This window comes from Armigeres subalbatus, chromosome 1, assembly GCF_024139115.2.
Source record: "Armigeres subalbatus isolate Guangzhou_Male chromosome 1, GZ_Asu_2, whole genome shotgun sequence".
Classification (NCBI taxonomy): Eukaryota; Metazoa; Arthropoda; class Insecta; order Diptera; family Culicidae; genus Armigeres; species Armigeres subalbatus.
The window spans coordinates 75,770,625-76,201,928 of record NC_085139.1 but is presented as its reverse complement, the minus strand read 5'-3'; the positions used below and the strand labels follow the sequence as shown (position 1 = coordinate 76,201,928).

The following is a 431,304-nucleotide window of genomic DNA, read 5'->3' as shown; positions in this document are numbered from 1 at the left end:
AAATATGTGAATGTGTGCAAATGATGTGTTTAAGTTGTCAAGCTTTTTTGCGAAACATGTGGAATAGATTCCGTATTTAGACCACTTGTATTTATACGCAGCATCGTTTAATACCCTGGAATCGATGCAGAAGACCCCGATTTATCCGCACAAGACACAAACTATCATCATATCAAACGTTTTGTTTTGCCCTGAACGTTTTACAAGACATGCTCGGTATATCAAACAAAATAGAAATTCCTACAATTTTGAAAGAAATACTGGCTGCGCATTTTGGTTTGTTTAGTGTTTAACACGATTATAATTCATTGCAATTGTGCGAAATTTTGCTAAGTTATCAATTGAAAGAATCACCTGGATTTGATACCATTTGATCGAATGTCGTGTAGACTAACGAGTCGTTTTGCTGAATATTTAGTTGAATTGACTTTCTTCAGACTGCCTGTAGTGAAAATGAAGTGACGAATAAAGATTAAGACATTTCTCACTTCACATAAGAAATAAGTCTGTCTCCTTTATACGAACAGGGGCGGGCGATCTGCAAGGACCATTGCAAGATGCTTTAGATAATTTGTCTACTTGGGCTATTCGGGTAGGTATCGATTTTCTGTCAGGAGAAAAATGAGCCGATTGTCTTTTTTGGAAGCATCAGCCAGCAGAATTAAAGCTACAGTGACCTGCATAATGAAAAGCCCACTTGCCGTTTTTCATACAAAATGGTCAATTTTGGAGATCTAAGATCTAGATCTCGATTGCGTGTGATATCTCAAAAATAAATTTTTGCCAAAAAAATCAATTTGGTATTATCGCAATATTTTTTTACCCTATGAATCAATATGGTCGAAACTCAGGTGTGGTAAAATTCAAGTTATATCTGAGCTCTGGTCAAATTTTCAGAAAAATTTGTATGAAAAACAGCGAGTGGGTTTTTTATTATGACGGTCACTGTACATATTGGGGGTATCGCTCAAAGCTTATCTAATAAATAGTTAGGTGTCTGGTTCGGGGAATGTAATCCTTGAAAAAGATCCAATAAGGATCGAAACGTTGGAGAAAGAAAACATATACCGTCGTCGAGGGTGACAATGGGTCAAATGGGGGTGAGAATGGGTCACTGTTTCAATTATTTAGAATGCTTGTAGTATGGATTGGATGTATCTGAGGGCAAAAAGACTGTTTACGTTTTTATCTTTTCTCTATACTGCCGCTAACCGCAAGTCGAGCACATATGTATATGGACGCCATATACAGATGTGCTCGACTTGCGGTTAGCGGCAGTATACTCCTCGTATATTTATTGGTTCAACTGTCTTGATGCTACCAAATTGCTCGAACTCATAACGAGATCGTGAGGATATGCAGAATCCAAATAGAAATACTCTCGAATCGATGAGATAGATGGTAGCATATAGGTTTTGTCACGCGTGGAGTCACTAAGCGCTAGAGCTAGTGACTTTTATGATCTAAATTAAGTATCATTCCGTGTCCAGCCACCGGCCAGTAAGGTTCGTTATATAACCGCTCAAAACTCCAATTTTATTCTGTAGTGTATAAGTGAATAAATGTATAGTCTGTAGTTCAAATAAATGTTTTGTGTAGAGTGTAATAAATGTAGTGCAGTATCAGTGTAATAAAGTGTTTTAAAACTACGATACGGTGAATTACTTACCTGGAACCTGGAAATACCTACTTGCATACGGGAATCCTACATACTTACCTGGGGAGCTACAGACTGCCGGAAATAACTAGACGATCACAGGAACAACGGTGGAACACTTGGTAAAGGCCACAACATTGGTGCCGTGACCAGGATCAGTGTTCCAAGGATTCGGGCGGCGTCGGTAAGGCTAACGGACAAAGGACCATTACACTATCTTTGCAACTTGGTGCATTGATTGGGGGACAAAGGATTTATGCCATTACGTCATCATTGCAATTTGGTGCATTGATCGGAGTAGAAAGGACTTTCGCAATTACACTACTAGCTATTTTCGCGCCAACTTGGTGGCGCAATTGGGAGTCATTGGAGTAACCAGTAGATTATCAGCGTACAAGGCCTGTTAGACAGGCTCACAAGGTGAGTACCTGTCCAACAACTCCTAATACGGTTTCAAATCTACCTGGCTCTTTTTTCTGTATTCGGTATTTTTTTGTGGCGAGGACTTGACGGTTGAGTGCGGTTGGACGGAAAATCTTTATTCTGGATCGGAAACTACCATCGACGGCTCGACGGTGGTCTTGGGCAAGGAGCTTGGCCACTCTTGTGGTACTAGGAGGACTTATTCGGACAAGGTCAATTGTTTGCGGAAGTTGCTGTTGAATATAAAATACAAGGCCTATATAGACAGGCTCACAAGGTGAGTGGCTGTCCAACTTCCTTTTGGTGTATCGTGAGGTGCTTCGCTTGTGATATATTCACAGTAATTGCCCTGGAAGGAGTGGTGCTTGGCTTCGAGGTATTGGATTCGATTCATTACATTGAATCGCCATTTTGGTTTGGTCATCGAGTTGATGAATGCAAGTTCCAGAGAGATATTAAATACAAGGCCTTGTTGACAGACTCACCAGGTGAGAACCTGTCCAAACTCAATACTCTCTTTTGGAAAGGTTACCCGCTTTGCCATATATTCACAGGACCCTCCTGGCCGATATTATCATCATCTCGACGCAGCATGGGTGGAAAGAAGCTGAAGGCCATGATTCACGTTAGGGACAGCGTCGTGGATTTCCTAACCCGAGCAGAAAAGTTCCTGAAAGCCACGCAGGCAGTGGATGAGAACCAAATACGGTTTCGGCTAGAGAAATTGGAGGCCAAATGGGAGGAATGTGAGGGAATTCAAGCAGACATCGAATCAGCGGAGGACTATGAGGACAACCTCGAGGTGCATCATCAAGTTAGAGCGAATTTCGAGCAAAAATATTTCGAGGTAAGGGCAGGGTTGGTTGGCAAGTTACCGCAACAGGCGCAAACTCAATCGTCACAAGGGTCTTCTTTCGTTCCTCATTTGCAATTGACTAACGTAAATGCTTACGTACGACTTCCTCAAATAAACCTTCCTGAATTTGATGGAAGTTTTGAAAAATGGCTACCTTTCCCCGACACATTCAAGGCCCTGATTGATTCCGCCCCGGAGTTGAGTGGTATCCAAAAATTCCACTACTTGAGTGCTTCTCTGAGGAGTGAAGCGTTGAAGTTGATCGATTCTTATCCGATGAGCGAGGCAAATTACGTGGTTGCATGGAATGGTTTGGTTGCACGGTTCTTCAATGAGTACTTGCTGAAAAAAACGGCATTTGAATGCGATGTTTGAGTTCCCGAAAATTCGGAAAGAGTCTGCTACATGTATCCACGATGTCATCGACTGCTTCGAACGAAACACCAAAATCTTGGACCAGTTAGGAGAGCAAACCACCGGCTGGGGTGCGATGCTAACGCATCTGATGGTATCGAAGTTGAATGAGTCTACACAGAAGCGCTGGGAAGAACATGTGTCAGACGAAATCGAGCCATCTTCCGTCGTCCTGGTGGAGTTTCTAAAAAGACAAACAAGGGTTCTTGACGCTGTGCTAGTCGACCAAAAGGTACCTCTTACTCAAGCTCAATATCCCTCAATCGGACTGAAGTCACGTCCTTTGAAGATCTCGGTCAACTCGGCGACCGAGCGGAAACCTTCAAACTGCGTTTCATGCGGAGAGCAGCATTTGATCTCGCAATGTTCCTCCTTCATTCAACTTCCGGTCGACCAACGACTGCATCTGACCAATTCTAAAAGATTGTGCAGCAACTGCTTGGGTCGAAATCATCTATCGCGTGATTGTCCCTCCAAATATAGGTGCAGAACTTGCTCCAAGAAGCATCATACCTCTCTACATCCGGGGTTCCCTGGTTCAGGTTATACTTCCAGTCCTGTTTCGGAAGCTTCAAGGATTCAGGGACAGACTTCAACTGCTTCGGAAGGTACGAGCTCCGGAGGGTCGATTACTAGTTCTGTGGCATCCGTTTCAACAAACGCAGCAGTTGGGCATCCGGGAAACCACGTCTTTTTACTGACGGTGTTGCTCAAGATCAAGGATAACTGGGATAGGACTCATCGTGCGCGTGGCTTGCTGGATTCTTGACCACAAGCAAACTTGATGTCGGAAAGATTCTGTCAGCTACTAAAGCTTCCACGGCACGCTAAACGGGTGGAAATTCATGGTATTGGTCAAGCGCGAAGGACAACGACACACGAGGTATCATCTTTCATTTCGTCACGTATTCGGAACTTTTCAACGTCAATGGACTTTCTGGTACTGGGCCAGGTCACAGCTGATCAGCCATCCTCTTCTCTTCCATTGACAAATTGGGCACCGCCATCCGGCATGCAATTGGCAGATCCCGAGTTCAACGTGTCAGGACCGATAGATCTGGTACTTGGGTCGCAATATTTCCATATACTCGATGGTGGCCGGATTCAAATTCGCAAGCTCGACAGTGCTCTTCCAGCTTTCGTCAATACCGTGTTCGGTTGGGTAGCTACTGGAGAATCCGAATGGCCTAAAAACAAAACGGTGGTTAATTGTCATCTAGCAACTACAGGAACTCTCGACACGACAATGCAGAAATTTTGGGCGATCGAAGAAATGATAGAAAAACCAATACGATCCCAAGAGGAAGAAGACTGCGAGCAACACTTCCAAGCAACAAAAGATCGTGACTCTACCGGTCGATACATAGCACAGTATCCGAAGAAGATTGGTTTCCACGAGAAGATCTGCGATTCTAGGAACACGGCTTTGCGACGATTCGATCAACTGGATAGGAGGTTAGGAAAGGATCCAAATTTGCATCGACAGTATAGCGATTTTCTTCAAGAGTACCTCGATATGGGCCACATGAAACTTATCGGGACATTGCAAGATATAAAGGATGAAGGACGAACCGTTTGTTACCTCCCCCATCATCCCGCCTTTAAAAAGACTAGTTCAACAACAAAGGTCAGGGTGGTATTCGATGGTTCCGCAAAGACAAGTACTGGTTCATCGCTCAATGGTTCGCTCCTCACATGTCCGGTCATCCAAGACGATTTGTTGGACTAAATAAATGGATGTGGCTAAAATGTATCGCCAAATGCGTATTCATCCGGACGATACACCCCTCCAACGTATTTTGTGGCGGTCTGCGCCACCAGTCCAATTCAAATTCTCGAGCTGCAAACCGTTACGTACGGCTTATCTCCGTCGTCGTTTATTGCCATGCGTGTACTAAAACAGCTCGCATCTGATGTTGGAAGCAAATATGATCACGCTGGCACAGTGGTGTCGAATGGATGTATGTAATTGTATGTAATTGTAATGGATGATTTTCTCTCAGGAGCAGATACGGTAGAACAGGCAAAAAGGTTAAGAAATGATGTACAGTCTCTCATGGCAGAGGGAGGGTTTGAACTACGGAAATGGAGCTCAAATTCATCAGATGTGTTGAGTGGCTTGCCTCCTGATGCACTTGAGGATCAATCGACGCTATATCTTGATGCAGAGCAGAAGGTGAAGACGCTGGGAGTGGCATGGGAGATGGGAACGGACTGTTTACGCGTCGACATACCTACACTAAGGGAGGAAGAGCACTGGACGAAGAGACTAATCTTTTCAACGATCGCTCAACTGCACGACCCTCTCGGATTAGTTTATCCGGTTGTGGCATGGGCGAAAATACAGATGCAACATCTTTGGTTGGTGTCTGTTGACTGGGACGACAAGATCCCATACGAGATTTGTGGGAACTGGAAGGATTTCTATGAGCAGCTTCCACTGCTGCAATGCTTCAAGGTCCCACGTTGCGCTTTCGTCCCACAATCAACAAATTCCTACTTCCATGTATTCTGCGATGCATCGGAAGCCGGATACGGGGCGTGCATCTACGCGCGATCTACCAATGGGGAAGGTGAACATATATTGCAGCTAATCGCTTCCAAATCACGGGTAGCACAAATCAAACGGCTCAGTTTGCCACGTCTCGAGCTGTGTGCAGCATTATAGGGGCAAAGAAGTTCCCACTCAAAAATGGTCACCCTATCATCGATGAGAAAGGCATCCTCCATCTTGGTGGCCGGCTTCACCATTCCAACGAAAGTTACTAGACCAAACACCCAATAGTTCTCCCGAACAAGCACCCGTTCACTCGCCTCGTTGCCGCTCATTTTCACTCCCTCTGTTTTCATGCTGGTCCTCCCATGACTCTGGCGACTATCCGTCGTGAATTCTGGCCAATTAGCGGTAAAACTCTTGCCAACCATGTGTGTCGAAAATGCGTTAAATGTTTTCGACAAAACCCTGTCTCTGTAGCCCAACCTCTTGGCCAACTCCCACAAGCACGAACCGTTTCTAGTCGCCCATTCTCTACAACTGTTGGAGATTTTTGCGGGCCTGTATACCTGAAATCAGTAAAGCCGTAAAGCAGCCCCACAGAAAGTATTCATCGCGGTCTACATCTGTTTTGCCACCAAGGCAGTTCACCTAGAACTGGTGTTCGATCTATCGACCGATGCCTTCATCGCCTCCCTTCGACGATTCATCGCTCGACGTGGAATTCCGGAAGAGTTCGACGTTTCATCGCTCGACGTGGAATTCCGGAAGAGATCCAGTCCGATAACGGCACAAACTTCCAAGGCGCGAAGACCAAGCTCAACGAAATGTACCGCATCTTCAACAGCAAGCACGACCAGCAAGCAATCTTCAACGAATGCAGCAGCAAAGGTTTCACTTGGCGATTCATTCACCCACGAGCGCCAAACTGCGGCAGGTTATGGGAAGCGGCGGTGAAAACTGCGAAAACCTCCCTATCGAAGACAATTGGAGGACACAAGCTATCATACGAAGACACGGTCACCGTACTGTACCAAATCGAGGCAAATATGAACAGTCGACCATTGACACCGCTATCCGAAGAACCAGCAGAACTTGATGTCCTTACACCTGGACACTTCCTCGTTGGTGCCCGCAACAAGTCATCCGAAACCACTGGAAGCGATGGAGAAAGGAATACCTCACCGAGCTCAATCAACAGTGGCAAGCATCTCGATCACCAGCGGACATTCACGTTGGCCAGATGGTACTTCTTAAGGAGGATGGGAAATCATCCATCACTTGGCCACTCGCACGATAGCAGTTCAACCCGGCAGCGACGGTGTCGCTCGTGTGGCAATAATCAGGACCAAATCTGGCACATACACGCGAGCCATCAACAAACTATTTCCACTGCCTTTTGACGAGGACATCACACATCAGAACAACCAATCAGCAATAGCTAAAAATAGAGAGAGAGAGAGTTAGAAGTATTACAAATACCATTATTGTGCAAGCATAGAATAGCAAAATTAGCTGTAAATTAACTATCGTAAATTGTAGGTGGCCGGCAATGTTTACGTTTTTATCTTTTCTCTATACTTCTCGTATATTTATCAGTTCAACTGTCTTGTTGCTACCAAACTGCTCGAACTCATAACGAGATCGTGAGGATATGCAAAACCCAAATAGAAATACTCTCGAATCGATGAGATAGATGATAGCCTATAGGTTTTGTCACGCGTGGAGTCACTAAGCGCTAGAGCTAGTGACTTTTATGATCTAAATTAAGTATCATTCCGTGTCCGGGCACCGGCCAGTAAGGTTCGTTATATAACCGCTCAAAACTCCAATTTTATTCTGCAGTGTAGAAGTGAATAAATGTATAGTCTGTAGTTCAAATAAATATTTGATGTAGAGTGTAATAAATGTAGCGTAGTATTAGTGTAATAAAGTGTTTTAAACCCACAATATAGACTGAAACGCCAAATAACCACCGAAAAGTACATTGCTAACAGTCGACATAATTCAAACGATGTAATTGTAGAAAACAGCCATGGATCATTAATTTACGGCTACGAAGTCTCATATGATTAAAACGAGTTTTTATTCGTCCGACGTTTCGACACGGGATTAGTGTCTTCTTCAGAGGAAGGATGAAGACTGAATAAGACACTAATCCCGTGTTGAAACGTCGGATGAATAAAAACTCGTTTTAATCATATGAGACTGCGTAGCCGTTAATTGATGATCTATGATTAAACCCCAAAGTCCTGGTGTTCGGTCCTCCGACGAGACAGGAGGATTGCGCAGGCCCAATAAGCCGCCTTTAAAAACAACCATTACGAACGATATAGGAGATAATACGACTCGATACAATCGGCATCGACCTAGGCGACGAATAAAGGATCACGATTGGAAGCTTGGAACATGGAACTGCAAGTCGCTAGGCTTCGCAGGATGCGCCAGGATAATCTACGATGAACTACATCCCCGCAACTTCGATGTCGTAGCGCTGCAGGAAATCTGCTGGACAGGACAGAAAGTGTGGAAAAGCGGGCATCGAGCGGCTACCTTCTACTAAAGCTGTGGCACCACCAACGAGCTGGGAACCGGCTTCATAGTGCTGGGAAAGATGCGCAAACACGTGATTGGGTGGCAGCCAATCAACGCAAGTATGTGCAAGCTAAGGATACAAGGCCGTTTCTTCAACTATAGTATCATCAACGTGCACTGCCCACACGAAGGGAGATCCGACGACGAGAAAGAAGCGTTCTATGCACAGCTGGAGCAGACATACGATGGATGCCCACTGTGGGACGTCAAAATCGTCATCGGTGACATGAACACCCAGGTAGGAAGGGAGGAAATGTATCGGACCGGATAGTCTGCATACCGTATCGAACGACAACGGCCAACGATGCATAAACTTCGCAGCCTCCCGCGGAGTGGAAGTCCGAAGCACCTTCTTCCCCCGCAAGAATATCCACAAGGCCACATGAAAGTCACCTAATCAAGTAACGGAAAACCAAATCGACCACGTTCTAATCGACGACAAATTCTTCTCCGACATCACGAACCTACGCACTTACCGCAGTGCGAATATAGAATCCGACCACTACCTCGTTGCAGTATGTCTGCGCTCAAAACTCTCGACGGTGTATAACACGCGTCAGAGTCGTCCGCCGCGGCTAAACATTGGGCGACTACAAGACGGTAGACTAGCCCAAGACTACGCGCAGCAACTGGAAGTGGCACTCTCAACGGAAAAGCAGCTAGGCGCAGCATCTCTTGAAGATGGCTGGAGAGATATTCGATCCGCCATTGGAAGCACCGCAACCGCTGCACTAGGCACGGTGGTTCCGGATCAGAGAAACGACTGGTATGACGGCGAATATGAGCAGTTAGTTGAGGAGAAGAATGCAGCATAGGCGAGATTGCTGCAACACCGCACGAGGGCGAACGAGGCTCGATAAAAACGCGGAACGCGCGGAACGGACAAAACTCGATTTTCCGGAGGAAAAAACGCCAGCAAGAAGATCGAGACCGTAAAAAGACGAAGGAACTGTACCGCGCTAATAACGCACGAAAGTTCTATGAGAAGTTGAACCGTTCACGTAAGGGCCACGTGCCACAGCCCGATATGTGTAAGGACATAAACGAGAACCTTCTTACAAACGAGCGTGAGGTGATCCAAAGGTGGCGGCAGCACTACGAAGAGCACCTGAATGGCGATATGGCAGACAACGGTGGCGGTATGGTAATGAACCTAGGAGCACGCGCGCAGGACATGCGACTTCCGGCTCCGAATCTCCAGGAAATCCAGGAGGAGATCGGCCGGCTGAAAAACAACAAAGCCCCTGGAGTTGACCAACTACCAGGAGAGCTGTTTAAACACGGTGGTGAAGCACTGGCTAGAGCGCTGCACTGGTTGATTACCAAGGTTTGGGAGGATGAGGTTCTGCCGCAGGAGTGGATGGAAGGTGTCGTGTGTCCCATCTACAAAAAGGGCGATAAGCTGGATTGTAGCAACTACCGCGCAATCACATTGCTGAACGCCGCCTACAAGGTACTCTCCCAAATTTTATGCCGCCGACTAATACCAATTGCAAGAGACTTCGTGGGTCAGTACTAGGGTGGTCGGTATTGGCCATTTTTGTCAAATACCGGTTTTCGGTATTTGATGGAGTCAAAACCGGTAATACCGGTAGAATACCGGTTTTTGTGAAAATTACAGGTAGTAAAAGAAAAAATTTTGATTTGAACTTCTGGATGAAACACAATATTTGTTGACAAATTTTAAATGGTAAAATCATTGCTTGTTGAGCTGGGCAAAGCGAAACTTAAGTAGACATTACATACTGAGCGACTCATCTCCCAATCCGCATTGGATTTTGTTAGCAGCCAACTACTGAGAATGCCCTCTCTGGTTCAACCTAAGTAGGACGAATACTGCCAAGACCGTCGAAAATCAGTGTCAAATACTTGCCCTTAATCCCTTCCGATTCATGTAGGAGAATTCCTTACGGATTGAATGCAAGGATCCTGGAGTCAACGTATTTGCCACCAGCAACGCAAGTGTTTTGCTTTGCTACAGTCTCTTCACAAGTTGTTCTTCAACCGATAAACCAGAAAAATATTCAAAGAGGCATCTTCTTCGTACCGATCGTCAGATATGGTCATTGTCTCAGTTTTAACGATCGCATCAGGAATGATTAGACGCTTCAAGATCCCATACGTTTGCCTTATCAAAGTAGCTCTGGATGCCTTGAAGAAAATAGCAAAATCGTTTCTTATCAATTGCTTCACGGCAGAATTATTCAAAAAAGCAAAAAGATCGGCGTATTTGGATCGTCTCTCTTGGATTCATTCCTTAAAAGCATCGAAATAGTGGCGGAAATTTATGTGGCTTGATTTGATAATAGTTCCAACGTAAATTGGAACGGCACGTCGACTTCATATAGAGAGCAGAACTCACAGAGCAGTAGTTCCACAACAGCTTGAACAGGTTCGAGATCTTGAATTATTTCAGCGTGCCTTGGCATCACCCACTAATTCAAATTCTTTTCCGAATTCAGAACGGACATATTTTTACAGAAAATCGTTTTTCACAGGTGATCTACGGAAAAGAGCTACTACGGCTCGTACAGTTTTTTATAATTTCTTACATTGCGGAAAAATTCTGGACGATATCAATAATGTTCATTGAAAAAAAAGTCAGATTTTAAATGCGGATATTTTAAATACCGAAAATACCGGTATTTTCCGTCTCTAATACCGGTATTTTCGGTACCAAAAATTGGCCGGTAATACCGGTATTACCGGTTTCGGTACTACCGGTTAGACCACCCTAGTCAGTACCAGGTGGGATTTATGGTTGAACGCTTTACCACAGACCAGGTGATCGCCATTCGTCAGGTATTGCAGAAATGCCGCGAATACAACGTGCGCACACATCATCTATTTATCGACTTTGAAGCCGCATGTGATACAATCGATCAGGACCAGCTATGGCAGCTAATGCACGAAAACGGATTTCCGGATAAACTGATACGGTTGATCAAGGCGACGATGGATCGGGTGATGTGCGTAGTTCTAGTTTGAGGGGCATTCTCGTGTCCCTTCGAAACGCGTAGAGGGTTACGGCAAGGTGATGGTATTTTGTGTCTGCTATTCAACATCGCTTTGGAGGCAGAAATACGAAGGGCAGGAATTGAGACGAGGGGTACGATTTTAACGGAGTCCGTCCAGTTATTTGGTTTTGCCGACGACATTGATATCATGGCACGTAACTTTGAGAGGATGGAGGAAGCCTACATCAGACTGAAAAGCGGAGCTTAACGGATTGGACTAGTCATCAACACGACGAAGACGAAGTACATGATAGGAAGAGGCTCTAGAGAGGTCAATGTAAGTCACCCACCACGAGTTTGTATCGGTGGTGATGAAATCGAGGTGGTTGAAGACTTTGTGTACTTGGGTTCACTGGTGACCGCCGATAACGATACCAGCAGAGAAATTTGGAGGCGCATAGTGGCTGGTAATCGTACGTACTTTGGACTACCAAACTGACAATCTACAAAACGCTTATAAGACCGGTAGTCCTCTACGGACACGAGACCTGTATGATGCTCGTGGAGGACCAGTGTTGCGTACCATCTATGGTGGAGTGTAGATGGCGGACGGTACGTGGAGGAGGCACGAGTTGCATCAGCTGTTGGGAGAACCATCCATCGTTCACACCGCGAAAATCGGAAGACTGCGGTGGACCGGGACCGTAGCCAGAATATCGGACACTAATCCGGTGAAAATGGTTGTCGACAACGACAACGACGGGCACACAAAGACGAGGTGCACAGCGGGCAAGGTGGATCGATCTGGTGGAGGACGATTTGCGGACCCTCCGCAGACTGCGTGGTTGGCGAAATGCAGCCATGGACCGAGCTGAATGGAGAAGACTTTTATGTGCAGCACAGGCCACTCCGGCCTTAGTCTGGTAATAAAAATGATTAAACCCCACAGTCGTTTTCCAAAAAAATGGTAGAAATCAACCGTATGTTACAACAAGCGAAATAAAATCAAGAAGGCCACCCACTAAAGAAGGACATGAACGCTGAGGACATGCTTCTATTACGCCACGTAAATGGGAACGAAGGTAAAATTTTTCTTCTACAAATTCTTCCCTAAAAACTAATAATCTCTTCAATTAACTTCGTCCGTTTACCATGCGTAGCTCAGGTTTTGGACAATGCACTAGGAAGGGGATCTCCACTTCGATCCGGATCAAACAGAGAGGAAGGTAGTCAACGCCCAAGCGAAAGGCTTGCCTCGGTCCTGTCTAATAGTTCCCGCAGCTCTTGAGAAAGTGGAAGCAGTAGCCCTGATGGTATGGCGGTCGAATGCGGGGACAGAATCTGGACTTACTTACTTACTTATGGATCCTGTACACCTCCAGTGGTGCAAAGGGCCGACTTGAAAGATCTCCATCCTGAGCGTTGCCCGGCTATCGCCTTAACCTGTTGCCAGGTTAGATTTCGGTCGACTTCTTTTATTTCTTTATTGAGGCTTCGCCGCCATGAGCCTCTGGGTCTGCCTCTGCTGCGATGTCCCGCTGGGTTCCAGCCTAATGCTTGTTTACAGATTTCGTTTCCGCCCCTACGTAGAGTGTGGCCGACCCAGCCCCACTTCCGATCCCGAATTTCTATTGCTATCGGCCTCTGGTGACAACGACGATGGAGCTCGTTGTTTGAGATCCAGTTGTGAGGCCACCAGGCCCGAATTATATACCGCAGGCATCTGTTAATGAACACCTGCAATCGCATCTACCAGAATCTCGTCGATTACGATGAGGAACAGTGACGGTGATAGAATACATCTTTGCCTCACACCAGCTACGACCCGGATAGGGTCGGACAAGACCCCATTGTGCAGCACTCTACACGAGAAGACCTCGTACTTTGCCTCTATGAGGCCGATGATTTTCTCAGGAACTCCCTTGCGTCTCAGGGCGCCCCACATATTCTCGTGATTGAGACGGTCGAAAGCTTTTTCGTAGTCAATGAATACCAAGTAAAGGGACTCTTGGAATTCGTTGACCTGCTCCAGAATGATGCGGAGCGTGACAATATGGTCCACACAGGATCTTCCGGCACGGAATCCGGCTTGCTGCCACCGGAGAGTCGCATCAATCTTCTCCTGAATTCGGGCTAGGATAATTTTGCACAGAACTTTGAGAACGGTACACAGCAACATAATGCCTCGCCAGTTATCGCATACAGTCAGGTCACCCTTTTTGGGCACCTTCACTAAGATACCTTGTATCCAGCCGACCGGGAAAGTCGCGGTGTCCCAGATATTACGAAATAAACGATGCAGTAGTTGAGCAGATGTCATGGGGTCAGCTTTGAGCATCTCGGCTGATATGCAATCGACCCCTGGGGCTTTATTCGATTTCATGCTTTTGATGGCTGTTTGAATCTCTAGCAGTGATGGAGCTTCGGTATTGACGCGTGTTATACATCGGATCCTAGGCAGATCATGCCGAGGCACAGTGATTCCACTCCATACAAAAGTTGGCAAAAACCTCTAACAGGTTCCTAAATGGTCTTTTTTTGATTTATTTACACAGCTTTGGGTCTTATAAACATTAGTGGATCATTTGGTAGGTCCTGGCATGTTTTTAGGAGTGGAGAAAAAGAGAGGAGGGTATGTACACCTGTGTTTCGAATAATAGCAACGGAGGGCGATTTTCATACAAAATGGCCAACTTTGACAAGCTGTAACTTTGTTCCCCGATGACCGATTTAGCTGAAATTTTGACAGTGAACTACAAATGTGTTGAAATTGTTATATACTATGTTTGAATAGCTTCGAGCCACTACTCAAAAAATTACACTCTAGTTTAAATTGTTCAAATTAACAGCAGTTTCCATAAAAAAAATATTAAATGCTTTTTAGTGGAATATCTGCACTTTTCAGGAGACGAGCTACTACTATCCCATTTAATTCCACCACTTGTGTGTAACTTTGCAGATACGTATTTTGACCTGGACAGCAAGGCCGTTTTCAGTGTCTCGTAATAACTCGTCTTATGGCAGTTAGAAGATTTTTTTTATTTTTGATATGCTGACCAATTCAAATGACTCATTTCACAATTATTATTTGCACTTAGTGTCTCCACATGCAAGTATGTGGAAAACATTTTAATCAATTATTTTGAACAATTTAACCTAGTTTGAAATTTTTAATTAGTGGTTCGAAATATTTGATGTTCAGTTTAGTTTAGCTATTAGGTATACTGCCGTTATACGCGTAACTGTCCCATGTATATAGGGTATCCCAGCAAACATGGGACAAATATGCGTATGACGGCAGTATATGTATAAAGCATACGATAAAGATTTTTAGAATGAGATAACTTATGGATGTTTATTATGTATTGATAATAAATATATATGTTTGACTATATTTTAGACGTTCTCATATCAATCAAATGTGATTTTTTCACATGATCACCAAGAATTAAAAAAAATGAACAGATTAAAAGTGTTTATTTATTTATTCCTCGATTTGCCTCAAGGCGGGATTAGCCCATTAGGCAAACAAGAAGCCATGATTTGTACGCTCATGTTGGATGCTTGATTGTCTTCAAGTTAAAAGTAGGTATATAAAATAAAAGCATTATTTTATATATTAAATATCATATGGTTTAAAAACACTTTAATATCTTCTCTACCAAAACAATCTTCAATTTTTTATAAATAATATATACAAAATGAAAGTGATTGGAAATATTTAAATTTGAAATTTGTTTGACATTTTTACTAAACAGACAATATTCACACAAGCATTCTCCAGTATTACTTAAACTCTTAGAATTCGCTTTCAAGCTGGGATCAGTTAATTTGCCATAAAGGCTGTTTGACATCACGTTCATTTGGCATTTCGTGTAATTTTGGTGTACTCAGCTCCATGAGTCGATATTGAAGAGACCATCGACTCATGGAAATATAGAGATGAGGAATAGAAAATCTTTGTAAAGATTTTTGAAGAGGCCATCACAGTAAGGGAACTTTACCAATTTTGGCCATGTTCTTTATTTGGCCAAATTAAGTTTTAATCATTGAGACTATTTTTGTATCTGCATTTTCAGGCTTGGCCAAATTAAACACTAAGGTGACCAAACCCGGTACACTTCCCCTAACCCAGAAAATGTGTTTTAATGTGGTATAATTGGCTTCCATGAGTCGATATAGAGTCATAGAACATCGACTCTTGAAGGTTTGACTGAGTTTGACCTAAAGTGAAGCCGAAATTGAAACAGAATGGTGGATATAAGAACAGCCACAATTCCGAATCAAGAAGACGATAAGCAAAGATAATTGTTAGCCCTTTGTTAGGGCCTTATTTTATGCAGGAAAAAGAGAATGATTAATGTGTTTTCTTGACAAAAAAAAAAATGAATGCGTATGTCCGGAATATCCGCCATGCTGGATGTTATTCCTGTTTCAGAAGTAGACGTATGCCCGGGATAAAGCAATGAAGGATATGATTCATCCTCCGTCTTATTTACCTCATTTCTTAATACTTCTTGTTACTTTTTTTCTCATTTATACAAGTTATCACTTTTCTTCACTTCTCACTTTCCTTCTTTTCATGATCGCAAATCACTAACTCCTATTGTTTAGAAGTAATCTGATTACTATTATTTGTTTAAATTTTCTCAGTATTTGGGAAATTATTCTTTAAATTTGAAATACTTAGAATATCATCAAATGAAATTAGTTCAAAGAAATTACTTCAAGAAATTACTTCAAAGATATATCAATAAATTCTTTAGGATATTCCTCTAGATATTCCTTTGAAAATTCAAAGACGGAATTATAAGGAATTCACAAATTCTTTTAGGAATTTCTTCAGAAATACTTTTAGAAAATCCTTGGGAAATTAAATAAAATACTTTCGGGTTTTTTTAGAAGAAATCCTACCGAAATTTCTTTGTGAATACTGCTGGAATTGATCTAGGAATTTCTTCGGAAACTGATTTTGGAATTGCTTCGGAATATATTCTAGGAATTCTCTTAGCAATTATTTCAGAAATTTGTAATTCCCGGAGTAATTCCTGCAGATATTTCGGAAGGAATTAACATAAGCCAAAAAAAATTCTTAAATATCAGGATTGCAGTCAAATTTTATTTAGAGTTTTGATCCAGGTGATATTTCATAAATTGATCCAAAAGTTCGTTCGTTAAATCCTCCAGATATTATTTCGTAAAAAATACCTAGGAATTGATTCAATTAGTCATCCAGCATACCTTCAAAAATTCCTTCAGAAATTCCATCATATTTATAAAATTCCTCAAAGAATTTCTTCGAAGATCCTTCGCAAGAAACTGTAGGAATACCTTCAGAAATTCCTTATGAAATTCATTTGAAAATACATTTAATAAATCTCCGAAGATTTTTTTTTTTGAAACTCCTCCGGTTTTTTTAGAAGGTCTTTTAGCAATCCTTTAAGAAATTCCTCCAGATCTTCTTCCTAAATTGGCATTACATCTCTCACTGAAACATTGTCGCCTCGCAGCTTAATGTTCATTGAGTACTTCCACAGTTATTAGGTTTGTAAGCCAAATAAGTTAGCAGTTATGTATTTGACCGGGAATTGAATCCAGTTATGGGGTTGAAGGTTTATTTTCCAATACTCCATGTATTCATCTAAAACAGAAGTGATATCTTAATTTGTGCCACGTATATTCATTGTTTTTTTATGAATTGAAAGTTAATATTAACTAGTTCACTCGGTATCGATACTGACTTACTCATAATAAACCCCAAACTTGATAGAGGCATACACCACACACGCACACACAGACACAAATCATCTGAAGCAAAAAAACATTTTTCAGATTTTTAGTCATGAAAGACATTCTTTATTATTTATATAATTACATGAAAATGGTGTTATTACTAACTATTACATTTCTAAACTATTTTTTTAAATCTAAAGCATTATTCACACTCAATAGAATGCTTTCCTCCTATTCACTTAAGTTTGAATCTTCTGCTTCTTCAGGTTCAATATCGTCTTCTGTTAACAACTCCAGAACATCATCTGGTAAATCACTGTGTATCTTTTTACTCTCTTTTCCTCTGAGCGATGTTATGAAAGGATCGGAAGCAATCAACAATCCATGTAATATGTCTTGGTTTGTAGCAAGACGCGAAGTTTTCCTAGCATGCTCCTTTCTGATCCGCCGAATTTCTTTGTTGGAAGCTTCTTGTGCTTCCTCGCACATTCTTCCGATCGGAAACACGGAATGTTCAATTATGCGATAGCCATGGATAAGTATTTTATGCATCGTAGTTGGCATGTTGTACCATCCATATAACTTTACAAATAGACTTGCCGTATCGTGAGAAAATCTTTTAAATTTTTCGACGTTAAGTTTTTCTCCACATGAAATTGCAATCAAAATATAGTGCAATCTTTCAATTAAATTAACATCAATTCCTGTAATGTCTGCGGATACTGATGCATTTTGAAAGAATCGGCGAGCCGTATTTCCATCATTGGAATTGCCGAAGTTTGAACGTGGTTTATCGACATGTAGTCCAAGCCTTTCAAAAACTGTTTCTGTATCCTCCTTTTTGCATTATCGAATTCTTCTTTATGCTCAGTTTTATACCATTTCTTAAAAGATAGCCTATATGCCACATGTAGAATGCACTCAAAAAAGCGTATCCATGCGTGCAGTGAGCTTATTCCGAATTTTAGAAAATTTTCATTAATCGGAAGTTTTTCCATCTTTTCGATATTGTTAAATGCAGAAGATGTTGCTCCACACAGGTAGCATCTCATAGCCGATGTCGTATTTGTTAGAGTATTAATAACTTTAACATCCGCCATGGTCATAAACAGTTCATATTTTACAACAACAACCAATTCGTCAAACTCTAGTTTAAGTGGTTCTAAGCTTTCTATTTCAGCTGCAACTCTATCATATTCACTCTGGATTACTTCCGCAGTTTCTTTGACGATTTGCAACCTTATTGGACGACAGTACCTGGTCGAAGAAGGTGTTGGATTATCCCAGATAATTTTTTTGTCGTTACGAATACTCAGAGGTGCAATTGTCGTTAGGAAAATGTGGGCATCAGAATCGTTTAAATTCGAAAATCTCTGCTTGTACTCGCTAAACCCAGAAGAACCATCACAACCCCATTTAAAAATGAGGCGGACTTCGTGTTGTTGAGCAGCTGTCATATTTTCTCTGCAACAAATCATCAATCTTCTCGCAGTATGGTCGAGCATCGATTGAAGTGGAATTCTACAATCTGTTTCCGTAACCATCTCTATTACCGGGTAGCACTTCTGTTTAGCCAACAATATATTTTTGTAAGGAGGGTATGAACCTTGGGCATATTTTCTTATCACTTGGTACTTTCGTTGAGTTAATTTGGCGTCGATGAAAGTGGCCAATGCAACATCATCTGACATTTTAACCTGAATAAGCGGTATAAAACATATTAGAATGGTTTGAAACCTGATATACATTGTCGAAGTTTCATAACATTGATTCCTATTGTCATTTTTCTTCAAAAATGTCAATAAACGAACTTGAAACATATAATAAAGTTTACATAAAATTATCTGTTAATAGTAAAAAAAAGGTTTTTGCGAAATATACGGAGAAAATTATCCATTTAGTGATGATGATGTTTTACTTGTACGTTAAGAAAGCTATTTAACCCTCTAATGCCCAAGACGCCCTTAAACGGGGTATTTTGATATTTTTTTTTGTAATTTTCAATTGGTCAGATATCGAAAAGTTTTTGTCGATAAATAATATAAATTTCGATGCATTCATTTGTTCGATTTTTTTTTGCCGAACAAGTCATTTGGTCAAATGTAGTTTGGTCGAAATATTGAAAAACATATATAAGATTGTGAGTAAAGAAATGTGAGTAATGGGAAGTATGTAGTGAGAGTTACATAAAGTGTAAAGCGAGAATGAAGAATGAGACATTTTCACATCTCATAAGGAATTGAAAGTGATAAGTGAGAAGTGAAAAATGAAAAGTGAAGAGTGAGAAGGGCGAAGTGAGGAGTGAAAACGAAGAATTAAACATTGTTATATTGTTCCTTATCATCTCCTTCTTCCCTTCTTCCATCATCATTCTTCTTTCTTCTTGCTTCTTTCTTCTTTCTTTTTTCTTCTATCTTATTTCTTCTACCTCTTTCTCTATTTCTTATTAATTCTTCTTTCCTTCTTTTCCCTTTTCCTTCTTTCTGTTTTCTTTCTCTATTATTCTATACCTATTTCCAACATCATTTTTTCCCTTCTTCCTTTTTTCATCTTCCATCTTCCTTTATCCTTCTTATTTATACTTTCTCCCTTCTTTCTTTTCCCTACTTCTTTTTTCCTTCCTTCTTCTTTCATTTCCCTATCGCTTTCTTCTTCTCTTCTTCCATCACATACTTCCTTCATCCTTCTTTCATCTTTCTTCCTCTAACCTTCTTTACTTTTCCTTCCTCCACCTTTCTTTTCCTTCTTTCATCTTCTTTCTTATTTGTTTCCTTCTTTTTTATTATTTTTGCTTCTTTCTTATTATTTTTTCTTCTTTCTTCCGTCATTCTCTTACTTCCTTCTTCCTCTTTCTTCTATCTTCTTCCTTCTTCATTCTCCCTTCTTTCTTCTTTCTTCTTCTATCCTTCTTCTTCCTTCAGACATTTCGCTACTCACTTCCCAATTATCATCTCACTTCTTACCACTTCTGCTGTTTTCCTCACTACACTCTCTTATTTCTCACTTCTAAAATATCTCAACTCACGTCTCGCCACTTGCGTCTCACTTTCCATATCTCTTTCTTCACTACTTACTTCAAACAACTCATTTCTCACTGCTCATCACTCATTTTATTAACTCTGTACCTGATGTGTCCCATTCATGACTTCTAAGTTCTCATGTTTACTATTCACTTCTCACTTCACTTAATAAAGAAACTAATTTCAACTATTCGGTCAAACGGTATTCGCTTAAAATGACCTTTTGGGCATTCCTTGGATAGCCATCCCGTTAATTTAATAGAATGTTTAATTTTCTCAGAGAAACAGTTCTGAATTAAATTATTTATCATATAAAAATCAAATAAAAATAGAAGATATAAACAGATATTCGTAATTTCAATTTAACATGTTTCACAACTTTTCAGTGCATTACATTGATATTAATGTGGACCATTTGCATTTAACCCTTAAGGGCGCAAAGCGATTTTTTAGAAATTGTCGAAAATATTTTAACTCAAATAACCATTCACATTGAACGTGTTTCCGGTGTGTTGTTTTAAAACGACATCGCGCATTTAAGGGTTAAGCTGAAAAATGTATTAAAAAATTGCGCAATAATAACATCACTTTGCAAAAAATATACAATATAATAATTTTGTACGATATTTCGAATTTGAGTCAGTTGGTAATAATTAACACGGACTAACTTTCCAGCTTGATATTGCAACGACTCACAACTCTAAGTTGACTTGTTTTAGGTTTTTAGAGAAAAATCTAGAGAGTTTTGAGAGATTCGCCTGTTCTCCGGGCCCTTATTCCTTAGAAAACCTTTGGTTTATACTTGCTCGTTGGTTGTATAAAATGGTAAACGATTTGACAACATAAATATGATAAAATTTCTTTTTCGTGAATGCTAGAAGTATTTCGAGCCGAACACTCTTAAAAAAATATTTTATCGAAACAACAATTTTTTGAAGTAATTCTAGAGAATGACCCATACTGTCACCACATAATACTTTATCATGTATTTTAAGATGTTTTTGGGGGCCGAAAATCTCGTAAATAAAGATAATTCAATTAATTCAAGATTTTTATGCTAAAATATTACCAAATATTGATGGAATACTAAAGTGGAATAATTTTTATTTCGCACCTTTTTTCATGATTTTTTTAGCGTTATTGTAAATGGTCAACATTAATATCAACGTAATGCAATGGAAAGTTGTGAAATAGTTGTGCTTACACTCTGAACTGAAATAACCGTCATCTGTTCATAATAACAAAAAATATAAGCTAAAAACTTGCTGGTGTTTTTTTATTTCAATTGGTGTACTCATCACAATTGAAGGTCAAGGTAATATGGGTTTTCAACTTACCCCATTCCACCAGGGTAAGTGGAAAAACTACTCCTTAAAAGTCAAAACCACTTTTAAAAATTTCAAGGAATTGGAATTGATTGAAATAATGCACATTAGGGTGGTTCAAAAATTCGATTTTGCTCCACAACACTCATTCGATTGTGTTTCTGGATGTGCTCCGAAAATTTTGGCTGATTTGGATAAAAACCGACTTACCCCCTAAAACCGATAAAAACCGACTTACCCCGAAAAACCACCCTAATGCCTGTTTTTGATAGCCCACAATAATTGGTTTCGTTTAGATTGGTCTTACACTCATTTAAACATGAACTATTTATTATTCCCTTTCACCTTTCCCCACTGTACCTTACACAATGTAAATTCGATAGACCAATCTCATTATTACAGTTTATTCAGTACGAGAAAGTTCAGTACGAAACCTCTACTAAGTTTTTTATATTATTTTAAGTTAAGTTAAGTTTTATTAGCATGAATCATTCAAATACATCATCGAAAAACATGTTCAATTATGTTTTATATAAACCATTAATAATTATATTTTATTATATTGATTCAATATTAGGCGGGTAGTAATAGAATTAGGTGCAATTAATGACTTATATGCACGGTACTAAAAATGTTCTTCTTAGTAATTTTATTTCATTTCACTTACCTTAATACATTCCGTCAAAGCATGGGCTTCAAAATTACGTCCTTCTTTTCTGAAATTCATTAGAGCTGCATATAGTAGTTCATCGGCAGTGTACTCCTCTCTTATTTGCTGAGTTCTGTTTCTTTTAGCTCTCTCGGATAGCTCCTGAAATGCTTTCGAAGGTCTCCCACCTTTTTTTGGCATACGCTTCGGTTGATTTTTTTTACCTACAACTACTCCTTCCTCTAGCCATTCGGCGTTTTGAGTTAAGAATCGTTCCTTTTTTCTATTAGATTTTCGCCATCGTCTACAATACTCTTTGAAAAATTCGTTCACTTGAGTTTTAATTTCTTCTGCATTCGAATCAGAACAGCTCAGAAATAACTCTTCTATTCTTTTTCGTTTGAGCATTGAATCTGTAGCTTCATCCATTGCATCCAATATTTGTTTTCTTTTTAAAACAATTTCTACCAAAAATATTATTTGAAGAGAGGAAGAATCATAAAATAAGATTCACTAACCTTTGCTTGAAGCAGCCATGATTACTCAGCAATCGATATACATAGAAATTTGTCCAAATAATTTAAAATGCACAAGAGAAAGGCAGGGCTTGCAACACGGAGAAATTGAATAGAAAAATCGACTGATATAACTAGCAGTATTGTCTAATGACATCATCAAGTTCGGTAGTTTGACGTCACAAATGAATTGTGAGTTCATCGAATGGAGTAACTGATGATCAGCAGTAGTACTTATTCAATGTTTATATGCTCAGAAATACTCACACATTTTTCCAATTGATCTCAATCAATGTACGAACTGTGTTCACAAAAGAACATGGTAAAAGGGATCTTAAATTAAGTATACGTTTTCATTTGGATCCGTCTATTTTCAGATTTTCGCTCTTCACGAGTACATGAATATATAATATTGCTTGTTTTAATTACAGCCAATTTCCAGACTGGTTGTAAGCTTGAGTTTCATACAGACAAGTGTTTTGCTTTTGTTCGTGCAAATCTTAAAAAGATCTCACTTATTAAAATACATATTAGTCTCGATTAATCAGGAATTCGAGAAATAAATTTTATTTATTCATCTATATTTGCTATCAGCTCAAGAACAATGTAAAAGGTAAAGATTTTTTAAGAACATTTTGAAAAAGAATGCTTAATTGTTTTTGAGCTGATATCTAGGATATCAGACCTTATTTTATCATCATGAAAATTTTTATTGTATCTTTCAAATGATGTCTTTTTTATTAGGGAGTTAAAGAAAATATTGATTTATGGTTCAGGCAGTTATATTCGAGGTTTGCGCGGATAGTATCCACATACATACAAAATTGCCATATCATGAGAAAATCAATAAAAATTTTCAACATCAAATTGCTTTCCACACGAATCACAGATCAATTATATTCGAGAGCGACCTAAAATATAGTTTTTGCAAATCCTGATCGTAATACCTGGTTTACAGTTCGTCTTTGAGTGATAAAACGGCCTACTTTTCCATACCAACGACATAGTTTCATGAACATAACATCAGATTTTTTAAATGGCAAGATCATCTATCGCTTCAAGGCTTGTCGAGCTATGCAATGTGGCACGATCACATAGAATCCGATTGTAATCTGCAGCACCATTATTTATTGGCAAGAATGATCTTTTAAAGTAAATTAGACTGTATAAATTTGGAACATATTTATCATATTAAAACCCAATTTTCGTTATTGAAAAAAATTGCATATGCAACCCGTTACAAAACTCGACTTTTTCAGCACTCGTAGTATTTATCCAACTCGGCAAGCCTAGTTGGATAAACGAACAACTCGTGCTGAAAAAATCAACTTGTTGCAACTAGTTGCACAAACTACTATTTTAACACGCTATATAGAATAAATGCGTATTTGTATATTCCTATGAAAAACTTGTTCAGGCTAATACACATCACGTATAACCTGTTTACATTCACCTTATTGAAGTATTGGTGGCCGAGCCTTACTTGTTATTCACATTCTAATAAAAGTTATTGAATCGAGATCGGTTTAACATTAACTGCTCGAAAACAGCATATTTTCACTACATACCTTTAAGTGCACCCATACATACACAAATATACATTTACAAACACGGGTATGTACCAAAAACACACGATCAGACCAATTCAACTACTCGAGCTGAGTCGAATTGTATTTAAGTTTGTATAACACAACACTTCTATCGGAAAATGGGTTCTGGTGTAAAATGAGGATCTTTCAGTAAAACTTAGTTATAGAAGAGAAACGGCTAAACATCAAAATGACCTGGCGCAGATTTGCGCAAGTCGTCATTATGATATCCTAAAACTAGGCAAAAAATGCTACAAAATGATATAGAGAACGATCATTTTAGCCCTTTCCTTCCTAGTTAAAAGTCAAATTGAATTTTATTATTAATTACCATACATTTTCTATGGGACAAGAAAAAACACATCAAAACAGCTCAACTTAGAAAAATCCTGGTAATCTCATTTTTCATCCAATATTTTTGAAATTTTTTCTGGTGATTCTCGAAGTATTATAGAAGTTGGGAAATATGAAATAATAGTGATATCAGAAAAAAAATTTTTTTGGGTTTCTGCCATCGCGAAATCACTGTGCGAGGTGGTGATAGCCTGGCTGGGACTTGAAAAAGTTGTTCGAAGCGTTACAGCTGGTCAGTTGGGTCGGTCTATAACTGATCATTCACGTCTTTCACAGACATCGTTGCATTCATCTTCGCTCCGCTTAAGCGTCGTGAGATATCGTAGAGGAGGCGAATGTCCCCGGTTGCAGCGGCTCTCTCGCCTTCGTCGGCCAGAGAGTCTGCCCCCGCTCGCTTGTCCCGTTGACATGAGCGCTTTACTTCCTTCTCAAGAGCCGCGTATCGTTGACGGGCTAAGACTTTGGTCCTCTGGTTTTCGATCGCTCTATCGCGGCTTTGGCTTCTCTTCGCTCCTCTATCTTCCTCCAGGTCTCATCGGTGATCCATTGTTTCTTCTGGGTACGTAGTTCGCCCAGATTGTTCTCGCTGGTGGCGATGAAGGCATTCTTGATGGCGGTCCATTGGTCTTCCACGCTGCCACCTTCCGGAATATCTGCAGCACGCGTCTCCAGTTCTTCAACGAAGAACCGTTTCACCGTGGCATCTTCCAGTCGGCGTGTGTTGAATCATCGTCCAACTCTTTCCTCCTGCCGATGAATCCGCGCAATGCGCAGGCGTATTTCGCCGATGAGGAGGTGATGGATGATCAGACGCGATATCGGCACTACGTTTATTCCGTACATCAGGAAGGCTCCGTTTCCATTTTCGGCTGATGCAGATGTGGTCGATTTGATTTTCTGTAAAGCCACTGGAGACCCACGTGACCTTGTGAACCGGTCGATGAGGGAAGAAGGATCCCCCGATCACCATGTCGTTATTACCACAAAATTCTGCGAACAGCTCTTCGTTTTCGCTCATTTCTCCGAGTCCATGGCATCCCATAATGCGCTCATGGTTCGAGTTGTCGGATCCGATCTTCGCATTGAAGTCGCCCAAACAGATCTTGATATCACCCTTCGGAATTCTATCTACGACGGCATTGAGTTGACTGTAGAAGTTTTCTTTGTCTCTTTGTTCTCTTGTTTTGTTGAAAATCGCAGCATCGGTTAGCGCATAACATAGGATTATAGTAAGGTTTCGGACCCGTGTTCTAAATCTGGCAACGATTATCCTTTCACTTATAGGTTCCCACTTCAAAAGCACCGAGAGTGCCTGAGCGCTTAGTAGGAGCCAACTCCGCGATGCCGGGGAGCGTGTTCACCTCGTAAACCAGAGTATAGCAGAACTTGTCCCGACGGCGTTCTGTGTTCTCCAAAGTTTGGCCAACGTACTTCACTCAGTCCCAGGATCTAAAGCTTCATGCGGCGTGCCTCATTGGCAAGTTGTGCCAATTTACCCTTCTGGGCTAGGGCTAAAACGTTCCATGTTCCTATTCGTGTCCGTTGTTTCGCTCTAAGAGTCGTCGCCGTTAATTCAGTCCGTATTCTTTCATTGTCGGATTCTCGAACAAATTGATGTTTCGGGAACAGTAGGTTGTTGGCCCAAGGTTCCCTATCCACCGGGATGGGGCTGCCATCTTAGGTATAGCTTCCGGGGAAAAGCATTTCATCTTCAGCCGCTGGATGCCAGAACAGACGCTGTTGGAGCCGCACCTCTTTGGTGGACAGACGCTCGATCAGTCGGGTCAAATTTGCTTAAAGTCACACCCAACACCAGGACTAGGCTAGTGCGCTTTGAGCAGCACACGGTCGCTTTGATAGAGCCTGCTTGGGGACACATGCAGCTTTTTATAGAAGTTCAACAGAGCCCACTGTCGAACTCCACCACATCCTAGGCAGACCACACAGGACGCACCCTCTCACTCTAGCTGATGCCAGAAGGACAACAGTGCCCAGGCTGCACTACCAGCTAAGTACGCAACCCTTAGCTGGGGGTCAATTGTCATCGGAATGCCATGGAAGCGTGAGTATAGGAACTTGTGAGGACCAGAGCTATGTTAAACGCCCCTTCCCGGTTGTCAACTCACCATTTCGCAGCCCATCTTTAAAGCCGCCTACAAAGTGATATCCCACATCATCTTCCGACGTCTGTCACCATTAGTGAATGAGTACGTGGGAAGTTATCAAGCCGCTCGACAACGGACCAGATCTTTACTGTATGGCAAATCCTTCAAAAATGCCATGAATACCTGGTCCCAACACACCATCTGTTCGTTGATTAAAAAGCGGCATACGACAGTATAGACCGCGTAGAGCTATGGAAAATTATGGACGAGAACAGCTTCCCTGGGAAGCTTACCAGCACATAACATAAGTGGATCTTCGAACAAAATCCAATCCAAAAGTTGACCCCCTTTTGATGAGCCAAAACTGTTATAATTGGGAACGGGAACATCGTTCTGTCATTTTCAAGTGTAAACAAATACCATATGATCAGAAAATTATAACACTTTTTTCCAAGACTACAAAGAGCAAGATCTGTAGCCGAAGTATAATGATATTTATTTTTCTATCATCAATTTTTTACATTGTTTTTTTAAAAAGACGGATTGCATCCAAAAGAAGGTCTCTCCTATGCTGTTACTAACCAATTTATATTTGATGAAATCTAATTTGATTTATTTGTAGAGTAAACTTCTATTTGCAGGCGATTTCTGATGAAATGTTCGTCTTTTATCCATTTTAACTTATTTATCATACGAAAATAAAATTCCACTAAAATTGACATAATATTTTTGAATCAGCATGGTAAAAATGTTGATTTTATTCAACATGTGTAAAATAGTATATTCCTTAGAACTGTTCTACATTGGGAACGAATCTTTATATACGCAGTCTTCGATTTTTTCGAAAGGATGACGAGGGATACACCAATGTTTGTCTACGATGCGCAACAATCACAAAATAGATAGATTAGAAGCAACATTATAAATTATGAATCGTACGAAAGCAAGCTCGCTTATCATAATGCAGGAGAGCATCGTAACTGTGAGTTGTTTTCAATTTGGATATCATATAAAATGAAAATGTGATGGTTCAACATTGAAATCAAGATAATCTTTATCATGCCATGAAGCACGTAATCTGAATAAGGTCTTACGATGTACGATATTAATGTTATCTCTTTTTATGGCATTCTTTTCATTAGGGGAACTGTACCGGTTTTGGCCATGTTCCTAATTTGGCCAATTTAGCAAATAGCTCCAAAAATAAAGCAATTCAGGAGGGTTTTTAGTTCCAACAAGAGATATATCCCTCACGATTCAACGCTGCTTTTAATCGATCGATTATTTTGGAAAAATATGTATTTTTCAAGGTTGGCCAAATTAGGCACTAAGTTGGCCAAAACAGGTGCACTTCCTATTAGAATATTGGGTTGATAGTATTCCGAATACTCTTTACCAAAAATAGAGCAACTTCAACGACATGTTACAAGGAAAGAGAAAACACCAAAACTGTGCATTGAACATTTAACGTGATTTAACTGAGGTGAGACAGCACCTTTTAAAAATCGATATTTCTTCAAAATAATCCGATAAATGAAACTCTACTACTAGTTTAAGGAAACATAGTGTAGAAGACTTTTGAAAGACAAAAAGTCGGTTACATACATGTTAGAAAAAAATCAAATTCGGGTGCGATGCCACACCACTGGAAGAGATGCCACACATGGGAAATGCGGTTAATAAATATGCTCATGACAATGAATGAGCATTTGATATGCTTTTCGAATAAAAACATAATGTTTCAACCAAACACCAAACAAATTCATCGTTCACTGGTTAACAGCCCGAGAAGAATGGATTTTGTTCGAGTTGGTCGAATCAATATCAATACAATATTAAATCAGTTACATACCTTCAACTCCTTTCTTTTCTACTCTAATATTGTTTACCCCAATCTCCAATTAGTTATAAAAAACAATTTCAGCTCCTAAACACCCAACGCCACTAGGGAAAATCTTTTGTATAATTCCAACGCGAATCGTATTCAGATATACAATATAAGTCGCGTGACCCCTTGTTACATCAAATACTGTTATACTATCTTCTGACGTTTCGATGTTCCGTATAACAAATAAAAAGTGTTATAAGGGTACAACTTTTGCTACCCGAGTTACACATATGTTATGTGTTACCAGACTGATCAAAGCAACGGTGGGTGGTGTGCAAAACTGTGTGAAGATTTCGGGCGAACACTCCAGTTCGTTCGAATCGCGCCGGGGACTAAGACAAGGTGATGGACTTTCGTGCCTGTTGTTCAACATTGCGCTAGAAGGTGTCATGCGGAGAGCCGGGTGTAACAGCTGGGGTACGATTTTCAACAGATCCAGTCAATTTATTGGCTTCGCGGATGACATGGACATTGTCGGCCGAACATTTGCAAAGGTGGCAGAACTGTACACCTGCCTGAAACGTGAAGCAACAAAAGTTGGACTGGTGGTGAATGCGTCAAAGACAAAGTACATGCTTGTGGGCGGAACCAAGCGCGACAAGGCCCGCCTGGGAAGCAGTGTTACGATAGACGGGGATACCTTCGAGGTGGTCGAGGAATTCGTCTACATTGGATCCTTGCTAACGGCTGATAACAATGTTAGTCGTGAAATTCGAAGACGCATCATCTGTGGAAGTCGGGCCTACTACGGACTTCAGAAGAAACTGCGGCCAAAAAAGATTCGCCACCGCACCAAATGTGGCATGTACAAGACGCTAATAATAAAACATCGTCCCTGACGCCAAATGCCCGGATGAGAAGCTGAAATTTCCTGATCCCAAATCCTAAGCCCCGTCCATCCTTGAACATTGTAAACTAACCTCGAGTCACCACGAGTATGCTGGCTTCTACCCCCCTCTTACTAACCGTATAATAAAATGACATTGATTGTATATATCACAAATAACAATGGCTCCGCAAAGTGTTATACACGCCTGAGCCTACCAAATAAACGAACTTGAAAAAAAAGGCGCTGATAAGACCGGTAGTCCTCTACGGACATGAAACATGGACAATGCTCGAGGAGAACTTACACGCACTCGGAGTATTCGAGAGACGGGTGCTTAGGACCATCTTTGGCGGTGTGCAAGAAGACGGTGTGTGGCTGTGAAGAATGAATCACGAGCTCGTCCAGCTCTACGGCGAACGCAGTATTCATAAGGTAGCTAAAGTCAGAAAGGTTCGATGAGCAGGACATGTTGCGAGAATGCCGGACAGCAATCCTGCAAAGATGGTGTTCGCTTCCGATCCGGCAGGTACGAGACGGCGTGGAGCGCAGCGAGCGAGGGGGGCAGACCAGGTGCAAAACGACTTGGCGAGCGTGGGTCGCATTTGAGGATGGAGAGATGCGGCCACAACCCGTTTATTGTGGCGTCAAATTGTTGATTCAGTGTTATCTGTTTAGATGTAAACTAAATAAATGAAAAATGAAGTGTTTTCGAAGGGGATTGGCGATGCAATTGTCGTATTTTTGTGACAGCTTTTGAAAGAATTCTATTTAAAAGTATTTGTTGTGTTCGCTCAATAACATTACCACAAGATTGATTTTTAGTGCTATCAATTGCAGAATAAGACACAGCTGTCGTGAAACGGAAAACCGATGATTATTTTTCCGAATATCACCATCAAGAAAGCAAGTAAGTCTGCGCTTATTGATATGCCAATCATAGTCGCACACTAAGTTACAAGTTCGAACGCATCAGGGCGGGCACTCATGATAAATTCAAACGGTTTGTCTCAACTCTCATTTTCACTTTTATTTAGGGTAAAATGATCAGTAGTTGTTCAGCGACTAAGGGTTGAATTTTCCCCCAGAGGTTTATTGCCTTACATGTTTCGTGTGTGTATATTATTTTTTCTCGATTAGCAGACCTTATACGATGTCCCCTTTTGTAGACCCCTTAAGTTATGGCATTTATAATGAATTGAAGCTCAGCAATGGAACGTAAATCAACTTCTCCTGCTGTAATTTCAGATAGGAAATTGCTTTACTCGGATTATGTTATTACGTCAAACTGATCCATCTATGGTAAGTGCTGGGATCATAGACCAACTTACCCTATAATGGCTCATGATTCACACGTCGGTCGCTCCAATAAAGCAACTGAATAAATATGTTTTCGATCTCCCGCCGGTCTATCGCATTGACTGGATCGAATGGATCACTTCCTGCGGATTTTCCACCCTGACGTTCTATCATTACCAGATACGACGAAGAAAACGTGATGGATTATGGCGGCCGGCGTTGAAATATAATGAAAGTCTTATCATACTGGAGGCATCTTCGGGAACTCGCTTGAACTTTCGTTGATTTGGGGATAATAAATTACTGACGGTCGATGCATGACGGTCGCCTCGCTATACTTGGAGGTATGCTGTAGGTAGCTCTGTTGACAGCCTTGGGGCCATAAAAAATGGAAAATTGATACAAATGGATATGGTTCGGCCTTGCTGTGCTGGTAGGGTAGATAATCTCTTGTGAACCGCTAGGTGGTGGTGACGAGCGTAAAACGGAACTAACACTTTTTTATGGTCATGAAAATACATGTCACTGTGCAAACAAATATGAATAGCAGTGAGGTCATGACTTCACATATTTACTTTCATTTCAACCTTTTCATGAGAATATTGAATACTCGTACAGCGAGATATATGAATTTCCATGTCGGAATTTCTTGAATCCGTGATGCTTCCGTAAGCGCATCCATTTATTCCTTTCTGCAACGTTCATCACTTCTACTCTGCCTTCGAGAAATTCATATCATGTGTACTCTGGCCTTTAGTCCTCCAACTCTGGAGAAAGAGAATAACAGAGCAATGTTTAATTGACTGAAAACCTATCGAAAACTGGAAATAAAAATTCAATTTTCATTTCTGTGGCAATAAAAGCGAAACAGAAATAGCATAACACGAAAGTATCATTTTTCCTACATTTCTAATGAACTGCAAAACATTTCGATTTCTCAATTTCTTTTCTACTCCATTGAGAATGTATCGATCCCATCCTTATGCATGGGCTCTACGTTTTTTGATTCAATCGATTCGACTTCTCATTCCATCGTTCTCTCTTGCTGGTAGTATCAAATACTATTGGTCGAATTATCCCAATGAACCGAAAGAATTACTTTGGAAATCTACTTTCGTATCTACTGGGGCATCAATCTTATCCAGCTTTCGGTCATTTTATAACTCAACCCATTCCAATGGATGGGGGATGGTAGCTAGTGAACTTGTAGAGCATGAGAGGCATTTTGATTAATCTTCTACAGCTGAACTCAATTTCTGCCTGGGCTATACTTCTTTCACATTTTCTTTCATTTTAAATTGGTCTAATTTATCGCATTTACATATGATTGGCGATGCTTAAACCCACTGAATGGTTCCCAGATGTAAGTTTTAATAAACCAAGGAGTAGCGCTGAGTTTCAATATAACGCTGGAGGCAATGCAATGCTTGGAAGTAAGCAGGTAAGATAATTAATTTATGTTCGTGAAATTGTAAACTTCCAAATGTTATTCAAGGATGCAAATATGGGTTAAACTCACGCGAGAGTAACTCAAAACAGAAGGCTCAGTATATTGTGCTTTCTAAGAATAGGCATATTTATTCTATAACATATTCAAGCTTGTCTAAGGGATTAACTTTTCAGAAGCACTCCCAAAAACCCCACAATAAATTTCCCATCCTATGAACACAAGCGTCATGATCACAATGGTAGGAAAATTTACGCATCTTGGAACAAGATTCAAAGACGATACAAACGGCGATCTATACACGGCTGTAGAATATTGACAATACACAATAAGTTAATGAAATTGATCTATTTATATTGACGCCCACTAATTCAAGTAATTATCAATTTCAATGCCCAGTCATTTTCATGGAAAGCGGTAATTTTTCAGGTCCACATTTCTTAGCTGCCATTTTTATCGTAATGAAAAACATAGGAATGAAAGGTTAACGAAGTTTGTACATTATTCTGTTAATTGACAATATGATGGAATTTGTTACAATCGATGGAGAATGAAAACGTTTCCCTATATCGTGAAAGCATCTTATTTTACATCGACAACAAACGAATCCATCAGTATGGATACATATTGCAGAAATATTCCACGAAAGGCTTGATGATAGAACTATTGTAGATATTTCGGTCGCCCAAAGGCCGGTTACGTCTAGACGGCTATCTATCCATCACGAGCCAAATTCTGATAAATTGAAAGCTATTCATCACGAACCGGTACGGACGGAAGGGTGGTGGTATATGGCGTCGGATCAATGGCAATGCCTACCACACCGAGCCACAGGGACGCGTGACCAGTGGGGTTCTCCTCGCTTCCAGGTCCTATCGTGCTGCCCGAGGGGATTCAACAATATTGTCTTTAATTGGAGACTTCATTAATGTCAAATTAAATAGCCCAATTCCGACATCATCGGAGATGATGCCTATTCAGCACAAAGACACATTTCGACATTATCGCAATTGGGCGGAAATTTTCCTCGTCATCGTCGTCTTCATTGGAGCAATCAGCCAACGGTATAGCGCCACATGGCATCTTTTCGAAGACCTTGATTCAAATAGCAAATGGAAGGAAATGTTGTAAGATTTTCTTTTGTGGCTTTTATTTAAGATGCAACGTTTATATTACTTTTGATATTCGGCATTGTAAACCAGGTAAATCAGACACAAACAAATGCTACGAAAAGTATTCGAAAATGACTTATGAGTGACCGGAAACAAGTGAAAAGAAGTGATCCATAGTAGAAACGATATAAGGGAACTGTTCCGTTTTCCATCTCACTGAACATATATTCATCTCAACACAAAACAAAGAAATACAGCACCAATCTCGTCGCTTCTTTTTGCTAACACGCGTGCTCACTGGTGGAAAAAATCCCAAAAATTAGAAACAAACCAAATTCCTTTTCATTGCTTTGTTTTTGATGGGATAGAAATAGGAGCTATGGGATGAAGTGCCGAACCGTTCCCCTACGACTAATAAATAACCAGAAATAATTCTAAATTTGTTCGAAAGAAAGTCGAAGTACAATAGAAAACCAAATTTAATGCGTGTTCAATCATTTATTTTATTAGAACAATATTTCGTTCGAATAATGAGTTCGGTCAGTTACACGCTCTTCACTGTTAAAGTTTTTTTTTGTTTTCGGTAATTTGACTACGAGACCTCTCGGCTGTGACGCAAAGTTCACAGACGAGAGGTCTGAGAGAAGGTCAACAATTTGTTCACTTGTTTCAAAAAACAAATCCAAGCTGCTGAAGCTGGTAGCGAGCTTCCCGTGAGTTACTTCCGCTGCAAAGTGGCGCGAAGACATCATTCTATCGATTTTTATTTGGCAACGCCAAAAATCGATTAGTGTGATGAAATAGTTAATGCTTGCGATCCGAATGTCAGGATTGTGACGTGCAATTTTCTTTGCAGTATCAGCTGACCAACATAGTCTCAATGTATAGCACTTAAAACTAATTAAACACGAATAACAATTCGAAATAAGTCTAATAGTCGTTATCGATCAATGGAAATCAAGCACATGATAATTCTCTTTGAGGCGTCGCACAGTGGTTCGCTCCAGAACAAAGGTTGGCCAAAACCTCAAAATGTTCCTAAAAATATCCCTTATGTTTGTATTATGGTATTTTGATGGTTTTTGTCACATACAGACTTGAACGTGGGTGTAGGAAGCACTACTTTGGCAATATACAGCCGTTTTAGGCATCTCTGTGAATAGTAAATACTTTCATTTTACTGCCAAATTAGGATTTTGAAATCAGATTGTTTCGCAACAAAGATGATCTCACTTGCCATAAAACTAGTTAATTCTATTCCATTTAATTCCATTACTTGATTGTTACTTCATAGTTACGTATTTCGACTTCAACAGTAAGGCCGTTATTGGGTTTCTTACTTGACTCAAGTGGTGGAATTAAATGGGGTAGCAAAAACTCGTCTTTTGAAAGTGAAAAAAAGCTATTAATAATGTTCGTATCAAAAGACTTGCTAAATACTGGCTATTCATGTGCTAAAACAAATAATTTTATTTGGAACATCCACAACTATGGAATATTTATTAAAAAAGTTATATTTGAAAAGAATCAATTAATTTGAATGACAAACGAACTATTTTTATTACAACTGTGTACTTACATTTGTATTCTTCATAATCTTGACTCGAAACAGGCTTTTCCTTTTCCTTCCTTGGAGAAAGTTTTGAAAATAAGAAACCTTGTGTGTGCTTTCTTCTAGTCGTTTGGGAAGAAAACTATCCAATTATTTCACTTAAAACAGCAATAAAAATATTCAAATAGAAGTATATAAATAATTTCATCATTGAATAATTATGCTACGAGATCATTTCATTTTTCAGCTTTCATTTAATGCTTTCATTACATGTTTTAAATATTAAATAATTATATCGAACGTTTCAGCTTCAATCTAATAATTTAAAAAAGGGCATTTTTAAGGTTCTTGTGAACAAAAAATACGCATTTGTAAGGTTTTAGTTAGAAACAGACCAAAAAATACTATGCACATTTCAAACTGAAACGTTAAAAAACAGCTTATCGCAACTTTTCGCAAAACAAAATAATGATGAATAGAAAGCTATTGCTTTAAGCTTTGTAATGAGCATAGAATTATTACGGGCACTTAACGGCGCCTATACTTTTGGAGCAGTTCAATCTAAAAATTGTGAGTATTTAAACTAATTTTGTATTCAAAGCTAACTAAAATTGAGTTTTGTCACCAATATTTGACATAGACATATTATTTAAGATCCCAACAATGCAGTCTTGAAATAATATTGGGGTTTGCGATGTAATTGAAGCCGTACGATGCTGATCTAAACGCCTTGTCAAACAGCGTTTTTATTCGAAAATCTACATTTATGTTCAATTCAAAATGATGTAACAAAGTCAAAACTCAACAGAACTACTTCAAATTTTGAATTTGAATCACGTAAGTATTCTATAAAATGAGAAAAATATAATTCTGACGGAAACACGAATTTCGATTTTTGAGGTTTTGGCTGCTCTCGAACCATTGCACAGTGTGCAAATTCGAGCCAAAAAACTGACGCAATTCAACCACGGTATGTACATATCTGGAGATTACCTTAAAAAAATCACAAAAATCCAAAGAATCTGATGGTGCCGACCCCTTTGCCGTTAGAATACTGGAGTGTCCTATTTTGTCCAATTTCCCCTACAATTAGACGTTTTTGCTAATGCATATGTTCATATCAATCGAAAAGACAGGGAAAACCTTGACTTGTGTTATGGAAATATCATAATAGGCCTCCCATATATTTTTGAACACGGATAAGTGTCTCATTTTGTCTAATACCCCCTATAAAATGCTTCAGATGATACACATTTAAGATTCGAGGAGATCATCAAATGAGTTACTGTAAGTTATGGAATTCAGGACGATGAAATAGTGTTATCCTCGGACAATTCACTGGGAATCTGTTTAGTGTCGGTTTTTGTCTGATGCCCCCTATAATTTAAAAATATTTTCAAAAGTATAACATCAAATCAATTTTCATTTTAGGAAAATGTACTAAGATCCTTGAAGACTATTGTAGGCATATCTAAAGGCTATTCCTTTTTTGCAGGGTCCCTTCAGTGTCTCATTTTGTCCAATATCCCTTATACGTTGAACCTTTTTTTTTTTTTCAATTTTTCAAAACACACAAATTAAAAGCTCGGAAAAATTTTGTGAAAATCGGCGAATTATCTGGACAAAGAAATGTGACTTTTCCTAGGGGGTTGAATAGTGTCTGCTTTTGTCAAATATCCCCTATAGTTAAATGAAATTTTAAAATCAGATAGAGCAAATCAATTAATAACTATGAAAATTATATTAGCATCCTTGCTTACTTAGTGGACATATTAAAGAGAGGTTTTTTTTTCTTTTTTAGAGTGCATCGTCCAGTGTCTCATTCTGTCTAATACCCCCTATACATTGAAATTCTTTTAATGCACAAAAACATCAATTAAAGTTCGAAAGAATTCTGTGCATTGTGCTAATTTTAGAAAATCACTTGAATAATAAAATAACGGGGAGCTGGGTAATGTCTGATTTTGATCAATGTAGGGGATATTTAAATGAAGTTAAAATATATAGTAGAGCAAATCAATAAATAACTTAGAAAACTATATCAAGACCCTTGCGTATTATACGAACACAGAAATCAAAATAACTAAAGAATTTTGTGAAAATCAGCGAATCATCTGGACAATAAAATATTCTACAATAAGCAAGTGGAAATAACTCAAATGCATAGTGATCTGATATGTTCATTTTATTACATTAAAATATAAAAAAAAGTATTTGACAAAGCCAGATACAAAACTGCTAAACAAATTAATGAGAAGAACCACAACCGTATGCATTAAAGTATTTCCTAGAAGGATATTTATCGGAATGGGACACTGGACGTTGCACTTAAGAAAAACAACCTTTCTTTAATATGTCAACTATAATACGCAAGGGTCTTGATATAGTTTTCTAAGTTATTTATTGATTTGCTCTACTATATATTTTAACTTAACTTAAATATCCCCTATATTGATCAAAATCAGACATTACCCAGCTCCCCGTTAATTAGCTAAAGCTAAGGCTAAGGCCTTATTTTATTATTCAAGTGATTTGCTAAAATTAGCACAATGCACAAAATTCTTTCGAACTTTAATTGACTTTTTGTGCATTAAAAGAATTTCAATGTATAGGGGGTATTAGACAGAATGAGACACTGGACGATGCACTCTAAAAAAGAAAAAAAACTTCTCTTTTAATATGTCCACTAAGTAAGCAAGGATGCTAATATAATTTTCATAGTTATTAATTGATTTGCTGATCTGATTTTAAAATTTCATTTAACTATAGGGGATATTTGACAAAAGCAGACACTATTCAACCCCCTAGGAAAAGTCACATTTCTTTGTCCAGATAATTCGCCGATTTTCACAAAATTTTCTCGAGCTCTCAATTTGTGTGTTCTGAAAAATTGAAAAAAAAGGTTCAACGTATAAGGGATATTGGACAAAATGAGACACTGAAGGGACCCTGCGAAAAAGGAATAGCCTTTAGATATGCCTACAATAGTCTTCAAGGATCTTAGTACATTTTCCTAAAATGAAAATTGATTTGATGTTATACTTTTGAAAATATTTTTAAATTATAGGGGGCATCAGACAAAAACCGACACTAAACAGATTCCCAGTGAATTGTCCGAGGATAACACTATTTCATCGTCCTGAATTCCATAACTTACAGTAACTCATTTGATGATCTCCTCGAATCTTAAATGTGTATCATCTGAAGCATTTTATAGGGGGTATTAGACAAAATGAGACACTTATCCGTGTACAAAAATATATGGGAGGCCTATTATGATATTTCCATAACACAAGTCAAGGTTTTCCCTGTCTTTTCGATTGATGTGAACATATGCATTAGCAAAAACGTCTATTTGTAGGGGAAATTGGTCAAAATAGGACACTTCCAGTATTCTAACGGCAAAGGGGTCGGCACCATCAGATTCTTTGGGTTTTTGTGATTTTTTTAAGGTAATCTCCAGATATGTACATACCATGGTTGAATTGCGTCCGTTTTTTGGCTCGAATTTGCACACTGTGCATTGTGCGTCGGCAGATAAATCGGATTAAGTTATGTAGGACATAGTTTCTGTGCCGTTGTTCCAAGAACAGGATGTCGCGTTGGCGAAGCAGTCTCTCAGGTGCATACATGCTCAACTGTGCCAACAATGCAGGACAGTCGATGCAATCCGTAAGCAGCTTTCCGGCGAATACAACTTTTCGTTTCTCTTCCAGCGGTTCGATGTTCAAGGGACGAAAATGGTGTGGATATTGCGGCAAGTTATCTAACGAACTTCCTTTGGAAAGGCGAAAGGGCAACATATGATCACGTCCGATTCCAGTATAGAATGCACATGGGAGCAGTAAACAGATTTGAGATATAATGGTTTTCGGAAATTCAGAAGATAAAGCATAGTTGTAGATTAGCTCTGGCAATCATTTCATTGTAGTGGATCCTAAATGTGAGACCGCCATCCAAAAGCACACCAATATTCTTGATGTGCTGAACACGAGCAAGGCTATGATGCGAGAAAACATAGTCGAACAGGATTAGTTGAAGCTTACGGTGATACGAATATTGCATTTTTTCTATGCTTAGACTCATCAAGCTCTTAGTGCACAGGCAGACAAAAATGTTCAGTAAAATCCGCCAATCCCAACAGTCCGACAAAGTTTTCACTATTTTGAAGATTTAGATATCGTCGGCGTAGAAGAGACGGTAACCCTAAGAAATTATTCATTTATTCAGACTAAGGCCGGAGTGGTCTGTGCGGTATATAAGAGTCTTCTTCATTCGGCTCGGTCCATGGCTACACGTCGCCAACCACGCAGTCTACGGAGGGTCCGCAAGTCATATTCCACCTGATCGATCCACCTTGCCCGCTGCGCACCTCGCCTTCTTGTTCCCGTCGGATCATTGTCGAGAATCATTTTCACCGGATTACTGTCCGACATTCTGGCTACGTGCCCGGCCCACCGCAGTCGTCCGATTTTCGCGGTGTGAACGATGGATGGTTCTCCCAACAGCTGATGCAACTCGTGGTTCATTCGCCTCCTCCACGTACCGTCCGTCATCTGCACCCCACCATAGATGGTACGCAACACTTTCCTTTCGAAAACTCCCAGTGCGCGTTGGTCCTCCACGAGCATCGTCCAGGTCTCGTGTCCGTAGAGAACTACCGGTCTTATCAGCATTTTGTAGATAGTCAGTTTGGTACGGCGGCGAACTCTAGCATCCTACGGAGTCCAAAGTACGTACGATTTCCAGCCACTATGCGCCTCCGAATTTCTCTGCTAGTATCGTTATCGGCGGTCACCAGTGAGTCCAAGTACACGAATTCTTCAACCACCTCGATTTCGCCACCACCGATAGAAACTCGTGGTGGGTGGCTTACATTGACCTCTCTTGAGCATCTTCCTATCATGTACTTCGTCTTCGACGTGTTGATGACTGCTTTGAAACCAATATAATATATGACTGCAAACTAGGAACATCATATCAAATTCAATCGGTACCTTCATAACGTCAACAAAATGATTTCGTCTATTCCTCCTTGAGCATGTTTACGAAATCGATCAATAAGAATTGGTACGCGTATTGGCGAACTGGTTTGTATGTGTCTTTCGCAACTTCCGGTGTTTCACAACGAGTTTGTTTGTAGAAGGATCTTTAGAAGTGCGCAGTGGAGTATAATTTGATTATTTTTCTTTATCCGGTCGGTGTACTGGTAGGTTTTATATAATAATAATTATCAGCAGTATATATTTATTACTAAAATTATGAAGATTCTGATAGCTTGAGATGAAATTCAAAACATTTAAAACTGCCATGGATCATATCACCGTTGAAAAGGTTTAACGGGAGATAGTTGCTTTGCCACTAGCACCAGAACAATCCAGCGACGAAAGTTCCGCCGACGAGGAACTAGTATTGGATGGAGATATACGTGCTCCTGGTCCAGTTGAAATTTACTCATCGTGTGGAGACCTAAGTGGAGTATTATCGGATATTGATGCGAGCATAGTAGAAGGATGCAACGTTGTTTTCATATAGCTAACTAGTCAGGGTCTTGAGATACAGATTGATGTTTCATGCAGAAGAAGTTTGGATGCTCACTAGCGCCACCTAATGCAAACATTCAGAATAATTTCGATCATTTCTTGAACCCGTAGATGCTCTAAGCAACTTTGCTGAAGATTCCATATAGCTCATTTATCAGGTTTTTGAGATACAAATTGATGTTTTATGCAGAAGAAGTTTGGATGCTCACTAGCGCCACCTCATGCAAAAATTTAGAATTATTTGGATCAGTTCTTGACCCGCCAAGGTACAACTTTGCTGAAGACTTCATGTAGCAAACTAGTCAGGTTTTTGAGGTATAGAGTGATGCTGTTTGGACGATCACTACTCATTGATTTCATACTTGATTCATACTTGATTTTTGTATGAAAAAGTTCAGTTTTCTATGGACGCCTACGCCACCTAGTGAGTCAGTTCCGATTTAAATTGTTCACCATATGAAAGATATTAGTTCATAGAACAATATTGACGTAGACATGTATAGCTTTTGAGCTAAAACTTGCCAACAGATATAAAAAATGTAACTGATCTATAAATAGATCACTGGGCGTTAAGCGCCTCTGATCTATAAATAGATCACTGGGCGTTAACGGGTTAAGACATTTAATTCCGCCGTAGCTGACTAGAGGTCAATACTACTGTTTATGCTCTTTCAGATATTTCTTTTGTATCACTATCTGTTCGGATCAGTTGGCAACAGATCGTAGTAGCCAAGGCTTAAGTGCGGAAGTGTTTCTTTTTGACAGCATTTTTTTCCGCCGCTAGTAAAATGTTGTTCGAATTGTTTTATGATGCTAATTCAAGTCGGTGAACCTTCCATCAAGACCAGTGTATGATGGAAACGGCAGCAATAGAGGACGACCGATAAATATGGCGCCAGATTTGGATTCTACTGGACAGTACGGTAGATGATGTTGGCGAGTATGATTCGATCGGCGGAGTACGGCACGTGGAATGGACGAGCCATGATCCGATAAGCGAGGTACCGGAATAGACGACCAATGGACGTGGTGAATTCGTTCAGCGAAGTGCCGGACTTAACGGCCCAAAAAGTTGGTCATGGTTTCAGAGGTCGTAGATGTAGGTAAGTGAACAATTAGTTCAGACGAGGAGACGAGAGTGCGCACCGGTTCAACGGAGACTCAGATAAAAATACTATTTATATCCAAGCCCTTTTTATATAAAAAAGTTATACAGTGAACCATGCAGTGGACCCTGATGTAAATTATCTTGATGTGATATGTCTTCTTCTTCTTATTATTGGCATTACATCCCCACACTGGGACAGAGCCGCCTCGCAGCTTAGTGTTCATTAAGCACTTCCACAGTTATTAACTGCGAGGTTTCTAAGCCAAGTTACCATTTTTGCATTCGTATATCATGAGGCTAACACGATGATACTTTTATGCACAGGGAAGTCGAGACAATTTCCAATCCGAAAATTGCCTAGTCCGGCACCGGGAATCGAACCCAGCCACCCTCAGCATGGTCTTGCTTATAGCCGCGCGTTTTACCGTACGGCTAAGGAGGGCCCCCGTTATAATGTTAGTTATTGAAAATATAATATTATTTTAAATAACCCCTGTATCCTGAGTTGTATGCCTTCGATCGTGTTGGAAAAAATCACGATGGCCGCAGGTTTCTATACCGATACTTTTCACACATTTTTGACGATTGTGACATGATTTCAAATGTCTCGATAATATGTTCGGTGTTTTGATGGCTGTTGATTTCAAGATGGACCATACCGAATGATAAATTCAATCCAAATCGGGTGAGCAGGAAGGCAATTCCTTTTTGTTCGGAAACCGGAAAAAAAGCATTCACAAAACCTTTTTTTTATACATGAAATAACGCTCAGTGTTCTCAGAATATACATCTGTTACAGCCTGCTGAGTTGTTATGCCCATATAGCTACCGATTCAGTCCATTATTGTCTGTTTTTGATTTGTAGAAGCAAACTATCAAAATCTGTACGGATAATTTGCAGACACCCTGTATAACTTTTATCTCCAACCAGTTGACGCGCCCTTCTTCAAACAAACCATCCCGTGGAAAGCGTGACAAGTATTGCGAATTTCATTATTCTTTTTGTTGCATCATTCTGCTGGAAGGAGATTCTCATTTTCCCGTGGGTTTCGTGTAAGTGTCTCTGCTTACAGATCCACCACACCCATTTTTGGCCCTTCATACAGCAAAATGTTGAATTCAAAATTATGTTGAAATTTGGCCTTACTGTCAAGTGAACCCGCATGCAGAGCATGGTGGCTAACTACATACATACATACATACTATCTTTTCGGATCAGTTGGCAGAAAGTATTCTCAGCTACTTTTCAAAATTTGAAATTTAATGGTGATATAGACGGGGTTCTGCCAATCCGCACCAAGTGCCAATCACCTAATTCTGCGCACAAAACAACGATGTAATTGTTTACAAAACGCATTGAACTATACCCGTATTAGTAATCGAAGATATTTTTTTTTTATCAAATAAGCACAAACATAGATACGAATATTTTTTTGTGTTGTTTTTTTCTAGCAAAGTATCACAAGACAGTCTAAATACCGCTTGGTGCGGTTTGGCAGAACTCAGCCAATATGACCTTATGTATTTATTTTTAAGGATTGTTTTCCACTATAAGTTGTTGCGAAAATAACGACAGCATGTTTCAAAATTGTTTTTTAAGCCATGTGAACATGTCAGCATGTTGCATAGAACTTGAGTAAATCTGAATTCCGAATATCAATTGAATTTTCTGAACCCATCTCCTCATCAATATCGGAGCATGGACAAAATGTTGATTTCGTTCAATATTTTCCGTAGTTTAAAGTACGTTGACATGATAATTGACAACGTGCTTCCTGTAGTTAATTGACCTCAAAACTTTTATTCGCTCAATTGATTCTTTGGCTTATTCAAAAACAACTTCTCCAAATAACCCATATTTTTTTACGCCTCTAAGTATTTTTGATCATGAGCAAGAGCATGATTGACAACCCACGGTTTCTCCTCCGTTGTTGCCAGGTCAGCTGTAATTACACAGAGAACCAATTGATGATGTTTGGGACTAACATCATTTTCAATGTGTAAGAACTGGTGACCAGAAATTAAGCAATACCATCGCCGGCCGTGTCCGAATGCAGGTCAATTGAGGAATAGGTAGGAAATTGTTGACGTGATACTCGCTTTGATGGAAGCCGACGAGCCATCTGCACTTCCAAGAGAAATCACAAGGATGTTGGATATATGGGGTAGGTAGTGTGGCAGGGTTCGTTTTGGTAAACGGAATGCGGGGTGTAGCGTGTAGTTTTATCAACGTTAAACAAAAATTCAATCGAACGCGCACTAATTAATTGACCTACCGACCGCATAAAACAGAACCAAATATTTCGATGATCCCGCGATCGTTCTGTGTGGTCAACCAAACAAGTTTACGAGACGAGCCAGCCGTGGGCTGAAAGTCGCGCTAATAAAAATATTAAAAAAGAAAACAAAACACGATAGGACGCGCAATCACTTTAATCAGTTTTCCGATTGTCTCCTAGAAAAAAAAAGCAATAATTTTATTCATTCACCTTGATTTATTTAAATATTATAATTCAAAAAGTATCCCTCAGGAACTGGCGTTTCATTCTGTTCCAGAGAGTGCTGACTGCTTTGAGAACTTGTGTGACTTTTCTTTATAGAAATCTACGTACATATCCTTTCTCTTAGCCTTTCTTTATACATCCAGAGAAGGAGAGTTATTATTCCAGAGAAAAATGTATCGTATCTGTTGATTCTTGTGAGGCGGGGTTTCAAATTGTGCCGCTACAAAACTCAGAAGTACAAACAAAGCTAAATTTTTAACGCGATTCTTTCTGGACGATGGAATGAACTACATTCAAACGTATCACTTTCAACAATCGAGTAATAATGCGGTACCGTAGTCCCCTATCCAGTCTATCAGTCAGGTTGAACGAGATATCACCCGATTTCCACTAACGATGTTTCATAGAAAATCCAGCATAAAGCGAACTCACCAGTATATTCTCCTATCCCGATCCAACAGGGAGGTCTTTTCATATCCATTTCACCAGTTCTTGGTGAACATTAGAAACACGGCAGTTATTTTATTCTTATTATTCTACTTCACAGAAACAACAGAAAATTTATGACAGCAAAATAATGTTGCAGCCATTCACGCACATGGTCTACTTTTATCTCTCTTTGGCGCCTCTAAGGCTGTGAACCATTCCACCGATTCGTTTAACTTTTAGTTAAAATTTGACAGTTCGATGGTTATTCCGCCGTGGTTAAAAATAACCCTGCTCCGGAGCATGGTTAGATTTGAAAGTTCGATAGTTAAACTTTGTTCGCGAGAAAATTGGCGCCAAATCCATTTCGTTCCGAATAACTATCAATCTGTCAAAACTTAAATGGGTCGGCTTCGGAGTAAAATTTTAACCACGATGGGAAAATAACCATCGAAGTGTCAAATTTTAACTAAAAGTTAAACGAATCGGTGGAATGGTTCACAGCCTAAGTATTTTTAAAATTTAAAACAAAATTCGAAAAAGTGCTGCACGTGTGAACCGGCCTGAAAATTCACCCGATGTTCGGCTTCAAAAATATGGGTTCTTTAGATGGATATAATGGATACCCTCTATTAATGATTAAATAGGAAAAATGTATAGAAAAAATCCTTATTCCAGGGCATTTAAAACATCAGTAAAAAAATCCAAAGGGTTGTGTACAAGACACGACCGCCCGACTTTAACCACGAAAAACCTTTTGGTTCAATGAATAATTGTAGCGTCATGTAAATATTAGGTTGTTAAACGCTACATCCATACGAATACATTTATTGCAGCGTCCAACGCACTCTTGTAATTCCGGAACTGACGCCTAGACGGCAAGTTTGAGATAGCCAATTTTAAAACAACGGAAAAATGCTCGGTGACTTTAAGGATTTTTTTTGGATTTCTTCAGAAAATTCATTCTATTTTCGAGAACTTCTTGGAAAATTCCATTGACCAAAAGCAACAGGCAGCCGAACTGGTAATTTGGCCGAAAAAGCCGTTTGCCCTAACAGGTCGTCTGTCTGAAACGATCGTTGGCCGAAAATGCTGTTTTGTCGAAATGGATTTTTGACAGAATGGGCCATTTAGCCAAATGTCAATGACTGAACGTGTAATATGAAAAAAAAAATGGCCACTCGTTTGGCTAAATGGCCTTTTCGTCGATTTACCATTGAACAAAATTTCGTAGCGCTTCTCTACTTTTAATTTAAGTCGATACTGGCTTTCAGACCAAAAGACATCTAACCAAGTACCGCTTAGCAAAACTAAACGTTTAACGGAAACTGTTATCAGGTCAAAACTGATTTGACCGAAAATGTAGTTTGGAACATTTGGCCGGACTTGTTAAAAGGTGTTTGCCCTAACAGGTAATTTGTCTGAAAATGCCGTTCGGCCGAAAAAGTCGTTTGACCGAATAGATCATTTGACCAAAAATGTCTTTCGGTAATAATTGTCATTTGGCAGAAAGAGCCATTTAGCCCAAAAATGTCCTTTCTGCAACCTTTTTTTGAAAAGTGTCGTTTGGCTGAATTGATCATTTTGCCAAAATGACGTTTAGCCGAATAGGTCATTTGGCAGAAAATGCCGTTTGGCCGAAGGGGTTGTTTTGCAGAAAGAATATTTGTGGGTCAAATGACCATTCATTCCAAAGGGCATTTACGGTCAAATGATTTTTTTCGGCCAAATTACCAGTTCGACTGAATGTCCATATTATCTGTATGTCGCTTTCGGTCAAACTACATTCTTGGTCAAACCATTTTCGACATGACAACAGTTTTGTTCAGTTCGGCTTAATGGAATTTGGTTAGATGACTTTTGGCTTAAAATACAGTATCGACATAAACAGTGGAGAGGTTACGAAATTTCGTTCAACAGTCGTTTGCCAAAAAGGCCCTTTTGCCGTAAATGTCATTAGGCCAAACGGATGAATATTTTTGACTAAATTACCCGTTCAGTTATTGACATTTGGCCGTATGACATGTTGGCCCAAATGATATTTTCGGCCAAATGGCCCATTCTGTTAAACGACTATTTCGACTAAACGGCATTTTAGGGCTGATGACTTATTCGGTCAAACGTCAGGGCGTTAGGGCAATACACTAGTCATTCGACAACTGCAACATGTTTTCGTTTCACTTACCGAGTGCCATTCGATAACTGCGGCACATTCTAGACGTCAAATGACTGCCAGACGACGTCAAATGAAATGCAGCGGATTGTGCAACGCAATGCAGCTATCATTGACCTTTAAATCGTTTTGAAGTTCAGCTGTCCGAATACTGCAAAACTGATGTAACTATCGAATTGCAGTTAGAAGCATTACAGCTAAAAGCATTCCATTTAAATGACTTTCAGTTATAGAGTAGACGTTTGTACTGTACAAATAATTTCCCGTAGAAATCCAATAATTCCAAACAATTTTCCATTGAAATCCAAAGATTTGTTTTTATTGAAATCTACATTTTGAACAATCCTTCGCACAAGATTCTAAAGAAATTTCCGTTCAAATTCCGTGAATATTCCAGAGAATTTTCCTTGAAAACTGCTTGGAGTGTCCCGTGGAACCAAATTAGCCGTCTTAATTATTCTAGACTGAGAAAGCAAACGTTAAAACACCCATTCTACCAGCCGCACTCTCCTACAAATATGAAGAATTGTCTGAGTGAATTTCGAAGAATACTAAACAGGATTTTTCCGTGAATTTCCGAAGATTTTCCTGTAGAAGTTGAGAGCAATTTCTCGTGGAAACTCTGAAGTTTCTCATGTAAATTGCTACGAATTTGATGCTGAAATTCAAAACAATTTCTTCTCTTAATAATTCCGAAGATTTCTCGAAACTCCAAAGTAGTTCCCGTGGAACATCTTAAAAAAATTTCCAATTTTTGGAAAAGCTTATAGAATTTTAAGAAGAAGTTCATTTGATTTTTCCTTTGTAAATGAAAGTATATCCCGAAAAAATGCCTTTTTTCAGAAGCGTAATTAACAAATCGCCACGCCGATTCACGCCGCCGCCGCCGGCTAAAATGGCTTTCGGCGTGACGCCAAAAACGCCGCCGCCGACGAATATCGGACCGGAGCACACCTCTATAACTAAGTCGTTCCAAAAGGTCGCTTATGAAAATTATTTAGCTCTTTTAGTGGAATGTCTTTACCTATCATAAGACGATTTTAGTACTATTCCATTTTATTCCACCTCGTTGTAAAGATTACAATGTGGTGGAGTTAAATGGAATAGTAATAAACTCGTCTCACGACAGGTCTATTATATTTTAGTTTTCTTGTTCTTACATACATCATTTGACATTCTGGAGGAATGCTCACAAATTTCGTAACGTAGCAATTGACTTTTTAGACTCTTTCAACTTGTTCCCCCTGTAAGAAGCGGGCTTGGTAGTCATATGGCTACTGCTTCTGCCTCATACGCAGGAGGTCGTGGGTTCAATCCCAGGTCCGTTCCATTCTCCTACTTTGTATCTTTCTCTTTATTTCTCATTTCTCATCTCATCGCTAGAACTGGAAATGGACTTCTATACCGTTTCCATTACTATTCCTATACCTTCAACTTGAGTATTCTAACAGTAATATGCTAGAATTGGAAATGAACTAGTAGAGCTCGTTTCCTACATCCAATTAGAAATTCCATCAGTTACCTTCTCCTATCTATCACATTGGCAGCTCGTTAACCAAGACGGACCTCTGCCTCTCCAACCTAACCTAGAAATTCCAACAAATTCCGCATGAACTCGTGGCAAGTGCAGAGGTATATTCGGCTTGCATTCCCCCTTCCCTACATTGACTTGCATTCTGACGTGGCAGGCGCCAGTATGACCTAACAAAAAAAAAAATGAGATCACCAGTACTTGTACATTGAAGATGTGTGCTAGTCCCAAGCAAATATCTGTTGGTTCCCTGTGCAAGAACAGCTGATCTGGTCATAATGGAGTAGCAACTACGAGCAGTCAATCAAGCTCAAGCTCAAGCTCTTTCAACTTGTTCCCCCTGTAACACTTTTTGTATGAAGGATTTAAATTTTTCTAACGAACTGTAATACTTAAACGAACCTCCTCCCTAAGTTGTCCGAACAGTGGCTCATTTTCATTCCCATTTGGCTTATTGTCATCCCCGATGACAATAACTGTTCGTGAAAAGAACACATAAGTGTGTTAATATTCATTACGTTTTGTGGTTGATTGTAACTGGTAAATGTTGATGCATGTTAATTTTAGTTTTATTGACGCTAACTCTTGAATGCGCAATGTTATTTTAAAACAACAAACTGAAAATACGTTTAATGTTATTGAATGTAAGGGTTTAAACGTTAAAAATATTTTCGACGATTTCTATAAAAACGCCTTGCGGTTTTCCCATACCACGATCAAATGTCATGTCATAAACAAAGTTAATAAATCTGTATTGATTCGATTTCGACACATAAAAACATCTAAACCGTTCAAAGAGCAGTTTTCAGACAGATGATGATTTATTGTTAGCCCCTGTTGGTTTCCTCTCGCCTCCCGTCGTTGCCGCCATCACTCCCTCCCCCTCACATATTTCGCTTGCACCAAAACGTAGCATGTTGTTAACCTTCGGTCACAATCTCCAATCGATCGGGCACGTATTCCAACTAACCGCACCTGCCGTTTCGATATCCTTGGCTTCGGTTCGATGCGGCTCGCTACATCATGATTGAGCCGTTCATCGTTATCATGCCCTTCATACGAAGCTCGTTTTGCACGGATCGTGGTCTAATACCGTTCACAGTCGATTGCACTCATCATCCGAAAGGCTCAAATTCTAATTTCCCTAATCGGGCCGCTTTTGTTCCAATCTAGAATGGTCGCTGCTGGATGTGTCTCGCAAAGATGGGGCCACAAATTGGCAGCCTTCTTTTAAGTTTCAAAGCCAAAAAATGTCTTGTCATCTCGTTTTTATCAACTTTGCTGATTGTAATCACGTCTTCGCCGCATATTTTTGATCTGATTAGGCAGGTTCTTGTTCGCTTCTTCCAACTTTGTAGGTAAACATGGTATAAAATGCATCAAGGCTCTGAATATGAGCACGAGCAGCTACACGTCCATGGTCTTATTATTTTTGTGGCAAAAGCTCGAAAAGTATACAGAAAAGAATGCTTTCGGATATTTACTCAATTTATAATCCTCATCTATTTTTAGTAATTTATAAAAACATCTATGCATTAACTTTATTTCCATATTTATTTTTTTTCATTAACATATTTTGCTGAACAGCTACTGTACACTCGACATCAAACAAATCAACTACTTTCTATTTAATTATTTTTCGCTTTTGTTTATGCTTACCGTCTAATGGAATTAACGCTTTTGCATTGAAACTCGTATTTATTCATTTTCATGCTAGGTACTTGACGTACTTCTTAGTCAGATAGCTAATAGGTTCACAGGAAGTTTCCGAGGTTTCAAGGGTTTCTGTTCGATCAGTTCAAAAGCAAACGCTGTGGTAAAGTGCAAAATGGGATTTTTCAACGTTATGCTGTGGAACATGTTTGGTAGTAATTTTGTAGATTTTTTCGGACATTTTCGCAAATATACTGACTTAGGTTAGTAGGTATGAAAACAAAAACTCACTTTTTATTCATTTTTATTTAAGAAAAATGGTTTTTCTGAACTGCTCTTATACAGATATTCACTATTTTCTCATTTTTAAAACAAGTTCAATGATGCATTGCAATAACCAATTCAATAGTATCCTAAAAGTTCATATAAAAATGACTATTTCTTTTATTGAAAATGTGATTAGTTTGATAATGCCCAAAGATTTAGCAAAAGCCCTTTTGTCTTTAGTGCTATCAACTAAGTTATCTGATACACGCCTAATGTTTTTTTTGCAATTTTTGAGAATGTTTCGTCCAAGATTTGGGTGTATGTTGTGATTCTGCAGTACGAATAAAATTACAATATGAAGATCAATTAAAATTTAACAAATTTATAAGTTGCACTCCAAAAACAAATTCAGAGCATTGCTCAATTCCTAAATAAAGTCTGAAGAGTTTGACGTATAGAATAAATGGTTTCTTGCGTTGTTTAATTTTGGCTCTTTCTATCGATTCTTGAGATTCTTGAGATGTCGCACTCGTTCAATCCCCTTTAATACGAAACTATGAAAATTACTCCATTATTTACTAATGAAATATTGGAGGAGTTTTAGGTGCATCTACAATATTGAGTGTAGCGTTTTCAACTGTTGATCAGTTTCATTCCAACGTATTAATGGCTATTTGGATTTTTATGTGCAAAAATGAATTGTTTCCCAAAATGCTCAATTTTGGTTACTCATACTGGAATTAGATGAACTCTAGTTCCAAAGGTATGAAATTCAAAGAGTTTCAGGTGTCAGACAAATGTTTTTTTTTTGCGCTATTTACTGATGCAATTGGTAGTTCAGCAAAGAAACAACAAGGTACCAAGCGCCTCCACTTCTGAGTGTAAAAACTAAAAAGTGAGACAAAATGTTCTTTCTACTTGAATGAATTACTTAGGGACTCCACACACGCTACGACGTGTTGTACAACTTTGACTCCGCTCCCAGGAAATTTGGTTCGGTCGGAGCCAAGTCGGACCGTCTGTGGGAAAGTTGTACGACTGTCGGACGGACGGTTTCAAAGTTGCTAAGTTGGTCGGATGAAATCAAAACAGTTTGATTTTGCTCAGACTTGTGGTGGGCGGAGTCGCATGTTGTACAACCAAGTTGTATTGTGTATGGTGTTGTTGTACAACACTGTTGCTTTCAATTCCTCTGGTGGAATATCCAGGAGCAGAAAGTGTTTTTTTCTATAATTCAGATAATAAGATAATATGCGATAATAATAATAACAGAATAATGATAAGATAATATTAGACCTGTGCGCCGCTGCCATGTGAAAATTGACCATGCCGCTTGGTCAGAGTCAGAGATTTTATGAAAAATTCCATTTGAACTTCCTTGAAATTATTATTAGATTTCACTTGAAATTTGGAAACTTTTTTAGAAATTCCTTTGAGAATGCCAACATCGGGAAATCCTCTTAACTTATCTGAAAGTTTTTTCAGGAACTCATGCAAGGAATTTTTTCGTGAATCTTCAAAAAATTCTCCATGAATTGTACCAGGAAATTTTTTAGCATTCCTTCAGATATTCCACAAAAATTTAGAAATTTCGATAAAAACTTCTATAGAAAAAAAAATGTAATTTCTGAAAGTATTTATCGGATAAAGCCTGAAGAATTTTTCTAGTGAACTCTTGCAGAAATTTTGGAGGAACTACCTGGAGATTTTTTTTTAATTGTCGGCGGTAAATTGTGGAATTGAGTTTGAGTAAAGTTTGTTGAGTTGGAGAAGTAATTTTAAAAGAGTTTTAGAGGATTTTCTGGATGAACTCCAGAGAGAACTTTTATAGAACTTCTCAGAGGAATTGATTGCGGAATTACTGATAGAATTCCCGAGAAAGCTTATCTAAAAAATAAATCCGGGGAAGTTTTCGGAGGAATTCACGCTTGAACTTTTGAAGCAAATTAGCGGAAATCATTGACAGATTCCCAGAAAATTTCTTTGGAATATCCACAGATTGAAAGTGAATAACCTTTCGAAGGAATTTCTGGAGGAATACAATGAAGATTTTCAAAACGAACTCTAGGAGTACCTACCGGAAGAAATCCAAAAGGAATACATGGAGGAACTCTTAGATGAACTTCCGGAGGAATCCCTTGAGGAACTTCCGGAGGAATTCCTGTAGGAATTTTTTTGTGGAATTCCTGGAGGTACTTCCGGAGGAACTTCCAGAGAAATTCTTTTAGGAACTTCCGGAGAAAATTCTTGGATAACTTCCGGAGGAATTCCTGGAGGAACTTTCTGTGATTTTTTTGGAGGAATTTCCGTGGGAATTGTGGGAGGAACTTCCGTGGGAATTGTGGGAGGAACTTCTGCAGGAATTCCGGGCGGAATTTCCGTAGTTACACCGGAAGGAATATCCAAAGGAACTCTGGGAGGAATATCCGGAGCAATTCCTGGAGGAAATTACGGAGCAATTCATGGAGGAACTTCCGGAGCAATTCCTGGAGGAACTTCCGGAGGAATTCCTGGAGGAACTTCCGGAGGAATTCCTGGAGGAACTTCCGGAGGAATATTTGGAGGAACTTCCGGAGGAATTCCTGGAGGAACTTCTGGAGGAATTCCGGGAGGAACTTCTGGAGGAATTCCGGGTGGAACTGCTGGAGCAATTCTTGGAGTAACATCCGGTGGAGTTTCGGAAAGAACTCCGGAGGAGTTCTGGCAAGAACTTTCGGAAAAAATCCGGGAGGAACTTCCGGAGGAATTTCCAGAGGGGTCCCGGGAGGAACTTCCGGAGAAATTCTGGGAAGAATTTCCGGGGGGAATTTCCGATTGAATTCCTGGCGGAACTTCCGGAACAATTCTTGGAGGAACATCCGGTGGAATTTTGGGAAGAACTCCTGAGGAGTTCCGCCAAGAGCTGCCGGAAAAATTCCGGCAAGAACTTCCGAAAAAGTTCCGAGAGGAACTTCCGGAGGAATCTTGTGAGAAACTTGCGGAGGATTTGCTGAAGGAGGTTACTGGAGGAACTTCCGGAGGAATTCCTGGAGGAACTTCTGGAGGAATTCCGGATGGAACTTCTGGAGGAATTCCGGGTGGAACTTCCGGTTGAATTCCGGGTGGAACTTCCGGAGCAATTCTTGGAGGAACATCCGGTGGAGTTCCGGCAAGAACTTCCGGAAAAAATCCGGGAGGAACTTCCGGAGGAATTTCCAGAGGAATCCCGGGAGGAACTTCCGGAGAAATTCTGGGAAGAATTTCCGAAGGAATTCCGGGGGGAACTTCCGATTGAATTCCTGGTGGAACTTCCGGAACAATTCTTGGAGGAACATCCGGTGGAATTTTGGGAAGAACTCCTGAGGAGTTCCGCCAAGAGCTGTCGGGAAAATTCCGGCATGAGCTTCCAAAAAAGTTCCGAGAGGAACTTCCCGCGGAATTCGTGAAGGAAATTCCGGAAAAATTCGGATGAATTTCTAGAGGAATCCCGGGAGGAACTTCCCGAGGAATTCGGGGAAGAACTTATGGAGGAACTCTGGGAGCACCTTGAACTAGGAACTTTGGGGAATTTCGGGAGGAACTTTCCGAGTAATTCGTGGAGGATTTTCCGGAGAAATTTTGGGAGGAACTTCCGCGGAATTCTGGCTAGAAGTTCTGAAAAAAATTCCGGGAGGAACTTCCGGAGGAATTTCTAGAGGAATCCCGGGAGGAACTTCCCGAGGACTTCCGGGAAGAGCTTTTGGAGGAATTCTGGGAGGACTTTGAACAAGGAACTATGGAGGAATTTCGGGAGGAACTTCCCGAGGAATTCGAGAAGGATTTTCCGGAGAAAATCCCGGAAGGAACTTCTGCAGGAATTCCAGGATGAACTTCAGGTTGAATTCGGGTGGAGCTTCCGGAGCAATTCTTGAAGGAACTTCCGGTGGAATTCCGGGAAGAACTTCCTGAGGAATTCTGGCAAGAAGTTCCGGAAAAAATCCGGGAGGAACTGCGGGAGGAATTTTTAGAGGAATCCCGGGAGGAACTTCGCGAGAAATTCCGGGAAGAACTTTTGGAGGAATTCTGGGAGGACCTTGAACTTGGAACTTAGGAGGAATTCCGTGAGGAACTACCCGAGGAATTCTGGGAGGAACTTCCCGAGGAATTCGTGGAAGAACTTCCGGAGAAATTCCGGGAGGAACTTCAGCAGGAATTCCAGGAGGAACTTCCGGTTGAATTCGGGTGGAGCTTCCGCAGCAATTCTTGGAGGAACTTTTGGGAAGAACTTCCTGAATAATTCTGGCTAGAATTTCTGGAGTAATTCCGGTAGGAATTACGGGAAGAACTCATGGAGGAATTCCGAATGGAACTTCTGAAGGAATTCCAGAAGGAACTTCCAGAGGAATTCCGGGAAAAACTACTGGTGGAGTCCCAAAGGATGAAGGTATACCTGGAAGAACTTCCGGAGGAATTGCTAGAGGAACTTCCGGAGGAACTTGAACTTGGAACAATCCAATTCTATTTTTCGGAGGAACTTCCGAAGGAATTTCGGGATGAGCTTCCGGAGGATTCAGGAAGGAACTTATGGAAGATTTCAGGGAGGAGCTTCTATAGGAATTCCGGGAAGAACTTTCGGTTTCGAGCTTCCGGTCAAATCTCGGGAGGAACTTCTGAACGAAATCCAGAATGAACTTCCGGAGGAATTGCGGGAGAAACTTCCCGAGGAATTTCGATTGGAACTGCGGGAGAAACTTCCCGTGGAGTTTCGGGAGGAACTGCGGGAAAAATTCCCGAGGAGTTTCGGGAGCAATTCTGAGAGAAACTTCTGGAAGAACTCCCGGATGAATTTCAGGAGCAACTTCCGGATAAATTCCGGGTGGAGCATCTGCAAGAATTCCTATATGGACTGTGAAAATCTTATTCCAGTACAATTCAAATCAACTTCCAATCCGTTCACAATCAAATTCAATTCCAACTCTAAATAAATTTCAATCGCATTCCAATCCATCATCACTAAAATTCCAATAATACGCCATTCTCGTTCCAACAAAATTTAATTCAATCCACAAACAATCTTTCAATCAATTCAAATCCAATCTAATTGCACTCCAATTCAATTCATCCATTTCAGTATTCGTGAAAAAGCACCACACATCAGCATATACACAAAGAAAATTACGAAGTATTACGTTTGTTGGAGTTTTGGTTGTAACTGCTCGTCAGACGGTTGTACAAACTGAATTGGTCGCACACACTTGGGGCGAAGCCCCCTAAGGGGCCCCACACACGCTCCGACATGTTGTACAACTTTGACTCCGCCCCCAAGTTAGTCCGACTAATTCAGTCTCTACAACCGTCTGACGAACAGTTGCTCCAACCAAAACAACAACGAACAATAATATCAGCAAATGTCATTTCCCTAGTAACTTTGTGCTTGCGCTGATGGATTTGTTGCTTCCCAACGGAATTTTCGACCATCAACTACATCGACGGATAGACCATTGTGGCCACCGGGAGGTCCCCTGAAAGATCCGGATCATCCGTAAACATGGTCAATTCGTAATTTTACCGTAAAGCGCCGGATTTTTTTTCATAAAACTTATTGTTATTGATCCCTGTGTATGGAATTGATGCTTTGACCATTGTGGACAGGTGGTTTCGTGGAAGATCCGGAACATCTGTAAACATGGTAAATTCGTAAATTTCATCGCAGAGTGCAGGATTTTTTTTGAAAACCTATTCTTGTCGAACCCTGCGGGTTGAATTGCTTCTGCAGAAGCTTCTGGAGGAATTCCTGGAGGAACTTCCCGAGGAATTCCTGGAGAAAATTTCTGAGGAATTCCTGGAGGAATTTCTTGAGAAACTTTTGGAGGAAATCCTGGTTTTTTTTACTTTTTTTCCATGATTTTTTGTTTGTTTTTGTGAGTATAAGTTCATCACGTAAAAAGGGAACTTTCGGAGGAAATTCCGGTGGAATTCCTGGAGGAACATCCGAAAAAAATCTTGGAGGCGCTTATGAAAGAATTTCAGGAGGAACTTCCGGAGGAATCTAGGAGGAAGTTCTGCAGAAATTCCTGGAGAAACCTGCGGAGGATTGCTAAAAAGAACTTCTGGAGGAATTTTTAGAGCAACTTCCGGAGGAACTTCCAACGAAATGTGGTGAAACTTTCGGAGGACTCTTATTCGTATTTTTATCGGAATTAAGTACGACATAACGGATAACTTCCGGAGGAATTTCTGGAGGATTTTCCGGATGAATATCTGGACGAACTTCCAGAGGAATTTCTGGAGAAACTAAGGAAAGAAATGCTGGAGGACCTTCTGGAGGAATTCCTGGGAGGAGGTTTCGGATCTGTTTCTTCTTTATTTAATTAAGTGTTTTTTAATAGAAATTATGTACAACACCACTGAACTTCTGGAGGAATCTCTGGAAGATTCATGACATCAACTAACCCTACGCCCAACCAGCGATTGTTAGATTTTCTAACAATTCTGTATAAGAATCTACCAAAACATGTATAAGAACTGGGCATATGCGAAATTGTTAGATTCTTATACAAAAAATGTAAGAAAAGCTTACAACGTTGTTAGATTCTTATACAATATTTGTATAAGAATCTAGCAATTTCGCATATGCCCAATTCTTATACAAGTTTTGGTAGATTCTTATACAGAATTGTTGGAAAATCTAACAACCACCGGTTGGGTGTTCTTCTTCTTCTTCTTATTGGCATTACATCCCCACACTGGGACAGAGCCGCCTCGCAGCTTAGTGTTCATTAAGCACTTTCACAGTTATTAACTGCGAGGTTTCTAAGCCAGGTTACCATTTTTGCATTCGTATATCATGAGGCTAACACGATGATACATTTATGCCCAGGGAAGTCGAGACAATTTCCAATCCGAAAATTGCCTAGACCTGCACCGGGAATCGAACCCAGACACCCTCAGCATGGTCTTGCTTTGTAGCCGCGCTTCTTACCGCACGGCTAAGGAGGCCCCCTACACCGGTTGGGTGTACTGTTCTGATATATTTAAAGCAGTAAATCCGTCAACTAGTATTTAATAAAAAGTTTATTTAAATTTTATTGAAATTAAATTAAATCGTCTCTAGAAAGAATTAAAATCTGCTTTCAAACTTCCAACGTCAAATGATACATGACCGGCAAATCCGCATGCATTGCGTTTAGCGGCATTCAAGAGGCCCGGAAGCCTCCTTTCAAGAGGCCCGGAAGCCTCCTTTCAAGAGGCCCGGAAGCCTCCTTTCAAGAGGCCCGGAAGCCTCCTTTCAAGAGGCCCGGAAGCCTCCTTTCAAGATGCCCGGAAGCCTCCTTTCAAGAGGCCCGGAAGCCTCCTTTCAAGGGGCCCGGAAGCCTCCTTTCAAGAGGCCCGGAAGCCTCCTTTCAAGAGGCCCGGAAGCCTCCTTTCAAGAGGCCCGGAAGCCTCCTTTCAAGAGGCCCGGAAGCCTCCTTTCAAGAGGCCCGGAAGCCTCCTTTCAAGAGGCCCGGAAGCCTCCTTTCAAGAGGCCCGGAAGCCTCCTTTCAAAGGGCCCGAAGCCTCCTTTCAAGAGGCCAGAAGCCTCCTTTCAAGAGGCCCAGAGCCTCCTTTCAAGAGGCCCGGAAGCCTCCTTTCAAGAGGCCAGAAGCCTCCTTTCAAGAGGCCCGGAAGCCTCCTTTCAAGAGGCCCGGAAGCCTCCTTTCAAGAGGCCCGGAAGCCTCCTTTCAAGAGGCCCGGAAGCCTCCTTTCAAGAGGCCCGGAAGCCTCCTTTCAAGAGGCCCGGAAGCCTCCTTTCAAGAGGCCCGAAGCCTCCTTTCAAGAGGCCCGGAAGCCTCCTTTCAAGAGGCCCGGAAGCCTCCTTTCAAGAGGCCCGGAAGCCTCCTTTCAAGAGGCCCGGAAGCCTCCTTTCAAGAGGCCCGGAAGCCTCCTTTCAAGGGGCCCGGAAGCCTCCTTTCAAGAGGCCCGGAAGCCTCCTTTCAAGAGGCCCAGAAGCCTCCTTTCAAGAGGCCCGGAAGCCTCCTTTCAAGAGGCCCGGAAGCCTCCTTTCAAGAGGCCCGGAAGCCTCCTTTCAAGAGGCCCGGAAGCCTCCTTTCAAGAGGCCCGGAAGCCTCCTTTCAAGAGGCCCGGAAGCCTCCTTTCAAGAGCCCCGGAAGCCTCCTTTCAAGAGGCCCGGAAGCCTCCTTTCAAGAGGCCCGGAAGCCTCCTTTCAAGAGGCCCGGAAGCCTCCTTTCAAGAGGCCCGGAAGCCTCCTTTCAAGAGGCCCGGAAGCCTCCTTTCAAGAGGCCCGAAAGCCTCCTTTCAAGAGGCCGAGAAGCCTCCTTTCAAGAGGCCCGGAAGCCTCCTTTCAAGAGGCCCGGAAACCCCCTTTCAAGAGGCCCGGAACCCCCCTTTCAAGAGGCCCACAAGCCTCCTTTCAAGAGGCCCGGAAGCCTCCTTTCAAGAGGCCCGGAAGCCTCCTTTCAAGAGGCCCGGAAGCCTCCTTTCAAGAGGCCCGGAAGCCTCCTTTCAAGAGGCCCGGAAGCCTCCTTTCAAGAGGCCCGGAAGCCTCCTTTCAAGAGGCCGCGAAGCCCGCGTTCTACAGGCCCGCAAGCCTCCTTTCAAAAGGCCCGGAAGCCTCCTTTCAAGAGGCCCGGAAGCCTCCTTTCAAGAGGCCCGGAAGCCTCCTTTCAAGAGGCCCTTAAGCCTCCTTTCAAGAGGCCCGGAAGCCTCCTTTCAAGAGGCCCGGAAGCCTCCTTTCAATAGGCCCGCAAGCCCCCCTCCAAGAGCCCCCGAAGCCTCCTTTCAAGAGGCCCGGAAGCCTCCTTTCAAGAGGCCCGGAAGCCTCCTTTCAAGAGGCCAGAGCCTCCTTTCAAGAGGCCCAAGCCCCCTTTCCAGGGGCCCGGAAGCCTCTCTTAAGAGGCCTGGAAGCGTCCTTTCATGAGGCCCAGAAGCCTCCTTTCAAGAGGCCAGAAGCCTCCTTTCAAGAGGCCCAAGCCTCCTTTCAAGAGGCCCGGAAGCCTCCTTTCAAGAGGCCAGAAGCCTTCTTTCAAGAGGCCCGGAAGCCTCCTTTCAAGAGGCCCGGAAGCCTCCTTTCAAGAGGCCAGACAGCCTCCTTTCAAGAGCCCCGTCACCCCCCGTTCACGAGGCCCTGCAGCCTCCTTTCAAGAGGCCCGGCAGCCTCCTTTCAAGAGGCCCAGGCCTCCTTTCAAGAGGCCAGGAAGCCTCCTTTCAAGAGGCCCGAGCCTCCTTTCAAGAGGCCCGGAAGCCTCCTTTCAAGAGGCCCGGAAGCCTCCTTTCAAGAGGCCCGGAAGCCTCCTTTCAAGAGGCCCAGGCCTCCTTTCAAGAGGCCCGGAAGCCTCCTTTCAAGAGGCCCGGAAGCCTCCTTTCAAGAGGCCCGGAAGCCTCCTTTCAAGAGGCCCGGAAGCCTCCTTTCAAGAGGGCCGGCAGCCGCCTCTCAAGAGGCCCGGAAGCCTCCTTTCAAGAGGCCCGGAAGCCTCCTTTAAAGAGGAGCCTCCTTTCAAGAGGCCCGGAAGCCTCCTTTCAAGAGGCCCGGAAGCCTCCTTTCAAGAGGCCCGGAAGCCTCCTTTCAAGAGGCCCGGAAGCCTCCTTTCAAGAGGCCCGGAAGCCTCCTTTCAAGAGGCCCGGAAGCCTCCTTTCAAGAGGCCCGGAAGTTTCTTTTCAAGAGGCCTGGAAGCCTCCTTTCAAGAGGCCCAGAAGCCTCCCTGCAAGAGGCCCGAAAGCCTCCCTGCAAGAGGCCCGAAAGCCTCCTTTCAAGAGGCCCGGAAGCCTCCTTTCAAGAGGCCCGGAAGCCTCCTTTCAAGAGGCCCGGAAGCCTCCTTTCAAGAGGCCCGGAAGACTCCTATTAAGAGACTTGGCAGACTCCTTTCAAGAGGCCTGTAAGACTCCTTCCAAGAGCTCTAGAAGGCTTCTTTCAAAAGGCCCATCTTCTTCTTCTTATTGGCATTACATCCCCACACTGGGACAGAGAAGCATCGCAGCTTAGTGTTCATTAGGCACTTCCACAGTTATTAACTGTGAGGTTTCTAAGCCAAGTTACCATTTTTGCATTCGTATATCATGAGGCTAACACGATGATACTTTTATGCCCAGGGAAGTCGAAACAATTTCCAATCCGAAAATCGTCTAGACCGGCACCGGGAATTGAACCCAGCCACCCTCAGCATGGTCTTACTTTGTAGCCGCGCGTCTTACCGCACGGCTAAGGAAGGCCCTTAAGCCTCCTTTCAAAAGACCCGAAAGCTTCCTTTCAAGAGGCCTGAAAGCCTCCTTTCAAGATGCCCGGAAGCCTTCTTTCAAGCGGCCTAGAAGCCTCCTTTCAAGAGGCCCAGAAGCTTCCATTTGATATGCTCGGAAGTCTCTCTTCAAGGGGCTTGGAATTTATCTTTCTAGGGGCTTGGAAGCTTACGTTCAAGAAGCTTAGAGGCGTCATTTCAAGATGCTTAGGTTTCGGTCCGATTCGCGAATTAAAATCAAATTAAACTTAAAAGTGACAGTTCGGTAATTATGAAATCAAGAACCCAGCTGATAAGAATGGCTGGTGCTACCCAGCAAGACCAACAGAACATCTATCAAAAACGATTCAACGTCTGTCAAAAGTAATCTTGCTCTGCGAGCAGGGTTATTTGAAAATTATTGAACTGTCATTTTTAAGTTTAATTTGATTTTAATTCGCAAATCGGACCAAAGCCTCAGAAGCCTTCTTTTAAGTGGCTCGAAAGTCGTCTTAAGAGGCTCGGAAACCTCTCTTCAAGAACTCGGAGTAATGAAAATTTCAGCCAACTTTATGGAGAGTCCTATATTCCGTTTATTTTCAGTTCCATTTTTCTTATATCTTATGAGTTACACTTATTTTCATTTACAGCAAAAAATAGGGGGTACCTCAATTAATTCAAAAGTGCGAAGGGGTACTTCTCAAGAAAAAGGTTGAGAACCGCTGCCGTACTCCATTACGTTTTCACCTTAACTTCTCTTGGGGGGCCAATAAAATTACATTTACGAATCGACTATATTTTGCGAATGTTCCGGATCTTCCATGAGTCCACTCGGTAGCTACAATGGTTCTTATGTGGTCCTATTCCGAAATCAGGGTTCGACAACAAATTGTTCCTAAAAATCTGGGCGCTTTACGGTGGAGAATAAAGAATTGATAATTTTTATGTATGTTCCGGATCTTCCTGCAGCCCACTTGGTGATCACAATGGCACATGTGTGGTCACATCATTAAGGTTCGACAATGAATAATTCTAAAAAAATCCCGACGCCCAACGGTTAGGTTGACCAGATCATTTCGGTGAAAAAACGGGACAAACGTGCTTGCAAAACGGGAAATGTCAAAAAACCTTGTGATAAAATTCAAGAGCTGTGAACTTTGAAACCGTCTGTCCACCAGTCGTACAACTTGCCCACAAACGTTCCGACTTTAATCCGACCGAAAAAAATTTAAAAGTCAAAGTTCGCGGCGTGTATATGGGAGACCTTTATGACAAAAAAATGAGCATCGCTAAAACTTTCACTGCGTGACTTTCATTTCTTGACTATTTGAAAAAAAAAATACCGAGGGGTCCTGTACAACTTTTTTTCTCCCTGAAACGGAACTTTTTAGTTGGAAAACCATCGATTAGGAAAAGGAAACGAATATAAGGGCCGATGTCCACGTAGCGGGTTTTTACGTGAACGCGGCGTGCACGCAACTTGAAAAAACGCTACATGGGCATCGGCCCTAAATTAGCAAAAGCTCTTTATTCTTAAATGATACGCGGTCGTATAAATGCCAACTTTGTATTATATATTTAGAAGATATTAACACGCCAGTTTTCTAAGGGTATGCGATAACACATTTTTTCCTAACGAAACGAAACGAAACGAAAAATAAAATGCTTATGTTGATTCGAAACGGAACGAAACGAAATATTGATTTATTTTCGAGACTTCGAAACGATACTAAATCAAGGCCCATTTAATTCGAAATTTTACGGAACGAAACGAAATTTAATTTTTTTCCGTGGATTTTTTAGTGAATTGGTTTTATTATATGATTTCATTTTTCCGAAGTTAAACAACGGTTTTGTGACGAATAGTAGTTATTTATTTCGATTTTAAGGACGGCTACGCAGTGTTGAATTATTGAAACAAGATGTATATTTATCCGACGTTTCGACACGGGGATGGTGTCTTGATCAGGGGAACCATCCCCGTGGCGAAACGTCGGATGAATTAACATCTTGTTTCAATAATTCAAGACTGCGTGGCCGTCCTTAAAATCGCAATAAAAATATACAGTCGATTTCTCAATAGTAGTTATTTATTTTTGTGAGTTATAGTAGCAGATGAAGCAGGCTGTTATAAATATCAGCGTTTCAGTTTATATACTGTCTATGCGAGTCATCGCTGAAACGTCGCTGGACCGTCGCGTCGCGTCACTCAACCATCGAGCGCTTTTTAGTTTGGTGCTGCAGCGATGCATTGAATTTGCCTGCGTCGTTGGAGCACTTACTGGAAACGGGACCAGCGACCTTCCAGTCGAGCGACGTAGTTGAGACATGTTCATACATGTTCCTGATTTTTTGCTGCATCGACAATATCACTAGCAGACCCGTCGAACTTCGTCTCGCCCTAAATAAATTAGTTAGCACAAACATTTATTTTGTATTCGCAATATAAGATTGAATGGTCGCTCTACGATTAGAAAGACAGAGCAAACGTCAAAATTTCTAGAGCGGAGAGGGGTCTAAACATTTCTTGTCTTTAAAAAGCTCCACATGCCGAATTTGGTTCCATTTGCTTGATTCGTTCTCGAGTTATGCAGAAATTGTTGCTTCATTTGCATGGGAGCTCCCCCCTTCTAGACCGGGGAGGCGTCTCAACCCGTCATAGAAACATTTTTTGTCATCAAAAACACCCACATGCCACATTTGGTTCCATTTGATTAGTTCCTGACTTATGTAAATATTTGTGTTTCATTTGCATGGGAACTCCTTTTTCCAAAGAGGGGAGGGGGTCTTGAACCATCTTAAGAACCTTTGCCGGCCCGAAAACCTCCTGTATACAAAATTTCACGCCGATCGATGCAGTAGTTTCCGAGTCTATAAGGGTCAGACAGACAGAAATTGATTTATATGTACTTCAGTATTTGTATCGCTTTCAAAGAAATTCAACGTGGAGCATGTGCTCCCGAATCTGATCTGATTTCATATTAGTTTAGTTTTATATCAGTAAGTCCAGTCTGCATATACACAGCCATCACTTGGAAGAATCGACTATTTTTATTATTTCTTTTGCCAATACTTGTGTTCGAAGCACATCCTGAATGTTAAGAAAATTATTTTGAGCTTTTTAGTGGAATGTCTTCACTTGTCATAAGACATCCGGAATGTTGTTCAAGGATTAAAGCTGCCAGGCCTACTATTCAGCGTTGTCGGATAAGTTCTGTGGAAATCAATTCATAGTTTGATTCCACATTCAAGCCATAGAATGGGGACATACCAACCGTTGCGTTTACAATATTAAGTAATGACTAAAAAATCGTATCCAGCAGAAAAAGTTCCGAACTGTATGATAGATAAATTTTTGGAAAATATACAAAAAAAAATGAGATAAGCTTTCGAACAAGTACTTCAGAACTTTTTCCGTATCGTACATCAATCAGATTTCAATTACAATTTGTCTAGAATTTATTATAAGCATTTTAAAATGATCTTCCTATGCTGCGCTGTAGGATCTGTCAAAGTTAACACCGTCGTGTGTCTTCTTCTTATTTTTACTTGGATTCGTCTATAGCCTTTTGATACATACTTCTCAAAATTATTTCTCCATACCTGGCAAACTGCTGATGTTGATGATTTTACTTGGATTCGTCTATCATTTCACTCCAAATTCAATTTTTTTATAGGAGGCTCGGAAACCCATAGTCTTATATGCAATCAGTTCGACGAACTGTTTGAGTTTCTGCTTATGAGACATGAAAAAATTGTTGCAAAATTTTCATCAACCGATTTTCTGGCAATTAATTGCATTCGATAGGGCCAAAGAATTTGGATACGATCGGTCATCGCGTTAAAAAAATATAAAGAAAATGGTGATTCGAATTGAAAAGGTTGGTATTATAGGTAATTATTGATAAATACCCAGGTAAACAATAAGCATTAAAGTCAGCACTATAGTAGCATTATACTGGCATTACATATGCTCCATGCTGTAAATAAGCATTTCGAAAACCTGGCTGTTCTAAATAAGCATTCCTAAAGCAATCATGAGAGGCATAGTCGTATAATAGCATTTTGAATGCACAATGTTGTTTTTCGTTAAGTGCAATGGGACACCTACATTAGTGCCACTTTAAGGCCTGTAGTGTTCATACGTCAAACGTTTTCCAATATGGAAATCGGTACGCGCAGAATGTTTTTTCCATTCCGACCATTGACAGGAGTACTTGTCGTTAACCTAACCCTATCACTAATTACATAGTTTAGCTATATTTTATTATTCCATTGCACTATTTTCGATAGATGCATTAAAGCAGCACTACTGTAGCTGTTTCATTGCAACTGGGTATGACGTTCGTGACGGTTGCATTCTGAGATGAGTTAGATTAAGATTCAATGTTCCTGATGGGGCGTAATATTTATGTTGAGCAAAATTATTCCCACTACCATCTCTCTCTTATGGATCAACTGGTAAGGGCGATGACAACTACAGCGTCGGGTGGCAAGAGCGCGAGTTCGAATCCCGCTTGAAGAAAGTAAAAAATTAAGTTCCATTTCAAATATGAAAATATAATAACGATATAAGGGAAGATCCATTAATCACGTAACGCAAAAATTGGGCATTTTCAACCCCCCCTCCCCCCTATGTCACACTTTTTGTATGAAACGTCTGAAAATTTTGTACGGATCGTCACACTTTGGTCCACCCCCCTCCCCCCTCAAAGCGTTACGTAATTTGTGGATGCTCCCTAATATGAAAAAAAACTATGTAAAAAAAGAAATAGATAAAAAATGCTTGTTTTTAAAATAAAGCATTTATTCAGAAATTCGGATGCTGAATAAATGCTAATCAGTAAAATTTCTACTTTATCGATAAAGTAGGATTGAGCACTTAAGCAGCCATATATTGGGCCAAAACCTGCATTAAAATAGCATTAAAGGCGACTATAGGGCTTATTGGCATTTGCAGTAAAGGCGCATATAATGTCACTTAAATGCTATAATGCTTACTGGTTACCTGGATAAGGAAAAATTGACCTTTTATAGAGGAGTTGAACAACATATCGCACTAATCCGATTTTTTCCAAACAACAATACTCAATCCACCATCATAAATTGTACGGCGCGTATAAAAAAATCTCTTCTTGCGCTTATTTTCAGTCGCAACCAAAAATAAGCGCCAGTTAGTCGCCTAAGAAAAACATACTATCAGAAAAAAACTACTTTGATATTTTTGAAAATTATAATTTGGCACGCACCTAGTGGGTTGTGGCAGTGAATGCTTTGATAGCACGTGCGATTTGTACTGCGGATAAATTTTGCACATCTATGAGACCTTTGGAAGATGATAACGATAGTTATAATTTTGTTGGCATAATACAGTTCTTTATGGCATTTTTTCTATAACTTACTAGTTGACCCAGCAGGTATTACCCTGTATAGTAAGCGAAAATGTGCGTTGGTAACTGCCCATGTAAAAATTCCATACGAATCTTAAGTTTAGTTGTTCACGATATGTTCAACCTTAATCTTGATTTTCGTATGAAGAAATATCATATAATTTGATATTTGATATTGCAATGCCTCCTTAAGGAGGAAATGTGATATAAGAAAATTAATAAAATTGTTATTATGTAAATAAATGACCAACAAATCTTAATGCATTCTACAACATGGAAAATTGTCTGTGTTTCAAGCATCATGTATTTTGATATGTGTGCCCCCGAAAGCGTGGGGTAGATTTGAAGTTGGATTCTAACGGGTTTCACCTCAAAGTACGTAAGCTTTCAATTGCTGCTATGCATAGTCTGAGCTGAAAGAAATCATGAGAAGTAAAGAACTTTCGGAAATTTTAAGGATCTTTCACACCGTTCTGGATTTTTTTTTTGCAAATTCCATGCGAATATCTAGAAATGCCCATGGCTCTGAAACAGTGTTGTAAAATGTCATTTGCATTCGTTTGTATAATTTTCCCTGAACTTTTTCCAGAAGGTAGCTATCAATTCATGATGTATGACGAGCTTATAGCGCTTAAATGTGCCTACAACTTTATCTAACAAGACAATGCTGTGAATATGTAATCCGGGGCGTGGGAGGCAAAATGTCATTCAAATGACATTATGTCAAATGACACGTGACATTTTGGAGAGTTTTCACTCTCCAGCCTCAGATGTTATATTTAGAGCAATGTACCCTTGGACAAAAATATAGCCCTACTCAAGCGTTATGAGTACATCTAATATTATGAAATATTGGCTTCTAAAGAAAGTTATGAATAAATTAGTCAAATGACATGCAGATGACATTTTACAAGCCTGCTCTGAAATGTTCCTTACATATTGTGCAAAACGTCAATGAATATCATGAAATTTAAATCCTGTATATTTCGATGATTAGCCGAATATTGATTGTTGTGTGTAATAGCTTAAATCCTCTGAACTTTTAGTTCTTACTTCTAGGTGAGATTTAAATTGTTGTTTGAAAGTGAAATATTACATTTTGCTTTCGTTACAGCCTTCTTAACTCTTAAGCGGTGCTTACTCATGCATTTGAACCTGGGGTGGCATTGTGCATCTCGATTCGAACGTAATTCTATCGAGTCGAACATGTTTGGCATTACGGGTTTCGATTCGATCTCGAAAACGACTCATCGTTCGAGTATGCTCGAGGAGGTACAAGAATAACGAGATGTTTTGGCATTATGGATGCTCGATAGCACACTGAAAAACGACTCAAGTCGAATGAAAAACACTCGTCACCTTTTTAGCTTTCGAATGTTGTTCGAGAGTCATTTCTTGCTGAAAGTTTTTAATTATAATTTGTTATTATTTCTCTACGAGAAGAGAATAAATGTTTTATTATTGTTTCTTGTGGAAAACAATGTCATAAGTATACCTACTTTTACAGTTCCCTGACAATATGCAATTTCCAATTATCCCGAAATCCGCGTAAAAACAACTTCAACTAAAATCGGTTTTTCGAAGTTTTCACGTTTTCGATAAACCGCGTGAAAAATCCATGAGAAAAATCTGCGTAAAAACGTATTTATTCCACAATCTACGTAAAAATAAATGAGTTAAATAAAAAAAACGCGCATCAGATTCAACTAAAACACATAGAAACATCAAAGTAATTTATTATCGAATCCTTCTTTAGCTTTAAATTATTTAGCTCAAAATTGGATCTATGGCATAAATTCGAAAAAACATAAAACTTATAATTTGTGTCGTAACAATATCTCAATTTACAAAACTTGTCGTATCGGCATAATGTTTTAATCGGTTGCAACTGCTCAATAAATAATATTGCTTTTTAAAGTCATCGAGCACAATTTGCTTGTTTATAAATTAACTGTCAATTCATGCCATGAAGGATGCCTATCCAACAGGCAACATACTACACGCAGATGAAATTACTCTTATTCTCTCTGTTTACTCACATTCGCCATGCGCTGAAGGTTGTCTCTCCTGCAGGCGGCATACTAAACACGGAGACAGCTATCTCTTATTCTCTCTGTTTACATTCCGTTTGACAGAACATACTCGATTGAACTAGTACAACACCATTCGAAATCTTGTACTGCGACTGAATGAAGTCGAACGAAATACATAATGCCGCAATTTTTTCGAAACGAATCGAAAAACTTACGAATCGAGTGATTCGATTCGAGATGCGCAATGTCACCCCTGGTTTGGAGCCTAAGCGGAGCCTTTCCCATCATGGCTCCTGTGGACTCTCCAGCTACATCTGTAGTCGCTCGGTCAGCAAGAAACGCCAGTTTCCCTCCCAGGTAAAAGAAATTGGTATACGTCTGGCCGAAGCCAAAGATACTGCTCCCGTTTTCAAAATATTGAATGGTTCCAGCACAATACGCCTTTGGCAGCCTATCCCATCATGGCTCCTGTGGACTCTCCAGCTACATCTGTAGTCGCCCGGTCAGCAAGAAACGCCAGTTTCCCTCCCAGGTAAAAGAAATTGGTATAAGTCTGGCCGAAGCCAGAGATACTGCTCCCGTTTTCAAAATAATGAATGGTTCCAGCACAACACGTTTTGACAGCCTATCCTATCATGGCTCCTGTGGTCTCTCCAGCTACATCTGTAGTCGCTCGGTCAGCAATAAACGGTAGTTTCCCTCCCAGCACAACATGGTTTTAGCAGCCTCTCCCGTCATGGTTCATGTGATCTATTCAGCTCCATCTGTGATAGCTCAGTTTCACTAGTCTATTTGCCTATTGCCAAAATATCGCCATCTCATCATCAGTTGTTAATGTTAATGTTTCATTGATTATGTTTATATGTATAGTGAACAATTCTGATTTTCTAAATTTGTTAGTAGTATAGTTTATATGTTCTTAGTAATTATTATATGAATTGTAAATGAACTATTGTACTTCCTTAAAAGAGAATATTTCTCACTGGAAGTGCACCAAAATTGTACAAAAAAACGAAAAGAAGAGGAGGTTTTATGCCTTTGGGAGAAGTGCTTCAGTATGCATTCCACTCCCAGGGGCTTTTCCCTGCTCCAAAATAAAAGTAAATAAATAAAAATAAATATAGATAACTGTGAAAAAAAAAAAACGGAGAGGAAAAATCGGCCTTTAAAAGGAAAGAGGCGCTCAAAAAAGACTCTGATTACATTTCCACTCTAAGCCTGACGTCTCAAATATTAAGTCTGATCTTTTTTGTTGCAAATGGGATATCCCAAATATTGACGAAAATTTTGATAATATAAAGTATGGTATTAGTTTAAATTTGCTTCGGAATTCCGCGAAATTCCGTTAAATTTCGTTAGAAGCTAGTTTTTTCTTGCGAAATTTTTGGAATTTATTGAATCGAAACGAAATTAAAAAATCAGATTTCGCCATGCTTAAATTCCGCGAAATTCCGCTTAATTTCGTTTCGAACCACCTGAAACGAAATTTTTCGAAATACCGCATATGCTTACAGTTTTCTATGATATTGCAATGCGTAAGTTTTGAGAAATACTCTTTAGAAACGATTATTTTCACCAGAAATTCATTAACATTTTAAATTTAGTTCATTTTTCATTTTATAGTCGCATTATTGCTATTAGTAATCACTTTCAATAACGTCTAATTATTTGGTAAAATCCGAGGGCAAGCCAAATATCACCAACAAAAAACGAAATCAAAATTCTGGACGATCAGAACCAGGATAGTTTTATGAAGGATTTTCAAAGGCTTGCATTTTTAGTCAGAATAATCGTGCAAAAAGGATGAATCTCATGTAAACAAAATTGTCCCACAGTTCAGAAGAGTTAACCAATAAACGACAATCATACTTCAAATGCATTTTCTTTTAAACGATACTTATTTTCATGATTCTTGGAACAACCAGCAGACATTGAAGTACTCATTAATCTATCTAAAGGAAAGAATCTAGATGAACAATGATCAGAACCGTAATTTCAAAAAGCTTTACCAATGATTGAGCGCCGCTAATATTTGTCAAAACTCAATAAAACAAATGTTTTCCTTACTTTCAAAACCAAAAAAAAATATCCCACATAGAAATGACGAGAAAAGTTGTAACCTAAACATTTCCTAGACCGAACCGGGGTGATAACTCAGCCACTTCCAGCATGGTATTGGTATGCTGATCTCGTCGGTATCTGATCAGCGTCGTTACACCACAAAATCGTCGATCGTGGGCGATGTTCCTCCAGTTTCTCCAAACGCTTAGGGTCCTCAGGTTCGATTCCACCGCGTGCAGCCAGCGTGTTCGTGGGTTTCCACGAAGTCACCGGCCCCTATCTGGCTCTCTGTTGAATATTGTTTTCGATATTCTTTCTTCCGACATTTGCACTAAGTGACCAGCCCACTGAAGTCTGCCGTATTTTATATGATTCACAATATTTTCTTCTGTGTATACTTGATACAGCTCATGATTCATGTGTCTGCGCCAAACACCCTTTTCTAGTTTCCCTCCGAGTATTGTACGCAGCACTTTCCGCTCGAAAACCACGAAAGCTCTCCGGTCGGCCTCTTTTAATGTCCATGCTTCACGTCCATGAAAGGCCACTGGTAGAATCAGAGTTTTGAATAGAGCGAATTTCGTTTCCGTTCCAAACAAAACCCCATCAAGCACTACCTCAGCACCAACACCATTAGGTCTTGCTCTATCTCTACCTGCCACCATGTACTTTGCCTTGGTAGAGTTAATGGTTAAGCCTATCCTCGCCATCTCTCTCTTCAGTAGGACAAAAGCCTCCACTGCTGATCTGCGATCGATTCCAAAGAGGTCGACGTCGTCCGCAAAGCCCAGACGCATATGTGACCGCGTGATGATAGTGCCATTCCTCTGCGCGCCAGATCTCCTTATAGAGCCCTCGAGTGCAATGTTTAACAATAAATTTGAAATGCTGATCTCACAGATAGGTAAAAATGGTTTGATGGTATCACCCCTGGAAATGTGATAGAAAATCGTCAGGTTTTCAAAAATCCTTATGTCTTGAATGCCAAATTTTATCGTTTTTCAAGCTCAAAAACCCAGATTAATCCACCTAGCGTTGGTGGTGCCTTTCTCGCATTTAGTTAAGACACCAACCTTATATGGGGTTTATATGGTCCAATGTACCATTTTCTTCATAACTTTAAACGCAATGACCGATCGTTATAAAATTCAATAGTGATCAACAAGGCTTTGTCCCCTGTCGAATGAAACTTGTTGCGAGAAAATCGGTTAAGGATTACTATACGAAAATTTGTCTAATGTTTTTTATAGCTTTTGTGCACACACATACACACACATACACACATACATACACACGGACAGACAGACATGTGCTCAGCTCGTCGAGCTGAGTCGATTGGTATATAATACTATGGGTCTCAAAGGCTTCTATAAAAAGTTGGTTTCCGGAGTGAAATGATAGCCTTTCGGTACAACTTAGTTGTACGAGAAAGGCAACAATCAATTTGAGTTCAATCAAAGTTAATTGCCTATTTCCGGGGATTAAACCACCCGACTTGGACGTTAATTTACAATGTTATGAAAACTCATATGTGAATATGTACGTTATGTGGAAGATATTGATTTGGAAAATGTATTGGAGGTAACCACTTTCCCTTCGATGGGACTCGAACCCATGACCCTACAGTACGCTAGACTGGTGCTTTAACCAACTAAGCTACGAAGGACCTCCGTCGGCCTTCGCATCTTAGCGGCTACTGAACGAGCTCGAGATTCCCAAATTGGACGCATAGTCAAATCAGTCGCAATCCATTTCTCAATCCAATACTTCCACATGTGTATAATACACGTCCACATTAGAGGAGCGTGAGTATTTAGAATGTCTGGCGGCTGTACACATTCTTCATCAGCAACTGTACTGATCAATCAATTTGTGAATTCTCTTAGATCTGGATAAATCTCTACGAGTTTTGCTTATGTACATTTGATTCCAAAAAATGTAATAAAATAAATGTTAATTTATCAGACTGCTGTTAAATCATACCAGGGTTTACCCATTACGAAGCGGTAATGTTGGCTACCCAAGAGTTGAATTTGATAATTTCGGCTCCGATATGCTTCTCCACATCTGAGTTCTTAAAATAAAGTTTAAAATAAAAGAATAAGAAGATTGTTTATTTATTGCTTTTAATTCATGATGAATGGTTAAAAATTAATGAAAGATTTAACTTGGGAGTTACTCGTGTCTGGCGGCTGGTATTAGATTAGAATGCCGTGAAGTTGTAGAACATGTCGGAGCGTGTGTGGGGCCCCTTATATACACTGATTTTTTTTTCCGAAAACATTCCACTTTGAACCGTTTACCCGCTCTACCGCACGTAACAATTTGTTACATATCTGTCAAGTTCCAATTTCGAAGGACGACCGGACGGTATTTGTGACGCGAGCACGGAATGCCGGGTCGGTTATTGTTCCATAAATTTTTGCATTCCGTCTGATTGTCCTCAAATCCCAGAATCAGTGTTGTGTGATAAACACTTCGATGGACAGGCACATCATACCTATATTCGATTGGACATATTGCGAGCCATACGATTAGTGAAAACGGGGCCACTCAAAGCCAATAATAATCAGTCAAACGCAATGAAGCCTGCAATCGACTGGCACCGGGCAGCCGTGAAATTGTCCCTTTCGAATCTAAAATAGAAGGTAGATCAACGGTAATTTAACCAATGGGGGTCCTTTTTTGTAGGTGAGTTTTATCTGAGAACCTGCCAGTTGCGGACTTAGTTCAAACATAGAGCAAACAGTGTTTGAATTATTGACTCAGGTACGAAATTGAATGCCACAAGAGTTAAGAACGTCAGATAAAAAGTAATTCAATCTCAAAATGAAAGTATCAGCACATTGGGGGAAGCATTCTGGTTTTGTCGATAGGCTTAATAGTTCTTCTGTAATGGCCCTAATTGCCATTTGCGGTTTTCCATTGCCTGACTGTTAAAGAGAATATAACTAAAAATTCTTACGAATACCCCAGGGAAAGCATAAACTGTTATCCGAAGGTTATTTCATTTTCTATTTTCTGCTATACTAATGAATGAAATACAAATTCAAATAGTGTTACGTCCCCGATTCTTTATTTCATAGCTCCCATAACTTCAGAAATTAAACGCCGGCAGGCGTGTTCCTTATTTTTTGATCTTTGCAGCAGAAAGCCCAATCCCCAACCAATAGAACCGAACCAATTGATAGGTACCTACTTTTTCCTTTTCTTTCGGGATGAGATAGATGTATGAAAGTGGGATGGAGAATAGAACACATAATATACATATGCACATTACGTTATATTTTTTGTCTGAAGACTAAAACAAGAGAATTATATAAAACAAATAATTCTCTTTTCAGGTTCCACAATCAATTCATTGCTTTATTATGGATCCAATATTGGCCAGTTTTCCCTGGAATACTCAGTTTCAATTTAAATGTATTATCATTATCCGGCGAATAGAGTCGTAGCAAGCATTTGTGCGTGAACGGTCACAGTTTGTTTCTGCTGTCATATTTTTTTAAAGTTTTTCGGCCGATTATCAACCATTCAGCAAACCGCACAAGCCGAATTGATGGACACGTGACAAGGAAGGATTAGAAGCTAGAAATTCAACGTGCTATCTGGACGCAAATCCAGACGCCGTTCCAAGTCCCCTGGAGGAAGCAGTGCCCATGAAGATGATCTGCGAGCTGACGGCCATCGTTTTGTATCGAGACTTCCTTATCGTGTTCGAAGACGTATTCGGATTTGCGCGTGGTATCGAAGACGGGATGTCGGTTCAGAGGATGTTTCTCGATTCAAATGGCTGAGTGACACCATTTTGTAGTTACTCCGAAGCTGTTAATAAGGAAAGGACAAATTACATTGGTGAGCCAGTTCCAGTTATTCTATTTTAGGGTAATGAGGTATAATAGAGCACCCCCCCTCCCCTAATCACCAGCGTAAAACACACCTCTAATGTGGAAGAATTATGTATTACATAATGGAAATAAACAATGATTACATGTAAAGTTTAACGTTCGATTGCGCAGCGTTTCGGAGCGACGCATTATTATTTGCAAAACTTGCAATGAAACACTTAGTTAGGCAATAAATAAGATTTCATCAACCACTTCCTTCTTCAAGAATGTTCCGTTCCCAAAAATACATTTAACTGGTCATATTGCCTCAATGTAGGAAGAAAGGCATATCCTTCAACTAGAATTATATGCTTCATATCCAGTAGCAGATGTCACTTCTGGAGCATATAATCTGTGATATAATCCCTTTGTTATTTGGGACATAATCCGCTAGAGATAATTGAAACCAAATTATTCATGACTTCTTAAATGCTTCTTAAACTCACAATGCATGTTCGACTATCAAATAACACATCTATTGCGTAAATTACATTGAAAAGTTATATGGCATTAAGATATTGCCATAAGAGGGGGGCGGCGAATTACACCATCTTACTCTACTATGTTTATTATGCTTCATAACTTATATCATTGACTACTAAATACGCACAGGGCATCGTCTGCTACTATTGCCGCGGATATTGTGGGAGTCCCAGATATCCGGTTCACGCTTTAGTTAGCAACGGTGGCTCTTCTCGACCTTCTATTCCCTGAGTAGTTAGTGCGAATAAGGGCGTCCTTGTGATGTTTTGCTGTACCTGTTATGAACAACTAGTACATCCCATTCCCTACACTTCCTGAGGTTCCTTACTTCATAAAAGTGATTCCTTTTTATAGTACTAGTCTTCATAACAAAAAGGGCACCATTACGGAACATGCGATATGATCAAATTATTCGTAGTACTACTTGACCAACACCCCCAGCTGGGTGAGGGATAGAGGATGACTCACACACACACACATTATCATTATCCGGCGAATATTTATCATTGAAAGGTTGGCATCAAACATTTGTTCGTTGTATATCGAAAGAATGGAGCGATCGGGGTGGTGGCACCATGGATAAGGCTCATAATAAATTCATAAACTCAATAATTAAGGTTCCTCCCTCACACAGAGCCGGCGAAAGTATTTCGGCTTTCCGTTCAATTCAGATATTCATGAATAGCCAGTTGGTCATTAAGCGGCGGAAAAGTACAAAAACCGCTGGTATCCCATGGATCACTCTTTAATGGCGTTGAATTTAATCGACTGCAGAGTGCCGTACTGGGTGGAGAATGACGACGGCTCGATTGTGGATGATAAAATCTACTGGGGATTTTTCCTTGATGGTTTGTGGATTACTGGTGAATTTAATGTGGATATCGACAGCCGGTATCTTGGCCAGAAAATAGATTTAGGTTCGGTAGATCACAGATATCGATACTAATATTTTTGTGACGATTTATTTGAACAACCAACTTCTTTAGGCTTTACCGCTATAACACAGCCACATTAAACTGAAACTGGAGATCGGCCTGAAAAATAGGGTAATAGATTGTCTGCATCTCACAATAATTAATAATCACCAGTAAATAACATAGAACGAAAAAATGAGCAGTTCAAATGAAATTAGAAACTTTTCGAAGTTTAAATTTCATAATGGCTTGGAGTGACTGAAAATAATGAATTCTTTTCCAACTAAATTCATCCAAAGTTGTATTCCTCGCAGTTGAATTGTACAGGAAATGGCACCAGAAGTCTCGACGTCTTCAATTATTTTGGCATTTCTGCTCGCGAAACAAAAAAGCTCCTTTTCATGGCGCTAATAAATCGGTCTTCATCTAATAGCAAGTCCCCAGAAGAGAAAAAAAAGAAAGTTTTCGAGGAACATAACAAGCGTGCTAATGATGGAATAATGATTGATGGTGTCGGTTGTTGGAAACAGGATAACGTTGTTCGATACGGTTTGCTTAATTTAATAAGAACATGAACATAGGTGGATGCTGATTCATTTTTGATCGAAATTTCACGGCAACGGAGAAAGATTGAACGTGATTGACAGAAATCACGCAATCAAATTTCAATTCACCCGACTGGAATTTTTTTATTATACTTTGTGAATGTGTTCTTTTCTTACATGATCCGAAAGATCCGCTCGACTTAACTGAGATACCGTGCCTGAATTTGAACTGATTCGCATACTTGCCGTAAGAGACACCATATGGTGTCTCTTAGGTGAATTGTCGCGAAACGATAACTTCAATAATCACCAGGATTCCTATTTTTTGTTCTAATGAGACCAAAATGAGCGCTTTTTGGGTCCATGGAGGATTGATTTTCCCATTTCGTGTGTAAGGAACAAAAATTTATTTGCAACAATTTAATTTAAAAATAGTGCTGTCCTAATAAATACAAAAAATATAACTTGTTAAAATTGTTTAATTTGATCTGCTGGATTGACTTTCCGGTTCAGTTCAACATACACACACACTCGATGTTGTCTTTAAAATTTCGTACTTGAGTCAACTTCTAGATTTCCTTTTTTATTACATTTAAAGGCAATTTGAACGCATTCTGTCCTGGTGGCTAACCGCTACGTTCATCAGTCAGTGTCCTCCTTTTAAATGGGGGATTTTGTTTACCGTTCCGGATGGTTGTCACGCCAGAAAGTTACGAAAAACAACGCCAACGGTAAATCAAACAGTCACAGAGAATAGACATCCAATCTAGAATAAGGCTTCGTTGAAACGCTTTGATTAATGGCAACTTTAAAATTAAATCTTCACTTGGTCGTCTGTTCACTGTGAAATAAGCACAACAGCAGATTTCGTCGTTCCCAGAGTGGATTGTTTTTGTTTTTTTTTTCGTCCTGAAAAGCTCCAGCAAACGATGCTGTGGCCAATACGGTAAACATCTACCTGCATCATAAATAAAACTGGGCATTAGGTCGTACGGGTTTGTAATGCAAACAAAAGTCCACAATGCAGACTTCGGTTTAATTAAAATGAAGGATGTACCTACCGGTTCGGGTTGAAGTTAATTTATAATGATTATACCCGTACTGAACTGCATTAGCTTGTGAGGAAAAACAAGTGGTTCCATGAAGTTAAATCATGCCATATATGTTGTGTTTATTAGAAGCCCTTGCACTGATAACAGCAAGGATTCTAATTCCCATCAAAGAAGATACGGAAGTAGGGTTACGGTTGATATTCCCGGAAGAGTCTCGGCACTGGCTCAAAAACCAAAGATAGGAACACTATTTTTACAAAACTCCTCCGAAATCGGGTTTGTGCTTGGTAATGATACAACAACTAATCTAGCAACCCTGTCACACTCGTGTGTGGACTTATGTCCGACCGACAAACTCGTCGTTGTCTGTCAGGAATATCAAAATTCTTTCCATGTAAACAAACCGAACTGAATACATGTGCTTTATCTTTTATTCCGTATTTTCTCCGGTTTAATCGTTCTTTCCCATCCGAAACCTCTTTAGGTTGTGGGCCCGGGACGTTTCTTTGGTTCGTTTCGCGGAAATAAGTGTAAAGTGTGTGAGGATGGCGGAAGAAGCACGGAATGAACGCTACCATGTTCCGTTGTTCGATGGCACCAATTTCAGTACATGGCGATTCCGTATGCGGGTGCTCTTGGAGGAGCACGAACTGCTGGAGTGCGTCGAAAAGAAGCTCAATGGCCTACACGTGGCAGCAGATGATTACAATGCGGTAAAAACTTCGAGAGCAGCGGAAGAAGAAGGTTTGGGATGCACTTGAACGTGTTTTCGAGAGACACAGTATTGCAAGCCGGATGCATCTTAAGCGCAAAATGCTTAGCTTGCGATTTGAAAGTGGTTCGCTTCAGGATCACTTCCTGCAGTTCGAAAGAATCGTTCTGGAGTAACGCGGCACGGGAGCTGAAATGGAAGAGTTAGACGTTATTTGTCACCTTTTTGACATTGGGGCCGAGGTAGTCTACAGTAGCTGCTGCGTTGGAAACTATGTCCGAAAATAACCTCAACATGGAGTTCGTGAAGTGCCGCCTCTTGGATGAGGAAATCAAACAAAAAGGATTAGGTGTTGAACTAGTTACACCGAAAAGTGAAGCAGCATTCTACGGATCCAAACAGCAACAGAAGAAGATTTTCAAATGCTTTGGCTGTAAGCAGAACGGGCACAAATTGGCAGACTGTCCCTCGAAGAAGAAGGAAAAGAAGATGAAGGCGTTATCTGCTGAATTGAAAGGAGTATGCTTCGTTGGTGTAAGTGATGGAAAGGATTCCGGGTGCTCCGACCACCTCGTCAACGACAAGTCGTTGTTCGAGGACTTGAAGCCACTGAAGCGTCCAGTGGAAATCGCGATTGCTAAAGACGGTGAGTCGATTGTAGCTAGACATTCGGGTTCGATAAAAGTGAGTACATTGAGTGCACCGTGCGTGACGTGTTGTATGTTCCCGAATTACGATGCAACTTGTTTTCGGTCATGCGCGTTGACGAAGCTGGAATGGCAGTAACGTACGAGAGTGGGAGAGTATTAATCCACCAAGGACCGAGAATCGTCGCGAGTGGCAAACTTTATCGTCTCGATTTGTTTGCGTATAAGTCAACTGAATCTACCGTGTGTGGGACCCGAGGTCGAGCCGAATTGCTCACATACGTGACGTCGACTCCGTAGAACAAAAGTTATCCGATATGAGCCAAACATCACAGAAAACCATGGGTTCGTCAAGCAGAGTAATCGAGATCGCTAAAGATGACGCTGAGGAAGAGACTTATTCAGAGGAAGATGCAATCGACGGTGACCGGCAAGGCGATGTTTTAGAGAGGATGCAGACGAAACCGATACACCGGATGAACCGGAAGCTGTTCCCGATGGAGGATTTCGAGGTGAGGAAACGAGACCGAAGCGTGCACGTAATGTCCCTACGTGGCACAACGATTACGACGTCGATTATGCCGCTTACGCTCTGAACGCGATGACTTTTGTCGAAGATCTGCCGACATTTTTGGAGGATGCTCGCAAGCGAAGTGACTGGAGCAAATGGGAAGCGGCTGTTAATGAAGAAATGGATTCGTTAATGAAAAATGAGACTTGGTCGTTGGTCGAACTTCCCCCGAACCGTTCGCCGATCTCTAGCAAAGCTGATCGCTATAAGGCCCGACTAGTAGCAAGAGGGTTCAGTCAGAAATACGGTTTCGATTACAGCGAGACCTATTCGCCGGTAGCGAAACTGGATACGCTACGGACGGGTCCGCGACGTTAGGCATAAGTACGTTAGGCATAAGCACGTTAGGCATAAGTACATTAGGCATAATTGACGTTAAGCATAACGGACGTTAGGCATTATGTATGGTTGGCATAATAGACGTTTGGCATAATTATGCCTTCTTTATGTCACGGGCTATTCTTTGGGTCATTTTATGCCTAACGTCAATTATGCCTAACGTACATTATGCCTAACGTCAGTTATGCCTAACGTCCATTATGCCTAACGTACTTATGCATAACGGGGTATTCCCGCTACGGACAGTGCTGGCCTTGGCAAACAGTGAGGGGATGGCGGGCCACCAAATGGACGTCAGGACGGCTTTCCCCGGGAAAGTTTCCCGAACGGAACTTTAAAAGCAGGAGGGGAACCGCGTCTGTCGTCTAAAGAAATCAATCTACGGATTGAAGCAGGCCTCGCGGGCATGGAACGAGCGTTTCGACACGTTTGTGCAGGATCGGTCAAAGCGATCAATGTTTGTAAACACGCGGACTAGAAAGTACAAAGTGATTCTCGTGCTGTATGTCGATGACATTCTGATTGTCAGTTCTTCGTTGCGAGCGTTGGAAAGCGTTAAGGCCTGTCGGTCCAGATAGTTTATGTTACCAACCCTGTCAGCAGTACAGTACAGTACAGTTGGTCCTTCGAAAGCGAACTGCCAGTTTATATGGAACCACAGTTGCGCCGCTCTATACGAGAAAATAGAGGCATACCACCGAAGCGATTGGTTAATTTTCTCATAGGACTTCCAAGTCAATCTACAATGTTTCGTACACCGGTTAATCAGCAAGGTGAGTCAAATCAGCGAATTGAATTGTCAGTGCCTGCCCCTTTCAAAAATGTTACGGTGAACAATCCTGTTACTGGTTCCCGTGCATCGCTTGGTGCTGATCTTTCTGTTCGACGTTCGAATGCAAGCCGATCTTCACGATCCAGCAGAGCCGATAGCCAACTGAAGGCACAGTTGTTGGAAGAGCAGATCGAAGAGGAGGAACTGAAGGCTTCAATAGAACGAAACACTATCCTGGGTGCTCAACAACTAGCTGCGGTTCGAATTCAACAAGATTTGACGTTAAAAACGGAGCAGAGAAAAGCAGAGTTCCTAAAACGAAAACGTGAGCATGAGATGAAAAAGGAGGAAATAAGAAGTGGTTCAAATTACGATTCGAGTATTAGCAGCAGGTCAAGTGCGTACACCAGTGCTTCCAGCCGCGTTGCTGAATGGATTGCTGAAACCGAAAATGTCAACGTGAGCAGCACGAACATTGAACCCCAATTAGGTGCACAGCGAAATAAAATACTGAACCCTCTAGCTAGGCCATTGTTCGGTGAACCTGCTGCGAATGGAGTTCCTGCAGTCGAACCTGGTACGAATAGGATACTGTGTGAAGCATTCAAGGCGTTGCAAGGCCGAAACGTGAAACGTGAAACCTCAGAAGGCTGAACAAAGCACTGCATGGAAAAGCACGCACGACCGTGGAGCCATTGCTGTCGTCCCCGGATAATGTCGATCAAGTTATAAGGATGCTGAAATCGAACTTCGGGCGCACAGAAAGGGTTGTAGCCAACCGGTTGGAAGCTCTTAGAAATTTGGATGCCATCAAAGAAGGAAGTATCGTAAAATTATCTATTTTCAGCAAGCAGATGTGGAATCGACACAAGGCAGCGTAAATAGAAGAAGACGCAGTGGTGGATTTCAACACTTTCGTCCGTGATGGACAATCAACTAGCCAGCATCAACCCCGTGGTTAGAGCCAAGAAGCCGAATAACCAGGTGAAGCCGAGACAGGTCGTCTTCAACGTCAGCAGTCGCGAAGAAGTAGCAGAAAAGAAGTGTCCCCTGTGCTCGGTAAGTTCGCATTCTAGTCTAGAAAAATGTCATTGAAAACAGTTCAATATTCACTGGATGGACTGCAGTTGACACGTTGTCACTTGGGCTGGACTATACATGGCGTAATCGAACCCACCGGAGCTGGAAATTCTGACAATCATGCGTTTCTTTGCTCTGAGGACGATGACATCGAGCTAATGGAGTTAATCCAGCAGATGTACAAGGTGGAAAACTTCGGAATCATAGAGCAACTGCTGAAGATATCAGACGAGAATCAACGCGCCATCGATATCATGAACCGTACAATTATGTGCCGCGAAGAGCGCTTCGAAGTGGGACAATACTATAAATATAACAACTTTACGTTCCCGGACAGCAAACCGCAAGCCCTGAGGCGCTTCAAGTTATGGAAAAGAAAATGGACTCAAATCCTGATTCCGCTGCAAAGTAATGTAGCAAAATAGAAGACTGCATCGAAAAAGGATACGCTCGGAAGCTGGAGCCCGATGAGCTTCATGAAACTTCAAAACAAACCTGGTACCTGCCACACTTCAGCGTGGAAACCGCCGGGAAACTTCGACTGGTTATGGATACCAAAGCAAAATCCCACGGCTTCTCTCTCAATGATCTGTTGCTGAAGGGCCCCTACTTCGTTCCTCCGTTGATTGCGGTTCTGATGCGTGCACGAAGGAAGAAGTTCGCCTTTATAGCAGACATAAAGGAAATGTCCCACCAGATCCTTATTTGTTGAGTTGAGTTCAGGACTCCAAGCGTTTCTTTTTCCGAGGCATGGATCGTTCCATGCCACCCGACGTGTATGTAATGATGGTGATGATTTTCGGAGCTGTGTCCTCTGCTTCCATGGCGCAATTCATCAAAAATTTTAACGCCAAAGAGTTGGAAGAAGCGTGGAACGAGCCGTTTTGAAGCAACACTATGTGGATGACTTTTTTGATTGCGCGGACACCAAGGAGGCCGCCGTTGAACTTGTTCAGCGTGTCATCGGGGTACATAAGCACGGTGGATTTAAGCTAGCCAAATTATTGTCAAACTCTGAAGTGATCCTGAATTCACTGGATAGAGAATCGATCGCTGAGAATGATATAGGTACCACTAGTGTGCTTGGCATAGTTTGGGACCTTCGTTCTGACGAGTTCGTGTTTTCGTTGGAATTCCCAAACCTAATTGAAAGTTTCCGAACCAGCGAGAGTATTCCTACAAAACGACAGTTATTAAAGTTCATGATGGGCATCTTCGATCCGTTGTGTCTGCTTAGCCCAATCACAATACAGTTGAAGATAATTTTCCAGGAGCTATGGCGTCTGCAGAAAGGCTAGGACGATGAGATTCCGGATGGTTTGGGTTCGAGGTGGAATGAGTGGTTGCGTGAAACTGTGAAGCTGAAAGAAGTTCGTGTCTCAAGGAACTATTTCCCTGAGCTACCATCGTTTTCCAATGCCGAATTGCATGCCTTCTCTGACGCGAGTGACAAGGCCTTCGCTTGTGCGATTTACATTGTTCATCGTCGGGAAGGTAATTCGCATGTGGCCTTGGTCTATGCAAAGTCGAGAGTTGCTCTCCTGAAGTCGTCAACTGTACCACGCTTGGAGCTTCAAGGCTGTCTTCTTGCAAGCCAGATGATGAAAGTACTTCAAGAAGAACTTGATATAGAAGTGACGAAGACATTTTTCTGGACGGATTCCAAAATTTGCTTAAGTTGTATGAATACTGGTCAAAAGCTGAAGCCATATATTGGCTCGCGCGTAATGAAGATCAAGGAAAATGGTCATGGTGTCGATTTATGGCATTGGATACTATCGCAGTTGAATGTCGCCGACTTAGCAACAAAGTCTTGTAAGTTTGAAAGTGTGAAGGAATGGCTAAAGGGTCCGGATTTTCTGCTCAGAGGCAGCGGTGAATGGCCAACTGATGCACCGGAGGAATTGTCACCCACTGAAATGGTGAGTTGCCATTCTGAGGTAATTCTCGATTTGCCGGCGGGTTCATTGTGCTGTGCCTTGCACGAAGGAAACTTGGTCGATCTGCCTGACAATAAACGTTTCTCATATTTCAATCGATTTATAAGGTCAACCAACAGCATACTACAGCATACTATCTGAAAATGAGAAAAATATTGAGATTACCCAAGAACGAGAAGCTTAAACGTTTAACAATTACTGTACATGATATGTCCGAGGCGAGAAATGCGTGGTACAGGAAGGTGCAATCGGAGGTCTTCAAAGAAGAGCTTCGCAGGATAAATAATTCAGGATTTGTGAACAGCAGCAGTCGTTTAAGAACCTACTCGCCGTTCCTACAAAATGGGTTGATCCGCATGCGAGGCCGCGTGCATGATGACAGCAAGCCGTTCGAAGTTGAAAACCCCGTAATTCTGCCGGACAATCATCCTTTTTCAACATTACTGATTCGCATGTACCATATCGCTAATGCACATCAAGGCTTAGGAACAGAAACATCAAGGAACGCCATCGTATTCTCCGGATTCGCTCGCAGGTGAAAACAACATTATGTGAGGTGATGAATACTGTCAACAATAGGCAGCTTACACATGTCCCGGAGCACCCCCAAGATGTTGAACCCCTGACGCCGAACATTGCTGTTAGGCCGAAACAATTCGATACAGTTCGATCACGACTTCAACGAACGAGACTTGGACTGTCGTGCCGATTACAAGCAATCCCAGGTTTACGCCGATCGTTTCTGGCCCAAGTGGTTAGCATGTTATCGTCCTGAACTGATTAGGAGTCGGAAATGGCCGGACAACAGGAACTATCACGAATATCATATCGGTGATGTAGTAATGATAGTTGATGAAGCCTTGCATCGAGGAAGTTGGATAAAAGGCATAGTCGAAGCAGTGTACAAGGGTCCAGATGAAAAAGTCAGAACAGTATCGGTTAGAACATCAAAATCATTGTTCAAAAGGCCAGTGACCAAGATTGTGCTACTTCAGTCCATCAGCTCGTTTTCGGGCCCGGAGAATGTTACCAACCCTGTCAGCAGTACAACCACTTTTGCTCGGGTACGGTGAATGTCACGATGCGACCGTTGTTACCATGGCGCACATCGAAGTAAGCGAGTATGGTAGGTACATCGCGGTAGGCAAACGTGGTGCATCGAAGTAGGCGTTTTTTCAATTTGAATTTTTCCTTCACTCCACATCTTTCTGCTGTGCAAGACGCACGTGTTAAAAACATTTTTCTATCAAATTGTTCAATAAAATTGAAATCTGCTAAAATAAAATAAATGATTAGTAAGTTTAAAACTAGTACTTAATAATTAAAAATAAAAGGTAAAAGTGATTAGCCCAACTTGGTACCCTGTGGTGTACCACAGCCACAGTCATCAGCGGAATAGGCTTAATGGAACGTACACACGGTCAAGCAGTTTGACCAACATTGACTCCACCTCTCGTTTATTCAAACATCCATCAAGTTTTACCAACATCGACACAAACAATCAATTTATTCGACCAACAATATCACACGCACGAACGACCGGCGCGCCAACTAGAGCACCAACCGTCAAAAAATATATGGGGGTTTGTGCAACTTCACTACAAATGCTCAAACATGTTCGGCAAACCTTGACTCCACCCCGACAACTCAAATCAAAATCAAACCGTTTTAATTTTTTCCAACCGAGCCGCCAACTGTCAAATGGTTGTTCGAACAACTTCACACACGTTCAAACAAAGCAGCAACCGATGCGTTTTCTTAGGAGCGGAGTCAATGTTCTTCAAACTGCTTGACTGGTGTGTACGTTGCATAATGCAGCAGGTGAGCACTGTCCCCGCGTTTCGCTACCAGGAAGTAGCTTACAGTTTGAGATGACGAATATGGCCGAAGTCAAGTGTTTCTTGGGAATGCAAATTGACCGTGACATGAAGAATGGTGTTCTGAGTATCAATCAAATCTCGACTGTAACCCGGTCACAACTCCTATGGAGACTCGATTGAAGCTGATGAAGGGTCAGGACGGAGAAGCCCCACTGATTGGCTGTATGACATACGTTTCGAGACCGGATTTGACTGTGGCTGTTAATTTCTACAGCCAGTTACAAAGCTGTCCGACCGATACACACTGTTTTGAAATTTTGAATATATCTCTGTCGATAATAATCTTGCACAAAACTGGAAAATAAATCTATTAATTCGCAATTTAACGTGTCTCGCATCTGGCGCGTATGAAGAGCGGTTAGATGGAAAATCAAATAGTTTGAGATTGAACATGTATCTGACGCGGATCCAGGTGTTTAGTTCTGTTTTGTGCGGTCGTTACGTAAAAAGTGCGCGTTTGCTCATGTTTTCTATTAGACGCAGAACGATCGCGCGTTCATAGAAATGCTTGGTTCTGCTTTGTGCGTGTGAATTTTTTAATTTGACAAAGCTTCGCACAAAATAATAATTAAATCGTTTATCAAGGCGACTTCCTATAAATTACCTTTCCCGTGGGTAGCACGGAGATGTAGATGATTTTCCACTCTCTTGTAGTAATAAGTGTCCACCTGTCAAAATAATGTTCTTAGTTTCCCTCTCCTAATGCTATAAATTGACTGTGAGGACGTGGCCGACATCGTTATTGGTCTTAAATTCATGAAACTTTAAAACATGTACAGTGAGAATAGTTTTCTAATCCCAAGACGGGTATGCAATTGGTTTGCTGTGCATCGGATAAACGACTTTTTTGACCGGGTAAGGGTCGAAGGCCATTTGGCCGAATGCCACTAGGCCGAACAAACGATTAGGCTGAAACCGATCGGGCCGAAAGGGTCATTTGGCCGAAAGGGTCGATTGGCCGAAAGGGTCATTTGGCCGAAAGGGTCATTCGGCAGAAAGGATCATAAGGACGAAAGGGTCATTAGGCCGAAAGGGTCATTTGGCCGAATAGGTCATTTGAAAAGTTCTAAATTAGGAATGAGAAGAGAGACGTCTCACAACCAACTTCGCACTACTCACTTTTCACAGTGAGAAGTGAGAAATGAGGAGTGATAAGTCAGACCGCATCGTGCTTTCGTGCTGTGCGGTTCTTTCTCTCTTTGCGGAAGGAAGTTTTTAATACTACCCGAAGCTATTTTAATTTCAACGGTGCTTCTTAGCGCTATTTGTACCCACTGATCCCGTTACGATCTTTGCAAGGACCCGTGCCTTCGTTTTACGTTGGACCCGTTTGCGGAAGTACAATTCCGACAAGCGGTGGTAATCCTGCAGGGACACCGTTCTGGGAAAAAACCTCTTAGAAGGTCACGTCTCCACGCTCAGCCATGAGCATTAATAAAAACAAGAGGAAGGGTTAGTCTCTTAATTCTCCACTTCCTTCAAAGAAACAAGGTTTCAAGACCGTCCTGCCAAAGCGCGGAAAAATAGAAGGAAGCTGGAGAATTCAGATATTCCTTCTAACTCTAATATCGAAAATAATTCTTCTCCAATCGAACTGAGCAATCAGTTCGATTTGATTAATGATGAAATTGAGCAAATCGAATATACCTCTAGCCCAGGTGATTCGATTCATGCGAAAAAGCAAAGGATTCCGCCAATTGTGGTATCTGTTGCCGAGTTTACTGGCTTCCGGAATTAGATTTTGAGTAACCTTCAGGGGATCAAGGTTTCATTTCAGATTGCTAGGAAGGGTGACTGCCGCGTTTTGCCGGGATCTTTTGACGATCGCAAACGTCTTCTTCAGTATTTAACTGAGAAGCGCCATAAATTCTTCACATACGACGATAAATCTGTTCAAAGTCATATTAAAAGGTCTCTCCAGTAATGATAAATTACTGGATGAGAAATTAAATTTCTCATTTACTTGGATTTGCACCAGTTCAATTAATTAGGATGCAAAATAAAGTTCGCTCTGGTTCTTCCCAGAGAATCATTTCTCAAGAATTTCATTTAGTTCAGCTCAACAAAAGTGAGCTAAACAATATGAAAAGTTTGGAAACGGCCTGCATTATGTCTCATGCCCGAGTTACATGGAAAGATTTCCGCAGGCCTGGAGGAATTTACCCCACTCAGTGCTGTAAGTACCAAAAATGGGGTCAAGGAACCAAAGATTGTCACATGGATGCTAAATGCATGATTTGTGGTGGAACCTCTCACGCCAAGGACGCATGTCCTGTGAGAGAAGATTCCAATAAATTTAAATGTGCAAATTGTGGGGGCAATCATAAATCCAATCTCTGGGAATGCCCTTCACGCAAAAAAGTTTTGAATTCCCGTGCAAAATTGATTACGGGAAATTCCAATGGGATCCCAGATTCGACGGGTAGAAATTTTTCAAACGCTCAAATTTCGAAACCGGTTACCGGTCGAGCAATTCATACCCACCACAATTCACAAACAAATTTTGACGCTCGTCAACGGGTAGCAAGCACTTCAGTAAATTCCAATTTTTCCAATGTACCTACGTATGCAAACATCGCTGCTGGTAGACAAAATTTCTCTTCTCAAAATGAGGTTTATACCCATGTCCCAACGGAAAATAACGGTCATGTTGCCGATTCAGGTAGCATAACTGCTTCCGATTTTGATTTTTTAACTGAACAATTGCATCACATGATTGATGCAATGTTCAAAGCAAATACCATACCAGAAGCTGTTCAGGTTGGTATAAAGTACACACAAAAAATTGTTATCGGACTCCGTTTTAATGGATCTAAATAATTGTGTGAAAGTTCTAAATTGGAATGCCCGCTCTCTAAAGGGTAAGGAAGATGAATTATTCAACTTCCTTTCAGTATTTAAAACCAGGACTCTCCATTAAAAGAGATCCAAATTATTTTATCTACAGAAATGATCGTCTTGACAGCGCCTGTGGTGGGGTCGCCATTGTCATTAATAGACGTATCAAACATAAATTATTTTCTTCGTTTGAAACCAAAGTTTTTGAAACCTTGGGAGTTTCTGTTGAAACAAATTTTGGTCAATTTTCCTTCATTGCAGCCTATTTGCCTTTTCAATGCAATGGGCAGCAAAAGAATTGGTTGAAAGCTGATCTTCAAATTCTGACTCGCAACAAATCAAAATTCTTCGTAATTGGTGACTTCAATGCCAAACACCGTTCATGGAATAATGCTCAAAGCAATTCCAACGGCAAAATTTTATTTGAAGATTGTTCTGCGGGATATTATACTATTCAATATCCCAATGGCCCTACTTGTTTTTCTTCCAGTCGAAATCCTTCTACAATTGATTTAGTTTTAACGGATTCAAGTCAGCGGTGTGGCTAATTGGTAACTCATGCTGACTTTGACTCTGATCACCTTCCTGTGACATTTGAAATCTCACAAGAAACTATTTACAATCCAATCAGCTCTACTTTTAATTATCATAGAGCTGATTGGGATTTTTATAAAACATATATCGATAGGAATTTTGATGTTAATATTCCTTTGGATACCAAAAGTGATATTGACAATGCGCTCGTATCTTTGTCAAATTTAATTGTCGAAGCCAGAGGCATTGCAATTCATAAATGTGAAATTAAATTCAACTCCATTATTATTGACGACGATCTTCAGCTACTGATCCGTCTTAAAAATGTGAGGCGAAGGCAATACCAAAGAACTCGCGATCCCGCGTTGAAAGTTATTTGGCGAGATTTGCAAAATGAAATTAAAAAACGTTTCGCTATTCTGAGAAATACCAACTTTGAGAATAATGTCTCGAAGTTGGATCCCAGTTCGAAACCCTTTTGGAAATTAACGAAAATTCTTAAAAACCTCAAAAGCCAATTCCAGCGCTTAAAGAGGGAAATAAAATTTTATTAACAAATGGCGAAAAGGCTCAAAAACTTGCTCAGCAGTTCGAGAGTGCCCATAATTTTAGTCTAGGTCTCACTAGTCCAATTGAGGATCAGGTTACACGAAGCTTCGAAGACATTCGCGATCAAGATAATGTTTTGACCCTGCGTGGGGAACTGATTTGGATGAAGTGAGATCTATTACTAGAAAATTAAAAAATATGAGAGCCCCGGGTGATGATGGTATTTTCTACATACTTAGCAAAAAGCTGCCTGAGAGCTCTTGAGCCTTTTTGGTTAATTTATTTAACAAATGTTTTCAATTGGCATACTTCCCAGATAAATGGAAAAACGCCAAAGTTGTTCCAATTTTGAAGCCGGACAAAAATCCAGCTGAGGCTTCTAGTTATCCTTAATCAGTTTGCTTTCTTCAATAAGCAAACTGTTTGAAAAGATTATTTTAAATAGAATGATGGTTCATATTAATGACAATTCTATTTTTGCTGATGAGCAATTTGGTTTTCGCCATGGGCATTCAACCACTCATCAGTTATTAAGAGTTACGAACTTAATTCGGCTCAACAAATCTGAAGGATATTCGACTGGAGTTGCTCTTCTTGATATAGAGCATTTGCCAGTGTTTGGCATGAAGGTTTGATTGTAAAATTGATGAATTTTAATTTTCCTCTGTACATTATTAAACTGATCCAAAATTATTTATCAGATCGCTCACTGCAGGTAAACTATCAGAATTCTAAATCTGATAGATTACCTGTAAGGGCTGGTGTCCCCCAAGGCAGCATACTGGGGCCCATTTTGTATAACATTTTTACTTCTGACTTACCTGATTTACCACCAGGGTGTCAAAAATTTTTGTTTGCAGATGACACGGGCCTTTCAGCCAAAGGGCGAAGCCTTCGTGTCATTTGTAGTAGATTGCAAAAAGTTTGGATATTTTCTCCACTTACTTGCAAAATGGAAAATTTCCCGAATGCTTCCAAAACTCAGCTTATAATTTTCCCACATAAGCCGAGAGCTTCTTATCTGAAACCTTCTGTTGACATATTGTCACTTTGAATGGGTTTCCAATTAATTGGTCTAGCGAAGCTAAATAGCTAGGACTTCTGGTAGATCAAAAATTAACTTTTAAAAATCACATTGAAGGCATTCAAGCCAAATGTAACAAATATATTGAGTGTTTATATTCACTTATACACAGAAAACCAAAACTTTGTCTTAAGAACAAATTTTTGATTTACAATTAGTATGTTGTATGATCCAATATGGACTAGTTGTTGCATTACCAGAAAGAATGCGCTTCAGAGGATACAAAATAAATGTTTGAATATGATTCTAAAGTTGCCTCCGTGATATAGTACCAATGAACTTAATAGAATTTCTAATATTGAGACATTGCAACAAATGTCCAACAAAATAATTTCCAATTTTAGACAAAAATCGTTGCAATCTTCTATTGCAACGATTAGCTCCTTGTACCCTTAGTATAAATTAGGTTAAGTTTAGTTTAAGTAGAAAACATTGTAATTCCTACATGGTTCAATTCAACCAGAGGAAATATTCTAACCGCCAGAGGCAATTGAAATGTATTAATAATAGCTAAAAATGTAACATAGCAAATAAGGATGATAGTGTTAAGAAAACACGGAACACCTAGTCTAAGAGATGAATGCATGTATTAGATAATTAGCAAATAAAATTAGTTAAAAAAAAAAAAAGGAGTGATAAGTCTCACTACTCCCTTCGTGCTTCTCAGTTTTTACAGTGATAAGAGAAAAATGAAGAGTGAAAAGTTAGATGTCTCACTTCTCACTCCTCATTTATCACTTCTTGCTGTAAAAAGTGAGAAGCGCGAAGTGAGTAGTGAGACGTCTCACTACACACTTTGCGTTTTTTACAGTGAGAAGTGAAAAATGAGGAATGAGTATTGAGACGTCTCTTTTCTTACTACTAATTTCTCACTATTCAAATGACCTATTCGGCCAAATGACCCTTTCGGCCAAATGACCATATCGGTCAAACGACCCTTTCGGTCAAATGACCCTTTCGGCCAAATGACTTTTTCGGTCAAACGACCCTTTCGGCCAAATGACGCTTTAGGTCAAATTACCCTTTAGGTCGAATGACCCTTTCGGCTAAATTACCCTTTCGGCCAAATGACCCTTTCGGCCAAATGGCTTTCAGCCTAATAGTCTGTTCGGTCAAATGGTATATTCGGCCAAACAACTTTCGGCCTAGTGTCTTCCGGCCCAATGGGTTTCGGCCAAACGATCCTTCCCCTTTTTGACCAATTCACCGTTTCAGCCGAATGACATTTTCCGCCGAATATCTATTTCGGCCAAAGTCAATTGAGCTTTTCAGTCAAACGAACTGTTTGACCAAATGGCTGGATGGGCTTTGGCCAAATGGTTTGTTAGCTTAAACGACATATTCGGCAAAACTACTTTCGGCCTTGTGGCCGTCAGCAAAATAGTTTTCTGCTAAATGACTTTTTGTTGCCCTTTTACGTTCAAAAATTCAATTTCAATGAGAAATTCCGAAATTCTTCACAATTTGCACTCAAAGTTTTTCTTAGTTTTTACAAAGTCCTGTTCAAAAAGTAGATAACAAAACACTGAAGAAGTTTTCAAGTCGAAAACAAAATACGTATCTGATAGATACATGAAAAATTAGTGGAAGTAAATGGAAGAATAATAGTCTTTTAAACGTATAACATTTCCCCTAAGACGCTCGCAAATAATTAATCACGCTAAATTTGATTATTTTGGACCCCATCTCCATCTCGTAACACTTTTTGTAAAGGAATGATTTCTTGATTTGATGTTTTTCAATATGGGACAAATATGCGGTACCAGGCAGTATAGATTGCTAAAAGTTCATAAGGATTATCGGAATATATTAAGGATTCCTTCAATTCTAGATGCACTTTCAAGATGCTTGTTTTATTTTTTCAGTTTGCTGACCAGATAAAACCTACGATTATTGTTACTTTTTGACAAAGCGCTTAGTATTGTGCGATAAAAGATGTACGTTGGAAAGTGCTTCATTTCATTATTACACAATATACATGTACTGATAAACACTTTCCAAACTTAATCAAATATCGGTCTTGCATGGTAGAACTTCAAAAACAAAACAAAAATGTCAATTAGGTTTGCATTTCAAATATAACACTTATATTTCAAGCAATGTTTCAATGCTGCATATTTGTTATTGGAGTGCGTTTAAAGGTGAAAGAAAGCGTTCAACGCCAAAAATATAATTACTCAAAAGAGGAGCACAATGCGGCAAAAGCTACTACATCCTTGTGTAAATGCCAAATTTCGTGTCAAAACTGTGACACCATGACTATGGGACCTACCATTTCAATAGCAGAAGGATAAAATCAAAAAGTCTTTCTCTGAACTGAACTTCGCACCCACTTACGAAACATAATAACAGCAGTATGTCATCCGATGAAGCGTTGACAAAGGGTCAACCCCCCAAACGGTGGTGCGGCATCATCCGTGTGAAACCACACCCCGTAACCACACGTACACCCACACAACAGAAATTGCAAGTTTTTCACTCCCACTCCACTAGGTACTGACTGGTCTGGTTCCACTAATATGACGTACTCGGTGCTATCCTCACATCCTAGCAACAGGTATAGGAAATAGGATGCGGTCGGAGCTTATCTCCGCATTGACATGTTGTGAATGTTGGCAAATGGTGCTTTCTCGCTGTTGCGAAAAAACCGGCGCAAGGTCAAGCGCCAGAAAGCCGCTCGGAAGTCCACGCTGTAGAACGCATAGATGAACGGATTGATGGCACTGTTGATCCAGCCGAGCCAGGTGAAAAACTCCCCCAGTTTGGGGGCCGCCAGCTCATTAGGCAGGAACGGCGTTATGATATAATGGATGAAGAACGGCAGCCAGCACGCGATGAAGCCACCGACCACGATGCTGAGCGTTTGGGTTGTTTTGTTCTCGCGCTTCATCGAGAGGATTCGTGACGAAAGTGACTTCTGATGGATCCGTATGTTGCGTCCGGCCACTACTGCCGACGCTGAGCCCGTCGCGGTCGATGCCGTAATTGAGTTACTAATGGTATTGGTACGCCGGAGGCCGCCCGATTGATTTGCCATTTGCGGTTTCTGCTGTTGATTGAAAACGTTGTTGCTCGATGACCAGAGCTCCGTCGAGGAGGCCAGTTTGTAGTGGATGGTGGAGTTGCGCTTCATGCCCCCGGTGGCCCCCGGTGACTGTTGATGGCAGCCCGGGGGCATATTGTCATCATCGACGTCGACGCTGCCTCCTCCGTTGCCGACGAACGAAGTTGTGGGTTTGGACATTGAATTAATGTCGACAAGCTCATAATGGCCATTCTTGTGATTCTTTCTGGTGCCGCCCCCGAGCTTAGGACAATCCCCTCCGGTGCAGTCCCCACTCAGGGCGGTAAAGCTAGACGACCCTACGCCTCCTCCGGTTAGTTGTGTTACGTAAGTTGTGGTTCCGGTTGACAGCTGTGACGAGGACCGTTTTCGTTTGGGACTCAACTGGGCCGGATCCATCTCCGAAGCGTAATGGTAGCATGCTTCGTCAACATCACGCGCTCGGTGGCTTTTCTGTGGGGGGAAGCAAAAAGAGGCAAGAAAAATTCGCATTAAACCATTGGCTTATAAAGACTTTGTTCGGTTGGAGCAATTTGGTGTGGAAATTGGAAATGCTTTCTCGCATGATAAGATGTGGAAAACAGACGCTCATGTGGCTTCGGCGAACTCGTGGACATTGATCTCATGTGATGGTGTTTTTCATGTTGAAAGAGAAATATGATCGAAAGGATGTACTGGGGTGAAATTGATTTATTATGATGTTGAATTCTTAGATTTTCGCATACCTATTCGTAACGTTGCATATGATATTGGTTATTATAACAACTTACATGTACACAATCAGTATTGCTCATACAAAGCGAAATACTTGGAAGGCACATGTCAGATAATATCTTTTTGGAATTCATGGTCAGTAGTGTTCTACCACTGCTACGTTTCCTTACTAGATCTGCGATTTTTTGCCACATGATTAGAACAGTGTTTTAAAAGTTTATTTATGCAGTAAATTAGCTAATATACCGGCAACATTACTACAAGTGATATTTAAATTCATGTAAAGCTTTTACATTTCGATTCTAGACTTAGAGTTTCAGAACATGGAAAAATCTGAAGGGGAGATCAGAGTAGGTCGCAATTGAAAACGGACGGGAAAATTTTATTTTCGTGTCGGGTGTCATAGTTTTCAATTTTCCAGATTTATTTGAAAGTTACTAAGAAAATAAATAATGCAACATAATGAACAAAAAAAAGTTCCGAAACGAAAAACTACGGGACGTGTTTAAAGAAGAAGATGCTCCTACTGCGGTGTATTTCAAGGGGAATCAAAGGCACTACTAGACTGGCCAAGCTTAGTATGAGGAGAAAAAAATGTTGTCGAATTCCACGGGGCACCCCCAGGATTGTGTCTCTTGGAGAAAAAAATCAATCTCTCAAAATCTCAACTCAATCGCTTATTGCATAAGCTGGCGCATTTGATTTGTAGTTTGATTGAAGTCCCGTGGAATTCGATAAATTTTTGTTTCCGGGGCCAGTTCAATGCCTGAGATAGCCACTAAGTAATGCTTCGGAGTAGAACTAAATAGCAGTGGTGGAAATACTCGCTGCACGAGTAAGAAAAGAGTGTGATTTTGCCTACTAAATACTGCATACGAGCGAACCTTTTCTGGTGCTTGCTTTGTTCGCGAGTATGAACAGAGCAAAGACAGAAGTATGACAGTAGAAGTTCCTCCGAAAGTTCCTCCGGAAATTCCTCCCGGAAGTTCCTCCGGAAATTCCTCCCGGAAGTTCCTCCGGAAATTCCTCCCGGAAGTTCCTCCGGAAATTCCTCCCGGAAGTTCCTCTAGGAATTCCTCCGGAAGTTCCTCCAGGAATTCCTCCGGAAGTTCCTCCAGGCATTCCTCCGGAAGTTCCTCCAGGAATTCCTCCGGAAGTTCCTCCAGGAATTCCTCCGGAAGTTCCTCCAGGCATTCCTCCGGAAGTTCCTCCAGGAATTTTTCCGGAAGTTCCTCCAGGAATTCCTCCGGAAGTTCCTCCAGGAATTCCTCCGGAAGTTCCTCCAGAAATTCCTCCGGAAGTTCCTCCAGGAATTCCTCCGGAAGTTCCTCCGGGAATTCCTCCCGGAAGTTCCTCCGGAAATTCCTCCCGGAAGTTCCTCCGGAAATTCCTCCCGGAAGTTCCTCCGGAAATTCCTCCCGGAAGTTCCTCCGGAAATTCCTCCCGGAAATTCCTCCCGGAAGTTAATCCGGAAATTCCTCCCGGAAGTTCCTCCGGAAATTCCTCCCGGAAGTTCCTCCGGAAATTCCTCCCGGAAGTTCCTCCGGAAATTCCTCCCGGAAGTTCCTCCGGAAATTCCTCCCGGAAGTTCCTCCGGAAATTCCTCCGGAAGTTCCTCCAGAAATTCCTCCGGAAGTTCCTCCAGGAATTCCTCCGGAAGTTCCTCCAGGAATTCCTCCGGAAGTTCCTCCAGGCATTCCTCCGGAAGTTCCTCCAGGAATTTTTCCGGAAGTTCCTCCAGGAATTCCTCCGGAAGTTCCTCCAGGAATTCCTCCGGAAGTTCCTCCAGGAATTCCTCCGGAAGTTCCTCCAGGAATTCCTCCGGAAGTTCCTCCAGGAATTCCTCCGGAAGTTCCTCCAGGAATTCCTCCGGAAGTTCCTCCGGGAATTCCTCCGGAAGTTCCTCCAGGAATTCCTCCGGAAGTTCCTCCAGGAATTCCTCCGGAAGTTCCTCCAGGAATTCCTCCGGAAGTTCCTCCAGGAATTCCTCCGGAAGTTCCTCCAGGAATTCCTCCGGAAGTTCCTCCAGGAATTCCTCCGGAAGTTCCTCCAGGAATTCCTCCGGAAGTTCCTCCAGGAATTCCTCCGGAAGTTCCTCCAGGCATTCCTCCGGAAGTTCCTCCAGGAATTCCTCCGGAAGTTCCTCCAGGAATTCCTCCGGAAGTTCCTCCAGGAATTCCTCCGGAAGTTCCTCCAGGAATTCCTCCGGAAGTTCCTCCAGGAATTCCTCCGGAAGTTCCTCCAGGCATTCCTCCGGAAGTTCCTCCAGGAATTCCTCCGGAAGTTCCTCCAGGAATTCCTCCGGAAGTTCCTCCAGGAATTCCTCCGGAAGTTCCTCCAGAAATTCCTCCGGAAGTTCCTCCAGGAATTCCTCCGGAAGTTCCTCCAGGAATTCCTCCGGAAGTTCCTCCAGGAATTCCTCCGGAAGTTCCTCCAGGAATTCCTCCGGAAGTTCCTCCAGGCATTCCTCCGGAAGTTCCTCCAGGCATTCCTCCGGAAGTTCCTCCAGGAATTTTTCCGGAAGTTCCTCCAGGAATTCCTCCGGAAGTTCCTCCAGGAATTCCTCCGGAAGTTCCTCCAGGAATTCCTCCGGAAGTTCCTCCAGAAATTCCTCCGGAAGTTCCTCCAGGAATTCCTCCGGAAGTTCCTCCAGGAATTCCTCCGGAAGTTCCTCCAGGAATTCCTCCGGAAGTTCCTCCAGGAATTCCTCCGGAAGTTCCTCCAGGAATTCCTCCGGAAGTTCCTCCGGCAATTCCTCCGGAAGTTCCTCCAGGAATTCCTCCGGAAGTTCCTCCAGGAATTCCTCCGGAAGTTCCTCCAGGAATTCCTCCGGAAGTTCCTCCAGGAATTCCTCCGGAAGTTCCTCCAGGAATTCCTCCGGAAGTTCCTCCAGGAATTCCTCTGGAAGTTCCTCCAGGAATTCCTCCGGAAGTTCCTCCAGGAATTCCTCCGGAAGTTCCTCCAGGAATTCCTCCGGAAGTTCCTCCAGGAATTCCTCCGGAAGTTCCTCCAGGAATTCCTCCGGAAGTTCCTCCAGGAATTCCTCCGGAAGTTCCTCCAGGAATTCCTCCGGAAGTTCCTCCAGGAATTCCTCCGGAAGTTCCTCCAGGAATTCCTCCGGAAGTTCCTCCAGGAATTCCTCCGGAAGTTCCTCCAGGAATTCCTCCGGAAGTTCCTCCAGGAATTCCTCCGGAAGTTCCTCCAGGAATTCCTCCGGAAGTTCCTCCAGGAATTCCTCCGGAAGTTCCTCCAGGAATTCCTCCGGAAGTTCCTCCAGGAATTCCTCCGGATGTTCCTCCAGGGATTCCTCCGGAAGTTCCTCCAGGAATTCCTCCGGAAGTTCCTCCAGTAATTCCTCCGGAAGTTCCTCCAGGAATTCCTCCGGAAGTTCCTCCAGGAATTCCTCCGGAAGTTCCTCCAGGAATTCCTCCGGAAGTTCCTCCAGGAATTCCTCCGGAAGTTCCTCCAGGAATTCCTCCGGAAGTTCCTCCAGGAATTCCTCCGGAAGTTCCTCCAGGAATTCCTCCGGAAGTTCCTCCAGGAATTCCTCCGAAGTTCCTCCAGGAATTCCTCCGGAAGTTCCTCCAGGAATTCCTCCGGAAGTTCCTCCAGGAATTCCTCCGGAAGTTCCTCCAGGAATTCCTCCGGAAGTTCCTCCAGGAATTCCTCCGGAAGTTCCTCCGGAAGTTCCTCCAGGAATTCCTCCGGAAGTTCCTCCAGGAATTCCTCCGGAAGTTCCTCCAGGAATTCCTCCGGAAGTTCCTCCAGGAATTCCTCCGGAAGTTCCTCCAGGAATTCCTCCGGAAGTTCCTCCAGGAATTCCTCCGGAAGTTCCTCCAGGAATTCCTCCGGAAGTTCCTCCAGGAATTCCTCCGGAAGTTCCTCCAGGAATTCCTCCGGAAGTTCCTCCAGGAATTCCTCCGGAAGTTCCTCCAGGAATTCCTCCGGAAGTTCCTCCAGGAATTCCTCCGGAAGTTCCTCCAGGAATTCCTCCGGAAATTCCTCCAGGAATTCCTCCGGAAGTTCCTCCAGGAATTCCTCCGGAAGTTCCTCCAGGAATTCCTCCGGAAGTTCCTCCAGGAATTCCTCCGGAAGTTCCTCCAGGAATTCCTCCGGAAGTTCCTCCAGGAATTCCTCCGGAAGTTCCTCCAGGAATTCCTCCGGAAGTTCCTCCAGGAATTCCTCCGGAAGTTCCTCCAGGAATTCCTCCGGAAGTTCCTCCAGGAATTCCTCCGGAAGTTCCTCCAGGAATTCCTCCGGAAGTTCCTCCAGGAATTCCTCCGGAAGTTCCTCCAGGAATTCCTCCGGAAGTTCCTCCAGGAATTCCTCCGGAAGTTCCTCCAGGAATTCCTCCGGAAGTTCCTCCAGGAATTCCTCCGGAAGTTCCTCCAGGAATTCCTCCAAAGTTCCTCCAGGAATTCCTCCGGAAGTTCCTTCAGGAATTCCTCCGGAAGTTCCTTCAGGAGTTCTTCCGGAAATTCCTCCAGGAATTCCGCCGGAAGTTCCTCCAGGAATTCCGCCGGAAGTTCCTTCAGGAATTCCGCCGGAAGTTCCTCCAGGAATTCCGCCGGAAGTTCCTCCAGGAATTCCGCCGGAAGTTCCTCCAGGAATTCCGCCGGAAGTTCCTCCAGGAATTCCGCCGGAAGTTCCTCCAGGAATTCCGCCGGAAGGTCCTCCAGGAATTCCTCCGGAAGTTCCTCCAGGAATTCCTCCGGAAGTTCCTCCAGGAATTCCTCCGGAAGTTCCTCCAGGAATTCCTCCGGAAGTTCCTCCAGGAATTCCTCCGGAAGTTCCTCCAGGAATTCCTCCGGAAGTTCCTCCAGGAATTCCTCCGGAAGTTCCTCCAGGAATTCCTCCGGAAGTTCCTCCAGGAATTCCTCCGGAAGTTCCTCCAGGAATTCCTCCGGAAGTTCCTCCAGGAATTCCTCCGGAAGTTCCTCCAGGAAACCCTCCGGAAGTTTCTCCAGGCATTCCTCCGGAAGTTCCTCCAGGAATTCCTCCGGAAGTTCCTCCAGGAATTCCTCCGGAAGTTCCTCCAGGAATTCCTCCGGAAGTTCCTCCAGGAATTCCTCCGGAAGTTCCTCCAGGAATTCCTCCGGAAGTTCCTCCAGGAATTCCTACGAAAGTTCCTCCAGGAATTCCTCCGGAAGTTCCTCCAGGAATTCCTCCGGAAGTTCTTCCAGGAATTCCTCCGGAAGTTCCTCCAGGAATTCCTCCGGAAGTTCCTCCAGGAATTCCTCCGGAAGTTCCTCCAGGAATTCCTCCGGAAGTTCCTCCAGGAATTCCTCCGGAAGTTCCTCCAGGAATTCCTCCGGAAGTTCCTCCAGGAATTCCTCCGGAAGTTCCTCCAGGAATTCCTCCGGAAGTTCCTCCAGGAATTCCTCCAGAAGTTCCTCCAGGAATTCCTCCGGAAGTTCCTCCAGGAATTCCTCCGGAAGTTCCTCCAGGAATTCCTCCGGAAGTTCCTCCAGGAATTCCTCCGGAAGTTCCTCCAGGAATTCCTCCGGAAGTTCCTTCAGGAATTCCGCCGGAAGTTCCTCCAGGAATTCCGCCGGAAGTTCCTCCAGGAATTCCGCCGGAAGTTCCTCCAGGAATTCCGCCGGAAGTTCCTCCAGGAATTCCGCCGGAAGTTCCTCCAGGAATTCCGCCGGAAGTTCCTCCAGGAATTCCGCCGGAAGTTCCTCCAGGAATTCCGCCGGAAGTTCCTCCAGGAATTCCGCCGGAAGTTCCTCCAGGAATTCCGCCGGAAGTTCCTCCAGGAATTCCGCCGGAAGTTCCTCCAGGAATTCCGCCGGAAGTTCCTCCAGGAATTCCGCCGGAAGTTCCTCCAGGAATTTCTCCGGAAGTTCCTCCAGGAATTCCTCCGGAAGTTCCTCCAGGAATTCCTCCGGAAGTTCCTCCAGGAATTCCTCCGGAAGTTCCTCCAGGAATTCCTCCGGAAGTTCCTCCAGGAATTCCTCCGGAAGTTCCTCCAGGAATTCCTCCGGAAGTTCCTCCAGGAATTCCTCCGGAAGTTCCTCCAGGAATTCCTCCGGAAGTTCCTCCAGGAATTCCGCCGGAAGTTCCTCCAGGAATTCCGCCGGAAGTTCCTCAAGGAATTCCGCCGGAAGTTCCTCCAGGAATTCCGCCGGAAGTTCCTCCAGGAATTCCTCCGGAAGTTCCTCCAGGAATTCCTCCGGAAGTTCCTCCAGGAATTCCTCCGGAAGTTCCTCCAGGAATTCCTCCGGAAGTTCCTCCAGGAATTCCTCCGGAAATTCCTCCAGGAATTCCTCCGGAAGTTCCTCCAGGAATTCCGCCGGAAGTTCCTCCAGGCATTCCTCCGGAAATTCCTCCTCTCACTCTGTGGAGAAACTTGTTTGTGTAATTAGTTTCTTCGTTTTTATTTCAATATTTTAATTATAAATTGGAAGGGTGTTTTTCGACTGGAGGGGATGTACTGTTCGGAGGATGTCTTTCTCAGTCTGAAGTATGAAAACGATGGTTAAGTTATTTGCCCGACGTTTCGGCCGATGGGTTACGGCTTTTTTCAAGGGTCGTATAGTCTATCGTCTATCGTAAATTATTGTTAACCACGTTAGATCAGTTGTAGATAGGGTGCTTTTCATGCTTGCTTTTTGTAACTTTTTGAAAAAATGGTTTAAAAACTGGGTTAGGGACAAAAAGTCGAAAGACAAAAGGTCGAAAGGACAAAAGGTCGAAAGACAAAACGTCGAAAGACAAAAGGTCGAAGGGACAAATAGTCGAAAAGGACAAAAGGTCGAAAGGGACAAAAGGTCGAAAGGACAAAACGTCGAATGGACCAAAAGGTCGAAAGGGACAAAACGTCAAATGGGACAAAAGGCCGAAAGAAATGAAAGATCAATAAGATCAAAAGATCAAAAGGCACAAACGGTCAAAACAGACAAGAAACTGAAATAGGGAGAATCAATCCCGCACTAGAGTTGCCTTACACAATTGGCACAACTCTGCTTTTTTATTTTTTACAATTTTTAACAATTAAATAAAACTCATTCAATGAGTACAGATGGATGTTTGAGTTTTCAAAATGTCACTTCGTTCTCTCACAATAGCGCACGTCGCACATTAAATACACTGCCGTGTATTAGGGTTCCCCAAAACACACGCGAGGAGACAATCTTGACGCGATTCTATTGCCTGGCAACTGCGATTCTGTCGCCGTTGGTATGGAAGCGTAAATGGAGCATTGCCAGCATCCACCGAACGATAGAATCGTGGCAACAAGCTGTCGCCGTTGCGGCGATGAAATCGCTTAGGCCTGGGGAAGCCTTTATACACCGGTGTATTTTTAATGCGCGCACTTGCGTGGCTGCGGCGTGCACTATTTAGACAGATTGAAGTGACATTTAGAAAATCTAGATCTCCATCTATTATTTGCACTCATTCAATGATTTTTTTTTTCAATTGTTAAAAATAGTGGAAAATAAAAGAGCAATTTTTTAGGACAATTCTGTCTCACGTAATAAAAGTTTTATTCATTTCTTAAATTAGCAATCTTTTTTATCTCTAACAGAACTATCTAGATATTCATAATATTAGTTTATAGTAATTACTCCTTCTTTGAAAATTGCTCATTCTTCAACTTTGATTGATGAGATGAGTGTGTTATTTCTGCTTGAAAATAAATGCATTTAACAAATTCATTTAGAATACACCCAACTTGTTCTTTATCGATGTTTTGTCCCTTTAGACATTTTGTTATTGTCGACCTTTTGTCCCTTTCGACCTTTTGCCCTTTCGACCTTCTGTCCCTTTCGACGTTTTGTCTTTTCGACCTTTTGTCCTTTCGACCTTTTGTCTTTCGACCTTTTGTCCTTTCGATCTTTTGTCTTTCGACCTTTTGTCATAGATTCTTAAAAACTGGGTTTGTTTGTTAACATACAACAACTGTCATTGCCAGTGACCCCAGCTTATGCCCAGCTCATATAGTGGGTGAACCAAAACTTATGGCCGATGCAAACCGTGCATTTGAGTAAACATATTGTTTTTTTTAAATATAACAAAATTTTCCGCCGAAATTTCATCAATGACTCTCAAAGATGATTAAAATTAGGTTCAATTTCACATTTTATTTTAAAGTTTTGTGGGATCAATTTTGAGAAAAAAACAATTTATTTTACTACATAAATTTATGAAAAATGGGTATCTTAAGGTGATATTTTAGTTGATAAAACGAACAGTGAGTAATGTCTTTGACATAATCGCGAAGTGGACGTAGGACTTGACTTGACCATGTCTTCAAAGATACCTAATATGTATGTCCTAATCTCTCACATCAACTAATTTGAAGAAAATATCGACGATAACAGCCCAAACATTATTATAACAATTTTCGTGAGCCATTCTGAAAAAAATATCTCAAAAACAAAAGCTATCATTCGATTTTCAGGCTCCGTATTTTCGGTATATGTCAGCGTTGTATTCCCTTCTTTGGCAAGGTCCAGTTGGAATGTAGAGCCATAGAAGATTGATTATATCTGATTATATCTCACCTGACCCACTGAAACAAAAACCCTGTACGCTAACCTACATCTCCCTCAGTCTCACCATCAATGAGGCAATACTTCATGTGCTATTTAATATTTGGATTGATTGGAACAGTGCAAACTCATCCTGTTGATGTTGAAAGTGTTTTCCAATCCATTTTAAACTAATTGCTTTTCATCTCGTTTATTGCATTATACACGTCATTGTGCACGTTTAATGAAACTGCTAATGTGATGTGATGTGATTTGTCATACTTAAGGCCATCGCTAATCGCTGTTGCGTCACCTACCTTGTGCACTTCGATTTCGGTCATTTTGTCGTGGCGCGACGCCACCACGCAGGATATCCGCACGTACACGTAGATCATGACGGCCATCGGAATGAAGAAGGATCCCATCGCCGAAAAGACGACGTAGCCCTCGTTCTGGTTGTACCGACACTGGGTCAGCTCCCGGCGGCCCGGTTCGTACCTTTTCGTGGAAGAACAGACGGCGCAAATTATTATTAATGCGATGATTGATCGATTCGGGCAACTTACCAGCCGAGGATGGGTGGACATGTTATGGCCAGCGCAAGCACCCAGACAACCAGTATCATCAGAAGGGCCAGCCGTTTCGAGCGTCGTCGACGGGAGTAATTAAGCGGTTGCGTTACCGCTAGATATCTGTAAGGTAAGCGAAATGGTAATTAGGTTTAACCGAGCAGAATAGAAGTTTCGAATAGAAAACCAATTTCGGGAATAATAACCAGATACCAAAAACCAATTCCGAACGAGAAGCAAACATTGTTATGCAAACGACAACGACCAAACGAAATAAATTTGTTGTGGTTTTCTTTGAGTTCTGCGGTTTACAGCTGCTCTTAGATACGGAATGAAGATAAAAAGGACCTTCGTTCTACATGCAGTGTAATTACTTCGATCGAGCTATTTTCCCACAATTGGTTTTGTCAAATCCATGCTAAAAAAGGCAACAATCTTTGTTCAGCATTCAGAAGTTAACGAACTTCTTGTCGTAACCAAAAACCGCAAAAAGTTAAACACGCAAAAGAAAAATAAATTTGAAGTATGTAGCAATCGATAAAGATTATCATGAAGTAATTGTTTAATTCCCATACATTCAATTGATGACATTGGCATGAATTTCCACCTTCTGGGAAATATTTTGTAGGAACATAAACAAAAGCATAAAATAAAATAACACCCCTAGAATTCAGTTATAAAAAAAATGGAAAGTGTACTAATCCTATCTTAGCATTTGGAAGCCCGATGTTTCTTTTCCGCCGATGTAACTGCGTTATAAGAAAAAGCAATCAAAAGTTGGAATATGGTGGCTTCATTTCGTGGAGCCGCCGTTGTTCCTGCATACTTATTTATGTGAAAACTTTCCGCACGAGCAGGATCTTTTGCTAGTAAAGTGAGGGGAACGTATTTCCAAATGTACAATAAAACTGGGACCATGCTTGCTCGGCTATGGTCTGTTCAGCATGTGTGTACAAATGATTTCACTATTAAACGTTATAGGAACTCCCAATTTTTCGCGATTTTAACGACCCATGAAACCATGAACGGTGCGTTATGTCCCTCGCTCTTCTGCAACAACTAAGAAGTGCTACAGCAAACGACGGCACATTCATTGCACTTGTCTACGTCTTAGCAAACGACAGCACAATGCAAAACAGTCTGGTTTTATATTTACAGTTTTCTCGATGCCACTTATTAAGATCGGGATTTTACAGTGCAAACAGAATTTGTGCATAAGCTTTGCGTTATGTGCTGCGGAAGATGGAAAATGCATGCTCACGTGCAGACACAGCAAGTTTCATTCATGATTGGGTGCAGAGAAATTTGTAGCCACATAAGAAAATGCATGTTATTCAATAGTTGACAAAACGGAACAATTTGTTTTGAATAAAGTTCCTCTATTGGAATTTTAAGTGTTGAAGCATTGCGGGCGTTCACTACGATTGCCGACAGCAATTCATCCGCACCAAGAACCAGCGATGCCAGATTGCTTCAACAATAATTCCGTAGATTCACTCAAAAAATTTGGCTGGTTCTATTTCGGCACTCATCTACATTCCTAGTATACAGGATATTATACGACAGATCTCTAACTTTTCTCAATGCATGGAAATTAGATAAAAACAAGACCGTCAAAATTTATAGTAACTGGTCTTGACATTTCCTTTCATGAAAATCCAAAAAGAATGAGTTTCATAAGCACAGTGCCCTATAAAGTTATCTACACTCGTCATAATGGCAGTTGCTATACATATTTTTGACAGTAACTGTTTCCAATGTTGAGACTACCGTTTTTGCATTTTATTTATTGAACTTTAATTGATTCAACATAGAATCAGTTTAGTATTATGGACTTCTTATTTTTCAGAACATTTCAAATTATTAAGCTGATTGCTTGGCTGTTTAGTGCTAATAGGTTCGAACATTCTTGAATAATGACCTTACATGGGAACAATCCCGAGAAAAGTTTTCCTGTTTTAAAGACGGAAATGTTCCGATGACAATCAGTCACTACGAAATGAGCCTTAAAGGAGGTATAAGAGTGAGACTGTACAGAAAAAAAAAATCTGGATCTACTGATTGCACCTATTGGAGATAACCCAGTTGGGCTATGTCACTGGCAGTTTAGTTTGCTCAAATTCATGCGAATATCTCTTAAGTTTAGGCATATGATTAAGTTTTTATCATTTCCGAAATTATCTTTACTCTTGTTAATTAGCACTGACGGTGCCAGAGTTGTGTTAATGTTATTTCACCAGTTTCTATCGAATTTCACTAACTTTCGACAAATTCTTTCGGAAATTTCTTTAGGAAAAGCTTAGTAAGGAATTCTTCCGGAAATTCGTTCAGAAATTCTTCTAAGGATTCTTAAAAGAAATCTTCCAAAAAATCCTTTAGTAATATTTTCAGAAACTCTTACAGTAATTCATTCAGAAATAGTTTAATAAATTCCCAGAGAAATCGTTACAATAAAAACTCAATTTCTTCGTACTTGACTTGGAACTTCCTCCAGAAATGCTAGGACGAAACTCTACACGCAAGGAATTTGACTCCTTAAATGTATGTGTGTTTTCTCATACTTTGCTGAAATACGCTTTCTCATTAAGTTAATATGATTCCAATGATCATAAATGCGTCACATACTTTGTACTGACAGAAGCTTGAATTCAATGAATTTTTGAACGTCCTCCAATCATTCACCGACCAACTTGACGACTAGCAAATATGCTCATCAAGTTGATAATAGGTACTGGGAAAAATGGCGTTTCGTAAAAATATTATTTTCTGAGGCTGATCCAAATAATTCACGTGTCGTTTGCATTCCTTTTCTGCTAGAATTGGTATAGCATGATTGGTAAGTATTTAGAACGTAAAACCATAAAAAATACAGTCAGAATGGAAAATTTGATTTGCAGGTGCAGAAAGCTCATCAGATTCATCAGCTGAACTTCCTGCTTCAGCTAACAAAAGAGGGCAAAGCATTCGGAGACCCACATTTTGAATTTTCAGTGTTCTGCTTTTTCATTCGGACTAGAGGACCAATGCAATGTTTATACATCCAACCGATCTTCCCGCATCGTCAAGATTCGGCAGAAGAAACCTAGTCCTAAAACAAAACAGCCGGAGCATCGCAGATAGCTGGAAAAAAGGGAACAAATCCCATGAACGCCTACCAGGTGGACTCTCTATTTCACGGAGGCAACATCGGCTCGGCATTCATTGTACATCGCAAAACTACCTGTTACTTCAGCCGTCGAATGGCACGCCGCTGCTTTTCCAGCAAGAAATTACAGTCGCGGAGGGTACTTGAAAACCGCACTGGCGAATAAGCTTTTCAAAACAAATATATTAACAATAACATTTTCATTGCCTATCATATTAAATGTGAAAGAAATTGTGGTTTTATTCAAAAGAATATATTTTCAATCAAGACCAACAAGAATAAACACGAAAATCCAGCGATTAGAATTATTTTCCTTACGCATATACTCCATGAACTGACCTTTTCAAAAGTATGTGTCGACTTTATAGATTTCATTTCGATAAACCATGTATTTGATAGAAACACATATTGGCGATAATTTATTTAAGAAAATTATTTTGAGCTTTTTAGCGGAATGTCTTCACTTGTCATAAGACGAGTTTGTACAATCCCATTGAAATTCCACCGCTTAATTGTATCTTGACAGATACGTATTTCGACCTCAACAGTAAGGCCGTATTCAGTGTCTCGTACTCAGCTGTTTCTTTGGAAAATCCTCTGGAAATTACTTCAAAAATAAATTCGGAAAATTCTTAGGAATGTCCTCCATATATTCCTTTGAAAGTCCAAAGAAGGACTTCTAATAATTGTAGCGGGCTTGGTAGTCATATGGCTGCTGCTTCTGCCTCATACGCAGGAGGTCGTGTGTTCAATCCCAGGTCTGTTCCATTCTCCTACTTTGTATCTTTCTCTATATTTCTCATGTTATAGCAATCGCTAGAACTGGAAAATGGACTTCCATACCGTTTCCATCTCAATTCCTATACTTTCAACTTGAATATTCTAACAGTAATCTGCTACAATTGGAAATGAACTATAAAACGCGTTTCCAAAGATCCAATTAGAAATTCCATCAGTTGCTTTCTCCTATCTATCACATTGGCAGCTCGTTAACCAAGACGGACCTCTGCCTCTCGAACCTAACCCAAAAATTCCAACAAATTCCGCATAAACTCGTGGTCAGTGCAGTAGTATATTCGGCTTGCAGTGGGCGAGTGATATTGCATCATCATTTCCTCCCCCTTCCCTACATTGACTTGCATTCTGACGTGGCAGGCGCCAGTATGACCTAACAAATGAGATCACCAGTACTTGTACATTGAAGATGTGAGCTTAGTCCCAGGCAAACATCTGTTGGTTCCCTGTGCAAGAACAGCTGATCTGGTCATAATGGAGTAGCAACTACGAGCAGTCAACCAAGCTCAAGCTCAAGAAGGACTTCTTATAATTCCTTCGGATTTTCCCTTAGAACTTTCAGGAAAATTTGATATGGATTTCATAGAATTTTCAGAGGACCTCTCCGAGGACCTCCTGTAGGAACCGCCGAAGAAACTTCTGAAGAAATTTACAAAGGCTTTGCTTAATTGTCAATGGAACTACTGGCGGATTTTTAAATATTATTTGCCACTCCAGGAGAAGCTCCCGAAAATATTTCTGGAGGAATTAAGAAATGGTTTTTGGAAGAATTTCCGAAGAAGAAGAATTTCCGAGGAAGAATTTCCGAAGTAAATTGAGGGGGCAACAATAAAATTTCCAGAAAGTTTTGAGGGTTTTCAAAATTTTCTCTTACAAATCCAAGGAGTTTAAGATTTTTTTTTTATTTTAAAATTAATTTTTATTATTCCTTCTTGACCTTTCGGAGACCAGTAGGACATGACTTTTAATGAATATTTGTAACGGCCTTTCCTTCCCAATAGACCATATACCAAGAACTTACGTATTGCTTGCTCAACTTGAACTTAATTTGAAATGAAGTGAGAATATTTGAAAATTCTAAATTATTTGGTTTACTAAGAAAAAATCATCTCACATCGTTAAAGATCGGGCATACAGCTTTTGAATTTCAACTGTTATAGAGACGCAGATGGGCAAATGCTTGTTTCAGATTCGAATTCAATACAGTGTCCCAGTACAATGTTAATCATGGTGTCACAGATATTTCATTTGAAAATAAAAATGCGCTTTAAAAAAATCCGTAGATTTCCGCATAAAATTTCAAATTTCCGTAGTTTTCATCTACGGATCCGTAGATCCGTAGAAAGCATTCAATTCCGTAAATCTACGGAAATTTCCGTAGATCTGGCATCGCTGCCAAGAACCCAGTATCAGCAAGGAAAAGAACGGCCGCAACGAAACACCCAGCAAAGGTACCTATGGTCCAATGCACCGAATGAACACAATGACGTTTGAGACGGGCGCTGTTTACTAAAAATGAGCACTTGTGTTCATTTTTAGTAAACAGCGCCCGTCTCAAACGTCATTGTGTTCATTCGGTGCATTGGACCATAGGTTAAGCCACACACACACACATACACCAAGGCAGGTTAAGTTTAGGGCTCATCCGTAGACCACGTAGCATTAAGCCAGAGAGAGAACCTACAATACATTGTTAACTTAAAAACCTAGTGTTTGTATTACTTCAACAATTACTGTCTCGAAAGAATTGGGTTATTGGGGGACTCGTGTTGATTTAGATTCAAAGTGATTTGATTTCAGATACAGCATACAGATACGTACCCGTGTACAACTGGATCGGGTTAGATTCGTTGGCGTTAGAGAGAGAAGAAGGTAGTGTTAGTGTTGAGAGTATTCGATCGGACATTCGAGTGATCCACATAACCTGCTCTGATCTTCATTCTCGGTAGTTAGTCGGGCGCAAAACACCAAGCTGGCAATCTGGAAGTCTATCCAGATTGGCGCGTAAGCCGGTTTCGGTATAGGAAGCTGGATTTGTTCTAAAACGCACCTTTTACAGCTTGCTTCTCAATATATTTGATTTCCTCAGTCAGTAGTTGACAGTAGTTGTTCCTCGGATAAAGCGATACCGATATTGAAATTGGCCTACAATAGCGAGGCGAATAAGGAATAGGGTTTTACCTAATAACTTTTCCGTGGTTGTCATCTATGTCAAAATGAATTTTGAAAAATATTAACATCGCTGTTCCCTTCTTCTTCGAACTTTTGTTTGTACTGAGACTGCTGAGAACCATAATAGCCGTATCTTTTGGACCACACTGTATCTCGTTTGTGTCTGTGTTTGGATGAAGTTCTCCAATCATTATCGGTAGTTGATAGAGAGAATCTTGTATTGGTGTCCACTTTGACACCAATTCAAGATTCTCTCTATCCACAGCTGATAATGATTGGAGAACTTCATCCAAATACAGACACAAACGATGTACAATGTGATCCAAAAGATCCTTCGATCGAATTTCTGCACTAGTGTCAGTGATGATGATAGCGTCTTCATTGGGATAACACAATTCTCCTTCTGTATAACATAATATGAGGGATATCTATCTTTGCTAAAACCTTGTATCACTTCATATTGTGTCCATGATAAATTTGCTTCAACGAGCATCCCAAGAGCTTCTGTTGAAGTTATTTTCTGAGCTTGCTTTGTATTAGAACTTTTGGTTTTCTTGTTGATTTATTTTGCTTCTGTAGGGCTTATGGTAACTATCTTTACTACCCCTATTCGCATAAGTGTCCCATGTCAGTTTTCTTCAACTTGAGTAATATGCCGTTGAATTTTTCAAACTTGGTTTACATGGAGAAATACAAAAAAATCCAATAAATCGATAAAACCTGCAATGTTTCTGAAAAATTGGCATAATATTTTTGATCTGTATACATCGCTATGGAACTATTGAATGGACCATAATTATATTTATTTTTTGTTCAAAAGTGTATCAAAATCAGAAATGTGACTGTTGTGCGAATTAATAACAAGATGGGACAACACAAGTGGTTTATGATTTTCATATTTCTAGAACAAATGCAATTATTTTAGTAGTTTTTCTTAAATATGAGGGCATTTTAAGCTTTTTTCTGGAACAAAATCAAAATCGTCAAAAATAGACATGGAACTCTTATGCGAATCGCGGCAGTTTATTACGTTTGTCGCAACAAGTTTCCCAGCTTCTCTTCTAATCATCGTATTAGCATCAAAATATAAAATGTTCACCTTCACGAAACAGCTTCGGTCCGAATTTTGACAAACGTCACATGACTATTCAAAACATAGAATGGCTTATTCAGTTTTCTTCTTCACATATTCATTATCAAATTTACTGTGAATGGTAACTTCGTTCCAAGAAAACATTATTGGCCATGATTATATTTACTTTTGGTAGTAAAAATGTTCCTCAGTTGAACGTCGGGGTAAGATCTATGTGGGCAACTGTTTAAATCAACTAATGAGTGCTCAGTTTTGGCACGGCAAATGCTAGGTAAAGCGTACCATTGATACTTCGCGTACCTGGCGGAATAAAATAGACCTTATCTCGCGGTCCTTAGCCTCTTACCCAGCCACTACTATCCCTACCTCCTCGTGGCGCAACCTTAGGAAAGATCGGGTAACCAACCCCGGTGGGAACTACGGTCGTATGCTGACAGGGAAGGGGGGATTTGCTTCTTTGCGGAGGTTTTAAGGGCGCGCTGCGCCCCATGTTAGGGGCGGCTGATCATCGCCCGAGTGCCATCGAGGGACTCTAAGTGAAACTGTGCACCATGGTCCACTGGGAATAAGAAAGAATGGTCCTCCGGAAATTTAGGGGGTTTGGTGTCAGCCTCTGCAAGCCAGCATACAAAAGCTCACGAAACGAACAATAAACTAGAGAGTACATACGGACCGGAACCATCGGTGAACACCATTGCGACGAAAAGGGACTAGCTATTGGAAACTCGGTTCGTGGAACTGAAAATCTCTCAACTTCATCGGGTGCACACGCATACTCGCCGATGTGCTCAAGGACCGTGGATTCGGCATCGTAGCCCTTCAGGAGATTTGTTGGAAGGGATCAATGGTGCGAACGTTTAGAGGCAATTATAAAATGTGCCAGAGCTGCGGCAACACACACAAGTTAGGAACAGCTTTCATAGTGATGTGCCATATGCAAAGGCGCGTGATCGAGTGGTGTCCGATCAATGAAATAATGTGCAGGTTGAGGATCAAAGGCCGGTCCTTCAAACTTCAGCATAATCAACGTCCATGGCCCACACTCCGGAAGCACTGATGATGATAAGGAAGCATTCTACACGCAGCTGGAACGTGAGTACAACAGCTGCCTAAGCCACGACGTCAAAATCATCATAGGAGATTTGAACTCTCAGGTTCACCAATAGCAGGATTTTAGACCAACATTGGGAAGTTCAGCGCTAACCGGCTGACCAACAAAAACGGCCTACGACTAATTGATTTCACTACCTCCAAGAATATTGCCATTCGCAGCACCTACTCCCAACACAGCGACCTAGAACGACTAAAGCATACTGCATACGCGCAGCATCTCGAGGCAGCGTTGCCGGAAGAGGGTGAGCTCGATGGGGCCCCTCTGGTTCGACGAAGAGTGCAGACAGATTCTAGAGGAGAAGGATGCAGCGTGGGCGGTCACGCTGCAGCAAGGTACCCGACAGAACGAGGATCGTCATAGACGGAAGCGGAGACAGCGGACCCGCCTTTTTCAGGAGAGAAACGCCGCCTGGAAGAAGCGGAGTGCGAGGAGATGGAACAGCTGTGCCGTTCTCAAGAAACACACAAGTTCTATCAGAAGCTCAACGTAGAAACACGCAAGTTCTATCAGTTCAGTGGACGATGAAAGCCAACCAGCCCCAACCTTGAGGGAAGTAAAGGATGCCATCCAACAGCTAAAGACCAATAAAGCAGCTGGTAAGGAGCTGAGCTCATCAAGATGGGCCTGGAAAAGTTCTGGACTTGTCTGGTCACTCTCCCACCACAGATATACGTTTCCTGATCCACCTATACCTGCTAACTGCTAACTAGTCGATGTGATTGCTATCCTTGGACTCAGCCAAATCAATCAGATTTCCAACTTTCAATCAAACATGCTCGACTTGGGGTTTATCAATGATTCTTCACTGCATGAATGCACTGTCGCGTCGTTGAGGCTTCGGACGCCGTTGTGTCGGTTGACAACTATCATCCTGCGTTGGATATATCAATTGACAACGGATTTAATCTACGTTTCGATGGACCTATGAGTGACGATCGGTTCAATTTTCGCAAAACCGACTTTCAACAGCTCCGTCAATGTGTGTTCCGTATTTACTGGAATGTTTTAGACCGCCTGGACATCGAATCAGCTGTAAACCACTGTCTGCTGCGTGACTGCGTTTCAGTCGTTGTACCGAAGCGAAAGCTTCCGAGGAAACCATCGTGGACTAATGCTCTTTTACGGAAGATGAAAAGAGTGCGCGCTAGAGCTCTATGCGCTTATACCTTTTTTTATCTCGCACAACAAAATCTCCGACGACAACCCAAGAAGTTTTAGTCTTTCGTGAATTCTAAAAGGAAGGAATCAGAACTGCCATCAAGTGTTTTTCTCTATAACGACATTGCGCTGAATACTGAGGAAAAATTCAGGCTTTTCGCTAAACACTTCTCAAGTGTATTCTCGGGCCTTTCACCTTCTCAGGTTGACATTGATAGAGCTGTAAACAGATTAACTAGCAATGTAGTGGATTTGGATGTCTTTCATATAGACGTTCAAATGGTACTGTCAGCGATACGTCAGATCATTTTTTCCTGAACATAGCGTTCTTCCATTGGCCATGCCGAAAAAATGCTCCGATATTTGAGCTGTTCCACTTTGTCTACTGTTCAACCTATCACTCCTGCTGAGGAAATTTCCTGTGCAAAGGAAATGCTCTACTATGTTCCCAGTTTTCAAGAAAGACGACAAACGAGATGTGAGAAACTACCGTGACATTACATCACTCGGAGTGGAGTCGAAAATGTTCGAGTCATTGGTGAACGATAGAATGTTTGCTTCCTGCAAAAATTACATCAGCCCGTGGCAGCATGGTTTCATTTCCGGTCGCTCTGCAAAAACGAATATGGTCAGTTTATCTTCGTTTTGTATGGAAAACATGATCTGCTGCTTGCAAAACTAGAAAAAAATGGGCTGTTCTTTTGCTTTATGCCTCTGACTCCGATTTTATCTGGTTGGACGCCAAATGTCGGTCAATATTGGAAATAATTCATCCGACTATTTCTCGAACCTTTCTGGAGTTCCACAAGGTAGCACCCTTGGATAGGGATGAATCGATACTAGTAAATACGAGTACCCGATTTAAAATCTATTAAATCCACCTACCTGGATACCAGCGTCGATACACCTATGCCTGGCGTATTGCAGAGCTCCATAATATCCGGTCCTGGGCGATGTTCCTCCAGTTTCCCCGAACGTTCAGGGTCCCCATGATCGATTCCACCGCGTGTATTCAGCGTGTTCGTAGCCTTCCACGAAGTCGCCGGCCCCTTTCTGGTTCTCCGTTGAATTTTGTTTTCGTTATTCTTTCTTTTGACATTCGCACTAAGTGACCAGCCCACTGAAGTCTGTCGTATTTTATTCGATTCACAATATTTTCTTCTTTGTATACTTGATACAGCTCATGATTCATGCGTCTGCCCCACACACCATTTTCTAGTTTCGCTCCGAGTATTGTACACAGCATTTTTCGCTCGAAAACCCTGAAAGCTCTCCGATCCGCCTCTTTTAATGTTCATGCTTAATGTCCATAAAGGGCCACTGGTAGAATCAGAGTTTTGTATAGAGAAAATTTCGCTTCCGTCTGCATGTTGCGGGACCTAAGCCGATTACGTAATCCGTAAAAGGCCCTATTCGCAAGAGCTATACGTCTTTTCACTTCACGGGAAACGTCATTGTCACATGTCACAAGCGTTCCAAGGTAAACAAATTCTTCAACAACTTCAAACACATCCCCATCAAGTACTACCTCAGCACCAACACCATTGGGTCTTCCTCTATCTCTACCTGCCACCATGTACTTTGTCTTGGTAGAGTTAATGGTTTAGCCTATCCTCGCCGTCTCTCTCTTCAGTGGGACAAAAGCCTCCACTACTGGTTTGCGATCGATACCAATAAGTTCGATGTCGTCCGCAAAGTCCAGGAGCATATGTGACGTGTGATGATAGTGCCATTCCTCTGCACGTCAGATCTCCTAATAGCAACTTCGAGTGCAATGTTGAACAATAAATTCGAAAGTGTATCACCCTGCTTCAAACCGTCCAAGGTCACAAACGAGGTTGACACTTCGTCTGCAATCCGAATACTTGATTTCAAGCCATCCAGCGTGGCACGTATCAGTCTAATCAGTTTCGCTGGAAAACCATGCTCGGACATAATCTGCCACAGCTCATTTCTCTTCACTGAATAGTACGCTGCTTTGAAATCAATGAACAGATGGTGAGTCGGCAAGTTGTACTCCCGGAATTTATCAAGGATCATTCGCAGGCTAAACATCTGATCCGTCGGTGATCGGTCCTCACGATAACCTGCCTGGTATTCACCGACGAAGGACTCCTCAAGCGGCCTCAGCCTGTTAAACAGGATTTTGTACGCCGAGTTCAGAAGGATAATTCCTCTGTAATTGGCACACTCTAGTCTGTGCCCTTTCTTATAGATTGGGCATATGAGGCCATCCAACCAGCTGGCAGGCAGTTCTCCTTCCTCCCATATTTTCTGGATAATGTGGTGGATTGATTGATGCAGCTGCTCACTTTCGTGTTTGAACGCGCAAATGCGATCGCTTATCGGCTTCCACCGGATAACACGCTTCATATGCTTCCCGATCACCATGAAGCCAACTCCTCGTTCTGCTCTGTCAACGCTGCTGTAGTAGATGTGGTACTTGAATGAAATGTTCGCTATGGGCAGGGTTGGTCATTTCTCACACTTCGTTTTGAAATGTGTAGAGATTTTACAAATAAAGAGAAGTGTATTGATTCACACTCGAGAGCGTTCACACGTAAGTGTGATTGAAGCCAAGAGAAACATGATCGATAAAGAGTGAGAATATTTTCGGTCGCGTGTGTTTTGATATTGTGTACAAAATGGTCTATGTTTAGGCGCTCACAACAACGTATTTACATGGAAGATTTAGAATATAGCCTAAATGTATGCATTTTGGTAAACAGCAAATTACCATTTTCCTGTACTCTTTACACTTGTGGACTTGTGCGACGAAGAGTGGATACTACGCACGCTCCTTCATACAAAGATAAAGTGTATTTCTGCACAATACACTCGGATAACAGATCGAGAAAAGATAAGTTTTTACACCTGCTCTTAAATACTCCTCAGAGCGAACCAACCCTGGCTATGGGATCCACCGCCCGGAATTCACGTTCTCAAGTTCTAGGCCACTGTATTTCCTAGATTGCTGCCAAACTCACGCCGCCCTTCTGCAGCTCACGAGCCAGGAACACATGCGGGTTCATTCAAAGTTCTCATGTTCCAAGATCCGACTTTCCAAACGTTGTCCTTTATTCGTTGCCGGGTATGTTGCCGTTGAATTAATCCGTTTGTTCTACTTTTGTCTTTCTTGGTAACTGTAGAATCTTCGGTAGGCTACCTTACCAGAGTTGCGCTACCTATATCACGTTGAAGGAGCTGCCTTCTTGATGCTGACACGATGTAACATGGCGTGCACAGTTTAGTTTAGAGTCCCTCGCTGGCACTCGGACGATGATCAGCCGCCCCTAACATGGAAAACAGACGCTGTTGTGAGCCGCTCCTAACATGGAGAACAGACGCTCGATCATATTTGCTCCTCCGGAGATGAGCAAATTCCCCGCAAATACCAAGTATTTATTTTCTGCCGCTCAACACTTATTTGTACTAGTTGCGGTATATTATTAGTAAAATTCACAAAAGTGAACTAAGTTTTATTCTATAAAATTGAGGATCATAAATGTGGCCTATTCTCAATCCTAAAGTGACCGTCTCGCATTATGCGGGATAGGGGTTTGGAGGGGTCTGGAGAATGTGGGAATATTGAAAATTGGTTTAATGTACGGAATTAAAAATATGTCAAAATATTCTGAAAAGTTTAGGTCATGACTAATCTAGGAACTAAAATCAAGGTATCAGAAAATGTGTAAAATCTGAAGCATCCATAGATCTGTAGAGATCTACAAATCTTTAAAATCAGGAAAACGCCTGAAACACTTGAGGATTGAAAAAAAAAACAACTTCACTGTCTTCATCTAATGGTTTTCCAGATTGAACACTTTCATAAGATAAAGGAAAACGGAAAACACCTAACAGACCAGTGAAAAATGATTTGCCCCTCGAAAAATTTCCACTTGAGCGGGAATCGAACCCTCTACTATACCATACGCTCAGGCTACCGATACCGCAAACCGCACGACCACGAGTTCAAGATTGTAAAACATTCCTTTCAAAAATATTAAGGAGCTCCAAAATAATTGTTTCTAAGAAACCGAGTAGTTGGCATCACACTAGGTGACGAAGGTTGATAGTACACAACATTATTTTGAAACGATTTGATTAAAATTATAACAACATATTATTGATATTAAAATAATTTTTCTCTAGTAGCACAATTCCGATCAATTTTGTTGCAGCAACTTCAATGTAACTGGATTTCGTTGCATATGAGTGACATTGACTGGCAAGTGTACTCGGGTTGCAGCTGTGTTGCAAAAGTCCCATCCCATTGAAAGAGGATTAAAGAGAGTCGCATTTTAAGGAACATGAATTTAAAAAATATATATTTATTGATCAAAAGATCCAATTGGTTTACATATTAAATGTTTCACGCCAAATAAAGTTTAACAGCACTCTCGGAATAAGTGAATTAAAGTATCGCAGAGCAAATGGTAATGAAATGTGATTAATTCTTTAGTGTTCTATTCAACATAAATAACCAATAACTACTTGACAGTGACAAAACAATCGTTTTTAAATTTCACTTCAAATATATGAGTACTTATACAATAATCTACTCGTACTCGTATACTTTTATTTCGATATTTAGTGGTATCGATACTTTTATACGATACTACTAGTAAAAGTATCGATACCTCAGTGGTATCGTTTCATCCCTACCCTTGGACCATTGCTATTCCCGCTTTTCATGCTGCTGTTGTTTGACCTTATAATGTATGTAGTTGTTTGAGGCCTTACTGACTGCTATAAACTACAGAACTTTCTTAAAATCTTGTACTCGGTGTACTCGGAATATGATGGATATGGGCATTCCTAAGTGCTGTGTCACAAGTTTCTGACGAATGACTAATTTCATCCAGGTTTACTACAGTTTTGTCGGTTCTCCACTTCAACGGGTTGATCATGTTAAAGACCTAGGAGTTGTTTTGTATGAAAAGCTTACCTACACTAGCCACTTCTCAAATACCATCGACAGAGCTAATCGCCTGCTTGGTTTCATGTTCAAAATCTCCAATGACTCTCATGTATCAATTTTTTGAAAAAAATAGGTCGATTATAATGCCTCTGTCCGAAGGCTTTCCTGAAGACTTGAATCGGTTTTCACGTATTTCTCGACCTTAAAAAATCGTGCACAACATTTTGAAAAAAAAAATCGCCTGAAAAAAAAATAGCAAAAATCTCTAAATTCGCGTAAACTTCTTCTTCTTATTATTGGCATTACATCCCCACACTGGGACAGAGCCGCCTCGCAGCTTAGTGTTCATTAAGCACTTCCACAGTTATTACCTGCGAGGTTTCTAAGCCAAGTTACCATTTTTGCATACGTATATCAAGAGGCTAACACGATGATACTTTTATGCCCAGGGAAGTCGAGACAATTTCCAATCCGAAAATTGCCTAGACCGGCACCGGGAATCGAACCCAGCCACCCTCAACATGGTAGCTTTGTAGCCGCGCGTCTTACCGCACGGCTAAGGAGGGCCCCAAAATCCGCGTAAACACCATATACAAATCTACTGGAATGGTAAAAACAGAAACGAAAAAAAGTTGGCACTTTGTTGGCCAAATATCGCCATAAAAGGAAGTTCTGCCATCCGTATTCATTTGAACATTTGAGAAAATCAAAACCAACGCTCACAGCTGCTGACGCCGCATTGTGAGCGTAAACTAAAGGCTTCCCCAAACCTAAGCAATTTCATCGCCGCGGCTCTATCGCTGGGTCGCTGTTTCCATAGCGTCGTTGGTGATAGGGATTCTTCATGAATTAATGCATTTTTGCTTCACCCTTGGTGGCATTTTGTACCAGGCCCAGACTAGGCTGCAATTTTAATCACCAAGGCACTTTAATATTCGACTTTATCAAACCATAGGAATTATTCACCAGTATGCTTGTATGCTTATTCGTTGTTTGTTAGCAGCTGTAAATTTTCGCTATGTATTTAGGTATTCATATGTAAGCCCTTCGAAAACATTTTAGGCAGCGATTAAATCGGTACTTTTGCTACCATGCGTGTTCGCCATTGGAGAAAAATCACAAAAATACGAAATAAGCCTTTCTGCTAATAATAACCCTTCTGCTTTTGATTTTTTTTGTTATTGACATATTTTCATCACAGCAGAATCTGTTAAACAGAAAACCAATACAAAGTGAATTTGTTATTACCGTTATTACTTTTTAATCGCATAATCGATAATTTGTGAATCTAATAAAATATAAGTACAAATCATGACAGAATAGCAGATGAAGACAGTCTCTAATAATCGCTGCTTAGCGGGCCCGATGTTTTTTTTTTGACATGGCACCAGTTGGTTTCGGCTGCTATCTGCACCAGATGGTGTCAGTTTACCAACAGCCCCACAGCCACTACAATTCGATATAGAACAAATTACCGAGCAGAATTTCAGCAATCATAACAGCTTTGGTTGAAATTAATTTTGAGAACTCAACAGAGTTATGAGAAACTAACAATGAGTGCGGTCGTAGGGAATTGGGCAAAGCTTTCATCTATAGGACGGGTGGTGTGAGATTATTCCCTCAAGATTTCATGATACACGATGCTGAAACTTTCCGGCTGGTGGCACAAGTTGAACTTCCCTTTGCGCCAATACCGAAAACAGAAATCATCGACTTTGTCAAGCTCCGGCACATGTGACTCTGTTAATTAACAGTATGTTGGCAAATACCCCTAAGACTGGGGAATGTTTGCCCAGATGTGTGGGATCCTATCGTCAACAACAAACAACGGTAGTTTAGTGCTGCTTATCATCCTTGGATGCTCCGAGCAATTAGCAATTGGAGCACAAGAATGGATCGTTTAGACGATTATCATGACATGTGGATAATTGGCCCAGTCAGTGTCTAGAAAAACGAGCATAACGTGAAAGTATTGGCAGTTCTACAGGATAGGAATTTTCTCCTTGAACCCTTGAGTAAAAAGTGTTTATTTCCGAATATTTTTACAAATTCTTCCAAATCAACGATGCAAGAGGAGCTTGATTCTCTCACAGACGATGGTAGTCAAACCAAAAAACGAGTGTATCGCAACATCATACAAGTGGGATTGAAACATAATTTGAGAAGCAGCCCCCACTGACAAGTTCTGATAAACCTCCTCGGTGTTATTTATTTATTGACTTAAGAAAGGGCTTCTGATAAATCCTGTTCGTTTGCTGTTGAAAACAAAGCATTGTAAAGCAAGCAATATTAAAATTTTGCTCACTTCAAAGACCTTGAACGTAACACTGCTCTACATCATATTTCTTATGATTATTAATTTCCTCGCTCCTATGTTTGGATTTTTTAAAGCTTAAACAACAGCATCAAGGATGTTTTCCATCAAGTTTATATTTCATCCACAAGGCGGATGCGAGTTGTACACAAGAAACCACAATCAAACAGGGGTATGCAGCAATTGCAGCATCCAGCAATCTGTATACAGCATCACGTACGCGCTGCTGGAAGTTTGAACGAATCTGCGAAGCATACCGAGTGAAAAAAGATATCTTGGCTTCCTCTTCGATACACAAAAAGAAAACAAACGAAGCTCGTTAAGCAAGTTGCCGTCAGGAAAATGAAAACTTTCTCACCCAACCTGATGCGCTTCCGTTGCGCCTATCTAAGTGCTGAGACCAAAGTCCAAAAAAAAAAATAGTTGTGGCTTATCGCCTAACATATTTTTACTTAATTCACTTTGGAGAACATTTTTTTACGCAATTTTTACGTTTGAGATTTGAGACAATATGAAAATTTGATACTTACAATTAAAGTTTTTCTCTAAAAGATTCTCTAAAAGTTAATAATGTGTTGAATACTACACAAAGTTATGAATGCGTGAATTCATTTATTAAAATGATATCTTTGGCCTGTTTTTCTCTGTTATTGTCAGAGTGTTTTTCAATAATGATTAAATAAAAAAAATGGTGGCCGGATTTCAGAATGTTTACTCTCAACGCATCCCTTAGCCCCTGGCTAGAATATGACAAATCCTCCAAAAGCCGTTATCTCCCCTATTATGGCAATACACTGAAGTTTTTTTTACGCGGTTTTTTTTTGCGCGGTTTTTTTTTTACGCGGATATTTTTACGCGGTACCGACGTAAAAAAAAACCGCGTTATTTCAAAAAACGACGTAAAAAAAACCGCGCTATTTTAAAAAAACGACGTAAAAAAAAACCTATTGGGGGACTTAGAAAATTTTATATGTTGGTGCCTACTGGGGACTTAGAAGATTTTTTTATGCCGGTGCCTACTGGGGACTTAGAAAATTTTAAATTGGGACTTATAATGGATAAAGGGCTTCTTCCTATTTGTTTGCTAGGTGTTGTTTGTAGGTCATAGTACGCTAGTATGGATCGTGATATGGTACATGGTTTTTGTGATATGAAACCAGGAATGTCTTCCGATCTATGCTCAAACTCTTCCAAGAATCTCCTGAAATAAGGCCTTGAGATCTATGAAATAAGGCCTTGAGATCTATAAAGATCTGTCCTCTTGTTTCAAATTTGGTGCATGTTCTGTGTGGTTCATAGAATAGATTGTGTTCAAAGCCTAAGTTATTGATCATCCAAAAAAATCCCGAAGCAAGGCCTTTAGATCTACACGCGTAACCAAAGATCTATCCGCCTGCTTCAAATATGGTGCATGCTCTGTGTGACTCATAGAATAGATTGTGTTCAAAGCATAAGTTATTGATCATCCAAAAAAATCCCGAAGCAAGGCCTTTAGATCTACACGCGTAACCAAAGATCTGTCCGCATGTTTTAAATATGGTACATGCTCTGCGTGACTCATAGAATAGATTGTGTTCAAAGCATAAGTTCTTGGTCATCCAAAAAAATTCCGAAGTAAGGCCTTTAGATCTATACGCGTAACCAAAGATCTATCCGCCTGTTTCAAATATGGTGCATGCTCTATGTGGTTCATATAATAGATTGTGTTCAAAGCCTAAGTTATTGGTCATCCAAAAAAATCCCGAAGCAAGGCCTTTAGATCTACACGCGTAATCAAAGATCTGTCCGCCCGTTTCAAATATGGTACATGCTCTGCGTGACTCATAGAATAGATTGTGTTCAAAGCATAAGTTATTGATCATCAAAAAAATCCCGAAGCAAGGCCTTTAGATCTACACGCGTAACCAAAGATCCGTCCGCCTGTTTCAAATATGGTACATGCTGTGTGTAACTCATAGAATAAATTGTGTTCAAAGCCTAAGTTATTGGTCATCCTAAAAAAAATCCCGAAGCAAGGCCTTTAGATCTACACGCGTAACCAAAGATCTGTCCGCATGTTTCAAATATGGTACATGCTCTGCATGACTCATAGGATAGATTGTGTTCAAAGCATAAGTTATTGGTCATCCAAAACGATTCCGAAGTAAGGCCTTTAGATCTATACGCGTAACCAAAGATCTATCAGCCTGTTTCAAATATGGTATATGCTCTGTGTGACTCCTAGAATAGATTGTGTTCAAAGCCTAAGTTATTGGTCATCCAAAAAAAATCGCGAAGCAAGGCCTTTAGATCTACACGCGTAACCAAAGATCTGTCCGCCTGTTTCAAATACGGTACATGCTCTGTGTGACTCATAGAAAAGATTGTATTCAAAGCATAAGTTCTTGGTCATCCAAAAAACTTCCGAAGTAAGGCCTTCAGATCTACACGTGTAACCAAAGATTTAACCACCTGTTTCAAATATGCTACATGCTATATGTGACTCATAGGATAGATTGTAATCAAAGCATAAGTTCTTGGTCATTCAAGAGATCCTTGAAGTAAGGCCTTTAGATCTACACGCGTAACAAAAAATCTATCAGCCTGTTAAAAATATGGTACATGCTCTTCGTGGTTCATAGAATAGACTGTGTTCAAAGCATAAGTTCTTCTTCTTCTTCTTATTTTTGGCATTACATCCCCACACTGGGACAGAGCCGCCTCGCAGCTTAGTGTTCATTAAGCACTTCCACAGTTATCAACTGCGAGGTTTCTAAGCCAAGATACCATTTTTGCATTCGTATATCATGAGGCTAACACGATGATACTTTTATGCCCAGGGAAGTCGAGACAATTTCCAATCCGAAAATTGTCTAGACCGGCACTATGAATCGAACCCAGCCACCCTCAGCATGGTCTTGCTTTGTAGCCGCGCGTCTTACCGCACGGCTAAGGAGGGCATAAGTTCTTGGTCATCCAAAAAAGTTCCAAAGTAAGCCCTTTACATCTACACGCTTTTTTCAAATATGGTACATGCTCTGTGTGGTTCATATAATAGACTGTGTACCTCGCCTTCTTGTCCCCATAGTGATGGGCGATATTCAAAGGCGCGATCTGGTGGTGACCGATTCATGAGAGAATGTGCAGGTTGAGGATCAAAGACCGGTTCTTCAGCTTAAGCATACCCGACCAGTAGATAGTAACAGATTTATATCAGACCTTGTTATTCTGTTACAGCAGTTTTTTATAACAGTGGTTGTTATAAAACATGTACCATTAGTAGTTAAAATAACAAAAATTGTAACAAAATCTCTTCTAGTTTTAACAAAATTATTACTAAATATGTTATTTATTAAACAAAAATGTAACTCGTTGTGTTACATAAAAAGTGGTGAAAATAGCTTGTACAATAGCAAATTATGTTCCTGAAAAGATTATGATTATCCATAATGTAGGCAATTAAGTTTGTCCAGCTGGTTCAACTTTGGATGTAGATTCAAGTTATACTGCAGGTGGTGGTGGTACCTCACTTTTTTTTCCAATTCCTATCTACCAAAAAGGTAGGCAATTTTTTTCGGTAGAATTAAACATAACACATTATGTTATAATCATGTTATGACGATCATGAAATTTTTTTCCTCCATCTTTGGCAGAGAATTTATAACAAAATTATTGCAGGTTTTGTTATTTGTAACACATATTGATATAATTGTGATAAAATTTTGTTATGACTAACTAGTCGGGTAATCACCGTTTAGCCTACACAACGGAATTCTGCCCATACCCTGAGGGAAGTTAAGGATGCCATCAGACAGCTAGAGACCAATAAAGCAGCTGGTAAGTATGGTGTCGCAGCTGAGCTCATCAAAATGGGTTCCAGAATCCAGAGATCCAAAGGTCTTACTTCGGAATTTTTTTGGATGACCCAGAACTTATGCTCAGAACACAATCTATTCTATGAGTCACACAGAGCATGTGCCATATTTGAAACAGGCGGACAGATCTTTGGTTACGCGTGTAGATCTAAAGGCCTTGCTTCGGGATTTATTTGGATGACCAATAACTTAGGCTTTGAACACAATCTTTTCTATGAGTCACTCAGAGCATGTACCATATTTGAAACAGGCTGATAGATCTTTGGTTACGCGTATAGATCCAAAGGCCTAACTTCGGATTTTTTTGGATGACCCAGAACTTATGCTCTGAACACAATCTATTCTATGAGTCACACAGAGCATGTACCATATTTGAAACAGGCGGACAAATCTTTGGTTACGCGTGTAGATCTAAAGGCCTTGCTTCGGGATTTATTTGGATGACCAATAACTTAGGCTTTGAACACAATCTTTTCTATGAGTCACTCAGAGCATGTACCACATTTGAAACAGGCGGACAGATCTTTGGTTACGCGTGTAGATCTAAAGGCCTTGTTTCGGAATTTTTTTGGATGACCAAGAACTTAGGCTTTGAACACAATCTTTTTTATAAGTCACTCAGAGCATGTACCATATTTGAAACAGGCTGATAGATCTTTGGTTACGCGTATAGATCCAAAGGCCTAACTTTGGATTTTTTTTGGATGACCCAGAACTTATGCTTTGAACACAATCTATTCTATGAGTCACACAGAGCATGTACCATATTTGAAACAGGCGGACAAATCTTTGGTTACGCGTGTAGATCTAAAGGCCTTGCTTCGGGATTTATTTGGATGACCAATAACTTAGGCTTTGAACACAATCTTTTCTATGAGTCACTCAGAGCATGTACCACATTTGAAACAGGCGGACAGATCTTTGGTTACGCGTGTAGATCTAAAGGCCTTGTTTCGGAATTTTTTTGGATGACCAAGAACTTAGGCTTTGAACACAATCTTTTCTATGAGTCACTCAGAGCATGTACCATATTTGAAACAGGCTGATAGATCTTTGGTTACGCGTATAGATCCAAAGGCCTAACTTTGGATTTTTTTTGGATGACCCAGAACTTATGCTTTGAACACAATCTATTCTATGAGTCACACAGAGCATGTACCATATTTGCAACCGGCGGACGGATCTTTGGTTACGCGTATAGATCCAAAGGCCTTACTTCGGAATTTTTTTGGATGACCATGAACTTATGCTTTGAACACAATCTATGCTATGAGTCACGTAGAGCATGTACCATATTTGAAACAGGCGGACAGATCTTTGGTTACGCGTGTAGATCTAAAGGCCTTGTTTCGGAATTTTTTTGGATGGCCAAGAACTTAGGCTTTGAACACAATCTTTTCTATGAGTCACTCAGCGCATGTACCATATTTGAAAAAGGCTGATAGATCTTTGGTTACGCGTATAGATCTAAAGGCCTTACTTCGGAATTTTTTTGGATGACCCAGAACTTATGCTCTGAACACAATCTATTCTATGAGTCACACAGAGCATGTACCATATTTGAAACAGGCGGACAGATCTTTGGTTACGCGTGTAGATCTAAAGGCCTTTCTTCGGGATTTTTTTGGATGACCAATAACTTAGGCTTTGAACACAATCTGTTCTATGAGTCACACAGAGCATGTACCATATTTGAAACAGGCGGACAGATCTTTGGTTACGCGTGTAGATCTAAAGGCCTTTCTTCGGGATTTTTTTGGATGATCAATAACTTAGGCTTTGAACACAATCTATTCTATGAACCACACAGAGCATGCACCAAATTTGAAACAAGAGGACAGATCTTTATAGATCTCAAGGCCTTATTTCATAGATCTCAAGGCCTTATTTCAGGAGATTCTTGGAAGAGTTTGAGCATAGATCGGAAGACATTCCTGGATTCATATCACAAAAACCATGTACCATATCACGATCCATACTAGCGTACTATGACCTACAAACAACACCTAGCAAACAAATAGGAAGAAGCCCCGTCCATTATAAGTCCCAATTTAAAATTTTCTAAGTCCCCAGTAGGCACCGGCATAAAAAAATCTTCTAAGTCCCCAGTAGGCACCAACATATAAAATTTTCTAAGTCCCCCAATAGGTTTTTTTTTACGTCGTTTTTTTAAAATAGCGCGGTTTTTTTTACGTCGTTTTTTTGAAATAACGCGGTTTTTTTTACGCGGTTTTTTTTTACGCGGTACATGGAGCGACGTAAAAAAAAACCTTAGTGTATTGCTATTGCGGTCTCATGGCGGTCTTGAATAACTCTTCTGGAGCAAACTATGGTTTTTAAATCTTTCACAAAAAAGCGATTTTTATGCCTTTCTCGTGTTTGCTTTTCATTCGACTTTTGCAGTTCGCTTTCAAAGATGAACTGAACTTTTAAACCATTCCAGCCAGCATTCCAAGAGCAGTAAGAATAATTTTAGTATTGCGCTATCAAAACTTCAGCATCATTGAGAATTCAAGGAAAGTGCAGAAGAAAATGGAACTTTTTCCATTGAAATCCTATACAGCTTCAGACCTGCAGATTATTCCAGGTCTCCTTTATGGATCATGCAGCGCGATGAGTTCGCCCCAGGCACGCACTAGAAACCGTTTACCGCAGTAATTGCAACTGCTGCATCAGCAGCTAAATGGAACCATTTCATCGCATCGGAAAATTTATATTCCACCCTCAAACGTAACACAATTTCCTCGCCATAACATAATATTTATCAATTCCCTCCGGTCCGGTAACTATCCACCATCCAGCCAGCCAGCCAGTGAGCATAGTTGGTACATAATAGTTCATCTTCTTCATCTTCCAGCGTGCAGCGAGGAGAGCTTCCGCTCGTTTCCGGGCGAAGGGATCCGCCGAGCTGGGGTGGGCCGCCGTGCAGTGGAGGATGGAGTAATGTTGTGTGGTGAAGCTTGTAATTCAACGTCGCCATCGGGTGGCTTGAAGTCGTTTCCGGAAATCACAATTGTACCACCTCGGCGAAGTAATGCCATAATGACGGCGCCTTGGAGATAGATTGCTCGGAATATTGAATTACTGGACGCGGTGGCGGCGGAATGCACGCATTCGGAGCAGCGAACCGCAGGATTAAGACGGAATTTAATAAGCCCCACGATGAGGATTGGAGCTAGCCGCTGGAGTATTCCCAAGCACTAATCGAAAAGCAATTTATCGGAGCTACGGTAATTTTATGATGGAGTTATGATAGAAAATGGTATGCATAGTAAAACGGATAATCCACGTGAGAAGAAAAGTTTCTCTTACAAGCATATCATGTGCTTGAATCTGGCGTCCATCGATGCTCTGTTGACAAAGGTATTACAGAGTGCACAACTATGCGATTACCGTACGAACTTTTCCATCTAATCCGCTTAGCCAAACAATTATGCATGATGGAACGTACCGAAGTAGCATTGTTCATCCATTGACCCATTCAAATTGAGCAGTTGATCCAAACCGGTCAACACTCGAACAAGCGCAGCGTGCAAGGCAAATTTCTCACAGCATATCACTGGTCTGGAGGAATGGAAGATGTTTTGTTTTTCAAAGCTGCATAGCTCTTGGCACTGAATGATTGAATATTTCCCAAACGTGGAATGATTGTTTGATCAGCGCTAACAACTGGAGTTATCTTTTCTCTGAAAGAGGATTTCGACTTTATTGTCATATGTTTTGCACGTAGCTTCCAGAGAGTCAACATAAAATAAATCTAATGGAAATTAAAGATTGCCTAATACTGCTAATTTTATAATACCGCATACCGGAGCGAAGCTTCAGAATCATGAATTCAGGGATAGTGAGTATGACTCTATGTAAGTCCAATGATCTGTTTATTTGGGAAAACTAACCGCGTCCGGGAACTTTGGCAAAATTCAGAGATAAGATCTGCAACTTGAAGTCATAGAATTGCAGCCCATCGGAGTGCCTCTCACACAAAAAATAACCATGCAAAGACAAATGAATCGTTTGTTTGAGAAACTGCATATATCTTTTTTACACAATTCCGAGACACAATTCCAACAAAAAAAAAATGTTTTTGAACGAATTGGCACCGAGTCTTTTGATTTCCTCGAAACAGATCAATATTTTCTGGCAACACTCAACACCATGAGGCACTTCTCATTCGCAAACTGCAAGCAGTACTCCATAATTGTTCATCAAAGTGCGTGTAGTTTTCATCAAAGCGTAATTTCTCAATTAAACAAAAAAAAAAATTCAACCGTCTAAGACGGTCGTTTTTTCCAAAATACGTTTTTTGGACAAGGATTCAGAAGATATAAAAATCCCATTTTGTCCAAAAATGTCATATGCGCAGTTTCTCAATTCACATTTTGAAGATAGCAGTATAGCAGTATGTTCCAGCATCAGCGAAAACGGAAGCCCTATTTGCGATTTACACCAACCGGGGTACACCTGCGATAGCCGTAAGGAAGTCCCCAACCCTCCCGAAACAGTCGCGCCATCCAACATCAGCAGCCTTTTTCATGACGCCACCGATTCATGTCATCAGAGTCACCCCGGCCCTGTTCTCGTGGATAGGGAAGGGGTCTTCCGAAATCTCCTCGCAGGCAAGTACCCAAGCTGTCCTTCATTCTCTCTGCCTGATGCACCCTTACATTGTAGCAGTACAACATCCAACGCCGTCAAGTTTGATGTCCACCGGTTTCCTGTCAGTAATAGTACGGATTCAGTCGAAGGCCAACTTAAAATATACTATCAGAACGTTAGAGGCTTACGCACTAAGATTGATGACTTCTTCTTAACTGCTTCGGATGCATTCTACGTTGTCATAGTCCTTACAGAGACATGGCTTGATGACCGCATTTTGTCTACGCAACTGTTTGATACCTCGTATACAGTTTTTCGAAATGATCGCAACCAACGAAACAGCACTAAATCAAGAGGCGGCGGCGCACAGTGCTGTGCCCCTTGGACAAAAATGGAAAAATCGACTTTCGTATTTATTCGAATCAAGTAAACCATGATATCAACATATGTTTCAATTATGCTGTATACGCTCGTGTTTGTAAACATTTCTATCGCTGAAAGTGGATGATTTATCACCTGTTAGTGAAAAGCATCTTTTTCATTGCCTAAATTTTCGAACGTGAAAGGTACCACGATGAAAATCGATATGGAAAGCGTAAAATCAAGTAAGTAAGATCCAATTAAATGTGTTTCAGTGGGACATATTTCGATCATTGTGAAAAGTGAAGCTTCCAAGTCTTGGGCATGACGTTATATAGGAAGAAATAATCTACAACTTAAAACAGCTTTTTAAAAAAAGTACATCAAAACACATTTCTGAAAATCGCACCAGATCTCACTTATAGTATTCTTAAGAGAATGGAAGTGATTCCAGCTGCTCTTATTTGCTCTATTAATAGCTGTTAACGATTTTCTAGATGATACTCTTGCGCTCAATAACATGGATATAGACAAACAATAGCTTTCCGTTGATCCGTCCTAACGAAAAGCTCGTGTGTTGAAGTTTCTGTCTGATTTATATAATCCAGAAGATTTCTCCGAGGAACTTGAGAAAGAACTAAAGCAGTTTTGCAAAATCTTTTGTTTGAGAATTGATCAAAAATGGTTAAAGAGCTTTCGATCATCCGAGAAATTCGAGAAGCAAAACTCTCTGATTGTCTTCGTTGGTAAATCTTCCTCGCAATCCGAAAATAAATATTGAAGGAATTGCCGAGTCTTCATTCAACATCGCGAAGGGTAGACCTCAAAAACCGTTTCAGGAATGTTCGAATAAAACCAAGAAACTACGTGTTGAAGACCTTATCAATAAAAATAAACCTGAGGAGCTGCATTTGCGGCCAATATATCAAGTATCTCAAGCGCAAATCATGAAAAGGTAATGACAGCGACACTGGCGTTGTACATTGACTTGAGTTTATCCGACAGAAAGTACAATCTGCTGCAAAGTACTTTAAACGAGGTGCATGCAAATCTGCTTCCGAGCCTTTACGCGTTGAAATGGGGAAAGGAAAAAAAACATTCCTGCACAGGTTTCCGCGTCCGCGTTTCTCGCTAAGCATTTTGCAGAAATTTTCGGTAGAGAGCTCAAGTACGGTGAAACTTTTATGGAAATAGGGTTTTAATGGACGCATAGGACATAGCAACTATGAACGAAAAGGAGGATGAGAGCTCAGATGAGAGTCTGCTTGTTGCTCTACTGCCCGTGATTTCATAGCTGACGTATCAACCATTCGAAATATCAGCAAATTTCCTTCATTCTGATGATGATCCCAGTCACCACGAGTACGCTGGCTTCTACCCCTCTGTTACTAACTTCATAATAAGATGATATGATTGTACATATCACCAAGAGCCACGACTCCGTAAAGAGTAATACACGCCTGAGCCTACCAAATAACAAACAAACGAAAAATCTGGCGTTTACGGCATTTATGCAATTATCTGTTCAACGTAGGTCAATTACGCAAATAGTAGTTTTTATCATAAGTGACAATTTTCCCAAAATGATCTCGATTATACGAAGCGTATTATAATGCACTAATGCCACTAATGCAATTATCAATTTAACATAGGTCAATAATGCAAATAGTAGAAAAACTAGTTTACAATCATTTTCCCAAAGACACCATTGAGGTAAAACGTGTAGAATGTAAGTTATGATTTTTGTCCCGTAGTTCCATAGGATCGAAGCACTGTGCGGCGTCCTAATTGCCGTATCGACGCGTTTAAGTTGTTGCATAGATCCTACACCGGTCTGTGACTCCCTCGAACAACTATGGATCAGGATTAAAATGCCCACTGGTACTGCTAGCATCGGAGTTCTTTACCTACCGCCAGACCGGCGATCCAATGTCACTGATATTAACAATCATGTCGAATCTATCTGGCAATTCATTCAGATTTGGATGAATTGGACGTCGCAATTCAGCTTGGAGATTGCAATCAATCCAATCTGGTTTGGTCTACTGCGCAGAATACGTTCCCGGTCTTGGATGTGCAGCAATCGTACTTCCCGCCCTCTACCTCAATTTTGTTAGACGGATTCAGTTTAAACGGCCTTACGCAAATCAACCCGATTGCCAATCACAATTCTCGTATACTTGACTTGGTTCTAGTCAATGACAACATCAAAAGTGAATCTTCTGTTTTAATGCTACGGAGCCTTTGATCGACCTCGATCTGAACCATCCGGCCCTTGAGATCACCATTCAACTGAAACTTCCAACGGTATACGAAGATGTCGCGGATGTACATAGCTTGGATTTTCATCGCGCCGATTACACTACTTTGTGTGAGACAATCTCTGCCATTGACTGGCGAGCTCTTGGTACGGCAACTTGCGTTGATGACGCAGTGGATTACTTCAACGAGCAGGTGAATCAAGCCATCTTTGACTGCGTTCCTCTCCGTCGACCTGTCCCTAAACCACCATGGTCGAATTCCCGATTGTGTCAGTTGAAACGAGCGAGGTCAAAAGCTTTACGTAGTTACTGTCGATCTCGTTGTCCATTCTTGAAGCGGGTTTTCACTCAGGCGAGTAACAGTTATCGTCTGTACAACCGTTTTCTCTACACGCGATACGTGATCCGTACACAGTCCAACCTCCGTAGGAACCCGAAGCAGTTTTGGTCTTTCGTTAATTCCAAAAGGAAAGGAAATGGATTGCCGGTGGAAATGCACCTTAAGGACAAGTCCGCCAGTACGCTGCAAGGTAAATGCAACCTGTTCGTGGAACATTTCAAGACTGCATTCAACGGTTCTGTAGCATCGCAATCGCAAATAATCGCAGCACTTCATGACACTCCTAGGAATACGGTTGAGTTAAGTTGCTTCGAAATCTCTACGCATCTTGTTAAAGCAGCAATCGATAAATTGAAACAGTCCAGCTCTATTGGTCCTGACGGAATTCCTGCCTGTGTATTAAAAAAATGCGCTGATGCTTTTGTATATCCACTCACTGTTATATTCAATAATTCCTTGGCGCAACGTAAATTCCCTACTTGTTGGAAATCATCGGTTATGTTCCCTGTCCATAAGAACGGTGACAAGGCAGACATTCAAAACTATCGTGGCATTACTTCGCTGTGTGCTAGCTCGAAGGTGTTCGAGATTATTGTAAATGATGCTCTGTTTGCTAGTTGCCGGCGTTACATTTCCTCTGATCAACACGGATTCTTTAGAAGAGATCTGTTTCAACGAACTTAGTTCAATTCCTTTCCACGTGCCTACGTAGCATGGATTCTGGTGCTCAGGATGATGCTGTCTATACGGACCTCAAAGCAGCCTTTGATCGTGTTGACCATGGAATATTACTAGCTAGATTGGATAAAATTGGCGTTTCCCCCGCATTTGTCTCATGATTAAGATCGTACCTGTCTATTCGCACACTGTGTGTCAAAATAGGAACTGAACAGTCTGAAACGTTTTGTAACATTTCCGGAGTTCCTCAAGGAAGCAATCTGGGCCCATTGCTTTTTGTGCTATTCATAAATGAAATCGATATATTGTTGCCACCCGGATGCCGATCGTTTTTCGCAGACGATGTCAAGATCTACATGATAATTAAGAGTCTACAAGATTGCATGGAGCTTCAGAAGATGGTAGATTGTTTTATAATGTGGTGTTCCAGAAACTTCATGACAGTTAGCATTGCTAAATGCAGTATCATCTCGTTTCATCGAAAGATCAAACCATTTGTCTTTGACTATACCATCGCAGACCAGCCGTTGCAAAGAGTAACGCAAGTACGAGATTTGGGCGTTATGCTGGATAGTGGCCTCACATTTCGAGTCCACTACTCTGATGTAATTTCTAAAGCAAATAGACAGCTTGGATTTATATTCAAAATTTCTTCAGAATTCCATGATCCATTCTGCCTGCGATCACTGTATTGCTCGCTGGTACGATCCATTTTGGAGTCAAGTGTGGTTTCCTGGTGTCCTTCAACTGGATTGCTAGGATCGAATCAGTTCAGAAAAAATTCTTACGATATGCTCTGCGCTTCCTCCCGTGGAATGATGCCACAAACCTGCCTCCATATGAAGAACGTTGCCAACTTCTTGGACTACAAACATTAGAACGACGACGATCCATCGCTCAAGCTGTATTTGCGGCAAAAATTTTAAAAGGAGAAATTGACGCCCCATCTGTTCTAACTGAGATCAATATTTACGCTCCTACAAGAATTCTACGCCAGCGGAATTTCCTCCACCTTGAAACGCGAAACGTTGAGTATGGTCAGCATGATCCTATTAGATTTATGTGTAGTATTTTCAATGACGTTTTTGAACTATTTGATTTCAACTTAACTACGCGGACCTTTCAAGAACGACTCTGATTAAGATGATAACTATTTTCTAAGCATAATTTTCATTTCTTAAGGCGTTTTTATATGTTGTATGTTTTAGTTAGTTAGTATATTAAGCCAATTGTTCATTAAGACCACCAAAGTGTCAGATAAATGTATACAAATAAACAAAGAAATAACAAAGAAATATAGAAAGGATTTTATGAATAACTACGCAAATATTTCAACTAAATAGTTGAGAGTTAAGCAGAAAATAGAACCTTGAATGCAGATAAAAAGAAGGCAAAGACGAAGAATCAAGCAAAGAAGCAGTAAATCATTAAGAACATCACTTGTCATAAGACGAGTTTGTACAATCTCATTTAATTCTACCACTTAATTGTACCTTGACAGATACGTATTTCGACCTCAACAGTAAGATCGTCTTCAGTGTCTCAGTGTCTTCAGTGTGTCTCACTGTTGAGGTCGTAATATGTATCCGTCAAGGTACAATTAAGTGGTGGAATTAAATGGGATTGTACAAACTCGTCTAATGATAAGTGAAGACATTCCACTAAAAAGCTCAAAATAATTTTCTTAACATTAAGAACATTCTGCTGTCATATGCATGCTTGTTCCATGTTTGCTGGGATTTCCTGTGTACATGGGACAATTATGGGTATAACGGCAGTACACCCGATTCTGTTTTTACACGGATTTTTTTTTACACGGCCGTGTAAAAAAAATCCCATACAATTTTTTTGCAAAGTTGTTCCATTTTGCATGATTCGTCGAGAAATCATAAAACTTTTTTTACACGGATTTTCAAATTTTGAACTAAAAACTTTTTTTACACGGAACGCATCCCCCGTGTAAAAAAAGAATCGGGTGTATTGTAATTAAAAATACAGCAGACGTTCAATAACTGCAAGAGATTTTACTGCAATGCGTTTTACATTTGAAGCAATATCAAAGGCAATGACAGCCACGTTGCCCAATTGTATGTGCCTTCCTTTAGAAATACGAGCGCTTTTTCTTTGGGGATTCGAAAGAACTATCTTTGGGAATTTGAACAATTTACCTGTGGGAATTCCGACGAATTTCTTTTGGATATTCCTTGGAATATCAAACAAATTATCATCAGCAATTTGAACCAGTTTACTTTGGTAATTTGAACGAATATCCTTTGGGAATTCGAACGTATTTCTTCCGTTTTGCATTCTTCAACGAATTCGAAAGATTTTCGGTTGGGAATTCAAACGAAACTCCTCAGGGAATGCTAATGATTTTTTTGGGAATTCGAAAGAATTTCCTTTGCAAATTCTGACGATTTTCTTTTGGAAATTCAAACAACTTTCCTTTGAAAATATGAATGAATTTTCTTCGGCATCTCGATCAAATTTTGTTTTGGAAATCGAATTGACCTTTCCCGTCAAAAATTGTATCTTGTTTTATTGTCTCAGTCGATTCTTTGACTTATTTAAGATCAACTTTCCCGAAGAACTCATTTTTTTTAAGCCTCTAACTATTTTTAAAACCGAAAACAAAAACCGAATAAGTGCTGCACGTGTGAACCGGCCTGGCCAATCTTAAAAAAAACAACAATTTTTCGATTTTTGTTTTAAATTTTAAAAATACTTACAGGCGTAAAAAAATATGGTTTCTTTGGGAAAGTTGACCTCAAATAAGCCAAAGAATCGATTGAGCGAATAAAAATGTTTGACGGGAAAGGTGAATTGATTTTTTTTCAGGAATATGAATAAATTTACCTTTGGGTATTCGAACGACTATTACTTGAAATTTCGAGCAAAATTACTTCAGAAAACAAATAAAACTATCGTACCCAGTTTGGCATAAAGTCGCTTGACATAATCGTTATTCGAAATAATATCATTAGAGCAGTGTAATTGATGATTGAGATTAAGTCTTTCAGCTTCGTTGTTTCTATACCATGAGAGTAATGCATGGTAATTGGACGCATGATTGTATGAGGCAGCAAATGAAGAATAAAGAAGGTTCCTGTAAAATGAGAAACACTTCAAATGTTGAAGCAATAGCAATTAATGAGCTTTGAATTAATTTGACATTAATGGCTATTTTTATTTTCCATGTAAGGGTATCCAGGAAAACCTGTCCATTGTGCTTTTTTCCTTCTGTTAGTAACAAAAAACAAGTAAAAAAACAGGATTACCGTCTTCGACCAGACGTCGCAAAGACTGAATATTTAACACCTAGCATTAGACAAGGGACAGGACATTTATACAACACCCAGTGGACCAGTTGAGAATTTTTTGCTTTACGAAAAGTATACTCCTTGCTAGGGCGGGAATCGAATTTACACTCCACGGAACGCAAATACGCTTAGACGACTGACGTTTGGCTAGGATTCTTATTAGTTCGTGAGTTATGAAAAGTATTGTTTTCAAGGGAATCTCATACGCTCATACATAAAGACATAACTACTATTTCTCGAGTTGAATCTTTTGGTATATACTGGAGCTTTGAGCTTTCTTCCGTGCCATATGATCTCTTCTCAGACACGGCTAATGGATACTTTAACTTGTACCTCACCAGCACACAAATATGCATCGCGGCGGAACCCTTGGTTGGACCGTAAAGGAAGCTCTTCAAGCTCCTTTCCATATCGGTGTTGAACTTAAATTAAAATAAAAAAAAAACCCATTAAAAATAAAAAAAAAGAGTACAACATTCGAAAAAAGCACACTTGTCGTTCACAATAGCGTCGGAGGAACTGCGTGAGTGATTCTGGACCATGCGGGTCCGGAATGTTTAAAATAAAGAATGGGAGAAATTGGATAAAGAAGGGAGGAAAGAATCATGCTTCATATCCTACTTTACCATCAGCAGGGCAAATGCATTCTTCGAAAGAAAGGGATTACATCTTCCCTATCTTTAATCCGAGCAAAAGGAACAGAGCAAATGCCCGAATTGAATGAAGGAACCTCTTCGTCTTTTGCTTTCGACACTTGAAAAAAGGAATCATATCCTTCCTTGCCTTGAAGTGAGCAAATGCCCGAATTGAAAGAAGGAATAATATTCTCTCCTGTCTTCTGCCGAGCAAAATATATGATAAGTGGAAAAGGCAGATATAAAAAACAACAACTCTTTCATGATGTAAAAGCGACAACAAATAAAAGTAATTGAACATATTTTGCATTAGTTCCGAAACGATTTTCCTCTGGGATGCCGAACAATTTTATTCCAGCAATTCAAAGGAATTTTTTTTTTTTGAAATTCGAACGAATTCCTCTTGGAATTCTAACAAATCTCCCTGTGGAACTCAATACATGTTTCTTTTGAGAATTCGATCGAATTTCCATAATCGACTCAAAAGAGTTTCCTCTGGCAATAAAACTAATTTATTTTGGGAATTTTAAATTTTCGTTGGGCGCTGACGTTATCGATAATTTGGTGTCAGGTCAGGAGCCGTTTGACCAAATAGTAAAAAATTCTACCTTAGATTATAAGTAGTGAAGAGTGAGAAGTGAGTAGTGAGAAGTGTGAAATGGGAAGTATGAAGTGAGAAGTGAGCAGTGACCTGTGATGATCGCGAAGTTTGAAGCAAAAAGTGAAAAGTATGCAGTGAGAAGGAATAAGTGAAAAGTAAGTAGTGAAAAGTGATAAGGGAAAAGTGAGAAATGGGAAGTGAGAAGCAAATAAAGAGAAGTGAGAAGTGAAAAGTGGGAATTGAGAAATGAGACGTGAGAATTAAGTAATATGAAGTGAGAAGTAAGAAGTGTTAAGTAAAAAAGTGAAAAGGGAATAGGGAAATGTGAAAAGTGAACTGAGAACTGAGAAATGTGAAGTGACCAGTACTGGAATAAGTCGTGATCGTCATAAAGCAGAGAGCAAAGCGCATTTTTCTATTTCAGGCGACCAAATGAAAGAATCGTGGGTTCTTTGATCAATTTCGCATGAAAGGCAGTCATGAAAGGATGTTGGGCTTTATTTAAAAAAATAAATTTCTAAGTTATTTTAATAGATATATGCAAAGAATAGCGACTAGTCGATAAATTAATCATATTCCTTCAATTCACCGGGTTGAAAGTGGTACTAAACACAAAAATAAAGCAGATATTGCACACTTTCATGCCCTGTCAGGGGACAAATATTTTTTAAGATTTTTGTAGCATGCCATTCATCCTTCGCGTTTCTATAGATATTGAAAGGGGCAGATATGTAAACATCGCGTGACATCTCTTATTGAAAATGAGAAATTCCAGTACTGGAAGTGACATGTGAAATAGGAGAATTAGGTGGATTGAAAGGTGAGAAAATAATCCTTATTCTTTCTTTCTTCATTTTCGTTCTTCATTCTTTTGCTCTTCCTCCTTCTGTCTCCTTCTTTCATCTTCGTTTTTCATTCTTCCCTTTTCTTCTTTCCTTCTTCCTTTTTCCTTCTTTCTTCTTCTTTATTCCTTTTTCCTTCTTCTTTCTTTCGTCTTCCTTCTTCTTTCTTCCGTCTTTCTTCTTCTTTTGTCCTTGTTCCTTTTTTTACTTCTCACTATCCTCTACTTTTTTTGACGTAGGACTTACGTCTCTCTTTACTATACCGGGTGTCATTTCAAAATATTCAAATCGACCGCGTTACGCTGTGTTGAAAGATTTTAAACGTTAATAGCGTTCGTCTCCGTGGACGAATTTCTGCGGTAAGCCCCTCAATCGACAGATTTCAAGTGTGCCTTCCATGTCCATGCTTGATAAGACCCGAAAACTTGTTTCAATAGGCATGAAACTGTTTTCAATGAAAAACATTGAGCTCAAGGGAACCTATAAATATGGGTACCACATAATTCTTGCATCATTCCATTACCACGTTTTGATTGGTGCAGACACCAGCGAATGAGCAGCTGCTGGGTCTGCCGAGAAGCCATAAAATAGCGCAACGCGATTTTTTCCTTTCATTCTGACCGGGACAAGCGAAGCAACTGCATCATTGATGGAACAGCACTTTTAGTAGGGAATGAAGTCTGCACCGACCGCTTTTTCGGCTCGTCACCATCGAAGCGACCATCATCATCCGAAACCTAGCCAGCACATCAGCAGTCCACCCTACAGACCCGACAAAGCAGCAATGCTGAGCAGATACCGGCAGCAGCAGCAGAGTCGAGCCGAGACCGGCCGGCATCGGTGCTGAGCCGAGACAGGATGAAGACAAGCCACATGATGCAGCATGTATGTCCAAAAAACAAACGGTTCTTCAGAGAGCCAATAATAGAGATCAATATCAATGCTTTCAATATCCTTCGGGATAGAAATTGTACTTGGGTGCCAAATCCAATATTCTAGAGATAAAATTTTATGCGTGATTTTCATAAATAGCTTCAAAACTAACAGTAGATAATTTTTCTGATTTAACCGCGAAGTGGACGAAGGACTTCGCTTGAACATGCCATTAAACATTCATAAGATGTCCAAATCTCTCACATAATCTTATTTGGATAAAGAAAACACCGATTACAGCTAAAACATTAATAAACTATCAATCGATTTTTCATCAAATGTTGGATTTTTTGGCATTGATCAAGAAATATCTAGATAATCATTGTTTGCTACTGACCGCACACAAAGCGAACGTGACTGAATGATCGTCCCATGTTACCAATTCTAAATCTTATCACCCGAAATCCCATGTCCGGGTGTTTCCTTCCTTCTACTACTAACAATGTTATCTCAGAAAAGAACATGTACTTCCCACCTGAACTGTAATTCTAAGCTCGGTTGCCCGGCTTTTTGGCTTGTATCTAGCGACAAGTCCCGTTAGGAAATAGACGTCAGCAGCGAGCAACAAGCGTAAAAAGAAGAAGCCCTTCTCGAACGCGTTGATTATGATGACGTTTTGGCTGACAAAGAAGCGGGATACAAGACACTAGCTGATTGGCCCACCAATTAGGAAGCAGAGAAGATTCAAAATAAGGTATAAAACAAAGAGCATTCGCTCGCAGAGCACTCAGTCTTTTTATACCATCACTAGAAATTCGCGGTTATTTGAAAAGATCGTTTTCTTACTTTTTGCACTTAGCCGAAGCAAACAGCCTTTTTCAAGGATCTAAGAGTTAAAAATAATGTTCTCCTTCAGTCGCTATCGCACGGATTAGAAGGCCTTTCAGTGGAAGGGCTGAGATACAGTCTACATCCCCTGCTGAGCCAACTTGTGGTTTATTTCAGGCAGTCCTTCAGTGGGAAGGTTGCCACTGTCGAGGCTAATATTTCGTGACCGGACAGATACTTCCTGAATTTTTTTTGATGATTCTTGTTCGAGGTAGATTTGATTTCTGTGTCGGTTTGATGAGAAGATTTTGGCAAGGAATGGTATGCAACGCCGATTATTTATCCAAAATAGTTGATGTGAGAAAATTGGACATATTATGTATCTTAAAGGCATGGTCAAGTCAAGTCCTACGTCCACTTAGCGGTTATGTCATAGACATTACCCACTGTTCGTTTTTTGAATATCTTGTTTCTCACTTCTAACTACTCACTTCTCACTTCCACTTTTCGCTTCTTACCGTTCACTTCGAACATCTCAGTTCGCTAACTTAATCAGGAAACATATTTTAACAAATCGGACAAACAGCATTCGACTTAATGGCTCTAGACCAATATTTGTTTCACGTTTGATGCAATTGTAATATTCATTGGTAAAAACGTGAGGAGATAAACAATCAACATGTAAGAAAATAACAAATTAAAATAATGCACGTTCTCAATAACCCGTTCTCGACAACGCTCCGACAGGCACAATAAGACGAGGTGTTCAGCTAGTAAGGTGGATCGATCAGGTGGAAGACGGTTTGCGGACCCTCCGCAGACTACGTGGTCATAGACCGAGTTGAATGGAGGAGACTTTTATTTACTGCACAGGCCACTCCGACTTAGTCTGAGAAATGAGTAATAATAACGTTGTCTCTTGGTGTCCTGAGAGAGACAGCTAGGTCGGGCCCACTCCAAGTTAGGACGAGGTTCCATATATGATACTTTGGTACATTAGTCAAATCCCGCAAATGTATTTTTATTACGCATTGCGCATTTTGTCTACAGTAATTAAGTTGTTATATTCAAATTCTACCTTTTGTCTAGGATTCCTATCCTATTTCGGCACACCGAGTCAAATAATGCCATTTAGCATCAACGATTCTATGTCTGTCTCTGGCCTTCAAAACTATTCTACTAGATTTCAGACACAGAGCATTCATAAATCGAGTCACATATACAATATATATATTCATAACTGTGCGGAAAAGAAACTATGCAGTAGCAGGGTATTTAAAAGAAATATCGTTGGGAATTCTAACGATTTTCCTGTAGAAATGCTTTAGAATGCTTTTTCAGAAGTTCAAAAGATGCTCGTTTGGGAATTTTAAATACTTTTTTTGGAAATTAGACTGATTATTTTTAAAGTTTCTTTTGGAAACTGGAACGAATATTCCTTGAATTTTCTAACAAAAACAAATTTCCAACAAAAAAAAAACCCTGATTGATCCACCTAGCGGTGTTTGTGCCTTTCTTGTACATTACATACATTAAAAAAAATGAGTTAGGATTTCTAATCGTGTTTTATTGTATAAATCCGATCTGGCCAATTTTCAGTAGGAAACAATGGGACAGGATTCCCCGTCGAATGCAACTAATCGCAAGCAAATCCTAAAAGATCAGTGAGTTTTATTTTGCGCACATACATACACACACATACACACCGACAGACATCATCTCAATTCGTCGAGCTGAGTCGATTGGTATATAACACTATGGGTCTCCGTACCTTTTATCATAAAATCGGTTTTGGAAGTGAATTTGTAGCCTTTTTCGTTACACCTTCGTGTACGAGAAAAGCAAAAATTTGGTTCTTTAAACGACTTTTTATAATTCAATTTGAACTTGACGATTGGAATGAATTTTCTTTTGCGATTAAAACGAACTAGTTTTGGCAATTAGAACAAATTTCTTCTGGGAATTCAAACTATTTTCTTTTAGGAGATCAAAATTTTGGAATTCAAACGAATTTCTTTTGAAAATTCAAAGATACTTTCCTGGTTGATTCAAATGAATTTCCTTTTGGGTATTCAAACTGTTTTTGCGAATTCGAACGAATTTGCCTCGAAAAAGCAAACGAATTTGTTTAAACGGCTCGAACGAATTTCCTTTGGAAAACTTTGGGAACTCGGACGATTTTCTTTTGGGAGTTTGAACAAATTTTCAAACTTGAAATACCTACTTTTGGGAATACAAACGATTTAGCTTTGAAAATTTGAACAATATTCTTTTGGAAATTTTAACGAATTCCTCTTGGAATTCACAACAAATCTTTATTGGCAATTTGAACGAGCTTTCGTTAGCAATTCGAAATTCCTTTGTTGTTTCGAATGAACTTCCTTTAGAAATTTAAATGATTATCCTTATGGAGTTCAAACGAAATCCCTCTGGAAAACCAAACATTTTTTCTGGCAATTTGAATGAATTTTCTTTGGGAATATGAATCGTTTTCTTTGAACAATTCGAAAACAAAATGTTTTGCTGTTCAAACGAGTTTTTCTTTGGCATTTCAATCGAATTCCTTTTGGCGATTCACACGAATTTGTTTAGGCAATTCGAACGAATTTTTCTTGGGAATTCAAACGGTTTCCTTTTAGGAGCTCGAAAAAAATTCCTTTTGGGAATTCAAACGGATTTTCTTAGGATATTCGAAGGAATTTTCTACGGCAATTCGAACTAATTTCTTTTGAGAAACCAAACGACTTTCCTTTCAGAAGATTTTCTTCTTTCAATTCGAAAGATTTTCTTTTTGTTATTCGAAAGAATTGTCTATGAAAGTTCAAACGAATTCAAACGGATTTATTTTAGCAATTCGAACGATTTTTCTCAGGGACAGGGTTTGCAGAAATCGCTCTCAATAGATAACGAACAACGATGCTTACAAGCATGATTAGGTGGAAATATACCGATGCGAATATATGCATTTCTTAAGCTAAATGGGTTTTTACCCAGACATGCTCAAATTCTTTGCATTTATTTGTTGTGATGATTCCTGAATTAAAGTTTGCTGAAATAGCTATCAGAACACCGCCACCGGTGAGACGTGAGAAAACTCTTGTCATCTCTGAATACATTAAAGTTACTTCCAAACATTTCTCCACTCCTAAAAAAAACATTGTGATTTTGAAAATACCGAAAAAACTACGGAGGTAAAAATATATCTTCATCGTAAACAAAGGAATTTTCCTTGAAGAAAGTCCTCTAATTACGTAACGCAAAATTTAACCATTTCATCACCCCTCCCCCTATCTTACAATTTCTGTATGAATCCTCTAAAAATTGCATGGATCGTCATACATCTCGCAAACACCTCCCAGCTATGCGTTGCGTAATTTATGTATATTGCTTTTGATGAAATGAAAAAATCGTTTAGATGAAATTGTGTTTTCCGACTATGTTTAGATGTAAAACAATAAGTACCTAATACAATTTCATTATTTCGATTCAGCGCTTTGTTCGCTAAGTCGCTTCTAACACCAAATGACTTCAGCTTATCCTTAGAAGGAGAACTTAATTGATAATTTTCTATTTATATCCCTTTTTCATTGTTGTGGATCTTTACGCTTCGGAAGTAGTCTTTTTTCGGCCGGAGATACGGGTTCGACATTAGAGCTTGAAGATTCTTATGCGTACTCTTGCGCCTCACGTTCCTGCAAACTTTTACCCCACAGCCCCAAAATTTATACATTTAATGGTTTTGGCCTCTTGGAAAACCAACCCAATTGATGTTCTGCACTATAAAGTACTCTATACAATAAGTTATCGAAATGGTATAACCTGATTGAACGTATATGGTAATGGAATACTAGTTGCGGAAGCACAATTATTTTTAGCAAAATGGCCAAAAAATTATTTTACTTCATATCTCCCTTGTTGTTTCTTCAAATCGTTTACAATTACACATGACAATAGTTGGTCAGATTACCTGTCAAACTGATACAGTGCTGCTAGTTTATCTTTTTTTATAACTTCAAAAAATCGAAAATGTACTCTCAACCCACGCGCACTCTTGCCCCACTCTACTCTAATGGGATGCTTATGCGCAATAATTTCATCGCATACCAGTCACGAAAACACTTTTTACGTACGAAAGTGGAAGCGATATAATATATATTATTATAATATAATATAATATATATATTATTATGTGTATTTCTTATCCGAAGTTGCACGGTAGTGTATGCGATGTGTACGATTTTTAGCGAGTTTGTTCGTTGCAATGTAGTTTGTGATATTCAGTTTGATCAGATTACATTTGAGTTTGTTTGCAGAAATATGCGATGTCAACAAATGAAACTAAAAAACAAATGAAAACGATGTCAACAAATGAAAAAAAAAAAGAATATTTATAAATAAACTGATGAGCTTCGCAGCACAATGCGATTTTGATGAAACGGCAAACGATGTTTATCGTGTTTTCTTATACGATGTGTGAATGTCTGGGGATTTTCATTTGGTAATTAGAACGAATTTCGTCTAGGAAATCAATCCGATTTATTTTAGCAATTGGAATGAATTCTCTTTGGGAGTTCGAACGATTTTGTTTTAGAATTTCGAACATATTTCCCTTTGAAACTCGAAATATTTTTCAATAGTAATTCAAAAGAGTTACTAGTTCCGGAGAGGGGCCCTCCTTAGTCGTGCGGTAAGGCGCGCGGCTACAAAGCAAGACCGTGCTGAGGGTGGCTGGGTTCGATTCCCGGTGCCGGTCTAGGCAATTTTCGGATTGGAAATTGTCTCGACTTCCCTGGGCATAAAAGTATCATCGTGCTAGCCTCATGATATATGAATGCAAAAATGGTAACCTGGCTTAGAAACCTCGCAGTTAATTACTGTGGAAGTGCTTAATGAACACTAAGCTGCGAGGCGGCTCTGTCCCAGTGTGGGGATGTAATGCCAAGAAGAAGAAGAAGAGAAGAAGTTCAAAGGAGTTTATTTTGGAAATGTGTCCGATTTTCTCTTGGAATTTTCCACGAATTTACTTTGGAAATTTCGTTGGTGACTAACGAGTTTTATTTAGGAATTTAGGAATTCAGAAGATTTTTGTTCAGGAATTCGAAAGATTTTCATTTGGGAGTTCAAACGAATTTCTTTTGGGAATTGCAACGAATTTGTTTTTGTCAATTCAAACATATTAATTTTGGAAATTCAAACGAATTTTCTCGAATCTCAAAATATTTTTCATAAGGAATGCAAAGGATTTCCAGTGGGAATTCAAACGAATTTGTTTTAGTTAGGGTATCTGTTCCTATATCAATAACAATAAGCCAATGCGCATATGAAATGCATTTATTTCTCACCCAATAATCAAGAAACATGAGAATAATTATGCTCGGCTCACGTCATTTTTAATTGAAAACAATTTGGTAACTTCAAAAATGAAATTATTATCACATTATAGAAGTATTTAGCTAAAAACATCATCACTGCCATGCACCTATTTCAATAACATTCAAAAACAGTTAATCCTATGCATGTACCTATATCAATAATACTGTTTCCAACATAAAATACGCACACTATCATTCGTGTGTATACGTAACGATATGATTGCAGTGATGCCGAATTGTTCAATGTTTTGTATTTGAGTTGAAATATAATTACAAAATTCCAGTTTTTGTTGTAGTTTTCCAACTTATCAGTTTTATTTTATGTTTGTCATAGCTTATCTCTTCGATATACCTTGTTTTACAAACATAAGAGTTGAATTTCACAACGAAAGTTCATTCAAGCATTTTTGGAATGAAAATCTAGGTCGGCAACCCTTGCAGATGCTGCAAGCCATGTAAATAGTTTGGAATACGCACAAGAATAATTTAGACGTTGTTCGAAATAAACCTATATCAAACTATAGGAAATCGGAATGGTTTTTCAAATATGATTATATTTATAGTGAAAATGTGATGTGCTCTATGTGTTGTGAAGTGAATTTTGAAAGGATACATTTGTTTTAGCTTGAAATTGAGTGGAAAAGAACGGCGTGAAAACAGATGAATCTGCTAGTAGCGATCGAGCAGTGCATCAAATCAACAGTTCAAAGGTAGGAAAATGAAAATAAATGTGTTTTATAATTTTGTTTTTAATAATTTGAGTCTTGTGAACTAAAGCATTACTCAAACGAAATTTTAAATAATATTCCAAACATTGGAGAAGGTGGTCTATTCATTATTGTGTACATACGTTGTGAGAAATTGTAATCAAATTGATTTTTTATTTGGTTTATTGACGGTTGGGATTAATATACGGGCTGTTATTAATATGGGAACAGATACCCTATTTGTAGGGATGAGGTAAATCAAACTTTCAAATAATCGAGGATGAGCAACACTCTCATGCGATTACATATCCGAATTATTATTTGATAAAAACTCGATAGCGAGCGAGAATCGTTCGATAATTGTATCTTGATTTTAATATTTACCGTTAATTTTTGAACTTATTTCTCTATATAACACTAAAATACAATGACAAACATCAGATTAAACTTCATTGTTGACATTAAATTTGTATTGGTAAGGTTTACATTTAATTGATAATACATAATTATGTTTATTATCAATAAGGTACTAGTCAAAACGATTAATGCAAGGGATGGCGTTTTTTCAGTGGTAGTAAAATCGAAATTTCATCACTATAAAACTGCTAATCAGTGTAAACTAAGTGCATGAGATAATCTTTTCACCTCATACTTCATTCCTTATCAGTACTTTCTTCTAAAACACTTCCATTTTCAAAAAAATTGCGAAGTTATCAAATGATAATTTCAATTATTATCGTATGAGAATGATTCAGCACAACCCTGGTGCATATGCATATTGCAAACTGGTGGTAGGAGCACAGACAAACAGACGTAACAGCTTGAACAATTTACTAAACATCCATCACTCCTCTACCACCATCTTGCGAGCATGTTACACGAAGCAATGTTTCGTATGACATTGTCACCAGAAGGCGCTAGAGTGAAATGTCAAAGTCGAAGGATTACGACGCTAGCGCCTCTAGTTGTGAAACGCGCAATCATTCATTCATTTATTTAGTTAACATCTAAACAGATAACACTGAATCAACAATTTGACGCCACAATGCACGGTTCGAGGCCGCATCTCTCCATCCTCGGATACGCCCCACGCTCGCCAAGTCGTTCTGCACCTGGTCTGCCCATCTCGCTCGCTGCGCTCCACGCCGTCTCGTAGCTGCTGGATCGGAAGCGAACACCATCTTTGCAGGGTTGCTGTCCGACATTCTTGCAACATGTCCTGCCCATCGTACCCTTCCGGCTTTAGCTACCTTCTGGATACTGGGTTCGCCCTAGAGTTGGGCGAGCTCATGGTTCATTCTTTGCCGCCACACACCGTCTTCTTGCACACCGCCAAAGATGGTCCTAAGCACCCGTCTCTCGAATACTCCGAGTGCTTGCAAGTCCTCCTCGAGCATTGTCCATGTTTCATGTCCGTAGAGGACTATCGGTCTTATTAACGTCTTGTACATGACACATTTGGTGCGGTGGCGAATCTTTTTTGACCGCAGTTTCTTCTGGAGCCCGTAGTAGGCCCGACTTCCACAGATGATGCGCCTTCGTATTTCACGACTAACGTTGTTGTCAGCCGTTAGCAAGGATCCGAGGTAGACGAATTCCTCGACCACCTCGAAGGTATCCCCGTCTATCGTAACACTGCTTCCCAGGCGGGCCTTGTCGCGCTCGGATCCGCCCACAAGCATGTACTTTGTCTTTGACGCATTCACCACCAGTCCAACTTTTGTTGCTTCACGTTTCAGGCGGGTGTACAGTTCTGCCACCTTTGCAAATGTTCGGCCGACAATGTCCATGTCATCCGCGAAGCAAATAAATTGACTGGATCTGTTGAAAATCGTACCCCGACTGTTACACCCGGATCTCCGCATGACACCTTCTAGCGCAATGTTGAACAACAGGCACGAAAGTCCATCACCTTGTCTTAGTCCCCGGCGCGATTCGAACGAACTGGAGTGTTCGCCCGAAATCTTCACACAGTTTTGCACACCATCCACCGTTGCTTTGATCAGTCTGGTAAGCTTCCCAGGGAAGCTGTTCTCGTCCATAATTCTCCATAGCTCTACGCGGTGTATACTGTCGTATGCCGCCTTGAAATCAACGAACAGATGGTGCGTTGGGACCTGGTATTCACGGCATTTTTGAAGGATTTGCCGTACAGTAAAGATCTGGTCCGTTGTCGAGCGGCCGTCAACGAAGCCGGCTTGATAACTTCCCACGAACTCGTTCCCTAATGGTGACAGACGACGGAAGATGATCTGGGATATCACTTTGTAGGCGGCATTAAGGATGGTGATCGCTCGAAAGTTCTCACACTCCAGTTTGTCGCCTTTCTTGTAGATGGGGCATATAACCCCTTCCTTCCACTCCTCCGGTAGCTGTTCGGTTTCCCAGATTTTGACTATCAGTTTGTGCAGGCAAGTGGCCAGCTTTTCCGGGCCCATATTGATGAGCTCAGCTCCGATACCATCCTTACCAGCTGCTTTATTGGTCTTTAGCTGTTGAATGGCATCCTTAACTTCCCTCAAGGTGGGGGCTGGTTGCCTTCCATCGTCCGCTGAACTGACGTAGTCGCGCAATCAATCAAATTCAAATTGGTCGATAAAGTCATGTACGATGATATTTTCTCTAGTATTACGTCTGTTTGTCTGTGGTAGGAGTTTGTGTAGAAATCAATACGAAATTTTCAAAAACACTAATCTGCTTTTGTAAACAAACATTCAAACCATTTTACGAATCTGATAGCACGCCCACGCAAACCAACACCATCAACACGTAGGTGGAGGCTTCTGTTACCTGTTGATGGTGTTCATTTGCGTGGGTGTGCTCTCAGATTCGTCAAATCGACGTTTGAATCTTTGTCTACAAAAGCAGATTAGTCGTTTTGAAATTTTGTTATTGAAATATGAGATTGTGGGTTCAAGTCAAGATTGGGGCATCGTACTCACGAACAGTCTGTAGGTCGGATAACTTAATCGTTCGAAAGGGTCTCTTATGTTACAATTTTTTTGTCGTTAGATACAATAATTCCATTATGACGACATTCTAAGTTGATGACTATTTGGACCATTGTCATCCCCGATGACGCTAAATTACAGTTTTGCTTTGTATTGTTCTCAAGACTATGGATTTTCAATTTTAACCATATGTAATTTCGACATTTTGTCATAGATTCCGGATAGATAGGAAGCTAACATCATCGCCATTAAGCCTATCGAAGCGCACAACCACAGTGCCCTTCTGCTGAGCTTCAAGCTTCAACAAAACTGAGGTGTAACAGACGGTCGGTAATTACGGCATCAGTAATCGCTGGGTGCTTCCAACTTCAGTACTTCTACGCCAGGTGAAGTATAGGCTTCTTTTCCACTGATAAACTACCATTCCGCATGCATGACTTCTGGGATCGATTCTATACAATCTGTGAATATGATGAACGATTGCAATCCAACGGCATACCGAATCGGTATTACCGATGCAAGCTGCAAAATGCCTTCAAAGATTGCGTTATTATTTCTGATATACCATTTCAGCTTTCTTTGCCTTTTTGATTTTGGCTTAGTGAAACAAAACGAAATTTAATTTACCGTTATAAGAAACATGTGTCAACTGATCCATAAAAGCAACGAAATTAAGTTAATGGGAATAACCAACTATGTTCGACACTTATGTTTGCGATAAATGGAATAGGATCCGTTTTCTTTGATCAGCTATGTACATAAGAGATTTATGAGTAAGCTGAATTGGTTATTGTTTAACTATCATCAGAAATCAGTTGATGTTGATATACACATTAAGAAAATCCTGAAATAAATTCATCATATTTCTAATAACTTTACTACACATTCCAAGACCTCTCAAGATATGTGCAAATACAGTCACTTCGCACGAACCGGATATGCTGTATGAACCGGCAATCTGTGATGATGAATTTCGTATACAAACATCATCTCGCCTATCAATTAATGAAAATTTATTAGATCCGGAATTCTGACTTACTGTTGGCATAACCACGAGTTTCCTGCGAAATTCGAACCCCAAAAACAAACAACGCCGCCCCGACGCTCAACCTAATATGCAGGTTTGACAACGTGGCGTACCACTACGCTACTGGCTGCCATGGGTTGTGGTTGTTTATCGGAATGAAAATAGCGAAGGTTTCCCCTTCTCTTCGGATCGTCTCACGACTAATGTGACTGTTCAGACTATTAAACTGAGCGCAACCATGTGGATGATTACGCATCCTTTTTCTTCAATAGCGTTCGCTTGGTGGCGTATGAGTAGATTTCAATCGCGTCATGGTTGAACAACCGAACTGTTGATGCCATGCGAAACTAACTGATGGAAAACGTTTTTAGCCCACAGCTAATTTCAAGTAATTAGTAATAATCCTTTTTAATAAGTCATCGTCTTACTAAGTTTATCCTTCATTAATCCAACTTATGATAACGTGCATTTCGATGTCTGCCGTTAAGGATGAATAACTGTAAAGTTAAATCCTTTAAATACAATAAAAAAAAAAGATGTCTGCCGTATTGGAACTAATTTGTATCATTGAATCACTGAATATTATTGCAGATGACGACAGGTCAAGGAAAATAAAAAGATATCCTCTGATTTGCCTAATTATATACAGATAAGTGTTTACATATCGTCGTTGGATTCAAATTAGACCTCAGACTAGTATTCATTAAATCATCATTTCGCAATGGATCCCTAAACTTGGATATCCCATCATCCATAATTCCAAGGTCAACACCATTTAAACTCGGCTATTATAGTTGAGACGCGAAAGTTCGAGCAAATAAAAAAACGATTAGCCATTTACATTTTCTCAGCACCGTGGGATAATCGATTAAAGAACTTCTCCTCACAGGGGACCTAAAAGGGAAGTTAGGATTTTCCACCCAAGGCAAACAAAGTTTCATTCGAGGAAATTGTATTGACTTTACTGAATTGCGGTGCCGGAAACTTGACGGGACACGTCCGCTTGACATGGGTACCACCACCCCCTCCAATTTCAACTGACATGGAAAGGTATTGACATCTTTGCCGTGTTTGATATTCGAAATTGAAATATTGTGCCCTCGTTAAAGGATGAAGAAGGAACCAAGCCGCTAGCGTCCAGATAAAGGATATGCTCAACTGACCAGGGAACAAATCATGTTACAATCCGAATCGCCGGAGGCTTTTCCAAACCGAAATGGAAGGACAAGTTGGTACTAAACAAATTGTCCGATGTGTTATCGAGCATGTCATGCATATTTCATATGATCCGTTTCTTCCAGGAAGGAACAGAAAAATAGATATTTGCCAAGTAACGGACACGTCTTTCCTAAAATAAGAACAAAGCGCAGAGGAATGACAGTGACAGTAAGTGGATGGCCTCCAAAAAATGTTTTATTTTTCCAGTCTGATAAGCACAATGCGGGGAAAAGTTCCCGTCACAATCGGATATATGTGATTTCTTCTCGATGAGATGGAGGTACCGTCAAATGGGGTAACTTGCAACACTTTGACTTAATCTCATTCAGATGCATTTTTCAAGGTTGTACGTAATTTGGTCAGTTTTCAAATGACGTTTAGAATGAAATATGCCAAATCGTTTTCAAGCTATTTGCTTAAAAAGTTCATAGTTTATTTCTAAGCTTAGCTTAGCCTTAACTAACTACACATATCTAGGGTTGCTACTCCGTGATTGCACAAAGAATCAACTGAACGATTGACTAGGATGTTCAAGCATTCTCAGTGTGCAAGTTTCAGTGACTCAAATGTTCAAATGATCAACAATGGTACCGGCCACGGCCTTGTAGCCAGGAAGAGGGAAGAAACATCAGTAGGTGAGTATGTACATTATGTGGAAGATATTGATTTGAAAATGTATTGGAGGTAACCACTTCCCTTCTATGGGACTCGAACCCACAACCCTACAGTACGCTAGACTGGTGCTAATCAACTAAGCTACAAAGGACCTCCGTCGACCTACGCAACCTCCTTTCAAGAGGCTCGGATACCTCCTGACAAGAGGCTCGGAAGCCTCCTGACAAGAGGCTCGGAAGCCTCCTGACAAGAGGCTCGGAAGCCTCCTTTCAAGATGCTCAGAAGCCTCCTTTCAAGATGCTCGGAAGCCTCCTTTCAAGATGCTCGGAAGCCTCCTTTCAAGAGGCTAGGAAGCCTCTTTTCAAGAGGCTAGGAAGCCTCTTTTCAAGAGGCTAGGAAGCCTCCTTTCAAGAGGCTCGGAAGCCTCCTTTCAAGAGGCTCGGAAGCCTCCTGTCAAGAGGCTCGGAAGCCTCCTGTCAAGAGGCTCGGAAGCCTCCTGTCAAGAGGCTCAGGAGCCTCCTGTCAAGAGGCTCAGGAGCCTCCTGTCAAGAGGCTCAGAAGCCTCCTGTCAAGAGGCTCAGAAGCCTCCTGTCAAGAGGCTCAGGAAGCCTCCTGTCAAGAGGCTCAGAAGCCTCCTGTCAAGAGGCCTCAGAAGCCTCCTGTCAAGAGGCTCAGAAGCCTCCTGTCAAGAGGCCTCAGAAGCCTCCTGTCAAGAGGCTCAGCCTCCTGTCAAGAGGCTCAGAGGCCTGGAAGCCTCCTGTCAAGAGGCCTCAGCCTCCTGTCAAGAGGGCTCGGAAGCCTCCTGTCAAGAGGCCTGGAAGCCTCCTGTCAAGAGGCTCAGAAGCCTCCTGTCAAGAGGCCTGGAAGCCTCCTGTCAAGAGGCTCAAGCCTCCTTTCAAGAGGCCTCAGAAGACTCCTTTCAAGAGGCTGGGAAGCCTCATTTCAAGAGGCTCGGCCGCCTCCTTTCAAGAGGCTCTGAAGCCTCCTTTCAAGAGGCTCGGAAGCCTCCTTTCAAGAGGCTCGGAAGCCTCCTTTCAAGAGGCTCGGAAGCCTCCTTTCAAGAGCCTCTGAAGCCTCCTTTCAAGAGCCTCTGAAGCCTCCTTTCAAGAGGCTCGGAAGCCTCCTTTCAAGAGGCTCGGAAGCCTCCTTTCAAGAGGCTCGGAAGCCTCCTTTCAAGAGGCTCGGAAGCCTCCTTTCAAGAGGCTCGGAAGCCTCCTTTCAAGAGGCTCGGAAGCCTCCTTTCAAGAGGCTCGGAAGCCTCCTTTCAAGAGGCTCGGAAGCCTCCTTTCAAGCGGCTCGGAAGCCTCCTTTCAAGCGGCTCGGAAGCCTCCTTTCAAGAGGCTCGGAAAGAGCCCGAGATTTCAGAAATGGATTGTGAATGCTTCGACTGTGAGTCCGATTTATGAATAATAATTCAAACGAGTTTTTCATGGAAATTCAAATCAGTTGAACTTAAAACAAATCAAAATGAATTTAAATTTCAATTATTAATTGATTTAATCAATTTCAAGAATTAAATTTCAAGCTATTTACTGGAAAAACTCAAATGTATTCGTAGATGTATTCCGTAAAAATTTTGAAAAACTTAATGATATGAGAAGGATCCATACCGTTGCCAATTGAATTAGCTTCCGGTTTGATGTCGAAAGCGCCGGTGTTCCCGAGATAAAGTATGACAAATTCCGATGCTTTTCGGACCGGCTAACGCCTCTATACCTAATAACAATATTTTTTTAATGTCCAGATTTTTTGCGTTTGATTGAATGATGTGCCTTTTTTTACACATCCTCTAAATATTATTTGTCGTGAACTTCTTGTGATATCAAAGCCTCGCTTCGGCAAACCTCGTTGGATAAACGTACAACTCGTGCCAATAAAATCACCTTTTTGCAACTAGTTGCACACACTGCTATTTTGCAGTTATGTTAAATAAGTATGCTTGAAGACGAGCTCGGTGGTCTACCGGCTACCGCTTCTGCTTGATAAGCAGGAGATTGTGAATTCAATTCCAGACTCTTCTCTTTCCTACTTGTATTTCTATCCAAGATCTTTTTGTGTTTCACGTTCTACCAAAACAATTCCGACTATTATAACCTTCCACATTAACAATACCAAAAACCTTCCGTGGCATCTATGAGAGGTCATAGAGCTCTCTACATCTTTCAGGTATACAACTCACCATCCTTCCTCTTCCTCAGCTTTTGCAAGGATGTGGCCAGGGCAGATCTCGACTATTGAAGAGTGCACCATCTAAGTGATAGTGATTAGTCCCAAATCAATATTTAAGGTAGTGGATGAAAGTTATGCTACTCTCATACAATAGTCCAGACATGTACCACGAATTTGTACGAATTGCTTATGTTAAATAAGTTTGCTTCGAGACTACAAAAATGTCACCGACAACAGTTTCTACGAAAATTTATCTTCTGAGAGTATTAAAATAGCCCATTCATATACTATAAGAAAAAAATATTCAAAAAACGGTGCAACACTTGAAAGACATATAATTTTTCAAACGTTCGCAACCAACATATGCACATATTTTTACTGATAGACAAAATTTCACTTCCCACTTATTTACCGTATTTGAGATAACCGTAGCAAAGCTAAACTTGAAATTATGTAGGTTGGGCGAAAAAATGCCAAAATAATATTAATAATTAAAACAAATCAGTTGGAAGGTAGGAAAAACCGAAATTGTTAAAAACTCTTTTGTGAAACATTTTACATTTTGGCGAGACAAAACGCCCTAGACAGAGCACCTGTATTTCTTTTCTAGATGCATCAAATTCTTTCAATGAAATTAAAACATTTTTAAGTAGAACAAAGATTGACGAGAACCCATATCAAGTCGTTTGCTGAGCCGCAGAATTGTAATCGTTCAGTTTAGAGTATTTTTAATTCATCGGGAAAATTGTCACAGAATTTTAATCTCCAAGCATTTCAAATGAAGAAGGATTTTCCGCGCCCAAACCCTGTTAATTCCTTCATCTGAAAAATAAATGGAAATGGGAATGTCTACCGTGCGGGACCGAAATCCGTCCACCTCAATTTCATATAATTTATCTTATCCTGTTCAGATACTTGGCAGTAAGCTTTTAGGACATAGAAGTGGAAAGAAGGCTTTGAAATTAAAACAACAAAAATCAAAAACAAATCGCCACCCACCAAACGCGGAGTTTTTGCCGCCATTTTGTTTTCGGTTAGGGCATAATTGCACCAAAAGTAACTGTGTTTTAATTGCTAATTGCGAGTCATTACATAAGATAAGCGGAATACAAAACGAAGGGATCGCTTCTCAAGGTCCGTATCGAACTATTTACAGTGGTAGTTTAGTCAATCAGATTGCTTCAATTTAAATATTTAGTTAAAAAAATAGTTGTACGGATTTTGATCCTTTGATTTGAAATCCGTCCACGGTGGACGGATTTCAAGTTAGCAGTAGAGATTTTATTCATTATTTTATCATGTTTTTTGTAGTTTTTAATGAGTAAATGTGAAACACTTCAAAAGTAGAAGCCTTCATGCTCCTGTGTCAATGGAAAACGTTTCATTTACATTCGATTCCTATTTTCTAATGATTTTTTCATATACTAAGGTTTTCAAGTGCACGGATTTCAATGCCCCACGGTAATTGTGAGGTTAATTTCATCGCGGTCTTGTAACCATTCATTCCCGGACCGTGCCAGTGTTTTGAAGCTCCATACGAGGGATTGTTTCCCAATTAACTGTATTCAAATGGTATCAATACATAAATGCAAATACAAATTATCCTCAATTAAGTTGTCGACGATTCCTGCTTTCATTCAAGCACCGTAAAGTCGAATTGTTTCCAATTAATGCCCGGCTCGATAGTTCCACTGCAAATTTACGACACCACCCAGCATTCATCGTCGTCGTCGCGAAATGAAAAACCCATTTCTGCATCATCGGTTTCTCTGTGTAGGCAATGGAAGCGTAGCGTAAAAACAGGCGGATGTACGGAAAATAATAGCATCGTCCGTGTGTTTCCACGTGATTAAATGTGTGTTTTTTTTCCAGTGCTATAAAAAGCAAAATACTTAAACAAACAAACATACAATCTTGCAGAACGGTTGTGGGTCCTGCTCGTTGCTTGAGGACTACGAGCTGACACCGACGACATACACGTGCTATAATTGAACTCATTGGCGTAACTAGAGATAGGATGAGCCCCAAAATCGCGAAAAAAAAATACTCACAAACAACAGAAAAATGGTAAAGTAAGTGTATTTGTTGTGCCGAAGTTGAATCGTAGCTAACAATAGACACAGTTTGGTGCTAATAATATTGTAGAAATCAAATATCAAATTCGAACCGTTTTTTGGTATTTTTCCTTTTATTTGACAAATGCAAATATGTTTTAAAAAAAATATTGGTACTAAGATGTGGCTTCCATAATTCTTGATTTTTTTTAGTAATGAAGAAAGGTGTTCATGTCTTTGAATGATTGACATGAAAAGTATACTTCAAATTGTAATAGCTTTGCGTACACCCAACCAGCATCTGTTCGATTTTCTAACAATTCTGTATAGGAACCTTTCAAAGCCCGTATAAGAACTGGGCATATGCGAAATTGTTAGATTCTTCCCCTTTGAGTTTTAACGCAGAGGCTGCGCCACTGACCACTCGTAGACGTGACTTACCTATCTATACTAATTGCACATAAGCTAAGGATTGACGCCGTACACAGTAGAACATCTAATGAGATCCATATATCACACAGTATCCATCCGAGCGGCCACGATCCTGTTTGGAAGAGAATAAAAAAGTTTCAATAAACAGTGCTCCGATAACGACAAACAAATAGGGATTGGTGCGATATAAAAAAAAAGCAGCAGAATGAAAGTGCTCTCAGTCGGGGTACCGGGTCCGCCAAACGACCAAACCAGTTCGAACCAACTGTGCATGGAGTTTATGGCGCACTTGACGTTCACTATTTTATGGCCAATTTAAAAGGTTCACGCTGCTTCTGGCCCCATTGGGGACGGCAAAATCAGTCAGTTGATTCCGATGGGTAATTCGAGGCAAAATAGGATCAGATCTGGACTAGTGATAACTATTCCATCAGAGCGTTGGAATGTCCGAAAGGACGAAGGAACGTTTTGCTGATTTATGGTCAGCTATTAGGTATTTCTTTATTGCAGCAGTCCGCTTCGCATGTTTTTACAAATTTAGAATTGTGCTTTCTTAGACCTGCAGCATAAGAAATCATTTATTCGTAACGATTTGCAACAAAACCTCAAAATTCTTCAGTCAAATCAGAACATAAAATTGGGGACCGTCTCGAAAACATGTAAGATTTTAAACTTTAAGGCCCGATGTCCACGTAGCGTCTTTTCAACGCTGCGTGCACACGGCGTTAAAAGGACGCAGATGTGCATCGGGAAAAAGCGGTAACGCAGCGTCACCGCACCGATGCACACCTGCGTTTTTTCAACGCCACGTGCACGCAGCGTTGAAAAAACGCTACGTGGGCATCGGCCCTAATAGCACACTCATCTTTCAATGGATTTTGTAGATTACTGTTGAGGTCGAAATACGTATCTGTAAAGTTAAGTGGTGGAATTGAATGGGATAGTACTAACTCGACTTATGATACGTGAAAGCACTCCCCTAAAAAGCTCAAAATAATTTTCTATATTGAAAAATCTTTTGAATTAAACAAACACCAGCAATAAAAAGCAATAAAAGTATCCCAAATCCTGCCATTTCCAGGCACTCGCTCACATTGATTTCCTGGCTTATGGTCCCGGTCGTAGTATATCTAAATATCGCTCCTTGACTAACAAATGAGACTGCCTCCCACATCAAATATTTCTTTGCGGTCTTCGACAGTTCAGTGCTCTGTGAAAGTATTGAAAATGAGCCTATTGGTCAATACAATCCAAACCGAAACACAAATTTCAAAATTAACTTTTTATCTTGCTAAACATAAATGAAAATGGAGTGTTTCGGCTTCAATATCACATCGGATTATTTGTGCTATGTTGGTCAGTATGCACAGAGCCTGGGTGGACATTTCATAAGTCTGGTGTTGAATCATTGAGTATGTGTTGATGTATTTTTGAGAATATCTGCCATTTGGTCGACAGCCATTTAATCGATTGACACTCTTTTAATAGCACTTTCAGTCGAAGACAAATTTGGTCGAAACTTAATTTTCTGTTATCATGGATCCTGAAACATTTGATTGGAAGTGAATTTTAAACGAATCTTAACGAATTTTATTTTAGTGAACATTTGCTGATTTATCATTTCACTTTGTTATAAGTCTGGAAGTGTAATTGCTTGTATCAACGTCACAGTAGTCATGATACAAATATATCACAGACAAATATACATAACTCTGAATATTACACGCAAAAAAATTGAGGTTACTCCGAAAATTACTAATGCCATCTGTTATTTACACTGTATTATATAACGTCAAATAAAAATCGACACACACATTTCGTGAATATAAGGCGAAGGAAAGATTTTTTCACGACAAGAATAAGAATTATTATTCTTTATTCAGACTAAAGCCAGACTGGTCTCTGCAGTACATAAAAAGTCGATTCCATTCGGCACGGCTGCTCTTCGCCAACTACGCAGTCTACGAGGAGTCCGCAAATGGTTTTCCACTCGATCGACCCCCCTCGCTCGCTGCGCACCTCGCCTTCTTGTGCCCGTCGGATCGCTGCCGAGAACCATTTTTATCAGATTACTGTCCGACATTCTGGATACGTGCCCGGCCCACCGAAATCGTTCGATTTTCGCTGTATGAACGATGCTATGGTTCTCCCAACAACTTGTGGTTCATTCGCCACTTCCAAGTACCGTCCGCAATCTGCACCCCATCATACATGGTACGCAGAAATTTCCTTTTGAAAACTGTGTGTTGGTGCTCGATGAGCATCGTCCAGGTCTCGTGTCCGTAGAGGAGAACCGATCTGTAGATACAAACAACGAACTTTTTAGAACGTCACTTCGTTATGCGTCCCTCTGCGGCACGAGACTTAAAAATAATTTTAAGCCTTATTGTCATCCAAAAGTAAATCTATAACTAGGCACTCTTAGAAACCCAGAGAACTAAGTACTGTTTTGCATATTCAACTAGTGTTCCATTGCAGGTTGTCCTAGAATTCCATGGAGTCTATACGCGTAACCAAGACCGTAAGATCTACATACATAACCAAAGGGCTGATATCTCTTCTAAAAACTGATTCATGTCCTACTCGATCCATTGAAACAAATTTGATATGCCTTCAATAACTGTTCAGTTTCAGGTCATTCAAGAATTCCCTGGAATGTAGGTGTTACGACAGTAACACAAGGCGATACACTGGCTGTGCAGTCAAATGTGTATTTGCTCCAAACTACAAGGTATTAATTATTTTCGTCAGGTTTCACATAGGTATTTTAGGGTAACTACTTACAATTCAGTGTCCTTTTAATTGCTTGCCTTTGTTTACTGTCAGCCTTCCTAGGTTATAATTAGTTTCTAAGAAGTTGTAGGTACAATTATAAATTAGAATTTAGTTTTAAATTTAATTCAATCATATTACCTGCTCTAGTTTGTAATTAGGCTAAGCCACTAGATTATTATTAATAAGAAAAATTCACGCTTTATTATAGACAATTTAAGGAATAACACTTCGCATAAATTTTTCTCATTAGTTCGTCAGGAAATCTTGAACAGCTGGCAACAGAAATGGACAAATGGGGAGTTGGGTAGATGGCTGTATTCAATTCGCCCGCAGGTGTCGAAGCGTCCATCGTTCAAAAAATTGAATATGGGACGAGACTTCATTCGAACCATGTGTCGTCTAATGTCCAATCACTACACTCTAAATGCACATCTTTTCAGAGTGGGGCTCTCGGAAGGAAATCTCTGTATTTGCGGCGAGGATTATCAGGACATCGATCATGCGTGTGGGCGTGCGAGGAGCATCGTGGCCCCAGATCTGCGGTAACTGAACATCTCCGGGTCCGAGGAAAACAACCAAAGCCTATTAGGGAAGTGTTGTCGGGCCTTGATCTTGAGTACATGTCCCTGGTCCACCAGTTTTAGAAAGTTGCTAATGTAAAACTGTAATCATTGTCTGCCCATTCCCTTGTCTGTCGTACCCCATATCGAAAGTCTTCCTCTTGTTGTACATTTCCATGTCTGTCGTTAATCCCTTCCGTATATCTTCCTCTCGTCGTTGTCTCCAAAAAAAGTTTGTTCGTCCCGTTACAGATGTAAAAATGCGAGGAATGTCAACTTTGTGAACATCAGCATCGTAATTACTTAAGCACCCTAAAATCCTTCCCTTACTCGCGGTTTAGTCGAGGTTAGGGAATACAATAATACAGTAGATTATTGTATTCCCTAACCTCGACTAAACCGCGAGTCTTTCGGTTCCCCAAACTAACACTATGTATAAGAATCAAGAAATGTATTGTTAAACTTGATTTCGGCTCCGTAACGCTTCACGGCAAATGAGCCTTCCAAATAAACGAAAGATTAAAAAAAACTTCGCATAAGAAATCCACGTTGGAGACTATGATCTTCTTTTGATGTGTTTTTGCCCTGATGACAGCTTATTAACGTTGACGTCGATCTGCGATCTCGAATATAGTCAACCAAGCGGTACAACCGGTTGCGATAGGGCGACCGGCTCGACGGTACCCGTGTTAACAATCTCCCCCCGGTGCTTCCTTCCATTCATTGTGGAACAGCACCTTGAACATCTACGTCGAGCACGGCTAGTCTTGTCGTTGGACGCTTGAAGATCCCTTGTTTAGTCTGCACACTTACTTGGCGGACACGCCCGTCGGCTCCTTCTAAGACTTGGACCACCTTACCTCGTACCCATTCACTACGCTTGCACCCCCAAGCACCCCCCCATATGTGGAGCTCCAGGAGGAATGAAGCTCCACTTCGTCGTCGCATTGGTGAACGTTCGCGACAGATCCTTATCGATTTGTTCCCGTAGAATACGTTCCGCTCCCTGGAAGTTCGTTCCATTGTCGCTGAAGATTTCAATTGGTGATCCTCGGCGTCCAATGAATCGTCGTACACAGGAGATGCACGACGCCGTAGACAAGCTGTACGCAATTTCTAGGTGAACAGCTCGTACCGTGAGACACGTAAAAAGTGCGATCCACCGCTTCACGTTTGAACGCCCCACTTTTGTCAGTAATTGTCCAAAATATTCCAGACCAACGTAGCTAAACGGGTGAACATTCGTTGCCAGACGAACTGGAGGTAGTGTAGCCATCGCTGGGTTACTTGGACGAGCTTTGCGGACCTTGCACAGTTGGTACCGAAATGCTATTTTTTTCACAACCTGGCGTAGATTCGCAATGTTGTAGCGTTGACGAAGCTCATTGACGACGGTTTCATTATTTGCGTGAAGGTAACGGCGATGGCAGGCAATCCTCAACCAGCAGGTTCAGTGCTCGGTGCTTTGACGGTAAGATAATTGGGTAGCGGGAATCGTAGCTCGCATCCTTTGCCGTTAATATACGGCTTCTCTGCCTCATTAAACCGATGTCATCAAGTGTAGGCATTAGCGGAAACAAGGCACTTTTCTGATACAAAAGCACCTGCTGTTCGTTTGGGAGATTTTTATTACGTTCAAAGGTGGCTATTTCATTCGGGTAACTCTCGCGCTGTACGAGCTTCAAAATTCTGCACTCTGCATCCATTAGCTCGTCATGGGTAAGGAGTCCCTGTCGCATCTGTTTTGGTCTAGAGATGTTGAATAGAAAACGGAGAACATATCCCGTAGTGCGCAGCATTCTCTTCCAATTCGAGAATCGTTCAAAGTTCAATACTGGTTCCACTACGAAGTGCAGCAACACCGAGACTCTGGCCTCCTCAGGCGGGGATTCTGGTGCAGCTTCTTCTGAAAGTTGCAGAAATTCTGGCCCGTTGAATCACCGACTATCGTTGGTAAAGTAAGGACCACGACCCCACTTGGTAGCCTCATCAGCAGGGTTTAGTTTTGTCGGCACCCACCGCCATTCGTTGACACTCGTGTATTCTAAAATCTCTCCTACTCGATGAGCTACGAAAGGCTTGTAGCGTCGTGGGTCTGACCTGATCCACGATCTTGCTGTTGTAGAATCCGTCCACAGAAATCTTAAAAAAAAAACACAATAGGATGGTTCTCTTGAACGAACTTCAGTAGTCGCGCTCCCAGAACGCAGCCTTGCAGTTCCAACCTAGGGATTTACATTGGCTTGAGCGGAGCTACCTTAGATTTTCCAGAAATTAAAGCGCACTTAAAGGTTCCATCTCCCACAGTTGATCGAATGTACGATACACACGAGTAAGCGATCTCACTTGCGTCGACGAACACGTGAAGTTGTGCATTCTTTTACGTTTCTTCGGTTGCTTGTGGGAAATAACACATCGGTATCTTCACGTTTGATATAAACTCTATCATTTTGGTCCAACGATTCCAACGTTCAAATACTTCATTGTCAACCGCTTCATCCCAGTCCGTACCCGCTCGCCACAAATCCTAAATCAACACCTTCCCATGAACTATGAACAACGCGAGTAGGCCGAGAGGGTCAAACAGTGAAATGACGCATCTTGTCGTTTCGTGGGTCTCGTTTTGTTGTCGAGGAGAATCCTGACTTCTTCGCTAAGGCGAGTGGAAAAGCCCAATTCGTCCGAACTTGAAGACCACAATATTCCGAGTACTCGATCCATTGGCTAACCATCTTCAGCATACAGGTTTTTGGTGTCAACTGCGGTTGGTTTCCCGAGTTCCTTCATAACCTTCCTGTTGTTTGACCTCCAGTTCCGTAGATGAAATCCACCGTTGTGCTGGGCTAAACGAACTTCTTCCGAAATCTTCGATGCTTCACTTTCGCTACCAAAGCTGTCGAGGTATAGTCATCGACGTAGTGACTCTTTAGTATCCCTTCAACGGTCCTTGGATATTGTTGGATGTGTTCCTGTGCGTTCAAATTTTTGACGTATTGCGCCGATGCAGGCGAGCATGTGGCGCCGAACGTAGCAACGTCCATTAGATAGATTTCCATCGGCTCATCAGGTTTTTCACTCCACAGAAACCGTAGTGAGTTTCTATCGGCTGGACGAATGCTTAACTGATGGAACATTTGCTCTATGTCAGCACTGACGGCCACGGAGTATAGGCGGAAACGTTACATCACGGCAGTCAAGAGTGTTAACAAGTCTGGCCCTTTTAATAATGCACTATACAGAGACACACCAGATACTTTTGCGGCCGCGTCCCGTACAAGGCGGACCTCTCCTGATTTGTTTGGGTTTGTAACTGCGCATAACGGAAGGAACTAAACTTTTCTGGGATTCGCCGTCTCCAATTCGTCAGAAGTGGCCCGATGTGCATAACCCTTTTCGATGTATTCTTGAATTTGATGGCTGATGTTCTTGCGAAGACTGGGATTATGATCCATCTTTCGTAGGAGACACTGGTGTCTTCGTAGCGCCATAGCATAGCTGTCAGGAAACTCGACTTCCTCCTCCTTCAACAAAAGACCAGTTTCTTAACGTCTACCGACCCGCTTTGTGGTTTTCTCCAGCAAATCTTGGGCTCGTTTTCCTTCTGCGCCAAGCGTGCTTCCAAGTGGGCTCACTCCGTGGTCTTCCACCGCGAAGAACTTTTTAACAGTCTCGTGCAATTCAGCGTCGTTTGTACAACCGCAAATGTGAAAGCTGTATGCTTCATCCACCCGTGAATGTTGACGCCCGTAGACACACCACCCTAGCCGTGTTTTGACGGTGATTGGGCCAGATCCATCTCCTTCCTTCACCTTCAAGGGAACAGCAAGTTTAAGGTTGTCTACACCGATTAGAATCTCCGGTCTAACGTTGTAGTAGTTTTGAATTGGCAACTGTTTCAAATGAGCAAGTCTTTTTCTTGCCTCCTCTAACGCGAAAGATTGTGAAGGTAAATTCAAGTTTTGCACCGTGTGGGCGTCTATCAGCTTGTACCATCTGTTCTGTTCTTGCCCCGAGATGGTAATTGTCACGATCTTGGAATCCCTTTCTACCCGCGACGTGTTTCCGGTCCACCTCAGACAGATTGGATGTGAGTCTCCTACCAGACCAAGCTGTGATACCAAGTCGCTATTGATTAAAGTTGACGACGAGCCCTCGTCTAGAAACGCAAAGGTGTTCACTTTTGTAGACTTACCATACAACGTCACAGGGATCATTCGGAACAATATACCGGAATCCAGAAGGCGATGAGTATGGCTATTTACGACTTGAGTGGTTGGAGTTGTTGATTTGCCGTGCAGCAGGGGATGATGTTTGAACTGACATCCGCCAACATTACATCGAGTGTTACTACGGCAGGCTCTACGTCCATGATTGAACAGGCAGATTTGACACAAGCTCAGCGCCCGTATTCGCCGCCAGCGGTCGTCGATTGAGAGCACTCTGAATACTTTTAATGGCTGTTCGGCCACATTGAGAGTTGAAGTAAAGTCAATGTCAACTTCTCTCCCCGAACAGCCAAGATAGCTGTGTGGTGTCGGCAGCCAGTTATCTGGCTAAGAATAACGCTACGGATTGCCTGTTCCGGTGGTATAAGTCCACCATACAGGTGACCCCAAATTCTTGGTGTGATGCGGCTTTATGCTTACCGTGCCTACGAATGAATGGTTAGGGGGGTCTAAAAAGAACCTAACCGCAAACGGAGCCTGTGAAGCACCAGGGCACCCTTCACAGTATCTAGCCCTTACTGCGCTAACCGGAGCTATGGAGTAGTTGAATCGGCTACTCTTATTCAATCTCAACTTGAGGTTAAATAAGGGTGGGATTATGAGCATGTTTTTATTTAGTTTTTCAACAAATTGTCACCTATATGGATTCGCTTTATGCGTTATACACATTGTACTCTGTGTTTCGTCTTTGACTTTCTTGATAAGATACCAATTTGGTTTCATCGTTGCTGTTCATATTAATGCTGAAGTTGTGGAGTGCATTATCTTAATTTGCAATGGCTTCAGTTAAGATAGCTCAAATCAATCTTCAGCATAAAAGAACAGCAACGATCAATCTTTGTAGACTTATGCAAAATGGCAAATCCCAAGTGGCTTTGGTGCAGGAACCCTATTTTCGCAAGGGTAGCTTCTACCTAGGTAACCTAGTGAACCCGGTTTTTGCTGCTTTCAGTAAAGAAATGGCAAACTCTCGATCAATGCCGCGTGCATGTGTGCTTGTTGACAATGCTATTGTTGCTACACTTATCTCTGAACTAACAACCAGAGATGTATGTGCTGTCACAATTGATGCAACTGGCGGAACCCCCGTCAGGAAATACGTCTATTGTTCGGTTTATTTACCACATGATGAACCATCCCCTACGGATGCTTTCAAACGAGTTGTCATATATTGCACTTCAAAAGGCCTTCCGCTAATTGTCGGCAGTGATGCTAATGCTTATCACATCATCTGGGGTAGCTCAGATATCAATCTGAGAGGCTCCAGCTTGATGGAATACTTAAGTAGTACCGAACTTAGTTTACTTAACATAGGCAATCGCCCAACCTTTATGGTATCTAATAGAGCAGAAGTGTTAGACATAACCCTTTGCTCCAATAGAATCAGTCACGAATTGACTAATTGGCATGTGTCAGATGAGGAATCGATATCTGACCATCGCTACATCTACTTTCATCATTTGAATGTTACTTCGCAGACTTTGCGTTTTAGAAATCCCCGTTCAACAAACTGGGATCTTTACACAGAGTTGCTCTCTACCAAATTTCATGGATATCTACCTTCTATAGAAACTCCTACCGACTTGGATGATGCAGTTGATACTACAACGTTGCACATCATGGAAGCTTTCGAAGAAGCTTGCCCTTTACGTTCTGTAAACACCTCAAGAGGAACCCCTTGGTGGAATTCCGATTTGGCTAAGCTAAGGAAGCAGTGCAGAAGGAGTTGGAACAGACGCCATTCAGCAGGGACGGATTCTTTCAAGTTGGCTCGCAAAGCTTACAAGAAGGCTCTACGATCTGCTGAACGATCCGGCTGGAAAAACCTTTGTGCAAATGTTTCCAATTTGAGTGAAGCCAGTCGATTGAATAAAATTCTTGCGAGATCCAAGGATTTCCAAGTTGGCGAAATTCGCAAGCCAAATGGCGACTACACTTCTTCTGATGAAGAATCGTTAGAGCACTTATTATGATCCTGATGTCTTTTCATGTAGCTATGGGTCTTGGGCTCAAGCACGTAGAATCATAACTACTGAATCGATTCAATGGGCACTTGGCAGTTTTGCTCCCTACAAATCTTTAGCGGACGATGGGATTTATCCCGTTTTACTTCAGAGAGGTTTTGAGCATATCAAACATGTTTTGAAAAAGCTTTTAGTATGCAGTTTTGCTACTGGGTATATTCCCATATCCTGGCGGGATGTCACTGTAAAGTTTATCCCAAAAGGAGGACGTGCTTCGTATGAAGAAGCAAAGAGTTTTAGACCCATCAGTCTGACCTCATTTATTCTGAAATGCTTAGAACGTATTATCGATCATCACATTCGTGATGACTGTTTGGCAAACATGCCTCTTCATGTTAATCAACATGCTTACCAATCTGGAAAGTCCACCGTGACTCTTCTACACAAGGTTGTGTACGATATCGAGAAAGCATTCGCTCAAAAGCAATCGTGCTTGGGTGCTTTCTTAGATATTGAAGGTGCTTTCGACAACGTGTCTTTCGATGCAATATTGGAAGCCGCACGTTGTCATGGGCTACCTAATATTATTACCAAATGGATTCACCAGATGCTTAAAACCGACATCTCTACTCGACATTACGTCAAGCAGCGATTAGGAAATTAAGTGTCTGCGGATGCCCTCAAGGGGAGTATTATCTCCACTTTTGTGGAATCTCGTTGCAGATACGCTATTGAGGTTACTCAATAATGGCGGTTTTCCTACCTATGGATTTGCCGACGACTATCTTACATTGATAGTGGGTTTGTGCATTACTACCTTATTCGACCTGATGCAAAATGCTCTTCAGGTAGTTGAAAGTTGGTGTCGCCAATATGGCCTTTCGGTCAATCCGAATAAAACATCTATTGTTCTTTTCACGGAAAAACGTAACCGTAATGGTATTCGTCCATTACATCTTTTTGGTTCTGAAATCAATGTAACTGATCAAGTAAAGTACGTGGGTCTAATTTTGGATTCAAAGCTTTCCTGGACTCCCAACATTGAGTTCAGAATCAAAAAGGCGTGTATGGCTTTCGGCCAATGCCGACGAACCTTTGGTAAAACTTGGGGTCTTAAACCCAAATATATCAAATGGATTTACAAAACAGTTGTACGACCAATTTTGGCTTATGGATGTCTTGTGTGGTGGCAAAAGGGGGAAGTGAGGACAATTCAGTCTAAATTAGGCCATCTTCAAAGGATGTGCCTAATGGCAATGACTGGTGCGTTCTCTTCAACTCCCACGGCTGCTCTCGAAGTTCTCTTCGACGTGGCCCCACTACACATACATCTCAAACAAGAAGCATTTTCTTGTACTTACCGACTATGGGTACTCGGTTTTATGGAAGAGAATCCTGTAAACCGCAGTTCTACACACACTTCGTTGTTACCGCTTATGGTTAATTGGGACAAAATTTTCCTTGCTCCAAGTGATCTCACACACGTTAGTAGTTTCCCTTATAGGACATTTTCAACACAATTCCCCTCGCGGGATGAGTGGACATCTGGCTATTTGGAGAGAAGTATGTCGGACAGCATTGTTTGTTACACTGACGGCTCCCTCCTCGAAGGTAGAGCAGGTGCAGGCGTCTATTCGCGTGAGCTGAGATTGGAACAGTCACACTCACTGGGTACACACTGCACTGTCTTTCAAGCGGAAATATTTGCCATCATGTGTGGAGTGCAATCTGCACTGCAGCAACGCATTATGGCCAACTCAAGGTCGAAGTTAGTAATCGCATGTCGAACTCAAATTGAGGAACTGAATTCAGTTAATACTTTACACCTTATATGGGTACCTGGCCATTCTTCCATAGCTGGAAACGAATTGGCTGATGAGTTAGCTCGTAATGGAGCATCGCATGACTTTATTGGTCCTGAGCCAGCTATTCCAATATCCAAGTGTTGGGTGAAGCTTTTGATCAACTCTTGGGCTGTCACTCAGCACAAATGGCATTGGAGTAGTCTGGATTCATGTCATCAAACAAAATTGTACATCCGGGAGCCATCTCTGGTAGTGGCAAGCTATTTAGCTAATCTGTCTAAACAGAATTGCAGTGTCTTAGTCAAGGCCTTGACAGGTCACTGCCGACTGAACTATCACATGGCAAATATTCAACGCGTTGAATCATCTGTTTGTGATAGTTGTGAATCCGATTATGGAACTTCTTATCATCTAATATGTAACTGCCCAGTCTATGCACAATTGCGCTTCCAAATATTTGGTAAACACTTACTTAGTGAAATTGACTTCAGAAACCTGAATCTTCAGAGTATTTTGTTGTTCATAACCCGTTGTAGTAAGGAGTTATAAGCTCTTGTACGCTTATGCGTTGTATGCCCTCTTCAAGGGCCCTTTTCCAAACATTCCCTTTGTTCTCCCATCCACATTCCTTTCCTTTTTGTTCACTTCCTTTTCCGTCAGGTGTGTGATGAAAAAGGCTGTGAAGGCGATGGCACAAATCTCCCAAATTGAGGTGAACGTGCCCCTGGAGCCGATGTTCTGATACCTGATACCCACCAGACCAAGCTGTGATACCAAGTCGCTATTGATTAAAGTTGACGACGAGCTCTCGTCTAGAAACGCAAAGGTGTTCACTTTTGTAGACTTACCATACAACGTCACAGGGATCATTCGGAACAATATACCGGAATCCAGAAGGCGATGAGTATGGCTATTTACGACTTGAGTGGTTGGAGTTGTTGATTTGCCGTGCAGCAGGGGATGATGTTTGAACTGACATCCGCCAACATTACATCGAGTGTTACTACGGCAGGCTCTACGTCCATGATTGAACAGGCAGATTTGACACAAGCTCAGCGCCCGTATTCGCCGCCAGCGGTCGTCGATTGAGAGCACTCTGAATACTTGACATTCCCGGAGTTTGTGTTCTCCTTCTCGCAATGTAGACAACTGTTCGGTTTATGCTGCGTTGTCGCTTGAATAAACGTCTCCTTGGCGTTGCTCGTATGGGAGTTTACGTAAGCTCTCGTCTTCTCTCGTCTACTGTTCCTTCCCAGGTCCGATTCATACTGAACCACACTTGAAGCGTTGCATCACACTGGTCATGTATTCGCTGAATGTTTTTGAATCCACCACCGAACGTCCTTGCTTGTATCCTGTCCACATTAGCTTCTGCTCAGCGGGTAATTTTCCGATTAGCTCTTGCAGGAGGGTGGGGTTCGATAAATGAGCACTCTCATTTGCAGCTTCAATGTGGTCGCACAACTGTTGAATGACCATTCCAAACTCAATCACCCCTTCCAACTTGTCTCCTCGAAGATTGGGCATCGCTCTAACCTTTTGCAAAAACGGCCGTATCTCATGCGCAATGTCTCTATTACTTGCGGCACTACCGCTGGAATTACCAGCCGACTTCGAACGCTATCTAGAGCACGCCCTCGAAGGCACTTCTGAAGACGAACCATGTTCTCTCCGTGAGTGTAGCCACATGTTCTCGTTGTGTATTCAAAATTGGAGATAAATATCGGCCATTCTGCTGGGTCTCCAGAGAACATGGGAAGATCTCGAGCTAAAGATTGACGTGAGGCTAGCTGTTGTTGCATTTGAGGCTGCTGCACCGATGACTGCTGCATTTGAGGCTGCTGCACTGGAAACTGCTGTACTGAAAGCTGCCACATTTGAGGCTGCTGCACCGAAGACTGCTGTGTTTGAGGCTGCTGCACTGGAAACTGCTGTACCGAAAGCGGCCGCACCGGAGACTGCTCCACTTGAGGCTGCCGTACCGAAGGCTACTGCGCTGGAAGCTGCTGTACTGGAATCTGTAGCGAAACTATAGGCTGTTGAACTTGAAGCTGCCGTACCGAAGACTGCTGCATCACAGATTTCTGTACCGAATACTGCTTCACTGAGGGCTGCAGTATTGGATGCTGTGGTCGTATGTATGCCTTCGATATCTCCTCTGTATATCTCCAATTGTTGTTGTAAATCAGCTAAGTGAGGGGATGTTGGCTCTGATTGCTGCAGACAACGTTCTAGTCGCACCCGCAACTCATGGATCAGGCCCATAGCCATCTGATGATCAGCGTCTGTTCGGGGAACATCTACGACGGGGGGCCACAGGGAGTCATCTGTATTTGAGGCTGCTGCACTGGACGGTAAAGCCTACCATTGGTACTTCGCGTATCTGAAGGAATAAAATAGACCCCATTTTGCGATCCTTAGCATCTTATCCAGCAACTCTTATCTCTACCGCCTCGTGGCGCTGGCCGGGATATGAGCAACCTTAGGGAAGATCGGGTATCCAGGGTCGTATGGGAACTATGGTCTTATGCTGACAGGGAAGGGGGGATTTGCTCATCTCCTGAGGTGCAAATCTGATTGAGCGTCTGTTCTTCATGTTAAGGCTGATCATCGTCCGAGTGCCAGCGAGGGACTCTAAACTTAACTGCGCACATCATGCTGCATCGTGTCAGCATCGAGAAGGCAGCCCCTTCAACGCGATGTAGGTAGCGCAACCCTGGTAAGGTAGCCTACCGAAAATTCTGCAGCTACCAAGATAGGCAAAAGTAGAGCAAACGGATTGATTCAACGGCAACAGACCCGGCATCGAATAAAGGACAACGATTGGAAAGTCGAAACTTGGAACGTGAGAACTTTGAATGAACCCGCACGTGTTGGGCTCCTGGCTCGTGAACTGCAGAAGTGAGTGTGGCAGCCATCCAGGAAATACGGTGGCCCAGAACTGGAGAACGTGAATTCCGGGCGGTGGATCCCATAGCGAACATTTCATTCAAGTACCACAACTACTATATCGGCGGTACCAGAGCAGAACGAGGCACAGTGGTGGAAAGCCGGACAAAACCTCAAATTTCAAATTTCGTGATTTTCGTGAAGCCCATATTTTTATAATTTAACATATATATTGAATGAGCTAGTTCCAAAATGTTTTGATTGTAGCTTGTGAATTTAATTTTTGGTGTCTTGTTGAAGTTCATTCCGTAAAGTGTCTCCCGAACAAATATGTATGGGAAAATGAAATTTGGCTAAACTTTTTTGGGAAAGATTCGAAAAGATCTGGTATATTATGTATTAAAATCTATTTTTTTGTCTACTTTCCGGTGGTTAATGTGGTGAATTGCGCATAGCTGGGCCAAAGCGGGAAATTGACTGGTATACAATGTTAGAATGAGCACGCTGTTTTTGTTCTAGATCCTAGAGCTTGGGCTTGCGGAAGCCCTTGGATAAGATAAAGTATGTCGGATAACTATTTTAACATCAAAATGAATTCAACGTTCCAAAATTACTCTGTGGTAAAGTTTTGAACGCAATATCAGGTTTTGTCCGGGATTTGTTTGAGGGCCCGCCACTGTGCGAGGAGTTGGCTGATCGGGAAGCAGATGAAGCGTGTTATCCGGTGGAAGCCGATAAGCGACCGCATTTGCGCGTTGAGAATGAAGGGCAAACTCTTCAACTATAGCCTGATCAGCATCTATGCCCCAACGAACGATAAGCCTGATGACGTGAAGGATGTGTTCTATGATAGCCTTGATAAGGCCTACCGAGAGTGCACAACACACGATGTAAAGATTGTCATCGGGGATGCAAATGCGCAGATCGGAAGAGAAAGTTTCTTTCGCCCTGTCATTGGTACGGAAAGCCTTCATTCCGCTACCAACGAAAATGGTTTGCGACTTGTAACCTTTGCTGCTGCTAAAGGGATGGCAATAAGCAGTACCTACCTCGCACGTAAGAATATCCGCAAACATACCTGGCAACGTCCGAGTGGAGACACTTGCTCGCAGATAGACCACGGGCTGGGGGACCCAATAAAAATGAAACTTGTAAATAATACCAAAACATTGAGCGAAGCAGGAGTAGCGACTGGCGGCAAGAAGAATCCTTTCGCCAGACGCATTGGCCTTGAGAGGTCTTCCCAAAGATCGCCGGGGGAAGGCGATGGAGAAAACCGTGGAGGGCTGAATCGAAGATTCGCCTCCTGGCTGAAGGGAAACGATTGGCGGAGGGCCAGACCGAAGAACTCTACAGAAGATGGCCGTGACAGGGGCAACTCCGAAGCTGGGTAAGGTTACGCAGGAGGCGAACCTGAAAACAGCTACCGAGAAGTCTGCAGCTCCTAAGCGGGGGAGAAGGGAGAAGGTCGAGCGGAAGGCCGGCCCTCCCAAGCCGGAGAAACCAGTGTTTCTACCATCGAGGACCACTGAAGCTTGCCGGGAGGAAGATCTACCCTGGAGGGTGGTCGTGAACCCCAAGAAGGCGAAGAGGCAACGGCAGCAGGCCGCAAAGAGTGCGGCAGGTGGAGCGATGCGCACCACTGCTAAGAAGGATAGAGCCCAGGAGAGGACGAGTGCGCCTTCCAATGCCAGTGGTAAGCATAAAGACAGAGGCGAGGCGATTATCGTCAGTGAGATGATTCTCGTCTTGAAGCGGGATGCTGCCGGAGGAGGTCCTGGGTGATGGGGTTCAAGATAGAGTCTTATGCGCAGTCTCGAACATCCAGTGCAAGGGCCTGTATGAAGTAACCGAGGCCAGAGACCTGGTCGACGCACTGAGAGATCAGTGCAATGTCGAGATCTAGGAGTCTGCGGTTCGGTTACGAAAAAGCTACACGGGAATGCAGGTTGCCTTATTCTAAGCACCTCAGGCTGAGGCCAAAAAGGTAATGGATAGTGCTAAACTGAAAGTGGGTTGGTCGGTATGTTCGCTAAGTATAGGCCAAACGCTTCAGACCTGCGTCAGGTGTCTTGGTAACGGCCATAAGTCATATGACTGAAAAGAACCTGATCGCAGTAATCTATGCTGATAACAAACACCAAACTGATAACAAACACCTTACCGGTGTCCAGGCCTGTCCGGCCTCTAGAAGGATCCATACGTGTAGGTAACACAACTAAACCTGAACCACTGCGAGGCGGCTCAACTGCTGCTACAACAGTCGGTTCCCTACTGTAAAGGTGATGTAGCCTTGCTGTCCGATCCATGCCGCATCCCTGCTGTAAACGGCAGTTGGATTGCGGATAAGTCTCAGATGGTGGCCATCTGGACTTGCGGGCGATACCCCATCCAGGAGATATTATCATCACCTGATGATGAAGGTTTCGTCATAGCAAAGGTAAACGGGGTTTACTTTTGTAGCTGCTACTGTCCTCCCAGCTGGAGTATAGTGCAGTTCACATTACATTCTACATTCTTGCAGCGAAACTAACATGCTTAAAACCATACGTTGTAGCAGGCGACTTCAATGCGTGGCCAGTGGACTGGGGATCCCGGTACACAAACACTAGAGGTCATACCCTGCTAGAGTCGCTGGCGGTATTGAACGAAGGCCAAGTGCCAACGTTCAGGGTACCGAGCGGTAATTCGTGCATCGATGTAACCTTCTGCAGCGCGGGATGGACAGCGGAGCCAGAATGGAAGGTTCATGAGGGGCATACCTCCAGCGATCATCATGATGTAAGAAATGCGATTAACAATCGATGCATCGATTGAGAGTTCCGGATTACCTGTACAGGATACTGAAAAGTTATTTTCAGAATAGGGTGCTGATATACGACACGGATGCTGGTCAAAAGTCGATCGGTGTTCCACAGGGATCGATCCTCGGACCGGTTCTGTTGAATATTATGTACGACGGAGTATTACGCTTAAGTCTCCCGGACGGTGTGCAAATAGAAGGCTTCGCGGATGACGTAATGCTATGTAGGAGACACTCTCGCCGAAGTCAAACTGAAAGCTTCATACGCGATTGGCAAAGTGGAGGAATTGCTCAACTCGAGGCGGTCGGCCGAACATTTGCAAAGGTGGCAGGACTGTACACCCGCCTGAAACGTGAAGCAACAAAAGTTGGACTGGTGGTGAATGCCTCAAAGACAAAGTACATGCTTGGGGGCAGAACAGAGCGCAACAGGGCTCGCCTGGGAAGCAGTGTTATGATAGACGGGGATACCTTCGAGGTGGTCGAGGAATTCGTCTACCTCGTATCCTTGCTAAAGGCTGATAACAATGTCAGTCGTGAAATACGAAGGCGCATCATCTGTGGAAGTCGGACCTACTACGGGCTCCAGAAGAAACTGCGGTCAAAAAAGATTCGCCACCGCACCAAATGTGTCATGTACAAGACGCTTATAAGACCGGTTGTCCTCTACGTACATGAAACATGGACAATGCTCGAGGAGGACTTGCAAGCACTCGGAGTATTCGAGAGACGGGTGCTTAGGACCATCTTTGGTGGTGTGCAAGAAGACGTGGCGGCGAAGAACCAGCTCGGCCGGCTCGCCCAGCTCTACGGCGAACCCAGTATCCAGAAGGTAGCTAAAGCCGGAAGGGTACGATGGACAGGGCATGTTGCAAGAATGCCGGACAGCATCCCTGCAAAGATGGTGTTCGCTTCCGATCAGGCTGGTACGAGACGACGTGGAGCGCAGCGAGCGAGATGGGCAGACCAGGTGCAGAACGACTTGGCGAGCGTGGGGCGTATTCGAGGATGGAGAGATGCGACCTCGAACCGTGTATTGTGGCGTCAAATTGCTGATTCAGTGTTATCTGTTTAGATGTAGACTAAATAAATGAAATGAATGCGGTTCATGCGCGGTGGTTGTTGTCTGAGTGCTCGTCTCCTTTACTAAAAAAAAGGCAACACGAAGAGAGTGTGATAGCTGAAGCGCAGGAGAACATGGAGAGAAACGATATGCGGAGATTTTACGCAACTGTCAAGACTGCGCCAGTGCCCGCCATGTGCAATGACCGAGAGGGGAATTTGCTGACAGACAAGATTATGGTGGCAGCCAGGTGGAAGAAGCACTTAGAAGACTTGATGAACGGTGAAAATGAAGGTGTATTAAGGAGCACCATGGACATAGTCGGCGACGGTCAAGCTGTGGAACCACCAACGCTGGACGAGGTTAAGAAGGTTCGAAACGAGCTGAAAAACAGTAAAGCTGCTGGGAAGGACGAGATCTCGGTCGAGCTTCACAAACACGGAAGGGAGCAGCTGCATCAATCAATCCACCACATTATCCAGAAAATATGGGAGGATGTGGAACTACCTATCGGATGGTTGGATGGCCTCATATGCCCAATCTATAAGAAAGGGCACAGACTAGAGTGCGGCGAATACAGAGGGATCACCCTTCTGAACTCGGCGTACAAAATCCTGTCACGTATCCTGTTTAACAGACTGAGACCGCTTGAGGAGTCCTTCGTCGGCGAATACCCGGCAGGTTTTCATGAGGGCCGATCAACGACGGATCAGATGTTTAGCCTGCGAATGATCGTTGATAAATTCCGGGAGTACAACTTGCAGACTCACCATCTGTTCATTGATTTAAAAGCAGCGTACGATTCAGTGAAGAGAAATAAACTGTGGCAGATAATGTCCGAACATGGTTTTCCGGCGAAACTGATTAGACTGATACGTGCAACGCTGGATGGCTCGAAATCAAGTATTCGCGCTAGTAAATTCGCGAAATTCAAGTAAGGCGCTATTAGGAGATCTGGCGTGCAGAGGAACGGCACTATCATCACACGATCGCATATGCTCCTGGGCTTTGCGGACGACATCGTCTTTTTGGAATCGATCGCAGAGCAGTAGTGGAGGCTTTCGTCCCACTGAAGGGGGAGACGGCGAGGATAGGCTTAACAATTAACTCTACCAAGACATAGTACATGGTGGCAGGTAGGATAGAGAAAGACCTAGTGGTGTTGGTGCAGAAGTAGTGTTTGATGGCGATGTGTTTGAAGTTGTTGAAGAATTTGTTTACCTTGGAACGCTTGTGACATGTGACAATGACGTTTTCCCCTGAAGTGAAATGACGTATTGCTGCTGCGAATAGGGCCTTTTACGGATTACGTAACCAGCTTAGGTGCCGCAACATGCAGAGGAAAACGAAATTTGCTCTATACAAAACTATGATTCTACCAGTGGCCTTTTATGGACATGAAGCATGGACGTTAAAAGAGGCGGACCGGAGAGCTTTCGGGGTTTTCGAACGAAAAGTGCTCCGTACAATACTCGGATGGAAACTAGAAAACGGTGTGTGGCGCAAACGCATGAATCTTGAGCTGTATCAAGTATACAAAGAAGAAAATATTGCAAATCACATAAAATACGGCAGACTTCTGTGGGCTGGTCACTTAGTGTGAATGTAGGAAGAAAGAATAGCGAAAACAATATTCAACAGAGAAGGCCACGAACACGCTGGATGCACGCTGTGGAATCGGACCTGGTGACCCTAAACGTTCGGGGAAAATGAAGGAACATCGCCCAAGACCGACGATTATGGAGCTCTACAATACGCCATGTATAGGTGTATCAACGCTGGCCAGGTATCCAGGTAGGTAGACATCGTAGTTCAGTGGCATGGGGCGGACTTTGCGGAAAAAGGTTGGTAAAATCTTCACTCTGATTCTATCCACACAAAACGTAATTGGGCCTATTTTACATAATAATATTGCTGTTTTTCTCTTTTTATCGTAAAGTATCAATCTAGGATGGTTTTGATTGGAACCATCTTATTAGCAACTAAATTACTATGAGCAGTTGCTGAAATGCAATTAGAAAACATTTAGAGATCAAAAACATGATTGATTGATTATTATCTTTATTAAAGAGACTTGCAGTCCTAGATCAACTCATCTCTGCAATCGAGAAGTTATTTTTTTTAGCAAATATAATAATATGTATAAGACTGCATTTCTACGTAGGATATTTCCGTCCAGTAGTGTCATAAATCGGGGCTGAAATCCTCTTAAAACTTTTTTTTGCTTCGACTTGAATTCGAAGTAATCGATGCTCGTTTATAGAGCCAGCCCAAACGCGTCATACCTTATCAACTACCCTTAAATATAACATGAAAGCTATCGCATTTATTTCCGCCAAATTATGACTCAAAGGATTAAGAAGTTATTTACAGTCCAAGCAACTATTTCGATTCTAAAACTTTGGCCAAGAGGTAAGTTCCGTTGAATACCGTTTTGCTTCATCCAAGGGATTACCCGGGTAAAGTCATTTATTATTAAAGGAAAACGGTGTGGCGGTACCCACTTTGTGTTTATCGCTAAACTTTTCTTCAAATTGATTCTCTGGAAGAATTTAAGGCACGAAGAAAAACATTTCAAACTCTTGGCACTTATCATCTATAGGAAATGAGCTAATTTTGTTTTTCTGTCACATCTTCATTCCATCGACCACTTTCAATGGCATGAGAAAAATAACAGCAGATTCCGCTTCCGTAATGGATATTTTCGCAGTAGTAATTATAGTGCGATAGTATCAGTGCATTTCGGTGTCCCAAGCAAACAGAAACCGATAGCACGGACCACGGGTTTCGTATCAAATTTATCGCCCCAAAAGCGCCTCATCTAAAGGCAAATTTATCACCCCGTCTTGGAAGGAAACGGATGAAAAATCTTCCACAGCGCGCACGTGGTTCCGGCGGCGCAGTTTCACTTTGCAAGAGCCCAGTTATCGGGGCATTGCTCGACGTGGAATCCATCGCATCGTTTCCATCATCTTCGTCAGCTGGGCCATAATCGGATCGTATAATATTTTTGCGCCGGCTATTTTTACCTACGTAGCATCAGAACAGCCGGCGCGGCGCGGTGCGCTGTGCTGGTGTGACGCGATGGAAGCAATTTTCCTAAAAGCGTTCGATATAAGTTTTTCCCGATCGTCGCGTCGTCGGGAGCGGCGGTGTTTGATAGTTTTCCAATTTTTACAGCTGCACTTCGCGGATGAAATTATGTATGAAAAAATGCTAGAGAAAATTATGCTTTAGCGTAGAAGAAAACTCATAAAAATAGTCGCGAATCATCGATAGCTTCAAATTGAGTATCCAACATTCCGATTGATGGTGTTTTATCACAATCACTCCAACGAATCACACGATCCAATGTCCTGTTCGACGAACAGAAATGACGCCAAGGAACGTGATATTCTTCCACGCTTCAACACCTGCTTTACCATCTTATCTTGGTTGGTTGGAGAGGTAATAGGTTATCTATCCGTCGTCGTTGCTGTTCTTGATGATGTCGTTCGTTGGAATTTTGAATTAAATAACAGGTGTTCCTGGGTCAAGTGGTGAAACAGTTCTATCAAGTGGGGTAGATTTTCTATCTAAGCATCTTCTGAGAAATTCCATCACCGCATGTTAGAACGTTCAAGACAGAAAAGGTAGAACGCCATGTGATGGTAACGGGAAAAGTTGAATGAATTGTTGGGATTTAGAGAGTGATGGAAGCAAATGAACCAGATAATTAAAATGCTTAAAGCCATCGTAAGAGAAGACTTAGCAATGATTCAAAATATATGGAGAACCACGGGAAGATCGCATTGTATAAAACTTTTGTTGTTACTTCATCCGGTTTTCATCAATCTTTCGGCAGCCTTTGTGCAAAAAGAAAATTAATTGGACATTCCATTGAAAAATAATCTTGTTTGTTCATTAATTTGTCGCTCGGCTTCAATTTTTGATTCCGGTACGCATTATTGCGACTAACAGCCATAGCGCTTTTCTCCGGAAGCGTATTTATTCCGCCGTGGAAATATAATTTCGTTTGTTGAAATTGAACTGGCGTTTGCCGTTGAATTTCGTTCACCGCAGAATCTGCTTGGGTCAGATGGATCAATTCAACGAGGGATTTTTCCCCGGAAATAATCAGTCGTTATTATAGTAACCGGAAAATTGAACTAGACAAGGGGGTTAATAATGTTGGAGAGGTGATATTTAAATTCACATTAAAATAGGAATAAATATCGAATTGATATCAAATTGTATACCAAACCAAGCCACAGAAACTTGAGAAGATGTTCCTGAGAAGATATTCCTACACCCAATCAGTGACTGTTAGATTTTCTAACAATAATATATGAGGATCTACCAAAATCTGTATAGGAATTGGACATATGCGAAAATGTTAAATTCTTATAAAAAAATTAAAGCTCACAAACAAATATTGTAAGGTCTCATTCAACATTGGTACAATAATCTAGCATGTTTGCTCAAGGCTAGTTTTTATACAGGTTTTGGTAGGTTCTTATACAGAACTGATAGAAAATCTAACAATCACCGGTTGAGTGTAAATGATTTCCGCAAGAATTTTTCAGAAAAAAAACTGTTTTGAACCTGTTCTCCAATCCAACCCGAATCCAATCCAAATCCAATCTGAATCCAATCCAAATCCAATCCAAATCCAATCCAAATCCAATCCAAATCCAATCCAAATCCAATCCAAATCCAAATCCAATCCGAATCCAATCCAAATCCAATCCAAATCCTATCCAATCCGAATCCGATCCAAATCCAATCCAAATCCAAATCCAATTCAAATCCAATCCAAATCCAATCCAAATCCAATCCAAATCCAATCCAAATCCAATCCAAATCCAATCCAATCCAAATCCAATCCAAATCCAATCCAATCCAAATCCAATCCAAATCCAATCAAAATCCAATCCAAATCAAATCCAAATCCAATCCAATCCAATCCAAATCCAAATCCAATCCAAATCCAATCCAAATCCAATCCAAATCCAATCCAAATCCAATCCAAATCCAATCCAAATCCTTGGGTCAGATGGATCAATTCAACGAGGGATTTTTCCCCGGAAATAATCAGTCGTTATTATGATAGTAACCGGAATATTGAACTAGGCAAGGGGGTTAATAATGTTGGAGAGGTGATATTTAAATTCACATTAAAATAGGAATAAATATCGAATTGATATCAAATTGTATACCAAACCAAGCCACAGAAACTTGAGAAGATGTTCCTGAGAAGATATTCCAACACCCAATCAGTGACTGTTAGATTTTCTAACAATAATCAGTGACTGTTAGATTTTCTAACAATAATATATGAGGATCTACCAAAATCTGTATAGGAATTGGACATATGCGAAAATGTTAAATTCTTATAAAAAAATTAAAGCTCACAAACAAATATTGTAAGGTCTCATTCAACATTGGTACAATAATCTATCATGTTTGCTCAAGGCTAGTTTTTATACAGGTTTTGGTAGGTTCTTATACAGAACTGATAGAAAATCTAACAATCACCGGTTAAGTATAAATGATTTCCGCAAGAATTTTTCAGAAAAAAACTGTTTTGAACCTGTTCTCCAATCCAACCCGAATCCAATCCAAATCCAATCTGAATCCAATCCAAATCCAATCCAAATCCAATCCAAATCCAATCCAATCCAATCCAAATCCAATCCAAATCCAAATCCAATCCGAACCAATCCAAACCAATCCAAATCCCATCCAATCCGAATCCGATCCAAATCCAATCCAAACCAATCCAAACCAATTCAAACCAATCCAAACCAATCCAAACCAATCCAAACCAATCCAAGTCCAATCCAATCCAAACCAATCCAATCCAAACCAATCCAAACCAATCCAAACCAATCCAAACCAATCCAAACCAATCCAAACCAATCCAAACCAATCCAAACCAACACAAACCAATCCAAACCAATCCAAACCAATCCAAACCAATCCAAACCAATCCAAACCAATCCAAACCAATCCAAACCAATCCAAACCAATCCAAACCAATCCAAACCAATCCAAACCAATCCAAACCAATCCAAACCAATCCAAACCAATCCAAACCAATCCAAACCAATCCAAACCAATCCAAACCAATCCAAACCAACACAACCAATCCAAACCAATCCAAACCAATCCAAACCAATCCAAAACCAATCCAAACCAATCCAAAACCAATCCAAACCAATCCAAACCAATCCAAACCAATCCAAACCAATACAAACCAACACAAACCAATCCAAACCAATGCAACCAACCCAAACCCAAATCCAATCCAAATCCAATCCAAATCCAATCCAAATCCAATCCAAATCCAGTCCAAATCCAGTCCAAATTCAATTTAAATCCAACCTAATCCAAATCCAGTCCAAATTTAATACAAATCCAAATCCAATCCAAAACCAATCCAAATCCAATCCAAAACCAATCCAAATCCAATCCAAATCTAATCGAAATCCAATCGAAATCCAATCGAAATCCAATCGAAATCCAATCGAAATCCAATTCAAATCCAATCCAAATCCAATACAAATCCAATCCAAATTCAATCCAAACCAACACAAACCAATCCAAACCAACACAACCAATCCAAACCAATCCAAACCAATCCAAACCAATCCAAACCAATCCAAACCAATCCAAACCAATCCAAACCAATCCAAACCAATCCAAACCAATCCAAACCAATCCAAACCAATCCAAACCAATCCAAACCAATCCAAACCAATCCAACCAATCCAAACCAACCAAACCAATCCAAACCAATCCAAACCAACCAAACCAATCCAAACCAATCCAAACCAATCCAAACCAATCCAAACCAACCAAACCAATCCAAACCAATCCAACCAATCCAAACCAATCCAAACCAATCCAAACCAATCCAAACCAATCCAAACCAATCCAAACCAATCCAAACCAATCCAAACCAATCCAAACCAATCCAAACCAATCCAAACCAATCCAAACCAATCCAAACCAATCCAAATCCAATCCAAACCAATCCAACCAATCCAAACCAATCCAAACCAATCCAAACCAATCCAAACCAATCCAAACCAATCCAAACCAATCCAAACCAATCCAAACCAATCCAAACCAACCAAACCAATCCAAATCCAATCCAAACCAATCCAATCCAAATCCAAACCAAATCCAACCAAACCAATCAACCAAACCAATCCAAACCAACCAAACCAATCCAAACCAATCCAAACCAACCAAACCAATCCAAACCAACCAAACCAATCCAAACCAATCCAAACCAATCCAAACCAACCAAACCAATCCAAACCAATCCAAACCAATCCAAACCAATCCAAACCAATCCAAACCAATCCAAACCAATCCAAACCAATCCAAACCAATCCAAACCAATCCAAACCAATCCAAACCAATCCAAACCAATCCAAACCAATCCAAACCAATCCAAACCAATCCAAACCAATCCAAACCAATCCAAACCAATCCAAACCAATCCAAACCAATCCAAACCAATCCAAACCAATCCAAACCAATCCAAACCAATCCAAACCAATCCAAACCAATCCAAACCAACCAAACCAATCCAAACCAATCCCAAACCAATCCAAACCAACCAAACCAATCCAAACCAATCCAAACCAATCCAAACCAATCCAAACCAATCCAAACCAATCCAAACCAACCAAACCAATCCAAACCAATCCAAACCAATCCAAACCAATCCAAACCAATCCAAACCAACCAAACCAATCCAAACCAATCCAAACCAATCCAAACCAATCCAAACCAATCCAAACCAATCCAACCAATCCAACCAATCCAAACCAATCCAAACCAACCAAACCAATCCAAACCAATCCAAACCAATCCAAACCAACCAAACCAATCCAAACCAATCCAAACCAATCCAAACCAATCCAAACCAATCCAAACCAATCCCAAACCAATCCCAAACCAATCCAAACCAACCAAACCAACCAAACCAATCCAAACCAACCAAACCAATCCAAACCAATCCAAACCAATCCAAACCAATCCCAAACCAATCCAAACCAATCCAAACCAATCCAAACCAATCCAAACCAATCCAAACCAATCCAAACCAATCCAACCAATCCAAACCAATCCAAACCAATCCAAACCAATCCAAACCAATCCAAACCAATCCAAACCAATCCAAACCAATCCAAACCAATCCAAACCAATCCAAACCAATCCAAACCAATCCAAACCAATCCAAACCAATCCAACCAATCCAACCAATCCAAACCAATCCAAACCAATCCAAACCAAACCAAACCAACCAAACCAATCCAAACCAATCCAAACCAATCCAAACCAATCCAACCAATCCAAACCAATCCAAACCAACCAAACCAATCCAAACCAATCCAAACCAATCCAAACCAACCAAACCAACCAAACCAACCAAACCAATCCAAACCAATCCCAAACCAATCCAAACCAACCAAACCAATCCAAACCAATCCAAACCAATCCAAACCAATCCAAACCAACCAAACCAATCCAAACCAATCCAAACCAATCCAAACCAACCAAACCAATCCAAACCAATCCAAATCCAATCCAAACCAACCAAACCAATCCAAACCAATCCAAACCAATCCAAACCAATCCAAACCAACCAAACCAACCAAACCAATCCAAACCAATCCAAACCAATCCAACCAAACCAATCCAAACCAATCCAAACCAATCCAAACCAATCCAAACCAATCCAAACCAACCCAACCAATCCAACCAATCCAACCAATCCAAACCAATCCAAACCAATCCAAACCAATCCAAACCAATCCAAACCAATCCAAATCCAATCCAAACCAATCCAAACCAATTAAAAACCAATTAACCAATCCAAACCAATTCAAACCAAACCAATCCAAATCTAATCCAAACCAATCAAACCAATCCAAGTCCAATCCAAATCTAATCCAACCAAATCGATTCCAATCCAAATCCAATCCAAATCCAATCCAGATCCAATCCAAATCCAATCCAACTTCCAATCCAAATCCAATCCAAATCCAACTCCAATCCAACTCCAATCCAACTCCAATTCAACTCCAATTCAAATCCAATCCAAATCTAATCCAAATCCAATCCAAATCCAATCCAAATCCAATCCAAATCCAATCCAAATCCAATCCAAATCCGAACCTGTGTCAAAAGGTCGAAGATCAAAAGGTCGAAGGGTCAATAGGTCGAAGGGTTTAAAGGTCGAATGGACAAAAGGTCGATGGGTCAAAAGGATAAAAAGGATAAAAAGACAAGGAATGAGTAGTGAAAAGTGAGACGTAGGAAGGGAGTAGTGAGCAAAGTGAGAATTGATGAGTAAGAAATGAGAATTGAGAAGAAGGGAAAAAACTATGCATGAATGAAGAAGGGAAAAAGAAGTAAGAAATAAAAAATCAGAGAGAAAGGAAACAAGAAGAAAGGAAGAAAGAAGAGAGAAGGAATGAAGAAAGAAAGAAGCAAGAAAGATAAAGAAGGAAGAGAAGAGCAAACAATAAGGAAAAAAAAGGAAGGAGGAAAAACGGAGGAAGAAAGAATGAAGAAAGACGGAAGAAATAAATAAGGAACAAAGAAGCTAGAAAGAAAAAAGAAAAAATAAGAAAAGAGACGGAAGAAAGGAAGAAAAAAAGAAGGAAGAAAGAAGTTAGAATGAAGAAAGAACTTCTTACTTCTTTCTTCAAAGAAGACAAAAGGAAACAAAAAAAAAGGAAGACAGAAGAAGCAAGTAACAGGGAAGGAAGAAAGAAAGATGGAGGAAATAATAAACAAAGAAGGGAGAAATATGGAAGTAAAAAGGAAGAAAGAAAGAAGAAAGAAAGAAGAAAGAAGGAAGAAAAAAGGATGAAAGAAGAAAATAAAGAAGGAAAAAAGAAAAAAGAAAGAAGGAAGAAAAAAGGAAGACAGAAGGAAAATAGAAGGAAGGAAGAAGAAAGAACGAAATCAGGAATAAAAAAGAAGAAAGCAAGAAGCGAGAAAGACGGTAGAAAGAAAGAAAGAAAAAAGAAGGAAGAAAAATTGTTTCCAGAAAAACTGAAAAAAGTAAGAAAGAAAAGAGGAAGAAGGAGGGAAAAGAGAAGAGAGAAGATAGAAAGGAGGAAATAAAAAGAAAAGAAAGAGAGAAAAAAAGGAGAAAGAATGAAAAAAGACAGAAAAAGAAGAAAGAAATAAGAAAGGGAGAAGATGAAACAAGCAAGAAGAAAAAAAGGAAGAAAAAATGAAAAAAAGAAGAAAGAAGCTAGAAATAAGGAAGATAAAATGTGGAAAGAAGAAGGAAGAAAGAAGTAAGAAAGAAGAAAGAAGGAAGAATAATGGAAGGAAAGAAACATATGAAGTAAGAAGGATGAAGGAAGAAGGAAAAAGAAAGGAAAAGAAAATAGAGGGTAAAATTGAGACAAAATAATAAAGAAGGAAGAAAAAAGAAGGGTCTTTCTTCATTTCAACCTTTTGACGCAGTTTTTTGTTTCGACTTTTTGACCCTTCGACCTTTTGTCCTTTCGACCTTTTGACCTTCGACCTTTTGACCTTCGACCTTTTGTCCTACAACCCAATTAAAATCCAATCCAAATCCAATTAAAATCCAATCCAAATCCAGTCCAAATCCAATCCAAATCCATCCTTATTGTTATCTAATTAGTATCAAAATCCAATCTAAAACCAATTCAAATAGAATAAGAAAATGCCATTATTTTGGCAAATACAAAGAAGGAACAAACAACCATTTATTATGATTTGTTCAATCTAACGCGAACTGAATTTTACCCAATTTCTAAACATCAATGCATTTTGTTCCTGATGGGTCACTATTGGAACCGTTACCCTATTTATTTCTTTTGTGTGAGAAACTTCATGTGAACACGCATTTTGAAAATCAATTACGGAGCACTGCCTGCAGTTTTCTAGCTGGAAGTGCCCCAGGGCGTTGAGTATTGCCTAAGACCACTGATCTGTACCCAGGAAATTAAGAGTATCGGTGCCAAATTGTTCAAAAACAATATTTTGTTGCTTGCTTGGTTATATTCAGTTTCTTATGGTTAAAATGGTTATTAGGGCAGCTCATATTTCAAAAATGTTCGAAAATTCCAACTCCCATATGTCTATTTGCATCATTTTGGTAATTTAGGAGTCCCGGCAAAATTTCAGGCAATTCGGTGGCCATTTAGGGCAATTTATGTTTATATGGAAATTTGTATGGAAAAAACTTAAAATTTATTCAAATCCCCCTACAACTCTTAAATCGTGATGAATTCAAATAAACATCCCCAACCTCCATTTTTGGAGTCTATTTGAGCTCAACCAGTGGATAACTCATTAATTTTGATTTATATTTCCACTGCTACGTTGAGGCTAGTTACACCATTTTAGCCATTTATCTCATATTCACACTGTCAATAGAACCGTTCAATCCACTCATAACTAATGTGTTATCCGGAGGTCTCTTTTAAAAAGGTTCCAAAAAGGGAGGTTGGGGATGTTGATTTGAATTCATCCCAATTTGACAATTGTAGGGAGACTTGAATAAATTTTAAGTTTTTCCCATACAAATTTCCATATAAACATTAATTGACTTCGCGCCACCCCTAAATGGCCACCGAATTGCCTGAAATTTTGCCAGGACTCCTATATTATCAAAATGATGCTAATAGACATATGGGAGTTGGAATTTTCGAACATTTTTGAAATTTGAACTGCCCTAATGGTTATATGCAGTTTTTTTTTAATTATTCTTGTGAGTTAAAAACTGTTGATTCCTGTTTTTGTCACTTAATATAATTTGCGCAACTCGAGAACATACTCAGCAATAAGTATTAGAAATTCAAGCAACTGGGAAGACAAATGAACAAAAAAACATTCGATAGTGTTAATCGATTAAGATTGAGTATCACAAGCTAGCGCAGATTGAGCTCATAACAGGAAGTTCAATTGTAAGTTTTGTTTATCTGCATGTTTCAAATATATGCATGGCAGTATATTTAATAAATCTAAGACAAAAATAAATAATAATATAGCCCCAGGTTTGCATTTTAGACCCTTCTCCTACCGGCCATCTGAGATAACGAACATATGTTTATTTGTGGACACGGGAATCAACTTTACTTACCTAACAAATGAACCGCGACTGCCGGGGGCATCACGAAGATCCCGACCAACCAATCGGCCACGGCCAGGCTCATGACGAAGCAGTTGGTCACGGTCCGCAACCGCCGAGTGGTAATTACCGATAAGATCACTAGCGTATTGCCGATCACAGTCACTACGATCAGTAAGCAAAATAATATCACAATGACGCAGTCCTGCCAGTTGTCAATCAACAACTGCGTTGCCGCACCGTCCCCGATTTCGATCCCAACCGTATGGCCGGCGCCACCTCCACCACCGCCCCTTTCCCCAACACCGTCGAACGCTTTCGAAACTTCCAGTTGCGCGCCGAATCCATCACCACTTGCACCGTTACCGGTCGCACTTCCGATTGCACTCGTTGCAAGTTCCGCCAGGTTCCGACCGTCGCAGTTAAACCTTCCATCGGAGGAAGTGTTTTGCAGTGGCTCCAACGCCACCGCTATGGAGTTTGATATTGCACTATCCCCACCACTACCAATAGAGAGATTGCCGCCGCTGTTGTTGTAGCCACCGCCGCTGTAGTTGAACGATAACAATGCACTGAAATTGACGAAACTGGTCGGTCCCGCTGATCCACCCGAACTGACGAGATCTGACAAAAATTTCGACAGCTTCGTTGTGATGGTGGGCAGCAGAAGCAATGGTTGAAAGGTTGCCGCACTGGAGTTCACGCCGAGCTCGGGAAGCTGTGTCTGCTGCTGCTGCTGCTGAGAGTAATCTCCGTCGTCGGCACTGAGTTGAAGCAATAGGGCGGCGCATCGATCGTCGACGCGGTTTTCCATCTTAGCGGTAACTCAGTGGCATGGCTTTGTTGGCGCTAGCGGGCGGATAATGCACCATCGTATGTGTGGCCGATTCAAGTACTGCAGTTGCTCTGTAAATGGATGGAGAGATAAATTGGGCAGCATGAATCATTGTGGAATTGTTATCGAGTCGGGGAATTGAAGCAAAGGTTTGCGATAGCTGATTGACTGGAGGAGTATTGTCTGCGCTGTTTGAGGTAGTTAGCCGATAAGCTATCATCAATAATGTTTTGATTAGCGGTGGCACATTAGAAATCAATAAGAAGCATACGGTGCGTAGACAGTTAAATATGTGTAATACGTAGGCTGAATCGATATTATTAGTTATCAGTAGAATTTCGCAGATGTCTTTATTTGCTCGTGAGCTGTCGATTATACAAATGATAGGGTGTGGTAAAATCTGGCAATCATGCGATTCACCATTATCAAATTATGTTTGCGTTTCTCGTATAATAAAGATGTAGAGCCAAAATACCTGGCAAACATTTTTATTAGAAACAGCCATTGCGCTTCAAATGAATATGTTGTTCGATGTAACTTATCGAATAAAGATCACTGAGTTCTCCTTAAAATGTCGCTACGTCATAAACTTTTTTACGTGTGTAAGCCATCTAGTGCCAGAGAAAAGGGAGGAAAAAATTGCAAATATAATAGAAGTCAATTATATTTTATTTAGTTAAAATAGTGTTTGAAACCTATATTGTTTACATTAAAATTACCTTTTTCGATACATACTCTATTCATCTATAAAGTGAAGGCTCATTTAGTAGGCTAGCGGACATTATTTTGTTTTAAATGAAAATTATGAAAACTTTTCAACTTTAACACCTGAACCTCACTCTCTTCTCATAGTGAGAAGTGAGAAATGAGACGTCGCACTTCTCACTCCTCATTTCTCACTTCTCGCTGTAAAAAGTGAGAAGCGCGAGGTGAGTAATTAGATGTCTCACTACTCACTTCGCACTTCTCATTTTTTACAGTAAGAAGTGAGAAATGAGGAGTGAGAAGTAAGGCGTCTCACTACTCAATTCTCATTTCTCACTTTTCAAATTACATGTTCGGTCAAATGTCCTTTTCCGTCAAATGTTCTATTCTGCCAAATGTGTTATTCGGGCAAAGACATTCGGCCAAAACACCTATTCGACCAAATGTCATATTCGGCCAAATGTCTTATTCGGCACAAGGTCCTATTCGGCCAAATGTCCTATTCGAACAAATGTCCTATTCGGCTGAAGGCTCTATTCGACCAATTGTCCTATTCGGAAAAATGTCCTATTCGTTGGGCATATTATAAGTGAAAAGTGAAACAAAAAGATTCGATTTCTTCGTCTACTGAAGCATTTAAAAAATCTTATGGAAATCAGCACTGGGTGTTTATTTTCATGTAGATGCTCGGAAATCCAATATGTAGCTTTTGCTTGCTTGCTTTTGAATACATGGTAGCTAGAGGCGGTATAAATTTGGCATTTAATTCTAATCAACGACGTTAGATTTAGTTGAATAAGTGAAATTGTTTTTTGGATCTTCATTATTTTTTGATTCCCGGAGTATTATTTTCTTCTTCTTCTTCTTCGTTGGCATTACATCCCCCACTGGGACATTGCCGCCTCGCAGCTTAGTGTTCATTAAGCACTTCCACAGTTATTAACTGCGAGGTTTCTAAGCCAAGTTACCATTTCTGCATTCGTATATCATGAGGCTAACACGATGATACTTTATGCCCAGGGAAGTCGAGACAATCTCCAATCCGAAAATTGTCTAGATCGGCACCGGGAATCGAACCCAGCCACTCTCAGCATGGTCTTGCTTTGTAGCCGCGCATCTTACCGCACGGCTAAGGAGGGCCCCTAGGAGTATTATTTTGATATTCTGAAAATCTGAAAAAACTCGGGAAAAAATCCTTTTGCACTTCAGGCTTATTAACAGTGTAATGTTACTGCTCATACATTTTATTGTTTATCTCGCATCAGTCATGAAAATATTCCAGATGAGGGGACCTCCTCACATATAGAACACAATACTAGAGTTCCTTTTGCGCCATGGCGGGCTACTAACTGATACTTTTTCTAGCAGATGCAACTGTCGTTTATTTACTCATCAAGTATCTGCAATACATTGTTAACAACAATCCTAAATATGCAAATAAACAGCTACATAGCATTAGCACCCATTAGCTACCCATCTCCCATCTACAGCGAGGTGTCACATACTATGGTAATTCGCCCAATTGTTGAACGGCTAATTTTTTCGTCTATTTTTGTATTTCTTATGGGCGTTAGGTTAGAATTTTAGCCGTTCAACATTCGGCGATTTCCTCTACTTGATATTCCAACACTCCTTCTTAGTACGTACGCTATGCCAAGCTTCTCGCTCCTTCTAACACTGAGTCAGTCGTCCTGAGTTCCTCGTCTCCGAAGATATTCCTGAACGTAAACATGGGACGTTCGTACAGCAACCTCTCCAGCTCGACTCCGATGCTTGCACAGTGCCTATCGATGCTCTACGGCTCTGAATGTTCCCCTCCAGAGTTCTGCTGATCAGCCAGCAATCTACCGGAAGCTTCAAGCTCCAAATAAATTCCGTACGACACTACACACGACCTACCCAAGCAATCCACTATCCCACGACACCACGCGACTCATGCGGCCGATCCATGGATCCGTACTGCGATTACTGCTTTGCGGCTAATTCATCCACACAAAGTGATAGATTCGGAGCCGTTTGTGGATTAAAAACCTTCTTGGAGATAAGAGGGAGGTTCAGCTTCTAGCAGAAGTGTGCGACCCTAAAGGGCCGGAGCGAAATGCACACGCTAATCACATGCTAACAATTTACATTCCTCTTCTTCTCTCATAAAAAAGGGAAAAAATCCTCTAGCATAAGGTGCAATGATTTTTTTGACGTTGAGCAACGTATTACTCGAAGGTACCGGAACAAGATTATTTACGATGAACTATTAAAAATTTAAATTCTTGTCAAACCCAGTGAGCATTTCAGAACCAACCAAACCCGTTCATGCATTTCGAACACGGACATCAGATTGATGTGAGCTACGGGCTTTTTGGTCCATCGCAATTTTTTGCTTGTCTATAAAAGAAGCAGTGACTGCCAAGCGCGAGTCATTCACAACACGTGCGTCGAAACGAACGGACCGCATCGGACCAGACCAAAACGAAACGAAGGGAGCCAAACCGAAGGCATGGCATCAAAGCTTGCGGCGACAAGGCAGCGAACAGAAGATGATGATGGCTTCGAGCGCACCGCAACCGAAGCCACCCGTTTGACGCACTAAAACACAAGCTCAATAATCGCCAGCCGCAAGATTCGGACCGGCATTCGCCTCCTGTTACCGAACAAGCTGGTCAAGCACGCCATCTGAGGGAATTTGAACTGTTACCAAGTACACTTCAAGTTACTTCTAATTAGTGAAATGAGACAGACCATAAAACAGCCCTTTTCAGGGCCACGCCACACACGCAGTAGAACGCATCACAAACCAGAGATGATATGCGGGGGGTGGTTCAAGTGGTGTGTCGTTCAAATGAAATTCCTATTCTTGCGTGCGGTAGGCAGATATCACTCTGAGACACGTCAATCGGTACGTGCTCTCTAGCTTCCGCAGGTAACTGGTTACCTAAGAATAGATACGGCAACGCCTGCCAGTAGGTAGCCTACGTCTACTGGCGCACATCTTGGAACTTTTGGACATCATCCTCGATAATGCAGCAACAGCAGTGGAAACCCTCTTGCACGCATTGATTGACACGATGATTGCACCGATTGACACGTTGGGGCTTATTCAAACACCACAAGAAGTATCAGTCAGTAGCCATGAAGTAAAGAGATCATTAGTATTGTGGTTTCTATGTGAGGGGATTTCCTTATCTATAAGGTCTGGAGCCAGTACGCCAGCCGCTGCGCATCCTCCATCTTCAATGAGTACACCGAACGCTTCGTTTCGGACTCTATGAACTCTGTCCTGAAAAGCGCAAACTATTTTCCAATAAAAATGTGGATATTATTTGATTCTTGTAGATATAAAAAAATTTTTATCCCGAATCTCGGGACAGCAAAAATGTCCGGGAAATGGAAACTCTAGATGAGGATATCGCAGCTTCTAAACCGATTGTCAAGACAGATTTTGTTTGCTGGGGAGGTCAATTGCTATTGATCCTAGCGCCAATTTATTCAATTTCTTAACTCTCAATTGGTGGCTACCCATACGCCCATACGGCCTAAGTTGAGGTGAAGATATCGCCCCATAGAAGCGGCTTTGTCAGATAAGATGGATGCAATCGGAAAGGATTATTTTTGTGAATTTTGATATAGAGATCAGTTCTTTACTTGTCTAGTGAAACCAAGGCCAGATGGGCGGTTGAAGAAAAAGGGGGCTTGAAGCAGCACCACTCTTAGGCCCAACCTAATGCAAGGTTTATTGCAATATGATAACGGATTAAAAATAAATAGGACAAAATTCTTAAAACTAGCACGTTAATATCAAATATAATATTGTTCAGTGATAAAATAGCTGGAGTAAAACACTAGTAACTGGGCCAACTGACGGGGTTATCCTCTATGCGTTAAACCAGTCCTCTTCCGAATGGGGGTTTGACCACAGGATAGCTAGCTAAGTCGTGTTTGGTTATGTTCTATGGCTGGAACGTAGACTGAAGCTTATGACAGATTTTGCGCTAAACTCCGGAAGTAAAGAAACATCAATATAAATGAGACCTATACTTCAACTATTTTGCTCAGATCCCTGTGTTTGGTTGACCATAATTAGAAAAATGTAGAACATCCTTGACTACAGTCCGGACAATATTTGATCGCCTCCTAAAGTTTGAGAGCATTTTCAAAGCTCCGGAAAAAAAAGTTCGGTGGCATATTTTGCAGTGGCATCAGAAGATATATTTTTCGGAAAAGCAATCCGGAGTATTTTTTATTTTTTTTTTATTTTGTGGTTAACTTCTAATTATATTTTACAAATTTTTACTATAACTAGTCCTATCCACCTACATATTTTAGCATACATTTAACATTTTTCCAAATTGATATTCGAACATTTTTCTGTTATTCCATCGAATTTCCCTAATTGACTTTTTGAAACAATACAATTTTTTTGATGTCGTGTTATTTAAACAATATGCAATTGTATGACATGCAATCCACAAAGCAGCACACTGCTGTTGATTTGAAACTTCAATGTCCAATTGGAGTATGTCTTCCAAATTACTGCACAATACTTTTAATCGATCCCTCATTATGTTTTTCGACCAGTTCATTATATCGGTTGTTTTGTTACAACTGCGTAGCCTATGTTCGTTATTATCAGTAACTCCACACTCGTCACATTCATCGTTGTTCAAATTACCGATTCGATTTGCTATTAACTTCTCCTTGTTTGGTATTGTATCATTCACTAAGCGGTAGATCAAATCTTTATCATAGGAAGCTAGAAAATTGTAACTCAAGTTTCTCCAAATAATCGTCCAATCGATTTGAGGGTAACGTTCAGTAACCCCAACTAAAATGTTCTTACTGGTTAAAAAGTGAGAATATAGTAATCGTGTTGTACATAAATTAAAATTTCGCTGTAGTAATTTTGCTTCTTGAAGCCATTCGCTTCCGTTTCTTGTAAGTAAACTGGATTTAGCGTAATCAAGCAAATATTTTTCACATTCGTTTTCTGCTCCATTTCTGTCATATAGCACATTCCGAATAAATAAAGCTTTGCATTTAGATTCCGGGTCAACAAGTTTTAAACCTCCCTTATCATTGTCAAGATACATTTGCTCTCTTGCTACTCTGAAGATATCACCATTCCATATAAAAACCTCCCAACCATACTTTTTATTTGTGCTAAATGCTTATTTCGTGGTGGAATGATTTGTGCAATATAGTACATTTTGGACAACACAAACATATTTAACAGCCATGTTTTTTCCAGTAAGTTGAGGTTTCTGGTTTGATTAATTTTCAAACTATACTTCATGTCATTAATCAATTTTTCATAATTATCATCGATCATTTTCGCCCACGTGTTGTGAATTGTTAATCCTAGAATTTTCACTTTGTTAAACTCACTAACCAATTGTGGCCCGCCCGGCACGTTATTCAGCCTAACAAAACATGATTTTCTTAAGTTGATCCGTATGTTTGCATACAACGAGTACTAGAATATGATTTTCATTATCAAATCAAACTCCTGTTGATTTTTGATGAATATGGTTACATCATCTGCAGACGCTATCACCTTCAGAAATTTACCATAAACAAGGACACCTGAGCTACTCGTATGTATGGCCCTGATTAGCGGTTCGATATAAAGCGTAAACAGGATCATGCTTAGTGGGCACCCTTGTCTTACCGATGACTTAATTTCAATATCCGATGTAAAAAAGCCTTTATATTGAACTTGCGATGAAGCTATGGAATAAATATTTTTTAAACAATTTATCATTTGTTCAGGAAAACCGAATTCTTCCAAAATTTTCCACAAGTAGGCATGATTGACATTATCAAACGCCTTTTCCAGATCAATGCTGAGCAGAAACCTTTTGAAACTTTTACGTTCCATTGATCTTGTTATGATTCGACGGATATCCTTGAGATTATCAGTACAACTAAGATTACTTAAACCAGCTGTTTGCCCAGGACCCAACAAATTACTTAGAATAGTAGACATCCTGTTCGCTATCAATTTAGTAAAAAGCTTGTAATCTGTATTAAGGAGACTAATTGGCCTGTGATTTTCTAGTAAAGTTTGATCACCTGATTTCGGAATCAGTGTTATGATACCCTCGCAAAATTCTTTTGGGGGATGAATTCTCCCATTTAGATACTTATTGAATAAAATTACTAAATCATCTTTCAAAGTCTCGTAATGTTCCAAGTAAAACTCGTACGTTATGCCATCCGGGCCGGGAGACTTTTTTTTCGTACACGATTTTAAAGTAGTCAATATTTCATCCTCAGTGATTGGTAGAACTAGCATCCTCCCTTCTTCCTCTGTTAACGAACTTGTCAATGAGTTAATCGGATCCTCTGCTTCCAATGATTCCGAGTTATTCTCGCAAAAATCAAATTGTTTTTTAAAATAATCATTAGGGTGACTCAAAAAACACTTTTTCAAATTTTTTGATGGGCCGCCCTCTTATTCGGTTCTATTTGATGCCCTGATGCTCTGGACAAAATTTCAGCCAAATCGGTCAACGTTTGGGCAGTGCTAAACTCGTTGGAAGTTTATATGAAAAAATGTATGCAGAAACATCCAAAAACAGTGATTTGCAGTTGGACGGCACAATTTACGATCAAGAACCATGATACTCATTCAGTTCTTGTAAAATAAAATACAGAATGTTATGCTGAAAACCGCGAGAAGATTAGAGTTTATTACGCAAAGATATTAGCATTTTACTGGAGTTTTGTAGGTGAATTTATTTCTTTTCAAAGGAAAAGAAACGAAATTTGCTCAAACCCCACTGCAGAGAAATGCTAATATCTTAGCCGGCCAAACTCGAATCTTCTCGCGGTTTTCTGCATAACATTCTGTATTAAATTCTCCAAGATCTGAATGAGTATCATAGTTCTTCATCGTAAGTTCTGTAGTCCAGCTGCAATTTACTGTTTTTGGATGTTTCTGCATACATTTTTCCATATAAACTTCCAACAAGTTTAGCACTGGCCAAACGTTGACCGATTTGGCTGAAATTTTGTCCAGAAACAAAAATTGAAGAAAGTTTTTCCCATACTAATTTGAGCCACCCTAATAATCATGTATATGCTTAAGATTACTAGATACATCTGCTAATACTGTATCACCTGAACGTAATCGAAATCCTGAGACTTGCGGTTTTTTCAACTGTTTAGCTACCTGAAACACACTTAGCTTTTCCCCTTCAATTAAAGACTGATCCTTTACTTTTGCCTCCAAATTTTTAACCCTTTTCATTTCTATTTCCATAAGCTTGGATTTCACTATTGCAATTTCTTCCAAAACATTCTCCCCGCCACACTGCCTGTCAACTAGTAAGTTTAACTGAGCATACAGTACACTTTTCTCCCCCGCGATTAATTGATTCATTCTCCAACTTTGACCCTTATAGAAGCTTCGAATTTTCCTTTTGACAGCGAAATTCCACCATGAATTGTGGTCTGATGTGTAAAGCTGCCGCAATTTCAATCTTTCATATTCGCGACGAAAACTTTCAGAAATCTCTTCATTTTGAATCAGTCCTGGATTAATCTTCCAGTAGCCCCTTCCAATAAAATTCATTTCATTTTTATTCATTGAAACTTTCAAAATCACAGCTCTGTGATCTGAAAATGGAACCGCAATTGTTTGTGAGCTGATAACGCGATCAATGAAATGTCTTGGTCCGTAGAATCTGTCTAATCGAGATGTTACATCTCCGCGATAAAACGTTGCCTCAGGGATACCCTTTTCTGATATGACGTCCTTTAAATTTAGCTGTTGCACAATCTCCCTCAAACCGCATGACATGTTTTTCACTACTCCGTTCGAGTCCGATCTATTTAATACACAATTAAAATCTCCTCCAACAACCGAATACATGCAATCAGATTTTGATAGATGTACAGGAAGTAGATTCAAAAACAAATCTTCTCGTTGTCTCTTTCTGTTAGTTCCCGAGTACGCGTAGATGTTTATCAAGTTCATATCATTAATAATGACCGACACAATTCTAGACGAAGGATCAAAGGTAGGGTTCTTGAATTCAATATTTCTACGTAACAAAATAGCAGTTCCCATCCTCTCCGCATTAATGTTAACAAGTGCTGTATAGTTAGATATAAACGAAAAATTCTCATATGTTACCTCCTGTATAAAGGCAACATCGACGTCATAATTGAACAGAAAATCCCTTAACAAAGACTTATGCAATGGGGTGTTTGTGCTATTTATATTAATTGTAGCTATGTTTAATGTACAGTTCATTCTATGGTTCAATGTTTCTTAACCTGTTTGGAACGGGATCTCCTACCTTGCATGCTGATTAGGTCTTTTGCCGCCGGAATGACGATCTTTCCTACCTGCCCAGCCTCCGATTCAGATGTGGAGGAACCCCCCTCATCTCGAGAATGTGATCGTTTTGTAACCTTTGAGTCCTTCCCTTTTGCCCCAATCACCGTCCAATCATTATTTACAACCGACTTCTGTGCATCTGATTGATCTGCAACTTCAGGTTCGGCCGCTGGTTTGGCCAGCGAACGATTATCATTTGTTGTAAAATATCGAACAGTTTAGTTATTCCTTTTTTACATTTTGGCCCACTCTGCTACGCGCATCAGCATAACTGATGATCGCGAGATGGTAACTCACTCTCTATCCAAGTACAGCATCATATGCAAGGCCAATGTAGATACATCCGCTCAACCTATCTCTGCGATCACTCGAAGATAGGAGAAAGATGATAGCAACCAAATAGAGCTAGGTAGATACAATCAGTTACATCTCAGTGCGCGCAAATACAAGTCGCAATATACGGTCGTCATTATAATAAACGTGTGTCTTCATTCCCAGTAAACCGATAATTATTTGTAGTGCGGTGGAAGAAATAATCCTACGGGGTGCAATAGTGCAATTATCGATGCAATCTGGATTGTGTTTCGGGATTAGAACCAGTTGAGAAACCAAGTGTATCGATCGCTGGAACCAGTGCATATAGGTCGAAGACGGAACATTATTGTTGGTCCTTCGAACCGGATTCGATCGAAGAGACAAAGTGCAGTGAACAGTGGATACATTGCTTGATGCAGCGTGGTTCTGCCATTTGCACGATCGTCGTTGAAAGGCGGTTATTGTTCCCGTTGTTGGTGCCTGAACGTATTGTGGCGGCGCATTAGGCTGTTTCAGGAAGGATTAGTGGACGAACGGTTTTGATGGCTGTTTCAATTCATCGGCAGTAACGATTCGACTCCATTCCCATACCGGCGAGCATCGAGAGAAACAGCAGGATTTGAGCTAAGTACATAGTCATAAGGAGGTAGTCGAAGGGTGGCGATAAGAACGCATGATCTTTCGCCCACACTGACCGTTTGCATGCGGTGGAAACGACCGTCAATAAAGCATAAATTATTGAATGATTGCATTTATTTGGTTTGGGGGTTGAATTGGTTCGCTGAGTTGAGTCCACCTTGCGTTCATTGGTTCATTATATTGTTCCGATTAGCTACTCTGTCATTCTGTGGGTTCTGTCAAGCGCTAAGTCGTTCGGTATCGCGGTTCGGTTGCAACTTTTGTGAAGTGCTAGCAGTGAAATAGTGAGCAAAATGGTGAAACCCGATTTGAGAAAGCTAACGAAGAAGGAAAGGCAGTTGCGAGACATGGTGGAGTCCATTGGAGAGTTTGTACAAGGGTACAGTGAAGCTCGCGATAAAGGTTCCGTACCCGCAAGGCTTAGTAAGTTGGATGAAGTGTATGACTCTTTTTGTGATGTTCGGGCTGAAATTGAAATAAATCTCGAGCAATACGATGAACAAGAAGAGGATTCGAAGGAGCTTTCCGAAGAAGCCCGCAAGCAGAAAGCGGCCAAAGAGAAGGAGCAAGGTGAACAAAACTCCAAAGTTCTGAAGGCATTCATCAACCAGTACTTCAGCTTGAAACAGTCTTTAGAAGCATTCATGCAAGGTCCTGGTTCAAGTATTCAGCAGTTTCCTGTACAGCACGCCAACGGCCAGACTCCAATGCCAGCCATGCGTGTCAAGCTACCTGAGTTGAAGTTGCCGACGTTTCGAGGATCACTGATGGATTGGGTCACATTCAGGGACACTTTCAAAAACCTGATTGTTGACAATCCACACTTGAACGATATTGATCGGTTCACCTACCTTCGCACGTCGTTGGCCGGAGAAGCGCTACAGCAAATCGCTTCGATTGACATCACTGCGGCCAACTACTCCGTAGCGTGGAGATCACTTGAGTCGCGTTACGAAAACAAAAAGTTGCTGGTCAAATCCCACCTCGACGCTTTGTTCGCGATCAATCCAATGAAGAAGGAGTCGTTCGAAGCGCTAAACCATGTTATCGGCGAATTTGAAAAACATCTTCAGATGCTGGAGAAACTCGGGGAGCCCACCAAAGACTGGAGCACACTTTTGGCTCATATGCTCGCAGGCAAATTAGATTCCATAACGTTGCGCTTGTGGGAAACGGAACATCGTTCTACGGATGTTCCCAAGTTCGAAGACATGATGAAGTTTCTGTCAAGTCATTGCACAGTTTTGCGATCGATTACGGGTGAAACTCACGTACCAATGGAGGTGAAGAAACATCTGAAGGTGAGCAGCAGTTACCCGGTTCAGCAGCAGTCGTGTTTTATTTGCAACGACGGACAACATTGGCCCTATCAATGCAAGATGTTCAAAGGAATGCGAGTCGACGAACGAAGAAACGTTGTGAAGAATAGTGATTTGTGCTTCAATTGTCTTTCTCGTGGTCATGCTGCCAAGTTTTGCTCGCGAGGTACGTGTCGTGTTTGTGGACAGCGACATCATTCATTGTTGCACCTGAACACCAGTGAACAGCAAACTCCGCAACCGAATAAGCGCTTGCAACAAATTTCGCACAACCCACAGTCAAATCAGATGACTTAAACCTCACAGCAGAGAAAGCCAACACAATCTAATCCTCAGCATTTCACCAACCAATCTTCTTAATCCCCCATTCTTATTGCCAATCCAAGCATGCTATGTCAATCGTCACCCACACCAGACACTCCCAATATTGTGCTAGCTGTTCAAGAAACCAAGGTGTCACGATCAGTTCTTCTCGCAACTAGGATCATGATCTTTGAGGATCAGTTTGGAAACACCATGCAAGCTAGAGCACTACTTGACAGTGGCTCTTAGCTCTGCTTCATATCAGAACGAGCGTCGCAGTGCCTGAAGTTCGATCTCGCGAGGCACTTTCTGTTAGTGGTATCGGCCAAGCCGCTAAGAAGTGTATGCAGTCAATCTTTGCTCGGGTTCGTTCACGTCTTTCGTCGTTCACTGAGGAGGAGAATTTCTACGTTCTACCTCAAGTTACACTGAATCTTCCCATCCGGAGGATTGATTCCACCAAATTACAGCTTCCGGTAGACATCGCCCTCGCAGATCCGATGTTTACGGAGCCTGGTTGCGTGGATGTGATTATCGGAGCAAGTCTGTTCTTCGACCTGCTTCACAAGGAGAAAATCAAATTAGGAGATGACGGGCCTATCGTACAAAATACATCACTCGGCTGGATTGTATGCGGAAACCTTCTTGCCGAGATCACACATTGTCAACACGTGTACGGAGAAGCTCGACGATCTACTTACACGATTCTGGGAGCTGTAGTCGTGTAAAACGAATAGTGTACTATCGTTAGAGGAATACGCCTGTGAGAAGCTGTTCGATCACACAACAGTGCGTGACGCAAGTGGCCGTTTCATTGTCACGCTTCCAGAGAACGAGTACCTAATCCGTCAGCTCGGAGATTCACGATCTACGCTGATGCGACGCTTCCTCTCCAATGCTCCAGTGGTTTGAATACAAACCCGCAGCTGAAGCTGCAATACAGTGAATTTATTCACGAATATCTCTGCATGGGTCACATGGAGGAGGTAATTGATGATGAAAAAGATGCTGCTTTACCACAGTACTTTATCCCACATCATTGCGTCATCAAACCCGATAGTACGACTACGAAACTTAGGGTGGTGTTTGACGCATCGTGCGCTACGTCGACTGGAGTCTCCCTCAACAACGCCTTGATGGTGGGACCGACGGTTCAGGACGACATCATTTCAATCGTCCTTCGCTTCCGATTCCATCGGATTGCCATCGTAGCGGATGCCGAAAAAATGTACCGCATGGTACTGCAGCAGTGGGCGGACCGAAAGTTGCACAAAATACTTTGGCGCGACGATCGGAATGAAAGTGTACGGATCTTCCAGTTGAATACCGTTACATACGGCACAGCTTCAGCGCCATATTTGGCGACGAAATGCCTCAAGCGGCTCGCAGAACTGGATGGACAAAAGTATCCCGAGGCAGCAAAAATTCTGAGCATGGATTTCTATGTGGACGATATGATGACAGGCGTAGACATCGAAGAAGAAGGCGTCCAACTGTGCAACGATATGCAGCAATTGCTAAAAGGTGAAGGATTCAACTTGCGAAAGTGGAGCAGCAACTGTCCAGCCGTTCTGGAGAAAATACCAGCAGAATTTCAAGATGTTCGTACGTCATTCGAGCTTGACGACTCAAGTGCTACCATCAAAACTATTGGGCTGATTTGGGAGCCTAGGATCGAGGTTTTCGCTTCAAGGTGCCGGAGTGGAACTCATCGGTCATCTGCAAGCGATCAGTTATCTCCGATTTGGCTCGAATTTTTGATCCTCTCGGGCTAATTGGAACTGTAACCGTTTCAGCCAAAATATTCGTCCAAAGTCTCTGGAAACTGAAAGTGTCTTGGGACGAACCTCTGCAAAACGAACTTCGGGAGCAATGGACCGAGTTTCGAATAAGTCTGTCCAGGATTGAATTCCTGGAAATCCCAAGGTGGATCGCATATCGGAAAAACTGTCGTTCTGTGGAGCTTCATGGTTTTTGCGATGCTTCGACGAAGGCCTACGGGGCGTGCATATATGTTCGGTGTACGCATTCGGATAGGACAATCACCACTAATCTGCTGGTAGCAAAGTCACGAGTCTCCCCGCTAGCAGAGCTGGGAAAGAAAAGGAAGCAGCTCACAATTCCTCGGCTAGAGTTGTCCTCCGCTGTACTGTTAGCTCATCTCTACGAGAAAACAGTTGCAAGCATTCCGGTTTCCTCCCAGTCATATTTCCACACCGACTCCATGATTGTGCGTTACTGGATCTCATCAAATCCGTCGCGGTACCAAATGTTCGTGGCGAACAGGATCTCGGAAGTGCAACAACTTACGAAAAATGGTACATTGGAACATGTTGCAGGAACAGAGAATCCCGCGGATGCACTTTCGCGTGGTATTACACCTGCAGATCTATTAAACAATTCGCTTTGGTGGGAGGGTCCACCCTGGCTGAAACAAGGAAAGGAATACTGGCCAGAAACCCAAGAAGTCGTATTGGAAGAACTGGATCGATCGCACCTCGAGGAAAGTTCTGCTGTAGTATCCGTAGCTACAATCTCACCACCAAGTGACATCTTCAGCCTACGTTCCACATTGTACCGGCTGGAAAAACTTGTTGCACTACTGCTGCGTTTTAAATACAACACTCTCCATGCACGAGGGTCAATCTCCAAAAGGCTCGGTGCGGTGACACTCTCAGAGCGAGAGGACGCGCTACAGAAACTAGTGAAATTGTCACAGCATGAATGTTTCTCCCAAGAAATCGTCGACCTTGAAAGAAAGGGGGAAGTTCGCCCAACGTCTCGAATCAAGACATTACACCCACGTTTGATTGAAGGCGTACTCCGAGTCGGCGGCCGGCTGGAAAATGCCCCAATCTCCATGAATCGGAAGCATCCCATACTATTGGACAAAAATCATCCTCTGACATTCATGATCATGCGTCGTTTCCACTTTGAACATCTTCACGCTGGACCTCAACTGTTGGTAGCCAGTGTACGCGAACAATATTGGCCTCTCAGCGCTCGAAGTCTTGCTCGTACGATTGTGCACAGATGTCTCACCTGTTTCCGTAATAAGCCAGTCGTGCAGGATCAATTGATGGCCAATCTCCCAGTGGAAAGAGTCACTCCAGCTCCACCTTTTCTCCGGGTTGGCGTTGATTATTGCGGTCCTTTCCTGATCTGCTACCCCAACAGAAGGCGAACTACAGTGAAGCATTACGCTGCAATTTTTGTATGCCTGGTCACCAAAGCGGTTCACATTGAGATGGTTGCAGATTTAACGACTTCAGGATTCCTGGCCGCTCTGAAGAGGTTCGTGGCCAGGAGGGGGAAACCGGTCCTAATAATGTGCGACAACGGGTCCAACTTTGTTGGAGCAAGGCGGCAGCTAGACGAATTAGCTGCACTTTTCAAGGATCAGCAGTCCCAGTGTTCAATCGCAGCTGGCGCTGCGGACATAGGGATTGAATTTAAATTCATTCCAGCCAAATCCCCAAACTTCGGCGGTTTGTGGGAGGCGGCAGTCAAGTCAATGAAGCAGCATTTGAAGAAGACGATTGGCCTAAGAACGGTTACTCCCGATGAGCTCAACACGGTTTTGACACAAATCGAAGCGTGTTTGAACTCCAGGCCGCTCACGCAAATCAGTAACGATCCTAGCGACTTGAGCGTACTGACACCCGGCCATTTTCTTGTGCAGCGACCGCTGACTGCGGTGGCAGGGCCGTGGCTGAAGGATATTCCAGAAGGTCGACTCTCCAGGTGGCAGCAGGCGGAAAACTTTGTCCAGCGAGTGTGGTCCAGATGGTCCACGCAATACTTGTCCGACCTGCATAACAGGACCAAGTGGTCCCGGCAGAAGAACAATTTATTTGTGGGCACTATGGTGCTGATCAAGGAAGACAACCTCCCTCCTCTTAAATGGCTCCTAGGCAGAGTGACTCAGGTTCATCCCGGAGCCGATGGAAATATCAGGGTCGTCACCGTGCGGACCAGGGATGGGAACATCATTCGTGCTATCTCAAAGATATGCATCTTACCCATTTCCGACAACGACCAACCACCAGCGACTGGGGAGAACTAGGCCTCCCCCAACGAAGGCGCAAGGGCGCCTGCGGGAGCCACCCGGCTCCCGCATACCAGTTAAGTCTTTGTGTATTATTGAATTTCAAAAAGCTTAAGGAATGTTTTGTTTGCATAGCCACCACGTTACCGCGGCCGGCGGCCGCTCAGAGATGCCATCCACGAGAGACAACTTCTACGAATACCCATCGTCATTCCGTCAACGCCTGTGATTGCCGAGATGATCGGATTGCCAGTGTAGTCTAGCTGCTCCTCTTCCCGGGTGATACCCGGACCGATTTCGCGATGAATACACCCCAAGTCACGGAATCAGACACGCCCCCGTGTCTATGTTCGCTCGTCAAGCTTCTACCTGTGCCTCCATCAGTTTGCGGTCAATCTGGGAAATCCGTCGTACGATTTGCTCATCGTGGTCAACTCGAGATCGTCGTTTGGCAGCCGCAAGTATCATCCCATCATCTACCACACCAGAACTCTCTGGTTGGATTAAATCTGTTCAATCTGGCGAACCCAACATCATCGGCGCAGGAGCGTCCGCGGAGGCGCGCAAGCCTCCGCAACAGGGAAGTCGTTTTTAGATTGTTTTTGACCTTTAAAAAATCGCCTCTCATCTGTTTCAGTCGATCAACTCGCAGACGGCACTGTGCTGGAGCGCACAGCCATTGTGAACATCTATAACACCGACATCGGAGGGAATTCTGCGGGATCGATTCAAACGGAGGACGAGGATTCGTATTCGACGAATATCAGGAACAAGGATAAGGAAGAATTACTCCCACGCCGGTGGTGCGACACCATCGATACTCCAGAATTGCAAGTGAAAACTAAATATTGTAAAATAGTTCTATTTGATAGTAGTGAAATGAGAGTTGATTTTGAATTCAAAGATGTTCTACTCTAGCATAGGGCCTATACTTCCTTTTGAAATACCGCGTATTCCAAGGCGGCCGGTATGTAAAATATCGAACAGTTTAGTTATTCCTTTTTTACATTTTGGCCCACTCTGCTACGCGCATCAGCATAACTGATGATCGCGAGATGGTAACTCACTCTCTATCCAAGTACAGCATCATATGCAAGGCCAATGTAGATACATCCGCTCAACCTATCTCTGCGATCACTCGAAGATAGGAGAAAGATGATAGCAACCAAATAGAGCTAGGTAGATACAATCAGTTACATCTCAGTGCGCGCAAATACAAGTCGCAATATACGGTCGTCATTATAATAAACGTGTGTCTTCATTCCCAGTAAACCGATAATTATTTGTAGTGCGGTGGAAGAAATAATCCTACGGGGTGCAATAGTGCAATTATCGATGCAATCTGGATTGTGTTTCGGGATTAGAACCAGTTGAGAAACCAAGTGTATCGATCGCTGGAACCAGTGCATATAGGTCGAAGACGGAACATTTGTACTTGTCTTACTCAGCTCATTTGTTTCTGCCACATCGGCCACCGTAACCATCTCTACCACACCACCTAGAGCCCCACTTTCTTCTGCTGAATTCGAAACGTTATCCCTTCCCGCTACTGATTCTTCCACTCTTTCAGAACCGGATTCACTCAATTGAGGACCTAAGATAACACTGCTAGCATATGACAACTTTCCATTGATCTGTTTCAAACGGTCGTTAACCGATGCACGTTTTGGACAGTTTGCCTTCACATGATCGCTTCCCCCACAAACGAAGCACTTGTTGGACATGCCTTCGTAAAAGACCCTGGCTTGGAAGTGCTGTACGTAGATCTGACTCGGAATCTCCGACGCCACCTCGATGTGAACTCCTCGAACTCCATTGAGAATCGGAAAGCCCGTATCTGCACCATATCTTTCTCTCACCATATGCTGAATTTTGCCATACTTCGCCATTGTTGCTGCCACGTGCTTGTCGTCGATCTCGATAGGTAGACCAAATATGCGAACATACTTGAAATCACCTCGCGCTGCTGCAAATGACACCGTTGCAGACTGCCCGTTGTCGTACTGAAACTGATCGGATGCAGGGCACTTCATCAGCTCAGCCATCATGATGTCTTCTGTCCGGAACATAACATACACAGATGCTTCCTTAGGCTCACGAAACATGGCGTTCAGTATTTCACACGACCAATTTCGCTTCCGGAAGAAAGCGAAAATTTCATTATCTGATGGCATTTTTGTTTTAGCCCCGAAGACAACCTTCAGGCAGCTGGCATGAACTTTGCGATTCTCCATGATAACCAACACTGTTACGGGTCCTGTATTCTCTTGCCGGACAATGGTCAGACAACAAAGAGAACAAATTGTTTCAAATTCTATCTCACTTCGAAAATCACTCGCAGTGCTTTGAATACGTCCGACACTATCAGAAGCTGAACACGAACTGAGTTCGTATTTGCGAAAGTGTGAATTAATCCAAACAATGTAGGGGAACTAGGTTTAAAATGCGCCAGTCAGCTAATACGAGCCATTGCATTTTCTGGGTTATTAGGCTAAATTAAGTTACAAAACCGATGGCAGCTGGCGCCTAAACATGTTTTTAGATCAACAAATTAAAATTAATAGTCAAGACATTTATAATAAAATTTTTAAAAATGAATTTGTTTTTTTCCGCTTTTTGATAAAATTTAAGCTTCCGTTCCCTTAAGGATTTTCCAGTAGATAAAAACATTTTTTCAATAATCTTTGCACATGTCTGGAAAAACAAATTAATAAAGATTGTGCCAAGTTACTAAAAAGTTAACTTTACTACATTTTTCATAGAAAAACATACATTTTATTAAAACTTCTGCATGCAGGATAAAACGCGCCCATCTAATGTGCTTGACTATGGATGTCATAGTTTGAGAAGGGCGTGTGCCGATAAAAATTTATTTTTAAAATATTATCAATTAAAAAGTAAAAAAGTAAAAATTGAAAAGTGATAAAATAAAAGTGAAAAGTGGTGAGTGAGAAGTTATGAGTGATGAGAAGTGAGAAACAACAAGTGAGAAGTAGGAATTCAGAATTCGACTAAAAAGCCCTAAATAGTTTTATAATCAATCGTGAATTGTAAGCTGGATTTGAGATATGAGAACTGAGGAGTGAGGTGGGAGAAGCAAGAAAAAAGAATGAGAATTGAGAAGTGAGAAGCGAAAGGCAAGCAGTAAAAAGTGCGAAATAAGATGTGATCAGTGAAAAGCGAGAAGCAAGTAGTAGAAGGGGAGAAGTAGTAAGCGAGATACTTTGTGAGAAATGAGTAAAAAAGCATGAAGAGAAATATGACAATTGATAAATGGGATGTCAGAAGTGAGAAACGAGACGTGAGAGGTGTAAGGTACAAGGAGTGAAATTGAAGAATAGAAAAAAAAGCAAGAATAGATGCGAGTTTTTTTCAGCATAGATTTTTGGGCATCCAATAAATCCTTTTGGATGTGTAGATGTAGAATATTATAAGTCAACGGCAGAGGTTTTCGGTCATCCAAGAAATCCATGGAGTTTCGTCCTCAGATCTACAAGCGTAACTAAAGATCAAACGGACTGTTTTAAATGTGGTACATGCCCTTTTGGATGTGAAGAATAGAATAAGTCAACGGCAGAGGTTTTCGGTCACCCAAGAAATCCCTGAAGTTAGGTCCTCTGATCTACACGCGTAACACCATCCTTTTGGATGGTTAGCATAGAATGAGTCATCGTAAGAGATTCTGGGTCATTCAAGAAACCCCTGGAGTTAGGCCTTAAGATCTACACCTGTCACTTTAAGATTTATCGGATTATTTTAAATCTAGTACTGCAAAACCTCTTTTTGCGCCCAAAACGGGGGAGCGTAAATTGAATCAGAGCGTAAAAAGAGGGAGCGTTATTTCGAATTTAGGGCGTAAAAAGAGGGAGCGTTATTTGTGATTTTGAGCGTAAAAGGAGGGAGCGCTATTTGGAATTTGGAGCGTAAAAAAAGTTTGCAATCTTTAAGGTAAGCAAAGTTTGATATTTAACACACTTTTAGTCTTAAGATGTGTCTTTTACCTATTTCGGTATTAGGGTCGTCCAAATTGTTTTCGTTATCATGGTCGTCCCATTGTTTGAAGGCTGAGGCCTCAAGATGTTCTTGGTACGCCAAGAAATCAAGAAGTCATAAGTGGTAAAGATCCTTGATGACGCACAGTAAGACGTTCATTATCATTTTCAAGGCTTTAAAGTTTTTCGAGAACCTCCTGGAGCTTGGACCTTTGTTTTGTGATACATTGGATAAAATGCAACCATTGCATATGTTCATGGTCATCCAAGAAAACTCTGGAAAAGGCCTTAAAATATACACGCGTAACCAGAGCTCTTTCGGCTTGTTTCAAAAGTGGTACAACCCCTTTGTGGTACATAGAATAGAATGCGTCCATTGCATAGGTTCACGGTGATCCAAGAAAACTCTGAAAAAGGCCTTAAGACTACACGCGTAACCAGATCTCTTTCGGCTTGTTTCAAAAGTGGTACAACTCCTTTGAGGTACATAGAATAGAATGCGTCCGTTGCATAGGTTCACGGTGATCCAAGAAAATCCTGGAATAGGCCTTAAGATCTACACGCGTAACCAGAGTTCTTTCGGCTTGTTTCTAAAGTCGTACAACTCCTTTGTGGTACATAGAATGAATGCGTCCATTGCATAGGTTCACGGTGATCCAAGAAAACTCTGGAATAGACCTTTAGATCTACAAGCGTAACCAGAGCTCTTTCGGCTTGTTTCAAAATTGGTACAACCCCTTTGTGGCACATAGAATAGAATGCGTCCATTGCATAGGTTCATGGTCATCCAAGAAAACCCTGGAATAGGCCTTAAGATCTTCACGCGTAACCAGAGTTCTTTCGGCTTGTTTCTAAAGTGGTACAACTCCTTTGTGGTACATAGAATGAATGCGTCCATTGCATAGGTTCACGGTGATCCAAGAAAACTCTGGAATATGCCTTAAGATCTACACGCGTAGCCAGAGATCTTTCGACTTGTTTCAACAGTGGTACAACCCCTTTGTGGCACATAGAATAGAATGGGTCCATTGCATAGGTTCATGGTCACCCAAGAAAACCCTGGAATAGGCCTTAAGATGTACACGCGTAGCCAGAGTTCTTTCGGTTTGTTTCTAAAGTGGTACAACTCCTTTGTGGTACATAGAATGAATGCGTCCATTGCATAAGTTCACGGTGATCTAAGAAAACTCTGGAATAGGCCTTAAGATCTACACGCGTAACCAGAGCTCTTTCAGCTTGTTCTAAAAGTGGTACAACTCCTTTGTGGTGCATAGGATAGAATGCGTCCATCGCATAGGTTCACGGTGATCCGAAAAAACTTTGGAATACGCCTTAAGATCTACACGCGTAACCAGAGACCTTTCGACTTGTTTCAAAAGTGGTACAACCCCTTTGTGGTACAAATAATAGAATGTGTCCATTGCATAGTTTCAGGGTGATCCAGGAAAATTCTGGAATAGACCCTGAGATCTACACGCGTAACCAGAGCTCTTTCGAATTGTTTCAAAATTGGTACAACCCCTTTGTGGCACATAGAATAGAATGCGTCCATAGGTTCATAGTCATCCAAGAAAACTTTGGAATGCGCCTTAAGATCTACACGCGTAACCAGAGACCTTTCGACTTGTTTCAAAAGTGGTACAACCCCTTTGTGGTACAAATAATAGAATGCGTCCATTGCATAGGTTCATGGTCATCCGAGAAAACCCTGGAATAGACCTTAAGATCTACACGCGTAACCAGAGCACTTTCGGATTGTTTCAAAAGTGGTACAACTCCTTTGTGGTACATAGAATGAATGCGTCCATTTGATAGGTTCACGGTGATCCAAGAAAACTCGGGAATAGACCTTTAGATCTACACGCGTAACCAGAGCTCTTTCGGCTTGTTTCAAAATTGGTGCAACCCCTTTGTGGCACATGGAATAGAATGCGTCCATTGCATAGGTTCATAGTCATCCAAGAAAACTTTGGAATACGCCTTAAGATCTACACGCGTAACCAGAGATCTTTCGACTTGTTTCAAAAGTGGTACAACCCCTTTGTGGTACAAATAATAGAATGCGTCCATCCAAGGTCATCCAAAAAAACCCTGGAAAAGGTCTGCACGCTTAACTAGAGATCGTTTGGCCTGTTTGAAAAGTTGAACATGCCCTTTATGGTACGTAGAATAGAATGCGTTATTTCAAATTTTCATGGTCATCCAGGAAAACCCGAAAGTAAGACGTTTGGATCTACATGCTTAACCAGAGATATATCAATCTGTTTTAAATGTGGTACTTTTCCTTTGTGGTCCATAGAATAAAATGCGTTCATGGCATATGCTAATGGTTATCCTAGAAATTTATGGAGTAAGGCTTCTTGGCTTACACACGGTAACATGGTAAGGTAAGGTAAGGCGGTAACACGGTACATGATCTAATATAGCGCCGTTTTTTCCTTACGTTTTTATCGTGAAATTATCTCGTTCCAATTTATACACATTTTGCATTTCCAAGGAGTAAACTGCCTAAGTCAATAACTGCCTAGAGCTAATGACACAAATTTGAACTATTTGGAATGCAAACGAATACCAACAGCCTCCCGTTCGGGGTTAATCTGCAAATCATAACTGTATCGAGTTCATACATAGTTCCTACTACCATGGAAACAACTAAAGCTACTTGAAATGCATACATTCACTCAGATGAGGTTGCACAGCTTGTTATTTTTTCGATAAATGGCTTCAACACGGAGGTTAATCAGCAGGCCCTAACTCTACGAATTTCGTAGATTACTTCGAACCCATGCCAATAACATGCACCACATGGAATGCGAACATATACAGTATTTACCCGATTTTGTCGAGCCCGATTTTACCACGTTTTCGACCCGATTTTATCACCACAAAAGTTGTGGTTCATTATGGATCATTACAGAGAATCTGTCAATAATTTTGTAAGCCTGTTCAACAAGAAATTACAGGTTCCTTTAACGTATTTTGCCTTTTTCTATTTCATCCCCCCAAAATTTACTAGAATTGAAAAAATCGGGATATTACTGTACCAAAAAGGGGTCACAAAAAGTGTTTAATGCTCAATAACTACGTCCATTACGGAGCCCACGACAACAAAAAGAACTACTTTAAAGACAAACATATACCAAGAAAGGGCCACACAACTTATTTGTTTTCAAATAACTGCCTCCATTGAAGAGGTTGATACACAAACCTTAATTCTATGGAGTAGACTACCTGGAATTCACGACTACAACAAGAACTACTCGAAATACAAACATATATCAGGAAGAAGTCACACAATTTGTTTATTCTTCAATAACTGCCTCCGTTTCGGAAGGTGATCCACAGACATTGACTCTATGGAGTTTGAAGATTACCTGGAGCCCACGACAACAACAAGAACTACTTGGAATACTAACATTTACCAAGAAGGGGTTACACAATTTGTTTATTTTTCAATAAATAACAATAAATAACTGCCTCCGTTACGGAGGTTGATCCACACGCCTTGACTCAATGAAGTTCGTAGACTACCTGGCACCAATGACAAAAACAAAAACTACTTGAAGTACAAACATTTACCAAAAAGGGGTTACACAACTTGTTTATTCTTCAATAGCTGCCTCCATTACGGAGGTTGACCCATGGACCTTGATTCTATGGAGTTCGTAGACTACCTGAAGCCCACGACAACATCAAGAACTACTTGGAATACAAACATATACCAATAAGGGGTCACACAACTTGTTTATTTTTCAATTACTGCCTCCATTACGGAGGTTGATCCACAGGCCTTGGCTCTATGGAGTTCGTAGACTACCTGGCACCAACGACAACAAGAAAAACTAATTGGAGTACAAACATATACCAAAAAGGGGTCACACAACTTGTTTATTTTCCAATAGCTGCCTCCATTACGGAGGTTGATCTACAGACCTTGACTCTATGGAGTTCGTAGACTACCTGGAGCCCACGACAACTACAAAAACTACTTGGAATACAGTTATACACAGGATTTTGTTTTTACACGATTTTTTTTCGCTCGTATTTTTGATCGTGTGACTTCAATTAGCCACCAAACTCTTCTCAAAATGTTTCAAAAAATCCAGAATAAATCAAAGAAAAATCACATGATAATTAATATACGTTAAACATTTAGGATGAGTGGAAAATTGAGAAAATGTAAATCGCGTAAAAACAAAATCCAGTGTATACCAAGAAGGGGTCACACAACTTGTTTATTCTCCAAAAGCTGCCTCCATTTCGGAGGTTGATCTACAAACCTTGACTCTATGGAGTTCGTACACTACCTGGATCCCACGACAACAACTCGGAATACAAACATATACTAACTAGGAGTCACACAACTTGTTTATTTTTCAATAGCTGCCTCCATAACGGAGGTTGATCCACGGATCTTGAAACTATGGAGTTCGTAGACTACCTGGAGCCCACGACAACAACAAGAACTACTTGGAATACAAACATATACCAAAAAGAGGTCACACAACTTGTTTATTCTCCGATAATTGGCTACATTACGTAGGTTGACCCATAGACCTTTACTTTCTGGAGTTCGTAGACTACCTGGCACCAATGACAAAAGCAAAAACTTACTTAGAATACAAACATATACCAAGAAGGGGTCACACAACTTGTTTATTCTCCAATAGCTGCCTCCATTACGGAGGTTGATCTATAGACCTTGACTCTATGGAGTTCGTAGACTACCTGAAGCCCACGACAACAACAAGAACTACTTGCAATACAAACATATACCAAGAAGGGATCACACAACTTGTTTATTTTTCAATAACTGCCTCCATTATGTAGGTTGATCCCCAGGCCTTGAATCTATGGATTTCGTAGACTACCTGGCATTAGTGACAACATCAAGAACTACTCGAAATACAAACATATACCTAGAAGGGGTCACACAACTTATTTATTCTCCAATAGCTGCCTCCATTACGGAGGTTGATCTACATACCTTGACTCTATGGAGTTCGAAGACTTTCTGGAGCCAACGACAACAAAAAAAAACTACTTGGAATACAAACATAGTTCAAGAAGGGTCACACAACTTGTTTATTCTCCAATAACTGCCTCCATTGCGGAGGTTGACCCATGGACCTTGACTCCATGGAGTTCATAGACTATCTGGAGCCCACGACAACAACAAGAACTACTTGAAATACAAACATATACTAACTAGGGGTCATACAACTTGTTTATTTTTCAATAACTGCCTCCATTACGGAGATTGATCCACTGGCCTTGACTCTATGGAGGTCGTCGACTACCTGGCACTAATGACAACAACAAGAACTACTTGGAATACAAACATATATCTAGAAGGGGTCACACAACTTGTTTATTCTCCAATAGCTGCCTCCATTACGGAGGTTGATCAACATACCTTGACTCTATGGAGCTCGTAGACTACCTGGAGCCCACGACAACAACAAGAGCTACTTGGAATACTAACATATACCATGGAGGTGTCACACAACTTGTTTATTTTTCAATAACTGCCTCCATTATGTAGGTTGATCCCCAGGCCTTGAATCTATGGTGTTCGTAGACTACATGGCTTCAGTGACAACATCAAGAACTACTTGGCATCCAAACATATACCAAGTAGGGTTCACACAACTTGTATATTCTTCAATATCTGCCTCCAATACGAAGGTTAATCAACAGACGTTGAATGTATAGATTTCGTAGACTGCCTACAACCCATGTCAATAGGTAATACCACTTCGCATCGTAATCTTTGGATCTGCATGTGACCTAAAGGCCTATTCCAGGGATTTCTTGGATGACCAAGAACTCATACTTTGATCACATTATATTCTGTGCATCACAAAGGGCAAGTCCCATATTTGAAACAATCTAAGAAATCTTTGGTTTCGCGTGTAGACCGAAAGGCCTATTCCAGGGATTTCTTGGATGACCAAGAACCTATGCTGGGTACGCATTCTATTCTATGTGTCATAAAGGGCATGTACCATGTTTAAAACCGTCCGATCGATTTTTTGTTGCTTCTATAGACTTTATAGCCTTAATCCAGAGATTTCTTGGACTATCAAGAACCTATGATGTAAACACGTTCTATTCTACGCATCACAAAGGGCATATATCACATTCGAAACAGTCCGATAGATCGTTGGTTACTCATGTAGACCGTAAGATCTCACTTCTTGGAAGTGTGATACATGTACCATCCACAGAAAATCGTGATTTGGCTCCGTAATGCACAAGGTCACATGCGCCCACCAAATAAATTAAAGAATAAACATATCTTGTTTGCACACATCAACTAGTTACACGAAAATTTTGCAAAAAAAATTAATTTACATTTCATTGCAGTGGAAACGAGAATAGGACTTTTCATAAATTGATACTTGATTCTTCTGTCAGTTCACTGCTGTTTGTTTACATTTTTAGGCTGGCGCGTTTTAGCCTCGGGGTGGCGCGTTTCAACCCGCATGGTTTGAAATTGCACGAAAATGCAGCGCTTCAAAATAAAATCGTTTTCTCGGAATAAAATTGGTTTTTCGTCCAAATTTTTATTCCGTATCATAGATGGTAAGTTAAATTAGTGGTTAACACATTGGAAGTACATAATTTCGACCATTATCATCGTTAAATTCGAAGATTTGCTTAGGGGGCGCATATTGAACGTCTCTCCCCTAGATGGGAGAGAAAGAGCAAATTGAAGGAAGTTGAAGCCCCCCTAAGTTGACCATAGAGCTGCAGTTAAATTCTATTCGATCACTGAGAGGGGTGGGTCTTAAAACCCATGGAAAATACCAGGGGAAGCCCGTTCGCCTCCGGTAGTGAGACTTACACTCGGGTTGGGGTGCACGGGAGGCCAAAGGTGGCGACTAAATTTGCTGATATAGCCCTACGTCTTTGAGGAAGCAAACAAGGGCTGCAAGAATGGCGATATCATCAGCCATAGCGTCTCGGATACGTCTCGGGATTCCGTAGCTGGAACGGGGAGCATCGAGCTTCGGACACCGGCGAATCACATGTTCGACGGATTTCATCACCCCACATATTTCGCAAACAGTCCGGAAAGGACTACCACCGAAGTTATGCGAAAAGGGGTCGTTCAAAAAAGACGTCCACAGTTTGAGGGGGGAGGAGAGTCAAGATTTTGTGACAGTGCATACACTCGGTATACAAAAAAAGCGCGACAGAAGGGTGGTGTAATGGCAGCGATCACTGGCGGAGACAGAGGTGGGGCACCACACGATCCCACCATTGTTCTCAACGGCAATTATTCTTGCACCAAGCGGTGCCCCACCAATTAACAATAGCTGGCTCCGCCAGTGGCAGCGATAAGCAGGGCCGCGGTTTCGGCCGAGAAAATGCTACATGCTTGGGAAGAATTTTTGTCACTGTTAGGTTACTACCTGTGACTACTAAGCCGATCCCTTGTCTTGAATCGGAACCATCGGTGTAGCGATGTTCGTGGTTCCTGTACTCCGTGTTCAGCAACTCGGCAACCAATCTGCGAAGAGCCTCCGTGTTGTCTCCTCTCTTAAAGCGTCTCGCGATGGAATTATTTATGTTAGCTTTGGAGGAGCTCCTTGCTCCATGCCAGTGAATCCTGGCGCCGGCCACCGCGCGCAAGATCCGGTCCCCTTCAACAAGGAGAGGGATCCTGTAATTCCCGGTAGTAGAAGCGGCGAAGGAAGCAGCCTTAAGGCATATAGCAGCCTGAACGCGGTGGCGAAGTGACAAGATGCCTGCCTCGGCGCATGCAGACTCGAAAGGTGTGGAGGGTAGGAGACCAGAAGCCATCCGAACATAGCTATTGAAGGTCGCGGACAACACGTTGAGTAGGTTCCGGTATGCAATGAGTTTGAGATTTTACAGAAGACGGCTGTCTATAATGACTTCCCCAATGCGGAGGCGAGTACTCCTGTTGCTGGTCTTGTGGGGTTTTGAAAGCGTTTTGACTAAGGTACGGCATTTGACTTTAACGGAGCGAAAATGAGGCTGAAATGTGAGGTCACGGTCGATGGAGACGCCGAGTACTTTAACAATTTTACGGTTGGGGATGGAGTGTTCCCCCAACTTGATGCACGGTCCTGACAGTTGATGCCTCCATCGACATACGTGACCGCGTACGCATTTGCTGGCGGTCATGCTAAATCCTATCGAGGTGGTCCAGGTGAGTCCCCTACGACGACCAATAGGATGTCGTCGGCGTAGATAAAGACGTAAACGTTGGGTGGTAGGAAGCGAAAGATCCCGTTCATGGCGACCAAAAATAGGGTGACCGAAAGATCCGGACCTGTTTCCTCCTGGTAGATTCTGGAATACTGATTTCCGATAATGACTTGGAATGATCGCCTTTTGAGGAAATTCCGAGTGAATGCTAGTATGTTGCCCGAGAAACCCCATTCGCTGAGTTGCTGCAAAACTAATGGTGTCCAGGTCCGATTGAACGCCTTCGAGATGTCAAGGGATACCAAATCAGCGTGTTTACCCTCCTCGAAGGCATTCTGAAGGACATCTCCTAGGCCGGCGAAGTAGGTCCCGGTTCCGTATCCTGGACGGAAAGCATGCTGTTGGAAGCCGAATCTCCCGTCGGCTTCGAGTTTGTCGCGTAGACGACGGTTTACTAGCCACTCGACAACCTTAGAGACGCAGGAGATTAGTGAAATAGGGCGGTATTTTGAGGCACCCCGAGAGGAGATGCTATCCTTCGGTATTGGGATGACGTGGCTGAGCCGCCATTCTTCTGGAAAAATTTCCGTATTCCATCTGGACCAGACGACTTCCCATTACTCCTGGCGAGGGCGAATGGCAGCTCGGCGGGAGAAAAAGGCTGTTTGAATGATGAATTCGACAAGTCCGGTGGGACTAGGAAGTTCTCGATGGAACAGGATCTGGTGGTGATGAACCTCTGGAATTCGGCTGGGTAGCCACTTACCGTGACAAGCGAGGCAAAATACTCCTATATCGCTTCACTAGGGTAATGTTTGGTGTCAATTGTGCGGTTCAGAATTCAACGGGAAAAGTTGAAAATAAAATCATCCACATCAACGATGTTATTCTTTTCCCTGAAACTCGTTTGACCATGGTACAAGTCATAGATGTTTTCCGTATTTACTGACTTTCGTTGTACAATTTCTCGGCCACACGGGCTAGATCCCGATGGTTTCCGAAGGTGGAAGATCTTCGGAAGATTAGGCAACAACTACATACTCCATCGGAACTTCGGAGTATTGTAGGACTCGGATTTGTTAAAATGTTTGCTGATATGTCTGTTCCATTGTGGACTGTGATAGCCACAAAAACGTGGACTTGTGGCCCAGATCCGATGATTGCATTTGAGAGAATGAAGGTTCACATTTCGTATTGCACTACAACACATGGTTATTTGTCCGAGAATGACAATACAAACATCTTTTATACGGACGCTTCTCCGTACGCTTCGGGTGGGTTTTTTTCCAAGAGGATGGAAACCAAGATTCTAAGACAATGAGTTTTGCATCTAAGGCAACGATACCCACACTGCCGTAATCTGACAAAGTGACGTATACGCCATTTTCCAAAAATGGTGTTAACGAGTAGTACTCATCGTACTCTTTAACAGAAAAATGGAAAACATGTATGTTGTAGAATGGCGCATACGTCACTTTTTCAGATTACGGCAGCACAGAACTAACTGCCTGGCAGTTGGACATTTTCGGTATCCCTACCTCAGAAGGCATTTACGCTGTAAACAGTCGCGAGAAGTGTCGTTTCCGTTTGAAACAAGTTACGCCGGAGCTCAAAAATTGCGTTTAACAGGGCCAACATATGTACTAGTCTTCCAGAGTTAGGTGGATCAAATATTTTGAAGGTAACCAACCAACTGCATATGACATGGAAACATCAATCGATTACAGTCATGGATTTTGTTGTGCTTTTATGCATTCGTTTAGAAGGCTCAGTAGTGTAGGTTTCACTTAACGGAGCCGCAGTTCAATACGAAATTTACAATCCTTATCATTTTGATTTCTGCGGTTAGTAAAAATATGATTTGGAACAACGTATTCGTAGTTACAATGGCCATTATATCAAATCATAATAATAAACAAAACAATAAGTGCGTTAATCCTCTGTAAGATAAAAATGTAATGACGAGCCTCAAGCGCTATCTATTTTTTTTGACATAATGACAAATGATATTCAAATCAGTTTGATATTCATATTTATGTCTTATCAGACTGCCAAATGTCTGGATGAAATTGGTAAATATTTGACTATCACGCAAAGAATGTACTATGGCTTTTAAGAAAATGAACGTCACCCTATATCTTGACAGGGGATTCATACTATCAATTCGCACTGTCTGCTATCTAAGTAAATAAAATGACGTACTAATTGGCGTCGGTGAAGTATTAGTAAACAACAATAATGAGACAGATGGCACTAAAACAAACTAATGACTACCGCTTCCAGACAATTTTGCTTTTAAGTAGTAACTGATATCGATTTCCCCCAAATCGTACCCCACATTTGAAAATGTTGTAGAGCAAATCGTTTTCAGCATGGAATATTGATGCTATCAAAGTTGTCAAAAAAGTGAGTTTCCCGCTTAGTTATCAGGCAACAAGAAAGCTTCTTCTTCTTCTTCTTCTTCTTCTTCTTATTGGCATTATATCCCCACACTGGGACAGAGCCGCCTCGCAGCTTAGTGTTCATTAAGCACTTCCACAGTTATTAACTGCGAGGTTTCTAAGCCAAGTTACCATTTTTGCATTCGTATATCATGAGGCTAGCATGATGATACTTTTATGCCCAGGGAATCGAGACAATTTCCAATCCGAAAATTGCCTAGACCGGCACCGGGAATCGAACCCAGCCACCCTCAGCATGGTCTTGCTTTGTAGCCGCGCGTCTTACCGCACGGCTAAGGAGGGCCCCACAACAAGAAAGCATGATCTTCATTTTCCTAATATTAATCTCTTATCTATTTTATATTATTAGTAGCGATTTTAATTACAATTCCCTAATCGATTCGAGGATCATATCTATCTGCCAAGCTAAAAAAGGGCACTGAATGAATAAGTACTTTTTGGTTTAATATTTTCCTTATATAAACTGGTGGATATAAGCAGAATAAAATCCTGCTTTCAAGTTAATCAATTCCTTTTATGCATATAATCAATGTACGAAGATCAACGTAATAAAAATAAATTCAGTTGTGCTCCACACCTTGGTATCGGATTACACGTCCTATTGTTGAGAAATGGATGCATGGGAAAAGGGGGCGAACTCTTCATCTCTTTGTGAAAACTGAATTGAAATATATGTTTCTTGCTGCAAAAAGGGATTTTCTCCTGAACAATTGGCGTAAGCGTTTCTGCGCTGGAAAATTGAAAAGAATTCCACTTGCATGATATTTTTCTTTAAATTGTTTGCTGGTTGAAGTTGAGCTATCGTTACCTGATGCATGTGAAGCTTGTCTAACCCATTCATGGTGTGTACTTCTACATCTTTCCGAGAAAAAGAGGTTCATCGATGGAAAAATAAATTGTAGTATGGTTAGCTGTTTTTGTTTTCAAGATAAGCTATTGAAACACTGAAGAATGAAGTTGAAATTATTTCAACTCACGCAGCCAACTATCTCTTATAAGGAGTTACTTATGCTACGTGGTCTAGCAGTTATTATTGACGCTTTCTTGTAGCATCAATTTGAAAAACAATTCATTGATGAAATAGCAGAAGGCCAAATATGTAGGTTATAAAGCGATTAATTTCTGATAAGGCATGAGGAGAGGAAAAGATATTTAGTATGATGCAATAAGGAAAAATGTCATGTCGCCAAACACATTCTTTTACTGGATTAAGAAACAATCTTTAGCAAGAATTCAAACGCTCTTGCTCCAATACATCTTGTTATTATATTAGAATGTAATTCAAATTATACGAACATTTGAAAATAAACATATTTCGGAGTAACATCCGATCTGCCTATGTAAACAATTCAACGTTCATTTTATTCGCAAGATCCTAGACATTTTTAATAATTCTTCCAATATTTGTTTAGGTCTGTTGGCATGCCAGTGATTGTCTGAGGCATAATCTCCCTGAGGCTAATCGATAAACTTCAATATGATGGAAGCTGCCTGCCTTCTCGCCTGTTATAACCGATTACATTGCGATGAATAACCAATATGAATCGCTTGAAAATCGTGAACCTTGCAGTCTGCAAAATATTTTGGCACGTGGACGTCCATATGCCTCAACTTTTGTGCGAAAATGGTCTTTCCGCGACTACAGTCATATATTAATCTCATTAGCATGTACATTGTGTAAAGGGAGAGCCACTATGTTATGCATTAATTCTGATGATTAGCCAAGCTATTAGAATTGTAAATGAACGGCGATGTTTTTTTTTGGTTTTCGAAAAATCTATCTAATTAGTATCCAAATAGTTCTCTTACTGCGTTCACTATCTGTTTTCTATGCAACATACATCACTATCCAAGGTTAAACCAGTTCATTGCTCTATGTTCTAACAGAAAAAAGACAAACTTCTTTCCACGGTTATTTGGGATATACAGTTTTTCCCAGTGTCCATTGGTATATTTATTCAGGGGGGCTATTTTTATATACGGACTACCGAGACATTGGAACGAATCGGATTTGTTCTCAAATCGCTTTCCCATTTTATTCTGCTTGCGTTAACGAGAATATCTGACATCTCTCCTTCGCAAATGCGTTCAAAATTCTTCAAACGTTATCAAGAACACCTTTCTTGGAAATCAACCAACATAATGGATCAAGCATTTATTACACTAGCCGCTAGAAGATAAATCATTGTCCAGTCTAGACAGAGGTGGAATCTTTTGCGCTGCTGGTGATATGATTAATATGCATTTAATTTTAATGTGCCCATTGCTTTGCAGCTTCTATCTGGTATGTGTCCATCTCGAGCTGATAAACAATTTTATTTCAGGTTGAAGTTGTTCTTTTGGTGGCGTTATGAAAAATTGTCTACGTCAATTATGCTTATATTTTCGGTAATTTCTTGCAAAGCATGTAGATAAGGCTTGAACCCTGTGCATAGAGAGATGTTCTTTTTCGAATTCAAACTGCTTCAAATTCCAACTTGAACTTGGCCTGCTTTAAATTTAGTATTTCCACATATAAATTAAAATCTTTTCTATGCGTTCTGTACGCACCATAACTTACTTACTTGCTTACTTAAGGGTCCTGTGCACCCTGAGTGGGTCGACTTGAAAGATCTGCATCCCGGGCGCTGTTGCCGAGTTAGATTTCGGTTGACATATTTGATTTCTCTATAGAGGCTATATCATGGAGCCTCAAGGTCTGCGCTGTCACTTCTGTTCCCGAATTTGAGTTGCTGGCCTCTGGTGTCAACGTGATGGAGCTCGTTGTTTTAGATCCAATTGTAAGAACACCAGGCACAAACTACACTATCCAACAAAATTGAACTTTTTTTCGCTCCCTTCAACAATTTTTAATGTACTCAATAGATTTTTTTACGCTGAATTCAGGTACGTATTCAGATTTTCTGTAACACGTCCAGTTTTTGAGAAAAACGCATTTTAATTCACGAAAGTACGTATTTTCATAGAAATTTGGTTTCTTTCCCCCGCAAAACTGAATTTTGGCTCCTCACTTTTAGAATGAAGTTTGAATTTTGTAGAATGGGCTTTGTAGAATGCATGTGGGTTGTTGGATTTCATTTGGTACGTACATTTGTTGTGAATAACGGAATTTCATTCACAAAAGTACGTCTTTTCATAGAAATTTGGTTTCTCTCTTCTGCAAAGCTGAATTTCGGCTCCTCACTTTGGGAATAAAGTTTGAATTTTGTAGAATGGGCTTTGTAGAATGCATGTGGGTTGTTGGATTTCATTTGGCACGTACATTTGTTTTGAAAAACGGAATTTCATTCACAAAAGTACGTCTTTTCATAGAAATTTGGTTTTTCTCCTCTGCAAAGCTGAATTTCGGCTCCCCACTTTTAGCATAAAGTTTGAATTTTGTAGAATGGGCCTTGTAGAATGCATGTGGGTTGTTGGATTTTATTTGGCACGTACATTTGTTGTGAAAAACGGAATTTAATTAACAAAAGTACGTATTTTCACAGCTTACACAACCTCACTTGATCAGTGCCGTTGCTGATGAAGAATGTGTATAGCCGCCAGACATTCTAAATACTCACGCTCCTCTAATGTGGACGTGTACAATACACATGTGGAAGTATTGGCTTGATAAATGGATTGCGAGTGATTTGACTATGCGTCCAATTTGGGAATCTCGAGCTCGTTCAGTAGCCGCTAGGTTGCGAAGGCCGACGGAGGTCCTTCGTAGCTTAGTTGGTTAAAGCACCAGTCTAGCGTACTGTAGGGTCATGGGTTCGAGTCCCATCGAAGGGAAAGTGGTTACCTCCAATACATTTTTCAAATCAATATCTTCCACATAACGTACATATTCACATATGAGTTTTCATAACATTGTAAATCAAATTTCTATGAAAAGACGTACTTTTGTGAATGAAATTCCGTTTTTCACAACAAATGTACATGCCAAATAAAATCCAACAACCCACATGCTTTCAACAAGGATAATTCAACAAAGTTCAAACTTTATTCTAAAAGTGAGGAATCGAAATTCAGCTTTGCAGAGGAGAGAAACCAAATTTCTATGAAAAGACGTACTTTTGTGAATAAAATTCCGTTTTTCACAACAAATGTACGTGCCAAATAAAATCCAACAACCCACATGCATTCTACAAAGCCCATTCTACAAAATTCAAACTTTATTCTAAAAGTGAGGAGTCGAAATTCAGCTTTGGAGAAGAGAGAAACCAAATTTCTATGAAAAGACGTACTTTTGTGAATGAAATTCCGTTTTTCACAACAATTGAACGTGCCAAATGAAATCCAACAACCCACATGCATTCTACAAGACCCATTTCACCAAATTCAAACTTTATTCTAAAAGTGAGGAGCCGAAATTCAGCTTTGCAGAGGAGAGAAACCAAATTTCTATGAAAAGACGTACTTTTGTGAATGAAATTCCGTTTTTCACAACAAATGTACGTGCCAAATAAAATCCAACAACCCACATGCATTCTACAAAGCCCATTCTACAAAATTCAAACTTTATTCCCAAAGAGAGGAGCCAAAATTCAGCTTTGCAGAGGAGAGGAACCAAATTTCTGTGAAAAGACGTACTTTTGTTAATTAAATTCCGTTTTTCACAACAAATGTAAGTGCCAAATGAAATTCAGCAACCAACATGCATTCTGCAAGGCCCATTCTACAAAATTCAAACTTTATTCTAAAAGTGAGGAGCCGAAATTCAGCTTTGCAGAGGAGAGAAACCAAATTTCTATGAAAAGACGTACTTTTGTGAATAAAATTCCGTTTTTCACAACAAATGTACGTGCCAAATAAAATCCAACAACCCACATGCATTCTACAAAGCCCATTCTACAAAATTCAAACTTTATTCTAAAAGTGAGGAGTCGAAATTCAGCTTTGGAGAAGAGAGAAACCAAATTTCTATGAAAAGACGTACTTTTGTGAATGAAATTCCGTTTTTCACAACAAATGTACATGCCAAATAAAATCCAACAACCCACATGCTTTCAACAAGGATAATTCAACAAAGTTCAAACTTTATTCTAAAAGTGAGGAATCGAAATTCAGCTTTGCAGAGGAGAGAAACCAAATTTCTATGAAAAGACGTACTTTTGTGAATGAAATTCCGTTTTTCACAACAATTGTACGTGCCAAATAAAATCCAACAACCCACATGCATTCTACAAAGCCCATTCTACAAAATTCAAACTTTATTCTAAAAGTGAGGAGTCGAAATTCAGCTTTGGAGAAGAGAGAAACCAAATTTCTATGAAAAGACGTACTTTTGTGAATGAAATTCCGTTTTTCACAACAATTGAACGTGCCAAATAAAATCCAACAACCCACATGCATTCTACAAGACCCATTTCACCAAATTCAAACTTTATTCTAAAAATGAGGAGCCGAAATTCAGCTTTGCAGAGGAGAGAAACCAAATTTCTATGAGAAGACGTACTTTTGTGAATGAAATTACGTTTTTCACAACAAATGTACGTGCCAAATGAAATACAACAACCCACATGCATTCTTAAAGGCCTATTCTACAAAATTCAAACTTTATTCTGAAATTGAGGAGCCGAAATTCAGCTTTGCAGAAGAGAGAAGCCAAATTTCTATGAAAGGACGTACTTTTGTGAATGAAATTCCGTTTTTCACAACAAATGTACGTGCCAAATAAAATCCAACAACCCACATGCATTCTACAAAGCCCATTCTACAAAATTCAAACTTTATTCTAAAAGTGAGGAGTCGAAATTCAGCTTTGGAGAAGAGAGAAACCAAATTTCTATGAAAAGACGTACTTTTGTGAATGAAATTCCGTTTTTCAAAACAATTGAACGTGCCAAATGAAATCCAACAACCCACATGCATTCTACAAGACCCATTTCACCAAATTCAAACTTTATTCTAAAAATGAGGAGCCGAAATTCAGCTTTGCAGAGGAGAGAAACCAAATTTCTATGAAAAGACGTACTTTTGTGAATGAAATTCCGTTTTTCACAACAAATGTACGTGCCAAATGAAATACAACAACCCACATGCATTCTTAAAGGCCTATTCTACAAAATTCAAACTTTATTCTGAAATTGAGGAGCCGAAATTCAGCTTTGCAGAAGAGAGAAGCCAAATTTCTATGAAAAGACGTACTTTTGTGAATGAAATTCCGTTTTTCACAACAATTGAACGTGCCAAATGAAATCCAACAACCCTCATGCGTTCTACAAGACCCATTTCACCAAATTCAAACTTTATTCTAAAAGTGAGGAGCCGAAATTCAGCTTTGGAGAAGAGAGAAACCAAATTTCTATGAAAAGACGTACTTTTGTGAATGAAATTCCGTTTTTCACAACAATTGAACGTGCCAAATGAAATCCAACAACCCACATGCATTCTACAAGACCCATTTCACCAAATTCAAACTTTATTCTAAAAATGAGGAGCCGAAATTCAGCTTTGCAGAGGAGAGAAACCAAATTTCTATGAAAAGACGTACTTTTGTGAATGAAATTCCGTTTTTCACAACAATTGAACGTATTGAATGAAATCCAACAACCCACATGCATTCTACAAGGCCCATTCTACAAAATTCAAACTTTATTTTAAAAGTGAGGAGTCAAAATTCAGCTTTGCAGAAAAGAGAAACCAAATTTCTATGAAAGGGCGTACTTTTGTGAATGAAATTCCGTTTTTCACAACAAATGTACGTGCCAAATAAAATCCAACAACCCACATGCATTCTACAAAGCCCATTCTACAAAATTCAAACTTTATTCTAAAAGTGAGGAGTCGAAATTCAGCTTTGCAGAGGAGAGAAACCAAATTTCTATGAAAAGACGTACTTTTGTGAATGAAATTACGTTTTTCACAACAAATGTACGTGCCAAATGAAATACAACAACCCACATGCATTCTTAAAGGCCTATTCTACAAAATTCAAACTTTATTCTAAAAATGAGGAGCCGAAATTCAGCTTTGCAGAGGAGAGAAACCAAATTTCTATGAAAAGATGTAATTTTGTGAATGAAATTCCGTTTTTCACAACATTTCAACGTGCCAAATGAAATCCAACAACCCTCATGCGTTCTACAAGACCCATTTCACCAAATTCAAACTTTATTCTAAAAGTGAGGAGCCGAAATTCAGCTTTGGAGAAGAGAGAAACCAAATTTCTATGAAAAGACGTGCTTTTGTGAATGAAATTCCGTTTTTCACAACAAATGTAAGTGCCAATTCAGCAACCAACATGCATTCTGCAAGGCCCATTCTACAAAATTCAAACTTTATTCTAAAAGTGAGGAGCCGAAATTCAGCTTTGCAGAGGAGAGAAACCAAATTTCTATGAAAAGACGTACTTTTGTGAATAAAATTCCGTTTTTCACAACAAATGTACGTGCCAAATAAAATCCAACAACCCACATGCATTCTACAAAGCCCATTCTACAAAATTCAAACTTTATTCTAAAAGTGAGGAGCCGAAATTCAGCTTTGCAGAGGAGAGAAACCAAATTTCTATGAAAAGACGTACTTTTGTGAATGAAATTCCGTTTTTCACAACAAATGTACATGCCAAATAAAATCCAACAACCCACATGCATTCAACAAGGATAATTCAACAAAGTTCAAACTTTATTCTAAAAGTGAGGAATCGAAATTCAGCTTTGCAGAGGAGAGAAACCAAATTTCTATGAAAAGACGTACTTTTGTGAATGAAATTCCGTTTTTCACAACAATTGTACGTGCCAAATAAAATCCAACAACCCACATGCATTCTACAAAGCCCATTCTACAGAATTCAAACTTTATTCTTAAAGTAAGGAGCCAAAATTCAGCTTTGCAGAGGAGAGAAACCAAATTTCTATGAAAAGACGTACTTTTGTGAATGAAATTCCGTTTTTTCAAAACAATTGAACGTGCCAAATGAAATCCAACAACCCACATGCATTCTACAAGACCCATTTAACCAAATTCAAACTTTATTCTAAAAATGAGAAGCCGAAATTCAGCTTTGCAGAGGAGAGAAACCAAATTTCTATGAAAAGACGTACTTTTGTGAATGAAATTACGTTTTTCACAACAAATGAACGTATTGAATGAAATCCAACAACCCACATGCATTCTACAAGGCCCATTCTACAAAATTCAAACTTTATTTTAAAAATGAGGAGCCGAAATTCAGCTTTGCAGAAGAGAGAAGCCAAATTTCTATGAAAAGACGTACTTTTGTGAATGAAATTCCGTTTTTCACAACAATGGAACGTGCCAAATGAAATCCAACAACCCACATGTGTTCTACAAGACCCATTTCACCAAATTCAAACTTTATTCTAAAAGTGAGGAGCCGAAATTCAGCTTTGCAGAGGAGAGAAACCAAATTTCTATGAAAAGACGTACTTTTGTGAATTAAATTCCGTTTTTCACAACAAATGTACGTGCCAAATAAAATCCAACAACTCACATGCATTCTACAAGGCCCATTCTACAAAATTCAAACTTTATTCTAAAAGTGGGGAGCCGAAATTCAGCTTTGCAGAGGAGAAAAACCAAATTTCTATGAAAAGACGTACTTTTGTGAATGAAATTCCGTTTTTCACAACAATTGAACGTGTCGAATGAAATCCAACAACCCACATGCATTCTACAAGACCCATTTCACCAAATTCAAACTTTATTCTAAAAGTGAGGAGCCGAAATTCAGCTTTGCAGAGGAGAGAAACCAAATTTCTATGAAAAGACGTACTTTTGTGAATTAAATTCCGTTTTTCACAACAAATGTACGCGCCAAATGAAATTCAACAACCCACATGCATTCTACAAGGCCCATTCTACAAAATTCAAACTTTATTCTAAAAGTGGGGAGCCGAAATTCAGCTTTGCAGAGGAGAAAAACCAAATTTCTATGAAAAGACGTACTTTTGTGAATGAAATTCCGTTTTTCACAACAATTGAACGTGTCGAATGAAATCCAACAACCCACATGCATTCTACAAGACCCATTTCACCAAATTCAAACTTTATTCTAAAAGTGAGGAGCCGAAATTCAGCTTTGCAGAGGAGAGAAACCAAATTTCTATGAAAAGACGTACTTTTGTGAATTAAATTCCGTTTTTCACAACAAATGTACGTGCCAAATGAAATTCAACAACCCACATGCATTCTACAAGGCCCATTCTACAAAATTCAAACTTTATTCTAAAAGTGGGGAGCCGAAATTCAGCTTTGCAGAGGAGAGAAACCAAATTTCTATGAAAAGACGTACTTTTGTGAATGAAATTCCGTTTTTCACAACAATTGAACGTGTCGAATGAAATCCAACAACCCACATGCATTCTACAAGACCCATTTAACCAAATTCAAACTTTATTCTAAAAGTGAGGAGCCGAAATTCAGCTTTGCAGAGGAGAGAATCCAAATTTCTATGAAAATACGTACTTTTGTGAAATAAATTCCGTTTTTCACAACAAATGAACGTGTCAAATAAGATTCAACAACTGACTTAGATCTTGCACGATTCCTTCTATATAATTCAAACCTCTTTTTCAAACTTATAAACTGAAAACCAGCTTTACAGAACAGAGAAAACAAATTCGCATAAGACTACGTAGTTTTGTGAATTTAAACCCGTTTTTCTCAAAAATTGGACGTGTTACAAAAAATCTGAATACATGACTGAATTCAGCGAAGAAAAATCTTTCAAGTACACTGAGAATGGTTGAAGGGAGTAAAACACTGTTGACTAGTGCTATGTATCGCAGAAATTTAGTTTTATTTTTCAATTAACACCTGAAGCCTCTGAGTGATATGTACTACTACTACTACTTCTACTCTCGGCTACTGTAAATCTGGGATGAGTTATCGTGTTCACATCCAACGATTTGGTTTCGTTGACGATGATGACTAGAACCGACGATGGGGAGAGTTCGCAGAAAACCTAACCTCTCCAGATCCCCCGGTATTCGAAGCTTTCCTAGCTCTGACGTCTACACAGTAACTGGGGAATGCCTCTCAGCGCCTGATCCTCAGATCTTTCTAGAATGGCAGGGAGCGATTCAAGCTATCAAGCTTCTTCTGGCACCCTGAACTTTTTTTTCCGGGAGGTAAGTCCCACCCTTTCAGGCAACTTCTCGAGCACTTACGCACTCTATCTCTGGGGCCAAATAATAAACTAAGCCTGACCTCTCAAGTAGCTCTTGTCGAGAACAGCATCCTTCTGGGAAACCCAATTCCAATGTTCAACCTGGTGTTTTTTTTTTTCCTATGACCAGCACAACTTGATTGGTACATCATCTACATCACCCCTACCTTCCATTGTATTGGACCTAGGCAGTCTTCCAGCTTCCTTCCTGCCCCTTCACATGCTTCCACTGGTGGTTAAAATCTGCCTCCAGTGGAACAATAACAGTTTTTGGAATACCCTACCCAATCTGGGTTTGTTAACACACAACAGTTCTCCGTGGATCATTGGCTCTCCGAAGGTCAATCGGATCTCTGTTGACCCCTTAGAGGAAAGTACAAATGGATCTTAAAGGTAGGTTCGAATATCTGGCACACCGTGGCTTACGGCATCCAGGAAACCCTGTATGGCGTACTACAGTTTAACGAAGATCTTACAGTGGTTGGAGTACGTCTCCATAGTAGCTTTCAAGACAGTAAGGCAAACATTTGTTTGTATATGAAGCCGCTGACTTAGAGTCACCATCACATCCGACGTGCTTTATAGCGAAACACACCGTCAACACTAGAATTCACCCAGACTGTCTTGAAGGGTATCCCAAATTGCAGAATGAAAAAAAAACGCTGTAGCTTAGAATGTATTGATTAAACTGTATTTTTATCGCTGTCAGTTTGTCGAAAAGTGGAATCGCATTAAAAGCAACGTCACGAGCCTTAGCCTTGACCTTGATCACAAGCGTGTCGTGGAAGCGTTTAAGCGGAATCCCAATGCTTCGGTCAGGGATGTGGCCGAAAAAATGGTCAGGGATGTGGCGATAATCTGTTGACGCTCGTTTTCGTCATCAATCCATTCATAAGTTGGAACTCTAAATCTTCACTTCTCCGTACGCGAGTCTGCTGGCGATGTTAAGACGATACCGTCCGTATTGTTTGTCAAAGACTTGGCTGCATTATTTTCTAGATTGAAATACAGTAGGGGAAAGTGGGGAGACTTGATCACCCTCTGTTTTATCGAAAACTAAAGTAGCTTTGTTCTAGCGTATTTTTTATATCCTCTAGACAAATGACCTTTGGTGAGTTATTTTTGAATTGACAACCTTATTTATTCTGCAGGGCGGTTTGTATGTTTTGATCTTCCTAAATATTTTTTTATTGGCCACGCAAAATTTGAACAACTTTTTATAACAATGACAAAATGCTTTCGTTTTTTCAAATATGGTTAATGATCTGTACTAATAAAAATGTCAATATTTCATCAAAGTTTTAGAATATTTGAATTTGAAGTTATTGCCTCAATATGGGGACACTAGGGGCAGTAGGGACTATGTCCAAGGGCTTGACGATCCCTAGGGAGAGATCGAGGAATGAAAAGAAAAATTAAAATGGGTACTAGATCCAAAAAAGTTCGTTGCTATGAAAAACGACAACAAAACAAATGTCGTTTCCTGTTGTTGATGTGTTTGTTATTGTACAAAGATGGTCTAGTAGCCTAAAAATCTGACCATAACGACATAAGGAGAATGAATCCTGAACGAAATATGATCAGAACCCATAGAGATAGAGAGATATCGAGACAGGGAGGTTATCGAGATGTAGAAAGCCCAAATGTATGTAGATTGAAGGGACTGAGGAAACCATCGACATAGAGAGAGATATCGAGATATAGAACATCGAGATGTGGAGAGTCGACTGTAGATTGCTAATGTCGTTCCTGTTCGCATGACTAACATCTAGGTCACTTTGATCTGGCAGCCAAAGTACCGGTACTACCTACAAGTGTCAAGCAAATGTTGATGATGAAACAAAACATGCACTACATCATGATGCATATTAAACGGCCAAGTTAGGCTTGTGAAAGCATATTTTGGCAAAATGCTTTTAATGACTACAGCGCCACTAGCGTTCTGGTACTTATGCTTCTACTATAAAAGCTGCAAGTATCCACAAGTAGGCTCCGCCAAAGCGACCGTGTGCCGCTCAAAGCGCACAAGCCCAAGTACTGGTGTTAGGTGGGATTTAAGGTCACTCCTGACGGAATCCAAGATTAAAAGTGCTCGCGTTTTCGGGGCACACCACTCGATTCGGAGGCGGCGCACAACTGTCATTTTTGTTAATTTAGCTTTGCTGCGTCGCAGCATGCGTGAAATAATAAAAATGACAGTTGTGTGTTGCCTCCGTATCGAGTGGTGTGCCCCCGAAAACGCGAGCACTTTTAATCTTGGATTCCGTCAGGAGTGACCTTAAACAGACCTGACAAGACGGCCGGCAGGACAGGAGGTTTGCGCAGGCCCAATAAGCGGCCTTTATAAACAACCATTACAAACGAATAGTGATGAACTTTGGTTAAACTTAAAAATCACTTTAACCCTTTTATTACCTTCAAAAAAAAAAAACACCCTTACGTTACCGCAGGGTACCCGGGTACCCACGGACTTAAAATGGTCATAACATTGTCAGTTTTCCACCGATTTTGACGATTTTGATTGCTGATGCAGGAACTTACACGCTATTCGATACATGTTACATAGAACCGATTCGGATTAACTAGTTACCGGAATTCCGGATTAACTGGGCCAAGTCCCAAAGTATGTATAAATTGAAGACCAAATGAAGATTTCTTCGTCATGACTAATAGACTTCGTTGGAAATTTAAACAATATTATTTAACTACGATACAGGACCATCTTATGATTAAATCCCGGAACGGTTATTCCGGAAACAGGTTCCCGTAGAGCTTGAAGCAGCCACAAACTCATTTTGAAGAAACCCTGGCAATATGGGTATCAAAATTCATTAAATTGTTTCGGAAGCATGATCTGATACGTATTTGGGCCATAGAATGGTTTGACAACGAACCGGTCATCCTGGAGCAGGTTCCCGTGGGGCCTAAAGTGGCCACAAACTCATTCTGAAGAAACCCTGGCAATATAGGTATCAAAGTTCATGAAACTGTTTCGGAAGCATGATCTGATAAGTAATTGGACCATAGGGTGGTTTGACAATGGATGTGTATCAAAATTCATGAAATTGTCTCGGAAGCATGATCTTTTGGGTTATGAGGCCATAAGATGGTTTGACAACGGACCGTTCATTCTCAAACAGGTTTCCGTGGGCCCCTCATTTAGAAGAAACTCAGGCTTCTTTTTCCGTTATCTTCTTTTTCCGTTATCTTCTTTTTCCGTTATTTCTTGTCAAAAAGGCTTAGAAAATTCTTGACAGGTACTCAGAAATTATTTATAATAAACCACAGGCGCTGTAAGTTATTTCATGAAGATCATTGTTGTTTGCTGAATAATTAACAAAAATAAAAAGAACGACTAATTTTTTTGTGGTGACAAAATGGGTCAAAAACGTGACAAAAGCGGGACGTGATAAAATCGGGTCGAAAATGTGATAAAGTCGGAGGAAGATAAAATCGAAGAGTGACAAAATCGGGTCAGCACTGTGTCACTTTTCACTTCCCTCTTATCTCTTCTCATTTCTTTCATTTCACTTTTCACTTTTCTCTTTCCACTTTTTACTTTCAACTTCTCACTGCTCACTTCTCACTTATTATTCGACATAATAACCATTCGGCCTACTGTCCGTTCGGCCTAATGACCCAGCATCAGTCCCATCTTCTTGGAAAAATATGTTTCCGAAAATATTCCGAGAATTTTTATGCAAGGCTGTCTTTTGAATGAGTTTCTGGCAACTAAAGGTCTTTCTAGAACTTGTTCCAGGAAGACTGTTCCGGTTGATATCCATCCTATGATTTTTCAATGAAACCGGTAACTCAGGATACAAGAAATCATCATTTGGATTCTATAAGATCTACTTCTCCATTTTTGAGACATGGTCTAGACAAATGGAATTTCTGAATCCATAGCAAATGGAGTCGTCCAAATCGGTTGAAAACTGACGAAGTTATTATTTATTTATTTATTCAGACTAAGGCCGAAGTGGCCTGTGCAATATAAAAGAGTCTTCTCGGTATATATTCGACTCGGTCCATGGCTACACGTCGCCAACCACGCAGTCTACGGAGGGTCCGCAAGTCATCTTCCAACTGATCGATCCACCTTGCTCTAAAGACTTCAAGAATATCCATTGTTTGAAAGCACTGTATTGTTCCTTGGTAAGATATATTCTAGAATTCTCTTCTGTTGTTTGGCACACCGTTTTACCAAAACAGTATATTGCGTATCGAGGCAATCCAACGCAAATTTGTTCGTTTCGCGTTACGGCATCTCCACTGGCATGATCCAAACAACCTACCAAGTTACCATGACCGCTGCAAGCTCATTGGACTAGAGTTGTTGAGCGAGCGCCGGGATATATCCAGGGCTTTATTTATTTCCGACCTTCTTCAATCAAGAATTGATTCCTCCTATTTGCTCTCTCATTTGAACCTAAATGCGCCCCGTCGTCAGCTTTGTTTCAGTTCTTTTTGTTCCTCCAGGGTTCTCGTACAAATTATGGACATAACGAGCCATTCACTAGTATGAGCCGTATCTTCAATCGATGTGCTACTGAATTTGACTTTCACCTCTCTCGTCCCAATCTTCGGAAAAAGTTTTGCCGAATACTTGCCGCTTCTAACACAAACACCCTTTGATAGATAGTTAGTCAGGATAGACATTAAGTATTATTTAATTGTAAAATTGTAATAGTCTTAAGAAATATTGTATCTGTTGGAAATTGTAATTTCTGTTGATATAAAAGAAGAGAAGGTTTTGCGCCCGCTTGAGGAAGGGACTTTGCTCTACTCAAGCGGGCTTTTCCCTGCTCCAAATAAAGAATAAAGAATAAAGAATGCTGCATTCTTCTCCTCAACTAACTGCTCACATTCGCCGTCATACCAGTCGTTTTTCTGATCCGAGGGCACCGTGCCTAGTGCAGCGGTTGCGGTGCTTCCAATGGCGGATCGAATATCTCTCCAGCCATCTTCAAGAGACGCTGCGCCTAGCCACTTTTCCGTTGGGAGTGCCACTTCCAGTTGCTGCGCGTAGTCTTGGGCTAGTCTAACGTCTTGTAGCCACCCAATGTTTATTCGCGGTGGACGACTCCAACGCGTGTTGTACACCGTCGAGAGTTTTGAGCGCAGACATACTGCAATGAGGTAGTGGTCGGATTCAATATTCGTACTGCGGTAAGTGCGTACGTTCGTGATGTTGGAGAAGAATTTACCGTCGATTAGAACGTGGTCGGTTTTCTTGATTAGGTGATTTCCATTTGGCCTTGTGGATATTCTTACGGGGAAAGAAAGTACTTTGAATTACCATTCCGGGAGGCTGCAAAGTTTGAGCATCGTTGGCCGTTGTCGTTCGATGCGGTATGCATTTCCTCCTTTCCTACCTGAGCGTTCATGTCGTTGATGACGATTTTGACGTCCCGCAGTGGGCATCCATCTATTTGCATCATGGCATTATTTTTACGTATTCTTCTTTGTTTCATGCATTATTGGATTAACTTTTGATGTAGTATTACGTTATTCGGAAGGATAGGGGGCATTCTGAAAATTAAAAAAAGAATAGTAAAAATCAGTAAACCAGCCAAGCAAGCACAGGCATCAAAATCGTGCAACTTTCGAACTGGGCTCTAATCCTCAGTTCAATTAACATTTCTCGTAGAACGAACTCGAAGGCCGCATAGTACTGTCGCAACAATGACGCCGGTAGTAGCAGTTCCAGCAGAAATCAAATCACCGTTGCCGACAGCAGCATCACTCAAGAGAAATTTCCACGCAATGTTCGGACCATCGTTTGGTTGATGTTAGTATAAAAAAGACAGAATTACCATCTTCGACCAGAGGTCGCACAGACTGAACACATAATATCTAGCATAATACAACGGACAGGACCAATGGACCAATGGAGAATTTTCCGCTTTGCGAAAAAGATCCTGAAAAGGGCCGTTTTGAGTGGATCTACGTCCTCGTTTTCGTTCACTTGGAGCTGTGGTGTATTTGGTGACGACTTTGGTTCTCTTCTCTCGGCAGGACGGTGGCCTGAATCTCGCGGCTGGTGATCGTTAATCGTTTGTTGTAGTGCGCCAGGCGGCATCAGCCGCGATACACTCGTCATGTCACTCGGATGTCATTTATGAAGCTGTTTACGATGTGTATCACCTTCGACGAGACGCCAGTTACGTCACCTGCTTCAAGACCTTGTAAATGCAGATGGCATTGCTATTATTCCTCCGTGGCTTCCGCTTTGGTTGCTCGTCGCCCTCCACGATGTTTTTCTGAGCCTTGCTGTCGCTGCCCGTTACAGCCGCCGTAGCTGCCAACGACACTGCCGACTTTTTCGCTGCCTTTCCGTTGCCGGCTTTTGGTGCCATGATGTTTGGTTGTTCGGTGCTTTGTTCCGGTCTTTCTGTCGATTGGTCGTAAAAAATGGACCTTGGCTTTCCGGTACCATTGACGTTCGCTGGCTACGTCTTTCGTTCGTTCGATGACAGTGCTCTCGAACGAAACCAGGGCAATTGCATTTTCTTTAAAGTTCAAATCACAAGTGCTCGTGCTATTTGCATGGATGATGTCTATCTTGTTTTAGCAGCAAATCATCGATTGGCATCAGAGACAGTAAAGTATACCATTCTTTCGAGATTCTGATTTCGATTTGTTTCTGTTCCTTATTGGAACGGCGTACCATTAAAATTAAAGCGGTTCTTTTCAAAATCATCATTTTTCGAGAGAAGATTTTGCTCAAACGAATTTGTCAAAATGACAAAATGCGCCCCCTTAGCAAAACTCTTATTTTAACGGTGATTTCACCCTAAAACATGTATTTTCGAAGAGTTTATCAATAATCTAACATATCAGTCTTCATATGGTCCAAAAAAATTCATGCAAAAGCAACAATATTACAACAAAACGATAATATTCCAAAATTGAGAATTTTCATCAAACATTTCCAACTATTTTGCAATAGATTAGTGTCAACCATAACCTTTAAGGTGACTACCTTATGCCTCAAACTGATGGTAATAAGAAAACGCCAAAAATTGCTTCGGAAAGAGCCGCCATTTTTTTTTTTGTTACATTTAAAACAGAGTTTATGATTTAGTTTCATTATTTGACCGATTCAGTCGCTCACGATTTTGAGACAAAATTTGGGTTATAAAACCAAGAAAAGTTGGTGGCACAATCCATAGCGGCTAATTATAGCAACCATGAATTCGATAGCGATCAAAACTAAGAAGAATACACTACTAGGTGTTCCAATCTGTCAAATTCACAATTCGGCCGTCTTGGATTTTAGTATGGGGAAAGCCAGCGAGTTTGTTGACGTTTGCACTGAACTTGAATTTTTTCATCCACGCCTTTTTCTCTCCCATGGATTTGGCGAATTGGGACACCTAGTAGGGTATTCATCCAGGCCCAATGGCCTATTCAGATTACGCAATTTATTATAAAACCCAGATTTATCCACCTAGCGGTGATGATGCCTTTCTCGTGCATCATAAAATGTATTGAAAAAATCTCCTTATAACGGTCAAAAAACCACTTTATGGGTCTAGATCGCATTTTTTAGTCATTGTACATGTTTTTGCATTAATTAATATGCATTGCCACTACTTTTGGATTTTTTTTTCGACTTTGATTTTTTTTGTTAAGTATGAGAAAGAAAGATCAGCTTCAGAAAATATATTCAGAATTTCAAAATTTAATATCCTACGCTTTACGTAATCCTACGTCCAATTGGCGGTTGTGTCTCGGATACAACCTCCTTTTTTTGTAATGCGCGAGGAAGGTATCACCAACGCAACTTTAGGTGGAATATTCTAGTTTTTTAAAGTGATTTTACAGCCAGTTAGGTATATATGTATTGTATGTTTTAATTTGTGGAAGACAGGGAACAGTGGAAAGAAAAAAACGAGTTTATCATGGATTAAAGACAAAATTGACAATTGAGTAACCTTTATTCTTCATACAGTTAAAGCCCATTATTGGAACGGAGGAACTTCTTCGATATAATGTTGCTATCATTCGCGGTTCAGTTGTTTCGGCAAAAGAAAGCCTAAGGCAGTTTCCTTAAAATAAACCATTAGCATTTTAGTCTTCTCACAAACCAATTTATTTTTTACCTATTTCTTGATGCCAGCATTCCCACCACCCATAGCAACTTAACTCAACTTACATTTATTGGTATTTACGAGAAACGAAACGCCCAGGATCTGCCGGAAAAGTTGTATCATGATGGTTGATTGAACGCAGCATCGCGGTTTCATGGTTTGTTCTCGTTTGCTGCATTGTAGGCTTCAAGTTCGAAGAAATATCGCTATTATTAATCTTTCGCGACTTCGTCCCATAAATTTCGTGGGCACATTTGCGTTCCTAAAAATGAACTCGCGAGCTGCTTGCTATTCGCGGCCTGCGGATTCACTTTCGAGAATCTTAAATGTGCTCCCGATTGATGTTTCAAAATAGGGTAAAACTCTCGGGTAAATTCTCGTCGAAGTTGATGATCCTTTTTTAAATACGACCATTAGCTCCTTATTTGAACCAATTTGCCGTTTAGACATATTTTTTTAAAGTATTTATGTCAGCCTAATCGTGGTTTAAAACAAACCTCTCTGTTTTCATATCAAAGATAAGTCTTAACAACATGATTTTAACAAGAGGTTTCTAATATCTTCTTCTTCTATCTATCTTCTATCTATCTATCTATATATATAAAAACCAATCTATGTATGTATGTTCGCTAACTACTTCTGAACCACTTGGCCGATTTCAACCAAATTTGGTACAGACATTCTCTATCCTCAGAGGAAGTTAACAAAGGGGTGGGATGGTCATGTAGAAAAGGGAGAGGGGTGGTGGGAGGGGTTTTGTTCAGAAAACGAACAATTCTGTGTAACTTTCAACTCCCAGGACCGATTTCAACCAAATTTTGTACACATATTCACTACGAGGAGGTAATCATATGGGAGGGATTTGGGAAAGGGGAGGGTCTGGAGGAGGGGTTTGTTTAGAAAACGGGCAATTCAAAGTAAATCATGAACCCCTGTACCGATTTCAACCAAATTTGGTACACACATTCTACATCATAAGGAAAAGATAACAAAGGGGATGGGATGGTCATTGGAAAAAAGGGGAGGGTATAGGGGAGGTGTTGTCTTTGGAAAACGAGCAACTCAGTGTAACTCCCAACCCCAGGACCGATTTCAATCAAATTTTGTACACATATTCACTATGAGGAGCCGATCGTACGGGAGGGAAATTTGGATAAGGGGGTAGGGGTCTGAAGGAGGGGTATTGTTCAGAAAACGGGCAATTTAGTGTAACTTCTGAACCCCTGCACCGATTTCAACCAAATTTGATACACACATTTTCTATCCCTAGGAGAAGATAACAAAGGGGTGAAATGGCCGTTGAGAAAAGAGGAAGGGTAAAGGGAAAGCGGTTGTCTTTAGAAAACGGGCAATTCAGTGTAACTCCTGACCCCCAGGACCAATTCTAAGCAGATTAAATGATTAAATCATTCAACTCTATGATTAAAGATTATGATTAATGAATTATAATTTTTGAAAATGATGACTGATAATGATTAATGATTAAATTCATTTTGACAATAATTAACGATTATGAATAATGAAAAACCGTTGGATTATGATTAACGATTACCGATCGTGATTAAATGTTGACACACTATGTGTATGGTTAATGATTAACGATCGATATGATTAATGATTGATGATTATGAATGATCAAATTGCATAGTGATCCATAATCGAGTAACCTTTATTCCAAATTTTAAAAGGTATGATAATTATATGATAATGATTCAAGATTAATAAATAAAAGCAAGGTATGCAATGATCCAATGTTCCAGCATAACTTCTGTACCCCTTGCCCGATTTCAACCAAATTTGGAACAAACATTCTTTTTCTTAAGAAGGCGAAGATGACAGGGATCGATCAACTCAACACTTCATCGAAATCATGGTTTGCCCAGAGAAAAGCAATGATTAAAGTGTTTCCTTCTGGACGGTAAATGTGATCATTTCTTTAAAAATAGACGTTTTTCCGGAATAAGGCATCGGTGTATGTTTTTCCTTCTTTAGAAATAGACGTTTGCCCGGAATAAAGCGATTTTGGGTTTGATCCCATTTTCAAAATCAGTCAATGTTTTCAAATGTAATCTACCTTCTTTTAATCAAATGATGAAATATCAATAAGAAAACACAATTATCCTTTTGACCTATTCCAATTCCGATGGTGAAAAAAACTGCGAATTAAACTGGCAACTCCGAGCAAGGCCGGGTACATACAGCTAGTTTAAAATAAAATATAGTGTTAAAATCTATAAAAAAACACAAACCAAACAATACTAGACGCTAGACAACTCTCGATGTATTTATTCTCATCATTAAATTCCGTGATACAAACCACTTTGTTTTTCTCATCCAGTTCCGCCCAATAAACAAAATATCTTCGCAGTGTCACACTAATGTGCAGTGGTAATGACCAGCAACAAAATGTCAAGTGCCAATTACGTTCTATCGTCCATCCTTTATGGCGGTATTTGGTGTAAGTGCTGGTTACCCACCGTGAATTAAGCACAATTCGAGCACCAAGAATTGTTCTAATCGACCCGTCGCCTGACAGAATCCGATAAATTCATCAATGAAGTACCCTTCGAATCCATTATACAGCATTATCCGCTCTGTAATGCGATTTTTAATGCTCGTAACAAAGTCAATAACACACATTGTTAACGAGTTTGAGCTGCATTAGTTTGGAATTTACTTCAACAATATGGTTACGTGTCCTTTGTTCATGTGACGTTGAAACAAACACATCAAGGTAGACAAAAGGACGAATTATGTGTCACGAGTAGGTGGAGTGCGTCATCGAGATTGTGATCTGCCGGCAATGATGATTAACCACGTTCCGACAGCCGGAAGCATTCGGAAAATACCGAGATGATTATGAGCATTATGTAGGTATAATCTATGTGACAATTCATACTCGACCGCTGGGAATGGCCATTAATGTGGCGCTATTCAACAACGTTGCTTTAGCCAGAAGATGGCATGTGATGAGCCGGGTTCAACAGCTCCCAGCACATGGGTTACACACGATTTAGTCATTAAGTTTGTTTTCGGAGTGATATGGAAATTTCGGGTGATCATTCGGGACGATAGCAGAACATAAGTTTCTATGTTAGACAATTACGATTCTTTACGTCATGGAAAGGTGAAACGTGGTGTACATCACGTTAATGTGTTTCTGATCTAAAATCAATATAGGAAGCAGTCTGAAGTATTTTTGTTATTATCGCGATGCTCCCCGACAAAAAATTGAAATAATTGCTACTAAAAGGTAGGGCGAATATATTTAGCACCTTCGTCTGTGTTTGCAGCCAATTCCTCACTGGTATATTGCCGCAGCCTCGCAGCGGTCATCAAGCACTTCCACAGTTATCAACTGCGAGACTTTCAAGCCAAGATGGCAGTTTTTAATGTTTAGGGAAGTCGAGAGTGTATACAACTCGAACATTTTCTCAACCTCCGGAACGATCCTATCCACCTTCAACATGGTTCTGCTTTGTAGCCTCACATCTCACGGCTAGGCAAAAGAAGGTTTATATTCAGAGGAGAGAGATTTTAGGACATCCCTAACCTACATAGCATGGGGAAAGCAATTTCGCATAGCAAATTAATGGGCTGTTCAATGCACCGGTACCTAAACCCCGATAGTGGCCATTAGCATCTTGTTCAGTAACTCCCATTTATAACTCCATGTGGTGCAGGCATGATACAAAGAACACTTGCGATTGTATCCGAAACGGGAGCGAGCATCGCAAGAATAGGTTATTTTTTAATTTTATTTATTTAGAATGTCATTCAAAATTGTTCAATCAATTCGGAATGGTCAGTCCTTATCATCGTTGTGGTATCAATTGAGCTATGCTATGAGCTATTTTTGAATTGATATTTGAAGAAATTGCTGGAGCAAAAACCAAATGATTTCCAGAGAAATTTCTTCAGGGATATCCAAGGGAATTCTTGAAAGAATGTCCAAAGTATTTCTAAACAATTCTTTGAAGAATACGTGTAAGATTTTCTGGAGGAATCCGCAATAGAATTTCCATAAGATTTTTTGAATGAATTTTTGAAGTTTAAACGAAATTTCTGAACAGCGCTCGAGAAAATTCTGTATAGTTTTCAAAGTAATTTGTGGAGAGTTTTTGCGGGAATTTCTGTCAAAGCTCCAGCTTCTCCTTCCGGAGAAATTCCTGGACGAACTTCCGAAGAAATTCCTGGACGAATTCCGGAGGAATTCCTAACGTTTCCTTGACGTTTCGGTCACATTTATTGTGTTTATTCTATGCTTTGTTTATTTTCTGTTTATTTGTTTATTTTCTGTTTATGTTTTCATTCTATGTTTATTCTGCTTTGAAAAAGGCACAATAAATGTGACCGAAACGTCAGGTTTAGAACGGATATCCGTTTATGATCCCATTAAGACTGAAAGCCGAGAACTGTCTACATAACCTCAATGACAATCGACTCCTTACTTCCGGAGGAATTCCTGGAGAGAATTCCTGAGGAAGTCCTAGAGGAACTACCTGAGGAAGTCCTGGAGGAATTTCCGGAGGAATTCCTGGAGGAATTTCCGGACGAATTCCTGGAGGAATTTCCGGACGAATTCCTGGAGGAATTTCCGGACGAATTCCTGGAGGAACTTTCGGAGGAAGTCCTTTAGGAATTACCTGAGAAAGTCCTGGAGGAACTTCCTGAGGAGGAATTTCTGGAGGAACTTCCGTAGGTATTCCTGGAGGAACTTCCGTAGGAATTTCCGGATGAATTCCATGAGGAACTTCCGGAGGAATTCCCGGAGGAACTTCCGGAGGAATTCCTGTAGGAACTTCCGGAGGAATTCCTGTAGGAACTTCCGGGGGAATTCCCGGAGAAACTTCCGGAGGAACTCCTGTAGGAACTTCCGGAGGAAGTCCTGTAAAAACTTCCGGAGGAATTCCTGGAGGAACTTCCGGAGGAACTTCCGGAGGAATTCCTGGAGGAACTTAAGAAGGAATTCTCGTAGGAACTTCCGGAGGAATTCCCGGCGGAACTTCCGGAGGAATTCCTGGAGGAACTACGGAGGAATTCCCGGAGGAACTTCCGGAGGAATTCCCGGAGGAACTTCCGGAGGAATTCCCGGAGGAACTTCCGGAGGAATTCCCGGAGGAACTTCCGGAGGAATTCCCGGAGGAACTTCCGGAGGAATTCCCGGAGGAACTTCCGGAGGAATTCCTGAGGAACTTCCGGAGGAATTCCGGAGGAACTTCCGGAGGAATTCCCGGAGGAACTTCCGGAGGAATTCTGGAGGAACTTCCGGAGGAATTCCCGAGGAACTTCCGGAGGAATTCCGGAGGAACTTCGGAGGAATTCCCGGAGGAACTTCCGGAGGAATTCCTGGAGGAACTTCCGGAGGAATTCCCGGAGGAACTTCCGGAGGAATTCCGGAGGAACTTCCGGAGGAATTCCGGAGGAACTTCCGGAGGAATTCCGGAGGAACTTCGGAGGAATTCCGGAGGAACTTCCGGAGGAATTCCCGGAGGAACTTCCGGAGGAATTCAGGAGGAACTTCCGGAGGAATTCCTGAGGAACTTCCGGAGGAATTCCAGGAGGAACTTCGGAGGAATTCCCGGAGGAACTTCCGGAAGAATTCTCGGAGGAACTTGCAGTGAAATTCCCGGAGGAACTTCCGGAGAAATTCCCGGAGGAACTTCTGGAGAAATTCCCGGAGGAACTTGCTGAGGAATTCCCGGAGGAACTTCCGGAGGAATTCCCGGAGGAACTTCCGGAGGAATTCAGGGGGGACTTCCGGATGAATTCCCGGAGGAACTTCCGGAGGAATTCCCGGAGGAACTTCCGGAGGAATTCCCGGAGGCACTTCCGGAGGAATTCCCGGAGGAACTTCCGGAGGAATTCCCGGAGGAACTTCCGGAGGAATTCCGAGGAACTTCCGGAGGAATTCGGAGGAACTTCCGGAGGAATTCCAGAGGAACTTCGGAGGAATTCCGGAGGAACTTCCGGAGGAATTCCCGGAGGAATTTTCGGAGGAATTCCCGGAAGAGCTTTAGGAGGAATTCCCGGAAGAGCTTTCGGAGGAATTCCTGAGGAACTTCCGGAGGAATTCGGAGGAACTTCCGGAGGAATTCCCGGAGGAACTTCCGGAGGAATTCGGAGGAACTTCCGGAGGAATTCCCGGAGGAACTTCCGGAGGAATTCGGAGGAACTTCCGGAGGAATTCGGAGGAACTTCGGAGGAATTCCCGGAGGAACTTCCGGAGGAATTCCGGAGGAACTTCCGGAGGAATTCCGGAGGAACTTCCGGAGGAATTCGGAGGAACTTCCGGAGGAATTCCCGGAGGAACTTCCGGAGGAATTCGGAGGAACTTCCGGAGGAATTCCGGAGGAACTTCCGGAGGAATTCGGAGGAACTTCGGAGGAATTCCGGAGGAACTTCGGAGGAACTTCGGAGGAATTCCCGGAGGAACTTCCGGAGGAATTCCCGGAGGAACTTCCGGAGGAATTCCGGAGGAACTTCCGGAGGAATTCCGGAGGAACTTCCGGAGGAATTCCGGAGGAACTTCCGGAGGAATTCCTGAGGAACTTCCGGAGGAATTCCGGAGGAACTTCCGGAGGAATTCCGGAGGAACTTCCGGAGGAATTCGGAGGAACTTCCGGAGGAATTCCCGGAGGAACTTCCGGAGGAATTCGGAGGAACTTCCGGAGGAATTCCCGGAGGAACTTCGGAGGAATTGGAGGAACTTCCGGAGGAATTCCGGAGGAACTTCCGGAGGAATTCGGAGGAACTTCGGAGGAATTCCCGGAGGAACTTCCGGAGGAATTCCCGGAGGAACTTCCGGAGGAATTCCCGGAGGAACTTCCGGAGGAATTCGGAGGAACTTCCGGAGGAATTCCGGAGGAACTTCCGGAGGAACTTCCGGAGGAATTCCGGAGGAACTTCCGGAGGAATTCCGGAGGAACTTCCGGAGGAATTCCGGAGGAACTTCCGGAGGAATTCCTGGAGGAACTTCCGGAGGAATTCCTGGAGGAACTTCGGAGGAACTTCCGGAGGAATTCCCGGAGGAACTTCCGGAGGAATTCCGGAGGAACTTCCGGAGGAATTCCCGGAGGAACTTCCGGAGGAATTCGGAGGAACTTCCGGAGGAATTCCGGAGGAACTTCCGGAGGAATTCCCGGAGGAACTTCCGGAGGAATTCCCGGAGGAACTTCCGGAGGAATTCCCGGAGGAACTTCCGGAGGAATTCCCGGAGGAACTTCCGGAGGAATTCCTGAGGAACTTCCGGAGGAATTCCGGAGGAACTTCCGGAGGAATTCCCGGAGGAACTTCCGGAGGAATTCCGGAGGAACTTCCGGAGGAATTCGGAGGAACTTCCGGAGGAATTCCCGGAGGAACTTCGGAGGAATTCCGGAGGAACTTCCGGAGGAATTCCCGGAGGAACTTCGGAGGAATTCCCGGAGGAACTTCCGGAGGAATTCCGGAGGAACTTCCGGAGGAATTCCCGGAGGAACTTCCGGAGGAATTCCCGGAGGAACTTCCGGAGGAATTCCCGGAGGAACTTCCGGAGGAATTCGGAGGAACTTCCGGAGGAATTCCGGAGGAACTTCCGAGGAATTCCGGAGGAACTTCCGGAGGAATTCCCGGAGGAACTTCCGGAGGAATTCCCGGAGGAACTTAAGGAGGAATTTCCGGAGGAACTTCCGGAGGAATTCCCGGAGGAACTTCCGGAGCAATTCCCGGAGGAACTTCCGGAGGAATTCCCGGAGGAACTTCCGGAGGAATTCCCGGAGGAACTTCCGGAGGAATTCCCGGAGGAACTTCCGGAGGAATTCCGGAGGAACTTCCGGAGGAATTCGGAGGAACTTCCGAGGAATTCCAGAGGAACTTCCGGAGGAATTCCCGAGGAACTTCCGGAGGAATTCCCGGAGGAACTTCCGGAGGAATTCCTGGAGGAACTTCGGAGGAATTCCCGGAGGAACTTCCGGAGAATTCCGGAGGAACTTCCGGAGGAATTCCCGGAGGAACTTCCGGAGGAATTCCGGAGGAACTTCCGGAGGAATTCCCGGAGGAACTTCCGAGGAATTCGGAGGAACTTCGGAGGAATTCCCGGAGGAACTTCCGAGGAATTCCGGAGGAACTTCCGGAGGAATTCCCGGAGGAACTTCCGGAGGAATTCCGGAGGAACTTCCGGAGGAATTCCGGAGGAACTTCCGGAGGAATTCCGGAGGAACTTCCGGAGGAATTCCCGGAGGAACTTCGGAGGAATTCCCGGAGGAACTCGGAGGAATTCGGAGGAACTTCCGGAGGAATTCCCGGAGGAACTTCGGAGGAATTCCGGAGGAACTTCGGAGGAATTCGGAGGAACTTCCGGAGGAATTCCCGGAGGAACTTCCGGAGGAATTCGGAGGAACTTCCGGAGGAATTCCGGAGGAACTTCCGGAGGAATTCCCGGAGGAACTTCGGAGGAATTCCTGGAGGAACTTCGGAGGAATTCCCGGAGGAACTTCGGAGGAATTCCGGAGGAACTTCCGGAGGAATTCCGGAGGAACTTCCGGAGGAATTCGGAGGAACTTCCGGAGGAATTCCCGGAGGAACTTCCGGAGGAATTCGGAGGAACTTCCGGAGGAATTCCCGGAGGAACTCTTGGAGGAATGATCGGAGGAACTTCCAGAGGAATTCCCGAAGGGACTTCGGAGGAATTCCCGGAGGAACTTCCGGAGGAATTCCCGGAGGAACTTCCGGAGGAATTCCGGAGGAACTTCCGGAGGAATTCCGGAGGAACTTCGGAGGAATTCCCGGAGGAACTTCGGAGGAATTCCGGAGGAACTTCCGGAGGAATTCCTGAGGAACTTCCGGAGGAATTCCCGGAGGAACTTCCGGAGGAATTCCCGGAGGAACTTCGGAGGAATTCCAGAGGAACTTCCGGAGGAATTCCCGGAGGAACTTCCGAGGAATTCGGAGGAACTTCCGGAGGAATTCTGGAGGAACTTCCGGAGGAATTCCCGGAGGAACTTCGGAGGAATTCCTGGAGGAACTTCCGGAGGAATTCGGAGGAACTTCGGAGGAATTCGGAGGAACTTCCGAGGAATTCCCGGAGGAACTTCGGAGGAATTCCTGGAGGAACTTCGGAGGAATTCCCGGAGGAACTTCCGGAGGAATTCGGAGGAACTTCCGGAGGAATTCGGAGGAACTTCCGGAGGAATTCCGGAGGAACTTCCGGAGGAATTCCCGGAGGAACTTCCGGAGGAACTTCCGGAGGAATTCCGGAGGAACTTCGGAGGAATTCTGGAGGAACTTCCGGAGGAATTCCCGGAGGAACTTCCGGAGGAATTCCGGAGGAACTTCCGGAGGAATTCCTGGAGGAACTTCCGGAGGAATTCCGGAGGAACTCCGGAGGAACTCCGGAGGAACTCCCGGAGGAATTCCCGGAGGAACTTCCGGAGGAATTCCCGGAGGAACTTCCGGAGGAATTCCCGGAGGAACTTCCGGAGGAATTCCCGGAGGAACTTCCGGAGGAATTCCCGGAGGAACTTCCGGAGGAATTCCCGGAGGAACTTCCGGAGGAACTCCCGGAGGAATTCCCGGAGGAACTTCCGGAGGAATTCCCGGAGGAACTTCCGGAGGAATTCCCGGAGGGACTTGCTGGAAATTATCTATCATAAAATTTTAATCGGCGGGTATATCCGTTTTCTATATTGTGCTGAAAATGATGATACCATGATAGCCATTATCACTATTGGCCAAATCACTTCTCCTTTCCCACTTCCCACTTTTTCATTTCCTATTTCTCATGACTCAATTATCCCTTTACACTTCTAATTTCTCATTTCTCACAAATCGCTTCTCACAGAGAGAAGTGATAATGAAAATTCGGGTCAAGTACCAGACACTGAGGACGAACTTACAGTCATGGTCAAAATAAATATCAGTAAGATTACAACGTGGTGGAATTAAATAGAATAGTACTAAACAAAACTTATGACAGTTTCTTACTTCTCACTTTTCACAGAGAGAAGTGAGATATAAAAATAAATCACTATAAAAACTGTGAAGAAGAATGAGCACAGAGCCGTCTCACATCCCCTATCACACTTCTCATGAAAAGGGAAGTGTCTCACTTTTCGTTCCTAATTTTTCACTTCTTATTATTTACTTGAGAAGTGAGAATGAGTCTCACTATCCATTCTACCATTTCACTTTGAAAGTGAAAAATGAGGAGCAATAAGTTTGACGTCTCACTATCAGCTTTTCATTTCCCTCTTCTCACTGTGAGAAGTAAGAAATGATTTTTTTTTAAATACTAGCAGACCCGACGAACTTCGTTTCGCCTAAAATTGATTTATTTTCAAATTAGTTCTCGAGTTATGCTGAAATTGTTGTTTCATTTGTATGGGAGCTCCCCTTCGCAAAGCAGGGAGGGGTCTCGAACCATCTTAGGAACCTTCCTCGGCTCGAAAAAATTCTGCATACAAAGTTTCACGTCCATCGGTTCAGTAGTTTCCGAGTCTATAAGGTTCAGACAGACAGAAATTCATTTTTATGTATATAGATTTCTCACTTTTTATTTATCGTTCTTACTTCTCATTGTAAGAAGATGGAAACCAGAAAGTTAGAAATGAGTAGTGTGAGGTGCGAAGTGAGAAGTAAGAAGTGAAAAAAAAGAGGATTGATAAGTGAGAAAAAAAAAGTAAAAAATAATGTTTGCTGAACAATTGTTAAAAATGACACGAATTTTCTGGCAAGAATTCACAAAAAAACTTAGTTTGGTTTGGTTTTGCTTCCGCGTGTGTAAAGAAAATAGCCTAAGATGATTCTTCTTCTTCTTCTTATTGGCATTACATACCCACACTGGGACAGAGACACCTCGCAGCTTAGTGTTCATAAGCACTTCCACAGTTATTAACTGCGAGGTTTCTAAGCCAAGTTGCGTCTTACCGCACAGCTAAGGAGGGCCTCAAGATGATTATTACCAACCTCCTATATTGTTTTCTAACATTCCTAGGAAAACAGATGCAATTAAATAGTTCTCTGTTCGGATTGATGTAACTTTTAGAAAGTTCAATAATTTACTTCAACGGATTGAAAAAAAAACTCTTATAAAGAATTCCCCGTGTTAGTGAATTTCACACATCAAACGAATCTATCTCAAATCAATCACCAAGCGACGTTCACAAGTTGATTTTGATGGGATTTTATTTACATTACCATCTTATGAGCATCTCACCATTCAACTCCATCGGGTAGTCCTTGTAATCAATTACAGAATGCTAAGCTACACTACGTTATTTATCAATTCAGTTCCACAGCTACAAAAACAAGCAACAGCCTGGGACTTCTAGGAAGGTGGACATTAGACATTCGCTTTGTTGTGCAGATACGCAGCAGACGGGAAAAACAAACTGTAAGAATGGGCCACATTATGGCGAGCTTAGAGCGCAATAAATGAGAGAATCTAATTTTACTGTTCTGCTGCAAATACGGCATAATTCCGAAGAACCAGTGGTATTCGATCAATTCGGCTCATTAAGGATTAATACGAGTGGAATATATTAGATCTGTTCACCGAAAATTATTGCACATATGATTATTCAGCTAGTTCGTGTTCCGAGTTCACAAAATAAACACCATCCAGCTGCTGCCATCATACACATTTTAGTTAGCTGCACTTCAGAATTTATCATTCTTCACAAGGAGAAGGATATCCGTTTTATCATCCCGGGCTGCGCTGCCAGTAATTAATTCAACCCAGTAAAGTATGCAATCCTCCTTGAAAGAGCGCTTGATGAGTGGAGCCCGAGAGCCGTTTACTTACGGTGATGCCTGTGTGTAAAATATGTATGCTCCATAATAAGATTTGATATTGTCCGTAAGTTGTGGATCACGAAAATTTGTGCGAAAATATAGGTGTTTTAGGCTTAAATTTTTACCATATTAAGAGCGGATGCAAGTACTGAGGATAGCACAGGTATTCTAGTCAGAGATCCCATTCCGTTTCTACATCGATTTTCAACTTCCGCTCATTGAACTCGTTTCAGCAATATGCACCGTCGGATTCGTTCTGAATTGTAATACCCATATTGTTGAAGTTTCGAAATCTTCAAAATCAAATGTTATTCCCTTCCTAAGAAATGATTTAATTGGATTGGAAGAATTTTTTTTATGCTTCCTAATTTTTTAAAGCTATTTCTTCAGTTTGAAGATCGATTTCTTCTTGAATATTTTGAAAGTTGTCAGAAAGAAGGATTTCTCTGTTTTTGAAGGTACATTCACTTCCCACCGCATAGTAATTTTCCTCGTGTCGCCATTGTCATAATCCTGCCGGAAGCTCTTCCACGGGTACCCAACGCTCAATGGAGCTAATTTATGGCATACGTAGATTACAAGCCGCAGGGAATGCGCTTTCATTACCTACATCGTATTATACACACGACGGGGCTATGAAGACTTATACATGCCCATATGTTTGGTTGCAAAACCGTTTGAATGAATAATGTGCAAGTAATGTAGCACGGTAGATCTGACCGGTTTTTAGCGCGAAAACGCACAGATGGTAACTCGTTTTCTTGGAAAGCTCATGCGTTTATTTGTCGTAATTCTGTCGCCCATGGGGGTTTTATGAAGAGAAATAACTGGAAAAATTTACTGAATTTTTAGAAATAAGCCAGATTAACCGTTTTGGAAAATTTTGTTACCGGAATATCTATTGGCATTTTTACATTTGTAAAAATATATGGATTGAACATTTATCCTTTCCTTTTTAGAATTATGTTGGTGTTTTGAAGTACAACATTGTTTGCCCACAAACACTGAAGAATATTAATTAATAGCTATAAGCAGAAGGCAATCTTTTTTGTCTACAAATTGATTTTTTTAAAGCAAAATTTCGTCAATTTCGATACTGATTGAGGGTGAAGTTTCATGAAATAATGACATATCGACCCCTCTTGTACTTGCATTTTACATAGCGATAGAAAGATTTTTTGAGACAGCATAATTATTCCGGTTCTCAATAATTCGCATCAGGTCACATTACAACCAATTTACTTTACATGGATTGAAATGAGTCAAAAGCAGAGGGGTGTAAGTGACAATCTGTCCAAATTTGAATTGAGTTAAAATGCTAAAAGTCACAAACATAATATTTCTTGAGCTTTCATATGGTTTTTAGTTTCGTGTATCAGATTTTTCTAAAAGTTGGCTTCAGTTGCGCAACTCTTAAAATTAACTCTCTCCAAGTCAGATTCACGTGTAGCATAACATTGTTGACTTTTGATTGAATCGCTGCTGATAATGCCGTGCCCAGGACACAAATGTGCGGTGGGCTGTGTTCATTACTGCGGTGGTTAGACAGCCTCATTTGCATTCCGGGAGTACAACTGGGAGACACATGATCTGTTTATAGATGTCAAAGCAGCGTACGATTCAGTGAAACGATATGAATTATGGCAAATTATTCTAGAGCATAGTTTTCCGGCGAAACTGGATTATGAGAATTGTTTGGGTACCCACCCGATCAACGAGGAACGGAAGTGTGACCTTCCTAAATTCTGCGGTAGACGCAATAGTTATCGAGTCGTTCATGGCCTAGCTACAAAGCTGTAAACGATGTTTAGAGGATCAATGTCGACTACGGTTGCACTTACGCGTAGACCAGAAGGATCCTCCAATAGGAGAAGAAGAACCAAATTTCTTCCCGAGTACCACACATGTTATAGATCAGTATCTGTTACTCATACACGACCAAATTAGGTCACATATGAGTTGCCGCAACCAAATCAACTTGAATTGTGCTCCTAGGGTTGGCCGCCCAAAGAATTCTCATCCCCTCATCCAATCCTTCTTTAGCTTTGAATTATTTAGCCTAAAATTGGATCTGTGGCATAAACTCGAATAAACATAAAACTTATAATTTGTGTCGTAACAATATCTCAATTTACAAAACATATCGTATCGGCATAATGTTTAAATCAATTTCAACTGCTCGTATTAAGGTGATTATAGAATGAAGCCAGAAATCGGCCATTTTGTAAACCACGTGCTTTTCCAATATTTTTTTCAACAGCACGAGATGAAAGAACCATAACGCGTATGGGGCTGAAATAATGGTAGATCGTTTGCTTAGTTATGCTGAACAATCATAATTTGAGTTTCGGCACTGTACGAAAACTATTACGCCAGATTTGGGGTTTTGGAAATGTATGTAGATAAACATGTGGTGAATTTGAAATTCACCACGGGCTTCATTCTATAATCACCTTAATATTGCTTTTTATACTCATTGAGCACAATTTGCTTGTTTATAAATTAACTGCCATTTCATGCCCTAAATGATGCATTTGCAAGACGCAACATGCTACACGCAGATGATATTATCTTTTATTCTCTCTGTTTACTCACATTTGCCACACGCTTAAAATCAATAACACAGAGATGTGTTTGCATCACACAAAACGGACCTAATGTGGAACATCCCCTAGATGAGCGACAGTTACACAGGCACAAAAATGCCTCGTACGGTCGTGATAACGGTCCTTTTCAACATGTAAACGTTTGTACAGATTCCTTGTTTCATGAGGAACCAAATACTGTTGAAAATATTGAAATCCAAGCTTCAATAAAACCACACGAGCTATTTTTTTGGCTGTGTAACTATCGCTCATCTAGGGGATGTTCCGCATTAGGTCCGTTTTGTGTGATGCAAACACATCTCTGTGTTATTGATTTTAAGCGTGCATGCGCTGAAGGTTGTCTTTCCAGCAGACAGCATTTTAAAACGGAGACAGCTATCTTTAATTCTCTCTGTATACATTTCGTTTGACAGAACATACTCGATTGAGCTAGTACAGCACCATTCGAAATCTTGTACTGCGACTGAATGAAGTCGAATGTAATACATATTGCTGGATTTTTTTCGAAACGAAGGCAAAAACGTACGAATTGAGTGATTCGATTCGAGATGCGCGATGCCACCCCAGCTTTCCTTCATCTGATGCGGTTTACAACAGCGATTCTCCAACCATCCTCCCCGCTCACCAGAATTCGCAAAACGACAACGCTAATACGTCCAAAATCTCTCCAAGTCAGGACGTTTTTTATTCGCCACAACCAAAAACTTCGAATAAAGCCCTAGTAACTGCCCTGCGTAGCACACATATCAGACAGTGATCACAGTAACTTATACATGACCAGATTCAGCCACAAGTCAATTGCTGCATCCAGATTCTTTTAATTTGTGCGGCTTCTGTACGGCTAAAACCACTCCCTCCAACGACGGAGTTGGTTTCAGGGTTTCCAATACCCCTAAATGAAACCTTACAAACACATCCCCTGATTCCAAAGGCCCCAGAAAGACCCCAAAAACCTAGCATGTAACCAACAGAAAAAAGTGGCGAACCTCTCACCAGGATCTAGTTACTTACTTCTTCAACAAGCACCCGAACACCTCACACGCTACAGCCTCCAACGTGCTGAAATCAACCCACTCTACTACAATATTTAAGCCGCTGCATGATCCGGACAGTTATGGCGCCTTAGGACCGGAAGCTATACCCCACTCGGAACCTTTGGATCGACCATGGCGTCTAAGGATGATATCGGGTGAAGAAAACAACTACGGTGCTCTAGGTAGTAAGGGCGTCGGTAGTCCGAACGTTATGACCCCAAAGGAACGACCAAACACCGAACAAAAAGAGCATAGCCAGATCCCTCGGAAGCCGCCCCTCCAGTAAGGACGACTTTCCCACACCGGAACTGGGAAACAACCCCCGGCGCCCGGGTATCGACGGAAGAGGCATTCCCCTAGAGGTGTGCGCCGCCGCCGTTGTTTTTTGGTACGCCGCCGCCGCCGCCGTTCAAATTTTGTCACGCCGCTAATCTATAATTTTCCACGCTGATCTATAATTTTCAAATTTGGAAAAGTCCGTGGAAATTAAAAGAATTATTATAATACAAATTTTGAACGTAGAAGGCCTGTTTCACCCATCTTGCCTGAATCGTTTTGGCTGAAAATGTCGTTCAGCCCAACCCTATGCTAGCTTAATTTAGCTTTAGCTTTGACTGACTACACATATCTAGAACCAGAATCAGTTAAATTGCACAAAGAACCAACTGAATGATTGACTGGGATTGTTCAAGTATTCTCAGTGTGCGAGTTTCAGTTATTCTTATTTCAAATGATCAATAATGGCGCCGGCCTCGTCCTTGTAGTAGTATTAGTGGGTGGTTTTTTGATATTTGAAGATCGTGTTTACCTCTAAGTCTCCACAAGAATCACAGGAAGGATTATCGCTTAGTAAGAAGGCATCGTTGAATCTGAATTCACTCTGATAAGTGATGCGGCAGTGCCAGTTTTATTACACAATTAGTTGAAAAACTATTATCTGTCCGCCCAAAGCACAAAACGAACTAACTCCCTCCAAACCGTGCAGGAACACGACCACGCGCACCAATTGATTTACTTTTTGACCGCACAAAGCACAGTCATACCGGATCGAAACGAGAATGAACACGATCAAATGCGTACTCCACACTATGCATGCCCAGTGGCATATGTAAAATGTGAAGGATCGTGTTTTGTAAGACCGAAACGACGCGATACACTAACGCACGATCCTCCAAACACAAATCAATTAAACTTCACTGTCCCTCGACGAGAAAAAATATCACACCATGCACGCCGGGTGGCAATTTGACCGAAACGACGCGCTACACTAACACACGATCTTCCAAATACTAATCAATAACGATCGCTGCCCTCGACGATAAAAAGTTACGCTATGGCTATGGTTACGCCTGGTGGCATATGCAAACTGTTGACGAATGCGTCCAATCTTACACTAATTTATTTACTCTCCGACCGCACAATACGCATATCCAGATCTCAAAACTATTTTGGATCTTAATACGACCGCGTCTAATCTTGCACTTCTGTCGTTTGACCGAAGGCTAAAATATCGTTCGGTCGAACTGGTCGTTTGAATAATAGATTCGTTTGGCCAAATAGGTTATTTAACCAAAAAGCCGACCATTCCATCTGAACGGCATTTTCGACCAGATTAATTATTCGGTCAAACGATCATTTCGACCAAATGACCAGTTGAGCAAACGCTTGGACCAAAAGAAATTTTTGGCCAAACTGTTTTTGATCTAATAACCGTTACGCCCAACCGTTCATTTTGGCTAAACGTGGTATCTGGAAATGGCTTCTCGCCGAATGATTTTCGGCCTGACGCCCCTTCTCCCTTTTAATAATTTCCAGTGGAATTGCCGAAGAACTTATTATGGACAATACACAAACATTCCTTTAAATTTTTTCGTTTAAACACCGAAAGAAAAAAATCGTGATAATAAGAAAAATACGTAGACATTTTGAAGTATTTTAGAAGAAATTTCAGAAGCTTGCGTTGAAACTCCGAAGAGTTTTACATAAAAATTTGAATAAAATCTGTGGAAATCCGAACCATTTCTCGTTAAAATCCAAAGATTTGTTTTGTTGAAATGTAGATTTGTAGATTTTAGGCAATCTCCTGCGGAACCTCTGAAGAATTTTCCGTGGAAAAACTTCTCTTGAAAATTTCAAAGTAGTTCCCGTCGAAAATCCGAAAATGATTTCCAAATTTATCTTTTTGAAAAACCTAAAGATTTTTTTAGGGAAATTCATCAGATTTTTCCAATGGTATTCAGAAATTTTGAATGTTCTCTCCTTAATGTCTTGAATATGTCGCGAAAAATATTTTTAAGAAATGAACGCGAAAAACTGCCAGGCCGATTCGCGCCGCCGCCGGCTGAAACAGCTTTCGCCGCCGCCGCAGCCGACCAAGATTTTGACAAACGCCGCCGACAATTTTCGGACCAGCGCACACCTCTAGGCTGCAAGCAAATTATCAAGCTCAAGGTATCAAGCCGTTGCTACTCCGGAGGACTCCGAGCAACGTCTCAACCATACAGTTCAACTGTTGGTCCGTTAGAATATCCTACGCTGTGAGTACTGATAGTCTTCCGGGGCACACCGAAAGCTTTTCCCGGAAGGTAAGTCCCAACCCTTCAGGCTGCTTTCCGCGCACCATGGGGACACCCACCCGGGCAACAAGTCTCAACAGACACAGTGTCCTAGGCCTCCCAGGCACTCCAAACTGGGTATAAAGTCCTACACCTTACAACCCAGGTTGTACATTGCCCCACCATCTCGTTCCACCGAATCGGATCAAGGCTCCCGACCCCCTCACTTCCATTGGAGGTAATTTTCCGTCTCCGGTGGAACATTAATGACTTCTGGAATAATATCCCCAAGCTGAAGCTATTGACACACTCGAATCCATGGATCACTTTCTCATAAGAAGTACAAGTGGACCATTACGGTAGGTTCTAATATCCGGCCTTCCATGGCGATTGGGGTCTTCCGGGATGTCATTTCAATGTACTCCAGTTCAACAAAGACCTCCCAGTTGTCGGAGTCCGTCTCCGAGGTAGTTTCCCAGTTAGTGTGGTAAACGTCTACTCACCCTGTGGTATCTGATCGGGCATCATAAGTGGTGTTACCTCTCAACAACGGTTCGCACACCTTCATTAATAGACGTGACTGCCACCAGTCGGTCTCTTCTTTGCGCTCTCAAGGAGCCCCATATACAGATGTGCTCGACTTGCGGTTAGCGGCAGTTTAGTGGCAAGCACAGTTCTTCTCCCTTCACCTTGACACATCTGGTAGTACCACTACCGATCCCACCGAGATAGCTAACACGCTTGGGTAGTATTAGACTAGACTAGCATCGGTGAACGGCTACTCTACGGAGTTTCAGCGGACAATCACTGGTAGCATTTCGTCCCCAACAGCCTTTCAGGTTCCCCCAGATTCAAAAAAAATCTGTCGTTCACCCTCTCCAATAGCAATGGGATGTCTTCCGGGCCGAAAACCTACCTCCTTCCACCAAGATCCGGTTCCTAGAGATGGTCAACCAAATGTGGGCTGCCTAAACCTTCCCGGAAGAGATGCACCAGATGTCCGGACCAAGTGTCAAGTTGGGAGAGCATCCCATCCCCAACAAAAAAATGTAAAAGTTCTTGGGAATCTTGCCATTTCGCCATCGTGTGTGAGCGGCCATCTGCCGCACGGCGTAGTTTCTGGAGAATACAGGATCCCTCTCCGTATCGAAGGAGGCCGAATACTGCAGGGGATGGCCAGGGAGTCTCCTGGCATGGAGCGAAGAGCAGGCACTCTTCAAAAGCCAACATTAACAGCAAAAAATTTCACAAACTCCTTGGCTCTCAGAAGGTCAGTGGCTATTAAACGGAGAATTCAACAATTACGAACACGGGTATACGAATGAGTCCGTCTCAAACTGTGGAGTAGGTATCGGGGTTACCGGTACCAACATGACTATCTAGGATAGTTTCCCGAGCATCTATACCATTTTCTCGGCCGAAGCAGCTGCAGCTCTCATCGCCGCCACCTACCCGTCCACGATGCCCATCCTCATCCTATCGGAATCCGTTAATGATATCTCCGCACTTCAGAGCGAAGCGCCTGAACACCCTCAGCAAACATGCTCCCGAATACGACCTTTGCCTGGATCCCTGGGCACTGTGGAGTGCTTGGCATCATCCCGGTCGATTACCTGGCTGTTGTCGTCGATAATTGATTTCATTTGCCCCAACCGTGGCAAACGATACCTGTACCAATACCTGGATTAGAAAAACAGTGCAAGACAACTGAGAAAAGTTATGGAGAGCGGACCTGGATGGACCAGGGCAACCTATGGACCAGCAAATCGTCTCTCGGATTCGAACCAGACACATGCGTCTGTCTCATGGGGAGCTCTTCGGGACTATTTGCGATATTTGCGGAGTTCACTACACCGTGGAACATTATATATGCCGATTTCCCAAATTTCAGGTTCCTGGGGATTTTTCCTTGTTGGGTATTTTAATCACTGCGACCATTTTTAAGATCTCCCAATTGATATAGCTTTGTCAAGTTGACGCATTATTGTTATGTAGAGCAACCGCATCGCCTTGACTTACAGCGTTGTCCCAATTCGGTATTATGGTTCTGATGAACTTTACTACCGTATTGGAATTTGTTATCCAAACAGCCCCCTGTTGAAGAACTGTAATCTCTTTTTAAACATCTGCTGGACAATGGCATAAAAAGTGTTCCGAGTCTTCAACATGTATGCCACAGAACGACATACATCATCTTGAAGTTTTCCTAACAGCTTCAAGTGATATCGACTCGCACAACCCAAGTAACATTTGAAGTTATATAACGCTCTTGAAGACCATAATTTACTCTACAATAGTGTGATAAAACCAGCATAAAACCAACATGTTACTTGGGAATGGTCTGTTGTAAGACCTGCGTAAGTACTTAGATCTTTTATTGGAAGATCTACAATTTGGCGAGTTCTCAATACGTTGGGCTTAATAAAATGCCTTGCCTGCCTCGCAATTAAGGTGTTTTTTCCAAATGTCCTCTATTTTTGAATGTTCCCAGGATTTGAGTTCCATTCTAAGAGCACACGCAGATACACCACAAAATGGTTCCGGACCTATAAATTGTCGAGATGATCCAAGTCTTGCCAGCATATCAGCTTGTTCGTTCCTGGGAATACTTATGGGATACCTGCCATCAGCAACGCGCTTTCGAATGATACAGGCGGCATCTCTGCACTCATCTGTTTCTTGAAGATGGTGGCTTATACAGGAACATCCAATCCAAACAGTTTTACGGGCAGTCCAAGGATTAGCTCGGTATAAGACCCTTAACTCGATACAATAGATCTAATAATTGGTCGCAGTGGCACACCCAAACAGGAAAAAAAGACCCTTAACTCGAGACGCGCGGGGTTTCCTTGGATTCTCCCAAGCTTATAAGTCCCCACCTCTCCGTTACCGGGCAAGGCCGGATACTAAGACCCCTTCTTCAACCTATTTATTTTTCATTTTTTCACACATTTTTTTACAATTTTCTCACACGGCGTATTTCTCTCAAATTTTATTCCAAAGATTAGGAATAATTTGATTTCTTCTTTTATCATTACTAGATTGCAATACAGATTACTATAATACACTTTACAATTTCAGCGTTATTATGAACAGCAACTTTCTAACCAAATCGGTATCGTATGAAGAACGTCAAAGACGAAACACAGAGTGCACTGCGAAAAACGCCTAATGCGATATAACATAGGATACAATTTGTTAAGAACCTAAATGAAAACATACTAATGATCCCACCCTTTTTAACATCATCTAGGGATTGAATAAGGGTAGCTGATTTTCTCGGAGAACCAGAAAGTCCACTACGCCATAGCTCCATAGGCAGTCAAAGACTAGTACTTCTGTTGTCTCATTTCGAACTTTCGAAACACCGTATTATATGTCGTTTTTACCAGTACTTTATGTAGATGGATGTATTTTTTAAATTTATTTCGAACGAATACTTGAGTCAAATAAACGTTTTATGAATTGAAATTATTTATTAGCTTATTAAGCGTAATGTCTACACTTGCTATCACGGACGGAGTTAAATTGAGGCACGTGGGCCAGCGGGTATGGAACTTAATCTGTAGATTAAAAAAAAACTAAAATAAAGTTTTAAAAAAAGCGTGGGCCATCGAATTACATATATTTCTAAACATGGATTGTTCGCCAATTTTGAACAGTCATGGAGAAACCATCAACGGAATTCTTAAGAAAATCCATTTTTATGGAAATTCCTTTAGGAATTACTTCTCCAATTTCTTCAGTAATTTCTTAAGAAAATCAGGAATTCTTCTAGAAATTCTTTCAGAACTTCTCCAGAAATTCCTAAAGGAACTGTCAAAAAAAAAATCTTGATGTAAGAAGGAGTTCCAGAAGCATTTTCCAAAGGAATTCCTGAAAGAGTTCTAAAAAAAAGTCCTAAGGGATAATAAGCAAATTATCAAAAATTGATAAAATAAAAATCCCATGGAAGTTCCATAACATAATACTAACAAAATATACAAAGGAATACATTCAGGAATTTCTGGGAAACTGATAAATGAGGAATTTCGCAGAAATTTCGGAAGAATGTTTCAAAGGAGTTCTAGAGGAAGATCTGAAAGAATTCATTAGGAAAGTTTCGATAGAATTCAAATGACTTCTTTCCAGAGTTTCCGAAGAAATTTTAAAGGATTACCTAGAGGTTTTTTTTAATGATCTACTAAAATAATTTTCGAACGTCGTTCTTTTGACATGCGGGGCGGGCTACTTTGTACACTTGAGTTTTTCAATATTTTTATACATAAATTCTGATTATAAACATATCGTGACTTCAGTTCCACGCGGTTTCCGGATCAGATTTGAATGAACATATCGGAAAAGTGAAATCCAGGTTTATGTCTCAGCAGAAGCCGCGAGAAAACTTACAATTCAGTTCGACAGTCGACAGACAATCTATAACAAGCTCCGCGAATCGCACCCGAGGATTCCTGGTCATCAAAAGGTTTTTTTTCAGAAGCGGAAGAGTATCTTTTTCAGATCATCTCTCTACTTTATCCAAGTGGGGCTTTCCCGTTGGAATGGATGATCTTTGGGAAATAGTTCGGATCTATTTAAAGAAGTAGGGTCGAAAAGTCCCAGTTTTCGCAAACAACAAACCGTCTCGAGACTGGGTGGTTCGATTCCTTCGTAAAAATCTGGAGCTAAGCAAACGGTTTACGCAAAACTTCAAGTTGAGTCAAGCACACGAAACAATCAAGGAATATATGGAAAACTTGAAGGTTTCGCTCGACGGAGTGCCTTCTTCCAACATATTTAACAGTGCGAACGGAGAGCTATTGCCAGCATACGTGGTGTTTGAGGCAGAGCATCTGTGGGACTCTTGGACGCTTAATGTTTCTGACTGGTTCGACGAGGAGAATGGCAATGGCCCCGATACAAGACGCATTATGATGTCAGGCTTCAGGAAGTGTGGAATCGTACCATGGAACCCTCTTGAACTTACAAGTCAGCTGTCTACAAAGATTGCTATTATCGATTTGGTTGGGTATTCATTCAAGGAATTCTTGAAACAGCACCGCAATGATCGGATCTCCAGCTGGGTCTCAACCGAAAAGGAAGCTGAAGTATCTCCTGGAAAAAGTAATTTACTCGACGACATTCCTCAAAAAACATCAACGGAATTCTTAAGAAAATCCATTTTTATGGAAATTCCTTTAGGAATTACTTCTCCAATTTCTTCAGTAATTTCTTAAGAAAATCAGGAATTCTTCTAGAAATTCTTTCAGAACTCCTCCAGAAATTCCTAAAGGAATTGTCAAACCTCGAAAGCGGAATAAAATCCCGTGAAACGGGGATGGAAGCCCAAAAATGTGTCAACCAATGATACACCTCAACAAGAAGGGGTCTCCAGTAGCCTTGCGAGCAAAGACGTAGGATTGCCAATCCGGAGATGGCAAGTTCAATTATCTGTCTGGTCTAGGATGTTTTCTGGTTGGAAACTTTCTCGACACCCTGGGCATAGTGTATCCATTGTACTTGCCACACAAGATACATACTCATGCAATGGCGGGCATAGAAAGCTTCCAATTAATGACTGAGGAAATGTTAATAGAATACCAAGTTAAAAAGCAGGCCAAGCTCCAGTTGGAATGTAGAGCCATTTAAGAAGAAGAAGAAGACCTCAACAAGAACCGGGATCCACCCTAAAAACGCCTGGTAAACGAGACAAAAAGTCGAAAATAATCAAGTTGTGAAGAACAATTGTTTGAAGTTTCTCAAAGTGAAATAATGTTTTGTTTTTGTTTTGAACCTCTATTTCCTTTACTATATCATTTGTAGAAGCGCCCAGAATTGTGAATTACCGCCATAGGGGGTGAGAATGGGTCATCGCTCTCACCGGCAGCCTGGAGGCCGTAGAGCCAAATCGTTCAAAAAGGTCTCTTATATTGTAGTCTTATTGCCCTCAGATACATTCTATCCATACTATAAGCATTCTAAGTAGTTGAAACAGTGAGCCATTCTCACCCCCATTTGTCACCCCCGACAACGGTACGTGAAGAAAATGCAAACTTTACAAAAGCAATTCGTTGAATGTCTAAATCAAAATATAAATGTAGCCAAAAAGTCGTTGGACTTGGAGAAGGGTCATTTGGCCCAAACCCATTCGGCCGAAAGCCATTTGGCCGAATGCCACTACCACTCAAATGAACTATTCAGCTAAATGTCCTATTCGGCCAAATGACCCTATCGGCCAAACGACCCTTTCGACCAAATTACCCTTTCGGCCAAATGACCCTTTCGGTCAAATGATCCTTTCGGCCAAACGATCCTTTCGGCAAAACGACCCTTTCGGCCAAACGACCCTTTCGGCCAAATGACCCTTTCGGTCAAATGACCCTATCGACCAAACGACCCTTTCGACCAAATTACCCTTTCGGCCAAACGACCCTTTCGGCCAAATGACCCTTTCGGCCAAATGACCCTTTCGGGCTAATGACCCTTTCGGCCGAATGACCCATTCGGCCAAACGACCCTTTCGGCCAAACGACAACTTCGGCCAAATGACCCATTCGGCCAAACGACACTTTCGGCCAAACGAACATTTCGGCCAAACGACCTTTTCGGCTAAACGACCCTTTCGGCCAAATGACCCTTTCGGCCAAATGACTTTCTGCCAGATGGGTTTCGGCCTAGTGGCATTCGACCAAATGGCTTTCGGCCTAATGGGTTTCGGCCATTCGGCCAAATGACCCATTCGGCCAAACGACCCTTTCGGCCAAACGACAACTTCGGCCAAATGACCCATTCGGCCAAACGACACTTTCGGCCAAACGAACATTTCGGCCAAACGACCTTTTCGGCTAAACGACCCTTTCGGCCAAATGATTTTCGGCCAAACAACCCTTTCGGCCAAATGACTTTCTGCCAGATGGGTTTCGGCCTAGTGGCATTCGACCAAATGGCTTTCGGCCTAATGGGTTTCGGCCAAATGACCCTTCCTCCGAAAAAAAGTGAATGAAGCCCCGCACGACGGTATGAAATATCTTCAAAAAATCCAAATGAATTCCCATTGGAATCTTGAATCTTGAATGCAAATATTGGTTCCTTGACTTGATTGAAATTTTTTTTTTGCAATTAAACGTCGGCGTGATGAAATTCGACCCAAAATCATCGGCGGCGGTGGCGGCGCACAGCACTACATCAAACTAGCTGATACTGATAGTGGCATTGCATTGATGTGGGTGCCTGATCATAGCGGCATTCGTGGTAATGAGGATACAGACGAACTCGTGAACGCTGTACGTAGCAGCATTTACATCTGCAGTAGAGATGGTCGGATTTCACATTTTGCAAACCCGAACCCGACCCGAACCCGATTCCTAAATTCATTTCAAACCCGGACCGGACCCGAACCCGAAATAAAAAATCTTATCAAACCCGTACCCGACCCGAACCCGAATTATTCAACTATTTAAACCCGAGCTGGGCCCGAACTATTTATTGCCGGAAAACTCAAACTAGATATTTTATATTCCTCTTTACATCAAAAAGGATGTAGGCCCAAATAACGAAAAATCCTCAAATTTACCATGAACGAATAAAAAAATATTCGATAATAGAATTCTCAAACCCGTACCCGACCCGAACCCGTCGTTTTACTAATTTCCCAAACCCAAACCCGTCGGGTTCGGGTTCGGGTCGGGTTTCGGGCTTGAAAACCCGAGACCCGACCATCTCTAATCTGCAGGGAGAGGTACCGGCCCAGATGCGTAGATCTGGATCAAAGACCAGATAGCTGATGAGTGGGCCACGGAGTGGTCCTCTTCAGGGTCAGAACGGGAATACAAACTTCTCCCACCAACTTGGACGTGGGAGCTATCACCAATTATGCCAGACCTGTAATTGTCTCCTCTCGGTGAACCATGTCTTTAATATTCGTCCTGTTTTCAAGGATTTACGTGAAAACCACGACATCGATAATACCGCGATGGCACTTTCTATGTTTCATGGACAATCCCACTGAATTGCTCCTGCTTTGATAAACCCTGGCGAAAGTCTTAATTGACATTCTTTGGTAAATGCCCCCTATTCGGCAATTATTGAAACAAAATCAGTGAAAATTATTTTGTTAATGTCTCCGCTTGCCTCCACACTAATTGATGTATGTAATTAAATGTATTTTTTCCTTTATCGGAATCAGACGAGTTAGCCTCAGGCTGAAACTCCCATAATTAAAGAATAAAAAGAACCAAACATTACACAAACTTAAACATAGTGAATGAGGTATGCAGTTTCTGATTTGTAAAATTTGTCCTACAAAAGTTTAAATCGCGTCGATCTGATGACCAGATATTTTCGTTTCAACTTCTCACACAAACACACCAACGTTCTCAAGTAATCTATTGTGCTCCAAGCATAATGCAGTCCTCCTTTATCTTGGTTGTTCTCAACCCAACAACAGTACGCAATCTGCTCTCATGTTCGTGGCCAAGCAAAGCAGAAATTTCATCAAGTTACTTCATCGGAAGCAATTAATCACCTTTACTGCCTGCAGCGTGTAATTGTTTTCCTAGCTTCGTCACCGTTGTCGTCCTCATACCCAACTCGCCACGGAGACTCCTTGGCGGAATTGGCGATTTACCGTCTAGTGCCAGCTCTCCAGGACTATATAGCGTTTTATTCGTGCAACATGGCAAACCGTACCGATCCGAGCTCAAACAACTATAAACTTCCAAAATGGGCGTTGACTGCGTTATCTGGATTCATCCACTTCGGCAACGCGAGGAAAGGTTGATTATCCGAATAAGGGATTCCAGTGAATGGTAAGACTGGTCAAGAGTAAAGTTTTGCATGACAGTGGAAGTAAACAGCAATAGTAAATAGTTGATGTCGACATCAAACTGAATCCTTACTTTATTATTGCTATAAAAAAGTAAGAGTGAATTTCCAAATTGCTCTAACAACTGAAATGGATCCCGAATCGTTTTCAATGGTATTCTGGCCATCGTCTACTAACAGTTCGTTTAAAGCCACACATTTCACATTTTTGGAAAGATATCAAAAATTGAACTTTTTTAATAATCCCCTTCTCAGAACATTCGTGTGCTTGTTTTATAGAGTAGAAGTATTGTAGGGCAAATAATGGTTTTCAATAATATTACAAAACCAAAATGTTTCTTGCACTTTGATATGCTCCAATGAGAGTTCAATGACCTCCAATATCTGCTGACTTATTGTTAACTGCTATCCCCTGAACCAAACGAGGAAAGGTCACAACCTGCGTTTGTCAGTCAGTAGTGATGACGTGGCTCTACCCGTTTCCAACCCAACCCCGGAAGGTGGAGACTTGGATTCGTGCAGGCAAAATTTATTTTAATCCAATAAAATGACCGGGCAGATTTTAAAACGGATCCGCTGCACGGACAAACCCTCATCGGCCATCATACGCTTGCACACTATCGTTTGTTAGTAAGCGATGGTTAACCGACTGACTAGCGAAAGAACGGGTGGGATTTATTTTCGTGCTAATATTAGGGGAAACTGGGGTAATATGCACCCCCGGGGCAAAACGACCCTTTTGCATTTTTGAGTACATTTTCGGCAGTTTTTAAATAATACTTACTACAGAGCATGTAGTTCGAATCTCGAACTACCAACTCAGTAGTAAACATTCTTGAAAATATTCCTGGAACACCGCTAAAAAAGTCAAAAGGTCGTTTTGCCCCGGGGGTGCATATTACCCCAGTTTACCCTAATTGTCTGTAATCGTCACACTAACTAAATTATGTCGGAGGATGATTTTACACGGCTTTTATTTGGGATATAAATTGAGCCGAAAGGCTGAAGTTTCAATTATAACGAACCACTTTAGTGACAAATTTGCCATTATATGATAGAATTACGCGTAATTGTGAATTGAATGAGAAAAGCCAATTGAATTTTGCATAATGCTTTCGAAGCAAGTTGAATATGGAGACGCATGGTGCGTCAACCGCACAAGAAACTTGAAAGTTGAAATCCATTAACATTTTTTATAATTTGTCGAACCACATCGAATACTTTATGAACCAAGACCGTTACATATAACATAAACATAATAGGCTTACCCTCAACTTTATTTCAGCAGACCCATTCGATTGAAAAATTGTTTGTTCGTAAAATGTAGATTACAATAAATACATATAAGATGAAATTTAAACTTTAAGCTCGTAATCGTATTGCGAAAATGGTTGCTGTAAGGCCAAAATGAATCTCAGTCGTTAAGAGCATTAAGCTTTCAATCACTCTTTTATTCGCTATCGGAGAACTACGGCTGCAGGAAGTCAGTCCTGCCCGTACATCTCTGGATGGATTATTCCGGCGATGTTATTTCAGCTCTGATATCGTGCCGTAGCAATACGCAATAAAACATAAATTATGCGTGCTGGCTGGGTTGCAAATGGAACAAAAACACCCACACCACACGTTTTCGGTTTGAACCGAAGCACCGGAACACTTTAATGGCTGGGAGTGTATTTATGGCCACGTTTTCACCGAAGTGCGGTTATTTTTTCCTTGATGAAAGTATTTGTATCCACGATAATCACGTAAAACCACACTGACCATATGTGTACCATCAAATGCATAGGGCGGAGCTGAGCTTAACCAACATTTCTGGTGCTGCTATTCCACAAACAAACCATTAGTCATTAGTAGTAGCTGATTAAATTTGTCCGATACTACGACTTGCGGCCAGTTAATTGTGGAAGCGAATCAATGTACATTGAAGAAATGTGATTAATTGCATCGAAATAAGAGGCATCGAACATGTGATCCGCTATATTCCGATTTCAGATGAAGTCAGCGATTTACAAAGTCAAAAAGAATTTACTATTTGGGAACGCTACCCAAGCGGCTCTGTAGAAGACGTCCATCCACTTATCGTATTTGAGCCTTATCCACACGGCCTTGAAGAGTCTCATTCACACGCTCCAGCCGAATCACAAGAACATTCATCGGATTGTCTGGCCGGTTGACTATAAAAACGTGCGTGGGCTGAGAAATAAAATCGACACGTTCTTTCTGTCTGTTTCGAAGGTATATGATTTAAGAGTCTTGACTGGAACATGACCGAATGTACTTTCACACGTTTGTGGGGTGGCAGAATTTTGATTGATGTTTCCAATTGATTTTGGTTAAATGTTAAATATCACACTGAGTTTCTAACTATTTTACTAGCCCTGATCGAGAATAAAAAGGATTGTGAGCTTGTCGAATTACAATACTCGATACCAACATTGACGAATTTTCAGTCTTCCAAATACAGTACAGTACAGTACAAATCTCTGGTCAAAAGAAGAACTTCTTGGCGAACTTAGACATCTTCTTTGTCCGGAGGTTCTCAGCAACATCACACATATCCTTGGCAGTCATCCATTACGTAGCAGTGTGGTTTCATTAGGTTCTGGTCGTACAAGTCCCGGGCACGGCTTTTCGTGACCGTATACTATTTCTCGTCCTAGGTTGTGGCGTTTCTGAACCGCTAACGTACGTAGTTCAACTTAAGTTTTTCTATTCCGCACGAAAGTTTTTTTTAAACTAATCTCATTTGCTAATTATCTAATACCTGCATTCATCTCTTAGACTAGGTGTTTCGTGTTTTCTTAGCACAATCATCCTTATTTGCCATGTTACATTTTTAGTTTTTATTAATACATTTCAATTGCCTCTGGCAGTTAGAATTTTTCTTCTGGTTAAATTAAACCATGTATGAATTACAAGGAGCTAATCGTTGCGATAGAAGATTGCAACAATTTTTATCTAAAATTGAAAATTATTTTATTGGACCTTTGTTGCAATATCTCAATATTAGAAATTCTATAAAGTTCATTGGAGGCAACTTCAGAATCATTTCCAAAGTTTTATTTTGAATCCCCTGAAATGCCTTCTTTGTGTTATTGCAGCAACTAGTTCATATTGGCACAGCATACAATATGGCTGGTTTAAAAATTTGTCTGTGAAATATTTTTTTTTTCTTAAGACAATTTTTTAGCTTAGCTTTAGCTTAGCTGTAGCTTAGCTGTAGCTTAGCTTTAGCTTAGCTTTAGCTTAGCTTTAGCTTAGCTTTAGCTTAGCTTTAGCTTAGCTTTAGCTTAGCTTTAGCTTAGCTTTAGCTTAGCTTTAGCTTAGCTTTAGCTTAGCTTTAGCTTAGCTTTAGCTTAGCTTTAGCTTAGCTTTAGCTTAGCTTTAGCTTAGCTTAGCTTAGCTTTTAGCTTAGCTTTAGTTTAGCTTTGAAGCTAGCTTTAGCTTAGCTTTAGTTAGCTTAGCTTTTAGCTTAGCTGTTCCACCCAGCCCCTGTTAGCTTAGCTTCCACCCCTGTTAGCTGTTCCCTGTTCCAGCTGTTCCAGCCCCACCCTGTTCCCAGCCCCCACCCACCTGTTCTGTTCCTGTTCCCACCCCAGCCCCACCTGTTCACTGTTCCCACCCCACCCTGTTCCACCCTGTCTGTTCCACCTGTTCCACCCTGTTCCTGTTCCCACCCACCTGTTCCAGCTCCAGCCCTGTTCCTGTCTGTTCCCACCCCACCCCTGTTCCCACCCCAGTTCCCACCCCACTGTTCTCCTGTTCCACCACCTGTCCCCACCAGCCCTGTTCCCAGCCCCCTGTTCCCACCCCACCCCTGTTCCCACCCTGTTCCTGTTCCACCTGTTCCCAGCCCCACTCCACCTGTTCCACCTGTTCCACCCCACCTGTTCCCACTCCAGCCCCCTGTTCCTGTCCTGTTCCACCCCAGCTCCCCACTCAGCCCAGCCCACCCACCCCCCCAGCCCCACTGTTCCACCCCAGCCCAGCTCCCCAGCCCTGTCTGTTCCTGTTCCACCACCCTGTTCCTGTTCCAGCCTGTCTGTTCCCACCCCTGTTCCCCACCTGTTCACCCCTGTTCACCCCTGTCTGTTCCACCTGTTCTGTTCCTGTTCCCACCTGTCTCACCCCACCACCCTGTTCTCCCTGTTCCACCCCTGTTCCCACCTGTTCCTGTTCCCAGCTCCCACCACCTGTTCCACCTGTTCCAGTTCCACCCCAGCCCCTGTTCCCACCCTGTTCCAGCCCTGTTCACCCTGTACTCCCAGCCACCTCACTCCCAGCCTCCACTCCAGCCTCAGCCCCTGTTCCCACCCCCTGTTCACCCACCTCACCCCAGCCTCAGCCCAGCCTCACCTGTTCCCAGCCCTGTTCCAGCTCCCTGCCCAGCCCCACCCAGCCCCAGCCCTGTTCCCCACCAGCCCCCTGTTCCCCACTCCACCCACCAGCCCTGTTCCCCAGCCCCCACCCCAGCTCCCAGCCCCAGCCCACCCTGTTCCCTGTTCCCACCCACTCCCTGTTCCAGCCCCACCCCACCAGCTCCCACCACTCCACCCCACTCAGCTCCCAGCCCACTCCCCAGCCTCACCCCACCACCCCAGCTCCCACCCCTGTTCCTGTTGTTCCCAGCCCACTCCCACTCCCACCCATGTTACTCCACTCCCACCTTTTCCAGCCTCAGCTTCCCACCCCAGCTCTCACTCCCAGCTTCCAGCCTCAGCTGTTCTCCAGCCCCACACTAGCTCACTAGCCTTAGCCAGCTTTAGCTCACTTTTACCAGCTAGCTTTTAGCCCACCAGCCTCTCAGCTCACCCCACCAGCTTTTAGCTTAGCTTTAGCTTAGCTTTAGCTTAGCTTTAGCTTAGCTTTAGCTTAGCTTTAGCTTAGCTTTAGCTTAGCTTTAGCTTAGCTTTAGCTTAGCTTTAGCTTTAGCTCTCTAACAAAAATTTCTATCTTTAGAAATTAAAATTCTCGTTTTCTTCTTCATCTATCAAAAAGTTTCTTCCACACTTGCGTCGGAATTCCAAAAAAAAAGAGAACCTTGAAAATCTTTCTGAATTCTTTTTCAAGGAGATTTTTACATGTAATCGGCTGCAGATCTCGACGGTTCATGCATTTCTAAGACATTTGGAATCAAAGAAAAAATCGATTTCGAATTTTTCCCGGTTAGGGACAAAAGGTCGGAAGGACAAAAGGTCGAAAGACAAAACGTCGAAAGACAAAAGGTCGAAGTGACAAATGGTCGAAAAGGACAAAACGGTCGAAAGAAACTAAAAACCAATAAGATCAAAAGGTCGAAAGGACATTCAGAAAACCTAGATTTTCATCTATTGCAATACAAGTTTTATTCATTTCCTAAATCAACAATCTTTTTATCTCTAACAGAACTATCTAGATATTCAGCTATTCCACGGGAAAAGAATAGAGTTGAAAAAAAAAGTTGTCCAATTTTGCTCAAAATCGCTTGGTATGTTCTTCATCAAAAATAATTAGACCCGTATTTTTTTATTTTTTTATTAGGGTGACCATGTTCGATATAGGGTTACCAGAAAAATCGCTATTTTTCGATTTTTTTATTTTTAAAAAATCATAACTTTTGAACCACTGGATCGATTTGCAATATTTTTTTATGGATAGAAAGCTTATTACTTCTAGTTCTTACTAAAATTTTTGGTTTGGTGTATTGGTGTACTCAAATTTGCTAAAATGGTCAAAATATTCGTTTTTTAAGATTTTTTAATGTTGGACCACAACGACTATATATTTTTATATTTTTTTATGAAAATTCAAATATTTTTACATAACATATCGAAAAATTAGAAATGTTCATCGAGCCGTTTTTGAGTTACATTTTTTTGAAAATTTCAAGTTTTCTGCCCATACACACATGGAATGGTTCAGTGATTCCACGGAAAAAGAATAGAGTTGAATAAAAAAGTTGTCCAATTTTGCACAAAATCGCTTGGTATGTTCTTCATCGAAAATAATTAGACCCGTATTTTTTTTTATTAGGGTTACCATGTTCGATATAGGGTTACCAGAAAAATCGCTATTTTTCGAATTTTTTTATTTTAAAAACTTTTGAACCACTGTATCGATTTGCAATGTTTTTTTTATGGATAGAAAACTTATTACTTCTAGTTTTTACTGAGTCTGAGTGTCTGAGAGAATCTTAGCTCTGCTATATTGAGGAATGGTAGCTCAAATCTCAAAGCTTTGGACTACAAGCAATGGTTTTCTCTAATTACCTTCAATTAAAACTCAGCATTTAATTTGATTATTTTTATTTTTCATAATTCATCAAAAAAATATTACATAGCAAAATTCTTACAATTTAACACACTTTTCTTCATCTGAAAACGAAAACCGTTTCACGATAATGTAATTTTCATTTTGTGGCTTAAAGTAATGAAACGATTGTGTCCCAGAGATTTGTTTTACACGAGTATAACGGTTCTTTATTTTCTTTTCCATTGCATTGTAATCTTTTTCCGAGAAAAACTCGTAATATATTTTGGAATCTACTTTAGAAACAGCCCAAGAGTAAAGTTCGTATGCAGTTGTAATATGATGGCCTTGTAAACTTGCTTTTGAAGCGTTTCGCTTTAGAACACCTCCTAAAGCGTCACAAGGCCCTTTTCCATGGCAAGTGGCAAAAAAGTTCCACTCTGCTTTAAGACCGAAGTCTTTTTACATGTGGCACAAATTGAAAGCAGTCATCTTATTTTTGTATTGACTGCCTGATCCATAAAAAAAAATGGATATTTTTCAGGTAAGGTAGCTTTTTTTTTAATGAAATTCACACAATTTGTTATAAACAGCCGAACGGCAACATGGTTATGTTTAGTAAATTCTGCGATTGCTATGAAGCTTGTAAACTTTAAATTTCGTGCTTCATACTTATAGGGTAATTCGCCAAATGTTGAACGGCTAATTTCTTCGCCTATTGTTGAACGCACGTGCATTTCTTATGGAAGTTCAACAATTGGCGACCAAATTAGCCGTTCAACATTTGGCGGTTTCCCCTAATATATGGCAAAAGGATGGATTGTGCATTGAGCGTTTGCCCAATGAAAACCTTGTATAGCGTCCTGAATAACAAAAGAGTAATTTTCAGAGAAGTCAGCAATTATAATGCAATCAGTTGCTTCCAAATTAATTTTAAGTTGTTTTAAGTAGTTTCCTTGTTGCTCTGCAATAAAATTATGCGGAGATAATTCGCTTAATTTTTCTAAAAATGTTTCCACATACTCTTCTGCATCCATTCGCATTGAATTTAAATGACAACGATCTGTTTGCTTCCATTGTTTAAATTCTAAGGAATCGACATTTTCAAGAAAATTCATCAGGTCATTTTCCAGTGTCTGCGTACCCGGGCAATGATCACAGGTTTTCAACCAACATTTCTCTGTAGGATTTTCACAAAGTATTTTAAAAAACAATTCATGATACGTTTTTAAATGGTTATGAATAAGTTTCTTGTCCTTAAGGGCTTTAAACATTAATTCAACATTCTGATGATAAATACATACGCAGACAGTATGCGTTCCACTTGAACCAGCTAGAATACAATTTTTGGGCAGCTGCTGGAAAACATTGAAAATCCAATTTTAAAAGTAAAATATTGCTCTTTGAAAATTGAATAAATTTCACGAAGGTTACATAAAAGTAACCTGCGCTGTACATGCACTTTTTCTCCTGCCATATTTTCAATAACGAAATCCCTTTTCCCAGGACATGCTCTGCTTACCTCGTCACTATTATAAAAGTCCCTAACTACAGTTAGAGTATCATCGCTCAAAGACAACATATTTACTCTGGTCTCCGGTGTGCTCATAAAACCTTTTTCAATCTGTAATTTCTTTGCACGTTGAGCAGTTCGTTGCGAAACACCGAATTCTTGCATCATTTTGTATGCAGTCCAGGATTTGGGAAGGGAAAGAATCTTATATCGATCGTTTCTGTCAGATATTTCATCAAATTTTGCCTTCATTTGTTGAAGAATTTCCTGACCGTCTCCGGGTTTCTGGGCACCAGCGCTACCAATTGATTCAGCACTCGTTGATTCCAAAGAAAACAAAGATTCTGAAAACAAGATGGAAAAATAACTATTAGTTAGGAGCATGTTTCTTCATATAATGTAATACATATTGTATTCGATAATTCTATTTTGTTGCATGATAGGCAACTGCTCTACAAATTGAGCTACTAGGTCGGATTAGGTAAGATTATACGGAACTGATGTTTTTTCAACTTTCTGAATAATCGAGTACAACTAGTATGACGTAGCAAATCATGATGTCTGAATGAACAAAAAGAAGAGATTATTCTACTTACCAACACTAGGAACAGCGTCAATTTCCGATGATCCAGCGGCATTGGGATCGATTATTTCGAAACCACCATTATTGATGTTTGCTGGTGCGGCGAAATTGTTCACTCTAGGCACTCTGGTCCCGCCACGGCGAAATTATTGGTGCCTGATGGTCCAGCAACGGCGAGATCATCAAGTTTCGATGGTTCAGAAACGGTGAGTTCTTGATTTTCACATTCTATATTAACTGCACTTGGAGCTGCTGGCTCGTTTCCTTTCTTGATAATGTGATAAAGTCGGCAATAGCAGGTATTACAAATGTAGGAACAGCTTTTATCCAATTTTATTCTCCTTTCCGCTGCATAATCATACAGTTTAGGAGTAAGTTTCCTGTAACAATTACTCCAAACATGGCAATTTGAGCATTCGTGCTTCACTGTATTAAGCGTTTCTTCAGTAAGGCAACTGGACAATTTCACTGATTTTCTTGACTGACATATACTTTATCTTATAGACCACTTTAAATAGTCCCTTTGGGTATCATTTAGGTAGAGTGAACAAGGAAAAGGAGACAGATGAATCATAATCAAAAAAGAAAATACAATGAATTACCTGCATCAAAAATATTGAAAAAATATAAACAAAGCAGGTAACCTATTGTATGGATTGCTGAAAACCAACCTTTTTGAAAAACGACATATTGCTTTGCCGATTTTGGAGAATGAAGTCATCAATAACAACACCAGACTATTCCGATTGAATTATTTTCAACTATTGCGATTCGTAAATTCTTCTAATAAACGAGACCAAACAAACACTCTTGAATAACATTTTCATACTTTTGATTTAATTTGAGCTATTTGAAATAGTGGAGAATAACGTTCATTCCATGTGTGTATGGGCAGAAAACATGAAATTTTCAAAAAAATGTAACTTAAAAACGGCTCGATGAACATTTCTAATTTTATGATATGTTATGTAAAAATATTTAAATTTTCATAAAAAAATATAAAAATATATAGTCGTTGCGGTCCAACATTTAAAAAATCTTAAAAAACGAATATTTTGACCATTTTAGCAAATTTGAGTACACCAATACACCATTCCAAAAATTTTAGTAAGAACTAGAAGTAATAAGCTTTCTATCCATAAAAAAATATTGCAAATCGATCCAGTGGTTCAAAAGTTATGATTTCTTAAAAATAAAAAAAAATCGAAAAATAGCGATTTTTCTGGTAACCCTATATCGAACATGGTCACCCTAATAAAAAAATAAAACAATACGGGTCTAATTATTTTTGATGAAGAACATACCAAGCGATTTTGAGCAAAATTGGACAACTTTTTTTTTCAACTCTATTCTTTTCCCGTGGAATCGCTGTATTCATATACCCGTAACGCTGGGTAGACACCTTTACGTGGTGTGTTACGGGGTAAGATCTACCACGGCCACATTGCCAGCTACAGGCAAATCCTGACCCAACGAATACCTTCCCATTATCCAACTCCGTGGTACTTATGAGGGTGTCGCTGAGGGAAGAGCCTCTCTTTCAGTATCACATCAACATTTCCTTTCCCTCCCCTAGTTGCGATACAGATGGGCGTAGTACGGAGTAGTAATCCTCACGCTTTTGTAATTTCTGTCTTAGATTGAAATCAAGGACTATACCTACCTTGATTTCTGATAGCAATCTGGACAGTAATTTTAAAAGAAACATGAGTTTTACTCCACTTTCATTTTTCATTAATTTGGAATTTGAATAATTTCTTATTTTCGTATATTTATTTCCTCACTTTTCCATATTTATATGTTCTATATTTAATTAATTTCATAATGTCATATTTTTATACTCCCATATTTTCAAATTTTGCTATTTTTTTATCTCCATATATTTTTTAATTTTTTTATATTAATTTATTGTACATGGTCTTCAACTTATAAATTGCACAGACTGATTGTTTGACTTAATCCTATTTTTAAAAACTAATTTGGTAACAATAAAGTCGAAAAAACAACACACTTCGTTGAATAGTCTGCAGCATAAAGTCCAATGAATTATTTTGACCGTAGTGTGTGCAGTGGCCACGGATCCATAACAGTTGACGATTCCTGAGTTGACGAGACGGTGCATGAAATCGAACATTCTCCAGGTTGTAACGGCAGTCGATGTTGCACGTTATGACGTCGAAAATAAACATCCTCTGAAGCATCACTCGTCTGCCATTGGTTGTTAGTCAATCAAAGCACAACGATTTCGGTATGGAGGCAGGTTTGATGGATCGTTCCATGGTAAGCGGCGCAAGGCGTAGTTGATAAAGCGTTTTTAAAATTCTCTCGATGTGTTCAATGTGAACGGAATGATACGGAGCCCAGATTTGCACTCCATATTCTAGTATGCTCCGAATTAATGCACAATATAATGATTTGAGAGCATAGCATTGGCCTTAGCAATGGTAACTGATAAATGTTCCGTAATTTTTATGCTTTCATAATTTCATTATGTTGTATTTTTATGCTGCCATACACGGCTGATAAGGAACTATATTTTTGACTTATCTATTTTCATATTTGTATTTATATATTTTACAAATATGTATTCATACTATCACGTTCTCATTTTATCATTTATTCATATCTTCCTATGTTCAAATTTTTATATTTCCATTTTATCTTGTTTTCATATTTTCGTTTCTTCGTGCGTTCATATTTTTATACGTTTATGTTTTCATTTATTTATATTTTCATATATATTTATTTTCATATATTTTTATTTTCATATATTATTTTTTCATATACATTTATATTTTCATACTTTCGTTTTCTCATATTTTAATTTTTATAGCATGTGAATATAATAGTGTGGAAGTGTGAAGTTATTTCCATATTTCACACTTTCTTATTCTTATGCTTTCATGTGTTATATTCTCATAATTTTGCTTGTTTCAATGTTTACTTCTTATATTTCATATTTCAGTTATATAACATATTTCCATATATTCATGATTTATATTTTCATATATCCATATTATCATATTTTGATATTTTTATTTACAAAATCAATGGAATTGTTTTGCCAAAATCTATTCATTCATATTACATTCAAGAACAAAATATCACCTTTTACAATATCAATACCAATAAAAATATAATATATACGCTTTTTCGCCAAGAAAAGCACCCCTTAATAACCCATCCAAATTCCAACTCCAGATACATATGAAGGTCGCGCGAGTTCTCCGCATCTTCTTAAGTAGGTATCTAATCAACACTTTCCACCCAACTCCCCACTGATCGTAAGGACCTGGCCAGGTGTTGAACAAAGGGATCGTTGAATGAAAAACATGCCAAGCCCCAGGCTGTTTTTCTGGCGCATCTAACGTCCCTATCGACAGCCAACCCAGGATAGTGTGCGGTCAGATATGCTATGCTATGCTATGCTAACAGAACTATCTAGATATTCATAATATTGTTTCATAGTAATTACTCCTTCTTTGAAAATTGCTCATTCTTCAACTTTGATTGATGTGATGAGTGTGTTATTTCTACTTGAAGTTAAATGCATTTCATAAATTCTTTCGGAATACACCCAACTTGTTCTTGATCGACCTTTTGTCCCTTTCGTCCTTTTGTCCTTTTCGACCTTTTGTCCTTTTCGACATTTTGTACTTTTCGACCTTTTGTCCTTTAGACCTTTTGTCCCTTTCGACGTTTTGTCTTTTCGACCTTTTTTCCTTTCGACATTTTGTCATAGATTCAATTTTCCATGTACTGTGTTTCAAAAACGTCAAACTTTGCCCGCTTTGGTCAAACCCTTAATGAAGGTAATGATTGAGCTAAAATTTTACATGGTGACTTTTTTTGAAGAGAAAAAACTTTTGAGGACTACCCGTTGTTGAAATTCCCTAAAGTACAATGAGAATAGCTTTCTAATCCCAAGAAGACTATTTAATTAGTGAGTTTTGCATATTTGTTGTTTCTCTGCCAATTACTTGAAATCTGGATATTCTTCAGGACAAATTTAAATTATTCAATGACAATATTTTAGAAGAAAAGTGCTTTCACTCTCTTTATCATCAGTTATAAATAGTTTAACAAAACAACGCATTTAGTGCATTTCGAACTCGCACTCGTTCGAAAAACACCGAATTACGTAAGATACATTTTTAAGAACGTGGTTGTTATATTCGGGCATTATTGAATCAAAATAAATTTACGTCATAAATTTTACGTAATGGAGCGTAAATCATAATATGTGTTGCAAGGAAGAAAAGTGATTGCTATTTTCTAGGTGACCAATAACAAGCTCTAATTCCGATTGAGCGCCTTTGACTTTGAGCATATCAATGTGCAGCAGCTGGCATAATTCGATAGGTTCATGGGACCACTCCAAGGAGGGCATATCTGATGAAATGCGTTCAGCCATGTCATTGACATGATGTCAACCCCTGTGAACTACGTTACATGATGTAAGGGCCACACACATACGGCGTTCCACAATACATTAGGCTTAGGCGGCTCTTTGAGTGCAGGAATGTCGATGGAGTCGTTTTTGATTGGCGACAGAAATCTAACGCAGCATATGCTTTAGTGTTTGTTAATCTAAAAAGATCATCAAATCGTTAAAACTAGTTGGGTGTATCCTATCGTATGTTCGATATAAGAATAAGCAAGGGAACGTGGTTTTTAAAGTTTATTTACTCATTTACAGCTGAGTCAGAACGTTGTGAAGTCAATATATTTACAGTTTGTTAGACATCAGTCAGATGTAAACTTTGATTCGGTTCATACTTGCTACCAATTTTTGCAATCAGTGTGATGATGGCAACTTTTCATTTATCTATCAGAAAAATATTTTCAAGCTGTTTCATTTAACATTATTATCAACGGTGTTTTTAACCTTCTGTCTGTGTTCAAAAAAACTTACGTTGTCTGTGCTCTGGGGTCAAATTGACCCCAAATTAAAATAGCTATAACTTTTACAATGTTTGGCCAATTTTGGATTTTTGGGGCTGTTTCGAAAGATAATTTAATCATCTTTCAGGTCGTTACCAAAGATTGACTATAGGTGGGCGGGTACATCGCGGGGAGGGGTTTTAGTGAAGAAGGGTACAAAAACAGTGATTTTTCATGATTATTTTACTTATATCCGAAAATCCTACCCATTTTGAACTGCACCTTTTTTAAAAAAAGTTATGCAGGAAGGCATGTGCTTTGACATGAGGCGTTGATAAGTTTAGAACTCGGCCGCCAGGGTGTGGTATATTTGAATTCATTATTTTAGACTACTCAAGATATTTCGATATATAGAGTTCTCCTCAGTGCAAATATTCTTATCGCACACATTTAAAAATTGGAAGAAGTGCTCATTATATTGAGCACCGCTTTGTAGTGCTAGACATCTTGAACAGTGTTGGCGAATACAACTTGGGTGTAAGTATGAGGGATCACAAGCCAAAGCAATATTTCATATATGCAAGAATATTGCAAATACACTAGCGCCGCCTATTTGTAAATTTCCTAAATATTTATTCCATCACATGACAGCCCATTCCCACCAGACGAACTTTGTTAAAGACGTTATCTTTACAAATTTCAAATTTGTGCGATAAGAATATTTACAATGAGGAAAATTCCATATATCGGAATTACTTGAGTAGTATAAAATAATGAATTCAAATATACCGCCACCTAGCGACCAAGCTCTAAACTAGTCAATGCCTCATGTCAAAGTACAGGCCTTCCTGCATAACATTTTTGAAAGGATACAGTTCAAAATGGGTAGTATTTTCAGATATAAGTAAAATAAGCATGAAAAATCACTGTTTTTTACCCTTTTTTACGAAAACCCTTCCCCGCGATGTACCCGCCCACCTATAGTCAATCTTTGGTAACGACCTGAAAGATGATTAAATTATCTTTCGAAACAGCCCCAAAAATCCAAAATTGGCCAAACATTAAAAAAGTTATAGCTATTTCAATTTGGGGTCAATTTGACCCCAGAGCACAGACAACGTAAGTTTTTTGAAAAAAGTACGCTGTAGCGCATATTTTCAAGATTTTTCAAGCGAATTTGCACCTAGGAGACAGATCTCGGCGAGTTCTACCAAACTACCAAAAATTAGGAGAATCGGTTGAAAACTGAAAAAATGGCAGCCACTCAAATTGGCCTGGGGTCATATTGACCCCAGAGCACAGACAAAAGGTTAATAATGACAGAGCATATTCCTTCACAAACAAAATGTAGTTAGGTAAGGCTTAGCTTAGCTTGATTGACTATACCCATCGTAGTTGCTAGTCGTGATTGGTCGAGAAACAACAAATAATGCACAGCTCACCAATTGAATAGTTTCTCGGGGCTAGAAAGCTATACTCACTGTACATGCTTCGGAGTTTCTTTCATTCAAGACCAATAACGATGCAGGCCACGCCCTCACAGTCAATTAGTATAAGGGGAGGAAAATTAGTTTGACACTCATTGCTACAAGAGACCGAGGAATCCTCTGCATCTCCATGAGCGTACTGGAAAGGAATAGTATGTTAGTTGGGAAGGAAATATATTGGAAATCGCCTTGGTAAGCGACTAATTATTTCATTTGAACGACGATGATACAAAAACGTAAAAGCAACACGTGTCTTACGTATTTTACCGAAGACTGATTCGATATCTTTATTACTTCGCGACGACTTAAACACGCACTGCTCAACGCTTGCTTGATAGCTACTCCGAAAAAAAAAACACGCACTGAACTGATTAACTTTCTTACCGGTCGCACAATGCAGAACACAATATTTCGGCAGATCGCACGATCGTTCCGCTATCCGAAACAAGATAAAACATGCACTAACAAAATGCAGTTAGGTTAGGGGAAACAAATAGCGTTAAAAGGAACAAATAGTTCTTAACGGGCAGAGTTGTTGGATGTCACCACATAGAATATACCGTGCTGCGCTGTTTTCGGTCTCCACGGTTGGAGAGTATTGAACTTGATACAGGATTTGAAGGTCTCGAGTTAGCCTTGTGAGAAAAGGTGTGAATAGCCAATCCGGAGACGAGACGAGACGGCGTGGAGCGCAGCGAGCGAGATGGGCAGACCAGGTGCAAAACGACTTGGCGAGCGTGGGGCGTATCCGAGGATGGAGAGATGCGGCCTCGAACCGTGTAGTATGGCGTCAAATTGTTGATTCAGTGTTATCTGTTTAGATGTAAACTAAATAAATGAAATGAAATGAATGAATAGCCAATCCGGAGGAGATAGCGATTTCGATTCTTGGTCCGGTTTGGAGGTTTCGTGTGGGAATCATGTTCGACTCCCTGAGCCTAGTGTATTCGTTGTACCACAGAAGATACATATTCTAGAACTGTTCACCATTTTCAAAAGTATTCCAGATTCAAAGTGCCACCCCTCTATTTCAATGAGTATCTCAAATGGAGTCTCCTTGCCCATTTTCAGCCTAATCCATGGAGATTTAGAGATGCATCAAACGAGATTTGTGATTTTGTGATTTTTCAGACCTTTTCATAGGAATGTCGCCTGAATGGATCAATTTTACTCCACGTATTAGGAGCATTTGGTCGTTAATAGCTTCTTTAGACTATTATCTACCACTTTGTCGTTGATACTAGGATCTTTAGAGAGCTTTTGACTTTTTAGTAGATTTAGCTGAAAAAAATGCATAAAAACCATAAAAATTATTTTAGGCGCTTCTGGTTGTAGTATAAGTTTTCAATAAGTGCCCAATTCAATTTTTCCGTTCATTTCCATCCATCTATCATGTTGCGGAAGTTCCGTTCATACATCACTTTATTCAGTTATTATGAAATACTCAACATTTGAATAGGGTAGTCAGGCAAGACCATTCTCTCCATTCTAAATCAAAGTTGCCTATGATTTATGAGCAATGTCATCAAGTATGCTCAACTCGCTGGTATGGATCTAGAGTGGGCTATGTGGTAGTGCCAGGGCCTGCAGAGCAAGAGGTCTACGGTTCGAGGCGCCTAGCAGATTTTTTTTTTATCGAGCCAGGTGGCTAATTCCATGATGTCGATGAATCTGTCGCGGTCGGAGGCTTATTTTGAAAAGAGCGTGATAAAAAATGTAAATAAAAAAAAATCGATTGATTTGTTACTTTTTCCTTTGATATTGTACCACACTCATGTCATAATTAAAACCGGATCGATCCCTCCATTTTTCTCGATAATGGTTGGAAAAATGAGAGATCGTTTTTTGTTTAAAGCGTTTTATTTGATTTTGAAAATAAAAATATTTTTCATCGAAAAACTTGATAAATAAACAAGATAGGTCCATGGGTCTTCAGCAAAAAGATACAAAGTATCTATCTATCTATCAAAAATCAAAGAAAACCGATTTCCGTAAGGAAAGAAACGTTAGGTTGATCAAAGTAGGCTGGTTGACAGAGCGTATGTTTTTTTACGTAGCATAGTTTATTTTCAAATTTTATAACTCCAAAAAAGACAATTTTCAACCCCCACCCACACCTTTTTTACAACTCTGATCTCGTGCATGAAGTTTTCCGTTTTGAAATTTATTCTAATGTTTAAAACCTATTCAGCCAAATTTGCTGCGTTCCAGAAATGCTCTTTTTCCTATCACTTGCCTTCCATAACATTTAGAATTTTAATGCAAACCACTGAGATTTTCACACCTGATGGAGCTCCTTTTAACGGGATATAGTAATAAAACATTTCAGTAACTTACCACCGGTCATCTAAGCTTTCTCCTGGCGATACCGGAAAAAATGTAATCAAAACAAGGTAGGCTTGTAACAAAGACTATACTTCAAAAGTAACGCACTTTTAACGCTACATATAAAACAGAAAACCAGGCTACTAAGAACAATATTCATAGTAGCCTGATTTTCTGTTTGATGTTTAGCATGGCACACAAAAGACATGGCAGTCACAATGTACGTATGTAAACATTTAGTATTAAATTAAACATATTGCGTCAATACTATCCTCACATGAGGTGAACCAAGAAAATGATCTACGATTCATTTTACACGTAGTATTGGCTAATACGTCACTCATAATTGTCAAAGAAATGGAAATGGTAAGTAGCTTAATTTTTATTACTTTACTTACTTATAAATCCTGTACACCTCCGGTAGTGCAAAGGGCCGACTTGAAAGATCTCCATCCTGAGCCTTGCCCAGCTATCGCTTTAACCTGTTGCCAGGTTAGGTTTCGGTCGACTTCTTTCATTTCTTTACTGAGGCTTCCCCACTTGCGATCCTGAATTTCTGTTGCTATCGGCCTCTGGTGATAACGACGATGAAGCTCGTTGTTTGAGATCCAGTTGTGAGGCCACCAGGCCCGAATTATATACCGCAGGCATCTGTTGATGAACACCTGCAGCCGTTGAGTGTTCTCCACTGATACACACCTTGTTTCGCTAGCCTATGACAGCACAGATTTCACGTTAGAGTTGAAAATTCGTATTTTGGTGCGTTCACTTATCTGCCTGTTTTTCCAGATATTTCTTAAACTCGCAAAGGCAGCCCTTGCTTTCTTGATCCGTGCGCCTATGTCGATCTTGGTACCGCCGTCTGACGCCATTTGGCTACCAAGATATTGGAAGCTTTCAACATTCTCCACTGGTTGCCCGGCTACTGTGAAACTGGAAGGAGTCACCGTGTTTACATCCAACGATTTGGTTTTGTTGACGTTGATGACTAAACCTGCCGAGGAGGAGCGATCGGCAAGGTCGTTGAGCTTACTCTGCATATCAGAGCGCCGTTGCGCGAGTAGTGCAACGTCATCCGCCAATTTGAAGTCGTTTAGGTGCTCCATGGTTATAGGCTGCCATAACAGCCCGCGGTTTGGTTCACGGTCAATCGCATCTACCAGAATCTCATCGATTACGATGAGGAACAGTAACGGTGATAGAATACATCCTTGCCTCACACCAGCTACGACCCGGATAGGGTCGGACAGGACCCCATTGTGCAGCACTCTACACGAAAAGGCCTCGTACTGTGCTTCGATGAGGCCGACGATTTTCTCAGGAACCCCCTTGCGTCTCAGGGCGCCTCACATATTCTCGTGATTGAGACGGTCGAAAGCTTTTTCGTAGTCAATGAATACCAAGTAAAGGGACTCTTGGAATTCGTTGACCTGCTCCAAAATGATGCGGAGCGTGACAATATGGTCCACACAGGATCTTCCGGCACGGAATCCGGCTTGCTGCCGCCGGAGAGTCGCATCGATCTTCTCCTGTATCCGGGCTAGATTAATTTTGCACAGAACTTTGAGAACGGTACACAGCAACATAATGCCTCGCCAGTTATCGCATACAGTCAGGTCACCCTTTTTGGGCACTTTCACTAAGATACCTTGCATCCCAGTCGACCGGGAAAGTTGCGGTGTCCCAGATATTACGAAATAAACGATGCAGTAGTTGAGCGGATGGCATGGGGTCAGCTTTGAGCATCTCGGCTGATATGCGGTCGACCCCTGGGGCTTTATTCGATTTCATGCTTTGGATGGCTGTTTGAATCTCTAGCAGTGATGGAGCTTCGGTATTGACGCGTGTTATACGTCGGATCCTAGGCAGATCATGCCGAGGTGGTGATGGCCTGGTTGGCACTTGAAAAAGTTGTTCGAAGTGCTCGAACCAGCGTTTCAGCTGGTCAGTTGGGTCGGTCAATAACTGATCATTCGCGTCTTTCACAGGCATCGTTGCATTCATCTTCGCCCCGCTTAAGCGTCGTGAGATATCGTAGAGGAGGCGAATGTCCCCGGTTGCGGCGTCTCTCTCCTTCGTCGGCCAGAGAGTCTGCCCACGCTCGCTTGTCCCGTCGACATGAGCGTTTTACTTCCTTCTCAAGAGCCGTGTATCGTTGACGGGCTAAGACTTTGGCTCCTCTGGTTTTCGATCGCTCTATCGCGGCTTTGGCTTCTCTTCGCTCCTCTATCTTCCTCCAGGTCTCATCGGTGATCCATTGTTTTCTCTGGGTGCGTAGTTCACCCAGATTGTTCTCGCTGGTGGCGATGAAGGCATTCTTGATGGCGGTCCATTGGTCTTCCACGCTGCCACCTTCCGGAATATCTGCAGCACGCGTCTCCAGTTCTTCAACGAAGGACCGTTTCACCGTGGCATCTTCCAGTCAGCGTGTGTTGAATCGTCGTCCAACTCTTTCCTCCTGCCGACGAATCCGCGCAATGCGCAGGCGTATTTCGCCGATGAGGAGGTGATGATCAGACGCGATATCGGCACTACGTTTATTCCGTACATCAAGAAGGCTCCGTTTCCATTTTCGGCTGATGCAGATGTGGTCGATTTGATTTTCTGTAAAGCCGTCACGGGAGACCCACGTGACCTTGTGAACCGGTCGATGAGGGAAGAGCGATCCCCCGATCACCATGTCTTTATTACCACAAAATTCTGCGAACAGCTCTCCGTTTTCGCTCATTTCTCCGAGACCATGGCGTCCCATAATGCGCTCATGGTTCGAGTTGTCGGTTCCGATCTTCGCATTGAAGTCGCCCAAACAGATCTTGATGTCACCCTTCGGAATTCTATCTACGACGGCATTGAGTTGACTGTAGAAGTTCTCTTTGTCTTGCAGATCGGCAGCATCGGTTGGCGCATAACATTGGATTATAGTAAGGTTTCGGACCCGTGTTCTAAATCTGGCAACGATTATCCTTTCACTTATAGGTTCCCACTTCATAAGCGCAGAGTGTGCCTGAGCGCTTAGTAGGAAGCCAACTCCGCGATCCCGGGGAGCGTGTTCACCTCGTAAACCAGAGTATAGCAGAACTTGTCCCGACGGCGTTCTGTGTTCTCCAAAGTTTGGCCAACGGACTTCACTCAGTCCCAGGATCTCAAGCTTCATGCGGCGTGCCTCATTGGCAAGTTGTGCCAATTTACCCTGCTGGGCTAGGGTTAAAACGTTCCATGTTCCTATTCGTGTCCGTTGTTTCGCGCTAAGAGTCGTCGCCGTAAAATCAGTCCGTATTCTTTCATTATCGGATTCTCGAACAAATTGATGTTTCGGGAACAGTAGGTTGTTGGCCCAAGGTTCCCTATCCACCGGGATGGGGCTGCCATCTTAGGTATAGCTTCCGGGGAATAGCATTTCATACTCAGCCGCTGGATGCCAGAACAGACGCTGTTGGAGCCGCACCTCCTTGGTGGACAGACGCTCGATCAGTCGGGTCAAATTTGTTTAAAGTCCCACCCAACACCAGGACTAGGCTAGTGTGCTTTGAGCGGCACACGGTCGCTTTGATAGGGCCTGCTTGGGGACACATGCAGCTTTTTATAGAAGTTCAACAGAGCCCACTGTCGAACCCCACCACATCCTAGGCAGACCCCATAGTACGCACCCTCTCACTCTAGCTGATGTCAGAAGGACAACAGTGCCCAGGCCCTGCACGCAACCCTTAGCTGGCGGTCAATTGTCATCGGAAGACCCGTGGAAGCGTGAGTATTGGAACTTGTGAGGACCAGAGCTATGTTAGGCGCCCCTTCCCGGATGTCAACTCACCATTTCGCAGCCCCAACGGATAGAATGCCAGGAGCAATTGTCGAAGGAATTCCTGGAGAAAGCTTGCATATTGATTTTTCTGCCTATTTTATAATAAATATTATTTCAAAGAGGATTTGTTTAGAAATTCAGATGTACGGTTCTAGTTTTCTTAAACTTATGGAAGAATGCAGGATTCTTATAATAATTGCTATATAATATTCTTTCTGAATATTCTTTTAATATTCTTTCTGAATACTAAGTTCGTTAATATTTTTCTCACTTTATTTAAAAATATCTGATGAGCAATAAATCACGCATTTTTAAATCCATTATGTTTTAATCATTATTGTTTCGATTTGGTTTGGATTTGGTTTCATATGTTAATATTCATGTGTTTTTATAAAACTACATACTATAAAACTACGATTTGGAAGACCAAAAAAGTTGCCCCCCCCCCCTTCTCGAAATCCTGGCTACGCCCATGACAACCTACATTGTTTATATTGCTCTGTCTCCTAATTTTATTTACAAATTCTTGTTCCCAAACCAACATCGTCGAGCTCCACCAAATGTGTTCATCAGAAGGTACATGCAAACGTCTTCAATCACCGTTGGAGACCAGGTGGTGTGAGAGAGTAGCTTCCATGATTCACCTCACCCCTACATAAAAAAGGATTGCAGATCTTTCGGTTGCGTGACTAGCCTACATACGAACAAGGTGATTTACGAAACCGACGGCAGCATTCGATAACTCTGAATCCTAAAAATGCAGATGTTGTACCGAATGGATGCCTGCCTTCAGAATGACAAATCTATTAAATGAGAACATGAACCGGATCCATTTCAAATTTGCAAAAAAAAAGTAATATCCCAGCTTGGACAGTCTTTGTTTTATTCAAAGGACATAGCACATTGGTTGATTATTCATTCACCAAACAAACCATCCAACCAAATCACATGTTACGACCTAACCGACATTGAAATTGTATAAGCTTTGAGATCCTTTGTTGTTTGTGCTTATGATGAAGAATCATTTTCAGTGAATTGGCAAAAGTGCTTCTATAGGACATTTTGTAATCGACACTGAGCATTTGCTTTTTGAAGGACATTGAACAACATACTCTCATACAGAAATTCACACTGCAATTTTTTCGCGGCTTGGGTGGGGCAGATCTGCTGCATCGAATTCTAGCGATTAAAAATCTTTTGCTTCGAATATTGAACATTCTGGAATGATATCAAATTAGATTAAAAAAAATGGCAAACGAAGTCAGTTCGATTGTTCGATAATGTTTCTTTTTCATCTTGGCCTGGATCCAGTCGTAACTTTATATATCAGATAATCTAACTATCTATTAGTAACATAATCCTATGATTTTTTTTTCGGTGAAGCCCATTCCAGCGAACACTAGGGCCACACGTGTCAGTCTGACTTTCTTCTGCTTCCTGGTTTGGCATCGAGCCACATCACACAAATGTCACGATGAGCAAAGTTAAATACGGTGTGCATCATCTATGCTCAACGAGGCACCAACCGCCGCCGGCAGCGAATGCGTTCGGGCATCATGTCGCATACTGGAGCAGAACACGTATTCCGTTGAACGTAACCTTTATCACGTACTGGAGGGTAAGCACGATGGTTAGCTCTTGTTTTTTTAGTGAAGAAGTAAGCCTTATTTTGAATGTTTTATGAGCTTTATTTTGGTTGAAATCAATTCAATCTTTTGAGAACGATATAAGGTATGAAAGATTTTTATTTCATCCGAATGTGCCCAGATGAAGGATCCCAAAGACGACATCTCAGTGATAAGAACGTTTTCCATTTATTCCATTATGCTGTCATTATCAGGCATCACAATTTCAGCTCAGAAGTCACGTTTCTCCAGATTTGTGCTGTCACCTTCACTTGTTTTTGTCGATTATAAGAAAGGAAATGGATGAATAAAAAGAAAAGTCGTAAAATAAGGATTATATGCTTGGAGATAAGAGCCCTTGCACAAAAATGGGTTTACCGATGATAGTGCTGTAGAAACTTGATTATCAATAATTTAAAAAAATGCAATGCGTCGATCCAAGAATCCAAGTTAGAGATCAGACTGGGTACAACGTGATAAGGGGAGTGTGGAGGGTCACCGATGATGTAGTGAAACAGCCACCAACCCAATTTATTGTAAACGTGTTCAAGTAATACCAATTAAATGAATCGAATTATCCGGTATGCCTCAAGCGGCTCAAGCTCGATTCGTTTTGAATTCTGTTGAACGTCTGTTTATTAGAGCACTGATGGTTGAAGAATTTTCAACCCGGAGGACTTGGAGGAATTCTTTCTTCCTAGGTACCAAGCCAGCGTAAAAGATCTTCATCCTGACTGCTCGATTTAGCCTTGACCATGGACTTTCTTTATTTATTAATTGAGGCTTTGTCCTGCGGGATGCCAGTCCAGTTCTTTCTAGCAATTTTCGTTTCCGCTTCTTTCGTAATGTGTGGTCCCTTGCCCCTCTCGATTTTTTGTTGATACCGCATATTACTCGAGTAGAATATTCGGAATTTGTTGCATATAATAATCTTATTGAATTTCCATATGTTGGAAGTTTGGGACATTCATTTGGATTAAGTGTATGTTTGTTTTCTGACTATAAGTATCAAAAAAGAGCCTCAATTTTCCAAATATAGGCCTATATAGAAACAATAAATTTGTTAAAAGTTTTGTCAAATAGAATCGAGGTCCTGCCTCCAGTGTGCGCATCGCTAACTATGGCCCGACCTTGGATTACCCACAACGTCACAAGCCGAGCCGAACCGAGCTGGAGGATATGGCTCTTTTGCGGTACTTCCGCATCCATGTCTGAAACAAGTGTTCGATGCAGAATGGCGGCAATTGGATTTTATTCTGCCGTACAGCGCGCGCTGGAGGAAAGCGAGACGGCGTCATTCCGGAAGACATAAAGAGAATCGAATGTTGAGAAATAATGGCACTCAATAGGGTAATAATGTGGCTCAACGGTTCGGAAGTATCAAACGGTGGTGTTAATGGTTTTGTGCCGATATGCTTTTTTACACCAGGGATTTGTCGGCAGGAAATATTCGAGTGAATTTTATTATTTCAATGTTGGGTAAAGTGTGCATCATTTGTCAATTGGCTACTTGTGGCTTTAACTGTGGAAGGCCAAAGGTGTGGGTATTTGATTTCAAATTACCTACAATACAACGTCAGTTATTTGCAAAATAAATTTGTGAAATAATTCAATTGTGGAAAAACGATTCTGTAGAAATCCTCGACAGGATTCTGTCGGAACCCTTGTTGTATTCCTAGAAAGGATTCTGTTAGATTCTTTGACAGGATTATTTTGAATCCTTGGCAATATTCTGTTGAAATAGTTGGAGTCTTTGACAAAATTCTGTTGGAATTTTTGACAACATTCTGATGGACAGGATTCTGTCGGAAACCTTGACAGGATTCTGTCGGAATCCTTGACGGGATTCTGTCGGAATCCTTGACGGGATTCTGTCGGAATCCTTGACGGGATTCTGTCGGAATCCTTGACGGGATTCTGTCGGAATCCTTGACGGGATTCTGTCGGAATCCTTGACAGGATTCTGTCGGAATCCTTGACAGGATTCTGTAGGAATCCTTGTCAGGATTCTGTCGGAATCCTTGACAGGATTCTGTCGGAATCCTTGACAGGATTCTGTCGGAATCCTTGACAGGATTCTGTCGGAATCCTTGACAGGATTCTGTCGGAATCCTTGACAGGATTCTGTCGGAATCCTTGACAGGATTCTGTCGGAATCCTTGACAGGATTCTGTCGGAATCCTTGACAGGATTCTGTCGGAATCCTTGACAGGATTCTGTCGGAATCCTTGACAGGATTCTGTCGGAATCCTTGACAGGATTCTGTCGGAATCCTTGACAGGATTCTGTCGGAATCCTTGACAGGATTCTGTCGGAATCCTTGACAGGATTCTGTCGGAATCCTTGACAGGATTCTGTCGGAATCCTTGACAGGATTCTGTCGGAATCCTTGACAGGATTCTGTCGGAATCCTTGACAGGATTCTGTCGGAATCCTTGACAGGATTCTGTCGGAATCCTTGACAGGATTCTGTCGGAATCCTTGACAGGATTCTGTCGGAATCCTTGACAGGATTCTGTCGGAATCCTTGACAGGATTCTGTCGGAATCCTTGACAGGATTCTGTCGGAATCCTTGACAGGATTCTGTCGGAATCCTTGACAGGATTCTGTCGGAATCCTTGACAGGATTCTGTCGGAATCCTTGACAGGATTCTGTCGGAATCCTTGACAGGATTCTGTCGGAATCCTTGACAGGATTCTGTCGGAATCCTTGACAGGATTCTGTCGGAATCCTTGACAGGATTCTGTCGGAATCCTTGACAGGATTCTGTCGGAATCCTTGACAGGATTCTGTCGGAATCCTTGACAGGATTCTGTCGGAATCCTTGACAGGATTCTGTCGGAATCCTTGACAGGATTCTGTCGGAATCCTTGACAGGATTCTGTCGGAATCCTTGACAGGATTCTGTCGGAATCCTTGACAGGATTCTGTCGGAATCCTTGACAGGATCCTGTTGGAATCCTTGACAGGATCCTGTTGGAATCCTTGACAGGATCCTGTTGGAATCCTTGACAGGATCCTGTTGGAATCCTTGACAGGATCCTGTTGGAATCCTTGACAGGATCCTGTTGGAATCCTTGACAGGATTCTGTCGGAATCCTTGACAGTATTCTGTCGGAATCCTTGACAGGATTCTGTCGGAATCCTTGACAGGATTCTGACGGAATCCTTGACAGGATTTTGTCGGAATCCTTGACAGGATTCTGTCGGAATCCTTGACAGGATTCTGTCGGAATCCTTGACAGGATTCTGTCGGAATCCTTGACAGGATTCTGTCGGAATCCTTGACAGGATTCTGTCGGAATCCTTGACAGGATTCTGTCGGAATCCTTGACAGGATTCTGTCGGAATCCTTGACAGGATTCTGTCGGAATCCTTGACAGGATTCTGTCGGAATTCTTGACAGGATTCTGTCGGAATCCTTGACAGGATTCTGTCGGAATCCTTGACAGGATTCTGTCGGAATCATTGACAGGATTCTGTCGGAATCCTTGACAGGATTCTGTCGGAATCCTTGACAGGATTCTGTCGGAATCCTTGACAGGATTCTGTCGGAATCCTTGACAGGATTCTGTCGGAATCCTTGACAGGATTCTGTCGGAATCCTTGACAGGATTCTGTCGGAATCCTTGACAGGATTCTGTCGGAATCCTTGACAGGATTCTGTCGGAATCCTTGACAGGATTCTGTCGGAATCCTTGACAGGATTCTGTCGGAATCCTTGACAGGATTCTGTCGGAATCCTTGACAGGATTCTGTCGGAATCCTTGACAGGATTCTGTCGGAATCCTTGACAGGATTCTGTCGGAATCCTTGACAGGATTCTGTCGGAATCCTTGACAGGATTCTGTCGGAATCCTTGACAGGATTCTGTCGGAATCCTTGACAGGATTCTGTCGGAATCCTTGACAGGATTCTGTCGGAATCCTTGACAGGATTCTGTCGGAATCCTTGACAGGATTCTGTCGGAATCCTTGACAGGATTCTGTCGGAATCCTTGACAGGATTCTGTCGGAATCCTTGACAGGATTCTGTCGGAATCCTTGACAGGATTCTGTCGGAATCCTTGACAGGATTCTGTCGGAATCCTTGACAGGATTCTGTCGGAATCCTTGACAGGATTCTGTCGGAATCCTTGACAGGATTCTGTCGGAATCCTTGACAGGATTCTGTCGGAATCCTTGACAGGATTCTGTCGGAATCCTTGACAGGATTCTGTCGGAATCCTTGACAGGATTCTGTCGGAATCCTTGACAGGATTCTGTCGGAATCCTTGACAGGATTCTGTCGGAATCCTTGACAGGATTCTGTCGGAATCCTTGACAGGATTCTGTCGGAATCCTTGACAGGATTCTGTCGGAATCCTTGACAGGATCCTGTTGGAATCCTTGACAGGATCCTGTTGGAATCCTTGACAGGATCCTGTTGGAATCCTTGACAGGATCCTGTTGGAATCCTTGACAGGATTCTGTCGGAATCCTTGACAGGATTCTGTCGGAATCCTTGACAGGATTCTGTCGGAATCCTTGACAGGATTCTGTCGGAATCCTTGACAGGATTCTGTCGGAATCCTTGACTGGATTTTGTCGGAATCCTTGACAGGATTCTGTCGGAATCCTTGACAGGATTCTGTCGGAATCCTTGACAGGATTCTGTCGGAATCCTTGACAGGATTCTGTCGGAATCCTTGACAGGATTCTGTCGGAATCCTTGACAGGATTCTGTCGGAATCCTTGACAGGATTCTGTCGGAATCCTTGACAGGATTCTGTCGGAATCCTTGACAGGATTCTGTCGGAATCCTTGACAGGATTCTGTCGGAATCCTTGACAGGATTCTGTCGGAATCCTTGACAGGATTCTGTCGGAATCCTTGACAGGATTCTGTCGGAATCCTTGACAGGATTCTGTCGGAATCCTTGACAGGATTCTGTCGGAATCCTTGACAGGATTCTGTCGGAATCCTTGACAGGATTCTGTCGGAATCCTTGACAGGATTCTGTCGGAATCCTTGACAGGATTCTGTCGGAATCCTTGACAGGATTCTGTCGGAATCCTTGACAGGATTCTGTCGGAATCCTTGACAGGATTCTGTCGGAATCCTTGACAGGATTCTGTCGGAATCCTTGACAGGATTCTGTCGGAATCCTTGACAGGATTCTGTCGGAATCCTTGACAGGATTCTGTCGGAATCCTTGACAGGATTCTGTCGGAATCCTTGACAGGATTCTGTCGGAATCCTTGACAGGATTCTGTCGGAATCCTTGACAGGATTCTGTCGGAATCCTTGACAGGATTCTGTCGGAATCCTTGACAGGATTCTGTCGGAATCCATGACAGGATTCTGTCGGAATCCTTGACAGGATTCTGTCGGAATCCTTGACAGGATTCTGTCGGAATCCTTGACAGGATTCTGTCGGAATCCTTGACAGGATTCTGTCGGAATCCTTGACAGGATTCTGTCGGAATCCTTGACAGGATTCTGTCGGAATCCTTGACAGGATTCTGTCGGAATCCTTGACAGGATTCTGTCGGAATCCTTGACAGGATTCTGTCGGAATCCTTGACAGGATTCTGTCGGAATCCTTGACAGGATTCTGTCGGAATCCTTGACAGGATTCTGTCGGAATCCTTGACAGGATTCTGTTGGAATCCTTGACAGGATTCTGTTGGAATCCTTGACAGGATTCTGTCGGAATCCTTGACAGGATTCTGTCGGAATCCTTGACAGGATCCTGTTGGAATCCTTGACAGGATCCTGTTGGAATCCTTGACAGGATCCTGTTGGAATCCTTGACAGGATCCTGTTGGAATCCTTGACAGGATCCTGTTGGAATCCTTGACAGGATCCTGTTGGAATCCTTGACAGGATTCTGTCGGAATCCTTGACAGGATTCTGTCGGAATCCTTGACAGGATTCTGTAGGAATCCTTGACAGGATTCTGTCGGAATCCTTGACAGGATTCTGTCGGAATCCTTGACAGGATTCTGTCGGAATCCTTGACAGGATTCTGTCGGAATCCTTGACAGGATTCTGTCGGAATCCTTGACAGGATTCTGTCGGAATCCTTGACAGGATTCTGTCGGAATCCTTGAGAGGATTCTGTCAGAGTTCAAGTCGGAATTATGCCGAAGTTTTTGACAGGGTTCTGTCGGAATCATTGACAGGATTCTGTCGGAATCCTTGACAGGATTCTGACGGAATCCTTGACAGGATTCTGACGGAATCCTTGACAGGATTCTGACGGAATCCTTTACAGGATTCTATCGGAATTCTGGACAGTATTCTGTCAGGATTCTGTCGGAATCCTTGACAGGATTCTGTCGGAATCCTTGACAGGATTCTGTCGGAATCCTTGACAGGATTCTGTCGGAATCCTTGACAGGATTCTGTCGGAATCCTTGACAGGATTCTGTCGGAATCCTTGACAGGATTCTGTCGGAATCCTTGACAGGATTCTGTCGGAATCCTTGACAGGATTCTGTCGGAATCCTTGACAGGATTCTGTCGGAATCCTTGACAGGATTCTGTCGGAATCCTTGACAGGATTCTGTCGGAATCCTTGACAGGATTCTGTCGGAATCCTTGACAGGATTCTGTCGGAATCCTTGACAGGATTCTGTCGGAATCCTTGACAGGATTCTGTCGGAATCCTTGACAGGATTCTGTCGGAATCCTTGACAGGATTCTGTCGGAATCCTTGACAGGATTCTGTCGGAATCCTTGACAGGATTCTGTCGGAATCCTTGACAGGATTCTGTCGGAATCCTTGACAGGATTCTGTCGGAATCCTTGACAGGATTCTGTCGGAATCCTTGACAGGATTCTGTCGGAATCCTTGACAGGATTCTGTCGGAATCCTTGACAGGATTCTGTCGGAATCCATGACAGGATTCTGTCGGAATCCTTGACAGGATTCTGTCGGAATCCTTGACAGGATTCTGTCGGAATCCTTGACAGGATTCTGTCGGAATCCTTGACAGGATTCTGTCGGAATCCTTGACAGGATTCTGTCGGAATCCTTGACAGGATTCTGTCGGAATCCTTGACAGGATTCTGTCGGAATCCTTGACAGGATTCTGTCGGAATCCTTGACAGGATTCTGTCGGAATCCTTGACAGGATTCTGTCGGAATCCTTGACAGGATTCTGTCGGAATCCTTGACAGGATTCTGTCGGAATCCTTGACAGGATTCTGTCGGAATCCTTGACAGGATTCTGTCGGAATCCTTGACAGGATTCTGTCGGAATCCTTGACAGGATTCTGTCGGAATCCTTGACAGGATTCTGTCGGAATCCTTGACAGGATTCTGTCGGAATCCTTGACAGGATTCTGTTGGAATCCTTGACAGGATTCTGTCGGAATCCTTGACAGGATTCTGTCGGAATCCTTGACAGGATTCTGTCGGAATCCTTGACAGGATTCTGTCGGAATCCTTGACAGGATTCTGTCGGAATCCTTGACAGGATTCTGTCGGAATCCTTGACAGGATTCTGTCGGAGTTCATGTCGGAATTATGTCGAAGTTTTTGACAGGGTTCTGTCGGAATCCTTGACAGGATTCTGTCGGAATCCTTGACAGGATTCTGTCAGAATCCTTGTTAGGATTCTGTCGGAGTTCATGTCAGGATTCTGTCGGAATACTTGTCAGGATTCTTTCGGAGTTCATGTCAGGATTCTGTCGGAATCCTTGTCAGTATTCTGTCGGAATCCTTGTCAGTATTCTGTCGGAATCCTTGTCAGGATTCTGTCGGAATCCTTGTCAGGATTCTGTCCGAATCCTTGTCAGGATTCTGTCGGAATCTTTGTCAGGATTCTGTCGGAATCCTTGTCAAGATTCTGTCGGAATCCATGACAGGATTCTGTCGGAATCCTTGTCAGGATTCTGTCGGAATTCTTGACAGGATTCTGTCGGAATCTTTGACAGGATTCTGGCGGAATCCTTGACAGGATTCTGTCGGAATCCTTGACAGGATTCTGTCGGTATCCTTGACAGGATTCTGTCGGTATCCTTGACAGGATTCTGTCGGTATCCTTGACAGGATTCTGTCGGTATCCTTGACAGGATTCTGTCGGTATCCTTGACAGGATTCTGTTGGTATCCTTGACAGGATTCTGTCGGAATGCTTGACAGGATTCTGTCGGAATCCTTGACAGGATTCTGTCGGAATCCTTGACAAGATAATGTCGGAATCCTTGACGGGGTTTTGTCGGAATCCTTGACAGGATTCTGTCGGAATCCTTGACGGGATTCTGTCGGAATCCTTGACGGGATTCTGTCGGAATCCTTGACGGGATTCTGTCGGAATCCTTGACGGGATTCTGTCGGAATCCTTGAGGGGATTCTGTCGGAATCCTTGACAGGATTCTGTCGGAATCCTTGACAGGATTCTGTCGGAATCCTTGACAGGATTCTGTCGGAATCCTTGACAGGATTCTGTCGGAATCCTTGACAGGATTCTGTCGGAATCCTGGACAGGATTCTGTCGGAATCCTGGACAGGATTCTGTCGGAATCCTGGACAGGATTCTGTCGGAATCCTGGACAGGATTCTGTCGGAATCCTGGACAGGATTCTGTCGGAATCCTGGACAGGATTCTGTCGGTATCCTTGTCAGGATTCTGTCGGAATCCCTGACAGGATTCTGTCGGAATCCATGACAGGATTCTGTCGGAATCCTTGACAGGATTCTGTCGGAATCCTTGACAGGATTCTGTCGGAATCCTTGACAGGATTCTGTCGGAATCCTTGACAGGATTCTGTCGGAATCCTTGACAGGATTCTGTCGGAATCCTTGACAGGATTCTGTCGGAATCCTTGACAGGATTCTGTCGGAATCCTTGACAGGATTCTGTCGGAATCCTTGACAGGATTCTGTCGGAATCCTTGACAGGATTCTGTCGGAATCCTTGACAGGATTCTGTCGGAATCCTTGACAGGATTCTGTCGGAATCCTTGACAGGATTCTGTCGGAATCCTTGACAGGATTCTGTCGGAATCCTTGACAGGATTCTGTCGGAATCCTTGACAGGATTCTGTCGGAATCCTTGACAGGATTCTGTCGGAATCCTTGACAGGATTCTGTCGGAATCCTTGACAGGATTCTGTCGGAATCCTTGACAGGATTCTGTCGGAATCCTTGACAGGATTCTGTCGGAATCCTTGACAGGATTCTGTCGGAATCCTTGACAGGATTCTGTCGGAATCCTTGTCAGGATTTTGTCGGATTCCTTGTCAGGATTCTGTCAGAATCCTTGTCAGGATTCTGTCGGAATCCTTGTCAGGATTCTGTCGGAATCCTTGTAAGGATTCTGTCGGAATCATTGACAGGATTCTGTCGAAATCATTGACAGGATTCTGTCGGAATCCTTGACAGGATTCTGTCGGAATCTTTGTCAGGATTCTGTCGGAATCCTTGTCAGGATTCTGTCGGAATCCTTGTCAGGATTCTGTCGAAGTTCATGTCAGGATTCTGTCGGAATTTTTGTCAGGATTCTTTCGGAGTTCATGTCAGGATTCTGTCGAAATACTTGTCAGGATTCTGTCGGAATCCTTGTCAGGATTCTGTCGAAGTCCTTGTCACGATTCTGTCGGAATCCTTGTCAGGATTGTGTCGGAATCCTTGACAGGATTCTGTCGGAATCTTTGTCAGGATTCTGTCGGAATCCTTCTAAGGATTCTATCGGAATCCTTCTCAGGATTCCGTCGGAATCCTTGACAGGATTCTGTCGGAATCCTTGACAGGATTCTGTCGGAATCCTTGTCAGGATTCTGCCGGAATCCTTGTCAGGATTCTGTCAGAATCCTTGTCAGGATTCTGTTGGAGTTCATGTCACGATTCTGTCGGAATCCTTGTCAGGATTCTGTTGGAATCCTTGTCAGGATTCTGTCGGAATCCTTGCCAGGATTCTGTCGAAATCCTTGTAAGGATTCTGTCGGAATCCTTGTCAGGATTCTGTCGAAAACCTTGTCAGGATTCTGTCGGAATCATTGACAGGATTCTGTCGGAATCCTTGACAGGATTCTGTCGGAATCCTTGACAGGATTCTGTCGGAATCCTTGACAGGATTCTGTCGGAGTTCATGTCAAGATTCTGTCGGAATCCTTGTCAAGATTCTGTCGGAGTTCATGTCAGGATTCTGTCGGAATTTTTGTCAGGATTCTTTCGGAGTTCATGTCAGGATTCTGTCGAAATACTTGTCAGGATTCTGTCGGAATCTTTGTCAGGATTCTGTCGCAATCCTTCTAAGGATTCTATCGGAATCCTTCTCAGGATTCCGTCGGAATCCTTGACAGGATTCTGTCGGAATCCTTGTCAGGATTCTGTCGGAATCCTTGTCAGGATTCTGTCGGAATCCTTGTTAGGATTCTGTCAGAATCCTTGTCAGGATTCTGTCAGAATCCTTGTCAGGATTCTGTTGGAGTTCATGTCACGATTCTGTCGGAATCCTTGTCAGGATTCTGTCGGAATCTTTGTCAGGATTCTGTCGCAATCCTTCTAAGGATTCTATCGGAATCCTTCTCAGGATTCCGTCGGAATCCTTGACAGGATTCTGTCGGAATCCTTGTCAGGATTCTGTCGGAATCCTTGTTAGGATTCTGTCAGAATCCTTGTCAGGATTCTGTCAGAATCCTTGTCAGGATTCTGTCAAAGCTCATGTCAGGATTCTGTCGGAATCCTTGTCAAGATTCTTTCGGAGTTCATATCAGGATTCTGTCGGAATCCTTGCCAGGATTCTGTCAGAATCCTTGTCAGGATTCAGGATTCTGTCGGAATCCTTGTAAGGATTCTGTCGGAATCCTTGTCAGGATTCTGTCGGAATCCTTGTCAGGATTCTGTCGGAAACCTTGTAAGGATTCTGTCGGAATCCTTGTCAGGATTCTGTCGGAAACCTTGTCAGGATTCTGTCGGAATCATTGACAGGATTCTGTCGGAATCCTTGACAGGATTCTGTCGGAATCCTTGACAGGATTCTGTCGGAATCCTTGACAGGATTCTGTCGGAGTTCATGTCAAGATTCTGTCGGAATCCTTGTCAAGATTCTGTCGGAGTTCATGTCAGGATTCTGTCGGAATTTTTGTCAGGATTCTTTCGGAGTTCATGTCAGGATTCTGTCGAAATACTTGTCAGGATTCTGTCGGAATCTTTGTCAGGATTCTGTTGCAATCCTTCTAAGGATTCTATCGGAATCCTTCTCAGGATTCCGTCGGAATCCTTGACAGGATTCTGTCGGAATCCTTGACAGGATTCTGTCGGAATCCTTGTCAGGATTCTGTCGGAATCCTTGTCAGGATTCTGTCGGAATCCTTGTTAGGATTCTGTCAGAATCCTTGTCAGGATTCTGTCAGAATCCTTGTCAGGATTCTGTTGGAGTTCATGTCACGATTCTGTCGGAATCCTTGTCAGGATTCTGTCGGAATCTTTGTCAGGATTCTGTCGCAATCCTTCTAAGGATTCTATCGGAATCCTTCTCAGGATTCCGTCGGAATCCTTGACAGGATTCTGTCGGAATCCTTGTCAGGATTCTGTCGGAATCCTTGTTAGGATTCTGTCAGAATCCTTGTCAGGATTCTGTCAGAATCCTTGTCAGGATTCTGTCAAAGCTCATGTCAGGATTCTGTCGGAATCCTTGTCAAGATTCTTTCGGAGTTCATATCAGGATTCTGTCGGAATCCTTGCCAGGATTCTGTCAGAATCCTTGTCAGGATTCTGTCAGAATCCTTGTCAGGATTCTGTCAGAATCCTTGTCAGGATTCAGGATTCTGTCGGAATCCTTGTAAGGATTCTGTCGGAATCCTTGTCAGGATTCTGTCGGAATCCTTGTCAGGATTCTGTCGGAATCCTTGTCAGGATTCTGTCGGAATCATTGACAGGATTCTGTCGGAATCATTGACAGGATTCTGTCGGAATCCTTGACAGGATTCTGTCGGAATCCTTGTCAGGATTCTGTCGGAATCCTTGTCAGGATTCTGTCGGAATCCTTGTTAGGATTCTGTCAGAATCCTTGTCAGGATTCTGTCAGAATCCTTGTCAGGATTCTGTTTGAGTTCATGTCACGATTCTGTCGGAATCCTTGACAGGATTCTGTCGGAATCTTTGTCAGGATTCTGTCGCAATCCTTCTAAGGATTCCATCGGAATCCTTCTCAGGATTCCGTCGGAATCCTTGACAGGATTCTGTCGGAATCCTTGACAGGATTCTGTCGGAATCATTGTCAGGATTCTGTCGGAATCCTTGTTAGGATTCTGTCAGAATCCTTGTCAGGATTCTGTCAGAATCCTTGTCAGGATTCTGTCAAAGCTCATGTCAGGATTCTGTCGGAATCCTTGTCAAGATTCTTTCGGAGTTCATATCAGGATTCTGTCGGAATCCTTGCCAGGATTCTGTCAGAATCCTTGTCAGGATTCAGGATTCTGTCGGAATCCTTGTAAGGATTCTGTCGGAATCCTTGTCAGGATTCTGTCGGAATCCTTGTCAGGATTCTGTTGGAATCATTGACAGGATTCTGTCGGAATCACTGACAGGATTCTGTCGGAATCCTTGACAGGATTCTGTCGGAATCCTTTTCAGGATTCTGTCGGAATCCTTGTCAGGATTCTGTCGGAGTTCATGTCAGAATTCTGTCGGAATTTTTGTCAGGATTCTTTCGGAGTTCATGTCAGGATTCTGTCGAAATTCTTGTCAGGATTCTGTCGGAATCCTTGTCAAGATTCTGTCGGAGTCTTTGTCAGGATTTTGTCGGATTCCTTGTCAGGATTCAGTCGGAATTTTTGACATGATTTTGTCGGAATCTTTGTCAGGATTTTGTCGGAATCCTTCTAAGGATTCTATCGGAATCCTTCTAAGGATTCTATCGGAATCCTTGACAGGATTCTGTCGGAATCCTTGACAGGATTCTGTCGGAATCCTTGTCAGGATTCTGTCGGAATCCTTGTCAGGATTCTGTCAGAATCCTTGTCAGGATTTCAAGGAGGAGTTTTTTTGAGTTTTTTGGAGTTCATGTCACGATTCTGTCGGAATCCTTGTCAGGATTCTGTTGGAATCCTTGGCAGGATTCTGTCGGAATCCTTGTCAGGATTCTGTCGAAATCCTTGATAGGATTCTGTCGGAATCATTGTCAGGATTCTGTCAAAGTTCATGTCAGGATTCTGTCGGAATCCTTGTCAGGATTCTTTCGGAGTTCATATCAGGATTCTGTCGGAATCCTTGCCAGGATTCTGTCAGAATCCTTGTCAGGATTCTGTCGGAATCCTTGTCAGGATTCTGTCGGAATCCTTGTCAGGATTTTGTCGGAATCCTTGTCAGGACTTTGTAGGAATCCTTGTCAGGATTCTGTCGGAACCCTTGTCAGGATTCTGTCGGAATCCTTGACAGGATTCTGTCGGATTCCTTGACAGGATTCTGTCGGAATCCTTGACAGGATTCTGTCGGAATCCTTGACAGGATTCTGTCGGAATCCTTGACAGGATTCTGTCGGAATCCTTGACAGGATTCTGTCGGAATGCTTGACAGGATTCTGTCGGAATGCTTGACAGGATTGTATCGATCGTGTTGCTGCTGGTCCCAACAGCAGTAGCATTGAGTGTCGAACTAATTTCCCTCTTCTAGTGCTTAATTGACTGTGGTCTTGAATTGGTTTTGAATTAATGAAACTCTGAATCATGTGTAGTGAGAACAGCTTCCTTATCCCAAGAAGACTAGTCAATTGGTAAGCTGTGCATTAGAGTGATTCAAATTTTGACTTTTTTGCCCCCCGATGCTTAAACGATTGCATTTGGCATTTTCATAATCCTCCTAAATGTTTAGCAATTTTGGATGTAATTTGACTGTGCACACGTCATTTGAAGTTTGTATGGAAATTACTGTGAAAACTGACCCTTATGTGGAAGACCGTTCCGTGAGGTGGCCCATGAACTATTAAAATATAATCAACACATTGCCTACACAGAATACTTCTCAAGCTGAAAGGCAGTTGTTGTTGCGAAGCGATTTCTCGTTTGGAAGCAAAGTTACGAAGAAAACAAAAATGCTCATTATTGATATTGATGTTATTCTTTTACGTGTTAAATTGAATTTCCCACGATTCAGTATTTCCCTAATAACTTTTCTTGTGATCATCAAATCGTTTCGCAACAAAGACGGCATGTTTCCTTGTAAAATTTCTTATTTAGCCGATGTACTCATATGTTTTTAGAGCCTAAAGGGAAGCGTTGGGGAACGGTTTTCCATGAAAGTTACTGTTTTCATAGCAATTTTCATACAAACTTCAAACCGCGCGTGCTCACTCAATTTACTTCCAAATAGGCTAAAAATTTAGGTGGGTTAATAAAAAGACAAATGCAATCGTTTAAGCATGGGGGAGCGAAAAAGTCAAAATTTGAATCACTCTACTGTGCATATTTATTGTTTCACGGCCAATCACGGCTAGCAATCACGATGTGTGCAGCCAATCAAGCTTAGCCTAGCTTGATTTTTGTTATGATTGTTTTGAAAATTTGTTAAACGCAGTGGTTCGAATCCACTTAAATCAGTTGCAAAGAAACGTCACAGCTCATGAATCAATTTCTTATATTAATCAACGACGCGATAGCACGTCATTCAAATAGAAACACATGGATAACATGTTATCATTAAATGTTTTACCGAATATAAACGCTGTGAAACTGCTCACTAGGATAGCTTTCTCTGGAAAAATATATAATCGATTACACAAGCAACACAATTTTGTTGCTCTTTGTTCTAATGGAAGAATGTTTCCGCTTGATGATGACCTTTTCTACTAGACCGGAAAGTGAAAAAAGTTTTCATTTTTTCCTTGTGAAGTTGAGCAGCAGAGTGCTGTGGAGATTCTGTTACTTATGCTATAAATGTAGCACTTGAAAAGTCTTTCAAGATGGATAGCTGGAGCCACAAAACTATAGGATTCTATTTTGCGCACAAGCTCGTTACTGGAATAACTGTAATCGTAAAATCTATAATAAAATATTTTAATAGCCAGTGTGATTTGTGCTCGTAAAAAGCCTTCACGGTTAGCGCTCGGTTCTGGTGTGCCTATTATAAATATAATTCCAGGCCCGGGTCGTTTGCTATGAGAACATCGACTTACATATTATCAGGAGTATGATGAATCGAGCAACATTTCACTTGGAGGAATATTTCCGTTGATTTTATTTTAACAATTATGCTTCCAATAATGCGTGATTTGTCAATGCAGAACTCATATCAACTACATCAAAGCAAGTGCAACAAGATGAATTCCGTGCCGGAAGGCTATACTGCCGCTAGCCGCAAGTCGAGCACATCTGTATATGGAGCCCCATATACAGATGTGCTCGACTTGCGGTTAGCGGCAGTATAGACCATATTATCAAGCTCCACACCAATCAATGAAATCGAAGCACAGCTTGAGGCCTTTTCGAGCAAATTGTCGCAAAACGCTGTTTCGCGGAGTGCACAGTATCTATAAGATGTCCCGGAGTCAAAAATATTCAAGCTTATCTAAGTATCATAATCAAACCTAATAAGTTCTTTTAATTTTCTTCAAATTCAAATGCAATTTCCTATCCCAACAATTCAAACGCTTCTCTATTACTCAGTATTTTCTTAAGCTCAATTCGGATTAAATTAGCTCAATTGAACATGACTGTTTGACCTTGAACCTGACGACGAAAATAACGCAGCGTTTCAAGCGAAAACAATTGAATAGCAGAAATTAAAAGCGACCCAACCTAATTCGAACTAGACTGGAGTAACTTTTGAAATCAGAAGGTGCTGATCTGCCGTAAACTGGAAAAGTGACGTAACAGCCATTTTACAACATGCCTGTTTTCCATTTTTCTGTTAAAGAGCTCGATGAGTAGTACTCGTTAACACAATTTTTGGAAAATGGCGTATACGTCACTTTTTCAGATTACGGCAGTGATGTAATCGAATAGTAATATCTCGGCGTTACTTTCGCTACTTGATGGTTCCCTACACTCAAAATAATTGTCACATCGGTATTTCAGGTAAATCTATAGAAAACAATTGTTGGAAAAAGTATCGCTTCACATTGAATACAGCTTCTAATACAAATAACCGGTGATTTGCATATGGAAAAAACGTAAAGTATGACCATTCAAATATCAACCTATTTTAAATGTTTTTTTTTTACTGTTTACCACTCAAAACTATTTTGAGTGCACATTCATCGAAGCAGAAAGCACATGTCGACCCCCATTTTAACACACGGCACCACATGCGAAAGTTTCGGCTGTGGGCAGGGTTGCTCTGCACTTTCTGTTCTGAGCTGAAAGTTTTCCAAACAACGCTTCTCATCAATTATGCACACTTTCTAATCCGACTCAGTAGTACCTTGTGGTGCTTGATCCTGCCAGATATGTGAATTGGTAAAAATCTACTGAATATTTATACCAGCGGCTGCCGGAACCCTACATATGACAGGAAGATTTATTTGCATCCCATCTTGATGCATTTTTTGGAGCTGGGAACTATTGTTCCCTGTCTGCTTCCGGCGGCGTGAGAGCGCTGAACAGCCATGAACTGCTGACTGTGCGGCACACGACGAATGTGCTCTGCATTTAGGGCACCACCGAACCGAACTGAATCTAATTTACAATTCACTCGGTTGTTTGGGGAGTTTTCCGGTTGACTTTTTTTTTTCTTGAACTGTCGTTCGTGCAATTCAGCCCGATTGGTTGAATAGGAATAAAATGCGAAAGCTTGTTGCACTATTCTGCTTGACTTTAACATTACTTCCATTTGATTTTGATTCGTAAAAAGAGTTGAATGTGTTTGCGTATTTTTGTGTTACGAAGGTGAGGAAATTTCCAACCCAGAAGAATACTGGGTCAAAAAGCTCCCTGGCAGTGGCATATTTAGTCACAAACATAAGTTTATTGATCCATCAAGGCTCAACATTAATCATTATTTATAATTTCGAGCACGAGTCCGGTTCATACAAACTACAGCACACTCAAAATTATTAGTTCTTCGGGAAAATTGACCTTGAAAAATTGAGGAAATCGATGCTTTTTGAGGGGAAAGATTATTCACAGCTAGGTTGCGCGGATTAAAGTCCTTAATTTCCTGGTAAGCCTTAACTTACACAACTTTATAATTCATCTCGGCTGTCTTGTTTTTTCCAGCTGATGGTGATAATTGACCAAAATCAAACCGCGTAAAATAAACCTGTGGTGTATTGTAAGTACTTAAAGTTGTATTTTGCAATAAGGGAGACAACATTACTCATTTGATATTCAGTGATATTTGTGTCTTGTTTGTAAAGCTTTATTATATTAGAAATGAACTCTGATGTACTTACGGTTGTTCGATGCGGATATGGGCAAACAAAACACTTGTGTCCATTCAAAAAATGTATCTGAAACAAAAAGAAATGGCGACATTTTTTAATTTGTTTGAAATGTACAGCAAAGCGATGGATTTCATGGCTGCAGAAAATTGAATCGTAAAGGTGAAGATTCTAACGAAAATTCATCAGCATTAGTTAAAGTCCGTAGTGCTACCGACTTGTGATCCCACTGATCGTTCTGTTGTCCGTTTCGGGAATGCACGAACGGGATTGGTTCCATCTGACATTTTTACTGGGTTTGACAAGAATTGAAATTTTCAATAGTTTATGGATAATATTCTTGAGTATCAATTAAATTGACAAATTGCAGGAGAGTTTCGTAGTTGATAATAAATATATAAATCTTCAAAATCCATCCAAAGATATAGGCGCTATTAACGTTCAAAATCTTAAATGATTTCGTGACTGTCACTAATTTTAGATTCTTGACACCCAGTACATTTGGGTAAGACGTTGTCCAACGTCAAAAAACTTTGTTCTACAAAATTGTTTCTGATGGTAAAACCCTTTTTGGGGGTATTGATAAAAATTAGGGTGGGCCACATTAAAAAAAATATGTTTTATCTATTTGCATTTTTACATTCATTGTTTTGCAATGTTGTTGCTCAGCTAGTTTCTAAACATTTTGCAAAAAAAAAGTTTCTCTAGCTCTTAAAATGACTGATTCGGAGCAGTTATCCCACTCCAAGTTTACAAAAGGGGTACCATTTAAAAAAAATCTGTTTTTATACTCTAACTTTTTTGTTTCAAATTTATCAGCAATGTGATCAGACCACTTTTGGAGCTTTCTAAGGCTCAGCTTTTTACACACTGAGCTAGGTATTTGATATCTCATGCGGTCCAAAAGTTATTTTGGGTTTTCTTTGAATAAAAAGTTTTTTTTTTCAAATGGCTCTTACTATGATTACGCTCAAAATATTTCTCCTTCTTTATCTACATGGCTCTACATTCTAACTTGAATTTGGCCTGCTTTTCAACTTAGTATTCTTTTTTAGCATTTTCTCAGTTATGATTTGAAGGTTTTACTATGGCTGCCATTGTATGAGTAAACATATCTTGTGTGGCAAATACAATGGATACACCATGCCCAGGGAGTCGAGAATGTTTCCCACTCGAGAACATCCTAGACCTGATCTAAAATCGAACACGCCATATCCGGATTGGGAATCCTACTCCATTACTCGCAAGGCTAACTGGAAACCCTCAACATTAATTTCATTTATTTAGTTAACATCTAAACAGATAACACTGAATCAACAATTTGACGCCACATACACGGTTCGAGGCCGCATCTCTCCATCCTCGAATACGCCCCTCGCTTGCCAAGTCATTTTGCACCTGGTCTGCCCATCTTGCTCGCTGCGCTCCACGCCGTCTCATACCTGCCGGATCGGAAGCGAACACCATCTTTGCAGGGTTGCTGTCCGGCATTCTTGCAACATGTCCTGCCCATCGTACCCTTCCGGCTTTAGCTACCTTCTGGATACTGGGTTCGCCGTAGAGTTGGGCGAGCTCGTGGTTCATTCTTCGCCGCCACACACCGTCTTCTTGCACACCGCCAAAGATGGTCCTAAGCACCCGTCTCTCGAATACTCCGAGTGCTTGCAAGTCCTCCTCGAGCATTGTCCATGTTTCATGTCCGTAGAGGACAACCGGTCTTATTAATGTCTTGTACATGACACATTTGGCGAATCTTTCTTGACCGCAGTTTCCTCTGGGGCCCGTAGTAGGCCCGACTTCCACAGATGATGCGCCTTCGTATTTCACGACTAACGTTGTTGTCAGCCGTTAGCAAAGATCCGAGGTAGACGAATTCCTCGACCACCTCGAAGGTATCCCCGTCTATCATAACACTGCTTCCCACGCGGGCCCTGTCGCGCTCGGTTCCGTCCACAAGCGTGTACTTTGTCTTTGACGCATTCACCACCAGTCCAACTTTTGTTGCTTCATGTTTCAGGCGGGTGTACAGTTCTGCCACCTTTGCAAATGTTCGGCCGACAATGTCTATGTCATCCGCGAAGCTAATAAATTGACTGGATCTGTTGAAAATCGTACCCCGGCTGTTATACCCGGCTCTTCGCATGACACCTTCTAGCGCAATGTTGAACAATAGGCCAGAAAGTCCATCACCTTGTCCCCGGTGCGATTCGAACGAACTGGAGTGTTCGCCCGAAATCTTCACACAGTTTTGCACACCATCCACCGTTGTTTTGATCAGTCTGGTAAGCTTCCCAGGGAAGCTGTTCTCGTCCATAATGTTTCATAGCTCTACGCGGTCTATACTGTTGTATGCCGCCTTGAAATAAACGAACAGATGGTGCGTTAGGACCTGGTATTCACGGCATTTTTGAAGGATTTGCCGTACAGTAAAGATCTGGTCCGTTGTCGAGCGGCCGTAAACGAAGCCGGCTTGATAACTTCCCACAAACTCATTCACTAATGGTGATAGACGACAGAAGATGATCTGGAATATCACTTTGTAGGCGGCATGCGTTGAGCTTCTGATAGAACTTGCGTGTTTCTTGAGAACGGCACAGCTGTTCTATCTCCTCGCACTCCGCTTCTTCCAGGCGGCGTTTCTTCTCCTGAAAAGGCGGGTCTGCTGTTTCCGCTTACGTCTATAACGTTCCACGTTCTGCCGGGTACCTTGCTGCAGCGCGACCGCCCGCACTGCGTCCTTCTCCTCCAGAATCTGTCTGCTCTCTTCGTCGAACCAATCGTTCCGTTGACTTCGACCCATATACCCGACGTTGTTCTCCGCTGCATCGTTAATGGCTGCTTTGACTGTATTCCAGCAGTCCTCAAGAGGGGCCCCATCGAGCTCACCCTCTTCCGACAACGCTGCCTCGAGATGCTGCGCGTATGCAGTGGCGACATCAGGTTGCTTCAGTCGCTCTAGGTCGTACCGCGGCGGTCGTCGGTGCCGAACATTGTTGATGACGGATAGTTTTGGGCGCAGTTTAACCATCACCAGATAGTGGTCAGAGTCGATGTTAGCGCCACGATATGTCCTGACGTTGATAATGTCGGAGAAGTGCCGTCCATCAATCAGAACATGGTCGATTTGTGATTCTGTCTGCAGTGGTGATCTCCAGGTGTACCGATACGGAAGGCTGTGTTGAGAAGTAGGTGCTGCGAATAGCCATATTCTTGGCAGGCAGCGAAATCAATTAGTCGTATGCCGTTTTCGTACGTCAGCCGGTGTGCGCTGAACTTCCCAATAATCGGTCTAAACTCCTCCTCTTGGCCAACCTGAGCGTTCAAATCTCCTATGATGATTTTGACGTCGTGGCTTGGGCAGCTGTCGTACTCACGTTCCAGTTGCGCGTAGAATGCGTCCTTATCATCATCAGTGCTTCCAGAGTGTGGGACAAGGACGTTGATTATGCTGAAGTTGAAGAACCGGCCTTTGATCCTCAACCTGCACATTCTTTCATTGATCGGCCACCACCCGATCACGCGCCTTTGCATATCGCCCATCACTATGAAAGCTGTTCCCAGCTCGTGTGTGTTGCCGCAGCTCTGGTAGATGGTATGATTACCTCTAAACGTTCGCACCATTGATCCCTTCCAACAAACCTCCTGCAGCGCTACGATGCCGAATCCGCGGTCCTTGAGCACATCGGCGAGTATGCGTGTGCTCCCGATGAAGTTGAGAGATTTGCAGTTCAACGAACCGAGTTTCCAATCGCTAGTCCCTTTTCGTCGCGGTGGTCGTCGCCGATAGTTCCGGTCCGTACTCTCTTGGTGATTGTTCGTTGCTTATGTTTTTTTAAAGGCTGACTTGCAGGGCCTGACACCAAACCCCCTAAATTTCCGAGGACCATGGTGCACTGTTTCACTTAGAGTCCCTCGCTGGCACTCGGACGATGATCAGCCGCCCCTAACATGGAGAACAGACGCTGTTGTGAGCCGATCCTGACATGGAGAATAGACGCTCAGTAAGATTTGCACCTCCGCAGAGGAGCAACCCCCCCCCCCCTTCCCTGTCATCATACGACCATAGTTCCCACAGGGGTTGGTTACCCGATCTTCCCTAAGGTTGCTCGTATCCCGGCCAGCACCACGGGGAGGTAGGGATAGGAGTAGCTGGGTAAGAGGGTAAGAGGCTAAGGACCGCTAGATGGGGTGTATTTTATTCCTTCAGGTACGCGTAGTACCAATAGTACGCTTTACCCAGCATTTAACGGAGACCCTCAACATATTAAAAATATTAAAAATATTGTATTTTTTGGAAAATTTCACTATTAAGTTTGATTACACTCATCTATTACGATCAAAAGTTATGAAGCAATTTCTGTATCGATCCGAAAAGGTTGATGTCTGGTTTTAATGAATCGCCCACTTCGAGCGTGCTTACAGCGCCACACTAGGAGTTAACTTTCTGAAATCAGTATGGCGAAAGGCATCTAAGGTTAGATTTTTCAAAATAAAGCACCTTCATCGAAAAAATTACATATTTTTTCATGAAAATGTCCTAATTTTGAGAAAACCCGCATTCAAATTTCTGTCGGTTATGTCATGCTGGCTATTTCACGCATATACTATAGCGCCTGGATGTGGCAGCGGCGGGTAGAAAATCAGCCACTGCCAATAATTCATTCTAGAAAAGCAGTATCACTGCTAGAAGAATTTATGAAATATTATTTTATTTTTATTTTCATATTTTTTTAATTTTTATTTCCGCATAGCACAGTGCTATGATATGATATTTTTATAGATATGTAAAGAGTCGACTGTGATTGAGGTTATGTAGATAGTTCTCGGTTGTCAGTCTTAATAAATAAACGTATATTTATGCGTTTTAAGCCTGACGTTTCGGTCACATTTATTGTTCCTTTTTCAAAGGATAAAAATCACTCAAACCTACATAACTCAAAGGAATACTCAAGAGCTTTCATTCAACGAAAACCGTACCTTAATTATTCGTTCCAATAATTAGTAATCAAATTTAATCTATGCCGTAGTTTTCTGGAGCTAATTGCGTAAATTCTAAACAGGCAACATTGGTGCTCGTGGTTCTAAAGATAGCACACACAAATTCAGGCTACTCGGTTGCTCTGCACTGCAATAAAATTAAATCCGGATATGAACATTAGCATTATTACGGTGTAATTCGTAGATTGGGCATTCAGTGACATTCATGTTTTACTTCTGAGATCCTCATCTTAAATGCTATCAGAAATCAAGAAGGGGAGTTGTCCTCGATTCCAGTATTAAACAAAAATAACAAAAGCATGAGGATTACTACTACTGGCCACGCCCATCTTCACCGTAGCTAGGAAGAGGAAGGAAGTGCTGGTGTGGTACTTAATTAACGAGAGGCCACCGACTTAGCGACACTCTCATAAGTACCACAGAGTTGGATAATAAGGAAGGTATTCGTTGGGTCAGGATTTGCCTGTAGCTGGCAATGTAACCGTGGTAGATCTTACCCCAAATGAGCTCCAATTTTCGGAGGACAGTCAGAACATGATGCAGAATTAAATGAGCGTTGTGAAGAAAAATAGATTTTTTTGAACCACCCTAATATAGTAGTGGTTTGGGTGGAGAATGGTTATGAGTGCGCTTATATACATCATAACTTAAATCAATGATTTTTTGCTAATATAAATGTGTGTTTTTTGCTAGTGGCACACTTCTTCTGCAACGTCACTTGCGCACCACATACTTTCCCGAAAATTGTCTATATACCGTGGGGCATCGAAATCCGTACACTTAAGCACCTTAGTATATGAAAAAGTCATTAGAAAATTGGAATCGAGTGTAAATAAAACGTTTGTCATTGACACAGGAGCATGAAGGCTTCTACTTTTGAAGTGTTTCACATTTACTCATTAAAAACTATGAAAAACTTGATAAAATAATGAATAAAATCAACTACTCATGACTCGAAATCCGTCCACCATGGACGGATTTAGAATTAAAGAATCAAAATCCGTACAGCTATTGTTTAACTAAATATTTAAATTGAAGCAGTCTTATTGACTTAACTACCACTGTAAATAGTTCGATACGCACCTTGAGGAGCGATCCCTTCGATTTGTATTCCACTTATCTTATGTAATGATTCGCAATTAGCAATTAAAACACAGTTACTTTTTGTGCAATTACCTGAAAACAATATGACGGCAAAAACTACGCGTTTGGTGGGTGGAGGTTTGTTTTTGATTTTTGTTGTTTTAATTTCAACGCCCCCTTTCCATTTCAATTCCTTAAAAGCTTATTGCCAAGTATCTGAACAGGATAAGATAAATTATTTCTACATTAATTATCTTTAACCTCCTTTATTTATTGATATCTCATGAGGTGGACGGATTTCGGTGCTGTACGAATTTCGGTCCCGCACGGTACTTATTTTTATAGATTCAGTTGACTTTGTTTCGAAATCCAAGTAAGCCATGCTAAATATGCTCATGTAAATATATCGGAAAAATATTCATATATTATCAAATGATTTAAGTGGTTCGAAATTATTCGGAGCTAGCTCTGGAGCAGTCGGTTTGGAACGTTTTTAGAATACGAAAAACGATTCATATTGTGGCATTCGCATTTTCGTACCTTCAGTTGTAAAAATTGGTCAAATATTGAGCCATTGAATAATTCTACTCATTATAAGTTCAAAAGCGCAATTTACTTTTGTGGAGCTTGTGTAGATTCTGATGCGGGGTGATACAAAAATAATATGTTTTGGAATATGTTTTGAAAAAAAGGCGTAACTTAACGACGAGCTCGGTGGTCTAATGACTACCGTTTCTGCCTTATAAGCAGGAGGTCGTGGATTCAGTTCCAGGCTCGTCCCTTTCCTACTTTGTATTTCTATCTTAGTTCGTTCACGTTATACCAAAACGAATCCTACTGTTATAACCTTCCAACTCAATCCCAGGTCGTAGAGTTCTCTGCATGTAGGTGTCCAACAAACCATCCTTCCCCTTCCTCAGCATTCACAAGGACGCGGCCAGGACAGATCTCGACTATTGGAGAGTGCATTGCTTACATCTAAGAGTTAGTGATTAGCCCCAAATCATTATCTGTGGTAACGGATGAAAGTGATGCTACTCTCATATAATAGTCTTGGCTTGTACCACCTACGAATTTGTGCGAAATGCTAAATGCTAATGCTAATGCTAAAAAAATCGTAACATGAAAGTGGACACGAGAGAAATAAGCGGAAACTACAAAGATTTGTTTCAAAGTACAGTCTGCTGTGAAAGAAATGTCTTGATCTCGATTTGAAGTCATGAATGCTAATTGGGTGAAGGGAAAGGTGAAATCCAGCTGAAAGACGAAGCAGAACAGATTACGCGAGATTTTACTCATCTCGCAAGAAGAATTGTTATTTGCCGCTGCATCTAGTGCGAATACAGCAGGTTTGATGTTGGATCAAGCTGTGGGCACCATCGGCAAAATAAGATGAAAGATTACATGATCGGCATTGATATTTCCAGGCAAGCCTCAAAACCGACAGAAAATTGAGCGTAAATTAGAAGCGAAGATGAAACTTGCTATACAAGGTATCTCTGGTATTGCCAAAAACCGAACGAGAATCATTCAAATTGTGGATGATTTTCGTTAAGGGGCGATCTGCAGTCGCTATCAGGATGAAGTTTTGGTTCAGTGTACGCTTCTGGCTTTGCCAGAAACCTACCTACGTGATCCCTACGTGAACCCTACCGTCCCAGCGAGGGACAGACTGCGTCTTGAGTTCTAATACGACTACGAACCGGGTGTTAATAAAAACAGATAGATAGATGGCGAAAACTCCTTGCATCACGACCTTGAAAGACCATTCCGTAAGGTAGTTCCCAATATAGGCAAAGACGTTCCCGAAGAATCACTTTAATGAGTTCCCCGCTCAATGAGTTTTCTGAGCATCCTGGGGGACATCCCCTAGACCAATGAAATAAGTGCTCGTCCTCATATCCTGCCCGAAACATAGACGGTGGTCAACCAACTTTGCATGACCTTATAAATACAGAAGGTTAGGGAGAATGGACGGAATTTGGGTACACCCGGACGAGAACATTGAATTGACGTCTTGGGTATTAGAACCGCGACAGTTTTGGCGAGTTTGGCGATGAATGTTCAGAATTTGGCAAAGTATCCATTTGCCGAATGGAAGGTTGCAAAGTTATCCTTTAGTGCATCAGCAACTTCGAGAGGGTTCGAGATTGTGCGGATTTGCTGGTCGAGATGAACGTTGACTCTTCTTCGCAGTTCGGCAGCGGATTGGGATGGGTTCACCGCGAAAATTTCCCACTGTCTTTTCTTTGCGTCTTTGATGGAGAGTATGAACCAACAATACTCTTCCTGATCTCTTATCTTAAGGGAGTGCCTCGAAGTGAGCCTTCTGAGGGCTCACCGCTTCTTAAATTTCCATCGGAGAGCTCGACGCCCCGGACAGGAACTTGTTTACGGACGACTGAGCGTCTTTGAATGTCCGGGTGAACTCGAGGAATGAAATTTGGGCTTGGGTTTCCAGCGAGTTTCGCAGGAGATGTTCGAACGCCTCCCAGCCGGCGTCGTAGTAACGCCATCAAGTTCGTTTGGTTATAGTGGTAGAAGAGACCCATTCACCTGAATGGGAGAGTGGCTGAAGGCAGCCTTCCATCTGAAAAATGGACATTAGACCTCTTCATGTTTTCAAAAAGTATCAAAAATTCAACCGGTCAGCCCAGAATCACAATTCTTATGCTAAAATAAGTCTCCTGTCAAATTTTCAGCTAATTCGGATAAAATTTCGAGGTGGCTCAAGTCGATTTAGTGTTTTTGGGCTATTTTCAATTTTGGAAAAAATCTAACAAGAGATATAAACGTCGAAAACTTTCGCAACAACCTTCATACGGAAGCTTTGGGTGTGCTCTACAAGTCTTGTGAACATTGCGATTCGTTCCGTTCACGTTTTATCTATGTTAAAGTGATTTTCAAGCTTTTAAGTGCATAAGAATAATGTTTCCCCCAAAAGTCGTTATTCTACAAAATTCTTGAATTTACGACAAGTGATTGCTTATTTATTATATTATTGTTCCTGTTTTTTCCCTGAAAATTTGAGTAATAAAATTGTCACTGTGCGATTTATCGTTAAATTCTTAAAAATCAGAAGCTGAACATTTGTCATAAATTTGCACGTTAGGATTTCTTCAAACAAGTTGTTCGAACAAAACATAAACCAAATCATATGATATTTGATGCTTACAACAAACGACTTCCAAATTTTGTTAATTTCACCATATGTCTGCATGCTTTTAACATTGAGTGCATCGTAGTAACAAGTGAAATCGAAGCTTCTTTGTTTAAACAACTTGTTTAAAGAAATCTCAGCGTGCAAATTTATGACAAATGTTTAGCTTTCGATTTTTAAGAATTTAACGATAAATTGCACATTGACAATTATATTACTCAAATTTCCAGGGAAAAAAGAGGAATATTAATATAATAAATAGCAATCATTTGTCATAAATTCAAGAATTTTGTAGAATAACGACTTTTGGGGGAAACATTATTTTTATGCACTTAAAAGCTTGATAATCACTTTAACATGGACAAAACGTGAACGGAACGAATCGCAATGTTCACAAGACTTGTAGAGCACACCCAAAGCTTCCGTATGAAGGTTGTTGCGATAGTTTTCGACGTTTATATCTCTTGTTAGATTTTTTCCAAAATTGAAAATAGCCCAAAAACACTAAATCGACTTGAGCCACCTCGAAATTTTATCCGAATTAGCTGAAAATTTGACAGGAGACTTATTTTAGCATAAGAATTGTGTTTCTGGGCTGACCGGTTGAATTTTTGATACTTTTTGAAAACATGAAGAGGTCTAATGGACATCCTCAACGCGATGACATCGATAAAAATGGCGGAGTGTTCGTTAAAGAAGGTGGGCGATCCGTCGCTGAGCGTTATATAACGTATGCTGCCTCGAATTCCGCTAACAGTGCAACGCCACGGGAGTACGATCTTGATCTGCCCCAGGAAGGGTAGTACGCGTTCATATCTCCCAGAAATAGAAGGGGAAATACGGATCAAATGACTTACATTATTTTTAAATCCCGGGATGGCTCCAAGGGAGGTAGACGTTCACCGCGAGTGCAGAAACCTCAAATGGCTCACATTTTCCAAAATCTGTTTAATTTTCGCAAAATTGTGCTAATTTGCAATTGTACAAAAATTTGCCAATCTCAACCTGTTTTCAAACCCCTCCGAGTAAAACACATGTTTTATATTAGTTTCTGATACTTATATATAATCGAATTTGGTCAAATCAACGTGAATTGTGCAAAGCTTGTACCGAGTCGACACTATGATTGAAGCGTGAAAACAAAAATAACTGCGAATGTAATCCACTGCGTAATACACTGCTTCAGAAAGGAGCTTTCCCCCGGGACGTGTTGACTGCCTTCGCATACAAGTCTTCATTGGGATGACAAACTCGAAAATGAAATTCCTTTGTTTTGAGTCCCAAAGAGCAACAAATCGTGGTGTCCACTTTTTTTTCACTTTTTCCAACACATTTAACATTGAGGGAGTGGGTGATCTGAATTGGAACACTTTGAGTAAATTGAAAGCGAAATCTCATCGGTGGCCATCGTTTGGACAGTTGGACTACTTCGCGATGATTCTCACACAAAACTAAGATTACTAATGTAGACTGTTGAACAAAAACAAAAGACATTTTCCAACGATATTATTACACATTTGGAAAGCTTTCGAACACGCTGAAAACTTATAACTAGAGGAAAACCACGTTGTGTTTTCATATGTTTCTCGTTGATTTCAAGCTAAATTTAGCCCAATTACAATCAACCTCAACATTTGAAACCTTTTTTTCTCGCTGGACCACCACCGTACCCCGACAATGCGCCACGGTGCGTTGGGACCGGACCATTTTACTAATACAGTAGCTTGGAGCGCCGAGATCCACGAACCCGGACAATATGATTTTTCTCCGATCGAAAACTTGCTTTGTCGAGCGAAGCAACAATGGCAGTGGACCGCCAAGCCAATGACTGCCGTTCCGTTTCCGTTGCCACGAGCAGAAAGTTTCCCGCTGGGGAATTTGTCTTGGATTGTGGAGCAAATTGCCCCTCCAGTGTGGAAATGGATTGTGTTTTCAATTCTGCAGATTGAGTTCGAGGATGAGATTAGCTTTTTACATTTGGTGAAAATGGCTACTCGTGTTTTTGATTTTAGTGGCCATCTAGTTAGCAATCGCACTATGTCTGGCTAGAATTCATTATAATTTTAGGGATTCGACCCAAATGACCTTATGGTTTTGTATTTCCTTTTCATGGCGTGTGATTTTTCGGGAGGGTTGGAATCGGTGTATAGTCAAGGTTGATGATAGTTTCAACAACCAGATGGTTTGTCCTTTTTTTTTTGCTTTTTTGCAGTCATGCAAAACTCTCGACATCTCTAACCCATGCGTGCCACCTAACCCACCTTCCTTTCTTCCTGCTCCTAGCAAGGGTTGAAACGTGGTTAGGTCCTTGCTTTTCATAAGTATTCTTTTGCTTTCATTTGGATTACATTAGGCTATTCGTTAATGATATTCAAATCAACATCCGTTCTATATTTTACTGAATAACAGCAAGATCGGCGTAACCAAAACCCGATAGCGACAGAAATCCAGGAACAAAAACGGAGACCACATAAATTCGGCAAACAAATACTAGATCGGCTTATCGCAGCAAAGGGAGATCCAGAGATACGTTCTGTTGTATAAAGCAAGTTTAGTTTAATGTTCGAATTATTATAATTATTATTATTTTGAAGCTGAGCACAACTGCAACCAAATATTTTCATCAAATTATCGTCGTTTTTCATATGCAACTGACACAGGAACAAACACCAATGCGTAAATTTGCATTTAAATTCATTTATTATGTCTGTGGAAAGAACTACATTTATCGACAAAATACATTTTCGAACAAAATTTGATTACGCTTGAAATTGCCACAACCACCTATCTCCTTCCGTTGATACACGTCGGACTGCACCTCACACAATTAAGATCCCCGTGGGTTGGCGCTGGCTGGCCGGCTGGTTGGTTTGCTTATCGTCATTGTCCAGTTAATTAGATGAGTGCGCGAGGGCAGCCGGAAAGAATAAATTAATTACTGTCACCACTTCGCCAGAGCGGAGTTCGCCGTTGCGTTGCCGTCACCATGTGGTGGCTTATGTTGGCGAGGATCGCTTTAATTTAAGTCGCGCCGGATGGTGGCAGCTACGACCGGAGCGAACATTAGCGCTGTGACGTGCGAGAAAACTAGGTGATGGGTTTATCAGAGAATCGCGTTGTCATAATTGGAGTCAATGGGTTCCGACGGAACCATTTTTGTTAATAAAATAATAATCCATAATCACCACTGTAATCGAATTTAGTGGCATGGACTCAATCCACTTATTGTTGTAAACTATTTTCGGTGAGTTATTTTTATTAGCGATGAACCCCCTCAAAATTACATTTACCTAAGGTTGTTCTTGTGCTCGTCACTTACGGACAAATTGTGATTGTTACGTCAGAACCGTTTTTTATTCAATATAGGCTCTAGCGAAACCTTCATTCTTTCTACAATCAAACATATATCGTTATATATAAAAATCACAATAATAAAGTAATCAACACAATCATTCATTTATTTAGTTTACATCTAAACAGATAACACTGAATCAACAATTTGACGCCACAATACACGGTTTGAGGCCGCATCTCTCCATCCTCGAATGCGCCCCATGCTCGCCAAGTCGTTTTGCACCTGGTCTGCCCACCTCGTTCGATACGCTCCATGCCGTCTCGTACCTGCCGGATCGGAAGCAAACACCATCTTTGCAGGGTTGCTGTCCGGCATTTTTGCAACATGCCCTGCCCATCGTACCCTTCTGACTTTAGTTACCTTCTGGATACTGGGTACGCCGTAGTGCTGGGCAAGCTCGTGGTTCATTCTTCGCCGCCACACACCGTCTTCTTGCACATCGCCAAAGATGGTCCTAAGCACCCGTCTCTCGAATACTCCGAGTGCTTGTAAGTCCTCCTCGAGCATTGTCCATGTTTCATGTCCGTAGAGGACAACCGGTCTTATAAGCGTCTTGTACATGACACATTAGATGCGGTGGCGAATCTTTTTTGATCGCAGTTTCTTCTGGAGTCCGTAGTAGGCCCGACTCTCACCGCTGTTATAAGAATGTGCTGTAACAGAATAACAAGTTGTGATATAAATCTGTTACTATCCACTGGTCGGATACGCAACTCTAATATCACATTTCAAAGTCATATAACTGTTTTGGGACCAATAGAGTTTTAGTAAAAGAAAAGTAGGGTGTGATAAATCGCCTCGTTTCCATTTATATGCTATTGGCGATAAGGCAATACACCAGCATTTGTAGCGCTTTCAAAGAAATTCATCGTGGAACGATGCCCGATTTCTCAAATTTTGAGTCGGATCGCTTTTGTTAAAAATAGGATATCCCAAACATTGAGTTAAAGATACTTTTCGTTTTCTGTTAAACATTTCTAACAAAATGTCTTCTATAAAACGTCTTTAGTCTTTTTATAGAAGAAAACTTAATACGTATTTGTCGACTCAGAATGGGGTTAATAGGTTATGTAGTAGGCGTTAATAGACAAAGTTTAATAATATAAAATTTTAGAAACAGCTTTATGTTATTGATCAGCGGTTTAGATTTGCTTCAAAGTTCCGCGGAATTCCGTTAGATTTCGTTAAAAGCTAGTTTTCCCTAGCGAAACGAAATCAAGAAATCAGACTTCGCCATGTTCAAATTCCGTGAAATTCCGCGGAATTTCGTTTCGAACCACCTAAAACGAAATTTTTCGAAATACCGCATATGCTTACAAAAATGATACTAACATTTCATCACTTAATAGAAACGCCCTTTCCTAGTGTCGTTGTATCAAGAAATACCGTAGGCATTCATCAAACTCAAGAAAATATTTTCAACCGCTCTCGAAGGTTCTTGAAAAAAATGTTGGAGAAAAGTATTTAAATAGTCGCAGAACCGTGAATAAAAAAAATCACTATTGCCACCCGAATTATGTCCAACATCAATAACAACATATCGGGAACATCAAATAATATTGAAGGTTGGCACAACAAATGTATTTTTTTTCCAACGTATGCAAATCCACCCTTTAACCGTGTTATGAAGCACTTTCAGCTGGAAGGAAACTCCAGTTCCGAAGTTCTATGTGGGCTGCAAGAATCAAATCTAGAACGATCACAGATATAAATAGTTAGCTGGAAAAGCTAAAAAAGTAATATAATTCATCAGGAGACTTGTTGAAGACTTGGACATTATTCAATTACTTTTAAATAATCAGTTTTTGTGTAGTACATACTAGCATAAAACATTTCTTGTCTTCAACAATCTGCGTATGCTAAATTTGGTTACTTTGGATGCTAAATTTGAGTTCTCGAGTTATGTAGCAACTTATGTTTTATTTGTAGGGGGGAGCGTTCACAAACCATCTAAAGAACATCTTTTCCGGCCCCAAAAATCCATGCATGCAAATTCTCACGCCAATCGATTCATTAGTATCCGAGTCTATAAGGGTCAGACAGACAGAAATTACATAAAGAAATTTACATGATTACTTTCGGTTGACATGGCTTGGTAGTCATATGGCTTTTGCTTCTGCCTCATACGCAGGAGGTCGTGGGTTCACTCCCAGGTCCGTTCCATTCTCCTACTTTGAATATTTCTCTATAGCTCTCATGTTTTAGCAAACGCTAGAACTCGAAATGGACTTCCATACCGTTTCCATGTCTTTACTATACCTTCAACTTGACTATTCTAGTAGAAACTGCTATAATTGGAAATTAATGTAATATGAATAAGAATATATTAAGAAATTCTATCAGTGGCTTTCTCCTATCTGTCACATTAGCAGCTCGTTAACCAAGACAAACTTCTGCCCCTCGAACCTAACCCACAAATTCCGCATGAACTCGTGGCAACTGCAGAGGTACATTCGGCTTGCAGTCATGGATCGAACTGAATGGAGACGACTTTTCTGTACAATACTGCAAAGGTTGCTCCGACCTTAGTCTGAGTCAATAAATAAATAACAATGAATGCGGAACAGAATGTTTCAAAGATTATTTTATTTGAATGTTTTACATCATACGTTATGTTATAATGCTATTAAAATGCAATAATGGTAGGGTAGTTTGTTGGAATAGAGCTCTGCCTGTCAAGCGATAAGCAATTTTTCACGATAAAAACTATCAAAGTAGGCACCACCTGAAATGATGAAAACAAATAGGGTAAGTCTACCGGTTTGGCCACCTTAGTGCCTAATTTAGCCAACCCTGAAAAATGAATATTTTCCAAAAACTATCAATCAGTTTCAAAAGCGAAGAAGCATAAGGGATATATCTCCTGTTGGAGCTAATAAAACCTCCGAAAATTGCTTTATTTTCGGAGATACACAGCAAATAGTTTTAAATATTCAAAGACGTGTAAAATTGCAGCTAAACTCATCAAACGAATTAAATTTGACTGAAACAAGCAAGTACCGTTTAAATTTATTTTGATTGAACAGAACAGTTAGATCAATTGAATATTGCGTTGATTTGCATGCTCCAAATACCTATGTTAAAATCACAAAATAGTTTTATCTGTGTACATATGCGAGAAACTGGCCAAATTAGAAACATGACCAAATTTGATGTAGTTACTCCACCTGCATGATAAACGGTCAAGTGAAGTTCAATCAAAGGTAATTGCCTATTTCCGGGGATTAAACCACCCGACTTGGACGTTAATTTACAATGTTATGAAAACTCATATGTGAATATGTACGTTATGTGGAAGATATTGATTTGAAAAATGTATTGGAGGTAACCACTTTCCCTTCGATGGGACTCGAACCCATGACCCTACAGTACGCTAGACTGGTGCTTTAACAAATTCAAATCAATATCTTCCACATAACGTACATATTCACATATGAGTTTTCATAACATTGTAAATTAACGTCCAAGTCGGGTGGTTTAATCCCCGGAAATAGGCAATTACCTTTGATTGAACTGAACTTGAGTTGCGTGCTCTTGCCTACGCAATGCGGTCGGGTCTGAGCTTGACGACCGACTGGCAAATAGCTTACACAACCTCACTTGATCAGTACCGTTGCTGATGAAGAATGTGTATAGCCGCCAGACATTCTAAATACTCACGCTCCTCTAATGTGGACATGTACAATACACATGTGGAAGTATTGGCTTGATAAATGGATTGCGAATGATTTGACTATGCGTCCAATTTGGGAATCTCGAGCTCGTTCAGTAGCCGCTAGGTTGCGAAGGCCGACGGAGGTCCTTCGTAGCTTAGTTGGTTAAAGCACCAGTCTAGCGTACTGTAGGGTCATGGGTTCGAGTCCCATCGAAGGGAAAGTGGTTACCTCCAATACATTTTTCAAATCAATATCTTCCACATAACGTACATATTCACATATGAGTTTTCATAACACGGTCAAGTGAAGCTTTTTTATCCATATTTTGGAAAAATACTTTTAATGACTTCAGTCCCACTAGTGCCCTTGTTCTTATGCTTTTACTGTGTTAATATTAACGTCAACGGTAAATAGCTGGTCCGTGACTCTACGCTTGGTGTTTGATCAGGAGTCATTTCCGATGCATTGAAGAGTGAATAATATTCTGTCGTTAAATATGGCAATCATAACATTATAAACTTTTCGGATTATTCTGCTTCTCGAGTAAAATCTATTTAATGATAGGTTCATCTTTCTCTCTCTTGTCAAGAGGTTACGGTATCGATTTCATAAACGGCACAAGGAAGAGTATGAGTTGATAATTTGACGCGACTGAGTCTTTCCGAGGTAATGATTGTAGAGAAGATAGGTATTCTGTGGTTCCTAAAGCATTTAAGCAAATTTTTACTGTTCATGGTTCAATCGGTCGAGGAATGATATGGAAATGCTAATATCATCTTCCAAACTTAGACGTACATGTTCATGATAGAATTAGAGGCGAAAGTATAGAATTGATAGTTCCGTTAGGATACGGCAGGCATGAAGAATGTTTTTATAGAAGTCGATTGGAGAGTGGAGATATATCAGCTTCCACACTGATATTCTTCCCTCCCCCTTCATACGGGAGCTTGGCAGAAGGAAGGTCGTGTGGTATGTGCCATCAGAAATATTGCCCTCCGCTCGCCTTCAAATCGACTTCTAAAAAAACATTCTTCATGCCTGCCGTATCCTAACGGAACTATCAATTCTATACTTTCGCCTCTAATTCTATCATGAACATGTACGTCTAAGTTTGGAAGATGATATTAGCATTTCCATATCATTGTAAATCGTTTAACTTCACGGAGAAGTAACACACACAAAATCATTAATTTAGATAACTCGTTGTGTTGCATAAATAGAGGTGAAAATCGCTATAACAATTTATGTTCTTGAAAAGATTATGATTATCCATAATGTAGGCAATTAACTTTAAGAGCAACTGTTCGGCCCATTCCTCGACCGATTGAACCATGAACAGTAAAAGTTTGCTTAAATGCTTTAGGAACCACAATACGTATCTTCTCTACAATCATTACCTCGGAAAGACTCAGTCGCGTCAAATTATGGAAGATGATATTAGCATTTCCATATCACAACGAGTTATATTTTCGTTCAATAAATAACACATTTAGTAATATTTTTGTTAAAACTAGAAGAGATTTTGTTACAATTTTTGTTATTTTATCTACAAATGGTACACATTTTATAACAACCGCTGTTATAAAAAACTGCTGTAACAGAATAACAAGGTCTGATAAAAATCTGTTACTATCTACTGGTCGGGAAGCTTCTTCAACCCACCACCAGGAGCCGCAGGAGCGAGTTGGGAGCGGCCATGATGGGTTGCACAATTGGGTGCCACGAAAAAAGGATGGAGACTGTGAAAAGTCGATGACCGGAGATGGGGTCATGAACCTTGGGGCTGATTGGTCTGGGACAAGTCGTTCACTTACCCGGCAGTTGTGAACAAGACTAGATGTGCGAAGCGCTAATTAGAAGTCTAAATACAAGCAGTTTTAAGTTACCAGATTGTGAGCAGAAGGAGGAAAATCTGGTAACAGCCCAACCCCATCTCCAGGCAACTTGCGGAATGCCTGTATTGTGATCGTTTTTGTGATACGTGATTTCCGTTTCAATCAAATTAGGACCCCGTTGTTCTACCGTGGTGTCTCTATTTCGACCGTTGTATCTGCGATACGGCCCCAGTTTCCGGGGAGTCCTTGTGCCGTCCTAGAACCCCTTCGCCTGGCACCGTTATTCGCCGAAGACCGATCCGTCAACATATCGTTAGTCTAGGGCGCGCAGCTGGATCGTCAACTATCCGCCAACGAACCCTTGGTGCCACCCACGACACGGAACGTGACCAGACGTGGTTGAAGCCATCCGTAGAAGACAGAGAGAGAGCAGAGACGCGGAGAAGGAGAGGAAGTGGTTGTGGAGTGAAGAAAGGGGCCCCACATTGTAAGGTTAGCTAGTGGATAAAAAAGTGGGAGGAAAGTTAGAAGGAGTGTAGCCAATAAAATCGTGAAAATAGTTGAAAAGTGCTGGTAGGTTTTCATTTATTCAAGTGCGAAGATTCCCTGTCCCGCGGTAAACTTACGAGAGTGAGCCGACCCTGAGGCAGTTGATTCGGGGAGTCTCGGAAGTGCTCCCGGTTGGCTAGACCGGCAATTACAGTGTGAAGCGACGATGTTTTCGGGACTATGTTCGTTCTTGGAGTGTAATGATTGATGAACGAGAAAGGAGAAAAAATAACAAATGCTAAAGCGCCTTGACGGTAAGAAGTAATCGGAAGGTTGAATAAGTGAACTGAAGTTTGATAGAAAACCAATAATCTGCTTTCCATTTAGTCGAAAATTGTTTTGATTCCTTCAATTTGAAGTTCACTAGCGGTATCATTCGATATATTCTTGGGTTTATCCTTTCCTTCCCATGGTAGCCAGTGGCGCCAGGAGTGGGTGTGACAAGTAGAACATGTCGCACGCATGAATTTGCCTGGGTGGGACAGTCAAAACATTGTCCTACCCATGATTATTGTAGGAACATATGAATTCATTGACTGGCAAGAATCTGTGCGTTATCAAAAGATGATTTCAAAGTTAATCGGAGTGTTTAGAATAATCATATACGTTTCTGGGATTCTAGAGGAATAGAGCTCTGATTGTTCTTTAGGACTTTAGACACTTTATAATCCCGATAGCGCTCAGGATGTTGAAAGCAAGGATGTTCTCGATCATTGAGCAATCCGGGCTCGATCATTTACTAGTTTGTAAATAACTCATAGGGTAAATGATGTATTCGTTTATAACATCCAAAACAGTCACCAGACTGAAAGTGAATTGGACAAATGAATATATTTCCAAAAATTACAAGTATTAAATTACCTGGTAAAATATTTCGGCATGTTGAATATTGGTACCTGCATATATGCATTTCTGAATTACGGCATTTACCTCCTTATGAATCAAAATTGCCAAGCCCCTTCTTCTATTAGCAGAGCGTCCACTCATGTGCCACTGTAAATGAGTCATCGAAGCATATGCGCACTCCAAATTCACCTCTTGTAGTGCGGCTATCTGCACTCGTTGGGCCATTAACAAGGCATCTCGTTTGTCCGAGGAACGACAACTGTTTACATTTAGTGAGGCGAAACGCAATCCTTTTTTTGAGTCAACCGAAACGGGGAAATTGTCAGTTAGTTGGGAATCTGTCAGTTCTCTCCTAGCCACCTTCTGAGCGACTAACATTGGATCGGGTAAATCACGACGTGTCGTGGACAAGTGACGGTGAACATGCTCTGTAAACAGAACACTGCCATACATAGTTCCGGAGCTCGTTGTGTATTCCAGTATGTGAATTGAAGTATTTGATGTACGCTCAGATGGGTCATATCGTAGAACACCTTGAAGCCCACCAAGGGTAAGTATCGTCATGTTTAGCAGAGCAGATAGCACCAAGATAGATGCAAGTCCACCATTATGACGTCCAGCCCGTAGACGGAGCGCAAAACTTGACAAATCATTTGTGTCATCACAAACAAAACCGCAAGCAGCGAGAAACGCTCTAGGCATACTGTCGATTTCATCTGCAGCTAGACACCGAAGCAGTCCAATGGTTTCATCGGAAGCGACCGTACACGTCAATTGATGGAGAATTGAAAGAAAAAACGCGTCGCTCACGTAGCCGAATACTTTCACCTGCATATTAGATGGAGATCCAGGGAGATGAAACACTTGAGAATCCGGACACTCTAATGTTGCTCAAAACATCCGAATACATAAAACACTATAATAATGAATTTTCGCATTCCACGTCGAGCATCCGTGCGAGACGGTTGTAAGTCCGCGTACGGTCTGCTTCTCATTCGGTTTTTTTTCCTGAAGTACAGGTAGTGGTTTTTTTCCGAAAGTGTTTTGAAGCATAGTGCTTGAGTGGAAGTGGTGCTTAGCTGTAGCAGTTAAGTAGCCATTTCGTTGGTTTTGCAACTACGCAAAACTTTGCAGTTTATTCGGCGTCCATCGCAGGCGCAGGCATCATCGTCCCACGCCGACAGTCATCATCCATCGTGCGTCTCCACCAACACAGACGCCGCCGTCCTGCCACCATCCATCCACCCAGTTGCAGTGTTGGGTGCGGCGAGAACACCAACAATAGCGTGGTTCGCTTCGACCGCACCACCGGCGAGTGTCCATCGAGCTAGTGTGTGCTGCCAGAACTGTTAGCCGGCAACACAGCAGTGTGAACGCAAGTATTTAATTGAGCTCCCTCTCATTGTTCCCCTCTCTTCTCCATCTTATTGGAATAGTTTTTTCTTTCTTTTTTACTCGTCTTCCCCTCTGTCCCAAATCATTATTTTGTTTGTGTGTGTGTGTTTTTTTCTGCCCTTGTGATAATTGTTTAGTTTTAAAAGAGATTGTGCCTCGCTGCAGCGGCGCATTTCGTGTCCGCAATGCGCGAAGGCGAAGTTGGCGGGGGTACTTCGTATTCCATGTCAGATGTTTCGTTGCATTCGGGTGTTCCAAACCAAAACGAAATGGACACCAGCAACGCTAAAATTTCCTCTACGAGCCCCCGTCCCAAGGTCTACCCTCACGACTCTAGTGGGCCGTATGTTGTTTTCTTTCGACCCAAAGGCAAACGTTTGAATATCAGCCAGATTAGCAAAGATCTGGAAAAGCGATTTTCGTCTGTCACGACCATTGACATGGTTGGGTCCAGTAAACTCCGTGTCACGGTCAGTGATCGCAAACAGGCCAACGAGATTGTCACCTGTGAGCTTTTCACTCTCGAATATAGGGTGTATTTACCGTCAGCAGTGTGAGATCGCGGGGTGGTGACGGAGGGAAGTATGACATGCGACGATTTGAAACAAGGTTTCGGTCGTTTCAAGAACGTTTCTTTGCCTCCTGTTGCGATACTGGATTGCAAACAAATGTATTCGGTGTCGCAGGAGGGAGAGAAGCGGAGTTATTCCCCGTCTGACTCTTTCTGCGTCACTTTTTCCGGGAATTGTGTTAATTGCAAGCAGCTGGGCCACACCGCTCAGTACTGTTGCAATAAACCTCGCTGTGCATGCTTTTGCTTTATGTGAAACATGGCTAACACCAGATGTGAACCTTCATTTTCCTGATTTCAACATAATCCGCCGCGATCGGGCAAATCGATATGGAGGGGTGCTTTTAGGTATCAAGAAACAGCACTCCTTCTATAGAGTCGATCTTGCGCCGATGTCTGGCGCCGAAGCTGTTGCATGTCAGGTGACTATTCGAGGAAAGACCTCAGTATCGCCTCGATATATCTTCCTCCAAACACCGCGATATCTCGCAGAGATCTCTCACACATCTGGTCGGTTATGCCCGAGCCACGGTTGCTCCTGGAAGATTTTAACTCCCACGAAACAGGCTGGGAGGAACTGTACGACGACAACCGTTCATCAATGATATACGACCTCTGCGACGACTTCAATATGTCAATTTTGAATACAGGAGAAGTTACACGAGTCGCTCCTCCAGCAAGAGATAGCCGTCTAGATCTTTCCATTTGTTCGAGCTCATTATCGTTGGACTGTACTTGGAAGGTGGTCCAAGATCCCCATGGTAGTGACCATTTGCCGATCGAGGTTTCGATTTCCAATGGACATAAGCAATCTGCTTTTATCGATCTTTCATATGACCTCACGAAGCACATCGATTGGGGCAAATATGCAGACGCCATCAGCGATGGCATACAGTCGATGAAAGCACTTCCCCCGCGGGAAGAGTACAAGTTTCTATCGCAGTTGATTCTTGAAAGCGCTCTTCAGGCACAACGTCGGCCGGTGCCAGGAGCTTCGGTTCGTAGGAAACCCTACAGTCCGTGGTGGGACATCGAGTGTACGCAACTTTATCGCGAGAAATCCGCCGCGTTCAAAGAATTTCGGAAACACGGGGCGATCGTTCTTCACAAACGATACACCGCGCTCGAAATCCAGTTCAAGAAACTGGTCAAAGTGAAGAAGCGCGGATATTGGCGCACTTTTGTTGAAGGTTTATCGCGCGAGACTTCAATGAAAACTCTGTGGACCGTCGGGAGAAGAATGCGCAACGCGTCGTCCGTAAACGAAGATCGTGAAAGCTCGTCGTGGTGGATACTTGACTTCGCAAAGAAAGTTTGTCCGGATTCGGTACCGGTGAGGCAAGAGCTACGTGATGCTTTTGCAGACAGGGATGATATGGATCGTCCCTTTTCGATGATTGAAATCTCACTTGCTCTCCTTTCATGTAACAATTCCGCTCCAGGGATGGATAGAATCAGGTTCAATTTGCTCAAAAACCTCCCAGACGTCGCGAAGAGGCGCTTATTGAACTTGTTCAATCAGTTACTGGAGTGCAACATTGTTCCGGATGATTGGAGGGAAGTGAGGGTGATAGCCATCCAGAAGCTCGGAAAACCCGCGTCGGATTCGTATCGCCCCATCGTGATGCTGTCCTGTCTTCGGAAGCTGTTGGAGAGGATGATTCTCTTCCAGCTAGACAAATGGGCTGTATCGAATAGTTTTTGTCAGATACACAATTTGGTTTCCGCAGGGGCAAGGGAACGAACGACTGTCTTGCGTTGCTTTCTTCAGAAATTCAGCTTACTTTCGCTAAAAAAGAGCAAATGGGCTCAGTGTTTTGGACATTAAGGGGGCTTTTGATTCAGTTTGCGTCGATGTCTTATCTGACAAACTCCACGAGTGTGGACTTTCACCAATTTTGAACAACTATTTGTACAATTTGTTGTCAGAGAAGCGTATGAGTTTTTCTCATGGCGACTTGGCAACTTCACGAATTAGCTACATGGGTCTCCCCCAGGGCTCATGTTTGAGCCTCCTTCTTTACAATTTTTACGTCAGAGACATTGATGAATGTCTCATGCCAAATTGCTCGTTGAGACAGCTTGCAGATGATTGTGTTGTATCCGTTTCGGGGCCAACATCGGTTGATCTGCAAGGACCATTGCAAGATACTTTGGACAATTTGTCTACTTGGGCTACGAAGCTGGGTATCGAATTCTCTCCGGAGAAAACTGAGATGGTTGTCTTTTCAAAAAAACATAAGTCGGCAAAGTTCCCGCTCCAACTGATGGGTAAGACAATCACTCATAGCATATCTTCTAAATACCTCGGGGTCGTGTTTGACTCTAAATGTACCTTCAGGAAGCACATTGTGTATCTGACACAAAAATGCCAGAAACGGATCAACTTCATGCGATCAATAACCGGAACATGGTGGGGAGCGCATCCCGAAGATCTTATGACGTTGTATAGAACAACCATTTTGTCGGTCCTCGAATACGGTAGTTTCTGCTTCCAGTCCGCGGCTAAAACACACATGCTGAAGCTTCAAAGGATTCAGTACCGCTGTCTCCGTATCGCGTTAGGATGTATGAATTCGACACATACAATGAGCTTGGAAGTACTTGCGGGAGTACTGCCACTAACAGATCGTTTCGCGGAGTTATCGCTCCGGTTCCTCATCCGCTGTGAGGTTCTCAATCCATTGGTCATTGATAACTTCGAGAAGCTGCTCGAACAAAACCCTCAATCTCGATTCATGAGTATTTACCACTGGTACATAACGCTGGAGGTAAGCCCTTCTTCGGTAGATACCAATCGTGCTAACTTCTTAGACTCTTACAGTTCCTCTGTTACTTTTGATCTGTCCATGAAGCAGGAGGTTCATGGAATACCAGACCTTCTGTGTGCGGAGGTCATACCTCCATTATTTGCAAGCAAATACGGGCACGCCAGTGAGGAGAGAAGCTTTTTTACAGACGGGTCAAAAATTGATGACTCCACTGGTCTCGGTGTTTTCAACGTTTTTCATAGCGCCTACTTTAAGCTCAAAGAGCCTTGTTCCGTGTATACTGCTGAGCTACCAGCTATACACTATTCACTCGAGCAAATCGCATCCCTACCTCCTGACCACTTTTTCATCTTCACCCACCGACAGTCTAAGTTCCTTGGAGGCTGTTCGGTCAATGAAACCGGTTAAGCACTCAGCGTATCTTCTAAATGGGATACGGAAAGCCTTGAGTGCCTTATCACAACGGTCTTACACAATCACCATGGCTTGGGTCCCTTCTCATTGCTCGATCTCGGGAAATGAGAAAGCGGACTCTTTGGCTAAGGTGGGCGCTATGGAAGGTGATATTTACGATCGGAAAATCACCTTCGATGAATTTTTCACATTAGTTCGTCAGGAAACCTTGAACAGCTGGCAACAGAAATGGACAAATGGGGAGTTGGGTAGATGGCTGTATTCAATTCGCCCGCAGGTGTCGAAGCGTCCATGGTTCAAAAAATTGAATATGGGACGAGACTTCATTCGAACCATGTGTCGTCTAATGTCCAATCACTACACTCTAAATGCACATCTTTTCAGAGTGGGGCTCTCGGAAGGAAATCTCTGTGTTTGCGGCGAGGATTATCAGGACATCGATCATGTCGTGTGGGCGTGCGAGGAGCATCGTGGCCCCAGATCTGCGCTAACTGAACATCTCCGGGTCCGAGGAAAACAACCAAAGCCTATTAGGGAAGTGTTGTCGGGCCTTGATCTCGAGTACATGTCCCTGGTCCACCAATTTTTGAAAGTTGCTGATGTAAAACTGTAATCATTGTCTGCCCATTCCCTTGTCTGTCGTACCCCATATCGAATGTCTTCCTCTTGTTGAACATTTTTATGTCTGTCGTTAATCCCTTCCGTATGTCTTCCTCTCGTCGTTGTCTCCCAAAAAAAGTTTGTTTGTCCCGTTACAGATGTAAAAATGCGAGGAATGTCAACTTTGTGAACATCAGCATAGTAATTACTTAAGCACCCTAAAATCCTTTCCTTTCCTACTGTATTATTGTATTCCCTAACCTCGACTAAACCGCGAGTCTTTCGGTTCCCCAAAACTAACACTATGTATAAGAATCAAGAAATGTATTGTTAAACTTGATTTCGGCTCCGTAACGCTTCACGGCAAATGAGCCTTCCAAATAAACGAAAGATAAAAAAAAATGAATTTTCGCAGCCCCCGCTTCGGAATGTTTATCTCTGGCTTGCATGTTATGATAGAATAGGTTATGTTGGGATAGAATACCATGCTCGTTTACGGAATTTGTCGGAAGAAATTCGATTCTGCAACTGGTTTGGTGCACAACAAAGGACACGTTGTAGTGATTCGACAGGGCAGCAATAGCATCCGCCCCTCCCCAATAGCCAGATGTTGATAATCTACCCAGATATATATCTACCTTTTTCGCAACTGAGCAATTTGAGGAAATCAACTCACAGGCATAAGCTTCTACAGTCGCCATATACAAATGTAAGTTCTGGCGGATTTCGGCCACTGCAACCTCCCTGATATGCTGGTCGTAGGTCTTGAACGAAGGATGTTTAGGAGTCATTCCAAAAATCTGATGAACAATTGATCCGAATAGGCAATCACCATCGCCAGGAATATTTAAAAGCCAAAAAATATTTCCACTTTCATCTAGAACTTGTTCCATTTTACGCGTAAACTTCAACTAACTTGCACTTCGCACCAAGCCACAAATTCGAAAAGTTTTAAAATTAGAAAATGGCGTTGCAGAAACGAACGCGTCCAATGATATTTGTATGAGTAAGCATTTGCACTTGTCAGTATAAACCGCCTAAATACAGATGTGAGCGTATGCTGTGTGAATTAGTATATACGGTATATACGGAAAAGGGTTGTACCGAATACACTTTACATCGAAACCGAAGTTAAGGCTATGTTGCCTGTAATAATGTGGATGGTGAGGTGAGAGACGACAGGAAGGTTAACTGTGTAGATAATATAATGAAGAATTTTAATTACAGCGTACGTATATGTACACACTTAACCAGCATTTCGATTTTCGGTATTTTGTTTACAGAGTTTCAACTGCAAAATTTATTTTTTAACGAAATACTGTTTTTTTATTGGCATCCAAAGATTGTCAGTAATAAATTCCCGAGTTTCGGTAAAAAAATATGTTTATTGATCTGACGTTTACTTATTTTTACTGAAAAAATCATTAAATCTGTAAATTGCTGAACTGCTAAAAAAGTCGGTACAAATCGAAACAGCACCACCGGTGAAAAATGAAAATTCACCGACTAGTTATTAGAAAAATACTGAACGCTATTGTAGAGCCCTTTGCTGTTGTTTACTTGGTTATTTACCTTTTTGTAAAATATTTCGTCAGACAAGTCGGAATTTCGAAAGTGCAAAATAATCGTTATCAAATAAAAACAGAAACTAATTTCATCAATCATTCAACAACAATATTTAGCTTCGATTCTAGTTTTCGAGAGCTGTGGTAGACATCATCCGAAGGACATACATCATTAACCGTTACCAGTATCTGCGTTTCAATGTTTGTCTCGGTGTTTTCGTGCGCTTCCCACTCTGCTTTGGAGGCGCCTTGGGGAACCTGCGGCATGGCTACCGCTGCTCCAGATATCTGGTCTGCGTTTGATTAGCGGCATTGTTTTTTTCAGAACCAGTGTGTAGATGCAGATGATACTCAGGCCACGCCTAGCAAGGCCAATTCGAAAACCCGCTGCAGCATCGGGATGAAGCGCAGCGTAACCGTGAATAAAAATTTCGTCGACACGAACCCGGAGAACATCCAATTGCTCCAGCCACCGTAGAACATTGATGAAGTTAGCCTTGACCATATCGAAACATCGCGGTACAATTGGGACTGCGCGGAGCCCATTTTTTTGTCTTGAAATAACCCGTTTCCCCATTGTTGAACTAATGCCGTCTCATAGAGAACGACTATGGGGTTCTCAAAAAGAAGTCGTGCAATCGACAGAAACACCTTACTTTGCAATGTCTGAAAAAACTTGCAGAATTTATCACACAACCCCTGAAATTCCTCCATAGTACTTATATTTCATCCGAAGAAGCATTAATTTGATATTCTGTTCAATCAGTAAAATATTTTCCAAAAAATAAATCCTCATTTACTGACTAACTCAGTTATGTACACATAAACAAACTACATTAATTACCGATTTTAATGTTTATTTGACATTTCTCGCTTATGCTGACAACTCGGTAATGTAAAATATTGCTGTTGAAATTACTGGGCGATCCGTAGTCCAAAAACTCAGTAAAATTTTACTGACTCCGGTAAAATAAAGTAGCTGTGTATATAATATGGTGCTTGATCCAAATATGTGGGCTTCGTGGCCGTGCGGTTAGCGACGTCAATCGTCTAAACGCATGTGCTATGGAGTGCGGGTTCGATTCCCAGTAAGGAGAACACTTTTCGTGATCAAAAATTCTCCACTGGTCCCCTGGGTGTTATGTGTTCTGTCCGTTGTCTCATGTAAGGTGTTAAGCAGGGATTGAATCCTAAAGAGAAAGAACAAGTCTCTCACTTATCGTCTCTGTATACATATACGATATGTAGCATACCGCGAGAGACTTTTTTCGCAAGCTGTCATGATAGAGAACTGATTCGGGTTGCTATACCCCACGATAAATTTCTTTTAGAAAGCTCCAAATGTGGGAAGCACTGGCTCTGATGATACATTTTAATTTGTTCAACACAGCTGTGCAGTAACTAACACGAAAGGAGCGAAAACAAAGCGAGAATCAGCATTTTTCTGTGGGGGCTGCCTATCCGATTCTGTTTTTTCGCACTTGTATACAAGTTTGATAAATTTGTTATCATGGTTTGTTATGATTCGGAACAGTTTTTGCCTCTCCTTTATCGTTGTTCGTTATCTATTGAGAGTGATTTCTGCAAACCCTGGTGTTAAGTGTTCAGTCTGTACGACCTCTGGTCGAAGATGGTGTTCCTGTTTTTTATATGTCTATGTGATCTGAGATGCGACATGCAAGGGCAAAAATCAATGTAACATGCAGCCAGCCACCAGTATTTAACGATGAAAGCTTTTCTATCAAGATGTCAAGATCGGTCATAAAAATACCTTATATCATTCAGGTCGCTGATACTTAAATCATCATATCAAGTGCAGTTAAAAATTCTGAAATTTTAATATAATGTAATATTGAATATATGATCCGTAGTATATATAACCGGTAATTTGAAAAGCCATGCAACTATTTAGTACTGTTATTAATTCTAGACCTTAAAGTTCCTCAAGTCAATCCAAATTGAAGTAAAACAATAAAACAATAATGCGCATGCTCATTCATGTGGATTACCTGCAGCATATCAGTGTACAGGAATTCTTGTGATAAAAAGTCGACGTTCAACTTTAGTAACTAAATGCAAAGATCCTAGCAAGTCGTGTCTCAAAATACAAAGGTCGATTGACAGTTTATGATGGTATCCAGGTGGAAACGAAAAATGTGTGCAATACATGTCTGATAGTATAATAGTGTGAATTGGAATGTGTGTCCACATGAATGATGAGGGTTGCATAAGTCGAACCACTTACCAAGGTGTATCCTGATTTATGTTACCATTAACCTCTCCCAAATAACAAAAATCCTTCCTGTGACAACTGTGGAGATGTAGAGGTGTTCTCGGTCTCTAGTAGCAACGGATGTCACACTAATATTCCCTCCCTTCCTCGATGACCGTAAGGACGTGGCCAGCGCTTTTATTGACTCTTAAAGCTGTGAGGAACCGAAACGTGCACATTGAGGATGGTAAGCTATACCCAGGCGCCATCCAATTGGTTCTCTGTGCAATTTCGCTTGTTCTGGTCAATCACGGAGTAGCAACTACGAATTGTACGGTCATCATGTTCATGCTCATGCTCAACTCATAGGGTAAATGATGTATTTTGGACATCTGAATATATTTTGGACTTTTGGTTATATTTTGCGTGTTTTTCAACTTAGCTTTCTTTAAATAAGTAGGAATCATGTGTCTCTTTGGCCTCTTCCATAATCACATTTATAACCACATTTATGTAACAAAATAAACAAAATATAGCCAAAAGTCCAAAATATATTCAGATATCCAAAATACCATCGTTACCCTACCACAGGCTAAATTCCAAAATGTGCTGTACGCTGGACTTTTAGCGTGGAGGTTTTTCTACAACTCTGCCTAGCAAGTCATTCTTTGAATTCAACTAAAACCGAAGTTAAAATGCTAGTTGTAGTAACTTACAATAGATGATAACAAAATATCAATCATTTGGTTTTATTTGCTGCAATTAGTGCAAACAACGAACTACTAGGCAAAGTTGTAGAAAACCTTCGCACTAGAATTTCACCATACTACACATTTTGGAATTCAGCCTCTGGAATGAGTAATAGACACACTTCTAAATTATCGAGCCCAGATTACTAAATGATCGAAAACATCTTTGGTCTAAAAGTTTTCCAGAGGTGAAGGAATAGTTGCTGAAATCAACAATCAATAATAGTTAAATAAAGTTCGTTTTAATGGATTGTAAGAAGCCCACAGAAAAATGTTTTCTACAAACTTCAAAAGATTCATTGAAAACTGAGAAACCACAAACAGATCTGCTCCGTCATAAATTCTGAGCTCCCATAAAGATTTCCAGACAATCATACCATTTCTTGGATGTTTGCTTTGAATCGGTAGATCCATATCCATTTCTGAATGTTAATAATAAAATCAAATGAGGGGGTTAGAAGCAGAGGGGTGAAAGTGACATTTTGGTCAAAATGAAGTTGACTACAGCAAAAAATACTTTGGTTCTAGAGCTTTGCGGCAATATGCTGATATAGTTCGTACGATGTTTATAATAAATGTGAAAGATCACAGAAAATTAGTATTTTTTTGAACTTTCATACAATTAGTATGAAACGAAAGACCCCCTCAAATAAATTGATTGAACCCATTGAATATTTATACAAATTTCTCTGATCCATGACCTCTACTGGAAGCTTTGAAAAATGTTTGATAATCGTAGGAAAGATGTATGTCAAAGATGTATGGCATTCTTCTGAGCAATCCTTACACAATCTTGGAAAAACGATGTCTGTCCTGAATAGTAAATTTTTCAAATTATGTACCGTATTCTGTCCGAAAAGATCCTTTCAAGTCCTGCCGCGAGGATATCTGTCTCATATTGAAATGGATGGACTGGACATGGGACAGTAACTGTTATGCTTTTAGCGGTAATATTGGTAAAATGTGCATCGATTCCGGACACAAACTCAGTGATCTTGTGGCAACCGCTACTGCCTTTAAGCAGGAGTTTGTGGGCTCGATCGCATGCTCGTACCTTTATTAATCTGTTTGTCTTAGTTCTTTCTGTGTTTCACGTTATACTGAAACGAATCCTACTGTTATACCTTCCACCTTAACAGCTCCAAAACCTCCCGTCAACTATGAGAGGTCGTAGATTGGTAGAGTTCTCTGTGGAAACGGATGTAAGTGATGCTAATAAAATAATTATAAAATTTATGATTGTAACACCCACGAATTTGTGCGAATCGATTTAATCTAAAGCTAATCCCAAAAATCGACCCATATCGACATTTCCAGTTTGTTCTACTCACTACTCGGAACGTTGATGCGCCTCTGATGGTAGCCATTACGTTTTGCACCTTCCAACTTTCATTAAATTGTTTCAATAACAGAAAGCAATGTTTGGCACATATTCATGGTATTATTGGACTGATTATATTAACAATTTTGTGCAAAAAGCGAAACTATTGAAAGAATCAAGTAACCAGTAGCCCTCCTATTGATCTTTGATAAAAGCCTTGGGAAGGAAAAAGTCAATTCAAAGTCAATTTGAGCACAACATGTGACAGATTTAGTTTGAAAAATGAAAATTTTTAAATTTAGTACGATCGATAGGTGCTTTCCCTACCTTCCTATGAGTCATCCTCCGCAGCTTAGCGGATACTGATGAAACCAAATTCCTAGTCCCAGGCACATAGCCGAACTCTCGCCATCTATTTTACAGATTTTTTTTACCGAGATCTTAAGCGAAAAATATGTTCATGCGGATTGTCACTTTAGAGTTGAAATGTTCAAAAGTACACAGAAGGCAAGACTCACTCAAAAGCATTCAACAATAATATGAAATACGTAACCCTGCCACCAATCACCACAATTAATTATGGATGAATCAATACAACTTCCCTGGCAACGCATCACGTGCGTCCCATTCCGAACGCCTCGACAATGAGTATTATTCACGATCCATTAATTATGCACCAAAGTCACTTTGCTTTCCGGTTGGCTAACGACGACCGTTACACGATGCTGTACAAACATAATCGCTAATTACGGCAAAGATGCCTTTCGTCGTACTGTAAATAAACACTGACTCTCTCGTCCAGTCAGCAGTCAGCTAACCGCACTTTTTGTTCATTCCGCCCACGACCGCCGCCGACCGACCGGGGAAGGGGGATCTGTTTGTAGGTTGTACTAAAATTCTTCCGAGAATAAAGATGTCGTGACCGGACCGGGAGGCACCGTATTTCTGTGGAATTAATTCCCAATTGAATCAACAGACCCAGTGTCACTAATCCAAATGACATTAGACCGGACGCCTGTGCTCCGATTAGATTGGATTATCCAAGTAAATAGAAGTGGAGTTGTTAGTACGTACTTGCCAAATTATACTTGCATAATTGGAAACTTTTTGGGAAGTGCGAAAGCAGGGCAGCTCGAATGTAAGCAAAGTAATTTTTACTTCTATTAGTGTTATTGGAAGGGTAATTTACCTGCATCATTCAAGATATGATGTGTTTAAGACATACCCAAGCTTCTAATAAAGAAACATCTTGCTTATTGCCTGATCAGAGCTAGGATGTCAGAGACACATTTTTTAGCAGTGTTGCAATAGTGACAGCGGGCGCAGTCCACTGTTGTAGGTGACACTGTCCGTGACACGGGTTAGGCCAGATAAAGAGATATTTCGGGCTACAGTCAAACCTGCATCAGTTGGTATTGATGGAAAATATGATGTAGGAAAAAAAATCTTGGGACCAGCACAGTAAGCCAGAAAATGTTTCTTAGTATGGTGTAATCGTGTTAACACTAGGACTCATTCGTTTAGAAAATCGTTGTAACTAAATTTTCAAATGGCTATAACTCAGTGGTTTTTCAACCGATTTTCTCAGTTTTTTCCCCAACCTATTAGCCATCTCTAGTTTCTGGGCGTTACAAAACATTGTATTTAGGGGTGCGATTTTGGAGATATACTCATATTTCATTACCGAAAATGACATCTATTCATATAGTGATGACGGAAATATATACTACAGAATGTATACATTGAGTTACATTGAGTCACGACTAACTTTTCAAAAGTGTGTATGTGAAAATGGTTCAAAAATAGCTGCACAGCAAAAACGGAAGTTAGACAATTAAATGGTGATACTTAAGAAAATGTACACAGTAAAAAACAGTTTTTTTAGTTAAAATTTCATTTTGGTCACAAAAACTCAAACATCTCGTAACGAATTTTTTTTGGAGAAAACGGTCCATTATCCAGTATTTTGCGCTCGATAATGGCGGCCGAGTGAGTGCCTTTTTGACATTCAAGAGGTAGAAAATATTTACATTTTTCAATCAATGTAGGCCATGATTCGATGAAAAAACATTGGCACTCATCTGGTTTCTACTTACAAACAAACAAATGTCATAAATTTTCTCTTTCAAGCCTTTGTTGATGTTCTCAAGATTTTTAGTATTTTTTTTCATTTTATTTCCTACACTCAAATTAATCGAATGATAAAATTTAAGTGCTAAACTCGCATAGAACCCATCAAGAGGGCAGAAATCTTTTTTCAAATGCGTTAAATGCAAAATATATGCGGCACTTTTTATAAACATGAAATTTAGTAATAAATTTTATGTGCAATGATTTTGGCACTAGATCTATAAATCATTGCACATAAAATGTAATAACAAGAGGCTTATAGCACAGAATGGAGAGAAACACAATATACGATTAGAGGTGCATGGAAGATCATGTCGAAGCCGAAATTTAGTTTGGACTTTTGGAGACCCAGATTCAAAGCGAGATTCGAAGGCTCGTTCGAAGGTAAATTCAATTAACTTCTATTCTAACTTCTATAGACGAATCCAAGTAAAAATAAGAAGAAGACACACGACGGTGTTAACTTTGACAGATCCTACAGCACAGCATAGGAAGATCATTTTAAAATGCTTATAATAAATTCTAGACAAATTGTAATTAAAATCTGATTGATGTATGATACGGAAAAAGTTCCGAAGTTTATGATAGATACATTTTTGGAAAATATACAAAAAAATGAGATAAGCTTCCAAATAAGTAATTCAGAACTTTTTCCGTATCGTACATCAATCAGATTTTAATTACAATTTGTCTAGAATTTATTATAAGCATTTTAAAATAATCTTCCTATGCTGCGCTGTAGGATCTGTCAAAGTTAACACCGTCGTGTGTCTTCTTCTTATTTTTACTTGGATTCGTCTATATCAACATGTGTTGATTTTGTTTTCGCAGAATATGTGGAAAATTTTCGCAGGCTGAACAATACGGCACTTCAAAAGCATGGAGACGAAGTATTTCCGCTAAAGATTCGCCTTCATTTTAAAAACCTGTATGAGCTTTGTAAAATATGTTATTAGCCTCTCTTACGGTATCGCAGCATCCTTCTGTTCTTTGCGCTCGAATCGACGAAGACGGATCTGATGGAACCGACCAAAAGTGAGTGGAAGTTAGCTACAATCCGGCAAATCATACACAATTTCCTTGGGAGCATGGTGACGTTTGATTTTAATCGTGCATATGAATAAGTATATGAATAATTAGGTTGAATAAAATGACTTCAGAACAATAAAAATCAAAAACAACTTTATCATTTCAGTTTGTTTAGCCTTTATCAACGCGATGAAAAAACATTAGCAAAACTAATAAAATTGCATAGATTCGGTCTCATGAATTTATATGTGCACTCTTTATAGCAGGTATTATGTTTGCACATAAAAATCATGATGAGTGGACCGACAAGATTTTAAAAGCACTGCACATATTTTGTGAATGCAAAACCAACTGATCACAAATTAAGTGCAAGACACATATAAGTAATATGCAGATTTTTCTGAGTGTAGGAATGTGAAAGCCATAAGAAACCATAGATTATAAGATGATATGAGCAATGATTTTTAAAGAACGGAAATCATTATGAGGCGATATCCTAATAGTATGTCTCACTAAAATCCTGTAAAACCAACTAGCCAGTTCCATTCGGCAATACTTCAAGGAGTAGCATTTGTTGCATTGCTATCATTGTTTTGCGTGCCCAACGTGTAAATCGACGCCTTTTGAATTCCCCATGCACCACAAATGCACAAAAATATTTCGTCACCACCTGTAGGGGAACTGTGGGTAGGACGCCCACGTTAATGAAAATGCCATTTTTATCAATGAAAACCACCATTTCAGCCAGTTTTCATCAGCGCATACTAAAGAACAGCATATCTGCGACTGACTACCGATGACAGATATCTTATTGTACATTTTATTGCACAGAAATTTGATTTTTAAAAAGCACCCGGAAAATATTGATTTTGAAACCATGCGGGGTGAGATGCGCCAGTGGATGGGTTAAAACGCGCATGTGTTTATCGTACTGATTTTCATTTTAATTGCCTACATTAAGGCAATTAACCGAATGTTTCAGCTGTTTCGGTCATACGAAATGAGCATGGGCGTACTGCCCCACACCGACCTCAGAAGTTTGAAGGCCCATCAAATCGTTTTAAGACCAATTTTGACGACGATTTCGTGTGGAACATAAAGCACACGAGTAAGCAGCATAGCTCATGGCTCAATTTTCAATTTACCAATGAATAACAGCGATAGAAAGACTAAATTTCACCGAGCTAGAATTGCATCAAAACACGCAAAAATCATTTTTTCGAGTTTTTCATGTGTAACTAGAGAAAAATCATGAAATATATGTATCCAATGGCAATATTTTTCATTGATTCATCGTATAGACTATTTAAAATAATCACAATGGGGATATTTAACCTTATTCAGGGGTGGCGCGTTTTAACCCCTATGGGCGTGTTACCCCCACTTCCCCTACCGCCAAACTTGCTGTCCAGGGCGGCAGCGGATGGACAAGTAACGGTTGCTGGCTGACTGAAGGCACTTCACTACCAACATGCCGCCACATCTATAGGTACTGAATAACTGACTCTTAACGGATTTTTCGGATTATTACTTTCATTTGAAATCGCTACGAATTCATGTCTAAAATCCGCGTTTAGTATCCTGAAATAAAACATGCATGCCGCTAATGTTGTAATAATACATATTGTGAAATACATATATTCTAGGAAATTGAACATAATTGGAATTTGATTTTGAATTGTAAACTCACGGCAGGAGTGGTATGTATCACGTTCAAGCCTCAAAGCAAATGGTATGATAATTATTCATAGAACATAGGTAGGTGAAAAAACGTATCGTTTGCAAATGTCCATCCTGAATATCTTGACCAAGTTGTAATCACTAAGCAGAAGAATTTTCATAAATTTTCGGTTGACTTATTATAATCCGTGGCATATTCATTGGCATTGTCACATTGCCTAAATGAATTTTTCGTCCAAAACATACTGCTGGGAATTGTGATGCACAGGCTCCAAGAACATCTCGCCGGTCTCATTGTGTAAAGTTAGGTCAGCCTGGTTGATAAACTGTTCAATATTTGCTGCTGGGGATTGAACACCTGGGCTGATTGAATCGTTTGGATTTGTGAGGAGCAGTGTGAGAAGTTGGACCGGCCCTTCATCATTGATCGGCTGCTTCGAGGGCTGACGACTGGCATTTGTGCTTCTTGGGCCGAACTAGGCCCCCGGTGAAGCCACTGTTTTCGGTACAGCCTTGACATTGCAAACTTCAGGATCCTCTGGAGGACTCCTTGCCTGACTTCCACTGAAGATGGTTCTAAGCACTGATTGCGATAGAGTTACGGAAGCTTAATAAAAAAATTGCCTCTTAGTTTCAATAATTTTGGATGTCACATGCAAGGGAACGTCCATTAATTACGTCACGCTAGGAATTGACATTTTGATCCCACGTTTTTTGTATAGACCTCGAGAAATTTTTGTATGATTCGTCACGTTTTCCAAACCCCCTCTCCCACCTCAATGCGTGACGTAATTTATAATCCCCAATGAACGATACAAAAACGTACCTTGGTTTACCATATGGTTGAAATCATACCCCTTTGTTGGTGGTGTGAGGAAGAGTTTTTCTTGGTTTTCCTCCGCGGTGCGTAGTCCGACGCTTCTGTTGACATTCCAGAGAGACCCTTCTTCCTCTGCGGCTCGGTACGTCGGAATGTATCTTTGTTTGACGGCACAGGGTATTTTTGTCCACGATGCCGCCGGTTTCGATGCCGCATCTCTGAACAGCTGGTGGGCATTCTTATTCGGCCATCTCAAAAATTGCCTTGCACCCACTAATGCGGGACGACTGTCAGCAACCGGCCGGTCTCCTTCGAACGTCTGAACGACGATGAAAAACTGAGCTAAAACGAGAGTTTAATCAGTTTGATTCACAATATTACTATAAATTTCACAAACCTTTGCTCATTGATTCATCCTCAATCAGGATGCAAAACACAAAAATAACACATCGCACATACGAATGTTTATGGATCGGCTGCTTTTATTTTCTCTTTTCGGCAATGACTGAATGGCAAGCGAGCAGTGATAGCTGAAACCCGCTCGGAAATTTGTTCTAGACATCTCCGCGATATCTCTGAGACAAAATGTTGAGTCTCCTAGATATTTTTCTTCGATGTCTAGAACCTGTCACACCTCAAATCCGCCTCAAATGCAACAACCGTTTAAACCGGTGTCTACTTCAAATTTTAGACGAGTAAACCGTTTGAACCGAAAGGGATTTGACATATCAGTTCTCTTAGATAACGCAGAGAAATCTAAAAGACATGGGTACCACAGTTCTCTTAGATTTTTACTAGACATTATGGAGATACGGATCCCTCGATTCTTCTTTTTATTTTTTTATAAATGTTTATATTACATTTCGAATTTGTAAAAAAAAACATATTTAAAATACATACATACAAAAAATATAATTGAAAAATTTCATTTTTTCTCTTTACATTTATTTTAGAAATAATAATATACATATATATCGAGAATTGTGAGCGCTCGCATCTGGGAATCGCTGCATCATGTCCAATCAAATCGGTTATCCAGTTGCGGTACTCCGGTTCCATGGAAGGTGGACTGATTGTCTGGATCAACGTAACCAGAAAGTGGTACCGAGTTTGACCTTGCTTGATCGGTGGGTCCAACGAAATGACAAAGAACATCTGTCGATTATCCTTGTGCGGAAGCAGGAACAACCGCAACACCGGTGACGTGGGAATTTTGAAATCGTGTGTTTTACCGTGCAGCTGGAAGAAACTGGAACACCATAATGTCGTAGCGACCACCCGGCGTAAGACAATGAATCTCCCGGAAGATAGCAATGGCATCGCAAGTGGCGGAAATGACCGAAGCTTGCTTCATGACCTGGTCCGGGGATACCTCGACCGGATCCGTTTCAGCCGACTCCGTCATAGGAATGTGGAAGCGCATCTCCATTAGGCTGACCGGTGCATCATCGTTCCGATAGAACTCCACGGTCACTTCGTTCTTGCCATTGTTGCACTTGGAAACGTGGCTCAGCGGAATCTCAATGTTGGTTCTGGTTCCACATCGAATGACAGCACACTGCCCTTGAAGTTAATCGTTCCCCAATTCCAGCCTCGCGTTGGCAGTTCCTTCTCCAGCATGTTAAATCGGAAATTCTGACATTCTTAACAATGTCCGCAATTATCTGTTCGTCTCCCGTGAACCCAATAAACCTGTGCAGCAACTCATTCTTCATAAACACTCTCAATCCGTAGCTTCCCACAAATTTCAGTAGTTCAGGTCGATATCCAATGCGTTGATGTGCTCCACCTTTCCGGGTTTCTCGTTCTTGAATACGATGGCCGTGTCGGTCATCTTCTGCTTGCCGGAACACTGCAAAAATGAAAATCATGGGCATTGAATAAATTACAACTGGCATAAATTATAACTGGCACAAAACATTTTTTAGGTAATTTCATTCTGTTTCAAGTGTACTTTACATAATAAAAATGGTTAGAATCTTACCTGTATTGGACCTAAGAGATCGACGAAGAGGATGATCTTAAACGTTGTGGTCGCCTTAGCTAAAGACGAGCTTAGCTCATCGAGGGAAATGGCTCTTTTCTTGTTAATACCCGGTTTCGCAAGATCGTCGGATTGGACAGACACACGGCAATCGTTAATTAAACTGGGATTAAAGGATTAAACTAAGATTTTTCTCTTTTACTTCCTTTCCGATCCGAAACACGCAAGTGAAAGGAAAAAAGATGGCGACAATCGAAGCGCGAAAAAACTGGACTAAACCGATTCAACTGCAGTTTCGACGACGTTTCGACGAGTGCACCGGTAGATACACACACAATTGTAAATAGCCGAAAGTACTATTATACGGGCCCAAGAATAAATGAATCTTGACTAAGACGGTTTGCGTCTTTTCGAGGTAGATTCCTGTTCGCTTTTAGACATCCTTCCATGCGGGAAACGTCGCAACTTTGTTTCAGCATTTGTTCATTCGTAGTACAGTTACTGAACAGAATGTACACCAGTGATGCTCAAGTCAAACGAATTCGAGCCGTACAAACATTTTTTAAACAAATCCAAGTGCTATTGTACAACATAGTCGATAGTAAAACAAAACCTCGTCATTTGAACTCAACTATGGTCCAATTAGGTTCTGCAGCGTCTGTATCTAACCTCAAACTGATGACAGATTAGTAGTACTTCGCGTTGGACTCGGGGGCAGCCAACCAATCACGAACTCGAACCTTGTCGGAGTCCTCGTCGGAGTCAGTGGAAAGTACTACTGAACTGTCAAAAAAGTTCATTTGACGAGGACCGAATTCATTCGTGACGTCATGCTGCAGAACCTAATGCACCGAGTTCATCATTGACGTTTGAGCGGTGCACTATTTACTAAGAATGAATACTTTTTCATTCATCGAGTTCATGCAAGTGTTCATTTTTAGTAAACAGCGCCCGTCTCAAACGTCATTGTGTTCATTCGGTGCATTGGACCATATGACTGCTGAATTGGTACAGATGGAGAGGCGAGCACTAGGATGAACAGTAGACTGGCCCAGGAAACAAAAAGTTGTCTAATTCCACGGGGATTGTGTCTTTGGGTGAGAAAATCAATCTCTGAAAATTTCAGCTCAATCGCTTGTTGCATAAGCTGGCGCATTTGATTTGAAGTTTGTATGGGGATTTCAGCCAAAATGTATCGGAAAATACACCTCCGTCACTCATTCGATCTAAAAATTGGTTCTCATTGCTCGATTGACCTCAGAATTGCAAAAACGACAGTTGGTATGCTACAGAAAAATTTCACAGAACATTGTATGATGATTAAATGAACTTTTATATAGGTTTCGGCTTATGCGATACGATCAAAAAACCAGAAAATACACAAATCAGCTCCTAATGAATCAGCCGAAAATTATATAAAAGTTCATTTAATCATCATACAATGTTCTGTGAAATTGTTCTATAGCATACCAACTGCCGTTTTTGCAATTCTGAGGTCAATCGAGCAATCAGAACCAATTTCCAGATCGAATGAGTGACGGAGGTGTATTTTCCGATACATTTTGGCTGAAATCCCCATACAAACTTCAAATCAAATGCGCCAGCTTATGCAACAAGCGATTGAGCTGAAATTTTCAGAGATTGATTTTCTCACCCAAAGACACAATTCTGGGGGTGCCTCGTGGAATTCGACAACATTTTTTTCTCCCCATACTAAGCTGGGCCAGTCTAATGAACAGGCAACGCTGCGGACGCGCGTTCAAAACTCGGCAACAACAAGTAGTAAATATAAAAATGCAAATGATGATAACGTAGTTTGAATATGACTCATGATTTAAATAGAAGAGGAAAATTGAAACCAATACCAATTTTTAAAGAAAATTTATCCAGTATTTTGCGCTAAATAATGGCGGCCGAGTGAGTGCCTTTTTGACAATCAAGAGGTAGAAAATATTTACGTATTTCAATCACAGTAGGCATTGATTCATTGAAAAACATTGGCACTCATCAGGTATCAACAAACAAACAAATGTCAAATATTTCTCTACTTTATTCAAGGATTTGGTACTTTTCTGGTGGTTTTTTTTTGTAATAATATAATCTTATTTTCCAGGAATGAAGCCACAAAAAATTAACAAATCAATGGTGATTAATCAGTATTTTTCTAATGGAAAGGAAATTTGCAACCGAGCTCCTGTGCGAGACGATAGCCAAGTAGTGTTAGGAGGCTGGGTTCACTACGCTGGATGCATTAAAATAAACTTCGTTTGCCCTATCCAGCTGCCTCCGGTCCCCACATCACTACGAATATTCTTAAATCTCTAGCAGGTAACTAAATATGCCATTTACTGAATCTTAGACCTGTTACAATTGACCTGCCACGCACCATTATAAACTGTATAAAGTCATTGTGCTGATATTTGTTAAGGGACCCATGAAATGTTTTTTTTTCACAAATTACATAAGGCCTAAATTGGCCATTCTCAACCTTAAGGTGAGGTGCCTCAAGTCCGCCGCTGCAAGGATACTTCCGTCGCTTCACTAGAGGAGTATTGTGGCACAGATGCCCCCGGAACGTTATTGTGCAGTCAGTGGGAAAAGAGGGAGTACAATATGTGTCGATGTGCACGTAGAGCATTGAGCGCAATGCTTAACAGTCCCCTTAGAGCACCTCCACGTGAGGCCTCATCGCTATTCTTATAATAGCGCTCCTTCCCGAGTGCTATTTTAGGATAGCGCCCCATCTTCCCACCGGTGGTTTCTGTTTTAGGTATAGCGACTTCGTAAACATATCAAGTTCTCACCGGGCGTTGCTAAAAGTAAAGTCATCATCTTCTTCAATGGCTCTAAATTCCTACTGGAACTTGGCTAGCTGCTGAACTTAGTATTATATTAGCATTTCCTCAGTTATTAATTGAAAGCTTTCCTGTGCCCGCCATTACTTGAGTATGTATTTAGTGTAACAACTATGCCCAAGGAGCCCACTCGAAAACATCCTTGGCCAAATCGAGAATAGAGCTCGCCATCTCCGGAGGGCAATTCTACGCTTTTGCTCGCAAGGCTAACTGGAGACCCGTAATCGTAAATTTTTTCACCATTATTCCTTCTGGATTTCCTTCATCCTGAAAAATTCCTTCGGGAATTTATACTTCCAGTCGAAGAAAGTCCTTCTGAAATTTCCACCAGTTTTCCTACAGGAATCTCTTGACAAAATCCTGCAGGAATTCATCCAGAGTTTTTGAAGGAAAACATTTGTAACAGCATCCGGAAGAATCCGGAGATTTTTCTTGAAAAAAAAACTATATTTTCAAACGAACCACAAAAAAAATATAGGGCTATTCCAATACCAAAAAAACCGAAAGAATCTGGAAGAAAGCCTAAAACTATTCTGGGAGAACTGCTAAAGATTCTTGAAAGAGCACAAAGATTGCTGGGGAATTCCCGGAAAAATCTTCTAGGGATCATAGATGAATTTCCAATACAATAATTTTTAAACGAACCACAGCAAAAAAAAATTTCTAGGGATTTCTGGAGGAGCTACTTCTACTTGAAGGACATACAGAACAATTACCAAAGAAATTTTCTGAGGGAATCCTGGAAGACCTCCTTGAATGGATCAATCAATAAGCAGAAACTGCCGCTATGAAACGAACAGATCGAGCCACCGTAGACATGTTCTGTCAAAACAACACGAATAGAAATTTGCGTATACAGTGTCGCCGTTGTTTTGATGCGGTGAGTGCAAAATGAGTTACCTTGATTGATCCATTAACTTGCAAAATAAAAACAGTAGAATTTTCATTCGCGAAAAATCTATGAATATTTCGGGCTCTAGCGGGCGCTAAACGCTTCTCATTATAGTTGATTAATTACTGTAATTACGTCACTAAGTTCCAGCACAATACGCCTTTGGCAGCCTATCCCATCATGGCTCCTGTGGACTCTCCAGCTACATCTGTAGTCGCTCGGTCAGCAAGAAATGCCAGTTTCCCTCCCAGCACAATACGCCTTTGGCAGCCTATTTCATCATGGCTCCTGTGGACTCTCCAGCTACATCTGCAGTCGCCCGGTCAGCAAGAAACGCCAGTTTCCCTCCCAGCACAACACGTTTTGACAGCCTATCCTATCATGGCTCCTGTGGTCTCTCCAGCTACATCTGTAGTCGCTCGGTCAGCAATAAACGGTAGTTTCCCTCCCAGCACAACATGGTTTTAGCAGCCTCTCCCGTCATGGCTCATGTGATCTATTCAGCTCCATCTGTAATAGCTCAGTTTCACTAGTCTATTTGCCTATTGCCAAAATATCGCCATCTCATCATCAGTTGTTAATGTTAATGTTTCATTGATTATGTTTATATGTATAGTTAACAATTCTGATTCTCTAAATTTGTTAGTAGTATAGTTTATATATTCTTAGTAATTATTATGTGAATTGTAAATGAACTATTGTACTTCCTTAAAAGAGAATATTTCTCACTGGAAGTGCACCAAAATTGTACAAAAAAACGAAAAGAAGAGGAGGTTTTATGCCTTTGGGAGAAGAGCTTCAGTATGAATTCCACTCCCAGGGGCTTTTCCCTGCTCCAAAATAAAAATAAATAAATAAAAAAAAAAAAAAAAAAAGTTGAACTGGGGCACTAGATCCAAAAAAAAAATTTCCCTTGCTATTTACGTCGAAATTGTTCTGAAAAAGAAAAACAAATTATATGCAATTTTTATCAATACCAAAGTGACGTTTCACAAAATAGCAACCCTGTATCCAGCTTTTTACGCTAGCTATAAATTAACAAGGGGTGAATCGAATTTGACATCTGCTGTGAACTCGATTTTATAATAATATCTTGGTAGCCATGAAAAAGAGATTTAATCTACCTCGTTACCATCGAGATTTATTGAGTTGTTTATTTTTATTCAACAATACAAAATTCAATTCAAGTCAAAGGAAAACTCATGTGTTATCATTTTTTTTTAAACTGCTAACCATTCTTCTATTTTAGGTTGTCCATTTGCTGAAGATAGAAATACGATTAAGATACTTTCAATACATTCCAAAAACAAAATTTACGCTTGCGGATTGTAGCAGTAAACGACTGTGAGATGGTGTCCTTTTCCTATTGGAATCTGAGACTCCCGTGTTATGCCTCTACGGGGAAATCCTCCACAGCTATGTTCCATATGTTTATTTCTAGCCGTTGCACAGTGTTTTATTTCGTCATTTTCACGATCGAAATTCAAAAACTCGAAAAGTGTTTATTTTGGAAATAGGGTTTCTTCACAGAAGTTTCAAGATATTTAGGAGCGCATCTTTTGATAAAAACAGTTTGATGATTAATCCCCCTAAAAGTGAGTTGGGAAAGTTATTTTTCCACCAGAATGAGATAGACACGTAGTGTCTTCCGAAAAGTTGTAGCAAATGTTAATACGAGCAACTTTGCTGAACATCCCAAGTTTCTATCTCTTATATATAACAAACTTAAGTCGTTTTATGTTAAAACCCCAATAAAATCTTATTTTTCATTCTAGCTCTTTCCAATGATTTTTTCCATTTTCCGTCTCTTCTACAAAGTTGTTAAACAAGCAAAATTACATGTTTTTGCTGAACATTGTTACATTCCATCTCACATACAACAGAAGTTATCTTTAAATTATACATATTTTAGAGGTTTCTCCACTTGTGATTTCTTTCTTAATTGCAAAAGTCATAAATTTCTTCACGATATGCTGAAAATCGCTTATTTCATTTTATACTGACACTGAAAACTTTTGTCGACAAGAGTCTTCTCGAATGCTGTGTTAAAAACATGTAAACCTATGAACAATCATAATATTTGAATAACTTTTGTTTTTAAGAGATAGAAAGTTACAATGTTCAGCAAAACATGTAATTTTACTGGTTTGACAACTTTGTAGAAGAAACGGAAAATGTGAAAATCATTAGAGTTAGTTTAATTTAAGAGAATGATTTTAAGGGATTTCCACATAAAATCATTCTTTTAACTTAAACTAACTCTAATGATTTTCACATTTTCCGTCTCTTCTACAAAGTTGTCACACCCTTAAACTTACATGTTTTTGCTGAACAATGTAACTTTCTATCTCTTAGAAAACAAAAGTTATGCAAAGATTATGATTTTTTTTAGGTTTATAAGTTTTTAACACACCATTCGAGAAGACTCGTGTCGACAAAAGGTTTCAATGTCAGTATAAAAATGAAATAAGCGATTTTCTGCATATCGTGAAGAAATTTGCGACTTTTGCAATTAAGGGAGTAATCACAAGTGGAGAAACATCTAAAAATATGTATAATTTAACGATAACTTTTGTTGTATTGAGATGGAATGTTACAATGTTCAGCAAAACATGTAATTTTGCTTGTTTAACAACTTTGTAGAAGAGACGGAAAATGGGAAAAATCATTGGAAAGAGTTAGAATGAAAATAAGATTTTAATGGGGTTTTTACTTAAAACGACTTAAGTTTGTTATATATAAGATATAGAAACTCGGGATGTTCAGCAAAGTTGCTCGTATTAACATTTGCTACAACTTTGCGGAAGACACTACGTGTCTATCTCATTCTGGTGGAAAATAATTTTCTCAACTCACTTTTAGGGGGATTAATCATCAAACTGTTTTTATCGGAAGATGCGCTCCTAAATATCTTGAAACTTCTGTGAACAAACCCTATATCCAAAATCAACACTTTTCGAGTTTTTGAATTTCGATCGTGAAAATGACGAAATAAAACACTGTGCGTTGGTGCTGAAGTTTGCGGATATGGGAAAAGGTTTATTTAATTCCGTAATTAATGCATATCGTTGTTATTCCTAAATTAAATGAGGGATCATTTGGCTTCAAGACGATCTTTCAGAAGGCTATAATGTATTCTGCATCATGTTTTAGATGCACAATGATTAAATCCACATTTTTACGAGATTCGTGGTTCAGGTCTTTCAGAGTATCACATAATGGCCAACCGAAACTAATAACTATGTGCAAATGATTTAGCAACATATTAAAATGCGTACCTCAGACACTGCTAAACTTATATTTGCATGGTGCAATATGAAACATTGAGCTAATATGTAAAGGCACGCTCGAATTCCAAGTCAAGTTATGACGGTTCAATATTTTCAACAAAATTTCAGCGAATCACAGATTGCTTAGATCCATCTATAAAAATTATAGTGGACACAGCATATGTCAAAAGGGGTGATTCAAAGCATTATAGCATCGACTCGTAAAAAGCTGGATAGAAATTTAGCAACCCAGTATGGAGCGCTAAATTTGGAAACTCACGGCTAATTTTGAGTTGCGTTCTTATTTTACATTTCCGTTTAGATACCTCCGGTGTACAATTGAGTCCCTATGAAGGGCCTGGAAATAGCGATAGGGACCCAGATGGGGACTCCCGTGGAGGTGCTCTTAGAGCATCCCTAGACTGGAGGGGGAGGGGAAGGCATCTGGATAGGGTAAACGAAGTTTATTTTTGCGTCCAGCGTAGTGAACCCAGCCTGACACAACCTGGCTAACGCCTCACCCAAGTACTCGGTTGTAAATTCCATTTCCCTTAGAAAAATACTGATTACAATCATTATTGTTTTGTTGACTTTTTCCTTCATCACTAGAAAATAAAATTATATTATTACAAAAAAAAATCCACCAGAAAAGTACCAAATCCTTGAATAACGTAGATAAATATATGACATTTGTTTGTTTGTTGATACCGGATGAGTGCCAATGTTTTTCAATGAACCAAGGCCTACTGTGATTGAAATACGTAAATATTTTCTACCTCTTGAATGTCAAAAAGGCACTCACTTGCCCGCCATTATCGAGCTCAAAATACTGGATAAACTATGCATTAGCTGTTTCAACAAATACAATTCAGTTGATTCTATTTTTAGATCTTTGTTTTCATTTATGAACCAGTGCTGCTAATCAGTTTATTACCAGCCTTGTTAAAAATTTAAATTTGTCTAGAATAAGTGGCTTAACTTACTGTATTAGTTGGACTGTCGGGATCAAAATTTGAATCTATATAGATTTTATTTTGTTATTGTTTGCATTAACTCATATACTCGGTTATATCTGGACAGGAACTGGAGACTAAAATGCAATCATCTGTAGAGGAGTTGAATCAAAATCAATTATCCGTTTCAGATAACAATGGAGCGAAGAGAAGAAATTTAGCATCCAGATGGGGAATCACGATATCCTCAGCAAGCTTGCACATTTTCTAGTATTACTCTATATACCATGATTATTATATCATATTTATTGCATGATATTCTACTGTATTATATTATATCATATTATATTTTATTTTATTTTATTATGTTAGGCCGTTACAAATATTTAATTAAAATTATGTCCTACTGGTCTCCGAAAGAGGGAAGATAAAAAATAAAAGCAAAAAAAATATGTATTAAAATAAAAAAAAAAACTCAAAAAACTACTCGGATTTGCAAAGAATGTTTTGAAAATTCTCAAAGTTATCCGAATTTTATTTTGTTGCCCCCTCAAAATATTATTTTTTGGCAAAAAATCCGAAGGAGGGGACAAAATTGTTTTGAAATATTTGTATCGGCCTTATATTATATTGTTTTATATTATATTATATTAATTGTGTATGCGTAATATCCACATAATTTATTTAAATTTTTATTTCTTATTTCATTTTATTTTTATATTATATATTTTATTTTATTTATAATATTTTTTTTCAGTGGATTAAAATCTGTCTATGCCGTCAGGGATATTTTTATTTATTATTTTTTGTTGAAGACCCGAGGTCACAGGATAGCAGAGCGATTCCAAGCAACAGCATCAAAATTTAAGAAAATTTTTAATTCATGATTTTCTATTGTGTTGAAACTTTGCACAGTTTTTCAATTTCATCTAAATCGTCATTTTTCGATATCAAATCTTCATATTGAGTCACGACTAACTTTTCAAAAGGGTGTATGTGAAAATGGTTCAAAAATATTTAAAAAGCTGCACAGCAAAAACGGAATGTTCGATTGTTATGATTTTTTCAGCAAAGTTAGACAACTAAATGGTGATTCTTAAGAAAATGTGCACAGTAAAAAAACAATTTTTTTGCCTTCAAAAATATCATTTTTGTCACAAAAACTCAAATATCTCAAAACCCTATCTTTTTTCGAACGTAATTTTTTTAGGGAAAACGGTCCATTATATTAGCTATCTACCATAAAAATTTGGTGATGGTAAACTAATAAACAAAAAAGTTATGACATTTCAAACATTTCACAATTTTCACATATAGTAATCGTGAGGGATTAAACTTTCTAATTTCAAGCAAAAATATGACATAAACTCATCTACAGGTTTTACAATAGTTTCTATGTCACACCTATCCGTGGTCACCCATTGCTCAAATGATAACTGATCAATATATTTTTCTTCAAACTCAGCGAATAAAGTATTTTCCAATGATGAAGAATCTGGACAATCCGAACAAGATCGTAGATAGCAATTTGATGTTGTATTTTCACACAAAAGACTACCAGTTAACATTTTAATATCCTTTGTTAAATTGATTCTTTTCAAACTATGTAAAATAAGATTAATATTCTCATGGGTTGTGCACACACACATTATGTGTTCCTGAATTGGAAAGAAGCTTACATTGCCTTGGCCGAAGGCTTGCAAATGAGGAAAACCTATTTTAATATTATCGTGAATTTCCTTGAAGCGTGTGTACGCTTCTTTCAAAGTCGTCATCATTAATCGTTTTTGGATTGCTTGACGCTTTCCATCTTTTTACTGATACATAATCTTTTGACCAGGCATAGCTCGACTTACTTCATCATCTTCAAAATATTGAACTACTATTTCTTTTGTCTCATCTGTTAATGCAGTACTAGACCTAGTATTTTTGGTTGAAAGACAGTTATTCTTCAATTGTTTTGCCTCTTTTACTGTATTTCTATTGGTTTTGAACTCATCAATGGCATCCTGAATAGACCACGAACTTGGCAGCATCGACAAAATCAATAATTTTTCTTTCCTTGTCGTGGCTGCATTCGAGAACCTTTCCTTCATATTTATAATTACCTCATCGTAGTCTGTATTTTCCACATCATCAGGTCCTAATTTGAAGAGGTTTCTTCGTACAGCTTCGTTTATTTCACGGTATTTTTTCTCCGGGTAATAAACGTAGTCCATCTTACTCCATTTAATCGGAGTCACTTTTATCCCAGCTATGCCCTCGTTAAAGCGTTCGATGTTGACCTTTTGGATACACTCATCTTCCGATTGATTTGTTGAAACAGATTTCGCTGATGGTACGGTGGCAAGGCTCTCAGCACTTAATACTTCTGGTAATTCCTCAGTTGTTGTCGATACATCTGGCAATTCCTCAGTTGCTGTCGTTTTCGAACTTCCTGCGCTCTGCTCAACCGATGATATACAGATTGCTCTTTTGTCAACGTTTAGACGGCAGGACGTGCAAATGCGTAAATTTGTATTCAATGAGGACATTGGAGCATAACCAGTCGCTTTCAGTTTATCTATGGTGCTTTCGGTGAGATGTCGTAACTCTTTTGAACACTTTTTTCCATCAAACGGCCTACAACAGTTGAGAAAGCGGCTACTCATGTTGTTCGTAATATTTCAATAAACAAAATCACTTTTAAGTTTTTACTGACTAGTTTGGTGTCATTTGCTTGACTGAAGAAAAAATTACTATAAGATCTTTAACAACCTTAGTAGTAGTATTTTTTGCTTTTCGTAAGCATTGTCATGGTATGTACCTATCATGCATTTGTTGTTGTTGAAGATACCCGTTTCCTCCCGATCATAAAGTCTATTCTCTAAGAGGTATATTTTTTGCAGGTAAACTATAGACGTACACGTGTATATAAATCTTTGATTTTGCAGCTTTTGTCTTAAAAATAACATTTCTGATATGTTTCTATCAACGTTATTATCAACAGGTTTCAACACTATTAAAAGAATTTTTTTGATCACAACACTGGATCGTGTCTAAGTTTCTTATAGATGCTATGAATAATTAAATCAAAATATCATGAAAACAACTGGTTTAAATCACGTCCCTTAACAATAAAATCTTCATCAAACTGCAATCCTCGAAATAACTTACACAGAAAAAATTTTTTTTGTACTAAATGTGAAAAGGGTGAAATGTTTGAAATGTCATAACTTTTTTGTTTCTTAGTTTAACATCACCAGATTTTTATGGTAGATAGCTAATATAATGGACCGTTTTCCATACCACAGATACGTTCGTAAAAAGATCGGGTTTTGAGATATTTGAGTTTTTGTGACAAAAATGATATTTTTAAAGGCAAAAATTTTTTTTTACTGTGCACATTTTCTTAAGAATCACCATTTAGTTGTCTAACTTTGCTGAAAAAATCATAACAATCGAACATTCCGTTTTTGCTGTGCAGCTTTTTAAATATTTTTGAACCATTTTCACATGCACCCTTTTGAAAAGTTAGTCGTGACTCAATATGAAGATTTGATATCGAAAAATGACGATTTAGATGAAATTGAAAAACTGTGCAGAGTTTCAAATATTTTCGAAATGGTCGCTCAGGATCGACTGACATGCCCCCGTGGAATGCCTCAGCAGTAATTTTTAACCGAAACACCAACGTATTAAGTTATGCTTACAGGTAGTAGTTAATTATAGCCCAAATTAATGATGAAATTAATGTTTCAGAGCGATGAAATGATGATGAAATTAATGTTTGGAGCACAGTACAGTAGATACAGGATTATCCACCAGATCACTATTCATATATTCTCTACATATGCCTATATTTTCCTTACAATTTTACTGATTTGAATGTAAATATACAGGGGTTGGGAGGGTGCATCAGGGCATCAATGAAGTTACAACTGGACAATGAAGTGGAAGCCAATCGGAGTCAAGGAAAGAAAGTATTAGTCGCTCGCGTCTATTACTTTTTTCTCCAACAGTTGTTAACTAGTTGACGCGCCCTTCTTCAAGCAAATCATCCCGTGGAAAACTTGACAAGTATTGCAAATTTCATTATTCTTTTTTTGGATCATTTTTTTGGAAGGAGATTCTCATTTTCCCGTGGGTTTCGTGTAAGTGTCTCCGCTTACAGATCCACCACCCCTATTTTTGGCCCTTAATACAGAAATCTGTTGAATTCAAAATCATATTGAAATTTAACCTTACTGTCAAGCGGAACCGCATGCAGAGCAAGACTCTAGCCAGGATGATGGCTTACTACATACATACATACATACAATAAGTGGCTTAACTGACTGTACATATATTCTGAAGGGTTAAAGTTGAACAAGGGATGATTACAAGCTTAATGAGCACATTATTCAAAACATATAGCAAGATACCCGGCAGAACGTAGAACGCTATAGACGGAAGGGGAGACAGCAGACCCGCCTTTTTCAGGAGAAGAAACGCTGCCTGGAAGGAGTGCGAGGAGATGGAACAGCTGTGCCGTTCTCAAGAAACACGCAAGTTCTACCAGAAGCTCAACGCATCCCGCAAAGGCTTCGTGCCGCGAGCCGAAATGTGCCGGGATAAGGATGGGAGCATCTTGACGGACGAACGTGGTGATCGAAAAGTGGAAGCAGCACTACGAGGGACATTTGAAAACGCGAGCACTTTAAAACTTGGATTCCGTAAGGAATCACCTTAAAGCTAGTCCAAATAGGCGGTGGACATTCTGATGAAGTTCTTGTACAATTAAGGGTGATTGCTGCATAGCTCTTGCGACAATTTGGCGTAGCACCCATCTGTTTCTAATTTCTCGAGCCAGTCATGAACCCAAACTCTACTGTGTGGTTCGAATTCGTCATCATTCTCCAATAGGAAATAGCGACAGGCAAAAATGACCGCAACTGAAGATGCCATTAATTCCATTTCAAATTGTTTAGAATTAATTTGAAAATTTATCACTTTATTACATACCCAAGCAACAAAAAATTAACATTTTACTTAAATTTGTTCCTAAGCGAACCAATAAGTTCACTTTTGGTTCACATCGAGTTCCTAACACCTTAACAGAACTTTAAAGTTCTTTTTTGCGCTCCAGCCATACAAAAAATTACTTAAAATGCAAGCTGATTAAGCGAAAATATCCCATCTTATCCGTACTTTTGGTTGCTTGGGTATATTATATAATATTGCGAAACAGCAATGTCTAATGTGAGTTTGACGACAAACAATGTACTGTCTTTTGAGCAACATTTGACAAATAATGAAACAAATTTTTTAAACTAATATTTAACAAAAAGGGTAATTTTCAAATATTTGCCCATCGTGTACTGGCACATGTCAAATAATCAGCAAACGTCAAATTTTGTTGAAACAGGCTATGACAAATATTTGTCGATTAGACAAACAGTTTACTGAATGCATTAGTTATTGTGCATCTGGTAGATACCTTGATCTTAACTCAAGATCATATTGGAAGGCCTTAAAAATATCATGCGCAAAGAAAATCATATGCTCATTGAACCGGATTTGGTACATTCTGAATATGAGGATATTGCCAAAGACTCGGTTAATCTCGTAGATACCGACCGGGGCTAAACTCGAGAATGTTTTGGAGTACTTTGAAGAACATCTCGTGTACAATTAAATTGAGTTTACATAGAGCGCATATGCTTTTTAAACCGGATTGGGTATTAGCCGATTGACCGAAATTCATTCGGCTGAATCTAGAGTTTCCATTTCCCGGCCATTTTCGTTGTCCCGGGATTCGGGATGAACTTGTTCGTATATCCCGGGAAATCCCGGGATCCCGGGATTTTTCAATGTTTCCTTAGGAAACATATTTTTTTATTTAAAAACGATTGTATTCAATGTTCAGGGGTAAAGTTCATATTTTGGAAAGGCCAGATAATACAGATTTCAAATTGGAACTCAATTTTATTCTAATTCGAATCGATTCTTTCGAAAAAAAAAACGAATTCAAGAAGCAAATAATATTCACGTTTTTCTCGGAGTCTCGCCGCGTCCGAGAAGAAGAGTTCGCTGGCGGTTGAACTCGGCTTGACTGTTTGCATTGTTTTGAATATGCATTGGGTTTAGACAGTTGCTGGGATTGCATTTAATACCCTAGTGACGAAATATGGAAGATTCGCAGTAGCATCGTACTGCAGCTATTCCTAATCTTGAATAGCTCGCTTCCTAATCTTGATGTTAATCGTTAATGTATCGTTATCGCCGAAAAAGTTAATTGTGTTCAACGTAATCGCTTGCTGCGATAAAGATCAATCAACTCAATTATTATCGGAGTTAGATAATTTAACGTATAAGTTAACTCGATAATTAAACGATAATGGGGTTAATAGATTACGCGATTAAAGTTGGTATATAATTTTGACAGAAGCCGAGAATTTGTTGAGTTGATTTTGATCGAAGCGATACACCAAAAAAATAGGCAGATCATCGGGGTCGGACCACTTGTACTTGCGTTTGTTGTACGAACGTCGATTGGAAGGACATGAATTGGATCAAGAATTGTTTTGGAGGCAAGAAGTTCAGGAAGACTGACTCAATGTTAGACGGCGCGAGGAGATTAGCTAGGCGAATATCAGCTAGTGTACACAACCTCGCTGTAGACGGGATATGGGGAGGAAGCAGGCGCCAAATAGATGTAGCTGATCTTGTACTGTAGATACTTGTCGTTTAATTAATAGAGAGCTGTAGCTGCTGGAAAAAGTATCAGTCAGTAGCCTTCCATTGAGTGGTATAGGAGAATCTAATATTTTTTGTGAAGGTATTCTATTAACTATCTCCGATATTTTCATGCCTGTTCCTCTCTTACTAATTTAATAATAAGATGATATCGATTGTGCATCACTAAGAACCTTGGCTCTGTATACTTGCCTGAGCCTACCAAATAAACGAACTTGTCATCATCAAATCATGTCTGATGGGAGGTATAAAAATATGATATAAGTTTATAACCTAAGTTGGGTTTCGCGTTCTAAACAAATAACTTTTGTAAGAAGAAAAATTGAACTGTTTGCGAACCGGAAAGGAAACTGTATTTTTTGTCCCGGGTATCCCGGGATTTTCGGGATTTCAAAAATAATATCCCGGGAATCGAGAAATCCCGAATTTTCCTAAATCCCGGGATTTTTTGTCCCGGGATGTCCCGGGATGGAAACTCTAGCTGAACCCCACTTGGTCGAATAACACGTTAGGCCAAAAGTCATTTAACTATGTTCCGTTTTTTTTCGGACTTTCATACTTAGCCAAAATAATCATTAGGTCGAAAATAGTTTTGTCAAAAGCGGAATGCGGCCGATAGGGACATATGGCAGAAAATGCCATTCGGTTGAATGTGTCAAATGGCCAAAATTGTCGTTTGGTCGAAAATGTTGTCTAATCGAACAGATAATTTGTCGAAAAAGTAATTTGATCGAAAATGCCAAAATGGTCGTAAGACCGTAAGGGTCATTTTGGCAAGCGGGTCGTACGCAGGGATCGGATTTCTCACTCACTCGCGCAACAACAGCAATCTCCACCATCCATTTTATCCGTCTATTGTTAAATCCGAGAAAAATATTGTTTGGAAATGCTCCCTTGAAGGAGAGTATGAAAAACCGCACCCCCCCCCCCTTTAGATCAATCCTGGGTTTTCATTCATATAAGAGAGATTTCCGAAGCACGGTCATTCGGCCGAGCATGTCGTTAGCTGAATGTGAAAATTAGGAAGTGATTTGTGATAATTGAGAAGTAAAAATCATCTCATCTTATCTTTAGCTTAGCTTAGCTTGACTGCCTACACTACTCCGTGATTGACCAGAATCAGTGAAATTGCACAAGAAATCAACTGAATGATTGACTGGGATTGTTCAAGCATTCTCAGTGTACAAGTTTCAGTGACTCAAATGTCAATAACGGTGCCGACCACGTCCTTGTGGTCAGTTAGTAAGAGGGAAGGAATATTAGTAGGTGGTTTTTGCTATTTGAAGACCGTGTTTACCTCTGTGTCTCCACAAAACCCACAGGAAAGATTATCAGTTAGTCAGTAGGTATCTTCTGTTGTTCAGCCAAACAACATGACCTGGCTGAAAATGTCTTTTGGCCTAAAAAATCATTGCCTAAAATAGCATTTGACCGAAAAGGTCACTTGGTCTAGAATGCCCTTTGACCGAACGGATCATACTGCTAAACATGTCGCTCAGTCAGAATGGTCGTTTAGCCGTATTGACCATACAACCGTTTATTTCGTTTGCTTAACGGTTCAGTGGGAGAAAGGAATGAGAAGTAAAAAATGTGGACTAAAAAGTGAGACGCCTTACTTTGCGCTTCGAACACCTCATTTATAACATCTCATTTCACATGTCGCATTTCTAAATTCATACTCCTCACTTTTCACAGTGTGTAAAAATTGATAAATGAGCAGTGGGAACAGAGAAGTGAGGTATTTATCACTTCTCATTTTTCATTCACCATTTCTCAAATCTCTCTTTCACTGTGAAAAGTGAGGCGAAATGTGAAAGGAGAAGTAATAAATTAGGAGTGTGGGCGTCTCACTTCTCACTCCACATTTCACATTTCTCATTTCTTGCTCCCACTTTTAAATCATCATCAATCACTCAGAACTTTCAATATTCACTATCAGGGATGCTAAGAAATCGCTTCTAGCGACAAAGAACAAGAGAGCAACACTCTACCAGAGTAACTTGTGTTCGTTCTGATATGCGACCACCCGTTACTCGCTAAGCGTCAGAGAGAGAACAAAACGTACGAGAGCAACGTTAATCATGCCATGCGAACGACTCTCCTACCTCCTAGAGTCGTTTAGTCATTAGTTGTTACAGACAAGATTAATCCTTTGTCGTGGTCTCCAGCGACTCAGCCTTGTTCGCTTAGTTTTATACTTAGGGAGTAAACGTTTGTCGGAGAATGTTACAGTTAGCGAATAAAGGCAATCTCGTCTTGTTCATTTTACGAACAAGTGCGGTTTTGGATGATTAATACATTTGGGAAATCATATAGAATCAACTGTATCTTCTAAATGCAAGGTTCGATTTTAACCAAATTTGGAATACACATTCAACTATTATTTGGGACAGATTATGAATAGGATTTATGGGTCATTCGGTAAAGAGGGAGGGACTGTTTTTAGAATTCAATGTAAATTCTGAACACAGGACGATTTCGAACAAATTTGGAAAATATACCTATTCATTGTTTTCTTCTATACGCATGGCTCTATTCTAACCAAATTGGGTATACATATTCTTTATTTCATTGAGATGATTATGGGTGATGGGTTGTTTTGAAATAAAAAGGGCTAGAATTCAGTATGATTTTTGAACGTATTTCAACCAAATTTAAATCTCGTATTTTTTAATCTTTGCAGACGATTATAAAGAGGACGTGTGAGTTGTTGTTGTTCAGTTGAGAAAACAAATAAGTGGATTATAGATACTTGTAACATCCTTCGATATTTATTCCGCGCACCTTCTTTCCAATAGTTTGTATTATTCTTCTTCCACGCAAGATACATATTCATACAATGGCGAACAAAGAAAATCTTTCAATTAATAACTAAAAAGCTAATAACGGGTGGTTACTAAATAGCGAGAATGGAAAGAATGGCTCGGAAGAAACCTACCAAGAAGCACAGTCGAATCTGATATACGTTATATAACGAGTTGGCCTTAGTCTTGAAACTCAGATTAATGAATAATAGCATATGGCCCGTAGTCCGCCGTGCGGCGTACTTCAATCTTACAGGCATCACATGACCGCTGGACGGCTGCCATTTCCGGATGATGCTTGTGATCCATATCATTGATGTGTTGCTTTTTCTATGGCTTTCTAATTACTTTGTATATAATGGAGCTCAGTAGACCAAAAATCATGTAACAGTTTTCGAAACATTTTCAGGTTTGAAATTGTCCACCGTGAACTTTTCCCACGATCTATGTTTGCTTGAAATAATTGTACAATGCGCGCCACAGTATTTCCAGTTTTGACGGCATGTTGTAAATAACTGAACATTTTTAAATAAAAGTGTGTGCGTCAATTTCTGAATATTCTACGGATTCATTCACATATAAAAATATTTCTTTGAAATCATTAATATTCTCATTGAAAGGTAAAAATAAAATCGGGATATTACTGTAGATCTATTGTTCCCATCGGGTAACAAATAAAAGAACTTTCTTCGTAGACGAGCCAGCTTAGGACTGAAAGTCTCCTTAATAAGGACAATAAAAAAAGAACTTTTGTATAAATGCTTCATAATCATGTTTTATTGATTGTAACTATCATTACTTGATGATTTTATTCTGATAAATTTTGTCTCAAATTCCGAACACTTTGATTCAAACTCCGAATAGCACATAAAATGCACTAAAATGCTAAATTTCAACGTTATCTCATTGTTGGACAATTATTATGTCATTGATTTGTGAACCTTCTGATAAAATTTGTTTTTTATGCAATTATAACAAAATGTTTCAGATAAATCTCCATGTAACGAGTGTTCGGAATATGAATCTGTTCGGGACTTGAATCAAAACGGTATCAGACAGCAAGTTACGACATACAGAATAGAATATACCGAAAGCTACCTGCTTCTACTTCCTGTTCGGACGTGCTTAAAAAACATAGGGGAAATGACGGCTTTGGCAGGTTTTGTTCTATTATTGGCAGGGGTTTTCTATATTATAGGTTAATTGGTTAAACCAATTATGCTCAAATTTGGTCTAAACATTCTTTGCATATCAAAGAATATTGTGGCCAAATTTCATAAAATTTAGTCGACAAAACCCACCCCCCTGCCAATAATAGAACAAAACCTGCCAAAGCCGTCTGTTCCCCTAGTTAATTTATGCATAAAAATTAAAGCAGAAAATCGTGTTACCATTCAGACGGGTAGTACTCAAAGTTCAAGACTCCCACATTTCGGAAGAATAAGTGTTAATAAAAAAAACTGTGTATAAAAAGTTGTATGAATAATAAACTTTCCTAACCCCGTATGGGTTAACTTGTAACAGTGAAGATGGTTACTTCAACATAGGAAATTGCCTTTCCGGCGATTGTTCAAGCCGAGTGTTAATTAATTGCAATGCTTGAAAACTCGTTTTGATCATATTTTTATCATATTAGGCAATAAAGCCGCAAAACTGGTACATTTGCCCCATGCGTGCCAAATATAGTGATACCGAATTACAAATTCGTTTCGAATGAAAACCCCTCCCACTCTACTAAATGAACCCCTCATTCATGCCCTCTTACTCTACTACTTTCCTTACTCAACTCTTGAATAATCGACCTCTTGATATTAATATTGATTAGCTTCATGGTATAGATAGTATGTAGTTTAAATTTGGTTCAAATTGACCCATGCGCTTTTGAGTTGCACTAAATTATTAAAGTTTGAAATAAAACCCACTCATACCGTACACTCTATATTGCCAGTTCATCATCTTTGTCCCTCTCTCATTTAAACAGCGAACACGCTTACTCCTCTCTTGTTACAACTTACGATTCAAGTTAATCGCTGAGCGTTACACTCTCCCACAAACCTTAGTCGCTAGCGCATGGAGAGCAAGTTTATTCGTCTTTGTTTTGAATCACGAACAACTTTGTCGGATGAGGCACCTTACTCTCCGGGGGCTACGAACAACCGCTTGCTCCGATTCGTCTTGTTCTATAACAAAGCAGTAAAGCGAACAATCGTGAATCGACTCATGTTCGCCAGCAGTGCATCCCTGTTCACTATCGTTCGGCCAAACGAAATATTTAGCCATGTGAACCGTTCAGCAAGCAATAAAAACGGTCGTATAACACGGCTGTTCTGTGGACAGCGAGGGAATTTCCAAATCTCTATAGTATTTCGTTAAGCTAAAATATAAGTTTAATTAGCAATTCTCGTCGACAGTTTTCTTAAGAATACCTATTTTAAGAATACCTATCCTTACGCTGATCGGTCACAGTTGATTTGCAACAGGGGTTTTCGTCGTGACAACGGCAAAACGACATTTTCAGCCGTATTCACCCGTTCAGTCAAATGGCATTTTCGGCCAAATCTCCCTCTCGACCCAAACGATTCACTCGGCCAAACGGAATTTTCGACCAAGTAACCTATTCGGCCAAACATTTTTTTAGGCAATGGCTTTTTCGGCAAAACGACATTTTTGGCAGTTTATGCCAAATAGCCATTTAAGCCGAACGGCTTTTTCGACAAATTGACGTATTTAGAAAACGATTTTTCGGTTAAATGGCCCTTTCTATCCAACGACCATTTCAGCCATACGACATTTTCGACCAAATGAGATATTCGTCAACTTTCGGTCAACCAAACAACTTTCGGCGTAGTGACCTTTGACTCTTTCCTCTCATCCGTTACCACACATATGGATTTGGGACTAATCACTATCTCTTACATTAATGTGACCAGACGTCTGCATTTTTCAACTTTTTTTTTACAACTTTATTACAATTCATACAGCCTTACGAATATTTTTTTAATTTTTTAAGCCATAATCTATGCGAAATGCACTTTTGGAGGATTTATTTTAGAGCCAGTGAGGGAATCCAGATAGGCGTCCCGCGTTTCGCAGGACGCTCGCTGGTCACATTATCTTAAATGGAAGCAAGGCATTATCGAACAGTCTCAGATCTATCTTGACCACATCCTTACAAATACCGAGAAATGAGAATGGTAATTAGATGGGCCCCTGCATAAGAAAGATGCGGAGAACTATATGACCTCTCAGAGGTGCCACGGAAGGTTTAGGAATTATTACTTTGAAAGGTATAACAATAGAAATTGCTTTCGGCCCAAGCGGTAGTCGCTAGGCCACCGAGTGCTCGTCTCTAAAATTTAGATTTGCACTTAGGTTAAAATGAAAAGGTAATATCATCCCTAAGTGTTTCAACCCGTTTTCTTATTTTGTTGAATTAAACGTTTTCCATGTCTTCCAAATCAGCTTCAGGAATTTGACAATCGATACTCATAACTTCGTGATTGCCTGTCGAAAATAAAAGAGTTCAATCGTAAAGTCTCGTTCCACTGGAATGCGATTGAAAAAGTTCGTGAAGGTCTCGCTCCCCTTCAAAGTAATTGTTGACGTTTTTATCGATTCCATTCTTAGGAAAAGATGCCTTTCTTTCTAATAATAAGGCTTGTTAAAAGGGGTGAAATAAAATCGAAAGTATTGCAGCATTTACGACCTGAGGTGACATCCTGCTGCTGAACAGACATTTGGTTCGGCTTCTGATTTATATTGTTTATAATCTGTCTATCATTTTATGCTCACTGTGTACGTGTTTAAATCAATCGGAACATCTACCGAAATATTTGATGACCGCTGCAAGATTCGGTGATGGCTTTTCCGGATGAAGGCGCCGGATTGAAATAATGAACAGATGCGAACGAGTCACGGTTGATGGCAAATTCTGTTAGCTTTATGCTTTCCTACATCATGCGCCCGCACAGAACTGCCACTGTGCAACAATCAGACATTTCTTCCCTGGTTTTCAGTTCCTTTCCATTGCTGTTCTCTAATTGAGGAAGCAATTTCCGTTCCAGAACACCGACCGACACCCCCTACCCCCCGCCGGAAGAATTATTCATCTCATTTGGGGCGACCACCTGCTGTCACAAAATGTGCACAATCTATTGATTTATCACGTCCTGTGTCCTGTTTATGTGTACATAGACAAATAGATCCCACGTTGATTGTTTATCATGGGCTTCATGGCATTGCAGGCAAAATATACACCGAGAGCGTCAGCATTTCCAACTGAGATTAAATTATTCTCACTCCCCTTTGGTGCACTATTTGAAATCTATCTCGTATAGTACAATAGCCATAAGTTCTAGACGTGTAACATTGGAAATCGGTTCAATCAAAGTGAATTGTCATGTTCCAGATATTGACCACCCGATATATAGAACATAAATTAATGTTTGAAAACTCGATGTGCAGTGCACATGCGTTACCTCTAATACGTTTTTCGGATTAAATCTTTCACATGCTGTGCATATGCAAGTCGAGTTCTTCTGTCATAAGACGACTTTAGCAATATTTCATTTCATTCCACCACGTTGTAATCTTTACAGACACATATTTCAACCTCAACTGTGAGGCCGTCTTCAGTGTCTCGTAATTGACTTGACAACTTACGACAGTCTTATGACAGGTGAAAACATTCCACTAAAGGAGCCTAATAATTTTCTAACATCGAGTTTTCAAACTTTGTTATTGGAAGTCAACCCGATCAAAAATAGTACTCAAAACGTAAGTTTGATCCATAAGAATTTCGAAGTAAAAAATGTTTTAAATGGTTGTAAGTGAACGGCAGTGAAACATGGTAGCTGGAGGTCCTAACTGCATAAAATCCGCAGAAATTTTCGAAAGTGCATCTGAGCTTTGACCATCTTCCCCTATACCAACTCAATTTCGTCACCATTTCATTGGTAAAAACTCGTGATGGGTGGCTTACATTATTCTTTTATGTGCCACTTCACATTATAGACGCTTTGATGATCTCTTCGCTTGGATTCTCTATCGAAACTTATTTTTGCTCCCTTAATCACCTCAAAGTTATTTGCCGTCGGCAGTTGAAACATCTAATACTCTTTTCGCGGAAAAACGGCACCAAATACCCAAACCAGAGTTTTGCTCATGGAAGTGGAAACTGGTGAAAAAGTGAGGTCAATTTAGTCGAAATTTGGCAATCTACAAAGGAAGCACTTCCATTACGATATCACAAAGTTTGATCCTACATCTTGTACCTACCTACTATTGATTGTCGGTTAAACGGAATAAATTCCCGCAAACCGCAGTATCGCAAAACTTTTGTTGTTACCACTGACGGATAATTGTCTATCATAATTTGAAGCAAATGTATTGGAAGGTTATGCATTGTCACTCCAAAGAAGGATAAATTTAGATCGTTTCACATCCCTTCGGTGAAGCAGTTTGTTGCTGAACACGTGGTCTGCAGAGGCAAGCCGTTTCGGTTTTAGTCCACGGCTATAATTTACCTATCGCAGTTGTTGTTGCCTGATTATACGATCCGCTTCTCTGACATAATAAACGGCCTGCAATGCAAAAGTAAATGTACATTGATAATTTCAAAAATGCTTTGAGAAAAGTTACTGACGATTAAAATGCGTATAAACACAGTAAAATGTCAGAAGGTGTTCGATGTATTTATTGAAATTCTCTTCAAATGATTTCAAATCAATCAAACGAAATGAATAGTAATGCATTCCATGGCATAAATTCACATGCCTAATATGCAAATATGCAAATCAATTGAAATATTTGGAGCTTTATTCCGTTGCGCACCTCGCCTTCTTGCGCCCGTCGGATCGCTATCGAGAACCATTTTCATCGGGTATTGTTCTTTGTTTCCGAGTTACAGGACAAGGAGAATTTGTAAAATGAACTGAATGCCGTCGTGGATAAAGTTTCGAAATGTGACAGACATCAAGATCTACAAGTGCAACAGCTAGCAGGAATCCGCCCAGGAAGATCATGTGTGGACCATATTGTCACGCTCCGAATCATTCTGGAGCAAGTCAACGAATTCCAAGAGTCCTTCTACTTTCATTGACAAAGAAAAAGTATTTGATCGTCTGCACCACGAATATCTGTGGGGCCCTCTTAGACACAAGGGAGTTCCGGATAATATCGTCGGCCTCATCGAAGCGCAGTACGAAGCTTTGATGTGCAGAGTCCTGCATAACGGAGCTTTGTCTGATCCCATCCTGATAGTCGCTGGAGTGAGACAAGGATGTATTCTATCTCCGCTATTGTTCCTCACCGTAATCGACGAAATCATGGGGGGTGCGATTTACCGTGTACCAAGTCATGGGATGTTCTGGCAGCCTATTATTATGGAGCATCTAAACAACTTCGATTTGGCTGATAATATTGCTCTACTAGCACAACGGCGCTCTGTTATGCAGAGTAGCTGAACAACCAGAAACGCTACTCAACGGTCTCATCATCAACGTCAACAAGACCAAATCGCCCTATCAACTTTACGGTAGCCGGGCAAGCAGTTGAGAAGATCGAAACCTTGCAATATCTTGGCAGCCGGTTAGCGTCGGACGGTGGAACCAAGATCGACATGGGATCACGAAATGTATGGAGATCCAATCAGATTAGTCAACGCACCAAATTTCGAATATTCAACTCAAACGTAACATCTGTGTTGTTATACGCCAGTGAGACTTGGTGTGTATCAGCAGATATTATGCAGAAATTGCAAGTATTTATCAACCGATGACTACGTTTTATAATTTGGGCATGGTGACCTCACAATTGGATCTCGAATGCTGAGCTCCATCGACGATGCCATCAAAAACCGATATCGATGACGGGAGGCTGGTCGGCCACACATTATGAAAGAGCGCAAACGAAATCTGCAAGCGAGCTCTGGACTGGAGTCCAGCAAGACAATGCAGCAGAAGCAGACCCAAGGGCTCGTGGCGGTGTAGCCTCAACAAAGAAATAAAAGAAGTCGACATGAGTCGACATGAGTCGACAGGAGTTTGACCTGGACCCAGGTCAAGGCTAAAGCGAGCAGCCGCCCAGGATGGAGATCTTTTACGTTGGCCCTATGTAACCCTAGAGGTGCTCAGAATACATGAGTGAGTGAGGGAGCAATTATAGCTGCCGTAGGTGCAATAAGAGCGGAAGACAAAGCGCCCGCCGGTATTTGTGAAGGGCAATCCGCTGGATTTGCGTCCGAAAATACGCCAACTGATCGCGAAGGGGCTGAAATATACTTTTCGGTTCTGCAGCGAGGGCGTGAAAGCTATCCCGGCAAACAAGGACCATCATCAATCCATCGTGGAGTTCCTCGAGGTCCACAAGTATGAGTAGGGGAAGGTGGTCGGTTGCCGGCACTGGTCGGGTGTCGGCACTGCCGGTACACCAACATAAATTTTGACAGATAACAGATATGGACATGCTGACATATGTCATACATGCGCTATATAAGCACGATCTTTTTGTGCCGACTACCGATCCAAACAGTAGAAGCATAAGTACTAGAATACTAGTGGCGCTGTAGTCATTTAAATTATTTTGCCAAATTGTGCTTCAACATGCTTCAATTGGCCATAATTTATGCAACATGTTGTAGTGCATGTTTAGTTTCATCACCAACATCGGATTGGCATTTGTAGTACCGGTACTTTGGCTGCCAGGTCGTAGTAACCTGGATGTTAGTCACGAGAACAGGGACGACATTAGCAATCTTACACTTTTGAATCAACTTTCCAAACAGTAGAAGTATTAGATTGCTAATGTCGTTCCTGTTCGCATGACTAACATCTAGGTCACTTTGATCTGGCAGCCAAAGTACCGGTACTACAAGTGTCAAACCAATGTTGATGATGAAACAAAATATGTTCTATAGCATGATGCATAATAAACGGCCAAGTTATGCTTGTGGAAGCATATTTTGGCAAAAGGCTTTTAATGACTACAGCGCCACAAGCGTTCTAGTACTTATGCTTCTACTATCCAAGCAGATGCCTATGTTCCGTTTAACAAAGAAAACATTTTTTATCAAGTGAAAACCTAACCAGAAGTTTTTTCGGTTATTTGCTTAGTTTTTCAAAACTAAGTAAAATTAATGATACCGTAGCATTAGCAATTAATCTTTTGTTTTCACTTTTTAAAATAATTGCTAATTTCGTTTGTCGACACCCAAACATGGTCGGTTTTCGGCACCCCTTTTTCCAAGGGAATAACAAGCCAAATCAAAGTTAATTGCCTAATTTCTTAGCTTATTCCTATAGGCTTCCATTAGTATCCAAATATCACAACTTTGTTCAATTAAGCGAAAGTTATGAATCAAGAAGAAAAGGGTGCCGACAACCGACCACCTTCGCCTACTACAATCGTGACCGCTCAAGGCTTTGCTTCGAGGTGTCCACGACATGAAAAAAAAGAGGAACACCAAGCAGAACTCGAAAGTTGCGGCCTGATGCCAGGCCAATATGTACAGCTTTACCTGATCCATCTGGAGCACGACTCCAACACCTGGAAGGAACGGAATCTGGTCGACGTTATAAATTACACCGTCGTTGACTGGGAGCGATATCAACCAGTGCACCGCGACGTCACGCAGTGTACCAACACGCAAAGAAATAGACGTGGCGTTCATCTCCGAAACGCACCGAAAACCGGTAGTGAACGTCAACATCCCGCACTTTTGCATGACTCGACTGGCCGTCCAGGGGAGGTGGTGTGGCCATCGCACTGTTGCCAAGCAGCCAGCTGAGTGCCATCGAAGCCATCATCGGTGTCGAAGTTGCTACTTCTCGGCGTACTGCGCCCAACTCAAGCCAAAGCTGGCGATGGTTCATCGGCTACTATAATTGCTCCAACACATAAGGGGTCGTTCAAAAATGATGTCACAGGTTTTAGGGGGAGGAGTCTAAGATTTTGTGACAGTTTATGTTCAAGGTATACAAAAAAGCATGGCAGAGGGGGGAAAGGGGTTTTAGAAATCCCAAAAAGTAGTGGACGCCATATTTGAATCACCCCTAAAGATGATCTGCCAAAAGGCCAAACACTTGTCCTGTTATAATATTGTAATGTACAAAAACAGAAAATACACATAAATTTAAAGTTAATCAAAAGGGCGGAGCTAGTGGGCTTACTTTATAGACTACAAGAAACCTGGTTTCCAACGGGCGCGAGCCATTTTGATCGGGACTCCGCAGAGAGCAGTCCGAGTGTCGGCCTCGGTGGTGGTCTTCATTTTTTCGAACAAATTAATCATTATCTCCCTTCGACACGAGCTGCTACCGAACAAACTTATTGCATCATTTACGTCCATCGCGCGCTTGTACTCTACTACAATAGAAAGTTTCTGTCGTCGCCAAACGATTAAGTTTTGGACTTTGGAAAAAAAAATCATCTCGAATCAACCTCTTTTGCATAAAATGATGACCTGGAAAAAATCGATTCAACCTTAAATCTCTAACAGAAAAGAGTCCCAAAGAATCTTGCCAGAAAAGTTCAATTTTCGCCGGCAACATCCAAATCGATGAAGACGCCACCTTAGTGGAAAATTTCGTTTAACTGCTGTTAGTGTTTGAAAAGGCGCATTATTGAAAACAAGGAATCGTCATTGTTGTTTAAACGTGTTACCGTTCCTTTGACCCATGAAAGGTCCGGTACCATATTGGCTGCCATCGTGATACTTTTCCAACTATGTCCTTAACGATGGCGACGACAGAAGAATCGTCTAGCTGCAGTATGGCGTGCAAATATGGCCGAACTAAAGTTGCGAAGTAGGTTGCGGCTGGACGGAAGGTTTCCGATTTCCTCAAGAATGCTGCGGCGACGGATGTCGTGCTTCTCGGGTCCACTCCAAATAAGGGCAGTCGCCTTCGGTTCCAATACGGCACTGTGGTACGCAATCGACGACGTACTTTACGCACCGGGCTCTCTTTTAACGATTCGTAGGGTTTTGTGCGAAGGAGGACCACCATCAACTTATGGGCGACCGACGGTTCACATTTCGCTTCCTCTTTCAACGAAATTTCTCCACACTAAGTTTTGCTACCCCGAAGGGTGGGCCATGATGAGCCACAAAAAACTCGTTCAAACTTTACGCGACCGAAATGCTACAAAACCCCCTTTCGTCGACTTCGAAAATTCCAGCCCGTACCAAAAAAGCGTCACGCGCTGGAAGACCAAAGCGAAACATAAATTAACATTTAAACAGAAAACGAGTAGCTCAGTACAAAATTACCTTTCTTGGTTCAATACACTTTAAAGTTAGAATTTTGCGAGTGTCGGCTACACCGACAGCAGAAAAAGTCCAAAGACAAACGAAAAAACTAATAACAATCAGGTACAAAATCACTCCAGTCACTTTAGTTACCTCGACAAACTTAATTTTGCTTGAAAAGTAAAAACGTCTGAACCTACGAATATTAAGGTAATTTTTAACGATAAAAACCGAAAAACGTTACAAACGAGAAAAAAAATCAAAACTCAAGACAAATAGTCTGTTTGTCTGCGCGAAGATTTTTCCAACGGTCATTCTTGAACTTCCTCTAACTTTTCCACTGGCGCCATAGAAAACGTTTCGCGCCGCTTTCGATTCGGCTTGTATTGCCTTTTTTGACATTTTTGAGAATGGTGTCCTCTGGGATTCCAATGTCCTCTACAGGAACCAGACGAGTGGCTTCAGCCGCAATGCGGCCGATCAGTCATGTTAATCCCTTTTCCACGATTGGAGAATCCAAGTCCATCTAACTGGGAGCTGATATTCGGTTTCTTTATTCGGTTGACCTCCGAGCAGTTTGCTCAATGTTGATGAAGAGATACAAACTATGATGACAAATAACATCCATTTCGGATTACTACGTAGTCCTACGTCACCTTTGTGTGCAACCTGATCGTGCTGCACCATTGAGTTTCTAAATCACTAACAACACATAGCCAAACTCAGAATTTTGCTATAAAATTCCAATATAATAATGGTACTCAAAAACTGACATAATTTCAATTTCCTATTGGACCGCAACCCAACGACAATTTCAATCGAATGATACTGCCGTCCCGACCGTCGCTCCACCGCGTTATCGCTGCCATCAATGATGGCTCACGGCTACCGATGGAGCGTGACCGCTCTTCGGGAATGCTCGGACGAAAATGACGGACGCGCCCGAAACACGAGTGTTTTTACGCATATAAAAACGGAGCGATGAGCTAAACGGACCGTGATGTCCGTGGTGGGGATGCATGAACGGGATTGATTGGTTCTCATTTTTTACTGGGTTTAGAAAGAATTGAAATTTTCAATAGTTTAACGTTGACAATCCAAAGTTTCAATAAAATTTGCAAATTGGTGGAGAGTTTCCGAATCATTTGATATATCATTCTCGAATATCCATCAAAAAACGTTATTAACGTTCAAAATCTTATATGATTTAATGACTATCCCTAATTTTGAAATTTTAATTTTACAGTCTGCATCAGAGACGTAGACGTACTTTTCGTCAAAAATCTGTAGCAACCACCTACAGACAATCATAATAAGAATAAACTTATTGCATCGTCTCCTTTAGACTCGTGCTTGGGATACTGCCGACGGCAACTTTGTGCCGTTGCCAAGCGATTATGTTTTACACTGCTGACGACATCCAAATCGTTGCACACGCCACATTAGTGGAAGAAAAACTCTAGCAATCACCCGATGCTCGGATCGGCACTGACAGTATAATTCCGCTACTGACGCCAAATAATTATGCTTTGTTATGTGAAGAAAGCTCGTCCAGAATCAACTCACTCAATCACTAAGATCAAATAATCAAACTCAGAATCACGGTAAAAATGTTCACTGAAGAATTTTCCAGTCCCTAGCGGTAGCACTTTGGGAAAAAAAATTGTCCAAATATAATGGTGGTCCTGAAAAGAACCGATTTATTTCTAGTTAAATACCTCACCAACAGCAATCACTGAACCGCGTGGACGCCGTCGATTGCCAGATCCGCCGACGATTTCTACTGGTAGAGGTGTGCGCCGGTAGGCTTTACTATCTTGCTTATCTGTTGTAAGCTGGAAATGGTTGAGTTTGTGGGGAGGATTGACAAACGATTTACAAAAACAACCAAAATGCAAATGTTACAAATATGCGATAATGGGCAGTACATGAGAAATTCTTTAGAATTTTCACGAGAAAACCAAACGATTCATCTACTGCTAAAAAACTAGTTTATTCAGCATAAATCGTTTGTTGGACATTCGGTCAAAAAACTTTTTCGACCGAGCGGCATTTTCAACCAAATGACCTGTTAGCGCAAACAATATTCTCTACCGAATTACCAGTTCGGCCAAATGTTCCTCTCGGCTGTATGTCGCTTTCGGCCAAACTACATTTTCGATCAAACCATTTTTGATCTCATAACAGTTTCAGTTAAACGTTTAGTTCAGCTGAATGGTATTTGGCTAGATGACTTTTAGCTTGAAGGCCAGTATCGACTTGAAAAACTAATTTTTCGATTTGAAAAACGACATTTATGGCCAAATGGCCCATTTTGTCAAACAACCATTTCGGCCAAACGATCGTTTCGGCCAGACGACCTGTTAGGGCAATCGGATTTTTCACCCAAATTACCAGTTGGGCCGTATGTCGCTTTCGGGCAATGGATTTTTCCAAGAATTCCTTATCGACACTAAAAAGAATTTTCTGAAAAAATCCAAAAAAAACCAAGTTTTTTTTGTATATTTTGAATATTTCAATTGATGAAACATATCACATAAAATATCTACCAACGTTTAAAAAGACATCCTTTGCAAACACCTTAGACGTAGAACTACATTCATGGTTTTTCTCCTGATGAAGGCAACAAAAACTTGCCGAAATGTTGGGACTGATCTTAAACGGTTTTTCTAAAAATATCCAGACTGAAAAGCCGAAACCTCGCAATAATTTAGCATTTAAGCAGTCGAACTATCAATCTACTAAATTCTGAACATTTTGCTGTAGAAATTCGGCACAATTTCACGTGAAAATTCTTAAGAGATTCTCATGAACAATCCACTGAAAGTCCAAACAATTTTCCTTGGGAAATCCAAAGAACTCCTCTTCGTATTTCCAAAGAGTTCTCAAAATTTCAAAGTACTTCCCGTGGAAAATCTGAGAATAATTTTCTAAATCATATTCTAGAAAAACTTGAAGAATTTCTTGGGAAGCTTATCAATTTTTTTCTGGCGAAATTCAAAAGAATCTCCCGTTAATGTCTTGAAAACGTCCAAAATGACCAATTCTGCCGAATGAAACTTCCAACCATTTCGGCCAAACGACTATTTTTCATTCAAAAATTGAATTTCCTCAAGTGATGAACTCGAACATCTGTTGAAAAATCACATTAATGAAGTATTTATTTTTTTGGGAAACGACTGTGGGGTTTAATCATAGATCATCCATTAACGGCTACGCAGTCTCATATGATTAAAACGAGTTTTTATTCGTATGACGTTTCGACACGGGATTAGTGTCTTCTTCAGGGAAGAATGATTTGTTCGCTTTTTGTCTTATGTTTTGTCTAACTTTAACTGGCTGGTTATTATGGCGTCGGTACATAGTCTCGGAATCACTTTCCATTTCACTAATTAATTAGTTATTAGTGAAATGGATAGTGATTCCGAGACTATGTACCGACACCATAAAAACCAGACGGTTAAAGTTAGACAAAACATAAGACAAAAAGCGAACAAATCGTTCTTCCCCTGAAGAAGACACTAATCCCGTGTAGAAACGTCGGAAGATTAAAAACTCGTTTTTTGCTCGGTTTATGTTGCTGAGCTGGCAGCAATTAACTTCGCTTTGGGGATAATTTCCAATCAGCCCGTAGACCATTATTTCATCTTCTCGGATAGTCTTAGTTCTATCGAGGCACTCCGGTCGATGAAACCTGTTAAGCACGCATATTACTTTCTTGCAAACATAAGAGAGCAGATGCGTGTTTTGGTCGAAAGATCATTCAAGATTACCTTTGTTTGGGTCCCATCTCACTGCTCAATCTACGGCAATGAGAAGGCAGACTCGCTGGCAAAGGTGGGCGCACAGGAAGGTGAAGTTTATGATAGACAATACTCGAGCAACGAGTTTTTCCCATTAGTCCGTCAGAGTACTCTTCAAAGTTGGCAAAGAAATTGGACACACAACGAACTTGGACGGTGGCTATTTTCCATAGTTCCAAAAGTTTCTGGGCGAGCGTGGTCCAGAGGTGAGGACTTAAGTCGAGGCTTCATTCGCGTGATGTCGAGACTTATGTCTAATCACTATTCACTAAACGCACATCTGTACAGAATAAACCTTGTCGATAGCAACTTATGTAGGTGCGGAGCCGGTTATGATGACATCGATCATGTAGTTTGGTCCTGCTCGGAAAATGACGCCTCCAGAGAGCAATTATTGGATACCCTTGTGGCCCGAGGTAAACAACCCTTCAGGGAAGTTCGCGGTGTTTTGGGAGATCGTGATGTTGTCTATATGCAGGCCATTTATAGTTTTCTTTGTGCTTCTGACATCAAAATCTAACATTTTGTTTTTTTTCTTTCTTTAAAGTTTTTTTTTGTTCTGTCTCTGCCTTTTTGTTCCGTAGAGCTCCATAGCTCTTGCCATCCGGAAGATGCTCCCAGTCGAACCATTCCTCGAGCACGACGACACGCCACATCGTCACTGACGCCAAATGCCAGGATGAGAAACTGAAATTTCCTGATCCCAAATCCTAAGCCCCGTCCATCCTTAAACATTGTAAACTAACCTCGAGTCACCACGAGTACGCTGGCTTCTACCCCCCTCTTACTAACCGTATAATAAAATGATATTGATTGTATATATCACAAAGAACAATGGCTCCGTAAAGTGTTATACACGCCTGAGCCTACCAAATAAACGAAATTGGAAAAAAAAACTCGTTTTAATCAGAGAGACTGCGTAGCCGTTAATTAATGATCTATGAAGTATTTAATTAAATTCAGTTTTGCAATTTCCACAAGAAGTTTTGCTTAGTTTTTCGAAATTTCAATAAGAAATCGTGAGGAATTTTCAAGAAAGTAATTGGTATCTTCACTGAAAATTCTCATGAGTTTCAACGTGATGTTGTAAGGATCAATCAGGATATGTCCTACGGAAATTCCACTGAATCTTCGGAATTTCCATTGAAAATTTTGCGGACTTCTTCAAATTTGAATCGGCGTGGAAAATAATAGATCAGAATATAATAGAATTTCAAACGGCGACGCACCAATGCAAAAATGTCAACGGTGGCGGCGTGCCAAAAACTGTCGGCGGCGGCGGCCCTGAGGCAAACACCTCTACCTTCTGGTACACGGACGTAAATGCCACCTCCACCGTAGCGAAAAAACTGCTGCTGCACCACCACCGCTGCGATATCTCTGGGATCGCTTCTGGACGCCCTGATCCGCTCTTCGTGAAATCCAGAATGAAACACGGGTCTTCTGTTACACAGGGAAAACAAAGTAGTGGACCAAAAAGCCCGTACCGTACCTCATATCAATCTGATGTTCGTGTTGGGGATGCATGAACGGGATTGATTATTTCTGAATTTTTTACCGGGTTTGGAAAGAAATAACATTTTCAATAGTTTAAGGTTGATATAATCAATAGTATCGATGGATTTGGAAAATTGCTGGAGAGTTTCCGAATGGATGGATAAGGAAAACTCGAAAATCCATTGAAAGATAAAGACGCTTTTCGCCTTCGATCAGGGAATCAATATTCGAGCAACGCCTAACAATATACCCTTTGTCGTCAACAGAGTTTGTTACTGACAAACGCACCTAGCGACAAACCTTTATCAGAACCCGAACATAATATGACAAGAATCATTTGCCTTGCATGCTCTGATATTTCCGAGAATACGATGTTAATATTGCAATCATATGTTCGATTCTCAAATATTTCCATAAAAGCAGAAACTATGATAGCATAAAACCGAAATTCGCACTAGAAATATTGCACAATAACGGGATGAAAAGCTAGCAACAAGATTGTCGTCTTTTTTGTTGCTGACAAAAAATTTCGGATCTTTGTCATTATTATCTCCGACAAAAACAAAGCTTTGTCTTTAGTTCTCTTTTGTCGCTTGTTTCGCAAGCGCATTTCAGAAAAATTGATTCCCTGCCTTCGATATCTTTCCTGATGGTCTCGAATTTGAAAATATCCGTTTAACACACTATATCCGAGCCTTCCCCTTAGACGTAATTTCGTTAAAAATCTTGTTTAAGAAACTAACAGAAGCAACATCCTTTGAAGCAATTTACTGGTCCTGGTAAAAATTCAGTATTTTTTTTTTCTCTAGTTTATGGGCCTTATATATTTTAGCAATAAACCAGAGCAGCGTCAAATGGCCCAGACGAATGACATGCAAAGCATTTGGTAGGTGATATGCATTGTAGGTGAATGTGCGTGTGGCGTTCGCTCGTTCCGGTTGGCGGGCCAGGACAAGTATGCGAAGGTAAAGAGATGTTGTAACAATAGAAACAACCTTTGTTGTGGTGCTTGGCTGTGGATCCAAATTTGCATTACAAGCTACACTATATAGATAGGTGTGTTTTGTAAGCGGACTTGTTTTACTTGGTGCTGGTTAGAAGGGAATTGATGTGGACAATCAATATATTTTAGGAAGCCCGACCCGACCTCGCTATTCGATCTTTAAGTTGATTTATTCAATCGTGTTAAAGCAAGTACGGGACTGTATAAGTTATGCATACTTCAATCCTCATTTTTCATTAATTCTGTTGAGAACGGAAACATTTTGATTTTTTTTAACTATAATTTAAACAAATGATCTCGTTTTAATTGAAGATTTCAGTCTCAGTGTGAAAACATTTTCAACATCCGAATCACCCTAATCAACACGATCCTATTAAATTGATACAATTTTTCCAGGAATTACAAAGATAATTCCATCAATCATCGCCAACGGGCAACCAATTGACGAGATGGGCACAGTGAACCAGCCGGTGTGTACGTCGTCGTCATCGTCGCCATCATCATCGTAGTAATTCCCATATGCATAGTAGGGAAGCGGCACTCGCTCGCCGGAACTAAAGTGAAAGAGTTCATGCCGGACAGGTAATAATTGCGCACGTCGTCGCTTATTAGAACACGCTCCATTTATCGCACAGCCCGCGGCGGTAATAAAGGGAACTGACCGCCGATCCTATGTCCGTCCGAGCGATGACGACGACGACGATGATGATGTTGATGACGATAATACGATGGCCTATAGTCGTCCGCTAGGTATCACAGCTAAACCAAATAAAGCCCGACACTTTTGGCGTCGTCGTTCGCTTCGTCAGGATTAGATAAAGCTCGAGGCTATCCCATTGATGTTCCAAACTCTTGTTAATTAAGAGGGGTTTAAGTGGGTGATTCGGAAAACGAGCGTAATTTTCGCTACGGAGTGAGGGAATTCGTTTAATTTGTTTCATAAAGATGAGTTATATTGGACTGTGCTCAAGGTGTGAGCTTGTAACATGTTAATCGGTTATCTTGATGACATTTCTCGATAAGGTGAATGACATGCTTTTGCCTTCCTCGTACACTAATTGTACATAAAGGCTGTATCCTATAGTATCATTCCGTGACTCGTGAAACTATGACTCAAAACACACCGTAAACTAGTTAGTTCACGAATTTGTGAACGCTTTTTTGTGTTCGGGAGAATTTCTTATGTAATTTCAGAAAGAAATCAAATGGAATTTCGGAATGATTTTCCATCATTTATAATTTTGCTAATTTTGATATTTATTAAGATAATGATTTCTTTCTGTCTAGATGGTCATATATTTACTTACTTCTCGCTTTAAAAACTAATGACAAATAAATTATAAATTTTTGTATGAGCTAATACATGTGGATCTTCTTATTTCTTTTGCATCACATCATGACTGCTTAGTGCTTGAACATGGATGCAGGAAAACATTTTCTCCCTCGATTAGAATGAAAGATATTATCTGCTCCAGTCCAGGAGGCTAATTTTTTATGGACATTTATCTCCCATTCATAGAAAGATGGATGGAGAGAAGTTCAGTAGCCTGAAGATATGTTTCGAGGCGAGTGTCATTTATGAGCTGATGTCATTTACAGTGTCATCTACATTACTTATAGCACGAATCTGTTGGCCAATATGTAATAGAATCAATCTTCGGATGATTTGGTTCACATAATTCAAGCTGTAATGGAATGGAAATCAGCTCTTAGGAAACATAAAAGCTAATTAGGGTTACTGATCCTGGACTTCATCTCATAGCTCCGATATTCATCCTACGAAAAACAAAGCATTGGAAAGGAATTTTTTTTATTGTGATTTTTTTAGCAGTAAGCATACGCATGTTAGCAAAAAGAAGCAACGAAATTGGTGCTGTATTTCTTTGTTTTGCGATAATATGAATATATGTTCAGTGAGATGAAAAACGGAACAGTTCCCCTAGTTGATCATTAATTGGAATTGATTTTTGTCACTATAAAATAATGCAGAAGTTGGCACCGGTTTGGTATTAAACTTCCCGTTTGATCATACTAAATTGGAGTTTGGTAGCATGTAATGTACCGGCAAGGCAGTGAAAGGCTGCACAAATGTGTCTTGCTGAAACTTTTTCCTAGTGTAGAAAATACCACGGAAAATACCTGGACTAATGCCGAACTGCCGTATACAAACAAAAGAGTCTGTCTGATCTAATTTTAATTTGTATAGTCGGCTCTGCTATCCATGAGTGGCTTCGGGAATGTTAGATGTGATTTAGGGAGAAATAAAATGCTGATGGATGTTTTCCCTTTACTATTCAGAAAGTTCTACGAAATTCAAATCATATTCTGTCAGTTCATGAAGTGAAAGTGGGATGTAGCCGTGCAGTACATATAATGGCAGAGTGACAAGCACACTCCTCCTTAATGGCAGTTTCATTGTTCGTTTCAGTTAAAACCAGCTGCATCGTAAATTCTCGAGCAAACTCAAAGGATTACGGTTTTATCATTGTTCCTCTGTAAACCGTGTTGAGAATGGGAGTCCAGTCAGAAACCTACTTCTGTACCAACTACAAACATTTTAGAAGTTTAAATTGTTATCAAGTTTTCAACCTTAATGGGCATAGAAGTATTCTTGCTAACCATGTAATGTAAAAACACATTAATATTATAAACCTCAGAAAAATTATTTAGGCTCTTCTAGTGGAATGTATGAAAAAACCTTCAATTTTATAAATGGTCGGGGTTCAGCCAAAACGCACCAAGCGGCTTTTTGACTGACTTGTGATATTTTGTTCGTACAAGGACAACGGAAAACGCTTCATATCAATTCAACAGTTGCAATAGGATATTCTCATTTATTGGATTTAGGGATATCCGATACGATTTGCGATCAATTAAATCTGATAAACGAAAGTTTAAGCAGAAAAATGGGTAATTTTTCGTTGGCGCTTGGTGCGTTTTTGGCTGAGCCCCGACCAAATGTGAAAGTGCATTGTCATTGTCAAAGTAAGGGTATGCGAAAACACACTTTTTCCTAACGAAACGAAACGAAATTAAAAATGTCTATTCGATTCAAAACGAAAGGAAACGGAATATAAATTTACTTTCGAGTCTTCGAAGCGATACGAAATCAAGGTGCATTTAATTGGAAATTTTACGAAACGAAACGAAATTAAGTTTTTTTCCGCGGAATTTTTATTGAATTTGTTGAACGCAATTCTATACGCAATTCTGATTTCATATTTTCAAAGTCAAATAACTGTATTGCGACCAATAGAGTTAGAGTAACAAAAGAAGCAGTCTGTGATAAATAGCCGCAGTATTGGCGGTAATACCCCAGTATGTGTATCGCTTTTAAAGGAATTCATCGGGGAGTGTATGCTCTCGAATCTGATAATTTTATTCAGTTCAGTTTTAAATCAGTCAGTACATAAAAATATAGGAATTGTGGGACTTTTTTCGTATTCGGATTCAAATTCTGTTGAAAATATTATTTCATTAAAGAATTATTTGATTATGCTGAAGCATACTTCATATGTATACAACATTCAGTTCATTCAGCTTTATCATTTTGTTTAGCGGCGCAGCCAAAATTTTTGATAATACACGATCGTACGAGACAGTATGGTTTTAGATTGAATTTGTTTTGAAATTCCGTGGAATTCCGTTAAATTTCGTTAAAAGCTGTTTTTTTTTTCTAGCGAATTTTTTTGCAATTTTACGAAACGAAACGAAATCAAGAAATCAGATTTCGCCGTGCTCATATTCCGCGAAATTTCGTTTCGATACACCTAAAACGAAATTTTTCGAAGTACCGCATACACACTTAATATTTTTTACCGAGATCTCAGCAAAATGGTCAACTTTTACCGAGATTCGCACAGCCGTGCCCCAGCAAACATGTTTTTTGCCGAGATGTCGGCCAAAATTGCTGAAAATTAGCAAATAATTTGCTGAAAATCAGCTAACAAACAACATTTTTGCCGGAATATCAGTGTTTTATTTTACTGGCGCACGGCTGTGCGGATTTTTGCCGAGCGGCAGAAATAAAAACTAAGTGTGTGCTTAATACAAAGTCATAAGAAAATGGAGAATAAGACAAAGCAAAGACTGTTTAAAATGTCTTAGTTATAACGATTTTCATGGAAATTTTTGACTCATGTAACAGTTTAAGAACTTAGTTGGCTGATGCCATCTTATAATTGCTGATAATTTAATTTAAATCATATTGCATTTCTAAAGCGCTTATATTCTGTTGTCGGAAAACTGAGACAAAACGCTTTTTAGCTCTTAGGTAACAGGTTAGGTTCTGGTATGGATAGTGCGAGGAGGCGCATAGTACATTGTAGTTTGATTCCCCTAGCGCGTTTTACCTAGCCTAAATATGAAAATATGGAAGATTTCAGTTTTTTTTACGTCCGTTTCAATCACGTCAAAAATAAGGGAATATCCCAAAGACGCTTTATCTCGGATGACGTTCAACCATATCAAACGCATTCAAACTTTACAACCTGCTTTTGTTGGATTTTTTACAATTCTGTACAAGAGCTAGGTAGAAGCTCCGAAGCTGATGTAGAGCCGCTATCAGGTCCATATATAAATCGTTCATATATAAATCGTCTTCAGCAGTGAGTCTGATTTCGCCGCCTTCAAGAATTTGGCCATTCACAGCACCCACTTCCGCATTGGTAAACCTGAAGATCGTTACACCTATGCCTGGCGTATTGTAGAGCTCCATAATCGTCGGTCTTCAGGGCCTCCAGGTCCGATTCCACTGCGTGCAGCCAGCGTGTTCGTGAGATGCCACGAATTCACCGGCCCCTATATGGTTCTCTGTTGAATATTGTTTTCGCTATTCTTTCTTCCGACATTCGCACTAAGTGACCAGCCCACTCAAATCTGCCGTATTTTATACGATTCACAATATTTTCTTCTTTGTATAATTGATACAGCTCATGATTCATGCGTCTGCTCCACACACCATTTTCTAGTTTCCCTCCGAGTATTGTACGCAGCACTTTTCGCTCGAAAACCCCGAAAGCTCTCTGGTCCGCCTCTTTTAACGTCCATGCTTAATGTCCATAAAGGGCCACTGGTAGAATGAGGGTTTTGTATAGAGCAAATTTCGTTTCCGTCTGCATGCTGCGGGACCTATTATCAGCAGCAATACGTCTTTTCACTTCACGGGAAGCGTCATTGTCACATGTCACAAGTGTTCCAAGGTAAACAAATTCTTCAACAACTTCAAACGCACTACCTCAGCACCAACACCACTAGGTCTTCTTCTATTTGGTTAAGCCTATCCTCGCCGTCTCCCTCTTCAGTGGGACAAAAGCTCTGCTCTGCGATCGATTCCAATGAAGTCGATGTCGTCCGCAAAGCCTAGGAGCATATGCGACCGTGTGATGATGGTGCCATTCCTCTGTACGCCAGATCGCCTAATAGCGCCCTTGAGTGCAATTTTGAACAATAAATTCGAAAGTGCATCACCCTGCGTCAATCCGTCTAAGGTGGAATCAATGAACAGAAGGTGAGTCTGCAGGTTTTACTCCCAGAATTGATCAAGCATCATCCGCAGGCTAAACATCTGATCCGTAGTTGATCGGCCCTCACGAAAACCTGCCTGGTATTTGCCGACGAAGGGCTCCTGAAGTGGTCTCAGTCTGTTAAACAGAATACGCGACAGGATTTTGTACGCCGAGTTCAGAAGGGTGATCCCTCTGTAATTAGCACACTCTAGTCTGTGCTCTTTCTTAGAGATTGGGCATATGAGGCCATCCCACCACCTTAGCAACCCACATGTTCCACAAAGATTTCAGCTACTTATAGGGGAAATGTTCCGATCTCCATCTCACTGTACATATATCCATCTCATCGTTAAACAAAAAAAAACGGCACCAAATTTGTCGCTTCTTTTTGTCAACATGCGTGCTCACTGCTGAAAAAATCACAAAAATAATAAACAAACCAAATTCCTTATTATTGCTTTGTTTTTGATGGGATGGAAATAGGAGCTATGAGATGAAGTGGCGAACCGTTCCCCTATGTGACCATATTCAGTCACATTGAAGTTACTGTAACCATGTTCGGTTGATTTGTGCTCCTTGGGCAGCCGGCAGGCAATTCTTCATCCTCCCATATTTTCTGGATAATGTGGTGGATTGATTGTGCAGCTGCTAACTCCCGTGTTTGAGAAGCTCGACCGGGATCTCGTCCTTCCCAGCAGACTTACTGTTTTCCAGCTCGTTTAGAGTTGTTTTTACCTCGTCCAACGTTGGTGGTTCCACAGCTTGACAGTTGCCGACTATGTATATCCTGCTCCTTAATACACCTTCATTTTCACCGTTCATCAAATCTTCGAAGTGCTCCTTCCACCTGCCTACCACCATAGTCTTATATGTCAGCAAATTCCCCTCTCGGTCATTGCACATCGCGGGTACTGGCGCAGTTTAATGCCGCGCATCATTGACAGTAACGTAAAACCTCCGCATATCGTTTCTATCCATGTTCTCCTGCGCTTCAGCTATCACACTCTCTTCGTGTTGCCTTTTTTATGCGGTGGATTTGTTTCTCTTCTGCCTTTGCTACACTGTACCGCTCGCTGTTGGAATGGGTACGAGCCACTAGGATTCGACTGTTGTAGTCACAGTTTCGTGGATATTTTCCCACAATCTGTTGACGTCGCCAGATCCAGTGGCATCTCCTATCCGCTCGTCCAGCTTCTGGCGGCACTGTTCAGCAACTCCATCAACTGACAAGCGTTGGATACGCATCGTTATGTTGTTTCGTGCATTCGTGACGCTGGAAGTCGCACCAGAATGTTTGCAACTACAAGATAGTGATCCGAGTCGATGTTCGGACCTCTGTAAGACCTTTCATCTATAAAATCCAAGAACTGCGTCCGTCGGTCATCACGTGGTCTATCTGTGAGCAAGTGTCTCCACTCGGATGTTGCCAGGTGTGTTTGCGGATATTCTTACGTGTGAAGTAGGTACTGCTTATTGCCATCCCTCTAGTAGCAGCAAAGGTTACAAGTCTCAGACCATTATCGTTGGTAGCGGAATGAAGAATTTCCGTACCAATAATGACAGGGCGCAATAAACTTTTTCTTCCGATCTGCGCATTTGTATACCCGATGACAATCTTTACATCGTGTGTTGGGCACTCTCCGTAGGCCTTATCAAGGCTCTCATAGAACTCATCCTTCACGTCATCAGGTTTATCGCTCGTTGGGGCATAGATGCTGATCAGGCTATAGTTTAAGAATTAGCCCTTCATTCTCAACACGCAAATGCGGTCGCTTATCGGCTTCCACCTGAAGATCATCACTGCAAAAATAATTTAAAAAAAACGGTGGTAATCCTACAAGGACACCGTTATGGAAAAACCGATTAGATGGTCACGTCTCCACGCTCAGAAATATGCATTAATAGAAACAATAGGAAGGCGGGGTCAACGAATTCTTCCTTCTAAGAAACAAATTTTCAATACCGTCCTGCCAAAGCGCGGAAAAAAAGAAGGAAGCTGAAGACATCAGACACTGCTTCTCTACTCTAATTCTAACATTGGAAATAATTCTTCTCATATCGAACTGAGCAATCAGTTCGATTTGATTCATGGCGAAATTGAGCAAATCGAATCTACCTTTCGCCCAGGTTATTCCATCCATGCGAAAAAGCAAATAGGATTCCGCCAATTGTGGTATCTGTTGCCGAGTTTTCTGGCTTTAGAAATGAGTTTTTAGTAACCTTCAGTTGATTTATTTTTTATTTATTACCATACTAAGGCTGGAGTGGCCTGTGCTGCACATAAAAGTCTTCTCCATTCAGCTCGGTCCATGGCTGCACTTCGCCAACCACGCAGTCTGCGGAGGGTCCGCAAATCGTCCTCCACCTGATCGATCCACCTTGCCCGCTGTGCACCTCCCCTTCTTGTGTCTGATCGTTGTCGAGAACCATTTTCACCGGATTACTGTCCGACATTCTGGCTACGTGCCCGGCCCACCGTAGTCTTCCGATTTTTGCGGTGTGAACGATGGATGGTTCTCCCAGCAGCTCATGCAACTCGTGGTTCATTCGCCTCCTCCACGTGCCGTCCGCCATCTGCACCCCACCATAGATAGTACGCAACACTTTCCTTTCGAAAACTCCCAGTGCCCGTTGGTCCTCCACGAGCATCGTCCAGGGGTGACATTGCGCATCTCGAATCGAATCACTCGATTCGTAAGTTTTTGGATTCGTTTCGAAAAAATTGCGGCATTATGTATTTCGTTTGACTTCATTCAGTCGCAGTACAAGATTTCGAATGGTGCTATACTAGTTCAATCGAGTATGTTCTGTCAAACGAAATGTAAACAGAGAGAATAAGAGATAGCTGAGAGACAACCTTCAGCGCATGGCGAATGTGAGTAAACAAAGAGAAAAAGAGTAATTTCATCTGCGTGTAGCATGTTGCCTGTTGGTAAGGCATCCTTCAGGGCATGAATTGGCAGTTCATTTATAAACAAGCAAATTGTGCTCAATGACTTTAAAAAGCAATATTATTTATTGAGCAGTTGCAACCGATTAAAACATTATGCCGATACGACATGTTTTGAAAATTGAGATACTGTTATGACACAAATCATAAGTTTTATGTTTATTCGACTGTATGCCACATATCCACTTTTGAGCAAAATAATTTAAAGCTGAAGAAGGATTCGATAATAAATTACTTTGATGTTTCCATGTATTTTAGTTAAATGCACTTGAGTTATCTCATGCGCGTTTTTTTATTTAACTCATCTATTTTTACGTAGATTTTGGAATATACACGTTTTTACGCAGATTTTCTTCATAGATTTTTCACGCAATTTATCAAAATCGTCAAAAAATACGTGAAAATTAAAAAAAAAACGATTTTAAATGAAGTCGTTTTTACGCAAATTCCGGGATAATTAGAGATTGCATATTGTCTGGAAACTATAAAAGTAGGTATTATAAAACAATTATAAAACATTTATTCTCTTCCCGTAGAGAAATAATAACAAATAAAATTAAAAACTTTCAGCAAGAAATAACTCTCGAACAACATTCGAAAGCTATAAAGGTGACGAGTGTTTTTCATTCGACTTAAGTCGTTTTTCAGCGTGCTATCGAGTTTCCATAATGCCAAAACATCTCGTTATTCTTGTACCTCCTCGAGCATACTCGAACGATGAGTCGTTTTCGAGATCGAATCGAACCCCGTAATGCCAAACATGTTCGACTCGATAGAATTACGTTCGAATCGAGATGCACAATGCCACCCCAGGTCTCGTGTCCGTAGAGAACTACCGGTCTTATAAGCGTTTTGTAGATACAGTGAACTCTCCCTTACTCGATATTGAAGGGACCATCGAGTTAGAGAGGTATCGAGATACGGAATATTTTATATTTGGCCAAATGCCATTTAGCCGAATAGTTTAAATTTGTTTCCTTATAAAGTGAATTGAGAAGTGAGATGTTCAGAGTGAATAGTGAACAGTGAGAACTGGGAAGTGAGAAATGAGATGTTCGAAATGAGTACAGAGTAGTGAGAAGTGAGTACTGAGAAACGGAAGTGAGTATTGAGTAGTGCGATCTGTGCAGTAACATGTGAGTAGTGGGAAGTGAGACATGAGAAGTGAGGAGTGAGAAGTGAGATGTGATAGTTGCAAAGTGAGGATAGTGTGATATGAGTACAGTAAAACCTCCTTGAGTCGATATTGAAGGGACCATCGACTCAAGGAAATATCGAGATGTGGAATACACAAACCTTGTGATGCTGTTTGAAGGGACCATCGTAGTAACCCAGAAAATATTTTTTAATATGGAATATTTTGCTTCTATGAGTCGATATCGAGTCATAGAACATCGACTCATGGAGGTTTAACTGTAGTTAGATAAACAGAAGCAAGGGGTGAACAATGAGAGATGATAATTAGGTAGTAAGAAGTGAGATGTTGAGTAGTGAGAAGTGAATGGAGGGACATAAGACATAAAGAAGGAAGACACAAGAAGGAAGATGATAAAAAAGAAGAAAACAGAAAAAAATCGTTTCTCACGTTTCTCACTGCTCCCTTCTCCCTATAAACTTTTCACTTCTCACTATTCATTTCTCACTTCTCACTTCACACATCTCACTTCTCGCTTCGTAATTCTCATTATTCCCTTTTCACTTCACTTATCTCGAATTTCTTACTGTTCACTTTTAACTTCTCACTTCTCACTTCACACATCTCACTTCTCACTCCATACTTCTCATTTTTCACTTTTCACTTCTCACTTATACCTTCTTATATCTCACTTCTGACTTACCATTTCTCACTTATTACTCTTACTTCTACCATAAAACTTTCCCTTCTTCTTTTCACTTCTCATTCCTCATTTCTCACTTCTCACGTCTCGCTTCTCATTTTTCACTTCTTCTAATTTCTTCAAATTTCTTCAAATATCTCACTGCTCACTATAAACTTTTCACTTCTCACTATTCATTTCTCACTTCTCACTTCACACATCTCATATATCTCACTTCTGACTTCTCATTTCTCACTTACCACTTTTCACTTCTAACTTCTAACTTTTTCCTTTTTCATTTCTCACTTTTCTCTCCTCACTTCGAGTTTCTCACTTCTAACTTCTCTTTTTTCATTTTTCTATCGCCACTAATCACTTCTTATTTCGCACTTCTCACTCCTCATTTCTCACTTTTCACATCTCACTTCTCATTTCTCACTTCTAACTTGTTATTTCTCACTTCCCTCTTCTCATTCTCATTTCTTCGCTTATCACTTTTCACTTCTAACTTCTTATTATATCGTGCATGTAACTGTTTCAGACAACATCGAGTTAGCGAGGAAAAAATACATTGGAAAATTACTTCGACTTAGAGAATATCGAGTAAGGGAGATATCGACTTACGGAGGGAACGCAGTATGCAAGATTCAAGGGACTTTGAATTTCATCGAGTAAGGGAAAATATCGAGTTACAGAACATCGAGTTAGGGAGAGTTCACTGTAGTCAGTTTGATACGGCGGAGAACTCTATTTGATCGAAGCGATTTGCGGAGTCCAAAGTACGTACGATTTCCTGCCATGATGCGTCTTCGAATTTCTCTGCTGGTATCGTTATCGGCGGTCACCAGTGAGCCCAAGTACACGAATTCTTCAACCACCTCGATTTCGTCACCACCGATAGAAACTCGTGGTGAGTGGCTTACATTGACTCTCTTGAGCCTCTTCCTATCATGTACTTCGTCTTCGACGTGTTGATGACTAGTCCAATCCGTTTAGCTTCGCTTTTCAGTCTGATGTAGGCTTCCTCCATCCTCTCAAAGTTACGTGCCATGATATCAATGTCGTCGGCGAAACCAAATAACAGGACGGACTTCGTGAAAATCGTACCGCTCGTGTCAATCCCTGCCCTTCGTATTACTCCCTCCAAAGCGATGTTGAATAGCAGACACGAAAGAGCATCACCTTGCCGTAATCCGTTGCCACCTTCTGTGGATCAGGGTTTCTTTTCAGATTGCCAGGAAGGGTGACTGCCGCGTTTTGTCGGGATCCTTTGACGATCGCAAACGTCTTATTCAGTGAGAAGCAGCATAACATTTCATTGCCTGTCCATGTTAAATTACGGACACTGAGACAATGTCCAATTGATTTTTGGCCATTTTACCTCTTTCTACAAGAATGAAAACCCGCTGAAAGAATAACATAAAGCGGAGAGATTCAACTGTCATGTAAATTGATCTCCTCAGTGGTTTGTAAAAATTTTAAAAATTCGCAGTGGATGATGGGTGTCCGAAATTTAACGTGGACAGGCTTTACGACGACAAAATTGAACGATTGTTCAAAGTCGTCTTTAAAGGTCTCCCCAGTGATGATCAAACTGGAAGAGATTAAAATTGAAATTTCTCAATAAGTTGGATTTTCACCGGTCCAAGTGATTAAAATGAAAAAGAAATCTCGCACTGGTACTTCCCAGAGGGATATTTCTTAAGAATTTTATTTAAATAATATAAAATTTTTGGAAACAACTGCATTATGTCCCATGTCCGTGTATCATGGGAACGGAACGGAAATATTTGTCGCCTCGAAATACTTTCCGGGAGATGCTGATGATCTGCCTCCACCAGAAGTCAACGCTTTTATTTCTTATCGCAGAAAGCAAAATAAAGCTTCCATTATGAGCACCTGTTGGACTACATCGCAAAAAAGGAAGTAGATATATGTAACAGGAGAAATAAACCAACCTTTTCAAATGCCATCAGGCAAGAAGTTCTTGATTTAACCTTCTGCAGTCATACTCTTTCGGAAAAATCAAAAATTGGCATGCATCAGATGTAACATCTCTATCGGATCACATGCACTTATTATTCGAATATATAGAATAGGCTGGAAATCAACTCATAGAAACCAAAAGAGATCCCAGGAAAACTAACTGGGAATTGTGTAACTCAAATTTAATAAAAGAGGCGGAAAACGTGAGCACCTCTTTAAACTCTTGTCATGGACTTGAAGAAAGTTCGAAGCAACTTTCCTGCTTGATACTGCAATTTTTTCAAATCATCTGCACTGCTAAGGAACTTTCTTGAAATAGAGACGTTCCTTGGTGGAATACCAATTGCCAAAAGATGCGAAAGCAAACCCGGAAACTCCTTAACAGGGCTAAACGTACAGAACAGTGGGATCAATATAGAGGATCCCTCACTACTTACAATAGAGAAATTCGTAGATCTAAAATGATAAACTGGAGGCACACTTGTAAGAACTTCGAAAGTACTCCAGTGGCTGCCAGGCTGCAGAAAGTCCTTGGTCTTGGGACTATTAAAAAAGATGATGGTTCAATATTCAGCAAACGAATAAGGTCACTGGGATGAATTGCACTAGGAGTGATGCTAGTACTCTGGCCAGTGAAATATTTACTGAACAGTAAGTAGAATGGGCAATTGATTCTTTTGCACCCTTCAAGGCACCAGGTAGGGACGTAATTTTTCCCGTACTACTACAGAAGGTAAAATAAATCTTAGCACCCATTCTGACTAAGATGTTCCAATTGAGCCCAATATTAGGCTATATTGCGACTGCATGGAGGGGAGTACGTGTCACATTTATCCCAAAAGCTAATAAGAAGAATAAATCATCTCCCAAAATTCTTCAGACCAATTAGCTTATCGTCCATCATATTAAAAATAATGGAAAAACTAATAGATGAGCATATAAAAGCATCCTACTTAACGAGAATTCCTCTAAGCAGAAATCAGTTCGCGTATCAGGAGGGAAACCTTCAGTAACAGCGCTTCACAAGCTAGTTACAAAGTTGAAAAGATCTTTTGAAGCAATTGATAACACATTCGAAAGCATTCGATAACACATCTCACAGTTCAATGAAAAATGCTATGTTGAAACGAGGTTTCGATGTATGCATTGTTGATTGGATTGGCGAGATGTTATCAAAAAGAGAAATATCAGCCAACCTTGGAAGCTCATCAATTAGTGTAACAGCAGTAAAAGGGTGCCTTCAAGGGTGTACTATCACCTCCATTGTGGTCTTTAATCGTTGATGATCTTCTCAACCAACTGGAGGCTCGAGGCTTCGAAATAGTTGGCTTTGCTGATGATATAGTTATATTGGTGAGAGGAAAATATGACTGTGGGATTTCTAACCGAATGCAAATTGCCCTAAATTTCATCAAACAATGGTATGAAAAGAAGGATTAAACATAAATCCTTCGAAGGCCACATTGGTGGCGTTTTCAAGGAGAAGAAATTATTCTTTTCCTACTTTTAAATTGAAAGGAGCTGATTTTAAACTTTCAAATTCAGTCAAGCATCTTAGAGTTAGACTTGACAGTAAGCTGAATTGGAACTTACATCTTGAGGAAGCATTGAGTAAGACTACAAATGCTTTATGGATAAGTAAGGCGACATTCGGTAGAAAGTGGGGACTAAAGCCAAAAATGAATAAATGGATTTATACAGCGATTGTGAAACCCAGAATTTCATATGCCGCATTAATATGGAGGCCAAAAACAAAAGAAAGGGTGGTTCAGAAAAAGTTGGAAAACTTCAAAGATTGGCTACTCTTTCAATAACTGGTGCAATGAGAAGCACGCCGAATGAAGCGCTAGACGCTTTGCTCCCCGTGCTACCATTGGATCAATTTATTCAGTTAGAAGCAGAGAAGAGTGCTTTGCAGATCAAAAGAGATTCAAAGCTCTTCGAAGGTGACCTAAAAGGACATCTTAGTATTCTAAACAAAATAAATATCAACTCACTTATCACAGACAATGATGACTGGATGAGGAGAAGATACAATCTTTATCGTTGTTTTGATGTAATTAATCTTGAGCGAAATACATGGTCAAACGGTGGACCAAATCTTCACTTAGGATCAATTGTATTTTACTCCGATGGTTGAAACCTGAACAATTAAGTTGGAGCAGGCGTGGCCCAGGGATAAATATTTCGATTCCCATGGGCAAATGGTCAACTGTTTTCAACTGAAGTTCAGGCTATTCTTGAATGCTCTAAATTATGCTTAGACAGAAATAATGGGCATTCGAATATTTTCTTAATGTCTGACAGTCAAGCAGCATTGAATGCTTTGAAATCAGCAACGTGCAGATCTAAACTCGTTTGAGAATGTGTTCAGTCACCTTGAATAGTCGTAACAAAGTGAACCTGTATTGGGTTCCTGGTGATTATGGCATTGAAGGCAATGAACAAGTTGATATGCTGGCCAGATTTGGTTCATCTCGACAATTCATAGGCCCCGAACCATTCTGTGGTGTATCTGCGTGTTATCTTCGAATAGAACTCAAATCTTGGGAACATTCTAAAATAGAGGACATCTGGAAAACACCTTGATTGCGAGGCAGTCTAAACGTTTCATCGCATCAAACGTATTTATCACTCGCAAAATTTTAGATCTTTAAAAATAAATTTTAACACATACACAGGCCATTGCCCGAGCCGATATTACTTGAAGCTGTTAGAAAAACTTCAAGATGATGTATGTCGTTTCAGCGGCATACATGTAGAAGACTCGGAACATCTGTTATGCCATTATTGTCCGGCAATTTTTAGAAAGAGATTACAGTTCTTCAACAAGGGGCTGATAGAAGCCTCAGAAGTTTAAGAAACAAGTCCCAATATGGTAGTACGATTCATCAGAACCACAATACCGCAGTGGGATAACGCTGGTGGACAAGGTAGTGCAATTGCTCTAAATAGTAATGATGCGTCAATTGACAAAGCTAGATCAAATGGGGCATACATCACAATAGATCTAATAAATGGATTATCTAATAAATCGCAGTGATTAAAATACCCAATATGGGAAAAAAATCATGGAAACATTTCAGCAATTTTCCAAAATCCCACTCAGTGTCGTAAGTGCCAAAAGTGGGGTCACGGAACTAAACATTGCCACATGGATGCTAAATGCATGATTTGTGATTCCAATAAATTTAAATGTGCCAATTGTGGGGGCAATCATAAATCCCATTTCTGGGAATGCCCTTCACGCAAAAAAGTTTTGACTTCCCATGCAAAATTGATGACAATAGGATCCCAGATTCGCCGGATAAACGTATTTCAAACGCTCAAAATCCGCAATCATTTGTCGGTCGAGCACCCACCACAATCCACGAACAAACTTTGCTCCTATCTCTCACCGAGTAACGAGCAGTTCGTCGGTTCAAATTTTTCAAACACGCCCACCTATGCAAGCATCCCTGCAGGCAGGCAAAATTTCATTTCTGAAAATTTACCGACGATGAATGATATTCATACCCATTCTTCAACGGGAAATAAGGTTCGTTCTCGCGACTCAGGTAGCATGTCTGCTTCCGACTTTGATTTTCTAAATGAACAATTGCATCACATGATTGATGCAATGTTCAAAGCAAATACCAAAACTGAAGCTGTTCAGGTTGGTATCAAATTTACTCAAAAAATTGTTATTGGACTTCGTTTTAAAGGATCCAAATTATTCTTTGAAAATTTTAAATTGGAATGTCCGCTCTTTAAACGGTAAGGAAGATGAATTATTCAACTTCCTATCAGTTCATAATCCAAATTATTTTATTCACCGAAATCTTCTTGACAGCGCCTGTCGTGGGGTCGCAATTGTCATTAATAGACGTATAAAACATAAATTATATTCTTCATTTGAAATCAAAGTTTTCGAAACCTTGGCAGTTTCTGTTGAAACAAATTTTGGACAATTCTCTTATATTGCTGCCTACTTGCCTTTCCAGTGCAATGGGTATCCGAGGGAATTTGTTGAGAGCTGATCTTCAAATTCTAACTCGCAACAAATCCAAATTTTTCATAATTGGTGACTTCAATGCCAAACACCGTTCATGGAATAATGCTCAAAGCAACTCCAATGGTAAAACTTTATTCGAAGATTGTTCTGCGGGATATTGTACTATTCAATATCTCAATAATGGGCCAACTTGTTTTTCATCCACTCGAAATCCTTCGACAATTGATTTAGTTTTAACGGATTCAAGTCAGCTGTGTGGCCAATTGGTAACTCATGCTGACTTTGACTCTGATCACCTTCCTGTGACGTTTGAAATCTCACAAGAAGCCATTTATAATCCAATCAGCTCTACTTTTAATTATCATAGGGCTGATTGGGATTTATATAAAACGTATATCGATAGGAATTTTGATATTGATATACCAAAATACCAAAAGTGATATTGATAATGCGCTCGTATATTTGACAAATTTAATTGTCGAAGCCAGAGGCATTGCAATTCCTAAATGTGAAATTAAATTCAACTCCATTATTATTGACGACGATCTTCAGCTACTGATCCGTCTTAAAAATGTGAGGCGAAGGCAATACCAAAGAACTCGCGATCCCGCGTTGAAGGTTATTTGGCGAGATTTGCAAAATAAAATTAAAAAACGTTTCGCTGTTCTGAGAACTACCAACTTTGAGAATAATGTCTCGAAGTTGGATCCCAGTTCGAAACCATTTTGGAAATTAACAAAAATTCTTAAAAAACCTCAAAAGCCTATTCCAGCGCTTAAAGAAGGAAATAAAATTTTATTAACAAATGGCGAAAAGGCTCAAAAACTTGCTCAGCAGTTCGAGAGTGCCCATAATTTAAGTCTAGGTCTCACTAGTCCAATTGAGGATCAGGTTACACGGAGCTTCGAAGACATTCTCAACCAAGAGAATGTTTTTGACCCTTCGTTGGGAACTAATTTGGATGAAGTGAGATCTATTACTAGAAAATTTAAAAATATGAAAGCCCCGGGTGATGATGGTATTTTCTACATACTTATCAAGAAACTTCCTGAGAGCTCTCTATCCTTTTTGGTTAATTTATTTAACAAATGTTTTCAATTGGCATACTTTCCAGATAAATGGAAAAACGCCAAAGTTGTTCCAATTTTGAAGCCGGACAAAAATCCAGCTGAGGCTTCTAGTTATCGCCCAATCAGTTTGCTTTCTTCAATAAGCAAACTGTTTGAAAAGATTATTTTAAATAGAATGATGGTTCATATTAATGACAATTCTATTTTTGCTGATGAGCAATTTGGTTTTCGCCATGGGCATTCAACCACTCATCAGTTATTAAGAGTTACGAACTTAATTCGGCTCAACAAATCTGAAGAATATTCGACTGGAGTTGCTCTTCTTGATATAGAGAAAGCATTTGACAGTGTTTGGCATGAAGGTTTGATTGTAAAATTGATGAATTTTAATTTTCCTCTGTACATTATTAAACTGGTCCAAAATTATTTATCAGATCGCTCACTGCAGGTAAACTATCATAATTCTAAATCTGATAGATTACCTGTTAGAGCTGGTGCCCCCAAGGCAGCATACTGGGCCCATTTTGTATAACATTTTTACTTCTGACCTACCTGATTTACCACCAGGGTGTCAAAAATCTTTGTTTTCAAATGACACAGGTCTCTCAGCCAAAGGGCGTAGCCTTCGTGTCATTTGTAGTAGATTGCAAAAAAGTTTGGATATTTTCTCCACTTACTTGCAAAAATGGAAAATTTCCTCGAATGCTTCCAAAACTCAGCTTATATTTTTCCCACATAAGCCGAGAGCGTCTTATTTGAAACCTTCTAGCAGACATATTGTGACTATGAATGGGGTTCCAATTGATTGGTCTAGCGAAGCTAAATATTTAGGACTTCTGCTAGATCAAAAATTAACTTTTAAAAATCACATTGAAGGCCTTCAAGCAAAATGTAACAAATATATTAAGTGTCTATTTTAAACAGAAAATCAAAACTTTGTCTTAAGAACAAACTTTTGATTTACAAACAAATTTTTAGACCAGCAATTTTGTATGCTGTGCCAATATGGACTAGTTGCTGCAATACCAGAAAAAAGGCACTTTCGGCTATTCGGCCACATTGAGAGTTGACGTAAAGTCAATGTCAACTTCTCTCCACGAACAGCCTAGATAGCCGTGTGGTGTCGGCAGCTGGTTATCTGGCAGCTGGTTATCTGAATAACATTACGGATTGCCTGTTCCAGTGGTAAAAGTCCACCATACAGGTGACCCCTAATTTTCGGTGTGATGCGGCTTTATGCTTACCGTGCCTACGAATGAATGGTTAGGGGGGTCTAATAAGAACCTAACCGCAAACGGAGCCTGTGAAGCACCAGGGCCTCCTTCACAGTATTTTAGCCCTCGCTGCGCTAACCGGAGCTATGGCGTAGCTGACTTTTTACTTCTCCGAGATAATCGGCTACTCTTATTCAACCTCATCGTGAGGTTAAATAAGAGTAGAGTTATGAATTTGTGTTTTAATTAGTTTTCAACAAATTGTCATCTATATGGATTCGCATTATGCGTTTTTTACAATGTGCTTTGTGTATGTTACCTATATGGATTCGCATTATGCGTTTTTCACAGTGTACTCTGTGTCTCGTCTTTGACGTTCGGCTTTGGCTACTTTTGTCCAATCTCAACGTGAGTGTGGGGTTATGAATATGTGTTTACTTAGTTTTTCAACAAACTTCCACCTATATGGATTCGCATTATGCATTTTTTTTTATAATGTACTTTGTGTTTGTCACCTATATGAATTCGCATTATGCGCTTTTCACAGTGTACTCTGTGTTTCGTCTTTGACGTTCGGCTTCAGCTACTCTTGTTTAATCTCAACTTGAGGTTGAATAAGGGTGGGGTTACGAAAATGTTTTTTTACTTAGATTTTTCAACTAATTGTCACTTTTATGGATTCGCATTATGCGTTTTTTACAGTGTACTCTGTTTCTCGTCCTTGACGTTCGGCTTCGGTTACTCTTCTTCAATCTCAACGTGAGGTTAAATAAGAGTGGGGTTATGAATATGTGTTTTACTTAGTTTTCAACAAATTGTCACCTATATGGATTCGCAATATGCGTTTTTTTTTACAATGTGCTTTGTGTATGTTACCTATATGGATTCGCATTATGCGTTTTTCACAGTGTACTCTGTGTCTCGTCTTTGACGTTCGGCTTTGGCTACTCTTGTCCAATCTCAACGTGAGTGTGGGGTTATGAATATGTGTTTACTTAGTTTTTCAACAAACTTCCACCTATATGGATTCGCATTATGCATTTTTTTTTATAATGTACTTTGTGTTTGTCACCTATATGAATTCGCATTATGCGCTTTTCACAGTGTACTCTGTGTTTCGTCTTTGACGTTCGGCTTCAGCTACTCTTGTTTAATCTCAACTTGAGGTTGAATAAGGGTGGGGTTACGAAAATGTTTTTTTACTTAGATTTTTCAACTAATTGTCACTTTTATGGATTCGCATTATGCGTTTTTCACAGTGTACTCTGTGTTTCGTCCTTGACATTCGGGTTCGGCTATTCTTGTTCAATAAGAATGGGGTTATGAATATGTGTTTTATTTTGTTTCCAACAAATTGCCATATATATGGATTCACATTATGCGATTTTTACAATGTACTTTGTGATTGTCACCTATATGGATTCGCATTATGCGTTTTTCACAGTGCAATCTGTGTTTCGTCTTTGACGTTCGTTCATTGTTACGTCCTCTGTGTTTTTGTGACACCTCTCTTTAGTCCCTAGCTGAATGCGTGTGAGTCTACATAATTGGCTTTCCTGTAAATGGTTCCATTCTCCTTTCCAACTTCACTTCCTCTTCCTTTCCCCTTTTCACTCCCTTTCCGTCAGGTAAATGATGAGAATGGCCAGTGAAGGCGATGGCACAAATCTCCCAAATTGAGGGGAACGTGTCTCCTGAGCCGACGTTCTGATACCTGATACCTGTATGCTGTGCCAATATGGACTAGTTGCTGCAATACCAGAAAGAAGGCACTTCAGAGGATTCAAAATAAAATTTTGAAAATGATTCTGAAGTTGCCTCCGTGGTATAGTACCAATGAACTCCATAGAATTTCTAATATTGAGACATTGCAACAAATGTCCAACAAAATAATTTCCAATTTTAGACAAAAATCGTTGCAATCTTCTATTGCAACGATAAACTCCTTGTACCCTTAGTATAAATTAGGTTAAGTTTAGTTTAAGTAGAAAACATTGTAATTCCTACATGGTTTAATTCAACCAGAGGAAATATCCTAACTGCCAGAGGCAATTGAAATGTATTAATAATAACTAAAAGCGTAATATAGCAAATAAGGATGATAGTGTTAAGAAAACACGGAAAACCTAGTCTAAGAGATAAATGCATGTATTAGATAATTAGCAAATAAAATAGTAAAAAAAAAATTCACTTCACGGAAACGTGTCTATTCGGTTTTTATTGTTCGATTTCAACTGAAAAATCTTGACGGAGCACGGGGACTACTGACGGCTCTCGCAAGGTATATTATATTTAACAAACGTAAAGAAAGCTAGCGAAGTTATGACACTAGAGTGATTCAAATTTTGACTTTTTTGCTCCCCTATGCTTAAATTAAACGATTGCATTTGCCATTTTGAGAATCCTCCTAAACTTTTAGCGAATTTGGATGTAATTTGATTGTGCACACGTCATTTGATGTTTGCATGCAAATTACTGTGAAAATTGACCCTTATGTGAAAGATCGTTCCGTGAGGTTGCCCATGAACTATTTAATAGTAATCAACACGTTGACTACATATAATAGTTCCTACGCTGAAAGGCAGTTGTTGCGAAGCGATTTGTCGTTTGAAAGTCAAGTTACAAAAGAAACAAAAATGCTCATTATTGATATTGATGTTATTCTTTTACGTGTTAAATTGAATTTCCCACGATTCAGTATTTTCTTAATATCTTTTCTTGCAAGCATCAAAACGTTTCGCAACAAAGACGATCCGCTACCTTGTTAAATTTCCTATATTGTCAATGTAATCATATATTTTTGGAGCTCAATGGGAAGAGTTGGGAACGGCTTTCCACTAAAGTTACTGTTTTCATAGTGATTTTCTTACAAACTTCAAACTGTTCGTGCTCACTCAAATTACATCCAAATTAGCTGAAAATTTGGGAGTATCATTAAAATGGGAAATGCAATCATTTAAGCATCGGGGAGCCAAAAAGTCAAAATTTGAATCACTCTGTTATGACACACATTGATTGTAATATCTTATGTAAATCAAACTTTCTCGGGCTGGCAAACTATCAATTCAGAATAGTTGGCAAAGTTTATCAAATATTCTAATAAACGCTATCTACTGGAAGAATTGGTAACTATGTCCAATTGTTTCAATCGTCAGGGAACGGCCGTCTGTTGATCATCAGATCACACACCATCTACATGATAACGTTCTGAATCAATAATTTTTGCACCTACCTTCCGCCCCAGTAAACCACTAATCCATCTTTAGTAAGTGTCGCATGTGTACAGTCAGAGTAAACTATTCTAAGCAATTTCCCGAAGGTTATTCCTGTTTCACCGGGGTAAACAGAAGCCGCACTAACTGAACGATGCTATCTCCGATAGATCACTTCCAAACAGGTGTCACATTCCACCGTTCAATTTACTCAATCACCAATCAACATTTTTCTTCCATTCCACTGGGACTGCTTCGCACTCATGTAGAACCACCGCACTGTACCAATAGCCGGCAAGCTCCGTGTATTGTGTTTCACTGGATGTTGCTTTATTTATTTGTTTATTCGCTCGTTTCGCGATTGTTGTTGATATTAGAATAGCTCATTCACCACAGATTACCAAATTGCACCCCCCGATGCTTTGGGCCTGTTCGCACAAATTTCGTTTTCCCGCCGCTTGTTTGTTTATCGAAGTGTGTGATTTCTCACCCCAACTGCCCCGCCTTCCAACGGCCAAGTCTCACAAATCGACGACGCTGAGTACAATTGAATAGCGTTGATTCACACCTTTATTGACGACCAAAACCCAAAATCACGGATTTTACCTGTTAGAACCTGCCTCACGCACAGTGCACGTCACCACTTTATTTATAAAAGCACTCCCAGAATCGCATTCATTCAACTCCTGCCAACTGGAAGGGCCCCGGACCACTGCCGGATTCGGCTTCCGTAAGCAGCAGCAGCGCTGATTTATTGCACAGTTTGCCCCAGCTGAGCGTGACGGTATATGAAGCTGGAACAGAGTTCAAGAATGTGGCGCGCCGCGAGGTCCTGATGCGAGACACCGACCAATCCGGTTGAAGGTTCGAATCGAACTGTCCCCAGTCTCCGTCAGCCAAGCAGTGGCGACCACTTTGTGTGTTTACCTTGCGTTGCGGTGGCAAGTAGCAACGCGGCTCCCAGTTAGCTGCGGCTGGATCACGGTTCGCAGCTGCTGCTGCTTCACTCCTGCAGCATCGAGAACCGTCTGTGCCGGCGCTATTATCAGTTGGCTTCATGAGTCTGACAGCCTTCCGAAGCGCGGGATATGATGATGTGAAATGCAGTCAGTCCGGCATGGAATCGGTTTTGGCGGGATTTTGCGCACATGCGTACAAGTGGGTGGTTTGAATGAATGGAAAGACCATGCGGCCTGTCGGCAAAGCGCCCTCGCATGGAAGCGGAATGGAATCGCGATGCTCCGAAGATGCGAGGAATGTATCAGAGGCGTACGCGTGTGGTACATCTGAAAGAAATTGAGGAATATTTTTGAAATAATATAAATTGGGAAGTCTCACGTACACGAGGTTTCAGTACAGCAAGTGTAATAAATATAACCAGATTATTATCCAGATGATGACAGTTGAGTGCAGAGGAGGCGACATGATGAGTGCAAGGATGCAGAAAATGAAAAGCGTACTTTTAAAACAGACATTGAAGCTAACAGTCTTGACTACGCTGGATAAAGTGGGAATGTACTCAATCGACCCGTGTAATGTTTTCGCGAAGAGAATTTTCTACCAAGGTAACAAAGAATTAATTAGAAACAAAAAAAAATATACTTTTATCAAGGGGCTGTACGATAACTTCTCAAAGAACCATTTCTTGAATGCATTATAATTTTTTTTCCGAATGAAACATTTCTCCGAGCAATTCCATTTGATTTCAGCCACCACAGCAGCTAACATACCTACTAACTTTATTCGCAAATACGTAGATGACCTGTTTTTGGTGCATCACAAAGACCAGATAGATACCGTGCTACACGCTTTCAACTCATACAATCCACACCTGCAGTTCACCTGTGAAGTTGAGAAAGATGCAAAACTGCCATTCCTAGACATGCTCATCATCAGAAACGAGGACAATTCTCTACGAACGGACTGATATGCCAAACCTATTTCGTCAGTCAGGCTACTTAATTTCCACTCGATGCATCCCATGGATCAAAAACTCGGTGTCGCCTTGAATTTTACTGACCAGGTACGATCTCTCAGCACGGCCAGCAACAGAGATGAGCAAAACAAACTGATAATAGAGAATCTGCTTCGAAATGATTATCCCAAAAAATTGATAAACAGAATGCTCCACCAACCCAACGATAATTTGACTTCTACCCCCCGTGATCCTTAAACTACGTACAGATCCATCCCACATGTACCAGGACTGACACCAGCTATTAAACGCATTATATGCCGCAGCAATCTACAAATCAATATTGCGACCAGCAACCGAAACACTGTCAAGAAGCTGTACAATACCACCAAAGACCCTATTCCAGCATGCACAAAAGTAAAGTAGATTGCCAAAGCTGCTACGTCGGAATGACAACAAACCGTCCACGAGAGAGAATGTTCGGTCACCAGACTCACATCAACACCCTAGAACATCAACTTCAAATAGGATACCAATACAGCGATGCAGAGGTTCAACAACTACGGGAGAAGACCGCATTTATTGAACAATGCATCGATCACCAACACCGTTTCGACATCAAGCACTACGCGTTACACTAGTGCATATATCATTTATCGAAAATTACCGTCAGATCGACGATCTCCGACAACGAAGATTTTAGTCAAGTGAGTCTGTAGTTAGACTTCAATTTAAATTACGTAACCTATGCTTTTCCTCTAAATAAATAGGCCCTAAAGAAGGTGTGAACCAAACACCGAAACGTCGGCGATGATTACATAAAAATCATTCAGCTCATCATAAAGACTGCAAGCCGAAAATAAACCCTTCCAGTTAATCGAAATTCAGTCGTTTACAAACATGACTTAAAATTGAACACATGAAAATAGATCAAATTCCACCGAACAATGTAAGATACAGTAGCTACTCACACATGCTGTAGGACACTCACTCAAGAGTAAATGTGCTATCAAATGTAATATAGATTTTAGTAATAAATGGACCAATCAATAAGTAAAAACCGCCGCTATGAAATGCACAGGTTGCGCCACCGTAGACATGTTCTGTCAAAAGCACACGAATAGAAATTTGCGTATACAGTGCCGCCGTTGTTTTGATGTGGTGAGTGCTAAATGAGTTACCTTGATTGGTCCATTGACTCTACTACCGATAACACAAATCATTCACTCCGTGAAAGCTTAAAGACACCCCAGAAGTTGGTGATCCCGACGTGATCGGTTCGTCATAATCGCGAAACGAAAATTCGTAAATTTATCGCGTTCTCGAAAAACCGAATGTGCCAAAATTCTGTGCCACTTGTGCGAAATATAAACCACTATTGTGAACTCAAAACCACCTTTGTGAATTTCTCACCATCTTGTATCGAACAATGTCCGACGACAACAAGCAAGACTTATCCGGTACGTCGTCGGGACTATCGCGAGTGAGTGAACCCGACTCTACAACACTACCCATAATTCCATTACCCATAATGCCATTACCCCGAAGGCCACTACCCCGAACGCCACAACCCCGAATGAGTCACTACTCCGAATGCCATTACCCCTAATGGGACAGTACCCCGAATTAGTCATTATTTCAAGTTCACTTCATTTCAATGAAAAAAATGTTACTCAATAAAAGTTTATTTAAATTTCATATGAATGAACAATAATTGGAACTGAAACTGTTTTAATGCAGTATGGAACTAAGTATTCTTACTCCGTAATACTAATGACAAGTGGTACAAGTACCATGGTACAAGAATCTTGAAATGAGTACCATACCAATTATTGTCTTTATTAAAGATAGTCTTGGAATAATTTTCTTGTTCTCTTGTTCTCTTGTTTCTTGTTCAAGTACCACAGGTGTGTCCTTAGTATAAGATCCCGTTCCACTTCGTATGGCACTCTTTGTGTGGCATTGGACAGGCCTAGCATGCATGTGTCAAATGACAGATCCTGTCAGTCATCGTGAGTATACACATTCACGGTCGGTCGATCCCACCTTCCTCACGAGTGCAGCAGTGCAAACATGATGGGTGGCAAATATGTGCGAATGTTGAATTGCACATTTGGCGATCCTGCCAGGAGTTCATAAACATATTTCGCATAAAATCACCCATCATGTTTATAGAAGGCTGTGAAAAAAAAAACAAAGAGTTAATGCAGTGGAGCTTTTTGCATCGGTAAGAAGAGTGACGATTATGTTTTAGTTTTTTGTAAACACTCTTGATTACTATGTCAAACCAAGTTATTTCTGCGGTAAGGGGCACGCAAAAAGATATACTTGTTTGCCAGTCTCTTTCAATTTGTTAAGAGAAGAAGTTCCTTAGATACGATCTAGCCGATTTGATTTGATTGTTAATGGATTAATCAAGTGTGCGATTGGCGATAAACTTAAATACACCAATAAGAACTTCTGAGTTTTATTTTCTAAACAAGTTCATTTTGAAACTAAATGTTATAATGTTTAAATGTTTTTTTATTACAATAGTTTGAATTATCAAGAACACGTATTCGTACAGTTCTTTGAATGTGCAATGGATTGGAAAGTGTTACAGAAAATTTTCTACTTTGTTGATGGCTAGTGTTGGCTACGAGGTTGGCTAAGTTTCGCAAGATTGGGGTACTCTTTGAATGTTTTTCAACTAACCTTTGGGAAAATTTAAGGTGCAAATTGGGATGGGACATGCGAAGAGAAAATGTAATGTCATCTGCATTCAGCCAAACGCTACCACGAACTATCAGATGCATCTAGCATCATGAATACAATATTTTGAATAAGCTTTGATTTCCGAAGATTTCTCCCTTTTGAAGAGTATTCGAACATAGCCGTGATGCCTGATATTATATAGTTATGAATGTGTTTTACTCCGATTTGAAAACCATTGTGAAACATAAAAACACTTTCGCAAATTGGAAACACTTATAGCGCTATGAAAGGTCGGTCAACTGTAATAAGAAGAAGAATAAAAGACAAAACTATGAAAAGGAAGAATCGTTTTCGCATGCGTTGTCTCGGGGAGCGACAAAGTTCAATAAAGAGAGCTTGATTGGTATAGCTGAAGATGAATCACAGTGCTGCGCGGTGAATGTTCACATTCAAGTGTTTCTCCCTCTGCGTTGGTGGGACGCCCGTAAGAAGAACAGTGTTATTGTGGATAGGAATGATCACAATTCTGCGTGGTTGGACGCCTGCATTCAAGTGTTTCTTCCTCTGCGTTGGTGGGACGCCCGCAAGAAGAATGGTGTTATTGTGGATCGGAGTGATCACAATTCTGCGTGGTGGGACGCCCGCATTCAAAAGTTTCTTCCTCTGCGTTGGTGGGACGCCCGCAAGAAGAACGGTGTTATTGTTGATCGGAGTGATCACAGTTCAGCCAAGCAAGAGTCTCTTGCTCAGCGATGGTCGATGACCTACAAGTAGTTTGGTGTTGTGGATCCAAAATGTCACAGGTTCTCAAGAGGATTGATTCAACTGATATTAGATATTCGGCCATGATTTGGAGCTGTTCATCGACCTTTTTTTTAGTTACGGTATCTGGTTTTTGTTGCTGGTTGTTTCACAAATGTGAATGCACAGTGCATTGGACGTGTGTTCGAAAAACAAGTAGAAGAAGTGGTAGTGATTTGAAGTAGACGTGAAATGTTACTTCACGAGTTGTGAGTACAATGAGAGACCGACTGTTTACTTCGATAACATTTACTTCCAGGGTGCAGCAGCCGTAAAAAGTGTAGACAACAACCTTCCGTACACCATGTTTACGGTACTCGTCACTGAGTGGCGCTACCGGCGTTTCTATCTGTGTTGTTAAGCCTGCTACTCTATGTTCTGAGATTTTCGCAATTTACACCATGAACTCATGGAAGAATGGTAGTTGGAAATCGATAAAATGCATGGGAAAACCAAGTATTTTTCAAATTTATGGAAAATGGTGGTGTTTTAGAAGAAAGTAGTGATAAGGAATGAAGTATAAGGTGAAAAGATTATCTCCTGCACTTAGTTTGCACTGATTAGTAGTCTAATAGTGATAAAATTTCGATTTTACTACCATTGAAATAACGCCATCTCTTGCAATAATCGTTTTGACTGGTACCTTATTGCGAGTCGAGACGTCCACTGCATGGGAGTTCCTTGAAAGTGGTTTCCCATATTTATGTGAGCCATCATTTAAATGTGTTCTTCCATGCATTCCTGAATGGCAGGGGAGATTATGCAGCACGTTTTCATGCACAATGCAGAGAGTTGGAGGCAATTGCGGTCCACGTCAGCATGGTTACTAGGGCAACAAGGTAGAAGTTGTTCCTTGGTCGCTGTAGTAAAAGCAACGGATTCTGGATGAAGCGTGGTCTAAATCTCAAAATCGACGAGGGGGTGAATGGGTGAGTAAGAGTGAGTGAGTGATTTGGTGATTGAGTAAGAGTCAGTGTGTGAGTGAGCGAGTAAAAGTTAGTGAGTGAGCGAGTAAGAGTTAGTGAGTGAGCGAGTAAGAGTTAGTGAGTGAGCGAGTAAGAGTAAACGAGTGAGAGTGAGCGAGAAAGAGAGAGCGAATGATTGAAAGTAAATGAATGAGTAAAAGTGGATGAGTGAGTAAGAGTGATTAAATGAGTAAAAGTGGGTGAATGAATGAGAGTGGGTGAATGAGTAATAATTAGTGAGACAGAGGAAGTGAGTGAGTGAGAGAGAGGGAGATCTTGTTCGTCTACGGGAAGTTGCGTTGACTTAAAGAAGGCATCATCTCGTTTCTGCTTCTATCGAGCAGACGTTCCTTTTAAAAAGGCAATATTTCCTCTGTGTGCCTTATCGAGGTATAAGCACGTTCATTAAAAGGTGGTATCATCTCCCCTTTCTGCCTTATACCGGACAAACGCGTTTATTAAAAAAAGATTATATTTACCCTGTATGCCTTATACCGGGCAAACTCGTTCATTAAAATAAGGCATCATCTCCTCTGTTCGCCTTATACCGAGAAAACGCGTTCGGTTGAAAAAAATGATCTCTTACTACATTTAGTTGGATAGTACTTTTCCAGGTCATAATGAGAGGAATGACAGTTAAAGCTAATTAGAAGAAAAATCAAAACCGTTGGTTAAACTGGTTGGTTAAAAACTGTTGCGATTCATCGATATCTGTTGGTGTTAAACATAATAATAGAATACTATAGATTCTAAATGTTTTTGGGATAATTGCCTTTCGGGGTAATGACTTTCGGGGAACTGTCCCATTTGGGGTAGTGGCCTTCGGGGTAATGGCATTCGGGGTACTGGGATTCGGGGTACTGGGGTGGAGCCAGTGAACCCACTATTATCGCGAAAATCTGATACCCGGTCATTTGGTCGAATAGGTCATTTGAGAAGTGAGAAATTAGGAGTAAGAAGAGAGACGTCTCACTTCTCACTGTGAAAAGTGAGTAGTGCGAAGTGGGTAGTGAGACGTCTCACTACTCATTTCGCGCTTCACACTTTTTACAGTGAGAAGTGAAAAATGTAGAGTGATAAGGGGGAAGCCGTTTGGCCGAAAGGGTCGTTTGGCAGAAAAGTTCGTTCGGCCGAAAGGGTCGTTGGGCCGAAAGGGTCATTTGGTCAAAAGGATCATTGGGCCGTAAGGGTCATTTGGCCGAATAGGACATTAGGCCGAAAAAAACATTTGGCCGAATAGGTCATTCCTTTATCTCTTTTCATTCCTAATTTCTCACTTTTCAAATGACCTATTCGGCCAAACGACCGATCCGTTTACACGCGACAACAGATCTCTCCACCATCCATTTTATCCGGATAAATTACAGTGCGATAAACTCCGGCACAAGCGATGGTAAGAAAATTTGTCATCTCATGTTTCGCGAAAATCAAGTGCTGCTTATTTTGCCTCTTCAACCTGATTGAATCTGACGATGCGCTACGATAAGTAGAAGGTTTAATACAACCGTTTTTCAAACGCACTCGACGTTCCCTAGCAGCACGCATGTTCATCATAGGTTACTGAAACTCATATGTGACCAGATTCAGTCACAAAAAAGTTGATGTAACCATTCTTGTCCGGCTTGTGTTGGTCGGGTTATAACGCATCATCGACTTCAAGGGTGGTAACCTCACTATCCGCCGATTGCAAGCTATGATAGTAACATATCGGTCTGTATCATAAACTCGCGTAGGAGATGAGCACCCCGACAACAAACGCCACGCGTGAACCACAATGACCTCTATATCTACATACGGAGGTCCCCGCAGCCCACCCGCGTTTTTGTTGTTGGGGTGAGCATGGTGTTCACTGCATCACAGTTGTCTCTACTGCAGCTGCTGGTTTTGTTCAAGACGCCAACAGCGCTGTAGTTTCGACATAATCTGTGTTCATCGCATTCCATATAACCTCTTCCCGACACATCCTCACAATGATGTTGTCCGGGGTTGTATCCATGCCGCTGACAAGCAGCATGGCATGGCGTTCAACAAAGAATCGCGGGCATGTAAACATCACATGCTCTGCAGATTCTTCCTCACATACACATGCCAGGCACTCGGCAGAATCTGCGTACCCGAAACTATGTAGGAACTTTTTAAAGCAGCCAGCAGCCAGTTCAGACAACACCTGTGATAGGTGGAAGTTGACCTGCCCATGCTTCCTACCAATTCGATACCTCCGGAATCAGTCTGTGGATCCAACGACCTTTGACTGCAGTGTCCCATGCTCTTTGCCATTTGAGAAACGAAACTGCTCTCTCGATATGTCGCACTTGCACCGTGTCCCTGTCGTTGAAGGACTCCACATCTTTCTACAGAAGTATCATCCCAGCGTCATTGCTGGGATGATACTTCTGTAGAAAGATGTGGAGTGCGTCATTACACACCGCCTCATAAGATATGGTGCGGTATGCGCTTGCAACCCGCAGACACATCAGCCGGTGTACCCTGATTAATTTCTTAACATTGCACCCGGCTTCTAGTGCTTTGGACCATGCTGGTACGCCGTATCGGATAATAGACAATGCTACACCCGCTATAAGCCTACGCACCTGACTCTGCACTACCGATCCGTTGGACATCATTCGCGATAAAGATTGTCTCGTAAAATTGAGCTTATCGTTGATCATCACGCCCACATGCTTTAATGACCTCAAAGAGTTAACTGTGCAGGTTCCTACGTTTATCCTCGCTTGCTGCAACCCATTGTGTTTATGCACCACAACAACCTCAGTCTTGTGATGTGCTAACGCCAACCTCCTTGAGTTGAGCCATTCTTCGACTCTGCTAATCGCGTACGAAGCTTTCAATTCAACTTCGTCGAGAGTGTTGCCTGTGACCTCTAGCATTACATCATCCATAAAACCTTCTATTATCACACCAGCCGGGAGATTTAAGCGTAATACTCCATCCTACATGGTATTCCACAGAGCCGGTCCCTGTGGAACACTTGCTGACACTTCAATCGACAGCTAACCAGCGTCGGTGTCGACTAACAATATTCTGTTCTGAGAATAGCTTTTCAGAATCCTGCACAGATAATCCGGAACTCCCAAGCGATGTAGGGAATCAGCTATCGCAGCGCAGCTAGCGTTATTAAATGCATTCTTTACATCTAGTGTAATCAATGCACAGTACCTAATACCTCTCCTATTCAAACCACGCGCCATCTTAGCCGTTTCCGTTACCGACCGAATGGCTTCGATGGTAGAACGACCTTTACGGAACCCATACTGATTTGCTTGATAAGCCACCAGCACACTCCGTATAGTCCGTCAATCTATTCAGGTTCACCCTCTCTAACAACTCACCAGTTGTGTCTAGTAGGCAAATTGGTCTGTATGCCGAAGGCTCTCCCGGGGATTTCCCAGGCTTAGGCAATAGTACCAACTTCTGCCGTTTCCAACGATCTGGAAAGTTTCCTTCGCCCAGGCAACGAATACAATCCGACCCTGGTGCCTTGTTTAGCTTAAGTTTCCTTGCAACGGCGACAAGCTCATCGTTAGTCACTATCGGTACCACGTTCACTGACTCATACGGTGTGGCTGGCCCGTCCGATGAGTCATGCTTCGGGAACAAACCTTCAACGATCCTGGCTAACATCTCCGGGGATTACCCAGGAGGTGTGCTGTTGGTCCTAGCCATCACTATCCTGTATGCATCCCCCATGGAGTATTATTGGCCATCCTACACAGCTCTTCAAAGCAGGCTCTCTTATTACATTTGACTTCGTAGTTCCGAGCTCTGCTCGCTGTTTGTAACGCCCGGCGTCTTTCTAGCCTGTCCGCTTCGGTTCTAGCACGTCGCAACCTTCTTTTAGCTCTAAGACAGGTTCTGCGAAGATCACCTATCGTGCTCGCTCGTCCACCAGTGCACGTGTTTGCGGTTGCCGGTTGGCAAAGTTCTCCTGGGCATTGTCGGATAACTCATCACCACTAAGGCCTAGAGTCCGATTTTCCCACCGTATTGTTTCTTCCAGCAGTTCTGGGTCGAACTGTGAGGTACGCCATCCTAGATTAGCTTTAAGCGCTGCAGAAGGCCACATCGATGCATGACTCGCCATTCGATTCTCTGAACGTTGACGCTTGGCCCTCGTTCAGCAGGACTACGTTAGACTCTAGCGTTAGACTGCTGACCTCTAGCGTTAGTGAACCGAGAGGCCCAATCCACTGCCCACGCATTGAAGTCACCTGCTACAGCTAATGGTTTAAGACCAGTTAGTCTCGCTACAAGATTATCTAACACCTTAGTATACTGCTCTATGCTCCATCTTGGAGGACAGTAGCAGCTGCAAAAGTAAACTCCGTTTACCTTTGCTATGACAAAACCCTCATCATTAGGAGATGACACTATCTCCTGGATGGGATACCTCCTGCAAGTCCAGATGGTCACTATTCCGGACTTATACGCAACTCAACTGCTATGCTTAGCAGGAATGCGGTACGGATCGGCAAGGCAACATCAGTATTATTCTCGTGTACCGGCTGTTAGAGCAGCATTTGCGCTGCCTTGCAATGGTTGACATTTAGCTGAGCTACTTGCATGACCGAGCCCGAGTTCCGAAATAACGTGGTAAAGAAACGCTACACTGTTTGGGGTTCCCAGGCAGGGTGGGTTGCCCCTCCCACAGGCTCCGTTAGCGGCCTGCTATTTATTTCAACCCTCAGACCATGCATCCCCTTGGCATGGGTCGCTTGATACCGTAGGTTTAGGGATTAGGCGAACTGTAAACCAGGTTAGAGGTGTGCGCCGCTGCGCCACGCCGCCGGCAGTTTTTGACACGCCGCCGCCGCCGACAATTTTGCATCGGCGCGCCGCCGTCAAAATTTTGTCACCCCGCTGAATTTTTATTTTCCACGCCGATTCAAATTTGTAGAATTCCGATGATCCAGTGTAGTTTTCGTGAAATTTCCTGATTGATATCCTTAAAACATAACGTTGAAACTCCATAGATTGTTTCGTAAAAACTCCAAAGATTTTTTTTTTCGAAAATTCTAAAGAACTTCCTGTTGAAATTTCTAAAAGCTCTACGTAAAAACGAAGAAAAACTTCGAGTGGAAATACCGAAGGATTTTCCGGAAGACTTCCAATTGAAACTCGAAAAAGTTCTCGTTGAAATATAATTTTCGAACGCCGAAGACCACGAGGCCGAAAGTTGTTTGACCGAGTACGCCATTTGACTGAACAAATCATTTAGTCGAAAAGGACATCCGGCCGTCAGAACAGTTGCTTTGGTTGACAAAGTCGTTTGGCCGAAAATACCATCGTTGGTAGACTGATCATTTGGCCGTAAAGGATATTTGGATGAAATTGTCATTCGATCATTTTATCGACTGGTCGTTTCATCGAAAAAGTCGTTTGGTTGAATGGGTCATTTGGTCGAAATGGATATTCGGCACAAAGAACATATTCGTGCCAGATGTCTCTTTCTGCCAAACGACCTATCAATCATCTTTTTCGACCAAATGATCTATTCGACCTCGGTACACCATGTCCCAACCGTTTCAGACAAACGTTCAATTCGGCCAAGTGGAATGGCTTTCCTCAGAATGACTTTCGGTAAAATGACGGAAAGATCCGTTTGTCCGTAGACCGTAGTCGAAAATCTGTCTTGATCTGTCTGTCTGGTCGAAAATGTCATTTAAACGAAATGGACATACGGCCGTAATTTTCATTCGGCCAAATTGATCCTATGGCCAAAAAGTAACTTGTTTAAATAGGTCATTTAACCGAAAATGCCGTTTGCCGAAATGGTCGTTTGGCTGATTTTTTTTAACTTTGCTTCCGTGAATTTTGAAATAACTTCAGTCCTCCACCGTTGGCTTAAAATTTCATTTGGGCATACGACCCAACAAGTTCGAAAAAGCCGAATTGATCCTTTGGTCGAAAAAGTCGTTTGACAGAAAGGCCATTTGATCGACAATGTCATTTGGCCAAACGGAACGACATTTTTGATCATGCACAATTAGTTTTTATTTCTGGAATATCCGCACAGCCGTCTGCCAAACAAAAAAACAGATATCCCGGCATAAATTGCCTTTGTTTAGTGGCTTCGGCAAACTATTTGCAGATTTTCAGCAACTTTGACAGATATCTCAACAATGGATATGCTAGGGATTGGCTGTGTGGATCTCGTGAAAAGTTTAACAAATTGCTGAGATCTACCGTGACCTTCCCCAAAATGGCATTTTCAACCAGATGACCTATTCGCAGAAAAGACCTGTTGGGCAAACGGCTTTTTCTGCCAAATTTCGCTTTCGGTCAAATGAATTAACGGTTTTCAAATCAATAACAGTTTCACTCAAATATTAATTTCGGCCTAATGGAATTCGGCTAAATGACTTTCAGCGTTACATGCTTTTCAGCCAAATAGCTTTCCGTCGAATAACTCTCGGTCAAACGACCCTTCCTCTTTTTGCATTATTTCCCGTGAAATTCTTATGCACAATACATAAGTATTACCGAAGAAATCTTAAGAAACTCCCTTAATTAAAAAAAAAAAAAAGAATATGAAAGAATCCAGTGGGACTTCCAAAGAATTTCTCATGGAAATTCTAAACAAATTTCCTTTTAAATCCAAAGAATTTATTAAATCAACTTTTTGAACAGTTTTCCGTGGAAAATCCGGAAAATGTCCCGTAAAAATGTCAGGGTGTTTCTCACGAAAAGTCCTAAGAGTTTCCCGCGGATATTTCGAAGAATTTTCTGTGAAAATATTCAACAGAACTTTCGAAAAGCTTTACCAGGATATTTGGAACCATTTTCCGTGACAATTCTGAATAATTTTTCATGATTATTCCGTAGAACTTTCGGCTATTTTTTTTTTGGAAATTCCGAAGACCCTCCCTTGAAAATTCTACAAAAATTTCTTGTGGAAACTTTAAACTAGTTCCCGTGAAGAAATAGAAAATAAATTCCATTTGAATATTTTGGAAAAACGTTATCTGGGGACGTACATTAGGGTTCGTTCACAAATTATGTAATGCTAATTTTGCCGAATTTGAACCCCCACGCTTCCCTCGTAAAAACTGTTGTATGGAAGCTTTATTTTTTTGTATTAACCGTAACGCTTGGCCTGACTTCACCCTCCCCCTATAGCGTTACGTAATTTGGGAACAGCCCCTTAGATTGTTACGACGATATTCAAAAGATTCTCCCGTAGATATCTTGAAAATGTCTCGGAAAAATAAAAAATAAATCGAGTGCAATAAAAAAAATCCACGCCGCCGCCGGCTAAAATGGCTGTCGGTGTGACGCCGAAAACGCCGCCGCCGCCGACAATTTTCGGACCGGCGCACACCTCTAAACCAGGTATTATGATCAGGAATTGCAAAATAGTAGTTTGTGCAACTCGTTGCAACACTTGATTTTTCAGCACTCGTAGTAATTATCCAACTCGGCAAGCCTCGTTGGTTAAACGTACAACTCGTGCTAAAAATCATCTTTTTGTAACCAGTTGCACAAACTACAATAAATCTATCGAGTGGCTGTTGAATCGTTCAAACATATTATTGAGTTTTCTATGCATGTATTCCTGAAATATCCTGAATACAAAACCTTATCCCGCCCGCGGATAAAGGAAAACTTTATCAATCAACAGATCATATTCAAGGAATGAGTATTGGATTTAGAACGATCGGGCGGTCATAGAAGTGTTTGGTTCTTCTATATCAATTAATTACTGCGCGTTCGATAATGAACACGCGATTTATCGTATTAGTGAGTATTCATATTAGTGTTCAAAATGCTCAAACAAACGGTCACATCACTTATCATTGTGAATCCAGCGATACCAACTCATTAACAAATATTACTTCCTGTGATTTTTGTGGAGACGCAGAGGTAAACATGGACTCTAAATAGCGTCTTCATGTAAGATCTGATGCTATTTGTGGAATCTAATGATTCTGATCAAAAATCCAATATCAGATTCCCTAATTGCATCACATACCTAGGAGAGTCCTGTTCCGTGTAATTATTTACAACGTTCGACTTACACTTTTTTCTGTGACAACTGTGGAGATGTAGAGGAAGCCAAACCCTGAATCTATGTACATTGAAAAGTCATAACCCAACTGTTGATCGTCAAGTTCAGGCTCTATGTTTGATGTATTTATCATCTTCTTCAAAGAGTTTTCAATTTGTAATTGCATGAAAACATACAAACTATGGTGTCAAACAACTTTTTCAAATCTTACAAGAACATAAAATTCTATTCTCAATTTCACTGTAAAAAATTTATCCCATCTCAGGATAAAAGAATGAAGCACCAATTTTGTTGGATTATATTTTTATAAACAAGCACATTCAATGCCGATAAAAATTAAAGAATTCGAACCAAGCACATTTGCTTTTCATTTCTTTATTATTAATAGGATGATCACAGGGGAATTAACAGTAGGTTTGAAATTTTCTCAACATCCCTGAGCATAAAGAGTATCATCGTGTTAGTTTCATAATATGCGAATGCAAAAATGGTTACTTAGGCTCCAAAACTTCGCAGTTGATAACTGTGGAAGTGCTTAATGAACAAAAGCAGCGATGTGGCAATGTCCCAGTGGGGGATGTAATGCCAATAAGAGAAGAGGATAGGAGCTACGAGATAAAGAATCCGAACAGTAACCCTCTAAAAAAACAAATAAGAATATGAGGCGGCAACATAGACCAACGGCAATGAAATGTTTAGTGTTTCTGTCCCGCCATTCGGCAAAAGGAAGCTCGGCTGTTTGACTTTTTACGAAAGATGTTATTGGGCCTTCTAAGAATTACAATTTCGACTTATTTGATATTTAAAATTCAAATGTGGTTCGATTTGGTTTGGTTTGAGTAGTGAAAACATCTAAAGTCAGACTATAATACCGCAGACAGGGTTTCATCAAGTACAATTTCAAACGAATCCTTTTCTATACCGCTGTATGTTACTCGTTCAAAGTGCTTCTACCATTTAATTGCGTAGAAAAAAATCATCATCTTATCATAATTAAATGATTCTCGAAAATCCCATTAACCGGTCGTGTGCCGCATAATCCAAACGCGTACAATCAAGCAAGCGTTAATGAGAGCAACTTAACACGTTCTCCAAGTGCATACTCTTCAAATGGAATGGCGGCAGCTTTCCAGATTAAACCGAGCACTGCCAATGTGTGCCCACACCACCAGAGTGCCACGATGAAGAACGTCGAACACCGGGCACCCTTGGGGAAAACTTAGCTAAATATGTATTCTTGGCATCCTGCTGCGGAACGGTATTGCCCACAAGACTTATGCTGGGTGGAAAACTGAACGAGAGTTTTTTTTTTCCTTCCTTGGAAAGTCTCCTTCTCATGGCATTGCATTATTTCGCGTCGGTGCCAACAGAAAGTACTTCAAAAGAGTTTGTGGTCTCGCAAGCAGTAGGGTAGCGAGTCCCATTTCTTTTCGAAGACGTAAGTATTTTTTATCTTCATTGATCGAACTAAATCCATAACTAGGTGGTTATGTTTTCACCCTCTGTTTTCTTGCAATCAACAATATCTGTTTTGATAAATTTACCTCAGTACAACATTTTAAACCAACCCATAATATCGAAGTAAACATTTTGATCGAATTGACAACACATAAACCTTTTGCTTTCCCGTTTATAAAGCGGAATGAGTTGTGTATGTTTGTTTGCCATCAACAGCATCTGTTTTGATAAATTAGCATCAATTGGATAAGTTAATTATGTTGTTGGTTCCTCAATAGCAAAACAAATTAGGTAAATTTAAACTGAGGACTGGGAGTCGGACCATGTTGGGAAATTTATTATTTTAATTGAGCAATTTAGGATTAGGAATAATATGCAGTTTTAATTATCGTTCATAATATACCACCAGTGCTGTATTTGGGTGTTATGTCAAATGAGTGTTTCACCCTAACTGATTCTATCGTGCAGATGCCTGAACGTGTGCATTTGGATAAAAAATTCTTGCTGCCTGAGATATGTGAGAATACTTTCGAGAGAAATTGGACTTAATTAGTGATGAAGAAAAAATGAAAAAAATTCTTGGGTTGATAGAATGTTAAATCGAACCAAGTTTGCTGAAACTAATCAGGTTGAATTGTTAGCAAAATATATAAAGCGTTTCGAGAATGCGTCAAATTTACTTCCGCTTTTGGATAAGTTTATTCGAATTCTAACACTTAAAATATTGGTGATGGTAACGGTTTGTTCATTGGAACCACAATCCAAACTGTGATTGACTCTCAACTTTTTGGTGAAACGTCTTATGCACATAAAAAGGGTCGTTTCCAGAAGAGTTCAAAATTCATTGAAATGCTTCAAATGTTGTTGAGTTGATTGCAGCATAAACCAATCTACAGTGTGGCACTGCCAAAAGCTCAGTATTTGAAATTTAAACCCAAAAAATCATTTGATAATCCCGACCAAGGCGATGTCCGTTCAGCCAATAAAGAATAGAATTATGTTTCCCCGATTTTTTCTCTGCTCGGAAACAGTCAACCTCGCCACAGCCGTAGGCGGTTTCACTCATAGCTAACCACTATATGAATTCATAATGAAAATCTTTCGGAAACGACAAGGCGCGCGTGTACATTCATCGCTACGGCGAGACTGCCGTTTGAAGTCCTTAACAGGTAGAAGTGGCACATAGTAAACTTTTTAGAATTATTGTCTTTGCATATAATGTAAATTTGGGCTAGTTATCCTGGAAAACTTATTCTGAAAAACTGAAAAATGTAAAACATCTATGAGTTAAAAGTTGGTTCGCAATGAAGTAGCATGTTTGACCATGGTATAAGTCTGATATTATCTTGTGTTGTCTTCCAGGTCGGGGTGGATTATTAAATAACAGTGAAATTCCACTTGGCATGAAATAGAGAAGTGTGCTGTTGAACAGCAACACTGACATGCAGACGAACTTTCTTGGCGAGACGCCCCAAAACGAAGACCCCATCGGAGAATGAAGTGTTTGAATTTGCATAAACTCCCTCCCTTGTGGATTATGATTTCTGTTTTGACGAGTTCTTTTTCCTTCTGGTTGCCCGATGTTTTTTGGGTCAAGTTTAAGGGCAACTGCATGGCGTCTTCCTTCGAAAATTTTGTTTTCTAACCGACAGTCTCTCGTTAAAATTCTAACCTACCGTTCGGATCATAAAATTCCTCAGAATCACTCACCGTGTAGTCGATTGACAACAAATGTTCCTTCAATAATGCACCACGCTAGCTTCTCTCCCACTTATTAGTGCGACTTGTTTGTATTACGAACAAACACGAAGCGGGGTATTTCTTTCACTTGGATGGCAAAAATTATTCTACAATAGAAAAATATAGCACATAGTTTGTTATTTTTTTATTCTTTTATTCATTTATGTCGTTATTGTTTAGATTGTTTAAGTGTTATAAAAGTGTATTTTTTGCTTCGTGGGTTCTTGGTTTTCAACCATTCAAGATGCCTAAGCATCTGTCTGTGTAAGCGCAAGCAGACCTGGAATCGATTCAAACACATGTGGCTGGCCTAATCGAAAATTAAGCCCGTTGCTTATTACAGGCTCTCAAAACCAAACTGTTTACATTTTGCGCGCCGTATGAGATCAGCCGGCCGGGCCGGACTCGCTGGATAGACATCATGGTCACTATTTGAACTGCTGATTGCTGTTGTTCGGCGCAAAACTTCGTAGGTAGGTATGCTCGCGTCATGATGGATCGCACCTGGTGATGAGTTTGGCGAAAATTACAAGTGGAATGCACCACCCTTTTTGCGTTCGGTTTTCAACAAAAACGAGCAGTGATGTAGTCAGGAAATAATAATGTTGTAAAATGCAGTCAGCTACCTTGATAAGAGTTACGATTACGTTCAGCGCCCGACGTTTCGATACGGTATTAGTGTTCTTCTTATGGGAAGGAATAATTTGTTTAGTCTTTGCCTGAAGGTGACACTAATCCCGTGTGAAATCAAATACCAACAAACACTGTTTTCAGGACAGAACGGATCAAGGCAACGCATAAGGGCTCCAGCGTATATTGGTCACGAAATTCTTTAGTGATTTTAACATAAACCCACATTGACGACGAGCTAGTTTGAAGGCTTCTTGGTATTCATTAATCGCCAACTCGACACATACAACAATTCTAAGATCTAGTGCAGAATGAATTCATGACTAAACACTACAGGTTTTATCGCCAATGGCGATTCGCCATAGCTGATTTTTAGTGTATAGCTGGGAGGTTCGAATAGAATCGATTTGCCGAGTATCGCGCATTTTTGCGCCCTCATGCAGCATGAAAAGATAAATCTTAAGAGCGAGAAATTTTTGACAACTAAGTAACTGCAAAATATTTTGGCTCATGGGAATATTTTCAAAATACCCCTTCACTCGCTTGAGAGCAAAAAGACGACTCTATCAGCAGCACCCAGGTCTGTAGTACATTTTTTTGCAGTAGCGGACTTGACACGAGAAATTGTTTTTTTTCGTCATAGTACCTTTCGGCTCAGTTGATCATATGATGACCGATTCTGTAATTTCGAACTTATGTTTTTATGCTCGAGGCTTAGTGAACAATAACTTGTCATAAAAAAATAGGGTGAAGTTCTGAGAAAAACCCTATTGGGATCCTAATTAGCATCGGCTCGAGATTCTAAGAAGCATCCACTCAGGATTATGAGCAAAATTCGTTCGAGATTCTAAACTAAATCCGTCTGGAATTCTAAACAGACTCTATTCGAGATTCTGAAACGAATCTGTTCGAGATTCAAAACTTCAAACAGAATCCGTTTGGATTGGAGTTCTAAAGAGAATCCGTTTGTAATTCTGAACATAATTTCGGTTGAGATTTGGAGAGGAATTTGTACAGAATTCTGAACAGAGTCCGTTTAGGATTATGAAAAGAATCTGTTTGAGATTCGGAACATAATTTGTTTGGAATTCGGATCCCAATCCGTTTGAGATTCTGAATAGAACCCGTTGAAGGTTCCTAACAGAATCTGTTTGCGATTTTGAAAAAAAAATCGAATGGTTTTCTGAACAGAATGTATTTAGGATTCTGAAAAGAATACGTTCGCGATTCTGAACAAAGTGGCCAAACTGACCAATGACCACTTTTATATGAATTGCGAATCTATTCATAACAAATTGTGAAGAAAGAGCCATCACACGACATGTTTCGGAGCAAGATCGAAATTGTCCCCTTTACAGGTTCCTTGGGGGCATTCCGGGCGTCACGAGAGCGGCCAAACTGACCAATGATCACTTTTATAACAACAGCGAGCTTATTCATGAAAAATTGCGAAGAAAGAGCCGTCGCACTACATGGTTCGGAGCAAAATCGAAATTGTTCCCTTTACAGGTTCCCTGGGGGCATTCCGGGTGTCACAAAAATGAATAAACATACGCGATTTCCGCACAGACTCTTTAAGAAATATATAATTTAACTTAACTGATGTAAACCAGTCCATAAATTATTGTTGTTCTTCTTCTTCTTCTTCTTCTTCTTCTTCTTCTTGGCATTACATTACATCCCCACACTGGGACAGAGCCGCCTCGCAGCTTAGTGTTCATTAAGCACTTCCACAGTTATTAACTGCGAGGTTTCTAAGCCAAGTTTACCATTTTTGCATTCGTATATCATGAGGCTAACACGATGATACTTTTATGCCCAGGGAAGTCAAGACAATTTCCAATCCGAAAATTGCCTAGACCGGCACCGGGAATCGAACCCAGCCACCCTCAGCATGGTCTTGCTTTGTAGCCGCGCGTCATACCACACGGCTAAGGAGGGCCCATTATTGTTGTTATTGATACACAATCGACTTTTTAGATTCCTGTCAAAAATCGACTTTTAAAATATCGGGGGGGAATTGATCCCTCTCCAAGAACTTCCTTTGATAAAAGTAGAAAGGCCCCCTCAGATTTTTTAAAAATATTTTCCTTTTAAAATACTCGGAATTTTCAAATTTCTGTGCGTATACATGAAGGATTTTTGTTATTGAATTCGACAGCACATTCAATTTTCAAATTTGGGGAGACTTGATTCCTATGATTTCTACGCAATAATTATTTTTTCCTGTCAACCCTTCATCAAATCTGTCAAATCTACAGAAAATTACAAGCCTGAGAACAGATTTATATTTTTTTTGAATTTCTTCGTAAAATTTGTGTATGGGTGACTAATGGAGGATCAAGTGTCCCCATATTGAGGCAATAACTTCAAATCCAAATACCCTAAAACTTTGATGGAATGTTGACATTTTCATCAGTACAGATCAATAAGCGTATTTATGACTTGTTGCTGTGAAACAACGAAAGCATTTGGTCATTGTTATGAAAAGTTGTTCAAATTTTGCGTGGCCAATAAAAAAATCGTTAGGAAGGTCAAAACATACAAACCGCCCTGCAGAATTAATAAGGCTGTCAATCCAAAAAATAACTCACCACATAAAGGTCATTTGGCTAGAGGATCTATACTAAAAAATACACTAGAACAAAACTACTTTAGTTTTCGATAAAACAGGGGGTGATCAAGTCTCCACAGGGATCAAGTCCACCCACCTTCCCCTATTGTGTTTCTGCGTGTCATCAGTGTGTGTATTTTGTTTATAATTACAGAGTAATTCGTATTTAGTCCTTCTGTATTCGTTCATTTGTTAATACTTGTTTCTTGGTTGTGTATCCATTATTTTTTATTTATTCAGACTAAGGCCGAGGTGGCCTGTGCGGTATATAAGAGTCTTCTCCATTCGGCTCGGTCCATGGCTACACGTTGCCAACCACGCAGTCTACGGAAGGTGCGCAAGTCATCTTCCACCTGATCGATCCACCTTGCCCGCTGCGCACCTCGCCTTCTTGTGCCCGTCGGATCGTTGTCGAGAACCATTTTCACCGGGTTACTGTCCGACATTCTGGCTACGTGTGGTGATCGGAAGGTGAAGCAGAATTACGAGAAACATTTGAATGGAGCTGAGAGTACAGGCAGTGAAAGTCAAGGCAGCGGCGGAGATAGCTACGTCAGTTCATCGGACGATGGAAGCCAACCAGCCCCCACCTTGAGGGAAGTTAAGGATGCCATTCAACAGCTAAAGACCAATAAAGCAGCTGGTAAGGATGGTATCGGAGCTGAGCTCATCAAGATGGGCCCGGAAAAGCTGGCCACTTGCCTGCACAAACTGATAGTCAGAATCTGGGAAACCGAACAGCTACCGGAGGAGTGGAAGGAAGGGGTTATATGCCCCATCTACAAGAAAGGTGACAAGCTGGAGTGTGAGAACTTTCGAGCGATCACCATCCTTATGCCGCCTACAAAGTGATATCCCAGATCATCTTCCGTCGTCTGTCACCATTAGTGAATGAGTTCGTGGGAAGTTATCAAGCCGGCTTCGTTGACGGCCGCTCGACAACGGACCAGACCTTTACTGCACGGCAAATCCTTCGAAAATGCCGTGAATACCAGGTCCCAACGCATCATCTGCTCGTTGATTTCAAGGCAGCATACGACAGTATAGACCGCGTAGAGCTATGGAAAATTATGGACGAGAACAGCTTCCCTGGGAAGCTTACCAGACTGATCAGAGCAACGGTGGATGGTGTGCTAAACTGTGTGAAGATTTCGGGCGAACACTCCAGTTCGTTCGAATCGCGCCGGGGACTAAGACAAGGTGACAAGGGACTAAGACAAGGACTTTCGTGCCTGCTGTTCAACATTGCGCTAGAAGGTGTCATGCAGAGAGCCGGGTGTAACAGCCGGGGTACGATTTTCAACAAATCCAGTCAATTTATTTGTTTCGCGGATGACATGGACATTGTCGGCAGAACTTTTGCAAAGGTGACAGAACTTACACCCGCCTGAAACGTGAAGCAACAAAAGTTGGACTGGTGGTGAATGCCTCAAAGACAAAGTACATGCTAGTGGGCGAAACCGAGCGCGACAGGGCCCGCTTTGGAAGCAGCGCTACGATGGACGAGGATACCTTCGAGGTGGTCGAGGAATTCGTCTACCTCGGATCCTTGCTAATGGCTGATAACAATGTTAGTCGTGAAATACGAAAGCGCATCATCTGTGGAAGTCGGGCCTACTAAGGGCTCCAGAAGAAACTGCGGTCAAAAAAGATTCGCCACCGCACCAAATGTGTCATGTACAAGACGCTAATAAGGCCGGTTGTCCTCTACGGACATGAAACATGGACAATGCTCGAGGAGGACCTGCAAGCACTCGGAGTATTCGAGAGACGGGTGCTTAGGACCATCTTTGGCGGTGTGCAAGAAGACGGTATGTGGCGGCGAAGAATGAACCACGACCTCTACTCTACGGCGAACCCAGTATGCAGGAGGTAGCTAAAGTCGGAAGGGTACGATGGGCAGGACATGTTGCAAAAATGCCGGACAGCAACCCTGCAAAGGTGGTGTTCGTTTCCGATCCGGCAGGTACGAGACGACGTGGACCGCAGCGAGCGAGATGGGCAGACCAGGTGCAAAACGACTTGGTGAGCGTGGGGCGTATTCGAGGATGGAGAGATGCGACCTCGAACTGTGTATTGTGGCGTCAAATTGTTGATTCAGTGTTATCTGTTTAGATGTAGACTAAATAAATGAATGAATGACTTTACACTTCTGTATTGACAATACATAAATGTTTGCGGGATAATTAAATCATTATCATAACTATCTGAATGCATGTTCTTATTCAAGGTGATTGAAGATTGATTGAAGTTTTTTGAAGTTTTGAAGTTTTTTTAGGTTGTTAGAGGCAACGATGGCTATTATCATGAATTCACCTGAACAGCCGTTTCACGCTGATCAAGAGGCTTGTATTCATGGATACATAGCAGGGCTGTCTATTCCGTTCCTGATCGATTCGTGAGCCGAAGTTAATACTATCATCGGTGATATTTTTCGGAAGATAACGAACAACGATGAAACCCAATCGCCTATATTTGAGGTGAAGACAGGATCGAGGTGCTTGCAACATTCGTAGCTGAGCTATTGATTACAGAAAACCGTTCCAAATTATTAGAACAATTTTATGCTGTTGATCAGGCGAGATCCCTTCTTGGTAGAAGCACGGCGCTTCGCGCTAGTATACTTTACTTCAAGTAGGAGTGAGCGTTGCTGATCATGGACAATCGTAGAGATAAAAAGAATCCCTTTCCAGGAAAGATTTATTCAATTATATATAATATATAGTATAAAAAATATAGTATCATTGAGTTTCCTAAAATCAATGTTCTTCCTGTTTCATTAGCATATGATAAGAGTAAGCCCGCATCCCGAAATATATACATACACTAACATTCCACCGGCATTCAAAGAAGAAGCCAAACGAAGATTGAATAACCTATTGTTAGCAGGAATTATCAAGCCAGTGTCCTCGGATATGGAAAAGTCGTTTTGTTCATCATTACTCGTAGTTCCGAAGGGAAAGGACGACATAAGGTTTATTCCTAGGGTTGTTTTTTCACTAATACTTTCTTGTCTTTTGTTAATTAGGTTGGTAGTCGACTTGAGAGGGCCTACTAAAAGCATCATCAGATCTCCCTTCAAAATGCCAACAGTGGAAGTAATATTGGCAAAGCTAAATGGGGCGATGGTTTTCTCGTCTCTGGATCTGTCCAGTGTCTTCTTCCATGTTGTGCTAGATAAGAAATCTAGACATCTAACCAACCTTTTCGCCGGTGATGCTACGTATAGATTCAGAAGGCTTCCTTTCGGCTTGACCAAAGCCCCGGATAGATTCCAGGAAATCTGCCAGATCAATCAAAATTAATTGCCTATATTCTGGGGATTAAACCACCCGACTTGGACATTAATTTACAATGTTATGAAAACTCATAGGGGGAAAGACGGCTTTGGCAGATTTTGTTCTATTATTGGCAGGGGGTTTTTGTCGACCAAATTTTATGAAATTTGGCTACAATATTCTTTGATATGCAAAGAATGTTTAGGCCAAATTTGAGCCTAGTCAGTCATAAAAAAACCCCTGCCAATAATAGAACAAAACCTGCCAAAGCCGTCATTCCCCCTATGTGAATATGTACATTACGTGGAAGATAATGGCTTGAAAAAAGTAATGGAGGTAACCACTTTCCCTTCGATGGGACTCGAACCCATGCTTTAACCAACTAAGCTACGAATGACCTCCGTCGGCCTTCGCAACCTAGTGGCTACTGAATGAGCTCAAGACTCCCAAATTGGACGCAAAGTCAAATCACTCGTAATCCATTTGTCAAGCCAACACTTCCACATGTGTAGGTATAGTACACGTTCACATTAGAGGAGCGTGAGTATTTAGAATGTCTGGCGGCTATGGACTCGACCATCGAAGGGAAAGTGGTTACCTCCAATACATTTTTCAAATCATTATCTTCCACATAATGTACATATTCACATAATGAGTTTTCATTAAATCTGCCAGACAGGTAATCTCTCAGTGTGCAAAGGAGTAACTGTTATTGACTACTTAGACGATTTCCTGAGCTTCGGGCTTACCCAAGCAGAGCACGACGCCAACTTGGAAGAGGCATGTTATCCTTCGAACCATTTGTGCAACAAATTTGACTGTCACTATTCATTACTATTGGTGCTTCGTCGTCTCTGTAGTCTTAAATAAGGAGAAATGTGTCGTCGGGGTTACGTCACTTCGATTTCTTGGATTCACGCTATCCAAGGATGGTCTCATGGTAGAAGAAGATAAACTGAAGACCATTCAGTTTATTCTGCAGACCGGATACACACTCCGAGGTAAAAAGTTTCCTGTAAGTAAGCAGGGAGTTGCCTCTCTTCTCACTCTACTTTCCTAATTTCTCATTTCTCACTATTCACTTTCGCAGTGAGAAATGACGAAGATTGAGAAGTGAGTTTCGGTTTAATGCTTTGTTCGGCTTAGTAGCATTCGGGTAAATGGCTTTCAGCCAAATGAAATTCGATCAAACGACCCTTCCCCCATATTACTGAACAGGTCATTTGGCATCCGATTAGTTCAAAGTTATTAAAAATGGCAAAGAATCGTACTGTACGGGTACCCAAAAAGGAATTTGTTGCAATCCGTTTGCAAAAGTTGATCATAATAGCTGGAGATCAAAACCTTCAAAAGTGACAAGAATGACAAGAATAATACCAAAAATCATGTTTTTTCGAATCTTTTGGATCCACGACCGTTCCGGAACTTCATGAGAAAATAAGTTCAACATGCCGCTTGCAGGTGATCCGTCAGCACTCAAACCGTTCTTTTCAGCCGATGGAAGTTGCTGAAAACGGAGATGAGGTTTTCGTTGAAGAGGTGCAGATGATTGAAAGCATCAGTGAGTATGATTTCCAAAACATTGTAGGAAATTCTATCCCGACTTGGCATCCGGAATGTCAGCAGAAGAAAGCTGCAACGAGAAACCTTCCGATGCGAAATGCTTAAACAAGCCGTGAATGCAATAAGGCAAATTTTGAAGGTTAATTGCCAAGTGTACTATGACGAAAATGACGTGCTAGTTGTCAAAGATATCCTTAACAATTTTAAGATCACATCAAAACCTGTCAAATTCCTTCGTGGAGCAGGTAGAAATGATGGATGAAACGGGATGCAGTAAGTATGGTAAAGGTCATCAACATTCGGAGGCTAATTTTCCACAACTCCGCAGGTAAATGGTTCGCCGAAAACGTTTTTCTATGTTCGTTAAGCTGCGACCTCCGAAATGCATACTAACCAGAAGTAACCATTCAGAACGAAATACAATCGCACCATTTTGAAAGACAGATGGTTACAATTCATCCATTCGTGATTTATTACAGAATCGGAGGAGAGCTTCGTCATAAAACATTAATTATTATTTCACCCGTTCTTGACCATAGCTATGTGTTAGTACACGGCTGTTTTGTTAAGCTTTTTGAGTTCATGAAGATCAATCTTACGCAGATAACAAAGACCCACGTGTTCACCGATGGAGCTGGGAGTCAGTACAAGAACAAATATAATTTCACCAACATCACGTTCATGAAGAAGATTTTCAAATGGATGTAGAATGGAATTTTCACGTCAGTTCTCACGGAAAATGTTCTTGTGATGAAGTGGCGGGAACACTTAAACGTGCTGTTTGTACGCAGCTTAACGCCAAATAGAGACAAGCTGATTACAGATGGTTCCTCATTCTATGCAAGGGCTAGAGAGCAGCAAGGACAAACAATGTCTTTCAGTTACGTGGAAGAGCTCGATTACGATACATCGTTGGCTAAACTGCAACTTCGGATGGAGAATGTTCAATCCATCTAAGGGGCTCAAAACTGCCATTATTTTTTGCCACAAAACGAGTAAGTACATAATCACATCTAAAAAAATATTCGAAGAGTTCTGAGATATAATTCCATAACCCAGTGGCGTAGCCAGAAAATTGGTCTGGGGGGGGTTTTCCGAACATTTTTTTTTTCGAATAAAAAAAATTTCTTCTAAAAATGATGTCTCTGGGGGGGGTTTTATGCCCAAAACCACCCCCCTGGCTACGCCACTGCCATAACCATAAATTTAAAACATGAATATGAATTTTAGGTACCTAAAAACGATTTTATTATATTTATTTTGATTTGAAACAGCTTAATTATAATGTATTCAATACTAGTTTAACTCATATTGGAATTTGAAAAATAAAAAGGCGAAAAACACACTAAACTGCCAATAATCAAGATGGCGTCTTAAACGAAAATGGCCACAATTTTTAAATTAAAATGAAAGTTCTTTACTTCACTAAACTCAAGAAAAAATCAGCAATTGCAAAATTATGCTTTGTTGCGTACAAAAATATGATACATATTGATATTGCGCAACACACGTAACTCTTTTTAGAAAAACATGAAAAACATGGTAAATGTCAATGCACACCTAGTTTCTCGACTGTATCTCATGTATTTTTTTCTCAGCTTTCAGATGGTGTACTCAGAATTTGGATTGGGCGTACCGCTCATAGTGAAAAATCGATATTTTTGATAAAATTCAAGATGGCGGCCAAATCCAAGATGGCCGCCAGTTTTTTTGTGAACTAATTGAAAGCTTTATTCAATTTCAGCAATTCAATGTCAGCTATAAAACAGCAACGAGTTTTGAAGATGTTTCAATGTAAAATTTTGTGATATAACTTAATAAATTATCCAAAAATAGACTTTTTTACAACATGTTTAGTTCCTTAGAAGACGAGGGGTCATCAATTTGGCTCAACCAAAGCGTTTTTCATCTAGTTTCAATATATTCTATTTAATAGCGATGGAGAATTTGAAATCAAAAGATATGTGACAATGGCGGCCTGGTTCCAGCGAGAATTACTCTATAGAGCTTGGATAAGGCAACCAATGACACGAATTCAAAGATGTGATGTTAATAGGCAAAGATGGACGAATCACAGTAGCACGCCAGATCAACGTGCTCAAACACGGCAGATAATTGGCCACACCCGGCTTACTCGCTCGTTCTCTCTCAAAATAGAACCCCCGCCCGACTGCGAGTGGTCTGGATCGGTGTTGACTGTACTGCACTTGATTTTATAAATCTAGGGATCCCAAGTAGCATTTTAAGTTTTATAACGCTCTTGAAGGCCATTATTTACTCTTCAAGAGTGTTATAAAACCAGCATAAAACCAAAATGTTACTAGAGATGATAAGTAAAGAGGTGGCAATGACCGAAGCACTAGTCTGCGTGAGGCCCTGGATATCGCAGAGAGTATAATTGCACACATATTGAAATATATCAAAATCAAACTTGATGTTGCGAAACACTAAATAATTGGAATTATAATCGTAAAAGTGTTTACTGTATAACACAATTGCGCCCGCTTGGTGTGATGGGTCAGTAATATACAAACAAACATCTGTATTCTAACTTATGCCTTCTTACCTTTTTGATCAATTTGTTTTTTTATACTTTTTTTCTGTTTTCTTTCTTTTTACTTTTGAGTTGATGAAGGTTCTTTCAGCTTCCTTTTGTATCCTTATTTCTTTTGTATTTTTGCTTCCTTTTTCCTTATGCTTTGTCTCTCATATTTTTCCCTTTCTTTATTACATAGTACTAGAACATCTTCATTTTTACTTGTTTCTCTCTCTTTCTACATGCTTTCTTGTTTCCTAAGCATACTTTTTAGAGGCCTATGATCAATTTCATGAGGCATTATTAAGCGGTAACAAGTAACTCTTCCCCCAATCAAATTTAAATTAAAACTTCATTATGTCAGCAACGCTTTCAAGTTCAATTAATACTAAATTACGAGTGCTCCTCGAATGTAAGCTCTACTTGTGACGAAGTAAGACATAATATTCCACGAACAAAGGGAACCGTTTTGTGAACCCTCCTCCGCATGCAGTAAAATGATGCGCAATGATTTAAATCGAATTATATGATTAAAGCTAATAATCTTGAATTACTTCATTGTTAAGCGTGGCCTGGTACCCAGTCATTTCCAGCTTTCCAATCCACAGAGTAGAGCAAACAATTCCTGTCTTAGAACATGTATGACGATGCTCTAGAAAAAAGAAAGGTAAGACCGATGGCAACGACGACAGCAACGATGGTCACGGAGTGGATCACGGTGGGGAGACATCCAGTCACCTTTGTGTAACTCGAACGAAACTTTGTCTGTTTCTCGTGAACAAAGCAATTTCCCTGCGGCACCACAGCAGCGCGTCGCCGTGCGGCTGCCGCGGGAGCAACTAAGGGCAAACTTTGACGAATTAGCGATGTTGCTGAAGTTGCGTTCTGGTGGCGAATGTAGGTACGTACAGCACCACCAACTAAGTAGCGCCAGAGCGAGCGACGACGACGACGAAGACGTCGCGATGGTGGCGATGTCAATGGTGTGCAGATATGTTATTTATTGCATGTGGGTGGCTGCGTCTGTGCGCCTTCATTAGGAGAAATTGATTGGATTAATGGAGTTTGTGCTCTGTTGTCGGTTGTTTCATTATCGGAGCGTGCATGAACAGGAAATGTCTTGTGCGCATCAAACAAGAAACGCCTGTCCCCCACCTGTCATGGTGATTGATTGGATGCAAATTTCTTAGGTAACACAAATAGTTGACGAAGATTGTTGTTTTATGCTTGGCTAGGATGTGAATTATACAGTGGAAAATCCTTATGTGATCCGTAACAAAACGGTTGAAGCTCTTCATCAGAATTGAAGATTTTTTTAAAATTTTCCTGCCGGAATAATTTTTAAACGTTGTGCATTTGAAAACATACTGTACAAGAACTCAATGAGGATTCAAATTTTAAAGTCCGATTGAGCAAACCTATTCCACTTTAACGACACATACTCCTTCACAAAACCATGTTCATCAGGCTAAAAATTATATAAAATGAAGACATAAATGTTTTTGTACATTCTCTTTATTATCTCTTTTTAAGAGGGTATCAGCCAGTCATGTTTGCTAACTTATGCGCTGCAGTAAAAAGTTCATGATAATCATAACAGTAGTAAAATTATGCTAGCAATTTCTTGGTTAAACAAAATAGCCCCCTCTCCACAATGATACATCAGTGAATCACCGAATTCTGCGAATCATGGGTGGTAAGCAGTTATTATTGAGAAAAAATATTTGTTCTTTTAGTGGAATGTCTTCAACTGTCTAAGACGAGTTTAGTACTTTCCATTTAATTCCACCACGTTTTGTTATCTTTCCAGATTCGTATTTTGAACTCAACTGTGCGGCCGTCTTCAGTGTCTCATACTCAAGTCGAGTAAAGTACGAGATACTGAAGACAACCTCGCAGTTGAGGTCAAAATACGTATCTGGAAAGATAACAAAACGTGTGGAATTAAAGTACTAAACACGTCTTAGAGAGTTCAAGTATTATTGTTTATCCAGTTTAAGTAATCCTTATCCAGTTTGCAGGTTCTTATGCTATCAGCTACAGCAGCGTTGAGGTTGAGACCATTATTCAATTTGGGATTTCGTGCAAATCGTGTCCGATGTGGCTTTTCACAACCGTGAACAAAGTCACAAGTAATATTTGTTAAATATGTATTAGATCTCCTTAGCCGTGCGATAAGACGCGCGGCTACAAAGCAAGACCATGCTTAGGGTGGCTGGGTTCGATTCTCGGTGCCGGTCTAGGCAATTTTCGGATTGTTAATTGTCTCGACTTCCCTGGGCATAAAAGTATCATCGTGTTAGCCTCATGATATACGAATGCAAAAATGGTAACTTGGCTCAGAAACCTCGCAGTTAATAACTGTGGAAGTGCTTAATGAACACTAAGCTGCGAGGCGGCTCTGTCCCAGTGTGGGGATGTAATGCAAATAAGAAGAAGAAGATGTATTAGACCTTGTTTTTGTTGAGATCTAAAATAAATGAAACAGCATACTGAATAGGACTCAGAAACCTTAGCTTCGACTCCTGAAAAAAAGCAATTAGATAATTGTGATCAAGTCGGAAAACATCACAATATTTTATCCGCATATTGTAAACTTCATCCTATTTCGTGTTGATTAAATGGCTGTTAACTCCCACGTCGGAGACTTTCTACAATACAGCCACTTGCTGTTAGTGTGATGCACGTCAACCTGTTGCCGTCACAGCAATCAAGTCATATGTTGCTTCGAAAGTGCTTCCTAGAAGTTTTCGCTCTGCAAAGCCACTCTCAGTGAAACTCCATCCACCACATCCGAAAGTCAACGGTTCTCCTATTCTGTGATAGTGCCCTTTTTTGTCTTTACAGACCGAAAGGGTTCAAATTCCTAGAGAAATTAAATCTTTAAAATATGTGTATATATATACAGTATCGGACAGAAAAAATGTACCACACCGTTCGACCAAACTCTTTTATTAAAACAAATGTACTTTTCTCGGTAGCAACTGTTACACAACTGTTACACTTGTTAATTAACATTAATGTGAGGATCGATTTACAGTAATAATGTAGCATATTTGATAAATTGTTTTCAGTGTGTATTAGAAACACGGCTGAGCTTAATCTCAACAGCAGAGCCTAATATCAATTTGCTCCCATTTTGTTAAACGATTTTGCTCGGATAGTGAACATGCTCTTTCAAGATTATATCAAGCGCCGTGAAAATCTCAATTCTCCGGATATGGATTAATTTGGTGAGATTGTTTCAATTTGTTTGTACCTTCATACTATAATTCCATCACTAAAACTAAATACGCGCTGGATTGAATAATCCGGAAGTTTGCTTATGGATCCATTATCCAATTGATAATGGTAGCATAAACAAGCGGGGCTTATTGTAAGTGAACGTGGCCTCGGACTGGTCATGAAATACCAGGCAGTCTGAAATGGGTCACTGGATCTGCAATAGAGCTAACACCTTCTAACTCCCGGACTAAATCTGACTGTAATACAGACAGCTTTCTTCCATAATATCACTGCCAGCCAGTGGGGGTTAGATTGGGCACGCACGCACGCACGTATTAGCAACACGGCTGAGCTGTCAAAACAAAGCGGGACAAAAAAGTACACCAAAACATTTATTGTTCAGCTGCTCCGAAAAGTTTTTTTTTTTTGTGGTACTGTTAAAAACAGATATGAAGAAAGTGTTGAGTAGAGATGCACGTTTTGCCATTGTACAGACCAAAAAATCCGGTAAAACGAATCGACAGATTGCTGAGCAGTTTGACGTTTGTCACACGACAGTAGGGACGATTTGCAAGGCGTTTTCGCAGTCTAAGTCAACAGTGAGGCAGCCAGGGAGTGGCCGGAAAGGGAAGACAGAGTCATGATCCGGGTCGTCAAAGATGACCCTCGTAAGAATGCAACCGACGTCACAAAGTATGCTGCACAACATTTGAACCTCAACTTGAGCTCCCAAACTGTCCGACGCCGTCTCTGTGAAGGTAAACTATACACCCGTCGATCAGCAAAGAATCCGCTGATATTCATGAAAACCCGGAATGCTCGTTTGAGTTTTGCCAGACGGTTCCAATACTGGTCGAAGTCTGACTGGGAAAAAGTTCTGTGGTCTGATGAAAGCAAGTTCAACTTATTTTCATCTGACGGTATCAGATATGTACGAAGACCACAAGGACAACGATACAATCCAAGATACCAGGTTCCTACAGTCAAACATGGAGGCGGAATTGTCATGGTTTGGGGTAAGTTGCTAGAAATGACCTAAGCGATTTCATCGCAGCGACGGCGACAACTAGTCGCCGCGATTCTATCGTTCGGTCGGTGCTGGCAATGTTCTATTTACGCTTCCATACCAACGGCGACAGAATCGCTTCGCGACTGTCGCATCGCGTGTGTTTGGGGAAACCTTTATTGTACTAACGGGACTTTTTCTTAGAAATGGCGTCGGTCCTATCCGTCGAATCCAAGGCATCTGACTGCTCCCGTGTATAAGGAACTACTGGAGACAACTATGCTTCCATGCGCTGTAAAGACCATGCCAACAAAGTGAATATTTCAGCAAGAAAATGACCCGAAACACACGTCAAGTCTGGTCAAATCCTGGCTCTCAAAGAGGAAAGTGACTGCTTTGGAGTAGCCATCGCAATTACCGGACCTAAACCCCATTGATCATTTGTGGGGGGAGCTCGAGCGGCGTATTCGAGTGCGGACATTCAAGAATCCGGACGATCTCATGGCAGCAATCGAACAAGAATAACATAAGATACCAATTGATCGTATGATCAAATTGGTTGATTCTATGCCAGCTCGCTGTGCCGCTATTATCAAATCTAAGGGCTACGCCACTAAATACTAATCATGTGTATCCTATTTGTTGAGAATACTTCAAAGTTATGATGAATGATTAAAGTTGAAATGGTGCATTTTTTTTGTCCACTTGCATTTTTGTGCGGAATTAATCTTCTGGCCCTGATTCGAGCGTAGTCTAGAATTATCAAAACTATTGTACGTCTTATATTTCCTTATAATATTAGTCATCATGCACCATAACACTTTTGTTGATATTTATTCTCAGTGCAGAAAAAAATGTATTTAAAAGATAAAGCAAGGCTTGGTGCATTTTTTTATGTCCGATACTGTAAGTATTATTATCTACTTTTTTACATTGCATCCCAAAGCTAGTGCATTGCCGCCTCACTGCGAGGTTTTTAAAATAATTTAGAGTGTTATGCATTTACATATTAATATACCTATCTATTAGCAACTCCATGGAGATCTGGATCGATGTACGATCACTTCTAATTTTGCAATATTTGCAAGATTCTTTTCTTTCTTGAATACTTATATACTTATATATAATATATATATCCAGTATTTTGCGCTCGGTAATGGCGGCGTGAGTTCCTCTGCATTTGACATTCAAGAGGTAGAAAACATTGGAACTCATCAAGTATGCCTTGATACAATTCAAAATATTGAAAACTTTTGCGGTAACTCTTACAAAATTAAATTATGGATTGCTTTTAAATGTAACATTTTGAATATTAATCATGCTTCATATATTTCATGTTTTTCATGTAACAGATGAATGCAGATTTTTGATAGACAACATACAAAAATTATCGAAAGCAGTACGTGAATAGTCTCTGCTCTTCCATTCTCACTCACCACTGGATGTGAAGATGGCAATAACGTAGGGGAAATAATTTTTGTTTAGTTTTGCTAGCGCACATTGAAACAACTTTTAAAACAATAAAATTGCCGTTGAATTAAATTTAACACAGGTTTTAACCTATTTATTTTATACAGATAATATTGCATCAATTGGTTTTCAATTGTATTCCAAAAAATACGCTCATCTTCTCAAGAGACCAATTCGGAAGTAGATTACACTTAAAGATGTCCCTCCATTCTTTCCCAAAAATCATTATGGCTCATATAATAGGTAAGAGATTCAGATAATGCAATGGAAGATAATACTGAGAAAAAGAAATGGGTTTGAAAAACTAATGTTTCTTCATGTGATCAAATAAAATAATGATATCAAATATATTGAATCAAAATAGTTGAACATTATCACCTACTCTATAAATACTAGTAGGAAAGTGGAGTTGGTTTATAATGAAAACCTTCGATTAATCTTAACTGCTTCCTTTCTAGAAGCTTTAGTTTAGTAGCTACATCTGGTCAATGCGACAAAACGCCTGCTGAACTTTTAATTGTAGAAAGACTAAACAAGCATAGACCCGAAAACCTGACATCAAATCGACAGTTCTTCGTCCAGTAAAAGAACATTAAGTAGCCTATCTATTGCAAAACCTAAAATATAAGAAAAGTATTAATACTAGATAAAACATCAGATATGCAATAAGAACTTATTTATTCTCTGAAAAAAGTTGGGAAAAATAATTGACATTTGTTTGTTGACACCAAAAATATTATTTAAATCATGGCAGACTTGATGAGTTCCAATGTTTTCTACCTCTTGAATGTCAAATTGAGGGGAACTCACGCCGCCATTATCGAGCGCAAAATACTGGATATATATATATATATATATGAATACTTCTACATTATAAATAGATCTTGGCCTGTTTTTCAACTTTGTATTCTACTATCACTTATTATTTTAGCATTATATATCTTACCTACCTACATTTGTTGGTCGTACAACTTCATTATTATTTTATTTATTCAGACTAAGGCCGAAGTGGCCTGTGCGGTATGTAAGAGTCTTCTCCATTCGGCTCGGTCCATGGCAACACGTCGCCAGCCACGCAGTCTACGGAGGGTCCGCAAGTCATCTTCCACCTGATCGATCCACCTTGCCCGCTGCGCACCTCGCCTTCTTGTGCCCGTCGGATCGTTGTCGAGAACCATTTTCACCGGGTTATTGTCCGACATTCTGGCTACGTGCCCGGCCCACCGCAGTCGTCCGATTTTCGCGGTGTGAACGATGGATGGTTCTCCCAACAGCTGATGCAACTCGTGGTTCATTCGCCTCCTCCATGTACCGTCCGCCATCTGCACCCCACCATAGATGGTACGCAACACATTCCTTTCGAAAACTCCGAGTGCGCGTTGGTCCTCCACGATCATCGTCCAGGTCTCGTGTCCGTAGAGGACTACCGGTCTAATGAGCGTTTTGTAGATGGTCAGTTTGGTACGGCGGCGAACTCTATTCGATCGAAGCGTCTTGCGGAGTCCAAAGTATGCACGATTTCCAGCCACTATACGCCTCCGAATTTCTCTGCTGGTATCATTTTCGGCAGTCACCAGTGAGCCCAAGTACACAAATTCTTCTACCACCTCGATTTCATCACCACCGATGCCAACTCGCGGTGGGTGGCTCACATTGTCTTCTCTTGAACCTCTTCCTATCATGTACTTCGTCTTCGACGTGTTGATGACTAGTCCGATCCGCTTGGCTTCCCTCTTCAGTCTGATGTAGGCTTCCTCCATCTTCTCAAAGTTACGTGCCATAATATCTATGTCGTCGGCGAAGCCAAATAGCTGGACGGACTTATTGAAAATTGTGCCACTCGTGTTAATCCCTGCTCTTCGTAATAAAGCGATGTTGAATAGCAGACACGAAAGACCATCACCTTGCCGTAACCCTCTGCGGGTTTCGAAGGGACTCGAGAATGCCCCTGAAACTCGAACTACGCACATCACCCGATCCATCGTCGCTTTGATCAACCGTGTCAGTTTATCCGGAAATCCGTTTT

The 431,304-nt window shown here is 41.0% G+C and overlaps 3 protein-coding genes across 3 annotated transcripts; 2 read left to right on the top strand and 1 right to left on the bottom strand.

Annotated features, from left to right (window-relative positions):
- The first annotated feature begins 4,278 nt into the window (after window positions 1-4,278).
- On the top strand, window positions 4,279-5,079 carry LOC134206277 (uncharacterized). Its single transcript, XM_062681971.1, has one exon. It carries the CDS (start codon window positions 4,279-4,281, stop codon window positions 5,077-5,079), a length of 801 nt encoding a protein of 266 aa, XP_062537955.1.
- Window positions 5,080-67,902: 62,823 nt separating this feature from the next.
- Window positions 67,903-343,887, top strand: LOC134227322 (uncharacterized). Its single transcript, XM_062708713.1, has 2 exons — window positions 67,903-68,136; window positions 343,466-343,887. Exons 1-2 carry the CDS (start codon window positions 68,026-68,028, stop codon window positions 343,781-343,783), a joined length of 429 nt encoding a protein of 142 aa, XP_062564697.1. The 5' UTR covers window positions 67,903-68,025; the 3' UTR covers window positions 343,784-343,887.
- LOC134227304 (D(3) dopamine receptor-like) lies at window positions 91,336-396,187 on the bottom strand. Its single transcript, XM_062708690.1, has 7 exons — window positions 395,378-396,187; window positions 300,858-300,914; window positions 184,977-185,870; window positions 154,771-154,873; window positions 102,314-102,439; window positions 102,065-102,245; window positions 91,336-93,009 (listed from the first exon to the last, which is right to left on the bottom strand). Exons 3-7 carry the CDS (start codon window positions 185,776-185,778, stop codon window positions 92,077-92,079), a joined length of 2,145 nt encoding a protein of 714 aa, XP_062564674.1. The 5' UTR covers window positions 185,779-185,870; window positions 300,858-300,914; window positions 395,378-396,187; the 3' UTR covers window positions 91,336-92,076.
- Between the last annotated feature and the right edge of the window lie 35,117 nt (window positions 396,188-431,304).

Coding starts and splice junctions, on each gene's coding strand:
- LOC134206277 (XM_062681971.1), top strand. CDS start 4,279: ATGGACTTTCTGGTACTGGGCCAGGTCACAGCTGATCAGCCATCCTCT.
- LOC134227322 (XM_062708713.1), top strand. CDS start 68,026: ATGGTTCCAGCACAATACGCCTTTGGCAGCCTATCCCATCATGGCTCC. Junction 68,137..343,465: donor AACGCCAGTTTCCCTCCCAG/GTAAAAGAAATT, acceptor ACTAAGTTCCAG/CACAATACGCCTTTGGCAGC.
- LOC134227304 (XM_062708690.1), bottom strand. CDS start 185,778: ATGGAAAACCGCGTCGACGATCGATGCGCCGCCCTATTGCTTCAACTC. Junction 102,246..102,313: donor TGTCCACCCATCCTCGGCTG/GTAAGTTGCCCG, acceptor TTCCACGAAAAG/GTACGAACCGGGCCGCCGGG. Junction 93,010..102,064: donor CCGAAATCGAAGTGCACAAG/GTAGGTGACGCA, acceptor TTCCCCCCACAG/AAAAGCCACCGAGCGCGTGA.